General features: G+C 44.6%; 27 protein-coding genes, 2 long non-coding RNA genes and 2 other non-coding genes across 59 annotated transcripts; 12 read left to right on the top strand and 19 right to left on the bottom strand.

The window, feature by feature from the left end:
• The first annotated feature begins 28,521 nt into the window (after nucleotides 1-28,521).
• Nucleotides 28,522-34,558, top strand: paqr3a (progestin and adipoQ receptor family member IIIa). The gene is made up of 8 exons (XM_028414231.1): nucleotides 28,522-28,669; nucleotides 29,115-29,346; nucleotides 29,429-29,591; nucleotides 29,772-29,927; nucleotides 32,039-32,236; nucleotides 32,413-32,503; nucleotides 32,622-32,788; nucleotides 33,015-34,558. Exons 1-7 carry the CDS (start codon nucleotides 28,609-28,611, stop codon nucleotides 32,762-32,764), a joined length of 1,044 nt encoding a protein of 347 aa, XP_028270032.1. The 5' UTR covers nucleotides 28,522-28,608; the 3' UTR covers nucleotides 32,765-32,788; nucleotides 33,015-34,558.
• A 7,337-nt stretch (nucleotides 34,559-41,895) lies between these two features.
• Nucleotides 41,896-72,489, bottom strand: bmp2k (BMP2 inducible kinase). 2 transcript variants are annotated; one of them, XM_028413187.1, is made up of 16 exons: nucleotides 71,571-72,489; nucleotides 60,104-60,222; nucleotides 58,699-58,804; nucleotides 58,308-58,450; nucleotides 56,986-57,107; nucleotides 56,072-56,153; nucleotides 53,528-53,660; nucleotides 53,016-53,119; nucleotides 52,851-52,930; nucleotides 52,593-52,741; nucleotides 52,294-52,478; nucleotides 51,399-51,539; nucleotides 50,083-50,312; nucleotides 49,820-49,986; nucleotides 49,567-49,695; nucleotides 41,896-45,085 (listed from the first exon to the last, which is right to left on the bottom strand). In XM_028413187.1, the coding sequence occupies exons 1-16, from the start codon at nucleotides 71,719-71,721 to the stop codon at nucleotides 43,686-43,688; spliced, it is 3,441 nt and encodes a 1,146-aa protein (XP_028268988.1). In that variant the 5' UTR covers nucleotides 71,722-72,489; the 3' UTR covers nucleotides 41,896-43,685. The 2 variants fall into 2 exon arrangements, with proteins under 2 accessions (XP_028268988.1, XP_028268989.1); XM_028413188.1 differs by lacking the exon at nucleotides 41,896-45,085 and having other exon boundaries at nucleotides 49,568-49,695; nucleotides 49,771-49,986.
• Nucleotides 72,490-75,308: 2,819 nt separating this feature from the next.
• trnad-guc (transfer RNA aspartic acid (anticodon GUC)) lies at nucleotides 75,309-75,380 on the bottom strand. The gene has a single exon. It is a non-coding gene; the product is annotated as a tRNA-Asp (tRNA).
• A 6,870-nt stretch (nucleotides 75,381-82,250) lies between these two features.
• LOC114441076 (stromelysin-3-like) lies at nucleotides 82,251-101,886 on the top strand. 2 transcript variants are annotated; one of them, XR_003671241.1, is made up of 9 exons: nucleotides 82,251-82,549; nucleotides 90,335-90,561; nucleotides 92,889-93,032; nucleotides 94,562-94,695; nucleotides 95,022-95,260; nucleotides 95,659-95,869; nucleotides 96,534-96,794; nucleotides 96,873-97,444; nucleotides 101,876-101,886. XR_003671241.1 is itself a non-coding variant. In XM_028413845.1 (8 exons), the coding sequence occupies exons 1-8, from the start codon at nucleotides 82,445-82,447 to the stop codon at nucleotides 96,986-96,988; spliced, it is 1,437 nt and encodes a 478-aa protein (XP_028269646.1). In that variant the 5' UTR covers nucleotides 82,251-82,444; the 3' UTR covers nucleotides 96,989-97,842. The 2 variants fall into 2 exon arrangements, 1 of the variants encoding a protein (XP_028269646.1); XM_028413845.1 differs by lacking the exon at nucleotides 101,876-101,886 and having other exon boundaries at nucleotides 96,873-97,842.
• Nucleotides 98,932-102,640, top strand: LOC114441077 (derlin-2-like). Its single transcript, XM_028413846.1, has 7 exons — nucleotides 98,932-99,064; nucleotides 100,314-100,379; nucleotides 100,453-100,526; nucleotides 100,636-100,729; nucleotides 101,494-101,689; nucleotides 101,808-101,898; nucleotides 102,158-102,640. The coding sequence occupies exons 1-7, from the start codon at nucleotides 98,975-98,977 to the stop codon at nucleotides 102,255-102,257; spliced, it is 711 nt and encodes a 236-aa protein (XP_028269647.1). The 5' UTR covers nucleotides 98,932-98,974; the 3' UTR covers nucleotides 102,258-102,640.
• A 12-nt stretch (nucleotides 102,641-102,652) lies between these two features.
• LOC114441075 (SWI/SNF-related matrix-associated actin-dependent regulator of chromatin subfamily B member 1) lies at nucleotides 102,653-106,614 on the bottom strand. The gene is made up of 9 exons (XM_028413844.1): nucleotides 106,488-106,614; nucleotides 105,424-105,535; nucleotides 105,165-105,294; nucleotides 104,835-104,972; nucleotides 104,550-104,677; nucleotides 104,231-104,397; nucleotides 103,956-104,146; nucleotides 103,270-103,401; nucleotides 102,653-103,143 (listed from the first exon to the last, which is right to left on the bottom strand). Exons 1-9 carry the CDS (start codon nucleotides 106,569-106,571, stop codon nucleotides 103,104-103,106), a joined length of 1,122 nt encoding a protein of 373 aa, XP_028269645.1. The 5' UTR covers nucleotides 106,572-106,614; the 3' UTR covers nucleotides 102,653-103,103.
• A 379-nt stretch (nucleotides 106,615-106,993) lies between these two features.
• Nucleotides 106,994-163,151, bottom strand: wdfy3 (WD repeat and FYVE domain containing 3). Of its 5 annotated transcripts, XM_028413307.1 has the most exons (67): nucleotides 162,977-163,151; nucleotides 149,865-150,075; nucleotides 148,798-148,921; nucleotides 147,731-147,840; nucleotides 144,778-144,999; nucleotides 144,453-144,645; nucleotides 144,126-144,312; nucleotides 143,886-144,052; nucleotides 142,412-142,891; nucleotides 142,158-142,268; nucleotides 141,000-141,193; nucleotides 139,285-139,556; nucleotides 138,781-138,978; nucleotides 136,024-136,213; nucleotides 135,706-135,920; nucleotides 134,441-134,553; nucleotides 133,109-133,346; nucleotides 130,816-130,916; nucleotides 128,139-128,357; nucleotides 127,703-127,887; nucleotides 126,637-126,868; nucleotides 126,374-126,534; nucleotides 124,798-124,909; nucleotides 124,524-124,714; nucleotides 124,256-124,408; nucleotides 124,033-124,106; nucleotides 123,764-123,925; nucleotides 123,590-123,684; nucleotides 123,367-123,487; nucleotides 123,042-123,259; nucleotides 122,076-122,272; nucleotides 121,659-121,793; nucleotides 121,305-121,484; nucleotides 120,626-120,859; nucleotides 120,449-120,548; nucleotides 120,167-120,327; nucleotides 119,340-119,569; nucleotides 118,866-118,975; nucleotides 118,599-118,781; nucleotides 118,215-118,372; nucleotides 118,057-118,134; nucleotides 117,694-117,924; nucleotides 116,799-116,864; nucleotides 116,093-116,261; nucleotides 115,774-115,937; nucleotides 115,213-115,361; nucleotides 114,584-114,704; nucleotides 114,372-114,457; nucleotides 114,179-114,259; nucleotides 114,013-114,067; nucleotides 113,809-113,928; nucleotides 113,563-113,680; nucleotides 113,303-113,409; nucleotides 113,036-113,189; nucleotides 112,860-112,951; nucleotides 112,556-112,768; nucleotides 112,296-112,437; nucleotides 112,039-112,193; nucleotides 111,567-111,725; nucleotides 111,305-111,484; nucleotides 111,039-111,221; nucleotides 110,832-110,925; nucleotides 110,597-110,740; nucleotides 110,288-110,521; nucleotides 110,067-110,178; nucleotides 109,728-109,925; nucleotides 106,994-109,641 (listed from the first exon to the last, which is right to left on the bottom strand). In XM_028413307.1, the coding sequence occupies exons 2-67, from the start codon at nucleotides 150,042-150,044 to the stop codon at nucleotides 109,521-109,523; spliced, it is 10,632 nt and encodes a 3,543-aa protein (XP_028269108.1). In that variant the 5' UTR covers nucleotides 150,045-150,075; nucleotides 162,977-163,151; the 3' UTR covers nucleotides 106,994-109,520. The 5 variants fall into 5 exon arrangements, with proteins under 5 accessions (XP_028269108.1, XP_028269110.1, XP_028269109.1 ...); XM_028413309.1 differs by lacking the exon at nucleotides 162,977-163,151 and having other exon boundaries at nucleotides 122,082-122,272; nucleotides 149,865-150,044; XM_028413308.1 differs by lacking the exon at nucleotides 162,977-163,151 and having other exon boundaries at nucleotides 127,703-127,884; nucleotides 149,865-150,044.
• An 8,268-nt stretch (nucleotides 163,152-171,419) lies between these two features.
• LOC114441926 (C-C motif chemokine 3-like) lies at nucleotides 171,420-172,367 on the top strand. Its single transcript, XM_028415108.1, has 4 exons — nucleotides 171,420-171,545; nucleotides 171,647-171,761; nucleotides 171,846-171,950; nucleotides 172,032-172,367. Exons 1-3 carry the CDS (start codon nucleotides 171,485-171,487, stop codon nucleotides 171,943-171,945), a joined length of 276 nt encoding a protein of 91 aa, XP_028270909.1. The 5' UTR covers nucleotides 171,420-171,484; the 3' UTR covers nucleotides 171,946-171,950; nucleotides 172,032-172,367.
• Nucleotides 172,368-180,284: 7,917 nt separating this feature from the next.
• On the bottom strand, nucleotides 180,285-200,718 carry rusc2 (RUN and SH3 domain containing 2). Of its 4 annotated transcripts, none has more exons than XM_028413556.1 (13): nucleotides 200,398-200,718; nucleotides 189,843-191,562; nucleotides 188,954-189,524; nucleotides 186,176-186,865; nucleotides 185,513-185,728; nucleotides 185,203-185,376; nucleotides 184,366-184,442; nucleotides 184,081-184,255; nucleotides 183,890-183,995; nucleotides 183,761-183,807; nucleotides 182,695-183,679; nucleotides 182,442-182,615; nucleotides 180,285-181,823 (listed from the first exon to the last, which is right to left on the bottom strand). In XM_028413556.1, the coding sequence occupies exons 2-13, from the start codon at nucleotides 191,406-191,408 to the stop codon at nucleotides 181,616-181,618; spliced, it is 4,989 nt and encodes a 1,662-aa protein (XP_028269357.1). In that variant the 5' UTR covers nucleotides 191,409-191,562; nucleotides 200,398-200,718; the 3' UTR covers nucleotides 180,285-181,615. The 4 variants fall into 4 exon arrangements, with proteins under 4 accessions (XP_028269357.1, XP_028269358.1, XP_028269359.1 ...); XM_028413557.1 differs by having other exon boundaries at nucleotides 185,203-185,373; XM_028413558.1 differs by lacking the exon at nucleotides 185,513-185,728 and having other exon boundaries at nucleotides 200,398-200,717.
• Nucleotides 188,943-208,550, bottom strand: LOC114440926 (gastrula zinc finger protein XlCGF57.1-like). 3 transcript variants are annotated; one of them, XR_003671225.1, is made up of 4 exons: nucleotides 204,311-204,718; nucleotides 203,404-203,667; nucleotides 201,493-203,310; nucleotides 188,943-188,953 (listed from the first exon to the last, which is right to left on the bottom strand). XR_003671225.1 is itself a non-coding variant. In XM_028413592.1 (3 exons), exons 1-3 carry the CDS (start codon nucleotides 204,393-204,395, stop codon nucleotides 202,034-202,036), a joined length of 1,626 nt encoding a protein of 541 aa, XP_028269393.1. In that variant the 5' UTR covers nucleotides 204,396-204,718; the 3' UTR covers nucleotides 200,955-202,033. The 3 variants fall into 3 exon arrangements, 2 of the variants coding, with proteins under 2 accessions (XP_028269393.1, XP_028269392.1); XM_028413592.1 differs by lacking the exon at nucleotides 188,943-188,953 and having other exon boundaries at nucleotides 200,955-203,310; XM_028413591.1 differs by lacking the exons at nucleotides 188,943-188,953; nucleotides 201,493-203,310; nucleotides 203,404-203,667; nucleotides 204,311-204,718 and adding exons at nucleotides 205,036-207,274; nucleotides 208,315-208,550.
• Nucleotides 208,551-208,646: 96 nt separating this feature from the next.
• Nucleotides 208,647-210,269, bottom strand: LOC114440953 (interleukin-1 beta-like). The gene is made up of 5 exons (XM_028413638.1): nucleotides 210,206-210,269; nucleotides 209,858-210,102; nucleotides 209,605-209,760; nucleotides 209,374-209,510; nucleotides 208,647-209,285 (listed from the first exon to the last, which is right to left on the bottom strand). The coding sequence occupies exons 2-5, from the start codon at nucleotides 210,078-210,080 to the stop codon at nucleotides 209,064-209,066; spliced, it is 738 nt and encodes a 245-aa protein (XP_028269439.1). The 5' UTR covers nucleotides 210,081-210,102; nucleotides 210,206-210,269; the 3' UTR covers nucleotides 208,647-209,063.
• A 5,041-nt stretch (nucleotides 210,270-215,310) lies between these two features.
• On the bottom strand, nucleotides 215,311-243,003 carry LOC114440920 (metal transporter CNNM4-like). 2 transcript variants are annotated; one of them, XM_028413580.1, is made up of 8 exons: nucleotides 241,567-243,003; nucleotides 230,402-230,545; nucleotides 230,174-230,308; nucleotides 228,923-229,092; nucleotides 223,430-223,526; nucleotides 221,508-221,570; nucleotides 218,855-219,033; nucleotides 215,311-218,708 (listed from the first exon to the last, which is right to left on the bottom strand). In XM_028413580.1, the coding sequence occupies exons 1-8, from the start codon at nucleotides 242,972-242,974 to the stop codon at nucleotides 218,460-218,462; spliced, it is 2,445 nt and encodes an 814-aa protein (XP_028269381.1). In that variant the 5' UTR covers nucleotides 242,975-243,003; the 3' UTR covers nucleotides 215,311-218,459. The 2 variants fall into 2 exon arrangements, with proteins under 2 accessions (XP_028269381.1, XP_028269382.1); XM_028413581.1 differs by lacking the exon at nucleotides 221,508-221,570.
• A 1,850-nt stretch (nucleotides 243,004-244,853) lies between these two features.
• LOC114440917 (phospholipid-transporting ATPase ID-like) lies at nucleotides 244,854-263,948 on the bottom strand. Of its 3 annotated transcripts, XM_028413574.1 has the most exons (29): nucleotides 263,814-263,948; nucleotides 263,295-263,417; nucleotides 256,336-256,423; nucleotides 255,982-256,040; nucleotides 254,890-255,003; nucleotides 254,231-254,329; nucleotides 252,136-252,197; nucleotides 250,958-251,030; nucleotides 250,804-250,874; nucleotides 250,648-250,730; nucleotides 250,396-250,554; nucleotides 250,219-250,307; nucleotides 249,904-250,097; nucleotides 249,607-249,815; nucleotides 249,483-249,526; nucleotides 249,121-249,286; nucleotides 248,854-249,042; nucleotides 248,666-248,781; nucleotides 248,424-248,588; nucleotides 248,237-248,348; nucleotides 247,744-247,849; nucleotides 247,519-247,660; nucleotides 247,239-247,422; nucleotides 246,789-247,012; nucleotides 246,624-246,707; nucleotides 246,286-246,531; nucleotides 246,062-246,200; nucleotides 245,841-245,971; nucleotides 244,854-245,737 (listed from the first exon to the last, which is right to left on the bottom strand). In XM_028413574.1, exons 3-29 carry the CDS (start codon nucleotides 256,376-256,378, stop codon nucleotides 245,411-245,413), a joined length of 3,630 nt encoding a protein of 1,209 aa, XP_028269375.1. In that variant the 5' UTR covers nucleotides 256,379-256,423; nucleotides 263,295-263,417; nucleotides 263,814-263,948; the 3' UTR covers nucleotides 244,854-245,410. The 3 variants fall into 3 exon arrangements, with proteins under 3 accessions (XP_028269375.1, XP_028269374.1, XP_028269376.1); XM_028413573.1 differs by lacking the exon at nucleotides 263,295-263,417; XM_028413575.1 differs by lacking the exons at nucleotides 263,295-263,417; nucleotides 263,814-263,948 and adding an exon at nucleotides 256,506-256,674.
• trnas-gcu (transfer RNA serine (anticodon GCU)) lies at nucleotides 257,174-257,255 on the bottom strand. Its single transcript has one exon. It is a non-coding gene; the product is annotated as a tRNA-Ser (tRNA).
• Nucleotides 263,949-264,893: 945 nt separating the features above from the next.
• On the bottom strand, nucleotides 264,894-267,731 carry LOC114440939 (nuclear factor 7, brain-like). Its single transcript, XM_028413619.1, has 4 exons — nucleotides 267,600-267,731; nucleotides 267,294-267,461; nucleotides 267,183-267,222; nucleotides 264,894-267,107 (listed from the first exon to the last, which is right to left on the bottom strand). The coding sequence occupies exon 4, from the start codon at nucleotides 266,705-266,707 to the stop codon at nucleotides 265,304-265,306; it is 1,404 nt and encodes a 467-aa protein (XP_028269420.1). The 5' UTR covers nucleotides 266,708-267,107; nucleotides 267,183-267,222; nucleotides 267,294-267,461; nucleotides 267,600-267,731; the 3' UTR covers nucleotides 264,894-265,303.
• A 6,448-nt stretch (nucleotides 267,732-274,179) lies between these two features.
• Nucleotides 274,180-323,089, bottom strand: LOC114440931 (nuclear factor 7, ovary-like). Of its 4 annotated transcripts, XM_028413602.1 has the most exons (5): nucleotides 276,855-277,292; nucleotides 276,606-276,773; nucleotides 276,495-276,534; nucleotides 276,384-276,419; nucleotides 274,180-276,277 (listed from the first exon to the last, which is right to left on the bottom strand). In XM_028413602.1, exon 5 carries the CDS (start codon nucleotides 276,017-276,019, stop codon nucleotides 274,589-274,591), a length of 1,431 nt encoding a protein of 476 aa, XP_028269403.1. In that variant the 5' UTR covers nucleotides 276,020-276,277; nucleotides 276,384-276,419; nucleotides 276,495-276,534; nucleotides 276,606-276,773; nucleotides 276,855-277,292; the 3' UTR covers nucleotides 274,180-274,588. The 4 variants fall into 4 exon arrangements, with proteins under 4 accessions (XP_028269403.1, XP_028269402.1, XP_028269401.1 ...); XM_028413601.1 differs by lacking the exon at nucleotides 276,855-277,292 and adding an exon at nucleotides 322,987-323,089 and having other exon boundaries at nucleotides 274,180-276,419; XM_028413600.1 differs by lacking the exon at nucleotides 276,855-277,292 and adding an exon at nucleotides 278,046-278,109 and having other exon boundaries at nucleotides 274,180-276,419.
• LOC114440956 (zinc-binding protein A33-like) lies at nucleotides 292,084-292,895 on the bottom strand. The gene has a single exon (XM_028413640.1). It carries the CDS (start codon nucleotides 292,709-292,711, stop codon nucleotides 292,175-292,177), a length of 537 nt encoding a protein of 178 aa, XP_028269441.1. The 5' UTR covers nucleotides 292,712-292,895; the 3' UTR covers nucleotides 292,084-292,174.
• Nucleotides 305,666-360,760, bottom strand: LOC114440937 (tripartite motif-containing protein 35-like). 10 transcript variants are annotated; one of them, XM_028413609.1, is made up of 9 exons: nucleotides 317,731-317,865; nucleotides 315,702-315,779; nucleotides 315,227-315,301; nucleotides 314,932-315,127; nucleotides 314,429-314,678; nucleotides 313,860-314,267; nucleotides 313,585-313,691; nucleotides 313,248-313,393; nucleotides 305,666-307,547 (listed from the first exon to the last, which is right to left on the bottom strand). In XM_028413609.1, the coding sequence occupies exon 9, from the start codon at nucleotides 307,394-307,396 to the stop codon at nucleotides 305,990-305,992; it is 1,407 nt and encodes a 468-aa protein (XP_028269410.1). In that variant the 5' UTR covers nucleotides 307,397-307,547; nucleotides 313,248-313,393; nucleotides 313,585-313,691; nucleotides 313,860-314,267; nucleotides 314,429-314,678; nucleotides 314,932-315,127; nucleotides 315,227-315,301; nucleotides 315,702-315,779; nucleotides 317,731-317,865; the 3' UTR covers nucleotides 305,666-305,989. The 10 variants fall into 10 exon arrangements, 9 of the variants coding, with proteins under 9 accessions (XP_028269410.1, XP_028269416.1, XP_028269409.1 ...); XM_028413615.1 differs by lacking the exons at nucleotides 314,932-315,127; nucleotides 315,227-315,301; nucleotides 315,702-315,779; nucleotides 317,731-317,865 and adding exons at nucleotides 358,262-358,372; nucleotides 360,345-360,396; nucleotides 360,695-360,760; XM_028413608.1 differs by having other exon boundaries at nucleotides 313,248-313,415; nucleotides 314,932-315,301.
• On the bottom strand, nucleotides 315,882-322,895 carry LOC114440934 (nuclear factor 7, ovary-like). Its single transcript, XM_028413606.1, has 2 exons — nucleotides 322,834-322,895; nucleotides 315,882-317,694 (listed from the first exon to the last, which is right to left on the bottom strand). Exon 2 carries the CDS (start codon nucleotides 317,692-317,694, stop codon nucleotides 316,282-316,284), a length of 1,413 nt encoding a protein of 470 aa, XP_028269407.1. The 5' UTR covers nucleotides 322,834-322,895; the 3' UTR covers nucleotides 315,882-316,281.
• LOC114440936 (nuclear factor 7, brain-like) lies at nucleotides 321,301-328,079 on the bottom strand. Its single transcript, XM_028413607.1, has 2 exons — nucleotides 326,584-328,079; nucleotides 321,301-321,444 (listed from the first exon to the last, which is right to left on the bottom strand). The coding sequence occupies exon 1, from the start codon at nucleotides 327,992-327,994 to the stop codon at nucleotides 326,585-326,587; it is 1,410 nt and encodes a 469-aa protein (XP_028269408.1). The 5' UTR covers nucleotides 327,995-328,079; the 3' UTR covers nucleotides 321,301-321,444; nucleotide 326,584.
• Nucleotides 321,421-322,833, bottom strand: LOC114441216 (tripartite motif-containing protein 35-like). Its single transcript, XM_028414019.1, has one exon. It carries the CDS (start codon nucleotides 322,831-322,833, stop codon nucleotides 321,421-321,423), a length of 1,413 nt encoding a protein of 470 aa, XP_028269820.1.
• hs3st1l2 (heparan sulfate (glucosamine) 3-O-sulfotransferase 1-like 2) lies at nucleotides 338,221-356,323 on the top strand. 3 transcript variants are annotated; one of them, XM_028413629.1, is made up of 4 exons: nucleotides 338,221-338,362; nucleotides 351,429-351,550; nucleotides 353,876-354,270; nucleotides 355,155-356,323. In XM_028413629.1, exons 2-4 carry the CDS (start codon nucleotides 351,499-351,501, stop codon nucleotides 355,818-355,820), a joined length of 1,113 nt encoding a protein of 370 aa, XP_028269430.1. In that variant the 5' UTR covers nucleotides 338,221-338,362; nucleotides 351,429-351,498; the 3' UTR covers nucleotides 355,821-356,323. The 3 variants fall into 3 exon arrangements, with proteins under 3 accessions (XP_028269430.1, XP_028269432.1, XP_028269431.1); XM_028413631.1 differs by lacking the exon at nucleotides 351,429-351,550 and having other exon boundaries at nucleotides 355,155-356,322; XM_028413630.1 differs by lacking the exons at nucleotides 338,221-338,362; nucleotides 351,429-351,550 and adding an exon at nucleotides 338,407-338,649.
• An 843-nt stretch (nucleotides 360,761-361,603) lies between the features above and the next one.
• On the bottom strand, nucleotides 361,604-364,248 carry h2az2a (H2A.Z variant histone 2a). The gene is made up of 5 exons (XM_028413641.1): nucleotides 364,116-364,248; nucleotides 363,070-363,147; nucleotides 362,864-362,977; nucleotides 362,634-362,763; nucleotides 361,604-362,551 (listed from the first exon to the last, which is right to left on the bottom strand). The coding sequence occupies exons 1-5, from the start codon at nucleotides 364,116-364,118 to the stop codon at nucleotides 362,490-362,492; spliced, it is 387 nt and encodes a 128-aa protein (XP_028269442.1). The 5' UTR covers nucleotides 364,119-364,248; the 3' UTR covers nucleotides 361,604-362,489.
• Nucleotides 364,249-364,860: 612 nt separating this feature from the next.
• On the top strand, nucleotides 364,861-367,909 carry LOC114440958 (transcriptional activator protein Pur-beta). The gene has a single exon (XM_028413643.1). It carries the CDS (start codon nucleotides 364,893-364,895, stop codon nucleotides 365,811-365,813), a length of 921 nt encoding a protein of 306 aa, XP_028269444.1. The 5' UTR covers nucleotides 364,861-364,892; the 3' UTR covers nucleotides 365,814-367,909.
• An 18,269-nt stretch (nucleotides 367,910-386,178) lies between these two features.
• ckap2l (cytoskeleton associated protein 2-like) lies at nucleotides 386,179-393,425 on the bottom strand. Its single transcript, XM_028413584.1, has 9 exons — nucleotides 393,256-393,425; nucleotides 391,772-391,838; nucleotides 391,628-391,682; nucleotides 390,224-391,365; nucleotides 389,952-390,147; nucleotides 389,568-389,726; nucleotides 388,641-388,701; nucleotides 388,159-388,306; nucleotides 386,179-386,559 (listed from the first exon to the last, which is right to left on the bottom strand). Exons 1-9 carry the CDS (start codon nucleotides 393,293-393,295, stop codon nucleotides 386,247-386,249), a joined length of 2,181 nt encoding a protein of 726 aa, XP_028269385.1. The 5' UTR covers nucleotides 393,296-393,425; the 3' UTR covers nucleotides 386,179-386,246.
• Nucleotides 393,426-396,541: 3,116 nt separating this feature from the next.
• On the top strand, nucleotides 396,542-416,414 carry mapk1 (mitogen-activated protein kinase 1). Its single transcript, XM_028413633.1, has 9 exons — nucleotides 396,542-396,916; nucleotides 407,324-407,506; nucleotides 409,124-409,313; nucleotides 409,397-409,513; nucleotides 410,271-410,385; nucleotides 410,818-410,949; nucleotides 411,187-411,296; nucleotides 411,392-411,520; nucleotides 412,257-416,414. Exons 1-8 carry the CDS (start codon nucleotides 396,771-396,773, stop codon nucleotides 411,506-411,508), a joined length of 1,110 nt encoding a protein of 369 aa, XP_028269434.1. The 5' UTR covers nucleotides 396,542-396,770; the 3' UTR covers nucleotides 411,509-411,520; nucleotides 412,257-416,414.
• On the top strand, nucleotides 398,292-403,847 carry LOC114440964 (uncharacterized). The gene is made up of 3 exons (XR_003671230.1): nucleotides 398,292-398,302; nucleotides 398,496-398,502; nucleotides 403,415-403,847. It is a non-coding gene; the product is annotated as an uncharacterized LOC114440964 (long non-coding RNA).
• A 556-nt stretch (nucleotides 416,415-416,970) lies between the features above and the next one.
• Nucleotides 416,971-418,636, top strand: LOC114440938 (nuclear factor 7, brain-like). Its single transcript, XM_028413618.1, has one exon. The coding sequence runs from the start codon at nucleotides 417,090-417,092 to the stop codon at nucleotides 418,494-418,496; it is 1,407 nt and encodes a 468-aa protein (XP_028269419.1). The 5' UTR covers nucleotides 416,971-417,089; the 3' UTR covers nucleotides 418,497-418,636.
• Nucleotides 418,637-420,820: 2,184 nt separating this feature from the next.
• Nucleotides 420,821-421,967, top strand: LOC114440963 (uncharacterized). Its single transcript, XR_003671229.1, has 3 exons — nucleotides 420,821-421,491; nucleotides 421,563-421,747; nucleotides 421,834-421,967. It is a non-coding gene; the product is annotated as an uncharacterized LOC114440963 (long non-coding RNA).
• A 4,028-nt stretch (nucleotides 421,968-425,995) lies between these two features.
• LOC114440933 (nuclear factor 7, brain-like) lies at nucleotides 425,996-427,961 on the top strand. Its single transcript, XM_028413605.1, has one exon. It carries the CDS (start codon nucleotides 426,133-426,135, stop codon nucleotides 427,549-427,551), a length of 1,419 nt encoding a protein of 472 aa, XP_028269406.1. The 5' UTR covers nucleotides 425,996-426,132; the 3' UTR covers nucleotides 427,552-427,961.
• Nucleotides 427,962-445,156: 17,195 nt separating this feature from the next.
• On the top strand, nucleotides 445,157-447,105 carry LOC114440941 (nuclear factor 7, brain-like). Its single transcript, XM_028413620.1, has one exon. The coding sequence runs from the start codon at nucleotides 445,294-445,296 to the stop codon at nucleotides 446,695-446,697; it is 1,404 nt and encodes a 467-aa protein (XP_028269421.1). The 5' UTR covers nucleotides 445,157-445,293; the 3' UTR covers nucleotides 446,698-447,105.
• Nucleotides 447,106-450,871: the final 3,766 nt, after the last annotated feature.

Raw genomic sequence — 450,871 nt, 5'->3', positions numbered from 1 at the left:
TTTCACCTGTGACATCAATCTTCACTCTTTGCTGGTGTGTTTTTAAAGCGCACCTCTGACAGGAAATCATTGCAACATGAATCACAGCGTGTTGCTGTCACGGCGAGGCGTCTGCCGCTTTAATAGTGAAAACTGTTTGAGATGTCAGGTGGAGCAGTTTCCTGTGTTTTTCTTGAATTTTGTGGTTCATGAATCACTTTCTTGTCATGTTTAATTTTCTTTTTATTCTATTTTGTATTTTTTTGTACAACTAGATAGAAACATTTTTATTTAGTGAAGGTTTATGCTGCAAACATCTGTTTTCACTTCCTGCCTCTGGAAGCATCATTCCTGCACCAGTGTGCTGCTTCCCTGAACGTCACATGGTTCTTGTTGTTCATATAAACTGTCTAATGCTGCAAGCTGTTGAATTAGCTTTAAGACAATGGCAAAAGAATCATCCTTTCAATTGCATCACCTCATTAGCTCCTGCAATGGGAAGTCCAATTACCCAGAATCCCCGACCTCACTCTCTATGGCTCCATCTTTGACCGTCTGCAGGGGCTGGCGCGGCGCCAGGGTGCGTTCAGCTTGCTCTGATTCGCCGTAATTATCTAAAATGTTCATTATTTTGCAATTTATTCAGAAGGTGTGACAGCGTGCAAGTTTTGCCCAGTTTTCTCAAATTCAGATGAGGCCGGAGGCAGAATGGCTAAATGAGCGGTCTCACAGATTGCCTGATATGGAAATGTGGGTGCAATTAAAGAAGGTGTGAGGTGAGGTTAAAAGGAAGAAAATATATTTTTATCTGATCAGGTTATGAAACTAAATTTTAAAAAAAGACGTGTGGTGGTCCAAACATTAGAGTACCTGGTCCAAACAGGAAGCTTGACATAGGTAGCAGTAAGGGGGTGGGGAGGTGGAGGTGTGGGGGTGGGGTGTGGGCCGGGCTGGAGGAGGTGGAGCCGTGGCTTTAGGCAATGAGTAAAACACGATCAACATTCTTCCCATCTCCTCGCGCTGCCGTGGCCCACAGCCCCCCGCTAATTAAAGTGATACAACATCTCACAGGCCAGTGCACACATCTAATGGGCTGGGTGAGGCCCTCCTGCCTCATATACTCTCTGTAGCTATGACCACACACACAGCTCCCCACTCCACCCCCCCGGTTTCTAAGGATCATGAACCCAGCATGCTAGCACCAATCAAAGCCTCTTATCCTAACCCCGACATCATAATGTGTATCTGACATAAAACACGGGCTCGTCGTCGTGTCGTAGCGCTCAGCCCAGAGCAGATCCAGGGTGTAGTTTTACACGCTGGTGTCCATGACTGAGTGACGCCAGTGACGGCGGAGCTTGTTTGCATATGGAAGTTTAAGGCATCATGAAAAATAAACAACAGAAAGTAAAAGTAGGAAGGCAGTTGGTGTAAAGTAAGAAAAAGAAGGACAGACACTACAAAGATAGAGAAAATAGTCCAAAATAAGGAAAGAATAAAAGACCCAAGTAAAAAAGCAAATGCTTTAAGGAAGGAGATTATGAATAAAGAGAAAGACAGACACTGGACAGACAAGGCAAAGAGAGAGTAAAGTCCCAAACAAAAGGAAAAAGGACATCAAAATACTTCTTAAAGAAAGAGAGTACTGACAGCCAAGAAAGACAGAAACACAAATATCAATACAAGGAAGGAGTGGAAAGAAAGGAAATGAAAGATAAACAGAGATACAATGATGGACTTGTGAAAGAAAGACTGAGAGAAAACAAAGACGAGGCGAAGCAAACACTCATCGAGCAGCCTGTGTTTGGTCATTTGGAAACTCTTCTACTTCTTGGATGATGTTCCCTTGAACCCAGTGTGTGTTCATCGTGTGTGTGTGTGTGTGAGCGCACACACGATGAACACACATTGGCCGCCACGCCTCGAGTCTCGCCTGCCAACATCAAAAATGAAGTGGTCAGTGGACAGCTTGGCTTGTCACAGGAAGCAGTAGGCAACCGTGCCACATGTAGCTCAGAGGACAGGCCAAGGAGGGGCGGGGGGGAGGAGAAGGAGGAGGACGGGGGAGGACAGGGGGGAGGGAGGAAGGGAGGAAAAATAAACGGGATCGGGCAGTAAAGAAGCACTTTCCAACACCCCCTAACCTGATCTCATCACGCCACATCTGTTCAGCAGTGAACCCGTGAGGTGCAGGTGCTCCTGGTGTCGGCATCCATATTTGATGAGTGTTACAGGTTTTCTGTGTAAGGCTCGGATTTTACATTGTTTTTCAATATAAGACCCCCCCCCCCCCACACACACACACACACACACACACAACCTGCATTAATAACGAACACAGATATAATGACTTTGAAAAGTTGGACTTTACCTTGTAGATACTTCAGGAAGAGCTTAACCCTGCTGTTTCAAACCATAAAACTCAGACTTAAAGATCAGACTTATACTTTTAACAGAGGAAATACAGGCTAACAGCAAAAACATGCCGTCCGTCAGTCACTCTCTCATTGACTTAATGAGCTATGCATTGATTGAGAAACGGTTTAAAATGAATCTCCCTTTCAACATTGTTGTGTTCTGTCTCCCCAGAAACCATCCGTGCCATGGGCTCCAAGGAGGAGGTTGGACAGTGGACCAAGAGGCATGTTTACGTGTGAGTGTCACTTCATTTTGTCTTCACTCGGTTGGTTGGGATTAGCTCCTAAAAGCACCTTGTTCTGGCTGAGCACAACAACAAAAACATTTCACTGCAAAACTTTCCCTTTGTTACATAGATCCGACCACAGGCGGATGATATCAACCACTTTGTATGTTCTCCTGGTGAGGATGACCTGAAGCAGACTCACCCCAGAACCAAACAGCAAACTAATTTAGCTGATAGAGATTGATGTCTCAGCCAGCAAAAGATCCCATATTATCCTCAGGTCTGAATTATCGGATGGACAGAAACACATCTCAACATCTTAAAATGAATGAATGCAGATTTAAATAGTGTTTTAATATCATGTCTGTTGCACAAAATGGAAGATTTTCTATGAAGAGCAGCAGATACTGAGCCTCCAGCTGCACCTCCAGACTCCGGGCTTGTATTATTATCTCGTCTGACTGTAGCAGCAGCAGCACAGCAGCACAGCAGCCTGCCCCTGCCTGTACGTGGAGGTGGCATTCAGACCCACAGGGCTCCTGTAGTTAGGGGGGAGACAAAGGAAGAAGAGCTGTGGCGAGGTTTTAACAATCCCACGTCAGCAAGGCTCCATCAGCCGTGAAACAAAAGGGACCCAGTGATTTATCCGGCAGAAGGAGGGGGGAGCGGAGGCAGCGAGGAATTATCCGGAAAGGTCATCCTCAATTTCTGTCCAGAAATGATCTTTTCCCACTATGTAATAAACATTTATCTGATTCCTTTATTGGCTTTATTAGATCTGACAGTTTAGTTAAGCCATTTCCAGCCGCCGCCGCAGGTCGTGACAGTTAACGTTGCGCAAAAAGTTCCATTGGCGAGGTTTGTATTCAGCGGGCTGAGAGGGGGCAAGGACAGTAGGTCTGGGCCTGGCATTATTACCACTGTGAAACAAAGGCGCTGCAGACCTGCTCACACACATTTAGAGGCCCATAAATATCCCCTCAGCACATGGCAGAGCACAACGTCCAGACACCAGGGCTGCCAGGCACGTGTGGAGCTGCTTTTAGCAGGTAAAGGACGCAAAGACCTCATAATAACATGATTTAAGGTATTTATGTCATTAAAAAAAATCTATGTTACATTCTGGCCTCATGTCCCTGTGATGAAAAAGGATTTTACTTAAAGGTAAAAATCCAAATGAACAAACATCAACATGAGAATAATCCCAGAGAATAATCTGGGATCCAATCAGCACTACGTGTGGGACAGTAGGCATCACTCAGGTACAGGAAATGTATCGTGGAAAGTAGAATATTAGTAACAACAACCAAGACCATTTTTGGGATTCTCTGCTAGCTACAGCTAAATAAAAAACAGGCAGATAGTTTGTTTATCTGCAAGTGTGAAACAGTCCATATAATCTTCATACACACATTTAAATTATAGTGGGAGCTCTGTGAACACTGTTTAAATCTGTGAGAGCCAGTGAGCTGCAGGAACTGTGTGTTCTGACCAGTGTTGGGAAGAATGCTTTTAAAAAGTATTCAGTTCCAGAATACAGATTACATGCCCTAAAACGTAATTTGTAATGTATCCCGTTACATTACTCAGTCTGAGTAACGTATTCTGAGTACTTGGATTACTTACTGAATTGCATTTTAAGTGATAGAGTGCAACAATCAGCCCCTGCTGATACAAAGGACGCTATAAAACATTCAATAAAACACGTCCAGACTGTTCCAGCTGACTGCATTCAGTGTTATTAGTTATTATATTTAGAGAAACACAAACAGAACGCGATGAGGACAGAATAACATATTTTTTAACAATGAAACCCAAAGTCATTTTACACACAAGAAAAGCGCTTCGTCCTCAGACTCTGACCCCCATCAGTCCGGCTGCTCTGTCCTCTCTGTCCTCTCTGTCTCTGCAGCTTTCTGTCCAGTTTGCAGAACCAAAAACTTTAGCTTTGATCAAAGATGTTGTATTGACGGTAAGAGCTCTCACTCCAATGACTATTCGCCGTCATACACACGTATATGACCACACGATGAGACAAGCGATCAGGAGAGTCAGACATCTGCCGTAAACAGGATCTTTGTCGTAAGAAGACGATGATTTTTTTATGTGACTTGTTTCATCCAGCAGGTAATAAACATGTAAAAGTACCGTCATGTACTATTTTTTTTGTATTTTTTTGTATTCTAATTACGTGACGTCGGTACATGTAATCCATTACTCCCCCACACTGGTTCTGACGCTGCTGTGACTGTAATGAATGTAACCTGCCATCCAGTGATTAGCAGGTTACAGATCGTCTGTAAACTCTGCTAAACGTTTCTGTGAGGCTCTCTGCCGTCCTCCTGTAACGACAGCCAGTCCCGCTGCTGATGCCTGCATCAGTATGCGGCGATAATGGCGCGGCTGCAGAAGCAGTCGGGGTTGTAAACAACGTCTGTCATTCAGTTTAATAGACTTGAGGGCATTGTAATGGCTTTGTACCGCTCTGCACTCACCGCACCGAATGTGAGCGAGTAAAGCGCCGGAAGATGGTTTTACCTTGAACGTAGATTAAATAAGCCTTTCATCTCCGTCTTCAAGGACAGCCCTGCTTACTGTAACCACAGAATATATTCTGTCTCTATTTCAATCATTTGTGCAGGCAAATGACAAAAGCTCTTGGAAACGAGCTCTTATTTGTCTGTTTGAATGTTTCTGTGTTTACTCAGCTGTCAGTGGGTGAATTACAGTCCATCTCTGCCACATTCCCCGCCGCCTCCACCCCCAGCTCCACTGATAAGAATGTGCATACACTATTTTCAATCCTCTTCCAAATAATGACAAGCGTGTGTGTGTGTGTTCCTCCTATTTTGAAAAAGTACTTCTTATTAGTGAGATTTATGAGGCCTCCACCTCGCCACCTCTTCTGCTACACCAGCCACTTCAGAATTAGTCATTGGCATCCCAAGGTTAATTAGGTTGATCATGTCTTTAAATAGCAGGATCATCATTGCTCTTCTCTTTCGCCTGGCTCTTTACTCCCCCCTGGTTTCCTCTGCCGGATTGCAGACGGACTGCTCATCGGCTGGGCTCCCGTTCAGGAGCTGTCACTTTTCTTTTCTTTTTTTTTACCAAATCCTGGCTCCCAATGTGGGGCATGCGGGCTAAGTTAGCGCGAAAGTGAAGTTGTCACTCAGAGACAGAGGAGGTGCGGTGCAGTGTGGGCCGGAGGAGCTAACGGTTTGCCTGCGCCTCGCCTCCAATCCAGACCATCTGTGGCCCCAGCTGGAGTGCCAGCGATGGTCTGGCACTTGTACCGCGCCATATTTACAGATCTAAACACAAATGGCTACTGCCTGATTGTTTCACGATTCATTAGTCAGACAAGCTCGGCTCTCGCGCCAGCCCAGCTGTTACAGAGTAAACCTTTGTCACTTAATAGGGCTGCTTATTGCCTCCCCATCAAACGTATTGATCTGTGTGGCCTCCTCCTTTAAGGTGAGGGGACTGGGAGCACTGGGGACAGACAGGAGGAGGAGACTGTGACACGGAGGGGTGGAGAGGACAAATGAAGAGTTTATTAAAACATGATCCACCAAGAGAGGTGATGTGGGAACAGAACAATTCAACAATTGATTTTAAACAGCTTTGTTGTGTCATGTGGGGCTTCAGAAAGGGAAAAGGCTAATCTGAGAGAAATAAGCTAACTGAGGAAGCAGCTTGGGCTGCAGGGATAGCATGCTATCTTTATGTTCCTTTGCTAACTAACGATATTTACATGGCTGGAAAGCTATATTTAGAATCTGACAAATTAGCAAGCTAGGACATTTTGGAACTGCCACAAAAGTGGATTTTTATCTTGATTGGTTTAGTCTCCGGACTCAAAGCTAGTGTGGTAAAGCTGTGGGTGGACAAACACATTCCTACAGCCAGGTTATAAAATCTGGGGAACCGGAGGCTGTTCATAGTATGAGATGCTATATGTGGTGTAAAACTGTATGAGCTATGCATCACCCTCAGCAGCCTCAACATCACCACACAGTTATGTCAGGTTAACAAGGCTGCAGCCTTTTTTAAGACCCTGTTCACACTGGGGGAAATCAATCCGGCTAGAGCGGGATTCTGGGCCGTATCTGGATATATACACTCAACAAAAATATAAACGCAACACTTTTGTTTTTGCTCCCATGTTTCATGAGATGGACTTGAAGATCTAAACTTCATTCCAGATACACAATATTACCATTCCTCTCAAACATTGTTCACAAATCTGTCTAAATGTGTGATAGTGAGCACTTCTGCTTTGCTGAGATAATCCATCCCACCTCACAGGTGTGCCACATCAAGATGCTGATCTGACATCATGATTAGTGCACAGGTGTACCTCAAACAGCCCACAATAAAAGGCCACCCTGAAATGTGCAGTTTTGTCTCACAGCAAAATGCCACAGATGCCACAAGCATTGAGGGAGCGTGCAATTGGCATGCTGACAGCAGGAATGTCAACCAGATCTGTTGCTCGTGCATTGAATGTTCATTTCTCCACCATAAGCCATCTCCAAAGGCGTTTCAGAGAATATGGCAGTACATCCAACCGGCCTCACAACCGCAGACCACGAGTAACCACATCAGCCCAGGACCTCCACATCCAGCAGGTTCACCTCCGAGATCGTCTGAGACCAGCCACTCAGACAGCTGCTGAAACAATTGGTTTGCATAACCAAACAATTTCTGCACAAACTCTCAGAAACCGTCTCAGGGAAGCTCAACTGCATGCTCGTCGTCCTCATCGGGGTCTTAACCTGACTCCAGATCGTCGCCGTAACAGACTTGAGTGGGCAAATGCTCACATTCGATGGCGTCTAGCACGTTGGAGAGGTGTTCTCTTCACGGATGAATCTCGGTTTACATTGTTCAGGGCAGATGGCAGACAGCGTGTGTGGCGTCGTGTGGGTGAGCGCTTTGCTGATGTCAATGTTGTGGATCGAGTGGCCCATGGTGGTGGTGGGGTCATGGTATGGGCAGGCATCTGTTATGGACGAAGAACACAGGTGCATTTTATTGATGGCATTTTGAATGCACAGAGATACCGTGATGAGATCCTGAGGCCCATTGTTGTGCCATACATCCATGAACATCACCTCATGTTTCAGCAAGATAATGCACGGCCCCATGTTGCAAGGATCTGTACACAATTCTTGGAAGCTGAAAATGTCCCAGTTCTTGCATGGCCAGCATACTCACCGGACATGTCACCCATTGAACATGTTTGGGATGTGCTTGACCGGCGTATACGACAGCGTGCACCAGTTCCCACTAATATCCAGCAACTTCGCACAGCCATTGAAGAGGAGTGGACCAACATTCCACAGGCCACAATAGACAATCTGATAAACTCTATGCGAAGAAGATGTGTTGCACTGCATGAGGCAAATGGTGGTCACACCAGATACTGACTGGTTCTGAGTCCCCAGACCGCCAATAAAGCAGAAACAAAATGCACATTTCAGGGTGGCCTTTTATTGTGGGCAGTTTGAGGTACACCTGTGCACTAATCATGATGTCAGATCAGCATCTTGATGTGGCACACCTGTGAGGTGGGATGGATTATCTCAGCAAAGCAGAAGTGCTCACTATCACACATTTAGACAGATTTGTGAACAATGTTTGAGAGGAATGGTAATATTGTGTATCTGGAATGAAGTTTAGATCTTCAAGTCCATCTCATGAAACATGGGAGCAAAAACAAAAGTGTTGCGTTTATATTTTTGTTGAGTGTATATATTTTTTTCTGAGTCTGAACAACAGGTCTGAACGCAAATGCGGCTAGTGAATCTGGCAAGCGACATCTTACTTCCGATTAACTGGGACAGTGTCCGGGTCGCGTACAAAAGCCGTATGTAAACAACTGTCGAACTACGACCGTTTTGCCCCGAGTCTTAACGGACTCTGTATATTACGGGGCGCCACCTAGCGGTTTGGAGGACAACAAACAAGTCGGGTTAAGCTGGATAGAGCGTGGACATGCGTGTGTGATTTGAAAATAGGTGTGAACCTATCCAGCTTAAAGGCTATCTGGATTCAATCCCACTCTAGCTGGATTGACTTTCTCCAGTGTGAACGGGGCCAAAATGAACATGGACATGAAACTACCTGACTTTGTTCTCAAAACAACAACATAAGCATCAGTTCAGTCCACAGGAGTCACAGTGTGGAGGCCCCACAGTGTAACCACAGTCTCAGCAGCAAAAAAAAAATTTTTAAAAAGCTGTCCTCAAACTTACGGAGCCACTCCTTAGAAGACAAAGAGAGAGGGAGAAAAACCAAACTGCCAGGTCAAGCGTTTTACACTGGTTAGTGGAAGAGAGTGTATTGATTTCACATTACAGGAACAGAGACCTTCTCCACGCTATCACAGTTCATTCACCCATCTGAACCTCAGAGAAGATCAGCTATCGGCTTCCTGCCATTACTCATCGTGCTCTGTGGGATCTATGAACACCAGCTGAGCGTGCCGCTACTTAAGCTGCTACATTGATCCAGAAGCATTTGTTGTGTATGAATTAGTCTGAGGTCAGTTCTTCCTCCTACAACAGGTACAGACACACTGTGCTCCTTCTACCATAAATGACACATGTACAGCGGAATAAGGAATAAGCATTACACGTCTCAGGACTTAATTAACATGTTATTAGCTAATTAGTACATGTTAATGAATGCTCTATTAATTTCCTCACACCTAGTGGCTGCAGTGGATATTAAAGAGGCAAACTGTAATTAGTAGCCTAAGCTCTGCTGGGCAGAGAGGTAAGGGATTGTTTGTGCACACATTCCTGGGATTTAAAGGTATGCATATCTCACACACACACACACACACACACACACAGACGTAGACAGCTCGGGCTTTGTACAGCTGCCGACCCTCAGAGAGGCGTGCTGGGGCAGCGTGAGCCTCCAGTGCATCTATCATCACGCTGACAGGGCTGCCGTCCCCACACACTGTTCAGAGTGAGATCTTCAGTATGGCTGCTTAGCAAATAATTGATGGGGTGCTTCCTGGTTTTTAAGGAGAGGAGCGGTTAGACGGCAGGCCAGCGACAAGCACTTTTAATGTGACGCGTGAATCACTCTTTCATGACCCATAAAGCCATCTGGAATAACAAAGTGCAGCGCTCCCGTTTGGGTCTTTATTCTGAGGTTTCGGGGAGTTTTATTTTAAGCAGTGACGCCTGTCCCTGCCTGTCTGGCACTTTCATTTTTCTCTTCTTTCCACTGTGTCCTTATAAAGCATCTCTCCACGTGAGAGACGTCATGTGTTAGCATAAAGTCAATGAATGTAGTGAAACTGGACATGAATGTTGGAAAGCTGGATTTTCAACATCAGCATCTTGACATGTGAAGAAATGATCAGCTACCATCACACATAAATATCAGAATAGATCAGTAAATGACTCTTTAAACACTTAGACCCCGTTCACACTGGGGAAATCAATCCAGCTAGAGTAGGATTCGGGCCGTATCTGGATATATTCGGATAGTTTTTATCTGAGTCTGAACAATGCGAATCTGGATATATAGATCTCGATAGATCTCGATCCACCTCTTAGAGCCGGATTGGCTTACATCTGGCTCAGGTCTGAACACAAATGCAGCTAGCGAATCCAGCTAGCGACATGATGCTTCTGGTTCATGGGGACAGTGTCCGGCTCGCGTAAAAAAGCCGTATGTAAACAACCGGCGAACTATGACAGCTTTACCCCGAGTTTATTTTCCACAGGGCTACAAAGGAATAAACTGCTTTTTGAACCGAAAAAACAAAAACAAAACGAGCGACACGACTGAACGGACTCTGTATATTACGAGGCACCACCTAGTGGTTTGGAGGACAACAAACAAGCCGGGTTAAGCCAGATTGATCGCGGACACGTGTGTGTGATTTGAAAATAGGTCTGAATGTATCCAGCTTAAAGGCGATCTGGATTCAATCCTACTCTAGCTGGACTGACTTTCTCCAGTGTAAACGGGGCCTTAGATATGACCCGTGTGGCTGCAGTCGTCATCCTGAAGAAACTGGATTTACTTTTCAAAGTTCCTGCTGCACTACCTAATTGTGACATGAGGCGTCTGGCTGTATTGGTAACACCTTATTTAAATATATGAACCTTAACGACACTGCTTTTTTTTCTGTTTAAAAAAAAATGGCAAAAAACAAAGCAAAAGGATGGTGTGGGTGGTGGGACAGTTATGTAATGTGGAGTAAAGCTGGTAACACCTTCCACTGCGGCTCAGACATCAGACATGGTTGGATTTAAGAAGGGATCGTTTAGGGTTTTCTTGTTTCTCTTTTTTTACATAAAACATACGTTACAAGGCAAAGGCTCCAGTTTCATCAGGTGGTCAGGATGGTTGTTAAAATGTTGGGGAGTCTAAGAACATGAAGTGGACACGGAAACATTACAGCACTTTGTCGACTTTGCATTTGTAAGGAGGAGAATGTAGCGCTTCCTGTCCTGCTGGATTAGCACTGATCTCAGCCTTTGGAGCGTTTTAGGATGCTAATGAGCAGGAAGTTCAGGTGGAAGCTGGAACAGTTATGATCAAAACAGTTGCAGTGAGTTTTCTTCCAGATAAAACCCACTTGGCCTGACATCTGTATTAATAGAACACAGCGAGCGGTGAGGTGTGATTCCTGCAACGTCTGTGTGCTGTCTCTCCACTTCCTGTTATTGTCCCCCCGTGTCTGAATGGCGTCTGGAGCCCGCTGCACCTTCCCAGCAGATGGCCCACAAATATGGCCTCTGATTTATCTGGCCACTGATTAACTGTGAGAAAACAACACTCCACCAAATGTGTATGTGTATGTGTATGTGTGTGGTGGGTGGTAGGGGGGGGGAGAGGACGCTAATATATTCATGAAAATGTATTCATAAAAAATGATAATTGTGATCAAAACCCCTCCATGGCTCAGCGGATGAGTCAATAAAAAGCAGGCAAAATTGACAGGCGCCTGTTATATGGACAGCACTTGCAATAACAGATGGGGGGGCAGAGGGATGGACTGTGCACGGGCGCCTGATTGATCACACTGAAGTGGGTGAGTGTTAAAATATTATGCAACAAGCTTTTATTCCCTTCCTTTGCACCGCTTCATCAAACGAGCTTATTTTTACGCTGAGAAGAATGTTTTGTTCAAATCTGTTTTCAGGATGTTGGAACACTACGATACCAAAGGATTCATATAAGTGTGAGCTCAGAATGTGGACTGACACCGGTTCATATCTGCACTCAAAGTTCTTTTTCTGCTCGTCAGACACAGGCTCCCTCGCTGTGTGAGTGTTTAGCGGCGAGTTGGACAAGACTCAGACATAGATGAATGTCAGCCATTATCGCAGGCGGCCATTTGTGCTGGTATTTGACTCACTAATGATCGTCTTCCAGGCGGGGTTCATCAGCCTCAACACACACACACACGATCACTCAAACTCAAACTTGAGGCTAATTTGTCCCTCTACTTTATCAGTTCACCACAACAATAAGCTCAGACACAGATACACTCCCTCCTACTCTGCCTTTTAAAGCAGCCAGTCAGTGTGTAGCATCGTGTGTGTGTGTGTGTGTGTGCAGGCACGCTCTGGCAACAGGCTTTTGTGTTGTTTGTGGTCTGATGTCAGTGTGCTGGTGGACTTCCTGCCTGGTCGGCCTCCCTGCTGAGCTGTGCCAGTGTCATGTGCTGGCGAGCCCACCTGGACCCAGCACCTGCTTCTGTCACTGGACGTGGCAGGGCGGCGAGTGCTGGGCGCCGGCTGGTTGTTTCTGTGTGTGAGCCTCAGGAATAAACCACTAGTCACTGAGCTGCATTGTCCTAGAGCGGGTCACTCAAAATACTCTCTACGGCCAAAATATGTAATATTATATATAATTATAGTTCTTATAAGGCACATTGAATCCCTGATCCCCTCAGATATCTAAACATCATCTTCAGGCTGCTGTAACTCTATGTATGTTGCTATGCTGTTACATTTAAACTACAGTAGCCTGCTAACACAGCTAACATTAGCCGTGCTAAAATACCCATTTAATCAGAGCTTGATCTGAGTTTTCTTTGGAGTCTTTGGGGTTTAAGCTGACTGTGACCCAGACATGGCGATGATCAGGACGGAGCCTCCCACAGGGACTCACAACAGCACTTCAGAAGCCTACAGATAACATCACAGAAGCTTCATCCATAGTTTCTTTACTGCCACTGAAATAAATATGCATCAGTATTTCCCCCACCATTAGATTAGAGAGGGTCCCCCCCTTCCCCCAAGAAGGTCAAATCAGTTTTATGTCATTTTATTTTCTATATAGCACCGGATGATAACGGTATAGAACAGCTCTATACCGTGTCCTTTTATCTAACAAACTAAAGAGCCCGATGCTGATTGATCTTATTTGCACGGCAGCATGTCATTTCTGCACACACACACAGACACGTGTGCACACGTACAGGTGAGCAACGCTAAGCTAAGCTACGCTAACGGCAGTGATGCCACAAGTCACTGCGTTCGTTGCCATCGAACTGGCCGCAGTGAAGGGAGTGTGATGGGGGATAAATGGAGAGGAGAGGGAGAGTTGGCAGCACCGTCTGAGCCCTTCAGTAAGGTCAGTTCGCTCGGCCCACTCCAAAATATCCCTATGAGAGCGAGAGAGAGAGAGGAGGAACATTATACCTAATGATGCCTCGCCAAGAGTTGCTGAGTGTTGGGTGTCGGGCGAAAGAACAGAGGGAGATATATGGCCACAGGAGGGCGGGGGCTCTGTGTGAAAGTCAGTCTGTGGTGTGTGTGTCTGTGTGTGTCTGTGTGTGCAAACACACCAGAGACCGGCTGGAAATGAAAACTTCTATGTGAATATATTTGCATGAAAGAACACCCAAATCTGAAAGAGGGAGCCGCTCAGCAGCAATTTAACACGACGCAGAACAAATATGAATATTTAATATTTAAGTGTTGATATTAATTATTCATAAAACCAGCACTTTGCAAATGGATTAAATTAATTATGTTGATAGAATTAGACTGGATTTGGAGGTTAATATAATAATGTTTTTATTATATTTGCTGTAATGGATTCAGAGCCATCCTCTATTAATTGGATTGATGACGGTTCAAAGCCGTCGGGGTCATTTGTGCATCATCAAGGCTTTGCATTAGTCAAGTTGGATGGGTAGAGCCTCCTTACCGAAGACGTCAAGATGACACAAAATTCTCCCTCAGCTCGCTCTAATGCTGCTTCATACGCATCCTGGTTACATTAAATATCATTTCTCATGTCAGTCAGACAATTTTTGCAACTTTTACACTTTTACAACCCTGATTTTAGATTAGCAGTTAGACTTCGTCCACACGGGGAATTTATCCAGCTAGAGCGGGTGCTCAGGTCTGAACGCAAATGCAGCTAGCGAATCTCGCTAGCGATGTGATACTTCCGGTTCACAGGGACAGTGTCTGGGTTGCGTACAAAAGCCATATGTAAACAACCATCAAATCTGCTTTTTGAACCAAAAAACAAAACAAAAGCGACACAGGACCAAAAAAAAAAAGGCGCACGACGCATGTGCACGCGCGGTCCTGAACGGACTCTGTATATTACGAGGCGCCACCTAGCAGTTGGGAGGACAACAAACAAGCCGGGTTAAACTGGATTGAGCACGGACATGCGCGTGTGAGCCAGATTTTATCTGAACATATTCAGATTAAAGCCTATCTGGATTCAATCCTACTCTAGCTGGATTCACTTTCTCCAGTGTGAACGGGGCCTTATTGTTGCAACCACATGAGGGCGCCTATGTGCATAAATACATGTTTATTGCATGTTTTACTGAAGTATGTGTTTGTCTAATGTAAACTATACTTTGTGTTTAAGTTTTTTAGTCAAGTCAATGTAAAGAAACTCAAAATGTTTCATTATTTCAATATTTTCCACTAAACTAGGTACATTTGAAAATATAACATCAGCAGAAAGTGCCAGCAATTAGCAGCTTTAATCCAAAGACATCAGCCGTTAAGAACCTCCATCAGTCAGGCTCTCTATTCAAGTGGCGCTGTCTCCTCTTCCAGCCCTGTGCCAACTCACTTCCTCGCCTTTAAAATCATATTACATTCGCCGAGGCCTGCGTATAAATTTTCTCCGCGTCTCATCAGGGCCCCCCCACTCAGTATGGCCTCTCCTCTGACTGATATTGGCTCATCATACTTAATCTAGGGTGAAATTTCCTAGTCTGTGCTAAATGACTTGCAGCCTTCACGAGAGAGGAGATATTTATTTTTCTCAGGGCTAATGACCTGTCCCTCGGACCCACCCACTGATGGTTATTTACTAGGGCCCAGATGCTTGGGCTCAAAATGAGTGGTAATGTCAGCGGGCGCCATCCTTCATCGGGCCGCCCCTGATTGAATCCGAGTGATCCCATTGACATTGACTCTGTGACTTTTAAGGCCATTACCTTCCACCGCCCACGATGATCACCTCATCATCGCCTCCGAGCTGACAGCTGATTAGCAACAAATTACTGACAGGAGAAGGCTCTGACACCGGGTGCAAGAGGTTTCTGTGTGTGTGTGTGTCTGTGTGTGTGTCAGGGGCTTCCTCCTCCTCCTCCTCCTCCTCCTCCCCCTGGCATACACACAGTCAGACTCCCTGCATGCACTCTAAGTAATAGCCGTGTCTATGATACAGCGGTGCCCTCGCCACTGAGCTCATGCTAATGTAATAAGTGTGGAGGGAAGACGCCAGGGCTCATATGGTTAGCCTCGCTCTGCAGCGAGGACACAAGCAGCTGCTCCTCATTGGTGCAGAGGGAGCTCCCTTTGTTTCTGTGTGGCTGGTGCATAACAATGCAACTGTACACGCAGAGGGTCATTAGAGTTTGTACAAGTTTTAGAGGTTGATGTTCAAAACACCTGAAATGTTAGAGACGTAGAATTAGGGTCAAAGCAGGACAGTAAGGATCTTACTAAGCAAGTGTATCACGGAAGTCTGACATGAACAGGCAAGATGGCTTCTTGGATTCATGCATGTGTCCATAGTACATGGTGTTAAGTACAGAGGAGCCTCCATTGATCAGACGGGGCTGGATTTTGCAAGGAAAGGAGAAAAAAAACACACAAACATCAGGAAACTGAGACAGGAAGTCATTCTCACACATACGAAGAAGTCACATGACTACAGGACATGTCAATGGAGTGTGGTTTCAGCCGCTAACCAAGGGGTCTGCTCTCTTAAATCCTACCTCTTGTTGTAGCTGGTGGAGGTATTATCAGCCAAATGTGGTGTTTTTTCATCAGGATGTGATGTTTTTAACGGTCCGGTGGTGTCGTATACCCGCTTGTCTAATATCACAGAAACTTTGATGCAGAGATGTTGTGCAGTTCTCCTATAAAAGCTAGGAATGTGGACTAAATGAGACTCTTGCTTTTAAATCTCACATTAAATGTTTGTTAGCTAACAATGGAATCAGTCTGAACAAGTGTTTTCAGACTGAGGGTATCGGCTCCCAGCAGGTCTCCAGGGCTCCTACCTGCTGACTGTATGCATATATTCATGTCTTTTATGCTGAAGTGCATGTTATCGATTTACCAATAACAATATTCTGACTTGAATCCTCCAAACAGCCATCCACTTCCTCCTGAGGCGCAGTCAAACCTCCTTTGCCTCCTGGTGGAGCATCTGTCTGGGCCTTCAGCCCTTAAGGACCAGGCAAGATGGCAGCAGATGAGGACGGAGATGCTCCATTTGCTGCCAACAGGATCCATTTTTAATGCTTTGGGGCAATTTAAAGCCCCCTTTTTAATTACATCTTGCTCCCAGTGTAGCAGGAGTCATGGATGCAGGAGGTGGGGAGTGTTTGAGGGCCTGATGGCCTCATAGGTGCTTCGGCTCTGGGCTGGGGACCTCAGTGAGATGCTGGAGTTGACAGCTGACCCCGGCGGTGTGAGTTCTGTAAGAAGTTACAAGTCCCAGAAGTGGCAGGAGAGGGGAGGGTGAAGTGGTCTCCACTTGTGTCTCACTGGGACAGATGGGGGACGGAACTAGCTGGAAAAGCACTTTCCTGCTTTTTTTCCAGGAGCAGAACATCTCACAGACGTCCCGCCGGTGGACACGTCGGGGCAGAGGACACTGAGAGGCACTGACACAGGGGGCTGTAGATCAAAAGGAGGGTCGGGGGCACGGAGGAGGGGCACTAGTTTTCTATTTTTAATCCAGTTTCTAGTGTCTCGTGTTATTTCAAACCCCTTTAGTGTCCACTGATTTGCACTGACACGCCATCACAGCAGCAGGTTATGTTGTACCCCACCATCGTCCTCGGCCTGCCTCCACATACAGACTTGTTGATACCAGACATCATCACTGTATTACAGTGTCTCTGTTTGTCTGAACTGCTGTGATGCATCATGGTCGCTGTAGGACCAGCGGGGGGGGGGGGGGGGGGGGGGGGGGGGGGCGCAGGCCGAGGATCGCCCTCACTCAGACTGGGTCTCTGGCCTCTGATAGAGTCGGTGCATTTAAGACAGTGATGAAGCCGTCCCTCTGGTGGATTGGGTCACATTGGCGTGTCTGTCACTTAGCCTGGATGACTCTCCCTCTCTCCCTCTGTCTCTCTGCCTGTCAGGATGGCAGATGACAGCGGGGGCCACCGGGGGGACTGTCGGCTCCCAGTGAAGCTCCATTTGCTGTCCTCCGTTGAGAACCCCCCCACCAGCTGTATTTCAGGACCGTCACACTGCTGTCACGGCAAAGACTCCGGCAACAAGCCGAGCCCCCCCCATAAAACATCAAAAGTGTCCGCTGCACTGAAAACACAAGTGGGGGGGGGGGGCTTGTCAGTCTCCATGGCCCTTCTTCTGAGTGACTGTAGCCCGCTACACACAGCCTCCACACTGTTCATTCATTTTTCATGCTGCGCGGTGGCTGATCCAAAATGTGCCATCTATTCTGCAGCTGACGGGTCCAAAGTCTGAGCGTCTGTGTGATGCTGCACATAACGGAGCTGTCTGTGGAAAGTTTTATGGTTCGGGAATATGTTAAGAGAGGCACCGTGATGAATGGACATTATGAGGCCAGAAATAACACAGACACAGGCGCAGTGTGTGTCAGGGTGGACGCTCAGAGCCTCGTTCACATGGCACCATGTTTGAGTGACACATGATTCTCCTATTTACAACGACTCTTCAAACACAGATGACCTCTTTGACAGTGAGTGAACTGTTGTACACACACACACACACACCATGTTAGGTGCAGCAGCAGGTGTTTTATCGACCAGTTTTTAGTCAGCTCCTACCCCGTTCTGTCTGTGAAAGGGTCTGTAATCCCTCCTTATCACAGCCAGTTCCACTCGGTACAAACCACATCAGACCAACTGTAACCGTCTCATCTAAAAAGGGGCGGGCTTTATGTGATGACTTGCTGTTTGCTTAGTTCAAAATATATTTGCAGAATTGGTAATAACACCTTGAGTTCAAGTTTTTATAGCAAAACCTTTAAAACTGCCATGTGAAAGTCTGTTGTTGATACTAGTCCGGTTGTGACTCTGCCTACATCCATCCATCCATTCATCCATCCATCCATCCATCCATCCATCCATCCATCCATTCATCCATTCATTCATCCATCCATCCATCCATTCATCCATCCATCCATTCATCCATCCATTCATCCATCCATCCATTCATCCATCCATCCATCCATTCATCCCTTCATCCATCCATCCATCCATCCATCCATCCATCCATTCATCCATCCATTCATCCATCCATCCATCCATCCATCCATCCATTCATCCCTTCATCCATCCATCCATCCATCCATTCATCCATTCATCCATCCATCCATCCATTCATCCATCCATTCATCCATCCATCCAGTGTTAATTTTCTTGTGACTAAAATGTCATTTGATTTTAGTCATCAACATTTTTTAACTTTTAGTCTAGTTTTAGTCTGCCGTCGATTTAGTCGACTAAAATTCTTTGATATATATTTGTCATGAAATTATTAAGGTTTGATTGTGCAATAAAAACAGGCACAGCTTTAACTTGTGTTATTTGAAACAAACATCTCTTTATTTAATTGCTATGACCTTTTCACAAAAGCAGCAGTGAACAGTGAGCTGCTCTCCCTGAATACACTGTTCAGTCACGACCTTCTTCATGAATCCTCCATAACTACAGCAAAACACTTCAGTGACAACTTAGAAACAGGTCGCATGCTGTAAAACCATCAGCAGCGGTGTCTTATAGATTTTGTCACGTGTATCTTTGAACGGAAGTTAAGATGACTCGTCTGCAAATGTCGCTTCATGTTTATTGTGTTTTTACCGCTGCTAGTTGCGCCACACGGTTTGCAAACCGTCTTGTTTGTCTTGACAAACGTGTCTGTGTGTCTGTTCTTCTCCTGTTTTGTGTTACCATGCATGAGTACGCCTTCTTCCAGCATCGTGGGGTAACGTCCTCCTGATGAAAATGATTCGTCAACAAAATTAACACTGCATCCATCCATCCATCTTCAACCGCTTATCCAGGGCCGGGTTGCGGGGGCAGCAGTCTAAGCAGGGACGCCCAGACTTCCCTCTCACCGGACACTTCCTCCAGCTCTCCTGGGGGAATCCCGAGGCGTTCCCAGGCCAGCATGGGCCTTCCCCGGGGTCTCCTCCTGCCTACATTACATGCTTCATTTCTCTGGTTGGTTGAAAGTCTGTCCACATGTGTCCAGAGAAAGTTCATCAGTTGGTACTGCCCCCTGGAAATCCAACTTGAAACCACAGAGACCAGATTCATTCATGGTATAGATCAGAAGAAGGAAGGCTGATCAGGCCGCTGGAGGATCATCTGCATGTTGATTCATTCCCTGCAGGACTGACTGTCACAGCCTCATGGCTTCTCTTCCTCCACTGAAGTCGCTCAACCTTCCCCCGTCTAAAGAACGACCAGTACCTGTTAGATTAGTGTTTAAACAACATGTTAGATCAGGTCCTAAAGAGGCGAGGACCACTGAAGCGTCCTCTTTAAGATGCAGAAATGTCTTCACTGTGGAGGTCTACATGTCAACCTGGTTCTCACAGAGATAGCAGTGCATGAGCACACACACACCACCCCCACAGAGATGAATCCTGTATGCATTATGTCCAGACTGACACGTCAAGAGGCCCTAGATTAACTGCTCCCCCCTCCAGACTTCCTTTTATCCCCTTCGTTCCAGGGGCCACGCTCATTTACATAAACAGATAATCCTTGATAAAAATTTCCATTAGACAAAGGTGAAATGGATCAATTTCTGCTGCCAAGATAAATCTCACGTTTTACACCGACAGGGTCATTACACAAGCCACATTTCAGGAATAATGTATTTAAAAAGTCCGCCGATAGCGGCCATTTCCCGCTTTCCAATTACCTTTAAGAAAAGCTTATTCTGTGGACAATAAAGCACATTACGGCACAATATGATACAGTCCATAAAGATCAGCGTGTTTGATGAGAGGTTAGCGAAAGCTCAGCATATTTCGGGGGGGATGTCACAACCCCGTGGTTATCGCTGACACCTCGCTGTGCTGGCCATGCAAATGTCCTATTACGCCCAGTCCAAATAGATTAAGAGGCCTGTTCAGAAATAAACTGTTTTTTCCTGGGTTTTTTTTCTGCACTGAAGGTGGAGGAGGAGGAGGAGGAGCAGACAGGCTGGTTGGCTGGTTGGTTCTGGGAGAGGGTCCGCTGAGGTGATTGACAGGACAGCGAGGTGATGCCACCAGTCCGGGGCCGGGAGACAATGGAAAAACTCATTAGTTTGCTTCCACCCCAATTCACTGCTCTGCCTTTGACCTTGAGACATCCACCCCCCACCCTTCCCACCGCCCCCACCCCTCCACTCCACAATGCCCACTCAGCCCCCACACCACCCTCACCTCCGTCTCTGGTTTTAGGTGAGTCACACTGCAGGGTTTGGATGGGGGGCGGGGGGTTAGAACGAGGGGACCACAGGGAAGCACTTACACCAAAGTGAACTCAGCATGGATTATTTTGGGATTTATAGTCCTAATCCTAAAATATAATATATATATTATATTATATCTCATATTAAATTAAATTAATTTAATCTTAAACAGGCTGAAAAGTTCAGTCTGATGTTGGGAAATCACAAAAATAACCACCTCATATAAAGTCAGCTAAAAAAATCAGTTATTTACAAGAATAATAATTTTTCTTTGATTTTCTTCCAAAAACCTAATAATTTGACAAAGAATATTCAACATTTACATTTACATGACGTTAGTAAATATATATAATATATCCTTTTAAATAAATTTATTTTGGAAAAAAAGTTGTTTTTGTGTAACATTTGCTCATATCCAGAAACAGTAGGTGTAACCTAAAATAACCTGAATTCACTTTTTAGTGTGTTTAGTTAGTTGTCATGTGACCACCTGGTCCTCATGTCTGTGATGTTTCAATGAGAATTCATTAATAATTCCTTTATTTTTTGCCTCAGAAAGTCTCTCAACTTTATGCAGATATCTATAAAATCAATAAATCTGTTGTATTTGTACCTTTGTATTCAGAGAGTGGTGCTTTCAGCACAGGAGCGACTTCAGATCCAAATAATATTCTCAGAAACTCTAAAAAGCTTCTTCATCCTGCTCTCATATTTACACCTGGTTTAAACCTGTGTGCTGATCGTGTATTTTACAGGCTGTGCACAGTGTGGGCGCTGCCCTCTGTTGAGGCCTTACCCACTTTTTGCAAGGGGGAAAATGCAGTTCATGAGGTGTATTGGTTCTTTAAAGGTGTGTTACAGGTATAAGTGGGCTGGTTGGATTATAATCTGTCACATATAATAAACAAGAATGAAATCAAGTAATGTTGAGGCAGATTATTACACTGGTAGGGCCACAGTCACTTTTTGGCAGGTGGAAAACACCAATGTTTTGGGTTTATTGACCCTTTAAAGGGGTCCTCATGGGTATAAATGGGTTGGTTAAATTATAATTTTATTATATGTGATAACTAAAAATGAATTCAAGTCAGGAGACCACCTTATGGGCAGTCATTTGATTCAACACTTTACAGGGTGTACTGGCCCTTTAAATGCATTTCTATTGATAAAATGAAATATTATGGTTATTAAAATGGAAAGTAAGACCAACCACAGCACATGTTCTCCCCTTTACTTTACGTTACTCCCCACCTCTGGCTGTGCCGTAGATGTTTGCTGAACACACAGTAACACAGCTGTGGTGTAAATAAAAAGTCTTTGTGGGCGGCGGTTCTTCTGACAGTCACAGGTCCCTTTAATCACTTCATCTACTCCTGACCTTGTAATGAGGTCTTTTTACAGTGTCAGGATTTCCTTGTGTGTTCGCTTTGTTTACATCCTGAGTGAAGAACACGTTAAAACAGATAAGGACCACCGAGGACTCTGAGGAACGATCATGGATGTGTTTAATGTGAGCACAGGAACAGGAACAGATTCAGCCTGACCTCTCCTGTGGTGAGGTGGAGGTGCAAAGTCTCAGCCTCCAACCAGCATCCGTAACTTCAGAGGTATTCATTTTGCATTTAGACGAGCTGTAATTTTCCCTGCGTGGCAGCATGTGCTGTGGACTCACAGGGTCGAGATGCCTGCAGAGACGAGAGCAGGAACAAAAGAAATCAGCTGCAGAGATCTTCTCTGTCCCACCAGCCAACCCCCTCCACCCCCTCCTGTAACGCCAGGAGACATGAAACCCATTATCTTGATGGGATCAGGCAGCATCCATCTTAATACTGGATTGCATATGATGACAAAGATGACCCTCGGAGCAGCTTCCTGGCTGCAGGTTTGAAGCGAGTCCCACGAGAAGAATCTTCTCTAAAACACGCTTATAAAAAAAAGGCTTCCGTCTCAATCTGCTTTCACCCGACTGTCAGTTATTTATCCAAGCAGATCTGCCGGCTTGTCCATCCACACATTCATTTTTCATGGTGCACAGGTCCCAATCTTCCACTTCCTTAATCATAACTTCAATTATTGCCCTGATCTAATGCACTAACTTTTAATAAATCATTCCAGTTGAAACAGCCTCCGACTGATGTGTTATTTATTTTTGGCCTCACGCAGGAGTGTGTGTGTGTGTCTGCTGTGTGTCTGACGTCTCTGTGGCGGACCTGGACAGAGGTGCCATAGCGCCACCTGCAGGCTGTGGTGGTGAGTTTTCTTTCTCTCTGATTCATTGCTGTGCAGCTGTGAGTCTTTTGTTGTATGAACACAGTGAAGCAGTAAGTAACAACAACTGTGATTTACTGTGTGAGTCACTGAGGCGCTCGGTCAGACACTGTGTGTGTGTCTGTGTGTGTAACAGCACAGGATAATGAGTGATAAGCCAAAAATAGGAGTCAAGTAGAAATATAAAATAACACGTAGTGCTGACTGAGTTTTTAATTTTTGTCGCATTTTTAATTTTTAGTTTGAAAATGCAAAAACATAAAAGTATTATTTTATATTTATTCACTTTTAACATAGCTGCTTGTTTTTTAAAATATTTAAAATAACTTGTCAGGATGTGCTGTGGGTCTCTGACGGACCGTCATCAGTCCTCTGCTGTTTGATGGCAGCTCTCTGCACTGGGCGGCCCTCTGCTGTGGAAGCCCACAGCAGGTACAGACTGACCTCCGCAGGACACTCTGAGAACTGCAGCCTGATGCCAGTCAGTCAAATCACACACACACACACACACACACACAGTCAGAAGAATCAGAGCTAATATTCAGCCATATTTAACGGCTACGAGGAGGCATTAGAGGAAATTAGACTCATTCATAAAGTATTGATTTTTTCTCTGTAAAGCTACAAACTAGTTTGAGTGTGTGTGTGTGTGTGTGTGTGTAATAATGTGATATATAACAGGAGTTCTATAAGATTATTACTTTTTGGTGTTATCTGGCTGCATTTTTTATTTTATATTAAACTGTCACTTATTTTGTGTTCCATCAGGAATGTTTTTCCAAACCTTTAATGCTAAATTCTGAATTTATTAACCTTGATTTGGTCACGTGCTGCTCAGGGGGATGAAGATGCCTGCGTGACTTTCCCTCCATTGTATCTGCAGACTTTCACCTGCACAGCGCGGCAGACAGGCAGCATCTGCGTCTGTGCTTTGACCTGATGAGAACAAGCCACAATCACGAAAAGACTTTTGTTTTAAAATAAAAACACACTTGCATCCGTTTTTAAATCTAAATCTTCTTTGTCAAACTCCGTAAAAAACCAATCTGTGCCTCATGTAGCTCTGCAGAAAGAGGATAAGTGCCGGCGCATATGCAGGTCCGGCCTACACGCAGGCGGCCGGTCTTATAATGAAAGGCTTATTTTGCTCTTTTGTTCTTCTGAAAGTACATGTGGAGCCGTCTTTGTGTCAGAAAGCTTAAACAGTTTGTCTGAGTGATGAGGACGGGCTTACCGTTTCTGATCCATTAAGGATTATCAGCAAGTTTTTGTCCAGCTGCAAAGTGCAAGTGCAGCACATCACATTGCAGCAGTTGTTGAGCATTAATCTGATTCACAGCAGCAGCTAAATGCCCCAAAACAGCCTCCACCCTGTAACCCTCCACAGTAATCCCCACAACTCATGTAAAAACATTGTTTTCGCTTTTCCTTGGAATCCCGGCAGAGAACCAGATGTATCTTCTAAGACTAAAAAAAAAAAAAAAAAAGTAAAAGGAAGAGATTAAGACTAATGCCTTTCAATACTGTTATATGGATGAAACTTTCCAAAGTGGAAGAACAAGGAGGCTAAGCAGCAATCCCAGAAAGAGCTCATGGCCCAGATGCTGCGAGGACAGACTCAGACATCAGTGCAGGAACATTTGTTGGTTCCTGTTTTGTGATGTACGGCTCTGCATATGGCCTCCAAAGAGAAAAATGCATCAGCTGCTGGTTTTTAGAGCGATATTTCTCTCCTCAGAGCAGCTTGCTTTATATCTGATCTGTTGGTTAATTGATTATTTAATCACAAAAAACAGTGAAACATCAGTGGAAATATTGAGCTCAGCAGCTGATCGGTGCACAAGCAAACAATCACAAATCTAGTCTGTGTTAGATCATGTTTAAAGATAAATACTGTATGTTCAGGCGGCCTCTGATGCATCTATGAGATGTTTGTCATTTATTCTTTTTAGTCAGCAGCATCTTTAATTTATTTCCAAATGTATCTGGTGTTTGTTGTGGCTCTAAGATCTCAGGACACGCAGCGAAAATGCTGAAAGTGATGTGTGAGCGTTGGTTTGCTCAGCAGGTGTGTGTGTCTGTGTGTGTGTGTGTGTGTGTGTAGCAGCTTTCAGACTTTCTCAGGTTGCATCTTTTCAGGAAACAGAGTATTTTCACACCCCCCCCCCTGCTCTGTGGGAAGAGCAAAGAGCTGTCCCCGGCGCTTTGTGTCAAGGCCCGAAGCACGGTCAGCCCGAGAGATCCAGACGTCCTCGATGTGAGGAGAATGGGAGAGGGAGAGAAACTCTGTGTGACACAGAGAGGGGGGAGGAAGGGGAGGAAGAGGAGGAGGAGGAGGAGGAGGAGGAGGGGAGAGGCCGCATCAGACGACTGCCGAGATGCATCCAAGTGTCAGTGTCCCAAAATAGTGGCGAGCAACGACCAGACTGAAGACACCAAACAAACAACAGCTCTCAGATCAAGTAAACATCGGCTAACACACAAGACACGACAAACTGTGAAGCCTCCCTCTGTCTTCCGGTCGCGTTAATCAGAGCTGCGGAGAAAGCAATCGGAGGGGACACCCGTCCTATTAGAGGAAGCTGCCGCCGCCGCCGCCGCCTCTCCCCTCCTCTGATCGGGGTCCTCGCAAACACTTTGCCTTCGAAAAAAACGTTGACAAGCTCCCTCTGTGCTGTGCTGTGTGGACACAGAGGACAGAGTCTCGTCTCCAGCAGATGTCTTGTGGCGCCGACTATAAATAAAGCCAATGAGACCAGCCGGCCGCTGACGAGCACAAGCCGCCGTGAGGCCGTGCTAGCTTTGCAGAGGGCCTGTCTAGTCTTGGCATGGCAGCCGGGCTAACATTTGGCGGGCCTGCGCTGAAAGCATGTGATGCCTGGGAGCTTTGTGTTTCAGGCTTTAAAGAGGAAAATAAAAGATTTTAATTTGAATCCAGACGCAGGTGAGCACAGAAAAAAACACAAAAGCAGCTGAGGAGAGAGGCGTCAGGCAGCAGGACGATCTGCTCTTGTGGCTTAAGCAGGATTCGGCCGCATCCAGATCAATCCAGATGTGTTTTTTTCTGAGTGTGAACACCTCAAATCCGGCTGTATCCAGTTTGATTTCAAGCCGGCTAGATCCACCCACGAGAGGTGGAGCTAGCAGGATTGGCTCAAATGTGGCTCAGGTGTGAACGCAAATGTGGCGAGCGAATCCGGTTAGCGACATGCTACTTCCGGTTAGCGATGTGCTACTTCCGGTTCACGGGGCGCGACACGGGACAAAAAAAACGCATGCGCAGACGCGGTCCTACCGTGGCGTGAACGGACTCTGTATATTACGAGGCGCCACCTAGTGGTTTGGAGGACAGCAAACATGCTGGATGAAGCCGGATTGAGTGCGGACACAAGTGTGTGCTAGCCAGATTTGAAAATAGGTCTGAACGCATCCAGCTTAAAGGCTGTCTGGGCTCAATCCTACTCTAGCTGGAATGACTTTCTCCAGTGTGAACGGGGCCTTAGTCAGTTTAGCATGTTTAACATCACTGAGAAGCAGTGTGACGTCTAATGTGGTTACCATAACGTAATGTGCCATTAAATGCAGGAGAGGAGTGCAGCAGTGTAGCCTCGTGTTTCATTGATGACCCTGACAATCCCAAAGGACATCAGCAGCCCGGGGGCCTGTCTGTCTCTATTTAAACCAGCCTAACAGCGCCCTGTTTGGAAAGGACAGACTTTCACTCGCCAGGGCAGCAGAGCCAGCTGCAATTAGGATGTAATGCAGCGCTGTGTTATTGCACGTTTTTATTGGAAGCATCCACACAAAAAAAAGCTTGTTCACCGATCCCCTCACCGCTTTTTACAGCAAACATTCAGAGCAGCAGCTCTTTCATTTCATGTTCCAGTGCGCGCTGCCTCTAAGTGCCTCACAATTACACAGAGGCGCATTCCTCTCTGTTAGCTCTGACAGAAAAATGGAGGACAGAAATCAGACAGACGAAGAGAAAAAGGGCTGAGGACAGATTGTCAGGGCGAATCAGCAAAGGAGGTGGGGCAGGAGAAGAGGAGGCATCTTCTGCTCCATGTGAGACGTGTTAAGGAAGGTCTGGGCTTTCATCCAGTCACCTTTCAGGTCCAGCACAAGGCGGGTCAGCTGTGTGTGGTTCTGCTGCTCGTTTAGTGGTTACTAGTTATAGAGAGATAAATGACAGATAGATACTTTATTGACCCCCAGGAGATAATTCAGGAAACATCTGAAGGTTAAGCTGCAGTTCCTCAGATGGCCACTAGATGCTGCCTCCAGGAGAAAAATGTCAAATCCTCCAAAGTCCGTCTCTTTTCAGAAAATAACACATAAACCCAGCAGAAACGATCCCTCGGCTCTGAGGTTGCAGTTTCAGTATCTGTTGCTCATTGATTCATTGATTGGTTTATCAGCTTAACAGACAAGTGCACGAGAAGAGAAGCAGCAACAATTGCTGCAGTGGAGCTGAGCGCATGATGAATAGATGATATTTCCTCTGTATCTTGGTTTTGCTGATCTCCTTTCTGTAATATTTGCAGCAAATCAGTGCCAACTGTAAACCCACAGAATCAATTAATAGGTTGGGCAGTGACAGCAGCAGCAGGAGACTCTTATTGTCTGCCCTTGCATGCACGAGTTACTGTCTTAACTTGGCACGGCAGCTGACACTTTGCCAGAGTGGATGTGCTGAGAGGTGTATTAGAAGTGATAATGAAGAACACACTTCCACTCCAGAATGAGGCAATTATAGTGGGGTGTAAACAGCAGAGGGACAACCGAGTGTGACTTCCCTCCTGAGGGAATCCACCAACATCTCTCACACCTGAGAGGGCTGTGCAGGGAGCGCTCGCTCTGACGAGGATTCCTGATGACAGTTTGCGACAGGAGGATGTAACACAGTACATAGTGTAGCCCAGTGACAGCCAGGAGACGGAGAGAGCTGCATTTAACACGGGCCACACACCTGCACATCCAAGTCTATATTTATAGGTGCAGCATTATTTTTTGCACTTTATGTATCTTTTTTTATTTTTTACTCAGCAGTTGGTCTAGTGACACTGCCCTCTTGTGGTCACATTGTGTAACTACCCCTGCCTCTGCTGTAAATGTTTCAGGTGTGCACAGCTGCTGTATAAAAACAAAGCGTAGGTGCTAGCGGCATGTAAAAAACCATCAACAAATAAGCGTATAAGTACAGTTGGTGCTAGCGGTGCTAGCTGCTCCTCTTCTTAACTATGTAGCTACCATATAAGCAGCTGCATAACCTGTACCGTGTTGCCTGCTACTGCCTAAAAGTACAACTGATGTCAGGTCAAGTTAGACATATTACATAAAGGTTAAATAATAAAAACAAAGATACACAACCTGACCTCTAGAGGGCAGCGCATGTGTGTGTGTGATACAAAGTGGTTTAAAATGTACTTGCTGCAATTATTTTAAATTTGTAAAAAGCCAACAAATGACTACACATATCCATTTTATAAACAGGATATACAAATAAAATAAATTATATTTATAATTTTTATAAATCATTTTATTTCATAGCATGTCATGTGGCAATGTAGTATAAATTATAAATTCGAAAATTCGAAATTATACATTAAATTATAATTCGATTTTTCTTCAGGCACTTCCTGGACACGTTTGAGAAGGGGGGGGGGGGTCCTTTACTGATGACGTAACTGGTGACTTGGAAGATGTTGTAGCAGAAACTTGGAAAACAGTTTGTTGTGTTTTTAAATTAACCTTTACACATGTTTACAGATGCGTAGTACATATTATAAACCGCAGAATGGCACGAATTGTACGTATACTAAATTAAAAGGTGAGTGTGGCGTTATTTTTTTATTTTATTTGTCTCCAAACAAAGCTAGCTAGCTAGCTAGCCAAAAAAGAGAGACGGGAAGCTGTAAGCTAGCGCTCGTCAGCCGGACCGCTGTGAAAATTCTGTTATTTTAATAACTTCCTGGTTAATGCCTGTATTAACAACTATACACGAGTTAGCAGGTGATGGTTTATAGTTCGTGGAGTTCTTGGGGTAAAATCGGCCTGTAAAAAACATACGAAAATAGCACGTTCGTAGCGACAAAATGACATCTTTATAATCCCTAATACAGGACTCGCCACTGTTGAAGTGTAACATTAACCTCATAGTTACGTTTATTTACATGATCAACAAGTAAACATTCAGATGATAGCTTATTACTGGTCAGTTTAATTTGGCATGTTATATAAGATACAGTCCTAATAGGATCTGATGTGACTTTCAGCTTCGGGTCAGACCAGAGCAGACCCCGCTGGCTCAGCCATGCCCCAGAAGCTCCAGAAGAATGCTCAGACTGCACACTACATCGAGCTGGGGAGTTATCAGTACTGGCCTGTACTGGTGCCCAGAGGTATCCGACTGTACACCTACGAGCAGATCCCAGTGTTTCTGAGGGAGAACCCCTACATCACGGATGGATACAGAGCCTACCTGCCCTCCAGGCTGTGTATCAAAAGGTGAGCTGTAGACCACATGGGGTCAGTTGTTTTTGTACGTTTTTCTAAGCACTGATTCTGACGTTTGTAAATCTCCGTGCAGCCTCTTCATTCTGTCCAATGAGACGGTGAATATCTGGAGCCATCTGCTGGGCTTCCTGCTCTTCTTCTGTCTCGGCGTGTACAACATGGCCTCAGTGCTGCCGGCCGTCGGCGCCTCCAGAGAGGATTATGTCATCTACTCCATTGGACTCTTCTGCTTTCAGGTTCGCAGCAGATTCTTCCTGGTTGTCTCTTATTGATCACCTCACACCACAGTTAATGAGCATTAAAAAAATATGTCCTTTTAAAAAGGATATGCAATATTTGTAGTGAGATGACCTGCATGTATTAGACATGATCATGGTCTGACTTTTCTGTAATACCTGTGTGTTTTGCATCATCAGCTCTGCATGCTGTGCTCCGTGGGTTACCACCTGTTCTGCTGCCATCGCTCAGAGAAGACCAGCCGCCGCTGGATGGCGCTGGATTATGCCGGTGTTTCCATCGGCATCCTGGGCTGTTACGTCCCTGGAGTCTTCTACACCTTCTACTGCAATAATGTGAGTGCCTCTCTAGTTTTCTGTTGTTGACTGGGATGTTACACCTTGTATTTTCTTGTACTTCTGTGCTTCTTGTGGAGTCTGCTTCAGCGTAGGGCTGGGTGATATAGCCAATATACTCAATGTATCGCATAAAACTACAGGTTTTTTCTTACAGAGAGATAAAACCAGCGCACCTTGTTATGTAGGCTACATCACACGCTGCCGTGCGTGCAACGGCATGGCGAAGAGCTTTTATTCTTACTGTGTATCTTAACTGATAAAACTGAAGTAGCTAACGAGCTCGTGCAACTTCATTAACGTTGAAGGACATTATAACAACACAGTGCACAGTTTATTAACATGGCCCAAAATGTTTATAGATGTTGTGTTAACGGTAAGAGCTCTCACTCCGTGGATCATTCACACTACTATAGCGCACACGAACACGCAGTGATGCGAGCCAATTCAGATTAATTGATTAAATTTATCACCCAGCATATATTAATGCAGTATGAACAATAATGTTAACTTAGACACATTATATGCATCTGACTTTTAATTCAAGGCTAAGGCAAAATAGTGAGGTATGTATTGTGACGTGGCCTAAAAATATCGGGATATTAGTAAAATATCGCCCGGCCCTACTTCAGTGTATTACGTCCTGTTTCCACATATTTTCACTGCTGAGTTCTTCTGTGAGCTGCTGTGACTGCATGCACCAGTACAAACACCAAAATGACACTTTTCCTGCCTCTGCTTGTGCACCATTCTGTCAGGTTCCTGCTAGCATCTGCTAGCGTCTGCTGCAGTGGTTGTTAGTCTCTCTGAGCTCCAGAATCCAGTTTGAATTTAGGCTTTTCAGTCTGATGCTCATTACAGTGTAAATATGTAGAGCATCACTTTAACATGTAGCTGCAGTCCTCCCTGGAGTCAGTTCAGCACCACATCCTCAGTAATTGAATAAAGCTGAAGTGGGGCCCACAGTCTGGCTCTGCTGATTGACTCATTGTTCCTGGTGAATAAGCAACACGACACCTTCGCCGCTTGGAAAACAGCCGCCGATGACACAAGCCAGTTTCAGTTCCTTGTTCCAGCCGCCCACCACCAGGTTTTTTTCTGTCCTGGTGGCTTCACTCTTTTTTTTTTTTTTAATTCCTAAGTGCTTGGCTGTGCTCCTTACTGTTCGCTTTCCCCCGCATATTGGAAGCACCGGGTTATTTTGCCCCCAGAACGCAGCTGAAATCTGCTCCAGCTCAAACCAGATGGCTGTGTTCACAGAGCGGTCCGTCACTCCTGTTCCCCACCATATGACGTTCGCAAGTCCAGGAGCCGTCTCAGCAAAGGCCCCCCCACCACCACCACCCCAGCACCCGCACCCCCACCCCAGTCCTTGCCAAGACTGGGGCTCTGCTTCTGGGTGGCTCCACTCCTGCAGCAAGCCAAGTCCCCAAAGAAAAACAGATTTTTATATTTAGCCAGTCAGAAACTCTCATCTCGTCAGAGTGTTTTAGAGATGCAGATTTGGAGGAGAGAACACAGAGTCTGTTCGGAGAAGAGCTTAAGAAATTTGGCTGAAGTAAAGCGGGGCCTTGTTCCTGGTGCAAATTTATTCACTGTGAAATTCAGCAGGACTCGTCACACAAGGACGTGTGACTGGATGGAGGCCTACATCCACACAAATGGACAGAAGGGACCGAGACAAAGCTGTCCAGACTTTACACACTTATAGAAGTTTAAATACCAACTACAGGCTGAGGACAGGTTAGCTTCATAACTACAACTGAAGCTCTCTGTGTGAGAGACTCCTGTGACTCCTCTCAGGATGAAGCCAGATATTAAACACAGACTCTTTAAGGTGTTTATCTTAAATCTTATTTCTAAATAACTGAACAGTGTCCAGGTTTCCAAGTTTTTGAAACTGTTGTGTTATCAGCAACCAAAAAATGATGACACTGAAACACAAACCGTCCTCTACCCACTGCAGCCTGGCTATGTGCTCATTTCTTTGTCTCAGCTTGATGTCCATGTGGTCTGAACAAACAGTTCTACCTGCTAACTGACAATGATCCACTATGAGCAGAGTGTTTGTTTGTAGTCATGGCCTGACATTGACCTACCTCTCCCTGCAGTACTGGCGGCAGGTGTACCTGGTGACGGTCCTGGCCATGATACTGGCCGTCTTCTTCGCTCAGATCCACCCTCATTACCTCAGCAAGCCGTGGAAGCAGCTGCGCTCGCTCATTTTCTGCTCGGTGGCCGGGTACGGCCTCATCCCCACCGTCCACTGGATCTGCATCACGGGGGGCTTCTCTTCTGAGCTCGTCCAGGTGAGCGCACTCAGTGCTGCCACGGTAACACTAAATCTGTCATAATATTTGTGCCGTTGTACATGTATGTGTCTTTAATAACTCATGAGGCCAGATACGAGTTGTTTAAGCTGCTGCTGATATTTTGCTAACTTGCTCCGAGTTCTTTGTAACATGTTAATGTTTCTTCCCTTCAGGCTTTTGTTCCTCGAGTCCTGGGGATGTACTTCATCGCAGCTTTAGCTCTCATTTTCTATGTTTCAAAAGTTCCTGAACGTTACTTCCCAGGTGAGCCTCCTGTCCGTTTGAACAAACACAGCTCTTAGTTTTAACAAAAACTTCCCAGAGACATGGTGACACTTTCTGCTGTCAGCTCGTCTCAGACTTGTCTCTGTTGTCGCCGCAGGTCAGCTGAACTACCTGGGCTCCAGCCACCAGGTGTGGCACCTGCTGCTGGTGCTCATGTTCTACTGGTGGCACCAGTCTTCAGGCTTCATCATGGCGTACAGACACAGCCAGCCCTGCCCCAACCCTGCCCAACATGCCTAGAACACTGCCCAGCCTGCTGGGACGGTACGTATTTGTACTGGTGCTTTTATTTCTCCTTTGGTGTTTGCTCTGAAAGAAGAGCAGCAAATCTTTTGTTTTTTGAGTAGCTCAAAGGCCAGAGAGCTTTGTTTGGGTCGTCCTACGATTCTTTTATGAAGCAGAAAGAGAAAAAATGGTGGAATTTAAAATTATCTCTACATTTTTTCAGGTTGTAGAATAATTCCCCTTGTTGTCTGTCCCTCACCTGCAGTGCGCTCCAGCCCAGTGGAGACACTGTGGACAGCCCCTCTGTGGACGCACTCTCACCTGTCTGTGTCTCCAGTCCTCCCCTGTGCATCTCTGTGATGAAGGCTCAAACCAACGCCAGAGTCCGTGCAGGATGTGAGTTGACCCATGTCCACTGAATGTGATTTATCATCCTCAGCAAAACACTAAACCTGCAGCAAGACTCCTTTAAAGCATCAGCATCAGGACTTGTGTCTGTACAAACAGAAATCCAGCTCGTAGCATTTCTTCATGTAAGTGCCTGTAAATGGATCAATGTAGCTCCTGTTAAATCAGGATTTTTTTCTTCTTCCCCTTTAAATTTGGACATGTTTCAAGTTTAAAATGTAAACCACATCTTTAAAAATCTTACATCAGAAATCAAATGAAATATCCATAAAAAGGAAAACGAGCTGTAAATCATTTCTTATTTTTTTTAAAATGTTAAAACAAGTAAAAACTGTTAGACAGAAAAACCAAAGACTGATTTTTTTTTGGACTACTGAGTCTGATAAATTCATTTATCCCAGTAGTCCGTCGGACAGAGGAGATGTCAGTACCACCCAAGGTGGCAAAGATTGCTTATACTTTTGAAAAGACACAGGTCTGTAGGCAACATTTGCAGTCACAGCTAAATGAGCTGTCAGCTGTTAAAGTTACCCCTGAGGAAAAAAATGCATTTTTGACAATGGTGCATGTCTTGGTATTGGCCCTTGTTAAGGACATATTTCAATAAATTATAGTGTTATGTTTATTATAATTTCTCCATAACTCTGTGGTATTTTTTCATGAAGCTCACTGTGGTGATAGAGGAGACCAGTGAGTTTCATGAAAAAAATAGAGCAGAATTATGGAGAGATGGAAGGTTGAATTGGTATTAATATTGAAATGTTTAAGAAATGTTGCATTTTTAAAAAAAAAAATCACAATTAAAAACTACATAAAAGCTGCAGCAGATATTTCACTGGATTATTGTTACAGAAGGCCTCCTCTATCATAGCAGTGAGTTTCATGAAACAATACTGCAGAATTATGGAGAATTGGAAGGTTGAATTGGTACTAAAATCTGAAGTTTTGAAAGATTTTGCATTTTTAAAAAAAAATCACAATAAAAAGTCCATAAAAGCTGCAGCAGATATTTCACTGGATTATTGTTAAAGAAGGTCTAATTTACCGCCACAGTGAATTTTATGAAAATATACCACAGAATTATGGAGAAATGGAAGGTTGAATTGGTACTAAAATCTGAATTTTCGAAAAATGTTGTATTTTTAAAAAAAATCCAAATAAAAACTCCATAAAAGCTGCAGCAGATATTTCACTAGGTTATTGTTACTAGAGGTCTCCTCTATCACCACAGTGAGTATAAAATACTACAGAATTATGGAGAAATGGAAGGTTGAATTGGTACTAGAATCTGAATTTTCGAAAAATTTTGCATTTTTAAAAAATCTAAATAAAAACTCCATAAAAGCTGCAGCAGATATTTCACTGGATTATTATTACTAAAGGTCTCCTCTATCACAGCAGTGAGTTTCATGAAACAATACCGCAGAATTATGGAGAAATGGAAGGTTGAATCGGTACTAAAATCTGAATTTTTGAAAAATTTTGCATTTTTAAAAAATCCAAATAAAAACTCCATAAAAGCTGCAGCAGATATTTCACTAGGTTATTGTTACTAGAGGTCTCCTCTATCACCACAGTGAGTTTCATGAAAAAATTCTACAGAATTATGGAGAAATGGAAGGTTGAATTGGTACTAGAATCAGAATTTTCGAAAAATTTTGCATTTTTAAAAAATCAAAATAAAAACTGCAGCAGATATTTCACTAGATTATTGTAACTAAAGGTCTCCTCTATCACCACAGTGAGTTTCATGAAAAAATACTACAGAATTATGGAGAAATGGAAGGTTAAATCGGTACTAAAATCTGAATTTTTCAAAAATGTTGTATTTTTAAAAAAAATCCAAATAAAAACTCCATAAAAGCTGCAGCAGATATTTCACTAGGTTATTGTTACTAGAGGTCTCCTCTATCACCACAGTGAGTATAAAATACTACAGAATTATGGAGAAATGGAAGGTTGAATTGGTACTAGAATCAGAATTTTCGAAAAATTTTGCATTTTTAAAAAATCAAAATAAAAACTGCAGCAGATATTTCACTAGATTATTGTAACTAAAGGTCTCCTCTATCACCACAGTGAGTTTCATGAAAAAATACTACAGAATTATGGAGAAATTGGAAGGTTAAATCGGTACTAAAATCTGAATTTTTGAAAAACTTTGCATTTTTAAAAAAATCATAGTAAAACCTCCATAAAAGCTGCAGCAGATATTTCACTGGAATATTGTTAAAGAAGGTCTCATCTATCGCCACAGTGAGTTTTATGAAAATATACTGCAGAATTATGGAGAAATGGAAGGTTGAATTGGTACTAAAATCTGAATTTTCGAAAAATTTTGCATTTTTAAAAAATCTTAATAAAAACTCCATAAAAGCTGCAGCAGATATTTCACTGGATTATTGTTACTAAAGGTCTCCTCTATCACAGCAGTGAGTTTCATGAAACAATACTGCAGAATTATGGAGAAATGGAAGGTTGAATTGGTACTAAAATCTGAATTTTCGAAAAATGTTGTATTTTTAAAAAAAATCCAAATAAAAACTCCATAAAAGCTGCAGCAGATATTTCACTAGGTTATTGTTACTAGAGGTCTCCTCTATCACCACAGTGAGTATAAAATACTACAGAATTATGGAGAAATGGAAGGTTGAATTGGTACTAGAATCTGAATTTTCGAAAAATTTTGCATTTTTAAAAAATCTAAATAAAAACTCCATAAAAGCTGCAGCAGATATTTCACTGGATTATTATTACTAAAGGTCTCCTCTATCACAGCAGTGAGTTTCATGAAACAATACCGCAGAATTATGGAGAAATGGAAGGTTGAATCGGTACTAAAATCTGAATTTTTGAAAAATTTTGCATTTTTAAAAAATCCAAATAAAAACTCCATAAAAGCTGCAGCAGATATTTCACTAGGTTATTGTTACTAGAGGTCTCCTCTATCACCACAGTGAGTTTCATGAAAAAATTCTACAGAATTATGGAGAAATGGAAGGTTGAATTGGTACTAGAATCAGAATTTTCGAAAAATTTTGCATTTTTAAAAAATCAAAATAAAAACTGCAGCAGATATTTCACTAGATTATTGTAACTAAAGGTCTCCTCTATCACCACAGTGAGTTTCATGAAAAAATACTACAGAATTATGGAGAAATGGAAGGTTAAATCGGTACTAAAATCTGAATTTTTGAAAAATGTTGTATTTTTAAAAAAAATCCAAATAAAAACTCCATAAAAGCTGCAGCAGATATTTCACTAGGTTATTGTTACTAGAGGTCTCCTCTATCACCACAGTGAGTATAAAATACTACAGAATTATGGAGAAATGGAAGGTTGAATTGGTACTAGAATCAGAATTTTCGAAAAATTTTGCATTTTTAAAAAATCAAAATAAAAACTGCAGCAGATATTTCACTAGATTATTGTAACTAAAGGTCTCCTCTATCACCACAGTGAGTTTCATGAAAAAATACTACAGAATTATGGAGAAATTGGAAGGTTAAATCGGTACTAAAATCTGAATTTTTGAAAAACTTTGCATTTTTAAAAAAATCATAGTAAAACCTCCATAAAAGCTGCAGCAGATATTTCACTGGAATATTGTTAAAGAAGGTCTCATCTATCGCCACAGTGAGTTTTATGAAAATATACTGCAGAATTATGGAGAAATGGAAGGTTGAATTGGTACTAAAATCTGAATTTTCGAAAAATTTTGCATTTTTAAAAAATCTTAATAAAAACTCCATAAAAGCTGCAGCAGATATTTCACTGGATTATTGTTACTAAAGGTCTCCTCTATCACAGCAGTGAGTTTCATGAAACAATACCGCAGAATTATGGAGAAATGGAAGGTTGAATTGGTACTAAAATCTGAATTTTTGAAAAATTTTGCATTTTTAAAAAATCATAGTAAAAACTACATAAAAGCTGCAGCAGATATTTCACTGGATTGTTGTTAAAGAAGGTCTCATCTATCGCCACAGTGAGTTTTATGAAAGTATACCACAGAATTATGGAGAAATGGAAGGTTGAATTGGTACTAAAATCTGAATTTTCGAAAAATTTTGCATTTTTAAAAAATCTAAATAAAAACTCCATAAAAGCTGCAGCAGATATTTCACTAGGTTATTGTTACTAAAGGTCTCCTCTATCACCACAGTGAGTTTCATGAAAAAATACTACAGAATTATGGAGAAATGGAAGGTTAAATCGGTACTAAAATCTGAATTTTTGAAAAACTTTGCATTTTTAAAAAAATCATAGTAAAACCTCCATAAAAGTTGCAGCAGATATTTCACTGGAATATTGTTAAAGAAGGTCTCATCTATCGCCACAGTGAGTTTTATGAAAATATACTGCAGAATTATGGAGAAATGGAAGGTTGGTACTAAAATCTGAATTTTCGAAAAATTTTGCATTTTTAAAAAATCTAAATAAAAACTCCATAAAAGCTGCAGCAGATATTTCACTGGATTATTGTTACTAAAGGTCTCCTCTATCACAGCAGTGAGTTTCATGAAACAATACCGCAGAATTATGGAGAAATGGAAGGTTGAATTGGTACTAAAATCTGAATTTTTGAAAAATTTTGCATTTTTAAAAAATCATAGTAAAAACTACATAAAAGCTGCAGCAGATATTTCACTGGATTGTTGTTAAAGAAGGTCTCATCTATCGCCACAGTGAGTTTTATGAAAGTATACCACAGAATTATGGAGAAATGGAAGGTTGAATTGGTACTAAAATCTGAATTTTCGAAAAATTTTGCATTTTTAAAAAATCTAAATAAAAACTCCATAAAAGCTGCAGCAGATATTTCACTGGATTATTGTTACTAGAGGTCTCCTCTATCACCACAGTGAGTATAAAATACTACAGAATTATGGAGAAATGGAAGGTTGAATTGGTACTAGAATCAGAATTTTCGAAAAATTTTGCATTTTTAAAAAATCAAAATAAAAACTGCAGCAGATATTTCACTAGATTATTGTAACTAAAGGTCTCCTCTATCACCACAGTGAGTTTCATGAAAAAATACTACAGAATTATGGAGAAATTGGAAGGTTAAATCGGTACTAAAATCTGAATTTTTGAAAAACTTTGCATTTTTAAAAAAATCATAGTAAAACCTCCATAAAAGCTGCAGCAGATATTTCACTGGAATATTGTTAAAGAAGGTCTCATCTATCGCCACAGTGAGTTTTATGAAAATATACTGCAGAATTATGGAGAAATGGAAGGTTGAATTGGTACTAAAATCTGAATTTTCGAAAAATTTTGCATTTTTAAAAAATCTTAATAAAAACTCCATAAAAGCTGCAGCAGATATTTCACTGGATTATTGTTACTAAAGGTCTCCTCTATCACAGCAGTGAGTTTCATGAAACAATACCGCAGAATTATGGAGAAATGGAAGGTTGAATTGGTACTAAAATCTGAATTTTTGAAAAATTTTGCATTTTTAAAAAATCATAGTAAAAACTACATAAAAGCTGCAGCAGATATTTCACTGGATTGTTGTTAAAGAAGGTCTCATCTATCGCCACAGTGAGTTTTATGAAAGTATACCACAGAATTATGGAGAAATGGAAGGTTGAATTGGTACTAAAATCTGAATTTTCGAAAAATTTTGCATTTTTAAAAAATCTAAATAAAAACTCCATAAAAGCTGCAGCAGATATTTCACTAGGTTATTGTTACTAGAGGTCTCCTCTATCACCACAGTGAGTTTCATGAAAAAATTCTACAGAATTATGGAGAAATGGAAGGTTGAATTGGTACTAGAATCAGAATTTTCGAAAAACTTTGCATTTTTAAAAAATCAAAATAAAAACTGCAGCAGATATTTCACTAGATTATTGTTACTAGAGGTCTCCTCTATCACAGCAGTGAGTTTCATGAAAAAATACCGCAGAATTATGGAGAAATGGAAGGTTGAATCGGTACCAAAATCTTAATTTTCAACAAATTTTGCATTTTTAAAAAAATCATAGTAAAAACTACATAAAAGCTGCAGCAGATATTTCACTGGATTATTGTTACTAAAGGTATCCTCTATCACAGCAGTGAGTTTCATGAAACAATACCGCAGAATTATGGAGAAATGGAAGGTTGAATTGGTACTAAAATCTGAATTTTCGAAAGATTTTGCATTTTTAAAAAATCAAAATCAAAAAGCAGATATTTCACTAGATTGTTACTAAAGGTCTCCTCTGAATCCTCAGATTTGAATACTACAGAATTATGGAGAAATGGAAGGTTGAATTGGTACTAGAATCAGAATTTTCGAAAAATTCAAAATAAAAACTCCATAAAAGCTTCAGTATTAAAATCTGAATTTTCGAAAAATTTTGCATTTTAAAAAAAAATCACAATAAAAAGTCCATAAAAGCCGCAGCAGATATTTCACTGGATTATTGTTACTAAAGGTCTCCTCTATCACCACAGTGAGTTTCATGAAACAATACTGCAGAATTATGGAGAAATGGAAGGTTGAATTGGTACTAGAATCAGAATTTTCGAAAAGCTTTGCATTTTTAAAAAATCTAAATAAAAACTCCATAAAGCCTGCAGCAGATATTTCACTGGATTATTGTTACTAAAGATCTCCTCTATCACAGCAGTGAGTTTCATGAAACAATACCGCAGAATTATGGAGAAATGGAAGGTTGAATTGGTACTAAAATCTGAATTTTCGAAAGTTTTTGCAGTTTTAAAAAATCAAAATCAAAAAGCAGATATTTCACTAGATTGTTACTAAAGGTCTCCTCTGAATCCTCAGATTTGAATACTACAGAATTATGGAGAAATGGAAGGTTGAATTGGTACTAGAATCAGAATTTTCGAAAAATTCAAAATAAAAACTCCATAAAAGCTTCAGTATTAAAATCTGAATTTTCGAAAAATTTTGCATTTAAAAAAAAAAAATCACAATAAAAAGTCCATAAAAGCGCAGCAGATATTTCACTGGATTATTGTTACTGAAGGTCTCCTCTATCACAGCAGTGAGTTTAGTGAAAAAAATACCGCAGAATTATGGAGAAATGGAAGGTTGAATCGGTACCAAAATCTGAATTTTCAACAAATTTGCATTTAAAAAAAAATCACAATATAAAGTCCATAAAAGCCGCAGCAGATATTTCACTGGATTATTGTTACAGAAGGCCTCCCCTATCACCACAGTGAGTTTAGTGAAAAAAATACCGCAGAATTATGGAGAAATGGAAGGTTGAATTGGTACTAAAATCTGAATTTTTGAAAAATCATAATTAAAAAGTCCATAAAAGCTGCAGCAGATACTTTACTGGATTATTGTTACAGAAGTCCCCCTCTATCACCACAGTGAGTGTTATGAAAAAATACAGCAGAATTATGGAGAAATGGAAGGTTGAATTGGTACTAAAATCTGAATTTTTAAAAAAAATCACAATATAAAGTACATAAAAGATGCCGCAGATATTTCACTGGATTATTGTTACAGAAGGACTCCTCTATCACCACAGTGAGTTTCATGAAAAAATACCACAGAATTATGGAGAAATTATACTAAACATAACACTATAAATGATTGAAATATGTCCTTAACAAGAGCCAAGACATGCACCAGTGTCAAAAATGCATTTTTTCATCAGGGGTAACTAACAGCTGACAGCAATCATTTAGCTGTGACGTCAATGGGGTTATCATACCACCTGTTGCCTACAGACTGTGTCTTTTCAAAAAGTATAAGCAACCTTTGCCACCTTGGGTGGTACTGACATTCAAACTGTCATTTGACAGGAATCAGTGTTCACTACTGGAAAATGTGTTTTTTGACCTCTCAGATAAAACTGATGGTTGTTTTTTATGTCTCACCTCCTCCATTGGACAGACATGAGATCTTATTTTGGAGAAAAAGTATCTGGTAACCATGACGATCTAGGTGGTTTGCGACACCTTTATCGTCCCTGTGGTGGTACAAATCATGTGACATCCATCATTATGGACTCACAACAAGCTGCTACTGCTTCATAGAGAAAATTTGACTAATACTAAAAACAAAGTGTCAGGCAGTCATGGCCAGTACCTGCCAGTAGTCCTTACAGGATGCTGATTGGCTGGCAGCCTGGAGCGATTGATTAAACAAACACAACAGTTCCAAAATAAGATCTCGTGGTCCATCAGACGGTGTGACCTCAGCCTTCCACTACAGGTATTAAGGGTGTTATTTAGCTGCTCTGCCTCTAGGGGCTGCTAGTGAGGCTTCTCCTTTAGACTTATCAGACATGTTGAAAAGTTGCTAAGAGTATCTCAGACAGTGCAGCCATCTTTTGAGGAGAAGAACTGGGGATGAAGGAGCGTCTGTCTGACGTTTCATGTGTAGCTTTTTGTTTTATTTTGCATTGGTAGAAAAACAAACGAACAGAATTATCATCTGTCAGTTTGGGTTTTTGGCATCATTTTAAGATTCAGGCACTGATTTAAAGTTTTTAGAATTAAGTCAGATTCTGTTATCTGTTACTACTAATGTTTGAAGTCAGAGCTACAGCAGACCTTTTGTTGTCCAGCTTATTTAGGGTGATGTGCAATGTCAACTCCTTTATACTATTTTAATGGTTTCATTCCAAACAGCATCAGACTCATGTTAAAAAGCTGCATTAACAGACATGCAGACAATCTTAAATCCACGTCTGCTGACAGACAGCAGTCGTTGTACTTTGGAATGAAAGCCGCTCGTGTTCTGTCGTTATTTAATGTTTTCTGTTTAAATTATTCTTCACAGACCTGCTCTCTGTAACAGTTTGAACGATGTAGTCTTTGGTCTGAGACTTGTTTTGTAGCAGCAGACATTTTGTATCTTTTCATACCTGAGCAAACAAAATAAAATTAACCATGTGCTCTTTAAACTGCTTCTAACTTGACAGACTGCGCTGAGATGAAAGGGGTTTTTATTGCATCAAACAGCAGTATAGTAATGATAAATACAACAAGATTTACCCTGATGGAAAAAAAAAAAACAAAGATGGAAAGTCGTATGAAATTGTTCCACTTGTGGAAACGCAGCGAGCTGCTGGTTTAATGCAAACAAATGTGCCGACGGTCGTGTAGCTGAACGCAGTGCTTTAAGGCCGCTGATGATGCGCACAGAGAGGCGTGCGTGGTTTAAGGAAGAGTTCAGCACGGAAAAGTGAGGAGAGGTGACCTGAACATCACACCGCAGACATTTCCCTTCAGAAGTGCGGCAGCATCAAATCCCATAAAAACACCAAAACCAGCCAGTCCCCTTCAAACGCTGCATCTGCTCTTTTAGCTTAGCATAAAGACTATTTCACACTAAACTGTTTACTTCTTTAAAACCTTGTTGTTACCATGAGGTTACCAAGGAAACCGAAGGGACACCTGAAAGCTCAGAACAGCAGTGAGGTCTGGATGAATGGGCCGCAGTTAAACAAAGCAAAGTGAGCCATCCTCCTGTCCTAATGCTAAGCTAACTGTAGCATGGATGCAGTTTCAAAGTGAAGAACCATTCAGCCAAATGTTCAACGAGCTGTTGAAGTTTCCATGCGGCAGTGAGTGAGCATGTTGGTGAGGGGATTTTTTGCCAACTTTTTAAAAACAAAATTAGCATAAAAAGGCACTTTTTTTTATATAAAACTGAAAAATGTGGAACGCGTCGTCACAACTAAAGCAGCTGGAAGCCTCACGGAAAGGACCAACAAACCCAGCACATCCTGGGTTTTCACACATTTCTGACTCCATACCTGCAGAAAGCTGAACGCTAACAGCTGCCGAGTTTTGGTGCTTTTATAGGATCAATGCAGGATTTAAATAACGCTGCCAGCTTCATCTTTACAACATGCAGGAATCCACATGTGTCTGACAAATAAAAACTGGTGTCGAATCAGAGAGTTCACACAAATGCTACTTTGATCTTCTTATTTCTAACAGAACGTGTTGAGCTAAATAAAGAGGAGGAACAGTGCTTACACAGAAGTTTGCTGCTATGAATAAAAAACAGTTGCGAGTCTAAATTTAACCCCTGACCCAATCACATGTTTTTAAGGAAGTCCGATAAAGTTCAGTCCTTAAATGCAACACAATCCACACACCTCACGATTGGCTGCATATAAAACTACTGTGAACATTATGAAGAGGAAAAAGTCTCATAAAGATCGAACAAAGTGGTGAAGAGAGAGAGAGACTCCCAAATCAATTCCCAACGGCGCCGGCGCAGGCAGGTGGCGCCGCGGTTTCCGAGGTACTGTGAGGCAAGGCAGAGCCGAGCTCAGGTAAGGCTTTGTGGTGCTAAACGAAACATATCAGTCCATCAAAAGGCAAAAGGAGCTGTGATCACAGTTTGACTTCTGAGTGGGTCTCCTGATGCAGCATAACGGGCGACGTGGAGACAGCGCTCTCCAAAGGGTTAATCAAACTCAAAAAAAGAAGAGGTTGTTAGCACACTGTTAGCATGTGGTTCCATGGTTAAAAATGATCCCAAACCAAGAAGCTAACTGACAGGCAGCGTGGGAAGACGCAGGAAGAGTCACTGCTTGGAGGGAAAAGGCGCAGCTCCGAAAGGGTCCAGGTCCACCGGCTGTGAGGGCGTCTGCTGCTGCTGAGGTCCACTGTGGACCATTTCTGTGAAGGGCACTGCCCCAAAATCATCCATGATTCTGCCCTCTCCCAGGGTGCCGTGCAGAGACCCAGTCCAGGACCTGCCATTGGCTGTGCCCATATCGCTCTTACTGTCGCCCAGGCCCTGGTACTGGCTGTGCCGGCTGCCGTCCTGAGGGTGGAAGGGTTTGGCTCCGAATGGATCTAAAAGTGCATCGTCCCCCGGCAGAGGAGCTCCTTTGTCCTTCCCCTCGGCCATGGTTATGTCCACGCTGATGTTCTCTTTAGAGTCAGACGTGCTGAGGAACTCGTTGCTGCTCTGAGAGTCCCTGCGCCCGACCTTCTTGTGTCTGCGGACTCGTTCGGGTGTGCGGTACGTTGGCTTGTTGGTCTTGCGCCCTCCGGTGGGGGTGCCGTGGTGCCGTTTGCCGTTGCTGCCTCCGGCCGTGGCCTCCTGCTTGGTCTTCCTGTGGCGTGACGACAGCTTCTGGAGGCTGCGCTGCTTCAGCCTCTGCTGTTGAGGACTCGGCGACTCCTCGAAGGACGGCCGGAAGATGTCCTCTGCGCTTCTCGAGGTGGTGGGAGGCAGCACGGTGGGGCCCGGCTGGAAGGGAGAGAACCCGAACACGTCGATGCCCTCGGGCGAAATGGGCGGCGTTTGGCCCATGGGGACGTCACTGCCACTCTTGCCTGACTTTGACAGGTTCCGGCTGAATGGGGCTTTGGTAAAAACATCGAAGTCGTCCGTGGCTTGCTGCTCGTGGCTGGCTTGCCTAAAAGGCGCTTTGGCAAAGATATCGGTGCTCTCTGGAGGCCCGGCAGGGGAGGCTCCTCCGAGGAAGGGGACAGCACCGAAAACATCCACAGGCTCTGCAGCTCTCGCTCTGTTGGGCGACTCAGGGGGGGTGATGAGGGTGGTGCGGGTCCCAGGACTCCTGGTGGCAGCAGAAGCTCCTTTGCCGCCTTTCTTCAAACGACTCTTCGTCCTGCTGGGGTCGTAGTCCGAATCAGAGCTGTGCTTGTCCTCGTCCTCCTCATCCTCAGAGTCCATCAGCAGCGGCCTCTGTCCTATGTTCTCCGGCTCGGTGTCTTCGCCGTGCTCACTGTTCAGGGCTTCATCTTCCTCTGGCTCTTCGTCCTCGCTGCTTTTAGGTGAAGGAGGATCGGACTCGAAGTCGCTGTCCGACTCGTCGCCCGGCCTGCTGTGGTTCTTTCTTCCCGGTTTGTGCTCCTTAGCCTCCGCCGCCGCCGCTGGCTGCAGATCCTCCGCGGGGGTGGAGACGGCGGCAGGGACAGCGGCCTCCTCCTCAGGATTTATCCCAGCGACACCTGCAGAGAGAACACACCAATAAACATGAATCATCCTCGTAAGAATCTCTCAGCTCTGGATCTGGATCTGTCGGTCCACATATGGACCAGTCTGTCTCAGATAAAATGCTCCGGAAGCTGCTCTGACTTCCTAACTGTGACCTGATGAGAAAAACGGGCTTTAAGAAATAAGACTTTCACAAAATTACTTTTAAATCAAAATCCCTCTTTAAGCTCCAAGTCCCGTCAGACGTTTAAAGAAATCAGGCTTAGTTCTGCTTTTCTATAAATTCTTGCATGTGTTTGGCATTTGATGAAAAAAATTGTGCCTTCTGTAAATTTATTTCCAAGAGATTTGCATAATGGCAACTTAGAAATTAGCCTAATTAGCGAGTGGATAGCCTCCAATTGTATTGAAAATAAATGGTGCTATACACAATGAGCCAATTTATTGTTCCCTATTAAAAGGAAGCTTTCCATCATCAGACAGCAGAGAGAGGACCTCCTGCTGTGAACATGAAAATGGAAACTTCACGCATCCAAACTGGCAGGACGCGGCGGCGGATTAGCCAAAAGCTTTGGTTGTTGATAACTGAAACACAGCAGCGTTAAAATACAACAAAATACATGAAAGCAGGAAGCACGAGCTGCTCGACCGGCCGCAGATTACAGCTTTAATCTCGCTCACCTCTCACTAAACAAGAGAAACATCAAGAGACTGTTCTCTTATCAGAGGATGGAATCTGTCCCCCCTGTGGAACAAGCGCATGAGACGAGAGCTGGACCAGAAGTGACAGAACATGACATTTAAACGGTCTCATCCAGAGGAAACACTCCCACTGAGGGTCACAGTAACTCAATGTTGTCCTAATGAATAAACTGTACCACTGAAAAACAGCATTAAACAAACGGGACGTGTCGTTTTACTCTGCATGAGGAGCGATTGATAAGTTTATGTCTTACAGAGATTACATTTTATTTACTTATTTACCACCTTTTACTTTTATCTACAGTGTCTCCAGGTGCTTTACAGAGACCCAGAGCCTGCAGACAGCAGCAGGAAAAACTTTAACAGGAAGAAAGCTGGAGAGGTGAGTTCTAGCTTCACACAGAGCAGGTCTGAGGTCATTAATCAACCTGTTCACAGCATGGTAGCGAGTTACCAGGCAGCCACGAGCAGCCTCTCACCTCCTCCATCATCAAGCCGCAGACTTTTCAATCACACCTCAGACAGAATAAATAAAGACTCCGCACAAGCAGCTGCTGTGTAGACGGGGCTATGGTATAAGTGAGTCTGACCGGTCTCACCCCCAAACTCAAAGATTCTGAATGTTCCTGTGTCAAAGAGTTTTAAAGAAACATCCAGTTTAAATCAAAGGAAGAACAGCATCACCGTGGAGACGCAGCACTGCAGGAGAAACAGGAGTATTTGATATGAAATGTCCCTTTAACAACACACACGTTAACCTTCAGATAATCTGCAAACAAAGACCTCAGAGAAGCGCTGCAGGGAGAGAGAGAGAGAGAGAGAGAGAGAGAGACAGCCATGTCAGCATCAGCAACATCTTGTCTGTGGTGGTGGAGAGACTCTAAACTTCAAACAGCTATTTAAAAAAAAAAAGGAACCAAAGGGAAAAATTTTTGATTTTGAATGTTTTTTATTTATCAGTAACATTCTATAAAGAAATACATTCACACACTCACAGTATGATACAGGACCTTTTACACAGTCTGCTGCAGAAACAGGACATGTATGAACAACTGGAGAGGGTGAGTTCGTTCTGGTACCAGGAGCTCAAACTGCACAGATGTGACCATAAGAGTAGTAAATAAAAAAGGTTTTAGTGCTCTGACTGGAGGTCTGTGAACCTCTGCAGGAAGTAAATCGGACAGAAATACAGTTACAGAGAGAAAAAAACACAGAAAACCTGCAAATGTAAACAACATGTGGAACATCTCCGCTCACCCACAGATCGCAGGACAGGAAATCTGCTGCACTTTAAGAAATCAAATCAAATAAAGTGCAATTAATGGCTCTGGTTGTCCCTTTCACTTTTCTTGTTTGGCTGTTTTTTGAAACTATCCATCCACCAAAACACACGAACAAGATGTTTCTGAGACGTATGGCTGTCGGACTGAATGAGGAACGGAAAGAAACACGAAAACAAACTGAAATGAAGCTTCTTCCCCCGCAGAGGCCCGAGAGAAGCAGGCGGGGACAGACGGAAGCAACGTGACACGGCTCCGCACTTACCTTCAGCTAAACACAGCACCGAGTGCACACACACACACACACACACAGACACACACTCACACACCTCTCAGCACAGCCGCTAACATTTACACTACACAAGGTGCCATCAGCCAGCGTTAAAACTAAAAGGACTCGCAGCAGGTGGAGGCTGATCTGCTGCCACTCAGGTCCGTCCAATAACAAAACGTTAGTCAGCTGGTCAGAAAAATACAAAATAAGTCAGTAAACAAAAAATCTGCCTATAAAAGGAAAAACGAAAAAAATCTGTGTCCTGAATTAAAAACAATTCCAGTTAAAAACAGATAGATGGCGGCGCGACGATTAAAGGAGGCTCAACGTTACAATAAAATACATGTGATCTGACAGTTTGGTTTCTTGTCAAGCTGCTCAGTGCAGCCACACACACACACACACACACACACACACACACACACACACACACACTCTTTTTGCATTCAGTTCAACATTCATAGATAAAAAAAAGCAAACAGCAGAACCGTGCTCGAGCCGTTCTGCCTCAGCTGAACATGAGGACACAGAAAATAACATCTGATCGAAGGCTGAATGGTTAAATGTTGGCAGCCATGTTTGCATCAAAATAAAAAAAAAAAAAAAAAAATGAAGACCTACATGAAGCAGCCGACGGCACAAACAGGAAGCTAAAAGGCCGATCGAGAGTTTGCTGCAGACTCCGTCATTCCAGCCTGCTGCAGGGCTCGGAGCTGAAACTGTCCCTTCAACACGTTTGGTTTCTTTTTTTTGGTTTCTCTGAGCCAATTTGAACTCAAATAGAATTTCCTATTTTCATAAGGAACATGTAAAGACAATCAATAAAATATACACACTTACATTCAAGTGCTTATAAGTCCATATTGCATCGTTATCCTGGTTCTACTCTACACTGTATCCACTGAAGCCTGCGAGCTCAAAGACACCAGAGATGAATTCACTGTAAAAAAAAAAACAAAAACAAATCCGCTCCGGCTCTCCTCTACAAAACAAACGTTTTTAGCATTGATACCGTTTATCATTAAGTTTCATCTATGACGTACAAACAGCATTTCTACACGGCCTATAAAAACAGCAACCAGTTCACATTGAAGGAGCAGGAAGAGCACAGAGGCACAGAAGCTTATTGCTGCCACCGATGTCATGACGGACGTAGAAATACTGCACCTATATTCACATTGTTATAGCACAGTAAAGGATCTGTGTCTGGGGGGGGGGGGCATGCAGCCTGACGGGTTAGTGAAGCCAAATGTAATATATGATAAATCAGAGAGCGGCCTCCACGGTAAAGTGCTCAGTCCACACAAGATCGTCCGAGAGGAGAAATCTTTGTTTACATCAAGATGCCACCACAGGCTCTGTTTATGCAAATGGCCACCAGGTGGAGCTGTTAGGGCTGAGCGCCGTGTTGGGCTCACTGAGGGGACTGTGGTAAATAAAATGTACATTTTTCCTCATAATTAAACAGCTTTGTGGTCAGGATGCTTATCAAATGTTTCCCTTGTGATTTTGTTTTGCTTCTCTTATTCAGACCACCAGGTGAGGAGGAGGAGGAGGAGGACGGACATGTCTTCTTCTTCTTCTGCCTGATTTAAACAGAAGGAACTTGCAGCAAACGGGTCTGCAGCTCCTCAATCAACAACTTCATGACGTCTACTTTTTAGTCTTAAAGCTGCGAGTTTAATTTAACGTCCCTCGGCCCTCTGTGTGCCCCGCTCTGCACGCCGACAGCTCCTCATGGTCGTATTGCTTCTAGCACTGATGTGACTACAGTGATTTAATGCAGCTATGTTCGTACTGGACACTGAGACCTCCGAGTTTTTGCACTGAATAATGCAGTTAGTGAGACTTTGGCCTGCACAGTGAACTGATGTCTGGGAACAGAACCTGGCAGAGGACTCGGCGCCGTCATTAAGTGTAGAGCGGGTCGCTTGTACCGGGAGACGTCCTGCTGACTTGCATAAAGGTTTGTTACAGCGGACACTTAACTAATTTAACCAGAGAAGAGCCAGAGCGGCGCCTCCCTGTCTTATGTTTGTGGAACCAAACCAAACTCTGACTGTTCATTGGTTATTAAAGGCCCCCGTGGGGTCACAGGAGCTCCTGACTGGAGGTCAGGTGGGAACAGAAGACCTGGACAGGAGGGGAAGGAGAGGGTAAAGAAGGGGGGAGGAGGAGGGGGGTGCGGGTGGCTCCACAGTGTTGGGGTCCTCATGGTAGAGACTCCTCTAAGACTTGCCTGCGTTGGCCACAAACGGGACTGAGCCGAACAGATCCTCTGGGGGGAGGGGCTTGGCGGCAGAGGCGGCGGCGGCGGCTGGCGGCAGGCGCTCCGTTTCCACGCTCACTGTTCTCTCCACCGGCTTTTCTGTTTGTCACAGAGGCGAAGACAATAAGATCATCTGCAGCGGGGACACATGCTACATGCTACAGACAGACCTACATGATCAGGAAGTCAAATTATGACATGAAGGACAGAAAGGGGCACTTGCTTGCTCTGAGCATGTCGAACTCCCGGTCGATCAGCTCCTCCTCGGTCAGCTTAGAGAAGTTGTCCTCTCCGAACGGGTTCCAGCCGGACATGTCAGGAGGGTTACTGACTGCACTGCTGCAGCTCTGAGAGGGTGGAGTCATCCCATCTGTGGCGAGCAGAGGGTTCCTACCGCAGAGAGAGGAGATGTGTGCATAGTAACAGACCTGCACAGAGGACACAACACAGTTCCACCTGTCCCATGGCACATCAGAGGGACGGTACCTGGGGTTAGTGTATGAGGAATCCACAGGTGACGGTCCCCCTATCTGGCCGCCTCCAGCAACTCCAGCAGTGGGTGTGGTGGCATTATATGAACCGAGAGGGATCTGGAACTCAAGAGGGGAAGACATGTAGGGGAGAGGCTGCTGAGCGGGATGATGCTGCGGCTGCGGATGTTGATGATGCTGCTGCTGCTGCTGCTGCTGGACAAAAGCCTGTTGGTACTGGTGCAGCTGTTAGGGAAGGAAGAGAGGGAGAAGAGGGGGGAAGGGAATGAGGGACGGACCATTTGATTTCATGGCGCAAAATGATGATGAAATGTTGTTAGAAACCAGTTCTGGATTTGGAAAGCTGGGGACACGGTGGAGGGGAGGGATGCAGGAGTGAAAGTCAAAGAGCACATAGAACAATCGAGCTGAACAGAGCACCTCATACAAACAGTTGGACAAATATAAGACGCTTCAGATGATGCATCACGGCTGCTGCTGCTGGAACCTTCCTCGCCGAGCTAACGTCTCCTAACCACCAGTGTTTATAAAGTGCTTTTGTTCACACTGCTGTTGTGCTTTTAAAGCAACCGATGAAGCTGATCTGGTGTCATTTAAACATATTACAGATTTTCATCACAATAAGGAGCAGGTCTAAGATCGCGGTGTACGCGCTGCTTTTAGACGTTCAGCAGGTATCTGGGGATTCGGATCAGTCGTTCCGAGGGGGGGGGGTCCTCGCTTCCCCCCCTGCCTGTGAACCGCTTCATATGTCAGAACGCAGCGCAGAGGAAACTGCTCGGCTTCACCCTCTGTTCGATCCCCTCGTGGCTTCGCTCGGACCAGATTGCCTCTGAAATAAAACAGATGGTGCGCGTTTGGTGGGAAACGGACTAAAAATTGCGCCGCCCTTGCAGTGCACATTTGGAGGACCTGTGTTTGTGTGTTTGATTTAGTGGCTGAGTAAATACTAGTTTTCAGAATATTTGGACAGATTCAGTAGGAAGTTTGAGCGTCTGCTTCCAATGCTGCTTGGCACAGACGTGAGGAGTTTGGAGTGAGGAGGACTGGCTGCCAGTGTTTGGAACTGAGAGAGCAAATTTAGGCCATTCTGACATTAAAGGAAATATCCCACTCGGTGTTATTTCACGCTGCGTCTCCATGTGTTTCGCTGTCATTTGCTCAAACTATTTACTGCAGTTTGGGATAAAATCTTCTGTTCTCAGATTCTGTCATCATTTTGGATCGGAGCAGTCTTGAGTAGTTGAATGGGCTCGGGGAAGGAAACTCAGTTTGACGGACGCTTCGGCTGAGACCTTTGACTGAACTCACCATGGCTGCATACTGAGCCTGAGCCTGAGCCTGGGCCTGAGCAACGTGCTGCTGGTACATCGGCTGCATCATCAGCTGCTGCTGCTGGAGCAGGGCCTGCTGCTGCTGGAGCTGGAGGGACTGCTGCACAGCCTGTTGGTACTGAGGAGATGATGTATCATGATTATTGATTGATTGCTTATGAACAGTAGCCTTCTGTGCACTGGCTGACATAAGCCTTGTCCCATATATACATAGTACCTTCATCTGTTAAATGAAACCATCAAAAAGTGCCGTGATGTTAGAAGCTTAGTAAAACCCATGACCTGTTTTTACATGGACAAAAGTCTCATTTTCATACGACTACACTACACATCAGACTACACTAGGAGCAAACTGAGCTCTGACAACATGCCAAAGATTCAACCCCAGAACAAACTGCAGATCATCGAGAGCCTGAAGAGCAAGTCTGCTGCTGAGGTGGCAGAAATCTTTATGTATCTAAGCAGCAAGTGAATAGGATACGAAAAAGATTTGAAGAAACTGGTCATGTTCATGACAAGCCCAGGTCAGGAAGACCCTGTAAGACGACTGCTCCAGATCGCCGCTTGTTCCAAGCCCAAAAAAAATAGGAGAATTACTGCTAGGAAGCCGGCATGACAGATGAGACAACAAAAAAGGCGTGTTGTATTTGCCACGGCCCACAGCTTGCATAGAGGCTGGACCGTGGAAAAGTGGCAGAAGTTTGAATTTTCTGATGAATCATCAATTGAACTGCATCCCAATCGCCGCAAATATGTGCAGAAGATAGTCTGGTGGAGGGAAAATTATGGTTTCCACACACCAAACCACAAGAGAATGCACATTTGGGACAAGACCTGTGTCAGCCAGTGTATGTGTGACTTCTGTGATGTACCTGGAGGTATTGGAGCTGCTGTGCGTTTGCATGTTGCTGCTGCACTGCTTGTTGTTGTTGTTGTTGGTGGTGGTGATGTAGCTGCTGCAGACGCAGGTCACCAGGCTGCAGCTGCTGTAGGACGCGGTGCTGCTGACTGCTGGGCTGGGGCTGCACTGATGGCTGTCCCGAGCCCGGAGTGGGAGCTGAGCAGACAGGTGGACGGAAGGATTTTGTTACTTCACTCATCACTGATCTTTGCAGAAATAAAAGCACAGAACATGTTTCACATGTCACGGTCATGCTGCTGTCTGACTAACCTTTCTGCCCATTGCTGACAGGTGCTGAAGGCACGGTCATCTTCACAGGGGTGACAGTGTTAGCGAGAGGCAGGACGTTACTGTTGGCCGCTTTAGGCCTCTGCCTGGGAGCTATCGAAGTTTCTGTTGGACCTACAGAGTCTGTTATCCTGGAAAGAAGGCAGGATTCACTTTAACAACCCCTACATCACCCCGGATGTTCTCTTTCTTCGATGGTAGAAATGATTTAAATCTTTTATTCATCTGTAAAAGCAGTACCTTGCTTTCGTCATGCTTTTCTTTGCGGCAACCTCGCTGGCTGTCAGAGGCTCGGGCAGCGACGTGGGGATGGGAGAGTTCTACAAATAGAAGTTAATCAAGTTTAACATCTTTACACACTGACTGTACACATATTTAATTGTTTCTTTTTTTCCAGAGACTTACAAAGAGATTTGGCACTGAACATTCTTTTCCAGCTAATTTGAAGGCAAAGTAGGACACTTGGTAAATGTCTGGTCTCTTCTCCTGGTCTGGTTCGAGCATGTATCCTGGAAAAGAACGAGAGGTCAGTTTATCTTACAGCACAGGCTGATTTACTGTGGTTAAAGTGCATTTTCTTCTTCTGGCCACAAGGTGGAGCTGTTGGTCAAATGTTTAACAAAGGAAGGTCGACTGCAGGAAACATTTGGGGAAGTGGAATAACCTGAAAGCAAACAAGGCCCTCATGACTGGCACTGCTCAACTGGTTCAAACAGGCTCACAGTGTGTGAAGGCATAACAAAAAAACAGACTGCTGTGTGTGTGTGTGTACAAAACATACAAAATCTAAAGACAATACAAACTACAAACTGGAAAACCTCACAAAAACCCAAATGTTGGTGCAGCAGGCTCCGTTCCATCTAACAAACCATCAAACACTCGCTGGTACATAAAAAACAAACACTTTAACAACTTACTGATTAAGCAGTGCAACTTGAAGGAGAATTTGGAGTTATCCGGAACGATAAAGGTTCCGTCACATATGGCAACTTGACTCTCCCCAAATGGAAGTGCGAAGAAACACAGCTTGTACAACAAGCATCCAAGTGCCTGTGGAGAGAACACAACACTGTCCGGTCAAACTCCTGCATCGACTTCCCTGTTAGAGGTGAGTATTATTAAAGTTGTCAATACTGGTTCCAAGATCGAACCCGTCTATAAATATGTTTTATGTATTTATACGTAGCAGTAAAGGAGCTTTTATGAAGTGGTGCAGCTCATAGTCAGACACATATATCTCATTTAAAGCACATTAAGGTCATTCCGAGTGAAGTCATCCAGGCCTGCCGGATGAGCCCCTCAGATATTTTTCAAAAACTTCACTGATGTACATCTTGTCATCAATATTATAGAGAAATCCAGAGGTTTAGCTCTGTAAGTGTAACCATTAGCAAATTTACAGTTCTTGGAAATTGTAGTGATTTTTCGTAGGTCTTGGCCAAGTTTCAGCTGTCACTGCGCGGCCTCTGCTGCATGTAGGAATCTGGCGTTTGCTGCATAGGGCTAACTTTTCCCATAGAATCAGAAAATGTAATCACATTAGTCCTATCATGAACAGTGTGGGCGTGATAAATGCCTAAAAATGGCTGAAAACCAAAAAACTTGTAAGGTTTTGAAATTGGTAGATTCAAAAAATATGGGAAAATGTTACCACACTAAAACAATCATAACTTAAAAACTACACTTAGCACCAATACCATATTTAAGCCAAATCATGCTGAGATATGTGAGGTCAAGTGATAAAAATATGAAGGAGCTGGATCACTGTCAACATGTTCAAATGTGGCTTTGAATACAGCACATTTTCGTAAAAATTGTAAAAGACGACATATAAAAACACTCCTTGTGGCATTTCTTTACAAGATATAAATATACTGGTGGTATTTCCTGGTAGAGACATATCACCACTATGACTGTACCAAATATCAACTCTCCATCTTACATATTTACAGAGCAGTGATGCAGAGAAGTTGGACACATTTTTGCGTTTATTGGTTTTCGGCCATTTTTAGGCATTTATCACGCCCACACTATTCATGATAGGACCAATGTGATTACATTTTCTGATTCTATGGGAAAAGTTAGCCCTATGCAGCAAACACCAGATTCCTACATGCAGCAGAGGCCGAGCAGTGACAGCTGAAACTTGGCCATAACTAAAATTTCAAAGTCTGGATTTCTCCTTAATATTGATAGATGTACATCAGTGAAGTTTTTCAAAAATATCTGAGGGGGTCATCCGGCTAATGCGCCTGAAGCTGGATGATTTCACACATGACTGACCAGTTAGCAGTTACAATATCTCATCAGATACCAAACACACATGGGGGAAAAAAGGCCTTTTCTCCATCACTTCACGTCAGGTACAGTCAATGCTAGCAGACCAGTGTTGTGTGTTTATTACCTTGACATGACATAAAATCAGCTGGCAGACACCGGTAACATCACGTGACTTCTGAAGAAACATGTCAAAGTAACAAACACACAACAACGGTCTGTTTAAAAAGAATACTTCTAGGTCTGCTCATCAAGTGACAGAGGACTGCTTAGCAGAGAATTAATGTTCCTTATGTCACCGACTAAAAACCTGCTGTTTAAAACAGGCCCAGAGTCTGCTCCCCTGGCAGTATGGCTGTCCAAAACAAATCCACATGCAAAAGCGCTCTGCCTCCCAGAATCATATATTCAGTCGGGAGCTATATTTGGCAACGTTTTTGCTGATAATGCTGTTGGAGATGAAAGAGACTTCTGAATTAGCCAAACAGGGTTTAAGGAAATGTTTTCCTATAAGCCTCCACCGTCCTCCACTCAACCAGCTAATCCAGTCCTCCTATTCTGCCAGACAGCACAGTCACTGACAACATGTATGGATGTGATGTGAGGCACAATGTTTAAAACTGTGTCAAACATGTGGCTGAAGAACAGGAAGTGAGAGAGAGAGGGGGGGGGGTAGCTGACAGGAAGTGTCTGTTCAGTTCAGATATCTATATAAATATACGTGTCTGATTCTACCATATCTGTTCAAAGATGCTCAAACTTATAAGTGTAGTGTACACTTTGAAGTGAGCTAGGTGTTTACACTGCTCCTCAAAATGGCTGCTGTTCCTCACACCTTCAAAACCAGCTGAGGCCCATTTCACATGAGCCCATCAGGGTCTTCAACTGAGCCCAGTTACCTCAAATGGAGAGAAAACAGAAGAGGACGGGCAGCAGAAAGAGGCAGGAGAGAGTAAAAACCGGCTTTGCTGTAAATGATGTTCAATGTTTTATGAAGGAAAAACCCTGTAGGGCGAGTAAGAAGGAGAGACAGGAAGAGAGAGAGAGAGAGAGAGAGAGAGAGCAAGCAGAGAGGAACCTGTCGGGGCAGAGTGACGCCCAGGACACTGTCAGGACAAACCAGCCGTACAGGCTGCATGACAAACACAGAGGCGCTCCACCACACATACAAAGCAGGACTTTACCCATATATCAGCCTTGGTGGTGATGGCTTTGCCTGCGTACAAGTTAATCATCTCTGGTGCCCGATATGAGAGGGTGGTGTACCTGTGAGGTCCAACAACAGGAAGAAGTCAATGACAGGTCAAAGGTCAAGGGATCAGTGCAGTTTCTCACATGTCATACAAAGTCTGGAGCCAACCATTCTAGTTTATGGCAGATTTTTTAAAAGACCTCTGTTCATTTTAACAGCACTCTGCAGTGTTGCTAATTAATCACTACAAATGGCTCCTATCACATTGTTTTTAATACATTTGCTTCATGGTGGATTTAATATGCTGGTTTTATAGAGGTATACATCAAAGCAACTTAATAACAGTCCATTAAAACTTTGTGTTTGTTGCTGTATTTCTGCAGCTATTTACACCATCTGACACTAGTGACAAAGCTTCCCCTCTTACTGTAACAAACTTAGTAATTTGTCATAATAATCACAGCAGCTGGCTGACTTTAGAACTAGCCCGGCACAGAGTGACGACAGCTGAAAGGCCCGGCGGTTTCGGTGTCCAGGAAGACATTTACACACAGTCATATGCTGCAGATAAGCGCCGCACATTGTACTTTATTGCAGCTGTAAAGGTGAGAAAGTCAACAGGCCCGAGCTCAGCGGGCTGCTGTGATTTGACACAACACGGCCAGGTGAAGACACAGCAGAGCAGACGTGACCACAACGAGGACTGGAGCACTCTGGTGTCAGACAGTTTCTGCACATATTCAACGTGTCATTTTTACTAAAATCACAGATGAAGTGCTGCAGAGCAGGAGTGGGGTTTCTCTTAACAAGTCTACATCTTGATAAATCTTGTGTATCTGCGTACACAGCAGCCAGAACACTGTAACGAGGTGGAACTATCAGCAGCTTCAGCGTTTAGTCACCTACTTCTTGATCTCGTCCTCCACAGCAGTCACTCCGTCCTTGTGTGGCATCAGAACCTTGTGGGTGGCACTGCCAAAGTCACACAGCACATAATTCCCCTGGTCGTTCAGCAGGATATTTTCAACCTTTTGAAGAAACACAGAGAGAAAACACAACTAAAACCCTGAACAGATTAATTCAACAACACAGTGTAGACGCCCTTCAAGGACTTCAACTTTCATGTGATGTAAACTAGGCCCCTGCACTGCATAGCTCTGAACAAACAATAAATCCTATAGCCAGCAGCAGCAAAACTAATTATGACAGCAGGTAAAGAAAGAAAAAGAGGATGAGAGGATAACGGGAGCGTCGGATCTAAAAGGTGTCATCTGAAATTAAAAAGCCAGCAGAGCATTTATGGAGACACATTAAAATAAGATAAACCAAGCTACTCAAAGCAGCCGAGTGCCTCAATCTGTTGACAGCGCAGGGTTAAGGGCTTTTTCTGCACTCTCACTTCCCCTGGCGATGCGTGACTGGGCCTCCATGGTCTTTTGTGTCCCTGCAGTGTTATGCAAGTGGTGTAGGCTGAACAGATAGACAGTGAACAGAGGACAGGCCTGTGGAGCTGAAGGGACTGCGCTGTTTAGAGGCTTGTCCAACTGGACGGAGTACAGCAGCCCACTGATGGGGCACTGAGGAGGATTTAACCAGGGTGGGAAATTACACCTCAGGCCTCCAAGCGTCAGCAAAAAAGGAACTCGAAGGTGTAGCAGCCACTACAGGCTGTAATTCTGGAAGGAGTAGGTGGAGGAGAAAGAGGAAACGGAGGTGGATGAGAAGCAAACAGAGGAGGGACGAGAAAAAGGAGCGGAAATAAGAGAACCAGCTGGCAGAGGAAGCAGAAGAGGAAGCAGAGGAGGTGGAGGAGGAACAAGCAGTGAAGGAAACTAGGAAACGTCTTCTGCTGACCGAGCAGATCTATATTACACATGACGTATACAAACTCTTCATACGACACCACACAAGTTCCCCTTCATGTTTGTAAGCATGGGGAGTACAGGGAGTTTTGTAGAGAGGAAGTTAAGTGACACATTTCTCCTCGATGGGTCAAAGGTAACTCCCCAGTTATTCTTTTACTGATTAAGTTCCTGTTTTCGGTTGTGGCACAGGGATTCCCAGTATTTCCTCAAGTCCTGATGAAGTCAGTTTCTACAAAAATGAAGGGCTGATAACTGAGGAGTCACGATTAAAAACACCCGTCTGCTGGTCATGTGAGGATCTAACCCAGGGACATTTAAAGTGCTCGATGTCATACTGAAGGAACAGTCCGAAGTCCTCCTCACCTTAAGGTCTCTGTGGATGATGGGCGTCTTGCATTGGTGCAGGCGAGCCACAGCCTCACAGGTGTCACAGAATATGTGCAGGACCTCGGCCTCACTGAAGCCCACATTTAACCGCTGGTTCATCTGCTTCACCACCTGACCCGCTGCAGGAGAGAGGTAGAGGGAGACCTTTAAAACTTTACACTGCTGGTCAACTAGACAAAAACAACACCAGCCAGCATGCTCTGCTCATGTGTTTGCATGTCAACTTATCCAATGAGGGCAAAATGGGACTTGCTGACCCACAAAGGTTCCATGATCGATATGAAGGCCAGACAGAGTCATATCTGTAGTTTCACTCCATAACATAAACACAAACAACATGGCGCTCCTCTACAAAGCCAGGCTGTACCTTTACAGTACTCCATGAGGATCAGGACCTCCCACACGCTGTCTGACACGGCGTTGATTGTGGAGTCCAGGTAGCCGACAATGTTCTTATGGCCCGACAGCTCCTTCTGCAGACAGGATGAAAACACAGCCATCAGAAATATTCAGCAGGTACTGAGGCAGATGAACTGCAGACGGTAATTGTTAAGGGAACCTACTACACAAACAAAAAGCAAAACACACAAGGTAGCTACTGACGGGCTTCTCTCAGCCAGATCTGATTCATGTTTGAACATGTCTGGTGTTTCTTTTTTAAAATCAGACACCGCCACACACACTGTGCAATTCAAAAAGAAGAACAGAAACTGCAGTCTGAAAGAAAGAAAAGGTACATGACAGGCAACTTAAACAAAAAACCTGAGTGTTAAATGTGTCCTTGCTGAATAAACCCTTGAATTCTGCCTTTAAAAACACACGTCGGTGTAAAAATGTTATTGCTCTGTGTGAAACTGATGGACTGCTAATCCCAAGAGAGGTTCAACACCCAGCTGAATTCAGTCCAGTCTTGCCTTTGCAGCCAAAGCTACTGTGTGGTAAGAATGATATTAGATTCATTCACATACTAACACCCTGCTGATCTCTGCTAATCTTTCTTAACTCCATTTATGCGCCGGATTAAAGCGCCGCCGTGTTTGTTTGTTGGTTGTTACATGCCGGCATAAGAGAAGAGGGACTGCTGTGTGTTGTGGAAACTAACACACCTAAGGCAACGTCCCCACAGACCAGAGAGCTGTGTCAGTGTTTAAGGTCAGTGTGTGGGGGTCTGTGTGGGTGAGTATTACACATTGTTCCAGATGATGAGGCAGTGAACAGACACACAAAGCTGGCTGAGCAGCTCAAGAGTGAGCTGTTCACTGACATGCTGGAGGGTCAAACGTTCAAGACCAGACATCTGCTGCTGCTGTTGCCCAAGTTGTACACTTCTCTACACCCAGAATGATCACACACACAATGTGAGTGCCAGCTCTGTGTGTGGAAGATCAATGGACCAGGTGCATTCAAACAATGTCACCCAGCACAAAGCTAAAAACCTTTTGCTGCTGCCAGACAGGACAGGCTGGATGGGTAGAGAGATGAGCCACATCTGAGAACTGAGAATGCCCTCATGAAACGTTCAGATCATGAGGACGGTCTTCAAGAGCAAATTAAGCCCTCTGTGCATTAAAAAGGTGAGTGAACTCTGTTTGTCCTCCTGGGAGGGATTAGGAAGAACTGCTGCTAACACGCTAAGCATTAGCCTGACTTTATTATAATAGTAAAAAATGTAATTATTGTATTGTATTGTATGTTTTTGTAATGTGTGTAAAACGTGAAGCTCCTCTGATAACAGCAGGAAGATTTCAGGTAGTCTCTGATGCTGCTCTTACCATGATAGTGATCTCTCTCTTGTAGACATTCAGATCCGGGACGTTGTTGACATACATCCTCTTGAGAGCGCAGCGGACGCCGCTGTGCGTGCGAGCCAGGAACACCACAGAGAAGCCTCCTGGAAAAACACAGGACGACACATGTTACACTATATGTCTTCAGTGTGCTTATTCTTTTTACAGTTTTAAAAACTAGGTCTTCGTTATTAGGTTATTACTTCTGAATTCATGACGTGTCTGCAGCTTTCAACCAACAGCAGGACCTATTCAAGTGCATACAGAGGTACAAACTGTGGCACACAATGACATGGAGAGTTTAACAGCATCCAAGGAGTCTCATTTCATCAGCTGGCAGGAAGGCCTGGCCTTAAAATGAAGCAATCATTTTTACAAGAGTGATCTATAGTTACAGTGGGTGAGTGGAGTGTTTTATGGGGAAAAAGGTGTCAACAGGGGACAGAGACTAATAGCTGGGGTGCCAGTAGTTGTTGTCACTGTCCTCTGTGCCTCCCTCTTGGGTGAATGGACACTAACGCTGTGATTGGACAGTCCCTGCTCACATTAGCAGAGGTTCAGCGAGTCTCTGAGTGGTGGACATCAAAGTCCACCGAACAGAGAGCAGAATGAAAGCCCCACAATGGTGTGCTTGTTACTCAAAAAAAAAAAAAAAAGTCACCTTAGCTGACGGTGAGAATTTGTGCTGGGAGGGCTGTGGAAGCGACCACTCGTATTTAAACAGAGCTCAGATGTGGTCCTATGAGGACAGTGCAACATAAACATCGCAAGTACAACCGATTCACGAAGGTTAAGCCTGTGCTTCCCCACGAGGGCGGCTGAACAGAGGACCTCGAAGTCAGGCAAAACAAACAAACTGTAGCATAGCGTTTGTTTGTATGTAGTCACAACAGTGAGCATTACTGTAGCAGACATGATCAGATTAGATGGGGCTGCTGCACAGAGCAGGCAGCTAATGAGACAAAGAACAACCTGCAACGGCAGGATGCAGCGCATTATGAAGCCAGACTCTATAAGTCTAAGATTCTCTTTTTGTTACCTCATCTCACCTTCAAAAGATGTTTGGAGCCAACAGCAAATAACTAATAATAATAATGCAGATCAATAATCTGGATTAAACCCACAGGAAGGAAAACAACCAGTGTCCAGGCTGCGTACACCTGAACCTGCTGTTCATTGATCTGCTCTGTGTGCTAAGGTTAGCGCCATGGTCATTCCAAACTGCTCCTCACGGCCTACATTGATTTCCTGTGACAAGGTGGTCCAGAGATTTGATGGGGTGGGAGGAACCTTGAGGCAGAAATCACATGACCTGGTCTTGTGAAAGCGACACCTTTAAATACATCAGGATCCAGCCATTCAGGAAGACTTCCTGCCAGCTGAAACGACATCATATGTGATGCAGAGTGTGCTTCATGGCCCTGCTGTTTGAGGGAAAAAGCGGCCTGTGAGTCATCCTGAGCATTTCTCAAGCTCTGACACAAAAAATGTAGGAAAAAAAAAAAAAAAAAAATCAGACATTAAGCTTAAATGGAGGCAGGAGGATGTGGGGGTTGCATGGACCTGATGGCAGATTTTATAAGGCAAAATCCATTTGCTCAGCCAAAAGGCCATGAGGCTGAACAGAGCAAGCTGTTCTGAAGCATGCATGGACAAGATACAAAAGAAGAGCTAACCACCGAATAACTGCACAAACGGGTTTCTGTGGAACACATCAACACCAACACAGATGTTTACCTCAGTCTGAGAAGAGAACAATCTGCTCATCTCTTGTCTGACCCATCTCCAAGTGCTACGTGTTCGGTTTCAGGTCTGAGACTTTCAGTATTAAACATCATGCAGCATCAGCTCAGTTTACAGAATCTGTGCACACTCTCTGCACAGCTCTGACCCGTCTGTCATTATCAATTTGTTTCACCACAACCTTGCAGCCTGAATCTCTAATGTGGTGGTGACTTAGTTGAAAGTTCTCAGCCTCCGCTGACAGGCCGTCCCACCAACAACTTCATCCCAGCCTGCCGGCCGGCCAGCCCTTCCCCTGACTGAGGCCATATGCTCCAGGATCAGGTTCTCACAAAATCACCACCCTGGGGGCTTTTGTTGCCTTCCCATGACTATGCTAGCCACGGAAGTGGTACGCTATTGAGTGCATTGTTCTCCTGAGTGGCTCTGGATGGGATGATTTGTTTTAGGGGGGACTTTGTGCCCAGCATTCAAGCCTCCAGGATAAATCAGAGACACCAACAAAAAGATCTCTCACGGTGCAGCACGCTGGCTTCTAACACAACAAGCTGCTGGCTTCACTTTCTTTTATTTATATCCTAATAAAACTACTGCAGGTACCAATGGATTCAGTGCGCTTTGTAACACAGACAATAATTTGATGAGTGAGGGTTTTAAGCTTTAAATGTACAGTTTATAGTGACATAACACACACAAGGTCAGTGAAAGGAAATGCTCTCAGCGCACTAAAGTATTGCTGATGGGCATGTCTAACTTCAGGACTCCATCCATTAGTCACAGCTCAGTTAGCTGGCTGTGCTGCAGAAAGAGAAGCGAGCACTTCGCCATTAGGACCAGGTCAGCTGTCAGGGACAGTTGGGAGGAAAACCCCAAATCCATCCGGCCAAGAGGAAGGCGGAGGGAGGGGAGGGGGTTTACCGACATTAAAGCCCGGCAGTGCTGGAGAGCTGGGGCCCCCGACATCTCTGAAAAACCCTGACAAACTACACAGACAGTCAGAGGCAGCCCACATGACAGCCTGTGGAAGAGGATACCCAGCATGCCGTGTGATAGAGGAGAAACTTCAGAAGGGACAGAGGAGGAGAGTCTCCATGAGGGAGGATTAGAGGATTTGGTAACATGAAGAGAACAGAGAGGAGACATTTATAGTTTCTGCTCAGGCACAAGGCGCAGATGTTCTTCCTCTGAAGCATGATGTCATCTGTGATAACAGACCTCTCTCCGACCATCTTTCCCTTCAGCTCGCTGTGTAATCTCTCACTCACAACCCAGCAGACCCAGACAATCACCACACTGCTAAGTTTATTTTAAAGTTGCCATGATAAACTCAAAGTGCTTCCTTCAGCTGAAGACCTACTTTCTTTTGCCATTTCTTTGGAAGAACATTTTGAACAGGCCGAGGTATTTCCTCCTTGAGGCCCATATCCCCCGACATGCACCCACAACACTTCCCCCAAAACTCTCAGCTTGAAGATAAGCGCAGCTTTAAGCAGCCAGCGATTGCACAACATAGGAAAAGTGATGCATTCCCTCCATTTTAGCTTGCAACAAAGTTGAATGGTTGTCTGGATAGTGTCACTTTTCTCTTATCAATGAATTAATGAATGATATTGGCCTTTGTGAAATGAGCAATTTGGGAAAAATGGGTGGAGGGCTGGAAATGTGATCAGCAGAGCTCTTCTTTTTTCTGTGCCCCTCTCATAGGCTACATTCAGCCATGCAGGCGAAAGTGACCCAAATTTTTTTTGCACAAATGTGACCTGTATCTGATGTTGTCATGACAGTCTGAACAGCTCAATTCCGATTTTTTTTATATCCGACCCAGGCCACTTTCATATGTGGTCCTAAATCCGATATGTATCCGATTTTTTGCAATGCAACCTCAGTCTGAACGGCTATGCGGCATATATCCGACGTTTGCGTCAGCGAAAGGCGACAGGCGTCACAATTCTGCGACACAGGAGCGGGCAGACAAGCGGTGTTGTTAGCAACAAGCGCCTGTTGCCAGGAAGTAGAGCCCGACTCCAACGCGCTCGCTCACAGATGAGGGAGATGTCGACTCTCTTGCCGTGAAAGTGACACAGAAAGGCGCTCGCAAATTTATGAATGAAGTCAGTGTCACTAAAAGCAATCACATCACTAACCCACACACATCTCTGTACAGACGTTGCAGCTCCTGCTTTCTTCCTTCTCAGCGTTCTTCTTAATATTATTTGGTTGTAAGTATCTTGGCTACGATCGGACATGAACGTAAACAAAGCCACACAAGGACACACTGTGTGACGTCGTGTCCTCTTCTGCGCATGCGGGTCAGTTCAGGGCCGCAGTCTGTTCACACAGCAGAGTGGTAGCAGTCGCATATTATTTTGTAAACACCAAAAAAATCGGATTTCACCAAAAAAATCCGAATTGAGCATTAAGACCTGCAGTCTGAACGCAGCCATAGACAAATCTCCTCTTGGCCTTCTTCCCCGACTCTAACCATCAAGTGTCAGAATCAGGTTTGGATTTTTGCTTAAGCTCTCAACACAACTGGTGTGAAAACCTTAAAGAAATAGAATTAATAGTATGAGACACATGATGATGACAAACTTCTGAAGTACAGCAGCCTCCCAGCAGAGGACACATTAAAAGCAGTCAAACAGATGTTTAGGCCCAGCAGTAACAGCTTCACCAGCACTAGATGTCCTTTTCCTTTTTTTGTTTTCTGCAGGTGTGAAAATGAGTTTCCTTTAAACAGACTTCAGGGTCTTTGTCTGCCCCCCCATGCTGTGCCAGCAGCTCCTGCTAATTACCAATAATGACTTTTTGATCCCTAACGTTTCAGCAAATCCTCTGAGATCTGGTATTATGCAGACTAATGCGGGAAAAGTGTTTTGTTCTTTGGCGGGCCAATGTGCCATTTTCCAACTGTGAAACCTGAGAGACTAAATGAAGTGTAAACATTCATTTGAAAATGAGGAGCTAATAGATGCGTCAGCTTCAGCATGGAATCTGTATTAAGGCTACGATTCCAACAAACGGTTAATCCACCACGTTCTTCGGGCACTAGCTGACAGTTTGCAAACATCAGGTCCTTGTAACCCACTTCAGGATAAGGACTATCAGCTAAGAACACTGCTTAATCTGTTTCTTCAAAGTTACACTGCGGCAACACACACACACACACACAGACACACACACGCCTAAAAATAGACATGACTTGCTTTCAGCAGGCAGTTGAGAGATTCTGCACTGTGTGAGCTTTTTTCTGAAAGAAGACGCCTGTTCAAGGTAAAAACAAAAAAACTAAGTGCTTGTCAGGTTAATAAAGGTCTCAGCGTATAATAGAAATGAACAGCTGTTATTCATCCAATCAGGTCCCACCTAATCAAACTACAACCGACTCCATCACTTAAGTTTCCTCCTCCAGCCAAGTCGCGGATGTGCATCCACAGCCAGGAGACAGCCAAGGTTGGTGGAGGTCAGATATTTTTAAACTTTCAGAGAGGTGAGAGCGGCGCTCTGCCAAAGCACAGAGGTGACGGCGGGATGCTGCGAGCACACGGGACCAAAAATGAATGAAAGGCGCATTCAGAGAGGGGAACAGCTGAACACCCTCAATCTGCCACATGTTCCAACATCTGGAGCAGCGACTCGGTCATCACCTGCACGCTGACTGAATTTCAATGTTACCAGGACACACGAGCATTTCAGTGTAGAGAATGTTTCCGAATACGGATCAATATTTGTTCTCATGATGGCAGAATGTGGACGATTCTCCATCCCAAACACTTTTCTGCTTCTAAATTCTTCCGTTCACTAAAGGCTATAAAACGTCTGAACACTTTCAGGTCCATCTGCTCTGTATTCACCACTACACTGCTCTCCCTCGAGTGCCTGTGCAGAGTATGAAAAAATATACTACACAGTCTCTGCTACACTATTTACTTCCTGTGACTGCCCACTGTGAGCCCATCGCCCAGAGCACAAAGAAACAAGAGGACAACAGGTTTATTTATCAGGGTGCATTGCTACCAACTCTAGGTTTGAAACCTAAGGTTATATATTGACTTATGAATAACAAGATGTACAAATGAACAGAAAATAGACCCTGGTATATGATCTATAAGTGTTGGGCTGTGCCTGGTGAAATATTACCCAGAAGAAAGCTGTGAAGGAAAAGCACTCTGAGTTATTACGACTCAGGTGAAAGGTGAAAGTCTCTTTTAAAACACAGATGTTTCAAACGTACATCTTTCCAACGAGGAGCTCCATAAAAGGGAAATATGTGGAGGTGCGGCTCTGACTATACATGTTTGCTGGAAGGTTCTGGCGCTCCGCTCCCATACATCTTTTACTCAACTACCACATTCACAGCTCTGCTTCGGAGGCCGGATGACGAAACTGAAAGATGATGCCGGAGGAAAACACTACAGCAACAACAACCGCGCCTCCGAGTCACACACATTCTAAGACTCAAAGCATTGTCTGACATCAGATGATTAAATCATTTCTCCTTCTTATCACCAAGAAGTGTTTCAGTAAGATAACGGAACCTCTGTTTTATTATAGAAAGTCTAATTATTCAACACTTTATTGCACATCTGCATAACATAGCAACACGTGCCTTAACAGAGAGTGATAAGCAATGCTTCTGCTTCCTGGTGTATTTTACTGTGAGCAGAAGAGAGGAACAGATAAATGTTTGTCACCCAGCATCTGTCAGGCCACAGCGCTACGTTGGCTTACAGTGCTCATAGTCTCAGTCGTGCCCAGGTCGCTGTCCCTGAGCTCATACGAGTGTGCGTTCAGGGTTCCAGAGAGATGGACGTGGTTCAGGAGCAGGCCTGGAAATGTGTCACGATGGCTGACTGACAATACATGTACCTTATATACCGACACATCATATCTTCTACTTGTCAGAATTTTGTTGTTTTCATGCCAACACTCATGTGACATATCAACAAGCTGCTGGACGGTGAAACTCTTAAATCTGCTGCCCTCCCATTAAAGATTGTAAGACCACAATCTGAACTGAACCACATGCAGGCACATCACTTCTTTTACTGTAATAAAAATCACAAGAATCCTCGTTTCACATGCAGAGGAGTGTCAGAACATCCGCAGTTTGTCAACAACCCTGATCAAAGAGAAATAAATCAACGTCCTTCTGTTTGGTGTCTCCAGATAACACAAGATCACGCCCACATTTGGCTCGACGCCCCTCCTCAGATCGGCTGATGGTAAATTGGTGGAAAATAATTCATTTGCACAAAGAGAGGAGAGAGAGGGAGAGAGAGAGGGGGAGACACTGAAGGCCTCAATGAGCAAGCACAAAGGCAGCGATGCCCATCACGGGACTGAGAGCTGCATCGTACCAGCATTCTTTCTAGGGTGCTAGAATAAAACAACAAAGGGGCACAATGTGCCTATTCATCAGCGGTACAGTATGCTAATAATGCAGAGGGGATACATTCTCACCACCCTGTCCTGGCAGAGAGGGCGGATCAAATGGGTCATTCAAAATACCTTTCAGCTGAATTTTATCATTCTTATAAATCATTATTTTCACATCATGACATAAATTAACTGTGACTCGTGCATGTTTCAAAGAGCAGAGGTCTGTTTTGGTAATTAACGGCAGCTGTCTAAATCACGAGCGTGATTTCACAAGTTGAAAAGGCTGCGTGTGCTCTGTGAACACAGCAGCTGTTTGCATTTCGCTTGTTTACATGATCTGTGGTCTGTCATGGTTTAGGGAGTCCCTGGTACCACCGCTGCAGCTCGTACACTTCCCTCATCTCTACATGCCTCGAGTTTTCTGCTGACAACGAGCAGACAGGCCTTGTTTTCGTTGAAGTCAGCATGTGTAGTAGAAAAAAAAAAAAAAGTGGTTTCGGTTTTTACAACAGGGGCGTGTCACAGAGAGTCCTCTGTGAGCCGAGTCAAACTTTAAGACTGAATAAAAAACATACATGAACCTCTGACACTGAGAAGATCAGTCTGACGAGGTGAATTCTGACTCATCGTGCTGTTGATGCGCTTGTAAAACTGCAAAGATAGGAAGTGAAACCAGCGAGCCGTGGTCTTCCTGTTAATTATAACGAAGCAGTGACATTTTACCAAGAAATCACCAACACATGCAAACACTGAGCCGTTTGCCTTGTGCCTGCACTGGAAGGTAGGAAGACCGGCGGCCCCAGTCTGGTCAATAAATAACAGTCAGTGACACAATTCCTAGTATGCAAAGTGACAAGAAGGCGTGTTCCGGAGTCGGTTATCTGTTCAATGCTCAGCGAATGTGGCCTGATGAAACATTCTGCCTGCGGGCGCAGAGTGGTTAGTCCTGAAGCCGCCTGTCTGGCTGCTCATGCAGTACATATTTTAACCAAAATACATTTAATCTCTAGTAAAACTGGTCGCAAAGATAAACCGTCCAAAACTTTCTGAATTTATCAACTAATTTTCGACATGTTTCTGAGACTGCCGGGTTCAGAGGTGGCTCTGTGTGATAAGCCAAGAAAGGCTGACATGCTCACAGATGCATCCTGTTCTTAAAGAAGGCATCGGGCCGAGAAAGCCGGAGAGGCTGCGGAGCAGTGGAAGGAAGTGACGGTGTTTCTATTTACTGTCTGAACAGTCCAGATATGTGACAGGAAAAAAGGATAACGTGTCATTAGGCTTGTGCAAAATCGTATCGTGTGCAATTAATCGTCAGAAAAACTGTCACCGATTAATATTTGCCACTTATCGATTACGGCGATTAGTGCCTCGTCATGATGACGCATTTTTGTGTGAGACGTACTCTCACCATCACCCTCAAGCACGCACATGTGAGCCCACAATAACAATAATGGCGGAAGGCAGCGGTGTTCACTTAAATGATGCGAAGCAGCACGTTCCTAACAGAGGTTCAACATCTGTCACCATAAGCCGGAGCACGAAGAAAGCCGAAGAAAGCGCGACGAGGCCACAACGCCGGCTACAGCTGTATATAGTGCCGCGCACGCGTACGCGACATGCATTAGGTGTGAAGCGTGGAGCGTTGGTTGTTGCCATAGCAACTGGAATGAACTCCGACTGGAGAAGCTGCCTCCCGATCTTTATTTAAGGACTCCACAGCAAGATAGGAAAACATTACAACAGCAGATACTGGAAAGAATTCCACTCAGCCGAGAATCCGCGATACGTTTAGTCATCGTGCTCCTTACGACCAAACTAAGTGCTGGAAGAACATAACAGGTAGATTTGCACACACATACATTTAAATGTGGAATTGTCCAGTTTGTTTGTAATGTTTTTTTCTGCTGCTGTTCTACAGTGTGAGTGAAAACATGCACTAGTGTGGGACATATTCCAGTCACAGGTTCATTCCACAGACACATTTTTTAACTTGAAATAATCACTGATGTGACTTTTCTGAACGTATTTGTCCTGTTTAATTTTAATGCTGATATGCACTGCTCTGTGACCTTAAGATAAGAACATTTGAAGGACAAAGTTACTTTAAATGTTTGCTTCATTATTATTTTGAAGCAGTTTGTGCATCTGTTATCAATATATATTTCAAACATGGCTGGTTGGTGCCTAATCACTACTCACCAGCTTCACCTGTTAGAATGAAGGAGTTCACTTGACTGATGATTTGTCGGTATCAATTCAGAACAATGTGACGATTTAGAGTCTAAAACATGTCAGTGCAACTGTCATCAATTAATCGTCAAATGAATCGTTATCGGCTAAATGCCACAATTAATTGTGATTAATTTTTTTGCCAATATCGCCCAACCCTACGTGTCATATAAATACATATTTGAAGGAGACTGTGACATCTGACTCACTATGAAGATCATCCCACCTCATATTTTCAAGCAAACCAAAGCTGCGTGTGTGTCTCATGCTTTTCATTAAACTGGCATCATGGTGGCTGGGTAGAGGAGTGGGAGATGGGGGCCATTTAAAAAAAAAAAAAAAAAAAAAATCACATGACACTGTTCAGACATCACTTGTTGAAGTGATCCTGTGCCACAGACTGTCCAGCTGCAGGTCTGTCAGACGTCCTCTATGAACAGACAGTTTGTCCTATCAGGCAATATATGGAAAAAACAAGCAGATCAATATGAGCATCATAAACTGTGGTTCTTAACTTTATGCAACACACATTAATGACTATCATATTCTGCCGTCTGGTCACCGGGCACCTTGTGCTCCTGGTGGCTGAACAGCCACTTCACATGATCACACATGATGACACAGACTCATGACTGCTCACAGGAGCGGCTGTGTGGTGAGGTCAGGTTTACAGTGTGACATTATTGCATATTTATAGTGTTATGTGACATGCTTGTGATGTCTGAAGTGTTTAGTGAGGGCTCAATATTTACAGTGACTCAGAGAGAATGATGATGGCTTCAGTAAAATGTGGTTAAGGCTTGATACCACTTAGTCTGTGAGGATACTGAGCTAGAATTTATATTATTTGACTGAATAAATGGAGTTTTAAACGGTAAAGACTGAAACTCCGAAGTCTTTCTTGCAACACGTGTCCAGTACATGATTGCTCCACAAAATAAGAACTCAGGACACCTTCCTGCTGATGTCTTAGCAGCATTAAGAGTAACAAAAGGAGGTAAATATGGTGAGTTACTACAGCAACAACCTGAACTAACCATCTAATTGTCAGGTTTAGCCGGAACAGCGCCATGCACCAAAACATATTTACAATAAGAACGCAGCAGTGAACCATCTGAAACAGGTTTTCACACTTCCTCATTTTCTGCATGACTGACAGCAGGCAGGAGATTTCAACATTATTCAATACAATGCTTTGTTAATAAGCCATGTCGAACATTTTAAAGGCTCTCCACACCCTCAAGAAGCTGGAGTGAGGTCTCACCTGGGACGTTATTTCTCTGTGGCCTGCAGAGGTTTTCAGATTGACCAGAGGGAGGTTTGATGCATTTTTGGGGGAAAGCACTGAGAATGTTCACACCCAGGTCATGGTTTCTGCAGAGAGTTGCATTCTTCTGGCTCTATAAAGCTCCTATAGATCTACGTCACTAAAGAAAAGTCTCATATGTGACTTTAGACCGTCCCCATAGACCAAACGATATCATCAACAGAGGGAAACCTTCGTCCTTATTTCTCATCAAGCTGGGTGAACAGAGTGAACGTTACTTTACGGCGCTGTATGTTGACACAGGAGGACTGGACCCCCACCCCCTCAGTGGAGCAGCTGAGGCAGGATGTGCAGCACAGCTGTATGAGGGGAGAAGCTACATGTTTTAATTCCAGCCATGCACCAAATCCCTGGCGTCCCAGTTTAAGTCCTTCACAGCCAGGAAGAGGAGAGCGACCTACTTCACTGGCTCTCTGGATAATTTTCTTAGGAACCAAGCAGATTTATTTTTTTTTTATTTTTTTTTTGGGTGAGGTTGGGGGGGGTGTCTGAGCTTTTACTGTGAAGTGTAAACCAATTACCAGCCCTTAGAGGGAACAAAGCAGGAGGAGCTGCTTCACTGCTGCCACACACACACACACACACACACACACACACACACACACACACACACACACACACACAGTGTCATGACACACACACACACACACACACAGTGTCATGACACACACACACACACACACACACACACACACACACACACACACAGTGTCATGACACACACACACACACACACACACACACACACACAGTCATGACTGGACCTACCCTCCGCGACCAGCTCCTCCACGGTGACTTGATACCGGCCAACTGCGAACACTTTCCCGAAGTAGCTGCTGACTCCGGAGCTGGACCCAGACCCGGACGCCCCTCCGAGTCCGCCGCTCTCAGACTTAGGCATCCTGGAAAACTTCTTCATATTCACTTCTTTTCTCTGTCAGACCGCCAGATAGATTCAGTCCCTAAATGGGTGGCGATTCAAAACCACACAGTCCAGTTTGTCTTGGTTGTGTCCGACGTCCCCTATCTACTTATCTGGAAGCTTTTCTTCTCCTGCATGCTCCGCGGCGGGTTCTTCTGGAGGGACCACTCGCTGTCGGGTGACACCACATTAATATACAGTTAACACACAGGCGTCATGGTGGGATGTGATAACCGCGTCGGTGTCCCAAATCTCGCACCACTGACAGCATCCACTCACGTCCAGAAGAAAAAACAGTTTGTTAGCTAAGGTGACACATCACGGTAGCTAGCCTGCGTGGACACCAGCGGTGTGCGGCTCCACAACAATGCGGCTCACACCGGCGGTGACTACGCGTCCTCCAGTGACTCCCACTCAGGAATATACCCAACCCAAGAGTCCTCCAGAAGTAGCTTCGGTGTCGTTAGCCTCACACACACACACACACACACACACACACAGCGCGACTTGTGCGCTTCACTCGGGGCGACGCGGGCTACAGTTAGCTCGCTAGCTGCGGCAGTTGGCGGCTAACGGCTAGCTTCGCTAGCAGCGGTTCCTCTACGAGATGAGCCACTCCGAGGAAGCGGGTGGGCCAGCAAAAGCAGGAGCCCGGTCCTGCTGTGTTTCAGGCGTCCGCCGCTGATTACAAGTCCGGACGCAAAGTCCCTTTTTTCACCGGGGTTATCTGTGTGGGTGGTTTGTTATTTACCCTATGAGTGACAACCTAACTTGACATGGCCCCGGCCCCGCCCCCTCCCATTGTTATGATTGGTGTAAGAGGTGAATGTATGGCGGCCCATTAATGCCAACAAGCGACAAATATGAATGAAGAGGCGCAAATCAAAAGTAAAAAATATTGTCAAAACGTAAAAAAATATATGATTTATTAATTGATTTCAATACTTTAGTCAATATAATCTGTTAAATTGATTAGTTATTACTGTATTTTATTTAATGAACAACAGCTGAAAGCTTTAAAATTACGGAAAAATATTTAGACTTTTTGTTTTGTTTTTTTAAATCATAAAAGTAGAAAAAAAAATCTTAAAACCAGTTCCTACCAATATGGGCTCAGAGAAATATTACACACCTTATACCACAAATCATACATCTAATTAGTGGGAAAGGTGTAACCTGGCTTAAAAGATGTGCTCTGTAATAATTGCTGGCTGGTAAGTCATTTGTGAATTATCACAATTATGACATATGGTAAGAATTTCAGTTCCCTCCTTTACACCCTGGATTGTTGTTTCTTGGTGTCGGTAGGCTTCCATAGATACACCCAGACAATACTCATCTGTGACTGGACGCCATGAGTGACAGGCTGAGCAGTTTGGTTGAGGAAGGGAAACACAAAACAGGCTGGAAAGAATGCAGTGCATGGAGCAATGGAGAAATGAATCCATAAATCCCCAGCTGCAGTGATGTCATGTGTCATCTTGGTGCTGTCTGTTATTAAAATTCTAACCCAGACTTTCATCTTTGTCCTTTAAAGTGCTGTTCTCTTTTTTTAGGGCATGTTACTTCCTCAGTATGTGTCAGTATCTGCTGACACTCCCCAACGTTTTAATGAGCGTCTGCTGTGGAAAAAACAATGTCATTTTTCACTTCCAATGAGGAAGTGGTGTGATAGCCTGCCTCTGTGCACCGCAGGCTTCGGGAACAAAGGGAGGCTGCACATAAACCTACAGACTCTCCTGCCTTCATCTGTCCAACCTGTGGATATGAAATGACTCAGTCACCTCTGCAGGCTTCACGCCAGTCGCTTTGTGCTTGAACATGTCTACCTCTGCACATATAAGTGGTCACAATTACCATATTTAGGTCAGCGGTTATAAGGGAGAGCACATGGCTGAGACGGGGATTACATAAGAGATGAGGAGGAGCAGAGGGGGATCACATGACTGTATAAACCCCCATGTCTGGACACATCCTGTTTCTGCAGGGGGGAATCTTTCCTCTCTGACACACTTATTGTTGTCTGGTACACTCTGTAGTGTTTGCTGCCACCTGTTGGTGCTTCGTATGACAAACATGCCTATTAAAATGTAAACTTGTGTCAGGAAAAAAAGTGCACATTACGGGATCAAATGTGTGCAGAAAATACAGAATAAAAGTGCATGCAAACTTTTTTTGCAGATGTGTGGAGTAAAAATCCTACGAGCAGGTGTTTTTTGTTGTTGGGGGCTTTTCTCATGAGGAAAATTCAGTTTTGCACATTGCCTGGATCCATGTCAGCAGAATTCTGGTCCGTTACGTTTTAAGACTTGGCATCCTGGACTAGTTTGGAGTGTGGAACTCAGGGGGCATACACAAGAACGTGGCCTACATTTCTCCATGTTCCCCCTGAGAGTTTCATTCACTGCTGACAGCACACACTGTCACAGAGGATACAGTCACACATTAAAGCTGCGTGCAAGGACTTTAATGAGGAAATGGTCTTTGCCCCTAGGCCCTCATCCTCCTCAACACTGTGTGTGTGTGTCTGGACTGAGTTTAATTGTTGGCTAACTGCAGGACTGACAGACATGAAGACAATGAGTGAGTCTGTAGAAGACATCAGATGTGGAGGCCGATGTCTTCTACAGCTTCCAACATTTCTTTTTTAAAAATGAGATTTTATTATTCTTCTGCTAGTGAAGTCCAGCATAGTCTGGAGTCACCTGGTCGAATTACAAAGAATCTATTGAATAATAATAATAATAATAATAATAATACAATCAAAAATAATTTTGTTCATCACCCAATCACAATTAAAGAAGTATAAGTAATTAAAATGTTAACTAGGCTAATTATGTATTTGCAGACTAATTCTATAATTTTAGTTTTTATATATTATTATATTATATTATATTTATATATTATTTTAAATATTATTTGTATGTATGCTCTATATGTCTTTTTTATTTGTATTGTCTTTTCCCCTGAAGCAAGTGTGGTGTATTTTACATTTGAGTGAATCTGTTTACACAAACTGAGTGGGTTTAGATACAAATCTGGGGCATTGTACTTGATGTTTATTATATTTTGATTATATTTTGATTGTAATTCTATGCTTATCTTTCCAGGTCTTGGTCGGGAAAACTTGCATGTCTGTAACCAAAGAGAATTTCCCCTTGGGGATAAATAAAGGGTTCTTAATTATTATTAACAATTATTAATGTTTAGAATTTATTAGGTTTTATTTTATATTTTTTATTTTTATGCTCACTACTTTACCTTATTTGTATTTCTGTCTTTTTTGAGTACACACGGAGCACCTGGAACGAAAGCAATTTCCCCCTGGGATCAATAAAGTATTTCTGATTCTGATTCTGATTCTGAGAGGGACACTGTAGGTGTCTCTCCACTGCACTCTGGTGGTCACAGTGTGTAACTACAGTCATGTCTCCAGCCATTCAAACTAGTGAAGTCAAGCAACAAAATAAAAGAGACGATTGCGGGACTCACAGGTCTGGCAGCCTGAGGGGAGAAGCTCTTCCTCGGCCTCGTTAAATTCGCTTTCATGCAGCTAAAACAATAATAATAAAAAAAGAAGTGTCCTCCCCGTCGGGGAATCGAACCCCGGTCTCCCGCGTGACAGGCGGGGATACTCACCACTATACTAACGAGGACAAGACACACACGAGAGCAGTGTTTCTCCCTTTATACAGTTTAGTTGTAGATGTTCTTTGTTCTCTGCACCGTTTTCTCGTGATGTAAATAAGTAAATAAGTTTGTTTCGTTCGTTCCTTTTACAAAGCGGACAACAAGTGACAGACATTACACTTAAGCTACAGTCAACCCAACACTTTTAGCATTTATGCTAGCTACGTCCATCCTGCTGCTCTTGAGTGTGGGGGACAGAGCTTAAAACATCGTGCCACTCTTTAAGCTAATCATTGTGTATTTAGCAATAAAAGGCATAAAATATCTTCTTCATAGCCGAGAAGAGATACGGACCAGTGAGCAGCTGTCTGCTCTTCAGTCACAGATGGAAGAACACCAACAATTAATGTTGAAAAAATTTAAAATTTAATTTAAAAAGCTATTGTCTCTTCCATAAATGAACACTGTTAAAACATGACGGCCCTGATGCAGCCACAGAAAATCACATATGGCATGTCTCCTACACCTAAAGGATCACCACTGGATGACTGCTGAGACAGAAACATGTGTCACTGAGGAGTGCGTGGCGTCCACCTGATGTCCACACTGGAGACGCTGACGGGTTTTGGAAACAATGCTCAATAACTGAAGGTGAACACACACAGGACGCAGATTCCATCCCTCCAGATGGAAATGAAATGCTGAGCCATGATGTTATTATCCACCCCCTCACCTACAAAAACTAGACCTGCCTTAAAATGTAGAACATTTCAATCTGTCAAATCCAAACATGTATCACCTCAAAACTGGAAAAGCCATTATTCAAGTGCTGAGTATGCTGCTGCAACATGGATCAGGAGCAGCCACCCTCCTCTCTTCCTCTGTTTTGATCTGCACTCTTTCCGCCTTCACCCCTTTGGCCCTTTTGTTGTGGCGAGGCCGACCACAGGTCGGCCGGGGTCACTGCAAAAGGAGAGAACGAGAGTTAATGCCTTCAAACCCACTAATAACCCCCTCTGTGTTCCCCCCAGGGCCGTTTTTCATAGCACTGCGCTCAGCCAGTCACAGGAGACCGTGTGTCTGCTCTGCATTAAACGGACACATGTGGGCTTTGTTTTGAAAAGTGCTGCTGACACAAACCCATAAGCAGCTGTATGAAAAATGGATTCCTCAGGCCACACCATGAAGTAATGACAGGAAGTGTGTTGGTCCAAGAGAGACTTTGAAATCCAATCAGCTGTGAGATATGAATCTATCACCAAAGTGACGTCTGTTACATGTTCCAGGTGAAACTAAACTATCACATGTCCTGAGTTTTACAGCTGCACGACGTCGTCTCTGTCCGCCGCTGAGATTTACACCGGCCGCTCTCACACAAAGCCTCAGTGTTCAGCTCTGGGACACATGGGCGGTTGATGGACACATGCACGGTGACAGGGATCAAACCTGTGACCTTTGTTTACGACCAGACAATTTATTTAACCAGCAGACCACCCTGCAGCGCCGGGCAGCCGCACCAGGCTTCCAGAACGCTTTGGAACACGTCAGATCCCCAGAGATGAATGTATCTAAATAAGATCTGGATCAAGCCTTTTTTTTGTTGGAGGACCTGCATGGAAGTGACATTCAAATGAAAATGATTGCACTTTGACCTCTTAGAAGCCCAAATACACTATACAGAATAAGCAGGAACTACCCAGACCTTTAACCATTTCATTATCTGTAACTGAAGTTTGTCAAGAGTTCATATAGAGACGTAATCCACCAGTGAGTCCCGGGTTGCCAGTGACCTCTAAGACGAGGTCTACCTTAGTAGAGGCAGAGGGGTTTGATGTCTGGAGCTCCCCGCAGGCTCTTCCCATGCATACAGGTCTCAAAGACCTTTGTGCCAAAGGGGACAAAGAAAGCCAGAACAGGGAAGGTGGACTCGACCTCTGCACCAGGCCGGGTGGCTGGGATGTGCACAGAATGTGTGCTTAGCTTTGACCCAACATATCAGACCCCTATCAGTGATCATTTCCTTGCTCCTGCAACCAATCACATTCAAGAGTAAAATTTAAAACACTTCCTCTCGGCTGTCAACGTCTCCACATCGTACCCTCAGCCCTCCTGCACCCCAGACACCCATCTGAAGCCCAGGCCAGGTCAGCTTCAGATCCTGATCTTCTCCCTTCATCCAGCTTCTCTCCTCCACCACCAGGTCAACACCTGGGGGGAGGTCTCTCTTGTCGGCTTCACCTCCCTTTCTTCCCTCTTTCTCAGGGGCTAAACACCAAACTTGGTCTCTCCTCATTGAAATAACTCAGAGGGGCAGACTTTCTGTGCATCATACTTGATGCCGAGGATCATGACAGTTCCCCCAGGCTCTTCCTCCTCCACCAGGGATCTCCTTCATCTGCTGCAGGTAATTCCGCTAAAGTTCAGGAAACACTTTCCATAAGGTGCGATAACACCTTGAATCAGCCCAGAGGAAGCTGTGTGCTTCATATCTGTGGTGCTTTGTGTTACACTCTGCTTCTCTTCAGTCGCCTGGAACCAGCAGGAATTGCACTGAGACCAACAAAGCGTGCAGACACACACACAATTACTCCTGTTCAAACGGTGGCTAAAGATCTCTTTGTTACTTGGCTTGTTTTAAGTATTAATTCCCACATCAAGACCAAATCACAGTCCTACTTTCTCTGATTAGCCGCCGCAGCAGAAAGGCGTGAACTCACCAAGATTCAGACCTTCCTAATCTTCATGAACTCCAGTTCTGTTCAGGCAGATGTGTGGAGGGTTAACCGAGTCAAGCCCCCATCACACACACACACACACACACACACACACACACACACACACACACACACACACACACACACACACACACACACACTGCACTCTGCATTAGCTCACTGGAATGCCATTCTCTGCACTTTTGTTGTGCTTTTTTATGGTTTAGTATTTTTACCAAAAGAGCTTCATCATGATAACATGTGCACGAAGCCTCCTTTTAAACAGACCAACAGCTGCTGCATCAGGACCAGATGGAAGGCTTTTCATCTGCAGAGATCTACGGCTTGATTTCACCTGGACAAAAAAACAAAACAAAGACTGGATGGAGGCCCGGATCTAACACACAGCTGTCAGCCTGGGATAATTATCATGTAGATATTTGTCTGATGTGTCAAAATGTGCACGTGAGGAGTTTGACCCTGGAATGAGCAGCGTTAAGTGTAAAAACCATGAAACTTTCCAGTTTCACGTTTCAGCCGGACCAGTGAAAAACATGAATGTGTGTGTGTGTGAGATGAAGCAGAAGCTGAGAAGGAAATGAAACGTGCTCCTTAGACACTGTTACACTGCTCAGGTCTGAGCTGTTCGTTTAAATCCAGACGTGCACTGAAACATTGTTTTTACTGCAGTTAATGTAAACTAAATACACACACACACCAACAAAGGACCAGAGGCTCACCTGATCCGAACACACACACAAGTTAGCAGGATGGAATTTAGCAAACATTAGCAGGAACGCACATTTTTTCACTCATACTTTTAACCCACATGCTACTCTGGGCAAAGAGAGATAAGAAACCACGTCTGAGCCGTCACTTCCTGTATCTGTGTCACATGGTCCTCCACGCTAACAGACTAACAGTGATGGATGCTGAGGCTGTGGTGTTCAAGGGGAGCCTCTCAGATCCATCACCAAACTAAACATCCTGGCACCTTCATTATATTTTCAGACAGATGAACCAGGAGATACGTTTATACTGTTTATTTACATATTTTCAACATTCAGTCCCGCTCACTGCTCTTTAAAGCGCTACAGTCGTCAAACATGTCTTCTCCATCAGTGTGTCACTCAGGCTCAGATTCCTGGATATTTATTGGACTTGGCAGCGACTTGGATCCTAATTTTGAGGCGTATTTCTTTTCTAATTGAGAGCTGCTGTCATGGGTTGGACCGCAGCCATGGCTTGTTAAAAAAAAAAGTATTGGGACCATCTGTGTGTAAAATGAGACAGCTTGGTTTTATAATTCAGGTGATGACAATGGTGAGAGAGCGGCGCAGGTTAAGGTTGAGTCAGCTAACTTTAGACAGTAAAGAGTGTGTGGAGAGTTCAGAGTGAATGAAGTCCTGCTGGAGATCCAGTCTCCACCATAAAAATATATAGAGCACATCAAAACACAGTGGATCAGAGGTCAGGCTGCAAACTGTCCTCAGATGCAGGATAAACGTACACAATCATGAATAAAACCATTTTTTTGCAACGCAAAGTGGGTCGCTTCCTAAATCAGACCTAGTTTCTTTGGTTTTAGAGAGGTGTGGGACACTCCGCTGCTGATCGGTGATGCTCTTAGACCCGTTCACACTGGGGAAAGTCATTCCAGCTAGAGTAGGATTGTATCTGGATAGTCTTTAAGCTGGATAAGTTCAGACCTATTTTCAAATCTGGCTATCACACAAGCGTGTCCGCACACAATTCGGCTTAATCTGGCTTGTTCGCGGTCCTCCAAACCACTAGGTGGCGCCTCGTAATATACAGAGTCCGTTCAGGCCGCGGTACTGTCGCTCCCCGTGAACCGGATAGTTTCTTTCTGAGTCTGAACAACGCAAATCCCGATATATCTGGACAGATCTAGCCGGATTGGCTTAAATGTGGCTCAGGTCTGAACTCGAATGCGGCTAGCGAATCCCGCTAGTGATGTGATATTTCCGGTTCACAGAGACAGTGTCCGGGTGGCGTCCAAAAGCCGTATGTAAACAACCGCCGAACTACGACAACGCTGCCCTGAGTTTATTTTCCACAGGGCTACAAAGGCATAAACTGCTTTTTAAACTGAACAGACTCTTTATATTACAAGGCGCCACCTAGTGGTTTGGAGGACAACAAACAAGCCGGGTTAAGCTGGATTGAGCACGGACATGCGTGTGTGAGGTCTGAACGTATCCAGTTTAAAGGCTATCTGGATTAAATCCTACTCTAGCTGGACTGACTTTCTTTAGTGTGAACAGGGCCTAAACAGCCTTGTATTTGGCTAATACCGATTCACAACCAGAATACAACAACAATGTGGGGAAAATCACACTTGTTGAATGTGCTTAGCTGAGCTAAGGCTAGCAGTTAGCAACATTTTTTAGATATTTTTTTTCATATTTTATAATTTTACACCAGTTTTCAGCCTGCACGGTGTTAAAAAAGGCCAAACTCCACACAGCTGTAATTGGCCCCTGTGTGATAGCCTTGCATGCAGGAACATTAATTACAGTCTCCTGTCCAGAAATGAGTAGTGCCACTTTCCCTTTTCTCTTTCATTACACAGGTCAGATAACAGGCCTGATGTGCCGGGGTGTTTGCATTCAGGTTTTATTAGCGCTCTTTTTTTTTCATGTTCAAATAGCCTCAGAAAGCCGGCAGCCATTAGAGGTCTGCTGAATTCTTTGCTGCTATTAGTGGTTGTAATTGTGTTCTTAGACTGACTCACACCCAGCTTTTTCCTGCACGAAGGGATGGAGGTGGGTCAGAAAGCTCCAGTGGGTCTGACTGTGCAGATTCTTAACCTACAGGACCAGCATCACACACAGGAAAGCGTTGATATGAGATCAATATCAGGACAGTAAGCTGTGATTAACCCCACGTTCTGCTGCTATACACCGAGCACACTGCATTTCAGAGGTAATCAATAAATACAGGAAACCACAGGCTGTAAAGAAAGATAAACGTACCTTCCATGATGAGATGGTGCTGCGTCCTTTAAAAGACCAACGTCTACGGAGGTGTGGCCTCCTGTGGAGGTCTGTTCTGAGGAAGACCTCCTCCATCTTCAGCATCCTTTACTGTCATAGTGAAAAGACAGAAGAATGGGACATCATCAAGCTGCACATACACAATCAGCCTATAATCAATAATCTATAATCGACGGAAGGATCAGAATCTCAGTGTGGCATGCTCAGGCTGTCACCACGGAGACGGACAAACTCCTGAACAATCCATGAGCAAACATGTCAGTCAAAGACTTTAATACCCCGTAAAAAATGTGGCTTAAGCAGGATTCGGCCGCATCCAGAACAATCCAGATGTGTTTTTTTCTGAGTGTGAACACCTCGAATCCGGCTGTATCCAGTTTGATTTCAATCCGGCTAGATCCACCCACAAGAGGTGGATCTAGCCGGATTGGCTCAAATGTGGCTCAGGTGTGAACGCAAATGTGGCGAGCGAATCTGGCTAGCGACATGCTACTTCCGGTTCACGGGGTGCGACACGGGACAAAAAAAACGCATGACGCATGCACACACGCGGTCCTACCGCGGCGTGAACGGACTCTGTATATTACGAGGCGCCACCTAGTGGTTTGGAGGACCGCAAACATGCTGGATGAAGCTGGATTGAGTGCGGACACAAGTGTGTGCTAGCCAGATTTGAAAATAGGTCTGAACGCATCCAGTTTAAAGGCTGTCTGGGCTCAATCCTACTCTAGCTGGAATGACTTTCTCCAGTGTGAACGAGGCCTAATAATTAAGCAAGATAATATCATTAAAAATCACATTTGAATATGAAATATTTGACCAGTCAAACATCGTGCTGTTAGTAATGCTTCATAAGAGGATTTGTGTGTTTTGTGGCTGCTGGTCAGTTGTTGCTGTTCTTGTAATACTCTTAGAATAATCCTATAATATTTGCATATGTGTTGCAGTGTGTGTTTACTGTGGGGTTTTTCCATATTTAATTAACATTTCTTGACAATAAAAAAAAACGTCATCCGGGTTTCCTTGCTTTATAAAATAAATAAATAAATGAAATCCTTAAAAACAACAGGTGGGTGAAAAGTCTTCTGTCATCTGTTTACCGGCGTGGCAGAGAAAGGGTTAAGAGTCACATGGTAGCGGGTGGTATTATCAGCCCAGAGCTGTAAGAAGAAAAAAAAAAGTGTATGTGGAGAAAAAAAAAACTGAGGAGAACAAAGAAATCAGAGTCTATTTAAAGAGAAGTCGCCCCGGATCCTGGAGCCGTGTGACCGCCGGCACTGCACACACACCGCACACAGCTGCGCCTAAAACCTGCCCCGCTTTGCGCTGCACCAGCACGGCTCCTGAAGGCGGCGAAGGATGCGGACCTCTCTGTTCGTGTGCTGCTGCGTCTTTGCGCTGCAATGCTTCCCGAGCATGCTCTGCTTCCCAGCGCGGGGATCCGGCAGGTTCAAAGCGGCAGCGGTGAGTGCGGAGGAGGACAAGCTTCTCCTTTTATTTGTTTACTTGTTTGTTTATTTGTTTTAACTTCATGCAGCATGAGAGCGCGCGCGTCCTCTGCACACGTTTGGAGTTTTGGCGCAGAAGGAGTCGCTGTTTGGTTCTGCACGCCTGATTTATTCTTTTACACTTTAAAGGAATTTGCAGTGTTGACTCTCTTCATTCTTTCTCCTGCTGAAAATGACTCCCCCACCCCGCTGAACACACACACACACACACACACACACACACACACACACACACACACTGTGTTGTTGGTGCAGCCTGCTCGCTTTAAAATAAACCGTCTTTGTTTAAGGTTTGTTGCAGGTGGCGCGCACGTGCACGCGCGTTCCTTGGAATCATTAGGACCAATGACACTTATGTTGTAATTAAGAAAAGTGGTATTTTAGGCTCGTGCAGGGGTTGACCTGTCACTGTAATTAGCTGCTGTAACTTTAGAAATTACTATCATCACTATTTACTTTTCGTCTGCTCAGCAGCAGCAGCAGCAGCAGCCTAACCTGACGTGCTGTCCGCAGGGTGACAGCAGAATGTTTTGGGTTTGACTCGGAGCAGGCAGGTCTGATCTGTGGGGAGGACAGAGGGAGAGAGAGAGGGAGAGAGGGGGAGAGGGGGGAGAGAAAATAAAGGTTGCTGAGTTCCCCTGTCTGCAGGGCAGGAAGCAGTAATAACAGGTCTTAAAGGCATTTTGTCAACAACACCATAAAAAAGAGAGGGGTCCTCCACATGGACCCGTCATGGCGGCGTCAGCGGCACCACTTAGACTTTCTGTCACTGTCGTGTGTTTCTAATACATTTGAATTCTTTGATCGTGCACTCTGACCACATGCTGCAGGTACCACTGTGTTTACTATGGGTTCTGCTGTCAGATCACCGCTGGCTGCAGCAAACATTTAAAACCTTTATTTACACAGAGTGGGCCGGTTTATGGTGCATGCTTTCAGGGGAACGTCCTGTTTACAGGTACAAAGAAAAATGAGTATGTTGTCCAAACAAACAGACGATTTCGAGGAACAATTACAGAGATAGCTGCTAATAGTTGTCATGTTATGGAGGAGGAGTTATCTTCTACAGGAGACGAGTGTGTGCAGCAAATCATTCCTGAAAAATCTGCCGATCACACGCTGTTTTTGGAACGTTACGCTGGAAAGCAGGACACATAAACATGCAGAGAAATGTGTAAATATACCCAAAGGGTTGGTAGACCTGTCAGTCAGGGAAGAGCAAGCAGTCTTATCACGACAGGGTTCCGGGGAAGCGTGGAACCGTAAAGTCGACAAAATGATTATCTGAAAGGTTTCAATGTGTCCTCAGACCAGATCCCAGAACAGGCTGCAACAGGTCCACAACAACAGCCTGACTTAGAGGAATTAATGGAGGTTATTGGAGGAGTGTGTGCAGGGATTATAAAGGGAGACTTTGCAGATTTCAAAGCAGCAAACATGGGTTATATGTGTCACTAGACAGTGTCTGCTCTCCTTCGTGAAGATCTTTTCCAGAAAAGAGTCTCTCAGCAGAGACTAAAGCTGCAACAGGGTTGTCAGTAAGGTCTGATATCAGATTTGCACACAAAAAGCCAAGAGTGCATCTTTAGGAAGGAGTTCAGTGGAGGAGGCGGGTTCTCAGACTGAGGTTCCTCACTGTCCCATCAGGGCTTCGCGGGGCCTTGGAGTGAACCTGGAGGATCTGAGGCTTTATGACAGTGTGGCCGGATGGGATGAAGAAACTGAAGAGGCTGGAGTGAACATGGAGCGCCGCTGTGCATGTCTGCAGTCCTAGCTCCTGCTGCTTTCCTTTGTAAATGCTGTAAACTGACTGTTGCCACCTGCTGGTGTGGATAGGTATTGCAACTTTAAGAATTCTTTGTCTTTGTGTTTTGGGGCAGAAATCCTCGTAATAGCAAACATTCACAGGAAATATCTGCTCCCATAATGCAACAGAACAATCCGATGTGCCTTCCGATGTGCTTTCCGATGTGCCTTCGGACATTTGTGGTGCTGCTCAGTGCACAGCTGTAAAGGTGGTGAAGTGAGAACGGTCATACTGCTGTTAGATCGTAGCTCTGTGTTCAATTAACTTGCTGGGGGTCAGAAGAATCATTTCAGAGGTCACATGAGATGATGAAGAGAAACATGAAGGCAGAAAATAAAAACATCTGCAGCATGGTTCGTCTGATCTTCGCTGATAATTTGACTGTTTTCAGACTCTAAATACTGCTGAAGTGAAACTGTGTTTGGTTAAACTGGCGTCAGCTGGCAGACACATGTGCAAACTGGAACAGTTGGAAACTGCTGACCTGCTCTGACACACTGACCACATTCCCAGTGCAGTGTGATGCTGACATAACAAAGCGCCCTCACAGATCCTCGCTGCAGCGGGCAGCACTCAGGAGGAGTCACATCAACTCAGTGTTTTTGTTTTTAGGGCACCTGTGATGACAGCTCTGTTATGTCTGCTGGTCATTTTTCTGGAACATCTTTAGTTTTGTCAATTAGTTCTTCTGTTGTTGACAGAAGCGTGAGTGATCGCACAGGTCTGGACAGGTCTGAGAGTCTGTGGCATTCAGGGCAGTGGGATACACGCTGTGCCTGTTTTCCCTCTGCAGTGAGCCGGTGTGACTGCTCAGTGTTTTGGTTTTTGCTTTGCCTGCTTGCAGCATATTGATAACTTGGGGCCAAACGATTGGTCGGAGAACCGTGAGAGCAAAATGACATCAGAGCCGGCTCCCAGCAGGGTGAGACACAACAGAGGGAGGGGGTGGGGGTTGTTGTTGACCTTCTGAATCCTTCACATGGTGGGAGAAGATGTTTCACCATGTTTCATCATGGACCCCGTTCACACTGGGGAAGTCAATCCGGCTAGAGCTGGATTCGGGCCATATCCGGATATATCCGGATAGTTTTTTTTTCTGAGTCTGAACAACGCAAATTCGGATATATCCGGATTGATTTCAATCCACCTCTCGGAGGTGGATCTAGCCGGATTGGCTTACGTCTGGCTCAGGGCTGAACGCAAATGCAGCTAGCGAATCCCGCTAGTGACGTCATACTTCCGGTTCACAGGGACAGTGTCCGGGTCGCGTACAAAAGCCGTTTGGAAACAACCGTCGAACTACGGCAGCTTTGCCCTGAGTTTATTTTCCACAGGGCTACAAAGGAATAAGCTGCTTTTTAAACTGAAAAAAATTAAAGAAAGAACGAGCGACGCGTGACAAAAAATAAATAAAACGCATGGCGCATGGACAGATACACGGACTTTGTGTTAAGCTGGATTTCGTGTGGACACGTGTGTGATTTTGAAAATAGGTCCGAACGTATCCAGCTTAAAGGCGAAGGATTCAATCCTACTCTAGCTGGACTGACTTTCTCCAGTGGCCTAAGTTTCTGGATGGCACAGAACTCGTCTGTGGTCTGATTCATTTCACATTTGTCCAAAACAAAGATGGCAGCTTTAAGCAAGCACAGCTTCATCTTTCTTCACAGTGTAGAGTGAGAGCATCAGCGAGGGTGAAATCATGACACTCATGACTCCTCACTTAAAAGCCTCTAATTGGCTGTTTTCAGTAGCGATGAGCCAAGAAGGCACCAAGCCCAGTGCATGCTGGGTGCTGAAGATCCCTTTAAGTGTTGCACTTTGTCACATATCCATTAAAAATTGTACATAAATAGTCATGATTTAGGATCATTTAAAAGACACACCAGGTGGCACTACAGACGAGCCAGTGTGTGTGTGTGTTTGTGGCTCTGAACTGGGACCTCAAGTCAAACAACCAAATACAACCTGACACACAAGGACTTCAGGATGTGATGTCTCATTAATTTTCACAGTCAGCTCTGAAATCATCAGTGGGTCATCCCGCAGCTAGGAGGACTGAAGATCTGCCACGCTGAGGGCTCAGAGGGAGATGATGCGATGCAGGGAGATGCCCAGATGGTTTGTATCACCTTCCACTGGCGGGTGTTTCTCAGATTATTGGATCAGCAGATTAAGAAGGAAGATGATGAGGATAAGTACCCCCCCACACTCCTATCTGCTACAATGGATCCTCTCACTGTAAGCAACCCATTGTCCTTGTGTTTTTTTCAATGAGAGCACACCCTTCCAATTGAAACCTTATCAGCCTCCTCAAGTAAACACTGGCTTCCTGGTAGCTTCACTGGTATCAGGTTTAAACAGTTTCTTTTTGGGCACTCGGATGTTGTGTTGATGGAAAATAAAGCTTCTTGTTCGTCTCGTTGGAATCATCGACAGCATCACCTGGCACTTTCTTTGTTGTTGCTTTTTTGGACTGCAGATTAAAGTGGACTTAAAGTTGCTAACGGAGCAGCGTCTGCTTTCCTTGGAGGTTCCTGGAGATGTGACGATGACCCGGTGGGTCTGTTGTTCGCCGTGTGCAGACATGTTCCTCTGTGAATACCGCTGTCAGATCCCATGCGCCACTGCTTGCACATCTTGTCATCACTGTAACCAGAAGCTAGATGTGTCCATACTTGTGGATGAATGGATGCCCCCCCCCCCCCCCGCCCGCACCAACCCAACCCCTTCACCCGCCCGCCCGCTCACCCTCTGCCGCCAACCGCCATCACAATGCTTTCAGCACGAAGAAGCATCCTCGAGGTCTTCAGGCTTTTCATATCTCATCACCCACTTTGTGCACACTCAGCAGAAAAGTGACAGAGTAATTGTGCTGATGGGTTGTTTTCCTTTCTGTCTCACACACTCGTCAGACCGTCTGCTGACATGCTGCGTGAGCACGGACGAATGAAAACAAAAACTAATCAACTGTGTTTCAGCAGCACTTTGCTTGAACTCCACCAGCTCGGCCTTAAATATCTTCAAACCAAACTCACGTCAACTTTCCAGCACTGCACAAAGCTCAAACATGTTTGTGAGCATAAGGAAAAAAGATATTGCTCATTCATAAAGGGCTAAACATAGACCGTCTGGGTCACTTGCTAACGCGCTGTTTGGGTTTAACCTTGAACTTTGATGTTGAACCTGCGAGGAACCCGACACATTCAGGGTTTTATTCAGTTCGGGGGTCAGACAGGTCAAACAATCCATTTGAAACACAGTTGGGGGTTTCAGTCCTTTAACTGCATGTTTTTTCATCTCTCTCTCTCTTTGAAATGACAGAGGCGGCCCCCACTGCACCCTGTACTTAGAATTAGCTAAAGTTTTACAACCCTGAAAGCCGACACTCCCCTTACCTCAGCCCTCTGATTGGGATCAGGCAGCTTTAGTCTAAACTGTCTCGCTTGGGGAAGGAGGTCACAGCTCATGGGTTCAAATCCCGTCTGCAACGAAGACCTCAGAAGCTTCTGAGCAGAGCTGTCGACAGAAGGCGACCGTCCACACCAGCAAAAAGCCCGCATCGCTCTTGGAAGAAGATAAGCCGATACTTTAAGCCATGGGCGACCTGACCGACACGCTGATGAAGCACAGTCCAAGAAAAACCATCCAGTTAAGCACTCCAGCCCGGTGTCTGAAAGACTTCAGCACTGACTTCTTTTCTCAGCTGCACCACTTGATTAGGACCACAGTAATTAAATAAAAACCTTCCAAAAAATCCACTCATCTTGAAGCTCACTGCGATCTCAGCAGCCCAGTGAAGTGAAAACCAGACCTGAATGGCATAAATCAGCACCGTGCTGGTCGGGATATCTCAACAAAACATTTTGAATGCATTTCTCCCCATGAAACATTTGCAAAGCAGCTGTGAATCTGTGGAATAATGGGCGCCGTTCTGCACATGTATAAATCAAACCTAACAGCAGTTAATTGGGCTTAATGCTGAATTTGCATCATGTCAAATCAGGTCTTTGGAGGACACGAACTCAAACACATGGTAAATACGCGTTTGACTGAACTCCATGCTGGTAATGTTTTCAGCTGGTTTCATGTCAACAGCCTTCACTTCGGTATGAGTCAGGGACTGATAGGGGGTTTTTGTCGTTTATCTGAGGTTTTTGTTGTTGGTCTCCACAGCAGGAAGGCAGATAACAGCACTCAGAGAAATCTCAAATCAGAGGACAAGAGTCCAGAAAGGAGCTGAAAACATGGGGACAGTTTAAAACCTCTTGGGGGTCTCCCCCCTAACATGAAGCTGAAACCTCCTTTAAACAAAGTGAGACAGAGGAGGAAGAGGAGGAAGAGGAGGAGCGGGGGAGCTCTGGGAGGTGTGCGTACCCATCAGTCCCGGTGTTTCTGCAGTCTGGAGCACATTCCATGAATCATGCTGGGTTTTGTTCCCCATAACCTACAGCAGCGACACAGCGGAGTCCTGCAGAGAGCAGCGAGTCGGGCTCGTTTAAACACAACACAAACATGATGGTGACTCAGATAAACACTCTGCACCGAATGAAATCACTTTTACACAGTGTCCGCCACAAAAGCTGCTGTGAATCAGGATGGACTTTGTATTTTAAAATGCATAAAACATACATGTAAGTAAATAAAAGCTTCCTTTCTGAAGGTTGATATTCATACAATAATGTAGTTGTAGCAGCAAGTCCCACTTCTGATGTAGACTATAGGAACATTTAAAGCTAAGTTCAACTTAAACAACTCCTGAAGAGACTCAAAGCATCAATATATTGGATCTAATAAGCTTTCATTGAAGTTCAACATGCTCACCAACATCTTTCTGCCACAGACTGTAAGTAAACATGGACAGACCTACCAGCTTTTCCTTTCACCATCTTGAACCTCGACTCTGATTCTCTGTTAATCTGAAAGTGGGCAAAACAGTGGAGTAAAATATACAAACAGTAAGGTAGCCGACACTGAATGTTAAAAACATCTCGCTGTACTCACTGTGGTGTGTTGAACTCGTTGGCCCCGACAAAGGAGACCTGAGGCGACCCCACAGTCGACCCACTGTAGCTCTGTGATGTTGTTCTGGTGGGTCTTTGTCTGAACTGCTGCCTCCCTGTTAATAAGCACATATTTCTACACTTTAAAGCAGGGGAACAGTGCATTACCTTCTCATGGTAAATTACCTTTTTTATTATAATCTTGCCAAGCTGATGGAGTGGATATTGCAGAAGGGGGCAAAACAACAAGAACAACATCATCAACTAAAAGCTGCTGAGGTCAGAACCAGGAGCGCGGTTATGTAAGACAGAATCTGTGGGAATCGCAGGATCTCCCGATGGAGGTAATTTGTTTCATCTCAACACAATAAATTGATAGCGTCTTTTCCCACAGGTTGTTTTGGGAGCAGCGGAAAAGGAAATGCACGTAATTTTGTGATAGCAGAACACCCAACAGTTCACTGCCGCTGCAGAGCTGCTGATGTGGTTTGGCTTGGAGGCCGAGGACTGAGTCAGATGAGGCGGTGCGGACGGGACGGCTCTTCTCTGTAATTTGTTTCTGTGGAAATGAGCAGAGCCATTTCCTCTGGATCTGCCGGGGGGAGGGGGGGGGGGGGGTTGCATTAACGATAATGGGACACTCTGGGACCAACTGGCTCCAAAAACTGGGGCAAATACGTGGCTCAGTGACCTGATTATGAGCACACAGGGTCCAAAGCTGCAATGATGCTGATTCATATCCGTCCAGCACTTACATCTGCTGCATGTCTGTGGTTGGTAACTGCTTCTCTCCCCCCTGGAGAGTGTCAGTACGAGCTGTAGTTCACCATTGTTTTAGCACCTAAAACACCTTTGGCGATCTGCTGACATATGATTATGGACGTTTCTAATTAAAGGAAGGTCTTCACTCCTCACTCTGTCGTTTTTCCAGGTTTCTGAAAAGTTCCCTGACCTGAAGAAGAGAGGGAAAGTTCCTCAGGCTCAGGACCTGGTCAAGGAGGCAAGTTCATCAACAAACACCTCCAACACGTGGAAACGCCCTCGCTGCGGCGTACCAGACTACCCCGCCCACAAGGACGTGCATTATCCGGGGCGACACCGGCAGAGACGTTATGTCCTGTCTGGAGGACGCTTGGAGAAGAAACACCTCACGTACAGGTACACGGCTCCTCACCAACCTTAAAGATATGAAGGAAAAACACATGCAGCTGAATGTGTGTCCTGCAGCTCTACTGTTTAAATTCATACAGGGTAAACAGATCAACTGATTCTCAGCTGCTGAACAGAGGAGAGGACAAGCCCATCCTCAAATCTGCTGCAGCTGAGACAAATAAAACGATCAAACAACGATCTTTGGTTGAACTTAAATAAATGTTCTTGACGTGTGGCGGGTCATGATGATGAGTAGTGGGTGGAAATCAACCATTTTTAGCGTTCATGTTTGAGGAAATGAAACGACACGTACATGTACGAGCTGATGACACATGTTTCTGCTGCTGTACATTCTAAATGTTGGACTTTGGCACAATAATGTAAGGACCTACAGAGAACATGAAGTATTGAAGTGATGATTCTAAAAAGGGGGTGCTGGCTTTCTTTCATCTCAGGCTGCGGCACCATCCAGAGTCTGGCAGTCGTCTGCAGGCGGCTGCCTCTCTGTCTGTGTCTCCTGGGGTCTCTTTCATTGTAGTCATTCTTTAACGTAACAGTATATTAAGACAGACAGAAGGCAACCATGATGGGGGGAGTGGGAGTGGGAGTGATTTTAAGAGCAGCACCAGCCACAGACTAATTCGATTCTGCTGGACTGGACCAGCGGAGCTCGTGGCGGCACGTGACAGAGTGATGTGGTAAACCTCCAGGATCCTGGCAGAAACTATACTTTTCTCTATTGTGACCTAACGAGCCTGCCGTCCCTCCTTTTAAATGACTGTGATATGAGTGCTGAAGGATGGGAGCCGTGCTAATGAGCGCCTGTGTTTACTTTTGAATTTAGAACCAGCCAGCATGTGGAGCTCGTGAAGCAAGTTCTGACACGGCACCTAAAGCCCTGACGGGTCAGCTGAGAGCCGTGTTGTTCTAACGACTTTACTGGCTGTTAACTAAACTGAGAAAAAGAGTGCACAGGTGGCTGCTAATGTTGGATATCTGTCTCCAAAGGTTCAACGGCTGAGTGGATATTTAGGTTTATTTCAAGCCATGAGAGCAAGAACTCAGCAGAAAGCAGAGTGAATGGGAAGGCAGGGGTCCCCACTGAAGTATTGCAGTGATGTTACAGTGTCAGTTGTTCTGTAATTAAAGCATGTCTCTTTAAATGACTCACTGAAGCACAAAAATTAGTTCAACTATGCATGATGTGGTGTGAAACACCTGCATTGTCCTTTCGTTACTGTCTGATCACAAAGAGGAACTACACTTCAGTGTGCAGGCGCTGCAGTTTCAATAAAAGGCTCCTCTCCTCACTGACAATCATGAGAGGAATGATACTGGAGTTATTATTGCATGTGTGTCTCCAAATTCAGACCACGTTTCCCATAAACCCCCAGAGGGAATAAAAGAGCTAAGCAGGCTAACATGCTCTGGACTGGACATGAAGCAGATATATTAATACGATGTCTCATGATTTATGTGCACATTCGTCACATGATTACACCAGGAAGCCTGGCTGTTATGCAGGTAATCATGTTACCAAAGTAATGAAATAAAATGTGAAGAATGAGCAGTATGTAGGTTTTGGTAACCTGTAATTATTTACCTTCTTGTTTAGCCTAGCTTAGACAAAAGGAATCAGCTTCATATAGCCGCCTCAGTAACAAGCATGCCGTGTCATGTTTGTTTCTTGTCACAGCAGAAACATTTGGAGTTTCCCAGCTGTTGTTACCTGCTGTCATTTTTTGGTATCATTGTGCAAGGTAGTCAGAGAGAGCTGCAGAGGATACGATGTAAACATGTCCCAGCAGCTGCCTGCGCTCTGAAAGTTGAACTGTGCCTTTAAACCTTTCTGCAGCGTGGAGCTGAAGCTCAGTGTGGAGGTGCTCTCTGAGCAGGGTCTCACTCAGTCTCATTCAAATGTGGCCAAGTAGGTGGAGCTTGAGTGGAGAAACCTTAACTATGTATAATCTTAAGACTTCATCCCACGTGCAGATGTTATGAGGTCATTACACCAAACCAAAGTCGACGTCTAACACACGACCCTCCCTACAAACTGAAAAGTAAGCAGCAGCGACTTTATGATGAGGTGTAAACAACGCCATGAGGAGGTTTAAATCACACCGGTTTTATCTCAAAGGAAAGGGAGGAGATCATACTGCAGTGTTTTCTTAGCACGCCCGAGGCGGCCGGTAACAGCACACCTCCCCACTGAAGAGACGACAGCAGATATCAGATTAGATGGAGGCATGCTTGGCTGGTGGTCTCTCTGTGCTACTGTACATCCTCTGTGTGTGTGTGTGTGTGTTGACACCTGTATTTGTCTCCCCCTGCAGGATCATCAGCTTTCCCCAGCAGATAAGTGAGGAAAAGGTTCGAAGCATCTTTCGGGATGCTTTGAAAATCTGGAGCAACGTCACGCCGCTGATCTTCGAAGAGGTCTACAGTGGGAAGTCCGACATCCGCATCGACTTCACCAGGTGAGAGGACTGAGAGGTGAAAAAGAAAAGACAAGTTTAAACACAGGAACCTGAAGAATGCACCAAAATGACATCAGAGGCTAAGCTAACAACAACAAGAGTTCTCAGTCAGATATAGAGTGTGCTCCCCGGTGTGGCTGGTTGGAAACGTTCTGTCTGTAGAGATGCCTGTTTGGTAGCTGGATGTCGGGTTTTCCTCTTCTGATATCCAGATATCTTCCTTGAAACAAAATATAAGTAGCTACAGACGAGTCAGAGGAGAGCTGAGGAACAGTGCGGCTGATGCTTGTGTGACGGCTCACCTGTCTCAGGTGAAGACCCGGTCTGCTCCATGTCGGGCGGTGACAGGAGAGGAGAAGGGAGCAAACACAACATACATTATATCAACACTAAAAACTTTAGATACCGCCCAATCATTTATTTAAAGGAAAGAAACAGCAAAACACAAGCTTCAGGGTCTGTTTTCACAGGTGTAGCATCTGTGGAAACGTTCCATCGGGCCTTTTCATGTCCGAAGGAGCTGTGTGAAGTCTGATAAATGTCCTCAAGTGATGAGCCCCCGACCACTGAGTGAGCCGGGATCAGGAGGACAGAAGGGAGCCAGCTGTGACTGAGCTGCATTCATCATGGTGTCATGGCTCCAGTTTGGATTCTTCCCTTATTACTCCCAAATAATCACAAACATCTGAGTCAATATTTTGACAGCTACAATCAGATATATATGTTTATCAGAGCTGCAAAGATGGAAACAGCAGATAGGTGAGCAGGAAAGGACAAACAGCAGGGACCAGTGTCGTCTCTGAAATGACATCACTCTCCTCTCTGTGGCTCACGCTGTTTTTCTTTGTCTTTCTTTGTTTGAATTTGAATGTTTGTGCTTATTGTTCTTCACCCTCTTTCTTCTTCTTCTTCTTTCTTCTTCTTCTGTACGTTGCTTGGCACAGTGTATCTTCAGCATACATATTTCAGCCATTCAACTATCAAAATGTTCATCTCACAGAGGACATTCTGGGTCAACTTCAAGTTCTTTTTCAAGAAATTATAGTTTTTCAAATATTAAGCAATTTCGGTGTCATCTTTAACATGGGAGTCTGAGAGAGCCCTTCAACGAGGGTCATCTGCCATCCAAATGTATCTCCTGCTACAAATTTCAAACTACAGACTCCAGTTTAGTCTTGAAACACTCATTAGATGCTGCTCTGTCAAACTTGTATTCAGAATTTTCTAATTCCGGATCGTTTCTGCTCGCCAGGCTCTCAAAGTTGGAGTGGTTTTTGAGGTCTCCTCCGCTGTTATTCTCAGCAGTTGTTGTGGTGGAACTGGGAAGAGCTGCCTACTGAACCTGTTTATTAAACACACATTGTTACAGTCACACGGGTCGACACGTGTATAAGTAATAAGTGAGAGTGAAACTTCTCAGAAACGGTGGAGTAATGCATTATGTGTTTATTAAGTCCTGTAACTGTTGGATCTAAACCTGCTTTTCAAGGCTTTTGTGCTCATCGTGCTCTTCGGTGTGGACCTTTTAGGTACTGGCACGGAGACAACCTGCCGTTTGACGGGCAGGGCGGGATTCTGGCTCACGCCTTTTTCCCCAAAACACACCGTCAGGGCGACATTCATTTTGACTACGATGAGTCGTGGACCATCGGAAACCACATGGGTGAGTGTGTGAGCTCACGCTTAGTTCTTGTTTTCTTTCTGTTGACATAAATGTGTTGTTCCTGCAGCATCATTCCCCAAAAGTTTGATGAAGCAGAGTCCAGATCATAGCAGGCTTACTGTATATTAAATTGGTCCAAACTGCAGCTGCATGGATTTCACTGTCTCTCCGACACACTCAGAGCAGCTCTGAGTCAGCAGGCAGGGCTGTGTTTTATGACTCAGGTATTGTTGGCATGGGATGAACTCAGGCAGAAAAGTCCCCACCGCCTGGCACTGCGAGCAGGCAAAACAAAGGCTTACACCCCCTCCTCCACCCCCCCGCAGGCACAGACCTTCTCCAGGTTGCGGCCCATGAGTTCGGGCATGTCCTGGGCCTGCAGCACTCCCGGTCACCGGGAGCCATCATGTCCGCATACTACTCCTTCACCTACCCGCTGAGGCTGAGCGAGGATGACAAAAGTGGCATCCAACAACTGTACGGACCTCCTCCGGACATCCGTCCCCCGCCGCATTCCCCTACGCCCAAGCGAGAGAGCAGTTTGGACAATTACCTCCCCACTAATGTGAGTAATAAAGCAACATACTGTGGCTCTGGGACACTTTTTCTAATAAGATGAATCTTTTCTATGGGAGTTGCCAAGAAGAAAAGTATAGCGTAGCATCAGACACATCCTTTGTGGTGTGGTCTGACTGAAGCAATTCTACACCACATCTTATGTGAGTGTTTCTGAACCACAGATGATGAATGAGGGACAAAGACAAAAGAAAGTCCCCCGAGACCCTGTAGCTGGCGAGCACCATGAAAAAGATTCTTTTCTCTTGTAAAACTTTTAAGTGCAAAGATGTGGCAATAAAAACAGTATTTCAGACAATAAAACAGCTGCATAGCACTTCGTGCTTCTTGTGTGAAACTGTATGGAGCGTTTGGAGCGTGTAGAAACAAACGAGTGATCTGTCTCAGTTCCAGCCCGACGCCTGCGAGACGCACTTTGATGCCGTGTCTATGATCCGAGGAGAGCTGTTCTTCTTTAAGTCGGGCTACGTTTGGAGGATCAGGGACGGGAAAATGGAGAGCGGTTACCCGGCACTGGCGTCCCGTCACTGGAGGGGGATTCCCGACAGCATCGACGCCGCCTTTGAAGACAAGTCTGGGAATATTTGGTTCTTTCAAGGTGGGCGGTGGAGATGTTTGAGCTGCTGTTATGTGGTTTATGGGTTAATGTGAGCGGGGGGGGGGACTGAACTCATCTACAGATGTAAATTATCCAACTTTTCCATGCAAGTTTAAATAGGTGTACAATGGTAATTCCATCTTTGCATTGTTCTTCACCCTCTTTCTTCTTCTTCCGTACGTTTTTTGGCGCAGCGTATCTTCAGCATACATTGGTTTTTGAGGTCTCCTCTGCTGTTACCACGGTGACTGGCTGACACACAGAGGCATACAAAGCTCACGCAATCCTTCACATCAGCATTCAAAGCAAGCTTCAGCTGCAGCAATCAAACTTGCATTTTCTTCAGGAAATGCCCTTTTCTAGTTAACTTTGTGCTGCAATGAGAGCTTGTCTGGGGATAAAACAGCCCCACATGAAGCTGTTCTTAGCAGTTCAACAGGAAGCATGATGCTGAGGCTTCTCTGACCTTCTGTATCCTCCAAGAAACACAGCAGCTCTGACCTGAAATAAGACAGGAGAGACAAACAGAATGAGGGAAACCCTCTGACGTCCATGTTGGTGTGTTTAGTATGTGGCCAACAACATCCTGGTAATGTCAGAAAACATAAGTGTGTCAGGTGTTTTTATGTCATTTTTTTGCATATATGTATCTTCGTCTCTGCAGGTGAGAAGTACTGGGTGTTTGATGCTGAGAAGCCCATCAGGGGCCCGGAGCCCATCTGGACTTTAGGCTTGTCAGTATCAGGGATCCAGGCGGCTCTGCGTTGGGGCCCGGACTCCGACTACAACATCTACTTCTTCAAGTCAGGCAGCTACTGGAGGTTCAGCCCCAGAGAGAACAGGGTGGAGTCCGCGTACCCGCGCAGCATGCGGGACTGGAGCAGCATCCCCGACGACGTGGACGCTGCGTTCAGGGACAACGACGGTACGGTCCAGCAGCACTGACATAGAAACCCAGCTGATCGTTGGTTACTGGTGTTGATTGACGTGTGTTTCTTTACAGGCTTCGCTCACTTTATCCGAGGAAAACAGTACTGGAAGTTTGATCCCAACGACATGAACTCTTTGGTGGGCTACCCTCGCTACTTTGGCGTGGATTTTTTCGGCTGTAAATATTGAGTTTTACCTGCGGAGAATCCAACTCGCAGATGTTTTTATGAAATGAATGAAGAGTTTTTGGAACAAAGACACTTATTTTGGTTCATACTGCAGATTGAAGGGGACGAGTAAATCTGTTAATGCTTCACTCCAGTTATTGACACTCAGATCAATTACACTTTCTTCTCAGGAAAAAACAAGTTATGCTCCCTCACCGTGGCACCTCCTGTGCAGCTATACGCATATTTATTTTGCACATATTTGTCACCATAAGGCTGAGATCTGGGCCCTGTATTAATGATGCTGATGTGAACTCTCCTGTCCTCTTTGAGCCTCACAGTGAGACTTTGTGTTAATCCTCCTGCACTGACCATGAATCAGAACACTGCCTTTAAATTACAAAGCATTTCATCTGCATGTCACAGCAGCCACAGTCCAAATTCTATCAAAGAATCAAAAATGAATGCATAAATCCACGTGTAAGTAGAAGGACTCCAGACAGGTTCCACTGAAACGTTGCTGATCCAGAGGACACCTTGTCGTCCCCTCAGGTCCCCCTTGTTTATACTAGTATCTTCCACTTTCATTGCACTTTATCTAATTCTAACTTTTACACTTCAGGCAAGTTTTCATGCACAAACAAAACAAATTCATACAAAAGGCACGGATGGGCTGAAGCCTGGCAAGGCGGAACAGTGTGTGTGTGTGATCCTCACACATTTTCTTTGCCCCGACAAAACACACAACCTAATAATCTTTGCTGTGCTCACACTCAACAGAGAGTGTGGAAAACACATCTGTCATGTCAGAACCTTAGTGCTGCAGGTAGAGAGGCCTCAAACTGACTCAGGTGTGTGACAGGACAACGATGCTGTTTGAGTTGATTTTTTTTATTCAATGTTTCAGTGAATACAGACGACTCTCTTTAGCCTTTATATGTCATGTTACCTGCTTTTTTTTAATGCATTTCTTATAAAATGTCACATCATAACGTTAAATGATTGTGTCGTTGATCACTCAGTGTGCAGGCAAAGCTGCAGGGCGCCATCTAGAGTGCAATAGCATCACCCTGCAGGGCTTTTTTTTTTAACTCTCCTCATACATTGTGTCATCTTTTATGAAGTTATTGCTTTTTTTACTCTGTGACCTGGTGCTCAGTTACTTATCGGCCTGTGAGGCGTTCAGGGACAGCAGCTGCTGTGAAGGTCAGCGATTCTCAACCCAGGATTTGTACATGATGTGACCCATGTTTAGTGTGGACGGCGGTGGTGGGACATTACATGAACTACATAAAACATTACTTTACTACACGATAAGCATAATATAGATATAGTACACTATAAATAGAGTACTAGTATATTTGTACTATAGAAACTATGTTTTATATTGTAAGTGTCATACGTTCCACCACTGCTGTGAATTTAGTTTTTTTAAAATCACAAGGACATGCAAATCTTCCGCTGTGACCTCCTTGTGGGTCCGGACACTGAGGTTGAGAACCGCTGCTCCAGCTGGTGTGACATTTGCTCTGCTGCGTGTGAAAAGTGAAGGCTCAGCGCAGACCGTCGTGTTTTTTCAGTGCAGGACGCTGACGAGTCGTTGCAGTTTCCAAACGTTTCTTCGGCTCATTTCAGGTGAATTCTGACTGCTTTAAAACATATTTATACACAAACAACAAGCCGAACGTCTCTTGTACATATATGTTTCTGATTATTATTGTTATTTTAAAAAAAAATCACATTTAGCCTTTATCCTGTACAATGAAATGTATGAACTGTGTATTATTGTTTTTCTATGATAATAAATCCATAACCTTTGTATCAACCTCTTCTGCCTCAGTTTGAAATGATCCAGTGTGTGATGGACGGTGTTAATCGAGGATTGAAGCTGACTGGCTGACAGGGGGAAGGGGCGGGGCCTCTGTGTGAGTGTGTGTTAGTGTGTTATTCAGGGATGGGGGTCATGGCTGACAGTGGGGCGGCAGCAGCAGCAGCAGCAGCAGCAGCGATGGCTCACAGCTTCACTCAGGAGTATTTTCAGATCCCTGTGGTGACCCGAGCGTACACGACTGCCTGCGTCCTGACCACTGCTGCCGTGGTAAGAAACGATCATTTAAAGGCAAAATAAACACTGATGTTTGTATAACCGCCTGTTAAAAAGACAAGAGTATTATGGGCTGGATTAGCCTTTAACAAGTTGTTTTGATCCAGAGATCATGGTGTCTGTTGTTGTTGTTAAACTGCAGTGAAGCGTCAGAGCACTGAGAGGAGATGAAGTGTCAGTGACAACTCAAGAATAAAAACATTGGGGCTGATATGTTGGCTGCTCTGCCTGTGACTTGCTGTGAAGTAAAGCTTTAAACTGTAGCTCCGCCCCTTCAAAAATGTGTCATGAAAGCAGTTGAAGTGTCAGTCAAAGGATAGAAATATCCAAAGTTAACATTTTAATGATCTGATAGCAATAGAAGTGTTGTTTCGAGGTGTGTGTTGGTTTGAAAGTCAGTCAGTGCATCAGTGGAGTGACGGGTGAAGCTGCGGCCGACGTGCATTAACACCAACTGAACAAATGAGAGCGGCTGCAGCTCAGGGTGAAACAACTGCAAGTTAATCCGAATATGAGCGAAGCGGTGGAGCTGAAGTGGTGGAGATTATGTTAAAGGGACACGGCATGGCGGGGACTGGCTGGCCCTCAAGTGGCCATTTAATGAAGTGCAGTTTTTGGGACTTCGGTTGTTCATTGACAGTAAAAACTAGAAACTCTGTCTTCCGTCACGGAAGACAGAGCTTCCGTGACGTCACCCGTTTGTTTCTGAAGAGCCGTTTTGAGGCTCGGTGGGAGGCTCCGGGACGCTCTGACCGCCGCCATGTTGGCAGCGTCACATCCACCAAAACTCCAAATAATGACAAAGAGGGGGAGCATGAGCGGAGTTTAGAGGGGCGGGCGATCGTGGAAGCAGGAAGCATGCGCTGTGATACGGCAACCGTCTGTCACTCAGAGCTGTAATGCCCATAAATATGCGTAAAAGTCTGAATAAAATTAAAACAAGTGCGTTATAAAAAGAGGAAGAGGAAGAGAACCTATCATCTGAGACCAGAATGGTTTTTGTACCAGGCTGTAAACATGTTTATTCCTGCTGTGAAGTCGGCCATTTTAACATGGGAGTCTATAGGAAATGACTCGCTTCTGGAGCCAGCCCCTAGTGGTTGCGGTGTGAACTACAAGTTTTGACACTTCAGAATGGGCTTCAAGTCTGAGCCCTGGAGGCTGCTGCTTGGTTGTTTCACTGCTCTGGAGGTTGGTTCCTAATCTGCAGATTAACCTCACATTGTGTGTGTGTGTTTTTTAGCAACTCGATGTCATCACCCCCTTTCAGCTCTACTTTAATCCAGACCTCATCATCAGGCGGTACCAGGTAACCTTTGGTCACTACAGAACAAAGTTAAAGCATCATCTCATGTATCATATGTCATATGTCTCTTTCTCAGATATGGCGTCTGATCACCAGCTTCCTCTTCTTTGGTTCTCTTGGATTCAGTTTTGTGTTCAACCTCATCTTCCTGTATCTTTTATCAGTGAATTACCTCCATCACACTCAGGGTTTATGTCTCTGTGGGTCTGAAAACGCACACGTGAATTCCAACAGCTGCAGATTCCTTAACTAAACGGAGCTATCGATACTGTCGGATGCTGGAGGAAGGCTGTTTCCGGGGGAGGACGGCGGATTTTGTTGTCATGTTTCTGTTTGGAGGAATCGTGATGACTGTATCCTTAGAGATTTTTAACAAGAGACCTGCTCAGAAAAGATGATTTAATACTACATGTCTGTTTCTCAACGACTTTAAGACCCTCAAATTTGCTGATCAGCTGTTTCTCGCCTCTTAAAAACTCTATACTTTGACCCATTAGAGCCTTAAATAATCTTCACAAATTAAGTATTTGAGTAGTTATGTCAGGACATGAGTAAATATGACAGACTTGTTAAAACATGTCAATGGGCCCAGCTTGTTTTTACGCAGGCCTGAGGGATTGTTGTGTATTCTTCAGTTCTAATACACAATGGTTGTCGGTCTGTGTCTGTGTGAAATGACCCTTTTGTTTTGTGTTCTTTTGTAGCTGACAAACATCTTGTTTGTGTGCTTGAGGGGTCATTTTTGTAAAGCTGCTACTGTACAGCCCCGTCTCTTTTTGACGATGCTCAGCAGTTTGCAGCCAGGAGCTCTTGTTCACATTCCAGGTTAATGATACAGTCCTGGCTTTGTTTACCACAGACGTCCCTTCAGGGCTGCTGTGAAACTGGTCAATGTACGTGTTTATGGAGGCTTTTCTGGAGCCGTGTTATGTTTCATGGACACTTTTAAATGGGCTTATTCTGCTGTGTAATGATGCTGTAGCCGACAGGTTAGCTGGAATCAAAGGGATGTTTTGGAACAGTCGCATAAACTCTGACGGATGTACAGGAGCACCGTTCTTCTGTCACCTAATCTAAACATTCAGTGACGAGTCGTACTTAACCTGAAGAGCTGCAGCTGTTCGGTCTGTTCGCCAACATCTTCTTCCTGGGTCAGGCCTTCATCATCATGCTGGTGTACGTGTGGAGTCGAAGACATCCGCTCATACGCATGAACTTCTTCGGCCTCCTGACCTTCCAGGCGCCGTTCCTGCCCTGGGTGCTGATGGGATTTTCGCTGCTGCTCGGAAACTCCATCGTGATCGACCTCCTGGGTACAAAAACATTCACCCACAGTCTGAATTAATCGGGTCCATTGAATAGAGAAAGAAGACTATAAAAAAAAAAAACCTCACCAGGCTGATTGGTGTGACGAGCTCCTTCCCTCCTCAGGTATCAGTGTGGGACACATGTACTATTTCCTAGAAGATGTATTTCCAAACCAGCCAGGAGGAAGGAAGCTGCTGACGACACCAGAACTCCTGTAAGAACTCAGTCCCTTCGATGTTAGGTCAGACAGTCAGAACATGTTCAAACAATAACAAAGGTGTCAGACAGCAGCAGATGTATCTGAAGCCCACACACAGATGTAGTGTCTAATGTTTGGCTTTGCAGTGTTCGCAGGCTGGTGTAGTTGGTGAAAGGTTGGGAGTCAAGATGCGCACTGTGTTTGGGTAAATGAAACTGGTGTCTTCATCTAATCCCGACAGATTATTCAGCTCCAGTGTTGTGTCTTCTTACAGAAAGGCCATGTTTGACCGACCAGAGGACCCAGAATACCGTGTCCTCCAGGAGGAGCAGCAGGGTGGAGCTCTGCAGCGAGCTGAGGAGCAACACAACTAACAGCACAGAGACCCACACAAAAAAAAGATTCAAACATGTGCACAGTGTGATGGGTTTCCAGTATCATTGGGAGTTTAGCAGGAAAACAGCAGCAGGGAGAAAAAGCAAAGAATCAGGTGAGCGGAGGGCTTCTCTATTTACATGCTGCTTATGAATACCTCCACATTTATCTGCCTGTGTATGAAAGCTGCCTCACATGACTGCCTGAAAAGCCGTCAGCGCCGTCTGCACACTCTGCACTTTCACCCGCTGCCTTTGTGGCTCGGACCCTGGGAATAAAATGGAAACTGCTTAGCACAACAACACACAAACAACATCTGTGCGAGGGACTTCATCACCCACTGCAACACAAACGCTCTTCCAGAATGATGCACAACAGAAACAGGAACAACAAATTCAGCTTTTTCATGTATTTTTATTTTTTTTATTTTGTAAGAATTATTAAAATGTACAAAAAGACAACAAATACAACAAAACAATATATTATCTGAGACTGGTGGTGTGTTTTCTTCTCCCTCTGTGGTCAGGTAAAGAGAGTCAGTGGTCAAATGAGAGAGCAGCTTCTCCATGCTGGGGACGGGGGATGGGGGGGAGGGAGGTCGTAAAGGGGAACACACGAAGGAGGGGCGTTTTCTACCAGGGCCTTTTTTCCCCCAAAAACAAAACATTATATTAATAATAAAAAATAAACGACACGGCGAACGACTGATTGAGATCCCAGGCCGAGTAAGAGAAGACGTCCAGCGCGCGGTGTGGAGAAGCGACTGTGTTGCTGTGATCTGTGACAGCGGCATACCTCAATCACACGAGCACTGTTCCTGAAGGGGGGCGCTGACGCTGAGGCGTCTACCATGCAGGCGCCGTGTTCGCCAGTCGCCTCATTCGCCTGCGGAGCAAACGGGAACACGGTGTCAACTCAAAACACAAACACTCATGAGGATTAAAGCCTGCAGGCGCAGGAGGAAGACGTTTTATAAACAGGACTTCTATCAGAGACCGTTGGAACACTGACCTGGTGTTTCTGTCCTGATCTCTGATCTTCTTCTCCATTTCTGCGTCTGTCAGGGTCTCCAGCAGGGGGCACCACTGGTCAGCATCACCTGTGTTTCTGATGGCTATCTCCACTGTAGGCAGAGGATTCTCACTGCGAACCAACAAACACACACTTCAGTTTGTCTCTTTTGTGTCCGTCTGTGTAACTCAGCATCATATGTGTGATGTTTATCAAACTGAACGACATATGGTGCCAAACGGGAAATAAACAGGTCTGAACACATGCTTCAGAATCAATGTTGACCAGAAGAAACAAGCTCAACTTTGTTCACTGTTCCGAAATAAGTCAAAATATTTCCCCTTCAGGCGTCCAGCTGTGATGAAGGTCGGTGATGCCGTCTGGGTTTTCAAACAGTTCACAGCTTTGTACATACTGGGACTGTCTGCTGCCCTTTACCCACACAACACTTTGAGCAGCTGCCATGGTCACATTAGTCTGACTTCAGTCTGGAGGTTAGACAACAGGGAACACATCTGCTGTTTACAGTTAGAAGCTGACGCGCAGTAACAGGCTTCAGGTGCTGATGGCAACAACAAGGACAAACTCTGAACCTTCACTAACGTTTACGTTGCAGATTCTGAATGAGCTCTTGTCTAAACATAATAACAATGACAGCAGCACGTCAGGATGTTACTGCGCAGTACCTGAAGGCGTACGTCCGCTGGTGCCAGCTCAGCTGACCTCGGATGCTGTACGCGATGGTGGTGACGAACTCTCCGCCCAGGCCGAGCTCGGAGCAGAGCTTCAGGGCGAACTTCTCCGGAGAGTTCTCCCTCTCGGACATGTCCCACTCAAACTGGTCGACCAGAGAAATGTTCCCGACGTGGATGTTCAGCTGCGACGCGAAAACATTTCATCAACAGCTGATACATCACATTAAACTTGAAGACGGACACTGTTTTTGAAGGCAACGGCTCACCTTGATGATCACCCTCTGGTCTGTCTGGTCCTCCAGGATGCTGTCTGTTGGGTACGACTCGATCTGCTGTCGGATGGCAGACGCAATGGCGGGGACGAAGGTCAGCGGGTTGAGGTCCAGGTCATCGCACAGGATTTCAGCGAACATCTCCGGTGTCATGAGCTTCTCTAAAAGAATTCAAATGAAGCAAACATACGGGTCAGGTTCGAGTTAATCAATTTCCCCCTGGGATTAATAAAGTTTCTGATTCTGAATCGTTCTTGTTGTTTTGATCAAACATATATATTCCAAACTTAGAGGAAGTGATGATGAACACTACCATTCATGTTCCAAGTGAATGCGTCTCTGAGCTTCTGTCCCTCAATCTCCATGTCCAAACGGATCGGGACAAGGACTTCAGGCTGGGTGGCGTTTTCATGGATCACTGCTGGATCGTGGTCATCGAAGCTGGACGGACAGACACGCAGAGATGTTAAAGAAGTACAGACTTCATTACATTAAAGCAACACGCCATCACCCCACACACACTGAGTTCAGATTTCATCTCTATGTAGCAGATATAACCCTACGTGTACCAAAGGAGAGCTTAAGTCTCTTGGCTCACCACAAGGGGAAAGTCCTCTTCTTGTCACGGCCCAGTCGGCTGCGGTTGATGGTGGTGGAGCAGGGCACAGCGTCCAGGTGGTGAGAGCTGTTGGGTAATGTGGGAACCCACTGACTGTTCCTCTTTGCCTTCTGTTCCCTGATGACAGAAGAACACAGGAAGCACATTAAAATGTGTTGATCTTCGTTTCAGACTCTTTATCACCAAGGAATCAGCTTTGTCCTTCTTTATTTTCATAAACTGAATTGTCTATGATAAGACAGACTCTCTTGTTAACACATTTTTGCTATTTACACACACAAACATAGGCGCTGTCCTGCAGTGTTTTACCTGAGGTAGGCAGGGGGCTCAGTGCTGATGGACACAGCTTTGTACTTCTCATCATTTCCTTCCAGGATCTCCTCGACCTCCGAAGCCTTCAGCAGAGTCACACTGGTGGCCAGCTGAGTGTAGCCGTGATCTGAATGAGAGGAACATGGTGGTCAATTTCAAAAATGTAAATTCATTTTAAACATCCATTACATGCACTTTATTTGCAGCAAATCTCTTTTATATTTGAGGAAATGGATGATGTCAGGACTCTACACACCATGTGATGACTCCACAATCTTCTTCCGTTCTTCTACTGATGCCAGTTTCCTCCATAGCGACGGGTACCTTTTGTACAGGGATCCTCTGAACATACGGAGGTAGTTTCCCACCTGAACACAAAGAAACCCATGAGCAAAGAGAAGTTTGGATTATTGTTCAATTACGTATTTTTTATTACATTTCCCACAGCACTGAAATATTCATCAGTTATCAAGAAAAAAATTCCAGATGAACTGAGGATGGTAAACACTTTGAGTCATGCTGCATTTATATTAAGGAATATATGGCCGGGTGTGTGACAGAAGAAAAACACACACTAAAAATCAAATCCCATTTATTTATTTATTCCATTTGTCCAATATCAGAGAGATGAAATGTGAGGGTTCGATGTTCAACACACAGCCTGGGGACTAATGTCTTTATATAAATGCAGGAGCGGTCTGAATTTGGATGCTGTAGCTTTATTAAAAACAGTACTTCATGCATAAGAATAAAGACGTTTGTTTATAGTTTTGGGCATAATAACAAAAGTCGCATATTAGTATATCAGCTTTAGAACAACACTAAGCACTGGATGACTGACTTTCACCAGGAAGCTTTGTTACAGTCGGGTCCACAGTGTGTATGAACGCATTTGTGTCCAAGGAACCTTCAATGTACCTGAATGTTGGGTATATTTACATTTCCAGGGTAAATGCTAGCTGCTAGGAAGCCTAGTCTACTTTAACGTCCGTTAAAGCCGTTAGCTACGTAGCTCATTGTTAGCTAGCTCGGAGGAAGAAAACCAGGTCACCCAGTGGAGAAGGGTAAATAATTACACGTTAGACCCCATTACATTTAACTAACATGCAGATAATTGTTTATATCTGAAACAATTGTCCAACAAACTCGAAATAAATGAATGAGCCTTCATGCGCCGTGTTCCCATCTCTACTAGCGTCGATATTTGGGATAAGCTAATAGCTAGCTGCTAGCGGACCGGCTGTCAGGCTATAGGACGCATATATACCAAAATAAGTACATCTTTTAAATAGTGGTTTGTTAAATACGTGAAATACCGACCTCCGATCCAATCATGTAAAAGTCTCCATCCTCCTCGAGCTGAAATTTCACCGGTTTTTGTCCAAACGTCTTGCTAAGCGCCATACTGAAATGAAATAACAAAGCTCCACACTACTGCGCAGGCGCGTCGCAGACAAATGACGTGGGTCATTCAACAGGAAATGAAAAGCGGAGTTTATGTCTAAATATTGATGCTCGTAATAACCCTGCCTCTTGTTTTTTTGTACTTTTGGTGTGTTGTGTTGTTAATTATGTTTTTATTGTGTGTTTATTACATAGCTGTGTATTCATTAGTTTAGAATGTGTGACAGATTGAGCACTGGTGTATTTACTCTATAGTTGTAGTTACAGATTTGGCCACTGGAGGGCAGGAGTCATGCGCAGTAACAATGCAATGTGAATAAACCAATGATGAAATTTCATTGTAAAGTAAAATTTACATTAGTTTTCATAGCAGAAGGCTTAAGAGTGACCCAGTAAGAGAGATAAAACAAAGATAATTGGTGGTAAACAGCAATTATTTATTGAAATGAAATTAAAAAGAATAAGTACCAGATCTATTGCGTTATTGGAACATTTCATCTGTGTAACAGGGGAGTGGGGGAGGGTCTTTTAATCTACTGGTTTTTTTTCTCTTGTAGGAAGTAGTGAACACAAATGTACAAGGAACATTCAGCTATCACAGATTGCACACCAGATACTGTAGTAATGCAGTCTAATACAAGACCACCGAAATAATCCACCCTTCTTTTCTTCTTCTTTCTTTCTTCATTAATTTTTTTCCCCCCAGTAAATAGTACAAAAGTCCACCTGGGGATGGGGACATGATCCGCGGCTCTGTACACAAACCTGTCGTTCGGACAACTTGTCAAAGGAAAAAAAACAAAACAAAACAAAAAACAACAACAAATAAATCCAGCAACAAAAACAAAAGGTAATCTAATGCCGAGAACATGTACAATGCACTGACACAGAAAGTCAGCTGTGTTAATAAACATGCAACAAGTAACAAAACTTGCTGAATCGCAATAATCATTAAAAAAATCTAAAACCAGTTATAATTGCATAAATACTTTGTACAGTTCGTTTCCGCCGTGAGATGCACCTTTCTGTTAAAACTGCATTCAATAATAAAAACTCATGATTCTTCCACTTCTTCTTCTTCTACTCTTTTTTTTTTGTACATGTGAAGGTGCAAAAAAAGGAACTCTTGATTGATAGAAGCCGACTGGGCCCTCTGCGCTATAGATGGCATGATTGCACACTAAATTACAGTACAGATACAGAAATGATGCAGATATAAGGAGGACAATAAACAGAGTGCATATTGTTATCATCATCATCATCATTATTATTATTATTATTATTACAACGTGAGGGGTGGAATCTTTTTTTTGTTTTTGTTTTTACATGTTTGTGAGGACGAGCGACGGAACGGAAATAAAGGAAGCAGCACTTGAATGCACAGCTGTTGCCCACAGAGCCACAACGAACAAGAAGCGAAGAGGCTTCAAGTTCAGACACTGAACCAGCAGCAGCTGCAGAACAAACATCAAACAAAACTCTGATATGATATATTTGACACGGTTTCTGAGCTGCAGTCTGATATCTATAAGGTTAAAAAAATCATGACATAAAACCTGATCATCAACGTAACTTTCTGATCTTTACCACGTCTAAAAACCTCCAGATTTGTGTTTTCATGTGTGGATAATTGAAACAAATTTAGTGCAAATCCAATTTATTTAAGATTCAATTTGAGTCGGTTAAATATCAATAATCAGGGCATGTAGTAGAAACTAAAGCATCTCCTAAAACTTTGAATGAATCCCTCTTCATCTAATTTAATTTCACTGGTCAAATTAGGAGCACAATAAGATGAAGATGGAGAGGAAGAAGAGGAGCTGATGAGGCTGGACCGTCTCGTTTAAACACTCGATGACTGCGTCTTTCAAGGACAGATTCCTGAAGTGAAACACAGCTTGTAAACACTTCGGAGATGAATTTCAGACATTTGACGGCTCTGCAGTGTCACCTCCAAAAAAACAAGTTTAAAATAACTGACGAAATATGAAAACATGAGGACTTAATGCTACAAACCACACAGAAAACCTACAGACGCCGCCGCCCTTTGCTCGCCTGCTCTGAGTGAATTTCATGATGTGATTATTTACATGCCCTCCTCTTTGAAAGGTGCCAAGGATAAAGTGTGAGGAGTGCTGCTGCAATAATGCCACAAATCTGAAACGGAAACATAATAAAAAAACAACAGGAAGTCCCTTTTTTTTCGTGTGTGTGTGTGTGTGTGCATTCGAGAAGCTGCTGTACAGTAACGTGATGATGTGCAGGGACGACGGGGAAATCTCAAAAAGCGAACGCAGCGATATGAACGAAATGATCTTCAGAAAGCAGCAACAACAAAAAGGAGTGAATAAAAGACGAAAAAAACAATTTGGCAAAGAAAAAAAAACATAAACATAATAATAAATCTCCCTCTGGTGGTGACGGCTTGACACTGCGGGCAACAAAATAAGTCACATTTTTGTAAACAGGAAATTACAAAGAAACAATTTTGCATAACTAGACCCACAGACATTAGTTATTGACATTCATATCCCGCCGTGCCTTCCTCGCTGTGACTCGTGACGCAGACTACACACACTTTTCTTTAAAGCCAGGAGTGGTTAGTCACAACGCTATGTTACAGGCAGGTTGTTTTTTTTTTGACCTTATCTTTTGTTGTTTGTTCCTCTCAGAGTTAAAAAGGCCATGGTAACTATTTACACTATAAACAAGTTTTTGACATGTTGCAGTGACGGAGGAGTTTCCCCGCGTTCCAAGCAGAAATGGCGGCTGATTGAACACTAGCGTGGCGGCTTCTCCTAGCGCCTCCTGTTTCAGTGTGTTACAGCATGTGTGGTTACTAGATGTTGAAGAGGGGAGGTTGGTTGGTGGGGTCCGTGGGAGGTGCGGATGGAGGAATGAAACGATCACCAGGTCCCGGTGAGGGGTTTCTTCTTCTGGCGGCGGAGCTCAGTTTCTGCAGCCGTCCTCGACACTTCGCTCATGCTGAAGGTTGTAATAACAGTTCTGACACACTCGCACAGGTGATGAGATCTTCAGCCTCTTGATCTCGGACTGGAAGCGACTGCACCTGCAGGACAAGGCGGACACGTTAAAAACACAGGGACAGGAAGGAGACTGCATCTAACAGGAGAAAGAGGGAGGCGTCCGTCTTACTTCTGGCAGAAGAGCTGCCCGCAGTTCCTGCAGTGATGGCGTCGCTCGGTTAGAGAGAAGCGGACCGTGCAGCCGGAGCAGCTGTCCACCACCTCGTCCTTCACCCAGTGGTCAGCGGCTGAGCGGCCTGGCTGGTCGCTGACCGACCAGCTGAACACTCTGCCACGGCCGTCACCCACCAGGATCTTACTGTGGTCCCTGAGGAGAGAGACAGAAAGAAAGGAGGGGATGGTTTGGAGAGGGAAGACTCGGACATTCTGTGTCCTCTTCCATTTTTACAAAGGCTGATATAAGGAAAAAGAAGCTCTTAACAGGCACATTTCCTCTCTGCTGTCTTACTTAGAGATGGCGAGGGAGGTGATCTCAGCTGGGTGAGCGTTGTCCTTGCGATCAAACGCTGTGTGCATGGTCAGTTTGCTCCGGAACACCAGCTGGCGCTCCCATCTGTAGCCTGAAAACACAAAGATAAACACTTAACAAGCAGCGTTAGCAGCACATTCCGGCAAGCTCCAGCTAAAAGAACAGGATTATAAAGCTTGCTTCAATGCAACCGAACCCACCCGCCCTGAGCTGGTTGTAGGTCCGAGCCTCCATGACGGCGGGATGGAGAGGCTGAGGCCCCGAGCCCTGGCCTGGGTGACCTGGGTGAGGGTGAGGGCCTCTGCTTTGGCCCTCAGAGTAGTTGACAAACACAAAGCCGTCCTTCTCATCAATGCTGAGGGTGTCTGACCAGCGGTGGGAGTCGTCAGAGCCGCTGTCCATCGACCAGGATGCTCCTGCTCTGGCTGAGGGACCTTCAGAACATTGATATGGACGAAAGTTAAAATGATTAAGAGACAGGCTGAAAATGACAGAAGGACTCCTGGTACCTCTGGGTCTGTGCACGGTGCTGCCCGGCTGGCTGCCTCCGCCTGTGGACGGGTTGCGTGGGGCTCTGGGCTCTTGACTCAGACAGGGCTCGTCTCCATCAGACTCGCTGCTGTCGTCATCGCCGTTGTGGCTCTCGCCGCCCTCTGACAGAGCAGAAAAACACACCTCATCAGTCTGGTTTTAGAACGTGACGCTGTCACAGACCAGAAATCCAGCAGCTCTGCATTTCCTCACCGATCTTCTCGTCTCCGCAGCACTCAGGCACATCTGGCTCCACCGGCTCTGGAGCAGGGGTTTCTGGGACTTGGAGGAACTCCATTCTCCAAAACTACAAACATAACGAAACACAACTTATTAGCTCCAGACCCAAAACAATGAGTCATGACAACCACACATGAAAAATTATGTTATATCTTCAGGATAAAAGTGGGGCTCCGTTACCCTGACGACGCCGTCCGAGTGGCCGGTGACGATGACGTTCTGCGTGTCCCACTCGTTCATCTCTGACACGCAGCAGCACAAGATCTGCTGGCTGCGGCCTGTGAAGGTGTTGGCGCTGGCGATCGGGCTGCCGTTGATGCTCCACACGTGGATGTAGGTTCCTGCACATGACACGATGTCCCCCTGTGGAAACACAGAGCCGCCGTGTTTATCTTAAAGCACAATACCAGAACCATCGTTAACGAAGAGGAGGAGTTTACACTCACTGTCAGCTCATTGATGCACAGAGCGGAGACGGGCGCCCTGTGTCCCCTGAGCTGTGTGACAAAGGAGAGCTTGTTGAGGTCCCAGATGATGCAGGTTCGATCCCGCGAGCCGCTCACAACAATGTGGTATGCCGACGACGCCGTCAGACATGTCACAGCGTCAGTGTGACCCAGCAGCGCCTAGGATGCGAGAAGAGATACAGAATCAATAAATATAGCCTCTCGTTAACTCATTAAACAGAGTGTGGGGCTGTCTGTTTGCCTGTTTGAGCGTCAGTGACTTGGCCCTCTCTTTGGAGGTTCCCGTCTCCCACACACAAATGGCAGTGCTGGTGCCGCCGGTGATCACCAGCTTCAGGTTTGGACATATGGCGCAGAGGATCTGACCCCACTCTGACAGACACTCGTACACCACCAACGCCTGAAACACACCACGGATAAGATGAACAGCTGGTTCAAGGAAACACACATGTGCAACTGCTGCTACATCACAAGAACATCCCGAGAAGAAGAATCACTGCAATCAACAAAATATGGTGCAGAACAACAGGTAAAAAACTACAATGTAAAACTGGCATGAAGTTTACAGCTCTTAAAGTCAGGAATAATAACTGAGTAACTCTGAAAGCCTCAAGAGAGCACCAATAAAACCTGAAAACGTCTTAGAGCCAGACAAAGATGCTGCAGCTCCAAGGATCTGACTAATAACAACAATCATAAGCGTCACTTCTGACCTTGTCAGACTCATAGTTGGCCAGACGGGCGCTGAGGTCGGCGTAGCCCCAGGCGAAGGTTTTGCTCCAAGTAGGAGGAACCAGAACTTTGTTTTGCTCCACAGCCAGGATTCCCTTATCAGTGCACACGATCTGTCCCACAGGCTCCTTCAGCTCTGCAGCAACACACAGATCACATATGTGTAAGTGCTGATGGGTCAACAGAAAGAAAACAGAGCGGCACTGCACATGCTCCTGTATCTGTGTGTGTGTGATACCTTTAACGGGTGCAAGAGAGGGTCTGAGATTGTCCAGATGATGGAAGAAGATCTTGTCACTGTTAGAGCTCGGAGGGACACCGGTTATGTCGCCGTTGGCTTTGCTGCGGACACGTTTAGGAGGGTGGGGCTTCTTGAACAGCTGGAACACACACACACACATCAGCAACAGTGTTTTAATGATGAGAAAGCATCAAGACAACAACTCCAAGATAACTGCCACTGGTGAGGCCAGTCTGAAGTTAGAAGCAGTCTCTCACCTGTTTGGGGATTTGTCCGAAGTTGTTGATGAAGCCGATGGTGGCGGTCTCTTTGAGCGGGTCGTTGATGTTGTAGATGTCCACCTGACCCTCGTAGAACAGGTGGTGGAAGACGTTGACCGCCTCCACTGCCGGCGGTCCCTGCTGCTTGTAGCCAAAAATCAGGTCGATCCATTCGTGGAGGTGGGCCGACACGTAGTCGCACTCCAGCGCCTGCATGCAGACGGGCGGGACGACAAGGAAGAAGGTTAAAGACGAGTTGAACATTTGGATCAATACCATCATGACCGGACTGACATCCTACCTCTCTGTGGACTCTGATGAACTCACGGGGGTCGCCTTTGGCCCAGGGTGGGAGGATCACGTCACCCAGCTTGGTGCCGTTCTGTTTGGCGCCTGGTACATCAAAAGAGACACAGTGTTAATATTCACGCGCTCAGTTCTCTCTGCTTTTATCAGCTGTTAGGATCCGATGCTGACCCAGGTCAAAGTTGTTGGAGTTGAGCATGAACTCGGGCAGATAGAAGAACTCCGGGATGAGCTCCTTTACGTCGGCCATGTTGTGTTTGGAGGCCGAGAGCCAGGCTTCACGCACGCTGTGGAACATCCTGTCAGCCAGGTCGAAATGACCTCCCTGGAACCAGCAGACCGACACATGAGACCATCAGCAGGACTTTACCTGGACTTTATTACACAGCATTCCAGATCTCGTCTCCCTAAAATATGCCTGTTTCTTCAAAATCAAACCTGAAGTCTGAGAAATATCTGTGTGAAGGGCTCCATCCGGACCAGGTAAGAGGCTACGATCATGGCTGAAGAGTAATGGGTGCCGTAGTGGTATGCCGGGGTTTCACCTAATGTGACAGAGGGCAGTACATTCACTCACACTGGCAACACAAATTACATTTTAAATGACAATTTGAAAAAAGGAAAGCTGTCCAACAGCCTCGGAAGTTGAATAAATGTCCCTCTTGGTTGAAGCAGGACATGTCTCCCTGGACTCTTACCATTGGGGTCTTCCCAGTCCTTGTACCTCTTCTTGTACTGCGTCAGTCGGTCATCGGTCTGGGCGCCCATCGGCTTGGCAAGGTTACGGAACGTCTTGGGGTTGTTCAGATCCAACTCCTGGTCAGCACAAACGCCACAAGCAGAACCGATTTCAGCACATTTCACTGCAGTCATCAAAACACTGGTGTGTGTGTGTGTGTGTGTGTGTGTGTGAGAGAGAGAGAGAGAACTGAAGTCTTCATCACCTCTGAGTCATAGTCAGCCAGGATCCAGGGGAAGACGGGGTACTGCATCAGGTCGTTGTAGGAGCGTCCTGCCAGTGTGTTCAGATGCATCAGGTACTGGAAGTTACTGATCTCTCCTCGCTGGAACACGGATCACACACTTTAGTGAGTCAACCGTGAGATCAGGTGCAAGTCAGAAGTGGAGCAGTAAATTCAGGCTCTTACCTCCCATCTCTGAGTCACCGACTTCTCTCCAACCAGCGTGCTCAGAAGTCCAGACCTGACAGGACAGACAAGACCATCCGATCAATATACCAAAATGTCTGCCCATTCTGTCAAACATTTCACAGCACTTAAAAATGGTCATCCAGCAGCAGGAGGCGGGACTTACCCTTGCTCGACGCTGGTGTTGGGCCTCTGGCCTGAAACGGACTCTGAGCTGTCAGCCAGCGACGGTACAACCGCCAAAAACCTGCAGGGAATTCAACAGTTCTGATGCACATGAACCAGCTCAACCTCACAAAAACACCACAGTTACAGTGAATAAAGAGGAATGATTGTTTTTAAAAAGAAAGAATTGGTACCTTTGGTAAACTTTGTTGCGAACTCCTTTCTGGAACGCTAACAAGTAGTTCCTCCCATCTGCTGAGAAGACCTCCACTGCCATGGGCTGAAAGAACACAACACACACACATGACCTTTATATCCAGAAGAATGAGCAGGTGAGTCCAGCGTTAGCACTGTGTATAGCTCCGTATTAACAGTATGAATGTGTGTGTGTGTGGGACATGCTGACCTGCAGCAGGTAGCGTCTCTTATGAACCTCCTTGATGTCTTCATAGGCAAAGATGCTGCAGGTTCTCTTCAGCTGACTCTGGCCTTGTCTGGCTCCTCTGGGGATGATCGCCTCATGCAAACTGGACAGAGGGAGACACACACACAGCAACTGCTGTCATTTCAAAGTCAATATTACCCAGCAAATACTCAACAAGGCCTTAAATTCATGTGGCAAAACATGTAAAAGGTGAGAGACAAGAAAAAAGGTCACCTGTCTTCAAATTGCTTTGAAATTAGGACCTATTTTCACCCATAAAAGCAGTGGTTAATAAATAATCATAATGTTTTACACATATTTACATGGCTTTAGGGCGCCAGGCTTTCATTGTGGGACACTGTAAAATCTGCTGGTTCTTTTTCTAACCGCCCCTCAGAAGGATCCACAGAACAAGCTCCCTAAAAAGCGGCGCACACTCCATCAGCAGCATTACATCATCCCAGCAGCACAAAGTCAAACTGCAGAGGAATGATGTCATCTTTCAGTCTAAGAGGAGGAGTACAGTCACCGTGCTGCCTGCCAGCCGCAGCATCACAAACTCCTAACTGTTAGGTGTCCAGGTCTGAACAACAACAAAGCCTTGGACGTACTTGGACGGCAGCGTGTCGATGTCCCTGATCTCCCTGGACATGGTCATTGTGTATCCGTCAATAACGTAGAAGTGCTCCTTCCCGAACAGCAGCAGACCCTCGCTGGTGTCCAGACCCTGGACTCTGGCACAGCGGTACATGTGCTGAATCTGAACAGTGGATGTGAGGAAGAGGAGGGTTAGTGTAGTAGTAATTATGAATAACAAAGACTGTGATCACTGTGAGTGACAGCTGGGTACCGCCACAGACTGATAACTGGCAGACATGACTTCACCCACCCTCCTCAGATCCACTCACATCACTCCAAACCACTATTTGTTTTTTATTTAATCACAATGAATCCAGACTTAAATCCAATCTAAGAGGAGGAGGAGGAGGAGGAAAAGAAGAGAGGGGTCAGTCCTTCTGTAGCGGCTGTTACAGTGCAGCCGTCTGTGTATGAATAAAATCTATTTTAAAAACTAACATGATATAAAATGACATGTTATAATAAAGCACTATATTACAATAGAGAAATATGTAAACTATTCCTTATGCACAATGTGTGTGTCCGGCTCTAACCTTCTCTCCCTCCTCCAGGAGGCGCAGCAGTGACGTGTTGTCCGTCCTCTGCTCCTCTTCGGGGCCTCCTGATTCCAGCAGCTGCTCCTGCAGTTGCTCCTGACTGTCCTCGTCTGCTCCGTCTGCTGTGGACCGAGACCTCTTCAGAGGAGCCTTCACCAGGCCTGAGAGCAGAGGGTCAACATGTGTTAGAAGAGCATCAACAGAGGACTCCTGTTCAATGTGTAAGGAGGGTTTTATTCTTGTTAACTCCAGCATGTCCCCCTTTTGTCTGTTCACTTTGTAAGCTCATGTCCGGTGTATCTTCCACACTGTTTACCTTTGACTCTGGCGATGGTGTCCTCTCCGTGCTCTGGCTCGTGCTGTGTGGTCTCTCCCTCAGTGGTGTGCTCCACAGAGTGCTGGTACATGCCGGGGTTTCCAGAGAGCAGTCTCATGAAGTACTCCTTGCTGTCGTAGCTGATGGCTCGCCGGTAACGCAGAGGCTTCTGGAGACCAGGAAACGAGACGTGGGTTAGATCATAGCTCTGTATGCTGTGTCTGCAAATATCTTTAACCTTAAAACACCAAATACATGTTTTAATTAATCATTTCTATCACACACCAGCAACACCAAATCAAAGCACCTGTAATAGAATTAATCACACAATATAAGGTTAGTCTAGGCTCAAAACTGATTCAACTAATTCTGTTTTAAAACACAGAGCAATATAAATACTTCCAAATTAATTAAGACTCCCTCTCATGCAAAATATACACAGATTTCCTTCCTTGAATTTGTCTAGACACACCAAAAGCACACATACAGCAGGCCTGAAAAGAGGAGGAAGGCGGCCACAGCAGCCATCTCTCAGTAACTAAGAGTGTAAACGCAGCAGGCGGCTGTGGCTCCCTCGACCTCAGGCCACCTCCTTCTGCTCACACTGCTCTGCGTGATGCAAACGGACTTTGTTTCTATCATGCAGTCACACCAGGCATCACCGGCAGCTAAATTACTGCACTCCACATGGACGTCAGGAGGATACCTCTGAACAGGGAGAGACCCCAGCCAGAGCTGAAGGTACCAGAGGCACCAGAGGGGGAGAGGAAGGCTGGAGGAGGTAAAGAGAGGGAGGAAGGGGGTGAGTCTCACATGGGAACTGTCCTGACATACTTTTAAACCCAGCAGGATGCAGATGACAAGATGAACGGTATTACCTTCTTCTCCTCCCTATAGGCAATGCTATACAACAGGGCTGATTCATGTAGCATTAGCTTGAACTAAAGCCTCCATTCAGTTCAGATTAGTGACACCCAGGAGCTCCATACAAGTCTGACATGCTTAGAAAGAAATACTGACGCTACGCTACAAGAAATTAGCATCACAATATGCTGACAAAGATCTTAAAGAGTTCCACTAGCATCTCGGCCTTGGGCGTAACAGAAAGGCAAAACCAACAAGCTAAAACACTCATGTTTTAAACATGGGGAGTAACAGCATTCAAATCCCAGGCACAAGTGTATGACGCCCTGCAACTACTCCCTGAGCATGATTCAATTATGTATTAAGGAACAGCCTGAGGACTCTGGACTTCATTTTAATAACTCAGGACATGATCCAAATAGTCATGAACATCTACCAGCCTCTGAGAGGCGGAGAGAGGTTTGTTTTCCGTGATGATGCCTGTGAGTTTTCTCTGTATCTTCTTGACCAAATAAGGCGGCCGTTGGCAAACAGAGAGGAGGAATTATTTACAGAACAAACAAAGCTAAGCGTGTCTGCGGTGCCAGGGAAAGTGAGCCCCCGGCTGCTGGTGTCACTTCTTCACATGACAGCGATGAGCTCTGCCAAGAGTTTCTATTTCAGGAGAGCATTCACTGCAGACAACAAGCTGAGGTCAAAACTGGGGGACATATTTAACTAAAATAAGTAAGAAGCACCTGTGCTGAGTTGGTGTTGGTGTCCGTCTCTGGGATGTACGGGTAATGGATGTAGAACATGTCATTGCGGACCATCTTCTTCCTCATGCGGCACGGCCCCTCTGTCATTTCCAGCACGAACTTATCCAGGTGGGAGCCGATGGGCGGGCCCCAGAGGCCTCGTTCCCGCAGCAGCTCGTACTCGATGGACGCCCACTCCTCCGTCACGTATTTGAGGGCGTTCTGCTGCCGCTGGCGAGACAGAGGACATGGGTGGAGCATGAGGGGTGATCCCCTTTTAAAACAATGCTGCTATAACAGTATCACTTAGCATCTCTGGTATAACAGGCAGGCTTCAGCTGAGTAATGAAGTACATGAGTTACCTCCTGATACTCTTTGTACTGCATGGCCACCAGGTCTCGGACCACGGCGATGTGCGTGAACATCCACTGGAAAGTCTCCTGTTGGTTAGAAGAGAGGAACTGCCTTTAACATCTCGTGCATCAACACCACACCAGATCAGCTTGTTTTTAGTGCGTACCTGTGCAGACAGGCTGTTCTTGTTCAGGCTGTTCTCCTTCTTGTTGCGGCGGACACCGGTCAGCTTGGAGAGACCGAAGCCGCTGCTGACTCTGGACAGCTTCGACTGAGTCGCTGGTGCTACGGCTTCACCACGACTGATGCACTTTTTCTCATGAACTGGAGAACAGAGAAGACAGAAAGGAGCTTATTTAGGATTTTATTCAGGTTAAAATATACTCTTGTGTTTGTGAAGACATTGCACATGCAAATTCATTCAGGGGTCATGTCATAGCAAAGAATTGTTGAGGCAACTGGACCCATAACAGAGTTTTCTGAAGATGTTTCTTCATCAGAACTGATGTACTGATGTATCTGCGTGTGTGTTTTGTACAGCGCCTCTCACCCAGGTGGTTCTGCCAGCTCTTCAGTGCCGGCTCTTCCAGAGCAGGACGGGCCGTGGCGATGTCCACATGGCCTCTGTCGTTGCAGGGCAGAGACACTTTGAAGATGTCCTCCAGCATCTGACGCTTGCTGTGCATCAGCTCCGTCCACACACGGTTCACCGCCTTCAGCAGCAGCTGTCGCCCTGTGGAACAATCATCGTTTAAAAACAAAAAAAATCTCATCACCACCACACTGAAAGAGTGAGCGGAGTTAAACAGCGTCTCACCCTCGCTGACATCGTGGCTGTGTGTAGCGTCAGCCTCGTTCTCTGCGGGCATCATGACATGCCAGGTTGTCATCCTGGCCTCGGCCTCCAGTCCGAAGCCCTCCACGCTGCTGCACACACAAATACACAACTATATTAGTACCGGAGACATGAGGGGGGGGGGGCCTCACACAGAGAGTTCGACTGTTGGCTCTACTGGTCTCTGTGGCTCTACAGCGTGTCGTGTTAAAGCATATTGTGGTCGCAGCAAGGTAGGAAATTCAGCCTCTCCCCACCTGCTGCCATTTTGGAAAGTATCGCTGCCTCCAGGACACACAAGCACAAAAATCCTTTCTGCACACAATCAATTGGCACAAGAGTGGACCCAGCCCAGCCAGAAAATAAACAAACAATTGGATTTGGAGAAGCTGCTCAGAAATATCCCACTCATGTATGGAGCAGTTAACTCAATAAGATTTAAACACACGCCCGTACCTCCCACTGTGCAGACAGATAAAGCAGTGAGCCAGGCAGGCCACAAAGTCCTGGTCGTGGTTGCCTGGGCCGAGCACCAGGTTGCGGTTGACAGTCAGGACCCGCAGGGCGTCCAGCAGGGCCACCTGCTGAGCTACCGTCTTGTGGGGTCGACAAAGCTGATACAGCACCGTCCGGTTCAGACAGTGGTAGATGGTGTCGAGGGAGAGACCCTGGGAGCGCCTCTTAGACTGGAGGAGGAGGAGGAGGAGGAGGAGGAGGAGGAGGAGGAAGGAAAAGAAGAGAGGGGTCAGTCCTTCTGTAGCGGCTGTTACAGTGCAGCCGTCCGTGTATGAATAAAGCTGCTCTGGACATAATACAGCAAGAAAAGGATTTGTTTGTGCAACCGGCACTAAATGGGGTTAAGTTGTTAGAGAGCTGTGAATGCAGCTTTGTTGTTTTAGAGTCAAAGCACGGAACTACTGAAGGATCACAAGTCTGAGAACATGAGTGACAGTCCTCTGAAACAGCAGGTAAAAAAGTGTCTGAAGCCACTATGCGATTTTTTGTTAGTTTGTCAGACAGAATGACTCTCTAACAACCTGTAATACAGTTTCTACCTCCTACTGTTTGGCATGGCTTTAAGTATTTTGACGTTTAAACGCACATTAAGTCTGGAAAAATTAATTTCAGTGAATAATCCTCTAATCTTCTTGAGAGTGCAAAGGCATTGAGTACAAAGTCCATCTGTGTCTGTCTGCTTCCTGCATGCTATGTATAATATTTTTGGTGCATATAGTCAGACTTGAACTGTATTAACAGAAATGCTGCGTGTCTCTTGTTTGTACCTGTCCTATGAGCTGCACAATGAAGTCCACCACCAGCTTGGAGTCCTTGTTGAACATGCCCTGCCACAGCTTGTCCACCACCCTCTGGGTGAAGTAGAAGACATTGTTGACCAGAATCTGGTAACTGCCTCCGCTGCTGAGAGGAAGTGAGGCGTCTTCACCTGTGAGGAGACCAGCAGCAGGAGATAGAGCAGTCACACACCTCTTATAGTTAACTCGAGCCCTTATCCAAAGTATTGATAACTTGCTGCGGGCAAGTAAAAAACGGTGTTTTGTCCTGACCTAGAAGGACGTCAGCAGCCAAAAGATGCTCCATGACGCCATCTAGGATGTTGGACTGAAACTCCTTCTGCTGGGTTCTGGTGGAGCGCTCTGGAGAAGCCTACAAAGATTAAATAAACAATGTATTTTCATGTATTGAAACAGTTACCGTGCAGAAGACCCAAGCTGTCTCCTTACCTCCAGCAGCAGGTCGATGATGGGCGTCTGCTTGCTGGCTGGGGTCATGCAGAGGTTGTCCATGATGAGAACCCTCATGAAGTCAAAGACATACTTTTTGGCTGGGTGGTTGGTCAGGGACGTCTTGGAGCCCACATTACAGTACTCTGACTGGCTGCGGTTCATACCAGAGTCTCCAGCAAAGGCCTTGAACTCCTCAATGGGAGAACCGGCTTCGTCATCCAAGTCACTGACCTTCATTGGATGAAGGGACAGAGAGATAACGCTTAGATAATATTCCTACTTTGCAAACAACATACCATCTGCAAGGTCATGCTAACAGTGGAGACTTGCTTCGTTTATGTTTTTGCTGCAGAACTTTAAAAATAAAACAGCTTAATTCTGCTGAATCTTACTGATGGTCTGGAAACTGCTGCAGTCAAGATAACAGTAACTATGGCTCCGAATGAGATTCCAAAGGGGCAATAGGTTTGAGATTTTACTGCCCTATAAGAGGCTATTACAATATACCTACAGAGGGTTGGTGGAGGAACTGATCAATAGCAGTGATTACTTGCTCTAGTGATGAGATTTTTTGCTTTCTGGTCACCAGTAAAGGTCACATTTTTACTGCTTCTTCTTCCCCGCTGCAGAATGTAATTTGGATTTACAATCAGTGAGGACAGAAGTCCAGACTCACCATCTCAGAGTAGGGCCTGATGTTAAAGGGAAAGCAAGCGGCTGCCAGGGCGCAGAGGAACTCAGGGCTGTGCCACATTGGTCCTAGGTCCGGCACGTTGTGGTAAAGGTACCTAAAGAACTGCATGAGGGTGACTGGGTACTCCCTGAGCCAGGACCCTTCCTCCTCTGACTGCCACGGCTAAAAGGACACACACAAGACATAAAGCACTGAAACCTCGAGAAGCATTTCTACTCAAATCTTAAGCTCGCTCAAAAAAATGAACGAATAGAAACTCTTTTCTTTTTGCAGCAGAATAGCTGAAAATAACTAATGACAGTGTTTTGCACGGTGTCAGGGAACAGAGGGTCTCACCAGGTTCAGCATGCTGCGCAGCATGGCCAGCAGCAGGAAGGCTGCCTCGGTGCACACGCTGTGGATGGAGCCAACCACTGTCCCACTGGAGGCCGGCATGCCGAAGATGAACGTCCAGATGGAATCCAGGTCAAACTGCAGAGGACAAACACATACACTGGGGTAATATAAAGCCACACCATTTAACCCTACCATCTGCACCGGCAGGTAAACATGCCTACATGCACTCTGTAAAACAAATATGATAATGAGCAGTAAAAGAGATTTAGTTTCCTAATTTTAATGTTCACAACTTTGATGTAAATCTAAGAAGTCATTCGTTTATTTGTAAATATTCATATTGACAGAGCGAAGTAAAGTAGCACACAAATGTTAGTTATTAGTAGAAAAAGAACAAAGAAGGTTGGGTATACTAACATGTACCTGCAGGCTGTCTGGCAGCTCTATGACAGGCTGCTGCAGGAAGAGAGCCATGAGCAGGAAGTACAGTTCGGGCACGTTGGTGTGTTTGGGCAGCAGAGTCTGCAGAACAGGGAATCCTGGGAAATGGCAGGCATCCCGGTTGATCTCCCGGACCGTGGAGCGCCCACCGGCACTGCGACCCACATTGAAGCCTAAAAGAGTATAAACAAAGGAGGTAAGGAGGTGTCATACACACACACAGACACACACAGACACACAGCTGCTGTACCTGGGTGGAGGTTTAATGGAGCAGGACTATAAAGGAGGTGGTTGCAGCGATAATAGTTATTTTCTGATTGAACTGTGCACTAAAAATTACTCAGATTTGTTGAGCTGGAACTCTGGAGAGAACTAAGGGCTTCAACCTTCAGGCACACAGTCAGTGAGGCCATGTCTCTAATCAGGGTGATTTCCAAAGCAGAAACAATGGTTCTCAACCTGGAAATGGTGGATTGATGTGGGTAGAACTGCATCATTTCTACCATGATAAAAAAAAACATAATTTGGAGGAAAAATGGACCTTTATTGTACCTGCATATGAGATTTTGTGTCTTTGCAATTGTTTGAAGGCCGACACAGTACGACGGTTGAAAACCACTGAGCTCAGGAGTCACTATAACGGCAGCAGCAGGAGGAGCAGGGAGGCAAAAAACAAAAGGACAAACCCTTGGCTGTGCGGCGCACAAACTGTGCAGCTTTCTGTTTACTGAACGAAGGCCAACTCCGACGGAAAGCGTTGCCAGAGTGGGGAGAGGTGTCTGCTGAGCCATGTTACAACATACAGTATTTACACTGAACATTATTACTGCATGCTTCTGAGTAATGCACAGAGAGAGCTGAAATATTTCCCTACACAGTCCGAGTTAATACTGTTTACTGTGTAAAAAGCACCCATCAGTGAAGCCAGGCTCCATCACTCACCCAGCACTGTGCCGATCTTGTTGGTCAGGACGGAGTCGGTGTGGTCCAGCCAGCCTCCTCCACACAGGCCCTCTTTGAAGCGGTTGAGGATGGACTGGTTGGACAGCAGCACAACCAGGATCCACAGAGCTGCTGTGACCGTGGTTGAATGGAGATGCTCCTCCATGAACATCAGGAGCCAATCGAAGCCGAGCGTCCGTACCAGCTCCTCACAGGCTCTGCAGTGAAACAGAGGGTCAGCAATCTGCAGCCATATACCAGTTATGATGACTAAACACTGAAAGATCTTCAGTATTATCAGATGTGGAGAGGAGCGGCGTCTTACTGCGAGTTAACTGTACACTTCTCCTTCGTCGTAAAGAGCAGCCTGAGCAGGTTGTCCAGCAGTCGATTCCTCAGCAGGATGAGGTTGGCTGACAGGAGGCCTCCAAAGTCATCATCGTTAGCTGCAGGAACAAGAAATTCATTCAAGTTGGAAACAGCCACTCCTTCCTCTAATGAGCAAAACAGGTTCAGGGAACATCCACCCAGTGATGCTTTCAGATTACCTCCATCAATCTTTTCCTCGTTATTAATTTCCATGACGACAAACTTCTCACACACAGCGAATGTGGGAAGAGTAGAGGAGATGAACTGACCAAACCTGTGAGGTTAAAAATAACTTTAGTCTAATTTCCCTTCTGTTCTGTGGTTCAGGATACTGATGATGAATGTCTGCTTACCGCAGCAGGTCATACGGGTTGGGGAAGCCTTGAAGCAGCAGGCTGAGCACGTTGCTGATGGCGGCCACAGTGGGCTGTGACAGGGAGGTATCCCTCAGGGTCAGCAGAAGTCTTGGGATCAGCTGAAACTCCCTCAGTAGTTTGGCATTTTTGGCAGCCTCACTGTTCGATACAGTAAGTGGAACACACGGTTACATCAGAGTCTTTGACTTCAAAAGGACAAAAAAAAATCATCTTTTGTTTGGGAAAATTAACTTTTTGAGACTCGCCTGGATTCTGTCAGCAGTTCAATGAAATGTTCAAAAAGAGACAGATGGAGCTCGTAGGGAGCGTGGAGCCAGACCTGAGGAGCAGAAAGAGAAGAATGAGCTGTAAAAAGACGGCATCCTGACACAGAGGGTTTATTACAGCTACAGCAGCAGGGCAAAACATTTCGATTTAGTCATGGTGATCAGTACATCCAAACATACACCTATAGCTCTCAATAGTCACCTCAAAGTCACAGAGGAGGTCCTGGAACGCAGTGGAGTTAGGAATGATGGAGGTCTCATGGCCGCTGTCGACTGTTCCCACCAGAGAGAAGGTGAGGTGGAGAATGTGACTGTTGAGCAGCGAGCGCTTCTTCTTCAGCAGCATGGCTAGAAGCTGAAGGAGACAACGACACTCTTTTGAGCAACACATATTTCTGTGCATTTAGGTCACAGCACACCACCAACACACAGAACACCCTGTTTACAGCTGCAGAGCTGTGCCTCCTCACCTGGTAGCCTTTGATGCGCTCCATCTCCTTACTGGCCAGCGGGTTGCTTTTCACAACACACACTAAAGCTTTCACTGCAGCATACAGCCCCTCCACATCTGACGCCATAGCAACAAGGCCCAAGATGGCCGCTGCCCCTCCCACATATTGAAGGTTGGTGGCAACAGGTTTGGGCACAAACGCACGAACACCTAAAAGGGTTAATAAGAGGTATTCAGTGAGCTTCTGTGGATCTAAGACTTTTAGACGGGGATCGTGTCCACACTTGGTGTACCTAAATATCCAATCACAGCGGCTCCAATGGTTCGTGCTGGTCCGTTGAGGTGGCCGGCAGCGTTGTGAATCAGCTTGACTGGAGTGGCGTTTTCATGAGAGGACACAGCAAGCTGAAAAGAAGGAGGAGGAGGATGTTAAATACAGAAATGAACTTTTTGTGGCTGGAGTGGCCACCGTCATTCCTGTCAAGGAACCAATCATTTGTGCTGGACATGTGAGAAAATGGAGGGGAAATTTGTTCTGGCTGTGTCCGTCCATCCTGGGCTGTAGGCCTAGATGCGTCTGAGACAATTTTTGCTCTTTGTCGACCACAGAAGAGGTTTGGTTGGCTTTACTTAAGCGTTTTTTTTCAATGACCTAGAAAAGGGAATGTACCAGTTCAAAATATATTTCACACAAAAAAAGCTACAACAGGTTCTGTAGATGCCTGCAAAGCTGGATTGGACCACTGCAGCAGTACCATGCACTATGTACCATTCCCTGTGATGTAACGGTCAATTTAGCAAGTTAAAAAGGTGATTAATACTGTAGTATTTTTAGTTTTGCCTAAAAAAGAGGAGATAATGTGGAGGTGTATTTTGTAATTGCTGGTGGAATAAACGGAGCCCTTCTGTTCTGCTGCAGCAGAAACGCTGTGTGTGCACTTCTTTCCTGTGAGTCGCTGTGGGCCGAGGTTTATAACACGGAGAGCCGAGCAGGCTGGGAAATAACTTGACAGGTGTGGGCAAAGATAAGGATGGAGAGGGAGCTCAAGCCTCACACACACACACACACATTACTGGTAGTGGATGGTAGGATGGTGCATTTGATATTCTAAAAGCATATATAAGTATGTGTGTGTGTGAGAATAATTATTCCCGTAGCAGACTATACAATATTTTCTGTGCAAGAATGAAATTGACCTTTGCTGTCCTGTATGTAGGCCTGCATGAGTGTGTGTGTGCATGCGTATATTTAGAGTGTGAGCAACAGAACATTTGACATTTATTATTTAAGCTGTAAATCTTTTTCCACCACAGACTTTGCACATTTGCTTACCGCGTGCACATCATCATGCTGCTCTTTCTTTTTTCAGTCGGTTACATCAGACATAAATGACGTAACATTAGTATTAGAGTCACCTGAACACGTCAGCAACCAAAAAGGAACTGCTGAGATGTTTCAGCTGCAGAAATGAGCCGGCTGACGCAGTTAACTTTTAACTGAAACATGCCAGCTTAAAGGTTGTGTGCTGTCTTCAGAGCCCCACCTTCAGGTGGTCGTTAATCTCCAGAGCATCAACTGAAACGCTCAGTGTTCATACAGCCTCCTCCAAACAAGATTAACTCCACAATAAAGTGAGCATAACATAAACACAGCCTCCTAAAAGGAACTTTGCCCCTCCAAAACGGAACACAAAGAATATATAGCAACAACAAGTCAGCACCCCAAAAATGACAGCGCCACCAAGGGTACAGAAAGATAATTACAACCCAATAAATCACCTCATCAACACATTTGGCTTCAACAATAAATCTAAAAATAATAAATGTAAAGCAATAATATTTTTCCATAATGAAAGCATATGTTCTGACCTGTTTGGCGATGGCTTTGCTGTCCAGTTTGTTGTAGACTTTTCTGATTTTGGCCACAGTAAGAGTGGAGACAGAGAGTGCATAGAGACTGAAAGACACCTTCTCCTCTGGTACCAGAGCCACGGGGGAGGCAGGTGCTACCTCTGTCTTGGAGTCTTTACCTGACAGAAAGGGAGGAGAATGAGTATAAAACAAGGGGAGATGTGTGTGTAGATAAATGCAGGACCCCTCCAGTGGAAGGCGAGGACAGGAGGACCACTCACAGGGCAGGTAGACGGCCTGAAAGCTGCCTACATAGTTGGGTCCCAATTCAAAAATGGCAGCGACACTAGTGGCAGGCAAAACCTCCTCCAGGAAATGGCTGGACCCCAGACGCCACACCAGACTGGAGAGCTGGCGCTGTGCAGGCGGCGTCCCCACGTACCCGTAAACGGTGCTCACCACAGGAGGGTTGGTGGAGCCAGAGCCACCTGGAGCACTGTGGATGTAGTGGAGCTGCAGAAGAAGAGGAGGAGAAGAGGTAAAGGATTCAAATTCCTGCTGTAGACACTAAAACGTCACTTTCATATTAGAAAACCTTGTAAAACATGAGCTGCACAGTGCATCTTTCATCAGTTTGAGCACTTATTAATGGAAGCCACCCGTGTTGAAACTCTGCTCAGTTCTATTAGAGCACCCAAGAGACCTTTGGACAAAAACCTGTTCACAACACACAACCACAAGTGCACAGACACATAAGAAGACACATGACCAGCTCGCTTCCTGTAGGTGGACCTCAGTAGGAAATGAAACTACTGTTATCAGTGTCGCTGAGAGGAAGCTGTGATTGTGGTCTGAGCCGGTTTGCTGCTCCGCTGCCTGATCTCAGGGGGGAATCTAAAGTCAGTAAAAACCACAAACCACATCACAGCCTGCTGCAGGCTGCTTTTACACACATGTTTTGCTGCGCTGCTTCTTTTTCAAGCTAATAATGTTCAAAAACACTGCTGTTAATCAATAATATTTTATCACCATCCACAGGCCTCTGTCGCTTTATATAGCAGCTCTCTTTAATAATAGATATGACTGAACGTGAGAGGATAATGATGATACTCTGTATATTTCTATCCACACATCCATCTGCATTAACGATAGTAGCAGATTATTACAATGGGCATTTTTCACGCATGTAAATATTTAATAGACTAAACGATTAACCATTATAATAAAGAGTAAAAAAGACATTTATTCCTTATTAATAGTTTTTAAAACTGAAAAACAGATCAGTGGACATTTACAAATTATACTCCAGAAACCTTTTCATCAAACAGTCCCTAATTTTGATTTTACCTTGACAGTGTTGATGAGCTGACCATCGATGTAGAGCGTGGCCATGCTGTTCTTCAGCATGCCTTTACTCATGACGAGCACCAGGTGGTGCCACTGGCCCTCAGCGATCAGCTCGCCACAGCGGAACCGAGCGCAGCACGGCAGGATCTCATAGAAGGAGGCTTCCTCGCTGGACTCATCCGCTGCTTGATGAGAGATGGTGGGGGAGGCCGAGGGAGGCAGAGAGGGGGACATCAATAAGTCAGAGGGCTTCAGTCTATGTAAATACATTCACTCAGGGTGACTGACGCAAATCCCAGAAGAGGAGGCTGCTACAGAATTAGCATATTTCTCCCACCTGCACTTTTAAGACTGTATAATCAAGGTCATAGTGTTATTAAGAATATATTTTAATATTTGTTTAATATATATGATATAAAACTACGTCTGCACTCACAGTAAGTCTGCAGCAGCTCCTCCTTGGTGGAGACGGTGAGCGAGCGGTCTTTGGTTGACAGCACCACAGCCAGGCAGACGTAGTGCTGCTCTGAGGAGGTGGCCCGGCGGACGATGGTCAGCAGCCGCACGGGGTGGGCCTGAGGAGCAGCACTGAAACGCTCCACGCAGAACCAGGTGGAGTAGCTCAGGCCTGACGGAGGAGGGAACAAGCGCTCACCTGGAGGAGAATGAAGGAGAGGAGAGGAAGGTTTCCTTATTAGAATTATATCCATGCAGTGATGCATCCAGATTTGTAATGGAACACAGTCTGACCACTACAAGGCTCCGTATCTCAGTGTTGGTTCTGCAGCTCTAAGCTGGACACACCATTTCTCCCAATGCTGCCTTCAGGACCCACGCTGGCTTTACACCAGCTGGTGTCCAAAGGGACAATTTCTGTTGTTGTTATAATCTCTCTCCCATTTTCTTAGTTAAAATGGTAGTATGACTGATTAAAAAACTTATTTAAAAAGAATGATGCTGATGTCATCAGTGTCTACAAAGGTCAGATACATCAGCTGACTGTTTTAAAAAAAGGAAGCTGGAGGCCTATGATCTTCCTGAAGGCAGCAGCGTGCACCGTCTCCTTACAAGGGAACAATTAAAAAGAGGCTGACATCACACCACTTCTTCTTTTCTTCTGCCAGTCAACCTTTATTTTCGGCTTCTAAATGCCTTTTGCACAGGTCTGTAACCTCTAACCATACACATATACTAAAGTAAATTTGATCATATTTATTCATACATTGCTTCTAATAATCAGACACAACTGCAGAAACAGTGATTGTGTAAAATAGATTTAAATGTCTTGTGCTACTATAAAAATGTTTTTCATAAAGTAACAAGATGGTGGACGATGCTATCAAAACAGGGATGACTCTGTCCTTAAACACCTGACAGGCTGTGTGCTCAGAGATGAGGCTGTCACTCAACAGGTTACATTTAAACTGTTTATATTAAAGCTGCAAAGTGGGAAATAATGAAAACCTGCTGCAGCAACAGCTCGGATAATGTGCTGGAAACTGCCTTTCTTATGTGTTACCAGGTGGAATGAAGAGATTTGATGAATGAGCCTCTATATGATGTCATCCACAGATATGGGTCAGATAGGAGGAGGAGAGGAGGGGGAAACCGAGGAAGGAGAGAAGAGGGAATCGAAATAAATGAGGTGAGGGAGACAGAGGGGGGAGGAAGTGATAAAGGGGATAGATAGATAGATTCAGGGTGAGGAATAAGAGCAAGAAGTGAGCGGAAGAAAAAGGATTGGAGACTGAGATAAGGACAGAGAAAAGGGAAATTGTGAGTGACAGGAAGAAATGAGGGAGGGGAACAGAGGAGATCTATAAATAGAGTGGGATGACTGGCTGGAGAAGACAAGAGGAGAGCAGTGTGGGGTGAATGAGTGCAGAGGGAGCACATGAATAGGTACAGATGGAGGAACGATAGTCATGTATGAGGAGGAAAGGGGAGAGGAGGGGAGGGGAGTCTTGCTGTGCTTCAGCACTAAATGATGCTATCACTAGACATTCAACCATGATGATACATAATCATTAGGGGTGGGACGGTTCAGGAAAAAATCCGAACCGCTCGGTACACGTGTTTTGGTTCGGGGTGCGTGTTCTGTTTTGTTCTGGACATGCGCATCAAGTAATACAGGGAGGCGTTTTTACCACAGCATGGAGACGGGTGTTGGCAACTTGGCGTCTCTCTCGCTACATTTGGTGACTTTCCAAACTATCAAAAGCAACTACTGACACTCTGGTGATCATTCTGCAGTCAGGCTACTGTCCTTGACAAGCAGCGACCGTGAGCTCCTCCCCCGCCTCTGTAGCTTCACGCAGCAGGTTCAGCTGCAGGCGGAGCAGAGAGACCCACAGCACTCTGCGTCCAATCGTGCGCAAAGCTGCCGAAGGTCCCGTCAATGCTTACAGAGCGGGATGTAAATAGCATATTTAAATGGCAAAAATAAAAATAAAACCACGGATATCAGCACCGTTAGCATTGCATAGCTTGGCGTAGTCATAGAGTTCAGTCTATCCAACTAGCATGTCATGAGCAACGGTGGCAAACAACACAAGTTCTCTGTCCGACGGTGGGAGTATGTGCGCACACGTGTCTGTGTTTGTGTGTCTCTGTGTTTGTGTTTGTCTGTGTACACACATCGGGCCTCTGTGCGCAGACAGAAATGACACGCTGCCGTGCAAATAAGATAAATAACATGAGCTGTTTGTTCAATAAAGGAACAAGGTGTAGACCTGTTCTATAGGAAAGCTTTTCTTAAATGGCTTCTGTTATGATCTGGTGCTATATAGAAATGAAAAAGAAATGAAATTGACTTGACCTGATATAATGAAAACGTTCTTTGTATTAATTATTTTACCTGTTTTTCTTGACAGATGAAATATAACTTTCAAAAGCTTTATGTTATAAATGCTCAGAACAGTAACAACAGTGCGAAGTTGCGAACATAACCAGAGCTACGGTAGTTTGAACATAGTATGGCGACAGCTCCGTTTTAGCAGGGTTAACCTTTTAGGCTCCGCTGAGAGTTAAACCCCCAAGCTTAACCCTGCTGCTGACCATATATACTACAGAATCCAAATCCAGTATCATTCAGCATAGTGAGCTCTTCTTACCTGTGCCCATCCCGCTCAGCACTGCTCCGTCACCAACACCTGAAGCGTTGGTGTTATTGGTGGGGGCATTGTGGGGCGCCAGGCTGGGCAGAAACAGGCACCTGCACGAGACAAGATGGAGGACAGATTAATGACTGCAGTCAGAGGAAACAGAACGGGTCACCGCTTTACAGCATGCGTGCAGTTATTGTGAGATTTGGAGCATGTCTGGCTCCATCCCTGAGATCAACTATTAGACAAACTCACCCCAACCTACAAAAAGCTGTGTGTGGTAATTCATTCACAGCTTGGTGTTACAATATGGAAATTTCAACTGCCTAAGGATTAATTATGGATGAGGACAGAGGTGGGATGAAAGCACATTTTCTAAAGGAATCTGCTCCCACTCATTCAGCTGCTTCTTCTTCTTGCATTTATGTTTATGTTGGTGCTGATAATATTCCAATTAATTTCCAAAAAAACTGTTTGATATCCTCAGTAAAACCTTGAGCTGTAAACGAGTCTCATGTTGTCGTCTCATTTTTCAAGGACCTTTCCAGCAGAGAGAGGGAGGCTGGCAGTCAGTCCACAGATTTAGAATTGTCCTCGTGAGTGTGTGTTGTGTTTTGCTGACTCACTGCCTCCCCTCACTGAAGGAACTATTTCCTTCCCTCTAATCACCCAGTGGGGTTATCTTTGTTGAGAGAAGACTCGACAGAGACTCAAAATTAATGTTCAGAAGTCACAATGAGGGTACAAATCATGTGATATATGGTGAAACGGACATGGGAAACCCAATGGTCACTCTCTACTATACATGTCAAGGTCTAGGCAGGACTACTACCAGGACTAAATTAACTCCCGTAGAGGCTCTTATAATAAGGTTTGCATTTTCTTTCCTCTTCCTGTTTTTCCTCCTGCTGGACAGGAAGGTCAGAGGTCAGGGTTTACGTCAGGACAGCGTCCCTGAAGCTGGCAGGGGTCCAATGTGTTTTTCGAGGACATTTCTCAAGGACAGGCACACTGCTCAGGTCCTCTGTTTAAACAGTCTGTCACCACCCGGCTGCTTCCCCCCACACATAGAGCAGTCCTTTCCCCTGTTACTAATCACCTCCTATTTCCATTCAGTGTTTTTTTTGTTATTAAATCTACCCTTCTACCCTGATCCTTTCAGATTGATGGAATCTTCCTCATCCCTTGTGGGTTGTGAGATGGCTGGCTGGGTGAGAGTGCACTCATGTGTTTGGGTGTGTGTAAGCATGTTGTGCTTGTGTTATGATAGAGAGTGTGCATGTGTGTGTGTGAGATTCCTAATAGCAGCAGGGACATCAATATTTCATGCTGACAGATGGGAGAGAAAGGAGGGGTGGTGTGTGTGAGAGTGTGTGTGTGTGTCTCCACTCCTGTGTTTATGCTGAGCAGAAAGTGGGACAGTGCCTCTTTGCCAGTGTGCTGCTGCTGCTGCTGCTGTGTTTTCAGGAGAAACTCCATGTTCTATTCTGAGGTGACTGCTGTGACGAGTCAGACAGATCTTACGTCTGAAGGAATCGGGGGAGCTAAGAAGTGGTGCGACAGAAAATGGGCTTATCGACAGTGTGAGGGAAATCTAATCCAAGCCATTTCATCTGAATAAACTCATGGATGCTTGTAGATATTGATAAAAATCTGTAAAATAAACAAAATTCTCAGGTTAACATAGACACACGTGTTCAATCAAGCTAATGACCTTTGTTTTTTTCTGTATCCTTGCACATATTAATGAAGAATGTATCATTAATTGTTGTTTACTGTGTGTCAGTGTAACATGGGTTAAAACTGTCAAGGTTACATCTTTTCCACTGACCCCCACACTAACATATGACACAGGCCACAGGGAGCAGCAGACCCTGTCAGCAGCAGCAGCAGCAGCACAAAGAGCGGCAGAGGGTGTCGTATGATATAAAAGGCGTAAAATAAGCCTATTTGTATGCGCAGCTCCACAACTGGAGGCGGATCACAGTCTCCTGCTGAGACAGTTGCAGGTGCTGCTAAGAAGGGAACACACACACCCACACACACACACAACCTGTTTCATTGGAGAGAAAAATAATGCAGCACCCCAAGGTGTGTGTCACTGCTGAAGAAAATCGAAGCGTGAAAATAAAAGATTTAGAGAAATGTGGTTTAAAAATGGCTTCCATCTGTTGCTCTGACAGTATTTTCAAAATATAATGAAGGTGGGCGAACCTCAAATAAAAACATCTGAATGCTAATGGGACACATTGAGGAAACCTGTCACAAATAGATGAGCAACAAATGAAACAGAGACACTGACCCAAAGCCCTCCAGCGAGGTGTCGAACTCCACGAACGCAGGTGTGACGGCTGATCCGTGCAGGCGAATGTCATGGGGCGTTGTCATGGACACCAGGCACTTGACTCGGGTGAGGGGCACGGTGCTTCCCTCGGCTGAGCGCACCAGGCTGCGGCTGATGCGGTATTGACCGTTGTCCTCCGCTGGCGTGGCAAAGACGCTGTCCGGGCCAAAGCCTTCCATGGACATGGTCATACTGTCTGTGAGGTCAGGAAGAACGGTTCAGAGTCACAATATGCAGTTTAGAACTTCAGTCATTTCTGCTCAGATTTAGATTTCTACATCATCAAACGGCATGAAAGCTGATTTCAGACACACTGAGCAGGACTGAGCAGAATTAAACTGTGATTTGGCAGCATTCCATCAAGTGTGCATGTATATTATCCCAGAAGGAGCGGTAAAAATTGATTCTTTTATTTGTTAAGACTCAGCAGATGTGACAAAGACCAATTAGATGAAAGCCAGAATTACAACTCTCATCAATGGCGGCTAATAAAAACGACTCCTCTGTCTCACAGGGTACGACAGCAGCGTGTGTTCTAACAGTGGCTGCTTATAAAGAGCAGTAATTAGTAGGGACTTAATATCCATTCTCAGCTGGGGGGGCCGAGACACAATAAGTAATTAAGATGCACTGAGGAGGCCAGAAAATTACAAACATTACCAGCTGTTAGTAGAAAACAAACCATTTTGCATTAGACTCACAGTAGTAAGCCAATCTGTGTGTAGACTGGGACTTCACACCTCAGCTGAATGCACATGTATTCTACATACACACTTCATGAGATGCTGCTCTTTACACCACCCCACGCCCTTCTACCCCTGTCTGGTTCAGATCAGTTCCACTGGAAATGAAAGGCTCACAGAACACCCATCCTCTGCAAGGAACCCGATGCCACTTTTTTCAGCTTTTAGTACAAGATGAAAGTTTCTCCCAGGGGGACGCTTGTGTCACTGTGGCAGATGGGAAAGCTCCCAAATGACGTTAGCATTTCATAGCTGCACAGGAGGAGCGCTGTGGACAGTTTCCCTTAATTCTCAGCTATTAAAAGGCGACAGCCACTCCTATGTTAGTTAGGTTTTTTGCCTGTGAGGGCAAAAAACTACCAGTAAAACGGTAGAAAAACATCCCTCAAAATACTGTGAAGACATGAATACTCCATAATAAAATGATCCATACTTTTATACTGTAAAGGTAAAATAGTAATAATAATAATAATAAGTTGTCTGTGTCCGTCAGCCATGAAGAATTCCCCTGAGGCTACTACTACAGTGAGCAGAGTTATCATCTTACTTCTCATCTCGGCATCGTAGCCAAGAGAACTTGGTTTATGGACCCGGTACTGCTTCAGTAGCTTCTTGTCCCAGGCACCACAGTTCAGAGGGTTCCCAAGACGCAAGAACTCCCTGAAGGAGGAGGAAAGATTACAAAGATGTCAACAATGAAAACACAATCGACACAGAGGTGGAGGAGGGAATGTCTGAAACAGAGAGAGAGGCCTTTAAATGTAAATGTTATTATTAAAGCGTAATGCAGACAGAATGACAGCGCGATGTGTTACACCGGAGGCCGACTTCTCCTCCACAGATTTGGTTAACAACATTTTTCAGTCTGTTTCGAACTGGCATGTAAGTGACTGAATGTAAAAAGGTCCCAGTGATGATTCGTGTCAGTTGACGGCAGCTGGAACCAGATAACTTATAGGGAAACACACCAAAGAGAGACAGACTCTGCAGCTCCAAGAGCAGAAGGATTATGGAGGCAAAGTGACAGAAGAAGAAGACTGACAGCTCAGGGGGGAGGTGGGGGGTGGATAGGAAACAGATTGACAGATACATTTACCTCCAGCATAATTACGAGAGGGAGAGAATATCAGCCAGGCAGGCCGCATTTACATATGAAAACAACCAGCCATGTGCATGTCAAATAACTTTCCCCCGACTATTCCTCAATGCTGACCTTCCATCTCACTTAAGCGGTGGGAAGTCAAGCGGGAAATGAGAATCGCTCAGTTTTGCCTGAATATATGGCACAATGAAACCTGCCATCACAGCCTGAACATTAGCATACGGAAAAACTGATACCAGCCTTCCAAGAAAATTCAGCAAGAATTCAAATACTTTTTCTTCACAATGTTGTTTACTTAAAACAGCATCTTCTTTTATACTCGTACTCCTTCACATTACAGAGAGAGAAATTCACTAAAGGTGGATTTTGGAGGATTCGTTGAGTCACACTGGGGTTAAGGTTAAGGATAAGCCTCTTTGATACATTAGTTCAGTGTTTCCCAACCTTTTTTGAGCCACGGTGCATATTTTACATGTAAAAAAATCCCATTGGATAATTTCCCACGGCACACCTGGTGATCTCTAGTGGCACACTGGTTGAGAAACACTTCAATAGTTACATTACGAGCTTTATTTAAACCCAAGACAGTGATGGAGAGAGTGGTGGCACGCATGCCAACATGGTCAAATGTCGTTGGATTAATGAGGAGCAGTGTGTCTGGAAGGGACTTTATGGCTTTATGCTTCATTAAACTATCATAAATGCAGTACCTGAGGGCCATCGGCTGCAGGGCCTGCGAGGCCAGCCTCTCAAACATCCTCTGCAGCGGTGGGTGCAGTGGGTGGTCTTCGTCACCCAGGGCCTGACTACAACGCTGCAACAGCCGCTGATGGAGGCAGGCTTCGCACAGCACCTGCTGGTTCCTCTCACTGTTCACCAAGAGCTGGAGGATGTTGGCCACCGCCAGCTGCAGGTCGAGAGCATGCTGGAGGGAGAAGGGAGGAAGAACAGGAGACGTCACATGACAAAAAAAAATATCTGTAAGCTTCACCAGATTCTGACAGGAAGTGTATTTCCTGCTTCCTAACCTCTGGCTGGCTGTCGGAGCAGACGGAGGGAAGCAGGTCCAGCATGGCCAGGATGGCACCCGGGTGGATGACCACCATGTCAGACGCAGATGAGGAGGAAGCCGGATGGGAGGGGTTAGATATATGGAGCTTCAGGTCGGTCAAGGCTTTGACTGGAGCTGGGGGCCCCGATGTACCATAGTAGCCATGTCTGGGAGCACGAGGAGAGACACCGGCGTCAACACACAAAATGTTTCACAGTGAAAGTTAGTTTTCTTTCTGAGCCACTGGAGCGACTGTGCACACACGGTATCCAACACTTCTTTAACTTTACTTAGGAGTCAGCAGTCCTCAAGAAATCAAGGTTTCAGTGTCTACAATTTGATCAGGATCACAAACCCCCCCCTCCGGCATGCAAACAGCAGAGTGCTAGAGATCTGCCTGGGCATGCGGCCGGGTAATTAGGTAAAATAGGCATGTTGTTGCTGCGATGCAAATTACAGAGCGGCAATCCCCCCTCAGGGGAGAGGCAGAGCTGAAAAGGCTGGAGTCAGCGTAAAGTGCTGGAGGGGTGGGATGTGGGGCGTCTTCATGTTCACAGCAGCTGCTGGAAATGGTTTTTTAGTATATTCAGATTCTAAATTATTATCTTCTGCCAGAGTTATAGTTATTTTTCCCCAATGTCATGCAGGCTAAATGTTACGATCATCTGTGGAACAGAATGACTTTTTACCCAGTTAACAGAAATGATTTTTAAAAGACAACTGCAAAAATACGTTCTGTAAATGTGTGTGAATTCTGGGTATACATAATGATGAGAAGTATCTTGGCATTTGTAGTTTTTTCCACAGGAAATGAGAAGTCATTTCCTTGCTGCTCCCGTAACACAGGAACCCATCTGGCTCAGAGTTGACACAGTCTGAGTCGGAGTCGGCCAAATTCTCCTCTATAAAATGCCGAAATTGATCTGGACGAAAAATAAATAATGACTGCCTCAACCTCTCCATCTTGATTGGTCGACATAAAGCTACTCGTGCTAACTTTTAGTCTAAAACGCCATTTTTTTCAAGCCCTCTCTGTCACTGCCTTAATCATGATGATCACAGCATTGTTTGATGCAATTTGCACATCACAAAATCCTGCTACTCTATTCAAGACAAAGCTCATAATGCAAGCTGCCTTTTAGATCCTGAGACATTTTTAAAAAGAGATTAAATCAAACTACACACAACCTTTGCAATTCTTGTAAATCAAACCTCTCTCAGATTTTTATGGGTCTGATAGAAGCTTGAGTGCAGTGTTACACAACAACACACGGGAAGCGACTGCAACGCTATCACATCTTCAAAGAACGAACCCAAACAAGGACGAAGGCCCCGTAGTAATTGTCAAATTAACTTTGCTTCATGAATATTCAGCTGCATTGGATATAATCCCGAGTGCTCAGGAGGAGAGAGGAGACACTTTCACGTTTCACCTTGACAGCTATTAAAGCTCACTACGGTGCATTTTAAATAAAAATTCAAAGAGCAGAGACTGTTCTGAGGCAGAGGAGAAAAGAAGAAAGGAGGGGGAGGAGTAAAAGAGTGAGGGGGAGGAATGTGATGTGAAGAAAAACGCCTGCCTAAGAATGAACTTGTCTACTTTTATACCAGAACCTGTGGGAAAGTGCTGAATCTGTGGAGGAGACAACAAATCTCTTAGCCTTTCAGTGCTTTGTCGCTTTAAGAGTCTCCAGTTTCAGGCAATGGAGGAAGCATGTTTAATCCGTGACACCGCTAAATGCTGCTGTAACACTACATGACAGTGAAGCTGAGGGTTAACAAGACAGGAAGGGATGAAGGTGAGAAAAGTGGCAGAGCGCTGTAGCTACCTCTTCCTGGCGAGCGCCGGCGTGCCCCACGGGGAGGGCAGCGAGGTCTCATGAGTCAGGCAGGGAGGCATCTGCTCTGCACGACTGCATGGCAGCGCACACACCACAAGCATGCACCCCAAACAAACAAGAGCACAGGTACACACACACACACACACACACAGCCGTGCAGACGGGCCAGGCCGAAGATGAACAGCCAGACAGCACCAGAGGTTAGAGGAAGAAAAAAGGAGAAGGAGAGAAAGCAAGGAAAGAAGTTGTTAGTGGAAGGATGACAGAGAAAACAGGTTCAGAGCTCCAGCTGGGCCACATGCACATAACATGTGTGGTCATAGGTTTATTGCACTTTTAATAACATCAGCGATGCACACATGCAGAGGCCAGATTGGTGCAAATATTTAAAAAGTCTGTCTTGTTTCACTTTCTCACTGCATTTCTTAATATTTGACGAACGTCAGAGTATGGCAGTGTGACAGCTCTGCCCGGCTGTGCCGCTTACTCACAGCCACAGTGAACTTTCTTCTTAAATGTCGTTAATCTTTCAGCTACGCGTGTCTCAAGTGAACAGAAGCTGTGACTGTACAGGCTGAGATAAACACAGCTGTGGGCCAGCGTCACACATTCAGTGCACAAAGAGACACCTGACTGTTCTTCTTCTCCCATTATATCAGACCCACTCAATAAAACAGAACAGAGGTTTTATTAAGAACATGTTACAGTAGAAAAAAAGGTAGAAACATGTGGCTGCAATCTGCTGGACTCAGACTAGAGGTTTCTCAGCCTCACGACAGAGAACCAACTCGAGATGCATCTGGCTTCTAACTCACACCAAACTTTGGACATAATATTTGTTATTGTCTAAAACTAAAGCAGTTTTATTGTAGAGTGGTCTGTAATTCCCTCACCTGTCAAAGGAGTCGGTGGCCATCTTGTACAGGTAGATGAAGAGCTTGCTGCAGTGTTTGAGCGTGGGACAGACGCTGTCTCCTGCACAGCCTCCGGGTGCAGCCTCATCCTCCAGCAGCCTCTGGAAAGGCTGAGCATTGGAGGGGAACACACCGGTGGGACCCAATTTCTTAAGGTCTGAGAAGCAACCCAGCAGCCTGGAAGAACGGAGGCAAAGTGGTCAGTATTAGGAAAAGCTTCAGCCTTCAAGAACACGGTGTTTCTCGGACTTTGACAGGAAGAGCACTGGAGATGATCAAACTCTTCAGTTTCACCTGACTACCTGTCCTGAGCTATTAGACCACCAGAGTGTGGTCATCCAAAGAGTGCGGTTCACCTATATAATTCCTAAAACCCGATTTTTACAAGCAACAGTTCAGTTTAGGAGAAAGACACGGTGAGTCACATAGAATAAGGCAGAACACAGACGATCCAATCGATTCATTCGATTCGGTGGACCTCACCTCACAGCGTCAGCCAGCTTCTCGTACTGGATCTCTGTGCGGAAGAAGTGCGAGTTGGCCGGTTCGTAGCGCATGGCGGCAGTGAGCGTGCAGAAGACGGTGTGCAGGAGCTCGAACACTTGATTCTGGTTGACCCGCTCCCAGCCGTGTCGCGGCGGCTGGCACAGCGAGCGCTCCATGGCCACCAGCAGCGAGGTGACGTACACGAAGCCGCCCACCTTGCGGAACACCGTCCGCGTGCGGTGACTCTCCCGCAGCACCGCTAACAAAGACTGAGGAGGAAGCAGAGTGATTATTAAAAAGCTGCAGGGGCCAAATGTATTCACATTTCTTTGATGTTTATGTGTTTATGTTTGCACTCTTTTCCATTCACTTATTTTACATGCTACTCGATTATTCCCCCCGTGTTTTGATTTCTCATCTCTTTTGGCGTTTGTCACATTATCCACTCATACATCTCTATTCATCAACTCATGTTTTTCCTCATTCCTCTTCTGCAGTGACATATTTATGAGCCCCTCAGGGTTTCTTTGCCTCAGTAAACTGACGCGATTTTTTCCAAGTAATTTGCAAGTAACATACCCTGCAAACCAAAAACATCAGACAGTAACCTAGATATGAGTCTGGGGACCTAAAAACAGCCTGAGAACATGGAGTGACTGTGACAGCAAAGTTTTTAATTGGCAACTGGAAGCAGAGGGGGAAAAAAACATGACGGGCAACATATGAAGCTTTTGAAGTGCAGGATCCGTGTCAGCAGCAGTGGGAATGACGGGGCTAAAACATGCTTAAGACCATGTCTAAAACCCACACATATATTTATCAGAAAATGTGTCACTATACAATATCACAGCAGCATTTATGTATCATTCAGTGAATAAGTGGGACATCTGGGATCGGGTTAAATGACGTCTCCCACTGGATGGACGGTGAATAAAAGAGAAGTAACAACAGTGACATGTTGCAGCACTGAGCCAGCTGTTTCCTGCTGCTCTAGAATACTGCACCACTCAGCACACACTGTTAAACACATCCTGTTCTCCATGTTGGGCACACTAAGTTAATAAAAAAATGGAGGTTTGGGGTGTGAACTTTACCAGCAGCCATGTGGAGGCCTTGAGGACTGGAGCCTCCGGCGATGCAACAGCAAGCATTTAATGGACGCTTAGCTTTAAGATCTGTTTGTGTATCAGCAGATCAGCAGTGTGTCACGATAAAGAGGAAGAAAAAGGGATTTTGGTTTAGCGATTGTGATTTTTTTTTTTTTGCCTGATAATTAAAATCCCAGATTACTGAAATAGGAGAAAATGCTGGGGGGTTAATCCAGCTGAAGCCTTCAGACAGCATGAAAATTACCCTGTCTGAAAATGCAATTATGCTTCAGAAAATGAGCCACACTCTCATCCTGTGTGTGCGTGTGTCCCTTTATGTGCACCTAAGTCTGAGAGCTCCTGGACTAAAGCAATTATTCTATGCAGGGCTTCAAATGCATATTGATTTTGAAAATTACAGACTCTGCTTTCCACGACGTTCTCACTGAAATTCACTGACAGGGTTTGTTGGAGTGGACATCATTTTGCTTAGCTCTCTCATGGCAGCATATATCAATGTATTATTTTACAAAAATGATCTTATTCTGACGCTAGGAATCAAATAATATAGATCCAATTACTGTTTATATACATTAAAAATTGAAATAAATGAGAATGAGTTACCCTCAGTATGTCTGTCTTTAGCTGCAGTTCACTGGACGGTGCGGAGTGCATGAGGCCCAGCAGCGTTCCCATGTCATCGTCACCGCTGGGCGACAGGACGAGCTGCTGGATGATGAGCAGCGCGTGTTCCCGACACTGCCGGTACTTCACGATGTTGTGAACGCAGCGAGCGCCGCCAAACTCCCTGAACAGTGCTGGGACACAAATGAGAAAACAAAAAAAGAAACAGGACTTAAGTCTTTGATAACCATAAAGCCAGGTATAATGAATAAACTACTACAAATAACTTAGCTAATACAAAATACTGACACTTTGCAGTTAACCCTCTAAAAATGGTTCAAAAAGAGAAGATACAGATATTTTTGTATCTAACTTTCTGGGGTTTGTGTTTTAGAATTCATCATTTGTAAATAAAACCATTCACAAATGCAATATTGACACAAAACAGCGCCTCAAATTAGGATTACTGGTTGCTTGAAGCAGACTTGACTGTGGCTGCCACTTTGACCTGCTACAACCCCATAATTGGGGAAATTCTTTCCACTCGTGTGCACATTTCAAGCCTCTCCACATAAAACTGCAGGCAGAGAGCTTCAAGTGTAACATGTAAATGTGATCAATGTGCTACAAACCACACACATCATCGTGTCTCTATGACGAAAGCAACCAGTCATCATCAAGGTCAGTGACAGCTCTGAGCTGCCTGTTGGTTGTAATCGTGACTCATCACATTTGTACAGCTGACTGATGTGGGAGGAGAGGGAGGCTTCGGAAAACGTAATAAGATACTCTATTGATCCCCGGAGGAAAATTCTCTTTCCTCTCCATCTCAACAAAAAGGTCAGAGGTCACAACACTCAGCAGCTCCTGCTATTTCTATTCAAGGTAAAAGTGGACACAAATAATTAAAGCTGTTGTTGTCACTATTGTCGTCACTGTTAAATATGTAAACTGTTTATAATGTATATATCTTTTATTGGTAGCCTATTTTATATTGTATATATCTTTTTCCTAACTTATCCCTTGCTGTCTGTATGCCGTTGCAAAAATGCAATTTCCCCATTGTGGGACTAATAAAGGTTTCTTAATCTTAATCTTAAACATAATAAAAGAAAAATATCCTGCAACACCCTTTTTAAAGTGTGTGTGTGTGTTTACCTGCATTAGTGTTAGTGGTGTTGGAGCCCTGCAGGAGCACAGTCAGGGTTTCCATCACCAGCCAGGCCAACTGCTTCTGCTCCTCGGCTACTGTGTTGTTTTTGCAGTCGGCTAAATACAGAAGAGGAAGCAAACACAGTAGAGATGATCAGAATAAACACACATACTGAGAAAACAGATGATAAGCTGAATTTGATTTTGACGTGTTTTAATGGCTGTTATTTGTGATCACAAAGAATCAAGAAACCTCTCACCTTGGTCATTGTTGTGTGGTTGCTGTTGTGAGGCTGGATCTTTGAGTAAGGCAGCGTATTTGTGCAGCAGGTTAACCAGCACCTCCAGCAGGCCGACCTCCCTCAGCACGTCGCTGAACACCGGGTCGTGCCTGGCCAGCTTCAGCAGCGTGCGGACGGCCGTGATGCTGCAGGCGTGCGACGTGCTGGATTTGAGCAGCACGCTGACGCTGAACAGCTCCTTGCACGGCACGTAGTTAAGGCTGAAGACCACAAACTCCAGCAGCTCAAAGTACTTGGCCTGGGCCTCGGGGAGCTTGGCTACGCGCTCGGCAAACTGCGACAGGGTGTGCTGCGACTCCAGGATGAAGTAATTGGCCGGCTCTGCTGCGTAGATGTTTCCAATGGCATCCAGCAGCATACACGCCAGGCGGCTTGTTTTGGCGCGCAAGAAGGCATTTTGGAGCACAGCAAAAGCCTGAATATTACGCACGGTGTGGCCTGGAATAAAAGACAAGCAGCAGAAGAGGGAAGGGAGTGTTTATTACAATGAGGAAAAAAATAAGAAACACCAAAAATGGCTGCCAGAACTAGCAAAAACAAAGAAGTAATGCTGTTTGTATAAGGTCACGATCGATAAATATAACCTATGACCTACACTCCACACATAATCTAACTTCCATTTTGGGTTAAGTAGCTAACGCATGAACACATTGGAGCCACACAAGTATACTGAAATGTGTAATCACACACATTGAAACACACGCTGCGCTTAAGTGAATGTGGCAGGTTAATCAGGCGTGTAAGCGGACCCTCATACTACGATGGCTGCTGGTAATGACTTTTCACGCAGCTGGACCTGTCATTAGGTGTGTGTTTGGTTGTGTATGGTGGATAGGCTGCACTGTGTTAGTGCCGGGGTGGGGGGGGGTGTATGAGGTTGGAAAGCTGACAATGTGTTTGTTGTGAAGGTTGCTGCACAGCAAGCAGACTGGTGACGGGCTGAGTGTCAACTATACAGTGACTGCAAGTGTACAATCATGTGTGTGAGACAACAGAAGGTGATGAGGAGCATTTACAGAGGTGCAGACCACTAAAGCATTTTTTGACTCTAAGGAGCCCATTTGTATTCGAGAGACTTGTGGCATTTTGTGTCCTGTAGTGTGACAGGCGGCAGAGTTGCCATGGTATCTGTCAACAGGTTAAGCTTACTGGGATCAGCCAAGCATCAAAGTCATTTCAGGGATTAAGATCTGGCAGGGAGATACAGCAGCTGGGGTCTACATGAAGACTTTTCCTCACTTGTTTCAGTTTTTTTTTGGCCACACAAAGTGTGTATAGGCTTAAGATTTATTGTCAACGTTCCTTTTTTTGAAAAGGCAACAGAATACTACGCTGATCAAGATCTCAGACAGCCGACTGAAAATCTTCCTCTCCAAAAGGAAAGTTTCCGACTAGCTCTATTTGTTCACCAGACAACTGTATGTCACCATACCTTTACCAGAAGGCTGTGGGAGAACGAATCCAGGCAGCAGGAAGGGAGCTCCAGTTGTCAGGCCGGCAGGTTTCAGCTCAGTCACCCCATACGTGCACAGACAGGTGACCAGGTTTACCAGGTCCTTCAATGCATCTTTTGATTCATCCTCCTTGGCCTGTTCCAGTCTGGATACAGAGCAAGATGTTGTATTAAAGCCCATAAACGATACTCAAAAACAAGCAAAAGACTGAGCTGTACCTGAGCATGAGGTCACAGAGGAAGGTGTAACCCTGACACATGCGGAAATCGTCCAGCAAGGTCTGTGAGACATCGCTGGAGTCTTTGAGGAAGCAGGAGAGGCCAGCAAACATCTCAACGATCTCCAACGGGGAGAGATCGTCTGACTGCTGCATGTTCTGCACACATGTGGCCAGGCATTCCTTTTCTGTGACCGGGGGGACGGACAGAAGGTGAACCAGAAGGAATGGAAATGATTAGGTTTATCAGCTCAAGGCCTATTTTTATCATGGACAGGAAGAGACTATCAGGTGGACACAAAGAACTGCATGCTGTGTGTGTATGCACCATGTATGTATTTCACCACGTTGACGCTGAGGCCATGGCGGGAGATGGTGGTGAGCACCTCTCCAGCACTCCTCCTCCAGGGAAGGTTGTGAGGAGGGCACCAGGAGGTGATGGCACTGAACAGCAGCTGGAGGTCGTCCTTTTGGGCCAGCTCCTCCGCCGGAGACACGAAGGTGCAGAGCTTCACCAGAATCTGCAAGAGTGGAAGGGGCAAGACTCTTTTTAGGCCATCCCACCCTACTGCTGGTCTGGCATCATTTACTGCAGACATGAACACATTAAATTCTTCATGTTGTAAACTAACTGGACGTGTTGTCTTTTTTACCTGGACAAAGACTTTCTGCAGCAGTGCCCTGCGGTCCGCCAGGGGCAACTCTGGCTGGGTGTGGCCCTGTGCTGGGGTCTTCTCCTGGTTGGGTGGTGGTTGTGGTGGTGGCGGAGTGGGGACTACGGGGGCCTCGGCCATGTGGGGCAGGTCAAAGAACAGGTAGAGGCATTTGACCAGCGTGGAGGGTACAGACATGGTCGTCATACAATCCACCGTTTTCTGATGAGGAAGAGACAGCAGCAGGACGGTGAGCAGAATTTTAACTAAGAAATAAAATGTTATTATACAGCACAAGACAACATAAAACTGTTTGGGCTTTGAAAAATATAATTGCCATTTTTTTTCCTGCAAAGAGCTGCAGCAATGCAGGAGACCTCTGTTCATTCCTGATGGACAAATATAGACCAAAGTGTTGTATTTAGCTGTGACTTTTTATAAATGGATATTTTGTTGTGCAGTGATTCATGACTGCGTCTCTCTGAGGGGGAAAATAGGGCAGGAATAGCTACGGTATAAGGCCTGAGGTGTGCGTTCACTGCGTGTTGTGTTATGATGGCAAAGAAAAGGGCTGCAGAAAGAGATGGGGTTTGTGTTCACTGAGGCGAATGATTCAGATAATCAAACGCTGCCTCCTACACGCACACCGAAAAGAAGCTCGCACTGACAAATTACCTCGCCTTCCTTTCACTTACACACATGAGCTTTCACAGAAGAGAGAGAGACACACACACACACACACACGCAGTGAACGGATGAGGTGACCCTCCCATCCCATTAACTCCAACCCTGTCTCCACAACTGAGAGGAGGTGAATAACAAAGCACAGCGGGCACACACAGACGCTCAAATTCAGCCGCTCAGCTGATCGATGGAGAGATGGAGTGGGGGAGGGAGAGGGGGACAAAGGAGGAAGACACTGACAGTGGATGGATGATAGAGTTCCAGACAAATAGACAGGCACCTGTGGTAAACCTAACCAGAGAGCTGCGTGTTCACAGACATATTGGCCTGGCTGCAAGCCTTAAGGTCAAGGTTGATTTGAACAGTCAATCAAAGAGAAGACCAGAGAGACAAAGACATTTACTGGATGTGTATGTGAAGACAGACACAAGGCAGACACAAGGAGACTGAAGAAAAAAAGAATGTCAAGAAAGAACTTTCATGTCTGTCAAAGAAAAAAAAAGAGAGACAAGAACACAGCAAAGCGTGAAGGGTATCCAATTATAAAAGAGGACGGTGTGGTGGTAGAGAGACGGAGCTACAAACACAAATATTGTTGTTTTATCCTCAGAGGAAGGAGGCATATGAGGTGAGAGAGAAAAGTGAGAGGTGAGAGAGCTTTAAAGGGAGGGAGGTGACGTCAGGTTTATGGGAGGCCAGCGGCCTGGAGAGTCCTTGGATTTACTGCTGTCTGAGACAGCAGAGGAAAGGAATACAACACAGACACACAGACACACAGACACAGGACAGCAGCCATGCTGAATGAGGCATGGCATGGTGGTTTTGCATTTGTGAAAGTTTGTGTGTGTTTGTCGTTTACTCTGGCATCGTATTGGTGATAAAATAATAATAATACTGCGGGTTGCACAATGATCTTGGCTGCAGATCACACTATGAATCAACAAAGCAATCTTTGTAACCGCCCAACAACAACTGGGTATCACCGGTTCAAACTCTGAGGTTCTGCAAGTCACAAATGAGAAAAAAGAAAGCTGTGAAGTTGTAAAATCCTGTGAAGTGTGTCTCGTTTTTACCACGTCTATCTACAGAAAAGCAATTTAAACCCAAGAGCCTCAGCGGACCTGGTGAAGCCTTCCGGTCTCACAGTAAACACTACAGTCAATCTGGCTTCACTTAAAATGCATTTAAAAAGGCAGACAGGACTATAAAGATGAAGCAACCACTAGCAGAAAACAGTGGTCGACAGGGAGACAAAAAGAGCTCAGAATATGAACTCCAATTTTAATTCTTGATGGTATAAATCGTACACTTTGCACATCTGCACTGCAGAGAGCGCACACAAAGCAGCAGAAAATAAACAGTAGTAAAGTGAACATTTCTCCCAAAGCTCCTGCTCATTTTTAACTCATGAAGGGCAGAGAGGGCTCATCACACGTCTGCAGACAGACAGAGGAAGCGTTTGACTCCACAACAACAAGGAGAACAGTGAATTTCTGGAGTGTAGCCGACCAGGAAAAGCAGCCAGGCGGCCAGCTGACAGCAGCACTCCCCCACAAGACCTCCAGAGGAATGCGAGCTAAAAAAGTTCAAAAGACGTCTGCTGGCCGCAACACAAGAGGACACAGACAAAAACAAGAGCTTAGTGTCCAACCTTTACAGCTCTGTGGAGACCCAGAAGCTGCAACGTTAAAGACTCAGAACTGGGCATTGTGCTTCAACAAGAAGCTCGACACGATGAAGAAATGTAAAATAATTCACATATAAAGACAACAACAGAGCAAAGGAGCAGAGGTGAGTTTAACAAATACCGCCAGGGGAATAAGACGGAATGGACAAGCTGAGACTTTTTACTTTGTTCTCACACCATGATGCTATTTTCTGCTCAGTCAGAGATCAAAGGGGGCAGATGCAAATGGTTGAAAGAGATGCAGAATGATGATGCTTCCTGTGAGTTCCTCTTACAGCTATATACTCATGTGTGAAGGCAATTCTTCATAAGCAAAATATGGGAGAGCCCAGAACTGGTTAAAGCTGTGGCCCCACTTTAAACCATGAACTGAAGCTAGAGTGGAGCCTTTGCTGTGCGTCTCTCTCCAAAGACTATCAAGGTTCATAAGAAGAAAAATGTGACTGATAATAGATAATTGTGCGATTAGTTCGTTGAACTTTTTAAGCATGTGACAATCCTACCCTAAGGTATGAACACAGAACACCTACACAGACAGAAAAGAGTGAGCACTGTGCTTTGTTCTTTTTCTTCTTCACCAACCTGTCCGGAGGACGCCAACAGATTGATGGTGGTCAGAAGCATCCAGCCGCGACTCGCCTCTTCACTCTGGTTCACCTCCAGGAACTGGACTATGGCTCGACTGGCTGCCTCTGGAGAAGCAAACACACACACACACACACAGATACATGAACATACAGCTATGCAGGTGGGAAGTGACCGGCTATTGCAGGCAAGAACAATGATAGGATATGCAACATCACAGTGGACTGTCTATAACCTCAAAGATGTTTTTAGCAAATTGATTAAGTGCATCTGTGAGAAAAAGCTGCTGTGTATCTGAACCTGTTTCACATTAAGCCGCAGAGGTCAGAGGTCTGACATCATGTGTAGATGCCGTCGTTGCAGTGACGCAGCTGCTTTTCAGCTGACATGAAGATGCTTTGATTTGGGGGCGAACTGGCCATTTAAAACCAAATCCGGTCTCGCATCAACAACGTGTAGCTGATCACAGTTGTATCCACAAAATCCACTGAGAGCATGAGTCAACCACTGACTCAGTCTGCACAGGCATGGTTACCAGCTGGATGTGTGTGTGTGTGTGTGTGTGTGTGTGTGTGTGTGTGTGTGTGTGTGTGTGTGTGTGTGTTCAGTCTGTTGCAAAATCAGCCCGGTTCTCTCCTTGAAAAACAACACTTCACATGTTTAGACAGAGAGGAAGGAGAGATGGTTAATCGTGATAAAGAAGGAGAAATCAGAGGCAGGACGGTGGTGGCTTACAGCTGTGTGTGTGTGTGTGTGTGTGTGTGTGTGTGTGTGTGTGTGTGTGTGTGTGTGTGTGCATGAAAGTGTCAGCTGGTTAAATGTCTTTCCTGTGAGGAAACCACCATCAAAGGTGCTACTACTGTCAGATCTTCAACTGTGGTAAAGATGAACCTTTAGTGTCAGATTAAATTCAAAAATGTCCTTTAAGCAAGAATTTACACATTTAATAAATAAAAGTGAGGCTGTGTGAAAATATCCTTTTTAACACTGTACAGCAAACAGCAAAATAACAGGGAAGGAAATACCACAGACTGTTCTGTGACACCTGAAGTCTGAGGGCTCACCTGTGGATTTATTGGAGGCTCTGCGCCTGATCTCAGTCACCATGAGTCGGGACACCTGGGTGGTGAACTGCAGCAGGTCGGAGAACTTCTCCGTCATGCTGCTGGGTGGAGCATTGCCGAACACCTAAAGAGCGACAGATCACATTTAGTCTAATTAAACGTGAGCTGCAAAAGGCAGGTGGTTATTATTTGCTGTTAAAAGCCAGCAGGGCTCTCATGATTATAGTGGTCATCCTGTCCTGCTCAGAGCGGACTCAGTGAAGGATACACCACACTTCATTCAACAAAGGCTCATCATGTATTTATCCTGCACATCTGATATGAAAGCAGGCCCTGAGCTCGACGTCCTGCTGCAGCCGCAGTGCCTCACTCTGATGTGTGACATGAATTATGCCACCAGTGAGTGAATCACAGCCAGCACTGGGTAATTAGCTGACAAGTCTGAAGAGACCCTTGGTAAGGCACTCCAGATTCAGAAGAACACTCGGCAGGGCCGCCTGCAGCAGCCACTGCAGAACAAACAGGCATATTACAACAGTCAGTGGAACAAAGGAAGATGGAGCTGCCACCACACCGGACGCTCCTGCATGCTTACATTTCTAATCTGTGGATAAATCCAAAAATCATGATATTTTCTGTATATTTACTGAATTTAATTTCAATCTGCGGTGTGTGTGAGTTCAGTTCCTGCACACCTGTCTGCCAGGTGTGCACTGCACAGACTTCTCTTTGTTCAGGAGAGCTCTGCGGCTCATTTACGGCATGAAATAAGATAATATTCCATGTAAAGTACATAATATACGTGACCCAAAGAAGCATTGTTCTGTTTTTTAAATGTACCAACTGGTTTACATAACCTCAGTATGTCTGTGAATGTTTAGCCAGGAGTATGGAAATGTGTTTCCAACCACAGGATTTGAATCCCCTTTCCGAGGTGACGTCTCATTTACGAAGTTCATGTTACTTGATCCTTTGAACTGAATGGTGTTAAGAGGAACCAGGGTCTTGTAGAAAACAATTCTATCATTTCATTTACCGTTAGTATTTCCTCCAGCTGTGTGACTTACCCGGTTAAATACAGGAAGCATCATGTAGAGCTTCTCCTCCTGCTCCTTCTGGGTCATGTGGCGCGGAGGGTGGCAAAGTTCTGAGAAGAGGCGTCGCAGGTGCATCAGGCCCAGTGCATTGTCCTGGGGGCTGCACTCCTCCTGCCTCGGCCGCCCCATGATCCTTTTCACCATGTTCATCTTGAGCGGCTTTGTCAGGGCAAAGGCAGCCCTACACGGGGGGAAAGGGAAGATTTAGTAACCTGATGCTCACTGAATCATAACGACGTTTGAAACTCAACTCTGTATCAAAGCATCAAAAACGGCCAAATAACAAAAGTAGCCAGCGCACGCTAGGTGTGACTGTACTGCACTTCTCTTTTGCTGTCTACTTTGAGCTGTACAGTTACAGCTATATGAACAGATAAGCATCCATGACTGGTATTAATTTTACATGTCTCTTCCCTTGAGCACGGCTGATATATATTTAGCCATTTGTTCCACATGTCAACTTCTCTCCAGACTATTTGAGATGGTTGCTAGGAGATTTCAGAGGAGTGAAAAGCCTGCATACAACACAGATTATCTGGTAATAATAAAAACAGAAAAAAACAACAGTTTCTCATTGTTCTTATATAAAATCTTCCTTCTTAGCAGTCGCATTAAGGTGCCTACCTTGCTCACAGGCACACTAACGGCAGTGTTCTTTTTATCTTCCTCATATGATACGAGTGTGAGCCTCCTGAGACCCACAACATTATGGGTAAAAACACATTGTTATTCATACCCAACACAGACAAACATTTAAACCTTCAGTCGTACCAAACATTCTCAAATACTTTGTTGCATCCTTAAAGAGAAAACGACTCCTCCGACCCTCTGACTTTTACATCATTAAGCTCCAAGTAGCAGCTCCAAGTTTCTTCTAATTTCATTAACTTGTGTAGTTTAAAGGCATTTCCGTGCTGTAGGTGTTAGAAACTGTTCAGTACAAGGCTAAAGGAATCCAGCCACATGAACCATGATGCTTTCATCAACTTGCAGACCACTGCTGAAGTGAGCAGAGGCTTAAAAGCACTGACGGTTCAGTTTCAGTTCTCTCAGAAGGTCAGAAAGCCTCGTGAACAGTGAAGTGACATGACAGTCGACTGTGTAGTCCCTCCGCCCCTCACAGTGCATTACTCTCACTTTAGACTTTGACAGAAGTGGCCTTGCCCTTTATTTTTAACATTTAAAGACACTGCTTCCTCCATGAAATCATCTTAAGGCCTGGCAAGATGGATTAGTCTAGGTTTGTGACGAGAATCTAGCTGCCCTGCAAAGTAAAGGGGTGCCATTGTTCACCTAAAATTAAGAAATGCTCTGATTTATGCTACATGCTAGTTTAACAGGTCAGTATAAGGATCCATACAGCTCAAAAGAAGAGAAATCTAATTCACTCCTGGCATGCTTCTCTGCCTGTTGGCAGCTGTACATGAATTTAATTCCATTGTTGTTGTGTCACAAGTGCTGGTATCATGGATTTATTAGGGTATTTTTAAGTTTGACTGGAAGCCAGGAACAGCTGATTTGGAATAATGTGACTGAGTGATGCTGCTTGTCTCGTTTTATTTCCTGTCTTCAGGAAAACAACAACCCAGCATTGTATATTGTGCCAATTTCACACACATTAGTGGTAAAAATAACCGTTTAAGACCAATTAACACTGTGTGCTCACAGTCCGTTAATCCATACGCCCACTTTTGTGGTGAGATGTAATTTAATTGTCAGATTAGAAGACGAAGGATGCTGATCTCTGACCTTTTCTCTGACACTGCAGTCAGGGGGGAAACTGTAATTGGATTAGCTTATTGCTTTTCTCCTAATACTAGAGTTTGGCTACCATTTCATAACTATGTCATCTATACAGTGCGATGTTGACTAAGACTGTGAGGGCTAAGTGGGAAGATTATGTGTTCCCACAGGTCAGCAGTCTATTGAGTGCCTTCTTGTTACAGGCCTGCGTTGCCATGACTGGCATCTAAACAGCCCACGTCTTTTTCCCCACTCATCCCTTTAAGGACCGTCATAAAAGACAGCAAGAACGTGAAGAGCAACATAATGGAGGAGATGGACAACTACAAAAGGAGGCTCCAGGAGGTGTTATTCTGATTTACAGGAACGTGGCGTCTGTGGCACTAACAGAATTACCGATGACTGAAGGCTGTAGTAACTCATTTTGCATACACGGGTACAGCAGGGCTGCCCTCTGTGTGAACTCACATCCAAACTGCAACTCCCATTTAACATCTGCCACGTGATTCACTTTCATCTCAAGTGCCTGACACTGTACATCAGTGTGTACATTTGTTAGAATGCATAACTGAGCCTCGGTTGGTTGTTTTGTTTCTCCCACACTGTATCAGGAATTATATTATTTGTGATAATCATTGCTTTTTTTTGGAGGAAAATAACCACAGAGGGGGGAGGATGTTGTGTTAACCTTGGACATATTTTAGACACATGATGGATCAAAGGAGACAAGACCTGAAAGGCTCAGGCATTTGACATTTACAATACAGTCTGCGTTGGCAGCGATATACTCCACAATCCAGCTCCTACTAACCAGCAGCTCTGCCTGTCTGAGATAAGGTACCACAGCAAGTCCGACCACACATCCCCCCTCAAAACAAGAAAATTGTTCCTGCCTGCTGCAGGGAGTGATAAAGTTTGGTGAACGTTTGACCCTGAGTTTTTCAGACACAACAAAAAAAATGTGACAAGAAGATAATAAAAAAAAAGACAACCTGAAGAGGCGACGGCTGCAGAAGAGTTTTCTGCCACTGGAAGGCACAACTCAACATCTAGGAGCTAACAGATGCTTTAGAGGAGTAAGCACCCTTCTCTAGAAGGGGTCACTGCACTGTGTAGTTGATAAGGATGTCCCGATCAGGTTTTTTTGCCCTCGAGTCCGAGTCCGAGTCATTAGATTTTGAGTATCTGCCGATACCGAGTCCCGACCCGATCCGATCCTAGCAAAACGTGTGTCGAACCGGGACAAAAGCGACTGTCATACCCCTACACTACAGGACACAGAGCCACCCTGCACAGAAGGCGTTAACTTTGAGAGTCCTAATAAATATATTCGAGTCCTGATCGGGAGGTAATGTCCGATTCCGATCGAGTCTGAAATCACGTAATCGGGCCCGATTTCCGATCACGTGATCGGATCGGGACATCCCTAGTAGTTGATCCACTACTCCACAACCAATGGAAGGAACAAGAAGCGGACACACACAGGACACACTGAAAGTACATGTCGCTGTAAAAGCCCATCTCAATAAACTTGTTGACAATATTTTAATCCAGACTCCAACCGACGGCTTTTAGAAGGTCATTGAAGCTCATCAGTGTGTTACAGCTGCCACTGCTCGTCTAATCAAGACTGTGTTTATGGAAGTAAAGGTTGATTACTATTATTAAATGTCACACTGATGAGATAAGAGGCCTGTACGGCTGCAGCCTAATCAGTCTGTGCTATGCTAGTGCGACCATCCTTCCATTTTTCTGTGATGACACTAATTGTGTCTGGCCACTGCTTCTCATTTCTAACAGACAAGCCTGTGTCTCTACAAAACCGAGCAGCCCACTGATTTAACAGTACTTTTTGGGCACAGCAGCAACAGCAGTTGATCCAGATGTAGTCCAAGCATGCTGGACTACATCTACGTCAAATGGAAACTCAGGCAAAGCTATGGAAAAAAAAGAAAATCTTGCTAAGAGTTTCGAAGTCGTTGGCCTGTGTCTAGTTTAAAAATATCCAGTCTAATGGGCCAGGTTCCTTAGTCATTGTTTAAAGATGCAGGATTCACTGCAGGAAGGAGGAGCAGAAATGACAGAATCTGGTGAAAGCTCCTTTAGAGCCACAGATTTGTTTGGACAGTCTCAGCGGGTGACTGCACAGAGACCTGGAGAAACTGCAAAAATAGATTGTGCAAACTATTCTGCCAGAAATGTAATCTAAGTGGGCTTACAAGAGGAGTTATCTACTAAATGAAGCAGCATCTCGAGGAAAACGACATTTAAAGCTGTTTTCTGGTGAACATTCCATTCATTAACCGGGACTGATGGCCTTTCTAGCCTGGCTGCATTGTCACGGTGTTCTGAAAAACTCCAAAATTACAACAGAAACAAAAAATAAATATCTTGTCTATTTCTGTACTGTAATGTATCCTTGACGCAGATCAAAGCCAGCATTTATTTCTGAACAATGCTGACTGTTAACACTGCTGCACAGGGCCCTGTGAAACAGAGAGTCACTGAAGCAGACCAGAGTGCTGAGAGAGAGAGAGAATGGTAGAGTCGGAGCTCAGCAGGGCCGGGACCGCAAACTGGGGCAAACACATGTCATACGACTCAGCATAAGGCTGAGCTGGAAAATCAACAAAAGGAGAGGCAGTGATCTGCAGACAAACGCAGGATTACAACTCACTCCACCTACTTAGTAAGCAGTTAGCGTCACAAAAACACACTAAGACACCTAAGACACACAGAGTTCTGTTAGTGTATCTCTTCCTAAATTAGACTGAAACTAAACCTACAAGACATAGAAAGCAGCGTTGGTGCAGCTTTGCCTCATGAAGACTCCGGTCCTCAGCTGAATGCGACTTTTGGTTTTGGACTGATCTGTCCAGTCTTCAATGATGGAGCTTTCTGTGCTCCAAACATCAGTACATCAGTGTAAACCTGTATAGGCCTACCAAACATGGACTCACTGCATCAAAAACTAGCCCTGATTTTAGCAAGATCCATTTTTAATTTTAGATCTAGAGACACAGCCAGAAGAAAACAAGATGCCCACACCTTTGGCAACAGTGCACTGTTATTTCCTTCACATAAATATGAGGCCATCTTCTGTGCTGATAATTATACCGTGGGGCTAGGCTTGTGCAAAATCGTATCGTGTGCAATTAATCGTCAGAAAAACTGTAATCGATTAATATTTGCCACTTATCGATTACGGCGATTAGTGCCTCGTCATGATGACGCATTTTTGTGTGCGGCGTAGTCTCACCATCACCCGCGCACATGTGAGCCCACAATAACAATAATGGTGGAAGGCAGTGGTGTTCAGTTAAATAATGCGGAGCAGCACGTTTCTAACAGAGGTTCAGCGTCTGTCACCATAAGCCCGAGCACGAAGAAAGCGCAACGAGGACACAACACTACACTACAGCTGTATATAGTGCCGAGACATGCATTAGGTGAAGCGTGGAGCGTTGGTTGTTGCTATAGTAACTGAATTTTTGCTCGTATCAAATGAATAAACTCCGATCTTTATTTACGGACTCCACAGCAAGATAGGAAACATTACAACAGCGAAGTCTCCTCCAGAAGATATTGGAAAGAATTCCACTCAGCCGAGAATCCGCGATACGTTTAGTCATCGTGCTCCTTACGACCAAACGAAGCGCTGGAAGAACGCAACGTAGGTTGATTTGCACAAACACACATTTAAATGTGAAATTGTCCGGTTTGTTTATTTGTTTGTTTTTTCTGCTGCTGTTCTACAGTGTGAGTGAAAACATGCACTAGTGTGGGACATATTCAGTCACAGGTTCATTTGCGCAGACACATTTTTTAACTTGAAATAATCACTGATGTGACTTTTCTTTTTTCTTCTTTGTTTGTCTATTTGTCTGTTTAATTTTAATGTTGACATGCTTTGTGACCTTAAGATAAAAACATTTGAAGGACAAAGTTACTTTAAATGTTTGCTTCATTATTATTTTGAAGCAGTTTGTGCCTCAATATTATCAATACATATTTCCATGGCTGGTTGGTGCCTAATCACCAGCTTAGCCTGTTAGAGTGAAGTAGTTAACTTGACTGATGATTTGTCGGTATCATGCTAGAACACTGTGCCAATTTAGAGTCAAAAACATGTAAGTGCAACTGTCATCAATTAATCGTCAAATTAATCGTTATCGGCTAAATGCCACAATTAATCCTGATTAATATTTTTGCCAATATCGCCCAACCCTACGTGGGGCTAAAACAGAATTTCGATTTCTTGCACAGCTTTTTGAGTTTAACATCCCAGTGTAACAGAACAGGTTTAGGCTTTGCCACTTAATTTCTTAATTTCTTTGGCATGATGTGAATTTGAACCTGCAACACATGCAGACAGCACAATCCACACTCAATCAACCTCAGGGGGAAGGTGACAGAGAAGAAGGGGACATCTTTAATGGGGATTAGAAGCCACCAGAGACTTCAGCTTGAAATTAATGGTGCATTAAGGAATAAAAAAAAAACATCTCTAATTATTTTATGCTCCATCCTGACCACTGCTTAAAGGACAAACAGCACCAAAGCAGGTCTTGTTCCTGGCTGAAGAAGAGAAAAATGAGTCAGTGGCATCAATGGAATGTCAGCTCCTATGCAGCGGGGAACTGAGCTTGCTTTCTTGGCTCTCCAGTCTTTTTCAAAGCATTCTCTTTAAGCGGACGCCAGCTTCAATAAACGTCTCACAGAGTTAGCAACAACTCCTGGGAGATGAAGGGAGGCAATGCCCTGGAAAAGCCCAACTCTTCAAAGGCTTGTGTGGCGGTTCCTCTGGAGAAAGTGATGTAATCTCAGAAATGTCTTATGTCTGACAGTTTACAGGGGTAGGTGGAAGCTGGGGAGCCCCACGGAGAAGAAAACAGGTTGACAGGAGTTAGATAAAACACTAACTTGTAAAAAAAAAAAAAAAAAAAAAATGCAAATCTGCAAAGTAAGTCTGCAAGTGCACAGTGCTGGACTCACAGTAAATGTTGGTCCATTCTGACTGTGGGTAAAACCTGTCATAGCCATTGAGAGCTGATATTACCTGGCAGTAGATATCACTCTCTCTATTGAAGACATTTTAAATGGTGGATTAAAAATGGAGACGCTTCTAACTAGTGCAGAATGCTTTCGATTAACAGCTGATACCCGACCCCCTTTGTGTGTAACATGAACCAGAAGGGCAGGAAGTGATCTCACACTGAACAAGTTCAGACTGGACCAGAGCAGACTGTTCCCATGCTGAACATCTATTTAGGCTTTCAGTAAACAATGTGTGAGGTGTTAGCATCACAGGCTAATCCCTCCAATCGCAGACAAACGTGTCACTTCTGTCAAGTTATTTGGCAAAATTGGTTGTGCACATGTTATCTACGTTTCTTCTGATAACGGTATCAGAATAGCTATACTACTTTCTGGTACAGGCATAGATCCAATATCACCCTTTTCTAGTGTTAGATGTTGTCAAAACACTGATATATTGCCGTATCTGGTAAACTATACCACAACTACATCCTGTTTGCAAAGGTGATGTGCATTCAAAAGACTACTTGGCAGGTGACTGGATGAATCTGGCTTCATCACTAAAAAGAAAACCATGCAAACAAGTGGGTCCTTAACAAATTCCTACCTGACTCACACAGCATCAGTAACAATGGATCGTGGTCAACTCGACTCATGCTGAGACCACACTACGCAACATTTGCTACAATTTTTACATTTGTCATTAAAAGCTGACGCAGCACTACAAAGCCTTTTCTTCTGATACAACACAAGTTGGTGCCTCTATAGCAGCGTTCTGATGGTAATCAAAGCTTTAGTGGCAGCAGCCTAGTCCTTACACTGACAGGCAATGCTTTTGCATCACACCATAATGTTAACATCAAGCTATATCTACCAATGTCAGGCTTGCCAGTAAACAAACCCCTGGTCGCCGCGGTGACCAGCTCAGCACCCAGCTCAGATTTTCCCTACCTGCTATTCTCTCTGCGCTCCGCCAGCATCTCAACTCATCAGCAGCAAAAAAAAGACAAAAAATATTCCACCATCAGCCACAGACCAGCCGCTCTACTCCCCAAAACTGTGTCTTTCTGATAAGGACAGGCGACGATGACAATGGTGTCATGCCTTCCCACTCACGGCAGCGTGAGAAGAGGAGAGGCGAAGCGCGGAGGCATGGCTCGTCTTCATTGGCAGTACCAGTGGCTTTGTTCACCAGCCAGCATAGTGAGATTGTATGTATGTGTGTGTGTGTGGTCTGCCGGGACTGGCACAGCTGATCCCCCCCTGACACCGGGTGGGGTGTACAGAGCTTTGGAGGAAGAGGAAGGGAGGATGGAGAGAGGAGGGAGGACTATGGCCATGACACTGAGAGGATCATACCATTTACACAAGAAGAGGGGGAAGGAGGAAGGAGAGGCACAACTCACAGCAGTGAACATCATAAAACATTCATCTTGTGGGCATTTTCTGTATGTCCTAGCTCAGTGAGTTCACATTAACTTTGCATTATTATGTAGTGTTTTTCAGGGTCACATACACGCAAAGAAAACATGTGCTAAAAAAAACAAGCATTGCATGGTTTCAGCTGCTCAATCAATAAAAAAACATTACTAAAAACACTGGAGTTAGTCTGCTACACTCAAATTCACATTACAGCTATAATAGTGTTTTAGGGGGTAAGGGTTGCAGGTCCTCTGCCTGAGAATGCAGTGGAACAAGGAGTGCTTCACTAAGATGACACTGAAATGTGGTTTCAGGGATACACTATAGGCCATATGGAATTGAGTCCAGCAGGGAAACCACTTCACTGAATGAAACCTGCTCTGCAATGTCACACTTATATAAACCTTTAGTGCTGCCACTGTGACCTGCAGGGTTATAAGACCTTAAAGAAAACAAAGGAACCTGATTGACAGCGGCGGTGTCTCCGGTCAGTACAATGACAAGAAAACCTGAAAGGCCTTGATGATCAATACTAGGGCTGCCACAAAGGACGATTTCGATAATATAGTAGTCACTGATTATTTTTGCGATTATTTGAGTAATCGGATATATATAACAATTTCAATAGTGGACGCCTACTTTGGACCGCTAATTTGTCAACGCTTCATCCACAACCGCCTCCATGCCTACAGTAGGGGTGGGTGATATGGACATGGTTTTGTGCAGACTCATCTTTTCTTTAGTTGTCGTCGTGCTCATAGAAGTGAAGTCACGAAGTTTTTCATATTCCTCGAACTCTTTCATATGGTTTGTTCGCAACTGATGATTTGTGGTTGTTGAACTACTCTTCATGACGACAGTCTTTCAGCATATCTTGCAGGAAACATTATTTTGACCGAAACTAAACCATTTCCAGGCTAGGGACGTGGACCCACATCTCGGCACTCAATCATCCGCTGGCCCTGAGACGAGAGACTCCTACATATTTCCTCCTTGTGAGACAATGTTGTTATTATGGCTGCCACCGAGGCAAAATGCCCGCTGATTGGCTTTCAAGGAACAAATCGGACACAGAATATCACCACGTGACTAAATCATGCCCGCTGATTGGCTTTCGAGGACTCATGCGCTTCTCCTTTACCGTCAATCATGTATGCCGTAAATGCATCTTCTGTTGGTTTTCTTTTTGAGACAGTAATACTCGATAATGTAAAATTGCACATCGTCAAAACACCATTTACGATACTATGGTAGACGATATATATCGCCCACCCCTAACCTACAGCCGTGTCTGTGTCCGCCCATTCCCACATCTACCTACCATATTACGGCCAACTCTAAACACTTACGTCGCACCGACCTACAAACAGCTCATCCAGGTTTCAAACCCAAGGCCTCTTGCACCCAAAAAGCCGATCATCCCCCTACAACACGAGCCACAGAATCACTAACGAGTCATCGACTACTAAATCAGTTGTCGATGCATTTTGCCCTTGAATATTACGAGTACTCAACTAATCTTTGCAGCCCTAATTAATATCAATAATCATAAACCACACATGTGAATCCCAGCAGTTATCAACATCCAGAGTGCAGTCTTTTAAAAATGCAGCTAATTAAAGCACAGTACAGGAATAAATAAAGCTGCTCTGCCATTACAACAGCCAGGACTTGACCCATTTCTCTGGTTCCAGAGATGATCTCTCCTCTCACCCTGGAGGCTTCTGAAACATTATATAATGCTGAACATATCAAATCAGTGTAAAATATAATAACCATATCACACAGACATTTAGTACATTCAATATACGAGTGTCTCCTTGTGTGTGTGTACCGACACTGATATGCGTGCCTACTCATGATGTGCAGGCCATTCCCCTGAGAGCTAATTAAGAATGATCCTCTCCTGGTTTATGAGTGCCTGCTTCTCAGAAATGATGACGACTGGTTTACTTCAACTTAAGTCTGCCGTCTGAAATATTTACTGCGATGTGATGTACACAGAGGCATGGCGGCCCGTCTCATCCTTCGCGCTGCTGCATTTATACAGTCTGAGAACGCTCACTTTGGTGCACTGACAGGGAAAATTAACATTGGCCTTGTGCTGCATTATCCATTATCCACAAGGTTTTAACGTGACTACTGAGCTACACCTAATCAATAACAAGAGCCTCACACTGCTGCTCCCATAATGAAAAAATAAAAGCTTAATCCCAAAAACTCTTCGGTCTGGTTGTGTATGATTATTCTTTGGTGGATTATCTGATTTTATGAGAACGTCTGCGGATCAATTCCTCATTATATTACTCATATTATGGGAAGAAGAAGAAGAAAAATCTGGGCATACTTAATTAAGATTAATTAATCTATAACAGGATTGTGGCAATGTTTATTAATAATAATAATTATTATAACAACTGTGAGGCTGTTTCTTCTTCTTAAGCTTCTTAAGCTGCTGACATTAAACCAAAAAACGCCACAAAAACCACATTTGCATGGTTATGGTTGTACAGTATGGCTAATAACAGATGATTACTGTTTTAGCCAAATGACTGAACGGAGTTCTCTAGTTTCACAGTGTCAGTTAGTGGTTTAAAAAAAGCAGAAGAATGGAAGACCCCAGAGCTACAGTGATGACTCCACCTCACCAAGTACTGCAGGGTTTAAGTATCTCACAACAAAAAGGGGTTGTTGTTGTCGGTTCAGTCAGTTTCTGGAGGCAGACATATTGAATGTTTTTATGGTGTTGTTATTCTTCTTAGTGACATTATGGCTTCTCTTCTTTTCTTCTGTGGCTAAAAACATGACAATTCCTTACATCCAGTCTGTATCATTGTGTCACTAATGTAATAACTTATCAGGGCCCTATGGGACAGATGTGGTTCAAACATATGGTACCAGTCCAACAACGCATGGCTTTCCCACAGCAAACAACATGAACAACATGTCACAACAAGACTCAAACGCTGACATTATCTTGTCAACAAAGCAACATGTTTTCAACCACGATACTTTGCACACACAGTAACACAGACTCACAAATAAAGGCAATTAATGGAGTTCAGAAAAATCAGTGCGTAACATCTGTCCACAGCTGTTGCCAGATGTTACATACTTAAAAGCAGATCAGCCATATTGGATTGTGAACAAACAACTGCTGGTTGCATGCTACGGCCTTGAAGATACACCGAGCTCTGCAGATTTGTCCTGTTTTTTCTTAGATTCTTCAGTATACTTTTAAATAACTTATAAATTAAGACAAGCAGAACAAAAAGGTTTAGATTAAAAAAAAAAGAGTTCACCTGTTAACACTCATGAGTATTCCTGAGTTACTAAAGTAGTAAAGTAAAGAAAAATACAGCACATGAAAGCCCTGCAGATGTGAAATCAGCTCACAGTGCCTGTGCTGTCTGTCCACACATGACTCTCTGTGCAGAAAATTAACTTAATTTCTGTGAGGAGCAACATTTAGACAGAAATTCAGTTAAACATAAACAGCTATGTGCACATCACAGGTGCAACCCACACGTCCACAGTGATTAAACTAATCGGGTTTTTATATTAGATTAGACTCAAATGATGATCAGCTTCCTTTCTGTGGTTTGCTGCATAAACACACTTCCACATATTCACTGCTGTAACTGCATTTTGCTGATGGCTCTCATTCATTCCTCAGTCTCAGCTCATGCTTTAGACTTTGACAAGATGGACCAGACATACCAAGTAAACAACCTAATACAGTATATACAAATATATTGGCATATAGAGGGACTAACAGCTCGTCTTATGCTCACAAATGACACTGATCCTAACACAATAAACACTTGTGATCATGTCAATGAGACGGTAAACCTGTGTACAGAACTGCTGACTGTGGATGACTGTGGAGTTTGTCTACATTCCTCTGAACATCTGTGTGTTCTGCCTCGTCAGCCTGCTGGTTGATTAAGTTATATATTTCTGTCCAGCTTGCAGACATTTACAGCTACATGACAGATGCATGCACACTTCTTCTATTCAACATACATTCACTTAAAGAAGTTGCAGTTCCTCAATTCGTTCTGAAACGTCCCTTGTATGAGAGTTCCAGTCATTTCTGTCATCATGACACACAGAAGTGACTAAAGACCAGACAATACAGGATGTTTATAACATCCCTGTTGAATTTTGTGCAGTCTGGGTAGAAGGATTTAACATATACAGATTGTCTATATCAATAGACAATCACAAGCATAAGCTGGTCACAGATGCCTCATCACCTGCAGCCAGTGCAGACAAGGTTTAAAGAACAATGCCAGTCACTGCTATTATCGGACAGCCACTGCAGCCCTGCTTAGCTTCCCATAACATAATGTTGGGTAATAAATCTGCACGTACTGCAACTATGTCCCTGACGACACACACACACACACACACACACGTCAGCCTCCTCCTGTGTTTACCAGTGTGTGTAATGAGTTGAACTCTGGCTGCATGCACACTGAAAACACACAACACAGCTGCAGAGCGTTGGTTTGTATCCACAGCGATGTTAGCTCTCAGCTAGCTAGTAGCGACCAGCTGATCGTGCTAGCATCGCAGCATCTGAACGACAACTGTCAGGCTAAACGGTGACGCTCTCCTGTAACTGTATGGCCTCCGGGGGATATTTACTGCAAATTAAAGGAGACGGTTTGTGTTTCGGTGTTGTGTCCTGGTCTTCCCGGAACCTTCCTGCTGCCATGCTAACCCTGCTAGTCAAGCTGCTGTGTGGTTTAGACACACAAACGCGAGCCGAGATGCACATTCCTGCCTGGAATGCTAACTCGCATGCTAGCGCCCAATGCTAGCTAGCCACTCCATAGACTTCAGTGTCTTTCGTGTGTCCGCCATCAACTCACCAGTAAGCAGCGGTTGCGGTGAAATTCTTCGGTGGGAACGTTGATGATAAACTCCAATGTGTCAATCAAGTCGATGCGGGGCGCTGCGTGTACATCCATATGTCTCAAACGATGCGTTTAATCCCAAAAAGTGGTCACTGCTCCTTCTCCTTCCTCCTGCCGGTAGCCATTTTTTTTCCTCATCATCCAAATAAACTGAGCTCGTCCCAGCGCGCAGCATCCTCCTGACCGAGGCCGCATCTGAAGCACAGCGCTGCCATCTGCCGGAGGAAGGGAGAATTACACACAGCACACTCACTACTGTTTATTAAATGAGTGGATAAACCAAAACCTGCAACACATGGCATGTTCCTTTTTGTTTGTTTACTTAATCATTTTATTATTATTTAGTATTTACATTTCTTATAAATTGCTTCTTTATTTTTAAAGAGGATAAGATACTGTATTCAATATACACGAAAAGGGACAGAGTTGCCTGTATCTCCTAAGGAGACTCAGGTCCTTTAGGCCCCGTTCACACTGGAGAAAGTCATTCCAGCTAGAGTAGGATTGAGCCCAGACAGCCTTTAAGCTGGATGCGTTCAGACCTATTTTCAAATCTGGCTAGCACACAGTTGTGTCCGCACTCAATCCGGCTTCATCCAGCGTGTTTGCTGTCCTCCAAACCACTAGGTGGCGCCTCGTAATATGGCTAATAATGTGGCTAGCCAGATTCGCTAGCCACATTTGCGTTCACACCTGAGCCACATTTGAGCCAATCCTGCTAGATCCACCTCTCGAGGGTGGATCTAGCCGGCTTGAAATCAAACTGGATTCAGCCGGATTGGAGGTGTTCACACTCGGAAAAAAACACATCTGGATTGATCTGGATGCGGCCAAATCCTGCTTAAGCCACATTTTTTCTCCCAGTGTGAACGGGGCCTTAACGTCTGCCAGACCATGCTGCAGATGTTTTACCACTCGGTGGTCTCCAGCGTCATCTTCTACGCTGTAGTGTGCTGGGGCAGCAGGATGAAGACGGCCGACACCAACAGACTCAACAAGCTCATTAGGAAGGCTGGCTCGGTCCTGGGAGTGGAGCTGGAGTCTGTGGTGGAGGTGACGGAGAAGAAACTCCTCAGTATTCGTAACAACACGTCTCACCCCCTGCACGACACACTGCTGTCCTACAGGAGCACATTCAGCGGTAGACTGAGACTACCGAGGAGCAGCACAGAACGCCACAGGAGGTCCTTCCTGCCAGTGGCCATCAGACTGTATAACTCCTCCCCTTTCTGTAGGGGAGGAGCTAGATGATCATGTCCGGCATCACTGTCATTCCCTCCACTGGTCTATGTTTATGTTTACTTAGCACCTTACATCTTATCTTATCTTATCTTATCTTATCTTATCTTATCTTATCTTATCTTATCTTATCTTATCTTATCTTATCTTATCTTATCTTATCTTATCTAATACCAAACATACAGCTTTGCATAGTCAAAAATAAAGCAGAACAAATTTAAAAGAAGAACAGTGTAATGTTCTGTAACAGGCAGTAGATGTCAGCAGTTCTCATCACAGACCACCATAACCTCAGACAGAGGCAATAGTTTAATGCTTCAGATTCATTTTCTGTTCAGTCATAGATAGATAGATAGAACAAGAACTGTAAGGTTTCCAAGGAGGGAGTAGCCATTATTACTCTATTACTGAATAATCGAACAACAGCAGTCTGTATCAGCCGTGGAAACTACCTGTATTTACCATTGGAGATAAAGTTTATTGTTGTCCACCTCAGCGCTGCTGGGCCACATGAAGTTAAAGTGTAACTAAACCTGCTTCCTGAAGAGAAACGCTGTGAGGACGAGGAACAGAAAGTGCAACACAGTCTGTTTATGTCTGGACATAACTCTCAGTGGTCACATCACCTGGCTGCATCGTTTGATGCCTGGAAGGGTTCAAATTGGATTAAAATCTGTCTGAAGAGTGTTTCATTGTGACTTTAACAGTAAACAGCAGAGAGAAAATGAATCAGGTTCCAGTTTTGACTGATTTAGATTCTTCCACCCTGACAGGATCCACAGCTCCAGACTGACTGAGTCCTCCTCACAGCATCATACTGCCACCACCATGTCTGACTGTATGAAGCCTGTTCTCTGGGTTCTAGCCTCTCCTTCCTGTTTCCACATGAAGACAACATCTCTGTGAGCACAGAGCTCCAGTTCAGCTTCATCTGACCAAAGGACTTCCAGTCTGGGCGCTCTGTCTCCAGGTGGTCTCTAGCAGACTTCAGTCTGGGCGCTCTGTCTCCAGGTGGTCTCTAGCAGACTTCAGTCTGGGCGCTCTGTCTCCAGGTGGTCCTGTGCAGGACTCTAGTGACAGTCTTTTCTGACTCTTCAGGTCCAGACCTGGTTCAATCCTTCACTGGTGTCTCTGCAGCTGTTCTCGGCTCTTCAGACTCATCTCTCACTGGTTTTATTTCCAGAACCTTCCACAAGATTCTGCACTGTTTCCTAGAAATCCTCACACAGAAATCCTCATGAGATACTGACTCTAAGCTTTTTGCTGAACTGCACATGTTCTTCTGCTTTTACCTTCACTTCCTTTTTTTTTGCAACATGCAGATAAATAAGAAAAACACACATTTCTCTTCAGGTCTGCGCTGCAGGGCTGCAAGCTGCAGCTGAAACTGTCCAATCTCCCGCATGCGGTTGGTGAAATCTTCCCACTTTAAGGAGAGATAATCAACAGAGATCCAGTAAACCATAACAGACGGCGGCTGGCTGCACTTCAAAACCTCCAGAACAAGCCTGCACACGAAGTTTACACTAAGTGTCACAGACGGCGACACAAAATGAAACCTAAGGGACTCCGCAGATCCTTTCATGGAGGGTTCCCTGCAGCGCTGTAGACCACTTAACACCACTTAACAAGAAAACAGTTCCTTTACAAACAAAGACACGTGATACACACAACAACATCATCATTAAACACACACACACATGCATGAGGAGCTCATTTCAGTGACACTTGAACCCGAGACCTCCTACATATTCATAGGATTGCATTGTTGGAGGATTACAGTCGACTTTAAGTTCCTCTGAAAGCATCACAGGTCTGTGACACAACAAGATGTTATCTCCCTGTGAGTGTGTCTGGCAGGCTCCCACACTGCTCGGCTCGCCTGCCGGATGCAGGATGGAGGAGGAGGAGTCACACCTGGCTGTTTAAAGGGATTCATATTTATGTGTGGTGTGTAAAATGGGATTTCTGCTGATATTTTGTGTTTATTGATCAGATTGGATGAACCGACCTCATGATTGACAGATGGCTCATCCATCCGTTTAAACCGACCTCCCAGAGGAGCCCTGATCTCTGACTGGGATCTGGATCATTAGGTCTACTCAGATCACTGCTCAAAGCCCATCTATTCACGATTGCATACACTACCTGATAACTGTTTGTTTGTTGTTTGTTTGTTGTTTGTTGGTGCACTCATATTGTCATAAAGGTAAGTCATAATTAGGATCAGATTTAGCGCAGAATGTGGGGAAATCCTTGGACGGCGTTCCTCAGATGTCGATCACATGTTTGAAACTGTAGAGCGGACATGAGATTACGATGACCTTTGACCTCCAGAGTCCATTCAGTTCATTCCTGAGTTCAAGTGAGCGTTTGAACAGAGTTTAAAGAAAGAGCCGTTCCCAAGCGTCGGATAAAGAGCTGATAGAACAGGAGTCCTCGTCGAGGGTCTCGCATAGACATTCCTTTGTCGCATGTTAGCGCCGCTGTGAGCGCTCTGCGGGGACGTTCGGCTGCCAGCAGCACATAATGCTGCAGCTGCACTTCCACTCTCTCCCATGCTCCCAGAGGCTGTCTGAAATAAAGAAAGAAAGAAAAGTTTTATTTCCTCATAAAATATCTGGGTTATATTTGTTCCCTCATTTAAACGTCCATGCTTTCCTGAAAGTCACATGGTTCCTCAGCCTTGTTGACACTCCTGCTCCTGCCATTCATCCACTGTGAGAACTGTATTCATGAAGGGGCCATTCAAAGTCCTCGGGCTGTGGGCACTGAATGCATTCCTGCATCAGGGCAAACATTAACTTACACTTAGCTTGTGTACAAAGGGTGAACTCCCACAGCTTTATTATCTCTGTGCATCTCTGTGCAGCTTTTCACTTTAATTTCACCTGCAGGTAGTTTCACTATGACCAGAAAAAAATAAACGTTGCTGTAAGTGTTTTCATACAGACCAAAGTGATAAGCAGAGGCAGCGAGGTCTGATTCCGATCGACAGAGGCAGATCTCAGTAACTCAGTTTACAAATCAGCTGCACGAGTCACTTCCAGGGTGTGTAGAAAGACGGCGTGTGCATCATGCAAACACAGAAAACAACACTTGACCTGAATTTCTGGTGGTTTCACCTTAACCCACAAAGATGATGTGTGCGACTATTAAGTCTGTAACTGAAGCGCGGCCTGTTTTATTAGGAACAAAGCCAACGATCAACAGGTGTGGAGTAAAAAACCCCGTCGCCTTTCATGGGTCTGTGTTTCGCTCTGAGACATCCAGCTTCACGTGGATTCGCCTCATTCAGCACGAGTCTTCAAACACTGTGTTACATGTGATATCTTCTTTCAACTGCACGAGAGGCTGGAAGACTAGATGACACTTTAGCAGAACTATGTTTTCAATTTTCATCGAATCCAGTCTCATATTTTTAAATATTTCCCACTTGGGTAGCAGAGGTGTTAGCAGCGGATGTGAATGTTAAACTGTCGGCAGCAGCTGGATGTTCTGTGCGTTCCTCTTTCGTTGCGTTGACTTCACGCTGACATTTACTGTGCACTACGTGTGTGAAAGTTCTCTGTGAAGCTTCAGGAAGTGGAATCTGTGACTGAACACGTTTGTGGTAAAAAAGGATGTAGACCATTTTCAGGTCTGGCTTTCAGAAGAAGAGGAGAGTATTTTAGGGAATTTGTTCATCTGACACAAACCCAGAGGAGACTCACAGCTCCAGACAAACAGCATCAAATGATGGAAATGACCAGTGGTGGAGGAAGTACTGAAGCCTGGTACTTAAGTAAAAGTACAAGTACAATTACCCAGCAAAATATATACTCAAGTAAAAGTAGAAGTGCTGCATCAACAATCCTACTTAAGTAAAAGTCTTAAGTACTTTTAAATGTACTTAAAGTATTAAAGGTAAAAGTACTCACACACTGAATATATATGATTGATTTCCATTGCAAAGGATCTGAACAGGTTAAAATAATGTTGATGAAGATTCTCAGTCATCCAGGTCATCATACGTAGAGAAGATTGAAGCAAGGCGTCTGGACTTGTAGAGTTTTCTAGAAGACGTTTCGCTGCTCATCCAAGCAGCTTCATCAGTTCTAACCGTTTGGTGGGGAAACATGGTTTATATGTGGTTGCAGACCTCAGTGGGTGGGTCTGGGTAAAAACTTAAAAACTTAAAAAAACAATAGCACTAAATGTTTCCATACTTACCTGGGTCTCCACAGAAGAATGGCTCAGCACAGGAGAGCCACCTCCTCAGGACAAGACTCAGCTGTTCACCTCCACCTCAAAGACAAAGGACACTCCTTTGAGGACAAAAATGTTCACATTTTAGACAGGGAGGAAAGGTGGTATGAAAGAGGAGTCAAGGAAGCCATCTATGTTAAGCTGGAAAAACCTTCCCTTAACAGAGGTGGTGGCCTCAGACATCATCTTTCTACCACATACAATGCAGTGATTCCATCCATTCCCAGGAAGTTTGCACATACTCACAGTAAGAACAAAGGGCTGTCCACCAGTCCCCCTCCGGCAGTTTCATAGTCGTTAGCCAGTCGTTAGACACACCTGGCCCAGTCAGCCAGAACATCACAGGTAAGTATGGAAACATTTAGTGCTATTGTTTTTAAGCTTGACCCAGACCCACCCACTGAGGTCTGCAACCACATATAAACCATGTTTCCCCACCAAACAGTTAGAACTGATGAAGCTGCTTGGATGAGCAGCAAAACGTCTTCTAGAAAACTCTACAAGTCCAGACGCCTTGCTTCAACCTTCTCTAGGTTAAAATAATCAAAGAAATCATCTGAAATGAAATTGGACCATGTGTAGTTAATGTCCATGTTCAGTCCAGAAGCAGCTGTGGACAGGTCTGTGTGTCATGAGGCAGGCTGTGGGCATCAAGTGAACAGAGAGGCTGCTGATAACAAACAGGCATTCAGCATGTTTACTGTGTCAGTGTTCCTGCTGTAGATTCATGTGATGATTCATGTTCATCAGACATTCATGGATGGACCTGTGTTAGCAGACAGCAGCTAACTAGTTAGCTCACTGAGCCAGAGCACCGGCATCATGACTGAGGCTCATTATAGAAACACAGCTGCAGCGTGACACCACCTCCATGCAGAGTCTGACCTCACATCAGTCCACACTGTGTTCATCACATGGAACAAGGAACTACAGACACTGGAGAAATGTAGTGGAGGAGAAAGTACAGGTAACAGCTGCAACATGAAATGGAGTAAAAGTATAAAGTATGCAGTGTTATTTTTACTTAAGTAAAGTATAAATACATAAAAATTTACTTAAGTACAGTAACGAAGTACAAAGTTACTTTACAGTTACTTTTATTTCCACCACTGGAAATGACTGACTGATGGCGGCCATGTTTGTTTTTGTACGCACAGATCCGTCACTTTTCTGGATTCCTCAGGATTATTTTTTTGTCATCTGTGCTTGTTTCTTGATTTACAGGATGTTTCTGTATTTTTTGAGTATATGTTGTGAATATTTGGATTTATCCATCACATTCTTTTAAATATCTAACATCTTTACAGTGGTGACTGTAGCTCATTCAATAATGTAAATGACTAAAGAACAGAATCGGACCTCTGCACGTGCTCAGTGGGGACAGGAGAAAGTGTGGACTGGACCTCCTGTGAAATTCACCGTCTGATGGCGGTTGCATCACTTGCATCACTCCTGGCAGAGACTGCGCTGCTTTCCGACAGGAAAAGTTTATCTCCTGTTGCTCAATAACTCCCACACTGTCTGATTTCAATCGAGAAGCTGTTTGCATGCACAAACATGCACAAAGACACAACACAAAGACAAGAAACCGTGCATACAAACAAAAGCACTTACTGCTGGCATGCCCTGAAAAATCCCCAAACCACACTGACATGGACCGATACAACTACCGGCACAAGTTGTAGATCAGACAGATAAGGTTTAAATGAAAGCTCTCTCATAAGCCACTTCAGTTTACCAATGAAAACGTTAAATAAACACATTTACACCAAAGCAAACAGTCACTTTCTCTCTCCTGCTCTTTAGTTCAGTCTTCCTGTGCGGTCTTCAGACACCTGATTGTTTGTTACACACACCTGCTTCTGTGAACTTTCACATAAAACGTTCAAGTGACTGGAGGAAGCGTCACAGCTTGATTGGTCCAAACCTCTGTGGTAGCTTGAAGCCTGATGTGACGAGCTCATGATCCTCATGGGAATCCAGCTGCTCTGCAGAGCAGCGTTTGAGCCCGGACACTAAAAGTTTCACCGTGTTTCACTGTGAAATTTTACGTTTGCATTATTGGAAAATATGACCATGTCTGCCAGTGTCATCGTGAGACCAATAAGGCTGCAAATCTCAGGACTACAGAGGCGGGTGGGATCCGGGTCCCCAGAGTTTTGTTTCCAGATCATTTAAAAGTTTTGTTTCCATGTTTTTAACTTTTGTTTTTAACCGCAGCTCTTTAGCATTAAAAAAAAAGAACTGGTTAGGCAGACAAATTCAAAACACATGTTACAAGGAGGACCGCTCACACATGGTCACCATTTCTGGCTGGCAAGTCCCCGCCCCCATGAGCACGTAGAGATGGAGACATACACTCGCAGCTTCTGATTTTAAGGGCTGAAATATCGACCTCATGCACCCTTTTCTGGTGAGGATCCTCTTTGCCCTGCAGCAGTGACGTGCAGCTGGGTGTCCTTGCTGCAAGCGGCCTCAGCAGCGTGTGGCAGTGAGGCCTGGGTTCATCCTCTGATGATGAAGGCTACATCCTGCAGACCTCTGCACACTCACAGAGGCAGAAACACTTTCACTCACATCACTCACTCACACACTTGAGATTTGTATGTGGATTATTCAGCACATGCAGGCAGTTATGTAATGTTTCACTTTCTTTGACAGAAGAACATTTTTGAAGAGGAAAAAAAATGACAAGATTGGAAATGCTGGCACCAAGCACTGGCAGCTAATGCAGATCATAAAAATATTTGAGTCCTTTATGATCTCTGGGAATCGTCGGTATCTGTCTGGGCACGTGAGAGTCCAGTGCCAACTTTTTCCCATCAATGAGTGCTTGATGTTTCTTTCACTTTCACTCCTCACACCTGTATAAATACACCTGCTGCTCTGCACCTCCACACAGCGACTTCTCCGCACCTCAAGAAGCAGCAGACCAGACCAGACCAGACCAGAACAGACCAAAGAAGAGACAGAGACATGGCCTCTCGAGTTGCAGCTCTGCTCCTGCTGGGTCTCATCTGCTTCAGGCTTGCAGCAGGTAAGATGAAGACATAGAAAGTGCATCAAGTGCAGATCCTCCTGCAGAAGATGTTGCAGATGTGTATCTGATAAAACTGCTCTCTCTCTCTCTCTGTGCAGCCGACGTGCCAACTGACTGCTGTCTGCAGACGGTGGATAAGAAGGTTCCCCACCAGGTGGTTGTGAGCTACTATATTCAGGAGGCTGACAAGGGCTGCAGCATCAGCGCCACTGTGTAAGCCACAACCTCGTGTATAATGTTGATATTTGCTTCTGCAGATCCTGTTCTGACCTTAAACTCCCAAATCTGCTGTTCCAGGTTCCTCACAAAGAATGGAAGGAAGCTGTGCGTCGTCCACCCCAGCATGTCCCCACTGGTACAGTCTGTCATCGACGCCGTGGACAGGAGGAAACAGTAAATGAGGTAAATAAAAGCCGCTGTGCATCAGAAGGTTTTGTGCACCTCTCTCTTTTTTTGGCTAATCATTTCTGTGGGTTTTTGCAGGAAGAGGAGTCCACGCAGAAGGTCCTGATGGACCGTGGACGACAGGGCCAGACTTTAAGCTCACTGCACGGCAGTCCCTGGATTCCTGTGCAGTTTCATCCTCGTTTCCTCTTCTAAACTTGGAGCATCTGTGATTTTTTTTGTGGCTCGGCAGCTGCTCCTTTTTATCTTCCTGTGTGTGAGAAACAAAGATTCGCCTCGACTTGCCCAGATTTTTTTTTTCAGGTCACAGTGTATGGTGCTTGAATGTCCTTTAAAATTGTAATGATTGTGTATATTTTGAAATTGTTGTGAAGTTTTTTTTTTTTAATAAACTTTAATATTTTTGTAAATTGAGTTTGCATCTTCTGTATCTGAGTTGAACTAACTTGTATTAATAGAAACATGTTTCTAACACATGGAATAAAATGAAACATTCACTGAGAACAGCCTAAAAGATGAAGGTTAAGGTACCACTGTGAGAACTATCAGGGAGCCAGCTCCAGAACCAGGGAGAGTCGAGAGGAGTCTCTCTCTCTCTCTCTCACACACACACACACACACACACACACACACGGTAACATCAGAGAAGTGTCCATGATGTATCGTGTATCACCACTTGGTGGGCTAGTGAGTCAATCCGTCGCCATGTTGGCAGCTTCACAGTCCGCCCCTCTACAGTTGACACTCAAAGGAAACTTATCAATTGGTACCACAATGGTGGTTTTTGAACCAGGCTCTAAACATGTTTAAATGCTGTGAACTATCCATTTAAATACAGGAATCTGTGGGGATTGACTCGCCTTTACAGCAAGCCCCCGGTGGTTGCAGTGTGAACTGCAACTCTTCACACTTTGGCTTCGAGTCTGAGCCCCGGAGGTTGCTGCTTTGGTCTGGTCGCAGTCCGACATGAAAGGAGGAGGTGCCTGGTCTAGAAATCCTCCAACAACTAAGCTGAATGGTGGTGGACGTGATAATGGATTGGAATGTTTATCACTGAAACAACTCAAATTAACCAGCATGGACCAGCTGTCCTACCAAAGCCAGACAGACCACAGCAAGCATGTCTTTCAGCCTTTCAGCAGTTCATTCACCCCCCCCCCCCCCCTGTCCTCTGGTACTGGGCCAGCTGACAACAACACTGAGTGATGAGTATTCTTTATGAGAATCATTAACATTTCTGAGAATATGTTTTATTTATGAACACTGAAACTGTCCAAACTCATCTGACTGCTTCACCTTCTCTGTGTCTCTGTCATTGAGGTCAGTGATCTTTAAGTCTAACGGCCTCCTGTGGACTTTCCCCACAACGCATCAATAACCGCCACCAATGAAGCACCCAAAAATAAAACACGAAACACAAACAAGCTCATCTGCCAGGATTTGATACAGATAACACATACGAGACGCTCCTTTCAGTGCAAAAGTGCAACACAAAATCAACAAGCATGCTGCTCCTGCAGCAGACATTCACCACAGTCAGCTTACACTAAGCGAAAGAACTCAGATCCACTCTGATCAACACGCTCCAGTCCGATCAACACGCTCCAGTCCGATCAACACGCTCCAGTCCCACTGGACAGAGCAAACACCACAACCTGGCCCACTGGTGGCGGCCATATACACGCAGGCAGCTTATGTACCCACGCTGATGAGAACTGAGTGGAGTCAGCTGGACAGAGAGACACAAACACCACAATCTCTGGTAGGCACGGGCAGATATTATAATTAAATCCTGTCAGTGCAGAGGAGTCAGAGATCAGTAGGAGGAAGACGAGCCTCTGGTCACTGCCAGCCGGAGAGCAGGGCGCTGCAGAGCTGCCGGATGCTGCACAGGAAAAGCTGTGGTCCACACATGGACAGGGGCCTCACTTTAAGAAGACAACAAATCCAGTGCATTCTGGGTATTGAAGTCTCTGCAGAGCTAGCTAGCTTTGGGGATTGGGGACAAATCATGACTTGACATCTGATCATTAAGTCACTTTTTGTCACTGCTGTCATTTCCTAATTTCTGTTATTTATTATTCAATAAGTGCACCAAATGTCATGCACGTGTAATAAACTATATGTGGCATCAAGTATAACAAGTTGCACAACCACTAAGAGGTTTGGTCAGGCTCGACAGGTCAGCATGTGGCGTCTGCAGGCACAACTTTTCTCAAACATAATCTTCGCAGTTCAAACATGTCTTTTCCCGTCAGATATAAAGATATTCAGTTACAGCCTTTTTTTTTGTTCCATGACACTCACAAAGAGTCTGGACCGCTGCCAGGTTCTCTGCCTCAGGCGACAATTCAGGTCCATGATCCTTTCCTGTAATAGCACAGCAGGGAAAGTCCAAGAGAGTCAATACAGTAAACACACACACACACACACACACAGAGAGCAGAACTGGCCAACCTCCAAGCAGTGAGTTACAAGAAATTGAAACCTTCTCCGTAAATGTTTCTCACACTTGAACCTTTGCTCCTGATGAGAGAGAGAGAGAGAGCGGGGGGATCATAGCAGGAATTTGTACATGAAGAGTCCACAGATCAACACAGTCAGCTTCCCCTTTAAGTACGCTGAGGGGAAATGTGGAGCTGTTAAGTTTCACTGCAGCCTTTCACTGGGAGTAAAGGAGGTACAGTAAATAAGACAGTTAAGTCATAACGCAAGTACTTCTTCTTTTTTTGGGTTTTGATTTGATTTGTGTTTAAACATGCTTCCACTTACAAAAGGCCACCGGGGGGCAGATTTACTGTAGCATAATCCCATCATGTGTCATTAAGACAAGAAAACATGTGGTTAAAATCAAAGTGTGAAAGAAACAGAAGCAAAAGAAAAGATTAAACCACCACAAACCCTAACACCTTTATAGGTCTGTGAAGAAGCTGCACATCAAGAGATTAACACAGAATCCATGATAATCCCATGTGGGAGGCATACAAACTTCATCAGCACCATGTGCTCCGAGTCATACTGCAGGAAGACCTGGGTTAATACGGGCCTTCCTGTGCTTCTTCACTACTGATCTGGCTGCTTGCCATTTTTTTGCAATTCATTCAAACTCCTGGGAAAAACGATCTGATGTATGAAGCAAAGTTTTTGGCCTCATCACAGGTGAGGATGATGATTTTCACAGGAACAGGAGATCCCTTCCCACCATCCAGGAAATGGATATTGTTGGGATAATGTACACTTACAAGTAACCGGGTGTTCCTCTGAACCATACTGGTCGGAGCCCACTCTACTTGCTCAAGAGACTCAGGTGCTCTGTCAGGTGCACTCCCAGCAGGCCACACACAAACACACACACACCTACTCACAGGAACTGAATCACGGTTTGTATCGTTGCATCACAAGCTAACGTGTGAAAGTATTCTGTCCAAACTGATGCAACATGCTGTAGCTACACGTCTAACAGGGATTTAAATGTGTCATCATAAAACTGATGAAAAGCCTGTGTTCATTTCACAGATCCATGTGAAATTCAACAACAGACACACAACAGTCCGACATGCAGATCAGGACAATGATGAGAAATGATCAGTGGATAATCAGGATGCTCGACCACACACACGTTTGAGGTCACCATCATGAAGTGTGACCTCAGACATGAGCAGCGGGAGGCTGGAGCAGGAGGTTTTTTTTCCTGTCTCCTACATTTACAACATTTAAATGCTTTGGCTACTTGAGGGTTTAATTCTGGTGTTTGACAAACGGCTGTACAGGACATACAAGAAGGGTGAAGTTGTGGTTTCAAAAAATGTTGAGGGGGGTGTGAGAGGAGGAGGAGGAGGAGGAGGAGGAGGGACGTGAAAGTGAAAATAGAGTAAATGGACAGTGTGTGTGTGTATATAAAGGGACACCGAGCCTCGGCCACCGCACCTCCCTGCATCAGAAGGCGTGAGAAGAAACAGGCTCCTCAGCAGCCAACCAGCCTGCAGACAAACCCAGAGACAAACTCACCAGCTCCACCAGACATGGCTCGTTGGGGTGACGCCAAGCTCGTATTCTGCATCTTCTTCTTCATCACCTGCTGCACAGGTGAGTTTTCTCTCTGCTACACTCATGAAAATGAGTCAAACAGCCAAACAGCAGGATGTAATCCATCCACTTCACAAAGGAAGAAATCTGTCATTCAGCGAATAGAATGAGCTCCACTAAATGTTCTTAAATAGGATAAATAATCTTAAATAATAAAAGTGTTATTAAATAAAATAGGTAAACAGAGTAAGGTGTGGTGCTCTTAGTTTACTCTGGGAATTCCCAGTGCTACAGTCGAAAAAGTGCCTAATGGCTTTTGTTATCAGCTGCATCGTGTGTGTGTGTGTGCGTGTGTGTAACCAGCAAATAAAGCTAAAACCTTTCACCATAAAAAGTTCCTTTGGTCAGACAACAAAATATTCCATAACATTCTGAGCTTTGTTAACTGATTGCTGTGCAATAAGGTAAATGCAGACCTGGGACTCCTGGGTCAAAGCCATAGACTGTATAAGTCTCTGGACGTAGTGTCCGTGACGTCTTTGTCTCTGTGTCTGTGGGAGGCTGCGACTCTTGCCATGTTGTCCTCCTAAACTTCTATTACAGGCAAAGAGGTGAAGTGTAAAGTGAAGGAAGCTCATACAGTGAGTCTGCACCTGAGTGGTCACATTCATCATTATTCAGAAGTCCTAGTGTAATTAGAAGAATCACCTGCCTGTTCAGTTAGAACAGAGAATAACACTGGTTTCTGTACCAGGACATTTAAAAACACGTCCGTGTCATGAAGTGAGCGGACACTTCATTAAGACGGTGTTAGGAAACGAGGGCAGCTAATCATCCGACGGCACTCATCATCACATTTAATAATATCATCCACTCGTCATGCTCTGGATTCAGTTTGGCTTTCTATAGTCTGGATGTCTTCTACAGGAACAGCAGAAAAAAACGGCTTATTTTCCCTGTTCTCCAATCTGGAGACAACAACTCTGACGTGATCTGATATTTGCTTTGAAGTGTTAAAGAGGGTGTTTCCAGCTGTAAAATCACACACCTACATGTCTAACCCGCCTCCGCCTCACCACATACACAACCCTTACATGACAACACAGCGTCTGATGTGCAGCGGTAGACTATCATTTATTTTTATGACTTTGGCCGAAGTGAGCACAATTACAGTAATCGCTTCCTTTAAGCTGTGATGCCTGCGTGTATGGACAGATGTTACAGTTGTGCAGTCACTGCCACAAACAGGACCTGCTTTGTCTTTCAGTGTCGCAGGCGCAGATGGCCATGGACTGCTGCTTGAAGGTCAAAGACCAAGCCATCGACAAAAAAGTGGTTGTGGACTACCATCATCAGATCAGTGGACAGGGCTGCGCCATTGATTCCACTATGTAAGTTTAAGCAGTGTGACAAACACAAAAACACGCCGCAGAGAGAATTCACCGTGAGTTCACAGATTCTGACCTCGATGTGCTCTTTGGCAGTTTTGTGACCCGGCATGGAAGGAAACTGTGTGTGCCCCCTGCTAGCGCCCCCTGGGTCCTAATACTGGTGGAGCACGTGGACCACCTGAAGACAGTGTGCAAGAAACGCAAGTACAAGGTACGAACACACATTTATGTTCTCACAGACTCACAGAGAAGTGCCTAAGGTAACGAACTTTGTGGCAAAAACTGCAGTTCCTCAAATAGCCACTTGAGGCTGGCTCCAAAAGTGAGTCAATCCTCATAGGCCTCCCAAATATTTTTCTAAATCTGATACCTCCATGGTAAAACACATTTAACAAGACTTCATTTAATGCTGAAGTTAAAAGAGCAGCAGCTTCCCATTGGCTCCCACTCGGCAGTTTGGATTACTATTTGTCTGTTTCAAGGCCCATTTAACGTCGAGGGTTAATGTCATTCACTGAGGTGTAAAACCACAAATGCTGCCGCTGCCTCTGAGTCATCAGTCTGTACAGACGCCAGAGCGTGAATGGATGTTAGCGTCAGACATCACTGACCTCCAGCTGCACACGCTCCACAGTCAAGTACACGAACAGCGTTAAAAAAATAAATAAAAATAAAAAATACTGACACACAAAAAAAAATGATGTGTGTGCTTTTATTTTGAAAAACCGGACTTCCTGCCTGTGCACTAAAACAGAAGTGAAGCTATTCTTGCTGCAGGAAGTTTTTCTCGGCAGCAGTGACATCATCGGTTTGTAAATGTTTGTGTCTCTGCAGGGAAACCGCTGCTTTGGAGTGAAGCCTGAGTAACACCGACCTTTGACCTCCTCAGCTCCACCTGCACCGTCAGAGAGGAAGTGTCTCAGAACACACAACAAAATGCATAATAATATCAAAAAAAATAATCACATCTGTCCTTTATTCTTTATCAATGCAATAAATTAAACTTTTTGAAGGATTTATATATTTTTTTATGTGGCATTTGTATGTTTTAGGTCAGTGAAAGGAAAATGTGAATTTGTTTTAAGCTCATTTTTAGGTACTTGTTCTTTCAAAATAAACGTTTTTTTCCCCCATTTTTGACCATGTTTGTGATTATTACAATGAAAGTTGCACTCAACAGCTAAATGGTGCTAATTAGCATGCTAACATGCTAGAGGTTGAACATCATATTACAATTCTGTCTTCACCTTTGTAAATAAAAAGCAGTTGATCCAGCAGGTCCAGTTTGCTTTTAACTGAAGCTTAAATGTTCTTCAGGGAGCTCCGCTTTCACTGTAACCTAAGACCTTTAAAAACTTCAGGACATGAGGCATAAACAGCTCAAAGACACCGAGTTAATGCACATTGACAGGCTTCTAATTCAGAGGAAATACAGTATGTGCAAGATTTAAAATGTGTTGGGAGAAGTGGTTGATGGAGGATTTTTAATCCACGTCAAATGTGGGCAGTGTTATTCTCTGTACACCAAGGATGCCCTACTCTGACTCGCCAGTCCTTCTGGTGGTACAGCCCGCGGGTTAGCATGCCCAATTCAATAAAGAATCTGTCGATCTATCTTCAACAGATTCTGGAGATCTGAGGGGAACAAAACTAAAACACACAATAACCCAGGGTTCAGTGTGCAGCCCTGCCTCCAGCTTTGATGGACGTCTGTGTGTTGTTGTAACACTGGTTGATGTAGAGCTGGCTGAAGGCAGCAGCTCCACCTGGTGGCACACACACCTCACTGACTGCAGGAGATCATGCACCTGTCGACTCACTGTGTGTTGATCAAACCACTGACTGGATGAAAAGCAGTTTTCTTTAAGTGAAGGAGGCCACACAAACAAGGACAGAGTGTGAGCTCTCACCTCTCAGCACTAAGAGTCAGATCCTGCACTTCATCATCATCATCGGCTTCATCAGAGTCAGAGGAGTGATGTCATCATGATGCATGCATTTCCAGCAGGTTAGATTACTGCAATGGTCAAAACAGGATGTACGACAACTTCAGTGCATTCAGAATGCAGCCGCTCACATTCTGACCAAGCCCAGGAAGCTCGACCACACGAGTCCAGTTCAAATATCTCTACACCATCTCTTTGCTTGTCTCTCAGAGGAGTGACTTTAAAACATCAGTACTTGTGCACACATCTCTCGGACCCTGAGCACCTCTGGAGAACTCTCGGGAGCTTTAACAGGCTGAAGCAGCAAGAATCTGGAATGACCTTCCACATGGTTGTTACTCTGGCCCAGACTCTGGTCATGTTTAAATCCAGGCTGTGATGGTTATAAAGACTTCTTTAATAATGAAATCGAATCCTTTATGGTTTTCTCTAATCCCTGTCTATTTCTATGAATGTCTGTAAAACACTTTGACCTGTCCAGTGCCTCGCTCAGTGTGCTCTGGTAGACTAACATCAGTACAGTAGTGAAGCATTACAGTACCTGTGAGGAGGTGTTCAGCTCAATGCTCAAACAGCCTGAGCAGCAGACTGAGCACATGATGTGATGTAAAGCGTTCAGGACAAAAGACACAGGAGCCGCACTGATCGTGTGATCACATGAGCACTTTGTTATTTAACATCCATAGTAGATTGATAATGTCATAAGTACACATCATTAAAGCCTGGACACAGAGAGAGAGAGAGAGAGGGAGAGAGGAGCTGTGATGCTGTCAGTATTTACAGGCAGGAGACAGGCGGCGCCTCCGGAGCCTCCCTCCTGTGTGTGTGATGTCACTTCCTGAAAGTCAAACAGCAAAGTGCCTGCAGGGCCACGGACGCTTCGCTCAGCAGCTCGTTACTGTAGCAGTGGAACTGAAGCTTATACTCGCCTTGTGTACTCAACGGAAACTCATTGACGACATTCACTCTATGGCAGAAATGATTTAAATATATTTACAGATCGATGTTAAAATAAAAACTGTACAATAATGCAACATAAAGAAAACAATTATATCTATGTTCCAAAAAAATACACAAGCATTCATTTAATAATGTACATTATCGTTACCTCTTCATAATTTGGATTGGCCGTCTGTTGGCTCCTGTAATCCAGCCTAAATCATTTTGAACCTAAGGCCACATTTTTTACACCCGGGGCGCCACAGGTCACATGTACATACCAACACCCATCACATCAGAAATGTGTCCGGGTTTCCCTTTAAACATCCAAAAATATCACCATAAATCTCTGAAGCCATAGGAGCGTCTGTGCAGACATAACTCTGGGGGGAAATGTAAAATTAGACACATATACAAAATACTATATCATCATGAGACTAGCTGGGCAATGGCCTCTTTTGTCCTCAAGCACTTTAAGGCAGAGATGAGATGTTGTAAATGTGGAGAGATGCTTCCCTCAGCTAATCAATCAATAAATAAACAGAACTCATTATATATGCATTTACAGGGTGGATGCATGGCTCACGCTCTGAAAGGAGAGGTCATGCAATTAAACTGTGAAAAAACAAAGTGGACTTTAACGTTCTTTGTTCTTTCTCTCAGAATGTTTTTGGCCATAACACACCGTCACACCGAGGACAGGGGACATTAAAGGCCATTTGTTTGTCAGTCCACCGTCCAATCAAAGAGACTGGCTGTGTGAGCATTAAATAAGACAAGAGAGAGAGAGGGGAGGGGGAGGAGGATGAAGACACCATTTTTCTCATTTTGAATCTTAAACAGCCACAAAATCAGCTCATCTGAAGCCAGAGCCGATGTTTTGAATTTAAAGAGCCAGCAGCTGAGGAACATCAACAGGGTGTCAGACTGACCGGCCTGACTGAGGGCGCTCAGTGTGGCACAGCGAGGTGAATGTACAGACAGTACAGCAAAGTGCAGCCAGGCATGATGTACAGAATATATCATATCATAGTGAAAGTACAGGTGGGTGATGTTCAGACTGGACGGTCACACAGGTAAGCGAGCAGGACAGCAGAGGAAGAAGCGCGCGTTTGAGAGTCTTTGGGTCGGTTTGTCGTTGGGTCTTTTGGTTGTTGCATGTATGCATGCATACCGCATGTATCCATGAAGCAGATGTGACTTTGTGGTGGAGTCGGCATGCTCCCCCCCCCCCCCCCGCGCATGAGTCTGTACATCATCATCTTCTTATTTTTATTATACAGGAGACAGTCCCAGTGTTCAGTCAAAAAGAAACTTCATTGTGTCTGCAGAGCCGCCGTCTTTCCCCCTGTGACTCCACTCAGCAACGGCGGGACCCTCTGACGTCCTGGCTGTCCTCCATGCCTCTGAGGGTGACGTAGATGATGGGAACTAAGCCCTTTGTGGAGCCCAGGGAACAGAGCAGCCAGTCGGGGTCGGCCTTGCTCAGGACCTGCAGGATGTCGCCCTTGTTGAAGCTCAGCTGGCCGGGCTCGGTGGCTATGTGGTGGCACAGTGCTCGTACTTCACTGAGGAGGGGGCAGACAGAACAGAGACCAGATTCTCAGCTGCTCAGCTTCAGGCCTAAACACACCGAACCAACAGGGACTGTCAAGTACAGTGTCATGACAGTGTCAGTGCCAAAAAGCTGCACCTGAACACAAAGATTCTGCGTCTGTGTAAGGGTGTAGGTACTTTTCCTTACCAGCAGGGGGAGCAGTAACCTGGAACCAGTACCAGGATTATGAAAATACCACCTATAAACAGGGGACTGCTCGCTTCACCAGCCACAGAGGGACTGGTTTGTCTTCTGTTTTTGTTGTTGTGAAAACACTTGAAGACGAAGAGGAGACATAAGAGCAGCTGCTATGTCTTCTCATGCAATGGTTAAAAGGCTCTGAACTCAGGCCCAACTAGTGGACAGGACACAGGCAAAACTAGAAGCATGCATGGCCTGACTGTTGGTTTGTTGTTCATGTCATATCACTCTGAATGTTTTGGACTGTTGGACATATTGTCAGAAATATTGGCGGACATTTTTCAGTATTATCTACTCATATCGAGCCCCGGATGCACCGACATGTTTAAGTGTTTTAATCTTTGAGAGCTTCTTTATTTTTTTTTACTTCTTCTGACTGAACTCTTACCACGGAGACGGCTGCTTGGCCTCGGTTGGATGTGTCGATGCAGGAGGAGCTGTGGTTTGGCCGTGAGTCGGTGTCACAGTAGGCTCTGTCTTCTTTTTTTCACTGCTGGCTCCAATGGTCTGAGCTACGAGGTCCAGAACAGACCTGTCCAGACCCAGCCAACCTGACGGCGGTCTAAGAAAGGAAGCAAAGGCTGAGACTGATGTGTGTTCATTTCAGCTGCATTAGTTGTTACTTTCTGATGTTTCCTCACCTGGTTTTTGGAGCTTTAGCTCTCTGCTCAGCCTCCCCCCGTGAAGGAGAACCAACAGTGGAACCAAACAGCCTGCCCCAGCGCAGACTCTGCCCCTGTGAGGGGCTCTCTGACTGGCCTGCAGTTTGGGTTCCGGCCCCTGCAGACTCCTGATGATTAGTGTCTTTTTCCTGGTTGAGGACAGACTCGGGGGGGCTCCCCATCCAGGAAGGGCGTCCCCTGGACCCGCCAGACTCCGCACTGGAGCTGCTGGTGCTTCTCCTGCCCTCCCCTTCGTGGCTGGACTCAGCCCCCTCCACCACGCCCTCTCTTGTGGGTGGCAGCTGGCCCTGTCGTCTCTCCAATGACTTCTTCCTCTTCTCCGCCTTCACGAACTTCGACCCCTCTGTGGATTGGTCAATATAGACCTGAGAGGACTGCATGAGCTGGTACCACCAGCCAGCCTGCCTGTCTTGATGCTGACGCCCTTCGTCCTTTTGCTTCCTGCCGTCCTTCTCCTCACATTCTGCGTGGCTCTCCTGCCCCACTCCTTTCACTCTCTGACCTTCCACCCACCCTGCTTCCATGCTCTCGGTCGTCGCTCCCACTCTCCTCGGCCTCATTTTCGCTCCAGCTGCCTCTTGTCTCGACCCGACCCCCTCCATCCTCGGCCATGTTCCCTCTCGTCTCAGCCCCGCCCTCTCCTTCTTCACGTCTGCACTCGAATCCCTGACCATGTCGCTGACAGTAGTGCTCCACCCCCTCATCAGCTGGAAGGTGGAGCGGCTCGACTGGTCCACACTCTGGCCGGCGGAGCACAGCTGCTCCTTGCGACGCAGCTGCTCCTGTCCCTTCTGAAGGAGGTGTGGCTCGAAGAGGAGATCCAGGTCAAACGGGAGGAGCGACAGCGGCTGCAGCAGGAGAAGGAGCTCCTCAAAGAGAGGCTGGCATGCGCCCTTGGACAAGGGGAGGAAACCCCACGGGTTGTAGTGTGCCACTATAATGTCTGAGGAACAGAAACCAGGAAGAGCGTCAGAGGATGAATGTGTAGAAGAATATTAAAGTAATAAAGTTTCTACCCTCGTACCTTCATGTGTGTAAAGATGATTGAACCAGAATTCTAAAGATTTCAGGCTGAAACGGAAGAAAAATCAAACATTAAAACCGCAGCAAAGAAAAAACACGACTGACAGGTATGAAGAATAAAAACACTCACTTGAGCAGTCCGAAGATGAAGGAGTTCAGTCTCATACTGTGGCTCATGAGCTCCGAGTACTGGCTCACCTTCGAGAACAGGGTGTGGAGAACACGCGTGGACGGGCCTGACGGGAGAAAAAAAGCACGCTCAGTGTTTGTGTTTGAGGGTCTGCATCTGTGTGTAGACTGATGGCTGTGCTCTGTTCTAACCCAGCTGGGTGGAAGCCTCCACCAGGCTCCAGGGCTGACAGCGCCGCTGTCCGATGATCAGGTCCAGCACGTAGGCTTTCAGGCCGTCCTGCAGCACCTCGCGCAGGGCCGGACACAGATACTTCAGGATGAGGTGGCCCACGTTGGGGCTCACCCAGCTGTTTCCCAGCTTAGCCTGGACATGGTGAAAGACGAAGAACATTGAAGTTTGTCTTTTTGTTTTAAAATCTGCTTCAAGAGCGTGCACAGAGCCGCCACGCTGCAGTGAATGAGAGCAGGTCCTACCTTTACATCTGGGTCTCTGCTGGTGCCAAAGTGTGCCACAATCAGATCCACCGCTGTGTTCACAGCTTTCACCAAACCTGCAGGAGAGCGCCCCGTAAGATTAGCTGCATGTTTCAGCCTGCAGGAAGCTGACACTGGCGTCCTAATGTCAGACACATTTCACTGTCCTTCAGAAAGGTCTTTGTCTTTCATCGTTAGATTTACTAAAACAGCAAGTAGTTGTGCAATCAACAGCTCAGGAAATCTCACAAAAGGTTCTGAGTGTTCAAAACAAAGTAATAAATGCTACAATCTACTGCTGCTGAGCATGAAATCATAAACACACACACACACACACAATGAAACCACTTCTGAGGGATCAATAAATAAAACATGTGGGGACACAGCGTGTCTGAGATGAAGGAGGACAAACAGAGAACAGAGACATTAATCACGATGATATCATAAGATAAAGGAGAATGTCTGATCACAGTGGCCACGCTTCTCATAAAATATGTCATGTAAAATGTAAATGGAATCTAAAGTGAAGCTTCGACAGCTGCTCATCATCGTACAAGCACAACTAGGTCACCAAGCGTGGACCGATAGATGTGCCAGACACAGGGCCAGATTTTCACACACAAGCCAAATCTGGCAACCATTACTGGGCCAAACCTCAGCCGAGCGTTCCAACACTCAGAGGGGAACCGTTTGTTTCACCCTTGAGCTGCCAGTGGAGGCAGTAACAACACCAAGGCGGAATAAAGTCAGAGCATCATAGTGGCATTAAAACACTGTGTCCCTGTGTGAAAATGGGCCTACTGATTCCACCTGGTGCTGCCCATCATGCACACGCACCTCTCTTCTGCATCAGGTCCACAGAGATGTGGGACTGCGAGGACGAGCAGCAGGAGGAGGAAGTGGAAGCGTCGGGGGAGAGGCAGAACTCCTCGGGTGGCTTCTCCGTCAGGGAGAAGTAGTCTGGCAGGAAGTCGGTGTAGCTCTGTTGCAGCTTTGGTGGCTGGCCCACTGCTAAGACACACACACGGTCAGATTTAAAAGCCATTTGGACCTTCAGAACACATAGAGCCATCTTTGGACCTCAAACTCTATAAAAAACACTTTAAATCTATTTTCATTGATTCTAACACAGTCAACACATGAGCACCGTTGAGCCGTCCCAGCGCGTGGCCGGAGTGAGCTGAGGGGAAATCGAACACATTGCGTCGGGCAGGTCGCGGTCCCCCGCCCCGTCTGGGTTCCATGTTACCAGACAGGGGGCCTGATCCTGCAGAAGAGTGGCCCACTGTGACCCTCTCTACCCCCAGAGGGTTTCGACGGCGGTACTCCCTCCATTTGAGAGCCTGGGGGGAGAGGTGGTGTGCTGTTTGGGGAGGGGAGGTGTTAGGATTGTGATGGTGGTCCGGGTTAAAGGACGGATGGAGGAAAATCAAAAGAGGAAGAAGGACAAGTGGAAACAGAAGAAGGAGGACAGGAGGAGGAGAAGGTTCATGCATGAAGGGAAGGAAGGAAGAAAAAAAGAGAGAGAACAGTAAGAAGAGACTTTTACAGACACAGAGCTTCAATTCATAGCAGGAGTGTTTGACTGGCTCCATTATGAAGATGCTAACATATGCTAGATATGTGAAGTACAGAAACAACAGCGATGAGAATGAATCTTAGTGATCAATTACTGCAACTCTCCTCCACCCCATTCCTGTTCATATCCACATCACCACAGTGATGGTCTGCACACTGTCCTGATCTGTCGGTGTGATGAGAAGACTGTTGTATACAACTACATTTCTTCAATATTTCTTTTGGAACGTACCATTATGTGTTCTGGCTCCGTGCCCTTTGTTTCCTTCTGCAGGCTTTCCTGAGTCCAGACAGCCCAGAGGGCTCAGAGTGTCACTGTGAAGGGCTGGCAGGGCTCCACGGTGGAAGCACTGTCCCTGCACCGCAGGCAGCATGGGTGGCACCACCCCTCTCTTCACCCCCAGGGAGGAAGGTGGAGGAGTGTGGGCCAGCGGCGCTGACGCTGCTCCTTGTTTTGCTGCGGGTGGAGTGTGCAGGGGGGCGAGACCCGCTGAGAGCGGGCAGGAGAGGCTGTGCGCGGCGGGCTGCGGGCTCGGCGTGCAGGTGGAACAGGTCCCGGAGCTGGGTGCTCTCTGAAGCCGAACCGGGGAGTAGCTCCCGAGAGGCGAGGGCCGGACCGATCCAGGAGGTGGAGCTGCTGCGGCCACAGAACTCTGGTACCTGTGCACATTTTCAGCTGCATCCTCACTGTCCTCCCCAACAGGATCTGCAGAGCCTGAGCCAGAACCAGAGCCCGAGCTAGAGCGGGCCTGCATGCCAGAGACGTAACCCGTGAGCAGGGGCAGCAGCGGCTTCGGCTGGGGGGGTTTAGATGTGAACTGGTGGTGAAAGGTGAAGGGCTGGATGGGGAGCGTGGTGGGACGCTGGTCCTTACTGTACCGGACTACTGCTGGACGGCTGTCTGAAGAGCTGGAGAGACCGCCTGGAAGGACGCCATGGAGAGAAAAGACGATCATTAAATTACCATAAAACACCAGGAATAGCTCATTAAAACCTAGATTAAACTCTAGAATCTCTTCCTTTAACTGACTTCCAAGCAGCAGGCCAAACCCAGACATATTAGCGGATATATTACACAGCAGATGCTCACATTCTGGAAGCTGAAACATGTGATTTCTGCAGATCTAAAATCTGATTCACCTTCCAGAGGTTCCAGGACTGGACTGCATAAACATGGAGGTTAGAAAGGAGAAAACTGCTCAGTCACAAAGCTCAACAGCCCTTATCACAGGCAGCCATAACTCAGGCAGTGCTGACAGGTCACACACACACACACACACACACACACACACACACACAGAAACAAAGACACACACACACACACAGATTAAACCTGGAGACGCTGCGTCAGGACAGACACCAGCGAGGAGAAGCCCTTTCCTGCACTGAATCTGTGGTTTTCTGTGTGTCTGCTGTGTGACAGACAGGAGCATGTGTGACGTCAGCAGTGTTGCGCAAGCTGTTTGTCACTTTAAGGCCAGCCCACCATCGCCACCTGAGCTGGGTGCAGTGCAGACTCTCAGCCACAGGGGGTGATGTGGAGCCACTGCAGAAACACTGTGAAGGGAGGAGGAGGAGGAGGAGGAGGAGGAGGACGAGGAGGAGGCGAACTACACACCCAGCAGGACTGAGCTGGCCCTGGGGATGGAGGAAAGACACACTCCCTTCTCTCTTACAGCTCCCACATTCCTCCTCCTTCTCCGTCCTCTTCCCACCAGCTTCCCCTCTCTGCCTGTTTGCTTCAGCTCCTCTCCTCTCTCTCAGATGAGTCAGGTCCTTTCCTCTGCAGCTCCGTGCTTAGCATCATTAGCGAGCTGCTTCTCAAGATGCTTTTAAAAAAGGCTGTACTGTACGCTGCAGTGAAACCACACAGCTGACTGAAGTGAGGGATGATGAATAATGTATATTCTGTGATGCTTGCACAGCTGCTCGTTGCAGTCTTAAATCATGCCATTTGTTCTTCCTCTTCCGAACGATCAGGGTGACCTCCATTTCACTGCCTCAGACAAACAACAACACATCCATTCAAAGACAGTATCAGCATTTCAAATTCGCTAAAAGGTTGATCAATATATGTGTTCGGTAAATTAAAACCCAAAGCAACACAGTATTACCGTAAAATACCGTAAAGACCAACACAGAAATGGCTCTAAAAACTATCAAATAATCTTTCTCTATCTTTAACTTCACTAATCTGAGATTTCAGTGTGTGTATGTGTTTAATGGGCATTTAAAATAAACGTATTTATGATCGGATGTTTGTTTGTTTTTTTAAGTTTTCAACCAATTAATGCATAATAAATATGTGAAATCCAAATTTTATGAAGCCACACATCTTGACACAAACGTTGACTCCAGAATGACAGGTCCAGTTTTTTATCTGTGTGGTCAGCAGTGACATTTATCCATCTGCACTGACCATATATGACGTCTGTACATTTTAATATAAGCATAAAAAGCTCATAAATGACTGATGTTTGAAGCTCAGGTCAGGACAGACTGAACATTCCTCCCCTGGTACACTTTAACTATCCCTCCCCTGACTCCAAAGGAATTCCAAGCATGTGTGTGTGTGTGTGTTTGTTTATCTAACCAGAGACACAGCTGAGCTGCTGGTGGTGGGTGTGTCTTATTAGTTTCGTAACAAACTAATAAGGAAACTTCGTTGTGACAGTCATGTTATCTCACACACACACACACAGGTCAGTGTGTGCTGATGTAGAACTCAGTAGAATAGGGGAGGGGGGGTCTCTGCACCTTCATCTTCTCTCTCAGCTGATTGTTATTCCGAGCATGTTTGGCCTACTTCAACCCCACTAAAGCTGCACTAGGCTGTTCTATACATGCTGGCAGAGGGGGTCTCTCTCTCTCTCTCTCTCTCTCTCTCTCGCTCTCTCACACACAGTTTTATATTTTAGCGTTCGCCCTCTGATCTGAAGTCTGTGCAGTATGTTGGATCAACATGTAAACTACTGTGAACTAGGTCTGGGTTCTGTGTTCTGTGGCCCACCTTCAGCCTTGGTCCGGGTCTCCCTCGTCCCTTCCAGGTGTCGCTCTATGCTGCCTTGGCTGTAACACCTGGTGAAAGGTACAGGTGACAGGGTTTGACAGTCAGCTTCGGTACGCTGCTCCGGGATCGGAGAAAAGTCCACCGAGGAGTGCGAGTGGGTGGAGTACGTGGAGGCGAAAGGGTCTGGAGCCGCCTTCGTAGACGGCGATCCCCCCGTGACTCCGTTTCTCCGTTTGCTCCTGGCGATCTCTGCGAAGGAAGTGACCCGTGGAGGAGGCGGAGGGGTCGGGGCGGCGCCCTCGCTGAGCCGGACGGGGCAGCTGAGCATCCGCTCCAAAGAGCCGAGCCGTGGAGAGGGAGATTTGTCCAGGTTGCGATCGTAGCTGCGAGAACGCGGACGGATTCCTCCCATGACACCCCGGCCGACCACAGCAGGGGAGATGTTGACGTACACCTGGCCTTCGATCGTAGCAGCAGCTGCTTCACTGGCACCCTGCTGATTCTTCTTCTTCTTCTCTTCCTCTTTATCCTCTTCTTCATCATCATCATCCTCATCATCATCATCATCTCGCTGAATGAAGACAGAACGGAAACAGTCAAACCTTCGACAGTGATAAAACACATTAGCACCATGTTTAGAGGTCAAATCCAAACCCGAGGACTAAAGGGCCTTTAATCCAGATTAACTTTGACACAGTGGGACTGTTACTGATATTAATACTCTCAGCTCCACGTGGCTGCTAAAATAATCCTCAGACACGATAACTGAGTGTCTGCGGTCTGACACAGAATAAAGCCAGTGTTATTTCAGGTTATTGTTACAGTTACAGGACCTTTAACTTCACTTTCATACCACACAGTAGATTAGGATTATAAACTCTCTACTCACTCTTGGCAGCTCCCCATCTTCATCCTCTTCCACCACGTCCTCCCCGTCTGCACGCTGCTTAAACAGGAAGTACTCGCTGGGCTGCGTCGGGGTGGGGCTGCCTTTGCTGTGCTCGTCAGAGCAGCTGTTGACGGAGGAGCCCGCGGGACTCGGGGACGACTGAGACGAGAGGTCGCAGGTTACCAGTTTGTAGTAGTTCTGTGTGGCGACGACAAGGCGCGCCTGACTCTGCAAACAGGAAGCCAGGTCTCCAGAGGACCCGGCGTGAGGAGGGTGGTAGGAGTTGCAGTTGGCGTCGAGGTCGAGAGCCCCCTGGTGCTCTGCGGAGCAGGAGCAGGTGGAGGAGGTGGAAAGGTGGGGTTCACGGATGATAGGAAAGGTGTTGCCGAGGCAGGAGGGCTGTGACAGGGGGGGTTCGGTCGGGGAGGTGTGGAGGTCCAAATAGAAAGCGCCTCCGGTGGAGTCTCGGTTTCCTGGCAGATCAGAGACAGACGAGGTGCAGGAGTGGTCGGTGGAGCTGTTCAGGTTGGTGGTCCCAGAGATGGGCGGCTTCTCGGGGACGCTGTTGTTCATCTTGTTGTAAATGGCGCTGAAGTTGACGAGCACCCCGTCAGAGCTGTTGCAGGAGGAGTCGCTGCCGTAGCCCTGCTGGCACTCTGGGAAAGGCTCGGAGAAGGCGTCAGGGAAGTGCTGCGGGTAGTTCTGAGACAGGGCGCAGCAGGAGCAGTGCTGAGTGGAGGAGCTGGAGGAGTAGGAGCCCGTCTTGCTGCTTCGCCCACACCTCATAGGATGATCTTCATCTTCTTCATCGTCATCACCCCAGTCTTGCTCCCCGCAGTCCATGGACATGTTGGAGCCGCTGCTTCCGTGGCGGCGCTGGCTGTCCAGTCCTAAGATGTCCAGGTCCTCCAGGTGGTTGGAGAGATCAGAGGCCACGCCCCTCAGAGACTCCCGCGTGCCTCCACCCGCCGAGCTGTGCAGAAGGAACGGCTCAGAGGCAAAGCCGAGGTCATGTAAATGAAAGGAGGCCATCCCGTCATCGAGCGCAGAGTTAGTGTCACTGTGGAGGTGGAAGGAGGAGTCCTCAAGGTAACCGCTGAGGTTGTCACCATCATCCTCCTCCTCTTCATCGTCCTCTCCATCTTCAGTGTTCAGGAGGAACGGATTATGACGCAGCGGATTCCTGTTCCTCGGTTTGGCTCTGGGTAACGTGTGAGCGGTGATCAGCTGGTCCTCTGAATTACTCGAGGTAAACGATGAATCGTCGCTTGCCATGCTGCCTCCTCTCCTTCCATCCTTCCTTTCCCTTCTGCTGTTGTGGGAGGCCCAGGAGCCACTGGAGGTCTGGATCAGGCTGCTGTAGAGCAGAGCCTCTCTCTGGAGGACATCCCTCTCTGGAAGAGAAGTGGTGCGACTCAGCCCCAGGTTCTCTGGAGGGCTGAACGGGTTGTTTCTCTTCAGCGAGCTCCCACAGCCGCCCTGCCGCCTGGCCGACACTTGGCAGTGCACCAGGGGGATGTGATGCACAATCAGGGTCTCTCCAGACAGCTTAGGAGGGCTGTCCATGGTCTAACAGGAGCTACAGTGACGGAGGGAAGGTAGAAGCGCTGTGTGCCGACGGTTGTGTTCACACTGTTGTTGCTGGGTCCAGCTCTGCAGGGCGGCCGGGGATCTGGAAGCAGAGGTCAGGGAGGTCCACACCGTGGTCAGAGTGATACATCTGTGGAACATAAGAGAGAGAAAACATCACATCACAGAGGTGTTTTAGATCCTGGCACATGTTCGGTCACTGTTTAGCTTCATATATAAGAGAAGTATTTCATTTTTATCGTCTCCAAGCACAGTTTTTATTCTACAAAACCTTTCACGCCGCAGATTAGCTACATTTTTGTCACTCGACTTTTAGCTGCAGATGTATCAGTCACACACACAGCCCCCATAAAAATGTAATATTAGGTATTTAAGGATTTAAAAATGTCATTATTTATGTTGCACCCATCATTTCCATTAACATGTGGATGTAGTGGTCCTTTAAAAAAAACAAGTGTCAGAAACTCCGCCCCTAACAAGGCTCCTTTGGAGCTACAAAAAATACAGTTTCCCACATTATTGTTAAATATTCTAGAGTCATAACAAACCCACTAATCTTCAGTAACAGTACAGATCTGTGACCCTCCGGTGTCTTTACACTGAGCAGGATGAGTCAGCACCGCGTGAAGTGGAAACACTGAGATCCACATACAGACAGCAGCTGACTCTTAAACAGGACTGTGATCTCATCTCCATCCACACCCTAAATAACACACACACACACACGAGTGCAGCCATGGTTCCCTCACTGTCCTCTGCTCTCCTGCTTTAGATACAGCCGCTTCCAAGGTTACTGTGCAGCCTCTTCATCTGGCAGGTTAATCAAATTTAGCTTTTTCGAGCACCGCCTTTAATTTTCCTGTAAGGTTGAACATTAGCACTGCTTTGAATCCTCAGCTCATCGGCTCATGACCTGGAAGAGTGTCGAGTGCTCTAATATGCCTGCTTAGCAGAATATAATCTCAGATACAGCCAGGGGACTAAAAGCAAATCTGAACTGAAATTCTTTTTAAAATCCTTCTGGACTGTGTGGTTCCTGCTCTGTAGAGAGGAGAGGAAGGCCAGCTGAGGCAGGTCTGAAGCTAAACGTTAGCATGATGAGACGCCTCAGCGGCACTGTAATAACTGAGCAGCCTCCTCCTGACAAACGACCTTTTAACCGGAGGATGGAGCGGTATTTGCTGTCAGGAGGCCTCGGCTTCACCTGCAGCGAGCGCCCATGTCGCCCTGCTGCAGGCGTAGAGGATGGGAGTGTTTGTGTGTTGGTATTTAAAATATAATGAACGCTGTGTGTACGGTCTGTGTCTGTGGAGCAGCTGGGAGTCACCTGCCTTGCTCAAAAGCACCCCAGGGCAGACAGACCCTCCACGTCAGCCTTATAATACGGCGTCAGTGCACATGGAAACCACAGCAAGTAAACAAGAGATGTCCTGAGTCAGGCAGTGTGCCCTCCGAGCTCACTTTTAATGTAGGTTGGGGACATGATGAGCTTAGTGGATCAGAATTAGTCCATTAACACAAGAGAAGGGAAATCAAAAGGAGTTTAAGAGATTAGCTGCAGGTCAGCCAGGCTTGATTGTGTAATGTGTGCTCAGGTGGACACTGACAGCAGCCTCAGTGACGTTCAGGTGCTGCAACACTTTCCTCTGTGCTCGCTGTTACAGAGACCATCACAGACTAAACAGCAACAGACATCAGGAAGAAACTGAGTCCATTCTCTGTCAGCAGGCGTCCCATCAGACCAGCCAGCGCTGAAGAAACAACAGTTTTCTGTGCACTGAGTCAGACAGCTATTACCTCCATCCTTACAGGTGCTAAGAGAGAAAACAGATCAGACGTTCTTCAAACAAGCCTCCTTTTAATACCACCTATACATGTCCATAAAAACAGATGAAACATCTGATCAATTTGTCAATATAGGCACATTTGTGCTCTGTGATCATTTACCAGACTGCAGTTCCTTTAATGTCCACTAGAGGCAGGCTCAGAAACTGAGCTCTCCATGCTAATAGGTCCAATTTTACAGCAGAAATAAAACATGTTTACAGCCTGTTCAGGTCTCTACAGACACGTCCTGTTCATGACAATGGTTCAAGGATGAATATTCATATAAATTATCTGTTTAATAATTAATATCTCCGAGTGCCAGAGGCTCGCTTGCTTCCAACATGATGACCTCAGGAAAGTGTCACTGTCTGCAGGAAGTGATGGTTGTGTTACATAAGACACACTCTTCTGTGTGGTGTGTACAAAGCAGCCAACCCTGTCCCATTGGACAAATGCGTGCAGGCTGCCAGACTGTCGAAGCATTCAGGGACACACACACACACAGAAAGCCGTGAATAGCTCCATTGAACAGACTCTGCTATTATGCTGGTGTCCCAGGATGGAGGCTGCGCTGGAATGTATCACCATGAAGAATCGCCTTTAAGCTCACAGCGAGAACACACAGTGTGGATCCAACCTGCAGCCATGATGAGGACATCAGTGTTTTTAAGAAAACACCACCACCATCATACAGACTACAGCGGATCAGATCGTGGGTTAAGAAGAAGAACAAAGAGGCTGAGCTCAGCCAATCAAATTTCATTTCCCACGAAACATCAGAAACCCTAGGTACAATGACGGCCAATCAGGAGGAGCGCAGCTCAGTGAGACACTTCATCTTTACTAAGAACACAGAGACCAGCACGAGAACACTTGTATAAAACGTTTCAGAGTGCCGAGGATTAAACATGCATCTGAAGGCAACTTTAACAAAACAGATTAAAAACACACAACAGCTGGCAACGTATGCAAACTCCAGATGGTGTTTTTGTCGTTCTGCAATGAAGGAAGCACAAAACAGAGCCTCAGACGTTCCAAATAATCTGCGTGATACACTAAAGGTGCTTTTCCACTGCAGGAACTGAAGAAACTCGGGACTACCAGGGACAGCCCAACAGTCAGCACCTCCTGAAGGAGCTCCTGTGGAACCACCACAGAGCAGGCAGCCCTTAGCGGCCTGACAGTTCCCAGGAAATGACCCAAACCAGGTTGTCCTGTCTTTATTTACCTTGTGAGCCTGGTGGATCCCTGACAAAACAAATGAGCTGTAAACAATCACCCAGGGTTCCTCCAGTGGAACAGTGCTAATATGTAATAGAATAACAAACATCATCTTAAATGATTCTGGCAGAGAGTTTATCTTGTTTTTATCCTAAATATCCATCAGCTGTTGAGCAGCAGGGTTTTCTCTTCATGCCAATAACTGATAACTTATTAGTGGAAAATCAATTAGCTCATTATTTTCTCTACAAACATGTCTGTAATGGATTCTTGGAAAGACCGGCGCTGCTGCAAGCCACAGCTTCAGAGAGAGGGGCCGGGAAACTGACCTATTTATGAAACTCTGAGGAAAAAGGAAGCAAAGCTGCAGCAAAGGACATCCTCCCTCCTGTGTCATCTGGGCTGTACTTCCAGGAATAAGTCTGAGCCGGGGAGAGAGAGAGAGAGAGGGGGGAACTCAGATGAAGGCACACCCTCGCCGGGTCGAGAGCGACGACACCGCGGCCAAGGAGAAGGCAATTATGATGACGGATGACGTCCGCTAACTTATGCTAACTTATGACTGCTGGCGCAAAAAAGGAGGGACAGCAGATAAATTTAAATGAGCTGGTAGCAGAAATAAATGTATTTGTAAACTCAATAACCACGGCTATTTATCTTGTCATGGTGTCACAGTCCTCTGTTTAATGCCTCAAAGTCAAAAGGCAAAGAGTTTAGATCTAAATCTGTTTAAATCTGTTTATCCATCTCACAAGCTTCCCGGCTTCATTAAAACAGCTGCTTTAATGCCGTTACTGTCATCGTCACAAACATTTTATATTAATACCCATCATGCTTTAGGGCTTTTCATCCGTCTTCTGGTTCCTTCTCTCCTCCTGCAGCAGTGCTGTCTGTGCTTCACTGTTCTCGGCCTGCTGAGCCAATGAATGGAGCTTTTGTTGGTTGCACACATTCACCGAGCCAGAGGAAAAAAAAAAAAAAGGTACGATCCAGAAAAAAAGGGAGAAAAGCTGCAACTGAAAGGTTTCTTCTTGGTTTCACATCGACTTAATGAATCATTGTAACCGATGAGGAAAGTGTCAAAACTCTGTACAGATAAGTGAAGCAGAAACAACCAGGAAATGACCCAAAGTCACAGCAGACACAAAGTCACCAGGACTCTATTCATGCATCAGCTCGGTAAACACACCAGTCAATCCCTGGAAGTGGCCGAGTATAAAGATGAACACACAACCTTGATCCTAGCTTCCACAAAGGCTTAGTGACAGTTTCCTCCCTCGCCCTCTTCCCTGTCTGAACTGGAGGAGCTTACAGACACTTGCATAACAGGCGACCAGTGTGCTGCCGCCGCCGCCGCTGACAGGTATGGGTGTTCACCGACATCCCACCACAGCAGGAGGGACGGAGCATTCTGATAGCTCTGGGTTTCAAGGGACAGGGCGTGCGAGCTGCAAATGAGCAGCATGTACAAATGAGCACCATGTGGACATGCACCATGACAGGCAGACCCCTCCTCTTCCTCTCCAGAATCCCAGGCCTCATGATCTAGCTAGTTTTTTTGGCTTTAGCTTCTCTTTATAAACAGTTAGGGAGGGTCAAAGATGGAGGACCAATCCCCCCACTGGGATTAATTAGTAGCTTACTTCAACACAAATACAAACCATCACAAAAAGCTGCAGCTCCACAGCAGCCATCATGTCTCTCCTGCTCTGCTCTTGCTGTGCTGACTTCGTCCTTCTCTCTCTTCTCCTCTTTCCCTGGTCCAGCTCCAAGCACCTCTCACTCTCTTTCGATCCATTATTTCTTACCCTCATTCCTCCCATCCCCCCCGCAGTTTCACTTAATCCCAGCTCCTCTTCTTCTCTCTCTCTCTGCTGCTGCTGCTCCATCCGCTGTGTGCACTGCAGCCTTAATTCATCTTTCCTTCACACACTTCTGGCTCTCTGATTTTTCCATCTCTCTCTCTCTCTCTTCTCTCATATCTGAGATGTAAATGCTTCCATCCTCGCTGGCCTTTCAGTGTACACGGCCACCATCACTGTGTCCCATCTCCACCTGTCTAATCTACAAGAAAACCCCCATACAAGGTGACTGTTAACATGGTTGTGTGAGCAGCAGCATCCATGCCTGGAAAATGGGCCGTGTGTGACAGGTGGATGTCATCGCAGGTCACTGGCTGAAAGCCTCGGCTGGGGAAAACCAGGCCAGGAAAGATGGTGAGGTCCTGATAATCTAGCCACACATCCTGACTGTAAACAGAGTAGAAGAGGCAGCAACACTAATGTGAATTTGGTGAGACGTCAGTGATTCATTCAGTCAGACTTACAAATGTTTTTATGACATTCGGCTTGAATCCAAACAAAGAGATTTACTCTGAACCTCAGGTCACAGGTTGTGGTTGTTTAGGAAAGTAATGGCCTCTCTGTCTGCCGCTGACCTTCTTGTCATCATGTAATAATCACCAGCCCGCTGCTCGATCCTACACAACCGCAGCCCAGCAGCTCCCAGTGCTCTTTACCAGCCACACAAAAGAGCATGAAGCACCGAGCAGGCTGAGCATTCATCTGCTTCAGCAACACACACACACACACACTCACAGCTCTCCCAAACAGCCGTCTGGGTGCCTTCAAATCAGTCAAGCATTACAAGCCGAGAAACTCCAAACGAACAGATCTACAGGGCAAAAACCGTGCATGTGTTATTTAAAGGATCCAGACAGGGAGGCTGCAGACGCCCAACACGCACTTACTTATTCTCCTTTTAGACATCAATCATCGTCATGTCCTATAATTTGACTTGAAATACATAATTATTTACACGAGCAAAAGTATAAATAAAAGTATTACAGGGTTAGCATTTCCTCTGAACGGGATCACAGAAGGACCTTGATCAGTTTCCTGAGGAACTCCTAAAGCCCTGACAAACCCTGAGAGCAGAGGCTACATGTGGGCTCTGCAACCTCGTCTGCACGGTTCTGCACGCAGCGGGCCGAAAACACAGGAAGGACTTTCAGTATTTAACCATGAGCAAAAGCTACAGAGAACTGATGGACATGATGGGGTCTAGGCCACCATTCAACCCTCCGCCTCCTTCTGATGAATGTTGACACATACATCAGCCAAACACACAGAGTATGTCGGCCATAAGATGGCGTTCTGCCCATCTGGAGTAAGAGTGACCATCTGTGAGCGGAATCTCAAGAAAGGATGTGTTGGAATGACTGGCCGCCCTCCTCAGCTCCACTCCTGCTCCCCCTCTTTGTCTGTATTTGGAGTTTTTGGGGGGACTGTGACACTCCTGGAGCTTCCCACCGAGACTCAGAAACAGCACACACCTCTAAGAAATTAGAACTACGCATCGAGGTGACACAGACTGCAAGCACTGTGATTGGTTAGCTTGGTAGCAAACTATGCTGGACTAGCCACTCCTGTGCCGCCATTTTTAAAAACTTGAGGTCGACCCTGGAGGTGATATTCCAAAGAAAAACCTGTGCAACTTTTCCCTCCAACTCTAACAAGACACACTATTGTTCAGAGAGACTTTCATGATAACCCTCAAAGGAAAGAAACCTGCCGAGCGGAGCGACGCAGCAGAAAAATCCTCTAACTAAACATTTTAAAGCTACAAAAAACGAGTGGACAAACATTAATGAGGGCTGCAGGTCTTAAAATAGTCCCTTTGTCACCTCTGCAGATAACGGTGTTGAAGCTGGATAACACACAATAGGACCCGCGTCCTATCTGCACAGTGATTACAGCAGTCTGATGAAATCACAGCACACGCTGACACATATCACAGTGAAACTATGCACATCCGGCCTCCGCAGGCTCGCCGTTACATAACGCAAACACACACATTCCAAGATCTGGGGGAAGTAGCTGAAGAGTGAGAGAGGAGGCACGTCGCCTGACACACCGAGTCAGCCGTGCTTCTTAAAAAGGAACGTCTGCGACTGCAGTGATTGAGCTTTCACCCCTTTAATACCCTGAGGATTAGCTCGGTGGGAACACGTCCATCCTCCTCACACTCAGATACAGTGATGCTGTGTAAGACTGCCGAGCCTCTTTCTGCCAACCAGCATAAATCAGCTATATTAAAGGGTTGAGATCAGTGTTTTTATGGTTTCAGACTAAACTCTGTCAGGATGCAGATATCAGTCTATTTTAACGGATGCTGTTTACCATCTCAGCTTGTATCCTGCACACTCACAGCAGGGCGGTGAGGACCACACTGTGAGGCTGTCACAGGCTGAGGGCCTCAGCTGCATACAGACTCTCATAAACCACCATGAAACCGGACTCAGACTGATCTACCACGCAGCAACAACAAGCACAAGACCATCGATTCCCATCTGCTCTGTAACCATCAATGATTCAGACCCAAAACGGAATTAATTGGCTTTAAAAAAGGCCGGATCAATTACCGGTAGGTTGTATAAGCCCAGTGTGACACAGTTTGGGCCCTGGCGTGGATTTAGGGTGACATTATGACCACAAACATCAGTCTGTAAATCTCCCTCTTGATCTCTTTGTGTCTCTGATCAGGGAGCTGCTTAATGAACGTCAGTTTCACTGCAGCAGGAAGGAGGCTGCTGCCGCTGCTGCTGCTGTAACATGGGAGGAAAACGCCGGAAAGTTCTAGAAACAGCTGCAATATGTAGCTTATCTACACGCAGTAAACACACCACGAGGTGCATAAGCAGGCCAGGAAGGTGCTGACAAACACCTGTAAACAACGCTGATTCAAGCCTGAGAGATTATTATAATAATAATAATAATAATAATAATAATAATAATAATAATAATAACAATAATAATAATATAACATTAACAGCTGACATTATTGAACCTGATCAATGCTGCAGCCATTATAGATACAGAATAATCCACATGAGCTGCGCCTGTGATGCAGCTCAAAACATCAGAGCAGGAGCTCATAAATAACACAACAGGAAGTCTGGCAGCCCTACAAAATAAAAGCGTGCTAGAAACACAACCTTTTTGTTGTTGTTTCACGATAAAGACACTGATGTTCCAGCATCTGGTCTGTGCTCAGACACATTACTCCAGTGTACAATATTACGGTTTGTGGTGGACATCCGGATATCCCTGGCTACTATAAATCAATCCTTCTTCACCGTTTTAAAACAACACATGCCTCCAAGTGTTTCCAGTAGTGTAGTAGTGAGGAAACAGGAGAAACTTAATATCTGATATGTATCAGTATCTCACACAGGAAGATCCAACAGTGAAGCAGAGGTTTGTGCAGACTGCAAGGCTCCTCAACCCAGCATGAGATTAGAACAGAAGGAAATACCCTGTACTAATATAACATCATAATAAATATGATCAATATATTCCTTTAAATAATAATAATTTAATCATCAAGCCTCATATTTCAGGATTCTTCTCACAGCAGTGAATTGATTTTTGCTTTAAGGCCTCAATAACAGAAGTCGCTGAAGCTCATGCTTTTATTTTGTAAGGTTTAGGCGGAAGTCCTGTGCCGCGCTTGATTCTGGCCGTGTTAGCTAATAATGGATCGATACAGTGATCAGAAAGGGTGCAGGCCGCCAGTATGGCATCACTATAAGCAGCCGGGCCCCTCATGAACGAACAGAGCCCGTGTTCTGTGCTGGTTCTTGGTTTTCATCGATAAATAAACGCTGATGTGTCGAACCGTTACCACGCGTCTTTGTGTTGCTGCGATAAAAACACACAGACCGAGCTAGCATCATCCGCCCGAGCACAACACGACCAGAACCACACGTCCAATCACAAAGACGTCAGGTTTAAAGGCGACATTGTGTAACGAGTGGAAATGTCCGCTGAACGCCTGCGGTTCGACCGAGGCATCATTTTTTTTTTCCTCCATCCGCGTCTAAAAACCTGCAGAAATCCACGTTTCACGCACTCACCGTGTCGCAGGTGGTCGTCGGTGAGGTGGTCTTCGATCAAACGCATGTGTGTCCGGTTGAATCCGAGCTGCCGGAGCGCTGTGATGTTGTTTTCTCCGCGAGAGACTGCAGGCAGTGGCGGCGGCGGCGCATCGCAGGATGGGCAGGGCTGCTGGAGGGAGGCGCACGTCAGCCTGAGGTCACTCCACACTGGATTATCTAACCCGGGCTGGGCCGGACAGCTGCCGCTCATCAGGCCCGTCACCTCCACCCAGGACCCACTTTTTAAACACTAAAAATATATTCTGTTGGACGGGCTTATATTCATTCTTTCATCTCCACAACATGAATATGTGACTTTCTCTCCATGTAACATGTGAGTGCAGTAACACTAAGTAGCCGCTAGACGGAGCCCAACCCACACAGAGTAAACATGATTAAATGATATAGTTTGAATCTGCCATAAGAAGCCAGTTCAAGCATCACCTGTTACATGTTGGAGATACATCCTCAGTGCAGAGTCCAGCCTCATTAACCCTAAAAAATAAAGATGTTTTTTGTGTTTGATGTACTCAGTTTATTTTTACTTTTAACAGGCTTCACAGTGGAAACCTGAAACATGACGAGGACACGTTGGACTGTGGTGTGTGTGTCCTGTGACCTGGATGCAGAGGACAGGAGGATCTGACACTCACAGTTCAATAAACAAAGCAGAATACAAATGTTCATAAGTTTACAGATGCCATAAATATTAAACGTCATAATAATCATACACTTCATCAAGTACAAACCTACAGACCATTCCATACAAACGGTGGATGTATATTATAATACTTTGTTACATGAACGAGACTACTGTATGCAAATAAACGGCACATTTTATACAGTTTATATAGTTTAGTCATCAATACAAATTCTGTCTTATAATGCACGTTATATAATAAGATAATTATGATTTCACAATGCTTAATTAAGGAAGATAACACTGTAGCCACACAAACGATCACTAAAGACAGGTGTTTAACTCTGTACAAAGGCTGTACTGTCAGCCATATTACATGGCATACAGGAATACAGACAGTTCTGTTTTGATCTACATTATCGGCAGGTCGCTACCGTCACCGCACTCCTGCTGCCAGTTGCTCCAACAAATGGACACATAGGTAATAATTTGAGTGAGTGAGCAATAGAGAAATTCACCACATGTATCCGTGCAATAAAACTGAAAATGGAGAATGAAGTTCAGAATCTGCCTTTGAGTTCTAAGGGTTAAAGATTCAGGCAGCATCACAGTACTTCAGTGATACCTGTCAGTATATCCAGAGAAAAGATGCACAGCAAAAAAAATGTTAACATGTCGATAAACCGGGCACATAAGGCTCACTGTATGCACATTATACTTCCTGTTTCATGTAAGATCTCTTCGTACATGTGTAGTGTTTAATCCAGACATTCTCCAAAACAAAAGCTGCACCACAGGATTCATCACAGAAGAACCAGACAACCTGCCTCAAATTTAAAAAGCAGAAGAAGCTGAAGCAGAGTAAAGGTGCATTTAAAACAGTATGAACTCCTGCATGTTTAGCAATAATACAGCTTCTACGATGATGTTATGATACATTTTCCCACCTGTGTGCGGTCTCATGTGAGACTCTAGCTACCACTGTATGACGATGTTCTCCCAGTTTCTACGTGAACACGCCTTCCTCCCCGTGTGCGTTCTCATGTGGACTGTTAGACTGCTGCTGTAACAGAAACTTTTTCCACATATTTTGCAAGAGTACGGCTTCTCACCGGTGTGAATTCTCATGTGGACGGTTAAATGACTATGCCGGCTGAAACTTTTCCCACATGTTTGGCAAGTGTACGGCTTTTCACCGGTGTGCGTTCTCATGTGGGTTGTTAAATTCTCTCGTACACTGAAGCTTTTCCCACATACTGTGCAGGTACACGGCTTCTCGCCTGTGTGGGTTCTAATGTGGGCGGTTAAATTACCACGCTGGGTGAAACTTTTTCCACATGTTTCACAGAAATATGGCTTCCAACCTGTGTGAGTTCTCATGTGGACAGTTAAATTCTCCCGGTAACTGAAAGTTTTTCCACATGTTTCACAGGGATACGGCTTCTCACCTGTATGAGTTCTCATGTGGACAATTAAATTGCTACTGTCACCAAAACTTTTTCCACATGTTTCACAGGAATACGGCTTTTCACCTGTGTGCGTTCTCATGTGGACAGTTAAAGTGAAACTGTTAGTGAAACTTTTCCCACAGGTTTCACATGAATATGGTCTCTCACCTGTGTGCGTTCTCATGTGGATATTTAATTTACTATTGTGAGTGAAACTTTTCCCACATGTTTTGCAAGAATAAGGCTTCTCACCTGTATGAGTTCTCATGTGGGCAGTTAAATGATCACATCTACGGAAAATGTTGCCACATACTTTGCAAGTGTATGGCTTCTCGCCCGTGTGTGTTCTCACGTGGACAGTTAAAGAACTTGTGTGCTTAAAACACCTCCCACATGTTTTACATGTGTACGGCTTCTCATCTGTGTGGCACCTCTGGTGGATAATCAGCTGGGACAGATACTGGTAAGATTTTCCACAAATGTCACATTTGAAAGGCTTTTTTCCTGCGTCGCACAGACTTTCTGGCGTGGGAGAGTCTATATTGTAGTGAGAGAGGAGCTGATCACTGGTTGATTCTGGTTCACTTTGATCACTTCCATCATAAGTTATCACCATAAAGGCATCAGTGTCCTGCTTCAGTTCAAGCTGCTCCTCTTCCTGGCTGGTGTAGAGTTCCTCCTGTTCCTCTTTAATATGCAGAGGTTTTAGCTCCTCCTGGTCCAGACTGGAGTTTCCCTCTTTGTTATAGAACTGCAGGTCGGTGAGAACCTCCTCCTTCTTGCAGCCATGTTGTGGAGAGAAGTCTGAAGAAACAAAAACAGGGAACCACGCCTGAATGGCTTATCTTGCATCACATCCAAGATTTTCTCACATGGAGAAGTGAGATACATTCTTACCGTCACTGTGAGTTCTCTCATCTGGATCCGGCTCAGCATTTCTGCTGTTTGGTTCTGCTTCACTGCGCTCGCTTTCATCATAAGTAACAGTCACCATAAAGGCGTCCGTCTCCTGCTTCACTACCAGATGCTCCTCCTCTGGTTCCTCTTTGACCTGCGTAGGATCTGGTTCCTCCAGGTCCAAAGTGGAGCTCCTCTCCTCGTTATAGAGATGCTGCTCTGTGAGAACCTCTTCTTTCTTACAGTCATGTTGTTGAGGGAGGTCTGAATATTTAAAGAGACACAAGAGTCACATGCAGCAGGACAAATAAGCAGAAACTCCATGACTAGAAGCAAGATCTCTCCTTCATTATCAGCTGATCACATTGCCAAAATATCAGAGGTCATAATCACCTGGTTAAATGTATTCATTCAATATCAATCAATTCAGCATAATATTGAGTTAATGATTTAAATTTTCAGTATTTGGATCCAGTAGCTCACAGAAAATAAGATGCACCAAAGGTCAGCAGCTGTTGTTGTATTTATTTGACAGCACTTTAACACCTGTAACAAGCAGGGTGGGTGCTGTTTGTTGACATATACTGTAGATTAGATTATATATACTGTAGATTAGATTATATATACTGTAGATTAGAGTGATGATGTAATGTTTTCCTGCATGTTACTTATGAGCTGAAGTTACAAATTATTAACCATATCTTAAATGCAAATTTGAAAATCTATTTGCTTTAGTGGTGGTTGGACCTTAAAACTAGCCGAGCATATAATCCAGGCTGTTCCTGTAGCCCAGCGCCGATGATAAATCCTTAAATAACATTCGTTTCTGCCCCTAACACAGAACCCAACCTCTGGCATGAGCAACGCTACTTTATTAGTTTACAGGCATCATGATTTCTTCACTTACCGCTTTCGTGTAACTTCATGTTGGATTTTAACGCGACGTCCATCTGGCTGCGCTGACGACCGAAAGATCCCGAATATTTCTTCATCAGCAGCAGCAGCTAGCCGCTCGTTGATTAAACCTCAGATCACTGCAGTAACAGCTACTTTGACAAACTGCATTTTTATCAAAGATCCAACAGGACAGCTTTCTAAACAAAGTGCACAGACAGGCTTTTTCTTCTTCTTTTTTTTAACCCGGAAGTGAGCGAGCACCTGCTTCCCGTGGCATCCGAGGTGAACTCTGTGAAAAATAAAATATATTATACTCAAATGTATAATTCAGCTAATAATCTTCACACATAACGTTGCTTCCAATGCCCAAAATCAGTCGAGAGAAATAAAAAGCGCAACTTTTAGAGCCGAAGCAAAAACACTACCGTCGCACGATTTAAGCGTCACTACCTCTCCCGTTCGACGTGATGACGTAGTACTGGCAGCATTCCAAATGTTTTTCTCTTTATTTTTTTGTCCTTTTTGTTTTGATATGTCCTCTTTAAGTAAACTTATTTTTGGTTCTCAGTATGTTTTTTTTGTTTACATTTATTTTTGTATGAGTATACAGTATGAAAAAGAAGAATAAACATGCACCCTGATGCCTTCATGCTGCTCTATGACACACATAGTTACAATAACTATTTAATGTAAATGACCAGAATTAAACACAAAAATGTATATTATTCAAAATCTAAAGAGTATTTATGTAGCATCTTCTACAGTTTGTGTTCATTCTGAAGACAGAAACAATAAGAGGCAAGAGCAAACAGACACAAACAATGAAAGAACAACGCTCGGAGCAGATGATGGATCCTCAGAGTACAGTCCACATATAACTGAGGTAGTGAAAAAATCTCCATAGACCTCCACCCGGCACAAACATGGCTGCTGTTCATATAGCTCAGTTCAGTTGTTCACAGCAATATCGGACAACCTATATTTTGTAGAAGGCTGAAAAACGGGTTTAAAGGTTTAACATAAACCATGGCAGCTTGTTTCTTTTGAAATGCTTTTCAAAACACCGTATGAGCCATATGAGCTGAAAATGAAGTTAAATATGAGCCGTTTACATGTTTTACAAAAAGGCTCATCAATCTTAATGCACAGATGTCTTGTTTTTTATTGACTTTGTGTAACACATGCTGTTGCTGCGGAATGAAACTCCAGCTGGTGGCTCCAGATGTCTCCAACAGTGTGACAGCAGCACTGTGGCTGAAGGCTTCAGTAACAAGCATGTACTCACTCAAAGCACTACAGCACTTTATTTGAGCAACTCCACTTCCTCAGTCACTCTCAGGGAAGCATAATGTGTCTGAGTCACAGGCAGTCTTTTCATACTCCACATCTGCACTTGCTGGCCGCTCAGGATGGCCACTCTGTATGTCGAAGTCAGCTGGAGTTGAAATGGAAGGCATCGCCCGATACAACTTCTCACCTGTGTGACTTCTCAAGTGGGTATTTAAAGAGCCCCGCTGACTGAAACTCTTCCCGCATGCTTCACAAGAATACGGCTTCTCCCCTGTGTGAGTTCTCAGGTGGTCGTTGAACGTCCCCTGATGACGGAAGCGTTTACCACACGCTGTGCAAGAATACGGCTTCTCCCCCGTGTGAGTTCTCATGTGGACGGTTAAATGAATGCGCTGACTGAAACTTTTCCCACATGTTTTACAAGAAAAAGGCTTCTCACGCGTGTGGACTCTTGTATGAGCCTTCAAAGCTGAGTGAGCACTGAATCTGTCCTCGAACGGTTTCTCGCCTGTGTGAGTCCTCATGTGAACAGTTAGATGAAAACGCTGAATGAAACTTTTCCCACATATTGTACAAGAATGCGGCTTCTCACCTGTGTGGAGTTTCAAGTGGTTGGTAAAATTACCCCGGTGACGGAAACTTTTCCCACAGATTTTGCAAGCATAGGGCTTCTCACCGGTGTGTGTTCTCATGTGGACATTTAAAGCCCCTCGATTCCGGTAACATTTCCCACACGTTTGGCAGGAGAAAGCCTTCTCACCCGTGTGAGTTCTTAAATGACAAGTCAGAGTGCCGAGCTGACTGAAGCTTTTCCCACATGTTTCACAAGAATACGGCTTCTCGCCCGTGTGAGTCCTCAGATGGCTGGTTAAAGTACCGAGCTGACTAAAACTTTTCCCGCATATTTTGCACAGGTACGGCTTCTCACCGGTGTGGGTTCTGACATGGCCGGTTAAAGTGCTGCTGTCACTGAAGCTCTTGCCGCAGGTTTTGCAGGTGTACGGCATCTCACCTGTGTGAGTTTTCATGTGGGCATTCAAATTACTCTTGTCTCTGAAGCTTTTCCCACACGTTGTGCAAGAATATGGCTTCTCACCCGTGTGCGTCCTCATGTGGACAGTTAAGGTACTACTGTCGCTAAAACTTTTCCCACATGTTTGGCAAGAATAGGGCTTCTCACCTGTGTGGCGCCTCTGGTGGTTATTTAATTGATACGGATACTGAAAGGATTTTCCACAAGTGTCACACTTCACAGACTTTTTCACTGTGTCACTCCCTGATGTGGGGGGGTGGTCTGCATTGTTACTCCTCTTCTTGTTCCTGGGGTTCCTCTTCTTTGGCCTCAGCTCTGCATTTACAGCTGAGCCTACGTTCAAATGTTTGCCTCCTGTCTGGGCTTGGCTCCTTACTGACAAGAGGAGCTGATCGTTGTTTGGTTCTGGTTCACTGTGGTCGCTTTCATCATATGTAACCACCATAAAGGCGTCACTCTCCTGCTTCAGTTCAAGCTGCTCCCCTTCCTGCGTCGTGGAGAGTTCTTCTTCTTCCTCTTTAATCTGTGGAGGTTCTGGGTCCTCTTCTTCTAGTCTGGGGTTTCTCTCCTGGTTACAGAGCTGCTGGTCACTGAGAGGAGCCGCCTCCTCCTCCTCCTCCGCCTCCTCCTCCTCCTCCTGTTGTGGAAGACCTGGAGGGTGAAAGGGACAAAAGAAGAAGAAGAGACTTTTGAGTGAAATATTCAAAGCATTAGCACGGCTCTACAGTGTGTTATGCACATATGCGACTGATCCTGGACTCTCTTTGATGACAGAGCTCTTCTAATGCAGCATTTTAACCAATATGTGTCAATATTTCACAGTACGTCGCGCTGTGTATCTCAGAGCAAGCAGAAACATGAACGACAGCAACTGAAGGTCAGAGCAGAAACGGCTCTCATGCTAACAAAACATAACAAAACAAACAAACAGTCACAGAAATATGTTCAGTGAAAGATTTTTTAATTCATTAAATTACAGTTTATATTAAATGTGTTAAAATATGAACATAAGAAGAAGAAATAATAATTTAGTTAAAATGAACTATTATTTAATTTCATGCTTTATTTGAATGTTTATTTACAAAGCAGAAAGAAAGCGTTCTACATGTGGTTCGACAGGCGCACGCGGTAAATGTTTATTTTATTTGTTGTGCACGTTGTTTTTTTCTGTCAGTATCTTTGCGTTACATGTTTATGACGAATTCATCGTGTAGCTATTTGCTATATGTCAACGAGCTTTGAACTTCCAACTATGGACATTTTCATTTGGAATTTACATGAACTGCAGAGCAGTTTGTTTATTGTTTGTGGTTTATTTTTTATAGTTTTCAAACAAACTGTCAAAGACGGTGTCGGGTGTTTGGTGAAGGAGGAGAGTGACATCTGTGTGATGCATGGCCAATATTTATTCGAAACACAACACTTTACATTAAAATTTAAGGCAACAGGCACACAGGTAAGTGAGCGCCTTCCTCCTCAAGATGGCGCTGTGGTGCCAACATGCAAAATGGCGTGACGCATCTTCACATCCTCTGCATGTTCTCTGCATTTATTGTGTTTCATTTTCAGGCCTGTAGCTTTATTTTGAAAGTCAGTTTCCGGTGTGTATCTCCTCTGCTTGGCTCTGTGCTGCTGAAGGGAAACATTACGCGTTTGTTAACTTATGACGGTTACATTATAGACTCACATACCTCTGACGTGTAGTTTTGTGTTGGACTTCGAGATGACATCCAGCAGTTTGCGCTGACGGTCGATCTCTGCCTCGTACTGAACCACAGTTTGTTTGAAGAGTCCGAATATTTCTTCGGCAGCAGCTGTGAGCCGCGCGCCGATAAACTCCCGGAAATAATGAACCGACGTCACCGTCACTTCAACAACTGCCATGTTTATCAGACACGACAACAAACCATCAGCCTCCGTCTTCTTCTTCTTCTTCTTCTTCTTCTTCTTCGCCTCCTGCTGCTGCTGCTGCCTCCAACCCGGAAGTAAACAGCATCCGGTTCCGACAAAATACCAAAAGAACTTTTATTTTTTATTTTCTTTATTTACCAACCAAAACAAACATAAATAAAAACGAGACAAGTGATAAATAATAATAATAAAACAAAACATAAAATTATTAATATTAAGTAAAAATGCATGATTGAATATTCAGTGCACATAATTTAAATACTTGTTAGTAAGCAGATTTTCAAATAAATATTAAATTTACGACGTGAATAAATATTAAAATAAATAAGTGAATTAACAAAAAGCAGTTACATCACTCAGCACAATAAATAAGCAGAATGTTCACAAGACAGCACGCCGGCTCCACCTTGTGGTAAAACATGTCAATACATCCAGTATCTTTAAACTTCCTGTACTTGGTACATACAGTGAATACATCCTCCTCAGACATGGGTAGTGCTTTTGTGTTTGCTGCTGCAGACACACAGGGTTAACTCTGACGCTCGATGTTGAAGGTGCGGTGGCGCCTGGCGGTCTCCTGGCACATCTCCACTGGCTTGTTGTTTTCCTCTGCGGTGCTGATGTACCAGTTGGGGTAGCGGGCAGACATGAGGGTGCTGTTGTTCACCCCGGTGTCTTGCTTGTAGAAGAGAAATCGCACCATCTCGCTCTGAGAGCCGATCTGCCGCAGGCTGTCTTTGTTGGTCACCTCCTGAGGAGAGAAGAAAACCATCAGGCCTCATGTAAGACGCAGTGCAGAGCCACGACAGAGCCTCTGAGTGAGGGTGAGGCTGACTTACCTCCAGGCACAGGGTTGGGTTGCCACCATCCTTGTGGCAGGACAGGTAGAGGTCGGTGTCCTTGATGCCCAGAGCCACCGGCCAGGCGTTGGTGCTGGGTGTAGTAGGGGGCACGTAGGTGGACATGTTCAGGTGAACTGAGGACACAGAGGGACGGAGGACAGAGGGTCACTTGCTGTCCACAGATGTGCTAAAACAAACAGTGAATCTGTGAATGTCACGTGTGGGTACCTTTGCGGTCGGTGCTGCCTCCCTGCAGCATCACTGCGTGGAGCTCCATGCTGTTCTGGACCAGGCTTCTCTTCTGGCTGTCGGTCATGGTGCACAGGTGCATGCCCCTCCTGCTGAACTCTGACGGAGCCGCGCTTCTCTCTAAAACGATTTTCTCTGGGAGACAGAGAGGCGGGGCTGCTGGTTAGTCATGGTGTACCTGTCAGACCCCCCCCTCCCTTCAACCAGAGCCTGACGGTGTGGAGATCTTTACCTTCCACGATGCTCTCCAGCATGATGTTGAGCAGGTTTTCCTCTCTGAACTCGGTGCCCTGCACTGACTCTGATGACTTGTGGCTCTTCAGTCTCTCCATGGCGACGATGAGGTTGACGACGCGCCTCATCGTTAGTGGATGATGGGAAATCTCCAGGTCCAGTCCTTTGGGCATCTTCAGGCTCCACATGTCACTCATGCTGCAGCTCATCTGGGACTCCATCTTTGTCTGAATGAAGACAAGTCTTCAGGGAGACAGAGAAACCCTTCAGTGTCACTGGATCACACAAAGCTGTGCAAACACGCTGTGTGAATATTGATGGTATGAGAGAGAAGAAGGCCGGTTACCTGTTGAAGCTTGTAGATCAGAAGCTGTTCCCCTGCTTGCTGTGCAGCTGTTGTGTTGTTCTGCCTGCCTGCTCTGCCTTTTATACACCGTCTCCCCTGCAGCTGTGGGATTTTTTCATGACGTTGACAGGAAGTGGGACTGTCTTGCTTGAGTGCTGTTGCGCTCTCTGTGATCCTCTGTGATGATGAAATACTGGAGTTGCTGCTGCAGTAGTAAAAAGCCTGATTGCGACATCCACGAGAAGACGCACCTCCACTGTTTACTAATGAGAAACCAGGTTCGGAGTGTGGTCATAGTTTTTATTTACATTTTTGTGGCGTGTTCATTTTATTGGACAGTTCGCTCGTGACGCATCAGTCTGAGGGTGTAAACCAGGTGGATGACGGTGGACTGTTGTTGACGGAGGTCTGCGCAGTGTGACCCCCCCCCGGTCCAGGTCGTCCACCATGCAGCACACCGTCCCCCTGATGCAGACCTCACTGGGTTGGCTCTGGGTCGGCTCCTGAATCCAGGTCTGAATGAATTTCAGGACAGCTTTGCCTCTGTCTGCACGGACAGATCTGTACCAAACTCCACATAATGAGAGCTGTGCAGACTTTCGTTCCAGGGGCAGGACACAAACTTATCAATCGTGCATTGTTGTCTCCAAACCGCCTCATTCCTGAAAAATCCTGAAGAAGAAGAAGTGACAGGAAGTGGGTGAAGGTTCATCTGCTCTTTCCTCATCACCTCTCCTGTCTGTAATCGGACCTTTTGAGGTTTTGTGGTTCCATTGTTAAAAAAATTCCAGCGCGGTGTTAGACCGGCTGGAAGCTGAAACTTGCCCAACAGCGGCTGAATCTGATATTTCTTCATTTCCTTGTTTTGCTGTGATGGAGCTGTGCCACCCACAATAAACAGGTTGGAATCATAAACATGACGCTCTGCTGTTTATGTTTATACCCTTAAAAGACCTGATATACCACAATGAAAATGTTTTTTCAGCACAACCTCACCTATATGATCCAATCTTTTTTTTTTAAGTTAACCTCTGTTAACATATTGGGCCCAAAAATGATCTAATCCAAATTGAAACAAAAAAAAAATCACAAAAATGCTCAATGAAGTGTTTTGGAAATTGAAAAAGTAAACAGGAAGCAAATATGAACAAAGAAAGGTCAAATTAACAAAAAACTATTATATATATACAAACATTTTCTATATGAAACGTGTATTTACAGGCGTTTTTACTCAATATCGTATAAAAACTCAGGGAAATTGTACAATCTGCACTTTGCAAAGATGTGATCAGCAGCACTACAAAGGGCGAAGTTTATTGTTAAAAATGTGATCCGATCACGCCGGTGTGATCAGGAAAGGAAACACGCATCAACTAAATCTTTTTCTTAAATAACAGAACTCTCTCTGATCCTGAAGCTTCATTGTTATTGTAGCTGGGTTATGAAGGCTCTGAACATCGGTCCTGATGCAGTGACTGCAGCTGCATCTCTGCGATAAAGGTCGAAAGTTTTGGATTGCATGGTTGGAATAATCGTAGTTTCACTTTGTGTCTGTGGACTTAACGCTACAGAGTGGAATTTACAGCATGAGGGAGGATGTTTGTCTTCCAGGGAAGATTTGTTTTTACGCCTGACACCATCAGAGGAATGAACAAAGCAGAAGTGATGCGCTGAGATGATGATGAGTCTGCTCCTCGGCTCTGGTGTTGATGTTGATTAACTGAGCCTGAACGGGTTTAAAACCCTTTGGAACTGATCTTTGTGGTGATTTGTTGTACTAATGCAGATGCACTTAGTGAGCACAGTGTGGAGGGTGAAGGTTCGGCTGGGCTGGTTTCTGCTGTGAGGACAGACTGAGGATTTAGGTCTTTGGGTCTCTTTGTGTGTAATAGCCTCAAAGCTGGAACTCACCTGTGGAATCATTTAATCCAGGGTGTGTCTGTGTCTGTGTGTGTGTGTCTGTCTGTGTGTGTGTGTGTGTGTGTGTGTGTGTGTGTGTGTGTGTGTGTGTGTCTGTCTGTCTGTCTGTGTGTGTGTCTGTGTGTGTGTGTGTGTGTGTGTCTGTCTGTGTGTGTGTCTGTGTGTCTGTGTGTGTGTGTGTGTGTGTGTGTGCGTGTCTCTGTGTGTGTGTGTCTGTCTGTGTGTCTGTGTGTGTGTCTGTGTGTCTGTGTGTGTGTGTGTCTGTGTGTGTGTGTGTGTCTGTGTCTGTCTGTGTGTGTGTGTGTCTGTCTGTCTGTGTGTCTGTGTGTGTGTGTGTGTGTCTGTCTGTGTGTGTGTCTGTGTGTCTGTGTGTGTGTGTGTCTGTGTGTGTGTCTGTCTGTCTGTCTGTGTGTGTGTGTCTGTCTGTGTGTGTGTCTGTCTGTGTGTGTCTGTGTGTGTGTGTGTGTCTGTCTGTCTGTGTGTCTGTCTGTGTGTGTGTCTGTCTGTCTGTGTGTGTGTGTGTGTGTCTGTCTGTCTGTGTGTCTGTCTGTCTGTGTGTGTGTCTGTGTGTGTGTGTGTCTGTGTCTGTGTGTGTCTGTGTGTGTGTGTGTCCACAGTAAATATGTTGTCGCAATGTTTGCCTTTCTGCTTTTGTGTGTGAATCACTTTTTAATTACCGCTGACTGAGGCTGCAGTTCCTCTGCTGAAACCTCACTTTCACATCACAGTTTATATTTAAATAGAAGAAGTAAAAAAGCTCTGATTGTATAAAATTATTTGTTGTTGTTGTTGTCTCATTAGGGGGCATGGGCAGTGACTCATTGATTAGCTGTCCCTGCTTTGACAAACGTTTATATGAGATCATCCTGCTTTGCTTTGGTTTATTTCTGCTGGATGCTCTCAGATGTTTGATTCATTATTATGTCAAATGTCAGCTAACGTGCCAAATTATTTAAATAACTACAAATAAAATGTCTGTTTAAAGACGTGACGAGCAGCACGTAATGGAGTACACCCGGGGCTGACTGATCAATGGCCTGAAGTAGAAGCTCTGATCATTACACAGAGTTAGATTGGATTATTATTATTAGGCCCCGTTCACACTGGAGAAAGTCATTCCAGCTAGAGCAGGATTGAGCCCAGACAGCCTTTAAGCTGCATGTGTTCAGACCTATTTTCAAATCTGGCTAGCACACACTTGTGTCCGCACTCAATCCGGCTTCATCCAGCGTGTTTGCTGTCCTCCAAACCACTAGGTGGCGCCTCGTAATATACAGAGTCCGTTCATGCCGCGGTAGGACCGCGTGTGCGCATGCGTCATGTGGTTTTTTGTCCCGTGTCGCGGCCCGTGAACTGGAAGTAGCATGTCACTAACCGGAAGTAGCATGTCGCTAGCCGGATTCGCTCGCCACATTTGCGTTCACACCTGAGCCACATTTGAGCCAATCCGGCTAGATCCAATTCTCGTGGGTGGATCTAGCCGGATTGAAATCAAACTGGATACAGCCGGATTCGAGGTGTTCACACTCAGAAAAAAACACACATCTGGATTGATCTGGATGCGGCCGAATCCTGCTTAAGCCACATTTTTTTCCCCAGTGTGAACGGGGTATTAGAGACTCAGCCCTCAGCCTGAGGTCTGCATCGAGCCGACGGTCCCTGATCTCTGCTGCTGGATGACCTGGAGAAGGGTCACCGGTGACTTCAGAGATCTGTGACTCTGTGACAGTCTGACTGTGGGGTTGCATCACAGGCACATTCTTGATAGAACCGGTGTAGGCACACAGAGGTGGATTTTGGAGGGCGGCGGATCTGTGTCACCTCCACTCGTCAGCTGAGCCTTTAGAGGAGTTCTGATGGGAGAAACTCTGCTCTGCCTCCGTGTCCTAGTTTCATCACATCCTGTTTTATGTGTGCGTTGGAGCGCGCGCGCACACACACACACACACACACCTTTATCCCCCCTCTTGTAAAACCGGTCTCACAAACAAAAGTCCCAGTGACGACACAGGCAGCGGCGTTGGGAGTTTTCAGGCTCAGAACTCGCTGTTTCCTAAATTTCACTTCCTCGTGCAGGCGCTGTGTGCAACAAACAACAACGTTTCATCATCATGCGTTATTTATGTTCCAGCCAGTCAACCATTACCTTCTTTGGATCTGGTGAGTCAATACTGCTGCAGACTCACACCAACAACCAGAAAAGAGGAAGTTCTGCTATATCACACACGAGCTTCTCATTCAGCTGGTAGAAGCTGTAGAAAATGGTTCAAGTCAGTGTGAAGTTGGAGAGAAAACCAGGACCCAGACCCAGTCTGACTGCTTCAGGGTTTCTTTCAGATATTCAGACAGTCTTCTTGTTTCATGATTCTTCCACCCTGACAGGATCCACAGCTCCAGACTGACTGAGTCCTCCTCACAGCATCATACTACCACCTCCATGTCTGACTGTATGAAGCCTGTTCTCTGGGTTCTAGCCTCTCCTTCCTGTCTCCACATGAAGACAACGTCTCTGTGAGCACAGAGCTCTAGTTCAGCTTCATCTGACCAAATGACTTCCAGTCTGTGTGCTCTGTCTCCAGGTGGTCTCTAGCAGACTTCAGTCTGTCTCCAGGTGGTCTCTAGCAGACTCCAGTCTGTGTACTCTGTCTCCAGGTGGTCTCTAGCAGACTTCAGTCTGTGTGCTCTGTCTCCAGGTGGTCTCTAGCAGACTTCAGTCTGTCTCCAGGTGGTCTCTAGCAGACTTCGGTCTGTCTCCAGGTGGTCTCTAGCAGACTTCAGTCTGTCTCCAGGTGGTCTCTAGCAGACTTCAGTCTGGTCTAGAGGTGTCTTCTCTGCAGTCTGGCAGTCCATTCCTGTGCAGGACTCTAGTGGCGGTCTTCTCTGACTCTTCAGGTCCAGACCTGGTTCAATCCTTCACTGGTGTCTCTGCAGCTGTTCTCGGCTCTTCAGACTCATCTCTCACTAGTTTTCTTTCCAGAACCTTCCACATGTTTCTCTTCCTGTCTCTGCCAGTCTGGTTCTGTTGGACTCTCTTTACTCTCTCAGCAGCTCTTGTAACTTGGAGCTCTTGGGTAAACTTGTATCCTTCCTCCTGCTTTGTGGACATGAACAACAATAATCTATAGTTTGTGTAAAAATTAATCTTTGCATCCACACAGCTGTGAAGAAAACAGGCCAGGCACGGATTTCAGTAGAGAAATATATCTCAGGTTTATTAATAACTTTCTTCATCTTCAAAACTCATTAAGACAGAAATTATAAAACATTATTTACACCGTCTTTCTTTGTTGTCTTTTTAAATTAAAGCATGCAGAGAGAATGAAGGACAATCAGGTGATGTCTTCCAAACGCCCGTCGCTCCATTCACTCTGTTCCCAAATGAAACAAATAAAAAAAAGTCTGCTGTTTACCACAATCACCGACAGTGTTCTGAGGTACAAAAAGACACACACACACACACACACACACAACATAATGAACCCAAACCCAGATCATGTGAAGCGGGTGGGGGAGGGGGCACTCCAACATGTATGAACTCATCTTAACAACAATCTCAGCCCAAAAAAAGAAAAGAAAAAGAAGACCGTCCTGTCAGATCGGAGTGTGTGTGGAGAGAAAACGAGCAGAAAGGAGCGAGAACAGAAGGCCACAGGAGACATGTGAAGAAGCGCTGCGTCACGTTAACACGTCATTATGAAATCCTGGTCAGGACATTGCAACAGAGCTGCTGTGTAAAATCTGTGTCTTTTGGGGAAAATACTGCTTTTCTCGCTAAAGTGCTGCTATTTTAACCACAGAGGTGCCACAAGCAAGACGAGCAGAGTCCGTCTCACAACAAACATCTCATTTACAGAGCTGAATGTGATTTAATGACAGCATACAGTATACGGCTTAGTTTAATTCTTTGAGCTACAGGAAGCTATGAGTGTCGTGGAGCGATCAGCAGGAGCACCTCAGTCTAAAACCATCATGGCTGCAGCAGAAATGTTGGCTTTAATCATCAGAACAACTACAGTGTTTGTTTTTTTAAGGCCATTAAACTGACACTGATACTTGGATATCCGCCCTCTTGTGGTCATGTGAGTGTAGTGCATGTAAAAGTTTCTGTTCAGGCAGCAAAACAGCTGCTTTTAATCAACAACAAATGAGCAGCTCGTCGCTAACACAACCCTCTGCATGCTGTGTGCAGTCTGCTGAGGCCTGACTGCTATAACTGAACATATTCACTGTGTATTAAAGGGCTGGTGTATTAAGGCAGCGCTGCTCACCAGCTCATAACCCAGCACGAGTCTTTGGCAAAAAAAAAGAAGCATCTCATACAAACACAATGTGAATATTAAAAAATAAAACGAACAACCCCACGAGGACATCAGCACCTGAGGTTTGAGATTAGAACATGCTAATGCTAAAGCTTCACTGACTTTAAATGAAACGAATAGAATGAAATTCATTCATTCTCCATGTTTCGTCTTTCAGAGGCTGTTAGCTACAGCTAACCCAGCTTCAGCTGTTCTAATTTCACAGTGTTGATTTGAGAATAAAATCTGTGACGGATCACTCCTGCTGCTTTACGATCCCCTTGACAGGGTCTGTAATTATCGCAACCGCCTCACTGCAGCAGGAAAACAAACCAAGGGCTCAGTCAATCAAGAAAAAACCGTGTCAATAAAAGTACCTGGACCCTGACGGAGCTTCGAAACAGCACACAGTGAATACAGAGGGATTTATCCTTTAATCTGCTTTTGGTACAAAACTCTTTTTTTTTTTACGCCTACATTTCCCAGAATACCGTTGGTGTGTTTGGATGGATTCACCTGTGATTTATGTCTGAGAGTAAAGCACAAAAACATAAAGCTGCTCTGCATTCTGAAACAGGCAGTGTGAAAAAAACAAGAAGATCATAAAACATTTTAAAGACGTCTCTGGTGAAGATACAGTAAAGACAACCGGAGTGCATAAAAAATATTAAAATGATATCTAAACTTGGCTGAGCGGCGTGTTTGGCTGACAAAAAAAAAAAAAAAAGTTGTTCGAGTGACCCCCGTCTCCCAGATGAATACGCAAAAACCCACCGAGCGCAACAGAACATTTAACATGAAAAATCCCACAGTAAGGCAAAATGACACAACAATGTATACATGTACACACACACACACACACACACACACACACACACACACTTTACACTGAATAAATAGACTTCTTAAAGTATTTTCTCATCAGAAGGTGATTTCCCTCTTTTGGTTTCAGATTCCCACCAGGTCAGGTGGCCATTTTGGTCTCTTTCTCTCTCTCACACACACACTCACACACACAGACACACACACAGACACACACACACCTATAAAAGTAGGAAAACGACAGTTTTCAGTCAACATCTCTACCCACCGAATTTTCTCAGAGACGACCGTTTAGAGCCGCGGTCAACGTACCCTACACACACACACACAATATACAACACATTCTTATTGATTGTCTCAGGATACAGACTGGTTGTCTATCAGCGGTGAATCTCTTTACAACTCCGGGATAAAGGCTCTGGGCTACTCACTGTTTCTACGCAGGAAACAAGGAGGCAAATATTTACACATATATCTATATAGAAAGAAATCCACATCCTCCCACACTCGACCCCTCCTGCACAAGAGTCAGTTTGTGTCTTTGTGTGTCCGTCTCACACACAGTTCATCAATAAATATGTCGCTATAAATTTTTATGGTACATTATTAGTTTGCTGACATGCTCTTTGTCTTCTAGCTGTATGGATGCTGGCAGGGAGGAGGGGGGGTGGCGCAGGCTGCTACACATGCGGCGGTGGGTGGGTGGGTGGGTCGGTTGGCGGTTCTTGACCAAACTTGCATGTATGTACATCAGGGGATGGAGGTGGAGGAGGAGGAGGAGGGTGGCGTCTCCCTGAGTCTCTGATTAGGGGCAGGTGAGGTGGAAGCAACACTCGACACACACACACACACGGAGGAAAATTTGGCAACACCTCTGAATGCCGCTTCTGGTCCAGACAAGCAGGTCCTTTAGATTTTTGTTGTACTAGGCTGAGGAGCAGACACACACACAAACACACACTGTGTTAACCTGTGTTCGCTTACGGTGCAAACGTAGGCGTGTACCACAGCATCACAGCCGTCTTCGCCTCATCAGTGTGTGTTTGTTGGGTGTGTTGTCTGTCTTTGCATATTTAGCGTACACATGGCTTGTCTCTTTGGGTCTTGTCAGCCGTGCCGAGGCCTGTGTCTGCATCACACACACACACACACACACACAAAGGATCCTCCCCTCCTCAGCATACATCCGAGCGGAGCAGTGCAAACAGAAGGGGTCAAATGCTGTTTTCCAGCGGGCTGTGGTGATTGGCTGAGTTCTGCTCATTGAGGAGGAGAAGCGTCGTCTCGTCCGGGCCGTTCTCCGTGGGCGTGGAGTCCGCTCCCAGGTCCGTGATGGTGGTGTTGACGGTGGCGGGAGGAGTCGTCTGATCCAGGCGGGTCGTGTTGTGGCCGCTTTCTGGCGACTGAGGCGTGCTGTCCAGACGGGACGCCATCAGGCCGTTCTGGTACTGAGACCGTGTGATCTGAAGGAGAGAGGGCAGAATCATGACACCCATCATCATGATATATATATATTTCTGCTTCAACAGGGAGCTACACATTACAGTTTCAGAAGAATATGTCCAGTCTATGTGGCTTGATTCTATCGTGAACACAGTGTGCTGCCCACCTTGACGAACTGCAGGTCGGTGAGCGCTCGGACGTAGAAGTCGGGTGTGTACTGCTGTGTCGGGATGCTGTTGTTGAGCTGGCTGTTGCTGCCGCTGACAGAGAGAGACTCGGTGCGGTCGGCTCCGCTCAGAGAGGCCGTCCGGTTCAGCCCGCTGAGGTGGGATGGCGAACGAAACTCTGCACAGACACATCACAGGTCGTTAGCGACATCACAAAAAAAAAATAAAAAGAAACTACACACAGAAAGCTGCAGCAGGGTCTGTGTCTACAGTGTAGATCAATGAGAGCACAAGATGCAGTGAAAGGAGGAATCAGTGACACACTGTGTCATGAATAAATTACATGTTGAGTTATTTCATTTCTCACTCAGTGATTAGATGCTGCTCTCACACCCAACATCAGTGACACACACAAAAAAATTCCACGAGCAGTGAGTCAATCGGTGTTTATCAGGATGCATGACATCAACACATTAACTGAAACCACACAACAAATACGGCCTATCAACAACAGGGTGGAGACAACAACATCTAACACTGTAATCTGGAAAAATATAATCTAATGTATGTGTATGAGTGGCAGCATCAAACATGGGAGAACAACCAGTAGAGGGTGGACAGAAGGAGAGGGACACTGCAGGACAGGTAAAGGTAAAACCACCAACACGAGGCTTGAACGCCTTCCTGAGCAGGATTCACCTGACAGCACCATCACACTACTGACTCTTCCTCAAGATGGAGAAGCAGCTCCATGGTGATGATGATGATGATGATGTTCAAACAATTCCCAACACACTCAAATTCCTTATTTTGTCTAACTAACAGAAAAATGTTGGACTAATAAAAGTGTAAAAAGAAAATGAGTTTCTACCACTTCCTGCTTCTACTACTATGGTATTACTTTTCACAATAAGAGTCCTCCTGTGGGTCGTTTCCACCTCTGCTCCAAAGTACTGAAACCACGATGACTAACATTCATGTGCGTCATTCAATGTAGTTTTTATTAGGACATGCTGATTTCATCCAACCGTCATCCACTGTGTCACACACATTCACACACTCATCACACGCAAGCTCCCCTACCAGGTGTGTGTGTGTGTATATTATTACCAGTAGGTGTGAGTCTTCCAGCAGGGGGCCTCAGTGAGTCATAGGAAACTGTTTTACCTGGACACGTCAATGTTGTTAGCTTTCAGGGAACGAGGCTAGCTAGTTAATCCTGGTCATCTACGGCTAATCTGCTAGCTAGTGGTTAGAATTCACTAAGATATTATCGTGTCAGAACTTTTACGATCCAGTCGGGAACTTTTCTGTTTTTTTTTTAAAAATGTTGTGTGATGTTGAGCCGCAGGTTTTCCAGCCAGGACTGTCATGATTGATATAAGTTCAAAAAAAAAATCAAGTGCTCATTTTTTCCCCTCTGAGCTGATGTGTCAGATGTTTTGATTACACCGAGCCATCAGAAACAGCTTGGAAATGACACTTTTCTAAAGAATACTTGTGACTCTTGACTCATGACTCATGAACCACAAACAAGCTGCTGAGGGTAGGTATCAGGTGGCCTACACTTTAATGTCATGTAACCTGATTAGTTTCACCAAAAAAAAGGCTAATGTCACCAGATTCTTTTGAAAAACAGTGAAAAAAAATGTTTATTTAAAAGCATTTAAATAAAACATCACAGCATCTATATAACAAAATCAAACTGAATGAAAACCTGCAGAAAAGTCCCAGACTGGATCTTGAATGATCTACTCTCTACTCATGACTTGGTGCTCAAACAGTGGGTTAGTGTTTTTAAAATTAAGGAGTGACAAGTGATGGGACGCAGGTCCAAACAACAATCCTCAGTGACACACACACACAGCGGGACACTGGGATGACATTTGGAGCTGGGACCTGGTGATCAAGTGATTTGTTGTCTAAGGTTTATACTACATGATCAAAGAGAGTGAAGGGACAACAGCTGAGGTGAAACATCACAGGCTGCATCTGTGAGGGTTCCAGTCCCAGCTGTGTGTCTCATGATGTTGTCCCACACTCCAACGTTTTATCTACGCTGTGCCATGTGATCATGTTTCTGTGTGATGACTTAAAACGACTTTTTGGCAGGTAAACTCTTTGGTGCAGGACTTTATATCGCAGTGAACACTGAGCCCACTCTCCTGAATAGGAGCGAAATCCTGCTTTGAAGGTTAAGGATAGACAGATTTATCACCTCTTACTCACCTAAGCTGCACAAAAAATGCTGACTTAGCGTGATCAGGTGTAGAGAGGAGGATTTGTTGTTGAGCAAAGAGCTTGTTTGCCAAAAAGCAGCGGTCGTCCTGTATCTCTTTGTTGTCCTTAAAGGCTACATCTACACTGAATCACATGGGGAAGAAAGCTGCTGCATGTCTGTGGGCTGAAAACACACCACAACACTCAGTGATGTCACAGCATCATCACTGGTTCAGACTGTGTAAGTGCAGCCCTTCAGTTTTTCAGCAGCACCCGAGGAGTGTGATCATTTTAATTAGCATGTACAAAACCTGGCCAATCATTAGCCAGGTTCACCTACTCAAGCTCCACCCTCACACCAACCCGCCTGCCCGCCCCAAAGTGCGCCCGCCTGCTGTTGGTGTTAAAGGACCCAGACATGCCGGCGTTTACCTGGCAACCGAGAGAACAGAGAAAACCTCTTAAAGGAGAGGTGGCGAGGACGAGGAGCAGCCACTGAGAGGAGAGAAGGAAGGAGGGAGGAGGTGGAGGAGGGAGGGAGGATGAAGGGACAGTCAGTGAGAGACAGGGAGGCACAACATGCAAAAACAAGAACAGGTTCTGCTCCACTGAAAGAACAGCAGGTCAGAGTACACGAGTCAAACAGACACTGAGCAGAAAGATCATGAAGGAAGATCACAACATGAAGGGGAACATGAAGGAGAACATGAAGGAAGATCACAACATGAAGGGGAACATGAAGGAAGATCAGAACACGAAGAAGGACATGAAAGAGAACATGGAGGGGAACATGAAGGGGAATGTGAAGGAGAACATGAAGAAAAACACGAAGGAGAACATGAAGGGGAACGTGAAGGAGAACATGAAGGAAGATGACAACATGAAGAAGAACATGAAGGAGAACACGGAGGAGAACATGGAGTGGAACATGAAGGAAGATCAGAACATGAAGAAGAACATGGAGGAATACATGGAGGAGAACACGAAGGAGAACATGAAGGAAGATCAGAACATGGAGGAGAACATGAAGGAAGATGACAACATGAAGGAGAACATGAAGGAGAACAAGAAGGAGAACATGAAGGAAGATGACAACATGAAGGAGAACATGAAGGAGAACAAGAAGGAGAACATGAAGGAAGATCAGAACACAAAGAAGGACATGAAAGAGAACATGGAGGGGAACATGAAGGGGAACGTGAAGGAAGATGACAACATGAAGGAGAACATGGAGGAGAACACGTAGGAGAACATGAAGGAAGATGACAACATGAAGGAAGATCAGAACATAAAGGAGAATATGGAGGGGAACATGGAGGGGAACATGGAGGAAGATCAGAACATGGAGGACAACATAAGGAGAACATGAAGGAGTCTCCCACATCTCTCCCTCTGAAGCACCTGAAAGCTGCACTCAGAGTTTAACCCCGAGTAGGAAAAGTGATTAAATGCAGTTTCCTCCTGTGTGTGGAAACCATGTCTGCTCATGTTGACGGGATGAAATAAAGTGAAGCAGCCACACAGTGGTCAGACAGGAGCTGATACCAGGCTGATACATTCTGGTCTGACCAGCTTAGCATGAGCAGACTGAGACAGAAACTGAGAGCTGAAACACAACTGGCAGAGGAGGAAGGAGGAAACCGTCACTGCTCAGGGTGTGTGTGTAGAAGAAGACAGGAGGGCAGGAAGGAGGTCAAAGGTCAAAGGAGATTTCAGGAACACATGGCCCCTCCTCCCATGTGCACTGAGTGAACTCAAACCCACCCTTCTGAATCCACCCAGAGAGCTCCAGACATGATAAAAACACATTATTTGTTCTGCTGGGAGATGAAGGAGAAGTTAAAGAAGTGTGTGTGTGTGTGTGTGTGTCTGTGTATGCACTGAAAATGCGACCATCCTGCTGAACCAACAGACTTCGACAGCAAACATTGAATGTGTGTAAACAGAGAAAATTCCACACATAGTTTCATGTAAGATGGAGTGAGGCCGAGTTCTCAGGCTGACAGACTGGGTTCTATTTTCACTTCAGCCAAGACTAAAAACTCTAATTAACCATTATATATATTAAATACATCACGCTCCTCTTAGAAAAGCTGTCATGTTTTAAATTGTCCAGCAGGTGGCGCTATCTGACCGCTCTGCTTGTAGCCGTTTTCTCGATCTCTTCCATTACTCTTGCATTTATTGATTAGAGTTTTAGCGACGATCAGGACGCTTCCTGAGGGCTATTCATGAAGTGTCAATCTGTGCTCACTTTCTGAAAATATTTTCTCATTATTTATTCAGTAGATTTTACTGGAACTGGGTTTAATGGTCTGAGGGGACGGACTGGAGAGAGGGGGATTCATACTCACCCAAAGTGGGAGCGCTGAGTGCCATGACACCGTAGTATGAGAAAGGTCCAGTCTCAAACTTCATGTTCTCGTTGCCGGCCTCCACCTCCACCCGACCCTGAAACAATCAACACAAACGTGGATGTAAATCCAGTTATGTAAAGCTGTAATGTAATCATTTAGTACAGGTACTATTATATACTACTTTATTGGATTAACACCTCATTGCTCTCACTGACGGAAGCAGTGAAACATCATGTCAGGCAAGAAAAGAAAGAAAGTCATGTGGAGGACATCGTGTTGCAGCTTATCCTCCATCATAACAGAACCAAAGCTGCAACAAATGATTGTTTACATATTTAAAACCCAAACAATGAATCAAGACAGGACCTGAAAAAAGAGAAAGCTCTGACTTTCAGTTTTTATAAAAATGCACCATGTGGCCACCAGAGGGCGGTAGACTCACAGGTGAAAAGAAGATGTCTGTCCTCCGCATTGTTTATGCTCACTCTAATAAAACAAACCACAGAGGGATGGAGGTAGGGGGGAGGCAGAAGGAAGGCAGACCCTCTGAAGCTTCAAAAGCTACATCAGATGTATGGAGAGGGAGAGGGAGATGGAGCGATGCGGGGGGGGGGTTAAGGAGGCCTCTGTGTTGGGACAGAGAGCTGGTCTGAATCGGCCCGTTGGAATGTGTGAACTGCAGCAACAACGCAGCACAGTTAATCCACGCTGCCGTCCCTCCTTCCCTCCATCCTCCCATCACACCCACCCACCCACACCCACACACACACGGGGACCTGCGAGAGCATAACAGGTGGTAAAATAAAGGGGAGGCAAACGGGACCGAGCGTGGAGCTCGACGTGTCAAACAGGGACCACTAAGGTCTCATTATGTTTTAGTCACTTTGACATACAGCCACAGAGATTTAAATATAACAGGATATGCTACAGGAAGTGGCCCTACAGTCCTTTATTTGTTAGGTTGATCTAGCATAAATAAAACCCACAAAAATCTGAATACAAAAGAGTGTCATCTGCTGATAGAAGTTCATAATCACACACTCACAGATCATTAACGAAGTCCCTTAATTCTACAACAGGAAATCATTGATTTGATATGTTGCAGTGGGATTGACAAATATAAATAATCCAACATCACCAGAATATGCTCACAGATTACTGGTGTATTGGTTTATAGTGCAGAGTAATAAAGAGCAAATGCTGTCGTTGCTCAACTGAAATTCCATCTTTAAGGTCGGCCTGGAGGTAACAACATCTCCCTTCTGCCGTCTGGTGTCACCTCTGTGGCTCTTCACTCACCAACAGGCTATAACCGCAGATTCAAGAACACGGTTCCAGCAGCACAAAACAAATGAAGCCACGCGCTCTCATGGACAGCCAAACGACGTCCATCAGCCGTCCTCTGTCCTCTTTTGTGTTTCAAAACCATGCCGAGATTATTTTTGACCGACAATGATGATCCAACCATCTGTCAGCGCTCGGTGTGACAAGATACTTATTTGACCTTCATCTACACTGACCGCTGAGTAATCAGGTCAAACGCCTCGTTCAAGGGCAACCTGCTGCGGACAGGGAGGCAGACTAAGCTCATCTGCTGGTTCAAGCTGAACAGAAACAAACCGGTGACCCACACATGTGCAGCACTCTGTTTGCTTAACTCTGCTTGTCCCTGTCACCGTATTTAAAAGCACATCCGTGGACTTAAAGATGCTAATCACCTCTCAACATATGGTCGACTGTGTGTATGTGTGAGCTGGGGCCACATATTTGGCCTGTGACACGTGAACACACAAAACCTTTACGAAGCGCACATGCTTCAGACGCATGCCGAGGGCCGCACGGCTGCACAGGTGGCATTTAATTTGAAAGGAGCCATGGGGGAGGGAGGCAGAGGCCTGGAGAAAGAGGTGCAAAGGCTGCCGGTGCAACAATACAATGAATGAATTCAAATATTAAAGGCTGAGCAGAGGAGTAAACTCTCTGAGGGCATCATTACAGCAGAACACCATCTGTAACTCAGTGACTCAGCTTAAAGGTCAGCAGGTGTGTGTGTGTGTGTGTGTGTGTCTCGGCCAAAGTTCGAGTCGGTTCATTGTGACTCATCGACAACGTGAGCGAGGACTCTGCGTCCCCGCCGAAGTGTTTATCGATCCATCAACTCTGCAGCTCTCTGAAGCACTCTTTGTAACCTTGAGTGGTCATTTCTACTTTTCTCTCTGAAGGAGTTCTCCACCTCACAGAGGAAACAAATCAGTGACTGCAGAGAGGAGGAAAGGAAGAAAAGGGAAGGTGGATTATTAGACTTCAGACTTCAGAGAACCATCAGACACATTAGACACTACAGGTCTGAGCTGGCAGGACGCACAGGCGATCACACAGGAGTTAAAGAAGCTATATTTACCTCAAAATAACTTGCTCGAATCCTCACTGTCTGCCTCATGCTTTAGCTCATTTCATTAGCTGTAACCTAAGTGTCATATTTTAAAAGAATGCACACTGCTGTAGTTTTTGTTTTTTTATTTTTGTGCCTAACACAGAGTGCATGTAGACTCCTCAGTAAAGTCTTAGACTTGTTTTATTTGAATGGATTTTTGGCTTTAAATCAGGTTTGTGGTGAACAAAAGCTCACAGGATTATTTTTATACTATGACACAAAATATACACTGTTGCTTCCTGTTTGGGCTGCAGGCTCCAATCAAACCTTCACTGCTGCAGGTAAAGGCCAAGCGGTGTGTGTGTGTCACTGGAAAACAAGTCACCATGAGGGAATATGGACTCAGAGGACTCAGAGGGGGAGGGGGGGAGTATCCGCTGTGTTTGTGACTGTGTATGAATTATACCACAATGAGTGTGTGTGTGTGTGTGTCTGTGTGTTTTCAGCCCCTGCAGAGGTCTGAGGTTTCACTGCCACAGGTTAGTTAATAACTTATAACAAAGACAGCAGGGGGCTCTGCCTAAAACCACACACACATTCAGTGTGAGAGAGGTTGTGGTTTTGTGTGTTAGTGTATATCTGCACTGTGTGTGTGTGTGTGTTTAGTGGTCTGTGACCACATGTTTGTCATAAAATGAGCTGTTGATGTCAAACTGCAGTTTGTGCAAAATCACTGAGTCACTTACACAGTGACACACACACACACACAAACATCCCAATGTTTCCTAGTGAGTCACTGTCAACACACACACACAGACACAGACACACACACACACACAGCATGTCTTAAGAGCAGGGATCTGTCTTATTCTCACAGGAGGACTTCATTTTTCCAGGTCTTGCTCACAACAGGAAGAGCTGCTCTCTCATGATGCTCTGATGTAATCATCCTGGAATGTACTACGTCTATTACATAAAAACCGAGCGCACAAATTAATCAGTCGCAGCGTCTATAACAGAGTGACCCTGTGAGATGTGTGTCATATAAATAATAGATTATTCAATGTTAAAAATGATCTGCACAACAACAGCAAACCTGTTCAAAAAGCCACAGAGCAGGAGGATTACCTGGAGCAGGACAACACACACGTTACACTATGTTCTTATTCATGTGTTTACACACACACACACAGAATACCAGACTCCACTGATTTCTGCTGTAAGTGCTGAACATGGAAAAAAGATTGTTGCGTAAAGTTTCCTGCACTTTTTGGGAGGCGGTTCAAACCCTGTGAACTCTGTTTTATGAGAATCACAGAGCATCTTTATAGACGAATGAATCACTGTGGCCATAAACAAACAAGTCTGCTGCTGACAATGATGATCACTACCAGGAACACACACACACACACACAAACCATCCACACAGGCACTATAAAAGGAGTGGAACAAGGACGCTGAATTATCTGTATCTATTTTTTTTTTGTTTTGTTCCCATGAATTGACCAGTCACCCCTACGCATCTGATGCGGATACACAAGGAATGACTGAAAAATATATACAAACATCTACATGTGCACACACACAAACACACACAGTTTCAACTACACTCATTCTATTTATAGAAAATAGTGTCAGAGCAGATGAATCAGGAGCAGAACACAGTTTCCTCTATGTTATAATTTGGTGCCTACATCATCCACAATGCAACACTGCTCCTGGCATGTGGTGCGTTCAGGTGCTCCTGTTTGTCTCATTTATGCTATGAACTGTTCACAGTGTTTGTAGGACAACAAATAGGAAACAAATGGAGCTGTTACATATGACTAGTTGCAAAGTTTCAAGGCTTTGTTCTTGTTCTGTGTCCATTATTCTGCTGTCATGTTACCAAAAAAAAATAAAGCTGAAACATTATTTATACCCTGCTATTGTCTCTTTTTAAAAGGTAAATGGGGAAATTTCTCTTCACGCTGGGTGCCAACCCCTTCCAAAAATGTTTCAGTGGATTATTCCACGTGTGGGGTCCAGCCTCCATATCCGGCCTCCCACTGGGAAACTCTCACACAGAGTAGAAAGCCAAAACAGAATCCTGGATTACTGGACCCGGCTAATGACTGGTTTGGGGACAATGACATAACCACCAACGTGTTTGTGAAAGAGTGAAATTAAGACGATGGTGCGTAACTTTCCCACCCTGAGAGATTTGAGCGCACGTGTATATAAAACAAAAAAAGAGCGGTGTGTGATCTTTATGTGTGTGTGTGTGTGTGTGAACATGCAGATGGAAGGCAGTGCCCGTCAGGATGCAGTGGATCTGTGTATGTTTGGGATTAGTGTATTGACAGCTGACTGACAGCAGGGGAGTATGCTTGCCCGCTGTCAGTCATGGGGGGTGGGATCCTTTAGGACCACACCCATCACGGCCGCTCCAAGGTCACAGCTGTCTGAAAGCCCTGCTGCCCCTTAAGAACTTATAACTAGAAATTACTAGACTAGAAATAAACAACAGCTTTTTTTGTAAACAAAAATCTAAGAAATTCGATTTTTGTATGAAGACTCAAAGACTGAGGATCACACACTAAACAGCTGCAGCTGATGAGGGATCACACATAACAAACATACCAGCTGGTGGCAGTAATGCATCAATTTGTGGTTTGGTAACCGCCAACAACAAAAAGAAGAAGAAGAAGTAAACAAGCACTGATCGTCCCGCTGGCTCTCGTAAGCCACTACATCCTCTTCCACCTGACTATAAATAAAGACGAACCCTCCATGATGTCACCTGTGAGTTATGAAAGTTATTTTAGCTTGAGACTTTTTAGCTTCTCTCATTCCTCACGACTGAATGACTGAAGAACAAAAAAGATGAAGCTTTTGCTAACCTTCCTGTTCATGCTAACCTCTCTGCAAAATCCACAAATCATGGAGTTATGCAAAACGTGTCCAGAACCAATCAGTTGATTAACAAGCTCTCCTTCACTCTATGAACAGTTTTACGACCCCCATGCCCCTCACTGCCAGACAGATGGGGAGAAGAAGATGCTGAGGGTCAAGCACAGAGAAGAAGAAGGACAGAAAGCGTTACAGGGGGGGGGGCCCAGACCTGCTAGTCATACCTGCAGGATGAGGATGAAGTAGTCGACGGGCTTGGCCCTCTGGTAGATGTAGTGATGGGGTGAGCGTTTGTCGCTCTCGTTGAATTTGATCTCCTGGATGACGTCAGGGTGGCGGAGGATTCGCAGCAGCACTTTGTCAGAGATCTGAGACGGGCTGAAGAGGCTCACCTCTGCAGGAGGAGCAAAAAAAAAAAAAGAGAGAGAGAGAGACCGCCATTACCGCCTTATCAGCTGACACCTGTGGATCCACATCTATTAGATGCTTCTGGTAACACGGCTAAGTGCATATTCACATGACATGAAGTGTTAACTGTGAGGTCAGGATTTATTTCTAAGTACAGACTCTGACGTTTATCTACACAGATAATGAGCTGCAGAATTTAAATATATCCTGAAATGCGTTTCGCTGACACAAGTTTCTCAACTGAAAGCATGGCTGTTGCAATCAGAGCTCCACCGCAGGTGCCTTGGTCTCCACCCAAACTGACAACAAAGAAACAGTGCACCCTGCACACAAAGGCCCAGAGAGCGAGGTGAGGTGTCTATGACCACCGATTCATCATCAGAACGCCTTTCAGTCTGCTTTACACATTCAGGCAACACGTTCACCTCCATGTTTTTATTGTTTTTATTCCTGCTCAGATAAACTGACTGGTGGAGCTTGTTGTTGCAAGTCCTGAAACTGAAGCCGCGTGTGTGTGTGTGTGTTAGTTTAAACTGTGCCGTCTGACTGGAACACGTGCCAAAGATCCTGCAGATGTCCTGTATAAATGTGGGCGTATTTATATGTGGATATATTCATTTTAAACAGGAGAACAAGAGACATAAAAACTGCAGTGAGTCAAGAAAGAAAACTGAAAACAACATCCTGAGAAACCAAACAGGAATAAAGTCAGCAGACACTGACGTACGGCTGCACAGACACATATGGGGAAGTGCTACAGTATCTATGCTAGCAACAGAGCGTATCAGCTAACACAAGCTAACCAGACAGATAGCAACACCTTCTCCAGTGATCAACACATCCAGCTGGGCGGAGTGCGTGCTGAGGTTTCAGTCTTAAATAGCTCCTTCGAGTAAATAAAGATATTTAAACCAGCATCATACGTGTATGAACTTCACACCCACACGTCAGCCCTTACTGACGGTGTAACGATGATCGTGTTGTGGCTGAGGTGGTGGTGGTGGATATGTGTCAGTGGTGAGTGAGCGTCCGTATGTGCGAGCTCTCATCAGTTCATTCCTCCTCACCTGTAGCCAGGAAGCGATGAGCGGCCAGCAGCAGCTGAGGAGAGATCTTCACTTTGGACTCGCTCTCATGTTTGAAGGCGGAGAAGTCTCTCTTATTCTTATTGGGAGCCACTTTTTTCCTGTTGCGATTATCAGCTGTGAAGGAACAGCAGGCATTTATTATTCATTCATTTACATTTCAAAAGGTTAAAGCGATTTTAAAAGAACACGTGAAGAAACTGAACTCACTGTACATGTCCGACTCATCCAGGATCTCCGATTTAATTATCTCCTCGATGACGTCCTCAAGCGTGACCAACCCCAGCACCTCGTAGAAAGGATCTCCTTCCCCCTCGTTGTTCACCTTCTGGACAATGGCCAGGTGGGATTTTCCTGTTAGGACAAAGAGAATCATTAGTTAAATGATCAATTGATCTGTTCCTCGAGGCACGATATACAAAATGTTCTTCATGACACAGATGAAAACTATATAATTAGACTCATCATTAACAGACACACGTCTGTAGCAACATTTGGAGGAAGTGGTTACGTGTATGGATTCTGCAGAGCTGCAGATCAATAAACACAAATGTTTTATCCATCAATGCAGTTTTAACACCTCCACTACAGAGAGCAAGGCTACAATCATCCCTGCAGCCCCACGGTCAGGGCAACGCTGAGACCCTCGCTGCATTATTTGTAAGGCAAACAACACTTGATGCAGAATAATTCTCATGTTGTGTTATCGATTAGCTCGCAGCCCACAGTGGAAGAGTTAAAGCTGTGATGCAATCAGCGTGTTCATACATGCATGTATTCAAGTATGTCCTGTGATTGAACAGCTTGTCAAAAATAAGATTGATCTGGAATGATTTATGATTTAGGAGCAAAGATGCCAGCGTGCTGGTGCTGCAGCAGTGACGACAACACTGACAGACAAAGGCACCAGAACATTAACCCCTCTGCCCCACATATGAGATTAAGATGACTGATTTCATCATGGCTGTCCAGTCCTACAATAATTCAAAATTAATAAAGTAATAAGAGATGAAACGGCACAAAAATAGTTTGACTTTAACCAAGAAAACTTCAGTTTATCCTTAAATTATAGCGTGTGTTTAACTGAAAGCTCATTAACCTGACCTGAATGACATTGTTTAATTTTGTATGTGATCCTCCTGATGTTTGTGTAACTAGATAAATGTGTCACAAGACACCAGCCAACACTGAGTCATTATATGAACAGCAGCCAGACATAATTAGCAATAAAAATACACTCCTAATGATATCAGCACTGCAGTTATGTCTCAGTATGTTATGTAAGAGCTGCTCCCTAAAAAATGTTTCTACACTGATCAGACATGTTCAGAATAAGACAAGTGTACAATATAATTAGCTCCAATGCTATCTGAGCTGACTACCGTCTCCTCCCTGGAGTCACACATCACACATCTCTCAGTCAAACACTGGTATCATGATGAATTCCAATCTGATACCAGCTCTGCTCCAACATCAACCCATCTGCTCCACAAATAGCTTGTTAATGTTTACATGTCCTTACAGTTAGGGCTGGGTCTAGACTTCTAGTGTTACTGTACAACACAAGGACACACACATGAACGCAAAGACAGAGGGAAGATGGCACCCTGGTTTGAATTATTAACAACACTAAGAGCAGCAGAGAACACCCCAGGTGGCTCATTTCCTCTGCTACACCCATCCTAAGACACCGTAGTGTATGTAAATACACACATTTTAATTAATCCACAGAAACATAAGACAGGAGGCAGAGAGGAGGCGATCAGGATCAGCAGATCAATGGGATTTACAAAGAGCTTACATGAGCAGCAATTAAATGAAGACCAAAGGCTTGAGGTGCGTTTTCTTTATAAGTGTGTGTCCTTGATGTCTGCCTGCATGTCCTGGCAAAGTGGGTGCTGCTGGCACGGTGACACAAACACACTCCGCTCATTCTCAGCTCTGACCTTGCTTGCTTGGTTGTAAGACTGTAGGGACTTTGAGGAATCTGTTTCGCACATACCCAGCTTTACAGTGATGTTGTTGGGGGGTGTTGGGAGTGGGTGAATGATGGTCTGTATATTTAGCTTGGATGCTCGAGTCTCAGGCGGCGGCAGCGAGGACATCTGTTGCTTCATGTCATGTTACAAACAATCCAAACAGTTCTTAAAGACCTGATAGACCATTCATGTCTTTCACTAACGAGCTCTAGTGTACAAAGACGAACACTTCAACACCTAAAGAGGAGTTTGGAATCAAATCATCCCTAAACTGGAAGGCAAACCTGACATCAAAGTGGTTCTTTGAGATGAATGGATTTAATTTAGGAGGAAAAAAAGATTAAAGTTGTACATTTATGTAAGCGTTTTCTGACTTCTAATGTTGCAACGTTTGTGTAATCCTTATGCTGAAGACGTAAGTGTGTGATTTCTAGCTCGGTGTCTCGTCAGGAATACCATCTTTAGGGAGGAATGATCTCCATGCGTCATCAGGCGTGATTTTTTTTTTTTTTTAAACATGATGGAGAGCATTCGTCAGGGGTGTCCCACGATAACTAAGCTTCAGAGCAGATTCATTAGCTGATTGTTCCCAACAACATCACTGTAGCAATGAAAACAAAGACAGCATGTAATGGAAAAGGCACTCTGTGAGTGTGTGTGTGTGTGTGTGTGTGTGTGAGACCGCTCCCTGCAGTGCTGAGTCAATATTTCAGAGGAAGTAGGACCCCAGGGGACATACTTACCCTGAGTTACTGGAGAGTCACTTGAGAGTCTATTGACTAGTGCACACACACACACACACACACACACACACACAGCATACAAGGAAGTTCATCCCAAAGCACTCGGTGTCTGACCTTTGTCAACAGCATCACACAAAGTGTAAACCACTCCTGTGTGTCTGAAGCTGCAGATTTACAGACAGTTGTGTGTGTTTTTTTAGGAAACCAGTGAAGCACACTGACCTCAGGCGCGTACAGAAATACACACAGCTGTCACTCATCGAACTGTGAGTGTGACACGGCAGCAGAGATTTTTGGTAAAAAGTCATCCCTCCATCACTCCCTGCTTTACGCAGACGAGCTGAAATGACAGCGAACGCCAACGGCATGCTCTGACTTTGGAACATGTTCAGAGGTCTGAAGTCCAGCATGAGGATTCTTCCATATAAATGTGTAATAATACTTTTGAAGCTGCTCCCAGCTTATCATTTTAAAGTGTCTACTTACTGCAGCTGCTATTATTTAAGTGCTAAACTCATAAACCTCACTGTAAGACACAGCTGGAATCTCCACGTATGTGACAGACCAGCAGAATCAAGGAATACTTTTCAACCAAATCTATTTTTTTCAAACTGCGTGAGAGCAGAGGAGAAGCTTTTGAACCAGGAACTGTGAAACACGTTGACCTTTGTCACACTCTGCTGAGGGACGGGCTGCAGCTTCTCTTTTCTGTCAAACCTGTCAGGCTTCAGTTCTCCGTGTGAAGCACTCACATCGTTATTAATCAGACCGTCTGCTCGGTACACACACACATACTCCCAGTATGGCTGGGTAACCTTCCAGTCTGCTTCTCCTGTCCTCTGGCTCCTCTGTCACCGGCCTGCAAGCCGCTCTGTTTGTTGACATGAAGCATCGACGACAAAGGGACGAGGTGGGGGGAGAGCGATGAGTGAGAAAAGAATGCCACGCGCATACCGCCCACACACAAAACACAACAGCCCGGCCACATGTCAGCGGCACCGACCGACCGCTGCCACCGGTTCCAAAACACGCATGCTGTGAGTGGACGAAAACAACACCACACGGCTGCAAATATCACACACACACACATGCAGAAGGGCTTGCTGTGTGTGGGCCAGGTCAAGCTCTTCTAACCTGTTTTTCCAGTTGGAGCCACTTGCAGGCAGAGCTGCTCTGATCTGAGGGGACAGCAGGCCTGTCCATTTACACAGTGGATTTAAAAACAAAACCACTGCAGTGCAGCAGAGGCATGTCGAGGTTTGGACGGTATTCAAAGACAGAAAAAAAGAGGAAATAAATCACCACAAGTCTGTGAAGGCTAAACTGATGCAACGACAGCAGTTTGTCACCTTTTTTCTGGAATTTAAATCACTGCAGTTATAACAGCGGCTCTCTAATCTGCACATATGCAAGGAGCAAAACACATCAACACAAGGGCTACAAGGGTGGATGGCATCCTGTCTCAACACAAAAGATGGATCCGAGCACTCCAAGAGAGCCAGGCAGTGACAGAAAACACACATGAATCTATAATTAAAACAGAATTGTACAGGCGGTCACTGCCCCACAAAATTAACTGGACTGTGTCCACATCAGCGGCTTCAGCCATCACCATCTTACCAGCAGCTGCACCTACTCCTAGGCAAAAATCCACAGGCAAACTGAAACTCGGGTGGTTGACCCTACGCCCAACCATTGGAAGGTTTATGGCCCTGTCTGTGACTCTGGTGTCTGGAGAACACGAATGAATGTGGAGCTCTACAGAATATACGTTAAACCCACTATAGCACGGAAGTGAAAAAGACTCCGGTGGGCAGGTCATGTGGAACGAATGCCAGATACACGGGCTGCATGGAAAGTTCTCCACCAGAAGCCGGAAGGACGTCGGAAGGACTTCGGCAGGACGTCGGCAGAGGGGCAGGCCATGGAACAGGTGGCTGGATGACGTGGAGGACGACTTAAGGACCCTTAAGGAGACTTAAGGAGTGAGGGGCTGGAGAAGGCGAGCCAGAGACCGGACTGAGTGGATCCATTTGATTGACCAAGCCCAGGTTCTCACAGGACCGTAGTGCCATGGAGGAGGAGGAGGAAACTGAAACTCGAGCCTCTTTAAATACGCCTCCTAATTATGCAAAGAAGAAACTTTTTGTAGTAAAAACAAGAAGCTCTGTGGCGACCGACTCACTTCTAAAGCCAACCTCAAGTGTCCATTTGAAGAACTGCAGTTTTATAGCTTTTGGCTGCAGCTTCATTCAAACTGGTGTTGAAAGATGATACAAAACAAAGCAATCTAAACACAAACGAGAGGAATCCCACTACTGTGTTTGCACACAGAGCCACTGCTACACAACATGATGTACAAGTCAAACAAATAGAGAAGACAGCTGTGTGTGGGACATCAGCACTTTTCTGCAGAGCTGCTATTTCTTCATGCTGACTGATATTGTGGTGCACAGAAGTGTTGATGCAACACAGACACACACAGATGTAACATGCAGAGTAATTTGGAGTGAGGCGACTGCAGCCGCATCGTCAGCACTTCAAGCTACACAGACAGGAAAAGAGGGAAATGCTGCAGGCGGCTGAGAGACTGTCCGAAAAAAACATGGCTGCCGTTATGAGGCAGAGCTTACACACCTCAGAGTCCACATTTGTTTGATAACAGTGATAATCATATTATAGTATTTTGGCAACTGCTGGGCCCAAGGTCAGGAATGAAGTTTTACCTCCAATCCAAAGTGCATCATGGAAAATGACAGCATGTGTAGCCTAAAAAAAACACCAAAAGAGATAAAGCAGGAATTTTACATTCAGGAAAGTGCTCACAGATCAAAAAATGGGTTGTAAATATAAATCAATCACAGGTTTTTTTTATCTCTCAGACAGGACAGTCAGCTGACGGGAGGATGAGTGAGTGCTGCTGAGCCTTTACTTGCTGTGACTCAGCAGATCACCTGGGGCAGGTCTCTTAAGAAGTACAAAGGCAAATATTCCTTGCAAGACTCACGCAATCACAACTTCCTGCAGGAAAGTGACACTGGAGGAGAAGGCATGTGAGGACCAGCTCTGTTCTGTCAGAGGGGGGCGGCCCTTTCAGAGCACTACGGCTGCTTCTGCAGGTCTCAGTGTTAATGCTGTGAACCTGTTTGACCAGAAAGGCAGGGACCTTCATGACGTCTCCACGAAAAATCTGGTTTTTATCAGGTTAACCATGAACAGGCCTTGCATGCAGAGCAGCACAGCACTCCCAAGTGCACTTTCTTAAACCTCTATTGCTGACGGCATCTTAAGGCTGTTCCATACTCCGCGAGACAAAGAGCGGAGAACGCGCTCCACGGGTGGTAAGAGATAAATAAAAAAGGTCTTTTCCGCACTGAGGTACCATACTCCGCGAGACGTGTGTGTGCCGAACTCCTCATACTAAACTATAAGGAAAGACTTTACTTTTTTAACACACCACAAGGACGTGTGCCATGGCAAGAGGGCATTATACAGAGAGGGTGCCTGCAACAGCGTGAGATGTCCGGCGATGAGTTGTGAAAATGCGACATTAAAAGTAACAATAGCAAAGATTCAGTGTTTGTGCCTTTATGACCACATTTGCACATCTACTGTGTTCCAATGTGCCTGCGATACTTCAAACTGTCCGGTGATGAGCTGTGAAGATGCGACATTAAAAGTAACAATAGCAAAGATATACAGACATTGTTAACGAGCCTATTATGCCCGGGTATGTAGGACTATATAGAATGGTAATAACAGTCACCATCTGGTATGTGTGAAGGGCTGTCTGGAGTTATTGGTGACAAATCACCCTGACTTGCCTTTCTTTCTTTCTTTCTTTTATTGCTCATCATGCAAAACCGGTATGGTCTTATCTAAATCTGTTGAATCAGTGCTGTTTATACACCTACCTATATACCTGGAGAGGCTCTTGCGCTTCTCCACTTTCATCACGCCCACAATAAATTCCGACCAATCACAGCATGGTTGCCGCACAGCCTTGAAAGACAAAGTTCGGCCCGGACCCTGTGCACAGGAGTGCGGATCAGCGGGCGGTCAGAGACAAAAAATGACGTCATTTTGTGGGCGTAACGTCTGCACAGGGGAAAAAGTTCTTTGTCTCGCGGAGTATGGATCCAGCTTTACCCTGATCATCCTCTTAGATTATAACAAGAGTGTCAGCCTGTGGACTGAAGTCAGAGCTAGCAGCTATGGGTTGTGTTGCAGAGGACTGTGGTACACCCACACTCACTTGCACTTTATTTATATATATATATATATGCTATTTTCTGCATCCACATCTCTCCTAGTAATCTGATGTGTTGCATCATTACACTGAGAAAAAGAGGATGGGCATGTCTCATGTATCCCTCGGACATAGCATGATGCTGCAGCTGCATGGCCGATTTCCTGGTGTCATTTAGGAGGGATTCCCAGCTCTAATTTAAAAGTTGTTGCATAACCTGGTCACTGCTTTCTACATAATTGTGGCGCTATTTGTATTTTAGCCCATCCAATCAGTAACCTTCTGAAAGACAGTCAAAACCAAACGCAGATAAACTGAGCGATAAACACAGAGAAACACACCCACTGCACAAAAGAAGGAGCGAAGACTCGGCTCTGCTCTCCGACAGCTCAGACTGGGTAATCTTTGACTCAAAGCCATAAAACTCTGTGCTTAGAAATAAAGTAAATAATGTTGGTCTGTAGCCTCATATAGAGATTAACAGCAAGAATCTGAGATGAGATTAAGAGTCCAAAAAGCAGGTGGTGCAGTTAATGAATGCTCTGATGTGTGAATGTATAGTGTGTACGTGTCTGTGTGCAGGGAGGAGCAGTGTTTATGTGTACCTGTGTGGATACAAAGGTTGAGGACACTAAAGCTTAGATTACACAGAAACAACAAGTTTCAATATAAGAAAGTGCAAAGGTGTCTGGAGAAGGTCACTGTCGACCCCGTCCTGTATTTGTTTTTTTTAAATCACGACCCCGTACACACTAGGGAAGTCAATCCGGCTAGAGCGGGATTCGGGCCGTATCTGGATATATCCGGATAGTTTTTTTCTGAGTCTGAACAACGCAAATCTGAATATATCCAGATTGATTTCAAAGATTGGATTTAGCCGGATTGGCTTACATCTGGCTCAGGTCTGTACACAAATGCGGCTAGCGAATCCCGCTAGCGACGTGATACTTCCGGGTTCACGGGGACAGTGTCCGGGTCGCGTACAAAAGCCGTATGTAAACAACCGTCGAACTACGACAGCTTTGCCCTGACTTTATTTTCCACAGGGCTACAAAGGAATAAACTGCTTTTTGAACCGAAAAAAAATGAAAGAGCTGCTACAAAAAGGAAAGAATGAAAGAAAGATGACCAGCTGGATAAGCTACGCAATCTCAGACTCCATTACTGCTTCTAGTACATGGTTGAATGGTTGATTATAGACTCATGATAATGACACTCCTTTGGCATCATGACTGAATTTTCAGATGTTGTAAACCTTTTAAAATGATCTTACAAATTGTACCGTTAAGGCCAACTAATGGTTTCAGTGTCCACAAAAGGCCCATGTGATGACGTCCTACAACAAATCTGAGGCTGAGCCGTCCACACCAAAAACACAACCGTCTGAACGGAAGGTGTTTTCATCCTCTGCCTCGTTCTTCATCAGCAGTCGCTGCTGTCAGGCAGTAGCCATCATGTGCACTGATGCACATGATGGCACATGACCGGCACACACATCACAGAAAATGAGAACAAATGCAGTAATGTTTAAGACATGACTGTTAACATAACTGGGCATTAACTTTACTCACATCTTTTGTTAGCTGAGTAACTCAAGTACTGTTTAGCCAATAAAATCACTGGGAACACTGGTCACCAAACCTCAGTTTGTAAACTGAGAGTCCAAAATAATCTCCAGTGTGGGTTTCTGTCAACAAGAAATTCTTCATTGAAACTAAATTCTAACCACTTATTGGCTCAGGAATCTCATTTTAATCTGTTTTGTACATACACAGCAGCTCAACAGACAAACGGTCATTAAACCGTAGCAAACATTACAGGACCCTAAAGGCCGGGTGGGGTGGGCAGATAAGTGCCCGAACACCGACAGTGTAGACGGTCTTGACAACCACAAACAAAACACAAGCTCTTCCATTTCCTGAGAGGCTCAAAGTGTTGAAGGTTAAACTGGAATGTGGTGTTTAGTCTGGAAATCCAAGGCCTGCCCACTGACTCACATCCAACCCATGCAGACTCACTGATCATGGAAAGCATGGCAAGGCTCAAGAACATCATGAGTAAATTATTATTCATGTTTTAATTAGAATGACCTTCTGAGAGTAATTATATTAGTCCTACGGGCCAAAATGTAGGCCGATATATACCACACAGCCTGAAGGTACACAGCATGTGACAGTGTGTTGTGAGTGCATCCCGTGACTTCATGGTTCACTTAGATTTGTGTGTGTGTGTTTTTAAATTACAGCCCAGTTCCAGCGTGCATGAAGAAAAACCTGCCATGTAATGATGACAAAAACTGCTATCTGCATCTCATTATCCATGCCCGTTCATTATTTTTAGACAACTCTGACTGCGCTGCTTTCTAATATTAGACACCGTCTTACATAAGCATTTGTCAGTTTGTCTTTGATGTTGCTACTACCTGCCATGACAGTCAGCATTAATATTTTATCTCATCTAATAAGGTCACCTCACAGTCCGTCTAAAAGGTCATGTTGACTGAAAAGGCAGGGGAGTGTACCACACACAGACACACACACACACACACACAGACACACACACAGTGAAGATCTGTCAGCATGTCATAAATCTCTGCAGCCAGAGAGCTGAACTTCAAACTTGTGCAAAACCAAGACAGAGTGCTCAAACTTGAGAAACACACACACACACACACACACACTGATGTAGCGGGATGTCGTCACCATGGCAACTGATGCCAAGCAGCAACTGAGAGGAACTTGAGATCCAGGCGGGGAGTCGGTTCAGAGGAGATGTAGGGGGGGCCTGCAGGAAATGAAGCCGGTAAGTAAACACATCGTTGCAGCCCACCGCTACCTGACCACAGGCTGCACGGCCACACTCTGGGACCGTGCTGCGTTTCTGCCGGACCTGGCTGCAACATAATCTGCCTGTGTGGGTGATTGGGTAGAGAAGCAGAGGAAGATTCTCAAATATGGAAAAAAATGTGAGGAAACAGATAACATCGGCCTTGAAATGAAACCGGTTCAGGGACCACAGATACACATCACCATGTAATTCTTAGCTAAACACTCATCTCTGTACAGGAAGCACCTCGGATGTGAAGATTCTGAACCTCCTACACCATCACATTAGAAGCTTTAAATTTGGTTCATGACGACCATCAGCATGTTTTGACCGCAGGAACTCAGGGCGTGACTCTTTATGGGTGTGATGTCATTTCTGCTAAAAACAGACTTGCTGAGCTTCTTGGTTCTTGGAGTAGGCCTCAGACGCACAATGCTCCACCTTTTTAAACACTGATCCCACACTGATGTTGGTACTGTATGTATAGCTCTTTCTGCAACAGGAGCCTTTTCAGCAAATTGGAGCAACTAGGTCTCATTTACATAATGGTGCTGACATAATAAACACAACTCTGGTTACTTCAAACATTGACTTGACATTTAAAATCAGAATACTGCAGTTTATTGATAGGCGGTCTCTACCGTGTTATTCTGTAACTCCAAGAGGCCGACTGAGTGTACTTTCATCCCTGCTTACAGTCAATCTTTCTGCCAAGTGTTGAGCCAATGTAGACAGGTTTTAACTCAGCTGGATCTGTGTGTGTGTGTGTGTGTACGTGTGTGCAGTTTGTTGCCAAAGCCTCCCACCTTGCCAGCCGCAGAGCATTTTCTTGGCCAAATGTCACACAACCCCCACTATAGCAACTCTAAAAATCTATTTATGATCATAGGAAATGGTGCAAGATATTAAAAAAAAACAAACTCAGATGCTTCTTGTGACACATGAAGATGTCAACAAGGCTCGGTGAAACTTTACTTCTTTGTTACGACGCCCTTGCCGTCTGACAGTGATGCTGCTACAGTTGGAAAGACACACACTCTCTTTCCTCACGGTGCCAAGATATAGACACAGCAAGTGTGTGTGTGAGAGACCTTGAGACAAGATGCCTGGGAAAGGAAAAATACATCACTGCGGGAGATGGCGTCAGTGTGTGTGTGTGTGTGTGTTTGAGTTCAGCTTTCTGAGAAAGAGTGTGTGAATACTGTGTGAGTTTGTATATAGAAGAAGAGAGAAGTAAAATAGGGAAGTGATCTTGATTTCACCATTCAGAAAACTGAAACCAGCAAACAGCTCAGTTTTCAGACTGACACAGCTTTAGATGAACTCCTCACTAAATTCCTGGATGCACAGTCACCACAGTCCTCTCACATCAGTGTCTCCAATAAACACATCAATAATTGGTGTTGTGGGACTTTTCTTGGTTGTGCTGTGGGCAGCATAAATCCTCACATCACTCATCGCCAGGATGCAAATCTCTAACAGGGGTTAGTCTACCGCACAAAGGAGTTAAAACTCTTACATGACATGTCATGTCTCTCATACAAATGATCTGAAAACATCATAGAGAGCTCCACAAACCTTTCTTGAACTCCTCCAGCATGGAGTCCAGCTTGGTGTCGTGGAAGACGAAGTGGACTGGGTGGTTGTAGAACTTTGTGATGGTCTTCAAGGTGGTGCAGTCATCCGGGTCCACAAAGGCCAGGTCCTTGACGAAGAGGATGTCCACAATGTTGGAGCGTTCGTCCTCATACACGGGTATCCTGGTGTATCCGCTCTCCATGATCTCAGACATGGTGTTGAAGTCCAAAATGGCATCACTGTGGATCATGAAGCAGTTGCTGACTGGTGTCATGACGTCCTCCACTGTTTTGGTCCTGAGCTCCAAAGCACCTTGGATCATGTTGAGCTCCTCTTTTACCAGGTCGTTGTACGGCTCCGTGACTTTTAACATCTCCACCAACTTCTCTCGGTTGTACACGGTGCCGATCTCCTGGCCCAGCACGCAGTCAAGGATCTTGCTGATGGGCCAGGACAGAGGGAAAGTCAACAGCATGAACAACTTGGTGACCAGGATGGTGTTTGCCCCGACTGCCAGACCGTGCCGGGAGCACAGAGCCTGGGGGACAATCTCACCAAAAATCACAATGCCAATGGTGGAGGCGACCACTGCGCCGACCCCGGACATGGTGAGGTCATCCAGGAGGATGGTGAGGGTAGTGTTGACCAGGACGTTCCCGAGGAGCAGTGAACACAGCAGGTAGTTTCCCTTCCTGCGAATCGGCTCGATCTTCCGTGCGTATTTCTTCTCCTTCTCGGTCCCACAGCTCTGCACGATGCGCAGCTCCATCGGGTCCAGGGCCATCAGCCCCAGGTTCAGTCCACTGAACATACCTGACAGCACCAGCAGGAAGGAGATAATGATCACCTGCAGCCAGATGGGCAGCAGGGACTTCTTCTCCTCCACTACCCGCAGTCGGCCGTCTTTGTCGTCCAGCAGGTACCGCTTCTGATCCTGTGCGTCCCGGACGCACAAGGCGAACACTTTCACCGCCTCGCTCTTACGGAGCTGCTTGATGCTGATGTTGACCACTCCTGAGGTGTTTTGGTTGCTTACATTCATGCCTTTTCTCACCACTACATCATTCGTGTCTTCGGAACAAGTCCTATTGAACGGCAGCTTGTCTGAATCAAAATCCTCGTTTTCGTCGTTACTTGAGTAGAGTTCCGTGAACGTGATGAGGTCCGTGCTGTTTGGGAGCAAGTGTAGCCCGTAGAACCTGAGGGAGATGTTGCTGCCCTCGGTCACCTGGATATCCCCGTGCGCGGTAGTCTCAGCCGGCTTGTTGCTCGTCTCCAGCCTCATGCCAAGTATCCGAGGAGCACTTCTCGGCTCTGAAACCGCCGCTTCGACCTGCCTGCCCGCAAAAACACAAGAAAACACGAATAAAGTTAGCATAAACCCCCGTCCACTCGACTCCGTCGCCATGTTTGTTTCGCTGTCTGCCAATGGGGGAACTGACGTCACCTACCCCTTTCCAATAGCCCTCCCCCTCATTTCCATGCATGGATCCAGCAAATCGGTGAGCGCCACGTCACTCAACAACTTAGAGCGAGCCCCCCTCATTTTATTTTTTTTAAGGTGGTCTAAGGAGTTTGATTTTTAAGGTCGAACTTTGTTTTTCGAACATCTTTTTGAAAATATGGTTGACAAATAGAAACAAAACAAAAATTAAATTATTTTTATCATGATTTTATCAAAGCCTTCCTGAGCTACACGTAATTTAAAATATACAGAACCAAAACCAGTGTGGGATCACAGTGTATCATTTTAAAAGTACTTTAAACTGTGTTTAATGGTGACCGAGCGCCCTCTTGTGGTCACTTAGAGGCAACTTTTTCCACCCAACTTTCTCTGACATCATAATTAGGTGACACAACGTTAAACTTCTTGCTAGTCTGGTCTGGAAATATACAGTATCGTTTCGTTTCTCCATAACTTTCAACACCATCCAGCCGGCGATCCTGAAGGACTAACTGGAGAAGACAGGGGTGGACCACCTGCTGTCAGAGTGAATCCAGGGAGGGAGAGGAAGAAGCTGGACAAAGTCATCAGTATCCGTGCTGCAATTTTCCCATTTAAGGGACAAATAAAGGGTTTCTTAATCTTAATCTTAATCAGAAGTTTTCCAAGAAAACAAAGACACTTTTCCAGGAAAAATTTATCAGGTATAACCTTTACACGAAAGAGGAAAAACATTATGTGGATCTTTAAGATCGTTTTATTGCAGTAAAAATGTTTCAAAGTACAAAAAGATACAAAATGGAATCAGGCGAACAATGCTAAAAATCATAACACATCTTCAGTCTTCAATGTAAGAGATGCAATAATATACTGATGATGAATATTAAATGCATTATATTTCTTTAATAATGTACCAAAAGGACCCATCTCTCTGCAGAATTTATTCTGCATTAACACATATTTCTTATATATATAATTTGCAAAGCGAGATTATTTTCTGTTGCTCATTATGACACGTCTCACTCATTGATAGGTATTGATAGGACAGATATCCATCAGCTGGTTTCAGTGTAATGCAAATAGGAGCAAACACTCAGAGCAATGAGACGATAAAACACAGCTTGATTAAAAACATGTCAATTCATCCAGCAAATAAAAAGTGTGTGTGTGTGTGTGTCAGTGGAATAACGCAACCTCACACTGCACACTGACTTCCAGCATCAAATTCTGTCTGACACACAAAGTCTTAAAAAAATAATCTTTGGTTATTTTTACATTCATTTGACAAACATTCAGATACAATCAACAAAACGTTCACCTTAAAGCTACAGCATGGATCCTTTGTCTCCCTCTGGTGGCAGTGAAAGTCATTACACAAACACTGTTGAGACGTGCTGGTGGGCTCGTCTCTGACAGATCACAGAATAAAATGTAACACAGGGATTATTTGTATTAAATGTCTGATTAAATTTTGATGAAACATTTATTTTGCATAGAACATTTTTTTTAATTTAAAGGCCTTTCTGATGTAACTTTTGAAGACACATAGTGAAAAGCTCGCCCTAAACCCAACAGTCATAAAAAAAGCTGCAAGATCTGATGAACAGACACTGAGTTGAGGTATGAATAATCATGGTTACACAGCAAATAGGAATGTTTTTAAGCAGGTTAATTAGGACCTGTTCACACCTGTAGAAACCTTGTTTCAGCACAATCTGAGTGGATTAAAGGATGGTTTGTATTGTAGTGTGTACAGTGTGATACACCTCCTGAAACAGGTAGATTTGGTGATTTTCCTACAGCAACAATGTTCTGAAGTTTGTATTTAAAATGAGTTTGTGCACTCCTCTCACTGTTTGGGGTGCAAACAGGAAGGTGCTGCTTCCTATCTGTATCTGTAACAATACATTTAATTGATTTAAAAATCTCTGACTCTGATTGTAGAGATCTAAACCCGGATTTGATTTTCCCCAAATTGATTTAAGCTTCAGGAGTTCGTTTCAGCAGACAGGAAGTAAAAAAATGTGAACAAAATAAGAAAAGTCCGAATCTGTCCATGTGATGCTGCCAAAGTGCTGACTGCTTCCAACAAATGAGCTTTAAAGTGATGTTTAAGGCACAAAATGAAATTTTTGCTGGTTTTTTTCCTCAGAGGAGCATCTGGACTCCCAGGATTAGGAAGGTCTGGGTGGTCTGTAAACATGAGGACACTTCTGTGGTCCTTCACCTCCTCTTACTGGTTCTAGTGTCAGGAGGAGTTCATCAGCCATGAGGCACGTTTTACATGAACACTCATGATCCGGATCAGAGGAGGTGTCCTGCTGTCCCCCTCAGTAACAGTCATCCAGCTGATTGGACATTTTACCTCCATTCATTGTCATAAATACTCCATGTGGTCTGTCAGAGAGCTGGATCTCTGATAGACCTGTACATCTGCAGTGAGGTCACCTCCACATCTGGAGTCTTGGTGTTCTGGGGGCGTCCTGTCGGGCTGTACCCTGCTGACCGTCCCATTGGACTGAAGCCAGTGGTGGGGCGACCGTGTGCAAAGCCAGACGATCGCGATACAGCAGGACGCCGCAGGAACCGGCCTGATGTCACCAGGTCACCGTAGCCTTGTGCGTGCGAGAAGGCATACCCTGAACGGCGGGAGCTGGTGCGCCGGATGCGGGCGCGACGAGGTGGAGGAGGAGGCATGGCTTTGGCCTGCCTCACCTTGAACATCACCTGAAGGTTAAAATGTTGGGTCAAAGCACAGAAACAACAATCCAGATCTACAGTAAAACCAGTCGGTGAGTCTGTTTTTTGGCTTTTTCAGATCCTAATGTACCTTATCATTGATGGTGGGGCAGAGGTGAACCATCAGGAAGCGGTAGGTCACCACAGGGAGGATGCACAGGATGGAGGTGAGGAAGATCGTCAGCCAAACGTTGGTCTGGTTCAGAGAGTTTCGGGCTGTTCCTGGATGAACACACACATGCAGAGTTTCTGAACGCCTCTTCTATCCATGATATACATGACATACTCCTGCCTAAAGACGCCTGAACTCACCTATGAAAGGGAAGGCTGACGGCAGCATGAGGAACATGCCGTCACTGTACATGGCGAACGTGACAGCAAAGTACATGGCCAGGCTTCCCAGAACAAAGAACGTGTTCACCACCGTCCAGTAGGACATCTCGAACCCGAGCTGCAGACACACAGAAAGACAACAGGTGTCAGAGGTCATTCATTAAGAATACTGATACAAACACAAAAGAAAAGCTTCATCATACCTGGATGCTGACAGCAAACAGCAGACAAGTCTGAGTGAGGAGTGCAAAGGACTGGTAGTCAGCAACGTCCTTCCCATCGTCCCTCACCGTGTTGTACATGGCGGCGTAGGGGATGAAGAAGAGCACCAAGGAGCTGTAGCAGCTGTGGAGAGCACACTTGAAGAAGGCCTTCTTACTGAAGTAAAGGTTGAGTTGACCGGGGACGTAGAGCTGAGGGTGCTGGAAGCTCCACACGTCGTTCACATCCTGACCAGCAGGGGGAGACAGAGAACCATGATGTCTAATCTTACTTTAAAAAAGGATGCGTTTTATTCCATCGTTGGTTCACACAGATTTACCTGATCAAACAGACTCATTCCCAGAACAGGCAGTGCTGTATACATCAGATTGTAGAGTGTGATGAACCACTGGTCATACACCGTCTGAGCGCCACAAACAGATTCTGTTAATGTTAATGCACCTTTAATGTTCTTTTATATGCATATGTGTGTGTGCTCTCTCACCTGTGCAGAGAAGCCGCAGAAGAAGGCGTACCAGAAGTGGACGAAGGTGAAGGTGAAGTTCTTGTAGAAGAAGTAGCGCAGGAACTTGCACATGCGCAGGTAAGACCAGCGGCCGTGCACCAGCAGGAGGCGCTGCAGGAAGCGGAACTGGGCGAAGGAGTAATCGCTGGACAGCACGGCCTGCATGCCCTCCTGGCCTGAGATGCCCACACCTATATGAGCCGCTGGAGAGGGGGCGGGGTTCTTTATTAGGACGCTGTTTTTTGGATCTATCCTACAACTTAAAGCTGTGTAAACACATATTTCCCCACTAGGTGGCAGAGTTACACTCAAATCAGCGGACTAAGCAGCAACATTTGGTGCATCTGCAGTTCTTCGAATGGTCACTTCCCACAGACCTCCATGTTTTAGTCGCTTTGATGGAAGAAGAAGACGACACCACGCCGCTACCTTTTATCATGCTGACGTCGTTGGCTCCGTCTCCGATGGCCAGCGTGACTGCCTGCTTGTACTTCTTAACCAGCTCGACCACCTGGGCCTTCTGCAGAGGCGTCACCCTGCAGCAGATCACCGCTTTGCACATGCACGCTGTGTTCAGGAACTCCTGCTCCACGCTGCTCTCCAGGGCGTACGCCTGAGAGACGAGAAGGGGGGAAAAGAAACGTTCTATCAGGCTGATGATAGCGCCAGCAGACATTTATACAGCCATACAGCAACAGTGTGAACATACCAGACTGTGTCCGTTTATAACCAGGCCGTACTCTCCGTTTACCACATCATCTGCAACGACCTTCACACCTTTACCCAGAATCCTCTCTGGCAAAAACACAGAGTTCTCTGCTGCAGCTGGTTTCATGCAGGTCCGGGCGTTTCTGCTCCACAGAGACATTTAATAATCAGCTCATATTAAACAAAAAAGATTTCTAATTTCTATTTTCTTTAAATGTCCTCTGACCTCAGTTCCTGTCGGACATCCTCGAGCGAGTTTGCAGAGATGATGAAGACTTCGTTCATCTCCTCTCGTAGCAGGTTGCACGAGTAGCCGATGTTTTCTGCAGTTTCTGCAACATAAATAAAGACCATAATAAAATAAAGATAAGAAAGATAAAAACAAAACTAGGATTTAATGTTAACATGACTGTTGTATCTTTCATATCTTTGCAGATATCAGAGAATACTTTAATGACTTAAAAGTCATAATAAGACTTTGATTAACAATTGGGATTAGGACCACAGTCTGCAGGCAGATCAATCACAGTCTGGTAACAGACAATAATCCAGTCAATGTAAGGCAGAGCGGAGGAAGGCGTATTTACTGTACATTCCAATCAACAGTGTTAGTGTATTTCCTCTCAGTGCCTGAAGGGGGAGCTAAAACTTAAGGCTTCATCAAACAAAAACAGACAAAAAATGTCATTATTTATTGATCTGTGATAGAATATCTGCACCTTGTTTGTCACCAGTCAAGACCCAGATCTTGATGTCAGCCTTGGACAGCTGCTCGATGGTCTGAGGTACCCCGTCCTGTAGCTTGTCTTCTATGGCTGTTGCTCCGAGCAGCTGGACACAGATTCAAAATGAGCGTCTGACCACATGAATAAAAGGTTTTTCTCCTACTTCCTGCTTTCCCCTCACCAGCAGGTCCTTCTCTATCTCCTCATACAGCTGGTCCAGTTTGTCCTCTCTGTCCTCCAGCGTGGTGCTGGCCTCATGGTGGCGCTGTTTCCACTGGTTGAAGTACTCCTCGTCCAGATCCTTATAGGCCAGCACCAGAGTTCGCAGACCCTCCCCTGCAAACTCCTGCAGGTCCAAACACACAAACACTGATGAGGATGTCAACACAACTCACACGATGACCACCCAGAGAGATAACTGACATTGAGGTGCTCTGTGGTCACGTCCATCAGCTTACTGCAGGACTGGTGCAGCCTCTCATAGATGATTGTGTCGGCGCCTTTACAGTAAAGAGAGAGCTTCCCCTCCGGACTCCGCACTGTGAACACACAGATGTGTTACAGAGAGGAACCTTCATCCTCAGCGATCTGTTTGTGGTGGGTCACATTACCGATGACGGACATCCTCTTGCGGACATTGTTGAAGTCCAGGATGGCGAGAAGTTCGTAGCTGCGCTGTTTTCCCATCTCCACGATGGAGATGCTGTCCGGCGTTCGAGAGCGAAAGACAAATCCAAAGTTTCTGGCCGCCGTCACCAGAGCTCCCTCATCTGGAGACTGGGCCTGATACAGGAGCTCGCCTGGGGGGGATGAAAAGTAGCTGCGTGAATCCTTTTAGATTCCCAGACCTCGTTTTAATCTGCTGAAAGGCTCCTCACCTTCTGTCTTCTCCTCAGCCATGACGGTGTGGCAGAGCGCCAGCAGCCTGAAGAAGGCGTGGACCTCTGGGTTCTCCAGCTTCACCGCCTCCACCAGGGCGTGGTCGTGGAACATGAAGCGGGGGTCAGCCAGCGGGTTGAAGGAGAAGTCCACCGTCTCTGTGTGCTGGACAGAGAGACAAAGACAGACAGTTTTAGCTTCATGACAGACATGAGAAATGTAGCATAAAGTGGATTTTCAAATTTAAACTGTACATCAGATGCGGTGCATTCAAGGAACATCAGAAAGTTCAGAGTTTGTGTGATAATTTCAGCATAAACAGAGTAAATATGAATTAAGACGTCTGTGTATCATGGCTCACCTCAGTAATTTCCAGCCTTTGGCCTGTGTAGTCATACACGTCTCCTGCAGAGAGGAAGAAGCAAATGAGACAGAAGAAACGACTGAGCGTGCACAGCGTCTGGAAAAGCCTCCCAGGTTCTTACCGTAGGATTTGCCGTTGATGGAGCACTTGTTGAAGGTCATGATGTTCTGCGTCAGCGTCCCCGTTTTGTCGCTGAAGACGTACTTGATCTGTCCAAGCTCTTCGTTCAGCGTGGTGGTGCGAGCCTCGGCGGGGGTGTCGTTGCGAGCGTAGTACATCTTCCTGTCCCACTCGATGTAGAAGCTGTTCCCCAGACGAATGATCTCCACGCTGCCAAAGACACACGCACGGATACAGGGAATGAAAAACCAGCACGGCCACATGCTGAGGGCAGCTTCAATCGTTTCACAGGTGTCACCTGACGTAGAGAGAGATGGGCACCACGGTGTTGAGGATGATGACGTAGGACCAGAAAGTGAGGAAGGCGGAGAAAGCAGCGTCATTGCCATCGGGTCTGGGCAGGAAGATGGTGAACTCTGTGCCCTTGTGTAGCTCCCAGAAGTAGTTTCCTATCGCCAGGATGGTGCACATGAAGGCCAGGAAACCAAAGATCTGCAGGAGAAGAGGCAAAACACACATTTTAAATCCTACCTAAAAGAAGAAATCATGTACATTTAACAGAAATTCATCAGGAAAAAAGCAAATGTTTAAATAAAAATGAAGCAGAGCTCACACAGAGGACGAGCACGTTCATCAGACGGTCTATACTCGTCCTCTTGAACGTGGTCCTTCCACAGTTTTGCATCAGTTTCGTCTCTGGACCTGCAAAAGTGACACACAAACACTCAGACCTCCAGTGATCCGGGACCATGAGCCTTATAATTTCCCCAATACGAATCATGTCCCAAACCTGCGAACAGCACCAGCCCGAAGCACCACTCCGTGTTCCTCAGGGTGCAGCCTCGCAGCAGGATCTTCTCATTGTCCAGCGGGTATTTCTGACCAGCATAGGTCAGTGTTCCTGTGAAGCGGTCCAGGCGGTTGTTGGGTGGTTCGCAGCGTACCTCACCTGGAGGGAGGGGGGGGGGGGGGGGGGGATTTCGTATCTGAAATTCTTTCTGTGTGTGTGTTTAGACTGTTGGCTGCTCTGCACCCGTCTCACCATTAAAATCTGCCAGCTTTTCCATATCCCCGCCCAGGTCTCCGGTCACCGGTAAGGCCTGTCGCACCTTCAGGTTAGTCTCTCTGAGGAAGAGAAGAGGAGACAGTGAAGAGGAGGAGGAGGAGGAAACCAGACGAGCAGATCATCCAAACTAACCCGTCCAGCTCTGCCGTCTCAATGTACACCAGGTTGAGCGGTTCGCTGCTTGACAGCAACAAGAGGTCGGCCTGAAACCACAGAGAGAGAGAGAGAGTTACTGATCGTGTTCACATCGCTGCAGACACACATTAACACACATTAACACACTCACAGTCACAAACTGGTTGTTTTCCAGCTTGATGATGTCGCCGACCTGGATGTCCATCCATTTCTCACTCCGTAGCCTGAGAACAGGGAACAGGATGGTTAGTGTGTGTGTGTGTGTGTGTGTGTGTGCACTGTAGATCTAAAAGCATCGTTGTCCCTTTTCTTTGAAGAATGTCAGGAACAGAACTGTCTGCAGGGCCATAAATACGCCCTGAACACCAAGGTCATGCTAATATTAGTCACTTTCCCTGCCTGTGTGTTCCTGCCAGTTTCCTGTATTATCTCTCTCAGTGTCTGTCAGTCAGTAACAGGAAGAGCTTTAAAACTTGGCTTTGTTTTCAGGGATTTCATCATTTTGATGGTTTATTGAATCATAACAGAGTGAATGATCTGAGCGACTCTGCAGGGCCCTCTAACAGCACTGTGTGACTCCAAGCTGTTCAATGCACATTTTTTACAGTGTTCGTTGTAACAACGACTTTTTCTGACAGTGGGGAAGCCAACTTCTTCTATGGTGATTTGTGTAAACTGCACACAGGACCTGTCAACGCAGCCAAAATGGTGACATCCAGAGCTTCAAAACCAGGACAGAGGAGATCATCAGACTGCAGGAGTGCAGATTTGTGTTGTTAAGACAACATTTAGGGTCTTAATGGAGTGAATAGTATTTTGGGTTCAAAAGTCAGACATCTGTGGGACACATCAGCAGCGTTTTTAACAGCATCATGTAAACAGGAAGTAAACGTCTCTTCCTACCGACCTGCAGATGCTTCCCATGGTGATCTAAACAGAGGGCACGAGGCGGCTGCCCAGGAACCCAGGAGGCAAAACACACACAACGTATTTTTATCCAGAGAGGTTATGACTGACGACACCGAGCGCGTTTCCAAACAAGCCCGCTGAATATTTTTGTTATAAGTTCTTGTATTTTGGCCGGTTTGCTGCGGTGCAGCCGCAGGAAGCAGCTGCAGGACGGCGGGCAGCACTTTGTTTTGTATCCTGTTTATCTGATGTCTGCTATTTCAAATATGTGTGGTATGTTTGATTTCTGTGTGGGATCTGACGGGTTCAGACGTTTCCCCGAAAGAACACCCACCTATATGTGAAAAGGTTATGTATGTGCCTACATTTCCCATGATTCACAGCACATAAACAACCTCGTATTTGCACATACAAACTTACTTTCTGTCAATGAGGACTTGGACTTTACGGTTGTTGACTTGATTGTCGCTCCTGTGGCGATTCTGGACACACAGAGAGACAAAGAGACAAAGAGACAGTGAAACCTCCTGTATAAGCATGATGTACTGATGGAGACAGACTTCAGTCTGTGCTCTGTCTCCAGGTGGTCTCTAGCAGACTTCAGTCTGGTCAGACCTGGTTCAATCCTTCACTGGTGTCTCTGCAGCTGTTCTCGGCTCTGATCCTTTTTCTCATTATTTTCCTGCAGTGACGCCAAGTCGCCAACAGACTGAACCGACTGATAAGGAGGGCTGGCTCTGTCACACGTGAGAGGAGGACAGCGAACCAACGGTTATCAATCATAGATCACGCTGGTCACCCTCTCCACCCTGTGCTGGACAGACAGCGGAGCGCCTTTTCCGAAACTTTTTATAACCCCTCACCTCTGAGTGATCGAAGGTTTAGCTCTTCAATTGGACACTATACCTTGTACCTATATTTTATACCTCTATTTTCTTATAAATAATGTTTGTACAGTTTTCTGTTCTCTATGTTTAGCATGCTGAGTGTCTGTATATTGCTGCTGTAACTGAATATTCCCAGCTTGGGATGAATAAGGTACTTCTATTCTATTCTGTCCTATTCTATGTTCTGTGGCTGAACAAAGAGGAGAGTTCTTAATGGGACTAATAATACTGGTTTATTCCACAGAATAATGATATGAATGATAAATAATATCTTCATAGGGGTGCAGATCAGTTTGTGTACAGCTGCGGCTCGTTTTGTCTGCTCTCTTCAAAACTACACAACTTGACGTCACTCTGAAGGTCAGACCGACAACAACTGAGAGGACAGAAGTTAAACAAAGGTAAAAGTTAATATTAAACTTGTCGCCCCCCCCCACACACACACAAACACACATTCTGCACTAAAGATTCTTTTGCATTACTTATTAACAAATGCCGATTGATCATGAGTCATTTTCTACAAAATCTAGGTCTAAGAAAACACTTAAAGAATTCGCCTCGAAACTTTTACAGCTCATTGGCCCGTAAAAAGTCAAGAGCTCAAGAAGGCTGTTAAAGGATGTGTCCTGACCCAGCAGCCGCAAAAATAAACGCTAGCACAAAAGCTGCAGTTCCCCTCTTAGCCTCCAGGTGGGCTGGCTCCAATCCTCACCGACCTCCGTGTAAAAACTTGGCAGCAGAAATAAACACGTTGCCAGCGGGCTGCTCTCTATTGATAAGTTTCTGTTTATGACATAATAAATGATATTTAGACAAAAAAGGGCATGGCCACTGTGAGCAGGAGGCCAGTCACTCACAGTCACAGCAGCTTTTTAAACACTAACAACAGTGTCTGTCCTCCACTGATGCTTACTGGCAGTGACCTTAAAGAAATCCTCCAGTTCCTGCTGTTGAGCAAATGATTAAGCTCCAACATCACTTATTTCTCCTTTGTGGTTTGCTGTTTCGGTTTCTTAGGTCCCAGTCACACACATTCACACACATCCTGGTCTGGTCGACCCTGACAGTTGAAGTAAAGAGTAATTTTCCTTTCTTTGTTTCAGAGGTACAGTTGGTTCTGTGTTAAAGAATGAAAAGGAAAACTTCCTGGATCCTGTTTCAGGTGTGAACTGATCAGATGAAAATAAATGCTACATCACACACACCATGTAATCACTGTGATGTTAAAGGTGCAGCAGCGCTGACGTTTCCCACAGTCAGAGAGTAAGTGGAGATGATAAGCAACATGAGAAGAACGGGGCGAGTATCAGAGGAGGCGGCGACTGGGCCTCCTGATCACACGTGACAGCCTGGAGGAGCCACATCCTACAAACAGGTTGTGTATAAGGCACGTACGGCTGCACTGAAAGGTTCTGTTTTTGCTGCTCGAACATAACAGCCTCTAGTCATGTGACCTGAAACAGGAAATGCTACCAGAGGTCACTGTAAGGTTGTGGGTTTTTTTCTCACACGAACCTTTCCAAACTGTTGCAACAGTGTGACTCAATCGTCAATGTAAAACAATGTGTGGGAGGATGGAACACACTCCAGAAGCTTTCAGATAAAATAAAGATTTAAAATGTCCTTACGATGTCATCAGTTGCATCCTTGGCAGCGGTGACTGACAACACGAGGACCAGCGGCACGACAGTGGTGAACCAGGACAGGGAGGAGATCTGAGGAATCACCTGAAGAAGGAAGGACACACACAGACAACTGTCCTCACACTGAATCGTGACACACAACCTGAAACAAGCACCTCATGAGAGAGCGGAACCAGAGCGGGGTAATAACTGCACACATGTGTAAGAGCTGTGCAGCAGATCCTTCATCATGGAGGACTGGAAACACACTGGTCCTCATAATGACCAGGATAAAAGGTGAAGGTGCTGAGAGGAACCTGGAATCAGCCTCTGTGTGTGTGTGTCAGTGGGTGGAGGAGGAGGAGACACACACTGGTGGTGCAACATGACTGCTGTGCACACGATGAGGCAACTTCCTGTGCTGAGTGTTACACTTCCTTAATTCTCACTGCATCTCATTCGTCCATATCCTGTTTGCTTAACTCCCTGTTGTGCAGCAGTGTTGTGTCTGCAAACATGTCAGTTTAAGTTCACGGCAACACAATCATGGCTACACAAAAATAAAAAAATAACATTACAGCGTTTTCCACTCTTTCCATTACATCACCTGAAGATCAGCCAGAAACTCAGTGATGTTTTGTCATTTCCCTTTTTTTGGGCCTCACCTGGAGCACCAGCAGGAACAGGAAGTAGGCGTTAGCGATCCTCTGGAACTGCTCGAACAGGTTGAGCGGTAGGAAGGAGAAGAAGTTGTACTTGGAGGTCTTGATGGCGTTTGTCTTGGGGAAAGAAATGGGAGAAAAGAGGGAGACGGCACAGAAAGACAAGGGATTAAGGATCGGATTAAGATGAACTACAGAATTTCAATACATTTATGCGTAATAGGATTAAATCCATTCTCATTTAATCTCCCCTTTTTAACTTGTGGTAATGGGCTGAATAGATGTTTTCTCAAGAAAAGAGGAGTAAGAGTGGAGCCTCCCTGATGACTGGAGCTGTTATTTTAGGATTCTGTTTTAGTTCCAGGGACCTTTTCTCTTCTGTCATGTGTCCACCTACACTCAAACAGCTGCTGCCCCGTATGAGCGTCTCCTGGCTTTGTGTGTCTGTAATGGACGCCGCTCTCCGTTCTCTCTGGAGGATTTTCTGCTGGACGTTATGAGTGTTTGGGAGCGAGCTGCCAGGTGAGAGGCGTTTTGTTCTGTTCCAGGTGGATCTTATCAGGAGGCTGAAAGGCTCTGCTGGTGGGCCGGGCTGTGGCTTCCAGGGTCCCATTATCACTGGATCTCTTCACTGACAACACCACCCACAGACCGCGGCCACACTGTTTGGCCTCTAAATGCTACGGCAGGGCAGGGGAAATGACTGTTTACAGCCTATTTGTTGGTGCTTTCCAATGAAGGTCTACAGACGTTGATGTTAATACAAATAAAAATAACAAAAAAATTGTATTTCTATTTTTGATCGTGTACCAAAATGTTTATATTTTGCTTCACACAGCCTTGGCCAGCAGAAACTTTACTCCGCCGCTCTTTGGCTGACGTCCAGTCTCCTGATAACAGCCAAACAAATCATGACACACCCCAACAAAGTGTGTTTTTTACTGTAAATATCTGCGCTAAGTAAATAAAAAAAGACTGTGCGGTTAAGTGTTTTGTCTAAAATGTACGTGGGCCGCATCCGCTGTACATCCCCTGTGTCTATTTCTGAGGCAGACAAATAAGCCTCACATCAATGAACTGTGACTTCATACTTACAGCGTATCGAAAGGGGAGGTTGTACTCGCGGTCGTTGGCTCTGAGCTTCCTCTCCTGCTCTGTTTCAAAAATACAAGTTGTGTGTGTAAGCCAGAGAAAGATGAACTGAGTACCAAACACTGCAATTCCTCAAGTGTCCACTAGATGCTGGCTCCAAAAGTGAGTCAATGTAAGATGTAAAACCGTGCAAATATACAGCAGGAATAACAATGTTTACATCCTGGTACAAAACAAATGATAAATCTTATTGATCATGTTTTGATTGATCATTGATTGATTGATTTATCATTTTATAGTTATAATAAAACACCAGTCAGTGAATGTTCTGTTTGGTTCTGTTTGTTCTGGGTTTACCTCTCTCTTTCTTTCGGACGCAGTCTAGACCAAAGAACGACATCTTCTCTTCCTCTTCGTCCTCCTGCTATCTCTCCATCATACTGCTCTGTGGAGAAAGAGAGAAAATTCAACATGGATGCTGCTAAAGTGAGAATTTCCACCGGCTGTCATTAGGGCACTTTCCGTACTGTGCTCTATGAGGTAATCGTCCAGGAGCCGGAGGACTTTTTAAACCAACCCACGGCCTTTTAAATGTCATTCGCTGACTGGAAAAGTTCGAAGCACCTACTGTGTGTGAGGGAAAAACTGTAGTTATAAACAAGCTGAGCACACGTCTGCTGGATTTTAACAGAAAGCGTCCGTCCCTCCTTCATGCCAGACGCTCTTACTCCAGGTTTACATCAGGCTTCCAGCCCCTTAATGTTTTTCCCTTGTATGGCAGAGTGAGTCAGAGGGAGGCTCCCCTCTCAGCCCAGACATCCACTCTCCACTCACCCAGGAACCCTGACAGGAAGTGGGCAGAGCGGAGAACTGGAGCCTGCCTCCGCTGAGAGATAGTGAAACCTAAAATAAATCACTCACTGCTTTATTCTCCACAATACATAACTATTAAAGACGTTGTGATCAATAGATCACATCTGAAGAAGATGAAGCTTCAGTTATATAGTTTCCTTCACAATAAAAGTGGTCTTTGAGCGTTTTACTGAGAACCCACAGGCAAGCAGTTAAGGCAACAAACATCCTTAGAACAGGAAGAAACCTGGAGCTGGACCCAGCTCATAAAGGGGGACTCTTCTGCTGATGGTTGGAGGTCATGACAGATATTTAAAGTATAAAACAGAAAATCAATGACGTCCGACGAGGATGGGATTCGAACCCACGCGTGCAGAGCACAATGGATTAGCAGTCCATCGCCTTAACCACTCGGCCACCTCGTCTGATGTAAAATACACTGCACTTCGTCAAGTGGCCACATGAGGCACCAAAGGGGAGTCGATTCACAGACCCTTTGACTGCAAATTTCAATCGATCTCTGCATAAAAATTCATTTTAACTGTTTGTTGTTGTCACAACATCACGAAGAGGTGACACTGCAACTCTGTCAACAAGAGGAGATCCTTTAAAGCAGCCTCATCGGTGATTTTGTCAGTGCCTCTCATAATTAACAACACATTTCCCATAAACCCCTCTGCTTCCTGTCTCCTCTCCCTCTCGGACAGCTTCTTCCTTGATGATGAAATGTGGACGCTGAAAGTTACAACTTCTCCTCAACACAGCTTCCACAGTGTGTCTTCGTACAGAGGCTCTTTAATGATGTCGCTGCTGTAATGTAACGGGACCAGACGTCAGTCAGGAAACCGTGGAGTTGTTGCTTTCTGAGAAACCCCACCCCACCACACCCCCTCCACCCGCTCTCTGCGTGGATATAGACGACTGAGGTGACGTCAGCGGTGGACTTATAAATATCAACCAGACAGAGTTTAGAGAAGAATGTGTGTGTATTTTTAACAGGAGTGCCAACACACACACACACACACACACACTACTAAAATGTTTAACCTCTGTAAACAAGAACAGGATGACAGAATTTCAACTTTGACTGATTCCAGAGTATCATACAAAGACGGTTTGACCCCTGTGACCTTTCACACCTCTGCATTTCAGGCAGTCAGTAAACATGGAGAGGTTTCTGAGGTCTGTGTGGAGGCTGTCGACACGTTGGCATCTGAGTCCACCAAAACTCCCAGTTAATACGAATACAGGCGAGCGAAGCTGAGGCAGGTGGGCAGTCACAACCTTAATTCTGCAACATTTTAATAATCTAATTAAAGAGGAGTGAGTGGTCCGAAAACCTAAAATCCATTTTAGCGTTTTAGCAATTGAAGTGTAAAAGTGCAGTTCACATCACAGCCACTAGGGGACTGCCTCCAAAGGGGAGTCGATCACAGACTCACAGAAACTCGCAGAAACAAACATGTTTACAGCCTGGTAATTATTGGCGTGACCTCTTTGAGTGACAGTCAGGAGCTTCCTCCTTCCCTGTCTGCCCGCCCGCACAAAAAGAGTCTGTGGTCACTTTGACACACACACACACACACACACACACACTCTCTCTCTCTTAATGAATGCACACACACAGAGATACACGCAGAGAAAAGAGTCCTTTCTTTCACCTGCAAACAGGCAGTCAGTTTGGATAATGGTCCACTGTTCAGCAGGGAAACCAGAGATGCCTGATGGGACAGGACAGCCATTCATCTGCGTGACCTCTGACCTCTGGAGCCAGCCACAGGTGACTCTGACACCAGTATGCTGTTACACACCTTTGTGTTTTCTGCTGTGACTGTTTGTTGCCTGCACTTAAAGGTGGCTCAGATAAAGTGTGCAAAAAAACGAAAAACACAAAGAAGTAGGGCAGGATGGGTTCTCACTGGTTAACGTGGTTAAACTCAAACCGCACCTCGTTCCAGATGCATGTAGATCCGTTTCCTCTGCGGCCATGAAGCAAAGCATGAAACCGTCTCTGCTTCATGACCTGTTTTTGGATCATTTACCGACTGGTTTTATGATTGCAGATGTTTAATCCTCCTTCAGGCTGCCATTTGTGACACTTAGTGTGTTAATAATCAATAAAGCAGACACACACATCGTGCGTTCTGCATTTGTATTCCACCTCTTTGTACAAGTGAGCATAAATGATCTAACCTATGGACAAGACGCCATCTTGTTTTTAAATCTAACCAAGTACACTATGTGACCAAAAGTAAATGGACACTGTGTACTATTTGGTGTCTATAAGGGCAAAATGTTAATGCTACAGTCTACTAGATCTGCAGCCGATGATTGTTTGCATTATTGATCGATCGTCGGTGATTGATCGTTCATCTCCAGCTGAATCCTGACCGCATGTTTCCAGAAAATGGTGACAGGTGACCCCATCTCAACGTGAAAGACTAAAACATACAAGGGTTCTATCCACGTCAAACACTAACACAGAGTGACGTGAAACACACACCCACTCCCACAGAGGAGGGCTCTGAGGTCACAGTGATGCTCAATAGCTGCACTTAAACACGACTCTGAGGGAGACTGGAGCCGTTTGTTGCACAAGACTTTCCACAGCTCGTCCAATCAGACGGTCAAAGATAAGCCGGTGAGCACAGCTGCATGGTTTTCAGAGCCGTCGGCTGGTTCTGTGTGTGTGTGTGTGTTTTGTCTAATAGCAAACAGAGCTGTGGATAAATGAGCTCTGTGTTGCAGAGAAACAACAGAAAGGTGTGTAGAGGAGGAGGAGGGGGAGTTTCCAAGACAATCAGGGGTGGAAGAAACAGTGCTCACACACACACACACACACACACACACACACACACACACACACACACACACACACAGACCCCCAAACCAGAAGACACACACTCAGAAAGAGACACAATAACTGTGTCTGTGGTTGGTAACCACGTGTATGTGGGCATTCTGCAGCGCTGCCTCTTTGTTCTTTCTGATTTTTGTCTCTGCAGAATCATTCATCATTCCAGCTTCTCATTTTGTGCGTTGGTTAGTTTTGTGGTTGCTTGTCTTATCAGTGTGTACTTTTGTCATTCCATGGGATCTTTCAGCATCTGTTTGTAGTAATTTTGACATATTTTATGGTGAATTTGTTTCTCTGAGTTCATCATACGTCATTTTCTATTATTATTTTGTGCTCCTGTGATAATAAAAAGTTACGTTATGCATCTTTGTGGTAGTTTTTTGTCCCTGTGTGGTTGTTTTGTGTCTGTTTTTGGTTATTTTATTTATAGAGAATCCCTCCATGTTAGCTGGAATGACTGAGGGTGCTTTCATTTTGGTCATTTTTTGTTTGGATTTTCAGCGCTCCACTAACGCGGCTTACACTTCCTGTCTTGTCTCTATCAGCAGGTGCTTGTGTTATCAGGCCTCATGCTAATTATAGCTATCTACACACTGTATGTTACACAACTCCAGAGTCTGTAAAGAGAAGCAGAGCCTCAAAATCAGTCAGCAATAAATCAACCAGGCAGTCATCAAACTGTGTGTCTTCAAATAATGAAGCAGTTTTATGACCTAAGATCAGAAAATGGCCACAAACAACAACACGTCATCAACATTTTCCAATCTATCCTATCCTATCTGCCTTCCACAAACCTGTTACGGTGGCTCAACAATGGCCGGAAGCGGCGCTAAAAGCCACTAAGTGCACTAAGTGTGTCCTAAACAGCAACTTCTGAAGAAAAGACCAGCCTGAGTCCCCCTGCACTCAAACACTGAGAGGTTAGCTGGGTTTGTTTTGTGATGATATCACAGCACAAAAATAACTTAAAGTTTGGGTAGGAGATTTCCTTCTGATGCACTTTTTGTTAAATTAGTGTAACTTCTCTTTACAATCCGATAGCAACCGATTAGTTCGTCAGTTTCGCTTTATCTGTGGAAGCTATAAAACGCTAAAAACATCAGCCAATCCTCCGGGTGGACCCTGCGCGGAGTATTGGCTGGTTGTCACTCTCTTCCTGCTCTGCGCGCACCAGAGAGGTACGTGCATGATGGCCGAAGTCACAGACCGCAGCTCGTCTTCAGGTTAATGCGCGTCCATGTGATTGGGAGGCGTGGCTTCGGGGTGAGCGCCGAGAGAAAGGGGCGTGTGTTTACTCTCCAAATCTGGCTGATTCTCACTGAGTGTCAAAACCTCCTACCCTACCTTTAACTGATCCAAATTTCTGCTGTTGTGAAACCACAGACCAGCCGCACCTTCGCAGGTACTGACACACAGTGAGATGAACGGCCGTCAGAGTGCGATGGACAAAACAACACCGCCTTTCACTGAAGGAAATATCACAGACCTGACAAACACTTCACACACCCGGCAGTGTTCACACACACACAGGCTGCTTCGGACTGACACAATATACCATGCTGTCAGGCTGTAAGTCAGTGCACATGAAGCACATCACTGACTGACGGCAACTCTTTGAAGACAACACCTACATCTCTTCAAAGCACCACCGCTCCACAACATGACAAAATCCTGATTTCTATCAGCAAATCCAGGAAACTTTTAAAAGAGAGATCGTCCTCTCATTCCTTCCTTGTTAGCATGTTAGCGATTACAGATGCCCCCTCTGACAATACGTCCAGTGAGGATCCGCACTGGACAACTAATAGGTTTGGCATGCAGCCGCAGCTAACTGCTGCACACTTTGCTGGAGTCTGAAGTGTTGGAGGAAACAAAGATTTTACTGCGTCAAGACGACTCACTCCCACACAGTTTTGGTAACTTTTAAGAAAAAAGAAAATGTCAGTGTAATTAGCATTTTATCCACCCATGTTTGTGAAATGCTAAATGTGTTATATGTCTAAAATATTCATTTTCTGCTGCCTTATGATTAATTTCTGGCTCCATCTGGGTTAAGTTTCCAGCTTACACCTCCAATCTGAAGTGACTTTAGTGCATTAAGAAAAAATCCAGGCCAGAATAAAAGCCTTATATTTTTCTGTGGTAAAGCTTCTATTACTAGATCAATGCTGGGATCGAAGAACAATATCCAGACTGATACTTTACAAAAGAAACCAAACTCAACAACAACAACAACAACAACAGCATCTCTGCGGGCTGATGATACTGGAACCACACATCTCTGTGTGCTCACATGGCTGAGCCTGTTGACCTTTCATTAATTCTTCCTAGTTTTACGCTGTGCACTCATGAGCGGCAAAGAGAGGTGAGGCGCAGTTATGACAGCGCCGAACCAAAAGACCCAAACAATCAAGCTCTGAATTATTCACCTGACCTGTCAGAACACACTGGTCCTCTCATCTTACCTGATCAAACTCTGACATTTTGATTGACCCTTAATATTGTCCATACCTAACAGCCTGTGAGCTGCTTGGCTGCACCGCTTGTGTGAGGCTGGAACTTATTGATTGAGATTGAATTTCCAGGAATGACCTTGTGTGACCTTGGTCAAAGCGTCTGCTCCATACTGCAGGTCTCCAACCTCCATCTGGATCTTTGTTTTGAGATCAGATCCAGTTTGGCTGTTTACATAATTGTTTAAATCAGACTCCAGTGTGAACTGGAGTCTGAAGTGGCCCACATGCACCAAAGACCAACAACGAGACACCACTCTGACACCAACATTTGTAAAAACTGCCTTTTGTGAAGCACTGGCTGCTACGCCTGTGCGTGTGTGTGGATGTGGGGTCAGAGCCTGGACTGGTGAGGACGTCCAGCTCCTGTCAACACAGATCTGTGACGACTCCCACGTATGGTCTGATGAGTTGCAACATGAATCTTCAGACTGAGGTCACACTGCATGACATCATATCTGTATCTGATTCAGGGCCCCATGAAGAAGCGGCCCAGGTTTATCAGCATCAACGTACGTTAGACAATGACATTAGGAAAAACCTCCATAAAGGACCGGACCTTTGACCAAACAGACAACAAAACATGCACGTGTCTCCCCCATGTTTCTCAGGATGTTCATGGGGATTTCAGTGCCTAACCTTAACCAGTAGTTTTTAACGTCTATAACACAACAGCTCCCGGTGTCAGGGGGGCTCAAACCACAAGATCCACCATGCTGCCACCACTATACCTCCAACTACTGCAGCTGTATTGATCCCATGAACGGATGGCATCGGGTCGTAACCATGTGTCGTATCTGGTCGGATGTATACCAACCAAATGTGGTGTCCTTCATGAGGACAGTGTCAGACAGAGCAGGCTAATGTGCTTTCTTCACTATGAGCGGTCCATGTTGTCTACAGGAAGGTCCTGGCCTGTCATATGGGGGGCGCTAACACTATTCCTTCAGCATCATATACAAGCTGCAGTCTATTTGTCTAAGCAGCCAGTGTTAACATCTACATGAGGTACGCTGTCTTTGGTGTCCATCACATGTGGGGTCTGGTCTTCCTTTTAGGTCTTTCTTTAAGCATCAAACAGGGAGCACTCTAACCTTGGAGTCAATGTGACACTGACCCAGTGTCCAACATGTGATGTGAAGCAGTGGAGGTCCTCCTGTGAACTTGTCGCCTGGCTGTGGAGCTGTCTGTGGCCCCTGCCTGTCTCAGAATGACTCCTTAGATGAGTTCCTTCCTCTGTAAATGAGGTGAATTGCACTGACATCATTTACCGACAGTCAGACTCATGATTGTTCCCAGTAAGAAAAAAAAAGCCCCGCACCGCAATGTGGCCTGAAAGGAGGAGAAAACAGAAGCAGCTGGAAGTTTGAGTTACAGTGAGAGAGGTGCGGCCGAGCTTTCTCCTGAACTCTTTCCGTTACTTTTTCGCTTCGGTCCCCGGAGGCAGAGAGACGGAGAGAGACGGAGAGAGGCAGCATCCACCACAGCTTCCTGTCGAGCTGTCTGCCTTCCTCCTCCCTCTCTTCCCCAACAAAAACTCCATCTCAGCCTCCCTCCTTCACCTTCACTCCTTCAGAGGTCAGAAAGACCGAAAGTGAGCGGCGGCGTCTTACCGTGCGTCCGTGCGTCCTGGCTCGGTGCGCTGCGGCTGCGGCTGCAGTTTCGGGCATAAACAACAAACTCTCCGCTCAACTACGAGGAGAAACTAGAGCTGAATGTTTTCCTCCTGTCTCCCCCCCACTCCTCGTCCTGCTCCACTGCCCTCCCTCCTCTGCTGTCTCCTCCCTCCCTCCCTCCCCGTCCACTCCCCTCTCAGGACGCACGGCGCTCTGCAGCCAGAACGGGTCAAAACACGGAAAATACTCTGATGCACTGAGACATCCGGCTCGACGTAACAGGCTGGTCACGTGACGAGAAGTTTAGAAATCAGAAAGTTTAGGTCAACTCTGACCTCTAGCTGCAAACTTGACACATTTGGAAAAGCTCCGGATATTTTTTCTTCCTCCTGCAGCTTCACAGATGTCTGTCCGTCTGTCTCCACCTCTGACTCACAGCTTCCTGTTTCTCTTCTGTTTGGGTTTCCTGCAGATCTTCAAACTGCTCCAGCGCCTCTTTAGCTGCTCCTCATGGTGGATGAGCTGAGAACTGAGCTGAGGAGGCTGCAGTCCGCCCAGGCTCTTCAAACACTGTGCTGCTGCTGCTGCGGGGCAGGTGGAGCTCCAGTCCACATCCTGTCTGCCTCAGACTACCTGTTCTGTGGGGAACATCAAGTCTCCTTCCAGGACCCAAAGCAGACATCAGACCAGTGGTCCTGACTTCTCACATCATGGAGACAAAGGAGACCACAGGTTTTGAGGTTTTTAAGTTCCTAACTGTGAGCTGAATTTCCCTGAAGAGATCAAAAAGTAAAAATGTCCAACTTTACAGCAGAAATAAACATGTTTACAGCCTGGGACAAAAACTGTTCTGGTCTCTGCTGATAACTTCCTTTTTTGTGTTTTTATATAACTCAGAGGTTTAAATGTTCGTTTGGATTTTACATAAATAAGAGCACTTTGTCTGGTTCTGGTACGTGCAGGTGATCACCAGCAGATGGCGACATACTCCTTTACTCCAGTTAGACTGTAACAACCTGCAAACCACAGAAACATGTCAGATCAACATTTCTACACATCAACCATGAACATGAGTCAAACATTCAACAAAATCCACTTTATTTCAAAATAAAACAGGAAACCAGATGAAGTAAAAAGATGAATCATGACAGAGAAAACTGCTCAAATATCAGCAAATACAGCAGAAAACAGAAAAGCATGGATCAATAATATCAAAAACAGGAGTTCAACATCTGAATCAAAGAAAACAAATAAATCATTGATCTTTAAATCAATGATTTCCAGGAAGGATTTCATGTTGTTGCTGCTGGTTTCCATGGAAACAATCAAAGAAAATAATAACTACATGACATCATTGATTTCTGACAGCACAGACAGATGGATTCAATATTTCTGTGACACTCCACAACAAATCAACTCTGCTGCTCAACAACATCAAAATCAAAAAGTGGAATTATCCTCACATCTCTGATCATCTCAGAGAAACCTCAGACTGACACTTTGATATCAGTGGTTGTTGAACCATCAGACTCTCCAATCATAAAATATGGGAGGAGTTTCTCAGTGAAAGTGTCTCTGTGAGTGTAGATGTGAGTCATGTCTTCAGAGTTGTAGAAGGACACCTCCCCCCTGTCATAGTCCAGCTGGACTCTGATCCTCTGGAGACTCTTCTGAACTGTGACAGTCTTACCATCACCATTAGTGTATTTTCCATTGCGATGATATAAACACCAGATTCCATATTCTGGTGAAGCATAGCTCTCTCCCTTTCTATCAACTGACTCTTTAGCTAAACCAACATTCCAGCGAGGATGATCTCCCACCTCCACCTCCCAGCTGTGTTTCCCTGAGCTGAAGCCCTCAGAGCCTAAAACAGTTGTATATTTAGTGTTTCTCTCTGGATTATCAGGAAGTTTCTGCCATGTGTCTCCACGTCTCACACTGGTCAGATCATCAGACAGATAGAGCTCTCTGTCAGCAGTGTTTGGGTCCAGAATGACAGGACTGAAGTGGACCTTGTCCTTCATCTTCTCCCAGACTCTGAAGGACAGGTTGCCCAGGTGTTTGGCCACATCTATCAGTGCTCCTGAGACCAGCTGTGGATCTGACAGTGAGCTCTGGGCTCTGGCTCTGCTCTGAGTGTCTTTATAACTGCTGAGGAATGACACCTGCTGTTTCTGCAGCTCTTCTTCAACAGCAGAGATGCTGTCTGACAGAGAGGACATCTGCTGCTGAATCCTCTTCATCTCTCTGCTCAGAGTCTTCCCCTTCTGCTCCTCTTCCTCCCTCAGAGCTGCCAGTCTGGACTCCTCTTCCTCTTTCAGGAACTGGTGGAGCTTGTTGAACTCTGCTCTGATCTGCGTCTCTGTGGACAACAGCTGCTTCTTGACGTGTTGAGACATTTCATTGTATGTGTCCTCCACTTGTTTGTATTTGTCCCTCTTGTCCTGCAGAGACTTTAAGTCAGATCTCAGCTGCTCCTTCAGGTCTCTGACTGCTTGTTCTACAGGAACCACTTTGTGAGTCTGGTGCAGAGTAAACTCACAGACAGGACACACAGCTCTCTGCTCGTCCTCACAGAACATTCTAGTCTCTTCTGGGTGTTTACTACACACCACCTCCTCCTTTGTTTCTTTCACTCTCTCTGATGATTCAGGTTTCTGTCTCCCAGCAAACGAGTCAGCCAGTTCCTTCAGAGTGAAACTAATTCCTGGATCATCCTTTGATGATCTTCTTTTACAGATGGGACAGTTTTTGTTTTTAGTTTGTTCCCAGAATTTCTGCAGGCAGCTTGAACAGAAGCTGTGGCTGCAGCTCAGAGTCACAGGATCTCTGAAAGTCTCTGAGCACACATGGCAGCTCAGGAAGTTTTCAAAAAGTTTCTCAGCCATTTGTTCTAGAAGTTCTGTCAACAGTCAGACTCACCAGTTTAAAGTCACTTTTCCAGTTAAAATCCTCCTAAAACGTCTTTGTCAGCAGAGATCTCACACCCTGTGATGGCGTCTCAGCTCTGTTCATAAATCCATTTTCACTTTCTTTTACCCGTCACGTCATTAAATGTTGTTTTATTTGTGTCCAGCAGATGGCGTCATGTCGTTATCAGTCTTAGCATGACAGGTGAACTGAATGTTACACAGGCCACTGTCCAGCTGATCAAGTGAAGGTGGGTAAAAGTGAATCAATTGATTTCAGAAAAACAATTCTGATTAATGACGGACAAAGACAAGAAATCTACAATTAAACCAAAATCTGCACCGTGTCAAGAGCAGAGACGTCCAACAAGCTGATGCTCTGCAAAGACACAAAAGGACTTTAGTCATCAATAATTTAAAACCCATAAGGTCATATCAGCATCATTTAAAATACCTGGCAGACCGCTGACACCCCACTGTTCCTGAGCATGTGTCTGCAACACATGAAAACCACATTAACCACATTCATACAACTTCAACAGAAGGTTACAGCCAACACACATACCTGTGCTGTGGCCTCTGTGTGCGTCAGTGTGGAGCGAGGTCTGTCCCGACCAGAACCAACCCACAAACGCTTCCTTCCTCCTGCAGGGAGCCCTCCTCTCTTCCTCAGCTTGGAGCCTGTGTACCACCCGTTACATGAACAGCACTGATGATCTCTTCATCATGGCACCTGTTAGTGAGATTTATGAGGCAGTCAGGGAACAGTTTGTCCTCACAGCTGATGTTAGAAGAAGGAAACACGGACACACACCAGGATCTTTTTCTGCCATTCTTCTGTTTTTAAGGCGTCCTCAAGTGAAAAACTCACCAAGTTCAATAATCTTCAGTTTGTCTCTGATCATCCAGCAGGTAAGTGTTGTTCAGTTCAGGATTTCACAGCCTTTGATGTGGTCCTGGATTGAAGCGTGTCAGGATCCAGAATGAGGTTCAGAGTCTGACTTCTATTCCAGCCTCTCCTTTCATGGGTTAATTATTGTCAAACCTTTTATTACTGAACACACCTGAAACCTCTGACCTCATGCAGACTGTTCTAACTTCATTGTTTTAATCACACACACCTCATAAATGTCCTGATGAAGCAGTTGTGGTAAAGAAACTACTGGAGACACTGAGGATGAATCAAACCTTCATAGACAACATCTGATGGTACAGACATACAGTGGGAAGTATTCAGACCCCCTTAAATTGTTCACTCTTTGTTATATTGCAGCCATTTGCTAAAACCATTCAAGTCCATTTTGTTCCTCATTAATGCACACACAGCCCCATACTGACAGGAAAACACAGCATTGTTGACATGTTTGCAGATTTATGAAAAAAGAAAAACTAAACTATCACATGGTCCTAAGTATTCAGAGCCTTTGCTCAGTATTTAGTAGAAGCAGCCTTTTGATCTAATACAGCCACAAGTCTTTTTGGGAAAGATGCAACAGGTTTTTCCACAGCTGGATTTGGGGATCCTCTGCCATTCCTCCTTGCAGATTCTCTCCAGTTCTGTCAGGTTGGATGGTAAACGTTGGTGAACAGCCATGTTTAGGTCTTTCCAGAGATGCTCAATTGGGTTTAAGTCAGGACTCTGGCTGGGCCATTCAAGAACAGTCACAGAGCTGTAGTGAAGCCACTCCTTGGTTATTTTAGCTGTCATTGCCCTGACTGGTGGAGGGCTGCAGGGATGGTTGACTTTCTACAACTTTCTCCCATCTCCCGACTGCATCTCTGGAGCTCAGCCACAGTGATCTTTGGGTTCTTCTTTACTTCTCTCACCAAGCCTCTTCTACCCTGATAGCTCAGTTTGGCCAGACGGCCGGCTCTAGGAAGGGGTCTGGTTGTCCCAAATGTCTTCCATTTAAGGACTATGGAGGCCACTGTGCTCTTAGGAACCTCAAGTGCATCATAATTTTTTTTGTAACCTTGGCCAGATCTGTGCCTCAATTCTGTCTCTGAGCTCTTCAGGCAGTTCCTTTGACCTCATGATCCTCATGTGCTCTAACATGCACTGTGAGCTGTAAGGTCTTATACAGACAGGTGTGTGTCTTTCCTAATCAAGTCCAATCAGTATCATCAAACACAGCTGAACACAAATGAAGGTGTAGAACCATCTGAAGGATGATCAGAAGAAATGGACGCACCTGAGTTAAATATATGAGAGTCACAGCAAAGACTCTGAATACTTAGGACCAGGTGACATTTCACTATTTTCTTTAATAAATCTGCAAAACTGTCAACAATTCTGTTTTCCTGGGAATATGGGGTGCTGTGTGTACATTAATGAGGAAAAAACTACTTAAATGATTTTAGCAAATGGCTGCAATATAACAAAGAGTGAGAAATTTAAGGGGGTCTGAATACTTTCTGTACACACTGTATATCTGTCCTCTGTTTGAAGGACTATGAATGTCATGGCATTAACTGCATGACTGCTCTGACTTCATAAACTGCACATATTGTCCAAGAGAAGCCATACAGTGTGCAGTCAGTTGATCAGATATGAGCTGATCATGTGTTTTATTGATGATCACAGACTTCGGACTTTGGCTGAGAGAGTTTATGATCCTGCAGCTCCAGTCCAGCACTCACTGATAACCAGGAAGTTCTCACGTCACATTTGGGACTCATTTAAAGCAACACTATGGAGGAACTGCTCACTGGGTCCCCCTACAGTCTGATGAACGCTATTGTCTGCTACAACTGTGGTAACATTTATCTACACACATTTGTTGACCAGCAGCCAAACACACTGACAAACTCCTTCAAAGCTGGAGCTGTGTGCTCACACATGTCATCAGGACTATCATCAATCAGCTAGCATGTTAGCTTCCAGCTAGCATTCAATTTTACTGACTGGTTCAACAGTCACCATCACCTCTGGTTACAGATGGGACATCTCACGCTGTTGCAGGCACCCTCCCTGTATAATGCCCTCTTGCCATGACACAAGTCCTTGTGGTGTGTTAAAAAACTCAGTAAAGTATAGTTTAGTGGGCGGGCCGTATGAGGAGTTCTGCACACACGCGTCTCGCGGAGTATGGTACCTCAGTGCGGAAAAGACCTTTTTTTGTATCTCTTACCACCCGTGGAGCGCGTTCTCCGCTCTTTGTCTCGCGGAGTATGGATCAAGCTTAACAACAGCCATGTTTGTCTGTACAGACAATATGAGGATGGCAGGTTTGTTGTGGATTCAGCAGGCAGTGGGCTGAGGACGGATGGAGAGAGGGCAGCACTCACTGGAGGATGGAGAGGCAGGGTGTTATCCTGGCAGAGGAGGAGGAGGAGGAGGAGGAGAAGATGCTACACACTGGTTGAGTTAAGCTGTCAGAGGATGTCACAGTGTGAGGAGGGACAAACAATGACAGCTGGTCATTGAACGAGTGATGAGAGCCTAAGATGTAGGTCTGGCTCTGTGAGGTTTTCTCAGAGAATCTTGTTGAAGTGAAGTCAAACCCTCAGGAGGATTTGTATGGAGGCAGCAGGCAGAGGACTGAGGGATGAGAATATGGATGTTGTTCTGCAGGTGGACGGTGTGAGACTATTGGACGGATCAAGGAAGGAGCAGGCTGAGGTTTTCCTCCAAGACTCGTGGTGGAAGGTGAGGAACAGGGCGTGGTGTCATCGCAGGAAGACGGCCCGTTTAAAGACAGGGTGACATCACAGACAGAGAAAACTATTAAACAGACATAAAAATAACTAAAGCAAGAAGAAAATCTAACAAAACAGGCACAACAAACTACAAACAGGCCTGACACAGCACTAAAACAGGCATGAAAAACTACAACAGGCCTGACAAAGCACAAAGGAAGTCCTTAAAAACTACACAAACACTTAGAAGAGCTGTTCTGCACACATGTGACACAGTTAACACATGAAGTAAACTCCACAGGTGAGAATCATGTTTGAGACAGACTGAGTGCATCAACATGTCATCACACACACTCACATGTCCGTCACAGTGTCACTACACACAGTGTGTCTGATGGACACATTCTTCCTGTTAGCACATTAAAAGTCTGCTGAGAAACATGTTCACTAAGCAGAAAGCTTTAGCTGCTGAAAAGATGAAGATGATGATGATGATGATGATGGTGATGATGATGGTGATGATAATGATGATGATGATGATGATGAGGTTCTCTTTGTGAGTGATGAGGATGGACAGGAGCAGGAACATCAGAGGAGGGACAGCTCAGGTTGTTTTGGAGACAAAGACAGAGAGGACAGACTGAGATGGTTTGGACATGTGCAGAGGAGGGATAGTGGTTATATTGGTAGAAGGATGCTGGAAATGGAGGCAACAAGATCAAGAGGAAGGCCGATGAGGAGATAAATGGATGAAGAGGACATGAAGGTAGCTGGTGTGAGAGGAGAGGATGAGTTAGGAGGAAACAGATGATTTGCTGTGGCGCCCCCTGATGGGAACAGCTGGAAGTAGATGAAGATGATTAAATACAGTTTTTTAATTGCTTAGGCACAATTTTAAAAACAAGGCTCATTTTGTCAAAACCCTAAATTCACACATCTACACACACAAGTAGCAGAGCATGTCAGATCTTTTGCAAAATGTGTAACAAGTCACCTGTTTTTTTTAAAATCAGGAAAACGCCACAACGCACTATTCTCACGGGCGGGTCTTATTTTGCTGCTGCTGGTTTATCTGTTAATAAAAACCGCCAGGCTAGGCCACACACAACACACCAAAATCCCAACAATATTTACAAAAACACAGAGGAGCCAGAAATCGATTGTTTAGAGCAGGGGTCTCAAAGTCAATTTACCCGGGGGGGGGGGGGGGGGGGGGGGGGGCAGCTGAGGGTATAGTCTGGGTGAGGCTGGGCCGCATTAAAAAAAAGGGTTTCAAATATTCCAAAAAAGTACAACTGGTCCAATCGTCTAAATCTTTATTAACAGGTCAGAATAGGGATGCAAATTATTGATTAATTCAATAATCGTTAGTTGAATGACCTTATTGATCGAATTGATAAATTTCCCTCAGTTTCACTAAGACTAAAATCTAAACATTGTTTACTAAATAAACTGCATGTCATATTCCTCAATGAGTGATTTGCTCTACCATTGGGGATACAGTACAGACAATGACATTTATGTAGGCTAGTATAACAAAATCTATTGTGAATAGAAATGAAATAAAACATGTCCAGCTGCTTTAACATGAACAGAAGTTGTTCACTGGCTCCTCACACAGACACATGTCAGGAGTCAGGCGTGTGCGCAGCTTGTTTACAGTGAGGGCAGCCACTGAGAACATGTGTTCCATTCAACCAGCATCCTGATTAAAAAGAAAGAAAGAAACTCCAAGTGCTTCATGTGACCTGACTATTCACAGCGAGCACAAATGGAACTCTGCAGCGGAGAAATGCGCGAGAAACGACACGCCGAGCGGAACGGAGGCTGCCACTCCTCAAAAAAATTCAACCTAAATATCAGAGAAATACTGACGGGCAATTAATAATAAAAATAAAATGCACAGGACAAGCCTCAGCAAATAAGTGCGTGTGGGCCGCACTAACACTAAACTCTGATGTCAAGTGGGGGGCCACAAAATATCGGCTCGCGGGCCGCTACTTTGTGGCCCCTGGTTTAGAGTCCACGCTGTATTGCAGCAGAGCACAGGTGATCAGCTCGCGCACACAAGCAGCTTTTTCCACAAAGTGTCTCCCCTGTAATCCCAGAGTTTATATACAGTATATATACAGAATATTTATAGTTCGGAGTTCGAGAGAACGGTCCAAATGAACCCGTGTCCCTCCGTGAGGACCAGAGCAGCAGTTCCTCGGTGAGACGTCGCTCCATTAAAAAAGAATAAAACGCGATCTCACCAAACTCCAGTCGTTCGGGTAAAATCCTTGTTAGTCCTGGGGTAATCCACTGTCTTTGGTGAATCCACAATGTCCGTAGATTCCACTTAAATCGCGGTAAATCCAGCCAGGGAAAAGGCCCAAACGCTGCTCCACATGCCGGCGTCTTTCAGGAAAAGGTCCACTCGTCCACCTGTGTCCTCCCGTGTGTCCTCCGTAAAGACATTTAAATGTTCCGCACAGGGATCCCACACCTCCGCAGCGTAGATTGGCAGGTGACAAATATACATACATGACATTTATATGTGATGAGAAATAATGACCTTTTCTCTCATTTCTAAAACAGCCATGTAAAAAGGTGATTATGAGGCAACCTTTACAAATGAAACACTTAATTCAAAACTGTACAATCATTTACCAAAAGCCCATTTTGGAGCCATATGGCACATGGTTCATAACATCCACATCTGTTTGAACCACTTACAAACTGCTGTGCTCAATCTGAAACACTTGGAACATTTCTACCTTTCTGATGACACAGTCTGGGTTTGATTGTTTTTCCTCTTTTTTGAGATATTGTTAAAGAGCGTGAACCTTCCACCGCCATGCTGAAAAGAACTCCTCCATGGGGTTTAGGAAGGGGGAGTATGGTGGAAGGTACTGAACTGTAAATTGTGGGTGTTGATGAAACCAGTTTTGGACCGGAGCGGAACGATGGAAAGCTACATTGTCCCAGACCACAATGTGTTGCATCTGGTCTCTTTGGTTTGCTGCTGTGATCATATTTTTGTAATCTGTCTACAAATGTAAGAATGAGGTCAGTGTTGTAAGGACCCAAGTTGGCGTGGCGGTGGAGGACCCCATTCTGTGTAATGGCAGCACAAAGGGTAGTGTCACCCCCACGGTGCCCTGGTACATTGACAATAGCCCTGTGGCCAGTGATGGTTCTGCCCCTTCTTCTCACTGTTGTCAGGTTGAATCCATCCTCATCAGTGTATATAAACTCATGCGGGACTTCGTCCACATCATTTGCAAAACTCTGTGAAATACAGCAAAACATCACATTGTGTAATCAATATACTGTAGGTCTGCTATACAGTAAAATGACATGTACTGTAAAAAGGTCATGTGCAGTACACAATGCTACAGTCAGTGAACAAAACATACCAACACATATTCACACCTGATCGGTGTGAGTACGATTAAGCACCAGTGTGTGTGCACACCTGGTGGCTGTGCTTAACCATTTGGTTCATGGGGTGTCAAATGCATACAAGTGTGTGTGATGTTTTGCAAAAAGTGTGAAGCTGACAATGTGCTTACAGTTGTGCAAATCTAGGCCTGTGTTTTGCTCCTTGAGTGTTAGGTTTTTTTTATTGTGGGAAAGTTTTAATTTTAGTGTGTAAGCAATTGAAAAAACTGTAAATAAGAGGCTGCACTTTGTCTGGTTCTAATCCATGCAGCTGATCACCAGCAGATGGCGACATGCTCCTTTACTCCAGTTAGACTGTAACAACCTGCAAACCACAGAAACATGTCAGATCAACATTTCTGCACATCAACCATGAACATGAGTCAAACATTCAACAAAATCCACTTTATTTCAAAATAAAACAGGAAACCAGATGAAGTAAAAAGATGAATCATGACAGAGAAAACTGCTCAAATATCAGCAAATACAGCAGAAAACAGAAAAGCATGGATCAATAATATCAAAAACAGGAGTTCAACATCTGAATCAAAGAAAACAAATAAATCATTGATCTGTAAATCAATGATTTCCAGGAAGGATTTCATGTTGTTGTTGCTGGTTTCCATGGAAACAACCTAAGAAAATAATAACTACATGACATCATTGATTTCTGACAGCACAGACAGATGGATTCAATATTTCTGTGACACTCCACAACAAATCAACTCTGCTGCTCAACAACATCAAAATAAAAAGTGGAATTATCCTCACATCTCTGAACATCTCAGAGAAACCTCAGACTGACACTTTGATATCAGTGGTTGTTGAACCAGCAGACTTTGCAACACCAAAATATGGGAGGAGTTTCTCAGTGAAAGTGTCTCTGTGAGTGTAGATGTGAGTCATGTCTTCAGAGTTGTAGAAGGACACCTTCCCCCTGTCATAGTCCAGCTGGACTCTGATCCTCTGGAGACTCTTCTGAACTGTGACAGTCTTATCAGCACCATCAGTGTATTTTCCACTGCGATGACATAAACACCAGATTCCATATTCTGGTAAAGGTTTTCTCTCTCCCTTTCTATCAACTGACTCTTTAACTAAACCAACATTCCAGTCAGGATGATCTCCCACCTCCACCTCCCAGCTGTGTTTCCCTGAGCTGAAGCCCTCAGAGCCTAAAACAGTTGGATATTTAGTGTTTCTCTCTGGATTATCAGGAAGTTTCTGCCATGTGTCTCCATGTCTCACACTGGTCAGATCATCAGACAGATAGAGTCTTCTGTGTGCAGTGTTTGGGTCCAGAATGACAGGACTGAAGTGGACCTTGTCCTTCATCTTCTCCCAGACTCTGAAGGACAGGTTGCCCAGGTGTTTGGCCACATCTATCAGTGCTCCTGAGACCAGCTGTGGATCTGACAGTGAGCTCTGGGCTCTGGCTCTGCTCTGAGTGTCTTTATAACTGCTGAGGAATGACACCTGCTGTTTCTGCAGCTCTTCTTCAACAGCAGAGATGCTGTCTGACAGAGAGGACATCTGCTGCTGAATCCTCTTCATCTCTCTGCTCAGAGTCTTCCTCTTCTGCTCCTCTTCCTCCCTCAGAGCTGCCAGTCTGGACTCCTCTTCCTCTTTCAGGAACTGGTGGAGCTTGTTGAACTCTGCTCTGATCTGCCTCTCTGTGGACAACAGCTGCTTCTTGACGTGTTGAGACATTTCATTGTATGTGTCCCCCACTTGTTTGTATTTGTCCCTCTTGTCCTGCAGAGACTTTAAGTCAGATCTCAGCTGCTCCTTCAGGTCTCTGACTGCTTGTTCTACAGGAACCACTTTGTGAGTCTGGTGCAGAGAAAACTCACAGACAGGACACACAGCTCTCTGCTCGTCCTCACAGAACAAATGAGGTACCTCTGAGTGTTTATCACAGACCACGTCCTCCTTCTTCACTTCCCTCTTCACTTCCTGCTTTTCTCCTTCCTCAGTTGAACTGTTAGTCTTCCTCTGAACAAACGAGTCAGCCAGTTCCTTCAATGCAAAGTTAACCTCTGGATAATCCTTTGAGGATCTTCTTTTACAGATGGGACAGTTTTTGTTTTTAGTTTGTTCCCAGAATTTCTGCAGGCAGCTTGAACAGAAGCTGTGGCTGCAGCTCAGAGTCACAGGATCTCTGAAAGTCTCTGAGCACACAAAGCAGCTCAGGAGACTTTCAACAGCAGCAATCTTCTCAGCCATTTGTTCTAGAAGTTCTTTCAACAGTCAGACTCACCAGTTTAAAGTCACTTTTCCACTTAAAATCCTCCTAAAACGTCTTTGTCAGCAGAGATCTCACACCCTGTGATGGCGTCTCAGCTCTGTTCATAAATCTTCTTTCACTTTCTTTTACACGTCACGTCATTAAATGTTGTTTTATTTGTGTCCAGCAGATGGCGTCATGTCGTTATCAGTCTTATCATGACAGGTGAACTGAATGTTACACAGGCCACTGTCCAGCTGATCAAGTGAAGGTGGGTAAAAGTGAATCAATTGATTTCAGAAAAACAATTCTGATTAATGATGGACAAAGACGAGAAATCTACAATTAAACCAAAATCTGCACCGTGTCAAGAGCAGAGACGTCCAACAAGCTGATGCTCTGCAAAGACACAAAAGGACTTTAGTCATCAATAATTTAAAACACATAAGGTCATATCAGCATCATTTAAAATACCTGGCAGACCGCTGACACCCCACTGTTCCTGAGCATGTGTCTGCAACACATGAAAACCACATTAACCACATTCATACAACTTCAACAGAAGGCTACAGCCAACACACATACCTGTGCTGTGGCCTCTGTGTGCGTCAGTGTGGAGCGAGGTCTGTCCCGACCAGAACCAACCCACAAACGCTTCCTTCCTCCTGCAGGGAGCCCTCCTCTCTTCCTCAGCTTGGAGCCTGTGTACCACCCGTTACATGAACAGCACTGATGATCTCTTCATCATGGCACCTGTCAGTGAGATTTATGAGGCAGTCAGGGAACAGTTTGTCCTCACAGCTGATGTTAGAAGAAGGAAACACGGACACACACCAGGATCTTTTTCTGCCATTCTTCTGTTCTGTCACTTTTCCAGTTAAAATCCTCCTAAACCGTCTTTGTCAGCAGAGATCTCACACCCTGTGATGGCGTCTCAGCTCTGTTCATAAATCTACTTTCACTCTGTTGTACCTGTTGTCATGTGTTAAACTGTCAGCTGTGAGAAATGTTGTCTAACTTGTCTTCAGCAGGTTTGTCAGGACTTTTGTTCAGCTCAGTTATGCAGTTTTCATTTCCTATAGTTTCCTTGTATAGCTGTAAAACAACATGAACTGATCTGATCTTTAATCCACTCACAGCTCATAAAAACACTGCAGAGTTTAAAGAGAGGAGGTTTGTGTTTCAGTCCTCCACTGGACATGTTAACAGGCTGCTCAGAGCTCACAGTGAACCAGATTTACACATTTTGTCTCCATCAGCTGCAGCAGGAAACATGATCTATTAACACGTAAGAATGTCTTCACTATAGTCTGATTACATTACACCCACTGGAGCAGAAACTGGGAGTCATCAGGACCCTGCAGCACAGAGCAAACTGTACCAACCAGCTCAGAGGGGAAGGCCCTGCAAACCTGGTGCCCCAAGTGGGCACTCAAAGCCACAAGACCCCGAAACAACAAGAAGAAGGACAACAACCGGCGGAGAAAGAACATCTCCATTCCATATGTGTCAGGAGTATCAGAGAAACTCCGCAGGATCTTCAACAACCATGACATCCCGGTCCATTTCAAACCTATGACAACACTGAGACAGAGACTGGTTCACCCGAAGGACAAGATTCCCAGGGAAACACAGCAATGTGATATATGCAGTCCAGTGCAGTGAGGAATGCTCTGATCTGTACATTGGAGAAACTAAACAACCACTCCACAGAAGAATGGCTCAGCACAGGAGAGCCACCTCCTCAGGACAAGACTCAGCTGTTCACCTCCACCTCAGAGACAAAGGACACTCCTTTGAGGACAACAATGTTCACATTTTAGACAGAGAGGAAAGGTGGTTTGAAAGAGGAGTCATGTGCAGTACAAAAACAGGACCCAAATGCAGACCAAAGTGGAGTGAAACAAAAGGTGAGCTTTAATGAAAGCCAACACAGTCCAGAGCACAAGAATAACTAAACTAAACTAAACTAAGTCCAGAACAACTAAAAAGTACAAGAGAAAAGGAAATCAAAAACCAACAAACCAATGAGAGATAATCCAGGGGAGGACGGGAGGAATACGGACGACAACAGGATGGAAGCAAACCAGATGAACTGACAAAGACAAAGGGGAGCACGAGACTTAAATATGGGCTGAGAGAGACACAGGTGAGAACAATCAGGGAGGAGCTGGTAATCAGGGAGGAGGAAGAAACTAGGAGGGGACTAGAGGAGGAGAGAGGGAAGGACCGAGGATCAGAGAACAGGAGGGAGGAGCAACAGAAGGGAAGACAGGAGGAGCAGAGAAAGAGGAAGACGAACAGAAGAAGAAGCAAACCAACAACAACCTACTACTAAATAACAAAATAAACAATATGAAAACAAAACAAGGAACAAACCCAGGATCATGACTAGAGGAGTCAAGGGAGCATCTATGTTAAGCTGGAAGAACCTTCCCTTAACAGAGGTGGTGGCCTCAGACATCATCTTTCTACCACATACAATGCAGTGATTCCATCCATTCCCAGGAAGTTTGCACATACTCACAGTAAGAACAAAGGGCTGTCAACCAGTCCCCCTCCGGCAGTTTCATAGTTGTTAGCCAGTCGTTAGACACACCTGGCCCAGTCAGCCAGACCATCACAGGTAATTATGGAAACATTTAGTGCTATTGTTTTTTAAGTTTTTACCCAGACCCACCCACATAGGTCTGTAACCACATATAAACCATGTTTCCCACCAAACAGTTAGAACTGATGAAGCTGCTTGGAGGAGCAGCGAAACGTCTTCTAGAAAACTCTACAAGTCCAGACGCCATGTTTACATGTTGTGATTCCCTCAAACTGCACTTTGTTCTAAACATTGGCACAATAATGACACACACAGGTGCTTAAAAGCAGTGTGATGACACATCCAACAGTGTAAACAGAGGACTCACCATGACAGGCTTCATGTCTTTATTGTTGATGTGACTCTTCCAACATGGCGGTAACTGTTCTTGAAGCTCTCAGTAGGACGTCTCTGCTCGGTCATTCGTCTCATTAAATGCAGTGAAGTGTTCAGGCTGCAGTCACAGTCAGATGATGATCAATAAGGAAACAGAAGAACACACACATGAGACACTGTGAAGACTTGCTGCTCTTCATCACCCAGTGCAGCCAGCAGTGATGTATGAAGGTGTCAGAAAGCAGAGATGTGATGCTGAGCGTTCAGAATGAGCGGCTCATTAAAGCTCACCTTTAGTTGAACTCTTACCTTTCTCTGTGTCTCTGATCGGGTCCTCCCTGAACTCACTCTGACACTTTGCATCGAAGCTCCAGCAGCCTTTGTTACACCCAACAGTAAGAAGAACACTGAAGTAACTATATGTAGAAGAGAGAAGAAAAACAATGCAGTGATGATACAACTGTACTTAAAGCAGACCTCCATTTGAAGGGCCTTCTGTCCGGCCCTGTACCTCAGATGGACCGTGAGTCCAGAGAACCAACATTAACTGAGGAAGATATTATTATTATATGGACTCCATCACCTTCAGATCGATACACATACAAGCCCTGAGCTTTTCCTTGAAGTCCTGCTCAGGGCCATCAGCATTTCAGCTCCCTTGCCTCCACTGCATCACCATGTCTGCTGGTTGATCTGTTCCAGGAGGGACAGTGGTCTTCACAGTACCGTCATTGACATCCCTCTCTCTGCCATGACCATCGACACTTCCTCTGCTGAGTTGTTCAGTCCCTTTTTTGTTAAAGACCCTCAGTCTTGCAGGGAACGGGGTCTGGAATCTTCTGTTCCATAGGTGCATAGTCCTGATCCAGGTGAATCCTCTTTCCCTTGAATTCTAATCCCCTTTTCTGCCAGGCTTTTTAAGCACTTCTCCTTGAACTCTGTAGCTGGTGAACTTGACCACAATCAGTTCTGGCGGTGCGTCATCTGGGAGTTTTGAGGCTAGCGCCTGATGAGCTCTCTAGATGTTCAATTTTTGGAGGGGGAGAGTTCCAAACCCTTCAACAGCAGCTCCTCAAAGACCAACCAAGACAGCCACCATCTGAATACAAGTGTCACAGTTCAACATTTTGGGAGTAGTTTAACAGTTAAATGGCGTCTGACAGGTTAAAAAATTGCACTCCTAGACCTGGCCAACAACCTATGAGACTCAAGAAATTAAAGCTTTCACCTTATTAGGCAGTAAACAGTGGTGGGGAGACCTCTGTCTGACATGGAACTGGGTGGGAGAAAGTAGGTGAACTTGGGATACCTGTGAGTGTGTGCGGGAGGCAGGAACGCCCCGGGACTAAATCAGCTGTGTGAATATGTCGAGTTGTTGTTCTCACTTGTTCTATTTTGTTGTTTTTTAAAAACCCAGAGCTCTGTTAGTGTGTAATCTAGAATTTGCAACACGTCTCAGCTCTGTTCATAAATCTACTGTCACGTTGTTGTACCTGTTGTCACGTGTTAAACTGTCAGCTGTGAGAAATGTTGTCTAACTTGTCTTCAGCAGGGTTTGTCAGGATGTTTGTACAGTTCAGTTATGCAGTTTTCATTTTCTATAGTTTCCTTGTATAGCTGTAAAACAACATGAACTGATCTGATCTTTAATCCACTCACAGCTCATAAAAACACTGCAGAGTTTAAAGAGAGGAGGTTTGTGTTTCAGTCCTCCACTGGACATGTTAACAGGCTGCTCAGAGCTCACAGTGAACCAGATTTACACATTTTGTCTCCATCAGCTGCAGCAGGAAACATGATCTATTAACACGTGTGTTCATTATAGTCTGATTACATGCTGTGATTCACTCAAACTGCTCTTTGTTCTAAACATTGACACAATAATGACTCACACTTAAAAGCAGTGTGATGACACATCCAACAGTTTAAACAGAGGACTCACCATGACAGGCTTCAAGTCTTTATTGTTGATGTGACTCCTCCAACTGTGGTGTGAGGAACCTTATTGCCCCCTTGTGGTCTGGCTGGACATTTTTTGCTGCTGACTCTTCTCTTCTCTCCAGGCAGGCGCAGGACTCACCTAACAGAAGAACTGACCAAGATGGTTCCAGCAGGTGCTACTCCCCCATAACCGAACTAAGTACTCTCCCACCAGGGAATCCTCTAGGGACGACCTGACCAGCCCCTGCAATCCCTGGAGGATTCACAGACAGAGAAAACTATTAAAACAGACATAAAAATAACTAAAGCAAGAAGATAATGTAACAAAACAGGCACAACAAACTACAACAGGCCTGACACAGCACTAAAACAGGCATGAAAAACTACACAAACACTTAGAAGAGCTGTTCTGCACACATGTGACACAGTTAACAAATGAAGTAAACTCCACAGGTGAGAATCATGTTTGAGACAGACTGAGTGCATCAACATGTCATCACACACACTCACATGTCCGTCACAGTGTCACTACACACAGTGTGTCTGATGGACACATTCTTCCTGTTAGCACATTAAAAGTCTGCTGAGAAGCATGTTCACTAAGCAGAAAGCTTTAGCTGCTGAAAAGATGAAGATGATGAGGATGATGATGATGATGATGATGATGAGGTTCTCTTTTTGAGTGATGAGGATGAACAGGAGCAGGAACATCAGAGGAGGGACAGCTCAGGTTGTTTTGGAGACAAAGACAGAGAGGACAGACTGAGATGGTTTGGACATGTGCAGAGGAGGGATAGTGGTTATATTGGTAGAAGGATGCTGGAAATGGAGGCAACAAGATCAAGAGGAAGGCCGATGAGGAGATAAATGGATGAAGAGGACATGAAGGTAGCTGGTGTGAGAGGAGAGGATGAGTTAGGAGGAAACAGATGATTTGCTGTGGCGCCCCCTGATGGGAACAGCTGGAAGTAGATGAAGATGATTAAATACAGTTTTTTACAATTACTTAGGCACAATTTTAAAAACAAGGCTCATTTTGTCAAAACCCTAAATTCACACATCTACACACACAAGTAGCAGAGCATGTCAGATCTTCTGCAAAATGTGTAACAAGTCACCTGTTTTTTTTTAAATCAGGAAAACGCCACAACGCACTATTCTCACGGGCGGGTCTTATTCATTCATTCATTATTATTTATTAAATCCCAACAATATTTACAAAAACACAGAGGAGCCAGAAATCGATTGTTTAGACAACTGGTCCAATCATCTAAATCTTTATTAACAGGTCAGAATAGTGATGCAAATTATTGATTAATTCAATAATCGTTAGTTGAATGACCTTATTGATCGAATTGATAAATTTCCCTCAGTTTCACTAAGACTAAAATCTAAACATTGTTTACTAAATAAACTGCATGTCATATTCCTTAATGAGTGACTTGCTCTACCATTGGGAATTGTCGGGGTTAAAATCCCCTTGTTTCCTTCTGATCACCCCCTGAATTAGTTTGTAAGGAAGGAGCGGATAAATTCTGGTCTCAAAATTATAATTTATTAAACAATGAGGCAAATTCTGAGTCGCAGAGCTCTGGGTTGTTGCACACACAGAACCAAACAAGAACAACACAAGAACAGGACAACCAACAAGAACAAACAACCACACAGCAACAACGAACAATGCAACAACAACTGGACATGGAATTCACACATTGATATACCCCATGGGCGTTCCTGCCTGCCGGCCCACAGGGGCATCTACCGCCCCCCTGCAGACCCTGGTTCATACAGCAACTAGACCATTAGTGTTTACTGCCAAATAAGGTAAAACTTCAATTCCTCAAATCTCATAGGTTGTGAGTCCAATCTGGGGGTGACCATAAAACTGGGTACTCAGGAGAAAAACACATTCCTTTAGAATCTGGCTTTTATCAGGTCAAAGGTGCTGCTGTCCTTAGTCTGAATTTATGACCATCTCGTACCAACCGGAGCTCCAGAGAGCAGAAAAACAACTGATCTCATCTGCCACAGCCTGAACTGCAGAAAACAACGTTATATGACATACTATGAAATTACTTATTAATACATTCAGTATCCTCAAATTACTTTGATTTTCTATAAAATTTCCTAACACATAAACACTTATGAAAATCACATTATTAAGCGATAAACACATATAAACATGAATACTTATATATCTGAACACACTGCATGTTAACACCATGCAGAATAAATTCTTTCACCCAACAGGATACAGTACAGACAATGACATTTATGTAGGCTAGTATAACAAAATCTATTGTGAATAGAAATGAAATAAAACATGTCCAGCTGCTTTAACATGAACAGAAGTTGTTCACTGGCTCCTCACACAGACACATGTCAGGAGTCAGGCGTGTGCGCAGCTTGTTTACAGTGAGGGCAGCTACTGAGAACATGTGTTCCATTCAACCAGCATCCTGATTAAAAAGAAAGAAAGAAACTCCAAGTGCTTCATGTGACCTGACTATTCACAGCGAGCACAAATGGAACTCTGCAGCGGAGAAATGCGCGAGAAACGACACGCCGAGCGGAACGGAGGCTGCCACTCCTCAAAAAAATTCAAACTAAATATCAGAGAAATACTGACGGGCAATTAATAATAAAAATAAAATGCACAGGACAAGCCTCAGCAAATAAGTGCGTGTGGGCCGCACTAACACTAAACTCTGATGTCAAGTGGGGGGCCACAAAATATCGGCTCGCGGGCCGCTACTTTGAGACCCCTGGTTTAGAGTCCACGCTGTATTGCAGCAGAGCACAGGTGATCAGCTCGCGCACACAAGCAGCGCGACACAACCGGTCTTTTTCCACAAAGTGTCTCCCCTGTAATCCCAGAGTTTAGTGCAACCCGATCAGTCCCCAAACAATATATACAGAATATTTATAGTTCGGAGTTCGAGAGAACGGTCCAAATGAACCCGTGTCCCTCCGTGAGGACCAGATCAGCAGTTCCTCGGTGAGACGTCGCTCCATTAAAAAAGAATAAAACGCGATCTCACCAAACTCCAGTCGTTCGGGTAAAATCCTTGTTAGTCCTGGGGTAATCCACTGTCTTTGGTAAATCCACAATGTCCGTAGATTCCACTTAAATCGCGGTAAATCCAGCCAGGGAAAAGGCCCAAACGCTGCTCCACATGCCGGCGTCTTTCAGGAAAAGGTCCACTCGTCCACCTGTGTCCTCCCGTGTGTCTCCCGTGTGTCCTCCGTAAAGACATTTAAATGTTCCGCACAGGGATCCCACACCTCCGCAGCGTAGATTGGCAGGTGACAAATATACATACATGACATTTATATGTGATGAGAAATAATGACCTTTTCTCTCATTTCTAAAACAGCCATGTAAAAAGGTGATTATGAGGCAACCTTTACAAATGAAACACTTAATTCAAAACTGTACAATCATTTACCAAAAGCCCATTTTGGAACCATATGGCACACACATGGTTCATAACATCCACATCTGTTTGATCCACTTACAAACTGCTGTGCTCAATCTGAAACACTTGGAACATTTCTACCTTTCTGATGACACAGTCTGGGTTTGATTGTTTTTCCTCTTTTTGAGATATTGTTAAAGAGCATGAACCTTCCACCGCCATGCTGAAAAGAACTCCTCCATGGGGTTTAGGAAGGGGGAGTATGGTGGAAGGTACTGAACTGTAAATTGTGGGTGCTGATGAAACCAGTTTTGGACCGGAGCGGAACGATGGAAAGCTACATTGTCCCAGACCACAATGTGTTGCATCTGGTCTCTTTGGTTTGCTGCTGTGATCATATTTTTGTACTCTGTCTACAAATGTAAGAATGAGGTCAGTGTTGTAAGGACCCAAGTTGGCGTGGCGGTGGAGGACCCCATTCTGTGTAATGGCAGCACAAAGGGTAGTGTCACCCCCTCGGTGCCCTGGTACATTGACAACAGCCCTGTGGCCAGTGATGGTTCTGCCCCTTCTTCTCACTGTTGTCAGGTTGAATCCATCCTCATCAGTGTATATAAACTCATGCGGGACTTCGTCCACATCATTTGCAAAACTCTGTGAAATACAGCAAAACATCACATTGTGTAATCAATATACTGTAGGTCTGCTATACAGTAAAATGACATGTACTGTAAAAAGGTTATGTGCAGTACACAATGCTACAGTCAGTGAACAAAACATACCAACACATATTCACACCTGATCGGTGTGTGTACGATTAAGCACCAGTGTGTGTGCACACCTGGTGGCTGTGCTTAACCATTTGGTTCATGGGGTGTCAAATGCATACAAGTGTGTGTAATGTTTTGCAAAAAGTGTGAAGCTGACAATGTGCTTACAGTTGTGCAAATCTAGGCCTGTGTTTTGCTCCTTGAGTGTTAGGTTTTTTTATTGTGGGAAAGTTTTAATTTTAGTGTGTAAGCAATTGAAAAAACTGTAAATAAGAGCCTGCACTTTGTCTGGTTCTAATCCATGCAGCTGATCACCAGCAGATGGCGACATGCTCCTTTCCTCCAGTTAGACTGTAACAACCTGCAAACCACAGAAACATGTCAGATCAACATTTCTACACATCAACCATGAACATGAGTCAAACATTCAACAAGGCATGTGTGAGAGTTTGTTTCATTTACAACAAAATCCACAGTGCAGGATCATCAGTGAGAACAGGACAACTTAGAACTTTCCTCTGTTACCAGGTCAGGTGCTGGAGGAGCAGAGGAAGGAGTGGAGGCTCTCAGGTGTTGGACTGCTGCTGGGACGTCCTCTGGAGTTTCCTCACAGGGCTCCACATGACCTGTGTGGTATAAGACCATAATGATCAGCCTGATCATTAACAATGTAAATAATCCAGATTATTCATAATGCACAGACCTTCATCTGTGGAGGTTGTGGCATCTTCATGAGGAGACACAGAGAGGTGTTTAAGCACAGCACCTGATGAAAAACACAATTTAAAACAACAACTATATGACAATAATTGACTAGCTTGTCATTTACAGAGAAACGCCTGAGCATTAATAAACACTATATAGACTAAATACATACATTAGTTTTCCTGCTGTGGTTTAGAGCTCATTAACTCTAACAGTAAGTTGTAACGGCAGCACTTAGCTTAATGCTAAACAAGCTAAAGTATCATTAGCATCACAGCTACACACTGTTGCTGCATGAGCTAACAAGCTACTTTACAGCTTCACTGTGTTTACGTTTTATATCACGTCATTATATTGACGTTTGTAACTCATTTAGCAGACGTTTGTACGCAGAGCGACTCACAGTGAACTTTCAGGCTGCAGCATGAAGGAGGCTGTAGTGACGTGAAGCGCTTCGTCTCTAAAGTGTTTAAGTGACACAATGTGAACCGACGTAGACAAACAGTGGTGCAGTAAGGTGAGGCTCAGCTGTGTCACAGACTCTTTCCTCTCTTTCCTCTTTGTCCTCTGCTTCTGTCCCTGCAGCCTGCAGTGTGTGTGCTTCCTCCTTTATTTTGAACGAGCCGCTCCTCTCTGCTCCGAGCAGCGCTGTCACAGGGCCCGAAGAAAGCCGAAGAAAGCCGAAAAAAGCGCGTTGTTGCCATAGTAACGGAATGTTTGATCGTATCATATCGATCTTTATTTATTGACTCCACAGCAAGAAGGGAAAACTTTACAACAGCGAAGTCTCCTCCAGCACAAATTGGAAAGAATTCCACTCAGCCGAGAATCCGCGATACGTTTAGTCATCGTGCTCCTTACGACCAAACTAAGTGCTGGAAGAACATAACAGGTAGATTTGCACACACATACATTTAAATGTGGAATTGTCCAGTTTGTTTGTAATGTTTTTTTCTGCTGCTGTTCTACAGTGTGAGTGAAAACATGCACTAGTGTGGGACATATTCCAGTCACAGGTTCATTCCACAGACACATTTTTTAACTTGAAATAATCACTGATGTGACTTTTCTGAACGTATTTGTCCTGTTTAATTTTAATGTTGATATGCACTGCTCTGTGACCTTAAGATAAGAACATTTGAAGGACAAAGTTACTTTAAATGTTTGCTGCATTATTATTTTGAAGCAGTTTGTGCATCTGTTATCAATATATATTTCAAACATGGCTGGTTGGTGTCTAATCACTACTCACCAGCTTCACCTGTTAGAATGAAGGAGTTCACTTGACTGATGAGTTGTCAGTATCATTTTAGAACAATGTGGCGATTTAGAGTCAAAAACATGTCAATGTTTGGCTGTAATGAGGACATGTTAATGCACTCAGTCGGTCTCAGACATGGGAAGTTTACTTCATTTGTTGCCTGTGTGTAAAACAGCTTCAGTAGTTTTTGTTGCAATCTTATTCACAAAGTGAAACGTTTGCAGTCCTCACCTGACCAGAGAAATGATTCCTGTTTGTGTTTGTGTTTGCAGCTTTTGACAAACTAAAGAGGGACCATGAAGAGCGTTAGTTTCGGTGTAGAACCGTGGCCTGCAGGAGATACCCTGAGGGGTGACAGACCTTCGTCCTGTGAAGACATCTGCTGCTCCAAGATCCAGGAGATCCACGGACAAGGGGATGAGAGACCTTTGTCTGACAGTGCTTCAGCCCCTGAAGACACCCACCCCTCTGACATCCAGGAGATGGACGGACAATGTGGTGAGAGACCTTTTTCCTTTCAAGATGCTGGCTGTTGTATAATCAGGCTGGATTCTGGGCCAAACACATGTACCGTAAAAGTTCAAGTAATAGCCCGGGCCTTTATTTGCCTAAATTGCAAAATTGTCCCTGCTTATATTTGGGACAGGCCTTTAATTATTCTGGCAAAAAAGGCCGGCCTTTATATGTCCAAATCCATAAACGGACCGGGCCTGTAAACGGGGCCGGCGTCAGTTTGGGACTCGGCTATTATTTGAAGTGTTACGGTATTGTGCTCAGTCATACTGCTCACTGTACTTCTTGGATTTTTATTGACACTCACTCTTAATCTTATCTTATCTTAAACCTTTCAGACTTTGAGGACACCAACCCTTTTACCAGTCCTTCATCCAGTGAAGCTGACAACTTGCCTTTAGATGTGCTGTCTTCACACAGTCTGATGTCTCTCTGTTCCTCATCTTCCTTGAGAAGCTTTGAGTCCAATGGTCTGTTGAATTCAACATACCCAACGGGAGAAGATGAGACATCACCACCTGCATGTCAGGAGGTCCTGGTGGAGGAGTCCCCATCTTTTGGTGGATCTAAATGGGCATATAGGAGAGACAGTGTCCATAATGAAAACAGGATTGTGGACCTGGACCCAAAGACAGCAGTGGTGCAGCTTTTCCAGGTGGACCATAAGAACAGACCTTCGTCCTGTGAAGACATCTGCTGCTCCAAGATCCAGGAGATCCACGGACAATGTGGTGAGAGACCTTTTTCCTTTCAAGATGCTGGCTGTTGTATAATCAGGCTGAATTCTGGGCCAAACACATGTACCGTAAAAGTTCAAGTAATAGCCCGGGCCTTTATTTGCCTAAATTGCAAAATTGTCCCTGCTTATATTTGGGACAGGCCTTTAATTATTCTGGCAAAAAAGGCCGGCCTTTATATGTCCAAATCCATAAACGGACTGGGCCTGTAAACGGGGCCGGCGTCAGTTCGGGACTCGGCTATTATTTGAAGTGTTACGGTATTGTGCTCAGTCATACTGCTCACTGTACTTGTTGGATTTTTATTGACACTCACTCTTAATCTTATCTTATCTTAAACCTTTCAGACTTTGAGGAATTGAATTCAACATACCCAACGGGAGAAGATGAGACATCACCAACTGCATGTCAGGAGGTCCTGGTGGAGGAGTCCCCATCTTTTGGTGGATCTAAATGGGCATATAGGAGAGACAGTGTCCATAATGAAAACAGGATTGTGGACCTGGACCCAAAGACAGCAGTGGTGCAGCTTTTCCAGGTGGACCATAAGAAAGAAATAAAAATACAAGATCAGGAAACCAGCAAGTGGCTCCAAAGAGAAACAGAGAAGCTGGACGCGTGGGAGAACACCAAGCTGGAGAAAGCCAGGAAGAGAGAAGAGAAGTGGAGGAAGAAGGAAAATGAAAAAGTCCAGAAGATGACCAAAGAGAAAGAGAAGAAGCTGGAGAAGATCGCAAAGCAGCTAAACAAACTGGAAAGAGAGCAAAAAGAGAAGAACAAGACTGGAAGAAGGCAGCCAAATGTGGGCCTTCTACAGAGAGTACGCTCCTTCTTCTCTTGCTCCTTCTTCTCATGCTCAGAGTGAACAGTGAGAGCCACCAGATCAGCTCCTGTTAAAGTAAGATGATCTCTGATTTCACATTGTTACTGTGTCACGTTTAATTAATTTTTATGTGTAATAGGTTTGATGATTAGATTGAACTCATCCCTCTTTAAGACGGCCTGTAATGTACCTGAGCATAAAAATGGGGGTTTGTAGAGAGGTGAGGATGCACAAGTGGATGTTTTCTATTCTGTTGCTTTCAGATCACACAAAAGAGAATCAAACTTCATCACCATCAAACCTCTGAGCAGCTCTTCCTTCAGCCATTTTAAAAATGGCTTCCTTGTACGTGAACCGCTTCTTCACGTTCTTCCTTCACTCACCTTCCTCCTGTGTGCCAGTCCTGGAGTAAAATCAAAACCTCCTGCTCATCCTTTCCTACTCATCAGTAGCGTCCTCCTCCACCAACCTGCAGTCCATCTGGTGTCACTGGTTCTCCTCATCTGAAAAACAGCCCACTTACCTGCATCCTGTTCCTCAGTCTTCTTCATTTAACTGGACATTGGAACTTAAATTACTCTGATTGCCCGGCTCCTGTGAACTGACCACAGCGAGGACTAGCTACTACAATCCTGTGAGCCTGGTCGTAGCCTCCTCCTCCACCTCCTCCTCCACCTCCAAACTCCTTCTCACCAGCTGAGTCATAACCAGGGTAAGCATTGGTCTGTTTTTGCCACATAAATCTGTCTCCAGATGCTTTGAAATCTAAATGTCTGTTCCTGACAGGCTCATCTCTCCATTGAAGCCTCCTCCAAACCTCCGTCCACATGGTGGTGCAGCAGCTGAGCCACACTGTCCTGCAGGAGGCACCAAAGAAGGCCCTGCAGTTTATTTTCTTTTATTTAAATATATTTGTACTTTGATTAGTTAAGAAAATAAACATTATAAATAAAATATCGTTGTATTGCACAGTTTTTCTTTATGGATGTAATTCTTATGGTGAGGAAGTGACAAACATACTGAATGGTTCAATGGATGGTCAATGGTCTTAATAATACACTAACCACTTCTGTTTGGTGAAACTTGGGTGAAAGACAAACTCTGCCCTGAATCTTTAGAGTCCTGATCACCCAACATCTTCCTGGGGTCAGAGGTCAGGACTGCATCAAGCCATCTCTGGAAGAAATCTGCACATTGTTGTCCTTAAATGAGTCACTGGTCTCTAACATGTAGATGCTAATTATATGTACTGGTTGGACCCATTTTGTCCAGCAGCTTTCCCCGTCAGTGAAACACACACATCTCTTGTCAGATCAGGAAATGTTCTAGAAGCTCTCAGTGAGACGTCTCTGTTTTGGTCATTTGTCTCATTACATACAGTAAAGTGTTCAGGCTGCAGAAACAGAAGAACAAACTGTGAAGACTTGCTGCTCTTCATCACCCTGTGCAGCCAGCAGTGATGTATAAAGGTGTCAGAAAGCAGAGATGTGATGCCGAGCGTTCAGAATGATCAGACTGTGAACAAACCTCTGTCTCCATCTTGTGGTGATCACAGGAAGAAACAAACGTCCACACACACTGAATGCACACTGCACAGAGTGGAGGACAGGATCCAGATCCAAACCTTCATGCTCTGTGTCAGCATCACACAGTCCTGCTGTTGTGTTGAAAAAAACATTTCAGAGAAAGAAGACTTCAGACATCTGTGCAGCTCTGTGCTACAAACTCTCAGTGCTCCTTCAGTCAGGCTGTCTCTACAAGACTTCACTGCTAACTGCTAATAGTGAATATGTTTCTGTGTTTAGTGACTTTACAAAAGCAAAAAAATTAACTGACGACAAATGTTACATTTACCTGATCTAAACTAACAGCTGGAGACATCATTGTGTTGAATGGTTTGTGTTTTATGTGGTGATTTGTCAGTGAAAGACCCCGGAAACATCCTTTATATACTACATCTCCTTTACTGACACAAACCATTCTGATGATTTAATTACACGTCACGTGAAGCAGCTTCCAGCAGATGATGTTTCAAAATAAAGTTTATTCAAGAAGAATGTTCACGTCAGTTTACAGGAGCACTGTGAGAATGAAGCACTGAACATCAATGAAATGACACAAAAACACTCAGAACAAAGAAACAGATCCAAAACTGGAATCATCCAAAGATCCAAGAACATCAGAAACAATGATGAACAGACTGAAATCCTCTCAGTCTTTGTTTCATGAAATATGTTCTACTTTACAGTGTGGTCTGACTACAACAAGTAGAATCAGTGCACGACTGTGCAGCACCACACACGAGGAAGGTGTATGTACTAAAAGAGGACATGAAGTTAGTGTGTGCAGCTGGTCACCAGCAGATGGCGAAAAACACACACCAACCTGATGTTTCCAGTCAGACTGTAATATCCTGCAAACCAAAATCCAAACACCAACATGTTCATGTATTTGTCACATAAAAACCCAGACTCTGGGCCTCTCACACCTGACAGGTTAATACTTTGGTGCCTCTCAGGGGGGCGCTGTTCTGTGTGGTGCTGGGATATGATGAAAAAGAAACTACATGGTTTGAATTTCATTTGGATATCTGTTTATTGTTATTCTATGAATCATTTCAAATGAAGGAGCCTTGCTACAGTCAAACAGTTTAATGTTTTCATACCAATGTGCAGATTAACAACAGATTCACACTGTCTGTACAGGCTGCACCGCCTCCCTCTGTGTTGACACTTATCCATCCCTGTATCAGTCACCTGGTCGGCTTTACATCACCGTCTGACTAAAATGAGCAGCTTTGATTTGTAAAAGGCTGAAACTGTTTCATCACTTTTAAGCCTCATCTTTTTTTATCTGTTAAGAACAGGATCATCTCAAAAGACAACACATGGACTAAATACACCTGGTGTGGGTGATGATGAGACACGACGAGACAAGTACAAGAAGGAACAAAGAAAGAAGACTCAGAATGAAGATTTGTTTGTAAAGACTGATGATGAGGAGCTCAGAGTGTAAAAAAGTGAATTTATCCTCACATCTCTGAACATCTCAGAGAAACCTCAGACTGACACTTTGATATCAGTGGCTGTTGAACCAGCAGACTTTCTAATATTAAAATATGGGAGGAGTTTCTCAGTGAAAGTGTCTCTGTGAGTGTAGATGTGAGTCATGTCTTCAGAGTTGTAGAAGGACACCTCCCCCCTGTCATAGTCCAGCTGGACTCTGATCCTCTGGAGACTCTTCTGAACTCTGACAGTCTTATCAGCACCATTAGTGTATTCTCCGTCACTATGCTCCAAACACCAGAATCCATTTTTTGGTGAAGCCAACTCTGCGTCCTTGTCAACTGACTCTTTAGCTAAACCCACAAACCAGTCAGGATGATCTCCCACCTCCACCTCCCAGCTGTGTTTCCCTGAGCTGAAGCCCTCAGAGCCTGAAACATTGACATATTCACTGTATCTCTCTGGATTATCAGGAAGTTTCTGCTCCGTGTCTCCACGTCTCACACTGGTCAGATCATCAGACAGATAGAGTGTTCTGCTTGCAGTGTTTGGGTCCAGAATGACAGGACTGAAGTGGACCTTGTCCTTCATCTTCTCCCAGACTCTGAAGGACAGGTTGCCCAGGTGTTTGGCCACATCTATCAGTGCTCCTGAGACCAGCTGTGGATCTGCTTCTTGACGTGTTGAGACATTTCATTGTATGTGTCCTCCACTTGTTTGCATTCGTCCCTCTTGTCCTGCAGAGACTTTAAGTCAGATCTCAGCTGCTCCTTCAGGTCTCTGACTGCTTGTTCTACAGGAACCACTTTGTGAGTCTGGTGCAGAGAAAACTCACAGGACAGGACAAGACAGGACACACAGCTCTCTGCTCGTCCTCACAGAACAGTTTAGGGGGTACCAACTTAAATGTTACTCCTGCAGAGCTGGACCGCTTTGTCAACAACACTGCAGACACACTACACTCAGTCTTAAACAGGATTGCTCCACTGAAGAAGAAGAAAACTACAAACCAGAAGAGGCTAGCTCCGTGGTACAACTCAAACATCCGATCACTGAAACGGATTACACGTAGGATGGAGAGGATGTGGCAGTCCTCTAAATCAGATGACTCCCGGAGGGCCTGGAGAGACAGTCTGCTGACGTATAAGAAGGCCCTTCGTAAAGCCAGGACAGCCTACTATTCATCACTAATAGAAGAAAACAAGAACAACCCGCGCTTTCTCTTTAACGCTGTGGCCAGGCTGACAAAGAGCCACAGCTCTGTGGAGCCTCGCATTCCTGCAGCTCTTAGTAGTGAAGACTTCATGAGCTTCTTCACTGATAAAATCACCACTATTAGAGGACAAATCAACCACAATCTCTCTGTGACCGCTGAGGATACACCGCCACTTCTAGAAACGGATCCTGATCTAACTCTGGACTGCTTCGTGCCCATCGGCCTCCCTGAGCTGACCACCAGCATCTGCAAGTCTAAACCTACTACCTGTCTTCTGGATCCGATCCCTTCACAGCTCCTCAAGGATGCTATTCCTCTGATCGGAGACTCTATATTAGGACAGATCAACTTGTCTCTGGGAACAGGATATGTACCACAGGCTTTTAAAACTGCTGTGATCATTCCGATACTTAAAAAACCTTCACTGGACCCGGACGTCCTAGGAAACTACAGACCGATCTCCAACCTCACCTTTATCTCCAAACTACTCGAAAGAGCTGTTGTAAGTCAGCTAAACGACCACCTGTGTAGTAACAGTCTGTTTGATGCTTTCCAGTCTGGTTTCAGAGCCCATCACAGCACAGAAACAGCACTGCTTAAAGTCACCAATGACCTCCTCATGGCATCGGACCGGGGTCTCGTCTCTGTACTCGTTCTACTGGATCTCAGTGCTGCCTTCGACACCGTAGACCATCGCATCCTGCTACACAGATTGGAACACGAGATCAGGATTACAGGAACAGCACTGCGCTGGTTTAAATCATATTTATCTGACAGATTTCATTTTGTTCACACTAACGAGGAACACTAGAGCTAGACCACTAGCGCTCCTGGATGGTAACGTATTGCGTCAGTGGGTAACGTACTGCGTCACTTCCTGTTTCGACACTGTCCTGTTTGTTCACTTGGTGTGCGCTGTTGGTGCTACGGACTTAATGCATTAGACATATTGTGTTTGCTTTTATTGTGGTAATACACAAGCACCGTAGTGTTAGAGTTAAGTGCACCAGTTTCTGGGTTCCCTTCTCGTTTACCACTGTAGCGAAGCTTACCGTAACTTAGCGGTTAGCATTAGCGCTTAGCATGGCTTCTTCCACTCGCTCTGCATCTCCCTCTCCTGCTCACTGCACGGTGTGTGACATGTTCAGTTACTCCTCTGCCTCCTTTAGTGAGCATGAGGTGTGCACAAAGTGTAGCTTATTCACAGTCTTGGAGGCGAGGCTAAGCGAGTTAGAGGGTCGGCTCCGCATGTTAGATAATAGACCTGTAGCCACAGCAGCTAGCCAGCAGCAGTTAGCCTGTGCGGACCAGCCTGCCTTAGCTGATGTTATCCGCACCCCGGCAGCCCCTGAGCAGCCGGGAAGTCAGAGAGGTTGGGTGGCGGTTCGAAGGAAGCGTAGCCCGAAACAAAGGCCCGTGGTTCACCACCAGCCGCTTGACATATCGAACCGTTTTTCCCCACTCGGCGACACACCCGCTGAGAAGCCGACCCTGGTTATTGGCGACTCTGTTCTGCGGCATGTAAAGCCGACACCAGCGGCTATAGTTAAGTGCATCCCGGGGGCCAGAGCGGGCGACATAGAGGGTAGCCTGAAGCTGCTGGCGAGAGATAAGCATAAATACAGTAGGATTATAATTCACGTCGGTGTTAATGACACCCGGCTTCGCCAGTCAGAGGTCACTAAAGTTAATATTGAGTCGGTGTGTAATTTAGCTAAAACCATGTCGGACTCCGTAGCGTTCTCTGGTCCCCTCCCGAATCTGACCAGTGATGACATGTTTAGCCGCATGTCCTCGCTCCGTCGCTGGCTGTCACGGTGGTGTCCAGAAAACAACGTGGCCTTTATAGATAACTGGGAAACTTTCTGGGGGAAACCTGGCCTTATTAGGAGAGACGGCATCCATCCCACCCAGGGTGGTGCAGCTCTGATTTCTAGCAACATAGCCAAGTTTATTAGACCAACCTGACAACCCAGGGTCGAGGCCAGGAGGCAGAGTCGCTGTCCTACACACCTCTCTGCTGCTTCTGGAGGACTGCCGCCCTCAGTTAGAAACACATTAAATACAACTACACATAGAAACACTGAGCTTAATAATGTTATTGAAGTGGTGACGGTCACACGTCCTCCCACAGTTCATCAAGCACACAAGTTAAGATATATTAATCATAATAACCTCATAAAAATACACACTAACACACACAAACACATAGAACAAGGTAACAGAACACTCAGGTGTGGATTGTTTAACATACGATCCCTACACTCTAAGTCGCTCTTAGTTAATGATCTAATTATTGATCATCACACTGATATACTTTGTCTCACTGAGACTTGGTTACAGGGTGAAGAATATGTTGCTTTAAATGAATCAACTCCGTCCTGTTATATTAACTGTCATGTTCCTAGAGTTACAGGTCGCGGAGGAGGAGTGGCAGCAATCTACCGCTCCAGTCTTCAGATGAATCCTAAACCTAAGTCTACTCATACTTCTTTTGAGAGTCTCACTCTCAGCCTGTCTCACGGAAGCTGGAAGAAGTCAGAATTTGTTTTACTCGTCGTAGTGTATCGTCCACCTACTGCTGCTTATTCAGAGTTCCTGCTGGAGTTTTCAGACTTCTTATCAAGTTTAGTGCTTAGCACAGATAAAGTCATTATAGTGGGTGACTTTAACATTCATATGGACGTCGACTCCGACAGTCTGAAGATTGCCTTCAACTCACTCTTGGATTCAGTTGGGTTCTCTCAGTTAGTAAATGAACCCACACACTGTCACAGTCACACCCTCGACCTGGTTCTCACCTACGGCCTGGAAGCTGAGAACCTGCTAGTGTGGTCTCAAAATCCTGTTCTTTCAGATCACTCATTAATAACTTTTGACTTCTCTCTTTCAGACCTACCAGCACCTGAGGAAAAGGTCTACTACAGCAGATGTCTGTCTGAAGACGCCGTAAAGCAGTTTAGGACAGCAATCCTACCAGTACTCCCCACAGTCCCAAGTACTGACGGGGGTACCAACTTAAATGTTACTCCTGCAGAGCTGGACCGCTTTGTCAACAACACTGCAGACACACTACACTCAGTCTTAAACAGGATTGCTCCACTGAAGAAGAAGAAAACTACAAACCAGAAGAGGCTAGCTCCGTGGTACAACTCAAACATCCGATCACTGAAACGGATTACACGTAGGATGGAGAGGATGTGGCAGTCCTCTAAATCAGATGACTCCCGGAGGATCTGGAGAGACAGTCTGCTGACGTATAAGAAGGCCCTTCGTAAAGCCAGGACAGCCTACTATTCATCACTAATAGAAGAAAACAAGAACAACCCGCGCTTTCTCTTTAACGCCGTGGCCAGGCTGACAAAGAGCCACAGCTCTGTGGAGCCTCGCATTCCTGCAGCTCTTAGTAGTGAAGACTTCATGAGCTTCTTCACTGATAAAATCACCACTATTAGAGGACAAATCAACCACAATTTCTCTGTGACCGCTGAGGATACACCGCCACTTCTGGAAACAGATCCTGATCTAACTCTGGACTGCTTCGCGCCCATCGGCCTCCCTGAGCTGACCACCAGCATCTGCAAGTCTAAACCTACTACCTGTCTTCTGGATCCGATCCCTTCACAGCTCCTCAAGGATGCTATTCCTCTGATCGGAGACTCTATATTAGGACAGATCAACTTGTCTCTGGAAACAGGATATGTACCACAGGCTTTTAAAACTGCTGTGATCATTCCGATACTTAAAAAACCTTCACTGGACCCGGACGTCCTAGGAAACTACAGACCGATCTCCAACCTCACCTTTATCTCCAAACTACTCGAAAGAGCTGTTGTAAGTCAGCTAAACGACCACCTGTGTAGTAACAGTCTGTTTGATGCTTTCCAGTCTGGTTTCAGAGCCCATCACAGCACAGAAACAGCACTGCTTAAAGTCACCAATGACCTCCTCATGGCATCGGACCGGGGTCTCGTCTCTGTACTCGTTCTACTGGATCTCAGTGCTGCCTTCGACACCGTAGACCATCGCATCCTGCTACACAGATTGGAACACGAGATCAGGATTACAGGAACAGCACTGCGCTGGTTTAAATCATATTTATCTGACAGATTTCATTTTGTTCACACTAACGATGTGTCTTCCACAGGTACAAGGGTTAACCACGGTGTTCCACAGGGTTCTGTGCTCGGACCGATCCTGTTCACCCTCTACATGCTCCCTCTAGGATACATCATCCAGAAGCACGGCATAAACTTTCATTGTTATGCTGATGATACCCAGCTGTATTTATCCATGAAGCCTGAAGAAACGGAGCCGCTAGTCAGACTACAGGCGTGTCTAAAGGACATAAAGGACTGGATGTCCTCCAACTTTTTACTATTAAACTCGGACAAGACTGAGGTCATTGTTTTTGGACCGAAACATCTCAGAACTAGTTTATCAGATAATACTTTCTCCCTGGATGGAATTACTCTGGCCTCCAGTACGACTGTGAGGAACCTTGGAGTTATCTTTGATCAAGACATGTCGTTTGTCTCTCATATTAAGCAGGTCTCCAGGACCGCTTTCTTTCACCTGCGTAATATTACTAAGATCAGGAGCATCCTCTCTCAGAGTGATGCTGAAAAGCTCATCCATGCTTTTGTCACTTCAAGACTGGACTACTGCAACTCTTTATTGTCAGGATGTCCACATTACTCCATCAACAGTCTGCAGCTGATCCAGAACGCAGCAGCTAGAGTTCTGACAGGAAGCAGCCAAAGGGATCATATCTCTCCTGTCCTAGCGTCTCTTCACTGGCTCCCAGTGGACTCAAGAATACACTTCAAGATCCTTCTTCTAACCTACAAGGCTCTTCATGGACTTGCTCCATTGTATCTGCAGGACCTGATTGTACCATATGTTCCTAATAGGACACTCAGATCTCTGAGTGCAGGTTTACTAGTAGTTCCTAGGATTCATAGAAGTAGAATGGGAGGACGAGCTTTCAGCTATCAGGCACCGCTATTATGGAACCAGTTACCAATCTGGGTCAGAGAGGCAGACACTGCCTCCACCTTTAAGACTAGACTTAAAACTTTTCTGTTTAGTAAGGCGTACAGTTAGCCTTAGACCTAGTGTGTAGCACAGCTATGCTGCTCTAGGCCTACGTTGTCGGGGGGCACAAACATGATCCACTGAGCAATTTCCCTCTCACCCTCTAACCTCTCCTTTTCTCTCCTTAGTCTGGCTCACACTGGTCTCAAGACCTGGATGATGACCTGCAGTCCGGCCCGTGAAGTCTCTCTTGCTCTACGTTGTCGGGGGGCACAAACACGATCCTCTGAACACCCTCTGACCTCTCCTCCACTCTCCTTAGTCTGGATCATACTGGGTAATATCGTCTCATAATCTGTGTTAACTGTCTTCCTTGTAGTTCTGTGCCTCGCTCTCGCCTTCTCTCTTTGCAGGTCTCAAGACCTGCATACTGACCTGCAGTCTCTCCTGTGCTCATCGACTTCACTAGCCCCTGCTGCCCATCTTTACTATCAAATTACTATTCCTACTTATGGACCGACGATATATATAGATATCTATTACAATATAATCACTGTTTCATCTTGCTGTCATGTTTGCTCTGTACTGTATCATGTTTGTATCATGTTTGCTCCTCTCTCCCTCTCTCTCTTTCTCCTTCATCCTCTCTCTCTCTCTCTCTCTCTCTCTCTCCCTCATCCTCTCTGACTAGCAGCAGGACTGGTTCCCCCTTAAGTTGACGGGTCCTGCTCAAGGTTTCTTCCTCTTAAAGGGAGTTTTTCCTTGCCACAGTGCTCTTAGGGGGGTTCCTGTGAAGCGCTTTGAGACAATGTCTGATTGTAATATGCGCTATATAAATAAAACTGAATTGAATTGAATTGAAATTAACGATGTGTCTTCCACAGGTACAAGGGTTAACCACGGTGTTCCACAGGGTTCTGTGCTCGGACCGATCCTGTTCACCCTCTACATGCTCCCTCTAGGAAACATCATCCAGAAGCACGGCATAAACTTTCATTGTTATGCTGATGATACCCAGCTGTATTTATCCATGAAGCCTGAAGAAACGGAGCCGCTAGTCAGACTACAGGCGTGTCTAAAGGACATAAAGGACTGGATGTCCTCCAACTTTTTACTATTAAACTCGGACAAGACTGAGGTCATTGTTTTTGGACCGAAACATCTCAGAACTAGTTTATCAGATAATACTTTCTCCCTGGATGGAATTACTCTGGCCTCCAGTACGACTGTGAGGAACCTTGGAGTTATCTTTGATCAAGACATGTCGTTTGTCTCTCATATTAAGCAGGTCTCCAGGACCGCTTTCTTTCACCTGCGTAATATTACTAAGATCAGGAGCATCCTCTCTCAAGAGTGATGCTGAAAAGCTCATCCATGCTTTTGTCACTTCAAGACTGGACTACTGCAACTCTTTATTGTCAGGATGTCCACATTACTCCATCAACGGTCTGCAGCTGATCCAGAACGCAGCAGCTAGAGTTCTGACAGGAAGCAGCCAAAGGGATCATATCTCTCCTGTCCTAGCGTCTCTTCACTGGCTCCCAGTGGACTCAAGAATACACTTCAAGATCCTTCTTCTAACCTACAAGGCTCTTCATGGACTTGCTCCATTGTATCTGCAGGACCTGATTGTACCATATGTTCCTAATAGGACACTCAGATCTCTGAGTGCAGGTTTACTAGTAGTTCCTAGGATTCATAGAAGTAGAATGGGAGGACGAGCTTTCAGCTATCAGGCACCGCTACTATGGAACCAGTTACCAATCTGGGTCCGAGAGGCAGACACTGCCTCCACCTTTAAGACTAGACTTAAAACTTTTCTGTTTAGTAAGGCGTACAGTTAGCCTTAGACCTAGTGTGTAGCACAGCTATGCTGCTCTAGGCCTACGTTGTCGGGGGGCACAAACATGATCCACTGAGCAGTTTCCCTCTCACCCTCTAACCTCTCCTTTTCTCTCCTTAGTCTGGCTCACACTGGTCTCAAGACCTGGATGATGACCTGCAGTCCGGCCCGTGAAGTCTCTCTTGCTCTACGTTGTCGGGGGGCACAAACACGATCCTCTGAACACCCTCTGACCTCTCCTCCACTCTCCTTAGTCTGGATCATACTGGGTAATATCGTCTCATAATCTGTGTTTACTGTCTTCCTTGTAGTTCTGTGCCTCGCTCTCGCTCTCTCTCTTTGCAGGTCTCAAGACCTGCATACTGACCTGCAGTCTCTCCTGTGCTCATCGACTTCACTAGCCCCTGCTGCTCATCTTTACTATCAAATTACTATTCCTACTTATGGACCGACGATATATATAGATATCTATTACAATATAATCACTGTTTCATCTTGCTGTCATGTTTGCTCTGTACTGTATCATGTTTGTATCATGTTTGCTCCTCTCTCCCTCTCTCTCTTTCTCCTTCATCCTCTCTCTCCCTCTCTCTCTCTCTCTCTCCCTCATCCTCTCTGACTAGCAGCAGGACTGGTTCCCCCTTAAGTTGACGGGTCCTGCTCAAGGTTTCTTCCTCTTAAAGGGAGTTTTTCCTTGCCACAGTACTCTTAGGGGGGTTCCTGTGAAGCGCTTTGAGACAATGTCTGATTGTAATATGCGCTATATAAATAAAACTGAATTGAATTGAATTTAGGTTCTTCTGGGTGTTTACTACACACCACCTCCACCTTTGTTTCTTTCATTCTCTCTGATGATTCAGGTTTCTGTCTCCCAGCAAACGAGTCAGCCAGTTCCTTCAGAGTGAAACTAATTCCTGGATGATCCTTTGATGATATTCTTTTACAGATGGGACAGTTTTTGTTTTTAGTTTGTTCCCAGAATTTCTGCAGGCAGCTTGAACAGAAGCTGTGGCTGCAGCTCAGAGTCACAGGATCTCTGAAAGTCTCTGAGCACACAAAGCAGCTCAGGAGACTTTCAACAGCCGCAATCTTCTCAGCCATTTGTTCTAGAAGTTCTTTCAACAGTCAGACTCACCAGTTTAAAGTCACTTTCCAGTTAAAATCCTCCTAAAACGTCTTTGTCAGCAGAGATCTCACACCCTGTGATGGCGTCTCAGCTCTGTTCATAAATCTAAGTTCACTTTCTTTAACTCGTCACGTCATTAAATGTTGTTTTATTTGTCTCCAGCAGATGGCGTCATGTCGTTATCAGGCTTAGCATGACAGGTGAACTGAATAACACTGATTATCTTCATCATGGCAGCTGTTAGTGGGATTTATTTGTCCACAGCTGTCATGTGTGTACAGAGATGTGTTGGCATGTTACCAGCAGGAGATGTCATGTAAAAATTTACCTCTAAATATGTACTCAAGTACTGAGTAAATGTTGGAGTAACATATTTATTCCTTGTATTGATTTATGGTAATCAGACAAAAGTAAAATAAATAAAATGTGTAAATTGTTGTATTTGCCAGCATTATGGTAATTTTGTATAAAAACTTAATAAATAAACTAAAATATTACATCTTTACAAATAACTTAAATAAATGTATTGCACAAGTTTTAACTCTCTGTAAAAAGAAAAATATCAATGAGATTTTAGAGTTTGAAAACATTAAGAGATTATTATATATTATATATTTATATGGGTGTTAAAGTGTGTTGTTTGATGTCCAGTTTTTGTGCGCTGAAAGTCTGTATGTTTTGGAAGGCAGAGCAGGCACCGCATAAGAAAGCTGTGTTTTTGCTGCCAATGTGAGGCCAGGGGTGTTCGTCTGCATTTGTGTCTTCTGTTGTGTCTTCTTTTATCCTGGCCCTGGCTTCTGCTATTTTTCGTGTGTCTATCACCACTGATTCTGATGTGTTCTTGTCAAAAGAAGTTCTTCTGCTGCGAACAGTTTGTGTGTGCATGCAAGTTGCAGCATGGGTACGTCTGATTGGTCATACGGAACTTGTGGCCTAGTTTGATTGGTGGAACATGGTCAGCTGGTCACAGCTCCCCAGAGGGAAGTATTCTTCCACTGCTTCACTTGGCACAAATTTACTCAAGTAAAAGTAAAAAGTATCAGACATTTAAATTACTCATATGAGTATTTTTTTTTCCAAAAAGTTACTCAAGTAAATGTAACGGAGTAAATGTAGCGTGTTACTACCCACCTCTGCCAACCAGTTTATATTATTAGGATCTACATCTGAAAGACCAGGGACTCATTTAAAGCAACACTATGGAGGAACTGCTCACTGGGTCCCCCTACAGTCTGATGAACGCTATTGTCTGCTACAACTGTGGTAACATTTATCTACACACACATTTGTTGACCAGCAGCCAAACACACCGACAAACTCCATCAAAGCTGGAGCTGTGTGCTCACACATGTCATCAGGACTATCATCAATCAGCTAGCATGTTAGCTTCCAGCTAGCATTCAATTTTACTGACTGGTTCAACAGTCACCATCACCTCTGGTTACAGATGGGACATGTGCTGTAAAGCAGGGACATGTTGTAGTCCTTTTTAGGTCCAGGTCCCTACCTGAACCACAAAGTGTCCTAGTGCCAGTGTAGGTGATATGAACGCTCTCGAGCAAAGATGGAGGCGTCATTAAATCTTTTGTGAGCTCATGTATCAGAGTGATTTTTATAAACACAGTTTGGAGGCTGAAAGACTCCATAGTGTTGCTTTCAGAGTGATAATGTGCAGATTCAAGACAAAACAGATGGTTTGATTCAGTCCTGACCTCTGACCCCAGGAGGATGTTGGGTCATCAGGACTGCTGCTGCATCCCCATGTGGAGGAGGCTTCAATGTGCAGAGTGGATGGAGAGATGAGCCTGTCGGGAACAAACATGGTGTAGACATTAAAACACATTGAAAAGACAACGGAAACACAGCTTTGTGGGAAAAGGCCAATTCTTACCCTTATATCAGAGAGGAGCCTTGAGCTGGTGAGGAGGAGGCTGAAGAGCTTAAAGGAGGTTCAGACCAGGTTTGAGTGAGGACTGGATCTGAAGATCCCAGATATGGATTCTTTTGGAACACTTCAGGATTTCCTTCAGGAAGGGGGCATGGGGCTTTGGAGGAGGCTTGGACTGAGAGACGAGCCTGTCAGGAACAAACATGGTTTAGATTCCAGAAAGAGACACAGCGGCTTAATGAAAGGGACTCACACCTACCCCTACACCAGACTGAAGGCTTCTCTCTAACTATGGCAGCAGAGGAAGTGGAGGAGCTGGAGACTGCAAACTAACAACAGCCATGTTTGTCTGTACAGACAATATGAGGATGGCAGGTTTGTTGTGGATTCAGCAGGCAGTGGGCTGAGGACGGATGGAGAGAGGGCAGCACTCACTGGAGGATGGAGAGGCAGGGTGGTATCCTGGCAGAGGAGGAGGAGGAGGAGAAGATGCTACACACTGGTTGAGTTAAGCTGTCAGAGGATGTAACAGTGTGAGGAGGGACAAACAATGACAGCTGGTCATTGAACGAGTGATGAGAGCCTAAGATGTAGGTCTGGCTCTGTGAGGTTTTCTCAGAGAATCTTGTTGAAGTGAAGTCAAACCCTCAGGAGGACTTGTATGGAGGCAGCAGGCAGAGGACTGAGGGATGAGAATATGGATGTTGTTCTGCAGGTGGACGGTGTGAGACTATTGGACGGATCAAGGAAGGAGCAGGCTGAGGTTTTCCTCCAAGACTCGTGGTGGAAGGTGAGGAACAGGGCGTGGTGTCATCGCAGGAAGACGGCCCGTTTAAAGACAGGGTGACATCACAGACAGAGAAAACTTTAAACAGACATAAAAATAACTAAAGCAAGAAGAAAATCTAACAAAACAGGCACAACAAACTACAACAGGCCTGACACAGCACTAAAACAGGCATGAAAAACTACAACAGGCCTGACAAAGCACAAAGGAAGTCCTTAAAAACTACACAAACACTTAGAAGAGCTGTTCTGCACACATGTGACACAGTTAACACATGAAGTAAACTCCACAGGTGAGAATCATGTTTGAGACAGACTGAGTGCATCAACATGTCATCACACACACTCACATGTCCGTCACAGTGTCACTACACACAGTGTGTCTGATGGACACATTCTTCCTGTTAGCACATTAAAAGTCTGCTGAGAAGCATGTTCACTAAGCAGAAAGATTTATGATGATGATGATGATGGTGATGAAGATGAAGGTGATGAAGATGATGATGATGATGATGATGATGATGTTGATGATGGTGATGAAGATGACCTTCCACCGCCATGCTGAAAAGAACTCCTCCATGGGGTTTAGGAAGCGGGAGTATGGTGGAAGGTACTGAACTGTAAATTGTGGGTGCTGATGAAACCAGTTTTGGACCGGAGCGGAACAATGGAAAGCTACATTGTCCCAGACGACAATGTGTTGCATCTGGTCTCTTTGGTTTGCTGCTGTGATCATATTTTTGTAATCTGTCTACAAATGTAAGAATGAGGTCAGTGTTGTAAGGACCCAAGTTGGCGTGGCGGTGGAGGACCCCATTCTGTGTAATGGCAGCACAAAGGGTAGTGTCACCCCCACGGTGCCCTGGTACATTGACAATAGCCCTGTGGCCAGTGATGGTTCTGCCCCTTCTTCTCACTGTTGTCAGGTTGAATCCATCCTCATCAGTGTATATAAACTCATGCGGGACTTCGTCCACATCATTTGCAAAACTCTGTGAAATACAGCAAAATATCACATTGTGTAATCAATATACTGTAGGTCTGTTATACAGTAAAATGACATGTACTGTAAAAAGGTTATGTGCATTACACAATGCTACAGTCAGTGAACAAAACATACCAACACATATTGACACCTGATCGGTGTGTGTACGATTAAGCACCAGTGTGTGTGCACACCTGGTGGCTGTGCTTAACCATTTGGTTCATGGGGTGTCAAATGCAAACAAGTGTGTGTAATGTTTTGCAAAAAGTGTGAAGCTGACAATGTGCTTACAGTTGTGCAAATCTAGGCCTTTGATTTGCTCCTTGAGTGTTAGGTTTTTTTATTGTGGGAAAGTTTTAATTTTAGTGTGTAAGCAATTGAAAAAACTGTAAATAAGAGGCTGCACTTTGTCTGGTTCTAATCCATGCAGCTGATCACCAGCAGATGGCGACATACTCCTTTACTCCAGTTAGACTGTAACAACCTGCAAACCACAGAAACATGTCAGATCAACATTTATACACATCAACCATAAACATGAGTCAAATATTCAACAAGGCATGTGTGAGAGTTTGTTTCATTTACTACAAAATCCACTTTATTTCAAAATAAAACAGGAAACCAGATGAAGGAAAAAGATGAATCATGACAGAGAAAACTGCTCAAATATCAGCAAATACAGCAGAAAACAGAAAAGCATGGATCAATAATATCAAAAACAGGAGTTCAACATCTGAATCAAAGAAAACAAATAAATCATTGATCTTTAAATCAATGATTTCCAGGAAGGATTTCATGTTGTTGCTGCTGGTTTCCATGGCAACAATCAAAGAAAATAATAACTACATGACATCATTGATTTCTGACAGCACAGACAGATGGATTCAATATTTCTGTGACACTCCACAACAAATCAACTCTGCTGCTCAACAACATCAAAATAAAAAAGTGGAATTATCCTCACATCTCTGAACATCTCAGAGAAACCTCAGACTGACACTTTGATATCAGTGGTTGTTGAACCAGCAGACTCTCCAACATAAAAATATGGGAGGAGTTTCTCAGTGAAAGTGTCTCTGTGAGTGTAGATGTGAGTCATGTCTTCAGAGTTGTAGAAGGACACCTCCCCCCTGTCATAGTCCAGCTGGACTCTGATCCTCTGGAGACTCTTCTGAACTGTGACAGTCTTATCACCATTAGTGTATTTTCCATCACCATGTAATAAACACCAGATTCCATATTCTGGTGAAGCATATCTCTCTCCCTTTCTATCAGCTGACTCTTTAGCTAAACCAACAGTCCATCGAGGATGATCTCCCACCTCCACCTCCCAGCTGTGTTTCCCTGAGCTGAAGCCCTCAGAGCCTAAAACATTAGAATAATTAGTGTGTCTCTCTGGATTATCAGGAAGTTTCTGCCATGTGTCTCCACGTCTCACACTGGTCAGATCATCAGACAGATAGAGATATCCTTCAGCAGTGTTTGGGTCCAGAATGACAGGACTGAAGTGGACCTTGTCCTTCATCTTCTCCCAGACTCTGAAGGACAGGTTGCCCAGGTGTTTGGCCACATCTATCAGTGCTCCTGAGACCAGCTGTGGATCTGACAGTGAGCTCTGGGCTCTGGCTCTGCTCTGAGTGTCTTTATAACTGCTGAGGAATGACACCTGCTGTTTCTGCAGCTCTTCTTCAACAGCAGAGATGCTGTCTGACAGAGAGGACATCTGCTGCTGAATCCTCTTCATCTCTCTGCTCAGAGTCTTCCTCTTCTGCTCCTCTTCCTCCCTCAGAGCTGCCAGTCTGGACTCCTCTTCCTCTTTCAGGAACTGGTGGAGCTTGTTGAACTCTGCTCTGATCTGCGTCTCTGTGGACAACAGCTGCTTCTTGACGTGTTGAGACATTTCATTGTATGTGTCCTCCACTTGTTTGTATTTGTCCCTCTTGTCCTGCAGAGACTTTAAGTCAGATCTCAGCTGCTCCTTCAGGTCTCTGACTGCTTGTTCTACAGGAACCACTTTGTGAGTCTGGTGCAGAGAAAACTCACAGACAGGACACACAGCTCTCTGCTCGTCCTCACAGAACAGTCTCGACTCTTCTGGGTGTTTATCACAGACCACCTCCTCCGTTGTTTCTTTCATTCTCTCTGATGATTCAGGTTTCTGTCTCCCAGCAAATGAGTCAGCCAGTTCCTTCAGTGCAAAGTTCACTGGTGGATAATCCTTTGAGGCTCTTCTTTTACAGATGGGACAGTTTTTGTTTTTAGTTTGTTCCCAGAATTTCTGCAGGCAGCTTGAACAGAAGCTGTGGCTGCAGCTCAGAGTCACAGGATCTCTGAAAGTCTCTGAGCACACAAAGCAGCTCAGGAGACGTTCAACAGCAGCAATCTTCTCAGCCATTTGTTCTATAAGTTCTTTCAACAGTCAGACTCACCAGTTTAAAGTCACTTTTCCAGTTAAAATCCTCCTAAATCGTCTTTGTCAGCAGAGATCTCACACCCTGTGATGGCGTCTCAGCTCTGTTCATAAATCTACTGCCACGTTGTTGTACCTGTTGTCACGTGTTAAACTGTCAGCTGTGAGAAATGTTGTCTAACTTGTCTTCAGCAGGTTTGTCAGGACTTTTGTTCAGCTCAGTTATGCAGTTTTCATTTCCTATAGTTTCCTTGTATAGCTGTAAAACAACATGAACTGATCTGATCTTTAATCCACTCACAGCTCATAAAAACACTGCAGAGTTTAAAGAGAGGAGGTTTGTGTTTCAGTCCTCCACTGGACATGTTAACAGGCTGCTCAGAGCTCACAGTGAACCAGATTTACACATTTTGTCTCCATCAGCTGCAGCAGGAAACATGATCTATTAACACGTAAGAATGTCTTCACTATAGTCTGATTACATTACACCCACTGGAACAGAAACTGGGAGTTATCAGGACCCTGTAGCACAGAGCACAAACTGTACCAACCAGCTCAAAGGGGAAGAAGAAGGAGCAACACCACATCAGGAAGGTCCTGCAGACCTGGTACCCCAACTGGGCACTCATCAAAGCCACAAAAACAAGACCCCCCAACAACAAGAAGAAGGACAACAACCGCCGGAGAAAGAACATCTCCATTCCATATGTGTCAGGAGTATCAGAGAAACTCTGCAGGATCTTCAACAAGCATGACATCCGGTCCATTTCAAACCAATGACAACACTGAGACAGAGACTGGTTCACCCGAAGGACAAGATTCCCAGGGAGAAACACAGCAATGTGATATATGCAGTCCAGTGCAGTGAGGAATGCTCTGATCTGTACATTGGAGAAACTAAACAACCACTCCACAGAAGAATGGCTCAGCACAGGAGAGCCACCTCCTTAGGACAAGACTCAGCTGTTCACCTCCACCTCAAAAACAAAGGACACTCCTTTCAGGACAACAATGTCCACATCCTAGAAAGTGAGGAAAGGTGGTTTGAAAGAGGAGTCATGTGCAGTGCAAAAACAGGACCCAAATGCAGACCAAAGTGGAGTGAAACAAAAGGTGAGCTTTAATGAAAGCCAAAACAGTCCAGAGCACAAGAATAACTAAACTAAACTAAACTAAGTCCAGAACAACTAAAAAGTACAAGAGAAAAGGAAATCAAAAACCAACAAACCAATGAGAGATAATCCAGGGGAGGACGGGAGGAATACAGAGGACGACACGATGGAAGCAAACCAGATAAGACGGTGAGCACAGCACAGGGAGTGACAAACAATAAACTGACAAAGGGGAGCACGAGACTTAAATATGGGCTGAGATGAGACACAGGTGAGAACAATCAGGGAGGAGCTGGTAATCAGGGAGGAGGAAGAAACTAGGAGGGGACTAGAGGAGGAGAGAGGGAAGGACCGAGGATCAGAGAACAGGAGGGAGGAGGAACAGAAGGGAAGACAGGAGGAGCAGAGAAAGAGGAAGACGAGCACAAACAGGAAGAACAGAAGAAGCAAACCAACAACAACCTACTACTAAATAACAAAATAAACAATATGAAAACAAAACAAGGAACAAACCCAGGATCATGACTAGAGGAGTCAAGGGAGCATCTATGTTAAGCTGGAAAAACCTTCCCTTAACAGAGGTGGTGGCCTCAGACATCATCTTTCTACCACATACAATGCAGTGATTCCATCCATTCCCAGGAAGTTTGCACATACTCACAGCAAGAACAAAGGGCTGTCAACCAGTCCCCCTCCGGCAGTTTCATAGTCGTTAGCCAGTCGTTAGTGTAGGGTGAAAGAATTTATTCTGCACGGTGTTAACATGCAGTGTGTTCAGATATATAAGTATTAATGTTTAAATGTGTTTATCACTTAATAATGTGATTTTCATAAGTGTTTATGTGTTAGAATATTTAATAGAAAATCAAAGTAATTCAAGGATACTGAATGCATTAAGAAGTAATTTCATAGTGTGTCATATAACTTTGTTTTCTGCAGTTCAGGCTGTGGCAGATGAGATCAGTTGTTTTTCTGCTCTCTGGAGAGAGCTCCGGTTGGTACGAGATGGTCATAAATTCAGACTAAGGACAGCAGCACCTTTGACCTGATAAAAGCCAGATTCTAAAGGAATGTGTTTTTCTCCAGAGTGCCCCATGTTATTCAATTCAATTCAATTCAGTTTTATTTATATAGCGCATATTACAATCAGACATTGTCTCAAAGCGCTTCACAGGAACCCCCCTAAGAGCACTGTGGCAAGGAAAAACTCCCTTTAAGAGGAAGAAACCTTGGGCAGGACCCGTCAACTTAAGGGGGAACCAGTCCTGCTGCTAGTCAGAGGGGATGAGGGAGAGAGAGAGAGAGAGAGAGAGAGAGAGAGAGAGGAGAGAGAGGATAAAGGAGAGAGAGAGAGAGAGAGAGGAGCAAACATGATACAGTACAGAGCAAACATGCAGCAAGATGAAACAGTGATTATATTGTAATAGATGTATATATATATCGTCAGTCCATAAGTAGGAATAGTAATTTGATAGCAAGGATGAGCATCAGGGGCTAGTGAAGTCGATGAGCACAGGAGAGATCAGGGACCAGACTGCAGGTCAGCATGCAGGTCTTGAGACCTGCAAAGAGAGAGAGCGAGAGCGAGGCACAGAACTACAAGGAAGACAGTAAACACAGATTAGATTATGAGAGTATATTACCAATATGAGCCAGACTAAGGAGAGTGGAGGAGAGGTCAGAGGGTGCTCAGAGGATCGTGTTTGTGAATGACAACGTAGAGCAGGAGAGACTTCACGGGCCGGACTGCAGGTCATCATCCAGGTCTTGAGACCAGTGTGAGCCAGACTAAGGAGAGAAAAGGAGAGGTTAGAGGGTGAGAGGGAAATTGCTCAGTGGATCATGTTTGTGCCCCCCGACAACGTAGGCCTAGAGCAGCATAGCTGTGCTACACACTAGGTCTAAGGCTAACTGTACGCCTTACTAAACAGAAAAGTTTTAAGTCTAGTCTTAAAGGTGGAGGCAGTGTCTGCCTCTCGGACCCAGATTGGTAACTGGTTCCATAATAGCGGTGCCTGATAGCTGAAAGCTCGTCCTCCCATTCTGCTTCTATGAATCCTAGGAACTACAAGTAAACCTGCACTCAGAGATCTGAGTGTCCTATTAGGAACATATGGTACAATCAGGTCCTGCAGATACAATAGAGCAAGTCCATGAAGAGCCTTGTAGGTTAGAAGAAGGATCTTGAAGTGTATTCTTGAGTCCACTGGGAGCCAGTGAAGAGACGCTAGAACAGGAGAGATATGATCCCTTTGGCTGCTTCCTGTCAGAACTCTAGCTGCTGCGTTCTGGATCAGCTGCAGACTGTTGATGGAGTAATGTGGACATCCTGACAATAAAGAGTTGCAGTAGTCCAGTCTTGAAGTGACAAAAGCATGGATGAGCTTTTCAGCATCACTCTGAGAGAGGATGCTCCTGATCTTAGTAATATTACGCAGGTGAAAGAAAGCGGTCTTGGAGACCTGCTTAATATGAGAGACAAACGACATGTCTTGATCAAAGATAACTCCAAGGTTCCTCACAGTCGTACTGGAGGCCAGAGTAATTCCATCCACAGAGAAAGTATTATCTGATAAACTAGTTCTGAGATGTTTCGGTCCAAAAACAATGACCTCAGTCTTGTCCGAGTTTAACAGTAAAAAGTTGGAGGACATCCAGTCCTTTATGTCCTTTAGACACGCCTGTAGTCTGACTAGCGGATCCGTTTCTTCAGGCTTCATGGATAAATACAGCTGGGTATCATCAGCATAACAATGAAAGTTTATGCCGTGCTTCTGGATGATGTTTCCTAGAGGGAGCATGTAGAGGGTGAACAGGATCGGTCCGAGCACAGAACCCTGTGGAACACCGTGGTTAACCCTTGTACCTGTGGAAGACACATCGTTAGTGTGAACAAAATGAAATCTGTCAGATAAATATGATTTAAACCAGCGCAGTGCTGTTCCTGTAATCCTGATCTCGTGTTCCAATCTGTGTAGCAGGATGCGATGATCTACGGTGTCGAAGGCAGCACTGAGATCCAGTAGAACGAGTACAGAGACGAGACCCCGGTCCGATGCCATGAGGAGGTCATTGGTGACTTTAAGCAGTGCTGTTTCTGTGCTGTGATGGGCTCTGAATCCAGACTGGAAAGCATCGAACAGACTGTTCCTACGCAGGTGGTCGTTTAGCTGACTTACAACAGCTCTTTCGAGTAGTTTGGAGATAAAGGTGAGGTTGGAGATCGGTCTGTAGTTTCCTAGGACGTCCGGGTCCAGTGAAGGTTTTTTAAGTATCGGAATGATCACAGCAGTTTTAAAAGCCTGTGGTACATATCCTGTTTCCAGAGACAAGTTGATCTGTCTTAATATAGAGTCTCCGATCAGAGGAATAGCATCTTTGAGGAGCCGTGAAGGGATCGGATCCAGAAGACAGGTAGTAGGTTTAGACTTGCTGATGCTGGTGGTCAGCTCAGGGAGGCCGATGGGCACGAAGCAGTCCAGAGTTAGATCAGGATCCGTTTCCAGAAGTGGCGGTGTATCCTCAGCGGTCACAGAAAGATTGTGGTTGATTTGTCCTCTAATAGTGGTGATTTTATCGGTGAAGAAGCTCATGAAGTCTTCACTACTAAGAGCTGCAGGAATGCGAGGCTCCACAGAGCCGTGGCTCTTTGTCAGCCTGGCCACGGCGTTAAAGACAAAAGCGCAGGTTGTTCTTGTTTTCTTCTATTAGTGATGAATAGTAGGCTGTCCTAGCTTTGCGAAGGGCCTTCTTATACGTCAGCAGACTGTCTCTCCAGATCCTCCGGGAGTCATCTGATTTGGAGGACTGCCACATCCTCTCCATCCTACGTGTAATCCGTTTCAGTGATCGGATGTTTGAGTTGTACCACGGAGCTAGCCTCTTCTGGTTTGTAGTTTTCTTCTTCTTCAGTGGAGCAATCCTGTTTAAGACTGAGTGTAGTGTGTCTGCAGTGTTGTTGACAAAGCGGTCCAGCTCTGCAGGAGTAATATTTAAGTTGGTACCCCCGTCATCCCCAGATCGGACTCACAACCTATGAGATTTAAGGAATTGAAGTTTTACCTTATTTGGCAGTAAACACTAATAGTCTATTCGCTGTATGACCCAGGGTCTGCAGGGGGGGCTAGTAGATGCCCCTGTGGGCCGGCAGGCGGGAACGCCCATGGGGTATATCAATGTGTGAATTCCATGTCCAGTTGTTGTTGATGAGTTGTTCTTTGTTGTTCATGGTTGTTCTTGCCTTGTTCTTTGTATCTCAACAACCCAGAGCTCTGCGACTCAGAATTTGCCTCATTGTTTAATAAATCATAATTTTGAGACCAGAATTTATCCGCTCCTTCCTTATAAACTAATTCAGGGGGTGATCAGAAGGAAACAAGGGGATTTTCACCCCGACATTAGACACACCTGGCCCAGTCAGCCAGATCATCACAGGTAAGTATGGAAACATTTAGTGCTATTGTTTTTAAGTTTTACCCAGACCCACCCACTGAGGTCTGCAACCACATATAAACCATGTTTCCCACCAAACAGTTAGAACTGATGAAGCTGCTTGGATGAGCAGCGAAACGTCTTCAAGAAAACTCTACAAGTCCAGACGCCATGTTTACATGTTGTGATTCCCTCAAACTGCACTTTGTTCTAAACATTGACACAATAATGACACACACAGGTGCTTAAAAGCAGTGTGATGACACATCCAACAGTGTAAACAGAGGACTCACCATGACAGGCTTCATGTCTTTATTGTTGATGTGACTCCTCCAACATGGCGGCACGTCTCTCCTCAGATCAGCAACTGTTCTTGAAGCTCTCAGTAGGACGTCTCTGCTCGGTCATTCGTCTCATTAAATGCAGTGAAGTGTTCAGGCTGCAGTCACAATCAGATGATGCTCAATAAGGAAAAAGAAGAACACACACACGAGACACTGTGAAGACTTGCTGCTCTTCATCACCCAGTGCAGCCAGCAGTGATGTATGAAGGTGTCAGAAAGCAGAGATGTGATGCTGAGCGTTCAGAATGAGCGGCTCATTAAAGCTCACCTTTAGTTGAACTCTTACCTTTCTCTGTGTCTCTGATCGAGTCCTCCCTGAACTCACTCTGACACTTTGCATCGAAGCTCCAGCAGCCTTTGTTACACCCAACAGTAAGAAGAACACTGAAGTAACTATATGTAGAAGAGAGAAGAAAAACAATGCAGTAATGATACAACTGTAACTTAAAGCAGACCTCCACTTGAAGGGCCTTCTGTCCAGCCCTGTGGCTCCAAGGGACAGTGAGTCTAGAGAACCATTGGTTACTGAGGTAGATATTATTATCATATGGACTCCATCACCTTCAGATCGATACACATACAAGCCCGGAGCTTTTCCTTGAGGTCCTGCTCGGGGCCGTCAGCGTTTCAGCTCCCTCGCCTCCACTGCATCACCATGTCTGCTAGCTGATCTGTTCCAGGAGGGACAGTGGTCTTCACAGTACCGCCATTGACATCCCTCTCTCTGCCATGACCATCGACACTTCCTCTGCTGAGTTGTTCAGTCCCTTCTTTGTCAAAGACCCTCAGTCTTGCAGGGAGCGGGGTCTGGAATCTTCTGTTCCATAGGTGCATAGTCCTGATCCAGGTGAATCCTCTTTCCCTTGAATTCTAATCCCCTTTTCTGCCAGGCTCTTTAAGCACTTCTCCTTGAACTCTGTAGCTGGTGAACTTGACCACAACCAGATTTACACATTTTGTCTCCATCAGCTGCAGCAGGAAACATGATCTATTAACACGTGTGTTCATTATAGTCTGATTACATGCTGTGATTCACTCAAACTGCTCTTTGTTCTAAACATTGACACAATAATGACACACACTTAAAAGCAGTGTGATGACACATCCAACAGTGTAAACAGAGGACTCACCATGACAGGCTTCATGCCTTTATTGTTGATGTGACTCCTCCAACTGTGGTGTGAGGAACGTTATTGCCCTCTTGTGGTCTGGCTGGACATTTTTTGCTGCTGGCTCTTCTCTTCTCTCCAGGTGCGCAGGACTCACCTAACAGGAGAACTGGCCAAGATGGTTCCAGCAGGTGCTACTCCCCCATAACTGAACTAAGTACTCTCCCACCAGGGAATCCTCTTCAGACGACCTGACCAGCCCCTGCAATCCCTGGAGGATTCACAGACAGAGAAAACTATTAAAACAGACATAAAAATAACTAAAGCAAGAAGAAAATCTAACAAAACAGGCATGAAAACTACAACAGGCCTGACAAAGCACAAAGGAAGTCCTTAAAAACTACACAGACACTGCAGAGCTGTTCTGCAACATGTGACACAGTTAACACATGAAGTAAACTCCACAGGTGAGAATCATGTTTGAGACAGACTGAGTGCATCAACATGTCATCACACACACTCACATGTCCGTCACAGTGTCACTACACACAGTGTGTCTGATGGACAGATTCTTCCTGTTAGCACATTAAAAGTCTGCTGAGAAGCATGTTCACTAAGCAGAAAGCTTTAGCTGCTGAAAAGATGAAGATGAAGATGATGATGAAGATGATGATGATGATGGAAGGGACCCAAGTTGGCGTGGCGGTGGAGGACCCCATTCTGTGTAATGGCAGCACAAAGGGTAGTGTCACCCCCACGGTGCCCTGGTACATTGACAATAGCCCTGTGGCCAGTGATGGTTCTGCCCCTTCTTCTCACTGTTGTCAGGTTGAATCCATCCTCATCAGTGTAAATAAACTCATGCGGGACTTCGTCCACATCATTTGCAAAACTCTGTGAAATACAGCAAAACATCACATTGTGTAATCAATATACTGTAGGTCTGCTATACAGTAAAATGACATGTACTGTAAAAAGGTTATGTGCAGTACACAATGCTACAGTCAGTGAACAAAACATACCAACACATATTCACACCTGATCGGTGTGTGTACGATTAAGCACCAGTGTGTGTGCACACCTGGTGGCTGTGCTTAACCATTTGGTTCATGGGGTGTCAAATGCAAACAAGTGTGTGTAATGTTTTGCAAAAAGTGTGAAGCTGACAATGTGCTTACAGTTGTGCAAATCTAGGCCTGTGTTTTGCTCCTTGAGTGTTAGGTTTTTTTTATTGTGGGAAAGTTTTAATTTTAGTGTGTATACAACTGAAAAAACTGTAAATAAGAGCCTGCACTTTGTCTGGTTCTAATCCATGCAGCTGATCACCAGCAGATGGCGACATGCTCCTTTACTCCAGTTAGACTGTAACAACCTGCAAACCACAGAAACATGTCAGATCAACATTTATACACATCAACCATGAACATGAGTCAAACATTCAACAAGTCATGTGTGAGAGTTTGTTTCATTTACTACAAAATCCACTTTATTTCAAAATAAAACAGGAAACCAGATGAAGTAAAAAGATGAATCATGACAGAGAAAACTGCTCAAATATCAGCAAATACAGCAGAAAACAGAAAAGCATGGATCAATAATATCAAAAACAGGAGTTCACCATCTGAATCAAAGAAAACAAATAAATCATTGATCTTTAAATCAATGATTTCCAGGAAGGATTTCATGTTGTTGCTGCTGGTTTCCTGGAAACAATCAAAGAAAATAATAACTACATGACATCATTGATTTCTGACAGCACAGACAGATGGATTCAATATTTCTGTGACACTCCACAACAAATCAACTCTGCTGCTCAACAACATCAAAATAAAAAGTGGAATTATCCTCACATCTCTGAACATCTCAGAGAAACCTCAGACTGACACTTTGATATCAGTGGTTGTTGAACCAGCAGACTTTCCAATCATAAAATATGGGAGGAGTTTCTCAGTGAAAGTGTCTCTGTGAGTGTAGATGTGAGTCATGACTTCAGAGTTGTAGAAGGACACCTTCCCCCTGTCATAGTCCAGCTGGACTCTGATCCTCTGGAGACTCTTCTGAACTCTGACAGTCTTACCAACAACATTAGTGTATTTTCCATCATAAAGCCATAAACACCAGATTCCATATTCTGGAAAAGGTTTTCTCTCTCCCTTTCTATCAACTGACTCTTTAGCTAAACCAACGAACCAACATGGATGATCTCCCACCTCCACCTCCCAGCTGTGTTTCCCTGAGCTGAAGCCCTCAGAGCCTAAAATCTCAGGACATTTAGTGTTTCTCTCTGGATTATCAGGAAGTTTCTGCTCTGTGTCTCCATTTCTCACACTGGTCAGATCATCAGACAGATAGAGCCATCTAGCTGCAGTGTTTGGGTCCAGAATGACAGGACTGAAGTGGACCTTGTCCTTCATCTTCTCCCAGACTCTGAAGGACAGGTTGCCCAGGTGTTTGGCCACATCTATCAGTGCTCCTGAGACCAGCTGTGGATCTGACAGTGAGCTCTGGGCTCTGGCTCTGCTCTGAGTGTCTTTATAACTGCTGAGGAATGACACCTGCTGTTTCTGCAGCTCTTCTTCAACAGCAGAGATGCTGTCTGACAGAGAGGACATCTGCTGCTGAATCCTCTTCATCTCTCTGACCATAGTCTTCCCCTTCTGCTCCTCTTCCTCCCTCAGAGCTGCCAGTCTGGACTCCTCTTCCTCTTTCAGGAACTGGTGGAGCTTGTTGAACTCTGCTCTGATCTGCGTCTCTGTGGACAACAGCTGCTTCTTGACGTGTTGAGACATTTCATTGTATGTGTCCTCCACTTGTTTGTATTTGTCCCTCTTGTCCTGCAGAGACTTTAAGTCAGATCTCAGCTGCTCCTTCAGGTCTCTGACTGCTTGTTCTACAGGAACCACTTTGTGAGTCTGGTGCAGAGAAAACTCACAGACAGGACACACAGCTCTCTGCTCGTCCTCACAGAACCAGTAAGGTACCTCTGAGTGTTTATCACAGACAATCTCCTCCTTTTTCTTCTCTTCCTGCTTTTCTACTTCCTCAATTGAAGTCTTCCTCTGAGCAAAGGAGTCAGCCAGCTCTTTCAGAGAAAGGTTAACAGATGGATCTTCCTTTGATGATCTTCTTTTACAGATGGGACAGTTTTTGTTTTTAGTTTGTTCCCAGAATTTCTGCAGGCAGCTTGAACAGAAGCTGTGGCTGCAGCTCAGAGTCACAGGATCTCTGAAAGTCTCTGAACAAACATGGCAGCTCAGGTAGTTTTCAACAAGAGCTCTCTCAGCCATTTTCTCTATTTTTAGATGTTTTAAAAACAGACTCACCAAAAATATAGTCTCTGTTTAACGTGTTGTTCTGTTCAGATCTCGGGCTTCACTGCAGCACTGTGTCCTCTCTGATCCTTTAACTTTCGTTTCCTTGTTTGTTGGGTGGAGCTGATTGGCACAAAACTGCCATCATAAAACTTCACCACTAGATGGGGCTGTTTCTGCTTGAGCTGCATGTGACCTCATCCGTATCAGGATCCAGAATATAAACGTCTTCTTGTAGGCAGCTCTGTGCAGTGAAGCTCTCAGTGGCTGCAGATTCGGCCATTATTTGCTGCATGGACAGAGCACAAACAGTCATACACACCAAGTCACCAAGATACACACAGTGACACTAAACACACCAGTTATGAATAGTTAGCTGTGACACACATGTTATTACTGCAGACACTTATTCCTACTGACCCACGATGACACACACTGCAAACTGCACACACACAGAAAACACAGACATTGCTGCTTCCATTACACTCATGCTATAATTGTGCACGCTCACATCGCTCACACACCTGACTCATGACATCACACACACCCCACCACACAGTTTTTCATGTGTTTTCTGTTTTTTGAGTGCAGGAAGCAGCTTCCACTGAGAGCCAGGAACTGACGCCCCTTTTGGTGTGGGCGGGGCTTAACCCTCCCTGGTCACACTGAAGCCTTGAAGGACATCAGAGACAGCCAGCTGTCTTTTAACTCTTTGAGACACCACGACTGAGACTCTTCAGGCCTCAGAACAACAGACACTGATGTAGTAACAATGTCAGATAAACAGTAGCTGATAAATCTGTTTGTCTGCTTTGGGTACATACAGCTGACCACCAGCAGAGGGCGCTACACCACAGCAACACACACACAAACTTCACGTTGACACTTCCTGTGTAACAGCCTGCACAGACACATATCATATTAACATTTCTATGTCAACTTTAATGTTTCAACATGTGTACAAATATTCAAACCAGGTCAGGTGTGAGTGTTTGGTCGGGTCAGGTTGTGGATCTCAGGTCTGTGCTAATGCTGCACTAGAAGCTAAAATACACCAAATTAAATGATTAACTGATTCCAGGAAGGAAAGACGCTGTTTGGTCTCATAAGATGATAGAGAGTTACCACAAGCAGAAGGATGTCGCTGGTCACATGACTAACTCACAACCACCTTTTCAAGTAATTCAGAAATAAATGGGAGGTTGGATTTTGGTCATAATCTGTTAAAATGTCTGAGTCAAGAGAAGGTTTCTAAGTAAAGGTCTGATCACATCAACCTTATTTTATATTTATTTTAAAACCAGAATGGGTCGATTCAAATGTTCTTAAGGAGTGATCAGATAGGAGACAAATTCAGTGGAAAACCACGTCGATTAACAATGTTTTAGAACAGAGAGAGAGACAACAATCAACTAAACAGACATGAAAAACTTTTAAAGTCAAACATTAAAGACAAGAAGACGTGACTGTAACGACTGATGATGAGCTCTAATCATCCATCTCTGTCTGCTTCTGGTACGTGCAGCTGATCACCAGCAGATGGAGTGATACTCTCAGTTTCATTTGTCTATATAGTCCTGAATTGCATCTGTTCACCAACAGTGAGGGCCTGGAGGAGCTGGAGTCACAGAGAAGAACAAACATCAGTCATGGGATTGACTAACCACCTTGGATCAGATTTTAAGTGACCGGATCGTCTTTAGGTGAACTCAGGATGGATGAAGGCTTTCAGTCACGGCTCACCTCAGCGATGTGTCCTGTCACCACTGTTGTTATGATGTACACAGACAGTCACAGAATATCCCAGAGATATATGAAGCTCTCTGATGATCCTGTGCTTGTGTCTCTTCTCAGACACACAACATGCCTGATGATGTGATGACAGCTTCTTGGATATTAATGTTTTAAAACCAAAAGGTTCATCATTGATTTCAGGCAGATTCAGAGCACAGTAAGAGCAAACACTATCCACTATGAAAGAGTTCACACTGTGGGCTCCTCTGGGTTCTGTGTTTGACTCAAATCTAGAATTTGATGCAGAGCTGACAGAGTTTACTTAAAGCAGCAGCTCAAATGTTTGTCTGTGAACCTCACAGTTTCTGAAGTCCTGACTTCTTCTCCAACCACAAACTCTGCCTCATCATGCAGACTGCAGACGTCACATGGACACTCTGTAGAACTCAGGTATTTACAAATATCTTCAACCTTTCACTATCACAGTGACCCAACCTGCCTAAAAACATCCACCATAGAGCAAGACCCCCAGTCAGTCTGGAACAACCTGTCTGAACGACCACAGGCCCTCACACAGATCATCATGAAGCACCTGGAGAGTCCTCAAATACATCAAGGACGCCACCCCACCTGCTCAGGACCCTCATCAGTGCACATAAAGAACCAGCAGGTCAACGATCAATCAATCAATCTTTATTCATCAGAAAGCAGCTCGGTCCACACAAAATCCACAGTGGACCAAATCCACAGCTGATCCACACCCACAGGAAGTAAGAGTGCACATAAACACACAAACTGCTGTGCAGCTACAGAAACAGACATCCAAGATGTAAAGAGCCTGAACAGCCAGATCCAAGACAGACGATTCATCATTAAAGTCATGAACCAACAACATCTTCTGTTTTCAGGTATTTTATGGACTAAAATAATAAACAGGTTTATTAGAAACAGTCACAAACTGTGTGTTTATTATCAAGATGAAAAGAAGTCTGAACTCAATCTCACTGTTGGTGTTTGACCAGGATTAACTGGATTATCCTAAAGCAGGGGTCCCACACTTTTTCTGCTCGCGAGCTACTTTTTGCAATGACCAAGTCAAAATGATCTACCTACTTTAATCCACATATAAACATGTGTGTAAATAATTGATTTCCATTTTAGATCTGAACAGTAGCCTATATATAAACATGTTAAAATAATAATAATTAAAATTACACATATTTATCAAATTAAAAATGGCAACGTAGTTAAATTACTTTTTTCAGTGCAAGCGTATTATAAAGGTACCCAGTCAAGTCTGTGTGTCATGGGGCAGGCTGTGGGCAATAAGTGAAGAGAGAGGCTGCTAAATGGATGATAATAACGGCAAGAAACAAATAACAATCCCTATTTTTACTGTGTTTTAAGTGATAAAACTAGCTGACAGCAAGCAAAGTCTTCCTACTTCATCCATCCACCCATTTGCAACCGCTGTTCCTACTTTAGTTTATTGTTAATCAGCTCGTCATGGATAGACGGATTTATGTTAGCAGATGCTAGCTAACAAGTTAGCTAACTAAACTAACGAGCCAGCACCGGCACCATGATTGAAGAACATTATAAAAACTCAGCGAGCAGCATCCAGTCTGAACTGGCATCAGGCTACAGTCCTCTGTCTGTCCGGTTTGTTGACACGGCCCAGAAACTAGCCCCAAAGATCTTGTATTAACGCTAAGAGCTCTCACTCCTTCGATCATTCATGCTACTACACACACACACACAAACACACAAACACACAACGGCGTGTGTGATCAGGACAGAGTGAGACATCTGTGTTGTGAAAGATCTTTGAGGCACCAGGTGATAGACTAACATGAAAACATTTTTTAAATGGCACGCGATCAACCCACACCCCCTCCGAGATTGCGATCGATGTATTGGGAACCCCTGTCCTAAAGGTTCAAAACTAACTGCACAAATTGTAAAGAATCACTCAGAGGTCAACAACCAGATCTCAGACTGACACACTTTGATGTCAGACTCTCCAACATAAAAATATGGGAGGAGTTTCTCAGTGAAAGTGTCTCTGTGAGTGTAGATGTGAGTCATGTCTTCAGAGTTGTAGAAGGACACCTCCCCCCTGTCATAGTCCAGCTGGACTCTGATCCTCTGGAGACTCTTCTGAACTGTGACAGTCTTACCATCACTATTAGTGTATTTTCCATCTCTATGACTTAAACACCAGTATCCATATTTTGGTGAAGCAACCTCTGCGTACATTTCAGCTGACTCTTTAGCTAAACCAACAATCCAGAGAAGATCTCCCACCTCCACCTCCCAGCTGTGTTTCCCTGAGCTGAAGCCCTCAGAGCCTAAAAGCTCAGAATACTTTGTGTATCTCTCTGGATTATCAGGAAGTTTCTGCCATGTGTTTCCATGTCTCACACTGGTCAGATCATCAGACAGATCGAGCCATCCATTAGCAGTGTTTGGGTCCAGAATGACAGGACTGAAGTGGACCTTGTCCTTCATCTTCTCCCAGACTCTGAAGGACAGGTTGCCCAGGTGTTTGGCCACATCTATCAGTGCTCCTGAGACCAGCTGTGGATCTGACAGTGAGCTCTGGGCTCTGGCTCTGCTCTGAGTGTCTTTATAACTGCTGAGGAATGACACCTGCTGTTTCTGCAGCTCTTCTTCAACAGCAGAGATGCTGTCTGACAGAGAGGACATCTGCTGCTGAATCCTCTTCATCTCTCTGCTCAGAGTCTTCCCCTTCTGCTCCTCTTCCTCCCTCAGAGCTGCCAGTCTGGACTCCTCTTCCTCTTTCAGGAACTGGTGGAGCTTGTTGAACTCTGCTCTGATCTGCGTCTCTGTGGACAACAGCTGCTTCTTGACGTGTTGAGACATTTCATTGTATGTGTCCTCCACTTGTTTGTATTTGTCCCTCTTGTCCTGCAGAGACTTTAAGTCAGATCTCAGCTGCTCCTTCAGGTCTCTGACTGCTTGTTCTACAGGAACCACTTTGTGAGTCTGGTGCAGAGAAAACTCACAGACAGGACACACAGCTCTCTGCTCGTCCTCACAGAACAGTTTAGTCTCTTCTGGGTGTTTATCACAGACAACCTCCTCCTTTGTTTCTTTCATTCTCTCTGATGATTCAGGTTTCTGTCTCCCAGCAAACGAGTCAGCCAGTTCCTTCAGTGCAAAGTTCACTGGTGGATAATCACTTGATGATCTTCTTTTACAGATGGGACAGTTTTTGTTTTTAGTTTGTTCCCAGAATTTCTGCAGGCAGCTTGAACAGAAGCTGTGGCTGCAGCTCAGAGTCACAGGATCTCTGAAAGTCTCTGAGCACACAAAGCAGCTCAGGAGACTTTCAACAGCAGCAATCTTCTCAGCCATTTGTTCTAGAATTTCTTTCAACAGTCAGACTCACCAGTTTAAAGTCACTTTTCCAGTTAAAATCCTCCTAAAATCTTCTAGGATCTCACACTCTGTGGTGGCATCTCAGCTCTGTTCACAAACCTGCTTTCACTTCTTTTTTGAAAAACTCACCAAATTCAATAATCTTCAGTTTGTCTCTGATCATCCAGCAGGTAAGTGTTGTTCAGTTCAGGATTTCACAGCCTTTGATGTGGTCCTGGATTGAAGTGTGTCAGGATCCCAAATGAGGTTCAGACTCTGCCTTCTATTCCAGCCTTTCCTTTCATGGGTTAATTATTGTCAAACCATCCTGCTGTCTGCTTTTATTACTGAACACACCTGAAACCTCTGACGTCATGCAGACTGTATTAACTTGTACTAATGTACTGATAAAGAAGTTCTCAGTACATTTATAAAAACAAAAACTGCATGAAATTCATTACAGAACACTCTTAATGTTAGTCGTCATAGTCTTTAGCTTTCAACATCAACCCTAACCTGGTCATGCGACTTATTGTTTATCACAGCTCTCACTTCTCTTTGGACTTTGGTTGACAGGTTTTATGATCCAGCAACAACAGTCCAACACTCCAAAAAGTTCTCATGTCACACTGAGAAACCTCACATCCCACTACGTGAAAGCGGCCTGTATCAGAACCTGGGGCTGTGTTGCTGCTTATATATTAGGAACATATTCTCATGTTTTTCTGTCAACCAATCACATCTCCTAAAACAATGTGTCACACTTTTTAGTGCGCATGCATGGGAAACGTGTGTAGCCTGTACGGATTTTCTATATTTTTATTTCTTTATTCTACTTATTTTGACTTTTTAATGCCAACAGGAAAGTTATAGGATTTTTGGTGTTTCTGTTCATCGTAACACACTCTGGTCAGCTTAACGATACAACTTCCAGCGGCTTGCATTGTTTACACCAGGGATCAGCTCTTCGACCTGAGGCCGGCCACCATTTCTAATAATACACCAAGAGAAATCCCTCCTGAATGCTGGCGCAAGACACAGAGGTGATGCAGAGGAAATAAAAACTACGGAGGAAAAGGGAGGCTTTGAAACAACGCAGGCTTATGATGAAGAACTTTAAGCCGTGTCTCCCCTCCATCGTCATGGGCAACGTGAGGTCCCTGGTGAACAAGATGGATGAACTGACAGCACTGTCCCAGAGTCAGAGGGAATACCGTGAGTGTAGTGTTATGTGCTTTACAGAGACATGGCTGCACCAGGATACCTGATGACAATACAACAGTTACGGGATTCCACACGGGCCGGGCAGACAGAGACTGCGCCGGGAGCAGCAAGCGTAAAGGTTACTAACCGGTGGTGTAATCCAGCTCACATCACGGTGAAGGAGCGCATCTGCAACCCGGATGTGGAACTATGTGCTGTCGGACTATGTCCATATTAATTACCCAAGGAGTTTCCTCATGTCGTCCTGGTGATTCTGTATGCACCCCAGCACTGCATGTGACACTATGCACTCTGCAATAGCACGGATACAAACTCAGCACCCGAGTGCATTCATTGCTATCTCAGGTGACTTCAACCACATCAACCTAGACAAAACTCCATTGATGGGATCACAGAGTGCATCACTGGATACATAAACTTCTGTGTGGACAGTGTTGTACCAGTCAGGACCCCAACAACAAGCCATGAATGACTAAGGAAATTAAAGCCAATAGGAAAAAGAAGGCATTCAGAGCAGGGCAACAGGGAGGAGGTGCGAGCTACACAGAAGGAACTGAGAATAAAAATCAGGGAGGCCAAGGAGAAGTACAGGAGGAAGCTGGAGTGGAAACTTCAGCAAAACAACACGGGAGAGGTGTGGAGTGGCATGAGGACCATCACTGGTTACAGCAGCAGTGGTGGAGTTAATGGCAGTGTGGAACGAGCCAATGAGCTGAATCAGTTTATAAACAGATTTGACACAGTGACCCCAATTCACCCTGCTAACGACTCTTCAGCAGCTGAGCGACAACGACCAGCCACTTCACCCTCCCTCTCTTCCCCCGCAGCTCATCCAGATGGCCCTGCTCGCACCTCGTCCTCAGACCCCTCGGCCGACGGTCATCACCTGGGAATTACTGGTTCCCCACCTCCACCGATCACCTTCACCACAGAGCGGGTGAGAAGACAGCTGCAGAGACTCCACACAGGCAAAGCTGCAGGCCCTGATGGTTTGAGCCCCAGGGTCCTGAAAGCCCATGCTTCATCTGGTCTTCAACCTCAGCCTGAGTCTTCAGAGAGTCCCCGTCAGGTGGACGACATCATGCCTTGTCCCTGTTCCAAAGATGCTGCATCCCAGTGACTTGAAGGACTACAGGCCCGTGGCTCTGACGTCACACATTATGAAGACTCTGGAAGGACTCATCCTGGAACAGCTCCGGCCCATGGTCCAACCACTTCTTGATCCCCTCAAGTTTGCCTGCCAGCCCCGCCTAGGAGTGGAGGACGCTGTCATCTTCCTGCTGACACCATCAGGCCGGCCCCGCTGGCTGAGAAGCTGACAGCGATGCAGGTGGATGCCCCACTGGCGTCCTGGATGGTGGCAGACTGATCTGACTGATCTGCTGGGGCAGCAGTCTGAGGGTGAGGGACATAAACAGACTCAACAGAATCATCAGGAAGGCGGCCATGTTGTGGGAGAGGACCTGGACTCTCTGACAGAGGTGTGCCAGAGGAGGACGTGGTCCAAAATAAAGACCATGCTGGACTGTCCCTCTCACCCGCTCCACACTGTGCTGACCAGCTACAGGAGCTCGTTCAGCAACAGACTCCGACTCCCACGATGCACCACTGAGAGACACAGGAAGTCATTCCTGCCTGTCTCAATCAAACTACTGAACTCTGAACTGTAACCATCACTCAGACACTGTACATTCATACTGGTACATTCATGTCAGGCTCTTTACTATGTAAAGGTTTTTATACAGTAGTAAATATGTTCTTTAGATACAACTCAGGGATTTAAATGCTATCTAGGTATTTAGATATTTATTATATATTTTAATTTCATGTTTCAATTTATTTGATTATACTTTGATTTCTATTGTCTGTGACAAAAAAGAATTTCCCCTTGGGGATAAATAAAGTAATTCTGATTCTGAACTACAAGCAGACCTGCGCTCTGTGATCTGACTGTTCTATTAGGAATATATGGGACTATCAGATCCTGCAGGTATAATGGAGCTTGGTCATCAAGGGCTTTATATGTAAGCAGAAGAATGCTGAAGTCTATTGTGGATTTTACTGGAGGCCAATGAAGAAAAGCTCAGACAGGACAGATATGATCCATAAATGTTTCATTTACCACAAAATCCACTTTATTTCAAAATAAAACAGGAAACCAGATGAAGTAAAAAGATGAATCATGACAGAGAAAACTGCTCAAATATCAGCAAATACAGCAGAAAACAGAAAAGCATGGATAAATAATATCAAAAACAGGAGTTCAACATCTGAATCAAAGAAAACAAATAAATCATCGATCTTTAAATCAATGATTTCCAGGAAGGATTTCATGTTGTTGCTGCTGGTTTCCATGGAAACAATCAAAGAAAATAATAACTACATGACATCATTGATTTCTGACAGCACAGACAGATGGATTCAATATTTCTGTGACACTCCACAACAAATCAACTCTGCTGCTCAACAACATCAAAATAAAAAGTGGAATTATCCTCACATCTCTGAACATCTCAGAGAAACCTCAGACTGACACTTTGATATCAGTGGTTGTTGAACCAGCAGACTTTCCAACACTAAAATATGGGAGGAGTTTCTCAGTGAAAGTGTCTCTGTAATTACAGATGTGAGTCATGTCTTCAGAGTTGTAGAAGGACACCTCCCCCCTGTCATAGTCCAGCTGGACTCTGATCCTCTGGAGACTCTTCTGAACTGTGACTGTCTTACCAACACCATCATTGTATTTTCCACTGCGATGACATAAACACCAGATTCCATATTCTGGTGATGAATATCTCTCTCCCTTTCTATCAACTGACTCTTTAGCTAAACCCACAATCCAGCATGGATGATCTCCCACCTCCACCTCCCAGCTGTGTTTCTCTGAGCTGAAGCCCTCAGAGCCTAAAACAGTGGTATAATTTGTGTTTCTCTGTGGATTTTTAGGAAGTTTCTGCTCTGTGTCTCCATATCTCACACTGGTCAGATCATCAGACAGACGGAGCTTTCTGTGTGCAGTGTTTGGGTCCAGTATGACAGGACTGAAGTGGACCTTGTCCTTCATCTTCTCCCAGACTCTGAAGGACAGGTTGCCCAGGTGTTTGGCCACATCTATCAGTGCTCCTGAGACCAGCTGTGGATCTGACAGTGAGCTCTGGGCTCTGGCTCTGCTCTGAGTGTCTTTATAACTGCTGAGGAATGACACCTGCTGTTTCTGCAGCTCTTCTTCAACAGCAGAGATGCTGTCTGACAGAGAGGACATCTGCTGCTGAATCCTCTTCATCTCTCTGCTCAGAGTCTTCCTCTTCTGCTCCTCTTCCTCCCTCAGAGCTGCCAGTCTGGACTCCTCTTCCTCTTTCAGGAACTGGTGGAGCTTGTTGAACTCTGCTCTGATCTGCGTCTCTGTGGACAACAGCTGCTTCTTGACGTGTTGAGACATTTCATTGTATGTGTCCTCCACTTGTTTGTATTTGTCCCTCTTGTCCTGCAGAGACTTTAAGCCAGATCTCAGCTGCTCCTTCAGGTCTCTGACTGCTTGTTCTACAGGAACCACTTTGTGAGTCTGGTGCAGAGAAAACTCACAGACAGGACACACAGCTCTCTGCTCGTCCTCACAGAACAGTCTCGTCTCTTCTGGGTGTTTACTACACACCACCTCCTCCTTTGTTTCTTTCATTCTCTCTGATGATTCAGGTTTCTGTCTCCCAGCAAACGAGTCAGCCAGTTCCTTCAGTCCAAAGTTGACTAGTGGATCTCCCTTTGATGATCTCCTTTTACAGACGGGACAGTTTTTGTTTTTAGTTTGTTCCCAGAATTTCTGCAGGCAGCTTGAACAGAAGCTGTGGCTGCAGCTCAGAGTCACAGGATCTCTGAAAGTCTCTGAGCACACATGGCAGCTCAGGTAGTTTTTGAGAAGTGCATCTTTTTCTGCCATTCTCCTGTTTTCAAATCCTAAAAGACTATCCACTAATCCTCAGTTTGCCTCGTTATGGTCCACCAGGTAAGTGTTGTTCATTGAAGGATCTCAGGCCAGGTCGCTCTAGACACCTCGAACAGTGTCAGGATGTTGAATGAGGTTCAGAGTCTGCTTTCAATTCCACCCTCGTCTTTCATGGGTTAATTATTGTTAAAACATGCTGTTATTTGCTTTTATTACTGTTAGATTGAACACACCTGAAACCTTTGACCTCATGCAGATTGCATTATTGATTATTCACACATGATAAATGTGCTGAAACCAGTGGAGATGATGATGAATAAGAATCACTTTTCAATAAAAAGACATTTTTAATACAGACATGTTGTTCATAACATGTACTGATTGGTTTTACGTCATACAGTGTGCAGTCATTGGGTTATCAACTCATCCAATATGAGCTGAGGGTGTTTTTATTGACTCTGGTCTTGGGTTGAGGTTTTATGGTCCAGCAGCTACAGTCCACCAGTCACCGATGGTTTTCATATCACTTTTAAAAACACGTCCCAGAAGAATGGTCTGTGGTAACACAAGTTCACATCTAAATACTTCAGAGAGGTGGGAATGTCATGTGACTGTGCTGTGCTCTGTTTACAGGTCCTACAGCACTCCATCAAGCTGCCATAACAGGGACCTGCTACACTGACTGGTGCTGCTCAGCACACAGTGTCTGTGTGTAGCTGCAGAGCATAGACGCACACTGCTGTGTGTGCTAGCAGTGTTACGTGCAGCTGATCACCAGAAGATGGCGCCATACTCTCATTTAGATGGATGTTACAGGGTGACTTTACTGCTGACACAATAAAAGCAGATTTGACATTTCTGAGGTGGATCCTGAGAGATTCATCAGCTGATGTTTGTTTGCATCATTGATTGATTGTCCATTAAACAATCAGTGTATTCTGACAAGGACAAACCAGCAAACCAGACTAACAGTCAAATTAAAATGCAGGAGGAAGTTTCTATGGTCCAACAGGTCAGATGGTTCTCTGTCTCTATCGCAGCACTCCGGAGGGTTTCAGCGAGCTCCTGGTAATTTTTTATGACGGCTGAGCTAATGCAGCATCCTGTCATGTTGTTGTGCGCTCACTTTTCCCTCAGGAACTCTTACATGCTGCAGTGAAGGAGAGGCTGCAGGAAGAAGGGAGGGCTATTACAGCACATAAAGAGGGAGATTACCCTCACCATGCTGACATCAACATGGTACCTAATTGACCAGAGGGGGATATACATGCTGGTTACACCAAATCCTCTTTGGACTCAGGCTGAATAAAAAAACACTGACAGCACATGAACGCATGCAGGACTTAGAGGAGTCCAGGCTTCTCATGGGGCTTCTCACTTGTCTCCTATTGGCTTCTACCTTAACCAACATTTTGCTTCAGAGAAGGAGCAGCAACAGGTTGATGACCAGATCCTTCAGTGCCTGGAAGACACTAGTATCACACAAAAGCATCGACAGCACACTAAACAAAAACAAAGATCACCACATATCTACACTGTTTTAGCACTAATGTGGGTCAAATGTTAGGTGTTAGGTTTTTAGACCTCTCCGAGGCTCTGAGCTTTGTTTATATTTTTGCAGACTATGGGACACATAATGAGTGTCACAGAGTTTATAAGCTAATAAAAAGTAGGGTCAGAAGAAGAAGTGCTTTAGTGTTCAGCATTGGTGTAGATGTGACAAACCTATGTGACATGTATGGCAGATGTTGTGGTAAAGATATCATGTGGAAAGGTCGATGACATCTTATCGGGAATAGAAATGCTGTCCTGAATTTTGAGTGTTTAACCTTCTTTAAATTCAATATTTCAGTTTCAAACGAACCAAAACGGGTGAAAACAAAACCATTTGCAGTGTCAGGGGGACTTAAACCCTGATCTGTTTTGATCTGATCTGTCAAAGAGTATTTGAGTATATTAAAAAACAGCAAATAATACAGCAACAACAAATTCAGGATGAAATAATGCAGCTAAGACACTTGGGTCTCATGTGAGGACGAAACAAACCCAAAGAGGACTCACAGAGTGGCTCAGTAGCAGCCTTCACCTGCATGCAGCTCAATAAATAACTTTGATAGGCAATTTGTTCAGCGCGGAGCAACAAGTTAACGGTCAATTTGTAGGTCACGTACTCAAGGCTGAGTAACACAAGGCTCCAACACAACTCATGTAAAATTCATATTCTGCCCTTCATCTTCACCCTTCCTCACTCCTCTCCTTGATTTCACCTCTTAAGCCGTTTTTCTTGCTCATCTCATCCTCCTCTTTGTCTCATTCCCTTTCCTCTCTCCTCATTTCCTGTCTCCTCTTTCCTCTCTCCTCCCCTCTCATCCACCCACAGAGGCTCAGAGAAGCGTCATTGTGGAGCATCTCCAAGCTCAGGGCTCCAGACACAACACGCCCAAGGCTCTCTGCTGGGACTGAGGGACCCAGTCAGAGACGGAGAGAAATAACAATGAACACATTAACATCGACAATAAGAGCAGAACTCATTAAGAACTTTTTTATGAGCTGCTCCCTGAATTGTTGACTTACAAGGACTCAGAGGTTCAGAGGGGCTTGTTTGTATTTGTGTTCACTTAAAATGGTTGTAAAGGAGAAAACTGATGTAATCCTTGAAGAGTCGAGAGCGTTTTTCTCCGGCAGTGTCTGTACGTGTTCGTCGGTGGCAGCCCAAAATGGCGGCCTGCGTGTGAGCAGTTCGAAACCCCTTTTCCATGCTGGAAACAGATGCTAAAATGCCGCCTGCTCCTCCACATATGTGACACTTTCAGGCTGTCACCGTGAGACTGGCAGTGACGCAGTGGGAGTGCCTGACATGCTTCACCTGCTTATGTGACAGTGTCTCACCCCAAGCAACACATTTGATATGCACTATATTCATAGGATTTTCCTGGTGAGGAGCTGCTACACATACAGGAAGTGTTACGTGACATTAATCAGTTTTGGCTGTTACAGACCAAAGCAGAGGCATCCACAGCGTGACCTTTGTCCTGCTGTTGTTACCATGAGGTTCAGTTTCCTCACCAGGTGGACCTCAGGGTTTAGGATGCAGACAGTAAGATTCTGGGTAAAAATCTCCTTTCCTGCCATAGAAATAATTAAAAAAAATTAAATAACAAATATGAGGAAAAACTGGGCTGTAAAACGAGGATCAATTGTTCATTAAAAACCAACGGCTGTTGGTTTTTAATCCGATCAACTTTCAGTTGTTTGGCCTCTCAAAGGCGTCACAGCACATCCATCCTCGCTCACAGACAGAACAGTGGGCGCTAGTGTGTTTAAGAGCACAACCTTAAATTAAGCTTAAAGAAGCTGCCACAACAAAAGTTTGGCTTAAATATCATCCGATGAGTAAAAACTGGCTCCAACTAAATTAACAGCTTAACAATTTGCATAATCCTCCTTGAGTTCCTGTTAGAGATTCACACCAGATTTCTGCATGTTGTCCTTTTTAACCACAGCTCACAGTTGCAGAGTTCCTGGAAACAATACCACAAAGTTCAGCCTTTGTTATTAAGCGTCTGATACCCAGAAAGCAGCTCAGACCTCAAGAAGCTGACTGATTGCTAACAGTCGGTGTCAGAAATTATTTGCATATGGTACTCGCTGCAGACTTTGCTCAGAATCTAGGATTACAGTCACTTCTCCCATTGGAATCAATAGATATGGGCACATGATGTCAGGAGTAAAAAAGTATGCACTATAAGTACAAATACTTAGTTACATTCGACCGCTGGTGACGTCCATACACTCAGGGCAGGGACAGTGAACCAGCCCATGTGACTCAGATACAGGAAATGACTGCTCAGTAAACTGTATTGGTAAGCCCTCAAAAACTTTCATTTCTCTCATAAAAGCCAAAAAAACAGGATCTAGAACAACCAAACAGGCTCTGACTGTGTAAAACCATCCCTCCTGTTCCTCCCAAAAAAAACCCGAGCAGTTGTGTTTTCATTGAATCTCCGCATGCTAACGTCTCCTCTGTGGCTCCTTTTAATCGGCGCCCAGATGCCGCTGCTTCCTGTTTAAAGTTTGTCATTTTAAACACATTATTAGATCAAACTCAAAAGGACAAAATGGGACCACATCTGACACTGAAATGACTTCCATTGTCCCGGCCGGATTTAAATGTTGCACCAGAATTCAGGGCAGATTTTGATGCACATAAAAAAAAAAAGGAACACACACACTCACACACTTTTTCTGACACATGATGGCACATCATCGCTGCAATATGCTTTAAAAATGCTATTTTTAAAAGGAGCAAATTTGTCCCTATTTTTACCAGCAGCTGCAGTGAGAGCAGCAAACATACACCTGTTATTGCTAATGTTCCAGGAAAAGCCTGACTGCTGGCTGAGGGCCGGTGAACACACAGGTGTGAAGCAGGTGTGCTGGACGGACAACAGCCAGGTGAGAACAGCGAGAGGAAGAGACGGGTAAGACAGACTAAAGTGAGGCTGGGGACACATTCGCAGGGGGTGTCATCTTTTTGTCTTTTCTTATTTTCCCTGACAGGCTTGTGGTGTGTGTGTGTGTGTGTTTCTGTGTGTGTTTCTGTGTGTGTGCGGTCACACAACACTTTTCTGTTGCTGTCTGTATCTACATTTTTTTGGATGACAGTTCATATCTATTCTAGGATCGAGCACGTATCCCCCTCTAACGTGCACTGACAGCGGTGTCAAGAAGAGAGATAGGGTGTGTGTGTGTTTAACAAAGGGTGTCAGGGCTGATTTTGTATACCTGCACAGCTTGTGCTTATTTTTGTACAGATTTCTAAGTTATAGAAAATGATTTCCCGGTGACTCCGCCGATACAGAGACGCCAGTTTTAGTCCTGACACAGAGACCGAGGAGCCCAAAGATGAAGAGGAAGAAGATAAAAATATGTTAGTGATGTCAGCAGCAGTTTACTGAAATCCTGACTCCTTGTTATTAATGCTGGTGAGAATTCACCTGAAGACTTTGACTAAACAGCCAAAAGAATGATTTCCACCTGCTTCTAGACCGAAAAATTCAGATTTTATTTAATTTTTGGCAAAAACAGTAGATTATACATGCATATATATAATTTTTTTTACCATTTACATGGCTTCTTCTTAAACAGACACAGTATTTTGTGTTTTGTAGTTCATATTGTTTAGTTTCTGGTTTCAAGTAGCAGTTTGGAATTATGTAAATACAACAAGGTCCAGTATAAACCTCTCTGTATCCATGGAGACACGGGACAAACCTTCAGTGGCCTCACCCCTACTTCTGTTTTTCTTTTCTGGGTATGTGTGGAAGGCTCCAGCCGACTCTCACCATGTTGGCATTGTCCAAGTCCACCTAGACTCCGAACACAGGCAAAGAGGTGGAGCGCAGGTGGAGCTGAGGTAAGCTCAGAGACCACGGCCACATCTTATTATCATTAAACCAAGTGACACCCCATCCTTAAAAAGGGAAGTACTCCAACCTGATGGTGGCGCTAGTGTTGAGATATTTCAGCCGAGACAGAATCAACATATTAATATTGAATTAATATTTAAAGCTAACACGACTTATTCACTGTATTTAGATCATTTCCATTTCAGACGCTTGGTTTTCGTAGAAGTGAGACAGATGTGGTTGCAGCTGGAGCCTCTTCAGTCGTCTCGTGTTTGTCCACCGTGACTCTGACCAAACTATTGATGTGTTGCTCACAAACGATTCGTTCGATATGAACAAATCTTTTATATGAATCGGGAGTAACGAGTCCCCTCAGTGAGTGATTCGTTCTCTCGCCACATGGCAGGCAGCCGCATAAGCTCAGTTGGCAGGACAGGAAACAGATATGATTCGTTCACGAGTCGTCCCCGGATCTTCGTTCATTTGTCACGTGACAGGCTCCACACAGGCTGCACAGATTCGTTCTCGTTCACAGCTCATGTGTGGGAAGCAGTACACTCGTTCATTTGTCACGTGACAGCTACCTAGTCACTGTGGTGCTGTTAAACAACACTGGCAGGGAGGATGCAGGACAGAAGTCACTTTATTGTGGTGTGTATTTGCTCTCTTATGTTTTCACATGCTTTGAATTGCTTGTGGTAGTTGTGTATTATACTTTGTCAGCTAAAGCAAACCAAGTTGTCTTCAGTATTAAGTGTTTGAGAACCGTGGCCACGGCTTCTTCAGTTCTTTTTATATAGCAACACACAACGCTCAACGCTTCACACCTAATGCACGTCGCCGCTTGACCTATACTACAGAGGGACACGGCGCCACCGGCTGTAAAAATGAACGAAATGAACAAAAATGACTCACAATAAGATTCGTTCACGTTAGGGTTCGAGAGCAACTGAATCGAGTCAGTAAAAAGAGTCGAACCTCCCAACATTAGACCAAACAAACGATGTTCATCAGCCGCTGATGAGACACTCAGCTGCAGCAGGCCACTCCAGAACAGAGGCTAATGAGCCAAACACTTACAGCAGCTCGGACATCAAACCTCTGCCCTCCTGATGAGAGCGGCCTTTGTGTCTGGGTGGAGAAAGTAATGGCGGACGCGACCCCTGAGGAGACGCCGATTTCAGCTTTTAATTCAACAATAAGGTGAAGCTTGTTTAAGAATTCAGGGGATGGTTCAGTCTGTGTTGGGCTGGAGAGCGGAGTCGCAGAGTCAGCGTGCACGGCTTTGTTTGCTTCCTGTCCTGCATTATTAATACCTGATGTTCACAGTTGACCTGGTGCTCACACACTTCACTCACAGGGGGCATGAATGGAGGAGTGTGAGTGTGTGTCTGTGTGTGTGTGTGTGTAAAAAGCTTCAGGATCCACACACAAGTGCTACAAATTGCTCACAAACTGCTTAATCCTTATCAGCGTCTCGATGGCTGAGCGTAGCTGTTAGTTCTTTGCAATTTGTTCACCATAATCTGCCTTAGTTCGGCTAGAATTGGCGGTTCATTACTTCCTTAAATGAGGCCGGTTTTATCCAAACACTCCAGAATGTAATATAGATAATTTGCCCTGAAAAGAAGTAGACGGAGCGGGACGGAGCGGAGCGATCCGTCACAAAGCCCTGTGAGAAAACTTCACTGACAACCATATAATGAGCCTCTGAGAGGATCTCCCACCATTTTATTGTGTCTTTATCTCCTCTCTCTTAAACGGCTAGGGAGAAAAAGGAGGAGGAAAAATAAGAGTCTGCAGGTTTGGAGCAAATTACCCATGCTTATTTATTCAGAGATGTCGCCTCATAAAGCAACCAACCCCCTGGGTCTCCTCCCAGGCTCCGGTGAGCGCCAAACCACTTTGTAGGAGAGGAGGAGGATAAAAAAAGAAAATCAGAAAAGGTGGTGTTTTCTAAATAAAAAAAAAAAGATGAGAAGTCAGGGTCAAGAGAAGAAGGTCTGATGAGAGAGATGAAAGACAGGGAGAGAGTTTTTATGTTTTTGAGAGAAAGTGATAGGAGCAGAGAGATCAGAGCGATGGTTAACTCGAGCCTCCGAGGGAGGGAAACAAAAAATGGAGCGAGACCGGGAGGAGGTGATGGAACTAACAAGGGAGGAGGGGTGGAGGACTGGTGGAGTGTCTCCCAGGGGTCTCAGAGGGAGAGAGGAAGATGGCTCTGCAAGTGCACCCCTGCAGAGAAACTCAACAGGGGGTCGGCTTTTTGTTTGGGAGAGGGCGAAAAAAGAAGCTCCTCAACACCCTCGATGGTAACACAGTGATAACAGAGGCTCCATACTTCAGCTGGAGCTTTGTTCAAAAAGACAGAAGCTTCTAATTCAGTCATCTCTCTGCACCCCCACCGCCACACAAAAACAACCTACACACACACACACACACAACTACAGCTTGTCTGTATTAACGCAGTGAAATGCTTACAACTGAATGAGTTTTAAATTTGGGATTCAACCACCGAGGAGGACAAGTGTGAGAAAATCCAAACAGAAACAAAGCCCGGGACGTGCACGAAATGATTTATTTCTGCACATTTGTATTCATTTGAAGTTTCTCTGCTGCTCCTGTAACAGCGACTTTGATCCGCTGCACCAAAGGTTTCACAAGAACACATGACATGCCTTCACAAATGGAGCTTTCAGCGGCTGATAATGTGAGAAAAGTGTCTTAAATGTGAGCCAAAACCTGCAGTTCCTCGAGCGGCCACTTGGAGGTTGGCTTCACATTCAAATCTCGTTGTTAAAAATGTCCAAATATGTCTGCTTTTAAATCAGTTTTAAATGACTCCAGCTGCTGAAAATGTTTCCCTAAAATCCATCATTCCCTCCTGTGTGATGGAGCTGTGCGGCGTCCTGTTGCTTCAGAGAATTATTTAGCTTTTACATGTATTCATGACCTATTTTTAAAGATTCATGTCTTCACTAGGAAACCACCAGGGTTTAGACTGAGAGCCACAAATACAGCAGGGAGGACATGAAGCACAGCAGAATGGACTGAACGACAGATAACAGGAAGAATACTGAATGTCAGCAGCTTCGTCCTTAGACCGAGAGCTTCCAGGTAGACAACAAACAAATGTTGTTAAAAGAGAGTTAATAAAGTAAATCTAGGCCTCACTTGCACATGAATTGTCGGGGTTGAAGATGAGGTTACAGTGCAGATTTTCTTTAGCCTTCAGCATGTTTGAGGTTGTTGTTTTCTTCCATATTTGCTGAACAGCCGTTTGCACCCCCGGGGCTGTTGTGCATAAAGAGTGTATGTAAACAGCCTGAAATTAAAGTCTCTCTCTGTGCGTTAACCTCATTCTCTCCGTTTGATTCCAAGCACAATGTGTTGGAGTGCAAACCTAGAAAATAAGCAGCGTTCGACTCGCCCTCCACACCCGACCATCAGCCTCCTGAGGAGCAGTTTAATGTGGATCTACAGCAGATTAGCGAGCCAAAGTAAACTGATGCCTGTTGTCTATTTCAATTACCTGTAAGTGTTCAGGTCATCCGGGCGGTCAGCCTCTTCTCTATTATTCCCTTATTGATTATTTCAACCGCGTCTAAGATAATATGATATAGTCAGCAGCTTTTAGAATACTTTGCTCATTTTTGTTGATAACTCTTTACATCACAGGCTTTTACTCTTTTCTGAGAAAATGGCAACTCGTCCTCGCCAAGAAAATGATGGGTGGTTGGGAATTTATGTATGGTCGTATAAATAAAGTGCATGGAAATTGTCTGGTAAAGAAGTTTTCTGTTCTCATCGTGAATCCCAGGCCAGGTGGGCCATGGGGTCCTCCTCTATACATTGAGCATACTCAGTAAATCTCCAGTTCGGTTGGGGGGGGATTGACCAGGAGTTTTCTGCCGTAATGGCGACGGCCTTCCCAACAGTCTCAAACCCTGCCACGACATCTTGATTTATCTATCTTTCTACAGTCTACACCTAACCAAACGTTCATCCATCCACTCTCAGGGCTGTAAGGTGCTGGACCCCCTGTCATTGGCTGTTCTGCGGTCACCATTATCAGCTACCATGGCAACGGGTTGCCCCAAAAACCAGAGTGAGTTCCATCATCCACTGCTCCACCTCTTTCTATGGACCCAGTTGGTTTTCTTTACTAAAAGCCACTACAGAGTTTGTGTATGTGGGATGAGGTGCGATCAGTCCTGTAAACAAATATTTATTCAGTTCATGCACTCGTCTTTTAACCTTATGCTGTGAAGTTGCATCGGTAATTACCACTCTGTCCCTGAAATGGTTTGAAAAGGGAAATAATTAGTTTCTGTCTCCACCTACAGCCTCACTATCCAATGAAATGTCTTTCAAATGTGTATTCAAAACTAATAAAAACGATAAGTGATATGAAGAAAGGAAGTAAAAAAATAAAAAGCTGAGGGAGAGGAGCTCATCACAGATAACTGGGTTGTTGTGTTGCCTTTGTGCTACTTGGTGGCAGCTCTCCGTAACTTATTTATGATTCAGGCGACTCACAAGCAGCGAACTGGAGGAGGAACGACAACAAAGGAGAAGGTAAAGACCGAAGAGGAGGAGGAGGAAGAGGAGAAAAACTGTTTCACTTCGTCGTGAGTCCTTCAAGGTGATCAGATGAAAGTCCTGGCAGGAGAGACATAAGGAAGACAAGAGGAGAGGGGGGGAGGCAGACAGGAGGGGAGGGAGAGGGGTGTTCCCCTGCAGGCGGAGACACACACACACACACACACACACACACACACACTCTCTCTCTCTCTCTCTCTCTCAGTCACTCCGTCAGTTGCGCTCTCCACGGTCGGCAGCACAAAGCAGAGTCGCTCTCTTACCAGCTATCACACACACACACACACACTCAGAGAGTGAAGCACATCTGAGAGGAGGAAGCGAGGACACGTCCAGGGAACACATCAGTCAGGTAAGTTCGGTCTTTTTTTCCTTTTCTCTTATTCTCCACTGCTGATTCTGCAGCATCATGTAGAAATCAGTGAACCTGACCTCCCGCAGCAGGTCATAAACACAGGCTGTTTGTTTATCGGTTTGTTGTCTGCATGTGTTCTAGTGCAGGTGCTGGAGTAAGCTCTGAGTCTCATGCTGAAGTTTTGTGTAGAAGAAATCGAGGAAATGTTTGTGTCAGTAAAAAGAGAAGTGAAACGAACTGAGAGGAAGTTTTAAAGTCATCTGCTCTGATGCAGAGTGATTCAGGTTTTTATACTTTTATACCTCTGCATAAAGCCGGACTTCACCCCCCCCCAGAACTGTGATTAGTCTGCTCTGTAGCATGTCTGTGCATTTTCACCTGCGGAGATTATGGTTAATTTCTATAATTGATAACAAATTCACCCTGACGTCTCCCTCCTCACTGTGTTACACTCAAATTTACTGACAGAAACTCCAGTAGTCACAGTATCGCTGCAAAGCCAGGACAACACACCCATCTGTACATCTGTACACAGACAGAGGTGGAGGCGATCATGATGATGTCACTTCAGTTTTCACTTTTTTTTTTGTAAACGCTGCGGTCTCAGGTAAAAAGGTAAAAACAGAACCCCCCTTTTATAACATACTAGATGAGGCAACATCGTCCTGTCCTATGCACAGAGATATGAGGTGCAAGCTGACGTGTGCAATTCCACCTGTGGCCTCTAGGGGCTGGCTCCAAATGAGAGTCAATCCCCAAAGACCTTCATGTTAAAATGTGGAACTTTCCAGCAGAACAAACATGTTTACGGCCTGGTTCTGGACTTTATTTGTGAATAAGTGCCCTTGTTTATAAAACTGCGTAGTAACAGATTGTTGTGCAAGTCATTCATTTTAATTATATTAACACCAAACATTTCGTTTGCATGAACTTCCTGCTTCTGCTACTCCACTCGTGATCGACCTCCTTGCCTGTATTGGGAGTTTAGAGCGTGATGTTGTCAACATGGCAACGGTCAAAACAAGGACTCGTCACCACAGGAATTTTTTTCCTAACCAAAGACCAAGACACATCAGAAGAATCTCACAACTACATTCCACAGCATCGTACTGTTAGCGTACTTGTTGACACATAAATTCTAAAACAAGGCTGTAATTCTGAGCCGGCAGCCCTCAGCATGCCACGCCCACACGACTAATTGGTTAAGTGCTGCGGTGTAAAACAATGCCGACTGTGGAAGCGTCTGAAGTCTTCAAACAGGCTGAAAAAAAGAGGAGCCGGAGCAGATCCAGGTCAGACCGGCTGCTGCGGTGGCGGTGGAGACACTGTGTGTTGTGTTTTTGACCTTCACTGTGTTTAGAAAGAGAGAGAGAGGGAGAGAGGGCAAAAGGATGAATGAACTCATTGTCTGGTCTGTGTGTACTTCTGAGAGTGTGTGTGTGTGTGTGTGTGTGCTGGGGGGGGGGGTGTTATGAGTTACTCAAAACAAACTGTGAGCAATCGGTGACATGTGACGTGAGTTGGTTAATGTTACACTGAACTGTGTCTCCTCCTGTAAACAGAGCTCACATTAAAATAACTGTGTAACTCGGTCATAGTAATAATCACACAGGGCGTCAGCTGCTCACAGGCGGCCATGTTTTTTGAGGATTATTATTGGTCAGTGTGCATTATTTATTACAATGGAATGACATCAAACTATCGCGATAAATGCAGAATTTACCAGATTGTTTTAGACACTAGGGGGCAGCGAACAGTTCGATTAAGCCTGATAGTCTTAGACCCGTACACACTGGGGAAATCAATCCAGCTAGAGCGGGATTCGGGCCGTATCCGTTTTTTCTGAGTCTGAACATTGTGAATCCGGATATATCCGGATAGATCTTGATTTATCTGAGGTGGATTTAGCTGGATTGGCTCAAATGTGGCTCAGGTCTGAACACAAATGCACCTAGCGAATCCGGCTAGCGACGTGATACTTCCGGTTCACTGGGACAGTGTCCGGGTCGCGTACAAAAGCCGTATGTAAACATCCATCGAATTACGACTGAGTTTATTTTCACCAGGGCTACAAAGGAATAAACTGCTTTTTGAACCGAAAAAAAACAAAGAATGCGCGACGAGGGACAAAAAAACGCACGACACATATAGTAAAAATGTAGGTTTTCACATAAATAGCTACATTTATACACACTAAATATTCCATGTTTCCCTCATTAAAGTCCTTCTTTCACTACATCACACTACAGAGTGTGTTTTAAAATACAGTAAAAACCCTAAAGAAATTGCATTAAATGTGTCACATTTGGAATATCAGCGTGCATCAAAGCAAGAAACTAAAACCATTCGACTAACAGCCGTCACAGGAAGCACAGGCGGCTCTCCTGAGAGGAAAATCAAAGCACACAGCCATTACTTCACAGCGACAAACAGCAATTTAAAACTTATTTTACACTTTAGAAAAGTTAAAGTGCTCCACAAAGACCAAAACAACACAGGGTCACAAACCGCCGAGGCAATTAAAAACCCTCAGACGGTAAACAGGCAAATCAATTACAAAGAGATTAGAACATAAAACACCGCCGATAAAAGGCAGACAAGCAGAGCAGCGGCGATAAACACTCCACCTGAACGCTGCTTTTTGATGCTTTCTTGGGGCTTTCCTGTTTAACCTTTGCATGAAAATCTGTTTAATTTCCCCCAAAAATCTGATTAAGATTAGCCGAGCTTCACGGCTACAAATCCTCGTTTAGACGAAATTAAACAAAATTAATTCTGCAGAAAGCCGGCACCCCGGGGCTGCCAGGAGGGTTTCTGAAAACTCCATTCTTTACAGCTCCTGCTCTGAAACAAAGGCAGACAGACGGGGGAGTGTAGAGGGGAGGACAGGGGAGGACAGGGGAGGACAGGGAGACAAACTCAGCACAGGTCGGCGGGACACGGAGAACAATTTGGATGTTTTACAAAATTACGGACATGCTACGATTTGAGAGGGAGATAAGAGGCTGAGTTTGTGTCATATCCAAGAGACGTGTGTGTGTGTGTGTGTGTGTGTGTGTGTGTGTGTGTGTGTGCCACCTTGGTAGCAGAGTACATTATGGCTGTTTGGGCACATTAAGGGGCATTAGCTGCAGGAGCGTCCCTGAATAATGCATGGCCTTTATTTATGAGCAGAGTGCAAGTGTCCTCTGAAGTGCACTAAAACCGGGGGTGCACACACTCACAGCCGTGCCTCCATCACTTCAGCGGACACTGTATTTATTTCCTAGAGGCTTTAAACCTAACCCAAATCTAACCTCATTCTAACCTCCTCCCTGCAGGTTCACCACAAAATGAACAAATCCAGAGCGCACTCGCCGACGGTTTAACACCCTTTTCAGAGTGTGTGAATGTCTGACAGGGCAGCCAACGAGCTCATTAACGTCTCACACACAAACCCACAGTCACGACCAAAACTTTTATGTCACTTTTTTTTTTTTTAAATGCTAATTTAGCTCCAATGTGAGACATCTCACAGAAGTGACGAGAGACGGCGTCACGTCAGATACAGGCAGATTCTGTGGTGATTATGGAGACGTCTGAGAAAAAGTCCGCCTTCAGCTCATACTTCAGGCTCAGGGACGCCATATAAAATGATTTAATAGCACAGCAGTGCATTTACTCAGAGCTACAAGGTTTCCGATTGTCCTCCAATGCATCTCACATGATTTGCAGTTCAGTTAGATGCCATAAAAATTGTAATATTTTAAGAAAGAAATGCCTTAATTAACGTGTTTGCACTAACATAATGCTGTAAAAATGTGCAGCCTAGAAGCCATGATTAACCCGCTGATATTTAACAGTTGGGTGATGGAAATTCAGCAACTTCTAGCTGATCTGCAGACCATTCGGCTGGCTTTAAGGAAGCAAATAGTTTAAAATATATGTGAAATATACAAATACAGACGGTTCAAAGAGGTGCTGATCTTTATGGTGCAGTGACAAAACAGTGATGTGGTAGAAGTGGAAACACGTCCATAAACTGCTTGGGGAGGAGTTTTTTTGTGGCGCTGAGCGAGCTGTAGCTGCAGGGAGGCCTCACGCGTGGGAGGTCAGTGTTGACTGTATTTGCAAAACCTTGGGGTAGAAGTTCATCAGCCGCTCTGTCGGGGTGAAGGATCAGTGACTTCAGATTAACAGAAAACACACACACACATATATATATATACACACAGTGGAGGCCGCCACACCTCAGTGAGTCTGAGGTGACAAGAACTCCTGGTGGCAGGCAGATGGAAGGAGCCTGCAAGACCACGCACACAGACAGAGACACACACAAATACAGACACACACACACACTATAATTTGTGTTGTTATAGTTTTACCAATTTTCTGGCCAAGACCTGCTGGCACTGATGTGGCAATCTGCCCACAGGCGCGGTTAGAGTGAAAGAACTGTGTATTTTTGTCTTTAATGGTTCTTATCAGACAAAATTGTGCCAAAAACAAGGTAACAGGACAAGGTAACAACCCGGACAGGTGTGCAGAGCTGCAGAAGCTGAAGTTGTTCAAAAGGTCTAAAAGTTTACGGCAGGTTCTCATGTTAAATATTCATGTTCTCTGCCTACACAGCGTGCTGCGTTTTAGCTCTGTTAATAACTGCTGGAGGGATGTTTCTGCTCACCTGCCCTCCTTCACACAGAGCTCCGAGGTTAGCCACAGACCGGGCAGCTTTTCAACGTCCAGCTCAAGGGCACATCAGCAGGGAGAGACGCTATCTTCACATTAGCCTCGAGCCCAAAGTCTTCAGACTGAAAGATGAGCTTCAGTTTCCTCGCCTGAGTGGAATACTGATAGAAAACACCAGAAACAACCAGAGGATGCAGGATGGACGCTGCAGCTCTTTACAGACCGTTACTAAATGATCAATGATAGATCAAAAACAGGTTACAACAGGGGAAAATTCGGTCCCATCTGCTACAAGCTTCTCCGCCATTTTCTTGGTTACCGTGGCGACAAGTCTTGCCCCAACCAGCAGCTTTTACACGCACTCATTCAGACAGGGACCTTTGTGTTCCTGGGCCACAGGGACTTCTGATTTTTGACCAAATCCTGCATCTGTGTCACATGAGCTGTGTCACTGAGACATTCCGTTGGCCTGAACTACACACAAGTCAACTTTAGTATCTTAGTAGTAACTTTAGAAAATCTGAGCCCCAGACATTAAGCATGAAAAACATTCGCACCAAGTTTGAAGAATTTCCGTCAAGGTCCAAGAACGATCCAAGAACAGCGTCACCTCCACAGGTGCATAGAAAAAGTATTTCATAGTTTTTGTGTATCAGTTGGCAATGACACACACACAAGAATGACTCTCATCTGCCCTCATGCCTCCTGGTGTCCTGCCAATTAAAATCAATCAAACAATCTCCCACATATTGACCGGCTCTCGACAGCAATAAAGTCATTAGATCTAAATTCTGGCATGATCTCAAAAATGTATCAAAACAAGGTCACATGGGGCAAAAAGAAAGAACTCCAGAGGGAGGAAGAGCGAGGAAGAGGGAGGAAGAGAGGTGGGGTGACCTTGATAGACTCCAGACAGTAGGAGGGAGTTCAAATCGCTATCTGGGTGGCGATACAGTGTGTGTGTGTGTGTGTGTGTGTGTGTGTGTGGTTAGTGATGGCTCTCATTAATTTTCAGTTGCAGAAACCCCCTGTGGGACAGTGTGCACGTGTGTGTTGCAGTGTGACAGGGAAGAAGAATGAGGCTGTGTGTGTGTGTGTGTGTGTGTGTGTGTGTGTGTGTGTGTGTGTGTGGAAGGTGAAGAGTGGAAGGGGGGGGGTTAAGTAGGAAGGCAATAAAGCCATTTAAGAGTCATAAAGTGCTTGGTCAATCAAAACCGCCCCCCTGCTATGCACCTCATGTCCTCCTCCGTGTGTGTGCTGTCATGTTCGTTTGTAGAACAAGCTGTGTGTGTGTGTGTGTGTGTGTCATTAGTGTGTGCTGAGGGGGGTGACAGAGCCAGTCTGGAGAGGCGGTGGGACTCTGAGCTCAAAGAGAGAAAGAAAAGCTGCACCACCAGCAGAGCTCCGTGAAAATAGCAGCAGAGCAGATGCAGCGATCAGAGTGCAATTTGTCCAGATACAACACAACGTGTGTGTTTGTGAGTGTGTGTGTGTGATTGTGCTTATTATTACATGTTACCCTGTTGCTGTCTCTGACAGATTTTCTGCCTTATTTGTAGCCGCTGCAGGACTCTGTCCAGTAAGTGCTCCCTGTTCAGCCTGCAGATGTTTAAAGTGGACTCTGAAGTGTCCGCCTGATCCGCCACCTTAACTCTGTTTCTGTTCTACTCGAAGCCTTAGTCTGTGGGTTTGAGCTGGATTTTCTGGGGGCCCACTGACACACAAGAGAAACAAAACAAGTAAAGCAGGTTTACTAGATTTTAACAACACCTTAGTGCCGCCCTCAAGTGGCCACTTCAGGAACTGCAGTTTCTTTGTTGTCAAAACGCATCCAGAATGTGGAGCTAACTTTTCATCTCCTCCTCTGATGTTGCGCTGCAGTAGAAGTCACACACTGCAGCAAGAAACGACCTGATTGGTCGGTGTTAACCCGTTATAGACAGAAGCTTCCTCCGATCGCCTGCTGTGTATTTTTTGATTGTGCGTCAGTGTGAAAGTAAACAAATATACAAAAACAGCGCAGGAGTCTTGCATGACATGAGGGATTTTGTGTTTCAGCTGCTGGTCTCGGCAGCTCTTTCTCCGTCTCCTGTGTTGAACATCCATCAGACTAATCGTCCATGTTGGACAGCGAAGCCACCGGCAGCCGGTTTGGTTTATTACGATCGCCGTAGGGCCCCGTTTGGCCGTAACACCACACCAACTGTGGCATCATCTGTAAACCCTCCACCCCCTCCACCCCCTGACTCTCTCTACAGTGTCTCACCTCCTCGCTCTCTCTTTCCATCTTTCCTTCTCACCTCTGTGTGTTAACACTCCCTGAGGGTTACTGCCCAGGTGAGAGGGATCTAAACAGTGGTTGCCATGGTAAACTGCCAGCAGGAGCCCAAACACACCTGATGTTGCTGCTGCTGCTGCAGCATCATTTCTTCCTCCGTCTCTTTTCCAATACAAAAAAAAAACACCATCTGTTTTTTTTTTCTCCCACTATCTACAAAACAGCTCAGGACCCGGTTTATGATGTGCTCGCTGGCCCGTGATGATATTGACCAGACACAAGTTGGCCGCCCCCATCTGTCAGCTCGCCCTCCATCCAGACGCCCATGTGTACACACACAGGCGTGTCACTCAAATGGCACCGAATTCACCCGAGAAAACAAGCCGATGCCCTGGAGCTCATGACCTTGTTGACGCGCTAAGAAGGTCGCACCCAAATCCGCATACACCCCCCCCCCCCAATCTCACCCTAAATAACAGACACACACACACAGTGTGCACACACCCCACGCATGTCCCGCTTTTCCTCAGCGACAGCCGGGTTAAATCCAAATGACAGGTCAGACTCCTCTCGCTGTCAGGGCGACTGTCACTGAGAGAGAGCCCACATGTTACGTCTGTGTGTGTGTGTGTGTGTGTGTGTGTACCTCAACGGCTCATTTTTTTATTGATTATTAGTCATAAATAGATTCATTAATTTGGATGAATGTGATCAGTGGTTGAATTTTATAGGTTTTTCCCATCATAGACAACCATAGCAGCCAGAAGTAGAACAGAAAAATAAGAGCCATTTCTTGACCATAGGTGTTTAATTATTTGCATCTTTGCAACAAATTTGTCTGCAAGTCAACCAAAACAACTTGTTTTTTTCGTCAAGTAACTGCTAGTTGCAAGTCGGTTAATCATGGCTTCCTAGTTGCACAAAGAAGTGCAGAAGTTTGTGTTTATTACAGAATCTTAATACAAATGTGACAGAAAGATGTTCAACTTAGATTTGGACATACTTATCGTCACACACTCCCGCCTGTTTAACAGTTTCTCTCTAACACAAATTACTCAAACACACAAAAGGTCAGGAGTAGTCCCTGTGTGTATTTAACTAGTGTGTGACAGATGAAAATAAAGTGATAGATGACCCAACAAAACAGAAAGAGGAAGGAAGAAGTGTCTGATTGTGAACCTGACTCTAACCCTGCTCCCTCTCTCCCGCTTCTCTAAATCCAAATGGCATAAACCAGGCTCCTAGCCAGGATGGCCAAAACACACACACACACACACACACACACACACACACCAGACATGAGTGTGGAGTGTTTGCCAGCAGCCATGTCCAGACACCGAGGCCAAAACACCTTTTAATTAGAGCAGAATTTACACACAGTCCCAGCATGCTTTGTTTTTCTGTTTCGACTCCACACACACACACACACACACACACACACACACACACACACACACACACACACACACACACACACACACACACACACACACACACACACACACACACACACACACACACACACACACACACACACACACACACACACACACACACACACACACACACACACACACACACACACACACACACACACACACACACACACACATACACAGATCCCCTTGATAAAAACTGAATTTCCTAATCAGACTCCCCCCCAGAGCACATTCTGATGAAATAACAACAGCAGAACCCTGACTTCTTCTTCTTCTATGCGCACACACACACACACACACACACACACACAGACACACACACATTTTTTGGCGTTTGATATGGTTGACCCAGATCTCGGCTGTGGAGGAGGAGGAGTGATAAAGGGGGGAGAGAGGTTATCTTCCAGTCATGAGTGTGTGAGAGTGAATAAGTGTGGTGAGGGGGTTAAAGGCTGCTGGGATTCTCCCAGTGTTTGTATGTTTCTGCAAAGGGTCTAATTTAAAAAGCAGCAGGGGGCTGATGAGTAAAAGATGGACAGACATCAGTGAAGGTCAGAGTGAGTGAGACATAAACAGACAGAGAGAGAGAGAGAGAGGGAATAAATTAACATGACATTAAGTGCAGCTGATTGGATGCTTCAGAACCAATCTGTGATAAAACATTCAGTTTTTAGTGCCTGTTAAAGTGACAGCACTGTGTCATGACTAGAGCGGGATTCGGGTCGTATCTGGATATATGCTGATATTTTTTTCTGAGTGTAACCACAGCGAATCCGGCTATATCCAGCTTGATTTCAATCCACCTCTCGGAGGTGGATCTAGCCAGATTGGCTCAAATGTGGCTCAGGTCTTAACGCAAATGCAGCTAGCGAATCCGGCTAGTGACGTGCTACTTCCGGTTAGCGATTTGATACTTACACGACGCATGCACACACGCAGTCCTACCGCGGCCTGAACGGACTCTGTATATTACGAGGCGCCACCTAGTGGTTTGGAGGACTACAAACAAGCTGGATTAAGCTGGATTAAGCTGGATTGAGTGCGGACAGGCGTGTGTGATAGCCAGATTTGAAAATAGGTCTGAACGTATCCAGCTTAAAGACTATCCAGATACAATCCTGCTCTAGCAGGATTAACTTTTTCCAGTGTGAACGGGGCCTAAGTGGACACCCTGTGCAGGTCTGTTGTAAAGCTGCAGACTTCTGGATCTGCAGGGGATGGTTGTGTGCATTATTGACTGATAGTTCATCAATAACCAATCAATATCTTCTGACATTTCAGGGACAAACAGGGAAAATTACCTGAAAGTTCCTGTAGGTCAGAACATACAGCGTCCTCTGGATGTATTTAGATTACTTTGTTAATAATTTGAGCTTCCGCCGCAGAGACAAATGTCTGTGGCAGACATGTGACAGGATCCAGTTCAGACCCGCTCTGGCAGAGTTCTGTATTTTCATCCCATGTTTAACTGTCTCTCCAAAAAAAAAAAAAGATCAAATCTCCCACTGATGCAGGTAGCTGAAGCGTATCTTCCCTCCGGGCTGAGTACCTGCTGCCTCCAGCTCCTCACACAGACAGACGGAGTGAGAAGAGGTGAAACTCTTCAATAAGATACTGAAGGTCTCTGCTCTCTCATCCCGTGTTCTTATCTATGAACTGGCAGCAGACAGGAAGCTTTATTTGGCCTGAATGTAACAGACTGGTGGGATCAAACTTTGTCCGAACGCAGGGCTAATCTGGAAGCACGACCGATTCTCAGACGGCTCCATCTATTTTGATGACGGTGTTGGCCATCTCCTGTCCAGGCGGGTGATGGGAACGGGATGGGAAATAAAAAAAAACAGCCTTTCCGATCATTTCCGAGCAATCAGCAGGCGTGATTGGTTGAAACAGAGAAACCGCAGCAGAAACAAAGGTGCGACCCAGACGGGTGCAGGCAAAAGGAAGCAGAGATGGATGAGAGGGGGGCCCCGAATGAAAGACGAAAGAAAGGAAGGAGGACAGACAGAGTTTTATCTGACTTTCACAGCCTTGGTGATATGACAGGCTTGGCAATCCAAAGCGGTTCAGCATGCCACCCCCTACCAGGGACAATCTCCTTGCTGCCATGCACACACACACACACACACCTCCTGCAGAGCACACACACACACACCAACTGTACCTCAGCCCCCCTTCTGCCTCCCTACCACCCATCTACTCCCTCCCTGTACAGGATAATCCTTCCCCCACCCCCCACCCCCAAATACCAGAGCTCAGTAAAAAGATATTTCCAAGGGCCTGGATCGCAGGCAGTCACATGCTGCGTGCGCGCACAAAAGGCAAACACACACACACACACAAGAACTTAGAAGACACTGCTGCTCTCCCAAAATGCAGATGGCAGTATCTGCCTTTCACAGATAATTACACTCCTCCCTCCTCCGCCCCCACCACCACCACCCGCTTCCCTCTCCATCGTCTCCAGGCTGGCTAGATACATGTTTGTCAGTATGGAGAATTCATGCATCATTGACAATCTTGGCATTGTTGTTGTTATTGTTTTGCTCTTATCCATGCGGGCTAATGTGAATCACAAGAAGAGTCGAGCTGGGGAAAGATGGGGACCCGCAATGACTCATGTGAGGCTCATTGAGTAGAGTTAACAGGCCAACTTAGAGCTCATATGGTGCCAATAAACAGAGCAGTCCAGTCTGTGAAAGGACGGAATATATTCAGAAACACAGAGAAAAAGGTGCAGAGTTTACTTTTCTACAAAAACAAATGTAGAAAATCTGCTAATTTAAAGGTTTAGGATGCAAATATTTGAGAAAATAGTGAAGACATTTCAGGAAAAGTCTCATAAGAGACATTTTCTAGGCAAAATAAAGATCACCTCAAACGTAACATTCACTTCCGGGGCCCTGTTTTCCTTATTATAACCAAAAATCAACATCCAATCAGTGCCAGCTGCTTTCCAGGTTTTGACGTGTCTGTGGAGCTCATTCCCAAATCCAGCCCTGTCTCATTTCCAACCCGTCAAGATTAAAAGTTCATTGACTCAAAAATATTTCAGGGCAGAAAGGTGCGCTTGTGTTTTATTTATGAGCAGCTAAAAGGCTGCTGCAGGGCATCCCCATTAGCCTGGCGCTGTGGGTTTGTTAGTGGAGCCGCACAAACACACAGAGAGTCGAAGGTGAGGGTTGGCGAGGACGAGTGAAGGTGAGGGGGAGAGGAAGGTCACGAGGTGAGGTGGAAGCGAAGCGACTTGACAGCAGGGGAATATTCCAGCTTACAGCGGAGTCACAGGGGGATTCATGAAGCCTCTGAACACCAGGCGTGTCTCTCTCTCACTCACACACATCTCCCAAAAGACTCTTCTCTTTGTCTCAGAGAAACGACACACACCTCATGCTGTGACTGGCATCAGCCCTCAGTTTGCCTCTTCACATCAATGAAGTCATAGTGACTTAGGAGAATTCAGACCTGAGGTTCATGTATAGTGCTGCTCTACACTGACACGTTTTAACATGGAGGACAGTCCGGAATTGATCAGCCGTCCTCACCAGGAAACATGAGGTTGATATTTCAGTATTTCTCCTACACATCTCTCAGCGTTTATGAGCGAGGGACCCATTACCATCCTGGCAAAACACTGTTTAATGCTATAAATCTGTGTGTCTTAGGATGTACCCCCCCCCCCTTCCCTGTTTATTAATGATGAACCAGTTCACCAAACGAAGCCCATGTAGAAGTGTTAAAATTCGCAGTTCACCTCACCGCCTCTAGGGGCCGGCTCCAAAAACGAGTCAATCCTCAGCATCCATTTTTTATAACTCGCTTGTTTTGAACATATTAAGGTTTAAATTGATGCATAATTATGGACGTTACTGCTTTGAGTGACAGATTAGTGTCGACACACAGCATGAGGCTCCTGCTCCGGCAACTGCTCGGCTTCCTCAGCTACACTGGTGCTCCACTGGTGCTCCACTGGTGCTCCACCTCTTTTCTCCCCTGTATTGGGAGTTTAAGCCGACTATGACGCCGCCCATATGGCGACGGTCAGAGGTTCCTGCAGAGGCTCGGGAACCTTTGACACCACAGACATTTCATTTGTGGTTAAATTCAGTCTAGGTTTGAAGTGACGTATGTGGGTACGCTGCTAAATCTGAACTTCACAAACATTTTAATCAGAACACACATTAAAAACATGTTGTGCGTCTTCACCCCCGCTGCTAACTGTTACTGCACCTACGTCAAGAGAAACCTCAGCCTGCTGCACATTAAACTCCTCAGACAGCGAGGGAAAGGCGAAGGTTGGATGAGATGACGCCAGTGTCACTAAGCCAGGGGATAGCTCAGAAGGTCGGGGGTGCACTGACGCTCCCTGAAGGTGCAATTAGTGCTCCGCTACAGGAACAATAGTAGACAGGGTTCCTCCTCTGAACCAGAACATTGTTACACTAATTAATAACTCAGCTGCATCAGGGCGGCTTCAGCGGCGCGGCGACAACAATAACAACAACGACAACAGGAAAAAAAGCGCTGGGACAAACACCGGAGCAGGAGGAAGGATTCACGGAAAACTCCATCTTAATGAAGGTCACACTTAAAGGAGCAGTTCACCATAAATTAAACACTTTATTACCACAAAAATACAACCCTCTCTCTCTCTCTCTCTCTCTCTCTCGCTTCCTAGGGAATGATTTGCAGAAAGAGCAGAGTCGTTACCACGGTAACCAAAACCCAAACCATGATGATTTTCCTTGATGCCTAACCACTCTAACCAAGCTAGGACAGAAATGGTGTCACAAACTAAAAGTAAACACACACTCACAGCTGAGAATGTTTGAGGTTTTACACAAACACAATATTCATGAAATATTTATTTAAATCTGGAGACATCAGTAAATATCATTACAAAAACAATCACGTTCAAGGGCAGAATGGTTTGTAATCAGGGTTGTAAACAGGTGTGTTAAACTGTGTGTGTGTTTTTCAAGATTAGGCACAAAAAACTTTAGCAAGTTTAGTCTTGTACTTGGGTCAATGGCCAATATCCACTCAGCTAAAGCAGTGTAAAATAATGATTAACAGTCCAATTAAATAAGGACGGCAATGAGAAGAAGAAGACCTGACCAGGAGTGGATGGGAAAGTTTTGTCGCACCTCTGTCTTCACCCTTCATTAACAGTCATTCACAGTTTTGGTAAACGTGTTCACTTCTGCTGTAAAGTTGGACCATTGACTGCGCCCAAAGTACAAAACAGTGAGGTCAGAATAGACACCATCTTGGAGCCAGACTCTGAGCAGTATTAGGTCAAAGGTCAAAAGGTGAAGCTGCATGATCAACACTTCTGCATCCAGCCAACATTACTTCCTCCTTTTTTACTAGACAACAATAATTGGTGAAATAATAAAAACTTATTTTAGGACAGATCATTGTGATAAAACCGTATTCAAGGTGTACTTTAAGTTTTTAGTTGGGTCCATGTCCCATTCACTAACATGGAGGAGGAGGAGTTTATGAGCTATACTCCACCCAGCCACCAGGGGAAGCTGTCATGTTGTCGGTGTTTATATACAGTCTATGAGTTGGACACTTCAACATGGAGGCTGGTGGGGATTGACTCGCTTTTACAGGCAGCCTCAAGTGGCCACATGTGGAACTGCACTCCTAGCAGTCGAAACTTAACTAACTTAACTTTGTGATATTTTAGTCCTGTTTTTTCTCTTTAACACCTGTCAGCTGGATTTCCTGGGCTTCTGTCGTCAGTCAGACACAACAGGTCTACACATTCACCTCAGAGAGCTGTGGTTAAGCAGCTGATCAGCTCGGATCAGAGTGTAGCCTGAATAAATATGTCATCATGGCTTTGTGGCTGCTCTTCCACAGATCATGATGCGGCTGCTCTGATGCTCTGAAAGCTGACGTCTGTCTGGGAGAATGTGTTTCTCTAACAGACATATTGCAGCAGTCACTTGTGTACTGTAACAGTTCGGCTGAGGGGTGTCAGCGCTCCTCTGCGAGACCTTGTAACAGCATTCATTTTCAATGCATCTCCTCTCTGTCTGCTTGAGATGTAGATTAATATTTTAATGTTTTCTGCTCATAATCACATCACAGCCCTGAAAACCAGCTCTGCTTAGACCGGCATATTAGAGTGCAGAGCCATCGCAGACATATGGGATCATGAAACAGTCGAGCAAGCAAGCGTGTATGAAGCCAGATGAAAAGAAGCTGCGCTCTTATAATCTGAGTGTTGCCGACTCGGCATCCTCCCCCACTCAAAGGAAACATTTCAGACTTTTATTCTTTCAGCTGAGGCGGTTTGAGGATTTTCCCCCCCGACCAGTACATGTTTAGAAAACTGTATTAAGTTATTGTTTGTAAAATATGATCACTTTATACTGCTTCAGTCAGTTAAAGCCAAACATTTACACTTTAATATATTTACAACAAAGATTGAGATGAAGTCTTAAAAATGGAGCTTTCAGACCGTTTTTGACATTTTATCATGGAGTCTATGGGGATTGACTCACTTCTGCCCCTAGAGGCTGTGAGGGGAATTGCAGTGTTGACCCTAGAGTTCGCTGCTTTGTTTGGCCTGTTCTGTCTTAATTATCGATATTGTATAAACTATTTATGGATGATAAAATATCATTTTAACAATGTTAAGGGTGTTAGTTGTCAAAACTTATGTGATAAATTTCTCTATTGATTAACAATATTGGTTGTACAGCCAACCAGCACCTGAATAAAACAAACAAAAAGCATCAAAAAGCTCCTTCAAGTAACAAAAACACTCAAATATGAAGCAATAAAATATGGAAAAAATAATCAATAATATAAGTGGCATTCTCGTAAGGACACACAGCTGCAGCCTCCTCTGCAGGGTGCTTTCTTGCAGTGTCCTTGCGTCCAGCTTTCTGTCTGTCTGAGAAATGATGTTTCTGATGTTAAATGTGATGTAACACACTCTAAGCTTCTCTCCTGCTGAGTCTGAGCTCTCTCTGACCCGAGTTAATAACATTAAAATCACTTTAATCCGCTGCCGTCTTGTTACATTTGAAACCTTGAAGTTTCATCGTGTCAGACTGAGACAGCAGAAGTGGACAATAACCTCTGTGTTTTCCTGCTTCATAGGTTTTCCAGTTGAAGAGCTCCCCCCCCCCTTCCTCGGAGGCCCCTTGCTGACTCTTAACAAGCACAACGCACCGGTCTGGGAGCTTCATGAGTGTGTGTTGATAACCAGCGCTCCACCTCTGCAGCCTGTGTGTGGCACCATGCTGTGGACAGTGCTGCTAGCGCTGCTGCTACTGCTGCTGCTGCAGACTCAGCTGTCTGTGTGCTTAAGGGAATTACGTGCTGGGGGTTCTCCTGTCTACTCTCCCTCGTCATCCTCTTCCTCCTCTTCCTCATACAATGCCACCCAGCAGCGGCTGCCCGGAGCCATTATTATTGGAGTGAGAAAAGGCGGCACCAGAGCCCTGCTGGAGATGCTCAACCTGCACCCAGATGTGGAGGTGGCAAAGGCGGAGGTAAAACACCAGCACCTGTGGTGGAGGACATGTTAAGTGAAATCCTGAGACTACTGTCTCTATATTTGTAAAAAAAAAAAATAATCACAGGCACAGGAGAGCCAGCCCATCAGGCCTCAGACTCAGCGGTCCATTTATACCTTAAGACAGTTGGACAGAGAAGACGGGTGGTTTCTTACCAGTATCCGATCATTAACCAGCAAAACTGACTCAAGCACCACCACACAGGCAGACAGTGGGTCAACAACAACCACAGCCATATGAGGCTCACTGAGGACCCACCCACAGGGGTCCCTAAATACAAAACCACATCAGCAGTAGAACTGGGGGAGAGCTGAACGTCTTCATAAAACTATGCTCCAAGTCTAGTAGCCTGATTTTAGAACCCTTGGGTAACCCTGTGACATCACTCACAGGTCAATCCAAATATGGGCAGGAGCACGCATACACGGTCACATACAAATGACTAAAAAGTCAGACCAAAACTTTGCTTTTGACACCGTAAAACCTTCCTTCTCTTGGTGAACTGCAGCTCATTTAAACTGTGAAATATTCAGATATGGATCAAAGATCAGATCAGCAGCAGTTTAGTTCAGACTACACACACACACACATACACACACACACACAGCAAAGCCAGTTCGGCCCGTTTACAGTTTCTTATATGATGATGGATGATGGCAGCTGTGCTGAGAGAAATCCTGATCAGGTCGGGTTAAGGAGAGGACAGCGAAGCTGAGGAGCTGCAGATATCGGTGTGGACAAGATGGGGACAAAGTGAAAAAGCTGAATCTCTTTCAGAATGTTAAACGGCTGATAAATAATTAAGAGCTGCATAAGAACTCCGTCCATATCAGACTGAACTCCCTCTGTTTCTTTGACAGGTGCACTACTTCAACGTGGAGGAGCACTACCGCCGGGGTCTGGCCTGGTACCGAGCCCAGATGCCCTTCTCCCTCCCGGGTCAGCTGACAGTGGAGAAGACCCCCGGCTACTTCGCGACTCCTCAGGTTCCCACTCGTGTGTGGGACATGAACCCGGCTGCCCGCCTGCTTCTTATTGTCCGGGACCCGGCTGAGAGGCTGGTCTCCGACTACACCCAGGTCCTCCACAACCGCCTGACCCGCCACAAGCCCTACCAGCCACTGGAGGAGCTCCTGCTCCACAAGGGTCACATCAACCCAGGATACAAGGCGCTGCAGCGGAGCCTGTACCACCAGCATCTGGCCCGCTGGCTGGAGGTCTTCCCCAGAAAGCAGATCCACGTGGTGGACGGTGACGCGCTCATTCGGGATCCCTTCCCTGAGCTGAGAAAGGCGGAGAGGTTTCTGGACCTCCCGCCCAAAATCAACCCTGACAACTTCTACTACAACAGCACCAAGGGCTTCTACTGCCTCCTGTCTGCGGGGCACGACAAGTGCCTGGATGAGTCTAAAGGCAGGCCACACGCCCCGCTCAGCACCCAGGCCTTGAAGAAACTTTGCCGCTACTTCAGGAAGCCCAACAAGTTATTCTTTGAAATGGTGGGGAGGTCGTTTTCCTGGTGCTGACCCGCCTCCTGGACAACGCCGACACATTCAGGGACACAGGGAGAAACTGTTGTGTGTTTGTAGGTAGACCAGTGAAAACCTTTTAGTTAGAGTTGTTTGTTGTTGTTGGTACCTCCTCAGGTATAAATGCGGCCAACAAGTGCAGCACGCGAGGACGCGCGGCGAATCCCGCGGCCCACGCAGTGACCTTCCTTCACGACGACCATGCTGGTGCCTCCTCGGATATGAACTCACTTGACGCAGCTACAACAACCGTGCCATACACCAGTGTGTAACTGTGATGCGTGGTGCGTTCAAAGAGGACTTTGAAGTGATGTTAGACGAGATGGTTGTTGACTTGTTGCACTAAGAACTATGAAAAAAAACAACGTGAACTCTTTCAACGTTGTTTCTCAGCAGCTGTTTGGTGTTTTAGTTCAGTCGTGTTTACCTCATATTTGTGTTTTTTAGGCCGACTAGATGCTCCGTTTTCTTTGCCATCATAACGACTTTGTGTTTTTTATTAAAAGACGTCCTTCTAATACATGTCTTCAGTCCTGCAGGCTCCTGCCTGAGCCCAGCTTTGAGGTTTAAATACATCAAACATTAAATAGCAGTCCCTGACAGGGCCTGTGTGGAAGAACTCCTCTCTTGACGTTTGTGAAGACGTTCCCTGTCAGTATCTATCCAACATGTTCTTTACATCGAAGATCAAAGCCAGCCTGCATTCCTATTCATCATCCCCGTTGAGAAATTGCCTTCATGTTTCACCACCGCGCTGTAACAAATCACACCTGGAGGTCACCAGAAGGGCTTCGAATCCTGCTGGTTCCTTTAAATTAGGCTCACCTGGTGGGTCCAGATCAAACTGACACGACACCGGTTCAATGTGAGATTCAGCAACTCACTAAAACACAGATGAGCGGTGCAGCAGGTGTATCTGAGCCAAACAAGGGTTATTATAATAAAACAGCTGCTGTGTGTCACAGCTAAAGGGATATGAAAACGTATTTAAAACACACCCATGACTTCAAACAGGGCTACATGACACTAAATTACACGCAAAGCCGTGAAATGTGCTGGGTTTTTTTTTCCTTCTAATTCCCCCTCAACGCTCTGACTGACGGCCCCATTTACAGAAGCTCAGCTTAGTACGATGCACTTCCTCCGGCTGCTGCTCGCGCCTTCTTGTCTCTTAGCGCCTCTTCACAGAAGCCATAATTGCTCCAGTAATAACTCTCCATGTTTGCCTCTTTCGGAGGCGACACAGCAGGTGCTCGAGCCCCCCCTGTGAGGTCTATTGATGCACGCATCAGGGCTGGTGTGCGCCGTGTTAGAGCTCAGATTACCGCCTCTGCTGAGCAGTCAGGTTACAGCGTACACCCCAGCATTCAGTTTCAGGGTCCCTTCTCCAGCTTGGATTTAATTAACTTTTTTTTCCTTAGCCAAATGAGACAGAAAGAAAGAAATCAGGTAACAATCACAGCACAGTTCATCCTCCAGTGGAGCTCTCTTAATGGTACAATGAAGAACACTTAAGAAATATCATGTGCAGAACCCAGCTCACAAGATGAGAGGAACAGAGCAAGTAGCAGGCCTCACTTTGCTTAAGGCTATTTACCCACAATTCTTGTGGCATCATGACTTTTAAAACAAATCCTAACTGTTGTTTTGGTGCAAATCCAAAGCCAAGAAGAGCAATGCTGGAATGATGGCAATTATTCTGGATCTGAAAATATGAGCCGACATGAAGCTCTTACTTAGCGATAGATGACTGATCAATGAATGTTTTCATGTTGTTCCGCTGTTATCGCCACACACGGGAACACGATGAGCTGACATTTAGTTTCAGAAAGTCGGGGGCAGAGAGTGAGCAGCTATTCACAGCAGCACCTCTATCCAGGGATATGACCAGGTCTGTATTCTGAAGCGTCTTCTCTATGCTGCTGGTGATTTTTGATCAGATTTTAGCAGATGAATAGAGAAATATTTAAATCATATGAGCAAGAGAGTCAGTGTGGAATTAGAGGGTTCACAAGAAGCTAAGGAACAACCTGCACACATCATGCCTCCAGCCACAGCTGGAAAAAAATAATCACTGTGTCATAAACATTACACAGAGTGTGACTACAGGTAGCTGGTGAAAAACGCTGACACCCTACCATCAATAAAATTGATGATACATTCTCCTGAACCAACTCAAATCCCACGGTTTGTCTTAAAACACACAAATACATCATCAAACTTCACTCTGTGCTACCATGGCAACAGGTCCTGCTCCCATAAACACAGAGATGCGGCAGGTAAACATGCAGGTAAAGATGCTAAAGTCTTATCAGCCCGTACATAATTTGTCACTGATCCTACATCATCATCATCATCAATCATACAGACTGCAGACTGTGACAAAGTTGAATCATAACCTCCAGCCAACAACAAGCGTAACGTTCCTGCAGGATTACCTTTCATGTTGCTGCTGAGTGTTCACAGAAGTTCTTCAGACCCCGTTTCAGGAGAATAGGAGCTGAAGGATGACCTGTGGCTGTCACCCGTCCGCCATCCTCCTGAGGAAACTACCAACCAAAGACAAAAGGAGATGTAAGAATAAACAAATGCTTCCGGCTCTTTGAAGATGTGAGGCAGCTCCGTCTTTCATGTGTCCCCACAGAGGACCCACAATCGTGTGGACAATACATCTGTTGTCACATTTAATCATAGAAATCTTTGCTGCGTCTGCCTGGCTTCTTGAGTGCGCAGCCAGTTTTATAACCAGCCTGTGATGATAAAGGAAAAACTTGCTGAATATGAAAGACTGTCCATTTCATGCCCGTTAATTAGCTGCAGTTTGCAGAGTGGGCGCTGACAAGATAGTCCTGATAAACAGCAGTGGAGGGAGTTAAACGGCTAAAATCCTTTAACCGACTTCAAGACGAAAAACACTTTTATACGTGAAGTGAATACCACTGGGTATGTGGTGATTATGGCACCTTTCAGTCAGTGGACTATATCAGACAGTAAACATTTCATCCTCAAAGTTGATGCTGGAAGCAGCAAAAAGAAGGGCATCTGTAAAGGAGGGTGAACAAGACACTGAACAAAAAGCATCAGTGGGTCACAGAGGGCATAAAAATATGGTCGATCAGTGTAAACGTGAACTGAAATCAGACCAATGAATGTGAAGACACAGGTTGATCTATATACCACCCAAAGTGGTGTTTCTGGAGGTGTGCACGGTGCCTGTAACTCTGTCTGAGTTTTTCCACTTTCATTTTGGTTGGAGTTTAACATTAAAAAAACAAGGTTAGGATTAGTTATGGCAAACATGGTGACAAGTCTCATAAATAATAATTTGACATGCAGTATACAGCGGTGACCACAGGAGGGCGCCAGAATTATTGACATTGGTCATTTAAAAAGATTCAAGCTGCAGTGTTTATTTATCACGTGCATGTTGCACCAGCTCATCAATGCCTGCCTGCACAAGAATTAAAAATATATCATAACAAAAAAAAACATTGACCAGTGAACAGTAAACATTTTTGGGCTACAGCCCCACAGGACTCCCTTCACCCAGTTATTCTGGACCGTCTTAGAGCGGCCTCCTGTGGAACAGGTGGTTCTTCCCCTCACCATCTGGGACTGTTTCCTGAGTTTAATTCAAAGCACCACTGTGCTGAAACAGAGCATCACAGAGCCTGCGTCTGATCTTCAGAGCCCACTGTAGTCTTGATTGTAGAACTGAGTAAACATCAGCCGAACACAAGCGCATGAATACAGCAAAGCAGGGCCGGCAGTCTGATCCGGGAAATGTCCCTCTCCTTTACATTTGTCAATTTATGGTTGATAATTGGACAAAATGTAAACATTGAATCAGTGCGACTGAGATCTGAGGTTTTAGGTTTGCCTCCCGACTCCACTGGCCTGTTAGATTGTAATAAGAGCATCTGCACATCCACAGAGCTTTTACACCTTTGAGTCAGACAAATAAACCACTCCTCTGTTCCCGTCATCCTCACAGCTGCTTGTTCTCCTCACTCTTCCACATCATTGGCAGAGAACACAAAGGAAATAACGAGACGTCTGTGACACCGAGGTGCTGCGAGGAGCCGAAGGAGCAAACCAGTGTCTTATAAAAATGAATAATTACTACGACGAGTCCATCAAATCCAAATGTCCCACTCATCCATATCCATCACTCCAGGGTGGAGCTAACTGAGGATGCAGGACTTACTGTGTTGGTGTTTTTGCTAATAACATGCTGAGTATTGTAGTTAGATTTGATGGAGGTGTTGCTTGTGTTTTTACAACACTTGAGGCCTAAAAACGGGAATCAGATTCAACTAGAAACATCGCCACAGAAACCAGCTTTAAAACTTTAAACATACTTCATCCAGATTGAGTGTTCTGGTCTGCTGATCTGGCCTAAAGCAGGACTTTGTAATGGATACAACACGTCATGCAGCCCTCTGAACCACATTTGGTACATGTGTTGGAATAAAGACACAACAGTAAAGCATTATGCCTTCACAGAGTCTCTGTTCTTACCTTTTGGGCCTGGGCCATGGTGTGCAGCTGCAGCTGGGGGATCTGCTGGACTCTGCAGCAGGCAGAACAACATTTGAGAAATCTTAATACATGCACATACATCTGCACTGATAACTGGTACACAGGGAGGTTATAATGATAGTTTTGCACTGTGAGGTCTACAAAACTAGCTCCCCCACTTTGCACACAGTCTGAAAGGTAAGCTAAGCTAGGCTAACTGGCTGCAGCACCATGTTTACTTATTTAGAATGAACTTTAATCACTAAGAAACAAAATGATATATAATATCATATATTATTTAAATAAAAAAACGTAAATAAATTAACCTAAATAAATAACTTAAAACTTACAGGGAGACTAGCAGGAGGACAGAAGGCAGCAACAAACAGGCACACAGGTGCTGACTGGGAAACAGGTACAGGTGAGCTGGGTACTGAGGTCAGGTGACTGCTGGAAACAGACTGAAAAAGATCTGAGGACACCTGCTGGTTGGGGGGATAACTGCAGGAAGACTATATATATTCTTAAAGTCTCTAGAAGGCCATCAGAGGAGCGTTTGCTTTGAAATTTGGACTTCCTTCAAAGAATTAAACTGCCTGGAGAAAAGAAACATTGCAAAGACATCATGTGTAGCTGAAAGGTTAAAAGGAATCCAGATGTCCTTCAGAGAAACCACAGCCAAGAAATCAGAGTAAAGCAACTGACATGTTGCAGCCTTGCATGGCAGACATGAGGAATATATAATCACATGATTTAATCCAAACAAACAGCTGAACTGCCCGTGTTCATGTCAGATAGCAGAAAAAAAAATCCCAGAGCAGCTACATGACATCATCATTTCACCACTTTACAGTAAGTTCTAAAATCCCAACATTTCCAGTCACATAAAATATGACTATTAAAGGTTAGAATCCTAGATTGTCATTGTCAGGTCTCATTGTGAATGACAGTGGCTCCCCCTGCTGGGCAAAATGAGTAACATAAGTATTCTTAAGTGCTGTATTGAAATTTTATTGTGGATCTACTCTGCTCATTTCCCTTTTATGACACTTTGTATTTCAGGGTTTAAGTTTTTTAACAGGCTCTTAAATATCCATCAAAATGACATGGATTTGTTTTCTATATTAACCCTTTAGATGTATCTGCTCTTTACAACATTTGTTCTTTCTTAACTTTTTTTTTAACAAATTTCCTCATTTCAAACGAAGCAGTTGTGCAGTTTTCGGTCATGTTGGACAATGGGAGTCAAAGACGTCACATGGTTTCAAACCAGGTCAAGGATAACATGCCAAGGGTGTTTATTCAAAAAGAAAATACGCAGTCATTTCCCTGAACAGATTTTTTTCTTAAAAAAATGGCTCTCAGCTCTGTACTTCAAAAAGTGTAATGGACTTATAGGGGACAGTTCAGTTTGCCTGTACATTTAGGTATTGCAGGTTTTCAGCGCTGGCAGTGCTGATATGTTGTTGACGAATGGCAGGACATTTGTTCCACAGTGAGGCAAAAAAAAGAGCGTCACAGTCAACACACAGCTTCAAGTTTAGCACATTTTTTCCCCACCGATGTAAACATTAAGAAGAACACTGTAGCAAACTGTTACAATAGGTTGTTTCAAATATTTCAGTCTGATGTAAAAAAAAAAAAACAAAAGCAAAAAAATACTTGTAATACATCACTATCCGAGCGCAGTTTAAAAATATTACAGTAAGTCAAAAGGAAAAAGCACCATCTTACATTTTTTACCTAATCTCCTTTTCAAAAATCTTCTTAGAAACCTCTTGTTGTAAATATTCAAGAAAATAACCACAATACAAGTTTTTTTTTTATATAAAAAATGGTTTAACAATTTCTTTTTTCAGTATAAAACATTACAGAGAACCAGGCCAATCAAACAAATTAAGTGTCATTTCATATAATCATGAAATCCCCAGTCAAACATCCTACAATAACATACAAAGGGTCGGCTGTCGTTAGGGGCCGGGGGGTAATGGTACTTTTTTTTCTTCTAGTTCTGGGAAAATGTAACAACACAAAGCCTAACAATCACTCTTCGTTTGCTATAATATTAATAATAAAAAAAGAACAACTGTGAAATCCTGGTCCAATCAAAGCCCAAGCCCCAAAAACTTCTGGTCAACGTGGCGTCTATGCAGTTTTCTGCTGGCCCTTCTTCCCGATGAGGGATTTATGGATGTGGGGAATGACACCTGAAAACGAAGCGTTGGTGAGTGAGATTAAATGTAAACGACCAACAGAAAGTTCTTTCATGTTGCAAAGCGATGGGCTCACCTCCTCCAGCAATTGTTGCCTTGATAAGAGAGTCCAACTCCTCATCGCCACGGATGGCCAGCTGCAAGTGACGGGGAGTGATACGCTTCACCTTCAAGTCTTTGGAGGCATTGCCCGCCAACTCTAGTACCTGAGAACACACAACAAACACTCATATGTAAACACAAAGAGACAGGAGCTGTGCTGCGTAACGGGACGTCCACAACAAAGGGTTCGGATGAAAGGCTTACTTCAGCAGTGAGGTACTCGAGGATGGCAGCACTGTACACAGCTGCTGTGGCTCCAACACGACCGTGGCTGGTTGTGCGAGTCTTCAAATGCCTGTGGATACGACCCACTGGAAACTATTGGGAAACACAAACACACACACACTCTCAAGGATCAAGGGTGATGACACCTGCAGCAGAGCCACAAACTGTCAGATCAGATGTGATACCTGCAACCCAGCTCTCTGGGAGCGCGACACTGCTTTGGCCTTGGCTTTGCCGCTGTCTTTTCCTGCTTTGCCACCAGCCTGCATGAAGGGATGACAGGAAAACATAAATCATACAGAGGAATGAATGACACTGTGGTGGTGCTGGAATACTGTACAGGAGCGATAAGAAAAACAAAAATAAACACAACACCAACACTTTACAGGTCAGTATAAACGGCCAGGATGGGGTTAAATCGTGGCTTGTGAGCGGTTCAATGGGGGGAAAACAGATGCACGGCTACGACTTTCCCGCCAACCAAAACATACACAAACAAAATAAAAGACGGGTAAAGACATTTTTAAAAAAATAAAAATAAAAAAAATAAATAAACCTAACAATAATAATAATAGGCCGTTTGTTTACATCGGTCGAACACACAGCTGCTGTGATAAACGGGCGCGGAGCTGCCAGCGGGCTGCTGCCACTTCCCCCCGCGACAAACCGAAAACAGACGCGCCGCTTTAAGAGGGTCGCTGCGCTCACGCTTCCACTCACAGCATGTAAATACACACACACACACAAAAAAAGTTTCCCTCACAAAGTTACGAAGTCGCACAGAAAACAACACAACCGGATCCACGCAGTTTATCCTGTTTGGAGACTCATTTTTGAAAAAACACTTGAGGTCAACTACAAACAACGAACCAGCCGTTAAAGCCAGTGGAATAGCTATAGCTTAGCATGCTAATGAGTGCTAATGAAACGGCTAAAGACTCAAAGAGCACTTTATTACAATGAGTCAAAGTGTGTATTTGTGCTAAAGCCTCCCGCTTCACTAACTTTACTTATATAAAAACGCTGCAGTTAGCAGAAGAGCTAAAAACTAAGGTAACATCAATGCTAACGAGTTAGCTGACAGTTAGCTCTTTAGCAAGCGTTTGAACCGCACACATTCTGCTCGAATTTCTTCACTTGGGTTTTAAAACAGCACTTTCTACAGGCGCAGCTTCACTAACGTATCGAGGAGTCCGGTAATGACGAGAGGAGCAGCCCAGAGTGCACGTACCATTTTGTTTCCGTCTCGTTATTTGATTGTAGAACTGGACAGATAGCAAATTATTTCGGCTCCCGAAAGCAAAGAAACAATAAACCCTTTCGCAAATCTTTTGCATGCGACCCCTCGTGGGAGTCCGGACAGCCAATCAGATGGCACGTTGTTCCTTCGAATCTCAGTTTTGTCCAATGAGCAAACGGCTTGCAGAGGACTATGCCCATCCCCCACCCTGGGATCAGAGTGCCTGTCTTTGCGCACGAAACCAACAAGTAGGCGGGACCGTGTGTGTGTGTGTGTCCGTGTGTGTGTGTGTGTGTGTGTGGAGTGTCCTTTCAGGGACATCCATCCCAAAAATGTACAAAATACATAACCAGGAGTGTGTGGCCGGATTTAACTCCTCAGTTTCACTACGAGGACACAAATCGGGTTTTAAAATTTGAATATTATTGTAACGACCTCTGTAAGAAACGTGTGTAAACTGTTTAATGCACTAAAGTATTTTTTTTCCTGTGTGTATATGTTTAAAGATTAATTTTATACTAACACGGAGCGCTGTTATCGACTGTAAATACTATACGTACTCGTACGTCATCAATGAGGCGGTTACGTTTTTGACAGGCAGGGACAGATAGCGAATGAAAACGCAAGTTCTCTGTGTGGCGTTGTGATTGACAGCCATAGCAGCCAATCAGAGTGCAGCAACCAGCGTCCGATTTCCTCCGCTAGCTCGGCAACCAAAGGGGGGTGGGGGTCAAAGATACGCAGAGAAACGGGCTGCTGGTGGCGAAGATGGCGGATGGGGACAGTGGCAGTGAGCGCGGTGGCAGCAGCGGCGGTGGAGGAGGGGGAGGAGGCGGCGGGTTTCAGCATTACCAGCGGGAACCGGAGACCCAGGAGCTGGCCTCGAAGCGGCTGGACATTCAGAACAAACGCTTCTACCTTGACGTGAAGCAGAACGCCAAAGGCCGGTTCATCAAAATCGCCGAGGTCGGCGCGGGGGGCTCGAAAAGTCGGCTGACCCTCTCTATGTCAGTTGCGGCGGAGTTCCGCGACTACCTGGGGGATTTCATAGAGCACTACGCCCAACTTGGGCCTAGCACCCCGGAGCAGATTGCTCAGTCATCCGGTGGGGATGACACCGGGCCTAGACGGGCCTTGAAGAGTGAGTTCTTGGTGCGTGAGAACCGAAAATACTACCTCGACCTGAAGGAGAACCAGCGGGGTCGCTTTCTCCGGATCCGACAGACCGTTAACCGAGGCCCCGGTTTCGGAGTTGGAGTGGGTGGCATCCCAGGGGCCGGCCTGCAGGCCGGACAAACCATCGCTCTCCCGGCGCAGGGCTTGATAGAATTCCGCGACGCCTTGGCCAAGTTGATAGACGACTACGGGGGAGATGAGGAGGAGCTGGCCGGCGGCGGAGGAGCCGGAGGCTACAGCGAGCTTCCGGAGGGCACCTCGATCATGGTGGACTCCAAGCGGTTCTTCTTTGACGTTGGGTCCAACAAGTACGGAGTTTTCTTGCGGGTGAGCGAAGTGAAGCCCAGTTACAGAAACTCTATAACGATCCCCTTCAAGGCGTGGAGCAAGTTCGGGGGAGCGTTCAGCCGCTACGCCGAGGAAATGAAAGAGATCCAGGAGCGACACCGGGATAAGATGTACGAGAGGAGAACCGGAGAGGAGTCCGAGGGCGACGACGTGGACGACGATTGATGGAGAGAGAGAGAGAGAGACGGAGGCAGGAGGCTATTTGTGATGAAGCTGACAACATGATGCAAAGCCTGGAGATAAACAAGAGAGGAACGACTATTCTGTGCATGACGAGTAGAACTTTAAAAATGCTAAAACAACGGAGTAAAATTTAAAAAAACAAAAAAGTATATTTGACTGAGAAATTACTGTCTATATAAGAGAATCCTGTTCTAAAGCGTAGGTGGATGTTATAGCTAATTGAGTGAGGACTGCAGTAGTCAGCTCCTGTATGAGATTCCCCATTGATTTATACAAATATATATAAATATATATATCTATATATTATATATATTGATTGTCCATTTGATAACCTCACACATGTAGCCCAGCAAATTAAGTTTGGCAGTGCTCAAGACACAACAGTAGGTCACCGGTAACACTTCCTGGTTAATAACCAATGGCAAGAGCTCACCTGGCGCTGACCTGTAGTCTGTGTGATGATATATTAAGGAAGTGTGTAACAAAACCAGCAGAGTGGGAGTGAGCAGGACCGCCTGCACCACTCGCCATGGCCGTGTGTGTTTTTGTCTAAAAAAAAAAAAAGAGAAGAAGAAGAAGAAACAGCTCGCCTAGACAGACCCACAACACTCAGAGCCACGGTCTTCGCTCCAGCAGCGGAGGTGTGGGTGGAGGTGGTGGAGGTGGCGTCCCTCAGCATCGTAGGACATCCTCTCAGCCCAGCGAGGTCCTGTTAGGTTATCTGTTACAAAGCACATGACTCATTTGGTGTTTTCTGGACGATCCACATGAGTTCTAATGACCTCCTCCGCCTCCTTCATATATATATATATATACCCGCCGCCTCGCTCTCTCCTGGGCATTCCCTCAGGTGCTGACTTCCTGCTCCGGTAGCTGAAGTGCGAGGCCTGCTCACACTTGACATGTTGTGTCTCAGGGGGCTGGCAAGTACCATCCATATTTTGGGGGGTATTTTTTAGCATTACCTGTGCCTGTGCGTCATCCTCAAGAGGTTCTGGTCAGCCAGTTGCTGCGGTTGAGCCGTCTGTGGCAACTGATGATGTTTCACGGCCACGTTTGACCCCCTGTGACCTCTGTTTTTTGTTTTTTGTTTTCGTCAGAGGGGGGACTCGGTGGCGCTCAGGCCTCCAGCACTGGTCACGACTTTCTGAGTTAAAAGCTTAATATTGCCGGGCTCGAGCTATATGTTGGTCTCAAGGGAACTTGACCTTGTCGACCTGCTATGGGTGCACCATTTGGATCCTCTAATCTTGAACTCAGACCATTAATGACTGAAGCAATATTCAGTCTGATTGTAACAAAAATTAGGTGCTTTTGAAAAACAAAAACCCACAATGGGGTGCTGTACCTAAAGGAAAAAAAAAAGAAAAGTATATATACTGGAAGAGATTTACTTACTAAAAAAGATCAAGCTATAGATAGAATTATTTTTCAAAAGAGATATATTGAAATATGTCTTACAAATATGAGACATTTATTAGATAATGCTGCCTGAAGTGGCTTATTTAAAACACTAAACTTGGATGCAACTGTCCAGGGTGATATTTCATACCTGCTTTTTTTCCTAACATTTCTTTTATTCCTTAGAGGAAATAATAATTTAAAAAAAAACAAAAACGACAAAAAAACAAAAAAAACAAATTGATAACACAGTATGTTATAGCAATTTCTAGAAACGACTTCATTGAAGTAGTTTGTCAGCAAACACTCAGCACTCCAGTTCACTTTACAGAGCATCAAGTTGTCCCCTCGTTTCAGTCCACACCTTTAAAACCACGTGTTCGTCCATAGAATGGCTTTCCATCAGTTGCCATACGACGCAAACAAACATCTGCAATCATCGTCATCAGCATTTTTGTCTTTAGTGCTCCTTTTTAACCGTTTCTTGCATGCCTGCTCTCGCGCGGAGCTGCCTTGTGTTCTTTTCTTTTTGCATATTCTGATTGCTGTATAATGGTATTTATCCATTTGTTTTTTTGAGAGCAGTTTTCAAGTTTTATTTCTGTATTGCAATAGACAAAAAGAAAGTTTACTTTTCAGCCTATTAATAATAATAATGACAACGACAACAAAAAAAAGCCACAATGTTCCCATGTTTTTTGGGAAATGTCACTTTCATTGTCCCACTTCCTTTCGGTGTGTAAACCTCTCGTTGAATTTTACTTTACCCACTTCAACACAGCAGAGAAATGCCATATGAAAACAAAAAAAATACAACACCTGGGAGCAATAGTTTTTTTTTCTTTTCTATTGATATAAATATACTATATATAATATTACACATGCGATTGAACTACATCCTTCTTCCTGTACTGTGTTACGTGAAATGGCAGCTGTTTCAGTCATGTGTGTTCTGCTGTAATATTCTACCGAGTTCCTTTCAACGAGAAATAAAAAAAAAAAAAAAAAGGTTTTTGCTCAGGAGCCGTGTGGTGTTTGTGTCCTCACACTGTCATGGTGGACGGTGGTCTGATCATCATTTAATGATTTTATTCTTTATTAACACAGTTAAAGTCACATTTTTGATCACACTAAAAGTAAAAAGAACAATCTAATATTTACATTTTAAGAATCTGGAAGCAGCAGGTTTTGTGTTTTTTTTTTCCTCACACTGTAATTTTATTGATTACTTCTGCCGCTGATTATATACCTGATGGGAAATATCTCTTCTTTAGTACTTTTATTTGAAGCCTATTCAAACAAATAATGCAATAAATATATTCCACTTGACTTTTTAAGTGGCTTAAATTGTGTTACTGTATGAACAAGCTCTTGATTTTCTATTGAGGTACAAATAATGACAACAAAAACACACAGTTCAACCAAAACTAAAAATATTCATGTGTGATTTCTGCCTTAAAAACTCAATTTTCTGATTGGAGAGGCAGAAATCTCCACGTCCACCACATACCAGATTGATCTATAGGTAAGAATATTGTTGACACTATCATGAGAAATGATATTCTTAAACTCTTTAAGGTGATTTGTTGATGATCATCTTTTATTGTTCGCGTCTTTGTTGTGTGTCACAGTCACACCACTGAGAATGAAACGGTACTGATGACAGACAAAAACGCTGAATCAATAACAGCACGTCACTCAGAGAAAAGACGTTTACATAAGTCGGCTGAAGAAAGATAACAGAATCAGCACCATCTCTGGACTACAGCCAACAGACACACATCACGATCTGTCAAAATGCTGCACGTCTTTCTAAAGTTTATATAATAACTTGTAAACATTACTTATCTTTACCACCACATTTCTATAATGCACAGTTTAACCTATAACTAACCTGGACAGATTCTGTGTTTTCTATTCCAGAGATGGAAGCTGTGCGTTTGTTAAGGAAGTTGTAAAGTGTGTTTTCAGATTTATGGCGCCCTCAGCTGGGGGGGCCGCACCACTGATGGACCGGCCATGTCACCGCTTGGACAGGCTGAGTCTCTGCAGAGGTTCAGACCTCCACATCCTGCACAGGAAGGCGAAGAATTCCTTTACTGTTCTTATGACAATGAACACTACGAAACCTCCAGGACGCTCCGCAACAGGTGGATAAAGTGTGTAGACGTTAACAGTATTCTAGGATTTGTAAAATGGACTCCATAGTGAATGACCTCTCCTATGCTCAGACTGATACATCCAAGTGTAAGTCACCAGGCTGAGTCCTGCTTATGCAGCACATAGCTGACGTCAAAAGAAGGAACACTGACTTTGCATCAAAACTCCGCTGTGATGCAGTTTTGCAACACGTCTGAGTTTTCGGTGAATTGTCTATAGGAGCGTAACCACACAGGAAGACGACAGCAGAGCTGTGTGGAAACCTGAGAGAATCCATGTCGCACATTTCACAATGGGAAACTCTTTAACAGCTGTTTGATCAGGAGGGAAGCTTCAGTGTGAAATCATGAACAAGATGAACGACCTTCAGACTCATCTGCATACAACTGCCCTGCAAAGTCCCCCTTTATTGACATTATATCAGTCTAAGTCTGAACTGTGTGAGGTTGATGCTGAATCCTCTCCACTTCATCTATTTAGCCCTGTGATTCATGCATGTGCAGCCTCCTCTCTGCGTTACACACAGACTCTATGACCTCTGTGATGAAGAGAGGAAAAATGAAGAGCACCAGAGAGAGAGAGAGAGAGAGAGCTCAAGGGCACATAATGCCACAGTCAGCCGGGTGCCAAAAGAACGAGCGGATTATTGCACATGGTCCTGATGGCCTGCTGCAGAAGCACAAACCTTGCTAAGCTGCCCATCCATCACTGATCACTGTGAGGTGCTGAATACACCTGCCAGTCAAAGCGCCGCATCCCACAATCCATTCAGCTAGAAGCATCCATGACGATGCATGTTAGTGTGTATAAGGCTGTTTGGCAGCTCTGCGTCTGAGTGCAGCAGAAACACAGCAACATCATAATATATGAGAGCGTTTAAATGAGTATGGCTGTAAATCCTTACAACAACCTGCATGCATGCAAATTTCACTGAAAATTCTGAATCCATCAAACAGTAAAGCTGCAGGCTACATCCATCCATCCATCCATCCCTCTATGCGTCCATTTTCTTCCCCTGATCCTGGGTCAGGTTGCAGATCAGAAGCCCAAACCTCCCCTTTCCCCACCCAGCTCCTCCATCTCCTCATCTAGGGGGGATACTGAGGTGCTGCCAGGCCAGGCCTGGAAATGCAACTGCCCCACTGCATTCTGGGTCTCCTTCTGGATGGATAACACCTCACCAGAGAGACGCTCAGGGACATCCTAACCACATGCCTGAACCACCTCAGCTGGTTCCCCTCATTCAAACATGACAGAGAGACCCTGGAGGATGACCTCCGACCTCAGAGACTAGTCAACATCACCACAGAGGAAGCCCACTGACAAGATCAATGGAACTTGACTGAACATGTCAGGAGACAATCTGAGAGATTATGTAACGAGCCCTAGGTCCAACATGTCCAAATTAAATTAAATTAAAATGATTTAGGGGCGATCAGGCAAAAAGACACCGTCCAAATCCCACCATGTCCTTCAGTATATCAGTGAGTGTCCAGCCTTGGAGTTCTCTGTAACAGAGAGTATGATGTGCAGACGTTACTCTTCCCACGTGGACTGTGGCGAAACAAGCAGCAACATGGCTGCCTTCAGAACTGAGACAAAGGAGCAGTGGTCCATGAACACGGACATGAGGACTCAGGTTTCCTGACATTTATAAGATATCAAACTACAGGAACACCTGAGGGCTGAAAAACCTGTAAACTCAATAAACTCCATTTGGCTGATGCCCTCAGCAGCACATTGGATATCAGTAAACATATCATGCATCTCTAAAGTTGCAATTTTGTGTGTGATTTTGAAATTTTGCTCCTTCTATCTCCTGCTGAGCAGATAAAACCCAGCAGCAGCTGGTTTAGAAACCCCCCCCCCCCCCAAAGAGATGCAGGAAAAAGGCACAGAGCGGGAAATAGGTCACAGAGGACAGGGTTGATGATGAAGAGGAAGGCGGAGCAGAAGAAGGCGGTGAGGTAACAGAGGGAAGAGAGCGCATCCGTACAGAATCTGGACCAGGAGCAGGGTCGGGGATCCCACGCCTGCTGAGCAAATATCCTATAAACAGCGAACGAGGGGCTTCTGGTCTATTTTTAGCCTGTGTTGCCATGTGTGAGGAATGTTCTCTGCTGCGCACTCAGGCAAACGGTACATTTTCCACGCACACGACACACAGCGTCATCATAATCCCATGCATGAATGGAAGAGATGATCAGCTCTACTCCAGAGATCTGAGCTGCAGAGAGCTGCAGTGATGCACACACACACACACACACACACACTCTTTCCTGTCTTTGCATCGTGTACCTGAAGCTGAAGACAGCCCGGGCCAGAGCAGCAATGTTTCTCATTCTCCTATGGTACAGGTGATGATTAAAATGTCCATCTTATGGCTAAATATTGCAGTTGTTGAGATGTTTTCTCATCATAAGACTCTTCATCTTCATCTTCTTCTTCTTCTTCTTCTTCTCTGCATGGTAACAGCAATGCCTCAGTAATACCACATGACAGCAGCAGAGATCAACTGGCTGAAGCGGCAGATTAAATCACAGAACCATGTACTGTATATCTCATCTGATTTCATTCTTCAGTTTCAGTTATGTCACATAATATCATCATCATCATCAGGAGGTCCTTCCTTCCTGTGGCCATCAAACTGTACAACACCTCCCTCTGAGATCAGATTTAACACACTGTCTTGTAATCATATCCATATTGGATTTATTTAGACAAGATTTTACTGCACATGGTACAAGTTGTATTATATATGACTTTAGTCTTCACTTGCCAGGATTTGACTTGAATGTTTATTAATGTTTAGAATTTATTAGGTTTTATTTTTATTTTACGCTCACTACTTTACCTTATTTTATATTTCTAACATGTCTTTTTTGAGTATACATGGAGCACCTGGAATGAAAGCAATTTCCCCCTGGGATCAATAAAGTATTTCTGATTCTGATCATCATCATCATCATCATCATCATCATCATCATCATCATCATCATCATCATCATCGCCACTAAGGGCCTTCTCTACCTTTCCCTTTTTCAAGCCATTAAATGTTACTCTTCACCTGATTATCATTCCATTAAATGTTTGTTATTGTGTTATTAGGGCGTTAAAGGGCCATTATCGGCCCTGTTATCATCCCATTGAACACATGATCCTGTTTGATGGCTGTTATTGTGCGTTATCATCAGGTTATCATCTCATCTAATGGGCATTATCATGCGTTATCTTTCTATAAAATCACTGTTATCATCCCTTCAAATGACTATTATCAGATGTTATCATGTTATCATTCCATTCAATCAGATCTTATCCTATTTTTTTGCTATCGTCTTGTCCAGTAGATGTTCCATGACATGACCATTATTAAGTGTTATCATCCCAGTAAATGGACATTATCAGCTGTGTCTGTGCCATCCATTAACTACAGGTTTTCACTTGAGTTTGATTCATCATTTTGTTATATGATCATCAGCAGCTGCATTAGTCCGGGATTGAGTTTGTTGCTTGTTGCAAAAGCTGTGACAGAGTTCTGGTTCCACGCTGGTAGAACTGATCCATCAGGCCAGGAGAGGGAGAAGAGTCTTAATCATTTATTAGTAAAAGCTTTGAATTCCCGCCGCCCTGCCCATTGACAGCTGGAACGGGACGGACGGAAGCTACGGGTTAACTTGTCAACAGGAAGTCCGAACACCAGATGATGAGTAGAGGAGCCCGGGGCTCATTGCCACACTTTTTATACTCTGTTATATATTATTAAAAATTAGTTCATCGGATTGTATCAAATGAAATGAAAGAGCAATAACTTGGGCACAAACTTTGTATTCGTTTCATCTCTATTCTGTGCAGACCTATCAGCATTTAAATAGGGGGTGCACACATGTGCCATGCTGCCCCCTTAAGTTGTCACAGCATACGTCACACATGTTTGGCATAAATAAAACAAGATCACTTCAGTTTAATGAATATTCCTTTTTTATTCCTATTGAACAACCACTAACCAGCAGATTCTCTGTGTCTGTTATTGCATGTACTCACATAGTGTGACAAGTTGCCCCAAACAGCCATGTTTGCTAATATTAGCCATATTTTAAAGTTAGCTTGAAGCAGCACTGTAACTAAAGTCTGGCCAAACACTTTATTCTCTCTTCTAACAGGTTCAAATGTTAAATGATTGATATTTGTGTCTTTAAGCAGACAATTACAAAAAATATTCTGTTTTTTTACTTTGACATGTGAAAATTGGATTTTGATTTTCCCAGACGGGATATTGACATCACATTATGTTGAAGCACAAAACTAGTATTCCACTTTTGAGTATAGACCCCCTTTGTGGTCAAGTTATTGCAAGTGTGACAAAAGCCCCGGTCTCCCCTACTCAGAGGAAAGACTGACACAGCAGTCTGGGTTAGCAGCACAGCATCTATTGTGACAGAACACTCCATCCTGCACTAAAGACCTGGACGGACTGAGCAATACAATCACCTGGCTGTAACGAGCGGAGTGTGAACCTGGCTTTCGTGTTTCTAGAAAAGTGCAAACAGTGATTGTTGCTGCGTGTTGTGACAATTCAAGCTAGGAACGTTTTGGGTCTCTCTCCTGCACGGTGAAAGTGAGGCATCATCATGAGTCACCCTGCATGCTACGCAAGGTGAAGGAAGTGGGCGTGGCAGCTAAATGTTTATCAGGTGCATTTGAGTGACATGACAACAACATGATGCATAGTTATTAAATTGCTTCTGTACAGGGTGTGTGTGTGTTTCATCACTTCTTCCAATCTCACAAATGAAAGTGAGTTTAAAAAGAAATCAATCAATCAAATCAAAACTTTGTTTATACAGGATCCTGTAATAGAAATAAAATAATAACCCCCGGACACACACACACACACACACACACCTAAAATACACACCATGCACACACGCACCATCCCTTACTCACTTCTCTGTAGAAACATCTCATCACATCATAACTCTTAAACTCAGAGGCCTTTGACGTCGTTAACAAACCAGCGATCAGGTCTTAACTCAACTGAAATCTGCAGCAAAGCTGGCTCACTGCATGCACTGTGCTGAGCTGGTATGTTGGCTCATATCCTCCTACACACTTTTGCCTAAGGCCTTGCTAGTGACAAAGGTCAGATCCAGAGCCAGATCTAGATAAGACACTCCGACTTTAGAGCGCTAAATTAGCAAACTGATTAGATTTACAATGTGTTTACGCTGACAGCTAGCAGCCTGTCATGTCAGGAGGCTTTTAAAAACATTGCGAAATCAAGCATGCAGACAAATAATTAAATACAAGTAAAGGTTTGCCGAGGCTGGCTGCAGTTTGGCAAATGGCCACTTGAGGGCTGGCTCTAAAACTGAGCCAATCCGCAAAGTCCTCCATGTTAAAATTAAAACCATGCAGCAGAAATAAACATGTTTAGCACCTGGTAAAAAAACTGGTTTGGTCTCTGATGATGTTTTTTCTGTAGAATTCTACCAGCTGCATGCGTTCATCGTCAGCTGCACGCCACATGTGGATTAACTAAAGCTAAAGCTTAATGCTGCCAGAGCCGAAGGTAAAAACCACAAGTGACGTCAAAGACATTTTCTCTATTGTGTAAAATCTTTGGCAGACGTGACTTTACCTTGTTTGGCAACAACAGACACATGCGTTTGTGTGCGCACTGATTATTCATAATAAATTCCGAGCAACATATTAATGATTAAAGGAATCACAAGTGGCACTGGAACACAAAGCACAAAGGCACATGAGTCGTAGCAGCTCCAAGATAATTAAATAAGTATAAAAGGTTCGAGGTATAAAAACGTTTTTTTAATCCGGGATGTGTGTGAGGTCACAGAGGTGGTGAGCAGGATGGGCAGAGCCACACTCACGTGTCCTTAAAACATTAGAAGTGTTGACAGGGTGGGGAGCGAAGGCACTCAACGTGATCATTACTCACTTCCTCAGCTCCAATTAAGTGTAGATATACATGTAGATATTGCAACAATAACAACTGTTAATGTGTCAGTTGTGTTTTCATAGCTACACTAAACAAAGTGAACCGATGTTTTTTCAAGCACTCAAGAATTTGTGGTTTGTGGGCAGAAGCAGCTTATCAGGTTATGCTCGGAACAGGACTGTGGCATTCGAGCTCCTGGAACAGTGATTAACCCTGGTGCTAAGATTGATGCATTATATTAGGTTGTATTAGAGTTGGTTGACAGGAAAAACACAAGAACATGTTCCTAATAATATAAACAGCACAGAATGGACGGTGACATGAAGGCTTGTAGTCTCAGATGATGATGTGATCTTAATCCAACCTGTATGATATTAACACGTGGACGACTTGCTCAGCTGTCACCAACTTTCTGTGATTTCTGTCTGTTAAATAGAGGAGCCGGATGGAGCAGATTTACCTGCAAGCAAAATGGAAACAGGTGAAAGAACCAAACTGGACAGAGGAGCAGTTATTACGGTACAGACATGAGAGGACAGAGCGCAGCAGATCATGTAGAAGAAAGAAGAAGAAACATATTTACTGCTGTATAAAAACCTTTACACCAAGAGCCTGACATGAATGTACCAGTATGAATGTACAGTGTCTGAGTGATGGTTACAGTTCAGAGTTCAGTAGTTTGATTGAGACAGGCAGGAATGACTTCCTGTGTCTCTCAGTGGTGCATCGTGGGAGTCGGAGTCTGTTGCTGAACGAGCTCCTGTAGCTGGTCAGCACAGTGTGGAGCGGGTGAGAGGGACAGTCCAGCATGGTCTTTATTTTGGACCACGTCCTCCTCTGACACACCTCTGTCAGAGAGTCCAGGTCCTCTCCCACAACATGGCCGCCCTTCCTGATGATTCTGTTGAGTCTGTTCATGTCCTGCACCCTCAGACTGCTGCCCCGGCAGACAACAGCATACATGATGGCACTGGCCACCACAGACTCAGAGAACATCCTCAGCATCGTCCTGCAGATGTTGAAGGACCTCAGCTGCCTCAGAAAGTAGAGGCGACTCTGGCCCTTCCTGTACACAGTGTCCACGTTCTTACTCCAGTCCAGTTTGTGGTCCAAGTACACTCCCAGGTATTTGTACTGGGAGAGAGGACGGTCCCCTGTGGAGCCCCGGTGTTGCTGATCAGTCTGTCTGACATACAGCTCTGTAGGCGACGTACATCTAAGATGAGGTCGGATTACTGTGCATAACAGGAATCCATAGTCTCTGAGGTCACTTCAGCCTGAATCCATGTATAGTCCAAACAGCAGTCCCACTGGAAGCCTGGGCGACCTCCCAAACAGCAGGTGAACTGGTGAACCCTGCCACTCCCCTGAGTTTATTTAGTTGACTGAACACTTGGTTCTCACATTCCTCCCCTTCATCCTGATGAATACGGAAGAAAAAACAAAGACCAGAATCATTGACGATGATGTTTGCAGCCGTTTTGCCTGACTTAGGTGCGGTGGCATATGTTTGGGCAAAGCGTGTAAAATGAACAACAATAACAAAGACGTACTCGTATCACCGCTGCATCTGACAATACAGACAAGCTGGAATGGCTGCCTGTTGATCAGGGGAGCTCTAATGCTCTCATTGTGTGAGACCTGTTCTTGACTTCCACTGTCTGGACGACAGCTGCGATGGTGTCAAGCGGTAACTCCTCAGAAAAGTCCATCATCAAGGCTTCAGCATCCAGTGGCATCCTTGAGAGGGCATCAGCATTTGGCCTTCCTGGTCTATACTTTATTGTAAAAAGGAAACCACCCACCTGGAAGTACTGTACACAGTGGACGCTGGAGCATAATTCTCTGTAATCGCCTGAATAAGAACTAAAATATCCAACTGGTTAAAGAGCGGGAGCCAAAGGTTGTTCCTTCGTTCATGCCTCAGTACGGGAAGCAACATTTAACCTCTCCAACAAAACTTCATCTGAAGTTTCAGTGTCAAACACCTGTGTGCAGGCACATGAGCTGCACTGAACCTGGGTCCTCCTTAAGCCCTGGCTCTGCTTTCCCTTTCTTCCAGTCATTAGTGATACATTCCTTCAACCTCTGTTCTGTGTTCACCTGATATGCACAGGTAATGACATACCTCCAACAGGCTGTCTCTTGTCATAGTGTGCATTTTATCTACTACCACTCCTCCATTGTTTTCATTGTGGTGGCAGAGCATGAAGGACTTTCACTGTATGGTTAATGCCGAGCTGGAATGCTGCGATTAGAATAGAATATGAATCATCTGTGGAAGCTATAAAACGCTAAAGACATCAGCCAATCCTACGAGGCGCCCCTGCATGTAGTATTGGCTGGTTGTCACTCTCTTCCTGCTCTGCGGGCACCAGAGAGGTACGTACATGATGGCTGAAGTCACAGACTGGTTGGGAGGCGTGGCTTCGGGGTGAGCTCCGAGAGAAAGGGGCGTGTGTTTACTTTCCAAATCTGGCTGACTCTCACTGAGATTTCAAAATCTCCTACCCTACCTTTAATGCTTTAAATCTGCGTGTCTTAGGATGCACCCCCTTCCCTAATGATGAACCAGTTCACCAAATGAAGCCCATATAGAAGTGTTAAAATTCGCAGTTCACCTCACCGCCTCTAGGGGCTGGCTCCAAAAACGAGTCAGTCCTCATAGAGCATAGCACAACCTACCCTACCTTTAAAGTGAGTGAGAGTCAGCCAGATTTGGAAAGTAAACACACGCCCCTTTCTCTCGGAGCTCACCCCGAAGCCACGCCTCCAATCACATGGACGCGCATTAACCTGAAGACGAGCTGCGGTCTGTGACTTCGGCCATCATGCACGTACCTCTCTGGTGCGCGCAGAACAGGAAGAGAGTGACAACCAGCCAATACTCCGCGCAGGGTCCACCCGGAGGATTGGCTGATGTTTTTAGTGTTTTATAGCTTCCACAGATGATTCATATTGTTCGTTTAAATGTGAAACTGCCGAACTAATTGGCTGCTATCGGATTGTAAAGAGAAGTTACACTAATTTAACAAAAAGTGCATCAGAATGAAATCTCCTACCCTGACTTTAAATCTCTTCTTTACATAAAAATATAATTAACTTTTAACATGATTAAATAACATCTTTTTATCTGTCACACACGCCTGTCAGATGATGCAACATGAAATGTTTATGATATAGTGCATTAACTCACACTAATGAGTAACTACATCATAACATCATAATTCACCTGCGCCCACTAAAAGATGAGAGGGAGTGATATAAATGTTTGTTTGATTATTCATTTTCCACATTAGAGTCAGACTCAGACCTTTTATATGGTATATTCACAGGCTATTCTTTAAGGTCAATGACGTCATACTGTTCTTGTCTTCAGCAGCTTCTCTTTCATATCTAACAAATATCAATCCTACCAGACGCAACCCTGTAGTTCACCATATATACACCATTTATAGTCGTTTTATTAGCTTTGAGATTCGAAACCTACTTTCATGAATTTGTGCCATAGTTCCACATATTTGAGTAATTTTGAAAATGATAGGTTGGTTATCATTTCTGCTCCCTTGACCGCCATCCATCCATCCATCCATCCATCCATCCATCCATCCCCTCCTTCATACAGCAGCTGACACTGTGTCGCCCGTCCAGCTGATCGTTGCATGTGCTGGTTGCTGGATGGTTTCTATGCTAGGAATGAACACTGGTGCTCATGTCAAGCAGCTCCTACATAGTTACACTTGGCTCTCTGGTGGATAGTGCATCGCTAGCTCGTGAGCATGCTAACCTATTGAAGTGTTTCTATTAAACGGTGCATAGGTTCTTAGACATAAAGTGATAGCTCACAGCTTTCTCATACTTTGCTTCTGTGCTTTCCAAACACCCTCAATATATATATATATATATATATATATATATATATATATATATATATGAATAGAAGAGCTTCAGCATCCAGTGGCATCCTTGAGAGGGCATCAGCATTTGGCCTTCCTGGTCTATACTTTATTGTAAAAAGGAAACCACCCACCTGGAAGTACTGTACACAGTGGACGCTGGAGCATAATTCTCTGTAATCGCCTGAATAAGAACTAAAATATCCAACTGGTTAAAGAGCGGGAGCCAAAGGTTGTTCCTTCGTTCATGCCTCAGTACGGGAAGCAACATTTAACCTCTCCAACAAAACTTCATCTGAAGTTTCAGTGTCAAACACCTGTGTGCAGGCACATGAGCTGCACTGAACCTGGGTCCTCCTTAAGCCCTGGCTCTGCTTTCCCTTTCTTCCAGTCATTAGTGATACATTCCTTCAACCTCTGTTCTGTGGTCACCTGAAATGCTGAGGTAATGACATACCTCCAACAGGCTGTCTCTTGTCATAGTGTGCATTTTCTCTACTACCACTCCTCCATTGTTTTCATGGTGGTGGCAGAACAGGAAGGATTTTCACTGTATGGTTAACGCCGAACTGGAACGCTGCGATTAGAATAGAATATGAATCATCTGTGGAAGCTATAAAACACTAAAAACATCAGCCAATCCTATGAGGCGCCCCTGCACGTATAGTTGGCTGGTTGTCACTCTCTTCCTGCTCTGAGCGCACCAGAGAGGTACGTGCATGATGGCTGAAGTCACAGACCGCAGCTCGTCTTCAGGTAATGCGCGTCCGTGTGATTGGGAGGCGTGGCTTCGGGGTGAGCTCCGAGAGAAAGGGGCGTGTGTTTACTTTCCAAATCAGGGTCCACCCAGAGGATTGGCTGATGTTTTTAGTGTTTTATAGCTTCCACAGATGATTCATATTCTTCGTTTTAAAGTGAAACTGCAGAACTAATGGGTTGCTATCGGATTGTAAATTTAACAAAAAGTGTCTCAGAGTGAAATCTCCTACCCTGACTTTAAATCTCTTCTTTACATAAAAATATAATTAACTTTTAACATGATTAAATAACATCTTTTTATCTGTCACACACACCTGTCAGATGATGCAACATGAAATGTTTATGATATAGTGCATTAACTCACACTAATGAGTAACTACATCATAACATCATAACTCACCTGCGCCCACTAAAAGATGAGAGGGAGTGATATAAATGTTTGTTTGATTATTCATTTTCCACATTAGAGTCAGACTCAGACCTTTCATATGGTATATTCACAGGCTATTCTTTAAGGTCAATGACGTCATACTGTTCTTGTCTTCAGCAGCTTCTCTTTCATATCTAACAAATATCATCTTTCCAGATGCAATCCCAGAGCAATCCTTCACATCAGAGTTCAAATCCGTGCTTCAGCTGCAGCAATCGCACTCACATGTTCTTCAGGAAATGCTTCTCTAGCTTTGTTTCATCAACCTTTTTTTTGGCCATCAGAGCTTGATAGTCATCCATGCCCAGATTTCTGCATATCAGAATTTACCTACAAATAATCATGTAATCAGCACTGACTCACACCTCTGTTGCAGACAGTGTGTAACTGTGTAACTCTTTACTGCAGCTGAGTTAATATTTAAAAAACATTCACAGCTGAGTCATAAAGTGACACTTTGGCCTCTGCAGGGGCTACAGTTATTTATACAGGTTTTGACACATACTGTGGAGAAAGACAAGACGTCAAGTATAATGCAGGATGCAACAACTATTGTGCAATTTAAAGTTGAAATGAAATCTTGTGGGAACCAGAAAAAACGAGCTGGGTCGTGTCAATTCTTCCGTGATGATGAAAAGCCTGCAGCTGTGGAAAAGGCTCCTGTTCCCAACTCAACAAGTCAAACGAGAGGCTCCGCCCACTTCTCTCAGAGAGGATATCAAAACATCAGAGCCAGATGTTTAGTCAGATACATCCTCAATAAACATATTATCTGTCAGTATTGATAAGAAGGTCATCTGAGCAATCAACATGTATTCTCATAATTAGGACAATGTTCTAAAATGTATGATTTTTCTCATATTTACATGACTATTATGACATTTATTATCCATTTTAAAATGTTGTATCTCGTCCTTCTGACCTGAGAATCGCCTGTGGCGAAGACCAGAGCTTTTCCTTGTGAGTCAAAACCTGCATAACCGATGTCAGGCAACAGCCGGCAGCTGCTGCTGTTTTTTGGCAGATCACCACCTAACAATGATGTTCTAATTTTATAAAGACATAAAGTGATAGCTCACAGCTTTCTCATACTTTGCTTCTTTGCTTTCCAAACACCCTCAATATATATATATATGAATAGAAGAGTCCTTCTGTTCAGATGTGTTTAGTGTGGTAAACAGTATGAAAATGTGGTACGTGCATGATGCGCCGCATAACAAGCATGTCTTTAACCCCTGCAACCCTCCTGCAAAACCCCAACCTCAATGAAGAACAGCAGTTAAATGCAAGAGCAGCACTTAAAACCCAAGACGGACAAGCTACACGTGGTCCAGTTTTGGCCGAAGAAGAGTGGTGTGCGGTCTGCAGGAAACACAATGACACACACGCAGACACGCAGAGGATCAGGATCTGGTCTCTGGTTGGTCATGTCTGACTTGAATGTATTCCTCGGTCGGAGAAAGCTCCAAAAAGGACTCCCTCCCTTTTGACATGGAGACGTACCGACTGTTGACCACAGACTTCAGGCAGTAATGCTCCCCACCTCCAAGGTTCATCATCTCAAACCAGTGCTCATCACTTTGAACAGACGTGTTGTCCTCCACCAACTGTGAACGCACAAAAAACCTGTGATTTGCATCGTCTGGAGGACAGTGATGTGCTTCCCTCCCATTTACCTTCAGGGAGTTGTTTTCCACCTTGATGAGATGTTGTTTCTCTTCGTACAAGAAGCGGAAAGCTATGTGTTTGCTTCCATTCACATAGCGGTATTTTATCAGCACAGAAGGCGCTACGGGACAAACACAAACACATTTAATAAATGAAAAAGATTTACAGCATGGTATGAGATGATGCGCAGCAGAGGTGCAACTTCTTACTTGGTGCTTGACTCTCAGCAACACGCAGACGCAGGTCTGTGTTGACGGTCACAACTTTGCCTTCTTTAATCCTCAGAATGTAATATTCCATGCCGTCTTTTCTGTTCTGTTCTGCTATGAAAGGGAGGAAAGAGAACATTTCATGTTAATCCAATATAAAAGGAACACACGTTTATTTGAATACCTGCAGGTCAAACTGCTACCTAGCAAACTAGCAGAGGTGGAGGAAGTACTGAAGTTCGGTACTTAAGTAAAAGTACAATTACCCAGCAAAATATATACTATATACACTAAAGTGCTGCATCAACAATCCAGGTCTTAAGTACTTTTAAATGTACTTAAAGTATTCAAAGTAAAAGTACTCACACACTGAATATATATGATTGATTTCCATTGCAAAGGATCTGAACAGGTTAAAATAATCAAAGTAAAATGGACCATGTGTAGTTAATGTCCATGTTCAGTCCAGAAGCAGCTGTGGACAGGTCTGTGTGTCATGAGGCAGGCTGTGGGCATCAAGTGAACAGAGAGGCTGCTGATAACAAACAGGCATTCAGCATGTTTACTGTGTCAGTGTTCCTGCTGTAGATTCATGTTATGATTCATGTTCATCAGACATTAATGGATGGACCTGTGTTAGCAGACGGCAGCTAACTAGTTAGCTCACTGAGCCAGAGCACCGGCATCATGACTGAGGCTCATTACAGAAACACAGCTGGCAGCGTGACAGAAAGGAAGTACAGATACTTAGTTACTTTCCACCACTGTAAACTAGCTATTTGACTGTATTCTTAGATCAGCCTGTTTGTTAATGTTTTCCTCTAAAGTGCTCATGGTTTTACAGGGTAAGATGCATCGTCAAAGCAGGTCTTTGTTAAGGTAATCCCAGAGAAAATGTTTGTATTTTGAGTTTGGAGTGAAGCTTTCTGCACATGCGATGTGTGGTGTGCTGGGAGCAGACCGACCTGCTGTATCTCTGCTTCACATACCACGGAGATGCTGGTTTAACAAAAAAACTACTAAGATAGCACAATAAATGATATATTTGTGATAAAGAACTGATTATATTTTGGTATGCAGATTCATTGCAGTGTTGCGACCTCTTTAGGAAGCACTGTGGTGGGCACACATGCAACAATAATGCAAGACAAACGCATGAATTCCTGCAGTTGGGTGGACTGGTTTTGATGAGCAGTGCAGGTATTTCAGGTGTGCCTGTTTCACGCACATATATATATATATATATATCACACAGCAAACTGGTGATGAGCTATTTAGAATTTTATATATATATTTTGAATTTTATTTATAATAAAATAATAATATATAATATATATATATATATATATATATATATATATATATATATATATATATATATATATATATATATATATAAAATTCAAAATAGCTCATCACCAGTTTGCTGTGTGATGATCTGACACATAAAATCATCACATCATAAACTGTCAAAATTCAGAAGCTAAGATAAACAACCAAAACGGTTCATTGCCTAATTAATAAGGAAGCTACATTTTGTTGCTGCACAATAACAACAATAACATTTAAAAAAAAAAACACACACATTTATTCTGAATATTTTTCACTAAAATTTAGTTTTATAAATGAATGATGAATAAATAATCTGCCTCAGCTGAATTAGCCTCCAAATTAAAACCAACATCCATGTTTGTTTTTGCTCAGCAGATAAAACAATGACGCAGGAACAAGTGGGCAAAGGAGCAGAATGCAGATAAAATGTTCTCCTGCAGACCAGAAATATCTGACAGCTGCAGCTCTTTATTATTTTATAACAGCAGTTTGTTTATTTTAATGAACCATAATGATCCAGAATAATGCAAATGTAAAATACAATGCAACTCACCCATGAGTGTTCAAAATCCTGCGTGGCTGTGAAGTGCAGAGGCTGCCAGCGCTGGAATTTGTATGACTGCAGGGAGGGAAGTTCTTTGAACAGTGGGCTGGCGTTGGAGACGGAGACGCAGCTTGGCTTTGTGCCAGCAGATCAAAAAAAAAAAGACTTGACGCACTGGAAGAAGATGCTGGCATGAAACTCATTCCTGATTCTAATCAAAAGATCCTGTAATGAGAGAAAATGGAGCTTTTATAGTAAAAAAAATCATTTCATAATTTGCTACAGATGTAAACACACACACACAGAGGGGGAAATGTGATAGCACTAACACATAATCAGCTTGATTGATTATTTACAAATGTATTAATAATTTTATTAATTATTTATTTTCGATACTTTTTTAATCCCAGAAGGGAAATTGGCTGCTGCCAAGCAGTGTCATACAATGACCGGCAAGGGCGCGCCACACCGGTGAGTGCACTGGAGGCAGTGTGGGTCAAGTGCCCAAGGACACACAACAATGACTTACGGAGGAGTTGGGATCGAACCGCCAACCTTCCGGTTATTGTAACTTCCTTTATCAAAGCTATTATTGTACTCAGTGTGCATGTGATTGTTTTTTTATCTTTTTGTGTCATAGATTTTAATGTTTAAGGTGAAATTATGTATGACAGTGTTTTCTCTGTCCCTCTTTTAACCTTTTGTTTAAACCATTAAATTGTGTGTGTGTGTGTGTGTGACACACACTTTCTATACATACCTGTCCAACAAGTTAAAACATGCCTCTGAGAAACGCTCCCTCTAGTGGTGGGAGGACCTCTGACTAAGGAGGATGAGAACACATCAATGACGGAGGAGAGGTCATCACAAAGTTCAACAGTTCAGTTCAGGTTAAATCTGGTATCTGTGGAGTGTGTTATCGGAAGAGGTGAGAGTTCCAGCCGAAGTCTTCGTCACATTCCTTCACACATCTTTTAGTCACCTCACACTGATGACACTGATGAGTTGATTCTGCAACTCCCAGATAATCCTGTTTGTTAGTCATGCAGAATACAACAGCAATCTGTCACATCGGAGAAATGATCAGAGCACATTGTTCCCACTCAGAAGATTAGCATGTTTGTGTTGTTAAGTGACAATCAGGCTGCAATCAGATCCACCGCCGCTTCACCCTCATAGATTTGTGTAAATTCAGATTATTTTTTTTCCTCTGAACCCCGGTGTACAAACTGAAACAATAGTAGCATGCAACGAATGAACAGCAGAGACCTGGGGCTGCGCTGCATTAAACAGACAGCGACACACTCATCAGTCATACACACCTCCGTGCATCCGCACTAAGATGTGTCCGTCTTTATCAGAGAAAAAAAGACATCAGACCCTGTTTCTGTGCACTTCCTCCTGTCCCAATTCAAGCATGACATGACAACAGACACAAGGATTCAACAACCACGACACCCCGGTCCATTTCAAACCCATGAAGACAAAGGTCTGGTACACAGGGACACACACATGGACGCAGTAATCTGTACATGGGAGGAACCCGACAACCACTCCACAGAAGAACGGCTCAGCACAGGACAAGACTCAGCTGTTCACCTCCACCTCAAAGACAAAGGACACTCCTTTGAGGACAACAATGTCCACACTGGACAGATAAACCATCTGATAAAGAAACCATGACAGAGGAGTCAAGGAAGCATCTAGGTTAAGCTGGAAAAACCTTCTCAGACGTCATCTTTCTACCACATACAATGCAGCTTCCGTCCGTCCCCAGGAAGTTTCGCTCCAAGTCACATGTGTCCAGCAAGGACAATGGGAAGAGCAGCACAGGTAAGTATGGAAGCACTTAGACCCACAGGTCCTCCTTGTAAAGTGATTAAAAATGTCTTCTCTTTATGCTGTACGACTCGTCTGTGTCAATTAAAAGACATAAATACATTTCAAAAGTTTGTTTTATATAAAGGTACACTGCAGTGTCTAAAAACAGAAAGCAGCTCCATCCCAACACGTCAGGGAAACATGAGCACCAACATATTTACATTCATGTGTTTGTTTTGCTAAACAGCATCATCAAAGACGAGCTGCACGAACATTTTGTCCTTTAGTGCTTCGTTCTCTCTGTAAACAAACATCGGCGTGTCGTCGTCGCCGTCCGCCGGGCTGGCGCCTCCGCTGGTTTCCCGTTCGCTCGCTTCATCGTCTGTCTTCAACAGGTCGTTGTAGGAGGTCACGCAGAGGTCGTGGTCCTGGAGGGAGGCCGGGTAGCTGAGCGAGGCTTTATCGATTCGCACCGACCGTCTGACGGGGGTGAAGAAGCGCAGCTCCTGACCGTTGACCTTCACCGGTTCTCTCTGTTTTCTTAGAGAGCCGCTGAAAGAGGAGAGACAAAACCCGATATAATTAGATACTGTTCATTTTGATCATCTTTAACTGGTATTTATGACCCTTTTTGCGTGAAATCTAGTTTTATTCCAATGTTCCCACACATTTGTCATCTCAACAATCTCATGAGTTTTCAGACCATCCATCCATTTATCATCTGAACCCGCTTCATCCTGCAGTGCAGGGTGACAGGGGGCTGGAGCCTATCCCAGCTAACTACAGGTGGACAGGTCACCAGTCCATCACAGGGCAACAGACAGACAGACATTCACACTCACACCTACGGGCAATTTAGAGTGACCAACTGACCGAACAAGCACGTCTTTAGAATGTGGGAGGAAGCCGGAGCACCCGGGGAAAAGGGAGACTGAACCGTCTTGCTGTGAGGCGACAGTGCCAATTACTGCACTGCCCGAGTTTTTAGACCATACCTACCCTTGTGGTTTTTTTGTGCATGTGAATAAATGGAGTTGTGCACATCCAGCTATTTTTGGCTGTGCAGTTACAATTTTCTGCATATAAACGCTGCAAATACAAATATTTGTAGCAGTAGATCATCCAACCTCTCTCCAGCTGCAGCTCCTCTTACTGTTAAAGACCAATTGGATTGGATGAAGTTTCTGTTCTTAATCACGAGCAACCTTTAAATAAGATGACCGCAAAATCCGGTGAAAGAGGAGGAGAAACAGAACAAAAATGTCTACAACTCTTTCGTATGTTGATGTCTACAGACTCCTGCTGCCCTACTGCTCTAAAGAACGGCATCAGACTGTACAATTCCTCTGTGACTGTCAGAGCTGTGCACACTGACTCAGGCTAAAGCATCACCACAGGTGCATTTCAAACTGTGTTTTTATGCTTCTATCTTCCCCTTGATCTGCATTATGTGTGTGTATGTACATATTCTTTCTCTGTTGCTATCATGTGGGTGTATGTGTACCGGTATATAAGAGTTGAAAAACTGAATCTGAATAAACCTAAAAGCCAAACATCCACCATCTTTGTTGCCTGAAACCCTTCAGCTTGGCAGACAATGAACTAAGCTTTGCTTAGTTTTGTGTTAGAGCATATTTCTGTGTTTAACGACGAATATATTTCAGCCTTGGCGCCAGTCTTGCCCAGCATGTGTACTTACACTGGTAACAACATGCGTATGGTTACAAACAAACAAAACCACAACCTCTGGGTGTAGAATTCAGGAATGAGGACAGACCGGTCAAAGCCCCACCAACTCCTATCTGATCACTTTCGACTGATCACACAAAACTGAAATACCCAATGAGTCACTGAGTTTCAGTGTTTGTTTTTTTCTTATTTAAATCATAATGGGAAAATACGCATAGTGACGGATGTGAGGGGCGGGTGCTGTCCACCTGCCTCAGCTCCACCCTTTCACCTGTTATTTTGATTTTATGCGGAGTGTGACTGCTAACATGGTGACAGTCCAAACTTCCCACAGAGAATCAAAACAGCTCCTTTAGAAACCAACGCGTGATGTCACGGACACCTTGAACATACTTAACACATGGCATACGCCAAAATGGCCGACATTACAAAAACACACATGAAATACTGACTCAAACATACCCAGGAGTTGCGGTAATCTTGTACTTGACCACGGATGAGTCTCCCCTCTCGCCCCATATGAGAGCTTTAACAGGTTTGGGTGTCACCATTGGGTCACTGCTACACTCCGGAGGGCTCTCAGCAGTCGGGACATCGTCTTCTTTAGAAGCTGACAAATACATAAATGCACATTTTATTTACATGTTACTTCTGCTATTCTAAGCAATTGCAGATGCGCACTCCCGGAGCTCCTTCGGCTGGTGTAAAACCCTGCTCTCTGAGCTACAGATCCCGTATGTTCCATCAATAATGCTGCAAACTTACTTGCATAACAAAATTTTAATATTTTACAGGAAAGCTTTGGGCCAGGGGAGTGCTGGACAAACTTCACAATCCTCTGCAAAAAATAGCCCCTGTTGTCTTCATTGGTTTATGGTCCAACAATATATACCCTGAAGTTTGCAGGCAGCGTGTCAGAAATGAGTATGCACACATTCGGCTACCTTGCATCTCGTCCTTTTTCTGCAGAATTTCAAACACCACAGACCGCAGTTCATCCACAGGCTGAAACGGAACATAAGCAGAAACACAAACAGGAATTAGTGTTATTCTTCAACTCCATCGTAACTCAATCCCACAACGCCTATCTGATCATCTGCGACAGTTGCACGTCATGCTAAAGAACTCTCACTTCAGTGAGTCACTGGTTTCGGGGCTGTCTGACTATCACACACCTGAGCTGTGTTACTCACAATATGGCATAAACAGATGAGCTTACATACTGTATGTTGTGGACGTGCACACAGATGCACTAATTGATTGGGTGTGACATTATATCTGAAATGAAGAAAAATAAACAGTCAACACTGAGGCACACGATGACGCAGTTCGGCACTTGTAACGGCTGTCCTATCCAGTCCAAGAGGACGCGGTAGCAAGAGGAGCAGAGAAGCCCAGACCTTCCTTTCTCCTAGCCAGTCCTACACCAGCGAGTCCTGGGCCAGGGTCTTTACCCAGCTCGACATACCTGGGTACTCCTCCTGATAAATGGAGGCCTTTATCAGGTGCCTGAATCATCTCAACTGGCTTCTCTGTAGGAGAAGGAGCAGTGGCTCTAGTTTGAGTCTATTCAGTAGTTTTGAGCTAACACCCTGTTGTGGTTAAAAACTGCTTGCATTTCTCCTTTTTTAGTCTATTTTGGTCATGACTCAAGATTCTGGTGAATCATCACAACCTCAGATTTGGATATGTGATCCTCATTCCAGCCCAATGACACTAAAACCGGCGAATCAAACACTGTGGCCTCTCCCACAAAAGCAAAGATGTGAAGTCCTGATTGCTAAGCTGAGCACTTTCGTCACCATGGTTGCACTGTCCTGAACTTTTAGTCGTTAAGCTCCACATACGGTGGAACACCGTGGAGGTCTTACCTCCAACACAACACCAACAGCCTCTTCAAACATAGGCAGGACATCCAGGTTGCCCTCCTGCTCCATCAGGCGGGCGCGACAGATCCAGTATTTGGCAAACTTCTGGGACACCGCTGGCAGCCGTGAGAGAATTCCCCTCACTTGGTCTGGGGGGCAACCCTGATGGCAATAAAATGAGGGTGATATTATAATCAAAACAAACAACACACAGAGCCCGAGGTAGGCTTGAACAGGCCTGAGAAACTATTTCTATTTGAGTACATGCCGCCTTAGTTTTTCTTTAACATCTGGTTTAAATCTATCCAGATAACCTTGAGTAATATGTAATATCTACTGGGAAAGTACAACAGGTCAAAAGGTTTAAAAGAAAACTCTTCACTCTACCTCTTTCAACAGCTTGATGCAGTCAGCTAGGGATTTATCCACAGCAGAGATGAGGGAGTGGGCCTCATCTTCCTCACTAATGGTCGTCCAGAAAGGCTGTGGCACTGACACAGTGCGCCTGACCTGAGGTTTCACCTGCATTGGAGGGCGTTTGTAAGAAATTCCCTTGGATTCCCTCCATTCCTGGAGTCTTTTCCTTTAGGCCAGACAGTACGGTTAGATTTTATACATTGTTTTTATAAGTTATCTAGTTGCCATGGTGTATTACTTACATTCTTTCCTCCTGAGCAGTGGTCAGTTTCTTTCCCTCTGTCTGGGGAGCAGCCTTTGCTGTCTTGCCTGTAAGACAGATGGTCCTGGAGGGTTGTGGTGCCGTCTGTGAGCCCACCGGAGCGCTGGTTCTTTTCACACCTACTTCTCTTGCAGGGGCTTTTACTGAACTAGTTGACTTCTTGCCGCCTGCCTCTTTTCTCATCTTGGTGTCAGTCAAAGTGGCACGTGTGTTCCCACTGGCAGCTGTGGAGCTGCACCTGGTTGCTGGTATTTTAGATGTTTGGAAGGTAACTTTGTATGTTTGGCCATTTTTCTCCTGTTCACTCCGTGGTCTCGGCTTTACGGACCGATCTGCAGGCAGACCGGCGGATTTCTTGGATGTTACGTTTGCCGATGGTCTTGAAGGAGCTGCTGTGCACTTGGAGGATGTTGATTTGGGTCCACTTGATAACTGCCTCCTATATATTGGCTGAGAATTTTTACCTACAGGTGGTTTATAATTAGACCTGTTCTGAACATTATTTCTCACTACAGCAGTTGAAGACACGGCCCTGGCAGACTGCTGGGTGGCTGATGACGCAGTGCTGGATTGCACCTTCTTCAGAGCTGCAGGGATGCTGCCAGCTGCTGTGACGGAAGCGTTAAGCGTTGCGTTTCTTGGTTGGATCACTGCAGGAATGAGTCCAGTTCTTGTTTTAACAAGAGGGCAAAGACTCATGCGGATGCTGACCGCCTTCCTTGGACTGGACAATGCCCCATTTGAGCTGAATTTGCTGTTTGATTTGGCCCCTACTGCAAGAGTTCCTTTTAAAGGGGGTTTGTCTGAGGTTTGAGTCCCTGTTTTCAGATTTGGTTGTTTTTTCAGATAGCCGGCAGCATTCAGACTGGATTTGGATGATGGTACGGTGTATGTTCTTGTAAGCTCAGGTTTCACGTTACATTTTGGCTGTGCTTGACCAGTGGTTGAAGACGAACACTTAGTATTCTGCTCCCTAGCCAGCGGTTTGCCTTTTGTATTGACTTTGTCAATGACGCCGAATGCTCTTCTTACAGGATCTTGTCGGGCTTGAGAGGTTCGACCTTTCGGGACATCGCATCTTGATGCGTCAGCTGCAACTTTGTTTTCTTTTCCTCTAACACTCTGTGGAAACCAAAAACATCAAACTGATAAATAAAATGGTAACTAGACACACACCTACCTCCACCAGTGACATCAAAAATATACACAGCAGGAAGATGACTAATGAAACAAGTTTGTGATCTTAGCCCGCATGAATTTTCATCATCATCTGTATGCTGACACTCCCTTGGTTTATATTTAGTTACTGTGGTTTATTGACAAGATGGGACGGATAGATACCATTAGACAAGCTAACAAGAATCAAATATGGCACCCATCTTACCTGCAGAGCAGACATCAAAGGCCTCTTATTCTGGCACTTGTCATAAGCGAATGACCTGAGAAGTGAATCACAGTCAAATTGGGTGTAACAATTTCCCCGCTGTGGGAAAAATACAAAGATCACATGCAGAGGTATTTTTCTTACTTGGAGCTGGGCAGTTTCAGCTTTCCTTTTGCTGCCAAGTATTCCATTAACTTCTTCTTACGTAGGTCTGCAACAATTACACAGGATCACAATCAGAATCAGAAATACTTTATTGAGCCCAGGGGGAAATTGCTTGCATTCCAGGTGATCAGGTGCGCCATGTATACTACTCATAATTATATAATCATAATTAAGGAGACAGTGTGTTAGAGCAGATTGTCTGATCGCAGAGGGAGGAGTTGTACAGTCTGATGGCCACAGGAAGGAATGACCTCCTGTGGCGCTCAGTGGTGCATTTAGGAGGGATCAGTCTGGCACTGAAAAGTCCTCCAGCACCTCAGCAGCACATGGTGGAGAGGATGGAAGCTGTTCTCCAGGATCCCCCTGCAGCTTAGACAGCATCCTTCTGTCTGTCAGGGTGTCCAGCTCCACCCCCACAACATCCCCGGCCCTTCTGATCAGTTTATTGAGTCTGTTTGTGTCCGCTGCTTTCAGTCTGCTGCCCCAGCACACAACAGCAAACAAAATGGCACTGGCAACCACAGACAGATGTTAAAGGACCGGAGCCTCCTCAGAAAATAGAGGGCCCTTCATGTAGAGGGCTTCAGCAGTGACCCCGAGAAATTATATTCCATTATTCTTAAACATAACATTCTTAAAGTTTAAGCAATATTTTAACCTACATGCCTTAAGCTGCATCAGCGACAGGTTTGAGTATCTGAGCAGAAGCATACCGCCATCTAGCTGCAGGTTAATGAGATCTTTATACTTTTGTAAAGCATAATCAAAATAATGAGCAATCCACATTTTAAACAAAAGTAACAAATAATCCATCCCTAATTTAACATTATGAGAAATGTAAATAAATTGTAAATAAATATTGTCCCTTAAGAATCTATATTACCATGGAAAAAGCCTTAAGAGGCTCCACTCACTTTTCAGTAGGATCAACACCACAAATCCATTATATCTTAATAATTTTTCCTGATTCTGCAATAATGCATTCATGCTGTAATGTGTGTGCAGGCATGCAGTGAGTATATAAGCAGCTTTAAAATATTGTTCTAATGCCACATAGAATCCATATTAACACCGATCTCAGTCCTAATGAATATTCCTTAATACAACATAAATCATTTAATTTGTGTTTTTTTCTAGAATGTTGAATTGATGATGTAACAGTTATACTGTCGTGACATTTTGCATGCTGTATATATATGTTAGACTGGTTTGTTAGGCTGTTTCACAACGTGATGATCAAGGGTAAAAAAAATTAAGATGCATTTTAAGGTTTTGCCAAGGTATGTAAATACCTGAACCCTACATTTACATTAATGTATGTAATGTATTTCAGTAGAATTCAAACCGTTTTCATTCAACTACGTGCAGACTAACATTTAAAAAAATGTGTTAGCTGTTGGATAGCTAACGGCAGCTGAAGCTAACAACAAGCTAGCTTTCCGAAACAGAGTGAGCCCGCTAACCTTTTCTGGATAGTATCGGTACAGTCTCTCCCTCTTCCATTTCTTTGTGAACTGGACTTCTTCTTTCGCTTTTGTAAAAGGATAAGTAAAAATATAAGTAGTTAGTTTACGCGTACGAAAACGATATAAAGAGGCGCAACAACAACCCGAGCTCACTTATTCATTCGGGTTTGAAATCGCCGGGAGTGACCGCCCTCTCTTCTCTGATTGGACCGTTTGAATTTCAGAGTACACAACACGCCTGCGCAATGATCCTGCGCTGATTGGAGCACAGAGTGTAAACAGGAAGTACATGAATACATGCGGGGGAATGTGGCTATTTACAGTATTGTTGATTTATTAGCCATCTTCATATATATATATATATATATGTATATTTCAAGACCCCTTTATAAACGTCCAACTCCAATCCAGTTGGCTGCGTAAATGCGCCTCTGGTTTACCAACGAAGAAGAAGGCAGGAAGAAATAAGACGGAAGCAATAGTAGCAAAATAAATACGAAAGTTGTTAAGAGTAGTTGTGAAGCATTTAAGAGAAATTATCAATGAGCATCTAACGGCTGCTGCCGAAAACAAATAGTCATTCAGTACGAAGATCTGGATAGCATTTTGAAACCGGAAGTAAAGTTACACAGAGTAGGTATCTATGTATATATTGGGTTTATAGGCACAGGCAGCAACAGTAACAGTAAACAGGGTGTCCACGCTATGATAGCTATATGATTTTGAAACCTAAATATCATGGCCATCACATCATTTCTCCAAACCTCCCCCATCAACATGACGGTAAGGAGGAGGAGGAGTAATGACCTGCAGCTGTGCAGTCTGGACAGGGCGCTCAAGTTTGGATCAAGAAGAACCAGAGAACAGATATCAGAGAAACAAAAGGCACAGTAACAAGTCACACTATCTCCCATCAGACAGTCAGTGTGATCCTGAAACAGCAGCTGAGTCTGTCAGATGTGACCCTTGTGGAAAACCTTAGCAAAATCAGTATAAACTGAATAAACATCAGCAAACAGGTGAGCAGCCATTCTCATGTGACACGTGGAGAACATTACAGACACAAAACATCTTTAACTGACCACATGAGAATTCACATAAGTGACAATCTGTATTTATGCAAAACACATGCAAAAGGTTACATAAGCTTAAAAGGTTTAACTTAGATCGTACACAAATTATGTGGGAAACGTTTGTTTACTACTAATACCGCCTTAAATGCCACACAGGTGAAAAGCTGTATACTTGTAAAAATGTGTCTTTCTCCAAGTAATGTGTTAACTGACCACATAAGAACACACACACAGGTGAAAAGCCCTTTTTATGTAACACCTGTGGGAGATGTTGTGGTAGCCATAGTAATCTTGCTGCCCACAGGTGGGTTCACACACAGGGAAGAAGCCATATGTTTGTGACATCTGTGGAGAAAGTTGGTAATAACCACCAGGACTCACATAAATGAGATACTAGCAGAATGTGTGACACCTGAAGGATCAGGATACATCTATATAAAACTCAGAATCAGACATGCTTTATTAATCCCAGAGGAAAAATGCCTGATTCTTACAGATGAGGAATTTGTAGAGTTGTAACTGAAAACATTTCCTCACATGCTGTGAGCCTCTAAAATTACATGCTTAAGTCAACTCTGAAATGTATGCAGTCATTTTTTTGTCAAATGTATATTGTTGTAATACAGAGGTCGTTTAATATGACAGTGTTGATGTGAGGTTACTTCTTGATTTTGCAGTAACTAGTTGTGTTAGTCTTGGTTTTGGAGTGGTCTCCCATGCCCGATCATTGATCGTATATTACATAAAGATGTGCAGTCGGTGGGGCTGCAGAGTCCTGATGTGAGGAGCTTGCTCTCCTGGGTTGTGGCTTGCACTTGATAAGCATTTGTTTCTTAAACGTGTGGCTTGGTGCACCCACTTCTGCATTATTTCATACTGTACACCGCAGTGTGTCAGGAACCATCTCATTGGTCAAGGTCATTGTGACACAATCTTCTAATAAGGTCACGGTGTCCTCTGGAAACATTCACACTGTGATGCATCTTGGGGGAATTTCTCCAAAGAATAGTTAATATGGGATAAAATTAATCTAGAAAGTCAACTATAAGTAATATTTTGTAAAAAAAAAAAAAAGCGAGTATACCTTTTTTGTTTTTGCTTATCTGTGATGTGAAATATGGCTGTTAGTAAAGCTTAGTAAATATTTCATTATAGCTATGAAAGGTTGAATTTTTAATACTTTTACTCTGAATATCTTAAAACTTTCAAGATATCAGGATGATTGGATCAATATTTCCATTAAGGAAGTTAATTAAAATATGGCTAAATTAGGGTTTAAAAGTCACATCCCATTATGCGAAATAGCCACCTAACATAATTATTGTTTTTTTGTTTGCACATGACAGATATTCCATTTATTTTGTGAAATGGTCTTTTTTCATGCACATATACACAAAGATAATAAAACACAATTTCTGCGTGAAATTAAAATGACAGCATTCAAAAAACACACAGTTTGAACTTAAATGCATTAATTTGACATTTGTGCCTCCTGTTATAATTACGTGATTAGGCCAGGTCAGACGCATCCTATAGAGGGCGCTGTTTTAACATTTGGCCACACCTACTCGCAGAATTTGCGAGTTAAATACAGTATTCAACAATAAATTGGATACACATAATTGTAGTTATATGATAGCGATGTAGTTTGTTTATAAATCATCATTAGGTTGTTTTTTTACCTGCGATGATGGTATTTAAGGGCAGCAGTGGCTCAGTGGTAGAGCAGGGTTGTCCAATAACCGGAAGGTTGGTGGTTCGATTCCAACTCCTCCCTAGTCATTGTTGTGTGTATTTTTATTAAGGTATTTAAATTCAAACTTTAGCCTCAAAATAAGGTGCTAACTTCCGGGTTGGCCTACAAAACTACGTCATCTCTCCTGTAGGTTATTAATTTTTCTTTCTATTATTTATTATTTCTTTCTTTCTTGCTTTTTTTGAACACCTTAGCAGGTTCATCCAGTCTTGGATAATAATAAGACCTAAACTATTATTATATTTTCGATATTCTGTAAAGTTTGGTGAATATTCATCATATATCTACGGCCTCATTTCATTTAGTTTGTTTTGTTTTCATTCCAAAATCCTGTAGAACCGGGTTACTTTGAACCCTCGGTGATCCTCCACAGGGAGGGAGAAGGGAAAAAAAGGAAAGCCGTGCATCACATGACCGCCTCCGCTACTTCCTGCGGCAGCAGCCGCCTCTCCGCCGCTCGCTCCTGCCTGCGACAGCACAGCAGCGGTGTGGTCGCTCCGAACGCACGTTAACGGAAAGGGAAAAAAAAAACACTCCACACGTAGCGAAGGCCTCTTTCCACACTGTACACCCAGTTGCAGTCATAGTACAGACATATATTTTCTAATCTCATTCGCTCCTTTTTTTTTTTAAACAAAAAAACAAAAACAAAAACCTTACAAGTTAAAAAGCCAGTCCTCGTAATGGCGACAGCTGCGGTGTCTGCCCCTGCTGGCTGCGGCCCCAGCCCCGGGCCGGGAACGGAGCTGGTCCGCGGGCAGGCCTTCGACGTCGGGCCTCGGTACAGCAACCTCTCCTACATCGGGGAAGGCGCTTACGGGATGGTGTGGTAAGTTTCAGCCCGAGTAGCCTCCACATTTACTCAGTTTAGCAGCGCGTACTGTTAGCTAACCCGCTTCTTTTCCATCATAAGCAGCCACTAATGTTTTAGCTAGCAAGCAACAAAGTCAGTGTTAGTTTAGTGAAGATGGTTAAATCACGGCTGGAAAGTCATCACACTTCAGTTTAAAGTGTTTATATTAGCTTTCGTCTGTGTAATGATCGTCTTCATACTTGAAATATCTGCGATTAATGTGATCCCTCTGCGGAAAATCACCAAATCTGATTTGTTAAGTATTATTTCTGACACGCCTGTGTGGGATTTTTCACTTTTAATTTACCATCATCAACTTCTCAATCATCACCATAACGCATCCACATTTTCTGCTAAAGTATGTTTATTTTACTTATTATTTCTGGAGTCTTTTTGCTTATATAAAGGAATCTACAACGTGTTATTAGGTGTGTAGTAGGACAATAACTCCTCTACCTCATGTCATACTACAGTGTATTTATGGTTTATATATATACATATATATAAAAAATATAAACTGTTTGACACACTTTGTTGTGTATATTCAAAAGTTTGACTCATTTAATAATTTGATGACTTCAAACAGTGGATATTTGAGTGTGAAGTGTTGTATAATGTGTTATAGTCCTGTAAATGTGACACTGCTCTCGTCATGATGCGCTGTGCTATAATGTGCATGTCTTGTGTGTGTTCACTGCATGAAGTCATTAATGGTAATTAGATCAGAGTCATAGTTAAAACACACACGAGCCACTGCTCCACCAGTGACGCAAACTTTACATGAAATCAGTACAGAAGTGATGTCACCACCACAATGGCAGCACCAGCCAGTTGCCTGTGAACCCCCAGCCTCTGGTTGTGCCTTTTGCCATCCCCATACATACTTAGGCACACGTGGACAGGTCATAGGCCGTACACTTAGCGCCAAAGTAACTAGATATCTCAAATAAAATGCATAATACATCCTTATAAGTTGTAAAACCATTCGCTTTCCCATCTTGTAGATATGTGGTAGACCTTAAATGTGCACACTGTGTACTGCATTACATAATATATTGTCCTTGTGTCAAACAGCAGCAGTGTACTTCTTTTGTTTTCTCTGGCGAGAGGAGCTCAGTTTTCTGAGACCATGACTTGACACACAGAGTGCCGACTGTGTGGAGACACAGCAGGTATTTTAGCGTCTTTCACACATCAAAAGGACACAGCGTGCATTAATGCAACAAACGTAGTTCATCTTTATATCCAGAGCGGTGCAAAGATGTTAAAAGAGATCATGGTTTACTAAAGCCAGGCTGCATAACTGCAGCTCTGATCACAGTTTACTTTTAGATCGTCCAATTTCAAGCTCGCAGCTTGTGTGTTTTTTTTTTTATCTTGATTGATAATTGTGCAGTGTATGGTGTAGGTGGATGTTTTTTATCATTTAGATCTAGGTCTCATTTTCCTTTGGCCTTTCTGCACTTCACCTCTTAAGAGATCCCCTGTCAGTCAAAGCGGTGTGGGCGTCGCTGTGACGTTTTAGTTCTTGAACTTTCCCTTAATGCTCTCTCAGTTTCAGAGTCAGTTCAGTTTCAGTATGTTCCTGCACTCCTTTTGCTTTTCTTAATGTTGAGGTTTAATGGCTTTGAACATTGGTGATTTTGAAGGGTCAGGTAGGAAGATGATTAAAATCAAAGACGCACAGAGCATGTTGTAACCAGTGCCTGTCAGCTCTGGAATGTTTTAATCCTTTTGTTGCATTCACCTGGGCATCAGTAACATAAGCTTCCAAGTTTAAGCTAATGTTATTTTAAAGAGTGTCTTGATTATGTTTCAAAGGACCATTGATGCAGTGTTTTACCACCCATTGAAGATTTACATTATGGAACGTGCAGAAACGAGCCTTTTGTACTTTTGTCAAAATTTCCAAACTTGCAAAATGTCTGGTTATAAAATGTGACCTTGCACACTTTCTTTGAGGCTTGTGGAAATCAGATTTTTTTAAATGAGTTATTGTACTTACTGCAGTGTATAGTATAGGGCTGCACCGAGTACTCGAGTACTCGAGGACAAAATGCATCGACAACTAATTTAGTATGCGATGACTCGTTAGTGACGATCATTCAGAATGATTCTCTCGTGGCGCAGCGGGATGACAGTTTTGGCGCTGGGTATGGAGGCGGTCACGGACTGAATCAATGACGCTGCAGCCGTATCTATGGGAAAACTGTGACATAAATAATACGCAAAAAAAATAATAAGATGCAAAAATAATAGAGTATCCGAGTACCAAAATACTCGTTTGTTGCAGCCCTAGTAGAGTATAAAGACTTTAGAAGATGGAGTATATGCATACTTATCTGACTGAGGCAGAAGGAGGGTGATTTTCATATGCTTGTGCAACAACTGAGAGACATCAACAAGAAAGTACTCTCACATCAGTTGTGGTTTTGCTCTTTGGTTCTTTGTCTTTTATTAGCTCCAAATTCACCATGATGCACTCGGCCCAGCAGGAAATGCTATTCTGCCTAGCGGGCCAGTTACAGATCTGTGTTACAGTGTGTAGGTTATGTGGTGTTTATGTTTTTCTTTGTCAGGCTACGCTGTGATACCAGTGTCACTGTCGTGTAAACGAGTCCCTTTGGTCTGCATACAACAAGTCTTATTTTTCTCTATAAGGGACAGTTGCACAATCCTTCCAAAATATTATCAATCCATCTATCAAGCACGCTCATTTTCCTGTTGCAGCAGCAGTGCACGTGCATGTGTAAAGGATAAAATCCAGCAGAATTTTAATGTCCACCTTTGAGCATTGAGCGGAGGACATACTGTAAGCACAGTATAAATTCCCATTAAAGTCAAAAGCTGAGATGCTGTATGTGGTTGCCATGGCAGCAGCTCTGATGTACTAGTATAACATACTTGAAGATCATGTATGGACAGTGTACTATTGAGTCAAAGCCTGACGACTGTAAGTATAAGCGGATGTGGTTCATATGGAATTTTAAGCCTTTTCAGAAAATTGGAATGGGCCATATTGTCACTCGTGTTGTAAAAAAAACTGCATGATCAGTGTCGATTGATGTGAATAATAACAGTAGGAGAGGATGTGTTTATGAAGCCCTGCAGCCTTTCGGTGCGGAACATATTTGCCTTTCTGAGCAGCTGCAGCATGATATAGGGTCTTTTTGTCCGTGCTTTGTATTACAAAACTTGGTCGTGATGGTGAGTTCTGTCTGTGTCATTTTCAAAGTAGGCCTATTTTTGTTTTCAATAGCCTCTTGTTGACGGTAAGGCTGCTCATGTCAGGGCTTTCCGATTGTACCGAGCCTCTTAACACAAGCCTGAGTTCGTGCACACTGTATGCTTACACAATCACAAGATACTGTATCACCCTCTGTGATGATATTCAGGAGCTGCTGTGGCATACTCTGCCTTTTCAGCACGCCCACACAGAGAGTTAGATCATGGGGGAATGCTGCTGAACTGGCTCATATTTGTAAAAAGTTTTACATCTAAAACGATGAGTAGTAGTTGGTCACCTTTTGTCCATGTCGGATCTCTTTTCTTTTGCCTCTGTTGAGGCACATTTCAGTTGATTGTTTGTTTGCAAGTGTGCTAGTGGGAGAGAAACTGTGGATCTATGCAGGTAATTTGGAATACTGTACTTCACCAGGAGACCGACAGGATTCATTTGATTGATTTAAGTGATTTGCACTATAAACGGTGAGCTTTGGCAGTCCAGAAATGGCAGCTGAACCTCACGATGGTGAAATCGGATGGTTCCATGATGCACAGACCACAAGTTTGTAAGAGGAGTGATGTGCGTCTTACCATTGCAATCTGCAAACCACAGTGAAACAGCTGCTAACATTAGCTTTGCTGATTAGCAGTGTATGAAAAGTCAGTTTGAAGGAGAATAAAAGTGGAAGTGGTACCCTTTACTGATATGTAAAAGGATTACAGCATTGCTAATTTTATGCGGAAATTCATAATTAGCTGCATTTTTAATTGAGTTTATTCACTGTTTTGAGAGATACAAAGTTGTGTAGGATACAGTCTACATGGAGACCACCAAATTAAATGTATTCGTCATCCAGGTCCTCCTCCTGGTCTTCCTTGTGGTTTTGATCTCAAGCCCTTGACCTGTTCTGATTCTTGGTCTTGATGCTGATGCTCTGCTTCATTCTGCCATGAGCCGTCCTCTTGAAAATGCCACCGTGGCGCCCGTCTCCATGGCAACCCCTCTACCTCTGACATCAGTACCACCACTCCACAGCCAATGGGAGAGGGAGGGAGGGAGGGAGGGAGAAAATGAGAGCCTTGACACTCTGAAATCCTGTTGTGCAATTCAGAAGGAGATGTAATTTGTGTAATTTGGGTGGTAATGTCTGCCAAGGCGAGAACGATGACTTCTGGTTTGACAAGCATGTTAAACATTCACACAGCTGCTGCTCCGTTCGTATTGATTCTGATATCTTTGTTCGTTATCAGGGTCTGGCTGATGTGATATGTTAGTGCGCTGCTGTTGTTCAGGACATCTAAATAAAATGAGCACAAACCCTTCTGCTGAAGTCGCATGATGACTCTAAAAAACTGTATGCAAAGTAAAATTTGCAGAAGTGGCCTGATGACTTTGATTCTATCTTTTGGTGTCACAGTATGCTAACAGATGGTTCATTAAAATCAGTACACAAGAGTGGTGGCAACGTTTGACTCATATTTTAAACCACGAAGCCCTCCTGTGTGGAAATAAAGCTGCATCTGCAACATCCTTTCAGCTCTGTTTGCAAGATAATACACTACAGTTATGACATTTCTTCTTCAACCAGCTACCCGATTCCCAGAAATGTTGAATTTAAATATGAATTGTAGTCAGGCTTAAACATAGCTATGAGGTTAAATATCGTCTAAATATCGGGTCTCAGCTGTGTGTAGTGAAATTTAACAGGAGTTTTTTTTTTCCAACAAAACGCATGCATTTGTCAGGAGGGCTCCTGATTTTATAGAGAAAGGTTGCATGTTTTATTGGCAGGGTGCTTTGTATTTTATGAATCTATGAAAAAGAATGACCTTTTAGCTCTTGTGTTAATTGGGTATCCTCTTTCAGGGATGGAAGAGTGCTTCATTTAATTGTCAGAATTTTGATCTATGCAGAATAATACCCTGTGATTATGGCTGAATGTAGAGACTCGGCTGTTAGTGAAATTTACGACCTTGCTGATAACAAGCTCAAACAGAGATACAGAGGTTCAAGTGCGCGGTCAGTACCCGAGAGCTGGAAGTTATGTTTATGGTTGCATATGGAAGCATTTATTATCAGAAGTAAAGGTGACAAAAAGGTGTTTTTGTTGGAAGGCCGTATGCCATGCATTTACATTTTTAGTGAAACAGACTTGTCTTTCCTCCAGCTGTTGGTGTGCACCACACAACAGAGCAATTGTCTATAGAAAAGGTCTGACCTGTTTTATATGAGGGCTCACAAGATATTCCAGAATGAATGTAGTCCTATGGAGCCAGGACCCATGAAACACAACTACATGGCATATTCCAACGAGCGATTCCAACAAGCAGCAGTAGAGAGACCCATAGAGACATACTTTTGAGGGAGGATCACCTGTTACACATTGTCCTAATTTGAACTGATCAATCAGCACCCATTGCTGGAGTGTTGGCATGCCATGAGCCAGTTTCCTAGCCTGACCAGCTGTCCTAATTCGAATGTATACAAAGACCAACAGACACACTCAGTTTTGCTATAAAAACCTGGAAATCCAAGATTTAAAAATTCTGCAAAAATGTGTGAATGAGGCAAGCGGAAAATCAATCAATTCTGTATTCGCCATCAAATGGGCCTTTTTGTTAGGATCAGGTCTATGTAAATAATTATTCCAGCTGTTTAGCTGAAGTTAGCCCCCAGTTTCGGTGCACTGGCATGGGTAGATGGGCTCTGCTAGAGCAGTTTATGCAATTGCACCTTACTCTGAAGATGAACCCACCCCTTAATCCTTGTGATCTAACATGGCACTGATCTGTCTTCGTGTAATGATTAAGTTTTTGTTACTGTTAGACATTTGTGGTGATTTGACTCCCTTTTGGCAGCAGCAGCCTGAAGTGGCCACACAGGCCTCTGTGGGTTTTGACACATTGGCTTCATTTCTCAGCACCGTCACCTGCAGCCTGACACTCATGCTGCCCTTCAAAGTGATGTAGGTCTGCTTCTTATCTGCACTTTCTCAACGCGCGTTCACCCTGAAGTGCACAGTGAGCATTTCCCCTTCTTCCTTCAACCTTACCCCTTGAACATTGTCATGGTTACAGTCATATTGCATAACGCAGCAGCTGCAGAGAAAAGCCTTGTATTCCCGTCTCTATGGAGATGAGCCCCCACCATCCCCACACTCAGTGCTTCTTCTTGGGGACTGAGCATGCTCAGAAAAGCTTTACAAATGCAGAGGAAACAGGAAAGGCATCACTCACAGAGAGCTACAGGAAAGAGTGCAGTTATTTACATCATCATTAATATCTGTCATACAAAATATTCATTCATTGTCAGGGCCATACAGTGACTGTTTTGCATAGTTGAAAGGGTCTTGATTGATTCTTCAGTCATTGAACCATTTTCTTTTTGCCATTTATATGTGAAAGCCAAGTCGTAGAGGGCGTGTGTGGAAAAAATAGTTAAATTTGTCGTCTTGTTTCACGTGCAGCTCCTTAATGATAGTCGACTGTGTTAGACTGATGCCACTATCGGCTGCCTGTGAGGTCAGCCGGCCCCTTTCAATGTACCGTATATAGCACAGTGACGCCAATGAAAAATCCTTATATGAGGTTCAAAGGTCCAGGAAGCAACAGTCCACCCTCCAGAGATAAGGCTGCAGCTCTCCTGAAACTGCAAACTTGACTTGGTGTACTTTGTACTTCCTTAAAAAAAAAAAGTTCCTTCTGCTTTGTGCCAGTATGAACAGACAAGGAACTTGACAAGGGCTTGCCTCAGCAAACATGTTGAAACGTAGTATGGACTAAGACTATCCCCATGACTGCAAGGAGGACACATTGAAGATGAGGTTGACACACATGTGTCAGTGTGAGATTTCACCATGTCTTAGCTAGACTGCATGAGCACAAAGAAGGTGACGGTTAGTTGATTTTCTAAAGAAGATGGTACATAAAACATTTGCTTGAAGTACTGTTGGATTGCTTTAGTCATTCAGTGATTTTCTAAGACATGTTAGTAATTTCTTAAAAGGCCCTTTATTACTCATGCTGTTTAACTCCAAAACTTGTGACATCAACTTATGATGATGTTTGATGATGTTAAAGGTAGGGTAGGAGATTTTGAAAACTCAGTGAGAGTCAGCCAGATTTCGAAAGTAAACACACGCCCCTTTCTCTCGGAGCTCACCCCGAAGCCACGCCTCCCAACCAGTCTGTGACTTCGGCCATCATGCACGTACCTCTCTGGTGCACGCAGAGCAGGAAGAGAGTGACAACCAGCCAATACTCCATGCAGGGGCGCCTCATAGGATTGGCTGATGTTTTTAGTGTTTTATAGCTTCCACAGATGATTCATATTCTATTCTTCGAAACTGCCGAACTAATCAGTTGCTATCGGATTGTAAAGAGAAGTTACACTAATTTAACAAAAAGTGCATCAGAGTGAAATCTCCTACCCGACCTTTAAGTTATATTGCTGTTGGACCACCATAAAGGGATTAATAAAGTATTTATCAATCTATTTAATGGTAGATAGGTAGATAGATCCCAGAAAATGAGGAGAAAATAAAACAGGAAATGTAACATTTTCATAGAATTTTATCAGTTAATAAGTTCAATGTTATCTTATGTCTGGTGTGCTGTGTAAAAGGCATGATGGCGGGCGGACAGGTGGAGCGGGTTGTTGCACCCTCTGAGAGGCAGTAGACGCATCAGCGGCGTTAAATCAACCACCATGCAAGGACGATGATGCGTAACACTCCAGTGTTAACAGTCAGCACTGAGACGCACCTATTGATTGTACAACGACAGCATGTGATTTAGAAGTGAGCGAGCAAAGGCAGAATCAAGAGAGGGTCTTCAGAGAGGCAGATTCACTCTGCAGTAGTACCATCCACCTCTCACTGTCTTAGTCCCAGTTAAAAACTAAATTTACAGTGATATGAAGCCAACAGTGTTGACATTTTAGCAGCTGGACTCAGACTGCTTGGCATTTTGCTTGATGAATGACTAAACGACTGACACGCAATTTTTTTTAAGGATTTTCGTTGGTAACGAACGGGAACATTTTACTGTGTCAAAAAAACTGGTGTAGGCAGTACCATTGACTGAAAAATGAAAAAGTCATGTGAAGACACTGTGTGTCTGTGTGTGTCTGTGTGTGTGTCTGCGCCGTGCTGCCTCTGCCCTGGATCAGATTTGAGCTTTGATGAATAAGTCTTGCAGCTCCTTGCTTCTCTGTACATGAGGGTATCTGCTGGTGTAGAACAGTTACATGGAGAACTATTTACCTTCCTCCCACACACACGCACGCACACACACACACACACACACACACACACACACACACACACACACACACACATACACGCACACACACGCATTCCTCTCACACAAGTGGAAAGGAAGGTCACTCATATTTCCTTCGCAGAAGGCTGGCACACTTGTGTTTACATTTCAGTCCCTACACCCCCATCACTATAGCAACTCATTTTCTTATTTTGTCCTACGATGTGGGTGTTTTTTCAGACATCTCTGTTGTTTGTAATATGCAGAAATAAAACCACGCTTGGCTGGATGTAAATGATGAAGCTCAAGAGCCTCAAGAAACCATAAATATTGTAAACAGTTTTCTTCCTCCTGAGGTGGATTTTTGGTTTTGTGATGAGATGAGCTGGCAGCAGTAATTTGCCTTTCCTGGCATTACTGCTGCAGGTTAGTTGGTTTATGATAATGCGCTTGTAAACGAACTGGTGAGAAGAGACAGACATGTCTGTACCTGGGATGAGGAGGAGGAGAAGGAGGCATCTATTCATCACAGGCAGGGCCAAGATTTCAGAGTGGAATTGAACAATTAGTCTGTTGGCTATAGGCAGACTCTACACACGGAGAACAGTCACAGCTTTCATTTTGTCTTTTGTCGCATTTTTGCTTGACCGAATGTGTCTGATGTCCATCTGTGTAAAGAAAACCTGCTGTATCAGCACATTTGTACAGCAGAAAAACAATTACATGCATGCAGAGTAAACACAAATCCAGCACTCTCAAAGGACAGGAGGGATGTGTGAACATGTTATTACCTGTTGGAATTAATCAGTTAATGGTGAAGTAGAAAAACCACAGCAGACAGACATGCTGATGGTTTCTGCTTATGCTAAAGAGCGATCACACTCTGGAGTTTAGTGCTTTAGAGCCCTTAATGTGCCTCGACATGAAAAGACTGGACACTTGTGTGTTGATGCTTATTTTGTAGCTGTTCCCGCTCTCCTCTGGCTGTGGCTGCTCTTGGCTTTGAAAGGCATGGATCTTGTGGAAAATAAGCTCCGTGCATTGATTTCTTACAGACACACAGTGTTTATGTTCGGCTTCTCTTGGATTGCAGAGAATGCAGGATGTAGTGGAGCAGCCCGGCACGTCTTCTGGTAGAAAAAGAAAACTGGAGCGTAACCGAGAGCCGTGACAGGAGGCTTCATGTTGAAGAGATAACTCCAAATTTGTAATTATGTGTTAACCACAGAAAGTCAGGGTTAGGGTGTGTGAACAGCTTAAAAGCTTGCCAGATGATGTAATCAATCAATAAATCTTGGGCGTGTTATGGGGTATAGGTTGAGGTCAGGGTGACCTCATATTAAAACACACATTTGGCATATTTTAATGCTGAATTTAAACGAAAATCAACTTAATGTTTTCAATTTTTATAATGAAGTTTTAGCAACAGTGTAGGTGGTAGTCAAGCAACACAATCCGTATATAAGAGCACGCCCACCTACACCAGCTTGTCCTTAACACTTTGAATAATGAGTGAAGTTGATATGATTGTCACTTGAAGAGGTTGGTTATTTGTTTAATATAAAGTATAAAACCAAACACAGTGTATAGAACTGCTTATCAGAGCTGCTCCTTCTTCTTCTTCTTCCGTCACCATGATCCTGCTTCTAAATGACCCCTGGCCACAAAAGTTCAGAAAACTTCAATCATATCTTGCTGTGCAGCACCGCTGTGCAACAGTGGCAGCTGAACTCTGACAAACCCTGCTTCCTTTCTGCGGTTAGCCAGTGGAAAGCTTTTTATGTGAAGTAGTAACGACAGGAAACAATGAGCAATGTCTTAACTTTGTACAATTCTTAAATAGGATGTTCACAAAAAAAAAAGTTTGATCTCTAACTGGGGGCTTCTGTGTTTCAGCTCTGCCTACGACCGGGACAACAAGATCCGCGTGGCCATTAAGAAGATCAGCCCCTTTGAACACCAGACGTACTGCCAACGCACCCTGAGAGAGATCAAGATCCTGCTGCGCTTCAAGCATGAGAACATCATCGGAATCAACGACATCATCCGCACGCCGACCATCGACCAGATGAAGGATGTGTATCCTACATGATGGTTTTTCCTGCTTTAGATCACAGTGGGTTAGTGGTAGGGTAAAGATGCTGGATGTTTTTTTTTGTCCAATGAGATTGGTCTTACAGTCCACCATTTGTATTTGAGTGGGGGTTTTCATTTGTAGTGTACATTACATAATAACCACCTGCCACCATGTATTTGGCAGAGACGCTCCTCACTGTAGCAAACTGGTCCAGTCCAGTCTGTGTGTGTGTGTGTGTGTGTGTGTGTGTAGTTTTTAACTGTGACCAAAACCCACAGCTACTCAGCTTCCTGCCTGCATTTACACAAACAACAAATTCATAAATTCATCAAGATAAAGTGACTTCCCTGTGTAGAAATACACCACCATGACGCCTCCGGCACTGACACACAACCGAGAAACGTCGTACCTGAAATTAACAAGTCAGCAGCTTTTCTGCTGCTAGAGACAATTATCCGAGCTAAATTATGTAAGAGTTGTTATTTTGTTTGCAGTACAAAAATCCAAAAGCTAATCTGTGTGCCAGGAAAGCCTAAAAGTGTTTGGATTGGGCAGTTTTAGAATTTAAGTCAGATTAGTCTTTGTACAAAATTAATGGATTCATTAGTTGCCTTTGTTGTTCTTAATGGGGTTTAATGGAATATTCTGCTGTTTCTGAAGTACCTACAGTACAACTATATATAATATAACATAACTTTAACTAGACTGCAATTAGCTTGTTAAAATTTGGGGGAAAAAACTCAACAGCAAAATGATGACCCAGCTACTCTATTAGAAAAACCTTGTTTCTTGTAGGAACTGCTGACACTGACAGTTTTTGTGGGATTCAAGTCACTTAAACAGCAGAGGAAAAATCAACAACAACAAACAAATGATCAAAATAAGATAAATCTATATAAATATTCAGTTCTAGTATCTCCAATAACAGGTCTTTGTGTTGTTCAGTGTATTTTTTGGGAGCCTTCTCTGGGGTGTTGGTTACAGTTAGTCACCTACTCAGCACTTGATGGGACATGTTGTCACCTAACCCTCAGATTCCGAGATGAGTGGCCTTAAATAACACACGCGTAGCTTATTCTTGTGGGGAAAACCTGCAAAAAAATCTCTGATTGTGCAAAGTCCCAAAGGTGGTAAAACCTGTAGCGCGCTGAGGTAGCTTAATGTTTCTGTTATCTAAAAGATAAATAAGGCTGAGCGCTGCTGCTTGTGTTATTTATAAGGTTTGTTCTCATGCCTGGTGTTGCTGTACCATGTTCGAGATGGCTTGGTGTGCAGGTTTTCATTGTAAACAAGTTTAGCAGTTCAGCACCGTCATGCAGATTTCTGGGACAGGAGTAGAAATCCACTCTCATGTCACGCTCTACTCTACACCTTAATACAGGCAGCTTGACTCTGTAAACATTAATGGCGTCCTCCTCGGCTGAGCTGTAACTTTGGTCCTGGCTGTTGGAGTCATGCTGCCTTTGGAGCAGTGGTACAGTTGCTGTGTTGAGGTTTGGTTAAGAAATATGTTATCATGACTATCATAACATTATGTTTGTTTAACTCCCGACCGGTATGAATACGCAGATGTTTCCCACAGTGTGAAAGTTGCACTCCTTTAACCTGAGACTCTACAGGTATATCGTTCAGGATCTGATGGAAACGGATCTGTACAAGCTCCTGAAGACTCAGCACCTGAGCAACGACCACATCTGCTACTTCCTCTACCAGATCCTAAGAGGGCTGAAGTACATCCACTCCGCCAACGTCCTGCACCGCGACCTGAAGCCTTCCAACCTTCTGCTCAACACCACCTGTGATCTCAAGGTCTTAACTGATCATCCCGTTGTGTTATCTTAGGTCACCGGCTTTCAGTCTTCATCACGTCGTGTGTTCTCGCCTTTCTGCAGATCTGTGATTTTGGTTTGGCTCGTGTGGCTGATCCCGACCACGATCACACCGGGTTCCTCACAGAGTATGTCGCTACTCGTTGGTACAGAGCCCCCGAAATCATGCTCAACTCCAAGGTGGGTGTCCTGCTGTAGAAAACAGGTATATTGTATATGTTGTTTAAGTCACTTTGGTGTGCTGTGAGAGGAAATTTTCCTGTTTTATAACCCGGTCACACTGGGGAAATCAGTCCGGCTAGAGCGGGATTCAGGCCGTATCTGGATATATCCTGTTTCTGAGTGTGAACACCGCAAACCCAGCTTGATTTCAATCCACCTCTCGGAGGTGGATCTAGCCAGATTGGCTCAAATACAGCTTTGCCCCGAGTTTATTTTCCACAGGGCTACAAAGGAATAAACTGCTTTTTAAACCGAAAAAAAACCGAAGGCACGAGCGACACTGGACAAAAAAAAAACACACAACGCATGCTCACACGCGGACTCTGTATATTATGAGGCGCCACCTAGCGGTTTGGAGGACCGCAAACAAGCTGGATTGAGCGTGGATACACGTGTGAGCCAGATTTGAAAATAGGTCTGAACGTATCCAGATACAATCCTACTCTAGCTGGATTGACTTTCTCCAGTGTGTCGGAGATTCAGACACACAAACCTGTGTGTGAGCAGCACATATCAGGACGACATGTACAAATGTGTGTATTGCCACTTGAAGCAGCCATTTTACATTAGGGATTAATCCTGAAATTGAACTTTTTCTTTCTGAATTCTGCAGATGGTGTAAAAGTAGAATTAATTCATTGTCACCGGGCCCTTGAGCATGACAGAGTCCACTCATTGATTTTATATTGACTGTGTCTGTGTGCCTCACTTTCAGGGCTATACTAAGTCCATAGACATCTGGTCAGTGGGTTGCATCCTGGCCGAGATGCTGTCTAACAGGCCAATCTTTCCTGGAAAGCACTACTTGGATCAGCTCAACCACATTTTGGGTAATGCCAGCTCTCTTTTACATCCAGAGTGTGTGTTGTAGTGCAGGCTGGTCAGATATATCACAGGTAATTCTTAATATCATGACATCGATGTGTCAGTAACTTTATTCTGCAAAGTCGGACACAGTATGATTCAGTGGCACAATACTGTGTAAGTTACGTCTTATTAAATGCTTCGACAACTTTAGACTTGAGCTAAAACTTCACACTCTCTGTGAGTAGCAACACCTCCCTGGTGCCAGTCCATAGATACCGTAGCTGTTAATATGAAGCCCTTGTCAAGTCGTACTTTTTGTGTCTCGGTGCTAGACCACATATTGCTTCTCCCATCTGTTGATCTGTTGTGCGATAAGACTATAAAACCTCCTCATCTGAATCCTTCACAGATGCCCGTGCAAATGAGCACTAACGTACTTGTTTTTATGATCTCAGGGATCCTGGGCTCTCCCTCTCAGGAGGATCTCAACTGCATCATTAACATTAAGGCCAGGAATTATCTTTTGTCGCTGCCGCTGCGCTGCAAAGTGCCATGGAACCGCCTCTTCCCCAACGCCGACCCAAAAGGTTCATGTTTCTTTACATCACAGCACCATGACTCAGCACACTTCCATCACACTGGTCTGATAACGCACACACACTCAGGCACAGAGCAGGATTTTAGTGGATCTGTCCTTGTACATGCAGGTTTAGAATATTCAGATAACCAGAATTTTGTAGGATGTTGTGGCGCCCCCTCGTGGACAGCCAGACTCATTGTGTTGTTTCGTTCATCTCATTAACATTCTCATCCTTGTGCTGCAGCTCTGGACCTGCTGGACAAGATGTTGACCTTTAACCCTCACAAGAGGATCGAGGTGGAGGAGGCCCTCGCTCACCCCTACCTGGAACAATACTACGACCCCACAGATGAGGTGAGACATGAGTCATCTGAGGACGCCTGCTCCACGGGTTAGGAACCTTATTTGTCCTAATCTTTGTCTTCCTCTTCCTGCCACCATGTGTGCAGCCTGTTGCTGAGGCGCCATTCAAATTCGACATGGAGCTGGATGACCTACCCAAAGAGACACTGAAGGAGCTGATCTTTGAAGAAACTGCACGTTTCCAGCCCGGCTTTAGGTCCTAACATCTCACACAGGTAAGGTCCTCATGCTCAGAATTTCTGAGCTCCTCCTCCGTGTAGCATTAAAACGTTCAACAGAAAATGACAACAAAAACAATCAGATATCAGAAGCATGTGGAGCCTCACATTCTGTCGTTGGTACCTGCCGTGGTGATTGTACTGACTAAAATGTATGTGCTTCCACTAAACTAACGACATTTGGGGCAAAAATACAAATGTGAAATAGGACATATCATCTTATCCCACACCGGTGACGCTCCTCAGATGTTTTTTTTATTTCTGCCCTCCTTGATCTCTGCGAACCACCAGCTGCTCCCTGGCAGGCCTCTTGTTGTGATAATAGCTATCAGCTCCTAGTTTTATAGCCTATCATCCGCTCCGTGCGTATGAGGCGAGGCTGTGTGTAATTACTGCGTTTCCTCTGCAGTGTAACATGGACGTATGTTACTGTTATGTTATGATCACTGTCAGCGAGGGCAGTGACGGCATTTATTTATTATTGATAAGCCTTTGGCTTAGAGTTGGAGTTGGATGAACTGATCTCTGAAACAGCAAGCGGACAACACAAGTCCACCATCATCCAGCAGCTGTTCACCTGAGCTGGTGGGTTCAGTGGTCGCCATCCTGACCGTGATAATCAATTTCTGTCTAGAAATTGACACCTCCTGCATTAAGCCACAAACTTACCAATCACCTCCTGTGTATCAGTGGTGTTTGTAGAAATAAAGTCACTGTTGTCTGTCCCCTCCAGATGCTTCTGTGGACTGGCTTCTACGTTGCCACTGCTCCTCCTCCGCCTCCACACCGTTGCTGTGTTGTTGTTTTCTTTTCCTTCTCCTGTTGTCCACACCACACCTGGATTCCTTGGGTCTCACTCGTCAAGTCCACTTTGCTCAGGAATGGCGTCAGGAATCAATCAATCAGTCATTCTCTCTCTCTCTCTCTCTCTCTCTCTCTCTCTCTCTCTGTCTTTCTCTCTCTGAGGTGAGGTTGGGGTTGGGCGAGGGGGGGGGTGTCACATCACAGCTTACCGTTTGGGGGTGATTTTGTGTTTCAAGCCAAGATAAACAAATTTTTTGTGTGTGTGTCTCAAAGGCGTTTGGCTATTACTATTCCAGACCTTTTTAGCAGTTCTTGCAGTTGAAGACGGTGACAGACTATGGTGGTGGTTCTAACTCCTGCCTGCGTTGCACAGTCGACTGAAGAATCATCCATCATTAAAAAAACAAAAAAGAAGAAAAAGGTCTTTGAAATATTCTAACCTTTGTCGCGCCGTTATGACGGATGCAGTGATCTTTGTCTCTTTTAGAGGGATTAAAAAAAAACCCCAAATTAAATCACCTGATTTATGCAATGAAGTCACAGGATCAGCCAGCGGGCCACAAGCCATCACTCAGTGTCCATAAGGATCTATGTTTTAATCAGTCCTTGTATTTTAATCCTTAGCACACTCACACGGGAGGCCCGAGTGCAAATATAAACATATAAATATATATATATATATTAAACCTTAAGAGTCTTAAAGATATTTTAATGGTAAGAGGGATGATAGGAGGTGAAAAACCTTTTATTAAAGACATAAATGCCCGTCTTTGTTTCTCACCAGCACCGTCAGTCAGATAGTGTAAAAATGCATTGACAGGTTTCTGCGTCTCTTTCTGCCTAAGCCATGAGGAGAAAACACACTTTATTTCACACGTCAAGTCTGTATGTACAGTATAATGTTTTTCATAATGTGGGGTGAACACAGATCCCGTTTTGTCTGGAGGAATTGTTGTCGTGCCTCCTTTCTTCCTGTTCCTCTTCTTCTTCAGTCTCTTGTTGATCTCTCTCTCTCTCTCTCTCTCTCTCTCTCTCGCCTTGTTAGAATAATACTGTGCCCTTTGCATGACTGTTATAAGCTCTGTATACAAAGACGACGATGTTAAGTGCCACACAAGCCGGGCAGATCCGCTGGGGGAGAGCGCCCAGGCTCTTTCCGTTCTGCCTTTTTTTTGTTTTTTTTTTTTGTTTTGTGGTGTATCACAGTTTCCAGACACACGGTGCTTTTTGTCCTGTTTCTCTCTTTTCGCTTTAGCATCCTCTCTGTCCATCGTGTTTCATCTCTCCACTCTTGTTCATTTTTCGATAGTTTAAAATCTCCACCTGCATGCTAGCTGAGACATCTCGTTGTGGGTGCAAATAGGAGAATAACCATATATGTGTATTTATACCAGTCACAGAAACCACAGAACATGTTGTTGTTTCCTGAACCTGAGAAATGGGATCCAGGCAAGATAAAGTTATTAATAATACTCAAGTTACCTTTTTGCTTTAAATTGCACATATTAATAACAGTTGGCCGTGTCATTACCAGCAGAGAACTGCAGTCAAAAAAAAAATCGTGTTTCCGTTTCTGGTCAGTAACTGCTGATTAAAGACTGTTGAATTCTAGGCTTTTCTGTCAAGTGGAAGGAATTTAAACATTAGTATATGCAGGTTTGGAGAGTGAGCCGAGTTCCTCTGCAGCGTCTGTGTTGAGTTTAATTTAAAAAAAAACAAAAACAAAAGGTGTTTTTTAACTGCAGGAACTAATGAATGGGCTGGTTCTCATGCAGGAACTTCCCCAGCTGGGCCTATTTCAGGAGAGGAACAAGGTCCTGCGACAGGGTAGGTTCTGGAGTAACTGTGTGGCAGTACTCAATGCTGATTGGTTAAACTCGGAAGGAAATAAAGACAACATGCCGCCATTTTAGTTCCTGCAGTGGAAAAATGTGCATTACGTACAGAATGACAGGAGGAGGTCGTGTTATTATTGTTTCATGGAGCAGATTAAGTCAGAACCGACCGGAAAAGGTTCTGTAAAGACTCTGACTCTGTTGGCACTTAGTAAAAAGCTTTTAGAGCTGTAAGATGGATGTTTCTATGACGACAACGATGCATGTGTTGTTCAGGCGGCGAGCCGCTCCGGTCTAATTAAAGCCGTTTTGTTGTGACTGAAACGGGAGCAGGGCTCAGAGAGGACGCTAAAGCTCTGCTGAAAGCACTCAAGCCATAATCGGTCAGTCTGCTGCACCTCTGACCACATCCAGCTGTGATGTCACCGTGTACTGACACGCCCTCGAGTACGCTCGCACATCACCACAGCCACGCAACGACTTTATTACTTTTTATTTTTTGCTGCTTTAAAACTTCATATTAATGCTGAACTTAGATGATTTAAAAAAAAACATCTGCTTTATTTTATGGGTCTGTTTTCTTGAAAGATTCTGTAGGTTGGTACTAATTGTTGGTTAATTAAAGTGCACTCGAGAGCTTAAAATGACAACAAAAAGTGAAAGCAGACAGCGGTGAGCATCATCACCGAGCAGGTTTTTTATTCCATCAACAGCCACGTGAGCAGTGTACGTGAAACACGATGCAAAATTCTCATTTTCAGAGGCAGGCAAGCCTAAAATAATCAAAATAATGATCATTATGGAGAATATGGAGCGGCCACAGAGAGGAAGACATTATATATGGAAGCTTTTTTCTATTATATTGATCAAGGCGCTCAGGATGTTAAAAAAATAATTCAAATGATGGAAATGAAAGGGTTAAAAGAGGCAAAAATCTGTCAAATTGAGAATGAACCAATCTAACATGGCAGAATTGATCATTGATCAGGATGGAACTGAGCAGCATTTTGACTGCTCACAACAATAAACCATGACCTCAGTATAGGTGTTTTCTCTCTCGTTGTGGCCACTCTGGGCTGCCGTAGTTTTTACAGCAGTCTTATCTGAAAACAAGCTGCTGATGTTTCCCTTGGTGCAAAATCTTGTACATTTAAAATGTAAAATATATATTTTTTGATCCGAGCTCCCTCTTTGCTCACACTTAAAAAAAACAAAACGGTTTTTGTTGGTTCCATCCGCAGAAAATCTGACGACCAAATCTCCAGTCGTTGCACTCAGATTAAGGTGAGGTCTGCCTCAGTGCGCCTCACGCTCGCCGCACACACCCGTCTGTTATTAAATGCACTTGCTTCTACAGTAGTTGGGATGGGACTTGTAATCCGAGGTGCCTGCTGGGACTTGACTTGCCTGTAGATAGTCTTTTTTTTTTGGGTTGGGGTGGGGGGTCAGGTGGTCTGGTGAGAACTTTAAGGGGCACTGGAAACCTTACTGGGATTAGTTGTATAAAAACAAAAAAAGAAGAAGAAGCTTCTGCTGAGTTCTTTGTGCGACCTGTCTGTTTGTGCCTTTTTTGATAGTCTTGATATCCAAGATTTGACGTGCAGCTTCTGTTTAGTCGGGACTCCGTAATCGCAGTATACGCTCTTTAAATGAACACAATCAAGTCTGGGGGCGGGCGGGAGGGATCGGGCTGATCTTTCTGTTTCTGTACATTTTTAAAGAGATTTGTTGCCACAGCTGTGTGATTTGTGACTGTATTGAAAAGATGAAAAGCAAACATTTATATATATATATATTCTTTTTTTTGCATTACCCTTTTTCCTTTGAGCCTGTTTTTGGGTGTTTTTGTGCAGATATTTTTATTGTAAGATGAATGTTATGTTTCTATCGGACACTAATCTTGTTTGAGTTGTCTCCAGTGGAACTACTTCACTCTGTATGTTCTGATCAGTATAAACCTTTAATTGTGTAGTTAACATTTCAGAAAGAGGAAAAAAAAAGATTAAAGAGCCTTGGTTGTATTTTAAAGGTTTCTGTTTGACCTGCCATAGAAATTCTTTTAATTGATTGGTCAGTTTTATTTCGCTGTCGTGTGAAGGATTTGACTTGAACGAAGCATTTGCTATTATTAAAGACTGACTGCTACTTTGAAAAATCAAGTTTTTTAATGTTTTGTTTTGTTTTGTTTTCTGTTTTTTGCAACTCTGCCATGACATTTAAATAGACGTTCATTAAAAACACTGTATCTTCAATAACATGTCTGAGACGTGTCTTTGTCCACCTGGCTGTCATTCAGATTTGGCCCAACTACAAACACGGACTTTAAATTCTTCTTTATAAGCGAAGAAGGATTAAACATGGCGTCTTTAGAGGAGATGCACTGCTCAGAAACATAAAGGGAACTCCAGGTCAGTCATGTGGATCAGTTTCAGCTGCTGTTGTGCAAATGGATCAGTCAACAGGTGGAAATGAGAGACAATAATCAAGACAAGCCTACAAGATCTTTAAACCTACATGAGTGAATGGAAGTGAGGAGAGAACAGGTTGATATTTCATAATTCTTTTTTTACATTTTTCCTGCTGGTAACATGCTAAAAGTTTTGTGCACACACAGCAGCTCAGGAAACCTTCAAGAAGCTGCAGCCAAATAAATCCCACTAACAGCTGCCATGATGAAGATAATCAGTGTTATTCAGTTCACCTGTCATGATAAGCCTGATAACGACATGACGCCATCTGCTGGACACAAATAAAACAACAATTAATGTTGTGACATGTTAAAGAATGTGAAAGTAGATTTATGAACAGAGCTGAGACGCCATCACAGGGTGTGAGATCTCTGCTGACAAAGACGGTTTAGGAGGATTTTAACTGGAAAAGTGACTTTAAACTGGTGAGTCTGACTGTTGAAAGAACTTCTAGAATAAATGGCTGAGAGAGCTCTTTTTGAAAACTACCTGAGCTGCCATGTGTGCTCAGAGACTTTCAGAGATCCTGTGACTCTGAGCTGCAGCCACAGCTTCTGTTCAAGCTGCCTGCAGAAATTCTGGGAACAAACTAAAAACAAAAACTGTCCCATCTGTAAAAGAAGATCATCAAAGGAAGGTACAGGAGTTAATTTCACTCTGAAGGAACTGGCTGACTCGTTTGCTGGGAGACAGAAACCTGAATCATCAGAGAGAGTGAAAGAAACGAAGGAGGAGGTGGTGTGTAGTAAACACCCAGAAGAGACTAGAATGTTCTGTGAGGACGAGCAGAGAGCTGTGTGTCCTGTCTGTGAGTTTTCTCTGCACCAGACTCACAAAGTGGTTCCTGTAGAACAAGCAGTCAGAGACCTGAAGGAGCAGCTGAGATCTGACTTAAAGTCTCTGCAGGACAAGAGGGACAAATACAAACAAGTGGAGGACACATACAATGAAATGTCTCAACACGTCAAGAAGCAGCTGTTGTCCACAGAGATGCAGATCAGAGCAGAGTTCAACAAGCTCCACCAGTTCCTGAAAGAGGAAGAGGAGTCCAGACTGGCAGCTCTGAGGGAGGAAGAGGAGCAGAAGGGGGAGACTCTGAGCAGAGAGATGAAGAGGATTCAGCAGCAGATGTCCTCTCTGTCAGACAGCATCTCTGCTGTTGAAGAAGAGCTGCAGAAACAGCAGGTGTCATTCCTCAGCAGTTATAAAGACACTCAGAGCAGAGCCAGAGCCCAGAGCTCACTGTCAGATCCACAGCTGGTCTCAGGAGCACTGATAGATGTGGCCAAACACCTGGGCAACCTGTCCTTCAGAGTCTGGGAGAAGATGGAGGACAAGGTCCACTTCAGTCCTGTCATTCTGGACCCAAACACTGCTAACAGATGTCTCCATCTGTCTGATGATCTGACCAGTGTGAGATGTGGAGACACATGGCAGAAACTTCCTGATAATCCAGAGAGACACACTAAATATACTAATGTTTTAGGCTCTGAGGGCTTCAGCTCAGGGAAACACAGCTGGGAGGTGGAGGTGGGAGATCATCCTCGCTGGAATGTTGGTTTAGCTAAAGAGTCAGTTGATAGAAAGGGAGTGAGATATCCTTCACCAAAATTTGGAATCTGGTGTTTATGGCATGGTGATGGAAAATACACTAATAGTGATGGTAAGACTGTCACAGTTCAGAAGAGTCTCCAGAGGATCAGAGTCCAGCTGGACTATGACAGGGGGGAGGTGTCCTTCTACAACTCTGAAGACATGACTCACATCTACACTCACAGAGACACTTTCACTGAGAAACTCCTCCCATATTTTTGTGTTGGACCGTCTGCTGGTTCAACAACCACTGATATCAAAGTGTCAGTCTGAGGTTTCTCTGAGATGTTCAGAGATGTGAGGATAATTCCACTTTTTGATTTTGATGTTGTTGAGCAGCAGAGTTGATTTGTTGTGGAGTGTCACAGAAATATTGAATCCATCTGTCTGTGCTGTCAGAAATCATTGATGTCATGTAGTTATTATTTTCTTTGATTGTTTCCATGGAAACCAGCAGCAACAACATGAAATCCTTCCTGGAAATCATTGATTCAAAGATCAATGATTTATTTGTTTTCTTTGATTCAGATGTTGAACTCCTGTTTTTGATATTATTGATCCATGCTTTTCTGTTTTCTGCTGTATTTGCTGATATTTGAGCAGTTTTCTCTGTCATGATTCATCTTTTTACTTCATCTGGTTTCCTGTTTTATTTTGAAATAAAGTGGATTTTGTTGAATGTTTGATTCATGTTCACGGTTGATGTGTAGAAATGTTGATCTGACATGTTTCTGTGGTTTGCAGGTTGTTACAGTCTAACTGGAGTAAAGGAGCATGTCGCCATCTGCTGGTGATCAGCTGCATGGATTAGAACCAGACAAAGTGCAGCCTCTTATTTACAGTTTTTTCAGTTGCACTAAAATTAAAACTTTCCCACAATAAAAAAACCCAACACTCAAGGAGCAAAACACAGGCCTAGATTTGCACAACTGTAAGCACATTGTCAGCTTCACACTTTTTGCAAAACATTACACACACTTGTATGCATTTGACACCCCACGAACCAAATGGTTAAGCACAGCCACCAGGTGTGCACACACACTGGTGCTTAATCGTACACACACCGATCAGGTGTGAATATGTGTTGGTATGTTTTGTTCACTGACTGTAGCATTGTGTACTGCACATAACCTTTTTACAGTACATGTCATTTTACTGTATAGCAGACCTACAGTATATTGATTACACAATGTGATGTTTTGCTGTATTTCACAGAGTTTTGCAAATGATGTGGACGAAGTCCCGCATGAGTTTATATACACTGATGAGGATGGATTCAACCTGACAACAGTGAGAAGAAGGGGCAGAACCATCACTGGCCACAGGGCTATTGTCAATGTACCAGGGCACCGAGGGGGTGACACTACCCTTTGTGCTGCCATTACACAGAATGGGGTCCTCCACCGCCACGCCAACTTGGGTCCTTACAACACTGACCTCATTCTTACATTTGTAGACAGAGTACAAAAATATGATCACAGCAGCAAACCAAAGAGACCAGATGCAACACATTGTCGTCTGGGACAATGTAGCTTTCCATCGTTCCGCTCCGGTCCAAAACTGGTTTCATCAACACCCACAATTTACAGTTCAGTACCTTCCACCATACTCCCCCTTCCTAAACCCCATGGAGGAGTTCTTTTCAGCATGGCGGTGGAAGGTTCATGCTCTTTAACAATATCTCAAAAAAGAGGAAAAACAATCAAACCCAGACTGTGTCATCAGAAAGGTAGAAATGTTCCAAGTGTTTCAGATTGAGCACAGCAGTTTGTAAGTGGTTCAAACAGATGTGGATGTTATGAACCATGTGTGTGCCATATGGTTCCAAAATGGGCTTTTGGTAAATGATTGTACAGTTTTGAATTAAGTGTTTCATTTTGCAAAAGATCTGACATGCTCTGCTACTTGTGTGTGTAGATGTGTGAATTTAGGGTTTTGACAAAATGAGCCTTGTTTTTAAAATTGTGCCTAAGCAATTGTAAAAAACTGTATTTAATCATCTTCATCTACTTCCAGCTGTTCCCATCAGGGGGCGCCACGGCAAATCATCTGTTTCCTCCTAACTCATCCTCTCCTCTCACACCAGCTACCTTCATGTCCTCTTCATCCATTTATCTCCTCATCGGCCTTCCTCTTGATCTTGTCGCCTCCATTTCCAGCATCCTTCTACCAATATAACCACTATCCCTCCTCTGCACATGTCCAAACCATCTCAGTCTGTCCTCTCTGTCTTTGTCTCCAAAACAACCTGAGCTGTCCCTCCTCTGATGTTCCTGCTCCTGTCCATCCTCATCACTCACAAAGAGAACCTCATCATCATCATCATCATCATCATCATCATCTTCATCATCATCATCATCATCATCACCATCATCATCATCGACATGTGAGTGTGTGTGATGACATGTTGATGCACTCAGTCTGTCTCAAACATGATTCTCACCTGTGGAGTTTACTTCATTTGTTAACTGTGTCACATGTGTGCAGAACAGCTCTTCTAAGTGTTTGTGTAGTTTTTAAGGACTTCCTTTGTGCTTTGTCAGGCCTGTTGTAGTTTTTCATGCCTGTTTTAGTGCTGTGTCAGGCCTGTTGTAGTTTTTCATGCCTGTTTTGTTAGATTTTCTTCTTGCTTTAGTTATTTTTATGTCTGTTTTAATAGTTTTCTCTGTCTGTGATGTCACCCTGTCTTTAAACGGGCCGTCTTCCTGCGATGACACCACGCCCTGTTCCTCACCTTCCACCACGAGTCTTGGAGGAAAACCTCAGCCTGCTCCTTCCTTGATCCGTCCAATAGTCTCACACCGTCCACCTGCAGAACAACATCCATATTCTCATCCCTCAGTCCTCTGCCTGCTGCCTCCATACAAATCCTCCTGAGGGTTTGACTTCACTTCAACAAGATTCTCTGAGAAAACCTCACAGAGCCAGACCTACATCTTAGGCTCTCATCACTCGTTCAATGACCAGCTGTCATTGTTTGTCCCTCCTCACACTGTTACATCCTCTGACAGCTTAACTCAACCAGTGTGTAGCATCTTCTCCTCCTCCTCCTCCTCCTCTGCCAGGATAACACCCTGCCTCTCCATCCTCCAGTGAGTGCTGCCCTCTCTCCATCCGTCCTCAGCCCACTGCCTGCTGAATCCACAACAAACCTGCCATCCTCATATTGTCTGTACAGACAAACATGGCTGTTGTTAGTTTGCAGTCTCCAGCTCCTCCACTTCCTCTGCTGCCATAGTTAGAGAGAAGCCTTCAGTCTGGTGTAGGGGTAGGTGTGAGTCCCTTTCATTAAGCCGCTGTGTCTCTTTCTGGAATCTAAACCATGTTTGTTCCTGACAGGCTCGTCTCTCAGTCCAAGCCTCCTCCAAAGCCCCATGCCCCCTTCCTGAAGGAAATCCTGAAGTGTTCCAAAAGAATCCATATCTGGGATCTTCAGATCCAGTCCTCACTCAAACCTGGTCTGAACCTCCTTTAAGCTCTTCAGCCTCCTCCTCACCAGCTCAAGGCTCCTCTCTGATATAAGGGTAAGAATTGGCCTTTTCCCACAAAGCTGTGTTTCCGTTGTCTTTTCAATGTGTTTTAATGTCTACACCATGTTTGTTCCTGACAGGCTCATCTCTCCATCCACTCTGCACATTGAAGCCTCCTCCACATGGGGATGCAGCAGCAGTCCTGATGACCCAACATCCTCCTGGGGTCAGAGGTCAGGACTGAATCAAACCATCTGTTTTGTCTTGAATCTGCACATTATCACTCTTAAAGCAACACTATGGAGTCTTTCAGCCTCCAAACTGTGTTTATAAAAATCACTCTGATGATACATGAGCTCACAAAAGATTTAATGACGCCTCCATCTTTGCTCGAGAGCGTTCATATCACCTACACTGGCACTAGGGCACTTTGTGGTTCAGGTAGGGACCTGGACCTAAAAAGGACTACAACATGTCCCTGCTTTACAGCGCATGTCCCATCTGTAACCAGAGGTGGTGGTGACTGTTGAACCAGTCAGTAAAATTGAATGCTAGCTGGAAGCTAACATGCTAGCTGATTGATGATAGTCCTGATGACATGTGTGAGCACACAGCTCCAGCTTTGAAGGAGTTTGTCGGTGTGTTTGGCTGCTGGTCAACAAATGTGTGTGTAGATAAACGTTACCACAGTTGTAGCAGACAATAGCGTTCATCAGACTGTAGGGGGACCCAGTGAGCAGTTTCTCCATAGTTGTTGCTTTAAATAACACACTGCTCAAAGTAATAAAGGGAACACATCAACAACACAATGTAACTCCAAGTCCATCACACTTCTGTGAAATCAGCCTGTCCAGTTAGGATCAACACTGATTGTGAATCAGGTTCAGCTGCTGTTGTGCAAATGGAACAGACGACAGGTGGAAATGAGAGGCAGTTATCAAGACAGGCCCTATAAAGGAGAGGTTCTGCTGGTGCTGACCACAGACCATTTCTCTGCTCTCATCCTTTCTGCCTGATGTTTGATCACTTTTGCATTTTGTCAGTGCTCTCACCCCTAGAGGTAGCATGAGGTGGTGTCTACAACTACAGAAGTAGCTCAGATGCAGTGCAGCTCATCCAGGATGGCACATCAATGAGAGCTGTGGCAAGAAGGTTTGCTGTGTCTGTCAGCACAGTGTCCAGAGCATGGAGGAGACACCAGGAGACAGGCCAGTACACCAGGAGACGTGGAGGGGGCCGTAGGAGGGCAACAACCCAGAAGCAGGTCCGCTACCTCCTCCTTTGTGCAAGGAGGAGCAGGAGGAGCACTGCCAGAGCCCTGCAACATGACCTCCAGCAGACCACTAATGTAGCTCTTAGCATAAGTTCAATCAGGAAGACTCTGTTTCCCATCATTCACCATTTATCCCTATCCACTTCCTAATCTCTCTCCTTCTATCCCTCTCTTCCCCTCTCTTAGTCGGGTGCTTAATAGAAAGCACCTCCCTCACCAATCAGCTGTCGCTTTCCGTCCCTCTTCTGACCAATCACAGCTTAGCACGAAATTTAAAAGTCTCCATCTCCTCCTCTCCAGCTGTCTTCTGATCGAACCCGGCAACCCTCCTCCACCCCAAGCACCACCAGATCCACGCCAGTTCAGGCCTCCTATCTCCTGCCCTCCAGCTCTCCACCACCACCAGGTCTAGACCCCAGGGGGATCTTCTGATCCAGCGGCCTCTCCTCTTGTGTTTTTCCCTCTTTTCGGATGTGGTCTTTACAACGGGGTCTAGGACACCAATGCACATTCAAACTTTGTACTTAATAAATATTTCTCATTCAGTTCGCTGAGTCTCTCATGATTGAAATATGCATGTTTCTGCTCAGACTGTCAGAAACAGGCTCCATGAGGGTGGTATGAGGGCCCGACGTCCAGAAGTGGGGAGAGAACATCAAGATTGGCAGGTTCACCATTGGCACCCTGTGCTCTTCACGGATGAGAGCCGGTTCACACTGAGCACATGTGACAGACGTGACAGAGTCTGGAGACGCCGCGGAGAACGTTCTGCTGCCTGCAACATCCTCCAGACCGGTTTGGTGGTGGGTCAGTAATGGTGTTGGGAGACATTTCTTTGGAGGCACAGCCCTCCATGTGCTAGCCAGAGGTACCATGACTGCCATTAAGTCCTGGGATGAGATCCTCCCCCATTGTAATACCATATGCTGGTGCAGTGGGCCCTGGGATAGATAGATAGATAGATAGATAGATAGATAGATAGATAGATAGATAGATAGATAGATAGATAGATAGATAGATAGATAGATAGATAGATAGATAGATAGATAGATAGATAGATAGATAGATAGATAGTAAGATACCTTATTAATCCTTGTGGGGAAATTAAGTTGTAGCAGCAGCATATCAAAAAACAATAAACACAAGGTAGTAGACGAGTAGTTTGAAATGCACCTGTGATCATGCGAGTTAGTGAGCACAGCTCTGACAGTCACAGAGGAGTTATACAGTCTGATGGAGGATGGCAGGAATGACTTCCTGTACCGTTCCTTAGAGCTGCGGGGCAGCAGGAGTCTGTTGCTGAAGCTGCTTCTCAGTCTGTCCACAGTGTTGTGGAGAGGGTGGGAGGGATTGTCCATGATTGACATTTTTGATGAGTTTGTCCAGTCTGTTGGCGTCCTTTGCTTTAATGCCTGATCCCCAGCACACCACAGCAAAGAAGATGGTGCTCGCCATGACAGACTGGTAGAACATGTGGAGCATCTTGCTGCAGACATTGAAGAACCTGAGTCTCCTCAGGAAGTACAGTCTGCTCATGCCCTTCTTGTACACAGCCTCAGTGTTTGTGGACCACTCCAGTTGGACACCCAGGAACTTTGTAAGATAAGACTATGTCTACATCTTTCCCACTGATGCAGACTGGGGAGGGCGGGGCTTATCCCTGCTGTAGTCCACCACCTTCTCCTTTGTCTTGGCCACGTTCAGCTGCAGGTGACTCTCTCCACACCACCTGACAAAACACTCCACAAGGCCCCTGTACTCATCCTCCCTTCTGTTCTCCACACAACCAACTATGGCTGTGTCATCCGAGTACTTCTGAAGGTGACACGTCTCAGAGCAGTACTGGAAGTCAGCTGTGTGGGTGCTGAATAGAAAGGGAGACAGCACAGTTCCTTGAGGGGCCCCAGTGTTGCTGGTCAGGGTGTCAGACACACAGCTCTGCAGTCTCACAAACTGTGGTCGGCCTGTCAGGTAGTCCTCAATCCACGAGACTAGGGGAGCATCCACCTGCATCTTCTCTAGCTTAATCCTCAACAGTCTCGGCTGGATGGTTAAAGGCAGAAGAGAAGTGAAAGAACATGACCCGCACTGTGGTGTTCACTCTGTCCAGGGAGGAGTAAGCCCTCTGCAGGAGATATGTCACTGCATCATCAACCCCGACCTCGGGCTGATATGCAAACTGCAGTGGGTCTTGGAAAGGGCTAACCAGGGGTCTGAGGTGAGACAGCACCAGCCACTTCATGACCTTCCTAACATGTGAGGTCAGTGCTATTGGCCTGTAGTCATTTGGTGCCACAGGATAGTTCTTCTTTGGCACTGGGACCAGACAGGATGTCTTCCATAGCACTGGAATCCTCTGAAGATGAACAGATGCTGCAGTACTCCACACAGCTGGCTGGAACAGTTCTTCAGCACCCGTGGACTGATGCCATCAGGTTCCTTCCTTCTGATGATGACAATGCTAGGCCTCATGTGGCTAAAGTGTGTCAGCAGTTCCTGCATGATGAAGGCATTGATGCTATGGACTGGCCTGCCCGTTCTCCAGACTTGTCCAAACACAGACTTTAAATTCTTCTTTATAAGCAAAGAAGGATTAAACATGGCGTCTTTAGAGGAGATGCACTGCTCAGAAACATAAAGGGAACTCCAGGTCAGTCATGTGGATCAGTTTCAGCTGCTGTTGTGCAAATGGATCAGTCAACAGGTGGAAATGAGAGACAATAATCAAGACCAGCCTACAAGATCTTTAAACCTACATGAGTGAATGAAAGTGAGGAGAGAACAGGTTGATATTTCATAATTCTTTTTTTACATTTTTCCTGCTGGTAACATGCTAAAAGTTTTGTGCACACACAGCAGCTCAGGAAACCTTCAAGAAGCTGCAGCCAAATAAATCCCACTAACAGCTGCCATGATGAAGATAATCAGTGTTATTCAGTTCACCTGTCATAAGCCTGATAACGACATGACGCCATCTGCTGGACACAAATAAAACAACATTTAATGTTGTGACATGTTAAAGAAAGTGAAAGAAGATTTATGAACAGAGCTGAGACGCCATCACAGGGTGTGAGATCTCTGCTGACAAAGACGGTTTAGGAGGATTTTAACTGGAAAAGTGACTTTAAACTGGTGAGTCTGACTGTTGAAAGAACTTCTACAACAAATGGCTGAGAAGATTGCTGCTGTTGAAAGTCTCCTGAGCTGCTTTGTGTGCTCAGAGACTTTCAGAGATCCTGTGACTCTGAGCTGCAGCCACAGCTTCTGTTCAAGCTGCCTGCAGAAATTCTGGGAACAAACTAAAAACAAAAACTGTCCCATCTGTAAAAGAAGATCCTCAAAGGATCATCCAGGAATTAATTTCACTCTGAAGGAACTGGCTGACTCGTTTGCTGGGAGGAAGACTAGCAGTTCAACTGAGGAAGGAGAAAAGAAGGAAGTGAAGAAGAAGGAGGAGGTGGTCTGTGATAAACACTCAGAGGTACCTTATTTGTTCTGTGAGGACGAGCAGAGAGCTGTGTGTCCTGTCTGTGAGTTTTCTCTGCACCAGACTCACAAAGTGGTTCCTGTAGAACAAGCAGTCAGAGACCTGAAGGAGCAGCTGAGATCTGACTTAAAGTCTCTGCAGGACAAGAGGGACAAATACAAACAAGTGGAGGACACATACAATGAAATGTCTCAACACGTCAAGAAGCAGCTGTTGTCCACAGAGACGCAGATCAGAGCAGAGTTCAACAAGCTCCACCAGTTCCTGAAAGAGGAAGAGGAGTCCAGACTGGCAGCTCTGAGGGAGGAAGAGGAGCAGAAGAGGAAGACTATGAGCAGAGAGATGAAGAGGATTCAGCAGCAGATGTCCTCTCTGTCAGACAGCATCTGTGCTGTTGAAGAAGAGCTGCAGAAACAGCAGGTGTCATTCCTCAGCAGTTATAAAGACACTCAGAGCAGAGCCAGAGCCCAGAGCTCACTGTCAGATCCACAGCTGGTCTCAGGAGCACTGATAGATGTGGCCAAACACCTGGGCAACCTGTCCTTCAGAGTCTGGGAGAAGATGAAGGACAAGGTCCACTTCAGTCCTGTCATTCTGGACCCAAACACTGCTAACAGATGGCTCTATCTGTCTGATGATCTGACCAGTGTGAGATGTGGAGACACATGGCAGAAACTTCCTGATAATCCAGAGAGATACACTAAATATATTGATGTTTTAGGCTCTGAGGGCTTCAGCTCAGGGAAACACAGCTGGGAGGTGGAGGTGGGAGATCATCCTGACTGGACTGTTGGTTTAGCTAAAGAGTCAGTTGATAGAAAGGGAAAATTATTTCTTTCACCAGAATATGGAATCTGGTGTTTAACACATCGCAGTGGAAAATACAATAATGGTGATAAGAATGTCACAGTTCAGAAGAGTCTCCAGAGGATCGGAGTCCAGCTGGACTATGACAGGGGGGAGGTGTCCTTCTACAACTCTGAAGACATGACTCACATCTACACTCACATAGACACTTTCACTGAGAAACTCCTCCCATATTTTAATATTAGAAAGTCTGCTGGTTCAAAAACCACTGATATCAAAGTGTCAGTCTGAGGTTTCTCTGAGATGTTCAGAGATGTGAGGATAATTCCACTTTTTGATTTTGATGTTGTTGAGCAGCAGAGTTGATTTGTTGTGGAGTGTCACAGAAATATTGAATCCATCTGTCTGTGCTGTCAGAAATCAATGATATCATGTAGTTATTATTTTCTTTGATTGTTTCCATGGAAACCAGCAGCAACAACATGAAATCCTTCCTGGAAATCATTGATTTAAAGATCAATGATTTATTTGTTTTCTTTGATTCAGATGTTGAACTCCTGTTTTTGATATTATTGATCCATGCTTTTCTGTTTTCTGCTGTATTTGCTGATATTTGAGCAGTTTTCTCTGTCATGATTCATCTTTTTACTTCATCTGGTTTCCTGTTTTATTTTGAAATAAAGTGGATTTTGTTGAATGTTTGACTCATGTTCATGGTTGATGTGTAGAAATGTTGATCTGACATGTTTCTGTGGTTTGCAGGTTGTTACGGTCTAACTGGAGTAAAGGAGCATGTCGCCATCTGCTGGTGATCAGCTGCATAGATTAGAACCAGACAAAGTGCAGGCTCTTGTTTACAGTTTTTTCAATTGCTTACACACTAAAATTAAAACTTTCCCACAATAAAAAACCCAACACTCAAGGAGCATAACACAGGCCTAGATTTGCACAACTGTAAGCACATTGTCAGCTTCACACTTTTTGCAAAACATCACACACACTTGTATGCATTTGACACACCATGAACCAAATGGTTAAGCACAGCCACCAGGTGTGCACACACACTGGTGCTTAATCGTACACACACCGATCAGGTGTGAATATGTGTTGGTATGTTTTGTTCACTGACTGTAGCATTGTGTACTGAACATAACCTTTTTACAGTATATGTCATTTTACTGTATAGCAGACCTACAGTATATTGATTACACAATGTGATGTTTTGCTGTATTTCACAGAGTTTTGCAAATGATGTGGACGAAGTCCCGCATGAGTTTATATACACTGAACTGGTTTCATCAACACCCACAATTTACAGTTCAGTACCTTCCACCATACTCCCCCTTCCTAAACCCCATGGAGGAGTTCTTTTCAGCATGGCGGTGGAAGGTTCATGCTCTTTAACAATATCTCAAAAAAGAGGAAAAACAATCAAACCCAGACTGTGTCATCAGAAAGGTAGAAATGTTCCAAGTGTTTCAGATTGAGCACAGCAGTTTGTAAGTGGTTCAAACAGATGTGGATGTTATGAACCATGTGTGTGCCATATGGTTCCAAAATGGGCTTTTGGTAAATGATTGTACAGTTTTGAATTAAGTGTTTCATTTTGCAAAAGATCTGACATGCTCTGCTACTTGTGTGTGTAGATGTGTGAATTTAGGGTTTTGACAAAATGAGCCTTGTTTTTAAAATTGTGCCTAAGTAATTGTAAAAAACTGTATTTAATCATCTTCATCTACTTCCAGCTGATTCCATCAGGGGGCGCCACAGCAAATCATCTGTTTCCTCCTAACTCATCCTCTCCTCTCACACCAGCTACCTTCATGTCCTCTTCATCCATTTATCTCCTCATCGGCCTTCCTCTTGATCTTGTTGCCTCCATTTCCAGCATCCTTCTACCAATATAACCACTATCCCTCCTCTGCACATGTGCAAACCATCTCAGTCTGTCCTCTCTGTCTTTGTCTCCAAAACAACCTGAGCTGTCCCTCCTCTGATGTTCCTGCTCCTGTCCATCCTCATCACTCACAAAGAGAACCTCATCATCATCATCACCATCATCATCATCATCATCATCATCATCACCACCACCATCATCATCATCATCATCGTCTTCATCGTCATCATCATCATCATCATCATCATCACCACCACCATCATCATCATCGTCTTCATCATCATCATCATCATCATCATCATCATCTTCATCATCTTCATCTTTTCAGCAGCTAAAGCTTTCTGCTTAGTGAACATGCTTCTCAGCAGACTTTTAATGTGCTAACAGGAAGAATGTGTCCATCAGACACACTGTGTGTAGTGACACTGTGACGGACATGTGAGTGTGTGTGATGACATGTTGATGCACTCAGTCTGTCTCAAACATGATTCTCACCTGTGGAGTTTACTTCATTTGTTAACTGTGTCACATGTGTGCAGAACAGCTCTTCTAAGTGTTTGTGTAGTTTTTAAGGACTTCCTTTGTGCTGTGTCAGGCCTGTTGTAGTTTGTTGTGCCTGTTTTGTTAGATTTTGTTCTTGCTTTTGTTACAGTTGTAGCAGACAATAGAGTTCAGTTCAATTCAGTTTTATGTATATAGCGCCGTTACAATCAGAAATTGTCTCAAAGTGCTTCACAGAAACTCAGAGCCTGAACCCCCTTAAGAGCACAGTGTCAGGAAAAACTCCCTTTAAGAGGAAGAAGCCTTGAGCAGGACCCGTCTCTTAAGGAAGAACCTCCCTGCTGCCAGTCGGCCGGGGGAGGAGAAGAAGAGGGAGAGAGAGAGGGAGACAGGACAGAGAGGATGAAGGAGAGAGAGAGAGAGAGAGAGAGAGAGGAGCAAACATGACAGCAAGATAAAACAGTGATTATATTATAATGATATCTATATATATCGTCAGTCCATAAGTAGTAATAGTAATTTGATAGTAATCAAAACAAAGATGAGCAGCAGGGGCTGATGAAGTCAATGAGCACAGGAGAGTTCAGGGGCCGGACTGCAGGTCAGCATGCAGGTCTGAGACCTGCAAATAGAGAGAGGGCGAGAGAGAGAGAGAGCAAGGCACAAAACTACGAGGAAGACAGTAAACACAGATTATGAGATGATATTACCAGTATGAGCCAGACTGAGGAGAGTAGAGGAGAGGTCAGAGGGTGAGGGGGAAACTGCTCAGTGGGTCATGTTTGTGCCCCCGACAGCGTAGGCCTAGCGCAGCATAGCTGTGCTAAAAGTTAAGATTTTATTGGCCCTATGACACCTGTTATACCTGTGGCTGAGGCGACTGTAACTAAACCTACCAGCTCTACACACTAGGTCTAAGGCTAACTGTACGTCTTACTGAACAGAAAAGTTTTAAGTGTAGTCTTAAAGGTGGAGGCAGTGTCTGCCTCTCGGACCCAGATTGGTAACTGGTTCCATAGTAGCGGTGCCTGGTAGCTGAAAGCTCGTCCTCCCATTCTACTTTTATGAATCCTAGGAACTACTAGTAAACCTGCACTCAGAGATCTGAGTGTCCTATTAGGAACATATGGTACAATCAGGTCCTGCAGATATAATGGAGCAAGTCCATGTAGAGTCTTGTAGGTTAGAAGAAGGATCTTGAAGTGTATTCTTGAGTCCACTGGGAGCCAGTGAAGAGACGCTAGAACAGGAGAGATATGATCCCTTTGGCTGCTTCCTGTCAGAACTCTAGCTGCTGCTTCTGGATCAGCTGCAGGCTGTTGATGGAGTAATGTGGACATCCTGACCATAAAGAGTTGCAGTAGTCCAGTCTAGAAGTGACAAAAGCATGGATGAGCTTTTCAACATCACTCTGCTGCTCCTGATCTTAGCAAGCATCAGACTGTAGGGGGACCCAGTGAGCAGTTCCTCCATAGTGTTGCTTTAAATAACACACTGCTCAAAGTAATAAAGGGAACACTTCAACAACACAATGTAACTCTAAGTCCATCACACTTCTGTGCAATCAGCCTGTCCAGTTAGGATCAACACTGATTGTGGATCAGTTCCAGCTGCTGCTGTTGTGCAAATGGTGGAAATGAGAGGCGGTTATCAAGACAAGCCCTGTAAAGGAGAAGTTCTGCAGGTGCTGACCCCTAGAGGTAGCATGAGGCCGTGTCTACAACCCACAGAAGTTCCTCAGGTAGTGCAGCTCATCCAGGATGGCACATCAATGAGAGCTGTGGCAAGAAGGTTTGCTGTGTCTTTCAGCACAGTGTCCAGAGCATGGAGGAGACACCAGGAGACAGGCCAGTACACCAGGAGACGTGGAGGGGGCCGTAGGAGGGCAACAACCCAGCAGCAGGACCACTACAGGTAATGTGAGTTTCCACTTTTATTTTGAGTATGGTTCCAAATCCAGGCCTCCATGGGTTAATAATTCTGATTTACATTGATCATTTTTATGTCATTTTGTTCTTAATGTATTCCACTGTGTGATGAATGAAGAATTTAAACTGGAATGTTTCATTCACTGAGGTCTAGGAGGTGTTATCAACCAACAGATCCACTGTGTGACCCTATCTGTATTGTGGACACTTCGTCCTTTAGGGGGCGCGATTGTATTAGTTTTGAATAGTACTGCAGTCTGAGCTTTTCTCTCAGTCAGCAGTTTGATTCATAAAAATAACACGTCATTCACAAATCAGAAGAGGGTCAGAGTTCATTTTATCTTTGAATCAATAGTTAGAACCACATTCTGTAGGAGAACTTTACATTAATTATAACATCACCTCTTTCAGCTTTGGACTGAATAGAAACTTATATTCATGAGCAACTTTAGACCTTATAAATATTTATTCTTATTATTATTATTTCAGTCAAATATAATACAACTAGGCAAAGAGTTACAGTACACGTTTTAAATACTGATCATCTGCATTGATCCCTGCAGGGTGTCAGGGTTCGTCAGGAGGACGACACAAATGCAGGCACAGAGCGGTTAAAGTTAACTAAAACTCCTTTATTCAAAGCCAGGAGGGCAAAACAATACAAAAACCAAAAATCTCACTCAGCGTGGTCAAAAGGAAAAGTACAAAATAACTAACTAAAATCACACTTTGCGTGGCAAAACTAGATTAAGGCACATGGCGTAACAAGGCAGGAACAAAAAACATGGTATGAACAAGCCTACTACCTGGAACACCCCGAGGTCAGGCAGAAGTACATGGCATGGAACGCGAGGAACAAGTCATGGCATGAACGAGACATAGACAGAAACAAAGCCTACACCAGACGAGACGACCTAGCAAAGACAGAGGGGAAGACACAGACTATATACAAAGGGACCAGGGAAGACAACGAGACACAGGTGGCACACATTAGGACAGGGCAGTGATCACACAAGGAGGGAAAACACAGGAAGTAAAACACAAGACAATGCACAAGGAGGACAAGGCTATCAAAATAAAACAAGAAGCACAAGACAACATCACAAAAACAGAAACCCAGGGGACAGAACAACAACCTAACAAAGGTAACAGGACACAGGATAAACAGAAAACCCAAAACAAGAAACAAAACCAGAACTAAACACCAGGTCGTGACACAGGGTTTGTTTACTGTCCATCATGTTTCATCTCTCCACTCTTGTTCATTTTTTGATAGTTTAAAATCTCCACCTGCATGCTAGCTGAGACATCTCGTTGTGGTTGCAAATAGGAGAATAATATATGTGTATTTATACCAGTCACAGAAACCACAGAACATGTTGTTGTTTCCTGAACCTGAGAAATGGGATCCAGGCAAGATAAAGTTATTAATAATACTCAAGTTACCTTTTTGCTTTAAATTGCACATATTAATAACAGTTGGCCGTGTCATTACCAGCAGAGAACTGCAGTCAAAAAAAAAATCGTGTTTCCGTTTCTGGTCAGTAACTGCTGATTAAAGACTGTTGAATTCTAGGCTTTTCTGTCAAGTGGAAGGAATTTAAACATTAGTATATGCGGGTTTGGAGAGTGAGCCGAGTTCCTCTGCAGCGTCTGTTTGTTGAGTTTAATTAAAAAAAACAAAAAAAAACATAAGGTGTTTTTTAACTGCAGGAACTAATGAATGGGCTGGTTCTCATGCAGGAACTTCCCCAGCTGGGCCTGTTTCAGGAGAGGAACAAGGTCCTGCGACAGGGTAGTTTCTGGAGTAACTGTGTGGCAGTAGTCAATGCTGATTGGTTAAACTCGGAAGGAAACAAAGACGACATGCGGCCATTTTAGTTCCTGCAGTGGAAAAATGTGCATTACGTACAGAATGACAGGAGGAGGTCGTGTTATTATTGTTTCATGGAGCAGATTAAGTCAGAACCGACCGGAAAAGGTTCTGTAAAGACTCTGACTCTGTTGGCACTTAGTAAAAAGCTTTTAGAGCTGTAAGATGGATGTTTCTATGACGACAACGATGCATGTGTTGTTCAGGCGGCGAGCCGCTCCGGTCTAATTAAAGCCGTTTTGTTGTGACTGAAACGGGAGCAGGGCTCAGAGAGGACGCTAAAGCTCTGCTGAAAGCACTCAAGCCATAATCGGTCAGTCTGCTGCACCTCTGACCACATCCAGCCGTGATGTCACCGTGTACTGACACGCCCTCGAGTACGCTCGCACATCACCGCAGCCACGCAACGACTTTATTACTTTTTATTTTTTGCTGCTTTAAAACTTCATATTAATGCTGAACTTAGATGATTTAAAAAAACATCTGCTTTATTTTATGGGTCTGTTTTCTTGAAAGATTCTGTTGGTTGGTACTAATTGTTGGTTAATTAAAGTGCACTCAAGAGCTTAAATGACAACAAAAAGTGAAAGCAGACAGCGGTGAGCATCATCACCGAGCAGGTTTTTTATTCCATCAACAGCCAAGTGAGCAGTGTACGTGAAACACGATGCAAAATTCTCATTTTCAGAGGCAGGCAAGCCTAAAATAATCAAAATAATGATCATAATGGAGAATATGGAGCGGCCACAGAGAGGAAGACATTATATATGGAAGCTTTTTTCTATTATATTGATCAAGGCGCTCAGGATGTTAAAAAAATAATTCAAATGATGGAAATGAAAGGGTTAAAAGAGGCAAAAATCTGTCAAATTGAGAATGAACCAATCTAACATGGCAGAATTGATTATTGATCAGGATGGAACTGAGCAGCATTTTGACTGCTCACAACAATAAACCATGACCTCAGTATAGGTGTTTTCTCTCTCGTTGTGGCCACTCTGGGCTGCCGTAGTTTTTACAGCAGTCTTATCTGAAAACAAGCTGCTGATGTTTCCCTTGGTGCAAAATCTTGTACATTTAAAATGTAAAATATATATTTTTTGATCCGAGCTCCCTCTTTGCTCACACTTAAAAAAAACAAAACGGTTTTTGTTGGTTCCATCCGCAGAAAATCTGACGACCAAATCTCCAGTCGTTGCACTCAGATTAAGGTGAGGTCTGCCTCAGTGCGCCTCACGCTCGCCGCACACACCCGTCTGTTATTAAATGCACTTGCTTCTACAGTAGTTGGGATGGGACTTGTAATCCGAGGTGCCTGCTGGGACTTGACTTGCCTGTAGATAGTCTTTTTTTGGGGGGGTGGGGGGGTCAGGTGGTCTGGTGAGAACTTTAAGGGGCACTGGAAACCTTACTGGGATTAGTTGTATAAAAACAAAAAAAGAAGAAGAAGCTTCTGCTGAGTTCTTTGTGCGACCTGTCTGTTTGTGCCTTTTTTGATAGTCTTGATATCCAAGATTTGACGTGCAGCTTCTGTTTAGTCGGGACTCCGTAATCGCAGTATACGCTCTTTAAATGAACACAATCAAGTCTGGGGGCGGGCGGGAGGGATCGGGCTGATCTTTCTGTTTCTGTACATTTTTAAAGAGATTTGTTGCCACAGCTGTGTGATTTGTGACTGTATTGAAAAGATGAAAAGCAAACATTTATATATATATATATTCTTTTTTTTGCATTACCCTTTTTCCTTTGAGCCTTTTTTTGGGTGTTTTTGTGCAGATATTTTTATTGTAAGATGAATGTTATGTTTCTATCGGACACTAATCTTGTTTGAGTTGTCTCCAGTGGAACTACTTCACTCTGTATGTTCTGATCAGTATAAACCTTTAATTGTGTAGTTAACATTTCAGAAAGAGGAAAAAAAAAGATTAAAGAGCCTTGGTTGTATTTTAAAGGTTTCTGTTTGACCTGCCATAGAAATTCTTTTAATTGATTGGTCAGTTTTATTTCGCTGTCATGTGAAGGATTTGACTTGAACGAAGCATTTGCTATTATTAAAGACTGACTGCTACTTTGAAAAATCAAGTTTTTTAATGTTTTGTTTGTTTTCTGTTTTTTGCAACTCTGCCATGACATTTAAATAGACGTTCATTAAAAACACTGTATCTTCAATAACATGTCTGAGACGTGTCTTTGTCCACCTGGCTGTCATTCAGATTTGGCCCAACTACAAACACGGACTTTAAATTCTTCTTTATAAGCGAAGAAGGATTAAACATGGCGTCTTTAGAGGAGATGCACTGCTCAGAAACATAAAGGGAACTCCAGGTCAGTCATGTGGATCAGTTTCAGCTGCTGTTGTGCAAATGGATCAGTCAACAGGTGGAAATGAGAGACGATAATCAAGACAAGCCTACAAGATCTTTAAACCTACATGAGTGAATGAAAGTGAGGAGAGAACAGGTTGATATTTCATAATTCTTTTTTTTACATTTTTCCTGCTGGTAACATGATAAAGGTTTTGTGCACACACAGCAGCTCAGGAAACCTTCAAGAAGCTGCAGCCAAATAAATCCCACTAACTGTTAGGTTTAAACCCCAAACATTTGTATTACACAACCTGTACAAAAGAGACACAGAGAGTTAGATATCTTTTACTTGCAAGGAGAGTGACCAGAGACTGCCCAGTTACAATCTCCCACGCCACTCTGAAACAGCTCTGGGTTCTCCAAGCCTTTTATTAGTTAGGAACGCCCTAATACATAGTTTACTAAGGGAAAAAGGGTTCATGTATCACAAAGTTTGTCTCAGCACTCCTTATCTTAGTTTCGTTTTACAATGTCCTTGAACATCTTTAACAAGCTCTGTGTGAGTGTGTGTGTGTGTCATCTCATAAATGATAATACACACAATAAGATAGTTAATTCATTATGCACACATAAAGAGTAAGATGTAAACTCATATAAACTCATAAAGAATAAAGTAAAAGTAGGATAACTTATGTACATTGATTCCAACATTTCCCTCCTGTTTATTCACTTTTACTGCTTTATGTTACATCCTTTAATGACCACTTCTGGTTAAGATTTTCGGTCACAAATTCATACATGCAGCATAAAATGGTACACTCAGAGGGATGGATCATCTCAGTCAGGTAGAAAGACAGCCATGTCTTCGTCATCGTCATCGTCATCCTCATCCTCCGGTGGATTTTCTACAACAAAAGGTAACAGAGCATACACTTCCCGCATCTCTGCTCTAACAGGTGCTATGGCGGTGGTTATCATTCTAGTGCACAATGCTCTAATGCAGGGAATGCAACAACATCCACATAAGGTGAGAATAGCGGCAAATACAGCGATAGACATGATGATGGACATCACCAATTGTTTATACTTGCCAAACATGTCTCCAAAACCGTTCCACAGCGATGTGTCCACTCCAGAATGGTCTTTCATCTTGCTGTTAAGGGATTTTAAGCCTTCCAGAGCCCTGGTAAGGCTGCCATCAGCTGCTGTGTTATTCGGAATGAACGTGCAGCACTGGTCCCCAAAGATGGAACAGACTCCACCTTTCTCTGCCAACAACATATCAACAGCAATACGATTTTGGAAAGCCATTAAAGAGGTAGCGGAAAGCTGCTCGTGAATAGCGGAGAAACCTTCTTCAGTTTTGTTTCCTAATTACTGCACATTAAAGTGGATGTAGTTGATTCGGTCTACATTCTTATTAATAGTGCACCACCAACATAAAACAGATTCAAAACCTGCAGAAACTTGGTTTACCAGTTTATACTCATCTGGGACGCCCCTGGGTACTCCGATGCTGTCTATGTATGTCGGGACATCACCCTGCCAAGACCTAGTGGATCTCCTTTTAGCTGTATGGATCCAATGATGAGGCATCACACTTTTAACATTTTCAACTAAATCTGAAGCTGTCCTGTCCTGCACTCAGAAGGGAACATAATCGTAAAATCCAGCATGGATCACGACCTGATATCCAGGCACACAAGTATACTCGTCTACAGTTTTCTCTGTCTAAGAGTACATGTCCAGATTTGACCTTTAATGTTACACTGTCTTTTTAGTGACCATCAGAGTAGGAATGATTCTCTTAAATTCTTGGGCACACTCAGCCCATCCGTAGGAATTTGGAGCCCACTTCAGATCAGTGGATCTAAAAACTGTACCCCACGACCCGCTTTCAACCCTAGGTGACTTACCGTAGGGAGTACAATCAAGGTAAAATGTATGTCCGAAATAGTCTTTTGGCTGTGAACGATGAACTGCAGTCTGAAAGGCGGAACTAGGAATAACAATGGTCTGGCTCACAGCTACAGAGTTGTAACACAAAACTACTTCTGGGTTGAAGTCAGGTTGCTGATATTTTTCTGAGCATGGGTGTACAGGAACAAAGTCGATTGCTCTCTTTTCCTTAGCTGATAGTGTCTCATATCTTTCCCATAACAAGATTATAGTTATAGCAACGAGTCCGATTACTCCTGCTACGGCTACCATCCTCTTATGTGCTGGGGTCAACACCATTTTTCAACATTCCTAAGACTCCTCCTAAATCACCTGCCCAGAGTGGTGGACAATCTTCACCGGGTTTGAGACGACAGCAACCTATGGTTACGGCCCCCTTTGTAGTCGGCCTTTGCTCTGGAGGTGCCTGTTTTGAGAAGTCACTAATCTACACCAAATACCACAGCACTAACACTACAATACAGAGGATGACAGCAACTGCATACGCTATAAACATAAAAGTTATTTTACTCATGTTTAATTATTTTCTTACAATGAGACAAATGAACCCAAGTACTCCTTTCTGCAACCTTCACTGCTGTGCCAGTTGTTAAAAGTACCTGATACGGGCCTTCCCACTTAGGTGAATGCCAATGTTTCTTCTTTATACTTTTTATCAGGACCCAGTCTCCTGGCTCTATTAGCTGGTCATCCTGTGGGAACACGGAGGATGTATCATCGTTATCGGTCTGATTAAACACCTGTTTCCGTTGCTCCAGCATTTTTCTCATGTAGTCAGCTAAAGTACTTTCATCATCAGTTTCCCACACATTTTGAAAGAAAGGCAATCTGTAAGGTCTGCCAAACAGAATTTCATAAGGTGTTAGTCCATTTGTACTTGTAATGTTTATGTACAACTTTACTAAATCTAAGCATTTAGTCCATGGTCTGTTTGTCTCTTCCATACATTTTTTAAGTCTATTTTTTATTGTGCCATTCATTCTCTCTACCAACCCTGCGCTCTGTGGATGATAAGCACAATGGTGTTTTAGATCTATACAAAACATTTTGCCTATGTTAGAGATTAGTTGATTTACAAAATGAGAACCGTTGTCACTGTAGATTTTTTCTGGAATCCCATAGCGAGGAATAATGTCTTTACACAAAGCTTTCGCTACCGTTAGTGCGTCTGGGTTTTTGGTAGGAAATAGTTCAATCCATTTTGAAAAAGAATCAATTATGACTAAACAGTATTTTTTACCTTCACTTTTGTTTAGTTCTATGAAATCCATGTGTATGTGCTGGAACGGATAATTAGGTTTTGGAAACTGTCCTCTTCTTGGTCTCAAATTGCCTTGAGCATTATGTTTTGCACATATCAAACATGCTCTGCAAAAATTTTTTGAATAGGAATTGAATCCATATGTTGTGTACTTTCTGGCTACCAAGCTCAACATCCCCCCTGTGGAGACATGTGTTTGCCCATGGCTCCATATAGCGGCCCATTTATATAGATTTTTTGGTAGGATTGGTTTATTTTCTGGTCATGTGTATATTCCCTCTTTTAGTTGTGCCCCCTTTCGTTTCCACTGTTCCAGCTCTTGGTTGGGTGATTGTTGTTGCATGTCACGTAGTATGTCATGGTTTAAGTTAGTGTCTGACATACTGAAAACATGGATTTCACCCTGCGCGGCTTGTTTTGCTGTTTTGTCTGCAAATGCATTTCCTCTAGAAACAGGGTCAGTCCCGTTTGTGTGTGCTGCACATTTGCATATGGCTAATTGTTTCGGCAAATTTATAGCCTGTAGCAGTTCTGAAAGAAGTTTTGCATGCGTTACTGGTTTTCCCGTAGATGTTATCATGCCTCTATTTTTCCAATGTTGCGCAAATGTATGAGTTGTTGCATATGCGTATTGGCTGTCAGTGTAAATTGTTGCTATTTTGTCTTTCATTAATTTACAAGCTTCAGTGAGAGCTACTAATTCTGCTGCTTGTGCAGAAAAATGTTGAGGGAGTGCCTCTGCTCTCAAAACCTTATCTTGTGTTACGACAGCATAGCCTGTCTTTGTTTTTCCTTTATCATCCTTTTTAGAAGAACCGTCAACAAACAGTGTGTGTCCCTGCTGTAAAGGAATATCCTTTAAGTCTGCTCTGCTCTTAGCTGTCTGTTCTGATAGAGATTCACAGTCATGAGGCTCCCCCTCCCCTTCCGTGGGCACGAGTGTAGCCGGGTTAAGCACTGTGCACCGTTCTATTTTTAGATGTGGTTGTGAGAGTAAAATGGACATGCAGGATAAATGTCTGGCCGGGGAGAGAAAAGTCATTTTGGTTTGCAATAATAAGGCAGACACAGCATGAGGGACTTTTAAAAGTAACGGATGAAAAAGTACAATGTCTGCACTTGAAGTTACAGCTAATGACGCAGCGATCACTGCTCTCACGCAATGAGGCAATGCACATGCTACAGCATCCATCTTTGTCGAGTAGTAGGCAATTGGCCTGAGTTTATTTCCATGCATTTGTGTCAAAACTGAGGTCATGAAATATCCTTTACAATCTACCATTTGCACAAACTCCTTTTGGTAGTCTGGTAAGGCCAATGTGCAGCTGCTTACCATGGCCTGTTTTAAATTGCACAGAGCATTTTCAGCTTCAATCGTCCACTTAAGGCTGTCAGACATTTTCAATTCTTCCTTATACATCAAAGACTGCAATGGTGCAGTTAATTCTGCATAATTCGGCACCCAACTTCGGCAATAATTAGTCAAACCTAAAAATGACATCATCTGCTTTTTTGTTAGTGGCTTGGGTGCTTGTAGAATTGCAGCTTTTCTCTCCTCCAGTATTGTTCTCCCCCCTGTACATAACTGGTGTCCTAAATATTTTACTTTTTCCTGACAGAACTGTAGTTTGCTTTTGTTTACTTTATGGCCCTCTTGTGCCAAATGTTTTAACAATGCAATCGTGTCCGTTTTACAGCCTGCCTCTGTTTCTGACGCCACGAGAATGTCATCTACATAAGTAAGCAATTGACTCTTACTTGGAGGTTCAAAAGTGGAAAGACTAGAAGCAATTACTTGTGAATAGATAGTTGGACTTTCACAATAACCTTGAGGCAACCTGGTGTATGTGTATCTTTTCCCTTTGAAAGTAAATGCAAACCAGAATTGGCTATCTTTATGCACTGGTACCGAAAAGAATGCATTGCTTATGTCTATCACAGTAAAATATTTAGCTTTTGGATTCAGTGAATTTAATAGTGTATGTGGGTCTGCTACGCATGGAGACCTCTGAATTACTGCATTATTCACTGCTATCAAATCCTGAACCATCCTCCACCCTGTAGATGGAGGCGCCTTTTTCACTGGAAAAATAGGCGTGTTCACTGGGGAGTCTGCGCATTCTATCAATACACCTGCTTTCTTTAAATCCTCAATTACCGGTTCTATTCCTTCCATTGCATCAGGCTTTAAAGGATACTGTTTTATTCTAGGACGATGTTCTGTTTTGGGCCTGATTATTACCGGTTGTGCTCGTTTCACTAGTCCTACATCCGTGGGTCCTTGTGACCATAGTTCAGAGGGAACTTGTTTCAATAAATTCTCCTGCTCATCAGTGAAGAAAATGTATCACTTTTCAGTTTCAGCCAAATGTACTCCTGCTTGGATAGTCACAGTCCAGAATAATGCTTTTCTGGTCAGTTCAGTTGAATCACTATACCAGGTGTTTACACCTGTTGCTGTCCAATCACACGCTTTCTCTCCTCTATTCACTAGCTGTCCGAGATCTCTCCATCTAGCATGTGTGTGTTTACATAGAGAGATGTGCATGTGGTTCCAGTGTTGTCTGTACAAAGTTTTAACTTGATCTGGTACAGTGACTGCAGCTGCAGCATTTGCTATACCATCAGAATACAAGTATGTCACTGTCACTTTAGCAGGTGTGACTTTATCCAAACGTTCTTTATACTTAGGATCAACGTGGTCAGTGTACCACATGGTGATATGCAAATCATTTGGTGACATTTGATCCTGAACCTGCCTCACCGCTCCTTTCCCTTCATTCATAAGAGAATCTCCCATAGAAATGGGTTGCCTGTTAGGAACGTCAAGTGTATAGTAGTAATTAGGTTTCCCTGTCCCTTGCACTACATATACTTCATCTGGTTTTTGTCTGATCATTTTTAATCCTTCAGGTGTTGGTACAATGGCTAGGCCTAGAGAAACTAAGGCATCTCTTCCAAGCAAATTTACTGGACATTCTGGCAGCCACAAAACTGATAGCTGACATGATTTTCCTTTCGGGTCTCTAAGCCATATAGGTTCTGTTTCTTGGACCATTTTAATAGCACCTTGTGCTGATCGTACAGTAGAATAATTAGGGCCCAATGAAAGGTGCGGTAGCTTTTCTCTAATTGTGGTCCTGCACGCTCCAGTGTCACAAAGAAATTTAACTGGAGTGCCTTGTACCATTATAGTGATCTCTGGCCTTATTTTCTCCTCAAAAAACAAATCCTCTAGATTTAACACTTCCTCTCCTTCATCAACCTCTTCCTCAGGTTCTCCTAACTGTGTATGTTCTAGTCATGCTGTCCCGTGACTGTGGGGGGAGGGATTGCTTCTGCAATCTCTCGCTATGTGGCCTTCCTTTCCGCATGACCAGCACGCTCTGGGGTTATCAGTTGAGCGTGATCCAAAACCTCCTCTGCCTCTGGCCCTACCGCGTCCGCGACCTCGACCTCTGGCTTGTTGATAAAACACAGCTGGCTCTTCTTCTTCCTGATAGAAGACCAACTCCTTTTTTCCTTTTTTGCTGCTAATGACTTTCTCCGCATGCAGGGCATGATTTACATACTCTGCGAGTGTTCCCCCGCTCATGCCTATATAATGACGACTTACCCACCCACTAATCTCTGGTAGTGAGCCTGAGTGTAAAGCGTTTTTTAGCTGTTGTTTATAAGCTCCATCATCAGCGTCATCCATCACTAGACCACTGTGCGCTCTAAAAATTTTCTCCATCCTTACTCTGTACTCCTCAAACGGCTCCTCTGGCTTTTGTTTACACCTTCCAATTTCAGTGTAATTTGCTCTCCTTCTATATCTGTTTCTGATCCGGTCTAAAAGCGGATTCATATTTCTATTTAATTCCCCACTCTCAGGAGGATGAATCTGGTTTTGTGCATCAGTAGGGGAATAATTTCCTTTTACATAAAACCAGTCAGGACCTGTTAAGGTCATCCAAATTTGCTGAACTTCTGCTCCATTTAAATGATATGATTGTCGCAGATTTTCCATTTGTGTGATGCATTCCTCAACATCCTCCTTAGGGTGCGGAATCCCCTCAACTGCTTTTTTAACATCACTTTGAGTCCAAGTTCTGAATACTCTAATCACCTCTCTCTCACCCTCCTGGCCTGCGCGTGGATTAGGTAATTCTATTAGAGGGAAAACATCTGTGTCTTCTCTCTCTTGTGAGAAATCAGGTATTTTTGGTTTCGGAGAAAACATATTTTGTATTCCGGTTGTTAAGCCTTTTGACCAGTCTCCTACACGGCCTTGTGAACGGGTTAGCATTGTGTGTGGAGTTTCAAATACAGGAGGTGCGTAGCTGGGCTGTGAAATTGCATTTGCAAGAGGTGTGTATTTGGGCGGCCCCCCTGGTGGCCCCGCTGCTATGTCTGTGTCTGGAGCGGAGACCTCAGCCTGTTGTTGCAACAGCTGTCTAGCCTCTGCATATGGCCCACTAAATTCATCATCCTCCTTCCTGTGAAACATCAATGTCTGTTTCTCTCCTACACTGTCACTGCCTGCTGCCCCTTTTTTCTTTTTCTCATCCCTCTCCCGTCTCGCCTTCTTCTCACCCTCCTCACGCTGTCCTGCTATTTTGATCCAGACCTGCGTGTGTTCATAACCTTCTTTTTTCAATTTATTTTTATCATCTTTACATTTGATCCTAATTTTGAGTTGTAGGTCTTTTACATCAGTAGTTGATAGTTTACCATTAAAACTATACTTTTTTATCCAACGACCTAACGGTTCTATCGCGGCTTCATCTGCCTTTTGAACTATTTTCCAATCTTTACAAGTTAACTCATCAATTAACTTTTGTCGGGTTTTGCTTTGCCCCTTCCCCATTTTGATCTAGATGTTGGATCCAGTGGGTCTTAATACCTGCTGTATTCTATCACTGGATTTCTTTCAACAAGATGGCAATCAACAACCTTTTGTGGTAAAACTCACTTCAACCTTTTCAGGTGGAGTTTTCTTGCCTACATGCATCCACAAAGGCTCACCATTTGAGTCTTGTTGTTTTATATGAAATATAATTACCTAGTGGTAATTATGTTTCCATTCACACATTCACTTTCACACCTTTTTGTTCGAACGTGCACTTCACTTTTTACTTTTAATTTTAACACAGTTGCCAAACAGGTTCCGCTGTCCTACGTAGAATTTAACTAGTCGTTTTAAACTAGGGGAGTCTACCCTCCTGCGGACTTTTTTACTTGACCTGATAGAGTCTAGAATTGTCAGGGTTTTATTCACTTTTTCAACACACAGAGGATCTCACTATCCTCTTGTCACTTTTTCAACACACAGAGGATCTCACTATCCTCTTGTCAACACACAGAGGATTTCACCATCCTCTTGTACTTCTTATCTTTTACTGCGCGCGTCTTTCACACATTCCCCCTTTTTAAGGAAATCTATACTCACACTCGTCTGTGTCTCCTGGACTTTCCGTCAACCATCGGACCCCAGCCCACGAGGGAGGGACCAGTCCCGGAAAGGGTCTCAAGCAGTGGCCACTGTCTTTCTCTGGATCTCACCTCGTCCGCTGGGATCGTCAGGTATCTTGGAATCCGGCTCGAAGGACCAATTAAATGTTAGGTTTAAACCCCAAACATTTGTATTACACAACCTGTACAAAAGAGACACAGAGAGTTAGATATCTTTTACTTGCAAGGAGAGTGACCAGAGACTGCCCAGTTACAATCTCCCACGCCACTCTGAAACAGCTCTGGGTTCTCCAAGCCTTTTATTAGTTAGGAACGCCCTAATACATAGTTTACTAAGGGAAAAAGGGTTCATGTATCACAAAGTTTGTCTCAGCACTCCTTATCTTAGTTTCGTTTTACAATGTCCTTGAACATCTTTAACAAGCTCTGTGTGAGTGTGTGTGTGTGTCATCTCATAAATGATAATACACACAATAAGATAGTTAATTCATTATGCACACATAAAGAGTAAGATGTAAACTCATATAAACTCATAAAGAATAAAGTAAAAGTAGGATAACTTATGTACATTGATTCCAACACTAACAGCTGCCATGATGCAGATAATCAGTGTTATTCAGTTCACCTGTCATGATAAGCCTGATAACGACATGACGCCATCTGCTGGACACAAATAAAACAACATTTAATAACGTGACGTGTTATAGAAAGTGAAAATAGATTTATGAACAGACCTGAGACGCCATCACAGGGTGTGAGATCTCTGCTGACAAAGACGGTTTAGGAGGATTTTAACTGGAAAAGTGACTTTAAACTGGTGAGTCTGACTGTTGAAAGAACTTCTAGAACAAATGGCTGAGAAACTTCTTGAAAACTTCCTGAGCTGCCATGTGTGCTCAGAGACTTTCAGAGATCCTGTGACTCTGAGCTGCAGCCACAGCTTCTATTCAAGCTGCCTGCAGAAATTCTGGGAACAAACTAAAAACAAAAACTGTCCCATCTGTAAAAGAAGATCATCAAAGGATGGTACAGGAGTTAATTTCACTCTGAAGGAACTGGCTGACTCGTTTGCTGGGAGACAGAAACCTGAATCATCAGAGAGAATGAAAGAAACAAAGGTGGAGGTGGTGTGTAGTAAACACCCAGAAGAGACTAGAATGTTCTGTGAGGACGAGCAGAGAGCTGTGTGTCCTGTCTGTGAGTTTTCTCTGCACCAGACTCACAAAGTGGTTCCTGTAGAACAAGCAGTCAGAGACCTGAAGGAGCAGCTGAGATCTGACTTAAAGTCTCTGCAGGACAAGAGGGACAAATACAAACAAGTGGAGGACACATACAATGAAATGTCTCAACACGTCAAGAAGCAGCTGTTGTCCACAGAGACACAGATCAGAGCAGAGTTCAACAAGCTCCACCAGTTCCTGAAAGAGGAAGAGGAGTCCAGACTGGCAGCTCTGAGGGAGGAAGAGGAGCAGAAGGGGAAGACTCTGAGCAGAGAGATGAAGAGGATTCAGCAGCAGATGTCCTCTCTGTCAGACAGCATCTCTGCTGTTGAAGAAGAGCTGCAGAAACAGCAGGTGTCATTCCTCAGCAGTTATAAAGACACTCAGAGCAGAGCCAGAGCCCAGAGCTCACTGTCAGATCCACAGCTGGTCTCAGGAGCACTGATAGATGTGGCCAAACACCTGGGCAACCTGTCCTTCAGAGTCTGGGAGAAGATGAAGGACAAGGTCCACTTCAGTCCTGTCATTCTGGACCCAAACACTGCAAGCGGATGGCTCTATCTGTCTGATGATCTGACCAGTGTGAGAAATGGAGACACAGAGCAGAAACTTCCTGATAATCCAGAGAGAAACACTAATTATACTCATGTTTTAGGCTCTGAGGGCTTCAGCTCAGGGAAACACAGCTGGGAGGTGGAGGTGGGAGATCATCCTCACTGGAATGTTGGTTTAGCTAAAGAGTCAGTTGATAGAAAGGGAGAGAGATATGTTTCACCAGAATATGGAATCTGGTGTTTATGGCATCGCAATGGAAAATACACTAATGGTGCTGGTAAGACTGTCACAGTTCAGAAGAGTCTCCAGAGGATCAGAGTCCAGCTGGACTATGACAGGGGGAAGGTGTCCTTCTACAACTCTGAAGACATGACTCACATCTGCACTTACAGAGACACTTTCACTGAGAAACTCCTCCCATATTTTGGTGTTGGACAGTCTGCTGGTTCAACAACCACTGATATCAAAGTGTCAGTCTGAGGTTTCTCTGAGATGTTCAGAGATGTGAGGATAATTCCACTTTTTATTTTGATGTTGTTGAGCAGCAGAGTTGATTTGTTGTGGAGTGTCACAGAAATATTGAATCCATCTGTCTGTGCTGTCAGAAATCAATGATGTCATGTAGTTATTATTTTCTTTGATTGTTTCCAGGAAACCAGCAGCAACAACATGAAATCCTTCCTGGAAATCATTGATTTAAAGATCAATGATTTATTTGTTTTCTTTGATTCAGATGGTGAACTCCTGTTTTTGATATTATTGATCCATGCTTTTCTGTTTTCTGCTGTATTTGCTGATATTTGAGCAGTTTTCTCTGTCATGATTCATCTTTTTACTTCATCTGGTTTCCTGTTTTATTTTGAAATAAAGTGGATTTTGTTGAATGTTTGACTCATGTTTATGGTTGATGTGTAGAAATGTTGATCTGACATGTTTCTGTGGTTTGCAGGTTGTTACAGTCTAACTGGAGTAAAGGAGTATGTCGCCATCTGCTGGTGATCAGCTGCATGGATTAGAACCAGACAAAGTGCTCTTATTTACAGTTTTTTCAGTTGCTTACACACTAAAATTAAAACTTTCCCACAATAAAAAAACCCTACACTCAAGGAGCAAAACACAGGCCTAGATTTGCACAACTGTAAGCACATTGTCAGCTTCACACTTTTTGCAAAACATCACACACACTTGTATGCATTTGACACCCCATGAGCCAGATGGTTAAGCACAGCCACCAGGTGTGCACACACACTGGTGCTTAATCGTACACACAGCGATCAGGTGTGAATATGTGTTGGTATGTTTTGTTCACTGACTGTAGCATTGTGTACTGCACATAACCTTTTTACAGTACATGTCATTTTACTGTATAGCAGACCTACAGTATATTGATTACACAATGTGATGTTTTGCTGTATTTCACAGAGTTTTGCAAATGATGTGGACAAAGTCCCGCATGAGTTTATATACACTGATGAGGATGGATTCAACCTGACAACAGTGAGAAGAAGGGGCAGGACCATCACTGGCCACAGGGCTACTGTCAATGTACCAGGGCACCGTGGGGGTGACACTACCCTTTGTGCTGCCATTACACAGAATGGGGTCCTCCACCGCCACGCCAACTTGGGTCCTTACAACACTGACCTCATTCTTACATTTGTAGACAGATTACAAAAATATGATCACAGCAGCAAACCAAAGAGACCAGATGCAACACATTGTCATCTGGGACAATTTAGCTTTCCATCGTTCCGCTCCGGTCCAAAACTGGTTTCATCAGCACCCACAATTTACAGTTCAGTACCTTCCACCATACTCCCCCTTCCTAAACCCCATGGAGGAGTTCTTTTCAGCATGGTGGAAGGTTCATGCTCTTTAACAATATCTCAAAAAAGAGGAAAAACAATCAAACCCAGACTGTGTCATCAGAAAGGTAGAAATGTTCCAAGTGTTTCAGATTGAGCACAGCAGTTTGTAAGTGGTTCAAACAGATGTGGATGTTATGAACCATGTGTGTGCCATATGGTTCCAAAATGGGCTTTTGGTAAATGATTGTACAGTTTTGAATTAAGTGTTTCATTTTGCAAAAGATCTGACATGCTCTGCTACTTGTGTGTGTAGATGTGTGAATTTAGGGTTTTGACAAAATGAGCCTTGTTTTTAAAATTGTGCCTAAGTAAAAAACTGTATTTAATCATCTTCATCTACTTCCAGCTGTTCCCATCAGGGGGCGCCACGGCAAATCATCTGTTTCCTCCTAACTCATCCTCTCCTCTCACACCAGCTACCTTCATGTCCTCTTCATCCATTTATCTCCTCATCGGCCTTCCTCTTGATCTTGTCGCCTCCATTTCCAGCATCCTTCTACCAATATAACCACTATCCCTCCTCTGCACATGTCCAAACCATCTCAGTCTGTCCACTCTGTCTTTGTCTCCAAAACAACCTGAGCTGTCCCTCCTCTGATGTTCCTGCTCCTGTCCATCCTCATCACTCACAAAGAGAACCTCATCATCATCATCATCATCATCATCATCATCATCTTCATCATCATCACCATCATCATCATCGACATGTGAGTGTGTGTGATGACATGTTGATGCACTCAGTCTGTCTCAAACATGATTCTCACCTGTGGAGTTTACTTCATGTGTTAACTGTGTCACATGTGTGCAGAACAGCTCTTCTAAGTGTTTGTGTAGTTTTTAAGGACTTCCTTTGTGCTTTGTCAGGCCTGTTGTAGTTTTTCATGCCTGTTTTAGTGCTGTGTCAGGCCTGTTTGTAGTTTGTTGTGCCTGTTTTGTTAGATTTTCTTCTTGCTTTAGTTATTTTTATGTCTGTTTAATAGTTTTCTCTGTCTGTGATGTCACCCTGTCTTTAAAGGGGCCGTCTTCCTGTGATGACACCACGCCCTGTTCCTCACCTTCCACCACGAGTCTTGGAGGAAAACCTCAGCCTGCTCCTTCCTTGATCCGTCCAATAGTCTCACACCGTCCACCTGCAGAACAACATCCATATTCTCATCCCTCAGTCCTCTGCCTGCTGCCTCCATACAAATCCTCCTGAGGGTTTGACTTCACTTCAACAAGATTCTCTGAGAAAACCTCACAGAGCCAGACCTACATCTTAGGCTCTCATCACTCGTTCAATGACCAGCTGTCATTGTTTGTCCCTCCTCACACTGTTACATCCTCTGACAGCTTAACTCAACCAGTGTGTAGCATCTCCTCCTCCTCCTCCTCCTCTGCCAGGATAACACCCTGCCTCTCCATCCTCCAGTGAGTGCTGCCCTCTCTCCATCCGTCCTCAGCCCACTGCCTGCTGAATCCACAACAAACCTGCCATCCTCATATTGTCTGTACAGACAAACATGGCTGTTGTTAGTTTGCAGTCTCCAGCTCCTCCACTTCCTCTGCTGCCATAGTTAGAGAGAAGCCTTCAGTCTGGTGTAGGGGTAGGTGTGAGTCCCTTTCATTAAGCCGCTGTGTCTCTTTCTGGAATCTAAACCATGTTTGTTCCTGACAGGCTCGTCTCTCACTCCAAGCCTCCTCCAAAGCCCCATGGCACATCAATGAGAGCTGTGGCAAGAAGGTTTGCTGTGTCTGTCAGCACAGTGTCCAGAGCATGGAGGAGACACCAGGAGACAGGCCAGTACACCAGGAGACGTGGAGGGGGCCGTAGGAGGGCAACAACCCAGCAGCAGGACCACTACAGGTAATGTGAGTTTCCACTTTTATTTTGAGTATGGTTCCAAATCCAGGCCTCCATGGGTTAATAATTTTGATTTACATTGATCATTTTTATGTCATTTTGTTCTTAATGTATTCCACTGTGTGATGAATGAAGAATTTAAACTGGAATGTTTCATTCACTGAGGTCCAGGAGGTGTTATCAACCAACAGATCCACTGTGTTGATCCTATCTGTATTGTAGACACTGCATCCTTTAGGGGGCGCTATTGTATTAATTTAATAGTACTGCAGTCTGAGCTTTTCTCTCAGTCAGCAGTTTGATTCATAAAAATAACACGTCATTCACAAATCAGAAGAGGGTCAGAGTTCATTTTATCTTTGAATCAATAGTTAGAACCACATTCTGTAGGAGAACTTTACATTAATTATAACATCACCTCTTTCAGCTTTGGACTGAATAGGAACTTATATTCATGAGCAACTTTAGACCTTATAAATATTTATTCTTATTATTATTTCAGTCAAATATAATAAAACGTTAATTAGGCGGAGAGTTACCGTTAACACGCGTTTTAACCACTGATCATCTGCATCGATCCCTGCAGGGTTTGTTTACTTGCTCTGGATCGACCACGTGCTTACAATGCGGCCACGCATGCGCTCTATTGTGTTGGCGTTTGGCACGTGTCTCTTTCGGTGACGCGCACAGCCAAAAACAACCATCGGCACCGCGGGCGCGCGTTTACCAGCCTGGCCTCGAGTTGATTGGCTGTACATGTGAAGCCCCGCCCTCCCCTGCTGTGGATTGGTGGAGTGACGATTCGTCTTCTCACCGATTGGCTGCTATTTGTAGCCCAGGCTGTGTAGCTAGGCTACTGATGCTTTCATGGACCACTCGAAAGAAGTTTAAGTTGGTGTAAAGAAAATGGTGCATTGTTAAACAGTGTAAAAGCAGCTTGACG

Source organism: Parambassis ranga, chromosome 9, assembly GCF_900634625.1.
Source record: "Parambassis ranga chromosome 9, fParRan2.1, whole genome shotgun sequence".
Classification (NCBI taxonomy): domain Eukaryota; kingdom Metazoa; phylum Chordata; class Actinopteri; family Ambassidae; genus Parambassis; species Parambassis ranga.
Note: the sequence above shows the minus strand (reverse complement) of the source record. Positions and strands in the feature narration are given on the sequence as shown.

What these genes read in the sequence shown, in the direction of transcription:
- paqr3a (XM_028414231.1), top strand. Translation starts at nt 28,609, where the DNA reads ATGCGTAGTACATATTATAAACCGCAGAATGGCACGAATTGTACGTAT. An exon ending in TCCAGGCTGTGTATCAAAAG is followed by an intron (nt 29,347 to 29,428) that starts GTGAGCTGTAGA and finishes ATCTCCGTGCAG; the next exon opens with CCTCTTCATTCTGTCCAATG. An exon ending in TTGGACTCTTCTGCTTTCAG is followed by an intron (nt 29,592 to 29,771) that starts GTTCGCAGCAGA and finishes TTGCATCATCAG; the next exon opens with CTCTGCATGCTGTGCTCCGT.
- bmp2k (XM_028413187.1), bottom strand. Translation starts at nt 71,721, where the DNA reads ATGAAGAAGTTTTCCAGGATGCCTAAGTCTGAGAGCGGCGGACTCGGA. An exon ending in CCACCAAGGCTGATATATGG is followed by an intron (nt 53,661 to 56,071) that starts GTAAAGTCCTGC and finishes TTCTCTCCACAG; the next exon opens with GCACTTGGATGCTTGTTGTA. An exon ending in CCCGTTTGTGGCCAACGCAG is followed by an intron (nt 45,086 to 49,566) that starts GCAAGTCTTAGA and finishes TTCTCTCTGCAG; the next exon opens with GTGTCGCTGGGATAAATCCT.
- LOC114441076 (XM_028413845.1), top strand. Translation starts at nt 82,445, where the DNA reads ATGCGGACCTCTCTGTTCGTGTGCTGCTGCGTCTTTGCGCTGCAATGC. An exon ending in AAGAAACACCTCACGTACAG is followed by an intron (nt 90,562 to 92,888) that starts GTACACGGCTCC and finishes CTCCCCCTGCAG; the next exon opens with GATCATCAGCTTTCCCCAGC. An exon ending in GACCATCGGAAACCACATGG is followed by an intron (nt 94,696 to 95,021) that starts GTGAGTGTGTGA and finishes ACCCCCCCGCAG; the next exon opens with GCACAGACCTTCTCCAGGTT.
- LOC114441077 (XM_028413846.1), top strand. Translation starts at nt 98,975, where the DNA reads ATGGCTCACAGCTTCACTCAGGAGTATTTTCAGATCCCTGTGGTGACC. An exon ending in TCCTGACCACTGCTGCCGTG is followed by an intron (nt 99,065 to 100,313) that starts GTAAGAAACGAT and finishes TGTGTTTTTTAG; the next exon opens with CAACTCGATGTCATCACCCC. An exon ending in GTGTTCAACCTCATCTTCCT is followed by an intron (nt 100,527 to 100,635) that starts GTATCTTTTATC and finishes AACTAAACGGAG; the next exon opens with CTATCGATACTGTCGGATGC.
- LOC114441075 (XM_028413844.1), bottom strand. Translation starts at nt 106,571, where the DNA reads ATGGCGCTTAGCAAGACGTTTGGACAAAAACCGGTGAAATTTCAGCTC. An exon ending in GATTGTGGAGTCATCACATG is followed by an intron (nt 105,295 to 105,423) that starts GTGTGTAGAGTC and finishes CCTCTCATTCAG; the next exon opens with ATCACGGCTACACTCAGCTG. An exon ending in GAGCCCCCTGCCTACCTCAG is followed by an intron (nt 104,973 to 105,164) that starts GTAAAACACTGC and finishes TTCTGTCATCAG; the next exon opens with GGAACAGAAGGCAAAGAGGA.
- wdfy3 (XM_028413307.1), bottom strand. Translation starts at nt 150,044, where the DNA reads ATGAACATGGTGAAAAGGATCATGGGGCGGCCGAGGCAGGAGGAGTGC. An exon ending in AAGCTGGCTGACGCTGTGAG is followed by an intron (nt 138,979 to 139,284) that starts GTGAGGTCCACC and finishes CCGTTCTTCCAG; the next exon opens with GCTGCTGGGTTGCTTCTCAG. An exon ending in GGGCAGCTCTTCTGCCAGAA is followed by an intron (nt 109,642 to 109,727) that starts GTAAGACGGACG and finishes CTTGTCCTGCAG; the next exon opens with GTGCAGTCGCTTCCAGTCCG.
- LOC114441926 (XM_028415108.1), top strand. Translation starts at nt 171,485, where the DNA reads ATGGCCTCTCGAGTTGCAGCTCTGCTCCTGCTGGGTCTCATCTGCTTC. An exon ending in CTGCTTCAGGCTTGCAGCAG is followed by an intron (nt 171,546 to 171,646) that starts GTAAGATGAAGA and finishes CTCTCTGTGCAG; the next exon opens with CCGACGTGCCAACTGACTGC. An exon ending in TGCAGCATCAGCGCCACTGT is followed by an intron (nt 171,762 to 171,845) that starts GTAAGCCACAAC and finishes CTGCTGTTCCAG; the next exon opens with GTTCCTCACAAAGAATGGAA.
- rusc2 (XM_028413556.1), bottom strand. Translation starts at nt 191,408, where the DNA reads ATGGACAGCCCTCCTAAGCTGTCTGGAGAGACCCTGATTGTGCATCAC. An exon ending in CGCGCTGGGACGGCTCAACG is followed by an intron (nt 185,377 to 185,512) that starts GTGCTCATGTGT and finishes TGTGTGTCTTAG; the next exon opens with CAGTGGGCCAGCCACCAAAG. An exon ending in GGAGGCTTCCACCCAGCTGG is followed by an intron (nt 183,996 to 184,080) that starts GTTAGAACAGAG and finishes TTCTCCCGTCAG; the next exon opens with GCCCGTCCACGCGTGTTCTC.
- LOC114440926 (XM_028413591.1), bottom strand. Translation starts at nt 208,507, where the DNA reads ATGGCAGTTGTTGAAGTGACGGTGACGTCGGTTCATTATTTCCGGGAG. An exon ending in CACAAAACTACACGTCAGAG is followed by an intron (nt 207,275 to 208,314) that starts GTATGTGAGTCT and finishes TTCACCCTCCAG; the next exon opens with GTCTTCCACAACAGGAGGAG.
- LOC114440953 (XM_028413638.1), bottom strand. Translation starts at nt 210,080, where the DNA reads ATGGAGTCCCAGATGAGCTGCAGCATGAGTGACATGTGGAGCCTGAAG. An exon ending in AGGCAGCACCGACCGCAAAG is followed by an intron (nt 209,511 to 209,604) that starts GTACCCACACGT and finishes CTGTGTCCTCAG; the next exon opens with TTCACCTGAACATGTCCACC. An exon ending in ACCCAACCCTGTGCCTGGAG is followed by an intron (nt 209,286 to 209,373) that starts GTAAGTCAGCCT and finishes TTCTCTCCTCAG; the next exon opens with GAGGTGACCAACAAAGACAG.
- LOC114440920 (XM_028413580.1), bottom strand. Translation starts at nt 242,974, where the DNA reads ATGGCGACGGAGTCGAGTGGACGGGGGTTTATGCTAACTTTATTCGTG. An exon ending in TCATCGCTTCCTGGCTACAG is followed by an intron (nt 229,093 to 230,173) that starts GTGAGGAGGAAT and finishes CTCCTCCTGCAG; the next exon opens with AGGTGAGCCTCTTCAGCCCG. An exon ending in CCGACCTGCAGTTCGTCAAG is followed by an intron (nt 218,709 to 218,854) that starts GTGGGCAGCACA and finishes TCTCTCCTTCAG; the next exon opens with ATCACACGGTCTCAGTACCA.
- LOC114440917 (XM_028413574.1), bottom strand. Translation starts at nt 256,378, where the DNA reads ATGTCGTTCTTTGGTCTAGACTGCGTCCGAAAGAAAGAGAGAG. An exon ending in TGACCACAGAGCACCTCAAT is followed by an intron (nt 248,589 to 248,665) that starts GTCAGTTATCTC and finishes TTGGACCTGCAG; the next exon opens with GAGTTTGCAGGGGAGGGTCT. An exon ending in GTCAGCCTTCCCTTTCATAG is followed by an intron (nt 245,972 to 246,061) that starts GTGAGTTCAGGC and finishes GTGTTCATCCAG; the next exon opens with GAACAGCCCGAAACTCTCTG.
- LOC114440939 (XM_028413619.1), bottom strand. Translation starts at nt 266,707, where the DNA reads ATGGCTGAGAAACTTTTTGAAAACTTCCTGAGCTGCCATGTGTGCTCA.
- LOC114440931 (XM_028413601.1), bottom strand. Translation starts at nt 276,019, where the DNA reads ATGGCTGAGAAGATTGCTGCTGTTGAAAGTCTCCTGAGCTGCTTTGTG.
- LOC114440956 (XM_028413640.1), bottom strand. Translation starts at nt 292,711, where the DNA reads ATGAAGGACAAGGTCCACTTCAGTCCTGTCATTCTGGACCCAAACACT.
- LOC114440937 (XM_028413615.1), bottom strand. Translation starts at nt 307,396, where the DNA reads ATGGCTGAGAAGATTGCTGCTGTTGAACGTCTCCTGAGCTGCTTTGTG.
- LOC114440934 (XM_028413606.1), bottom strand. Translation starts at nt 317,694, where the DNA reads ATGGCTGAGAGAGCTCTTGTTGAAAACTACCTGAGCTGCCATGTTTGT.
- LOC114441216 (XM_028414019.1), bottom strand. Translation starts at nt 322,833, where the DNA reads ATGGCTGAGAAGATTGCTGCTGTTGAAAGTCTCCTGAGCTGCTTTGTG.
- LOC114440936 (XM_028413607.1), bottom strand. Translation starts at nt 327,994, where the DNA reads ATGGCAGAAAAAGATGCACTTCTCAAAAACTACCTGAGCTGCCATGTG.
- hs3st1l2 (XM_028413629.1), top strand. Translation starts at nt 351,499, where the DNA reads ATGCCTAACCACTCTAACCAAGCTAGGACAGAAATGGTGTCACAAACT. An exon ending in AATGGTGTCACAAACTAAAA is followed by an intron (nt 351,551 to 353,875) that starts GTAAACACACAC and finishes CCTGCTTCATAG; the next exon opens with GTTTTCCAGTTGAAGAGCTC. An exon ending in TGGAGGTGGCAAAGGCGGAG is followed by an intron (nt 354,271 to 355,154) that starts GTAAAACACCAG and finishes TTTCTTTGACAG; the next exon opens with GTGCACTACTTCAACGTGGA.
- h2az2a (XM_028413641.1), bottom strand. An exon ending in CCCAGAGAGCTGGGTTGCAG is followed by an intron (nt 362,978 to 363,069) that starts GTATCACATCTG and finishes GTTTCCCAATAG; the next exon opens with TTTCCAGTGGGTCGTATCCA. An exon ending in TCGAGTACCTCACTGCTGAA is followed by an intron (nt 362,764 to 362,863) that starts GTAAGCCTTTCA and finishes GTGTGTTCTCAG; the next exon opens with GTACTAGAGTTGGCGGGCAA.
- LOC114440958 (XM_028413643.1), top strand. Translation starts at nt 364,893, where the DNA reads ATGGCGGATGGGGACAGTGGCAGTGAGCGCGGTGGCAGCAGCGGCGGT.
- ckap2l (XM_028413584.1), bottom strand. Translation starts at nt 393,295, where the DNA reads ATGGAAGAGGGAGAGACTGTACCGATACTATCCAGAAAAG. An exon ending in CTGAAACTGCCCAGCTCCAA is followed by an intron (nt 391,683 to 391,771) that starts GTAAGAAAAATA and finishes TTCACTTCTCAG; the next exon opens with GTCATTCGCTTATGACAAGT. An exon ending in CTTTGATGTCTGCTCTGCAG is followed by an intron (nt 391,366 to 391,627) that starts GTAAGATGGGTG and finishes TGGTTTCCACAG; the next exon opens with AGTGTTAGAGGAAAAGAAAA.
- mapk1 (XM_028413633.1), top strand. Translation starts at nt 396,771, where the DNA reads ATGGCGACAGCTGCGGTGTCTGCCCCTGCTGGCTGCGGCCCCAGCCCC. An exon ending in ATCGACCAGATGAAGGATGT is followed by an intron (nt 407,507 to 409,123) that starts GTATCCTACATG and finishes GAGACTCTACAG; the next exon opens with GTATATCGTTCAGGATCTGA. An exon ending in AAATCATGCTCAACTCCAAG is followed by an intron (nt 409,514 to 410,270) that starts GTGGGTGTCCTG and finishes CCTCACTTTCAG; the next exon opens with GGCTATACTAAGTCCATAGA.
- LOC114440938 (XM_028413618.1), top strand. Translation starts at nt 417,090, where the DNA reads ATGGCTGAGAGAGCTCTTTTTGAAAACTACCTGAGCTGCCATGTGTGC.
- LOC114440933 (XM_028413605.1), top strand. Translation starts at nt 426,133, where the DNA reads ATGGCTGAGAAGATTGCTGCTGTTGAAAGTCTCCTGAGCTGCTTTGTG.
- LOC114440941 (XM_028413620.1), top strand. Translation starts at nt 445,294, where the DNA reads ATGGCTGAGAAACTTCTTGAAAACTTCCTGAGCTGCCATGTGTGCTCA.